The 460,327-nt window shown below is 43.5% G+C and overlaps 7 protein-coding genes, 1 long non-coding RNA gene and 2 other non-coding genes across 20 annotated transcripts; 6 read left to right on the top strand and 4 right to left on the bottom strand.

Annotated features, from left to right (window-relative positions):
• Window positions 1–13,884: 13,884 nt before the first annotated feature.
• On the top strand, window positions 13,885–119,894 carry Zmym4 (zinc finger MYM-type containing 4). Of its 4 annotated transcripts, XM_028885404.2 has the most exons (30): window positions 13,901–13,948; window positions 36,905–36,964; window positions 44,529–45,050; window positions 46,810–46,871; window positions 47,210–47,380; window positions 55,593–55,677; window positions 55,933–56,188; window positions 62,211–62,385; window positions 62,487–62,699; window positions 66,208–66,358; window positions 66,789–66,901; window positions 67,285–67,563; window positions 68,192–68,342; window positions 69,047–69,219; window positions 70,796–70,946; window positions 71,973–72,113; window positions 72,388–72,425; window positions 73,316–73,460; window positions 77,333–77,451; window positions 79,128–79,299; window positions 81,904–81,957; window positions 82,719–82,898; window positions 83,302–83,396; window positions 91,407–91,578; window positions 91,918–92,013; window positions 97,061–97,212; window positions 106,961–107,072; window positions 108,404–108,652; window positions 116,320–116,449; window positions 117,520–119,894. In XM_028885404.2, exons 3-30 carry the CDS (start codon window positions 44,537–44,539, stop codon window positions 117,725–117,727), a joined length of 4,557 nt encoding a protein of 1,518 aa, XP_028741237.1. In that variant the 5' UTR covers window positions 13,901–13,948; window positions 36,905–36,964; window positions 44,529–44,536; the 3' UTR covers window positions 117,728–119,894. The 4 variants fall into 4 exon arrangements, with proteins under 4 accessions (XP_028741238.1, XP_028741237.1, XP_028741240.1 ...); XM_028885405.2 differs by lacking the exon at window positions 36,905–36,964 and having other exon boundaries at window positions 13,885–13,948; XM_028885406.2 differs by lacking the exons at window positions 13,901–13,948; window positions 36,905–36,964; window positions 44,529–45,050; window positions 46,810–46,871 and adding an exon at window positions 53,064–53,175 and having other exon boundaries at window positions 47,321–47,380.
• Window positions 119,895–125,927: 6,033 nt separating this feature from the next.
• Window positions 125,928–232,164, bottom strand: Kiaa0319l (KIAA0319 like). Of its 4 annotated transcripts, none has more exons than XM_028885409.1 (21): window positions 232,076–232,164; window positions 228,771–228,940; window positions 193,804–194,321; window positions 173,230–173,476; window positions 170,930–171,031; window positions 163,125–163,222; window positions 160,734–160,821; window positions 158,899–158,991; window positions 156,482–156,614; window positions 148,471–148,699; window positions 146,824–146,947; window positions 146,152–146,284; window positions 144,029–144,177; window positions 142,924–143,075; window positions 142,487–142,625; window positions 141,193–141,352; window positions 133,602–133,744; window positions 132,684–132,806; window positions 132,143–132,233; window positions 131,236–131,327; window positions 125,928–127,011 (listed from the first exon to the last, which is right to left on the bottom strand). In XM_028885409.1, the coding sequence occupies exons 2-21, from the start codon at window positions 228,910–228,912 to the stop codon at window positions 126,824–126,826; spliced, it is 3,144 nt and encodes a 1,047-aa protein (XP_028741242.1). In that variant the 5' UTR covers window positions 228,913–228,940; window positions 232,076–232,164; the 3' UTR covers window positions 125,928–126,823. The 4 variants fall into 4 exon arrangements, with proteins under 4 accessions (XP_028741242.1, XP_028741243.1, XP_028741241.1 ...); XM_028885410.2 differs by lacking the exon at window positions 232,076–232,164 and adding an exon at window positions 231,874–231,954; XM_028885408.2 differs by lacking the exon at window positions 232,076–232,164 and adding an exon at window positions 231,734–231,813.
• Window positions 231,977–241,864, top strand: Ncdn (neurochondrin). Of its 4 annotated transcripts, none has more exons than XM_028885413.1 (7): window positions 231,977–232,413; window positions 233,654–233,794; window positions 234,876–235,844; window positions 237,135–237,376; window positions 238,308–238,532; window positions 238,940–239,082; window positions 240,357–241,864. In XM_028885413.1, the coding sequence occupies exons 2-7, from the start codon at window positions 233,672–233,674 to the stop codon at window positions 240,791–240,793; spliced, it is 2,139 nt and encodes a 712-aa protein (XP_028741246.1). In that variant the 5' UTR covers window positions 231,977–232,413; window positions 233,654–233,671; the 3' UTR covers window positions 240,794–241,864. The 4 variants fall into 4 exon arrangements, with proteins under 4 accessions (XP_028741246.1, XP_028741245.1, XP_028741248.1 ...); XM_028885412.1 differs by having other exon boundaries at window positions 232,314–232,764; XM_028885415.2 differs by lacking the exon at window positions 231,977–232,413 and adding an exon at window positions 232,499–232,581.
• Window positions 241,865–249,384: 7,520 nt separating this feature from the next.
• Tfap2e (transcription factor AP-2 epsilon) lies at window positions 249,385–268,414 on the top strand. Its single transcript, XM_028885480.2, is given in 8 exon segments — window positions 249,385–249,411; window positions 249,720–250,176; window positions 250,179–250,201; window positions 250,757–250,808; window positions 262,430–262,652; window positions 264,162–264,280; window positions 265,059–265,200; window positions 267,609–268,414. Coding segments are annotated over 8 exon segments (1,326 nt in total). The 3' UTR covers window positions 267,892–268,414.
• An 8,906-nt stretch (window positions 268,415–277,320) lies between these two features.
• On the bottom strand, window positions 277,321–313,938 carry Psmb2 (proteasome 20S subunit beta 2). 2 transcript variants are annotated; one of them, XM_028885417.2, is made up of 6 exons: window positions 313,727–313,938; window positions 307,094–307,216; window positions 304,108–304,178; window positions 281,233–281,395; window positions 279,613–279,662; window positions 277,321–277,554 (listed from the first exon to the last, which is right to left on the bottom strand). In XM_028885417.2, exons 1-6 carry the CDS (start codon window positions 313,815–313,817, stop codon window positions 277,447–277,449), a joined length of 606 nt encoding a protein of 201 aa, XP_028741250.1. In that variant the 5' UTR covers window positions 313,818–313,938; the 3' UTR covers window positions 277,321–277,446. The 2 variants fall into 2 exon arrangements, with proteins under 2 accessions (XP_028741250.1, XP_028741251.1); XM_028885418.1 differs by lacking the exons at window positions 304,108–304,178; window positions 307,094–307,216; window positions 313,727–313,938 and adding an exon at window positions 299,233–299,237.
• A 4,145-nt stretch (window positions 313,939–318,083) lies between these two features.
• LOC114704322 lies at window positions 318,084–318,217 on the top strand. The gene has a single exon (XR_003736252.1). It is a non-coding gene; the product is annotated as a small nucleolar RNA SNORA55 (small nucleolar RNA).
• A 53,792-nt stretch (window positions 318,218–372,009) lies between these two features.
• C2H1orf216 (chromosome 2 C1orf216 homolog) lies at window positions 372,010–376,602 on the bottom strand. The gene is made up of 2 exons (XM_028885419.2): window positions 376,292–376,602; window positions 372,010–373,606 (listed from the first exon to the last, which is right to left on the bottom strand). Exon 2 carries the CDS (start codon window positions 373,599–373,601, stop codon window positions 372,909–372,911), a length of 693 nt encoding a protein of 230 aa, XP_028741252.1. The 5' UTR covers window positions 373,602–373,606; window positions 376,292–376,602; the 3' UTR covers window positions 372,010–372,908.
• On the top strand, window positions 375,507–376,936 carry LOC119087453. The gene is made up of 2 exons (XR_005090913.1): window positions 375,507–376,105; window positions 376,519–376,936. It is a non-coding gene; the product is annotated as an uncharacterized LOC119087453 (long non-coding RNA).
• Window positions 376,937–394,643: 17,707 nt separating this feature from the next.
• Window positions 394,644–428,989, bottom strand: Clspn (claspin). Its single transcript, XM_028885420.2, is given in 26 exon segments — window positions 394,644–395,969; window positions 396,988–397,149; window positions 397,356–397,438; window positions 397,967–397,981; window positions 397,984–398,068; window positions 399,660–399,787; window positions 400,275–400,396; window positions 400,500–400,664; window positions 403,973–404,070; window positions 404,455–404,530; window positions 406,820–406,931; window positions 407,404–407,633; window positions 408,691–408,845; window positions 409,169–409,368; window positions 410,368–410,432; window positions 410,750–410,925; window positions 412,294–412,508; window positions 413,317–413,508; window positions 418,683–419,260; window positions 419,448–419,556; window positions 420,469–420,541; window positions 421,083–421,160; window positions 423,223–423,384; window positions 425,726–426,165; window positions 426,869–426,977; window positions 428,841–428,989. Coding segments are annotated over 26 exon segments (3,963 nt in total). The 5' UTR covers window positions 428,865–428,989; the 3' UTR covers window positions 394,644–395,858.
• A 16,536-nt stretch (window positions 428,990–445,525) lies between these two features.
• Trnal-caa lies at window positions 445,526–445,630 on the top strand. Its single transcript has 2 exons — window positions 445,526–445,563; window positions 445,586–445,630. It is a non-coding gene; the product is annotated as a tRNA-Leu (tRNA).
• Window positions 445,631–460,327: the final 14,697 nt, after the last annotated feature.

Below are 460,327 nucleotides of genomic sequence, written 5' to 3'. Positions count from 1 at the left end.
TTTCGCTATCCTGAGTCTTTTGTTTTTCCATATGAAGTTGAGTATTTTTCTTCCAAGTCTGTAAAGAATTGTGTTGGGATTTGATGGGGATTGCATTGAATCTGTAGATTGCTTTTGGTAAGATTGCCAATTTACTATGTTGATTCTACCTATCCATGAGCATGGGAGATCCTACCATTTTCTGATATTTTCTTCAATTTCTTTCTTTATTGATTTAAAGTTCTTATTAAAAAAGGTCCTTCACTTTTTAGTTAGTGTTATTCCAAGGTATTTTATATTATTTGTGGCTATGTTTTTTTTTTTTTTTTTTTTTTGGTTTTTTCCGAGACAGGGTTTCTTCTGTGTACTTTGCGCCTTTCCTGGACTCACTTGGTAGCCCAGGCTGGCCTCGAACTCACAGAGTCCGCCTGCTCTGCTCCCGAGTGCTGGGATTAAAGGCGTGCGCCACCACCGCCCGGCTTATTTGTGGCTATTGTAAACGGTGATGTTTCTCTGACTTTCTCAGCCCTTTTATCATTTGTGTATGTATAGGAGGGCTGCTGATTTTTTTGAGTTGTTCTTGTATCCTGCCACTTTACTGAAGGAATTTATCAGCTATAGGAGTTCCCTGGTAGAATTTTTGGTGTCACTTATGTATATTATCATATCATCTACAAATAGTGAAAGTTTGACTTCTTCCTTTCCAATTTGTATCCCTTTGGTCTCCTTTTGTTGTCTTATTGCTCTAGCTAGAACTTCTAGTACTATATTGAATAAATATGGGGAGAGTGGACAGCCTTGTCTTGTTCCTGATTTTGGTGGTATTTGCTTTGAGTTTCTCTCCGTTTAATTTGCTGGTGGCTGTTGGCTTGCTATAAATAGCCTTTATTATGTTTAGGAATGTTCCTTGTATTCCTGATCTCTCTAAGACCTTTATCATGAAGGGGTGTTGGATTTTGTCAAAGTCTTTTTCAGCATCTAATGAGATGATCATGTGGTTTTTTTCTTTGAGTTTGTTTATATGGTGTATTACATTGACAGATTTTCGTATGTTGAACCATCCTTGCATCCCTGGGATGAAACTTACTTGGTCATGGTGGATAATTTTTTTTATGTGTTCTTGGATTCGGTTTCCCAATATTTTGTTGAGCATTTTTGCATCAATGTTCATGAGGGAGATTGGTCTGTAATTCTCTTTCTTTGTTGCATCTTTGAAGCACTGGATGCTCTTCCAGAGGTCCTGAGTTCAATTCCCAGCAACCACATGGTGGCTCACAACCTTCTATAGTTGGATCTGGTGCCCTTTTCTGGCATAAAGTCATATATACTGATAGAGCACTCACATACATAAAATAAATGAATCTTTTAAAAAAATGTACAATTCAATGGCTTTATACGTACATTCCTTGTGTAATCCAACAGTCACCACTTATTTTAGCCCAAATAGAAAATTTACACACTAAGCAGTCATTCCACATAGTTCTCTCCCCATCCCTGGCAAACTCTAATCTTTCTAACCCTGGTGGGTATTTCATGTGAGTGGAATCATATATTTGTCCTGTATGGTCTCATTGATTCACTCAGTATAACATTTTCAAGGTTATATCAGTTGTCACATGTATCAGACTTTCCCATTCCCTCTTAATGCCTGAGGGGGGAAAATCTCATCATATGTACCAGATTTTATTTCTTCATTCTACTTGGTCATGTATATTTGTCTGTTGTAATTCTTGTGTAAACATTGTTGTAAAGTATCTGAGTCCCTGCCTTTCATTGTTTAGGATAAATACTTGACAGTGGATTTGCTAGGTTATGTGGGGATTCTGTGTTTGCCATTTTGAGGCGCCAGAGGGCTATGGTACTTACTTGCTGTACTGTTTTCCACCCATAAGGAATGTATAGAGACTGCAGCCTCCTCATGTCTGCATAAGCACCTCTTATTTTCTTTTTCCTGTTTGGCAATGACTACACTAGTGATTATGAAGTAGTATCTTGTTATGACTCAGATTTGCTTGCTTCCTTGTTTCTTTTGATTTTTTGTGAAGACATTTTTTAAAGGTGACATTTTTAATTTATATATTTTTTAATATTTATTTTTATTATATGTATGTATACTGGCTAGTTTTATGTCATCTTGAGACAAGCTAAGGGTCATAGAGTAGGAAGTCTCAATTGAGAAAAATGCCTCCTTAAGATCTGGCTGTAGGCAAGCCTGTAGGATGTTTTCTTAGTGATTGATGAGGGAGGCCCCAGCCCATTATGGGTGGTGCCATCCCTGGGCCCATGGTCTTGGGTTCTATAAGCAGGTTGAACAGCCATGGAGAGCAAGCTAGTAAACAGCAGTCTTTCATTGCATCAGTTTCTGCCTCCAGGTTCCTGCTCTGTTTGAGTTCCTGTCTTGACTTCTTTCGATGATGAACAGTGGTGATGAAGCTAAAGCCAAATAGACCCTTTCCTCCCCAAGTTGCTTTGGTCAAGGTTTTATCACAGCAGTAGTAACCCTGAGACAACAGTATATGTGTGTGGGTATGTGCATGTGAATGCAGGTGCCGAAAGAGGCCAGAGAATTGGATTCTCTAGGAGTGGATGGTTGTGAGCTGCCTCAGTGTGGGTGCTGGGCATTGAACCCTGCTTCCTTTTAATTTTTTTTAATTTTTATTTTTTATTATTACATTTATTGCATTTGTGCTCAAATATGCCATACATGTGAAAGTCAGGGGACAACTTTTCAGGAATTGGTTCTCTGTTTCCACTTTGTGGGTCTTAGGGATTGAACTCAGGTTGTCCTGCTTTTTTTCTTTTTTTTTTTCTTTTCCCCTCCCTCCCTCCCTCCCTCCTCCCTCCCTCCCTCCCTCCTCTTTTTTTGAGACAGGGTTTCTCTGTGTAGCCCTGGCTGTCCTGGAACTTCTCTGTAGACCAAGCTGGCTCTGAACAAAGAGATCTGCTTGCCTCTGCCTCTGAGTGCTCAGATTAGAGGCATTTCACACCACTACCTGGCACATTTTTTAATAATAATATGTGCTTATTGGTCATTGGTGTACCCTCTTTGGTAAAATGTCTATTTAAAGTCTTTGTCCTTTGTCTGGTCCTTAACTGAGTTTGTCTTTTGTTGCCGACTTGTGGAAATTTTATTACGTATTCTGCATACTACACTCTCCCTTGAGATAGGGTATGCTGTTTACCCTGGGCTGGCTTGGAACTTGTGTTCCTCGAACTAGCCTGGAATTTGTGAGCTCCCTTTCACAGCCTCCCAAGTACCAGGATTATAAGCATGTCCTACCATCACACCTAGTTTCTGGCTATTGAACTCTTCATAGGTGATTTGCAAATATTTTTTTTCCCATCCCTAGGCTGTATTTTCATTCTCGTGAACATATCTTTTGATGCATGGAAATTTAGAAATTTTGTTTTACTTTTGTATCTTTTTTTTTTTTTTGTTTTCTGTTTTTGGAGACAGGGTTTCTCTGTATTTTTGGTGCCTGTCCTGGATCTTGCTCTGTAGCCCAGGCTGGCCTCGAACTTGCAGAGATCCACCTGCCTCTGCCTCTCAAGTGCTGGGATTAAAGGTGTGCATCACCTCTGCCCAGCCTGTATCATGTATTTTTGATGTCATATTTATGAAGTTATCACCAAGTCCAAGTTTACTTAGATTTTCCTGTAAGAATTTAACTCATTCCTAGTCTTCCCCCCACCCACCCAAGCTGGTCTCAAAATCATAGAGATCCTCCTTCCTCTGCTTTTTGAGTGCTGAGATTAAAGGCATGTGCTACCATAACAGGCTTCATCATCTCTCCTTAATGTTCTCGTTCTCTCTCTCTCTCTCTCTCTCTCTCTCTCTTTTCTTTCCTTTTTTTTTTTTTTTTTTTTAAGACAAGGTTTCTCTGTAGCCTGGAACTCGCTCTAGACCAGGCTAACCAGGCTGACCTCAAACTCATAGATTTGCCTGCTTCTGCCTTCTGAGTGCATAGGATGAGGGCTTTCTCATAGTTTTTTTTTTTTTTTTTTTTTTTTTTTTTGTTTGATGACGGGTTTCTCTTGTCTTTGCGCCTTCCTGAACTCACTGTAGCCAGGCTGTCTCAACCACAGATCCGCCTGCTCTGCTCCATCTGATTAAGCGTCGCCCCCCCCCTCTCCATAGTTAATTTAATCCTGGCCTATACACTCTAACCCCTCTGGAGACCCTGAGGCCATTTTGCAATTAGCACTGTGTACAAATGGTTGAGAGGAGTGTCTGGAATCTGAGGTGAAGGTTTGGTTAACTCTCCCTAACCTCTCCTTCTGTGAAGGAATGTCAACAGTTGATTGTGTTGGACTTGACTTTGTAAGCTTGATTGTTGTGGTGGATACTTTCTTGTAAGCAGGCACAGTGATCTGATGAAAATGGCTGTTTTGCTCAGAGGCCTACTTTCTACGACAATGGCCCATTTAGGCATTTGCAGGAAATATATTAATTGTTGGGTAGTAGGTATGCAGATTGTAGAGGATAAGTCCACTCTATTGTTTTTGTCTTCTTCTGCCTGTGGTTTTCATCTTCCCTATAATACCAGTGAAACTCTAGTAATTCAACTTTGTTAAATATGACTGTAATTGTCTTGTTTCTACAAGCACCCAGGTAAGCTGTTAGAGACCCTATGTTAACAGCACTCTATGATTGACTATTTTTACGTATAGCACCCAGGTTTCTATTCCCTCCCTTTTTTTTGAGACAAGGTTTCTCAGTGTAGATTTGGCTGTCCCAGCACTCACTTTGTAGACCAGGCTAGCCTTGAATTTACAGAGATCTGCCTGCCTCTACCTCTTGAGTGATGGGGTTAAAAGCACGTGCCACCACTATCTGGCCCCTCCTCTCTTTTTAAAGATAGCATCCTCCTGCATATTCCAGGCTGTCCTTGAATTCACTGTGTAGCCAAAGCTGGTCTTGATATTGGTTGTAGATCTAGTGCAGTGATTCTCAACCTGAATGACCCTTTCACAAGGGTCGAATATCAGATATCCTGCATATTAGATATTTATATTACAATTTATAACAACACAAATATAGTTAAGAAGTAGCAGTGAAAATAATTGCATGAAAAATACATGAACTGTATTGAAGAGTTTGCAGTATCAAGAAGGTTGAGAACCACTGATGTAGTGGCAGTAGGATTTGTTAATGAAAATTTTTCTGCAAGGCATTTAAGTCACATAAAGATTAAAAATCCAGGATTTTCAAGAAAAGGATGGCAGTTCTTATGTTCAGAATGATGTTATTTTCACTGAAGATTTGAAATTGTTAGTTTCATTCTAGTACTGTCATTTGTCTTTATTCTGTTCCAGAGTCACATTCCTTCTCAGTAATTGCTGTTACTCAGGTAAAAAACCAGTGAGACTGAGTTATTCTGATTTGTAATTCAGCAGTTCATGTAACAAGCACTGGGTGTTCTGGAATTGACTATGTAGACCAGGCTGGCTTCAAACTTAGAGAGATCTGCCTGTGTCTGCCTCCCCAGTGCTGGGATCAAAGGTGTGAGTAAGTTTGTTTATTTGCTTGCTTTTTGGTTTTTCAAGACAGGATTACTCGTAGAGTTTTTTTGTTTTTATTTTATTTTATTTTTTCTGATACAAGGTTTCTCAGTGTTGTCTTTGGTACCTGTCCTGGATCTCACTCTGTAGACAAGGCTGGCCTCAAACTCACAGAGTTTTTTTTGTTTTTGTTTTCCGGAGCTGAGGACCCAGGGCATTGTGCTTCCTAGGCAAGTGCTCTACCACTGAGCTAAATCCCCAACCCCGAGTATGTTTGTTTTTTTTTTTTTTTTCAGAGCTGAGGACCAAACCCAGGGCTTCGTGCTTGCTAGGCAAGTGCTCTACCACTGAGCTAAATCCCTAACTGCAAAATTATTTATTTTTATGTGCATTGACATTTTTGCCTGCATATATGTCTGGAGTTACAAATAGTCAGGAGCTGCCATGTTTGTGCTGGGAATTGAACCCAGGTCCTCTGGAAGAGAAGCTAGTGCTCTTAACTGCTGAGCCATCTCTCCAGTTCCATCCTCTGTTCTTCTTGAATGTTGTTTGAGTTGAGTTAATGTACCTAAATTTATTTTCTTCTGCAACTGCTCAAGAATATAGAGAGAACCCTTTTCAAGTAATAGACGTTGTAGCCACCATTACTGCTTTAACAATGAAGTGTAGTTCTGTGTGCTTGCTTCATTTGGCATGTAATCATACCGAATTACAGGAGATAATGAGATAGGTCAGCTTTCATACCACTCTGGTTGCTGTTGGAGTTCTGTACTAGAGCCCAAGGATACAATCCAATCAGTTTACAGTTTCATTGTGTCTGTCTCTTGCAATTTCAATCCGAGGACAAAAAGCATATAGTATTTGAGTATGGAACGTTTAATATCTAGAGTTAGAAAAGCTGGGCAAGGTGATGCACCCCTGTAGTCCCAGAACTTGAGAGGTGGAGGCAGGTCTGAGCTACTTGAATTCAGTCAGCTTGGACTGCATAAGACTCTGTCTCAGTCCTCCACCCCCAACAAAGTATAATTAAGGAACAGCAATGGACAAGTAAAGTAGAACTCTAAAGCATGTAAAATGGTAGTTTTTATATGATAACAGGTGTACAGCTCTAGCTAGGGCTGAGATAGAGTAGCAAAACTGGATGGAATGCATTTGGATAATGCCTGACTCCCTATCCTTAAGTCTGAGATTCAGGTCTTGTTGGAGAGTGTGAGGTCCACTGGATGCTGGAGAGGTTTCAGATTCTGCAGACTTTTGTTGGCAAGCATGAAACCTCCCACCAGGGTGCTCAAGAGTTACTAAAAAGCTACTTACTAAATTTGGCTAAGTAATCAGTTGGGGTATTGGCACAATTTCTGGGCAGCTCCCCCTATATCAGGGACTGCTGAAATTGGTTAGTAGTTGCTCTCTGGAGGGTCTAACAATTTGTGAGCAAACTATTTGAGTGCCTGTGCATGTCTTGACAGAGAGAAATACTGACTCAGTGGAGAGTTGGTCTCTGGGAAGGCCATTATTGGAGTAAGTAGGTAAACACAGTATAATGGGAGGAGAACATCCTTCTGGGGTATTTTTCCAAATGCTGTTTACTGATAAATTTTAACACTTTGCCAGCTGGCAAAAGGAGAAGATATACAAGGGCCAATTCTGTTACACAAAACAAGGCAGAGAAGGATAGCTTTCAAATTGAGAAAATCCATATGTATCTCATCCATCATGCATTACATTATAGTTATTAAGGTTGATCCTAATTTCCATATGGTATGGTTTTCTTGGTTCACAATATTTTTCCTTTAATACACAGATAATACAAAAGATGACAAATAAAATCAAGTAAAACCTTTTATAATACAGATCTGCTGGTGTCTAATTCTTTTAACTTTTAGGTGGTGGCGGCACACACCTTTAATTCTTCTAACTTTTATATATCTGAAAAACTGTCATTTGCCTTGGATTTAAAAGTTTTTTTTTTCCCCCCTGCATTTACTTTTATTCTTCGTTTTTTTGTTTTTGTTTTTCGAGACAGGGTTTCTCTGTGTAGTTTTGCACCTTTCCTGGAACTTGCTTTGTAGACCAGGCTGGCCTCGAACTCACAGAGATCCGCCTGCCTCTGCCTCCTAAGTGCTGGGATTAAAGGCGTGTGCCACCACCGCCCGGCTACCCTTTGTTTTTTACTTTTTACTTTTCATTTTTTTCTAGACAGGGTTTTTTTTTTTTTTTTTTTTTTTTTTGAGACAGTATCTCACTGAACCTGGAAACCCTCAGTGATCCTGAAGCTAGCCAGTGAGCTCCTGGTATCTGCCTGTATCTGTGCTCTCAATGCTGAGCTTACAACTTATTTTCCATGATGGCTTTTATATAAGTGCTGGGGGTTAAACTCAGGTTCCCTTGCTTGCACATCAGCAGTGCCTCATTGCTGTCTGTTTTTAAAATTTTTGTTTTAGATCTGTTCATTTTATTTTTAATGAGTGTTTTGTCTGTGTGTATATATGCACCATGTTGTGCCTGGTTCCTGTGGAGGACATCGGATCCCTGGGAACAGATGGATGTGAGCCACCATGTGGGTGTTAGGAGTCTGGGCCTCTGAAAGAGCGATAAGACTCAAACCATTGAATGCCCCCCCCCCCCCCCGCCCAGGTTTCTTTTGGTCTAGGCTAGCCTTGGCTTACTGTGTAGCTGATACTGGCATTGATCCTCATGCTTCTGCTTCCCCCTCCCAAGTGCTGTGATTACAGGCATATACTATCACTTTGCTTAATCTGTTAATTTGATGATCAGTCCTTTATCTGTTGGAAGGTATAACATTCTCTGTGGTCTGTTTTAAATGCCACCCAAAACTTGTGGAAAGGTATGTTTATTTCCTGAGCTTACCCCCACCCCTAAGATTTCTCCTCCTCCTCTTCTTTTTTTTTTTTTTTTTCCCTTGAGACAAGGTTTCTCTGTGTAGCCCTGGCTGTCCTGGAACTCAATTCTATAGATCAGGCTGGCCTAGAGATCTGCCTGCCTCTGCCTCCCGAGTGCTGGGATTAAATATGTGCGCCACCACCGCACACATTTTTAATTGACAAATTTTGGCATTATAATTGTCTTGTTGGGGCTGGAGAGGTGGCTCAGCAGTTAAGAGCACTGGCTGTTCTTTCAAAGGTTCTGAGTTCAATCCCCAGCAACCACATGTGGCTCATAACCATCTGTAATGAGATCTGGTGCCCTCTTCTGGCCATTCAGACCGAGCACTGTATACATAATAAAATGATTGAATGAATAAATAAATAAACAAACAAACAAAACAAACATATCTTAAAAAATTGTTTTGTTAGTGATTCTCAATACCTCTGAGATGAGATAATGCATCCCTTTTAAAATCAATTATTTGAGGTTTTTCTGTTTTTCTGGTCCAGTGTGTGCTACATCATGGTGCTCTTTCTATATATACTTAAAATGTATGCTATAGTTAGTTGTTTGAAATGATGTTTCTATAAATACCAATTATGGCAAGTTGGTTGACAGAATTGTTAAAAAGAATGTTTTTGCCTTTTTTGCCTTTCACTAACAGCTGTCAAGTATTGTATATCTAGTAAACATAGTTGGAGGTTTTGCCCATTTTCATTTCAGTGTTTTTGAGTATTTTAAAGTTGTGTTAAATCCTTCCTGTTATAGAATTATGTGTTACTGATTATAAGGTTAAATAATTGTATACCTATAAAGCCTTCTTTTATTAACTCTACTTTATCTGACATTAATGTACAGATACATCATGGAGATGTTATGGATTTGGTGTCATAAGAGGGTTCCAGGCCAGACTGGGCTTCATGAGAACCTATCTCAATGAAATAAAAAGAAAGAAAAGAATCTAGGCAAATAAAACATAGTAGTAAATCAAAAGAAATGAAGGAAATAATAAAGCTATAAGACAGCCATATGGTGACTCTCACCTCTAATTCCAGCACTCAGAAGGCCAAGGCAGCAGTAGCATTTTATGAGCTCAGGCCACCCTGGCTACAGAGTGAGACTGTCTCAGAGAACAACATAGAGCAGCTGGATGGCTCATTGGGTCAAAGAGCTTGTTTAAAGCCTGGTGACCTGAGTTTAATCCTTGGGACCTATGGTGAAGGGAGAGAACTGGCTCCTGAGAGTTTCCTCTGACTTAGATGGATGCTGTGGCTCCTGTATACCTGGAGACAGACAGACAGACAGACGCACGCACGCACGCACGCACGCACAAAGTAATAAGAAGCAAAAATCACTTAAATAGGAAGTATAAAATTATAAAAATTAATGATTTTAAAAGTTAGTTTTATCAAGACAAACATAAAAAAAATCTCTAGCTAGAGTGATTGAAGAAAAGGAAAAACAAGGCACAGGAGCTTTATTAGAAATGAAAATGGAGTTGGGCAGTGGTGGTGCACGCCCTTAGTCCCAGCACTTGGGAGGCAGAGGCAGGCTGATCTTTGCAAGTTCGAGGAGTGAGTTCCAGGATAGGTTCCAAAGCTACACAGAGAGCTAAATCCCCAACCCGATAATTATTATTATTAGCAACTGTGCAGTTAATTTACCTACTTGAGATAAGATATACGAGTACTTCAGTAGACCAAACTTACTAAAAATGGGACAAGAAATTAAAAGGTTTATAGCTATTACTGTTTCTTTTGTAGTACTTTGATTTGAATCCAAGAACTCACATATCCTAGACTATGTCATACCAGAAATCCCATGTTTTAAAAGTAAATTTTTTATTTTTTTATTTTATTTATTTTATTTATTTTATTTTTTTGGTTTTTCGAGACAGGGTTTCTCTGCGTAGCTTTGAGCCTTTCCTGGAACTCACTTGGTAGCCCAGGCTGGTCTCGAACTCACAGAGATCCGCCTGCCTCTGCCTCCTGAGTGCTGGGATTAAAGGTGTGCGCCACCACTGCCCGGCTTTATTTTTTTATTTTTATTTACTTTTTTGAGACAGGGTCTTACTATGTAGCCTTGGCTGCCCTGGAACTCATGTACACCAGACTGGCCTCTAATTTGTAGAGATTTGCCTGTCTCTGCCTCTTGAGTGCTGGGATCAAAGGCATGCCTTTAAATTTTAAAATTCCATTTACTTTTTTTTCTTTTGACAGGGTTTCTTTGTGTAGCCCTTCTCTGTAGACTGGTCTCTGTGCTGGCCTCAAACTCTGGGAGATTCGAGTGCTAGGATTAGAGGTGCGTGATACCACCACCCAACACATTTCCGTATTTTAGTGAGTGTGCACACATGCAGGCATGAATGTGCCGTGTTTGTGTGTGGATGTCAGAGGACAACTTTTGGGTGTCGGTTCTTTTCTTCCATCACTATTTGGAACTTGGGGATTGAACTCAGGGGGTCAGGCTTGTCAGCAAGTGCTGAACTGTCTTGTCGGTCTCAAGCTGTTTTCTTTTGTCCAGGGAAGGAATATGCCAGGATTAGGCAGCCATACAGAGAAAGGGGTCAGGCTTGAATTCCACCCTTATCCTGGCTCTCATTTGCCTGCCTGAGTCAGGTCTGCAGCTACTGTCTCTAGTTCTGTAAATAGAGGTTGAGAGAGAAAAGGCCTTTCAGATGCCATGCCCTAGCAGTGAGAGCATTAGAGATGATAAACGCTGTTGTTGAGGCTTCCCAGACCTGTGTTATACTTAGTGTATGCCCGGGGTTCATGTCTGTGTTAACAAATAGCTCTTGGGGGTTTGACTACTACAGTAAGAGTTCATCTGGGTTTGGGCCTAGGCTTCAGATGATGTTAAGAGCCCCAAAACGCCTTTAATTCCAGCACTCGAGAGGCAGAACTTATACAAAACTACCCTGTTTTGCAAAACCAAAAAAAAAAAAAAAAAAAAAAAAAAAGGATCCCAAATACTTGTTAATAAAGATCTAATAGGAAAGTCAGTGCTGGGAGAAAAGACATCAGGACTCTCACAGCACTCAATACCTGTGTGGTACAACTACTGTTGATCATCCAAGATGAACATTTGGTTTCCATGGCTCACAGCTGCTCTCCTTTAAAATACCATTGACTTAGGCTTTGTAGTTACACTGTCCAATGAAGCCCACATTTACTATAATCCTTGGTTTAAAAAAAAAAAAAAATACTTGTAGCCGGATGCTTTTCTCTGTCCTGCCCTAGTCCTGAGGTCCTAACTTTTTTTTTTTTTTTTTGTGTTTGTTTCGTTTTTCTAGACAGGGTTTCTCTGTAGTTTTGCGCCTTTCCTGGAACTCCCTTTGTAGTCCAGGCTGGCCTCGAACTCACAGAGATCCGCCTGGCTCTGCCTCCTGACTGCTGGGATTAAAGGCGTGCACCACCACCGCCCTGGCTATTTTTTTTTTTTTTTTTTTTTGGTCCTGAGGTCCTGAAGCTGCTTTTTAAAATAGGTTATAGGCCAAACAATTTGTAATTAATATTAAACCTCTGAATGATTATTTTATAAGCTTCTGTGGGACCAATTGGGACAAAGAAAAGGCTCCATCTACAAATACTTTTACCCTAAATTAGAAATAAGGCAAGGATGTCCAGTTTTATTACTTGTACTAATATAGTACAGGACTTAGCTAATTCAATAAAGAATAAAGGCATAGTAATAAGAAAGCAATAAAGCTTCTTAGTTTTTTTTTTTTAAATTTTGTTTTTGAGACAGGGTTCTCTGTGCTCTGGATGTCCTCGAACTCACTTTATAGACCAGCTGGTCTTGAACTCACAGAGATCTACCTTCCCCTGCCTCCTGAGTAGAGTGCTGGAATTAAAAGTGTGTACCACCACTAGCCAGCAAGCTGTTTTTATTTATAAGCAAAATAGTTGTATATATAGACAACCCCAAGGAATCTCAAATGCTTTTAAAATTAATGAATTTTACGAGATTACAAATGAAAGCATCAAAGTAAAAAATTCAACAATACTTTTTATATACCAGTAGCAAGCAATCGAAATGAAATACTTTTTTTCAGTTACATATATTGCAGTAGGAAACAAAAGCATAAATGATTTAGAAAATAACAATAAGCTCTGGATGCTAAAAAACTAACTATAGTAGAAAAAAAAAAAAAAGACCTAAATAAATGGGCAAGACTCTCATGCTCATTGATACCATAGTATCTTTCCAGTCTCTCTGAATTGATTTATGGGTGAAATATTAAATTATTTGTAAGATATAAATTTAAGTTTCATCTCTATCATATAGAGAACCTGGAAGCAGTCCATCCCATTACAATATTTAAAATGTATAAATCATAATGAAAAATTTAAGAACATTTTATGTGTCTTTAAATTTTTTATAGCACACTAATTGAAAATCTCTGAACTATAGAAAGTTTATCTTACGAAGATTTCTTTGAGAATAATTTATATTATTATGACAGTCATGAAATAGAGGACTGGAGAATAGAAATGACCATAAAAACAGAAACCAAAGAGTGAAGCTGCAAATCTGAGATGATCAAAGGTGAAACATGCTGATAAAATCAGTATTAGTGAGAGTGTAAGGAAAGGAGCACTCAGATGTGGGAAGGAATTAAGATAACTATTTTGGGGAGCAGTTTGGCAAATATCCACAGATATTTTAACTATCAGTAACTTTTGATACAGTTATTGCACTTCTTTAAGTTTATATCAGAAACTCTAAAGAGATACGTACAACAGTATCCATAACAATAATGAAGAAAATGCTGTATGTATTAAGTAAAAAACTATCCAGACAATGGGGACACGTAGAACTATTACGTACACACCTGCACATACACACACTTACACCATAATAATTCATACAAAAATGTGTACTAATGTACTCATTTGTTAATCTTACAACAGCAAACATAAAATTGTCCTATTTTATGAGCTAAAATCATATGCATATTAAAAGAAGAGTTCAAGGAATATATTCCAAATTATTAATAATTACTTTTGAGGGGGGGGTGGCGCACGCCTTTAATCCCAGCACTTGGGAGGCAGAGGCAGCCAGATCTCTGAGTTCGAGGCCAGTCTGGGCTACAGAGTGACTTTCAGGACAGCTTCCAAAGCTACACACAAGGTGACCTCTGACATCAGTTTGAATGGCTTATCAATTTGATTCTGGTTCTGTTAGTGTTTTCTTCCTGTCATTAAGTCTCTCTGGAAAATGCTTGCCAGCTGTTGTGGCTCATGCTTGAAATCTCAGCACTTGGAAGGCTAAAGGTAAGAAGAGTACCATGAATTCCAGGAGTGGCCCTGGCTTTATTTCCACTTGCTGTCTGTTTTACAGGTCTAGAATTACCTCAGACTCTGCTCTACTTCTGTTTTAGGCCCTACATACTCAACAGTAGCCATCACTGTAACATGGTTGACTTTGATTTTAAGACCAACAAATTTCTGCTGGTGGAGTAGAGAGGGATTCCAAAAAGTAAGATTGAAATATTTGAGAATAATGGTATTTTTCTCTTTTTTTTTTTTCCAGTTTGAAAAGAAAAGTGATGCAGTTTTTGATGAAATTGTAGAGAACTGTAAGTACTATTTGAGGAAAATAATGGTTCCCTTTAGTTATTATGTCTTGATTCAGCATTTAACCATTATAGTTTTTAGTTAGTATTGAATTGTGTAATGGTCCAGTTTGGGTTAGCCTTAGTGTCATTAAGTTGAGGTGTTTAGATTGTTCTTTATTTTTAGTAAATATTCTTTCAGTTTTTATTGTGTTAAAACATAGCAATACTTTGTGCTGATATGGATTGTATAGCTTGCACTTACCTTTTTCCTTTTTTTTTTTTTTAAACAGGTTTTTAGTTAGTTTGCAGTCTCTTTAGATGCTGTGTGATAGATTATAAAAGTAATACATTCAATTACAGTACAGAATGATTAACGTAGAAAATAAACATCTTTATTACTATTTTCAAAAATTTAACTAGCTTTAGGAGTTTAATATATATCTTTCCAGACCTTTTCTATGAATGTGTACACATATATGGTATATGAGGTTTATGTTCAGGAACCACATGAATATTATTCCTGTTTTTTCAACTGTGGAGACATCTTTCTGTGTCAGTGGCTATAGACCTATTGTATGTATCCTTTTAATTGTTACTGGTATTTTATTACAGGGCTATAATGTAACCAGCTTTCTTTTAATACATATAAACAACTTTAAATTTTTTATTATTAAAAACAATACTGAATGTTTTCCTATATGTATTGCTTATTTGTTCAAGTATTTTTGTAGGATAAATACTAAGAATGGAATTGAATTTTACAGGATGTTTATGTACTTGTTTATGTATGATAAATTTTGTCATCTAGAATTTTTAAGGGGCATATGTTTCTTTTTCTTTACATTTACCTCCACTCATTTCTGTGCGTACCTACTTTCTCGTTGCAGTTAGGTTTACAACATTTTTTTGAATGATAACTAATAATAACTAATTCTCCTAATCTACAGTGGATTTAGCTATTGAATGTTCTTGCAAGCAGTAGTGTCTAGATAAAAGAATCATTTATACATATACACAGATACACACACACCTTTATTTAATGTGGTCCTGAGGATTAAGTCTAGGGCTTCACGTAAGCAAGTGCTCTACCACTGAACAAGATTACTTAAGCATTGGAAGAGAAAGTTTAGATATATAATGAAATATATTTACAGTATTTAATGAAGAAATAAAGAACAAAGTGTCAGAGTCTTCAAATCATCATGGGCCTTTTGTTTTTGTAGTGTTTCCGGAAAGCGGTTTTGTTAGATTGACTTTTTTTTGTTTTGTTTTTTGTTTTTTCGAGACAGGTTTCTCAATGTAGCTTTGCACCTTTCCTGGAACTCCCTCTATAGACCAGGCTGGCTTCAAACTCACAGAGATCCGCCTCCCTCTGTCTCCTGAGTGCTGGGATTAAAGACTTACTATGTAGTCTAAGCTTGTCTGGAGCTCAGTATATAGTGACCAGGCTGGCCTTGGACTCACAGAGACTTGTCTGCTGGAAATAAAGATCACTATGCCTAGCTTGACTGACTTTAAAAAAAGAAAGATTTGTTTTTAATTTTGTGTCTGTGTGTATCTTTGTATGTGCACATGAGTGCAGGTCTTGGAGGACGCCAGAGCATCAGATGTTCCTGAAGCTGGAGTTTACAAGTTGTCTAACATAGGTGCTGGGAATTGAACTCAGGTTTTCTGCAAGAACAGTATATGTTCTTAACTGCTGAGCTATTTCTGTAACCTCTTGATTGACTTTTTTTTTCCATTTTATTTTATGTATATAGATACTTGGCTTGTATGTATGTCTGTGTACTACATGCATGTATGATATATGTTGGATCCTCTGGAGTTATGGTTGGTTGTAAGCTGTTATGTGTGTGCAATCAAACACAGGTTCTTGGAAGAGCATTCTTAACCACTGAGCCCTCTCTATCTTCCAGAAGTTTATCCTTTTGGAGTGGTAGATTAATTTTTTTTTTTTTTTTTTTTTTTTTTTTTGGTTTTTTTTTTGGTTTTTTCGAGACAGGGTTTCTCTGTGTAGCTTTGCGCCTTTCCTGGAACTCGCTTTGGAGACCAGGCTGGCCTCGAACTCACAGAGATCCGCCTGCCTCTGCCTCCCGAGTGCTGGGATTAAAGGCGTGCGCCAACAACGCCCGGCGGTAGATTAATTTTATACATTGTGTTTAAAATTTTCTGTCTTGTTTTTATTTGACAGTATGACAAAAATCACATATTGAAAAAATAAGCTTAAGTCAAAACATTGAACAGTCCTTTCAATTAGAGAAATTCAGTCAGCTAACAGAAATGACAGTATTGTAAACTAATTTGATACTTGTTGCACAAATTCTAAATGGTCTTATAATAAAAACCTGGAGTCAGATATCAGGGTGAAAGCTGAAAGATCAGAGAAACAGAGCAAGCCACAGATACCACCTCTTACCTCACCAGCTCCTCAGCCTGACAGAGCCTCTACAGGAGAGCGAATTCCTGTCTCCTCCCACTTTATATTCCTTTCTCTGCCCAGCCATATCACTTCCTGTCTCAAGTGCTGGAATTAAAAGTGTGTACCACCACTGCCTGGCTCTGTTTCTCTTTTAGACTGGATTAATCTCATGTAGCCCACTGTGGCCTTGAATTCACAGAAATCCAGATAGATCTCTGCTTCTGACTCTCAAAAAGTGCTACGATTAAAGGTGTGTGCCACTATTGTGGCTAACTCTGGCTCACTCTCTCGTCTGATCTTCAGGCAAGCTTTATTTCTTGGATTACAAATATATCACCACAGATACTATTGTCAGTTTCTTTTTTTTATTGTCAATTTTAATAAAATAAATAATAATATCCATATGTACCATAGAGTACTATGTATTGAATTCTAGAGTAGATACTTCCCTGTCATTTCTTTTTACTTTCTTACATGTATATTCATTTAAAATTGCAAATTAATATAGAAAGATTATGATTGAACCACCTTGGTTTTTCTGCTCATCTTTGAACTTGTCATTGGTGGTCAGGAAGATAGTCAAATATTAAAACAGCAGCTAGAACTCATCCCTCTACCATTATAACTCATTTTCACTACTTTTTTTTTCTCAATACATTTCTTTTAACCAATAATTTTTAAATACTTGCTGTAAATACACCTTTGCTCAGGTCTGGTATTATTAATAGAAGTAAACTAAATGGTTTTCTTTTCTACATTCATCATTTTATTTTGTACTGTTTATTTTTTGAAACAGTTTCACTATGTAGCCCTGATTGGCCTGGAACTCACTACGTAGATTAGGCTGATTTCCAACTTCCAAAAGATCTGTTGGGGCGTTCTTTGTAGCATGAGTCAGTTGAAGACAGAAGGCACTCCAAGATGAAATTTTGAAGCCTATGTGGCAGCAGGAAGGTCTAGCCTCTGATGGATTGAACCCAGAACAGCTGTACAAAGGCGTATTCTTTGATTGTTACCCAGAGTTGTTTTTTGGGTAAAGTATTTCCTTATACCAAAGTCCCTATTCTAATCTATATTCTCAATAAAGGAAAGCATCACATGCCCTCATGACTTATAGTCCATTATTGTGTATCATTTGCAGTACACAATAATCAAGAGCCTTAAGTGTGCCAGAGGTGTCTTGTGACCAAAGTCATGCGAAGGTTGCAACACACCTCTTCAGTAAAACAATTCTACAAATCACAGAAAACAATCACTGTTTACCATAAAGATTCTTTGTGGTGATTTTTATTTGTGCTTTAATAATTAAAGTTTGCCTGGAGATCAGAGAAAATAGCCAGCCATTTTAAGTAGACAAAGAAGTCAGGCAGCTGTAGCACATGCCCTTCATCCTATCACTTAGCAGGCAGGATCTCTGTGTGTTCAAGGCCATACTAGGGAACGTGGCGAAGTGTGGTGATACACACCCTTAATCCCAGTACCAACCATAGAGACCTGGAGGAGTGTACAGACAGACAGTGACAGAGCTGTGTAGGAAGGGGAAGTGAGGTAGCTGGGGTAAGAGAGCCAATATGAGGGCAGAAAAGCAAGGCATATAAGGCCTGGGTAGACAGGAAGTAACTCGCATTTAGAAGCTGCTGAGTTGGTGAGGTAAGGTTAGCTGTGGCTTTCCTTATTTTCTTGATCTTTCTCTAAGGTTTTTACCCTATATTTGGCTTCGTGTTTTTTTTTTTTTTTTTTTTAATTTAGTAAGACCATTTAGAAATTCGTCTACAATTCTTTACTGTTTACCACAATGATTCTTCAAGGTCAAAGTACATCTGGAAAGCAAGCTGTTCATTCTAATGTCTAACCCAGAAATAGCCATTCTGCTAAATTCTTACAAGATCTGTCTGCCTCTGCCTTCTAAGCGCTGGGGTTAAAGACATACACCACCATGCCCAGCTTCCATTAAAGATTCGTATTCTGTAAAAGTTGCTGAGATACCAGCTGATTAATGAATAACTATTAACATGATTGATAGATTAAGTTCTTTGAGAACAAACGACAGTTTTCAAGGAAAAATTAGAGCATTGCTAATTTGTTTATGAAATAGTCACTTAGATTCAGAACATTTATTTTGATTACTTACACTATTTTGTAAAAAGCTGCCATATGTGTTTCAACTTGTAAATGGTAAAGATTTGTTTTATTAGGAAAATGAAAATGATGCACAACCTTGGATAGTTAAATTATAGAAGGGTCAGAAATATACTGATGTGTTTGAAGATTTCGATTCTACTTAGATGCACCTCATGCTTTTAAAAATTCTATTATATTTATAGGAAAACACGGGGTTCCACTCATGTTATACCCTTCTCTCATTTACTTTTAATTGTAATTTAATTTCATTACTGTATGTCCAGAGTGGGGTCCAGGTGTTTCACTGTACAGTTGGGAAGGCCAGAGGACAACTTTGGATTTGACTCTTTCTGTCCATCATATGTGGGTTTCAGGGATCAACTTAAGTCTACATAGACTTGCTCAGCAAATAACTTTCCTAGAGATATGCAAGTGCTTCTCTCTTATCTTTTTGAAATAAGACCTTCCTCTGGTAGCACAGGCTGTACTAGAACTGTGTAACGCAGGCTGGTCTTAAGCTTGCCTCCAATACTTCTACTTTAGTTGCTTCTTCGTTGTTGTCTTTTTTTTTTTTTCCTCTTTGTTGTTTAGAGACAGGGTTTCTCTGTGTAGCCTTGGCTGTCCTGGAACTTGATCTGTAGACCAGGCTGGCCTTGAACTCACAGAGATCCACCTGTTTTTCCTGAGTGCTGGGATTAAAGGTTTGGGTTCGGCCTCTCTCCATCAATCAGTAGTTAAGAAAATGCTCTCCATAGTGGTGGTGCATGCCTTTAGTCCCAGCACTGAGGAGACAGACGCAGGTGAATCTCTGTGAATTTGAGGCCAGCCTGGTCTATAGAGTGAGTTCCAGGACAGCCAGGGCTACACAGAGAAACTCTGTTTCTGAAAACAAAAACAAAAACAAAAGAAAATGCCCTCCAACCGGATCTTAGGGAGACATTTTCTCAATTAAGGCTCCTCCCTCTGTGATGACTCTAGCTTGTGTCAACTTGACATAGACTAACCAGCACAGTCTCCTAGTTCAGGATTTACAGATGTGTGTCATAACACCCAGATTTAGGCCTATCTTAAAGAGCTGGTCTGGAAGTGCTGCCTGCATTTGCCAAAGTAGCTTCAAAGAAATCTAGTACTTGTAGTCCCATTGTTGAATTTGTTCTTGCTTTAGAGTAAAACTGAAAATCCCTTAGTAAGGAAGAGAAGGACATTGTTACTGGATGTGTATTATTTCCTACAATGGTTACCTGGATGAAGATACTACACTATACTTAAGCGGGAAATAGCAACTAAGGCCTGATGATACAGTTTATTTTTTAAAAAAATTTACATTTATTTTTATTTTTATTTTATTTTTTTTAAAGATTTATTTATTTATTATGTATACCACATATAAGATTGCTGTCCAGAAGAGGGCATTACAGATGGCTGTGAGCCACCATGTGGTTGCTGGGAATTGAACTCAGGACCTCTGGAAGAACAGTCAGTGCTCTTAACCTCTGAGCCATCTCTCCAGCCCTTATTTTTATTTTTATTTATTTATTTATTTTTTATTTATTTATTTATTTTTTTGACCTGGAGTTGCCAGGTTTAATTCAGAAGGTTGAGTTGGAGGTTCACCAGTTCCAGGCCAGTCTATGATACATAGCAAAACATTGCTTCAGAACCAGACAAAACAAAACAGGACAATAAAAGTAACAAAAACAATTCAGCAATGAAAGTGCTTTTCCATATATTATTCAAATGAACTATTAAAGTGTTAGCATGTATCCATATAAGCATATTCTTTTTTAATTCTGATCTTAAGTGAAGGAGGGCCTGTTCAGCAGAAATCTTGACAAACTCCAAACCCTATGAAGTTTCTCAATTTGGAAATAATCTCACTTTCATTTCTAGGATGTAGGACGAGCAGATAATATGAAAGAAGCCATGGTCAGTGCTCATTGTGAATCTAGAATGCAGAGTCACATCTTGAAAAAAAAAAAAGACCTGATGATACAGTTTATTTTTAAAAAAATTTTACATTTATTTTTATTTTTTTAAAGATTTATTTATTTAAGGGCCGGGCGGTGGTGGCGCATGCCTTTAATCCCAGCACTCGGGAGGCAGAGGCAGGTGGATCTCTGTGAGTTCGAGGCCAACCTGGACTACAGAGTGAGTTCCAGGAAAGGCGCAAAGCTACACAGAGAAACCCTGTCTCGAAAAACCAAAAAAAAAAAAAAAAAAAAAAAAAAGATTTATTTATTTATTATGTATACCACATGTATGATTGCTGGCCAGAAGAGGGCATTACAGATGGCTGTGAGCCACCATGTGGTTGCTGGGAATTGATCTCAGGACCTCTGGAAGAACAGTCAGTGCTCTTAACCTCTGAGCCATCTCTCCAGCCCTTATTTTTATTTTTTATTATTCTTTTAAATTTTTTTTTGGCAGAAGGTTTCACTGTAGTTCTGGCTGTCGTAGAACTCACTATGTAGACCAGGCTGGCCTCGAACTCACAGAGATCCACCTGCCTCTGCCTCCCAAGTGCTGAGATTAAAGGTTTAAACCACTACTGCTCAGCTCTTTTTTAAAATGAAAAAATTTTATTATTATGTGTATGAGTGTTTTGCCTGTATGTATGTACGTACGTACGTATGTGTATCAATCAGTACCTGATGCCTGTCAGATGAAGATGTCAGATCCCCTAGGACTGGATGGATATTACAGATGGTTGTGAGCTACTTTGTATATCCTTGGAATAGCGTCCTCTGGAAGAATGGCCAGTGCTCTTAATTAGTGAGCCATTTTTCTGTCCCCTACAGTTTAGCTTTTAATTGATAATTTGAATGCAGGTTTACCTAAACCTAAGCCTCTTTTAAATCCTTCACCACTTATTTCTGTGTTTTGTTCCTTCTTGAGTTATAATCCTACTTATTGCTATGTTGTCATGGATTACCTTGGGTTCTCTAACCTCTCTAGTTCTGGGATCATAGGCATGCTCTATCTGCTTTTGTGTTTGGTTTTTTTGAGATGGTGATCACTTGTGGCCCAGACTAACTTCAGATTCTGTAAATGGAGGTGGAGCCTTTTGTCCCAACCTCCCAGTTCTAAATAATCACACAAAAGCTTGTATTAATGATTGGTGGGTGGCTCAGGCTTATTACTAACTAGCTCATATATGTAAATTAATCCATTTCTATTAATTTGAGTATTGTCACATGACTGTGGCTTTAATGGTCCTCTGGTATCTTGTTTCTTTGGGTGGCTGGCTTGTGTCTCCCCCCTGCACTCCTTATCCTGAGTGCTCAGTTTGATTCTTCCACCTAACCTAACCTTCATTGCCTTAGGCCAAAACAGCTTTATCAAACAATGAAAGAAATACATATTCATAGCATACAGAAGGATCATCCCACAGCATTTCCCCCTTTCTGTCCAATCAAAAAGGAAGGTTTTAACTTTAACATAGTAAAATTACATATAACAAAATAGTTATTAAGGGGCTGGAGAGATGGCTCAGAGGTTAAGAGCACCGACTTCTCTTCCAAAGGTCCTGAGTTCAATTCCCAGCAACCACATGGTGGCTCACAACCATCTGTAATGAGATCTGGCACCCTCTTCTGTATACATAATAAATAAATAAATCTTAAAAAAAAATAGTTATTAAGCAAGAATTACACTTACAATATCTAGTCTCTTTGAATTTAACAAAATCAGAGAAGACATTCAATTGTTTATCTTATCTTGGTGTGTCTATAAAGTTTTATATCTAATTTATCCTTAATCATAGTTAAGGAAACTATAACTATAATTATCTAGTCTTCAACTCCATTAATGACCCGAGAATGCTATGTGATTTCTTTCTGTATGCTGTGAATATGTGTTGCTCTGATTGGTTGGTAAATAAAGCTACATTGACCTATGGCAGGGCAGGATGGAGCCAGGCAGGAAAATCCCAAGAGAGATAGTGGGAGGAGAAAGGAGAGGGCAGAGATGCTGCAAGCTACTGGTTGGAGAAGCAAGATGTGAAAATACCGGTAAGCCATGGCTATGGGGCAACTTATAGATTAATTGAAATGGGTTAATTTAAGATATAAGAGCTAGCTAGCAAGAAGCTTGAGCTACAAGCCATTGCCATACAGTTCGTAATTAATATAAGCCTCTGTGTTTATTTGGGTCTGAGCAGCTGCAGGACTGGGCAGGACATGGGAAAACTTCCAGCTGCATTTGGTGCCCAATGTTGGGCATTAATCCACATAGATCTAAGAAAGCGTAAAGATTCTGAATGCCCAGAAATGGAGCCACACCAGGCTTCCTAGTCTCAAAGGCTCATGCCAGTAGCAGTGTAGAAATTTGTCTCCCATTAGCTGCCTGTAAGATGGAGCTGGCCACCAGTCGCCATGAGCTAAGCAGCACGGTAGATTCCTGCTGCAGTATACAATAGTGCCTCCAAGCTTCACTGCGCACATGAGGAAGCAGGAGCACACATGCCACACTGCACACATGTGAGGTCTGAGTCATTTCTCCTTCCATTATGGGTTTCAGGAATTGAACTTAGATTGTTAGGCATGTTCATCAAATGCTTTTACCTCTTGAGCCGTTTCAGTGTCTTCACCCCCACAATAAATAAATAAATAAATAAATAAATAAGTGTGGTAACACACTCCATTAAGCCCGGCACTCTGGGAGGCAGTGGCAGGCAAATCTATGTGAGTTTGAGGTCAGCCTGGTCTATAAAATAAATTCTAGTACAGCCAGAGCTACACAGAGAAACTTTGTCACAACAAAAACAAAACAAAACAAATTTATTCATTTTTTTTTATAGTGATGGAGATCAAATTCAATTCCTCATGCATTCCAGGGAAGCATTTTATCATTAGGCTACATCCTCAGCCTTAGAAAATGTTTTCTAATTGTACCTGTTCTTAAAATTGAGCTGTACTGACAGGGCAGATGTATTAGAATTCAAATTAATATTGATATTATGTTAATTACAGAAAGTGATAATGGTTAATACTTATATGTTACTGTTTTTGGGAAATTGTGAATAGGGATAGGGATCTGTTGATAGATCTCAGTAAGGACATCACCAAAGTCTGAATTTAGAGAATCACTGAATTTTATTTATTTATTACTTACAGGAGCAGAAATGATTCAGGATTAGTTGGCTTACCAAAATCCTACTCCAGAATGGGTGACACTCACAAACTAGCAGCCTGGAGTTTCCTGCACTGCTTGTAGGCAGGCCTCTCCATAGGTTTGAGAATGTCTTTTTCCAGGCAGCTTGACTGGTCTCTACTTTTTCCATGTAACTTGGTTGATATGCCTCTTTTAGACAGCTCAACGTCCTCAGTCTGAGAGGAGTCCTTATGCTTACATAAGCTCAGCGAGGTAGAGAGATAGGGGTCTAGTGTTTTTGGGACTTACGGAAGCTCTGGAGTTGTTTACTTCCTGAATACAGAGGCTCCATCCATTTAGAACATATTGAGTCTTAAAGAGCTTCCCTATAGAGACTGGAGAGACGAAGTTATTGGTTAAGAGTCCTCTATACTTTAGAGGACTTGTGTTCAGTTTCCAGCACCCACATTGGGCAGATCACAACTACCTTCAAAACCAGCTCTAGGGGGTCCAGTGCCTCCATGGGTACCAAAAGTCATGTGCACAATTCCCCCACTCCTGCATATAATTAATAATAATAATAATAATAATAATAATAATAATAATAATAATAAATACCTTAAAGAGCTGCCTGTTGGACTGAATATTGTATCTCAGGAAATTGTTGTATAACAATATTCTTTAAAATACTTCATAGTAACTAATTATTTTATTTCTATTATGTTATTGTTATTCAACTCATATTCCATTTCTTTAAAAGTCTGATTTTATTTTATTTATTACTGTTATCATTATTTTGATTATTATTATTTTTTTGGGTTTTTTTCGAGACAGGGTTTTTCTGTGTATGTAGCTTTGGCGTCCCGCCTGGAACTCACTCTGTAGCCCAGGCTAGCCTTGAATTCACAGAGATCTGCCTGGCTTTGCCTCCCATGTGTTAGGATTAAAGGCATGCACCACCGCTGCCTGGCTATTTTAATTTTTTTGAGATAGGGAACCTCTACATAGCCCTGGCTGTCTTAGAAGTCACTATGTAGATCAGGCTGGCCTCCAACTCAGAGGTCCACTTTTCTCTGCTGCCTGAGTGCTGGGATTAGTGGCATGTGCCACCACACCTGGCTAATTTTTATGATTTTTAATTATGTGTATGTGGATATGTGTATTGTTAGTGAAGGTTCCCTGAGAGGCCAAGAGACTTGGATCTCTTGGAGCTGTAGTTAACAGAAAGTTGTGAGCCACCTGGTGGTGGGAACAGAACTCTGGCCCTCTGAAAGAATAATGAGTACCCTTAACCACTGAACCATTGCTTAGCTCCTGTTATTCTTTTTTTTCTTTTTTTCCAAATGGAATTCAGTACAGTTCAGAAATAGGTGGTGAGTGCTAGGCCAGTATTTGGAATGCTGAAGCATGAGGATTATGAGTTATATAGGCCTGCTTACACTACTCAGTGTGTTCTAGGCCAGCTGGAGCTATCATGTGAGACAGCTGTCTCAAAGAAAACAAAATAGGGGCTTGAGAGGTCTCGGTGGCTAAGGGTACTTGGTGCTTTTGCAGAGGATCTGGGTTTGGCTTCCATTATCCCCTTTTGGCCTCTACAGGCACCATGCATATGTACATAGTGCACATATGTACACAAAGGCAAACAACTTGTAGACATAAAATTAAATAAATACTTTAAAAAGCCACATAATAATAATAATAATAACAACAATAATCAAATGTCTAAGTGTGAGGATGTGTGTGTATGTATAAAGAAATGTTGAAACCAAAGTCTCAACATTTGTTTAGGGCTATAACATTGGTGGAAAATTGAGATGTTATTATTTGAAAAACAACACAAGTCTCAATATTTGTTTTAGTTTATTAAACAGTTAAACTGTATTACAGTTTTAGTGGACTTGATAGATACCAGTAAAACATTTCGTCCAACAGAAACAGAATACAGTCTTCTCAGCAGCATATTGGACTGTCTCCAAAATATAGCACATTCTCAGACGGAAAACAAGTATTTGTTCACACAAAAGAATCTAAGCTATTATCTTTTTTTATGTTATTAAAGTACAATAACACTAGAAGTCAGTAGCAAGATAATTGATAGAAACCACACAAAAACATTTACACTAAATACCATACTCTTGAATGACCAGTAGGTCAGTGGAGAAATTTTAGGAAATTATAAAGGTCTTAGAATTGAAAGAAAATGAGCACACAAATCACCAGAACTTTAGGTACAGTAAAGGCACTTCTAAGAGGAAAGTTTATAGCTATGATAGATAGTTTACATTAGAAAAATAGGGAGAGGTGCTGGAGAGATGACTCAGCAGTTAAAAGTATACACTGCTTTTGCAGAGCACTGTTTTTTGCATATTTACCTGCGTTTAGTTCCTAGCATCTACATGGGCAGCTCACAGGCACCTGTAACTCTTGCTTCAGGGGAATCCAATACTTTTTCTTGGCCTCTAAGAGCAGTTGTATCCATGTGTATATCCTACACAGACATATGCAAATACATAGTTAAGAATAAGGGGCCGGGGGGGTGGGCAGCTTAAGAGGAGGCAGAGAGGCGGATGGTGAGTTCGAGGACCTGGGTACAAGTGACCCAGAAACGAAAACACAGAGAAAGTTGAAAAAAAAAAAAAAAAAAAAAAAAAAAAAAAAAAAAAAAAAAAAAAACAAAAACAACAAAAAAAAAAAGAATAAGGGGCCTGGAGAAATGGTTCAGTGCTTAAGAGTACTAATTGCTCTTCCAGAAGACCTGGGTTCAATTCCCAGCACACACATGATAGTTTGCAACTGTCTGTAACTCCAGTCCTGGAGGATCCGACACCCTCACATGGACATACATGCAGACAAAACTCTATTGCACATAAAATTAAAAAAAAAATTTAGAGGCTCGGCATGTTGGTACATGCCTTTAACCCCAGCGTTTATGGGTTTGAGGCAAGACATCTTTATGAATTCAAGGTCTGCCTGATCTATATAGCATGTTCTAGGCCAGCCAGGACAACATAATGAGAATTTTTAAAAACAACAAAACAAAACAAAAGATAAAAACACCAGAAAGACCTCTAGTAAATAACCTAATGATATACCATAAAGTTCTAGAAAAAGAAGAACAATTCAAACCCCAAAGTAGTAAACATTAAAGAAATAATAAAGATTAGAGCAGAAATTAATGAAATAGAAACTAAAAGAATAGTACATAGAATCAGAATTGATTCTCTGAGGGAAAAAGAAAAGATAAAGATTGAGAAATCCCAAGCCAGATGTGGTGCCAGCATGCTTTTAATTCCAGCACTTAGAAGGCAGATGTAGGCAAATCTGTCTTTGAGTTTGAGGTCTTTCTGGTCTATAGAATGAGTTCTAGGACATCCAGGGTTATACAGTGAAACCCTATGTCAAAAAAACAAACTAAGAAATCTCCAGCCAAGCTAACAAAAGAGAGAGAGATACCAAATTAATAAAATTAGAGATGAAAAAGAGGAAATTACTACAGATTTTAATGAAAAAGAATCATTAGAGAGTGTAACTAATGTTCAAGAAACTGTAAGACCTAATAGAGGAAATGGATAAATTTCTAGACACATGAACTTACCAAATTAAACAACATAGATCCAAACAATCAACAAAATTGAAATGGTAACAAAATGTCTTCCCAGAAAGCTTAACCCAAGATTGGACGACTCACTAAACCTTAAATGAACAGCTTACACCAGTGTTGCTCAGTCTGCTCTCTAAAATAGAAATGGAAGGATCACCACCAAACTCATTATGCCTGGGACCAGATAAGGTTACGCACGCACGCACGCACGCACGCACGCACGCACGCACGCAGACCAGTTACTCTGGTGAAGACAGAGACAAAAATTCTCTTAACATTTTTTGCAAACTGTATTAAAGGACACATTAAGAAGATCATGTATCATGAACATGCTATAGGGATGATGTTAGGTCTCAAGCCTGGGACAGTTGCCTCTAGGTTCTCCCAGCATCCCTCCGTCTACTAGTTACAGGGCCCTCCTGGCTGGCATACCCTACCCCCAGGGTCTTGGCTGCCCTTCCCTGGCTCTCCCTTCTCCCTTCTCCTCACATGTCCCGGCTCAGGGTTATGTCCACTCTGGTTTTTTCCAGATGTCTCTGCCTCTGGTGTTGCTCTCCCTTTTATTCACAATAAAGTTTTCTTAACAACCATTCTGGGGCACACCTTACTTAGTCCCAGCATTTAGGAGGCAGAGGCAGGAAGAGCTCTGTGAGTTCGAGGCCAGCCTGGTCTACAAAGTGAGTTCTAGGACAGCTAAGGTTGTTAACACAGAGAAACCCTGTCTCAAAAAACCACACATATAAAAAATTATAATAAAGAAATAAACTTTCCCTCCACTATACGTAGTAGCAGTCCTCTATTGTTTGAATCTTAAATGGTCTTCACTAAATGGTTTTCATTAAAAAAAAAAAAAAATCAACATTCCTTCATGGCAAAAGTCCTAAAGTAACATGTAACAAAGACTACATGCAACAAGCTTATATGCAATTACGTGAAATTGGGAAAACTTAGGCGACTTCCTCTAAGACTAGAATGACACAAAGATGCCACTCTCAGTCAGTACACTGCTCAATGTCTTAGCTAGATCCTAAGATAGAATAAATAAAAGGAATACAAATAGGAAAGGTAGAAATCAAATTAATTTCTATTTTCATGTGAACATGATCCTGTGCTTAAAAGATTCTAAGGATGTCTTGTGTGGTGCCACATCTTTAATTCCAGCACTGGGAAGACAGAAGTTGGATCTCTGTGAGTTTCAGGCCAGCCCGGTCTTCAGAATGAGTTCCAGGACAGGCAGGGCTATTATACATAACTAAAGAAGGAAATAAAAGAACCTAAGGACGCCAACATAAAACTCTTAATACTTGAAAAATATTTTTACCAGTGCTGTAGGACACAAAATCCACCTACAAAAATCAGTACTTTTATATATCAATGATAAACTTGCCAAGAAAAAGGAAAACTTACCCATGATAGCTTCAAAACAAAACAAAACCAGAACCAAAGCAACCACAGTAATAAACATAAGCAAGAAATGAAAGACCTCTATAATAAAAACTGTACTATAGAGAATCCCTGTCTCAAAAAAAACAAAAACAAAAAGACTATAAACACTGAAGAAAGAAGCCAGGGAAGATACTAGTTTGAAAAGCACTCACATATTCATGAGTTGGCAAAAGTAATATTATAAAAATGGCTCTATTATCAAAAGTGATCTGCAGGTTCAATACAGTCCCTATCAAAATCCCAGTGTTATTCTTCACAGAATTAGAAAAAAAAATTAATATTGAAGCACAAAAGACCACAAATAGCAGAGTATCCTATGCAGAAAGAACAGTGCTGGAGGTATTATAGTACCAAATTATATTACAGAGCCTAGTTAGAAAACCAGAATGATACTGGCATAAAAGCCAACACATAGGCCAATGGAGTAGACGTGAGGACCCTGAGAGAAATCTGTAATGCCGTAACCACCTGATTTTCCTTTGAAAAGGCTGTGAAAAATAATTACTGGGAAAAGAATTTACATGGGACTGGGTTTTCTACAGATAAAAGAATGAAACAAGATCCATGTCTTCCACATTGTACAACAACATTAAAGACTTTAATGCTAGAATATTTGAAAATGCCAGAGAAAAACATAGGAAAAACACTTCAAGATTAAGGGATCAGCAGGTATTTTTCTGAAAAGCGCAATCCAGTTGCCTAAGAAATAGTGCCAAGAATTGACAGGGGGTACAGTGAAATTCAAAAGCTTTTGTACAACAAAAGTCAGTGAGAGCTTTCAGCAGTGAGGGGAATGGATCTTTGCTAAATGTGTTTAAGACAGAAATGTAGTATTTAGGACATCTAGAAAACTGCAAAAATCAAACACCAAAACAAAATTAACAACAACAACAAAACCCAAATCATCTAATGGATAGATTGGCTAATGAATGGAAGAGATATTTCTCAAAAAAAAATGTATTCTGGAAGTGGGATTCTTAGATCATATGGCAACTTTAGTTTCATGTTTTTAAACTACATTGTTTTTTTTTTCTGAATTGTTATGACACTACATTTTAGCACCAACTGTATAGAACTTTAATATCTATACATCCTCAACTCCCCATGTTATTTTTTTGTGTTTTTAATAGTATCTTTTGTAATTAATATCTTTTGTAATTAATATGTAATGTTGTTATTGCCTAGGGATTTTGATTGGATGGTTTTCTTGTTTTTTGTTTTTCTGCCAGTTAGAACAGAATTAAAAGGCCAGAAAAATCTTTAGCATCACAAGTAGCAGCAAGGAAATTCTCAAACACAGCAAACCAAATCAGCCAGCGAAGAACAACTTTAGTTAGAGATGAGGAAAAGAGTATACTTGTACTACAAGCATACAGATACCCTGCAAAGCAGTGGGGGGGGGGCACCTAGGACCTGGAAAATCCAATTTCTCAAGGGTTGGGCTTTTAAAGTCTTCCAGTGGGTCTTCCTCCTCTAATTGGATTGGTGGTTGATTGTCCCACAAGTTTAAGGTAAACATATCCTGATTTTGAACTCTGCCTTGAACTCTGGCCAATCCATTGCAGCGTGGATAGAGTTTTTGTCTCTGGTTAGAGAGTGTAGAAGAAGCCAGCCATTTTAGAAGTTCCTTTGGGGTTGGGGATTTAGCTCAGTGGTAGAGCGCTTTCCTAAAGGCCCTGGGTTCGGTCCTCAGCTCTGGAAAAAAAAAAAAAAAGACAAAATAACAAAGAAGTTCACCACCTTTATTACCTATTGTCTGCCTACAGGGAATCTAAGTCCTATCCTGGTCCCTCAGTATCTAACTTTAGTTTTTGATTTGTGTTTCTTTAATGTTGAGTGTCTTTCTGGCTTGATGTCTTTCTTGAAGTTCTTTGCCTGGGTTATAGTCATCTTATTTGGGGTCTTTGTTTAATAAAAAAAACTTCATATATTCTGAATATTAACATTTTCCAGATACACGATTTGCAGAAATCTTGGCTATCATTGTCCAGCATTCATTGCTCTGTGGCATTTCACTGTGATTGTTTCCATTGATGTATAGAAGTTTTCTAGTTTCCTATAGTCTATTTTCTGTTTTTGCTTTGTTCCCTGTAATTTTGGTGCCAAGTCCAGGAAATCATTGCCATATTTAGGGTCATGAAGTTTTCTATCTGTTTTCTTTGAGAAAATTTGTAGTCTTGTATCTTACATATAAGATGTACTAGAATTTTAAAAAGTCAGGTGTGGTGCGTCACATATGTAGTTTCAATCCTTGGAAGGCTGAATTATGAGTTGGAGGCCAGCCTGGGCTAGAGTGAAATCTTGTCTCAAAAAACTCCAGACTAGTATGGGTGAACCTGTGCATGCATGTGCATATGTGTGCATAAAAGAAACGGAAACCAAGCCTGTGCCAGGTACTAGATTCAATCTCCAGGACTGCAATCACTTGAAAAAATTTTAAAGTATGTCTAAATGTTTGTGGAGATCTTGACGTTTCCAGGTGTTCTGCTATAAAATTTCCTCTATGAGCATTCTTGTTATGCATATTCCCTAATAAGATGTAAAGAAGCACATTGTTCTGTCTGGGAAGATGGCTCAGTGCATAAAGGTGTTTGTCGTGCAAGCCAGGCAACCTGAGTTCCGTGCCCCAACTTATATAAAAATGGAAGGCCCGAACCCACTCTACCAGATCTCCACATATTCACTGTATGCATAGTATATGCGTGCTCTTCTTGCCATACATACACATAATAAATAATAAAAGTAGGGACTGGAGAGATGGCTCAGTGGTTAAGAGTATAGGCTGTGCTTCCAGAGGCCGTGGGTCCAGTCCACATGGTGGCTCATAGCAGTCTGTAACCCTAGTTTCAGGGGATTTGTTTCCTTTTTCTTGCCTGAGGGCAGTGCATGTACATGGTGCAGAGAGGCAAAACATACACATAGGCAAAACACTCATATACATAAATAATAAAAATATAAAATAAGATGTATAGAATTCTGTTTTAACATGTTTGTTACAGTGATCCTGTTAAAATATCTTTAACATTCATTGCTCTGTGGCAAGGTTGGTATACTTTTTAAAAATGGAAGATAGTAAACATTTTAGACTGTTGCAGCAATATAGCTATGCAGTGATTCAGTTGAACTGTCATAGGCAATGTATGTGAATGAGTTAGTGTGTTTGTTTCTAATAAAAGTTTATGGATGCTTTCAATTTCATAGAATTTTCTTGTGTCAGGAAATGTTCTTTTTTTGATTCCCCCCCCAACCATTTGAAATGTGAAAACAATAATTAGCTCTTGTGAATATGTGAATAACAGATGGTTCTTGGGGTTGGCAACAGGTATAGTTTACTTTTCTTTGTAGGTGATTACTTACAGCTAAGGAATGTAAATTCTCAAGTTTTGTAGGAATAAAAAAATCAATTCCAGTGGGGTGGTGGTGGTGCACACCTTTAATCTCAGCAAAGACAGAGGCCAAACTGGTCTGCAGAGTGGAGTTCCAGGACAGCCAGGGCTACACAAAGAAACCCTGTTTTGAAAAACCAGAAGAAGAAAAAAAAAGGAAAGAAAAAATTTAGTTCCTGAGAATTTCATTCATTTACTGTTTTGTCATTGGTGAATTAGTATTGTAGTCACCTCAAGTCTGGCCCACATGTCATCTGTCAAACTTGAAAAATATTAGCAAAATGGGAGTTAGAATATGGAACTCACTTTATAGATTTACTTGTTTATTCACCTTACATTTATTTATGTGTGTGTATATGTGTAGTGTGTGGTTGTGCCACATTGTACATACAGAAGCCAGTGTACAGTGTGTAGGAATCAGTTTTCTCCTTCCACCATGCGGGTCCTGAAATCGAACTCAGGTCACTATGCTTGGTTTGGTGTCAGTACCATCCTGCTAGTCCTTCATTTTGTTTTCAATTTGCATTTCTCTGATTAGTAATCAGTAATAGTAATTCAACTGAACATTTTTCATTTTATTGGCCATTTAAAAATTTTATGAGGGGCCTGGGGAGGTGGCTCAGTGGTTAAAAGGAGTGGGTGCTCTTCCAGAAGGCCCTGGTTCAATTCCCAGCACCCAAATGGCACCCCACAACTGTCTGTAACTCAAGTTGCAGGGGATCCAGAATCCTCACATGGACATACATGAAAGCAAAAATCAATGCATGTAAAATAAAAATAATAATTAATTTTTGTCTCTGGGAAGCAGTTAGAGAAGAGGGGAGATTTGACATCCTATCGTGAGCACTGTGTTAAGACTTGTAAAACTGAGCTGGGTTTGATGACAGATAGAGAACCATGCACTCAGGCACTCGGAGACTTGCCTAAAGTTAACACAAGAATAATGACAAAATGTCAACTGTGGCCCGCTTGTGATTTGGGAATCCTCGTGACCTTTGGACTTCTTTTTTTGTGTTCCTGGAACATCCATGATTATACAATACAAATCTGTTACTTCTGCATGTTAAAAAATCCCAATGACATATATATTTTGGAGGTGGAATGAAATAGGTTCTCTGCTATTTCCTAAATGTCTTGTACATTTTTTACTTTTTCTTTTTTTTTTTGTTGGAGCTGAGGACCGAACACAGGGCCTTGTGCTTGCTAGGCAAGCGCTCTACTACTGAGCTAAATCCCCAACCCTACATTTTTATTTTTTTACGACCAATTAAAGTCACCAAACACTTGTAATGCAGTGAATGGGATAAAAAAATTTTTATGAGATGATGATTGTATTAAATTTATTGCCCTTTTCCCATCGTAGTTGATCTTTATTGAGTTATGGCAGTTCTCTAAATATTTGGTACAATGGACTTTCTAGTTACTGCCTTAGTATTTTTTCCACAGTGATATACTTTGCATATGTAGAATCTAATTTTAATGTAGTTGATTGATAATAAATGCATTATTATCTTCCTTTGTGGTCCATATTTCCCCTTTATTTTATTTTGGAAAATCCTTGGTTGGAAAAGTAGATTATAGGGTTTGGGGCTATAGTTCAGCTGGTGGAATGCTTACTTAGCATGTCTCAAGCCTTAGGTTTTTCCTCTAGCACTGCATGGTGATATACATTTGTAATCAGCATTTGGCAAGTGGAGGCAGGAAGAGCAAGAGCTCAATGCCATCCTTGGTTACATAGCAAGTTCAAGACTAGCCCTAAATATAGGGGATTTATTTAAAAAATAAATAAGAAGCAAGATCAGTTCTATTCCAACCAATGATCATTGGTTTTGCCTTAGTTTTTGTTTGTTTGTTTTGTTTTTTGAAAGTTTCTTTGTATAGTCCTGGCTGTCCATAGAGCAGACTGGCCTCGAACTCAGAGATCCGCCTGGCTCTGTCTCCTGAGTGCTGGGATTAAAGGCGTGCTCCACTACCGCCCGGCTAAAGTTTTTTCTTCATTGTATTTTATGTGTATGGGTGTTTTGCCTGCGTGTATGTCTATGCACTACATGTGTGTAGTACCTACAGATATCAGAATGTGGATTTTCTGGTTCTGAAGTAACAGATGTTAGCTCTCAGGTAGGTGCTAGGAATACAACCTGGCTTCTAGAAGAGCAGGTACTGTTGAGTCATCTTTTTACCACTAATTTTTATTTTTTACTTGGGGCAGTCCTTCTCTAATCCCAGCACTCCTATGATCAATATAGGAGATGGAAAGGGGAAAGTCACCCAGAAGTTCAAAGGCCAGTATGCACAGTAGAAACATGAGGGACCTTCCCTTAACAAGTGTTTCCCTCCTTTCTCTCCCTCCTCCTACACACACACACACACACACACACACACACACACAATACATATATATATATATATATATATAATATATATATATATATATATGAAAAAAGCTATTTAGAAAAGAACTATATACATTAACATAAAAAACTATCCATCTTTTAAAAATGGGGTGAACTCTACCCAGCAGCTAAATTAAATGACGCTTAAATGCCAGTTGTACATGGCAGCTAATAACTATAATACTAACAGTTGAGAGGTCAATATAGGAAGGACTGCCTCCCAAATCTTTTCCTTTAAGTGGTGGCAAAGATCAACTTATGGGCTGGTATACATGAAGCAGGTATTTTCCTCTGGACCTCTTCATTTTTCATTTGTTTATATATATTTATTTTTGTATTTTTGAGACAAGGTGTGATGTGACCCAGGATGTAGCCCAGGGTTAGGATGATCATGCTATAAAGTGAGACTGACCTTGATTTCCTGATTTTTCTATCTTAATTTCCCAAGTGCTAATATTATTGACCTGGACCACCATGTCTGGCACGAAATTTTTATTATTATATATTTTATTTTTATGTGCATTGCTGTTTTGCCTGCCTGCATGTTTGTATGAAAGTGTCAAGTCCCCTGGGGGTAGAGTTATAGGCAGCTTTAGGCTGCCATGTGGGTGCTGGGGATTGAACCCAGGTCCTCTGTAAGAACAGCCAGTGCTCTTAATCACTGCGCCATCTCTCCACTCCTATTTTTATGCTTTAATTTAGATTTATTATATTAGACAGATACTTACCTGCCGAAGCAAGGTGCTGTTTATTACTTTTAAAAAGTTTGTTTGGTTTTAGTTTGTGTGTGGGGTCTGTACACAGGTATGGAGAGGTTGCGTATGTATTTATGCATGAAAGATGAGTTTTTTTTTTTTTTCCCCTGTAGGTCTCCACCTTATTTTTAAGACAAGGTCTCTTATTGAACCTGAAAAACTCTACTTTTTAGCTACACTGGTTGTCTAGCAAACTCCTGGCATTCACCTGTCTTTCTATTCATTTCCATGCTGAGGTTACTGATATTTGGCCTCTTACCATTGTGTCAGGGATTTTAACTCGGATCTGTTTGCTGATTACATAGCATTGCTTGAATTGTAAAAGGTCTTTTAATAAAAAAACCCAGTACCAGGTATTGGGATGAAAGCTGAAAGAAAGATCAGAGAAACAGAGCAAGCCACAGCCACCTTTACCTCTCCAACTCCTAAGCCGATCCCGTTTCCATGAATCCTCAGACAGAAAGCCTCTTAAGTCCTCACCTGAAAAGCCTCAGCCAAAAAGAGATTTTTGTTCCTGTCTCCTCACGCCTTAATGTACCTTTCTCCGCCCACACATCACTTCCTGGGATTAAAGGTGTGTGTGCTTCCCAGGACTGGGATTAAAGATGTGTGCCACCACTGCCTTGGCTGTGTTTTGTCTCCTAAACTGAGTCCATCTCATGTAGTCCAGGGTGACCTTGAACTCACAGAGATCCAGACAGATCTCTGCCTCCTGAGTGCTAGGATTAAAGGTGTGTGCCACCACTGTCTAATAATCTAGTGGCTGTCTCTGTCCTCTCATCCTCAGGCAAGCTTTATTAGGATATACACTATATCACCACACATCTCCCCAGCCCTTTTGGTTTTGAGACAGAGTCCCTGTTACCAAGACTGATCTTAAACCCTCAAGTAATCTTCCTACCTTAGTAACTCAAATAAACTGGGACTACACACACTTTTTGAACTATCTAGATTTTTTCCTTCTTTATGATTTTTAAGGTGTTTATTAATATACTACATTTTAACATGGTTTTGTACAGTTTACAAAAATTTTATCGGGGTAGGGATATAGATTTGAATGATAAAGTGGTTGCCTAGCCCACATGAGACACTGGGTTGTATATCCAGTAATAAAAGAAAACAAAAATTGTAGTTCTCGACACATGCATGTACTTAGTTTTCAGAAGATTGTATGGTTTTATCTATATGTGTTTTGGAGTAGAGTCTCATTTTTTAAAAATTAGTCATGAGTTTGTTATGGAACTGAGGACGATCTTCAACTACAGGCCCTTTTGCCTATACCTCCTGTGTTCTGGGATTACAGGTGTGTGCCAGTGCACTTGGTTTTGTTTGTTGCTGGGGATCTAACCCTGGCTTCATGCTTGCTCCATGAGAACTCTACCAACTGAGTTAAATTCCCAGTGAATCAGTGTTTTTATTATATATTTGTATTAATAGCAGGGCATGTGTTATACTAATCTTATTATAAATGACTTACTTTTCATCATTCATTAAAGTTTTGTGATTATTTTCAAGTAAGAAGTATTTGTTATGCCCTTTCTTATGTCATTGCTTCTGAATTTTGTTACTTTTGAAAATGGATTATTTGTATTTATAGGTTATTATAAGAATGATCTAAATAACTCATAATTCCCTTAATAAATGCAGTAAGATTTTAAAATAAATTTGTGTCTATAGTGACGCACTTTAAAATCATCTAAGAAATTTTTTTCTTCCAATGACTGGTCAAATTACATGATTTCCTTTTTGTTTTGTTTATTTGCAGTGCCGGGAAGTTAAATTCTCTTTGCTAAAAGTTTTAGGACTTCGTTAAATAACATTCAAGGTAATAGTCACCTTTGACTGATTCCTGATTCCATTTGAACTAGTTCTTAACCTTTTGTCATTTGGTGATGATTGCTCTTGTTTTTTATCAAATAGGCTCTGGGTACAGGCCTTCAATCTCAGTACTTGGGAGGCAGAGGCAGGCAGGTCTACATAGTGAGTTTGAGGCCAGTGTGTTCTACATAGTGAGTTCCAGGATAGCCCTGACCACATAGAGAGACTCTTGTCTCAAAAAACAAAACCCAAGAAAACCGATGAGATTAGGAGGTTGGTTCAGTGGGTAAGAGTACTTGCTCTGCAAGCATTAGGACATGAATTAGACTCTGTAGTACCCACATTAAAAAAAAAAAAAAGCTGGGCACTAATGCCAGTATTTATAGAGGGCTGGTGAGCATAGCTAGGTGGATCCCTAGAGTTCTTATTGGCCAGCTAGCCTAGCCAAAATAGTGAGCCTTCTGTGAAGTACAAGACCCTGTCTTAAGGAAATAGTTGAGAGTGATCGAGCAAAACACCAACATCTTGCCCTGAACTTTGTATGCCTATTCACCTGACATTCATGTGTGTACCATACACACTCTCACATCCCTACATGCATATACAAAATCAACTACATTCACATTCTTATTTCCAGAAATGGCTGAAGATTAATTCTTTTATATTGTGTATAATTCTTAAAGGATTTTCTTACACAATTTGTATAAAGTTGATATATAAGGTTCTGTGTGTTTTTGATCAATCTGCCTCCTGGGCACATGCATCACCATGACCAGCAGCTTAATAATTACTTTTTGAGTAGAGTTTTCTGATAAAGCTGAAGGAGCCTCTGTCCCTCCCCTCCTTCTCTCTTTTCATTCCTTTTCCTTTCTTCCTTTCTATTTCACAGATCTTACTATGTAGTCCAGGTTGGCCTTCAATTTAGGCTGCTTCTGGTTCAACTTCCCAAGTAATATGCTTTTCGAGATTCCTTTCCTTAAAATTATTTTTTAAAATTACATTTACTTGTGTGGATGTGGATGTGTGTGTATGTGTCCCACAGTGCTTGTGTGGAGGTCAGAGGATAATATACGGTAGTTGGTTATTTTTTTCCCAGGTACTGAATTCAGATCATCAGGCTTAGCAGCAAGTGCCTTAACATGCAAAGCCATCTTGTCAGCCATGAAGATTGATGTGAAGATTTTAAATTGTGAATTTGCTTTCTTTAGCTGATGTAACATTAGGCATGTTTTATGTTTCATATTATCTCTGTTAATATTTGTTGATAATTCTAAGGAATTTATCCATTTTATTTAGGTGGTCTCTTTGTCTTTTGAACTGTACTGTTTCAGTGGCAGATGGCATTTCACCCTGGTTTTAGTTTTCAACTCCCTGATGATTAATGACATTGAGCTCTTTTTGTGATCCTTTCTCATACTTGTTGAAGAATCCATCAAAGACTGCTACTGTTTCTGGTTTTTATGAGGTAGGGTTTCTCTGTGTAGCCCTGCATGTTCTGGAACTACGTCTATCGACCATGCTGTCCTCAAATTCATAGAGACCCACCTGCCTCTGCCTCACAAGTGTTGGGATTAGTGTGTGCCACCCCTGACTGGTTTAACCATAACTTTTAAAGTTAAAATTATACTTACTATTACTTTATTTCTGAAAATTACACTTCAATTTAAAGATTTATTTTTTATTTTATGTGTAAGAATGTTTTCCAAGCAGCATTAAGCGCACTGGGTGTGTGCCTGGTGCCTGGATCCTCTGGAACTGAAGTTACAGATGGCTGTGAGCTATCATGTGGGTGGTGGGAATTGAACCCTGGTCCTCTGCAAGAACTGCTGAGCCACCTCTCAAACTCATGAGAACCCCCCACCCCCACCCAAGTCCCTATCCCCAGAGACAAGGTCTCTCTGTGTAACAGCACTTTGCAGACTAAGCTGGTCTCAAATTCATAGAGATCCACCTGCCTCTGCCTCCCGAGATTATAATATCCCGAGATAATCTCTGTGCTTAGATTAGTAGTGTGTGCCACCACTGCCTTACTGGCCCAAAAGACATTTAGTTTTCTATAAGACTGAATCCAATGATCAGAGGGAGAACCCAGAGTGATTGGAGAGCAAAGAAGGCTTTGAGATTAGGGACTTTTCAGATCATTTGCTGTGTGGGGGCAGAAGTTGTCACAATCTGAGAATTTGGAAATCGAGTTTTTTTTTTCTGGCCATTGAGACTGATTATCTAGTTTGTACTCATGCCAAGCCTTATTGCAATTAATGGGATTTCTGAATCTGAGGAAGGAAAGAGATTTGAGAAAGTAGGCAAGAGGAGCTGACGAGTTTAATGAAAGTCCGTGGTTCAAGCTCCAGCAAGTGAATGAGACAAGAGTGAGTGAGAGACAGATCAGGCAAGAAAGGAGACATCCTTAAAAGTTGGCAGTAAAGAATTTCTAGGAGCAACAGAGGAAGGAAAATGTGGGAGAGAGAGGCTTAGGAAAAGAGTTCATAAATAGGAATTTCACTGGGGCAAGGATTCCAATAGCATAGGAATGGAGGGAGAGAAGGGTTAAGTGCTATAGTGACATTGTGAATCTAAGGTTGTCCCTAAAGGGAAGGAGATTGTCAGATGCCCAGGATCACCTGGCCAAGTCTTCTTTGTGGGGTAGGACACTCAAGAGGATGTAGGGAGGATGATGCCTGATATACCGGCTTGACTATTGCAGTAAGTTACAGAGAGACAGAGCAAGGCCCCAGCAAGCCAATGAAAGAGAAATCAGGCAACTCAGAGAGGACACTTATTGAATAACTATAGAGAGATGAGTGAGCAGAAGGGGTGAAAGAGAGAAGAGGCTGAAAAGGTGGACTCTAAAATTTGGAGTTGAATATTGTTGGTGGCAGGAGTCCGCAGAAACAAACGATCAGTTCCCAAGAGGGTCATATTGACAGTTTGGTTCAGTTAGGAGAGGCAGGGCTTTTTTTTTTCTAAATGGGGTGGGGGTCTGGTGGCAGTGGCATTGTCTTTCCTGGGTTTTAGCACCAAATGTAAGTGAGGGCACAGTGAAACCACTAAACTTGGACCACTACATGGGTAGAAAGAATGATTTACTGGGGATCAAACTGCCAAGACTAACCCTCAGTTTGTGTGTGTGTACGCGCCGAGTGTGAGTGTGTATACGTGTGCCTGAGCAGTGAGTAGCAAAATGATGGAAAAGCAAGTGGCCTAGCAGGGTGGGAGTCTTTGAGCTATCTGATACAGGTTGTGTGGATTGACTGGGAGCTAGATTCCCCTGCCGAAGGTAATTGATCTTAAGGGTGGGTTAAGAGAGTTCCCTGGAGGACAGAACTTTTAGGTTTCTGTTTACTCAATAGCAACAATAGTCCTTCTATCTAGGACTTTTTCCCCCCCAGCACTGCCATTTTGGGGGGCCGCTTTGGACCTAACAGTGTATATGAGAATATAGACATCCATGTTCCACTTTGTGTATGTGGAGGTCAGAGGACAAATTTTGGAGTATGTTTTTACCTCTTTTGTGGATTCTTGGGATCAAACTTGGGTTATCAGGTTTATATGGCAAGTGTTTTACTCATTAAGCATTTTTGCTGATCCTGCATTTGAATGTTTCTCCTTTGTCATTTTTTCCCTTTTTGTGTGTGTGTGTGTGTGAAAGGGTTCAGCTTGAGTGGTGGTGGCAAATGGCTCTAATCCCTGCTCTCAGGAGTTAGAGGCAGGTGGATCTCTGTGAGTTTCAGGCCAGCTTGCCCTACAGCGTGAACAAGTTTCAGGACAGCCAAGGCTACACAAAGAAGCCCCATTTTGAAAAAAACAAAAAAACAAACCAACAGAACAGAAAGAAAGAAAGAGTTCACTGTGTATTCCAGCTGGCCTAGACCTCACAGAAATTCACCTTCTAAGGTGTGAGATTAAAGGTATGACATACTATCATATCCGGCCACCTCATTTTTTAAAAGTAGCTATGTAATAGTCTATTGGTGTAAGCACTGTAATTAATTTGCTTCACTGGTGAAAAGAAATGTTGTTTCCAGTATATACATACATACATACATACATTTATATGTGTATGTATATCTGTCTGTCTATCTAATCTGTCTGTCTGTATCTATCTACAAAGATTCTTATGTAGTGCAATCTGGCCTCAAACTAACTTCCTTTTTGTTTACATTCATTCTTACTGGTATTTAACTGTAAGGGTTGAGAAAAATTCTTTGCTAAGAATTAAACAGTATGTATTTTAGGCTTTCCAAAGTCCATATGTGATCTCTTCCCGCAATCTCTTCTCTCTATATTTCATGGCCTTTGCTATCCTTGTTCTGTAGCATTCTTTTCTTACTGTCATTCTGTAGTTCATTGTATCATTAATTGACATTTCTCTTGTTGACTGTTGTTCTCTCCCTATCTGTGGATGTTCCTTAAAATCCTTGCTTTGATATGTATTTGATTGTTTCGTTATTGCCCTTTGTGACGTAGTGCAATGAAATAATTTTAACTAGTTTATCTGTTGTCTTTTGATTGGTTTTCATTTTTGTTTTATATTTTTATTCAGTAAATTTGTGTTTTATACTTTTTTGTCATTAAATATTACATTCTGACTTAATAATTGAAACATGGCTTCTCTTATTTTCCTTTTAATGTCTGAACTTAGATCTATCTGGCAGGTATTTAACTGTGAGTTGCATGTCAAATTTTTTCTGAGTGCCTACATCTTTCTCTCTATCCTATTCCCTGACTGTTAATGTAAATAGATAACAAAAGTTTCTTCCAATATTACTTGTTAGTATTGATTTTTTTATATATTATATAACTGAAATTGGTGACCTTATAACATATTTCACTCATGAAACAGTTATAGACTACACCGTACATGGCTTGCTAATAAGGATTAAATGCTGACTAGAGAAGATGACTTCAGAATGCTTATAGTATGGTAGAATGCTGGGATGTGTATCTCCTTAATCTCTTATGATGAAGTTTTAAGTAATTGGAAAACAGGACTATAAAAATATCTGCAATGTTGCGCATCCTGTGCAGTATTTCAGTTCCTGACTGTCTCTGCTGTATGCCATGAGAAAGTACGTGCTGTGAGTTCTTTAGTATGCATTTCCTCTAAGATTTAGCGTCTGTATCAGGTGTGATGGCACACACCTTTAATTTCAGCACTTGGGAGGCAGAGACAGGCAGATAGATCTCTTGAGTTCAAGTCTACTCTGGTCTACAGAGCCAGTTACAGGACAGCCAGGGCTGCACAGAGAAACCCTGTCTCAAAATAGAAAAAGGGGAATAAAAATAGCATCTGTTTCCCATCTATTGTGTGATTTCATTTTAAATTATTTATTTAAAAATATTCATTTTTATTCTGTATACATTAGTGTTTTGCCTGCATATATGTTTGTTTGGCAGTGTCCAATCCCCTGCAATTGGAGTTATAGACAGTTGTTAGCTGCCATATGCGTGCTGGGAATTGAACCCAGGTCCTCTGGAAGACCAGTTAGTTGTCTTAACTGCTGAGCTATCTCTGTACTCTTTTTTTATTTATCTTAAAGAAGAGTCTCTCTCCATGTACCCCTGGATGTCTTGGAATTCTCTATGTAGACCAGGCTGGCCTCAAACTCACAGAGATCTGCCTGCCTCTGCTTCTTGAGTGCTGGGATTAAAGGTGTGTGCACTACACCTGGCTCGAAAGATTTAGTTTAAAAATTTTATGTGTATAGGTGTTTTCATGTAAGTAAGTGTACCATATGAGTGCTTGGTGCCTGCAGAGACCAGAATAGGGCATCAGATTTTGGAACTGGAGTTGTGTGCTGGGAACTGAACCCAGGTGCTCTAATAGAGCATTAAGTCCAATGCGAGAGCATCGAATGCTCTTTAACTGCTGTGCAGTCTCTCTCGCCTTCTGTGAACTGTTTTAGAAAGCATACAAGGAGCATTTTCCAATTTTCTTTATTTCACACTAATTATCAAGCATTGTACTGATGTAAAAATATAAAGAGTTTTTTTTTTCCTCCTTTCTGGTTTTGATTTCATTGTGAGCTCCAATCTTGATTTTTTTTTTTCCCCAAATGTGATACTCTTAGTAGGTTTTTTCTTCCCCATCATTTTTTGTAGCTTTGTAAGTAAGAACAGCTGTTAATAGAGTTTTCACCATTTTGTCCTTATAATCTGTGGTAGTACTTATTTATCACATATGTGCTATGAATGGATCCATCTCTCCTTCAGAGAACAGGAGTATGGGAGGTCTTTAATGGTTATGGAATAGCTTATATTTTAGAAAAATGCCTTTGGAAAAGAAACTTTTATTTGGATTCTGCATCGTTAAGTCTTGATTATACATAAACAAAGGGTTTTATTAGGTTATAGGTTATAGAGCCAACCACAGGAAGCTTTTTGAATTGATTAACAAGTATGCTATTGATATTTTCAGTCTTTACTTTGTGTAAGAGCATTCAGTGCTCTTAACCACTTTGCCATCTCTCCAGCCCTACTAAATCTATCTTGGATTAAAAGATTAAGTTAAAGTTGGGGTATAGCTCTGGGAAAGTGCTTGCCTAGCATGCACAGGACCCTGGCTTTCATCCTGAGGTACCATGGTTCCAAAAAAGAAAGAAAAAGTCAATAGCACAAGTCAAAGTATATGGAAACGAATAAAATAATTTAGTTTGATTATATGAAACAAGAAACTTAGAATCTTGGAGAACTAATATTGAAGCCACAAATTGATAGAGTATAAAAATAAAGCAGTATGTACCAAGAAGTATAGTATCAAAGAGATAAAATTTATTCAGCAGGGAGACAGTCAGTTGGATATGACTCTGGTGTTGGTGAGGGTAATTCTAGTGGGAAATTGGGAGACCAGCGAACTAATGCTTGGTTGTTAGAATAGAACAAACTAGGTAAAACATTTTTAAAACAGAGGTTTGTGAAGGAAGGAAAGGTGAATCTTTGTTTTGTAGTAAGACAGACTTCAGCATATAGTTATGAAGGCTAGCAGGATTGCTAAATTTATTTTTATGTTTGCATGCTTAGCATAGTAAACCTTAACTTTATTGAATCGGTGTTTGTGCAGAGAAAATGGGATTCTGGGACTAAAGACCAGGGATATATTATAGTGAGTGTTTTGGTCTCAACTCTGCAGAACATGTAGTATAAAAATTATAGTTATCACTTTCATATTCCTTTCTGTGTTTATTACTTTGTGAGTAGCTTTTTATACATAATTGTCACTAAGCCTCACCACAAATTAATTTTCAAGGTGAGTATTAGATTGCTTTATATACAGATTGAGAAGTTTTTGCTCTGTAATTTCAAGACAAATAGGTCTGATCCTGAAGTTGGTGCTCTTTTCTCTATATCATATTGTCTTCTTTCTAACCTGCAGTAGTCTTCCAGTTTAGGCTTCCTGTTTCCTTAAGTGTCAGATAGGGATAATCTCATCAGAAATGTTAAATGAATACTATTGTAAAGTTACCTATTTGGTTTGACAAAGAAGAACTATGTTGGGTTAAATGGCAAACAGACCTTATGACTGCAGTCATCCTCAGCACTTCACTTGTCTAAACAGTTTCTTACTTTTTAAGGTGGTGTCATGGATACAGAAATGTCTGAAGACACAGACCACAACTTAACTCCTACCCTTGCCAGCATGTCTTATGGAATGCCGAATCAAACAGGATCTGAAAATTCATTGCTGGATGAAGATGATTATTTTTTGAACTCTGGGGATCTTGCAGGAATTCCAGTCGTTAGTAGTGACAATGAGGATGAACAAGATTTTAGTTCAAAGGACAATCTTGTTTCTTCAGTTCATACTGATGATAGTTTGGAAGTAGAGAGAAGAGCCTCTCATCATGAATCAGACAATGACAATGAAATACAAATTCAAAATAAATTAAAAAAAGACTTTCCTAAACAGTTTGATCAGGTTTCTGTCTTTAAATCAATACGAAAAGATTTTTGTTTAGTAAGAGAAAACAGCAAAGAGACATTTTCTGGAAAGGAGAAAAATAGAGACGTAACTTATCATGAACTTGAAAAACGGTTGGATAAACCCCATAAAGGTTTGGATTCAAGGTTGAAAAGCAGTTTTTTTGATAAAGCAGGTAATAATTGTTGGAATAGAACCATAAAGCACAATAACCAAGTACCGATAATGGAGCTTTTATTACTCTTTATGTTAAGTGAAATATGAACAGTTTTAAACTCTTGTACATTCTCATTTTTTATTTTCTTTTTATTCTATAAAGTGATTGAATTTTGCCCCATAACATTTAGTTGTGGTATAAGTGGTTGAAAATAGCTCTAAATCATATTTTTTCTCCTTGAGTTGGAATATTTTGAAAAAAGGCAAGATGCTTGTATCATCTGTTCAGTTTCATTGGTTTAACATTAGAATCTGAAGTTGGACTTCCCATCTTTGTGCTCTAGGCACTGATTTAAATTGCTATCCCACTTACATTAGTCTAAACTAGGGAGTTGAAACAGATTACCCCCATTTTCTGTTTTAGGAGTTCATTGAAGTTCCTTTTGATTCTCTTTGCACAGTGCACACCTTGTATTATAGCTCCAGTTCTGTTCTTGAATATATCACACATTTCTTGTATGCTTACCTTTCTTGCTGTTTCATTTTTCTCTCTGTGTTTATATACACCTGCAAAATTACTTCTTATCCAATGAATCATAATTCATAAATCTTTCCTACTTTATAGTCATTCCATGAATGGTTTTCTTACCTATATCCCCACAGAATTTTGTTTTATGCCTTATTTATAGTATTTGTTGGCTTGTTTTGTTTTTGTTTCTTGAGAGCCAGATTGTATCTTACTCATCTTTGTATTCTTGGGACTTAGCCTTCTACAAGAAGATTGTAATTGTTTCTTAAATGTTAAATTGATGTTTAGGAAAGTAGCTACATCATATCCATGTATTTCTTCTGGCAACCCTAGAAAATGTATTGTAGAAAGAACAAATCATTATTGTGAAGAAGGGCAGCTGTTTAACAGTATATATTATACACAAGGCTGTGCAAGTATATACTTTATTTCTAATATGTGATTAGGTATATATATATACACACATATGTGTATATATATACCTATTAATGGATATTGAAATTCTAGGAGTATCTTTTCTGAAGGAGCATGCCTAGTAATAGAAGAGACAAGACAGGTAGGTAGTAGAAATGCTAATGATGAGTTGAATAGCCTAAGATTGAATGTGTAAGCTAAGATAATAGAAGAGTAAATAACTGGGTTGTTAAAGTGGTTGCTTTTTTCACTTTTGAGACAGAGTCTTAATCTTCAGCCCAAGCTGGCCTGGAACTCACTGCAGTTCTGCCTTGTCTCCTAAGTGTTTTTAAGTAACAGGTGTGTGAGTCACTATACCTAGCCTAAATTTGCCTCGCTCCCTGAGGTGCTTTGTATTAGACTCCAGACTTTTTGGCATATTAGACAATAATTCTACCTGAGCCACATTCCTGACTCACATGAAATTCTTATGAGAGAGACTTAGTGAACAAGGGATGTTGTTCTATAGAGGTCAATTTTGAACTGAGCAGAGTCTGGGAACTGTAAATATTAGGACAGAAAGCAAAGACTTGGGGAACTTTCCTGAGCTGCCGAGGAGAGCATAGTAAATCAAGTCACCATTCTGAGTAAGGAAAGGTGTGTATGACAGTAAGGCTGAATGGTAAGAGCAGGCAGGTTGTATGGAACTTTGAATGAAATGTTGGGTTCTTTGGAGCTTAGTTCACTCTTTGTTGGAATAGAGAGATGATTTCAAATAATTGCCTTTTAGGTCATTTTTTTTAATAAGATTTGTTATTCATATACATGTGTTTGTTTGTTTGTTTTCTTTCAATAGCTAATCAAGTTGAAGAAACATTACATACTCATTTACCACAAACCCCAGAAACAAACTTTAGGGTAAGTTTTCAGTGTGTATGTAGATTGCTGTTAACCGTGGCAAGTGTCAAAGTTTTCTTTATGTCACTTTCAAAATTCTGCTTGTGATTAGACAGAGCACTGAGTTTTTTTTAACTATTTGCATAAGGACATCTTTGGAGATACTCTAAAAAGCCTTGGCTCTTAGGTTCTTCATTTGCATTTGATATTTAGACATATAGTGCATCAGCTTTTAGGCATAGGGACACTAAATGTATGTCCATAGAATTCATTTCCAGTGAGCTTTTCTTTGGGTATTAACCCTGAAGAGGAATAATTTTAAATTTGAATATTTATTAATCCTTTATATTGTGTTTTAGGACTCCAGCTACACATTTGCCAATAAAGAATCCATTGGTTCGGAACTGGGGAATTCCTTTGCATCAAATATTAGAATTAAAGAAGAACCTTTGGATGATGAGTATGACAAAGCAGTGGCGCCTCAGCAGGGACTACTAGACAGAGTTAAAGATGAACCTGAAAATGCTCAAGTAAACATTTGACCTTTCCCCTTCCTTGTTTCTTTTTGCTCCACACATCAACTTACTCATTTGAAAGAGGAAGTACTTAAGTGAAATAGTTTGACAGGATGAAAAGAGTTTGTGATTGAAGCAACTTGAATTGCTTTGCAAGACTTTAGCAACAATTACATGAAAATGTTTCTAAAGTGTAATTAAGACTTTTGCTCTTGTCTTTTAATAGCACTGTGGCTTTTGTGAGCGTTTTAATACGGAATTGGGAGACTGGTGCGTCTTTGAGATTTAAAGACTGAGACAGCATATGAGGCTGAAAACCTAGGAGGAGGGTGGCACATGGGTTTGTGGAGTAGTTTAATTCATAGAGCCTTTTACTACTAATGAGGTACAGGTTAGGTATGCATTTAACTGTCTTTCAGGAGGGCTAATGGACATAATTATCTTGGAAGGGTTAATTGATTGAAGAACCAGATTATTGGAAAGGAGGCATTGGTGAGTGATTCATGATTCCAAGTTTGAGATAGTAAGGGCAAGGGTCTAGCTGTACTGTTTCAAGACTCTTTGGAAGTAAGTCATAAGAATCCTGGAACTGAAATCAGTCAGTTAAATTACCCATGCAGTTGAAAGCATTGTAGTGGTTGGAATGGAAGAAAGAAGCTACATCTCAGGCTATAGTGACTGTGAAATGTAGAAAGGAATTTAAGCAATGAATATATAATAGTAGCAACTATTTGAAGGTAGTATATATTTTGTTCAGATGTCATGAATTCAGAAAGTGAAAAATAGAGATAACGCAGAGTAGGTATTTCTGTGAAATAATATCTAATCTAAGGAAGCTTACCTTTTTCTTATTTTGCTATATAAGGGAGTTTGTGAATGAGACATGTATGGAAGAGTATTGTTCATGAAGCCTTTTTTGAGCAGCACTTTTTCAACCTCAGTACCACTGATATTTAGAACAAGACCATTCTTTGTCATGAGGCCTTGTTCTGTGTATTTCAGGATCTCTAGCATATCCTTGGTTTCTACCTCTATTTGGTTCCACTTGCAGCTCTGTCCCTCTCTGGTTATAACAGAAGTATCGTCAGACACTGCCAGATATTCCTGGGGAGCAAAATCATTTACTGTAGAGAACCACTGTTTTATATCAAGGAGAGAAAAGACTAGGCAGCGATCGAGTATAAAATACAGAAAGAGAAGCAGATGGTTTATGAAAGGAGCTGATACACAGTTACCTGTCAAAAATGGTGTTTTTTTTTTTTTTTTTTTTTTTTTTTTTTAGGGGGAGAAGGCATTGTGACCCCAGGAGCCATGTGAGGTAGAACATTCAAAAGAAACAATACAATATATCAGAAATAGCATATTAGGACCTTAAAGGAAAAAAGATAAACTTTCTTTAAAACCTGGAGAGGAGCTTCATCAAGGATAACTTAAAAGGATGAGTAAGCCAGAGGTGGTGGCGCACACCTTTAATCCTAGCACTCAGGAGGCAGAGGCAGGCAGATTTCTATGAGTTTGAGGCCAGCCTGGTCTACAGAGTGAGTTCCAGGACAGCCAGGGCTACACAGAGGAAACCCTATTCTGAAAAAACAATCAATCATATAATAAATAAACAAATAAATAGTAGGAGAAATAGCTGCCATGACATGGGGTGGCAGAAAATTTTATACTACATGATTTAGTTGAGCATAGAATATGTAGCAAGGACGATGGAAGATCCAGGTAACATAAATTAAGAGCTGTTCGACCAGAGCATGGCTTATTAACCCCAGAGAGAGAGTTCAGTGAATTCTATCCTATTTCTTCAGGCTGTGGGGTTTGACCTCTTAAAGGGATAGGCCCATGATCTCCCATAGAGATAGCCCACAACTCACAAAAGAATTCTACAATACTGAGGAACAGGTAGAGAAATTAGGATGGTGGTTGACCTACAGAAATTGGGTGGATATGAGTGCAGTTGGCTCAACAAAGACAGTAGAAGGAATCTGAAATATTTCAATAGATGATAAATTAAGTGTAGTTTGTAGAAACAAGAGAAGTGGAAATCTTGGGTATTTGAATTAGGTGTAAAAGTCCTAATAGCCAGGGAAATTCATATGACCATGTGTTTGTGTGAAGATTATAACCATGTCTTTGTACAGGGAAGATCTCTAATCCCTCATTTCCCCATGTGAACCTTGAAAATTCATAAGAAATCATTATATTGGTAGAATACTAAAGGCTTCTCTTTCTTTTGTATGTGACCCATTGAGCTTTCCTCAGGATAAAGGCTAAGGTTAAGTAAGTGGGGGATAGAAGGCATTGGGAAAATTCTTAGTATTGTTTTTCTTAAAGTAGAGTTTCCAGTGGTTAGAGAGTGTCAATAGGATAGAATGGATAGCACTGCCTGTATTTTATACACTGACTCAAAATTACCAAATGTGCTCTAAAATGCTGACTATTGAGTTTTAGAATGATTATGTGGAAGAACTGCTTCAAGGACTTGTTACTTATTTGTTTGGTCTCTTGAGAGTAGACAGTCCTGGGGGTAGGTCCTGGTAGGTACAGGGTCACAGAGTGGTCTCCACAGAAGAGCAATCTTAGCACGTGAGTAGGTTTCCCTGAGCAGTTATTTCTGTTTTCAGTCAAACCTCTGGTAGTTGCAGAAATCCTGCAAGGGAGGAGGCCAAATTATAAGTAACTCTAGATATTGTTTCTTTCCTTTTTACTCTTTTCCTGCCTGCATTCTGCTCTCTTCTTATTGCCTCATGCTTTTTCATACCCTCCCTGGAAATGTAGATTTCTTGCTTTTTCAGTACTGAGTTGTAACACTTTATTAATTTTACAGATTCTCCGTAGACTAGAAGTAGGAATTACAAAGTATTTATTTGGTCTCCTAAACACTACTCAAAAACTACTGACAGAATTTGTGACTGTGATCACCCTTTTCTTTGATCACCTTTACTAGTTATTTCTCTTGTGCTTGACTTTGTAGTTTGGCTTTCAGTGTGCTTTTTACTATTCAAGTGGTCTTCATCCAGACTACTAGGTTGCTGAAATGTCTTTATATGTATCTCAATACTAACCTATTGCTTTTAGTTACTTGTTAGACATCTTCTTGCTTCTTTAACTAGCATAAAATCATTTGGGTTTCAGTTTCATTTATTCATTCTAATCCCATTGCATTTTATTATAGTATTTTCTGTAGTTTTAAGAAAATAGTTGTTGATTTTTTTATATATACTATATTGTTTTTTCCTAACACCTGTGTGTGTGTGTGTGTGTGTGTGTGTGTGTGTGTGTGTGTGTGTGTTGGGGGTGTTGGTCTAAGTAGAGAATGTGTTATCCTGTGTCTACACTAGGAAACTAAATTTCATAGGTTAATTTAGTTATTCAAGGCCAAATGGTCAGGAAAGAATCAATCTAGGTCTCATTTTTGTTAGATTGTCTTTCATTAACTAATGGTTTGATTAAAAAAGAGGGGGTGGTTCTAGATAGAGTTTTCAAAGAGAAACTCTTAAGGAGAGCCAAAGACCTCATTTTTCCATTTTTCCCCCCATAGGTTCTGCAACTTAGATGTTAGATGTTGCTAATGTTGATATCTTCATTTTTTTTTCTGCTCACAGTAATGAAGAGAGAACTAATTTGTTGTCTTTCATTGAAATAAATGAAGATGGGAAAGCAAATCGCTTAATTATCACAGTAAAAGTACAATGTAGCCATGCACATGTTGGAACTTTGCTTGACTTATATCGCTTATTTGGCCATAGAAGATGTTCATTTTCTTTCTTTCTTTCTTTCTTTCTTTTTTTTTTTTTCTTTCTTTCTTTCTTTCTTTCTTTCTTTCTTTTTCTTTTTTTTTTAAGATGTTCATTTTCAATACCATTTTTCCTGTGGTATTAATAAGGACTTCCTTTGTGTTCAGCAAGGGAAAGATAATGCAGTTTTTATTTTAACCCCTGGTTTTTAGTTAGTTTTATTTTGTTTTTGAAAGCTTTGGGGTCATCAGGTATTCTCATAAAGCATGGCTTACTAGTCATTGTAGGGGACACAGACAAACCAAGCATTCTGCCTTGAAAGTATTATAGGCATTTTATAAAGTATACTTGCAGTCTTTTCTTCTCTCCTCTATATCTCCTGCTCCCACTACCGTGAATAATACATACCAATGGCTTAAATAATTTCATAAATTTGGGAATTGCCAGTACAGAATAAGAAAAGTAGACTGGAGACCATTGATGTGAGCTAATGGGTACTAATTATTTCTGGAGTTTGCTGGGCTAAAAATTTTTATACTAGAATTGTGCTTTCAAATACATGCATAGGTATGTCAGGATAAGTCAATATTTTTTTTTTAAAGTTTATATCTACCAGGTACAGCAATATGCATGCTTTAAATCCCAATCCTTGGGGACAGACAGATTACTGTGAGTTTGAGGGCAGCCTTGATTTCCATAGTAAGTTTCAGTCCATCCAGGGTTATACATTGAGGTCCTGTATACTGAAAACTGGCAGTGTTGCACACCTTTAATCCCAGCATTTGAGAGGCAGAGGCAGGAGGATCTCTGTGAGTTCGAGGCCAGCCTGGTCTACAGAGCAAGATCAGGACAGCCAAGGCTACACAGAAAAAACCTGTCTCCAAAAAAAAAAAAAAAAAGAGGATATTTCACCAACAGTGCTACCTTGAATATCAGTGTCTTTATTACTTGCCAAATGATATGTATCATAATTCATGATATATTTCTTACACATTTTTGTTCATTGTGGGAAGAAAGTAACTATGCTAGATCGAACTCTGAATTTGTAAAAAAAAATTATGGAACCTTTGTAATTACTAAATTAATACAGATTATTGAGCTTAGCATTTTTACTTAACTATTCTTGAAATTTTTGCACAAAACATGCTAATGTATCAAAGGAAATTAGAAGCGATCATGATAGAAATGGGAAATAAAGTAATAACTTTTCTTATAGAACTTTATTAATAGAACTTGTGATAGTTGAGTGGAGTTGAATGTAAAATAATAATTATAGAAATGATAGTAATACTTCTATGGATCAGTTTCCCAGTTGAGATCCACTGTTATCAGTAGCAACTAAAAGCAGTTGTAAGATAAAAGATGCCTTGAATGAATGGTGAGACCTGTTTTTTTTTTTAAATAAAATGTAAGAAGTGTTAATGGTGTCAAAGTAACATACAGATTTCATGAACATACTGGTGATTAGGTTCTGATGGTTTGGAGAGTAAGTGTACACAGACACACATATGGTGTATACATAATTTCAAATGTTTAAAGAGGTTGAGTGGAGAACCATGTAAACAGTTAAACGTATAGTTTCATCAGAATAGTGTAATACAAGATTAATCAGGCCGATAATGATAACAGCATAGCCCACAATAGATTTCAGGTTTTGATATATTGATCCTGTTAAGCAGAAAAAAATTTTCTATTTGGTCAAAGAAAAATTCCCAGTCCCAAATAGACTTAAGCCAGCACTGGCAAGTTATCAGTGGCTAATCAAATCAAACCCACTCTGTGTTTAAGTCTGTTCAATCACTGCTCTTAAGAATAAAGTTTTATCATAACTGCCATATTCATTTATTAACGTGTTGTCTGTGGGTGCTTTTGCTGTACCAGGGCAGAGATGGGCAGTTGTGACAGAAATCAGACTATATGGCTTGCAAAGTCAAAAATATTTACTATCTGGCCCTTTGCAGATAAAGTTTGCTGATCCCTGGATTAAAGGACTGTATTATAAACAGTGAAACCACTTCCTTATTATTTTATTATGGAAGTAAAACTTTGTAAGAGATAGAAGAAATCACAAAGGTAAAGATTGTCAAAATTTTGGCATAAAGGGAAACAAAAAAAATTAACTCAAAAGAAATGTTGATAAGAAATGCTACTGAGGTTGATATTGTAATATAATGTACTTGTAAGTGAACATCAAAAATAGCTGTAAATGATAACAAGTAGGAAAAAAGTTTTAATTGCCTTTTTTTTTCTTCCATATTAATTACTGGAGTAAGAACAATTTTGTCTGAAAATCCAGGCTTGGTGGGTATACCATTAATCCCAGCACTAGGGAGGCAGAGGCAGGTTGATCTCTGTGAGTTCCAGGTCAGCCTAGTCTACAGAGTGAGTTCCAGGACAGCCAGGGCTACACAGGGAAACCCTGTCTTGAAAAACAAACAAAACAACATCAAACAAGCAAAAAACAAACCCACCAGCCCAAAGCAACCCTAAAGTCACAATTTTCTTTGGACAAAAACAATCTTATAATGTCTCAGAAACCTTTAAAATGGATCTGGTAACTTAGTAATTCTACTTAATTAAAGATATTCATCAGTGTAGTGTGGTGGAGCACTACTTTAATCACAGCACTCAGGAGGCTGAGGTAGGTGGATCTCTGTAAGTTTGAGGCCAGCCTGGTTTACAAAGCAATTTTCAGGACAGCCAGGGCTGTTGTTATCTGTCTCAAAAACAAAACAAACCAAACAAAAAGATATTCATCATTGTGTTCCTTCACTGCTTGTGCTGATTATATGTAAGCATTAAGTAGAACAGCATTGTTACCATTTGCATCTCTCTGTATTACAACTTGATGCAAAAGGTGGAAAAAATGAGTAATTCTGATCCCGCCTTTTTAAAAATTGTGGTAGTATTGTATTAGCCATGGAATTTTTCATAAATTTTAATTTGTCAGAAATATTCTATATTAGTCATTTGTGGTGCTATTCACCTGTGATCCAAATACTTGGGAGACAGAGGCAGCAGATTTGGACCTCATCTGGTCTATTTAGCAAGTTCCAGGCCATCAGGTCTGTACAGTGAAACGTTGCCTCAAATATAAAACAAAGACTAAAAGAAAAATGCTGTGTTAAAGTACTATCATAATTGCCAAAGATTTGGGCCCTCTTCATTTTGTGTCTGAGTCACATGTACATATTTCATGTCAGCTTCAGCTGTTTAATCTGACCCCCCCCCTCTCTCTATATATATATACACACACATATATAATATACACACACAAACACACATACATATATACATTTTATATAATTATATAAAATAAATATCAATATTGCTTAAGGTTGTGTAGTGAATTGTTTTACGTACCACCAAAAGTAAGTATGTCTGACATACCCAGAATCCTACTGACAGGTCTCTGTATTATTTTGCAAGCTTTGTTGTAATAAATATGTTAAAATTATCAAACAACTGTTACTTAATGCTGTTAGAGGTGAGCAGTATAATTTCACAGATAAAGAACAGCCCTGAAAATATATAATGGAATATTCTGGTTGATGGTGGCTGTGTATGACTTAATATGTTTACTTGGATTTAAAACTCATTCAAGGCTGGAGAGTTTAGCTCATAGGTGAAGAGCACTGGCTGCTTCTCCAGAGGCCCTGAGTTTGTTTCCCAGCACCTACATAGTGGTGCTCACAACCATATGTAACTTTAGTCCTAGGGGATCCAGTGTCCTCTTCTTACCTTCATGGGCACCAGGCATTCATGTAGTGCACATACATATATATATTCAGGCAAAAACTCATATTTAATGAATTAAAGTTTTTCCTTTTAAGTCATTTAAATAATGCAGTATTTAAAATGTTCCTTTAGAATTCTCAGACTACCTAGACCTCTGTTGGACTCAAATCTTATAAATGTGTATACTTAGCTACTAGAAGTTATTTTGGAGAAATATGCAAGAATATATAATAATTGAAATAAGCACAACATGAATTCCTATAAAAATTATTTAGAATAATTATAGGTATAAAGAACAAAATTTTTCTTTGACTAGAGAAGGGAAAAGACTGGAAAGAAATATAGCCTAGAGTCACAGCTGCCCTTTTGAGGGGATGGAAATGAGATTAGAAGTTTTTTCTTTATTTCTAAGTAAATGTTCTATTGTGATTGTGTATTACTTTTATAATAAACAGAAGTTTATAAACTGTAATATTAAGGAAGAATTTCAAAGTTAATTTAGGAACTACCTAGGAGTTGCTTCAGGCTATTTTGGTAGCTAACATTAATTTTTTCCCCCTCCTTACTCTTAGCATATACAACCATATTTACTCTTGTTAATTATAGATTGTTTACTATATTGTATTTGTATTTCTTATTAATATTAATGTTGTAAACATTTTCCCCTTCTATACAGCAGTAGTAAAATGTCTTGATTTCTTTTGAAATTTATGCTTTTCTCTGTATTTACTTATTGTTTTTCTTTTTTAAAGGAGTATAGTCATGGCCAACAGCAAAAAACTCAAGAGGGGGAACTGAAAATTAGTGCTGTGTTTTCAGTCAGTGGCAGTCCTCTTGGTAAGAATTAGCCCTGAATAAATGAATTGTATTTATCCTGGCCAACGTAAATGAGAGGTCATTTCTCCTTATGTTAATAAACTAGTTTGTTCTTTTTGTTCACTTAGAATCCTTTATATTGTATATTTCATAGTTAATACCAGGTTCCAAAGTAGCTCTAGAAAAGTACTAATGCATAAAATGCAAGATAAAAAGTATGTTTTTTCCTTTCAATGTTCTTTTCCTCTTTTTTGTTTGTTTGTGTTTTTTTTAAAGCTCCACAGTTGACTACTGGCTTTCAGCCTTCTCTGGCATCACCTGGCATGAATAAAATGCTTCCTGCAGTTCCAGCTACAGCTGTTCGGGTTTCCTGTTCTGGTTGTAAAAAAATCCTCCAGAAGGGGCAGACTGCTTATCAGAGGAAAGGGTCTACTCAGCTTTTCTGCTCCACACTGTGCCTCACTGGATACACAGTTCCACCTGCCCGCCTGCCACCTCCTCTTACCAAGAAGACTTGTTCAAGTTGCTCAAAGTATAGCAGAGTTCCAAGTTATCTTTTCTGTTTCTTTATTTCTCTTAGTGTTTGTTTCTTAACCTTTGTGTTATATTTGAATTTCTACTTTGCTGTGGGTTCTTTTTGTAAAGAAATACCACAGAATTTAGTGCTACCATGTTGTTGCTGCTTTCAGGTTTTTCTGAGTAGGTCATGCTCAGCTTTCTTTTAGCTTAACAAGTGATTTTGAAATTAACCCTTTCTTTTTCATTAGTTAAGATTCCTTTCATCTTACTGTTTTAGTGCCACAGTATTTTATTTTGCAGTTGTTGACAATAGATTGTAGGTGCAACAAATATTTAAAGTTATGTTTCCTATCTGTTATATAGTTGCAATATATTTAAATTTTGTCTAACTTTAAATGACTTTCCATATGCGTGCTCTCACATGCACACTCTCTCCTCTCCAGTATCTCTGAACCTTTAGAAGTTCTATTGCAATGTTAAATAACAAAGAGGTGTATGAACCTTGACTTAATTAAAATCATCTTGATGTTTTTTAGGAATACTAAGATCAACCCTTATAGTAAATAGTGTTAGTAAATAGTAAATGTTTACTAGAGCAACTCAGAAAAAAGAGAATCTGTGTGTGGTGTCACGTTCAGTAGAGGAAGATGGATCTCTGTGTCAGTGGAGACCTCGGGCTACATAGAGAGGTTACGTGTCAAAAACCAAATGGGGGAAAATGAGGAATTATACAGTTTTGGTGTTTTCAAACCTCTTAATCTCTCAATTTAAACTACAATTTATTACTCATCTTTCAGTGTTTACACCTGCTCACTTCTCTTGTTTTCTGAGTTAGACCAGAGACTTGATGGAAATTAGAGTATATGTAGATACTTTTCTATAACTTAGTTTCATTCAAGTCTCTTTTAAACTTTTAAAAATTATTGGCTTATTTTATTGTCATGGGTGTTTTTACCTGCATGTATATCTTTGTACCACATGTGTGCTTGGTGTCCTCAGATGTCAGAAGAGACCGTGTACTGGAGATACAATTTTGAGCTGCCATGTGGGTGCTGGGAATTGAACCCAGGTCCTCTGGAAGAGCAGTCAGTGCCCTTAACCACTGGGCCATCTCTCCATCCTCTGTGAACATCAGTTTTTGTTCATCTCTCAGGGATAACTGAAAAGTTCAATTGGGTTGTATTATACAGTTTAATTTACTGTATAATCCAATTTAAATTACTGTATTTTATATATTTCAGTGTAGATTGGATTTTAATTTCCTTTTTAATTTCTTTAATTAATTTCTTTTTTTTTTTTTCTAACCTTGTTGTTCTTTAAAATAACAAATACTACTGGTTGTTTTTGTTCGTTTGTTTGGGGATTGTCTTTTAAGATTATCATCCAGTTTGAGAATAACAAACAGAGAAACCCAGCATTCAAAACATTTTGAGTAATAAAACTTACTCAGAAATTTTGTGGTTTTGAGCATTCCAAGGTTTTTTTTTTTTCAGATCAAGGATGCTTAATCAATAGTATCTGTGCAAATACTATAAAATCTAAAAAAAAAGGTGAAAGTTGAAACATTTGTGGTACTATGCATTTAAGAAAGGGTACATTCAGTTTGGAACAGTTATTCAATGGTATATTTTTATCTGGTGAATGTCTCTAATGTTTGTATGTGACTGAAAGTGATCTAGAGCAATGTGCCTTGATTAGGTAGTTAGGAAAATTTCATCTAGTTTTTTTCAATGTTAAAATTGATTCAATATTGATATTGATGTTTTGGTGGTTTATAATTTGAGGAATAATTCACCAATGTATTATAAAATATAGTGACTATAGCTTGTATATTTTCAAGTTCTGAGTTCAAAAGCCAGGTGTGGTGCCACACTCCTTTAATCCTAGCACTTGGCTAGCAGAATCAGGTGGATCTCTGAGTTCAAGTCCAGCCTGGTCTACAGATTGACTTCCAGGACAGCCAGGGCTACACAGAGAAACTGTCTTCAAAAACAAAACAAAACAAAAATAACCTCTAACCCCCGCCTCCCCCCCCAAAAAAAATTCTGAGTTCATTTAAAGTATTTTTTGTTTTGTTTTGTTTTGTTTTCGAGACAGGGTTTCTCTATGTAGCTTTACGCCTTTCCTAGAACTCACTTGGTAGCCCAGGCTGGCTTCGAACTCATAGAGATCCACCTGCCTCTGCCTCCTGAGTACTGGGATTAAAGGCATGTGCCACTACCGCCCGGCTATGTAAAGTATTCCTACAATAAAAATGACAGCTGAGGTAATAGGTATTAAGTAACTTTAGCCATTTGACCATAAAGATAGACTTTAAAGCATTATACTGTATGTAGTAAATATTTTATTACTTGTCAGTATTAAATAAAATAACATAGAGGTATGTACTTTGTTGGGCTTACTACCACATAGTTAATCTAGTAGATAACTAATACTATTGAATGAATTATTTAGTGGCCTTAAGTTTATAGAAAAGCTAATATTATAGTATATTATGTAAGGTAATTATGAAATTGACTTTCACATACTATTTCTGGCAAAATTAATTTAACCAAAGCAGAGTCCTTTATTTCTGCTGTTTTGGTTATAACATGTGGTTTTAAAAATGAATACTTAGCTGTATTTTGTCTAAGCTTTTATATTTTAGTATAGGCACTCAAATTATTCTATGATTGAGTTAGATTGAAAAGTATAATTATTATTTTTTTTATTTTTTACTTTTCTGTTTGCTGTTTTTTTTTTATTAGGAAATAGTTTGATTGTTTGATGTAATAACCTATGCATCCTTTATCATTTTTGGGACCAGCAGTTTTTAAGATGTCAGGGATTCTTTCATGAGAATCATCGATCTTCTGTCTATGCACATGAATATGAAGAGCAGAGGATATCATTGAGTGTCATCATCAGGAATACTATATGCTTTCTTTAAGTCAGAATGTCATGGGGCTGGAGAGATGGCTCAGCGGTTAAGAGCACTGGCTACTTTTTCAGAAGTCACGGGTTTAATTCACAGAACCTACATGGCAGCTTATAACTGTCTGTAATTTTAGTTCCAGGGCGTCTGATACCTCCACAGGTATCAATACACATAAAATAAGTTAAATAAATTTAAAAACAACAAAAAAGACAGAATGTCATTGAGTCGTTGACCTGGAGTTCACCAGTTTCTCTAGGCTGACTGGCATTTGCCCTAGGGATCCTCCTGTCTCCTAGGCATTCTCCTGTCTAGACTATTTTAGCATTGGGATTACAAGTGCTCACCACCACTCTTGCATTTTTATTTGAATTCTGGGCAAGCCTTTTATTGACTGAACTGTCTTCCCAGCCACACTGTTTGGATATATATTTATTTACATTCTTTTTCATGCATGCTAATTTCATCTGCATTTATCATATTTCTCTGTTCTTTGGTGGTTATCACTGACTTATCTGAAGACAGATTCCCCCCCCTACATTTCAGAAATAACTGTTTGAGGGGCTGGAATATTTACTCACCAGTTGAGAGCCCTTGCTGCTCTTTCAGAAGACCCTGCTTTAGTTCCCAGGACCCACATAATGAATTGTAACCATTTGTAACTCCAGTTCCAGGGGATCGAGTGCAGCCTTATGGCCTCTTCAGGCACCAAGCATGCACATGGTGCACATACATACACAGAGGCAAATGTTCTTAAACATGAAAATAAATGTTTAAAAGAATACATAAAATAATAGTTGAACTATGATGTTTGTGTTTTTGCCTTATACATCAAGATTTTCAGTTTTTATCTGTTATCATTCTGTTTTACATCCTCATTCATTTATTCTTTGATCTGTTTTTATTCTTTCCTCTTCCATTTCTATTTTTCTGTTATTTTGCAGCACTACTTATTTATCTGCTTGTCTTCTCATGCTTTCTTCGTTTTAATGTCTTATTTTCCCTTTATTCTCGTTTTTCATTATACTTTCTCCCCTCTGTATTTGCTTTATCCTTTTCCATGGACAGAAAACCTTTCATTTCCTGTTTGCCAGTTGATCTTTCTTGCTCTTTCCCTCTGTTAATGTACATAGTCATTAGAACACTACTGCCTCTTTTTCTCTGAGCCTTACATGTCGGGATTGTGTTGTAGATGTGTTAGTTGGTACTGGACACCACTCAGTCTCTTTTTGTTTTCTACATTTTGATCAGTTTTGGTATTCCCTAATGATCTTTGTCCATTGCAAAGAGAAATTTCTTGGATAAGGACTAAAAACTATGCTTAACTGTGGGTACAAGGATAAATATTTAGAATGTAGCTAGGGATTATGCTGGTTTAGTAAAGTGGCAAGTATAGGTGCTCACTTGAGATCCATGACTTCACTAGCCCTGGTAGTTGGCTAGGTTTCCAATACCAGATATTGTTTTGTTCTTGTTGAGCTGCTGGTTACCACCAAATGAATGTTTGCCTGTATTGTACCTCTAGGGGTATTATGCTGAATTTATTCTTTATTATCAGTTAATGTTTAGTTTTCTTTAATAAAAGGAACCTAAAATTTTTTAAATTGATTTCAATTCATATATAAATTAAGTAATTTGGAGTATAATTTTGTTAATTCTGTTAGATCTATGGTACTCATAGAATTGTTTCTGAATTTTTTTGTAGCTTTTTGACTATATGCCAGCAGAAGTGTGACTATTTCTCCTTATTCTTCCATAAGATACAATTTAATTGGTCTGTAAATTCTTTGAGATCTATGAAAAATATTTCTTCCATACCTTCATATATGTTAGAGTGGTAGGAAACCTAATTCTTAGGGATTCATTCTTCATTACTAATGCTTACATATTAAATTGTTTTGGATATGGACATCTAGATTTTCTGTAACCATGACTAGCAATGTATCACATGGCTGAGTAAATAGCTTATTGTAAAACTAGTTGCCCTCCGAGGACCTGAGTTCAAATCTGCAGCACTGGGAAGGCAGAGACAAGATCCCTTTAGCTCAGTGGGCAGCCAGCCTAACTGAATATGTGAGTTCCAGGTTCAGTGAGAGACTCGGTCTTGGAGGTTGGCAAGATGGCTCAGTGAGTAAATGTACTGGCTTCAAACACTTAGAAGTTGTCCTCTTACTTCAGCCTTGTACTGTGCACACGAGTATATAGGCACATAAAATAGAAAAAAAGGCCGAAGTAACAATACTCACAGAGACATGCATCCAAAATCCAAAACACAGAGCTTTGAAAGAATTTCGTATGTAATTTTAACTGGCAAGAACCATTATGCATGGCTCCTTTCACTGTATTTTTTAATTTTAAAAACGTTGTTATGATACTTGTATGTTGTAAGTAATATATTAGTTACGTATTTCAGAAAGCACTCAAAGATCTCTAAATTTATTGAGGAAAACTCAAATTTTTCAGTTTAAATTCCAGGGCTGAAAAATTGGCTTAGTGAGTGCTGTGTGGATTGTGGAAAAGCCATTTGGGCAGCAAGGTTCTCTAATCTTAGTTCTGAAGGAAGGAGTGGGGATGGTTAGGTGGTGGAGACAGGCTGATCTGTAGAGCTTGCGGGCTAGTCAGTGAATTCCAAGTTGAGAAAGGAAGTGGAAATGGACTGAAGAAGACAGAAAACATTGACATAAGGGTCTGCTCTCCCGTGTACACATGTACCTGCCTGTACACAGACATACAGACTGCACGTATAAACCACAGATTTTCAAATATACACCCACAAGTTTAAATTGCAATGCCCCTGGAGAGATAACTCAGTGATTATGAGCATTGACTATTCTTTCAGATGACCCAGCCTCGATTTTCAGCACCCACATGGTGGCTTACAGCCATTTGTAATTCCAGTTCCAGGGATTCTACTCCCTCTTCTGGTTCCTGAACACAACAGAAACCCAAGTGGTGCACAGGCATGTATGTAGGCAAAATACTCATTCACATAAAATAAAATTTGTTTAACAAGACAAAAGTTGCAGTGTCCTTTCCCTTTACTATAAGTCTGGTTTTATTTGGTTGCTTTAACACACAAAAGGGGGTAAATGTAATATCCTTATCTTTGTTCTCATTTTAGAGACATTTTAAACCCAAAGGATGTGATCAGTGCGCAGTTTGAAAATAGCACTACCAGTAAGGATTTTTGCAGTCAGTCATGCTTGTCAACATATGAACTGAAAAAAAAACCCATTGTTACCATAAATACAAATAGCATTTCAACCAAATGCAGCATGTGTCAGAAGAATGCTGTTGTAAGTTACCTTTTTACTTTTCTTGAGCAAATAGTTTATTGCTTATGAATAAAGAAGAATGTTTAATTCTGTTTGTTTTGTTATTACTTTATAATTCTTAGATTCGACATGAAGTTAATTACCAGAATGTGGTCCATAAACTTTGCAGTGATGCCTGCTTCTCTAAATTTCGCTCTGCTAACAACCTCACCATGAACTGTTGTGAGAACTGTGGGGGTTACTGTTACAGTGGTTCTGGACAGTGCCATGTGCTTCAGATTGAGGGACAGTCTAAGAAGTTTTGTAGTTCAATGTGTATCACCTCATACACGCAGGTATTTGATCATATTTAATCTTGATGTCTTTTTTCATTTCTGGGAATTTGAAACCTTTGGGTAGAAATTATTTTTGAAACAGTTTTTTAAGATAATGAGAGAAGTATTTGGTTAAGTTTTTACAAGTGAATGGTATTTTCCAAATGAATATATATTAAATGTTCTTATATGGAGTTCCATAGTCCCAAATTCTGTACATGCATGTGAAATGCATCTCAGCCAGGTAGTTTGTGGTGTTGCACACCTCTCTGTAATCCCAGCATCCAAAGCCAGACACAGGCGGATGTCTCTGAGTTTGAGGCCAGCCAGGTCTACAGACTGAGTTCCAGGATAGCCAGGCCTTTTATACAGAGAAACCCTGTCTTGAAAAACCAAAAGAAAAAAAAAAAAAAGGAAATGCAGAAATGTAGCATCCAGGAGGCAGAGGCAGGCAGATACCTGTGAGTTTGAGGCCAGCTTGGTCTACGGTGAGTTCCAGGGCAGTCAATTTCCCAGAGAAACCCTGTCTGGAAAGATCAAAAACAAAAATACTCAAGGTATGGCTTTGTTTTGTTGATACTGGGTCTTTTTATTCAGCCATGTCTTCCTGAAATTTGTTGTGTGGTCCAATCCGTATTACTTGTAGCCCTCTTGCCTCAGCCTGCCAAATGCCGGAAACATCTGCATTTATTATGCCTAGCTAGGATATAGCTTTCATTTTAGATGTGATTTGTACTTTTGAGTAATAATTATAATTAACCCAAACATAAAGGAGAAATATATTCCCTAAGGATAACTAGTCTTAACCTTTTAGTGTGTTGCCTTCTGATTTTTGAAATATATTTATATATATATATAAAATATTTATATATATATTAACAAAAAGGTCCAGATTGCATAAGTGCATGCATGCATACGTGTGTATGCATGTACAACATATATTTTCTTGCAAATGGAACCATATAACCACAGTTGTAAACCAGAAAACAAAAATCTTACTTAAATGAAGATGTTTTTTTTAAAAAGATTTTTTTACTGTTTTTTTTTTTTTTTTTTTTTTTTTTTCCCCAGACAGGGTTTCTCTGTGTAGCCCTGGCTGTCCTGGAACTCTGTAGACCAGGCTGGCCTCAAACTCAGAAATCCACCTGCTTCTGTCTCCCAAATGCTGAAAGAATTTTCTTCATGAAATAGAACAATGAAGAAGAAGAAATGAAGGTTATTTGTTAATTTGTGAACTAGAAATTTGCAGAGAATAAACTGAATGAACTCTGTGATGAGGAGCTTTTACACTGTTTTGTTTGTTGTTTAATATTTTACCAGTAAATCTTGGTCAAATATTAGTTTCATAATCAGTAACCCTAAAGCAGTGGTTCTCTGTTTGTGGGTCATGACCCAATTGGTGGTTGAACGACTCACGATTCGCCTAAGACCATTGGAAAGCACAGATATTTAAATTATGACCCATAACAGTAGTAAAATTACTGTTAAGAAGTAGCAATGAAAATTTTATGGGTGGAGTCACCACACCATGAGGAACTGTATTAAAGGATCATGGCATTAGGAAGGTTGAGACTGGTTTAAAGTGATGGTAAATACTTGTATCTTTTGTATTTTGCAGTGGCTTCCTTTTTTATTACATTTGCTGATCAGTCTTTTTTTTCTTTAACACATAGTGAATTTGTATACAGGCCATCAAAATCAACCGATAATGTAGTTAGGCTTTACTATTGCATTCAATTTTTTTGTTGTTGGGGACGTGTAATTTTGCTTTGTTTTGGAGTCAGGCTCTCAGTGTGTAGCACTGGGTGGCCTGGTACTTGTATAAATTCAGTTTTGCACTATTATTAAAATTATAGGCAATTTCACTTTAATGTATAATGTATAATTTTACTTTAAAGTATAATTCAGCTTTATTATATGAATTTAATATTTTCAGAAGGCTGTTTTCCTGATACTGTATCAGGCACTGAAAGTTGAGTCATACTTTGTAAAAGGCGAAATAGAATAAAACATCTTACTTTTAGAGTGAACTTTTAATTTTAATTTTGGAAGTACCTACTTCTTATGTATTAAAGCATGCTGTATTAGGAACAAGTATTTAATATTCCCTGTTTCCTACTCTTCAGAAATTACAAGGGCCAGGCATGGTGGTACATACCTTTAGTCCCCACTACTTGGGAGTTAGTGGAAGATGGATAAGTTTGAGGCCAGTTTGGTTTACATAGTGAGTTTCAAGCCATTTAGAGCTACATAGTGAGACTGTTTCCTAAGCAATAGCACAACACCCTTCCCCCAACAACAACAACAACAAAACACCAAACCAAAGAATTTTAATGTAGTAGCTAACACCAATCCAGTATGTCCAAGTACAATTTTACATGGGGAAAACACTTAGACTATATGGATTTTGGTTGTTGTGGGTTTTTTTTTTAACCTTTTAATGACTATAGAAACTAGACTGTGTCCAGGATTATGTAAAGTAAGAGCAAAAATACTTAATACAGAGCTGGCATATTGTAGATGGTTATTGCTGCCACTTTCCTTTTCTCTTTAATTTACTCAAACAAACACTGAATCCATTTCCTGTTTTGTGGGAAGACATGTTTCTCACATATAAATAAATGAGTAGATAAAGATGGTGTGATCGAAGTATTAAGAGGTCCTGGGTACCACAAAGAATGCAGGTTAGTAGGAATAGGTGTTTCACAAAGATGAGTTTTGACTTAAGTATTTTAAATTAAGTTTGTGTTTGCAGTTCTGATCTGGGAACTAGAAGATGTTCCAGACTAGGTGTATGCTGATATGCATTCATTTTATCATGAACGTTTGCAACTTGCCATAGGAAGGGAAAGAAATCTTAAAATCTTTTAGTTATAGCTTGAACGGTGTTTTCCTAATTGTATGATGGGGTAATAGTATGTACCATTATTTTCTGTTGAATCCTGTGTCAGCATATTGATTACATGATCTGCTCCCATCTTGCTGCTTACAGTATACATTGTTATTTGATGGAGAGGATTGATACTGAGTTTTCTAGTAAGTTTACTGATTTCAGCTAATATAAAAAAGAAAGGCATTGTATTAATGTGTAAAACAGGTTTTTAAAAGCAATTCTTATAATTAATTATCTGATCTTAAAAATTGCTAGGTTATATCTCACACTCATCTAATGAGATACAATCGATATATGAAAGTATAATGTATGTTTCCATGATACGTATTGCTCTATGAAATGCTTTTCACTTTTGTATGCATACAAATGTAATATACAAACTCAGAATTTCAGAATAACATAAAAGTTCCCTTTGTGAAACTTATTACTGAGGATTGTAATAAGGATTGTTTGAAAACTATTGATTTAAAATACTTCACGAGTAAGGGGGCAAAATGTACCATGGAGGGCCCGGGAGTGATTCCTAGCACCACACATAAAAAGTAATATTATTTCAACAAAGTTAAGTTTAAACATTTCAAAAATTTATGCTTTATGAATTTAGTAAAAATGAATGTTGTTTTATTCTGTTACTAGAAATCAGCCAAAATAACACCATGTGCGCTTTGCAAATCATTGAGATCCTCAGCAGAAATGATTGAGAATACCAATAGCTTGGGGAAGACAGAACTTTTCTGTTCTGTTAATTGCTTATCTGCTTACAGAGTTAAAATGGTTACTTCTGCAGGTAATACTGCTTTCATAAACTATAAAATGTAATAGTTGGGAAATTAGTTACTGCTTTTTTTTGCTGGCCCAAATTTTTGTCTAAATTTAGTTGATTTTTAGGACTACTAATATATTTCACATATTTACTGTAAATATTACCTGTTATCTTCTTTACTTGCTTACCTATTTATACATCCCCCTTACTGAATGGATTATAGACCTCTTTAATGTATCTACTTTATCCACATCCGATATTCTCAAGATTCAATTATTTTAATTCCAGGGTAGATTATGACTATTTAAAAATTTAAAACTTTTTAAATGTTCAGTTTTTGATAGATGTGGCATGATTGAGGTTACTTCATGCTATAGTTTCTGATTTTTGTCTATGATACTTAATTGCTCATAGTTCGTGTGTGACTCATTAGCTTTTACTTTCATTTGCTAAGGTGTACAAGTTCAGTGTAACAGTTGTAAAACCTCAGCAATCCCTCAGTATCATCTAGCCATGTCAGATGGAAGTATTCGCAACTTCTGCAGCTACAGTTGTGTGGTAGCTTTCCAGTAGACTTTGGTTTTCTTCTACAGTCAGTGAATCACCTACTATAGTAATATAAACATATTGTACCAGGATTGTCTGTTTCTACTATAGCTTTCCAGCTTTGATTATTAGTTTAGCCTGTAAAGTCACTTATGTGTCCTGCATAAAATTAAATGACACTATTGGGAGAATAGTAGTTTTGAAGGTTATTGGATTATTTTTCTACATAAGTAAGACTTGCCCTATTCAGTTCTAAGGTAAGACTTGCTCTATTCAGTTCTAAGGTGTTCAATGCCAAGGAACCTAGCTTGTTGCATTACTAGAATCGTGCTTGGCGTACATAGGGGCATAATTTCTATTTCTTGAACAAATGGTAAAATAGACCTATTATCGTTTTAATTTTTCAGAATTTGTTTAACAAACCAACTGGAACGAATTCTTCAGTAGTGCCCTTGTCTCAGGGCCAAGTAATCGTGAGCATCCCCACAGGTTCAGCAGTGTCCTCAGGTGGAGGGAATACCCCTGCTGTGTCCCCCACCTCCATCAACAGCTCTGCTGCGGCTGGTCTCCAGCGACTGGCTGCCCAGTCCCAGCAAGTTGGGTTTGCACGAAGTGTGGTGAAGCTACGGTGTCAACATTGTAATCGTCTTTTTGCCACAAAACCTGAGCTTCTTGACTACAAGGTCAGTGTGGGCTTATCGCTGTTGTGGATGTGTGTACACACAGGAGGCTAAGATGGGAGCATCACGTCATGAAAATCAACTGTGGCACTTGGGTGGTGGTGGTGGCGGCGGCGGCAGCACACGCCTTTAATTCCAGCACTCGGGAGTCAGAGCCAGGAGGATCTCTGTGAGGTCAAGGCCAGCCTGGGATACAGAGGGAGTTCCAGGACAGGCTCCAAAGGTACACAGAGAAACCCTGCCCCCCTCCCCCCCCACAAAATCAACTGTGGCTATTCTCTGAATGCCTCTTTTTACAAAATAAAAAGGGAACCAAACAGCAAAGTATAGATTTATGTAAGTTTGAGTATATATGGTTCTGTCTGTAAATGTATTTTTAATTTTCTTTTTCAAAATTATATTCTTTGGGTTTTTGTTTTTGAAACGGGGGCTTATTATGTAGCTCAGGCTCACCTGGAACTCTGTATTTAGACAGACTGGCTTTGAACTTACAGAGATCTGTCTGTCTCTGCCTACAGAGTGCTGGGATTACAGACACGTGCCACATGACCAACTGTGTACCCTGTAGTTTTGAAGTAAGAAGGATGAAAATTTTCATAACATAAACCAAATGTTTAATATTTCTTTACAGGGTAAAATGTTTCAATTCTGTGGCAAGAATTGTTCTGATGAATATAAGAAAATCAATAATGTAATGGCAATGTGTGAATATTGTAAAATTGAGAAAATTATAAAGGAGACTGTGCGATTCTCAGGTGCTGACAAGTCATTTTGTAGTGAAGGTAATAAGAGAAAAAGTGATCTTCCTGTTGAGCATGGTGGTGGTTTCTAAAGTAGTTGCTTAAGGATTACTGTGTCGATTTATTTTTTCCTTTGTACATATAATGTCTTTTGATTTATTAACAGATCATTTGCTGTTTTTATCTAGTTCTTAATTTATATAGATATAAAATGAAGTGAAAGAACCTCAAAGTACAGTGCAGAAGATGGAGACATGATGGAGATCTCAGACAGTTAGGTCCTGTACTCACTTCAGAATGGAAGTTGTGAAGTTCTAATGCCATCCTAAGTGTGTGTTTCTGAATACAAATGTTCGGAATAGAGATATCAAAATGAAGTTAAATTATTTCTTTTAATTAGATGATACATATGTTTAAAAATGGTTTGATTGACTCTAAAATGGGACAATCATTCTTCATCTGTGACTTTGAAATTTTCTGACTATAACACAAAATAATTACATTTCACATTACAACCTACTATAAACCTAGTATATTTTCACATTTCAAATAAAATAAAAGCTTTATGAATTGGAACTTACTATACATGACATATATTTTAGTCAACACACACAGCTTAGTTTTGATCCTGTAATTGATTTCTTGACCTGTTAGGTCTCAATTGTGAAAACAGTACTGTTCTATATTGAAAATGTAAGTAATTATTATTCACTCCATTATTAATTTTATTTCTCTTGATTTCTTAGGTTGCAAATTGCTTTATAAACATGACTTGGGGAAACGCTGGGGAAGTCACTGTAAAATGTGCAGTTATTGTTTACAGACATCTCCCAAATTGATACAGAATAATTTGGGTGGAAAGGTGGAAGACTTCTGTTGTGAAGAATGCATGTCTAAGTATACAGTTTTATTTTACCAGGTAAAAAAAATCCCATTCACCTGCCTGCATTTGGGGAAAGTTAGCATTAACTTTTTCTTAATTTCATGTAGAAAGAATAATAACTTAGTTATTAAAATTTCTTTTATATTAAATATTTTGTTCCTTATCAGTTAGTACAAAATGTTAGAGATTTAAATCTTACTCCTTTTGTTTCTAATTTACTTTTTTTTTTTTTTTTTTTTTTTTTTGGTTTTTCGAGACAGAGTTTCTCTGTGTAGTTTTGCACCTTTGCTGGAACTCACTTTGTAGACCAGGCTGGCCTCGATGTTTCTAACTTTCTGTAGCAGATGCAGCTGACTTACTGCATTAAAATATTTTTAATAAATTTTATTCATTTATTATTTAAATAAATGAATTTTCTTCTGAAATGTGAAGAACAGAAGCCTTGTTTAAATTGACTTTTTTGAAAAACCTTTGTGTTTTTTAGTTTTTATTTTTGTTACATTTATTTTGTGTGTATGCGTGTGCATGCATGCATGTTGGTGTAGGTGCATGCATGCGATGCATATGAGTGAAGGGGGTCAGATGAGAACTTGTGAGAATTGATTCTCTCTCCACCATGTGCATCCTGGATATTGAATTCAGGTTATCACGTGTGGCAGTAAGTGCCTTTACCTACTGAGCCAACTTGTAGGAACAAAGCTTGGTTTTTCAATTTCTGCTTATTGGGTGTTCTCTAATAATATGAGTTGGTTTTTAAAAGTGATTTTAAAAATATGATGTCATTGGTAGGATTAATGTAATGCCTCAGTGGATAAAGTAATTGTTGTATAAGTGTGAGGACTGGAGTTTGGATCCCCAGAATTCACATAAAAGCCCACATGTAATTCCAGTGCTTGGATGCAGAGCCCACCCAGAGGAAGCCGGATAACTAGAGTACTGCAGTTGATGAGTTCTCCATTCAATTGAAACACAGCTTTAATGAATAAGATGGAGAGTTACTGAAGAAAGACCCCCCCACACACACCACCTTTGTCAATGTTGAGCCTCCACGTTTGACTATGTACATGTTAAAATGTCACATGCACTAGACACACACACACACACACACACACACACAGAAACACACATTTTTTAAAATCATTATTATTAGAAATATTTACCTTTTTAGGATAGTCAGCTTTGAGTTTATGATTTAAGTTCTGTAAAGAACAAATGTTATCTTCACGAATTAAAAGTACACATATAAACTTTTAACTTTTCAAATTAAAAAAATCTACAAGTTAAGTTCTAAAGTTAATTTTCTTACTGTTTCCTGGTTTTATTCTGTGAAACCATATAAATATCTTGTGTGTTTCTTTTTATCCCCCTTATTATGTGTGTATGGGTATTTTTGCCTCTGTGTATGTCTGTGCACTATGTGTACGCCTGGTGCCTGTAGAGTCCTGAAGAGGACATCAATTCCCTTGGAACTGGAGACCATTATGACCTACCATGCAAGGGCTGGGATTTGAACCTGGGTCCTCTGTGAAGAGTAGCTAAGTGCTCCTAAGAGCTGAGCCATCTCTTCAGCCTCTGATAATTTTTCTTCTTTGCTCTCTTCAATTTGTTCCAGATGGCCAAATGTGATGGTTGCAAGAGACAGGGTAAACTCAGTGAGTCATTGAAATGGCGAGGTGAAATAAAACATTTTTGTAACCTGCTTTGTATCTTGATGTTCTGCCATCAGCAAACTGTATGTGACTCACCTTTACAAAACAATTCAGGTAAAATGTAATGAGGAATAAATGAACTATTATTAGTGCAAGGAGCTAACTACTTTTCTAGTACAGATTAGAATACATAAATTTTCAGTAATTTTATGAAATACAAATCTTACTGTGTTCAAATACCATTAACCAGCCGGTCATGGTGGCCTGTAATCCTAGCATTTGGGAACCAAAGGCAGGCAGGTATCTGTGATTCTGAGGCCAGCCTGTTCTACATAGCAAGTTGCAGGACAGCCAGGGCTACATAGAGAGGCTCTGTCTCAAAATAGCAACAACAAAACTGAATAAATACTTTTAACATTTAAATTAAGTCATTTTATTGAGTACCTGAAAGCCAAGGAACTGAATTTTCGTTGTAGTTTTCTCTGAGAATACTGACTCAACCATACTCAGTTTTCTGGGAAAGAATGACATGTACTGTTTTTTAATTCTGTATATGCCTTGGCTTTTATAATGAAAGATTTCGGATTGCTTGTAGCAAAAGAAATGACTAAATCACATGGCTCTTTAAGTATACCATATATAGTCAAGCTTGGCAGTACTTATCTCTAGTCTTACTATATGTCAAGAAAGAATTCTAGGATAGCATAAGCCACATAGTGAGTTTGAGGCAAGCCTGGGTTACATAGTGAGAAAGTCCTTGATATATAAAGGTAATATTTAAGGAACATCTTTCTCTTAAATTCTCATTAAGTCTGTTTTGTAATGGTCATTGTTTGGGATTATATCTTTGGGCATTTTTGTTGGTTTTATGTGAAACAAAGGTAAAATACATGAGAGACTTTAAAGTTTCACTAATCAAAAACAAACAAAAAACCCAGTAATAAAATGGGAAAGAAAAGATACTATCCACGACCTTAGGAAAAAGGTCAGGAAGTGATGAAGCAAAAGCCGAGTTATTTCTAAAGTTTTTCTGCTTCATAGCAGCTTACTCACTCACAGAAGCATTGGTCTCGTCTGACCTTTTGATTTCTATAAAACATAAATTATATGAGCCGTCTTCTTTATTTCTCTTTTAACCAGCAAGTCTTTCCACGGTTCAAGCTCCATCTACCGGTCCCCCATCACTCAGAAAAGATTCAACACCAGTTATTGCTAATGTGGTGTCTTTGGCAAGTGCTCCTGCTGCTCAGCCCACAGCAAACACCAACAGTGTCTTACAAGGTACAGCTTATTTGAACTGGCTTTTTTAACTATTGGAGTTAAATACTGTACATACTTCTGGCAGCTTGCTGCACCACTAGGGTGCACAGTTGTGTTTCCTCGAGTTGCACATCTTTTTTTCTTGTTTTATACTATTACTAGTATAAAAGCGAGCTACTGTTTGCTGTTTCTGAATTGAGTGGTTATGGCTAGTGTTTATGGACTGATAATGGCTGTAATACTAATGTTTAAATAATTTTAATGATCCTAAATTTATATTTTAATCTCTATTAAGGTACAGTTCCAACAGTAACAGCGAAAATCATTGGGGATGTAAGTTATTTTATTGATGTTATTATAATTTTTATGTATGTGCATTGCATATATGTGAGCTAATTACTTTGTTGATGAAAAGAATTGCTGGTGAATAGAATTTCTTTACTCAGTTTTTTAATATACCTTTATTTCTTTGAATGCCTTGTAGGTACTTTTATGTAATTAATTACTAAAGGTTTTTAATTATGCATAATTAAATAAATGTACAGAGGTTGGACATTTATTCTTCTAGATTATTCTTAATGATTATTAACACCCTTACTTAGGTCTCCTCCCTCGCATTCTATGCTGATCATAACTATATATAATTACCTTTTTTTGACTCCATCTTGTCTATATTGTCTCTTAAAAGAATAAATAAAGAAAAAAATAATGAACAAAACTCATGACTGGAACAGTGGTATTTCTGGAAAATGTTCCTAGCCTCTGGGCTAATTTTTGTTTGAGTTACTTTTTAATTGTTTTTGATGACAAACTCTATACTCCTGAACCACAGTTACAACCTTTCCTTCAAGTTTTGAGTGATCCCAAGTGAATCCTTTCATCTTGGTTCCATCTTCTAAGACAATGCCTCTAACTCAGTCAGGAAAGGACAGCTCTCATTTCAAACTCCCTATTGTACCGATTATCAGTGTTTTACAGTAAGCTTTTCACAGTTTTTCTTGATAAGCAAATATAGTAATAGTAAGTACATTGAGTCAGTTTATGGTTATTAATAGTCCTTGATATTTCAGGCATAAAATATATCTGGTTTATTTAGTAGCATATTTACATGTTGATTCTTCTATATAATTCTAGTAATAAGTCTTTTAAATCTGAAATTTTTAATTTATAAAACATTTGAAATCATTTCGTTTCTGATTTTCTTTTTTTTTTAAAAAAACTAGGCAAGTACTCAAACAGATGCCCTGAAACTTCCACCTTCCCAACCTCCAAGGCTTTTGAAGAACAAAGCTTTATTGTGCAAACCCATCACACAAACGAAAGCCACTTCATGTAAACCACATACTCAGAACAAAGAATGCCAGACAGGTATGTTCATTGGATTTAGTATTTTATTTAAGGGAAGGGAGCATCGACTTATCCTGAGTGCACAGTTTCCTAGATAAATTGCTTCTGTTTATTGCTGAGTGTAGTTTGCACAATGTGCCGGTGTAAAAGGTAGTTAGCTCAAAAAGAAGCTAATTCAGCTGGGTGGCCTTTAATCCCAGCACTCGGGAGGCAGAGCCAGGCGGATTTCTGTGCGTTCTCAGCCAGCCTGGTCTACAAAGTGAGATCCAGGACAGGCACCAAAACTACACAGAGAAACCCTGTCTTGAAAAAAACAAAACAAAAACCAAACAAACAAAGAAAAAAAAGCTACTTCATAATACTTTACTATGAATGCATTTAATTTCCTTATTAATAACAATGTTCAGTATAAGCTTTATAATGATGTAGATGGGATTTGAATTCAGAGATGCTTGAGTGTTTTAATGGGCTCCTAAGTTTATACAACTCAATACTATTTTATTTTCTTATTTGTGCATGTGTTCACTTAGTGGTATATATATAGCCCTGTGCTTCTTGCATGTTACACCAGTCCCCATTCCTTCACACTGTTTTAAAAAGTCAGTTGCAACAGGCGGTAGTGGCACACGCCTTTAATCCAGCATTTGAGATGCAGAGGCAGAGGATCTTTTGAGTTCGTGGCCAGCCTGGTCTACAGAGTAAGTTCCATGACAGCCAAGGCTACATAGAAAATGCCTGTCTTAACAAACAAACAAAAATTAGTTGCACTAAGAGTGGTGGTGCATGTTTCAGTCTTATTTCTCATGGGAAAGAGGCAGACAGAGCTCTGAGTTTGAGGCCAGCCTGGTATCTACATAATGAGTTCTTGGCCAGCCATGGCTACCTATAGAGAAACCTTGTCTTAAGACAAAAGGTCAGTTGCTTTGGGAGAGGTTCAAAACTTTCTTGGGAACTTTCTATACCTCTGTACAAAATACCGGCACTGCTCTGGATTCTGGACAGGGTCATGTGATGTTCTTCCTCAGTCTCTCCTGACATAGACATTCTACTCTGTAAGTAATCTGGAGTGAGTGACTAGAAGTCAAGTATTCTTGCCCTGTCAGCTGTTGAGTAGAACCTCCATCTTGTCAATGAAAGCTGATTGGAGAATAGCTGTATCCTCTTGGCTACACATACCAGGAATTTAGTCTCAAGTGAGAAATGTTAGAAACTTATCCCTCCTAGTGAGTTTTTGTTTGTTTTTAGTTTCTTTTTTTATGTGTATGATTGCCTTGCCTACATGTATGTATGTGCACTGTGTGCATGTTCATGGTGCCCATGGAAGTCAGAAGGAAATTGGATCCCCTCTGAAATGAGTTACAGAAATTGTGAGCTGCCATGTGGATATTGGGATTTGAACCTTGGTTATCTACAGAGCAACAAGTGCTTTTAACTGCTGAGCCAACTCTCCAGCCCTCCTTAGTGAGTTTTAAAAGCTTTAATTGGGGACTGAGAGCACAGAGAAGTCCATTCTTCCTTGACACAGCCAGCCAGAGTCTAGTGTGTTTCAAGTTGTGCTGAGCTGAGCTTATACAGTGGAGCAGGTGGTGGCTGGACTGTCACTTTTAGAAATATTAAGTTCTGGGCAGTGGTGGTGCACGCGTTTAATCCTAGCACTCGGAAGCAGAGGTAGGTGGATCTTTGTGAATTTGAGGCCAGCCTGGTCTACGGATCGAGATTCAGGAAAGGCGCAAAACTACACAGAGAAACCCTGTCTCGAACTCTCCCTTCCCCGCCCCCCCAAAAAAAAAGAAAAAAGAAAAGGGCTGGAGAGATGATTCAGTGGTTAAGAGCACTGGCTCTTCTTCCAAAGGTCCTGAGTTCAATTCCCAGCAACCACATGGTGGCTTCCAACCATCTGTAATGAGATCTGGCACCCTCTTCTGGCATGCAGGCAGAACACTGCATACATAATAAATAAATCCTAAAAAAAAAAAAAAAAAAAAAAAAAAAAAAAAAAAAAGTCTGTGCATAAAAAAAAAACAAAGAAAGAAAAAAGAAATATTAAGTTCTATTTGTTCTTCACATTCAAGACAGTTGCCCAAGAATTACTCTTTCTTAGTCTTCATCTTTGCTTGTTTGCTTTTGTCTTGCTGGCTTCTCTTGCTTCCAATCAGAGGTCCCAGAGTTTTTAAAATAGAAAGGAATCCTAGATGAAAAGTTGTCATCATGTAGCCTGTTGATCCCAAACAATATGTACATAAATTACCTGAGACTTACTTAACAGGTTCCTTTCAGTGGAGTCGACTCATTCTTTGTCTTACCGGTGTGGTCATGCATGTGCCATGGTGAGCATGTAGAGCATGTCAGAGGACAACTTAGTTGATTCTATCCTGGGAGTTGTCATCATATTTTTAAGGAACCTTCTCACTATTTTCCATAATGGCTATACTAATTTATAGTGCCCACCAAGAGTGTTAGAGTCCTTTCTCTGTGCTCACCAGCATTTTTTTTTCTTCTTCTTTGATAGTAATACTTCTTTAATAGTAATCATTCTCGTTGGGTTGAGATGGTGTTTCATTTTAATTTTTTAAAATTTATTTTTATTTATGTGTTTTTATGCCTTCTCTGTATGTGCACCAGATACATGCTAGTGCCCACAGAAGCCAGAAGGGGGCATCAGGTTCTCTGGAACTCAAGTTCGGGTAGTAATGAGCCATCTGATGCCAGTGCTGGGTACGAAACCCAGGTCCTTTTTAATTGTAGCAATTGCACTTAAGGGTTCAGCTGTCTGTCCAGCCCTGTTATTATAATTTTGATAGGCATTTCTCTCGTGATCCTTAGTGATTCTGAGTATTTTTTCATTTTTATTGGCATTCTTACTTTTTTGTCCTTATAATGAAATATCCAGGGTAGCTAACTTAATCAGAAAAGGCTTATTTAGCAAATAATTTTGGAGGTCACACAGGCTTGGGGATGCCTCTCCTGACCACTGTTACCACATGGTGTGAGTAACATTGAGATGAAAATCTGTAGGAACAAGCTCTTTCCCAAGAACAGAGAAACTATTATCCTATACTGCCTACTAAGAGATTGATTCTTCCACCCCATTGTCCTAAGGTCCTCTTAAAGGTTCTACCACCCACCAGCAACACCACCTGGACAAAGTCGTTAATTAGAGTGTACTCTTGCAGGTTATTAGCATATTCAAATCCTTGTATTGTCCATTTATATGTATTCTTTGGAGAAATGTCTTTTTAGAAGATTTGATCAATTGTAAGTCAGGTTATTTGTTCTTTTTCTCTTCATTTGGTTGAATTTCTTCTATATTCTAGATATTACTCTCTTGTCAGATGAATAGTTTGCAAATGTTTGGTGCATTCTGTAACTTGTCTCTTAGCTCCTGAATTCATTTATGTATATAACATTTTGAGTTTGGTATAAGCTCTTTGGCCAATTATATATTGCTGCCTCTTTCCATGAGGTCTTCCGAACAGTATCCTGAATCATTTCTCCTATATCTATTTGTTACTCATTTTGAACTGCTATTTTTCGTGTTTATTAAATCTTCAGCATACAAATATTCAGTGTTCTTAGCATAATTTTTTTGAATACCTGCCCTTTCTCAAATGTAAATTCTCTCTTTTTTTTTTTTTTTTGGTTGGTTGGTTTGGTTTTTGGTGTTTTGAGACAGTTACTCTGTGAAGCTTTTGCTATCCTGGAACTCCCTCTGTAGCCCAGGCTAGCCTTGAACTTGAGATCCACCTGCATTTACCTCCCAAGTGCTAGTATTAAAGGTGTGTGCTGCCTGGAACAAAATCTCCTTTTTTAAGATGGAATTTCGTTAAACTGTTTCTAACTCTTTATCTGTGTGTGTGTGTGTGTGTGTGTTTTGTTTATGTTTTTTTCATTAGAAGACACTCGAAGTGAGCCCCAGGTTATGGTGGTACCAGTCCCTGTGCCTGTGTTTGTTCCCATACCCCTTCATCTTTATACCCAGTATACTCCTGTCCCGTTTGGAATTCCAGTTCCTGTGAGTAATCATTGAAAGATTAAATCTAATTTATCTTGCCTTTTCTTCTTTTATAATTTCCTCAGCTATGTAATGAAATGTTTCACTTGTTTTTTTTTTTAAATTCAACTAATTTTGTTTGGCTGATGTTATATTGCTATTGTTATATATTGTCGAGAATGTAGAAGACTTCTTTTATTCATACCTTATCTTCTGGAAGAACATTATGATGTAGCATGGTGGCTCACATCTGTAATCTCAGTACTTGTTAGGTTGAGGGAGGAGGACTGAGGCCCCTTGAAGGTGAGCCTGGGCTATATAGTATGTTCCAGGCCAGTCTTGGCTACAGTGAGTCCTTGCCTTGAAATAACAAAAGCAAGGACTGGAGAGATTCAGAGGACCTGGGTTTGATTCCGAGTACCCACGTAGTGGCTCATACATTCGTAACTTCAGTTCTGGGCGATCTGCTGCCTTCCTCTGATCTCTGTGTGTACCAGACATGCATGTAGTACTCATACATACATGCAGGGAAACCATTTATACACATAAAGTAGCTCTGAGAAGCAACAACAACAAAATTAAAAAAAAAAAAAAAAAAAAAGGAAAAGAAGTAGTGAGGTCAATCAAATAGAAAAGAAAAATCAGAAATTACATTATGTTAGAGTCCTGAATTCTGAGCCATGAAGGTGGTTGAACTGGTAATGGTGCTTGCATCCAATTAAGCAAGCCTGGTGATCTGAATTCAATCCCTGGAATCTATATAAAGGGGAAGGATCAAACTGACTCCATATGTTGTCCTATGACCATGGCATATATTTCCAAAGAATATACTAAAACATAATAATAATAATAATAATAATAATAATAATCAATAAAATAAAAATTGAGGGTGTTGAACTGTAGCAGAGTTAAGAGAGGATACCTATCATTATTTCTCACTTTTTATTAAATACATTTTTCAAATTGACAGCTTTAAAAATGTTAAGAAATATCAACAAAACTTATTTTTATGTTGTAGGATTATTCTTTTGAAGGATTCACAAGCACTTTGTTGAGTATCCAGAAAACTATTTACTAGTTTTGTTTGTTTGTTTGATTGTTTAAATTGTTTTTAGTTTATAGATAGAGTATCACTATGTAGCCCTGACCGGTTGTATTTGTGCTATGTAGTCCAGACTGGCCTCAAACTCATAGAGGTCTTCCTGCCTCTGCCTTGCATGTGACACCATACCCTGCTTGTTTACTAGATTTTATTTTAATCATTCTAGTCTTATAAAAACAGACTACCAAGACTCATAATTCTCAGCAATGAAAATTTCTTTTTTCCATTATTTTAATACTTAGAGATTCTGTCAACAAGCCAGTTGAGTAAGAACCTCTCAGAGGGTGGGGAGATGGCTCAGTCAGTCAAGTGCCCGCTGTGTAAGCACCAGGCCAGAGTTCAGTGTCCAGCACTGATTTAAACGCCAGGCTTAGTTGTACACCTACAGTCACGGTGCTTGAAAAACAGAGACAGGAAGATCCCTGGAGCCAGTCTGCCATCTCTGTGTTGAGTGGCAGACCCTGCCTCATAAAAATAAGATAGTGAACAATTGAAGAAGGTACCTATTGTGGACCTCTGGCCACAGACCCAGACCCAGATACACACACACAGACACACGGGAGACAGAGAAAACCTTCAGTCCTTGTTCTTTCAGATGCCTGTTCCCATGCTTATTCCATCCTCTGTGGATAATGAGGATAAAGCCACCGAGAGTATTGAAGACCTTAAAGAAAAGCTTCCCACACATCCGTTTGAAGAGGATCTCCTTGAGATGGCAGAAATGATTGCAGAAGATGAAGAGAAGGAGAAGAGTCTATCTCAGGGAGGTTGGTACTATCTTTAAAGATTTTTTTTTAAAGCTCATCTACAATTCTACAATTTACTTTTACCAGTAATTTTAAATTTCATCTTGTATTTTATTCTTATATCCAAACATATGTTCCACGTTCCTAATTCCTTATTTATAGTCGATAGCATGATGATGTTATTAAACAGAAACATAGGATAGAGAGTCTGTTGGCTTAGTTACGTATAGAGAAGTCTGATTCTGTTAGTTTGGAATAAGGATGATGATAATAGATGACATTTTTTTTTTTGTATGCTTCTCACAGTCTAGTGTATCCTATGTTTTCCTGCTTTAGCCTTCAGAACCAGCCTGTGAAGGGAGTATTGTTACTTGACATTTCTCATATTGAAATAAATGTTTATTTTGTACTGTCTCTATGTATAGCTAAGACATGGTAGAACCAGAATTTGGCCCACAACACACAATTTAAAGGAACTTACTGATCTGTATTCCAGGAAGCTTTCTAACCTTGATTGTACCATCTTAATTTGTGGTTACAGGTAGATGTAGAGAAAATACAATTGTTGAAATATGAAGCACAGAAGTGTTTTCATATATTATGAATGAACTGAGAAATATTTGTGTTTTTTGAGCCCAACATCACTTTTTCTTTTCTTTTATTCACCGGTAGATTTGAACAACTATTAAGGTTCTGAGGTTTTTGTTTTGTCTTTTGAAGCACGGCCTCATGTAGTCCAAACTGGTCTTGAACTGCTGGTCCTTCTATTCCCCTGATCTCCCCAGTGCTGTGATTACCATCATGGACCACCATGTTCAGCTAGGTGGTGCATTTGGCTTTACATAATAGGCATTAGAAAAATTTTTGAGCATTATTTCACATGGAGAAACAATGCAAACTTTATTGTAGTGTTACCAGCAGGTTTGAGTCTTTTAAAGATTTGTGGGGTTTGTTTCTTTGTTTTGTTTTGTTTTTTTTTGGTGTGTGTGGGGCATCTGTTTTGAGACAGAGTTTCTCTGTGTAGCCTTGGTTGTCCTAGAACTCGTTCTGTGGACCAAACTGGCCTTGAACTCAGAGATTCATCAGCTTTTCCCTCCCCAGTGCTGCTATTAGAGGCATGTCCCACCACTGCCTGTTCATTTGTCTTCATTTTAATTGTGTGTAAGTGTGTATATATATGTCTTGTGCATGTTTTTGTGCACCTAAATGCAGTACCTAAGGAGGCAATACCCCTGGAGGTGGGGTTAGAGACATTTCCAAGCTGCTCAATGTAGATGTTTGGAAATGAACTCAGGTCCCGTAAGAGCATAATGTGCTCCTATCTTAACTGACCAATTTTGTAAATCATTCATGCTTACTTCAGTGGAAGCTTATTTATGATTATCAGTATTTCCCATGTTTTTCTTCTTTAATATATTATCTTATAATTCTGACTCATTTGCTATAGAATGTCTTGGGATATTAGAATATTATCCCTTTTCTGGAACAACTTTTAACTTCTTTTTATATATATATATATATATTTTATTTTACAATACCATTCACTTCTACATATCAGCCATGGGTTCCCCTATTCTCCCCCCTCCCAGTCTCACCCCTTACCCCCAGCCTACCCTCCATTCCCACCTCCTCCAGGACAAGTACTCCCCCGAAGACTGCGATCAACCTGGTAGACTCAGTCCAGGGAGGTCCAGTCCCTAACTTTTAACTTCTAATAGTATATTTAAAAGTTTGAGACAATTCATGATGATAAACCTTAATTTAAATTGGCCCTTTGTAGCCAGGCATGGTAGCACATAGGGATTATTCTAGCACTTGAGAGGGTGAGGCAGGAGAGTCATATAGCTAGTCTGAATTATATAATAGTAAAAACTATTATATATATGAATTATATAATAGTGAAATCCAAAAAGGGGCAGGTGTGACTTCTCCATCACATTGCTATTTAATATCCGTTGGGTTCTCTGCATTGTGATGGATATCTTTGCTTTTGCATATTGTTGAGTCCGAAAAGCTTAAAAAATAAGCTAGCTTCAAGACAAACACTTGAAATCACTTTAGTGTACGTAAAAAGAAATAGTTAAGAAATACAATAAGGAGAAATGGAATTTGGGAATAATTTCTCTTTGATTTTAGTATGAAAAATAAAAGCCAAAATATCTTCCTCAGTAAGCTGAGAAAGTGTCTTTTTCTGTGTTGACTCTCTGAACTTTATTTCAAATATCTCAGTTTTCATTGAATTGTGTTGCCCTCACTTATGTAACAATTATTTTTATTGTAAGTGTATTGGCTTTTTGAGGCAGATGTAAAAGGTATATTTATGTTCATTTTCTTTGCACGTATGCGGGTGTGCATGTAACTATATAAAAGGATTTCAAATGGCAAAAGAGTACAGAATCAGAAGTAAAATCCCTTTTCACTATGGCTTCTCTCACATTGCTGAAGTGTAAACATTGATGAGAGCATGGGTGATTTAACTTCTTTTATTACAAATGTTTCATTATATGATGGATCAGGCCGTACGTATAGATGTCTGTTTACCTAGAAGTTTCTATTGTGAGTAATACTTACCAAGAAGTCATTTTATTTGAGATGTAATGTGTTTTGCTTGCTTTTTTTATTTAGAATCTCAAACTTCTGAACAAGAACTCTTTCTAGACACCAAGATATTTGAAAAAGGTTTGTAGTTATATATTTTAGTTTTTAGAAATACTATGCTCTGCTAACAATAGAAACTCATAATTCTTGGATTTAGTATTTTATAATTTTACTTAATTTATAAGGGCATCAATTGACTGTCGTGCTGATTTGTAATGCAAATAATAAAATCTACCTCAAATGTTTTATAGATTGAGATGATGCATTATAGTGTTTACTAAGAACAGGAAGTCAATTGTGTGAAGCTATTAAACAGGATGCTTGATTCTTTGTGTGTGTGTGTGTGTGTGTGTCCGTCCGTCCGTCCGTCCGTCTGTCTGAGTGTGTATATCTGCACACGTGAATGTGGGTATATAGGCAAGTATGTGACCAATGTGTTTAGAGGTTAGAAGACATCTTTAGATATTTTTCCTCAGTCAACATCCACTTTGGGGGAAGTTAGTGTTTTTTTCACTGGCCTTGAACTAGCTGGATAGGCTGGGCTGGCTAGCTAGCAATCATCAAGGATTCACTTGTCTGTGTCTCCTAGGTGCTAGGATTATATCATGCCATCATGCCTGTCCTTTTCGTTTTTTTTTTTTTTTTTTTAAAGTATGGGTTCTGGGGATGAAACCCATAAAAAGCAGATACTTAACTGATGGAGTGGTCTCTCCAACCACAGGTTATTTTATTAGTTGTGCCTAGATAATTATCTGTCAATCGTCTTTCAGTTTTCAGTATGTAGAGGCTCAGGAGAGTTTTTGAATATGTCAAGAGAGCATATTTGTTTTCTTCACTTTCAGACCAAGGAAGTACATATAGTGGTGATCTTGAATCAGAGGCAGTTTCAACTCCACACAGCTGGGAGGAAGAGCTGAATCATTATGCTTTAAAGTCAAATGCTGTGCAAGAAGTTGATTCAGAACTGAAACAGTTCTCAAAAGGGGAAACAGAACAGGATCTGGAGGCAGATTTTCCATCAGGTCTGTACAGCCTAATGTGACTACTGAGGTCATCTATTTCAGAAGATTGGCAAGGCTCCAAGTTTGCATTATTAATCAGTTGTGGTGTGTTAGGGATTACCTAGGTCACAAGCGTTTCCTGCCTTTATAAATGTGAATGTCTGGCATAAGGTTCTTATACCTGGTTTATTTGATTTTTTTTTTTCAATTTTTAAAAACTTTTCCAACAGTAACCATTTATGAAAGGTTTCCTTGATAATGAACTTTTCATTTATGTATTAAGTTCTTTGTTTCTCTTAAGTATATAACTGAAGTTCTTATATCACAAACTAAGAATAGACTAATGGTTTTTAATACTTTTTTTATGGTTTCTCTTTAAATCTGTATTACATATCTCAATTGTGCTTTCTGATGGTTATTTTAGAATCCTTTGACCCACTTAATAAAGGACAGGGAATCCAGGCTCGTGCTCGAACAAGACGGAGACACCGAGATGGCTTCCCCCAGCCCAGACGAAGAGTAAGCAGAAGCTTAACTTTTAGAGTTTGTATTCTTTTGTTTTAGCTATATTTATTAGTTCTTTCTCTTTCCAAAACTTTGTAGCATCCCAAATCAAGTATTTTCATGGAAACTTAAGTTTCCATGCCTTTGTTTCATATGTCAAAAACATGCCACTTATTACATATTTCTTTGAATCAGAACTTTTTCTTTCTTTCTTTCTTTTCTTTTTTTCCCCCCCCCCCCCCAGACAGGGTTTCTCTGTGTAGCTTTGCGCCTTTCCTGGAGCTCACTTGGTAGCCCAGGCTGGCCTCGAACTCACAGAGATCCGCCTGGCTCTGCCTCCTGAGTGCTGGGATTAAAGGCGTGCGCCACCACCGCCCGGCAGAACTTTTTCTTTTGTTTTTAGAATTACAGGTTTTGGTTTATTACTTCAAAAAAGGTTTTTATAGGAGCCTAGCGAGACAGGCCAATGGTAAAGAGCATTTGCTGCTCTTACATAAGACCAGGATTTCATTGCCAGTCCCTACATGACAGTTCAACTGTCTGTTACTCCAGTCCCAGGGGATCAGATGCCCTCTTCTGATCTTTGCAGGCATTGCACACACGCATCACATAGACATAAATGCAGGCAGAACACCCATACACATGAAAATAAGTGGGAGGAGCTTTTTATAATCTTTTTTAATGGGCCAATGAGGTTTTCTTAGAGGATAAAGGTGCTTGTCACCAAGGTTTATAACCTGAGTTTGAACATTGGGACCCACATAGTAAAAGGAGAAATCTGACTATTATAAGTTGTCCTTTGATCTCACACACATATCAACCATAGCATGTGCAGGTCCACATTCGTATGCAAGCCCACGTACATGCACTTTATAAAAAGTAAATAATTTTATGATGGAATAATAATCCAGGGGCTGGAGACACAACTCAGCAGTTAAGAGCTCCTGTTCTTGCAGAGGACATGGATTTGCTTCTAACACCCATGTTGTGCAGCGCCCAGCTGCCTATAACTGGAAACCCAGGGGACCCAACACTCTGTTCTGGATTCCAGGGACTCCTGCACAGACCTGTACTTTAGCCAGTCATATATACATATCATTAAAAATAACTAAAAATTCTAAATATTTTAGTCCAAGCACTCAGGAGACAGAAGCAGGAGGATCTCTGAGTTCAAGGCCAGCCTGGTCTACAGAGAGTTCCAGGACAGCCAGGACCACACAGAGAAAACCTGTCTTGAAAAACAAAAAAATTAAACAAACATCTAAATTTTCTGTTTTTGAACTCTAAGTTTAGTTAATTTTTATATTTTCTGATAAGTTAACTTTTCTATGATAAAGTATACAAATTAAATTCTTATAGGCTGTTTTTCATATTGAAAGGGTTTTCCCAAAAGATAAGAGAGAGGAGGGACCAGTGAGATGGCTCAGTGAGTAAAGGTACTTGCTACCTAGCCTGAGTTGAATCCTTCCTCCCTCCCCTTCCAGTTACCAGCCACCCTGAACACACATACGCCCAATAGAGTAGTCTTCAACTTTTTTTTGTTGAAAAAATTTTCACCAAATAAACAAAAAGCAAAAACAACGCCCCCACCCTCCAACCCAGCACTAGGGACAGGCCAGCCTGGTCTACAGAGCAAGTTTCAGAACAGCCAGGCCTACACAGAGAAACCCTGTCTCAAAAAAAAAAAAAAAAAATTTAAAAAAAGAGGAAGAACAAACAAGTTCATACAAGCTTCTTTTGATTATGTTTCCCTCTCCTCATGATTTCCGTAGAGCTCTTCTCACTTCCTTAGCCTCACAACTTTATGTTCTTGTTCTCTCTTTAAAACAATCAAAAAACGGGATTGGAGAGATGGCTCAGAGGTTAAGAGTACTTTAATGCTCTTCCAGATGGACCTGTGTTCAATTCCTAGCACCCACATGGCAGCTAACAACTGTCTGTAACTCCAGTCCTAGGGTACTAAAACATCAATGTACATAAAATAAATAAATGGCTTAAAAAACAAAACCAAGCAAAAAACAACAAAATGAAATACACACCCATCAGGAAAATGAAAATAAACAATCAAAACACGAAATTCCAAACAAAGCAAAATGAAATAAAGTCTACAAAAATACTCTTCATTTTGTTTTGTGTTGGCCAACTACCCCTAGGCATGGAGCATGCCATGAAGTATGATTGATATATCCAGGTAGACGTCATTGGAGAAACTAATTTTTCCTTTGTCTGTGTGTTTTAAATGTAGAATAGATTCTTGGTTAGTGGAACCCCATGTCTACTTCCCCATCTACCTTGAAACTGTACAGGTCTTAATATTTGTTGCTATAGTCTCTGTGAGCTCATATGTGCATCAGTCCTGTTGTGTCTCAAGGACAGTGTTTTTTTGGAGTCCTCCATCATTTGTGCCTCTTACATGTATCCTTATTTTTTAAAACCACGTTTCAGTTGCATTTAAATCTACATAAATTCTAAATATAGTTTGGTGGACTTTAACAAGTAAACACATTGTGTAACCATTGCCATGCATGAACAATTAAATTATATGAAGTATTTCTTAGTATTTTGTAATCAGTCTTATCCAGATGTTGATAGCCACTAATCTGTTATGTGGATTAATACAGAATGGTATTGTTTGACTGAAATTGCAGATACGTAGTATCATATGGTACTTTCCTAGTCTACCTTTTCTGACAGCAGTGGGCCTTTGAGGTTTATCCATGCTGCTTTGTGTCTCAGTGGTTCCATTCCTTTTGTTTCTAAGTAGCATTCATTGTATAAAGAGACCAAAATTTGTGCAGCTGCCTAACAGGTGATGCAAATTTGGGCTATCTAGAGAGTTGTTAGGATCATTCTAGTGTAAATCTTCACATAAACACATGTTTTCATTTTTCTTGAGGAATAGTATTTAGAAATAAGAATACTAGGTTTTATGCTAACTATATTTTTAACTGTATAAAAGATACTGAACTGGGTGTTTCGTTTTACATTCCCACAGGCAGTGTAGGATAGTCCACAAACACCCATGATTTTGCAAACACTTGATATTTTTATCAAAAGTTTTTAGCCTTTTAAAATAGTTTGTGGATTGTTTGTTTTTGCTCCTGGTTACAAAGGCTTAGTGAACATGCTTTCATAGGCATTTTTACCATTTGTGAACCGTCTTTGGCAAAATATCTTTGGGTGTGTATACCTAAGACTCTTTTTTGGATGTGTGTTGAGTGGGAGTTGTCAATGAGTTGTAGTTGTTTTGTTTGTGTGTTTTTTAAGAATGAGGTGTTATTTTATTGTGTAGTTTTTGTTGGATGGTTGGCCTGTACCTCAGCATTTCTGCTTCTGCTTTTCAAGTGCTGAAATAATAGATGTGCATTACTCCTCCTGTATTTTTTATATGGTTATAATTTCTTTATTCAATAAGGAATTTTTTTCATATAGCTCATTCATTCATTTCTTCATTGATTTTATTTGCAGTGTTTGGAGTTGAACCCAAGGCCATAGGCGTAGTAGACAAGTGCTCTATCCTTAAGCTGCATTTCTGTTGTTTTTGAGATATGGTCTCATGTAACCCATGTTAGCCTAAACCTTCATTGTAGCAGAGGACAACCTTAACTCTTTACCCTCTCTGCCTCTGCTTGTTTTTCTTATTTTGCTTTCTCTTGCTGTGATATAAAACATTCTGACCAAAGCACCTTTGGAGGAAATGGTTCATTTGCCTTATACTTATTTGTTTCGGTCCATCATGGAAGTAAGTCAGGGCAGGACTCAAGGCAGGAACCTAGATGTAAGAACTGATGTAGAGGCTGCAGATGAATGCTGCTCTTCATGGCTTGCTCACTTTGCTTTTCTAAACTCAGTACCACCTGCTCAGGGGTGGTACCACCCCAGTGGGCTGGTTCTTCCCACGCCAATCACTAGTAAAAAAAAATGCCCCACAGACTTGTCTACAAGCTAATTTGATGGAGGCATTTTCTCAAATGAGGTCCCTCTTCCCAGGTGACACTAGTTTGTGTCAAGTTGATAAAACTGCCTAGGACAGTGACTTTTATTTTTTTCTTTCTTTCATTTCATTCATTCATTCATTCATTCATTTTTGCTTTTTGTTGTTTTCGAGACAGGGTCTCTCTCTGTGTAGCCCTGGCTGTCCTGGAACTCGCTCTGTAAACCAGGCTGGCCTTGAAGTCAGAGATCCACTTGTCTCTGCCTCTATCTAAAAGTCATTGTCTCTCACAAGTGGTATCTAAAATAACTCTCTTACGTTTTCTCTTCTTCAAGAAAAAGCTTTGAAGCCTGGCCTGGAACTCAAAGAAATCTGCCTGTCTCTGCTTCCGTAGTGCTGGGATTAAAGGCATGCATCACCACCGCCCATCCTTGTTTTCTTTTAGAAGTTTTATAATTTTGACTTTGATTTTTCTGGACCATTTTGATGTTAATTTTTTTTACCTGAAGGTCAAGGCTGGATTCCTTGTACACGGCCGTCCATTTTCTATAGTATCACACTTATACAAGATCAGCTTTTCCCCTTCAAGTTACACTTGCACTTTTACATAAAAGAAGGCTAACTTTGCTGTAGCATATGTAGAAATCATATTTCTGAAGTATCCATTCAGTTGTATTGATTTTTAAAAAAAAATATTTTTATGCCATTACCAAGTTCCTTTTTTTTTTGGTTTTTCGAGACAGGGTTTCTCTGTGTAGCTTTGCGCCTTTCCTGGAGCTCACTTGGTAGCCCAGGCTGGCCTTGAACTCACAGAGATCCGCCTGCCTCTGCCTCCCAAGTGCTAGGATTAAAGGCGTGCGCCACCACGCCCGGCCCAAGTTCCTTTTTTTAAAAGAAGATTTTTATTATTTTTTAAGAACTGTGTTTGTCTATGTATATGCAGTTGAGTGCAGTTTTCCAAGGAGGCCAGAGATACCAAATCCCGCTGGAGCTGGAGTTACAGGTGATTGTGAGCAGCCTGATAACAGGTGTTGGGACCTAAACTTGGGTTTCTTGCAAGAGTAGTATTTGTTTTTAACCCTGAGCCATCTCACCAGCCTCCAATACCATCTTTTCAAATCATTGCTTTACAATGAGTCTTGAAGTCAAAGGTGTAGTCTTTTTTTTTTTTTCTTTTTTCTGTTTTATAAGCATTAGTGTTTTTGTTCTTGTTTGCCTTCATGTATATCTGTGTGAGGGTGTCAGATTCCCTGGAACTGGAGTTACAGACAGTTGTGAGCTGCCATGTGGGTGCTGGGAATCAAACCTGGGTCCTCTGGAAGAGCAGTCAGTGCTCTGAACCACCGAGCCATCTCTCTAGCCTAGTCTTGTTTTTCTCAATTGTAATTTTCATATTTCTAAATTTAATTCCTTAAATTTTTAAAGCCAGGTGGATTTTTCATTGGAGTTATCCTGTATCCATATAGATCATAGAATTGGCATCTCTAGCAGTTGTGCCATTTAATTCATAAAGATGTTATCTCCCTACTTTATTTATTACTTATTTCATGTAACACTGTGTAGTGTGTATCTGAGTATATATGTGTGTGTGTGCATGCACATGCATGCATTTAGAGGTCAGAAGTCAGTCCAGTGATTTTTTTTTTTTTTTTTTTTGCTATCATTCTCTACCTTACCTTTGAGACAGGCTCTCTCACTGAGCTCCATGGATCTGCCTTTTCTGTCCCCACATGTCCTGTCCCATTGGTGTGTCTCCTTCTGCCCAAATAGGGTTGCAGGCACAGGACCACACTCGCCCCAGGTATTTGTTTAGTTTGGTTTCTCTGTGTAGCCCTGGCTGTCCTGGATCTCACTCTGGAGACCAGGCGGCCTAGAATTCAGAGATCCACCTCCTTCTGCCTCCTGTGTGCTATGTCCACCACCACCACCTGGCATTTCCTCAGGTTGTTATTACAATTAAATTATGCATATTAATTATATTAATTAATTGTTGGGGTAGAGTCTTACTCTGTAGCCGAGGCCATTCATCCATCCATTCATCCATCCATCCATCCATCCAACCATCTCTATCTGTCTATTAGTTTTTCAAGACAGGGTTTCTCTGTGTTGTTTTGGAGCTTTCCTGGATCTCACTCTGTAGACCAGGCTGGCCTCAAACTCACATAGATCCGCCTGGCTCTGCCTCCCGCGTGCTGGGATTAAAGGTAGCAGCTACCACCACCTGGCACCCAGGCTATTTATTAAGACCGGGTCTCACTCAGTGGCCCAGCTAGCCTCAAACTTTGGGTAATCCTCCTAATTCAGCCTTCTAAGTGCCAGTATTCTATTTAAATTTTCAGCATGAGTTCACAAATTAAAATTAGCAATAATGTTATAAATACTATCCCTTATCATTTTGTCTCTATATTTTAGAGTTCTTGGCATTTTATATTTTGATTTTTTTAATCTAAATTATTTTAGCTGGAGAATTACCAATGTTAAAAAAATTTTTTTTAAAGGACCAACTTGTATTTTACCAGTTTTAAAAAATGTTTCCCCCATTATTTTTATATTTCGTTCTTTGTTTAATGTTTTCATTAACACATATTAATTATACATAACAATGGGTTTCATTATATTTTCAAGCACATACTCCCACATGCGTGCACACAGGCACACCACGCACGCACACACGCACACACACACATGTTCCCCTTTTTGGTTCCTGTCCCAGTCATTCTCTTCCTATTTATAGCTAACATCCCTTTTACTTCCATGATGTCTGTTGTTTGTTTGTTTGTTTGTTTTGTTTTTAAAATTACCTCATAAGTTTCATTAGGGTTGCTTATAGAGACTGTTCATGACGTATTAACATTGTTGATAGGGAGCTGTATCAGCCCCTTTTCTCTTTGCTTTGGTCTTTTTTTTTTTTTTTTTTTTTTTTTGGTTTTTCGAGACAGGGTTTCTCTGCGTAGCTTTGAGCCTTTCCTGGAACTCACTTGGTAGCCCAGTCTGGCCTCGAACTCACAAAGATCCGCCTGGCTCTGCCTCCCGAGTGCTGGGATTAAAGGCGTGCGCCACCACCGCCCTGCCTGCTTTGGTCTTTTTGAGACAGTCATACTGTGTGGCCATGGCTGGCTTCAGTTTGCTAAGTAGATCATGCTAGACTCAAAATTACAGTGATCCTCCTGCCTCTGCCTCTCAAGTGCTGAGATTACTGGTGCGTGCCATCATGGTTAGCCTTCTTTATCTTTGGGTTTTAATATGGTCTTCCTTTTTAAGACAGAAAGTTTAGGTCGTAGATCTTAGGAGTCTCTTTATTCCAGTTTTTCTTTATTTTGTTTTCAACATTAATGGGACTAGCACCCCAAGCTTCATGAATGCTAGGCACATGTTCTCCCTGAGTTAATGCCTGAGCTCTTGCAGTTTTGTAGAAGCTTGTACAATTTTGGATATCCCACTCAGAGCACTGCATTCACTCCATCACAGAATTCTTTTTAAGTTTTATGCTTTTCATTTAAGATCACAGAATTTTCTTATTACAGCTATGTTTTCTTTCTTGACCTATGCAATATTTATAAGTATACTATTAATTTATGACGAGATTTTTCTTGACATTTTTCCTTATTGGCTTTAAGTCTAGTTCTTATGTAAAGAATTTACCGAGACCTATTTTATAGCTTGGAATATGACCCATTCAAGTAAGCTTTTACTACATCACATGGTAATGGCTATATTTCAGTTTCCTAAATGTTGATAATTACTGTGGTGATTCTTTATCATATGAATTGGATTAGATGATTTCTTGGTGTTTTGAGACAGGTTTTTATGTAGTCCAGGCTGGTCTTGAGCTTTCCATGGAGCTGAGAATGACCTTGTATTTCTCCTAATCCTCTTGCCTCTACTTCCCAAGTGCTATAACAGGTGTGTGTCACCATGCCTGAAAGGATAAGATTGTTTTTACAACCCTTTCAGCTCTGAATTCTGAATCTTTAAGTTATAAAAATAAATTTTTTATTCAGAAGGATTATTCTCTTTGCAACTCTGAGAACTCAGATCTTAAAATTCTAAGGCTAAGTTTTATAATTTGTGAATTTTTGGGATTCTCACAGGGGAGGAAGAAGTCTGTAGTACCTGTGGAGCCCAGGAGTCTTATTCAAGGAGCCTTGCAAGGGTGTTCAGTGTCTGGAATGACACTGAAGTATATGTATGGAGTGAATGCCTGGAAGAACTGGGTTCAGTGGAAAAACGCCAAGGAAGAACAGGGAGATCTGAAGTGCGGGGGTAAGTACCCAGTATACACTGTGGTGTCGGTGCAAATACAGGAAATAGAAACAAAGTCATAAATGTATTCAAAGAAGATTAACCCATAAGATTTAGAGCTTGGCGGGCGGTGGTGGCGCACGCCTTTAATCCCAGCACTCGGGAGGCAGAGGCAGGCGAATCTCTGTGAGTTCGAGGCCAGCCTGGGCTACCAAGTGAGTTCCAGGAAAGGCGCAAAGCTACATAGAGAAACCCTGTCTCGACAAAACCAAAAAAAAAAAAAAAAAAAAAGACTTAGAGCTTGGTTTTACTCAATCCCACTTTATTACTGTTACTTACCTGTCTCATTTGTCCCATCAGGAGGTGAACATGCCTCTCCTAGTCCAGGTTCTGACTCCTTAGGAAGTGTTCAAGACCAGTCACTCACTCAAGAATCCTCAGACCAAGGTTGTAAAGGTAAAACTTGCTTCTGTCTCTTTTGTATAAATTACTTATAATATTGGAGCTTTGAGAATATTTTATGTGCATGAATGTTTTGCCTATATATGTATCTGTGGAACACATGCATGTCTGGTGCATCCAGATGCCAGAAGAGGGTATCAGATCTCCTAGAACTAGAATTACAGGCAGTTAGGATCATGTGGGTGCTGAGAATCTTACCTGGGTCCTCTGGAAGAACAGCCAGTGGTCTTAGCCCTGAGCCATCTCTCCAGCTCCTAATAAAATTGTTGATTCAAGTTTGTAAACTGATCAGATAAGTTAGTCCCAGCACTGCAAAGGAAGGAGGATCAAAAGAGGATCAAAAAGGTACATGGTGAGGTCAAGACCCCAATAAAGAGGAAGGTTTTGCTAAATTGAGTTTTAAAATGTAAGGTTTTAAATTTTAAGAAAGAGTGATTAATTTCTTATCTCAAGTTCTAAAGATATTACTATATTCTAAAGATATTACTATGTAGGCAAAGTTGTAGCTTCTGATACTGAGTGTATAAAGCACATGTAAGGAATTTTATTTTATTTTAATTATCTTTTTTAATATTTCATTCCGACCATGCAGTGGTGGCACACGCCTTTAATACCAGCACTTGGGAAGCAGAGCCAGGCGGACCTCTGTGAGTTTGAGGCCATTCTATATGCATTAGTATTTTGCCGTGGGTTTTAGGTCACCTGAAACTGGAGTTGCAGACAGTTGTGAGCTGCCTTGTGGGTGCTGGGACTTGAACCCGGGTCCTCTGGAAAAGCATCCAATTCTCTTAGTCACTGAGCCATCTCTCCAATTCCAGGAATTTTATTTTTAAGGTTACAGATGATTCCAGATAATTTGCTTGAGTCCTCTTTCTGTATGGTAAACCATATGAAACACTTAAGAATTTTGTGATATTTTGGGTGAAAAAATACCAAGAAAAGACTTGCTTCTTCTTTAGAAATATTCCCTGCCATCAATATCCTTATGGCTTTAGAAAATTTTTAAGATTTATTTTGTGTATATGAGTGTTTTTCCTGTATTTATGTACATGCACCACATGTGTGATTGGTAGCTGAGGAGGTCAGAAGACGTTAGTTCCCTGGAACTATGTGTGTCACCACGTCGTTGCTGGGAACCAAGCCAGAGCAACAAGTGCTTGTGTCTGCCAAGCATCTCCCCAACCCCAAGGTCCAGATGCCTTTTAATGTATGTTACATTTCACTCTCATCATTTTGGAGTCAAAGAATTCAAACGCAACAGTGTAGTTTTAGACTTTCATAAGGTTTCCCTGTTGTGATATGCTAGTATAGATTAATTTTAGTTTTGTATTTTTTTTTGTTACTTTGTGTTTTATATTTATAGAATCATTATGGATGAAGTGAGTATGTTTGTTGTAACTTTTTCTTTTAATAAAGAGAGTTTAATTTGGGGGCTTACCATATCAGAGGATTAGAGTCCATGACCATCACAGTAGGCAGCAGGCTGGCATGAGCAGTAGCAGAGAGCTTACATCATGAGAATACCACAGAGAGAGCTAACTGAAAATGGCAGGAGTGTTTTGAATGCCTGCCCCAAGTGACACACCTTGATTTACCTCACCTCCTAATGCTTCCCAAATAGTACCACCAAATGGGAACCAAGCAAATATATAAGCCATTTGTACCTAGACTTTTCATGCCTTGCCCACAGTCAGGACAAATCTTTGTCACCTGCCAGTCCCACAGCCGCTCAGACCCAACCACGTAAACACAGAGACTTATATTGCTTACAAACTGTATGGCCATGGCAGGTTTCTTGCTAACTGTTCTTATAGCTTAATATAATCCATTTCCATAAATCTATATCTTGCTACGTGGCTCGTGGCTTACCGGCATCTTTTCATGTTGCTTGTCAGGGTGGTAACTGGCTGTGACTCCTTCTGCCTTCCTGTTCTTTCTTTTCTCCTCTCTGTTAGTCCCGCCTATACTTCGTGCCTAGCCACTGGCCAATCAGTGTTTTATTTATTGACCAATCAGAGTAATTTGACATACAGACCATCCCACAGCAGCCATTCTCATTCATTCCACTCCCTGGTCCCCATAGGCTTATAGCCATAGCATAATGCAAAGTGTATTCAGTCTAATACTGTTTCAAAGTCCAAAGTCTTCTGAGACTCAAGGCAATCTCTTAGCTGTAACCTGTAAAATCAAAAAGCAGATTATGTACTTCTAATGTGCATTGACACAGAGTATTCATTAATGTTCCCAAAAAGGAGGAAAGGAGGCACAGTGAGTAAGTTTTGGACCAAAGCAAGACCAAAACTCATCAGGGCAAACTCTTAATCCTCTAGTTCTGTGTCTGATGTCAGAGGTTTTTTTAGATGGTTCTGAGCTGGTTTCATTCCCTGTCTGTAGCTATCCTTGGTAGCTATCTCATGGCTCTGGCATCTCGAATATTTGGGGCTATCCAGTGCAATCCAATCCAACCTTTACTTTCACAGTTTCACAAAATGGTCTTTCTAGTTCTGCAGGAAGGGACTCCACTGCTACATGCCTCTAAAGACAAAACCACATGGGCAACATTGCCAGGTCCTGTTGCCTGCATGGGATAGAGCATGGCCCCCTTGAATCATATTTGCATAAGCTTTCATTTATTGCTAATTTATTTATTGGTTTTGGTTTTGGTTTGAGATTTTCCTGCTGTACCTTCTCTTTTACAAGTGAGTAACTATATCAGGTTTTGTCTTTTGTTGCTAGTAATCTGTTTGCTGGTCTTGGAGTACACGAATTCTCATCAGAACAGATGTTGCTGCTCTGTGTTGTGATGACTCACAGTCCCTACAGATATAAGTGCTATCTTGATGCTCCTAAGGTTCTATGAATACCCTCCTGTTTGCAGGTTGTGCCTGCAACCATTCCCCTGTTGAATAGCCGTCTTTATTGAAGGAACAAAGAGAGCCGATGCAGTGCCTGGTACAGTTCCTGTGTCTTCAGCTATTTGTAGGCAAAGGCAGGAGGATTATTTGAGCTTACAACTTCAGTACCAGTCTTGGCAACTTAGTAAAACCCCAACTTAAAAAAAAAATGTGAGTGGAGAATGGTAGGAGTCAAAGTAGACTGGTAGCTGAACAGTGGTGGCTCATACCTTTAATTCCAGCACTTGGGAGACAGAGGCAGACAGATCTCTGAGTTTAAGGCCTACAGAACGAGTTTTAGGACAGCCAGTACTAGACAGAGAAACCCTGTCTTGAAAAATAAACACCCCCCACAAAACAACAACAACAACAACAACAAAAGAATAAAAGTAGACTGGAAGTATTGTTTTAGATTACCAAGTCTCAGTGTGGTAGTTACAGGAGCTGCCCGGCCTTTTCTACTTCTCGTTTGTCCACAGAATACTACAGAATGTCTGTTACTTAGCAGACAGTATGATGAATGCAGGAGTAAAAAGATCAAGAATGGTCCCAGGATTCTTCTCCCTTTGCCTTGTGAAGAACCAGTACAGAGGAATCCCAGGTGTATCTTGGGAAAATGTAAGACTGTTGAAATGCAGAAGAGCAGAGATGAAAAGGTTCATAATCCAAAACACAGATCAGCACATTCCAGTAGGATCTGGACAAACAGGGGGACTCTCCTGCTGGAATTGTAGCTTTTCATTTTCTTCAAAATCTTAGTATGACACACGAAACTCACTGTAGTTCACCTTGATTTGTTCTTTCTTTCTTCATGTTCCCCAGTTTCTCTGAATCGTTTTGTTTAGTGGCTAGGAACAGCAGTACTGTATCCTAACATAGTATTTTATGGCATTTGAAATGTCCTATAGTAAGTTCTGAGAAAAAGAAAGGTAAGCAGCATTTATTTTGCGGCTCTTCCCAGGCCGTTAATATACCAGCCGGCTTTTAGCCCTGGGAGGTCTTTGAATTCTTCAGTATTGTGTTTTCCAAATTGTGTTTATCACATCTTAGAAACCCAGTTTTCGGGGGCTGGAGAGATGGCTCAAGAGCACTGTTGTTCTTCCAGAGGTTCTGAGTTCAATTCCCAGCATCCACATTGTGGCTCACAACCATCTGTAATGAGATCTGGTGCCCTCTTCTGGACTGCAGGCAGAACACTGTATACATAATAAATAAATCAAAGAAATGCTTTAAAAAGAAAAGAAAAGAAACCCAGTTTTCTCCAATTTCCACATTAGTGGGTTTTGTTTTGAGATAAGATTTCATATGTCTGAAGCTGACCTTGAAGTTCTATAGTTAGCAAGGTTGTCCTCAAACTCCTGATCTGCCTGTGCTCCTAAACCTGGGATTACAGACATGTGCCACCATGTCAGTTTATTTGGTGCTTGCAGTTGAAGCAGGCCTTGTGCATACTGCAGACACTCTGCCTGCTGCTGCATTACAGCTAGTCTAGGGCTAATATTTATGAAATGGTCTCTGGGAAATCTCTTGCATCTTCAGGTTTGATTTCTTTGCTGGTCTGCCTTTTTAATCTTCATTTCTTGTGGTCTGGCCATAGGATTGCTTCCTCCAGACTCTTCCCTATTAGATCTCATTCATTTTTTCATTCAGAGAAGGTTCTCACTAGGTAGCCTTGGCTGTCTTGTCCTTTGTCACATAGACTAGGCTGCCCTCGAATTCAAAAGAGATCTACCTGCTGCTGCCTCCCAAGTGCTGGAATTAAAGGCATACACCACTTCTTTTGTTTACTTTCATAGAGTCCTAGTTAAACAAAACTTATGTCATAGTACCTATTGCACTACATGCAGTAAACTATCTTTATTTCTCTATTTGAAAAAAAATCTTTTAGGTCAGGATCTGTTATTTGACTGCTTGGTTGATTTTGAGACAGGGCTTTTTTGTGTGGCCTAGGCTAGCCTGGATCTCAGATCTTCCTGCCTCAGCTTCTTGAGTACTGGGATTACAGGTGTGTGCTGTCATGCTTGTTTTCAATGACTTTGTGATCCAGTCCAGTGTTTGGGTCACAGTGGTACCGGTGTGGATTCAGTGAACACTGGTGTTGCTGCATTCTGTGAGTTACTGTTTCATATGTGTTCTTCCTTTCCCAGTCCGCTCTATGAAGCTGAAGGAAGATATTCTGTCCTGCACTTTCGCTGAGTTGAGTTTGGGATTATGCCAGTTTATCCAAGAGGTGCGGAGACCAAATGGTGAAAAATATGACCCAGACAGTATCTTATACTTGTGCCTTGGAATTCAGCAGGTATCAATTTCAATAACATAAATTTGATTGTGGTTTTCATCATCTGAGATAACTTGGGACTTGTTGAAAATTAATGTATACTGTCATTTGTTGTCTTAAACTTTTTTTAGTGAGCAGCTGTCTTACACACCCTTTGTAAACTAAACTGGGACTATTGGTAGAATATAAACATGGGGGCGGGGCTCATGTACTTTTTAGTTAAATGAACAAAAAGGGCATAAAAAGCAGTCTACCTAGAAGCAACTAAGGTTTTTCGAGACAGGGCTTCTCTGTGAAGTTTTGGAGCCTGTCCTGGATCTCGCTCTGTCACCAGGCTGGCCTCCAACTCACAAAGATCTACTTGGCTCTGCCTCCTGAGTGCTGGGATTAAAGACGAGCACTACTGTCGCCCAGCAACCAAAACATTTTTATGGCTTTTAGGAACTGAACTCAGTTCTCCAGGCTTGCAGGGCAAACACCTTATTGACTGAGCCATCTCCTCATGTGTAAATGTTTTATTTCCACTTTTAAAGTACAAAGTAAAATAATAGATACACAAGTACTTACATTTACAAAGATTTGTTCATAAGTTCATAAAAGTGCTATGATATGAGAATTCTAGTAACTGGAGGCAATGCACACTTTCTACAGCAATTTGTGTATAGTATTTAGGAATGTTTCCCCCTCCCCCCAACTTTTGTTTAGTATCTCTTCAGCATTTGTATCTGGCTAGGACTTGTTTGGTTCATGCCTCTATAATCCTAGTACTGAGGTTGCTGAAGCAGAAGAATTACAAGTTTGGGGACAGTTACATAGTCATAAGTCAGAAATCAGGGCTGGAGAGATGGCTCAGCCCTTAAAGGCTAGGCTCACAACCAAAAATAAGTCAGAACTCATTCATCACAGTTGAAGTTCTGACAAGTTTGTAAAGTTACTGGGTATAGTTCATGCTCACCAAATGTGAGAGCTAAGTCAATAGTGAGTAATAATATTAGGATGAGGCAGGATGACTGCAAGTTCAGGGACAGCCTAGGTTACATAGTGAGACCTCTATGTATCTATCTCAAAAAAATAGTAATGCTTAGTGACACATGAATATATTAAGTCTTTCAATAAATGAAAGTATAAATTGTGTTTATTACTGTATAATGATAGTGATATGAATTCATAATAAGATGAAATAAAAAATGTGGGCAATGGTTATTGTCTCTGGGTAGTATTAGTATGACTGTTCTTAAACAAGGTGGGATTTTCTGTTTGTTGTTTTGTTTTGCTTTTACTCACAAAAGTAAGTGCCATGGTCAGTGGCACACACCTATCATCCCAGCACTCAGGAGTCAGAGGCAAGAAGATATCTGTGAGTCCAGGACTGCCAGGATTACATAAAATGCCCTGTCTCAAAAAAAATAAAACAAAACAAAGTAACTTGTGGTCTGGAGAAATGACTCAGCAGTTAAGAAGGCTGGCTGCTCTTCAAAGGACCTGCGTTTGATTCCTAATACCCACATGTCTTTCACCAAGTGCATGCCTTGTGCATTCAGAGATTACAGGAAGGGGTCAGATAAATTCTCTGGAACTGGAGTTGTAGACAGTTGTGAGCTGCTATTTAGATGCTGGGAACGTAATCCATGTCTTGCAAGACTATCACGTGTTCTTAATTGCTGAACCAATATCTCTAGCTCCTTGTTAATATTTTTGCTTTGCTTTGCTTAGCTTTGCTTCGCTTTGCTTTGCTGTGTGTGTCTGTGCCCCTCTCTGTCTGTCTGAGGGACAAAGGAGAGAAGTACATATGTGTACATGTGTGTGTGTTTGTGTGTGTGGGGGTGCACATTCATGTCCTGGATGTCAAGTATCTCTGCTTCATTCCCTTGGGGCAGCTTATCTCACTGAATCTGAAGCATGCTGTTTCAGTTAGACTGACTTGTCAAATTTCAGATGCCTGTCTCCACACTCCAGTGCTGGGGTTTCAGGCCCATCTGGCTGTGCATAGCTTATATTTGGGTGCTGGGGATTCAAACTCAGGTCCCTACACTTGTACAGCAAGTGTTCTTATCCACTGAGCCATCTCAACAGCTCTGTTTTGCACAGTTTTTATTTAGTAGAGTGGGGTCCATACAACATACAACTTGCAACTTATTTCTTTCAGTGAAGGATACCCTCTAGATTAGTGTGAGCTGAGCTCTTTTTTTCCTCCCTCCCTTCCCCTTTCTTTCTCTCCCTCCTCTCCCTCTCTCCTTCTCTCCCTCTCCCCCCCTCAAGAAAGCAGAGAGGATCATGGGAAGTTGGAGGCTAGCTGGTTTATGTATCTAGCTTAATCCTGCTAGGGTTGTAGAGACCAAACTCAGGTATTGCTTGTGCAGAAGAGTGCTTTATAAACAGCCACCTCATTCCCCTAAATTTATTTTTTTATACATGAAAACATAAAAGAACATATATTAGTGGAGCATCATGTAATATTTTGATACAAATTCATATTGTAGATCAAATTAACTCTCTCTTCAACCATTCATCATTTCCTTGTGGTACAAACATTAAATCCTTTCTTTCCTCCCCTTTAAAATATATTCATTCATTTTGAGGCAGGCAGACCATGGTGCACTTTGTAGAGATCAGAGGACATCTTGTGGGAATCTGTTCTCTCTGTGTATTGTGGTTTCTGGGGATTAAACTCAGGCTACTGAGTTTGACAGCTAGTGTTTTCATGCCTGAGCCATCTTTCTGGCTTTTTTTTTTCCCATCTTTTGAAATGTACAGCACATTACTATTATCTGTAGTCCCTCTTCTGTGTTAATAATACTCCAGAACATCTTGCTTCTAAGTAGCTGCATATCCATAGTTTAAAAGTTTTAGATACTACATGTAAAGCATGTAAAAAAAATTTCGATCATTTTGTGTTTATCTTTCTGTACTGAGCATATTTCAGTTAGCATAATATTTTTCAAGCCTGTCCATGTAATATACTTAAAATGACAGAATACCCTTTAAAAAAAGGGCTGATAATATTGCTTTTATATAGTTAGCATGTTTTCATCTCATCTGTTTATGGGTACCATATTAGTTAACTTTTCTTATCACTTGGACAACATCCCTGGCAGCAGTACCTTTGCAGGGTGTATTTCAGCATAGTTCAGAGAACATAGTCTATTGGGATGGATAAAATGCAGTGTGGGAGCTTATAGCTTGTTCTTATCATGACCACATAGACAGCTTGGGCCTTTAAGCTGGGCTAGGCTGTTAGCATCAAAAGGTCTGTCCCTAATGACCTATCTGCCTGGTAGGCCCCACGTCCCAAGGTGTTCCACAGCCTCCCCAAACAGTTAGCTGTTGACCATGTTTTCAAGCGCACAAGCATAGGAGAACATTTCACATTCAAATCTAGCAGACACTGGTTGACTTCATAATTTGGTTGCTGTGGGTAATGCTGGAATGAACCTAGAATACTAGCAATAGGCTGAAGAGAGAGGGCTCAGTCCTGAAAGTGTATGCTGCATGAGCATAAGAACCTGAGTTGAGAGTCTCAGAAACTTCGGAAAAAGCTGGCATGGGGCTGTCTACCTGTAATCCCAGTGCTGGGGTGGCCTGCCCCAAAAAAAAAAAAAAAAAAAAAAAAAATCAGCCATCTTCAGTTTCCATGAAAGTTTTCACAAATAAATTAAATGAGGAAACTTACCTGTGGTGATATTTTGTTTGTACTCTTACAAATTTGCCTGACGATCAGAGAGACAAAGGAACAAGCCACTACCAAATCCTCAGACTGAAAGGGAGGCAAGATCCTGTCTCCATGAATCCTCAGACTAAATTGCCTCTGAGCCCTCAACTGAAGGGGCCCCAAACTCCTCTCTCCTCCTCCCTTGTATTCCTTTCTCTCTGCCCAGCCATATCACTTTCTCTCTCAACCTTTCTAGTGCTGGGATTAAAGGTATGTGACTCTCAAGTACTGGGCTTAAAGGTGTGTGCCACCACTGCCTGTCTCTGTTTCTGTTTTAGACTGGATTAATCTCATGTAGTGCAGGGTGGCTTTGAACTTTCAGGGATCCAAATGGATCTGTGCCTCCTGAGTTCTAGGATTAAAGGTGTGTGCCACCACTGTACCTCTATGTTTAATCTAGTGGCTGGCTTTGTCCTCTGATCTTCATACAAATTTTATTTGTTAGAGTACAAACAAACTATCACCACACTTACCCAATATTGTCCTTGGCCTGCATGTGTTTGTGTGAACACAAACACATGCATGTTTCCCTCCTGTATATTATGAGGATTTTTTTTTTATTAATGTGTATGAGTATTTTACATCTTGTGTGTGCCTGGTGCCCATGGAGGCCAAAAGAAGGCATCTGATCCCTGATCAGAGTTACAGGTAGTTGTGAACTGTCATGTGGGTGTTGGGAGTTGAACCTGGGTCCTCTTTTGAGAGCTTAACCACTGAGCCCTCTCTTCAGCCTTTATAATGAGATTCTGAGAATACTCATTAGATAGTGACTTATGGCCTTGCTAGCAGGAGTCATCCTCATTTCTTTTGTACTACTATTCTTTAATTTTTCTAATGAGTTTGCTTTGTGGCTTCCATGTCCATTTTCCCAGTTTTTGTTCTTTTCCTTGTTTCATATCTTTTAGGCTGGCCTGTAACTCACTATGTAGTTGAGGATGACATTAACTCCTTCTCCTTCTGCCTACTCAAGATTGTAGCCATATATTTGCCCACACCTCTAATTCCAGCACTTGGGAGGCAGAAGAAAGTGGATTTCTGTGAGTTTGATGCTACCCTGGTCTACATTGTGCGTTACAGGCCACCCTGAACTATATAAAGAGACCTTGTCCTCCATACTCTCAAAAAATACTTTGAAATTCCATATGAACTTTAAAATTGGCTTTTCCATTTCTGCTCCTCCTCCAATATGGCCATTTTGATTAGATAAAAGGTTGTGTTGCATGCACAGATTATTTGGACAATATTGTTGTCTGGCCAAATCAAGTCTTGTATCTGCCCATTTACCTAGGTCTTCTATAATTTTCACATTCTGTTGCAGCTTGTAGTTGGATTTAAGTCTTCCTTAGGTTTTTGGTTTTTTTTTTATTTTTTTATTTTTAGTTGTATATATATGTATTCATCTAAGGATGGGCTTGTGCCTTTGAGTTTAATGCCCATGAAGGCCAGAAGAGCGCATTGGAGATTACTGGAGCTTTAATTACAGAAGGTTGCAATATCCATGTATATATCTTCTTTCCCCTTTCTTTCAGCGGAAGGAAAGGGGCTGGGTACCAAACCAAACTCAGTCTTTTTTAAGAGCATTGTATGCTCTTAACTGCTGAGCTATTCTGTAGTCCAAGTATTTTATTCTTCATGATATTATTTTTGTAAGATTTATTTATTTATTTTTTGTGTGAGTGCTCTATCTACATGTATACCTGCCCACTAGAAGAGGGCATCAGATCCCACTATAGATGGATGTGAGCAACCATGTGGTTGCCGGTAACTGAACTCAGGACCTCTGGAAGAGCAGTTGGTGCTCTTACCTGCAGAGCCATCTCTCCAGCCTCTCTTTATGATATTACTATCAATGGACCTGGTTTTTTGTTTGTTTTTTAACTTCCTGTTTGGATTGTTTGGTGCTATTTCAGAGAAATGGGGCTGTGTTTCTTCCCACTACTTGCTGTGCTTACGTGTTAGCTCTAACTAGTTTGCCGTGAGTGCGTATATGTGTCCTGTCATCTGCAAGTAGGATAACATTTGACTTCATTTCCTCTGTGAATGGTTTCTATTTTCCTCCGGCATACTTCTAGTTAGGGCTTTCAGTACAGTGCTGAATAGGAGTGGTAGGCAGTATTACCCAGATGAAGAAATCTGTAAAACCATGCATTTTACTTTTATTAATGTATTTAAAAGTTTGTATTTCTTAAGGTTAAAGTATTTTACATCTTACTAGTAGTTGACTTTGTTAGCTAAATTTAAGTAGTCTTATCTATCTTCTGTGGTAATAATTTTGTTTGTGCTCTAACAGTAAAGCATCCCCGGAGATCAGAGTCAGGAGCTAGCCACTAGAGGACAGGCAGTGTTGGCAAGCACCTTTAAATCCCAGCACTTGGGATCTCATGCCTTTGATCCCAGTACTTGGAAGGAGAAAACAGAAAGTGATATGACTGGGTGGAGAGAAGAATGATAAAGTGGGGTGGAGACAGGAGCTCAGTCCTTTTCATTCTGAGGATTCCTAGAGGTAAGAAGTCTTTCTAGTGGCTGGCTGCTCTGCTTCTCTGATCTTTCAGCTTTCACCCTGACAGCTGACTCCGTAGTTTTATTAAGACCAATTAGGATTTGGGCTACATCTGATACCCAATGTGTATTTTCTCTAATTTTGCCAAATGCAAACGGATTAGATAGTGTTACTGTAATTCTTTCTTAATAACTTTTTGTTGTATATAGTTTTACTATATTAGGGTTAAAAACCTTCCTTTCTAATTAGACTAAAAGGGGGAAATGCTGTGGAACAATATTTTTCTACTCTGTGAATTACTCTCATTGGTTAATAAAAAGTTGACAGGCCGCTAGGCAATAGTGGTGCACTCCTTTAAACTCAGGAAGCAGAGGCAGGCAGATCTCTAAGTTCAAGGCCAGCCTGGTCTACAGTGTAGCTAGAGTTTTCCTGCCTTGCCCACAGGCAGGACAAATCCTGTCACCCGCCAGTCCCACAGCCACTCAGACCCAACCAAGTAAACACAGAGACTTGTATTGCATATAAACTGTATGGCCGTGGCAGGCTTCTTGCTAACTGTTCTTTTATCTTAAATTAACCCATTTTTATATATCTATACCTTGCCACGTGGCTGGTGGCTTACCGGCGTCTTTACATGCTGCTTGTCCTGGCTGTGGCTCCAGTGTCTCTCCCTTCAGCCTTCCGCTTCCCAGAAATCTCTCTCCTTGTCCCACCTACTTCCTGCCTGGTCACTGGCCATCAGTGTTTTATTTATATAGAGCAATATCCACAGCACTGCAGAGTGAGTTCCAGAACAGCCAGGGCTACACAGAGAAACCTTGTCTCAAACCACCTCCACCCTACCCACCCCCCAATCATTTTAGCTGGGTGATGGTGGCACACCCCTTTAATCCCAGCACTTGTGAGGCAGAGCCAGTCAGATCCCTGTGAGTTTGAGGCTAGGCCTGGTCTACAGAGCAAGATCTAGTTCAGGCACCAGAACTATACAGAGAACTCTGTCTCAACCCCCCCCCCCAAACTAAAACCCTGACAGGCCAGTAACTGGTCAGAAAATTAGGCTGGAAAGCCAAACTAAGAATGCTGGCAAGAGGAAGGGCAGAGTCAGGAGTCACCAGGTGAGGAAGCAGAGGAAGCAAGATGAGAATGTTGTACTGAGAAAAGGTACCAAGCCATGTGGCTAAACATAGATAAGAATTTTGGGTTAATTTAAGTGTAAGCTAGTTAGTAATAAGCCTGAGCTACTGGCTGAGCATTTATAATTAATATAAGCCTCTGAGTGGTTATTTAGGAACTGTTGGGTGGGAAAGAAATGTCTGATACAATCTTCTATATGTTAAACGTCAGAAAATGACTTTGTTAAAAGAAGATAAATGGGCTAAGGGATGAGTTCAATGGTCAGTGTGCTTGCCTTGCATCTTGCATGTACATGGCATGGGTTCAGTTTCTAACACTGTGGGGGGGAGGAGAAAAAATATTAATAACCAATCAGGCAAGTTAATAGCTTAAAAGGCCAATTCAAATTTGTATTGAAATGATGGATACTTGTTAATGACTGAGATAAATATAAATGGGAATAATTTTCTGTAGCTTATACACAGCCAGTTGTAATAGATATGAGAAAAACCTTAAAAGTATTGAATGCACAGGCTCTAGAGATGGCTCAGTAAGTCTTCCTGTTGTTTCGGAGGGCCTGACTTCGGTTCCCAGCACTTACTTAAGGTAGTTCACAACAGCCTATGACTCCAGCTCTAGGGGAAGCAATACCCACTTTTGGCTTGTGTGGACACTTGCAATCACATGTGCACATATGTATACAAACACATAAATAAAAATAAAATAAATTCTTAAAAAACTGAACTAAATGTACCTTGTATTATTCTATAATCATTTATTATATTTTGTCTTGTGTTATCCAAACGTTTCTTTCTTTTGTGTTTGTGTTTTCGGTTTTTTTGTTTTGTTTTTGTTGTTGTTTTTCAAGACAGGGTTTCTCTGTGTTGCTTTGGTACTTGTCCTGGATATCGCTCTTTAGACCAGGCTGACCTCAAACTCACAGAGATCCGTCTGGCTCTGCCTCCTAAGTTCTGGGATTAAAGGCGTGCGCTGCTGCTGCTGCCGCCGCCGCCGCCGCCGCCACCACCACCACCACCCAGCTTCTTTATTTCTTATTCTGTGATATTGTTAATGTTTGCCCCTCTCAGGCTGGGTTTACTGGCACCACCTTTAATTTCAGCACTGGGAGGCAGGTAGAGCTCTGTACGTTCCACTGTAGTTTGCATAGTGAGCTACAGGATAGCCAAGGTCATATAGAGAGACCCTTTTGCTGTCCATCCGTCCCATTCCCCCTCCAAAAAAAATCTTTCAAGGTATGGTCAAATTGGTGAGAGCTGTGGTTGGAAGGTCCCCAGGAAGTTTTTGATGTCGTATTGTTTGTTTTTGTTTTGTTGAAGATTTATTCAGTTTTATTTTATACATATGAGGGGGGTTTGTTTGTTTGTTAGTTTTTTGCTTGTATGTATGACTGTGTACCATGTGCATGTTGTGTGCCCATGGGGGCAGACAGAAGTGTCAGATTCCCTGAAACTGGAGTTAGAGCTGTTAGTCACCATGTGGGTACCAGGTCCTTTGCAAGAACAGACAGCCATCTCTCTAGCTTTGTCCCCCTCCCCCAGCTTTTTTTTTTTTTTTTTTAAAGTGTATGGGTATTTTGCCTACATAGATATCTATGCACCATGTGGTGCCCAGGAAAGACAAAAGAAGGTGTCGGATTCCTTGGAACTGGAGTTACAGGTTGTGAGTCACCACATGAGTGCTAGAAATTGAATACAGGTCCTCTGGAAGATTATCTATCGAGTGCTCTTAACCTCTTGAACCAAATGTCCAGTGTGCGCCCGGCACCTACTGCCCCCAGTAAGCTCATTAATTTGAGTTTGTATTGTTTCAAGAGAAAGTTAGTTTAAGTAGAATGGCAGACAGAAACTTTGTGATCACATTTGCATACAGTGCATGTCAGGAGAGGAGAGTTAGGAAGTATGCATTGATCAGTTTCATCAACAGAGTAAAGGGTTCTTATTTGAAAAATGTACGTATTTATGTGTATTTGTTTTATATGTATTTGTGTGCACCTGAGTGTGTGTATGTGCTCTGTGTTTGTGCATGAGCCAACAGAGATCAGAAGAAAGCATTGGATCTTCAGGCACTGGAGTTACAGATGATTGCAAACTGCTTTGTGGGTTCTGGGAACAGAATCTGGGTCCACTGTAAGAGCAGTAGGTACTCTTACCTGCTGCTCCATATTCTTGTTTGTAGTATGTATTCTGTACCACCCACACTTTTTATAAAGAACTTGACTTTGCAAAGTCAGTGCCAAAAACAGTGACCAGTTTCCATGTAAGAGCTTTGGACTTGAATCCTGGTATTTTAACCTACAATAAAGTGCTTAGAAGCTGTGTAGGATGGACAGGATTACAAAGGCAGACATTAAGGGAAACCATTTCTTACAATGTTTTCTAATCTTGAGCTTTCTTTATACCAGTATGTGTTATTCTTTTATCTTTTAGTACCTGTTTGAAAATGGTAGAATAGATAACATTTTTACGGAGCCCTATTCCAGATTTATGATTGAACTTACCAAGCTCTTGAAAATATGGGAGCCTACAATACTTCCTAATGGTAAGGGAATTGTTTTTAATTATTTTTATGATATATTTTTTTAAATTGCTTTTTAAAATATTTTCATATATTACAATATAATCTGTCTGTCCTGACGTAATAGAGTTGAGCTTTTGAGGAGAAAGTCTTGGAGTTGTTGGTCAGCATTTTAGTAAAATAAACTGAACAGTAACTGTATAAAACTAACATACAGTTTACATAGAGGTACTAACAACTGAAAAAAGTTACATTCAGTTATACTTACGTTTCAAGAAGTGTTTTGTCTGGTAATGTCAGTAAAGGTGCATGCTAGTTGCCACTGGTTTACCCATTTACAGATGATCTTTGTCAGTGTGTGCTAAATATCTGTACTTGTTATTATCTGTGAATTCTTTAATCTGGTATCATTAGAGAAGTCTGTGATTCAGTTAGGCTCTCAGGCTGTGACTGGAGAAGTTAGTGTAATAACTACTGTGTCCTTCATGTTGAGCTCTGGAGCACCTTTGAAGCATTCTGAGCCACATGGTGGTTTGATGAACTTAATGGAGGGGAAGCTCACAACATAGATTTGGAAGTAGTAAAGTCATGTTCATGTTTGATCTCCCAATAATAGAATACAGAAGCAGCAGTAGAGAGGATAGAGGAAAGAGCATTGGGTTAGACCTGAATTTAAGGGGCATGGAGAACAAGGCACAGTGCAGTTCCTTGAGACCTTGCTTCTCATATATATTCCCATCAATCCCAAGGAGCATGGCTGCTAATGCAAGTTAAGGATGAGAGGGAGGGAGGGGCCCACCTGCTCCCCAGTGACTATGGCCAAACACATGGAACTGTCTAATGGTAAGTTTGATGGTCTGGGCAGGAGCCGGTTAACTTCCGGTGATCAAATCTGGCCTGTGTCCTGGTTCTATAGTCTAAGCTAAAAATGTTTTTGCATTTTTTTCCCCCAGAGCTGAGGACCGAACCCAGGGCCTTGCGCTTGCTAGGCAAGCACTCTACCACTGAGCTAAATCCCTAATCCCGGTTTTTCATTTTTAAATGGTTGTAAACTTTAAAGAAAATATTTTGTGGTAGTGAAATTGGAATATGTTTATACATAAAATTGTCTCTGGCTCTTTGCTTTCTTCAACAAAAGAAAATGTTGAAAATATATGGCCTTGTCAGGAAAGATAAACACTGTTTATAGGACAGTCTGTCTAGTTGGAGTCCTCTGGCATCCTCTTCCTGGTGCTGCTTCTCTTTGCCTGTATGAAGAAGAAGTGGGAGAGAGCAATGATCAGTTCTTCTCTTACTCTGTTCATTCTGTGGAATTTGAGAGATCACACTATACTGTCTTCTTTGCATCCTTCTAGGTTACATGTTCTCTCGCATTGAAGAAGAGCATCTGTGGGAATGCAAACAGCTGGGCGCTTATTCGCCAATTGTCCTGTTAAACACCCTCCTGTTTTTCAATACCAAATACTTTCAACTAAAGAATGTTACTGAGCATTTGAAGCTTTCCTTTGCCCATGTGATGAGACGGACCAGGACTCTGAAGTACAGCACCAAGATGACATATCTGAGGTTCTTCCCGCCTTTACAGAAGCAAGAGTCAGAGCCAGGTGGGTTGCTGATAGAAGAGGTTTCGGTTTGAAGTGCTAAGACAGTTATCACAGAGGGTCAGTAGTTCATTTTAGACCTGGAGGGCACACTGCAACTTGCTTTTAACGTTTGAATATTTTTCTCTGTTTTCAAGTAGATTATAAGCTCTCAAAATGAGAGGACTCTTCCTTGTTGTACTTTTATTGTCTTTGAGTTAGAAATTTGATTTAACTTGGTAGAGCCCCTTGATTTAATTGGGTAGATCCCAAATAACCTACATGTAAAACATATCAGAAAACAAGTCACTGATTTACAGCAGTTGCCAGGTAAAGGAAACTTGCTTAGCTTTTAATTAGCTTCTTTTAGTCAGTTCTAAATTACTTAAGGAACTTAGAAGCTGTCCTAAAGCAGACTGCTTTTTATCTCTGGTAGGTTTGCATCAGCAATGGCATTTTCAGTAAGTAGATTATGATCATGTGTTTCAAAAACAGACTAAGTGACTCTTTGTCTTTAATGTCTGAAAAATAATGCTATTCTGCAACTAGAAATTAAACTTCCTGTGTTTGGATTTGGGTATTTTGAACCTTGTCTTAACTATGTAATAGCTCAGGCTATCTTTGACCTCTTTTTTTTTTTTCTTGAGACAGGGTTTCTCTGTGTAGCTTTGCGCCTTTCCTGGAACTCACTTGGTAGCCCAGGCTGGCCTCGAACTCACAAAGATCCGCCTGCCTCTGCCTCCCGAATGCTGGGATTAAAGGTGTGCGCCACCACCACCCGGCAAGGATTGGTTATCTTTATTCTGTACAGCCTGTCCTGTTTCTCCGCATTTGGCCGGCAACTCCACCTTTCTTATTCTCCAAGTCCTCTCTGTTCCCAGAAGTCCACCTAACCTTTTCTTGCCTAGCTAATGACCATTCAGCTTTTTATTAAACCAATCACACTTACACATCTTCACACAGTGTAAAGGAATATTCTGCAACATTTTCCTCTTTTTGTCTAAATAAAAAGGAAAGGTTTTTAACTCTAACATACTAAAACTGTAAATAATAAGAACAATTATCAGTTAAGAATTACATTTACAATGTCCAGAACATTTGTGTTTGGTATATTTGGAGAAAATATTTTATTACTAATCCTATCTTGATGAGTCCAAAGTTTTGTACCTAATTTACCTTCTATCATAATTAAGGAAATCTGTAACTTTAACTGTCTAGTCTTCAACTCTATCCAAGATATAATATTATAGGAAGTTTAAAGCAAGCAACTTCCAAAACTAAGAAACACCAGAGACATTTGGCTGCCTGGACAATCACCCCAAACTTCCTCTGTAACATTAGGGCATCTATCTTCAGCCTATGGGTCTAAAATATCTTACAGACTTTTCTGTGAAGCAGGAATTTTGAAGGACTGGCCTACCTTGTCTCGGCAAAGTTCAGCAGATGCATTATTTTGTGTCCAGTTTGGACAGCATACTGTTAGCAGTCGAGGCAAGGGCAGTTTCTTGCCCAAATGGCTAGCTTTTGCAATAAAGAAAGTGAACTCCATATGGAGGTTCTTCAGTGCCCATCATCTTTTTTTGAAGTAAGTTGGTGCTGCCAAAAGAAGATATGTGTCACTGTCATGAAAAGCCTCAGGTTATTAAAACATCTTAAATGCCATATTCGGTAGGTTATTAAAGTTTTCGAAGACCAACTGTCTGTCTAAAATTTATGTCTGTTTGCCCTTGAAAACATACTTATAACATGACTACAACTACTAACCTGCGTTTTTTTAATCATCCTAAATAGTTTGTAATAATAACTTTCAAGTACTAGAAATCTGCATTACATTCTTAAATGAGCTGAGTAGGTATAATACCTTAAACAAGAGTAGAGTAGAAACATATGTACAGTATGTTTTAACAAAAATAACCTTAAATTTGTATCAATATACAAAATTCCATATCATTGTAAAATATTTGAAACTAGTGGTTATTCAGAAGTAGACTCAACAATCCACCCTTTTATCCCATCATTTCTATATTGTATCCCCTTTTTCCTTTTAGAAAGAGACTCTTGAATCTAATCTCCTTTGTTTAGCTTTCTCCCTGACCATGTCCAATAACAATGTGTAACGAACTCCAACTAAATAATGAAAAACATCCATAACCCATTGATCAACTAAAAATCTCGCACCCCACCTCTTGGGAATGTGGGCTTCTTGGTTTTTGTACTGCTTCCTGCTGTGTGTGGGTGGTGACATCTTTAGGGAACCTGAGAAAATTGAGATAATGGTCAAGTCCTGGGAAAACTAGCCCTCCCATTGTTGTCCATTCTCTGTGCAGTGGGAAAGCACAAGGCTTATCTTTAGTACTGGCTACAATAATCTGTGAGGCTGAACCATCTCATCCAGCAGCCTTGAAGCTGTTCTGATGTGGAACTCGGAGGAAACTGCAACAGGGGCATCTGAGAGGCTGGATCACCTCAGCCACCCATTTTCACCCTTGCTCTGAAAACACACAAACTTTCAAAGGTAGCATACATATGTGCATTAACACAAGTATGGACTGCATGTGGTACATAAGCTAGCTGAAGATAATTTTTTGTTTTATGTCTGAGCAGGTAAAATATACATCACACTCATAGTTTTTTTTTAGTTTAGGTTTATTTATTTATGTCTATAGCCAAGATTTTCAGGGGTCTTCCCCAATCAAACCTGATCTCTATCAACCTTGAATGAATCCACAGCCTTTCATTTTCTGTGGAAACAAAAATACAACCTCTTTCCCAAAGCAATACATTTTCTGACTTCCATTTTCAAGTTGAGGCATTCCTAAACTCTCTGGCGGGTTTAATTCAGCAATGTCTGTTACAATCCAGTGTCTCTTAGCAACTGTTGCTCACTCATCAGCAATCAAAAAATTCAAAATCAACAAGACTCCAAATAAGATCTAGACTCTGTTTATTTTCCATCTTTATGTGGCTTATCCTTTTTATATTACTTTATTCTCTCTTTAAAGACTTTATTATTCATAAACTATTTTTATGACTGTCTATACCCATTTTCTTTTCTTTTTTAAGCCTATGCATTTTTTTTCTTCCAGTTTGTTTATATGGTGTATTGCATTGACAGATTTTTGTATGTTGAACCATCCTTGCCTCCCTGGGATGAAACCTACTTGGTCATGGTGGATAATTTTTTTTTCTTTTTTTATTAATTTATTTATTTTTCTATTATCAACTTGATACAGTATAAGTTCTTATCCTAATAGTGAAATGTTTCACTGAGGCTTGCCCAGTAATTGTGTAAAACCAAAACTTATCATAAGCCACAGTCATCCTAGGGTCCCCCCTGCTATATACATAGCCTCCATGGTTCTGTGGGTTGCAGTCTGATTGTTCTTTGCTTTATATCTAGAATCCACTTATGAGTGAGTACATACCATGTTTGTCCTTCTGGGCTTGGGTTACCTCACTCAGGATGATATTTTCTAGTTCCATCCATTTGCCTGCAAATTTCATGCTGTCATTGTTTTTCTCTGCTGAGTAGTACTCCACACAATGGATTTTTTTTTTTTCAGGTGGATAATTTTTTGATGTGTTCTTGGATTCAGTTTGCCAATATTTTGTTGAGTGTTTTTGCATCAATGTTCATGAGGGAAATTGGTCTGTAATTCTCTTTCTTTGTTGCATCTTTGTGTGGTTTGGGAATCAGGGTAATTGTAGCCTCATAAAAAGAGTTTGTTAATGTTCCTTCTGTTTCTATTGTGTCAAACAATTTTTTTTTTTTTTTTTTTTTTTTTTTTTTTTTTTTTGGTTTTTCAGACAGGTTTTCTTGTGTACTTTGCGCCTTTCTGAACTCACTTGGTAGCCCAGCTGGCCTCGAACTCACGGAGATCCACCTGGCTCTGCCTTCCGAGTGCTGGGATTAAAGGCGTGCGCCACCACCGCCCGGCTGTGTCAAACAATTTGAAGAGTATTGGTATTAGTTCTTTGAAAATCTGGTAGAATTCTGCACTGAAACCATCTGGTCCTGTGCTTTTTTTGGTTGGGAGACTTTTAATGACTGTTTCTATTTCTTTAGGAGTTATTGGTCTATTTAAATAGTTTATCTGGTCTTGATTTAACTTTGGTATGTGGTATATATCCAGAAAATTGTCCATTTCTTTTAGATTTTTCCAATTTTGTGAAGTACAGGTTTTGAAGTATGACCTGATGATTCTCTGGATTTCTTTGTTGTCTATTGTTATGTCTCCTTTTTCATTTCTGATTTTGCTTTTGCCTTGTGGTTAATTTGGCTAGGGGTTTGTCTGTCTTGTTGATTTTTTTTTTTTTCAAAGAACCAACTCTTTGTTTCATTGATTTTTTGTATTGTTCTCTTGTTTTCTATTTCGTTGATTTCAGCCTTCAATTTGATTATTTCCTGGCATCTATTTCTCCTGGGTGAGTTTGTTTCTTTTTGTTCTAGAGCTTTCAGTTGTGCTGTAAAAGTCTTTGGTATGAGATTTCTCCAACTTCTTTGTGTGTGCATTTAGTGCTATAAATTTTCCTCTTAGCACTGCTTTCATAGTGTCCCAGAAGTTTGGGTATGTTGTACTTTCATTTTCATTGAATTCTAGAAAATCTTTAATTTCTTTATTTCTTCCTTGACCCATTGATGTTTCAGGTGGGCATTATTCAGTTTCCATGAGATGGTAGGCTTTCTATAGTTTTTGTTGTTGTTGAAATCTAACTTTAAGGCATGGTGGTCTGATAAGATACAGGAGGTTATTCCAATGTTTTTGTATCTGTTGAGATTTGTTTTGTGATCAAGCATGTGGTCAATTTTTGAGAAGGTTCCATGGGGTGCTGAGAAGAAGGTATATTCTGTTGAGTTAGGCTGGAATGTTCTGTAGATACTTATTAAGTTCATTTGAGTCATAACATCTGTTAGGTCCTTTATTTCTCTGTTAAGTTTCAATCTGGTAGATCTGTCCTTTGGTGAGAGTGGTGTGTTGAAATCTCCTACTACTAGTGTGTGGGGTTTGATGGGCAATTTAAACTTTAGTAATGTTTCTTTTATAAATGTGGGTGCCTTTGTATTTGGGGCATAAATGTTCAGAATTGAGACTTCGTCTTGTTGGATTTTCCCTGTGATAAATATGTAATGTCCTTCCTGATCTCTTTCAATTGATTTTAGTTTGATATCTATTTTATTAGATATTAGGATAGCTACACCAGCTTGCTTCTTAAGTCCATTTGACTGGAAAGCCTTTTCCCAGCCTTTTACTCTGAGGTAGTTTCTGTCTTTGAAGTTTAGGTGTGTTTCTTGTATGCAGCAGAAGGATGGATCCTGTTTTTGTATCGATTCTATTAGCCTGTGTCTTTTTATAGGTGAGTGGAAACCATTGATATTGATGGATATTAATGACCAGTGATTGTTAATTCCTGTTAATTTTTTGTAGTGGTATTGTGTTTCCCTTCTTTGGTATTTGTTGATGTGGGATTATTATTGCCTGAATTTTTATGGGTGTGTTTAACTTCCTTAGGTTGGATTTTTCCTTCTAGTGCTTTCTGTAGGGCTGGATTTGTGGATAATGTTTAAATCTAGTTTTATCGTGGAATATTTGGTTTACTCTGTCTATGGATTGAGAGTTTTGCTGGGTATAATAGTCTGGGTTGGCACCCGTGGTCTCTTAGTGTCTGCATAACGTTTGTCTAGGACCTTCTGGCTTTCATAGTCTGTATTGAGAAGTCTGGTATTATTCTGATGGTTCTGCCTCTATATTTTTACTTGGTCTTTTTCCTTTGCAGCTCTTAATATTTTTTCTTTGTTCTGTATGTTTAGTGTTTTGAGGGGACTTTTTTTTTTTTTTTTTGGATCCAGCCTATTTGGTGTTCTGTAAGCTTCTTGTATCTTCATAGGTATTTCTTTTTTTAGGTTAGGAAAGTTTTCTCCTATGATTTTGTTGGATATATTTTCTGTGCCTTTGAGTTGGTAATCTTCTCCTTCTTCTATCCCTATTATTCTTAGGTTTGGTCTTTTCATGGTGTCCCAAATTTGGATGTTTTGTGTTTTGACTTTTTTGGCTCTATTGTATCTTCAACGTCAGAGATTCTCTGTTCCATCTCTTGCATTCCATTGATTATGCTTGCATCTGTAGTTCCTCTTCGTTTACTCAGGATTTCTATTTCCAGCATTCCCTCAGTTTGTGTCTTCTTTATTGTCTCGATTTCAGTTTTCAAATCTTGAACTGTTTCTTCCATCTGTTTAATTACTTTTTCTTGACTTTCTTTGATTTCTTCCAATTTTTTGTTTTTTTCTTCTATTTCTATAAGGGAATTTTTTTATTTCCTCTTTAAGGGAGTTTTTCATTTCCTCTTTAAAGGCCTCTGTCATCTTTTAGAGGACCTGTGTTGTATTCCCAGCACCCACATGGCAACTTAAGATGGTTATAACTCTGCTTCCAGGGTGTTCTGATTCCCTCTTCTGGCCTCTGTGGGCACTGCATGCAGGTAGTACCAGACATACATGCAAGCAAAATAACCACACACATTAAATAAAAACAAATAAATCTTAAACAAAAAAATGGGTTGGGGCCGGGCATTGTAGTGCATACCTTTAATCCCAGCACTCAGAGGCATGTGGATCTCCAAGTTTGAGGCCAGCCTGGTCTATAAAGCAAGTTCCAGGACAGCTAGGGCTGTTCCACACAGAAACCCTGTCTCAAGAGCCAAAAAAAAAAAAAAAAAAAAGAAAAATAGGTTGGGGATATGGCCCAGTGTATAAAGTACCTAATGTGCATGTGTGAGAACCTGAATTAATATTCCACAGCACCTTTTTAAAACCAGAAGTGGCAATGCATATTTGTTACCCAGCTTCAGAGATGAAGCTCCCACGCCAGCCAGTGTAGCATATGGCTGAGCTGCATGTCAGTGAGAAAGCCAGTCTCAAACAATAAAATGGAGGTCCAGCAAGGCGGCTCCGCAGGTGAAAGTCATTGTTGCTTAACCCTGATTGCCTAAATTTGATCTCTGCCCATGAAAGGTAGACGGAAAAAATCTGTTTTCCAGAGTTGTTTTCCGACTTCCAGTGTGTATACAGTGTTGTGCACTCACACAAACACAGAGTGCCGTGAGCTCCTGAGTCCACCTAGGAGAGCTCTGTTTGGACTGAATGGACAGAGGAGAAGCAGCGGCCTCCTTCCTATGCCTGCACCCTGCATTGTCTGGAGAGCCCAGCCACTGTAGAGTCGTGTCCTTTCAAATGATACCCGTTCTTAGAACACACAAGGAGGGGAACTTGTGCAACAACTGAGTCAGTGCTGATGCCACAGGAGAAATGTGTCCAACTAGAGAGAGGACCACTTTTCCTAATCACACTGGAGGACAAACATGTATGGAACCCTTATTTTCTGCTTTCGTTTATGAACCATGTACCTAATCCATTCTAATAACAAAGCAAGCTCCAAAGGAAGACATTCCCCCAGCACTCTCCCTTTTGCCACGTGACTCCTCTTTGTTCAACGGGGAACGTAAGTGTTTCAGGACAAGCACAGTGTTTAGTGTATAAACCAAACACTCTGAATAGCACCTGGCACACAGGAACCCAGTGAGTATTATTGAATAAATGATAACGGGCAGGAGTGACAGGATCCTTGGCTGTGCAGCGGAGCTCACTTGGTGTGTCTACATTTCTCATATACAAACATTTGTTTTTTTGTCTCAAGATAAACTAACTATTGGCAAGAGGAAACGAAATGAAGATGAAGAGGCTCCAGTGGGTGTGGAGATGGCAGAGAATACTGATAACCCACTGAGATGCCCTGTTCGACTTTATGAATTTTACCTGTCAAAATGGTAAGGGGTCTTTCTGTGTTCTGAGTACAGTGCATTCATCACCCAGCATAAGTCTTTGGAAACTAGAAGCATAGTTTGCCTCTGACACTGGGTCTGCCTCTGATTTCATTTTTTCTCCATCCTTCTGTCTGCCTAGATTTGGAACTAAGAAGCAAGCCCTCTTCACCCAAAGGTTTTCTCCCAAAAAATGTCTTGGAAAACAGAGATCATATCTCATTTGATCTTTTCCAGGGTTGTGGCGTCTAATCTATACTGATTTATTTTTTGTATAGAAAACAAGTTCTAAGATTGGTTTTTGTTAAACCTAAAAGGGGGAGGCTTTAAAGAAATGCAGTTTTGTATTTTACAAAGCTGAAGTCTGACCAGACCCATCCCCATGCTAGACATGCTGTCCCGCTTAGCCATACAGTCTTAGTCCAGAGTTGAAAGTGCTGAATGGGTCCCTGACTATAATGTGTGTCTCCTACTGAGTTCTTGACCTCAGGATTCATTTCCATGAATCGATATGCTTTACTCCTAGCAGCATTTAAAATGAAGTATATGATTTGTACTTCTGTTTTTGTTTGTATTTTTGTTTTTTTAGAGACAGGGTTTCTCTGCCTAACAGCCCTGGCTTCCTGGAACTCACTCTGTAGACCAGGATGGCCTTGAACTCACAGAGATCCACCTGCCTCTGCCTCCTGAGGCGTGTGCCACCACTGCCAGGCACTTTTTTAGGCAGGGTCTCATGTCCCCAAGCTGGCCTCAGACTTGATTTATAGCCAAGGAGGACTTTGAACTTGTAATCCTCACTCTTCTACCTTTAAGTGCTGGAACTGCAGGCGTCTACCACAACACCCAGTTCTGCTTCCTCTTTATTAAGTCTACCACTTCACTTCAGTTCAAAGTTGCTCTTGGGAGGAGAATGCCTGTGTCCCTATTTACCCCTGTGGTTTTGGTGTTATTTATGAAGTGAGTCATGTTGGAGAAATTCAGAGCTATTATATAAGAAAGAATGATGTGTATTTCCTGTGTTCTGATCACAATTTCCCTTTTTCTCTTTTGTCTTGTTTGCTCCCTCCTGTGGGTAGTTCTGAAAGTGTGAAGCAGAGGAATGATGTGTTCTACCTTCAGCCTGAGCGCTCCTGTGTTCCTAATAGCCCCATGTGGTACTCCACATTCCCAATAGACCCTGGAACCCTGGACACCATGTTGACACGTATTCTCATGGTGAGGGAGGTACATGAAGAACTTGCCAAAGCCAAATCTGAAGACTCTGATGTTGAATTATCAGATTAAGATGGAAGTAAGGTTCCTATTTTCATGAGCATTGGTATGCACCAAGCTGTGAATGCACTCAGCTGTCGTAAAGATGTATAGTCCAAGTCCTCTTGACTTGCTTGTCAGGCGTGAAGAACAGGCGGCTCCTGAGCCACAGTGTGGCTGCAAATGAAACCGAAAGGAGGAGTGTGAATGAATTGGCAGGGAAAGAGTTCGTAGACATCTTTGAATGACTAACCAGTTTCTGAGTGGTGCATAATCTTATTTTGTTTGGGAATAAGAAATTATGGAATATTTTTAAGGAAAACTGTTGTATAAAATTCTACCATAGTAACCTTAGTTAGAAGGGGTAGCTTTGGAGTGAGACCCTGGCTGCAGTAGGCTATTTGAGCAAGCTGTCCATGAAAGTCAGGAGAGAAATCAGTACAGAGCTGAGACTGACATCAGATGAGGACACTGGGACTCAGCCTTGAAGATCCAATAAAAATACTCATGTTTTTGTAAAAAGATAGTGGTCTTGATTGATTTACACTGCCAACCCACTTATGTGAAGGATAGAAGCCTTTGGTACTTTGACTGAAGGTCCCTCACATCGGGGAAATGCCCTCCACTGCTGTTTGTGTGCCCCTTTTCATTTAGGGTCTTACCTTCTCAGCTGTGGGTGATTGAAGGTAAAAGGATGGTATTCCACAAGAAAATCTGTGGAGCCCCTTAGACCCCGGGTATCTTGAAGCGTTTGTAGAAAGCCACTGACAGCCCACTTCTGGGTGCAGGCCTTTACTGCTGCTGTCTCCGCACCACCCCAGCTGTGGGGCACAGAAGTGGAGGTTCTCCTTCTGTTCCCAGTTTCTCCCCATGGCAGCTTTTCTTCCATTGGTGTACTTCCTGTGCCCAAGTGACTCTTGTCCTTTGCACCCCCTTCTGGAGGCCTTTGTCATTTCAAACAGAAGACTCTGTCTCCACAATTCTGACAAACGTGGGTGATCCCACAAAGACACAGTATTACGTTAGCTATCTGAATTATGGTAGGGAAGGTCATAGTAGGCTCCTGTGTAAAGCATTTGGAAGCTGACCTCATCACCCCAAGGAACTTGAAGTTAGAGATTTTGGGGTTAGAGTACGAGATGATTGACATATCCATAAGCAGGTCTTCTTACAGCATTATTCCAGATTCTAGCTGTCTTAGTTCTTATGAGGATTGCAAGGCCTAGGTGTGTGTGACATTATCAGACTGTCTCCCTCTTCTCCAGTCAGTTTCTTCCCTACAAAATTTTGAATCAAGCTTTTAATAATGTTGGCTAATTACTGAGCTTCTTTAATTGAAGTTAATTTGAGCTTACAGCAGAGCTGAAAGAAGTCATAAGCTTCTTACAACGTGTCACCTTGAAAGACTTCAGTGTGGTCCCATATTTTAGGTGGGGGTAGCAACTTTTGTTTTTTAAACAAATAAGTCACTTAAATACAACAGAATTTTAAATGGGCCTTTTGACATTGTGTACTTGGTGGTTCTGTCCTCTGCCTGTAACGAATTTCCTTTTTGTTACCAAGAACTGTGTGAAAGAAGTCAATCTGCCCCAGTCTGTATGGCTAATTCCATCTGTGTTTGTCATTTGTGATGGGAACTGCTTCCTTCCAGACCTTGTTGATTGGAGGGAAGGCAGTTGGCCTGTCTGATAAGTCACCAATAAACCATCCAGAAACACCAGGTGTCCAGTCCCACTGTATCAGTTATGATTTGTGTAAACACTAACATTTCTCATCTGTAGTTTGTATGAGAAACAAATACTGTTTAGCTTAGTAGATAAATTGTTATAAAATACCAGAAAAAAAAATGTATCTTTTAAGAGAACAACCACTACTCAGATCAATGACTATATCAGTGCTTCAGCTGCATGTTAGTGCAGGGGCTTCAGACCCCTGAACTAATTTAAAACTGGTTGGTCATCAGTCATTCTTCATAAATGTAGCTGTTTGTTGCATCAAATCACTTACTTTTTCTTTTGTTAAAATTGTGTAAAATCTCACACACACACACACACACACAGAGTGAGAAAAAAAATATCAGCAAACAGAACCTGAGCTTGTCCTGTCCTGCTGTTCCTTGGTCTTTAACTGTCTTTGGATTTTCCCTTTGCAGGAACCACAGAACTATTCCCATAGAATAAAATAGTATATTTGTATTCGATGGGTGAGTTCTTTTTCTTTGTGGTTTTAAAGAACTTTAAATATATTTTTATTTGATCTTATTGTATGAGCCAAGAGATGTAAAATGACCCAAAAAAGTGAAAAACAGTTTTCAGCCAAGTTCCTTGGTTTCTATCCAGTCTCCCTAATGCATGGTTTCACTGCAGGCTTCCCGTGGCTTGCTTTCTTTCTGTCAAGAGTTGTTTCCACTTTTAGGTCAATTTTAACTGTATTGAAATCCCAACAGCTAGAAATACCAAGTGCCATCACATTACATGCCTCCTTCCGAGCAGACCTCTTCTAGACTGTGTTTGAGATGGTAAGAATCTGACTTCGGGTTTACTCTCATGTATGAATGAGGATCTCGTTGGGGATGTGGGAATAAAGTGCTTTCTTTTTCTTAGTCTCTAGAGGTGTCTTGGTATTCTACCAAATTCTCCATAGACCATTTGTATATGCCCTATGACATTGCTAAGTTTATAAAATTATTTTCCCCCAATATGTAACATAAAATAGGTTTCTACAAATGAGTTCCATGTGAATACAAAGATCCTTTATAGTGGCCATTTGAAAGCTCAGAAAATGGTGAGTGAAGTACCAGTGCTCCCCACCTTCCTCTAGACTAGGATTGTCCATTATGGTACTTTGTCACTGTTCTTGAGGTATTTTTGATTGTGAGGCATTGTAACTTATTGGAGAGTTGAAGGCTTTGGGGTCTTTCTGGTTGTGATCTCTGTCACCCTAAGTAAATGAAAAACCTCTGTTCAGTTTTCTCTGTGATGGGAAACAGTAACAACTTCTTTAGTTGTTGGACCTTGGTACATGGTAGGCTTTCGAAGGTAAAATGGCTCTTAACACCTTACCCATCTCCTGTGTGCACACTCACCACAGTGTGGTCTGGAGCTCAGAAGACATCTGGCTTGAGATACTTCTCTCCGTCCATACCATGTGGGTTCAAGGAATTGAACTCTGGTTGTCAGGCTTGGCGGCAAGTGCCTTTATCTGTTCAGCTGTCTTGTCAGCCCTTTATTTTTATTTACTAGTTTTTTTTTGTTTTTGTTTTTTTTAAATCGTGTGTGTGTGTGTGTGTGTGTGTGTGTGTGTGTGTGTGTGTGTGTTGCGGTCAGGGGTCAACTTGAAGGAATCAGTGTCCTCCTGTTACCATGTGTGTTCTGTGGAGCACTCAAATGCTCAGCAAAAGTGTCTTTACCTACTGAGTCATCTCACTGGCCCCAAAGGTAGGTAGGTATGTAGGTAGATATGTGTTTCTGTGTCTGTGTGCCATGATGCATGCCTGGGGGCTAGAGGAGAACTTAGTAGAGTCAGTTCTTGTTCAAATCTTAGATGGTCTTTTAATAACCCAGAGCCAGATATTGGAGTGAATGCTGAAAGATCAGGGAAGTAGAACAGCCAGCCACTAGTTCTTAATTCTACAAAGTCGTCAGCCTAAAAAGAGTGAGTTCCTGTTTCCTCACGCCTTCTCTGCCCTGCCATATTTCTTCCTGGGATTAAAGGCGTGTGTGCTTACCAAGCAAAAGTGTGAGATCTTAAGTGCTGGGATTAAAGTTGTGTGCTACCACTACATGATCTCTTTGTCTAATCTAGTGGCTGGCTCTGTCCTCTGATCCTCATCAAGTTTATTATCAATAAATATATCACCACAATATATATATATATCACAAGTTCTCTCCTCCACTGTGTGTTTCAAGATAGAAATCAAGTCATTGGACTTGGCCACAAGTACTTTTACCCATTAAACTATGTCCCTGACCCCAGATTTTTAAATTTATTTATAATATACACAGATTGCTTAGTTTCAAATACATGTGAGTTCTTATGTTCAATATTGTGGGTCCTGCAAAATATTGTAATCTGCAGATGATTTCTGCATCTCAGAATCCAAGTATTCAGTTTGACTTGTGCTGTGGTACAACCCATACTAGACAGTAATGTCCGTCTCCACCCAGCTCTGCTGTCCGCTGCACACTTGGGCTGCAGTCTCTGCCTCCCAGCACTCTCCTGGCATCGGCCTGCTGACACAGGTGTCTCAGCACACTGAAACAAGTGCGTGGGGAGGGAGTGTGAGTCCCACCCTGTGTCTGCACACTTACCTTTGCTCTAAGGGGTGCCAGTAGAACTGCTGCCATTTCCCGTGTTCTACTTTGTCTTAATTACTTTTCTGTGGCTATGAGAAGACACCAGAGCAACAGTTTCAGAGGGTGAGTCCATGCCCATCATTAGTGAGGAGCATGGCCAGCAGCATGGTGCTGAAGCAGTAGCTCATAGTTCACAATCGACCCACAAGCATGAAGCAGAGAGAGACACTGAGAATAGTGTGAGCATTTGAAACCTCAGAGACCACCCCCAGTGACACACTTCCTCCTACAAGGCCACACTTCCTAATCCATCCCAAAGAGTTCCACACCTGGGAAGTATTTAAATACATACGTCTATGGAACCATTCTCATTCAAACCTCACACATTTAACTGTGCTTTGGGGGACTTTTGCTTTTTTTTTTTTTTTTTGAATAACAAATTTTCTTGTGTTTAAATTTTTTATTATTGTATGTGGGATGGTGGTGTGGCAAGCAGAGCAAGCCCTGAGTGAGTGAAATCCTAGAGGAATGTATATTTTGATATCGTGTGGCTAGTCAAGGACTCCCAAGACCAATGGCAAAGCTATTAACCTATATGGGCCAGGCTCAGAGATCTGACAAAACTTTTCTCAAGACTCTCAGTGTGGATGATTGATCAGTGTGAGGAAAGACACTGCAGCTTCTTCCTCCCAGATGCCTGAGAACATTCAGCTGCAGAGACCTCCTACTGAGAATAGCTAACCCCTCTCCTTGTACATAATGAGGTTCCAGGTTCAGCAGTCCTGGTTAGACCCCACCCTCCCATAACAGCTTCACTGTGTATATTTGTCCTTTCCTCATTCCTTCAGCACCCCTAGCTAGAGTTGCAGGACCAAGGCTCCTGAGATCCTGGGGCAGGGGGCACAATGCATGATACAGGACATGTGGAGAACAACTTGATGCCATTGGGTGTCTTTCTACCATAATTTCTGTTGGGTTCAGGGATTTAGCTTGCACCTTTCTCACCTACCCCTCCTGCCTATTTAAAATGAATACTACAGAGGCTGGAGAAAGATGGCTCAGGCTGTCAAGAGTGCCTCCTGCTCTTGCAGAGGACCCAGCTTCAGGATCTAGTATCTACATGGTGTCTCAACCACCTGAAACTCCAGCTCCCGGGATCCAGTGGCTTCTGGTCTCCACTGACTCCTGCACACAGGTGGTACATATGCTCGTGCAGGTTTATACACATACAGGTGAAGTGTTTTTTTAAATAATACATTCTATTTTTTAATTTCATTTTTAGCTTTTTGCTTGAGAGCCTGGCCTTTAACACTGAGCCATCTCGCTAGCCCTTCATTTATGTTTTAAAGAAGAGCTCGCTACAGTTAAGCTCTCCTGGAACTCATGATCTCCCTGTTTCTGCTGTCCTGGTCCTGGGATTACTCCAGTGCTCCCAGCTTGCTGCTTAAGCACACTTGTTTACTCCTGTTGGTTTAATGTACCTTAACCTTCCTGTTCAGAGTTACACTCTTCTACTTACTGTATTGCAGTTTGGCTTCCAGAATGCTAATGAATGTTACTGGGTTTGTTCTTTTCATAGTATTGGCTGTTTCTGAGGACCACTTTCTCAGTGGTTACACCCTCTCTTTGGCCATTTCTCCAAGAGAAGTCTCCCCTCTCTTAGGCTGGCCTTAATGTTGGTATGTAGCGAAGGATGACCTTGAACTTCTGACCCTCCTGCTTTTGAAGCTTTCTTATCCTTGAGAATATTTATTAAAATCAGGAGTGTGTGTATATAACTCATTTATATTTTCACAAATTTTATGAGTTGTTTCCATTTGCTAAATTTTATTCATATTAGTTTTTTAGGGGTGTGCCACCACATCCAGCAAATACATCATGTTTAATATATAAGGGTGTGTGTGCCAGGTACCAGAGGAAGTTAGACAGAGGCACTAGAGCTTCTGGAACTAGAGTGAAACAGTTGTGAGTCACCATGTGGGTGCTAGAAATCGAACCTGGGTCCTCTGAAAGATCAGTCAGTGCTCTTGACTTCTGAAACCATCTCTCCCAGTTGCCTTACATTGCTGGTATGGATTATGTTTTCTTGCTGTCAGATTCATGGCATTTGAGTGAGCAGCTGTACCCACAGCAGTCTGGTAGTCTTTGGAAAAAGACCAGAGCCAAGCTCAGCGCTGCTCCTGTTAGTAGCTTCAGGGGAAAGGGGAAGGTCATGGCCTCCAGGCATCTCTCAGTTGCCATTGACTACTATCCTAGAACTATTAGGAGATGGGCTTTCGGGGAAACAGCAGCTCTGGGAGGAGGGAGTTACAGACATTACAGACCACCACACCACCTTCAAGGTATGCTAATTGACCATTACCATCAGTCTCACAGATGCTCAGTATTTGGGGAAATCTTGATTCTTTTGGGTTTTAGTTTGTTGGTAGTGACTCCCCTTAGGAGAAAGAAAGTGGCAGTGATTTTATTAATTGGAAACAAAATATTTTGTATTCTTATAAAATATAACAAAGTGTCTCCTATAAATAGAAATTTACCATTATTAATGGTATGGGGGAGTACAGGACAGACCTCACTTTAAGGCAGGCCTGAAATTCACCATAATTCACCATATAGTTTGGGCTGGCCTCATACTCAGCAATCCTTCTGCTTCATCCTTGCCAGTGCTGAGCCATCCTACCAGCTCTGGTGATAACTGTTGCCTACACTCCTGTAGTCCACCCCAGTCCTGCTTTGTTTGTGTGTTTGTTTTTAAAGGTGTGTGTGGATACCAGAAGATCCCGATGGAGTTGGAGTCCTAGGTAAGCCACCCAGTGTGGTCGCTGGGTCTGAACTCCAGCCCTCTGCAGGAGCAGCTGCTGAGCCATCTTTTCCGGTTCATTTCTTTCTGAAGCAAGGTCTCTCTGTGTGCCCAAGCCTGGCCTCAAACTCATGGCACTTTTACCGTAGCCCTTTGAATGATGGGATTATAGGCATGGCACCACTACACCTGGTTCTAGTCCTGCTTTCTGATTGGTTGGTTGAAATAATTTCCCTCGGCTGGTGTTTAAGTTGCTATAAATTCTTGTCCTGATATTTTAGGGATTTTCTCAAAATATTTACAGCATGGAACAACCTGACTTAAACTGTAAAAAGTATGAACATTCTCCTATAGAATGATCTTACATAATCACGCTTACCTCTTCTTAGCCAGTACTTTAGACTCCATACAGAAGGGATTATTGGGGCTGGAGAGATGGCTCAGTGGTTAAGAGCAATGGCTGCTCTTTCAGAGGTCCTGAGTTCAATTCCCAGCAACCACATGGTGACTCACAACCATCTTTAATGAGATCTGGTGCCCTCTTTTGGCCTGCAGGGACACATGCAGGCAGGACACTGTATATGTATATGTAATAAATAAATCTTTAAAAAAAAAAAAGGATTATTTGTGGACACTCAGGTACTCAGAAGTGATAACCAGATGTTCACCTTCCCCTGTTCACACTCAGCTGTTAGCTTGTCAGCCTTTTGTGCCATGGCTATTCCCATGGTATTGGGTAGAGTCACTGTCAGTTGTGATACACTGAGACGTGCTTTCCAGCCTCTGTGATAGGACTGGGCTATATGACAATGGGTACATTCATTTAGTTCATGCGGGAACTCAAAAAGGAACAGCATTGCCCCAAAATCCTTAATACATCCTGGACCTTAGGACTCAGCTTGGTCACAGGTGACAGAAGTCACTTTTGTGTAACAAAAGGTCAAATCGGAGAGCATCTGTGGACAGCCAGCACTCATAGCACAAGCCCACCTCCCATGGTAGGCTTGAGCCCTGTACCACAGCCAGTGTGCTGAGGCAGGTTTCAGGAGGATGACCTCACAGGCAGGTCTACACCACTGATGGGCCTGCAGTGCAGGTCATGGATGTAGCATGAAATAGCACAACCTAGTAGCCAGACTCACAATTAAATAGCATGTTTAATTATCTCACAACAGATAGTGCAGTAGTAGAAATTCTAAGTCCTTTTTAAAAAGTCACTCTCCCTGAAACTCGGATTCCTCAACTGCCTGACACCATGGCTGAGGAACTGGTGACAGGGCCAGAGGGATTAACTAGTCTTTCAAGGAGCTGAAAGTCTCCAAGTTAGAGTTGCTTTGAGAGCAGCCAAGAGACCTATAAGGAACAGGTATACATACACTCAAGCACTCACGCGTGCAAAGGACACAGAAAAAGACACGGGTGGAGAGACATGGAAGGGATCACAGTAGGGCAGTCACACACATGCACTCAAATGCCACAGAGTTCCACTCTGTCTGTGGCTGTCTCCTCTGGGAGAACGAGGGGTGGCCTGAGCCTGGTAGCAGGTGCTGGTCATCCCCAGCAGCCCCCGACATCCCTGCTACAGTCAGGACACAAGCCAGCTCTTGAGCTGGGGGCCAGGCAGCATCAGTGGTGGGCAGGGATATCTTGGCTGGGGAAGGCAGGGCACACTGTCCCAGAGAAACAAAGAATATGCCGAGGGCTAGGCTGGTGGCCCTCGGTTCTGGGCTCAGCTGCACTGCTCTCGGGCAGGGGGCAGGGAGGTGTGTGCAAAAAGGCCCTGAGATGAGGATATTTGAGGGGGGGCCTACCACATAGGGTTATAGAGGAAACCTCTTCCATTCACAGCTTCATTCAGGGATTCCTATAAAGTATCTGTGGATTCAAGTACCAGCAGTTCTGAGGGGGCTGTTGGGATGGAGTGACCAGCACATGCTGGGAGAGCAGCTGCCTCAGACCCAGAAGGTCAGGAACCAGCCTAGAGCTGCTCTGGCTCAGGCACTGAGGCCCAGTTGGATGAGACAGACCAAGGAGCTATAAGATCTCCTCCCGTGGGCTCCTGGTCTTCAATGGCGTTTGCCCATTTGGCACCGATCCATTCTGACCATGCAGGAGCTTGCCTTTCTCTCGGTCTGGCCATGTGAAGATGGCATCATCGCTGTCCAGCTCCGACTCCGAGTGCATCAGGCTGCTGCTCAGCGTGGGGCCTTTCTGTTTGCTGCCTGCCAAGAAGATAAGACCGTCAGAAAGACCTTCCAAGGCCTGTGTCACAGCCCATCCGTATCTCTACCTGGATATGAGACAGGGAAGGCCAGGCATCCTGCAGGAAGGGCAGGTGGGAGGAGGGTCTGGGCTGCCTAGAAGAGTCCAGAGAGCAACAGTCTGGAGACGAGACCTGGACTTTCCTACAACCCCGAGCTTCGGTTGTTGTGACCCAGTGGTGTGTTCTCCTTCAGACAGTACTTATGTCCCTGGACAAAGAGCTACATAGTGAGACCCTGTGTCAGAAAGAAAGATAGATATAGATGATAGATAGATAGATAGATAGATAGATAGATAGATAGATAGATAGATAGATAGATAGATAGATAGATAGATGAGATTTTAAGAACAGTGGGACTCTCACTCAGAGACAGTCCTGAGCAGCTACTTGATCAGAACACACCGAGTTCTTTAGGAAATATTTTGGAGCTCAGCAGTTAAGAGCAGTAGTTGCTTCTCTTCTAGAGGGCCTGAATTTAATTTCCAGCACCCACAACATGTGGTTTCTGTAACTACAGCTCCAGGGAATCTGACACTTCTGGATTCCATGGTCATGTGGATGTACCCTCGTGCAGACATGCACAATTACACACAAAGAATTAAAAAAAATCCATAAAGCTGAGACTAAAGACCACAGCAGAAACCTCCACAGCTTTCCTCTCACTGAAGAGGCCACAGGGAAGACCTGTTGTTTACCAACAGCTTTAGGGTACATCCCATTCCAAAGAGATGATTGCAAGTAGGAATAGCCAACACTCCAGCTGTGTTCTAGACAATGGCACTTCCCAGCCACGGGAACTCGCTTCCCATCTGTTAAAAGTGGGGGCTAAGAGGAGAGAGGTGGCTCAGTGGTTAAGAGCACTGACTGATGTTCCAGAGGACCTGTGTTCAGTTCCCAGGCCCTCTCATGTTCAACCAGAATTTTAAAAAGTGTTGGCTGTCAGGTGAGTTGTACTTCAGTCCACAAACTCGCCATCCATCCTCCTAAACATTGATGACATCTTGAAAGGATTGGTGGCCAACCTGATTGATAGCTGTGAGTGCTCTCTGGTCTCCCAAGGCTGACCCTGACCACTCACACTCAAGGATCACACCCTGCTGTGGACCTCATCCCCATGCTGTTTTGGTCATGCAGTGGACTAAGGCCCACCATTCCACAGGATACAGTCCTGGGATATGCCTGCAGTCACTTCCAGAGCCACAGAAGGGCACTGGCAACATGGGCCTCTCCAGTGTGGTGGGAGCAGTGGCAATGGAGGTCCCATAAATGCTGTCCCTTCTACTACAGACTGAAAGCATTCACTTCCTGTCCCCACACAGTCTCTCCTCTTCCCCACAGCAAAGGACAATGGCCTTTAAGGAGATCCCTCCCTGGCTGGGCAGCCCCATTCTCACCCAGTACTTGTCTGCCACAGCTCTGCTCATGTACTTCACCCACTAAAAATGACAGAGGGGGGCGGGGAGCAGGCTGAAAACTGAACACACTTCGCTGGGACTCCTGAGTCTGCCCTCAATACAATAAGAGGGGTGTGTGTGTGGTGTCTCCTGAGTCTGCCCTCAATACAATAAGAGGGGTGTGTGCGTGCGTGCGTGCGTGCGTGCGTGCGCACGCGCCCATGCTCTCTCTCTCTCCAGAAACACAGTGATGAACAGTATAACTGATCAGTAAATATATACCTGTCAGTAATGACTAGGTGCAGATCGGCTGTAAGGAATGTGGGCAAAAGCAGCCCAGCACATGGCACCGTTTGCAGTCCGACTCTAAGATACTATTAACTTGGGCTCTGCCTGGATGGTAGCACCAAGGGAGGGCCAGGGGCTGATTTCTTAGGTGTGTTCCCTTACAAAGACTCCACATGCTGTATTTCCAATTTTCTGGCAAACTAGGTTGAGCCACAGAGAATTGCCACTTTTGTGGGTGCTGAAAAGTAATTTTGACTAGGCGGTGGTGGCCCACGCCTTTAATCCCAGCACTCAGGAGGCAGAGGCAGGCGGGTCTCTGTGAGTTGAGGCCAGCCTGGTCTACAAGTTCCAGGACAGCCAGACTACACAGAGAAACCCTGTCTCGAAAAACAGTAATTTCATTTGGTTCAGCCTGCTGTAATAGAAGGAACAAAAGCAGATATAAACCTGCTGCTGTCAGCACCTCACCCCTGCAGCTCCCCTTCATGACACTCCCTACTCCTAGGATTTCACCACCAGGCCCTGCCCTGCATGCAGTCTGGTGAGTCCTGGCCCTCTGTCCACCCCCTCAGGTTATCATTGTTTTTTTTGTCTTTTGGTGTTTCGAGACAGGGTTTCTCTGTGTAGTTTTGGTGCCTGTCCTGGATCTTGCTCTGTAGACCAGGCTGGCCTCGAACTCACAGAGATCCGCCTGGCTGAGTGCTGGGATTAAAGGTGTACGCCACCACCACCCGGCCTCAGGTTATCTTTGCTGACTCAATTTTGAAAAAGGCTTCAAAATTCGTAGGGCAGTTTCCCCATCCTACCTCGACAGCCATCACCCCTTCTACCAGCCCTGTAGGCAGCTGTGAGGGTCTCTGGAGTTGTGACTTATGACAGCGTTTCCCCTCCACAGCCCATCTTGAGTGCTGGGGCCTCTTTATGGCTGTGATCCACTTTTGAGGTGCTGATCCTCACTGGCAAGTAGAATCCCATCTTTCAGTCCTGACCATTCTCTGCCTAACAGTCCTGGTAACAGCTGTCCTGATTCTGTCAACAGCTAGGCAGGATTCAGCCTTCACCCAGTCTGCTCCTCTGCACTGTCACCACTCAGACCAGGCTCCTGACCTGCAGCTTCTCCTTTAGTGACAGCATGTAGCAGGCTAGACTCACTGTACTTACAGCATCTTCTTACCACCCAGAGATGCTCAGCCCTCAGCCCAAGTAAGACACCCCAGTACTCTTAGAGGGCACCCCAGCAAAGACCCGCTCACCTATCCAGCCGCGGGTCACTCACTCCGGCTCGATTGGCCAGTGTATATAGCTTTCATCCCCCTCCCTAAATGCCCTCTGCCCTCCATGCAGTGTGGCCTCACCACATTGTCTCTGTCTGCAGTGCTGTGGACAGATTTGATGCTACTCGTCCTTCACACCCAGCTTCACACTGCTGAGTGTGTGAGAGTATGCACACTTACACACTCCTTTCACTAGGTGGGGTCTGGGGCCTGAATGCAGGTTATCAAAATTGGTGGCCGGTGCCTTTACCACTGCACCTTTACCTGCTGAGCATCTCAGGCCTTCCATGAACTCCTTCATTAAGACTTTTCACTATCATTCTGTATAGCTGTGAGTGTGATTTTGGAAGGGTAAATGGGGTGAGAAATAAACTTTCTGAACATGAAGCAGCAGAACCTGATCAGAACAGGTTGGAAATGCACAAGATGGGTGGCCCCTGAAAGTAAATAGACACAGAGGCCAGTAGCCAAGCCAGGAAAAGAGTTATGAAGGAAACACGGTCAGGAGTCAAGTGATGGGGTCACACTGGCCACGAGGGGAGCCAGTTACGCACATGTGCGAGCGCTGCTCTGACAGCCTAGGTTCACTGGAGACGCAGCGCTCACAGTGGAGCTGCCTGGGGCAGAGCCCAGCTGCTCGGGGACGTCCTTCTCTGCAGTAGTCTTCTCTGAGGGCAAAAGGTCTTAGGCCTGTCTCCACCACAGCCTCTTCCAACACAAAGCTTTAAGCAGAGGGTGCTTAATAAATGTTTTCTGTAAAACAGTTTAGAAGTGGCTTACATGGAGAGTGGCTCCCACGGACAGACGACCTGTCCTGTGGCCCTCATGAGAGAACCCCATCTAATAATCAGCCTCAAGGGCGAGAGGCCGATGACACACCCTAACTCTTCCGGCCCCAATGCTCAGTCCAGGATGGGCTTGTGTAGCAGGCAGGAGTCCTAGTGGGAGGCACCTGACTGCCCAGCACCCACAGATGTCAGGAAACAGCTGGGGATGTGCCTAATGAGAAGGATGGGGTAGGAGGTTACAGGAAAGGCAAGTTATGATCTGGTCTCTGCCCAGAAGGGACGGACTGCTCAGGTTCAAGAGACCGAGGCTGCTGACCCTGACACAGGGACACTGAGCGAGAAGCAAACCTGCGATGAGCAGGCGAAGGAGCGTGAGGGGAAGGAACATGGGGAATGAGCACTCAGTCTGGCCCCTCAGCACCGGCTCCCGGAGTCCTACCTGCTCGGGAGGTCGGCTTCAGCTCCAGGCTCTCCTGATCAGTGGCATCCAGGATCTTGTATCTGCTTTTCCTCTTGGGTTTTCCTTTTTGCCTAAAAAACACAACCCCCGTCTCTGCTCAGGAAGGAGGTCTGTGAGGCTGGGCTGACGTGCACAGCACCTCTCCTCACTTCTCAGCCAGAGCAGGGGGTAACCTGAAAAGTCAAGGGAGCTGTGACCACCTTGGGGTGGGCTAACCACACAAGGCCCATCAGGACGGCTGCTTAGAAAGCATAGAGACAAGAGCAAGGCTGGAGGGCGTGACGGGGAGAAGCAGTGTAGCGTGGAGCTGCTGATGGGTTATCTGGCTGCTGGAGGTTTTAAAAACTACACTTTTTTAAATAAGGCAATATGTCAGTCGCAGCCCTCTCAAACCGCCCTCAGACAGGTGATTATGTTAAGCCTGGGTTTCCTTATGTGTGGATTGGGAGAAGGCTCTTGGTGGTATAAAAAAGATGATGCCTCCTGAACATTATCATGACACACAAAAATCATACCTGTGGTTCAGGTATGTTAGTAGCAAAGTTAGTAGCAAAGCACATTAAAGTCTGGAACATGCCAGGCAAGTGTTCTACCACTGAGCTATGCCCTTATCTTGAAGTCATGTTTTAACAATGAAAAACATAATAAATGTAAACATGAAATAATTAACGTAGCTAGGTAGGCTGTCTCAAGTAAAAACAGAGACAAACTAGAACTACCAATCATGAACTCAAGTCTATAAGTGTGTCCAGGTGTGTCCAGGTGTGAGGATAGGTCATAGCACTTCAAAGGACATGCACCCAGCCACACCCCCACCAGGGTCCCCACCTTGCAAGTCTCGGCAGTGACACCCTTTAAATGAGGACAGTGCTTCTGCACCCCTTACCTCTTGCAACAACAGATAGTAGTCCAAGACAGGATTCCCAAGGCAACAACAATAACAAAGGTCGCGATAATCACATACAGCACACTCCATTCTGCAAAGAGAAAAAGTGGTGGCTTCACCATGGGTGGACTGTGCCTGGCTCCCTGGGGAGTGAGTGGAAGCTCGCCAGCTTCTAAAGCACCCCTGTGTCCCAGGGTGGACTGTGCCTGGCTCCCTGGGGAGTGAGTGGAAGCTCGCCAGCTTCTAAAGCACCCCTGTGTCCCAGGCCCCTCCAGCAGTGCTCTGGGCCCTGCAGTGTGCAGGCCCCAACTCTGAGATGGAGAATGTGGTTTCCATGAGGCCACAGCGTGCAGCTGCTCTGCCTGCTCCAGAACCCTCTGCTGACAGTCAGCAAGTATGGAGGGAGGGAGGAGGAAAGAGTCCTCTGCAAACAGAAAATGCAGGGTTCTCCTGCCTGCTCATCTGCCTTGAACACCACCACCCCCGCAGCACAACGCCGTTCTGCAGCCAAGCTGGCTGGCACGAAGCCACACACGCTCACCGCAGTTGCTGTCTCCATCCCTCAGCTGCACCTTGATGAAATTCTCCATCCAAAATGGGTCACAGATACAGCGCTTGGTGAACGAGTCACAGTGGCCATGGTCAGAACAGTTCAGCTGACATGCTGAAGGTAGCAGGAAAGAGGGAGGAGAAGTCAGAGCCAGGACAACCAGCTCCAAAGCTCGTGAAAACTCAAGTCCCTTGGTCATGGTGGCTTCATGTGACAGGCAGGTGCCAGACCCTGGTCAAACAGTTCCCACGAGTCTCCCTTGCTGTCTATACCAGTGACCCGCAATCCTGCATGCCTCCTTTCAGAGTAATGTAATTCCAGAAATGATACATAAAATATTAGATTAATTTTGAAATCTTTAAGAGCCTAAATTTTCTACAGTAGATGTGTATCTATTTCATTTTATTTTATTTTATTTTTTGGTTTTTTGAGACAGGGTTTCTCTGTGTAGTTTTGGTGCCTGTCCTGGATCTCTCTCTGTAGACCAGGTTGGCCTTGAACTCACAGAGATCCGCCTGCCTCTGCCTCCTGAGTGCTGGGATTAAAGGTGTGCGCCCACACGCCTGTCTTGATGTGTCTCTAACAATAAGGAGGAGGCTCCACGGGTCCAACACAGCTAATCCCCAGCAGTGCCGGGTGCAAATGCTCTTGCAGTACAGTGTGAGGCCGACTAACTCTCAGTTCCTTGGCCTCAGAGTCACCAGCTCCGTTAATACTGCCTGCCTTCAAAACTGAGGGTGATGGTGAATTTGGAGGCAGGGTTGGATAAAAACTAAAGATACAACTATTTTCTTACTCGGGCTCACAGTTCCCCTGAGCACTGTCAGGGGCCTGTGGGCCCTGGGGTGAGAATCTCCTGGTGAAAGGTTGTTTGCAGCAGGGTTTTGCTCCCAGCTTCCCACGACTCACTGACAGTGTTGATCTCCAGGGCTCTGAATATCAGGAAGTCGGCCTTCTGCTTCCGCAGCTCACTCTTGAGCATGGCTGCCACCTCATGGCCTTTGAAGAGTTGGTGGGGAGGCTCATTCTGAACAAAAAATAACATCTTGGTGCTGTAGAGACAGACAACAGTGGGTGTGCTGGAGTGGTCCACAGTAGCAGCCACAGCCTCCTCCACTAAACACCTTGTATCTGGGAGACACAGTGCTCAGCCTGTGGTGACTGCCACAACAGGCCTGTGAGAAAGATGCTGTCTGCCCCACCTTCATGTTACAGGGGACAGCATGGGCCCAGAGGAGCTGACTCACTTGTCCAGGGTCACACAGTTACAGCAGAGCCAGATCCCCACCCTGTTATACCTAAAGCTTACATTTTTAAAAATACCCTGACCACCAGAGTCTCTGGTCCAAACAGCCAGCAGGAGGTCGAGAAGAGTAGGGTTCCATGACACCCTATCCCTGCTCCCAGCCTTTGCTAGCTAAGACCACAGCGGAGCTGGGTTTGTGCCTGGGTTATTAATAAAGCAAACCACAGCACTTTGCAAACTGCTAGAAAGATGGCCCATAAGCCAAACAACTGTTACTGTGAAGCAAATAGACCCTACACAGTGGGGTCTCAAGTAACAGCACTCCAAGCCCAGAGTCTGTTTTCTGTCTGTCATCTGAACTCAGGTCTGTTCCCTTGGCCTTAACTTCATCTCTGATGGCCTGCTCCTTAGTGTCACAAAGCAAACCTCCTCGGCAGCGGGCCATGAGGATTTATAGGTATGCCCAAGGTACTGACCCCTTAGCGTGTAGGGTGGCTGAGGTGCCTAAGTATCCCAGAGGCCCTGGCCCAGCTGCTTCCAGGACAAGCTATCTGAAAGTATTGCAACATTGTCCAAGTATGACATGGCATAAAGTGTGGGCTGTACTGTCATTGACTAAAAGCTACTACAAAGTAAAGCTAACAACGGGGCCCTGAAAATTCCAGACCCGATTCAATCTTTACATAAAAATGGGGATTCATTTCTTACCATTTCCTCCGGTGATCCATGTGTACAGCTTTTATTTTTGCGTCTACCAATAACCCTCACATCTTTATCTCCTTTCCACAGGACCAATAGCGACTAATTTGTGTCAGCAGAAACTTGCTGAGATTAGAGACCCCAGATCTTCCAGAGATGCCTCAATCCAGCATGTCTCGAAATAAACTTGCAGTAATAAGTAGTAGCCAGGGTGGTGACACACACCTTTAATCCTAGCAGGGGGACCTCTGAGTTCTAGTCTACATAGCACTTTACAGGTCAGGAGGGTCTACACAGTGAGACCCTGTCTCAAAATGAAAAGCAAACCGAACCACTTCTGATCGAGCACTACATGTTATGATTTACACAAATACCTTATTAAATTTTTTACTACACTAATTTGTGTGTGGATGTGTGTGGAGCTCAAAGGGCAACTTGTGGAAACTGGTTCTCTCTTTCCATCATGTGAGTCCTAGGGATTGAACTCAGGTCATCAAATTTAGCGGCAATCTCCTTTACCTACTGAGCTACCTCTTGGGCCCATACGGTCACATTTAACCCTCAGCACCAATGCTATAAACTGAGCACTAGAGTTTTCATGGGTGATCAGCAGGTTGAGGGAAGAAGTAGTTCCCATGCTTCCCAGGATACCCACTGGTGTGGAAGGCTGGAGACAGAGCCCCTCCTGAAATCCTCACCTCTGGCCACCTGCAATGATGGCGTGAACACTTCTACCCAGCCAGTCCCCAACAACGTGGATGATCTAAGCAGCTGTTTGCCCTAGTCTGCTCCCTAGACACTGAGCACAGATTTTTATTTTTATTTTTTTTAATATATATATTTTATTTTACAATACCATTAAGTTCTACATATCAGCCATGGGTTCCCCTATTCTCCCCCCTCCCAGTCTCTCCCCTTACCCCCATTCCCACCTCGTCCAGGGCAAATCCTCCCCCTAGGACTGCGATCAACCTGGTAGACTCAGTCCAGGCAGGTCCAGTCCCTTCCTCCCAGACTGAGCCAAGTGTCCCTGCATAAGCCCCAGGTTTCAAACAGCCAACTCATGCAATGAGCACAGGACTTGGTCCCACTGCCTAGTTGCCTCCCAAACTGATCAAGCCATTCAACTATCTCACCTATTCAGAGGGCCTGATCCAGCTGGGGGCCCCTCAACCTTTGGTTCATAGTTCATGGAGCACAGCTTTTTATTGTTAGTGGTTGAGTTGTTTTAGTTTTTTTAAACAAGAGTCCTGGGGCTGGAGAAACAGCTCAGTGGTTAAGAACGCACACTGCTCTTACAGAGGAGTTTGATTCCCAGCACCCATGGGAGGCAGCTCACTACTGACTGTAACTTGAGCTCCAGAGGGATCTGATACCTCTGGCTTCTGTAGGCACCTGCACTCACAGCACATGCATATAGACGAGAAATTCAAAAAGAAAGAAAATGTTCTAATCATGTCACTGACCCAGTCAACTGGATCGGATTCCCTGGAAGCTCATACACTGCAGAGGTCCAGTCCCACTCTAACCAAGTCTGTTGGGGTCCAGCCTCTCTATAGTCTTCTCCCAGAGTCCTGAAGAGATGCTACCAGCAGCAGATTAATCTGAGGGATACTCGATTGAATCTACGTACACTATACTGTTTAGTCCATACACTTTATTCTTCTAAGTCAAAATCTATCTACAATAGCTTCAATTCTGTTCTCATACTTAGCTCCTTTCTTGTCAGGTATCTCTCTACATTTTCCTCCTGTACACTCTAAATTCTATCTGAATTCTCCCATCCAGTTCTTCCCCATCCTCTACCTCCCCTCTTCTAGTCCTCTCTAGTCTCTGAGGTTTTCAGTTATATACCCACACAAAGCAGCAATTCTCTGGCCAAAGCAAGGTCACAAGGCTTGCATTCTTACAGGGTCATAAAGGCAGGTAAGAGTTTACCTCAGGCAGTGACTGTCAGGCTTTCTTTTACAACCCAAAAGGGGAGGGGTTAAAGGAGGTGGGGCCAACTAAGAGCTAAGATTGGTTAATGATCAAAAAAGGGAATTTATGTGCTCAGACTACATTCCTAGGAGTGGTTAGGTAAAACGTTAGGAGTCTACAATGTTAGTACAAATCATGAGTAAAATAAAACTGCCTATATTTCTTTAGGGCTTTAACGGTCTCGGTGTACCTCGGCTGGGCTGTTTTCTAGCAAGGTGGGTAGCCAGGCAGCTGTGTCACAGCTTGATGTACCTGGTGTGCAAAATGCCCTTTTGTTCTAAGTTCAATGTCAAAAGGGAAGTCTAGAGATACCACTAAGGCTGTGCAAGGAAGCAGGGTCTGAGCTTAATTTGCACAAGAAACAAAGCTGTGCACCTCACATCCACCGGGCCTAGGCAGTGTCTCTGTATGGATATTTACCTTAATTCAGGAGACCAGCAGGTGGTCTGGAATGCTTATTCTGTCTGTCATTTGTCCTTGGATATTTGAGAGGTATCTCAGATAAAATGCTTTTGTCTGGAGCTGGCCCTGGCCTTGGAAGTTTGCTAACGGAGATATCTGATTCTAATGCTAAAAAAGAAACAAAAAGCCTGGAAGAAGGAAGCCTTGCCTGTGTGACTGTCATCCAAATATCTTAGTTGTATGGGGAAAAAGTATGCCCAAAGAATGATCAATCCACACTGTTCTAGGAATGAAAAATCTACAATAGCACACAAGAAATTCATCGCAGGAATACGGCTGAATATTCAAGAGCCAATATCACCAAGACTCTTTTCTTGGCTTTGTCCTCTGGAAGGCCCTTGGCTTCTTCCTTCAGGTATTAGTTTTGGCATCGTCAGCTGAATTCCTACTTCATACTTCTGTGGCCCACAGCACCACTTGAGTCAGAATATCTTAGGATGAGCCTGGGCCTCATTAAAACTCCAGGTGACCATCATCAGGAGTTGGAGTGACTGCTCTCTCTGATGCCTCAATCTTAGCTCTGACTCCAATGCTGCTTAAAGTGGGCATCCCCCCGGAACTGCTCCCAACCATCATCCCTCACCTCTGCTCCCAAGCTCAGGATGCATCTCCCTATACCCCTCACACAGATACAACAGAACCCAGGATCACCAGCACTGAGTCCAACACCTCTCCCCACAGCCAGTTCCCTAGACTGGCACTGTGCCCCAGGCAACAAAAAGGCTGAGGGGTTGTGTCTTTAAAGGGTGAGTCTGTGTCCAGTCTCCATCTTCCAGTGCAGAGAGGTTTCTATGCAGACTTCGTGTAACAGCGTCCTGTCTTCTTGGCAATCTGCAGAGCACACTCCTTGTGCTAATTTTGTTCTCACTGTGCTGCTGGCAGCCCAACCACCAGATCATGCTTAGCTGCTAGTCACCCTTTCTGTGGCTCTTCCCAGGTTTGCCACTTCTTCCCGTTTTCCCATGAAATGCTATGGGCTCCGGAGCTCTGCCATCACCCCAGCCCCTTGACATGTCCAAGTGTCATCCATGCATCTTTCTGACTTTGATTCTTTGAGTTGAGTCTTTGTGGGTTTTGTTTTTATTTTTATTTTTCCTCCTCATCCCCAGGTTCCCAACTGTGGTGATTTGAAAGAAAATGACCCCCATAGGAAATGGCACTATTAGGAGGTGTGACTTTGCTGTAGTAGGTGTACTACTGGAGGAAGTGTATCACTGTGGAAGTCTCCTTTTGAGGTCTCCTTTGCTCCAGCTCTACTCAGTGTGACACATAGTTGCAGATCAAGATGTAGAATTCTCAGGTTGTCTGTCTGCACACCACTGTGAAGATAATGGACTAAACCTCCGAAACTGTAAGCCTGCCCCAATTAACTGTTTTCCTGTATAAGAGTTGTGATGGTCATGATGTCTCTTCACAGCAATAGACAGGAGTTGGTACCAGGAGTAGGGTATTGCTGTGATTTCCCTGACCATGTTTTTGTTTGGAGGAACATGGAACACTTTGGGACTTTGGACTACAAAAGCAGTTGAACACTTTAAGTGGGGCTTAATAGGCCATACTAGTAGAAGCATGGGATACAGTGGTGCTGAGGGTGATTTGAACTGTAGGTGCCTGGTTCAAGAGGTTTCAGAGAAGAAGAATGTTAGTATGTGACCTAGAGTCTGTTCTTGTGATATTTTGGCAAAGAACAAGGCTGCTTTTTACTCTTGTCCAAAAAGTTTGCCTGAGGCTAAACTGAAGAGTTTTGAATTAACTCCATTTGCAGAGGAAATAGCAAAACAGCATAGTATTGACTCTTTTGTGGGGTTATATTAGTGTTCACTCTATGAAGATCTATAATGAAAAGGAGCAAGCTGAGAAAGGAAAAATACAAAATGTACAATTTGAGGAGTAAAAGGGGCACCAGGAAGTGGAATGGAGCTAAGTCCTGTGTTCAAGGAGATGAATAGTTGAAAGAAAAGCCTGATGTTACATGGAACAAAGGGAGTGTGACCTCAGGGCAAGACCCCACCCAGCTAAGCTTCTAATTTGTGAAAAGGAATGAAAGGAAAACTTAGAGTCAGGTGTGGTGGTGCACACCTTTACTCCCAGCACTCAGAAGGCAGAAGCTGGGAACCTCTGGGTTTGAGGCCAGGCTGGACTACAGAGCAAGTTCTGGAACAGCCAAGCTTAGGCAGTGAAGAAAACCATTGAAAACAGAAAGCTGGTGAAGATGTAATTGAACAAGGAGGCCATGTTTGAGCCCCAGCAAGCAAGAGAACTTGGCAGCTTCAGCCATGTGGTTTTGAATTTAGAGGCAAGGATAGGAGAAAGGGGTTACTGAATCTTCCTTCGTGACTAAGGAAAGCTGCTGAGGCAGGCATGTGTCAGGGTGTCCCTGAATGGAGCCTAGAGAAGCCATTGTGTGAAACTGTAAAGTTGAAGCCTGGATTGCCTTGGAGACCCCAAGATGTTAGAGATGCCAGAGCCAAGGAGATACTGCCAAGGGAGTGGAACCAGCCCAAGAGAAGGAAGTGTGTTGCAGTCTACAAAGCTGGATGGAGTTGAAGATCTGAAGAACACTTTGACATCAGACATGGAGATGCAGAGTTTGGAGTTTGCCCGGCTGGTTTTCAGTCTTGCTTTGGACCAGTATTTCCTCGCTATGCTCCCTTCCCTATGTTTTGAAATGGTAATGTATATCCTGTGCCACTATATGTTGGAACTATGTGATCTGCTTCTTGATTTTGATTTTACAGGGAAACGCATTTAAAAGACCGCATGAATGTTGGAAGAGACTTGGAACTTTAGATTTTTAAATAAGTTTGAGACTGTTACAGACGATGGGGACTTTGGAGTTGGACTGACTGCATTTTTGCATGATGATATGGCTGCAAGCCTCTGGCGGCCAGGGAGTGGAGTGTGGTGGTCTGAAGGAAAATGGCCCCGTAGGAAGTGTCACTATTAGAAGCTGAGACTGTGTTGTAGTAGGTGTGGCCTGTTGGAAGGACTATGTCCCTGTGGGGTGGGCTCTGCTCAAGCTGTACTCAGTGTGACAGAGATGCCTGTGCTGCCTGTGGATCAAAATGGAGAGCTCTCAGCTCCTCATCTGCCTGAATGTTGCCATGACGATAATGGACTGAACCTCTGAAACTGTAACCAGCCCCAATTAAATGTTTTCCTTTATAAGAGTTGTGGTGGTCATGATGTCTCTTCACAGCAATAGAAGCCCTAACCAAAACATCAACTATAATCCTATCTTTCAAAAAGTCTGGAGGCAAGAAGTTCAGGGGTTCAAAGACATGAGGGAAAATGTCACCCCAAATCCAATAGTCAAGTGAGCTCCTTCCTCCCTAATCTTAGTCCATGGCCTGAATCACCTGCCTAGCCTTGCTCACCTTCATCTCCTTCAGCACCCGCTGAGCAAGGCACAGCACCCCTCAGGGTGCCTCACCCTCTCACCGCCCTAGCAGGCACTCTTGACTTGCTGCTGGACAGGCCCAGGAGCTCCCAACTGCTCCTCCCTCACCTCTTTAGCCTCCACAGTATTCATCTCCCTGAAGACAAACCTAAAATGGGATTTCCTTGCTTTTAAAACAGCCTAACCTGAGTGCTTCTGTACGCAAGTCTCTTGGTCTCCACTAGCCTTACCTTTACCCACACCCTGGGGCTACCTAGCGCAACCCCAAACGCCTTCCAGAAGCCTGTGCCATCCTACCATGGGCTGCAGCTCATACTGCTTCCCTTCTGAATCTCTTAATTCTCATAAGCTTGGCAAGGAAACTGAAAATCTCTGGGCTACCTCCTCCTCCAGCTCTCCTGGGAGAACCAAACACTCTGGTTGTTTCCTGAGGCCACATAGTGTGCCACCCTGCTGGGCAGTGAGAACATAAACATTGTTATCTCCCTTTTCAGACTGTAGCTTATAAACATAAGGATCTCTTCTGACCTTGTTTCCAGAGCCTGTTTGACTTTCTACCACAGGGCCTGAGGCCTGATTGATAAGACAGACTTGTGAGTAGTTAGTTCCTCATCAAAGTACCCACCCTTCTCCATCTTGCCCCTCTGCTGCTCAACTGGGAAGCCTGGGGACCCCCAGCTTTCCTTTGCTCCCCACATTCATTGCCCAGCTACCTCTGTTCCGTGTATGGCTGAATCTTTTGCACAATGATGTCGGAATCCAGCACCCCCAGGAGGACCCCAATCTGGCGGATGAACATCCCCTTCAGCCTCTCTGTCAGCTGGCTGACGTTCACATCCAAGATGATCTCCACCAGGTTGCTTTTCCTGGGGTCTGGAAAGCACAGGGATCAGTCATGGTTTCAGAAGTGGGAGAGTTAAAACAGACCTGTCACTGTGGAGGGAACAGTGAAAGCAGACAAACGGGAAATAAGAGGCGTGAACCCCGAGGAAAGCCATCAGGAGCTGGCTGGGAAGGCTCGCCACCGCCACTGCCACACAAGTTCTAGGGTGAGGCACAAACCAGGAGGAAGGCAGGATGGCCTTTGTTTCACAGCCCTGTCTGACGGGCCCAGGTGAGCTCTCCAGATAACTGTGTCCACAGCCTCCCCTGACCCCACTTGACTTCCAGGGATATGCAGTACTTTGTTTAGAAATATGGGGGGGAAATACACCCCCGACCGTCCTAACAGTGGTGTGAATGCAGCAAACACAGAGCAAATCCAGGTAGCCAGGAAATGACCTCAGTGCCAGACTGTTTACCTCTAGAACCTGGACATGGTTCTGCTTGCTGGGCACATCTGAAGCAACCATGGATTGCTCAAAAAACTTTGCCTACAGACTTGGATGGAAGAGCCAGGGCGCATTACCTGTAGCCTGATTTTGAACACAGATGAGAGAGACCCTGTTTGTTTCAGCCACTGTTCTTCCTAGGGGCAAGGCAAGGCCTGGAAGGCCCTTACCAAGGCAGAGCCATGCCTGAGGCTGGCCAAGGGTAAAGCACTGCCATCTCTACTCAGGGCATCCTTCCTGTCACTAGTGCAGGCACCAGCACCACAAAAGCAAGTTTCTACTTAAGGACATTTATTTCTGAAAATCTGAGAAGTGTGCAGGACATTATTTTACCTTCCTGGATTGTCAGATAAAGCCCGAGGCTCAACTTACAAAAATAAGTTGTTTTCTGTATTTGGGTGCTGATGAGACATCATGACTCAAACCATTCCTGTGCTCAGATTCCCATGGTTCCCTGAGCCTGCTCTCCTCGGTCGTGTGCAAAGGAGAAGGTACTGAGCTGGGACACAGGTCTATCTGACGTGAGCACTGCTGTGTGACCCTCAGCAAGCCTGCCTGCCCTCTCTGAGGTTAGGATCTGGCTGCGTGAGTAGGGCTGGGTGGGAGGCTGCGGGCAGTGAGGGCTGGACCTGCTGTCGGGGTAGAGGCCTGCCGCTGAGCTGGCCGATGTGCTCACCAGGCTTCACTTCCACGGTGCTCCGGTCTGTGTCACTCTCGCCCTTGGCGTCGGTCACTTTCAGGTGAAACGTATAGGTCCCCTCAACCAGGTTGGAGAGGAAGAGGACAGGGTGATGGTCGGAGTGATTCAGCACCTCCTGTGGGGGTGAACAACATGGATTCCACTCCTTTCTTGGAGGAAGCTCCTGCTTGAGCCACACAGCTCTGCTGTGGACCAGCCACAGCACCGCCCGCCCTCCACAGCTCCAGGGGGCAAGAGATAGAAGCCACTGTGCACACCAGTTTGTAGGATGGCCCACAGGAAGACATCTGACTCCCTGATTCCAGAGCACGATCTAGGGGCTTCATGGTTAACCAGACACTGGAGGGTAGGATCCCCCTCTTCACCCACCCTTACCCTGACTTTCCACAGCATCCCACTCCTGACCCACTCACCCCTGCGGCTGGGCTCGTCTCATCTCGAGTCCACAAGTAGCTGACTATCCCTTTGTCATCCGAGGACCTGGAGCCATCCAGCTCTGCGGTGCTTGTGGGCAGGGTGACCACCACGTTCCCAGTGATCTTGGCTACTGGCGGCTTGTTGATTTCTAACCAAGGAGACAGCATTGAATAATGGGACATTCTGGGGAGGAAGATGCGCTTGTGCTGCTGATGAGGGGCTAGCACTGGAAGGACCTTAAGTGGAGAGCTGTTTGGTGCTTGTCCGAGGGGGCAGAGCCAAAGCCACTCGACAGACCCCTGAGGCTCCCGGGCTCTGCTGTTGCCACACAAAGGGGTCACCATGCTTTCTTCCTGTGACTTCGGAGCAGCTCTCTGCTTTAAAGGGATTTAGTGGGTGGAAATGAAGGCCGGGGCGCTCAGAGCCAGCTAACACCATGACCTCTCCTTTCCAATGTTGCTCAGCCCGCCCCCACCTTCACAAGAGAAGGAAGAGTGTGACCCCTAGAGCGGGCCCTCCAGAGTCTATGGCACAGAAGCTCGGCTTGCCAGGTGTTAACACAGTTTAGAGTTTAGTCAGCATTACACTGGAGGTCACCACCGACGTGGTAGATGTTCTACTACCAGCCATGGCCTCTCCCAATCCTCCCCAACATCGGGAGGCAGATGTAAGCCAGATAGAGAACTCAGGACAGCAGCAGAGCAACTGTCATCCCAGCCCCGGACAGCAGGGGTCACTGTAGCTGCCAGAGAGTCACAGAAACCCCAGTTTTAGCAGATGACAAACTCAAAATGCAAAGAAAACAAATCAATATTTCACTATTCATCTGAGAAGGAAATGCAGGGAGGAAGCAGAGGGATTGGGGGAGGGTGTGCAGAGAGGAAGGGGGTTTAAAAAATCACTTCACAGTTATTCTCAGAGAGTGTTTAGAAAATGATAGGTGCCCTCCCCACAGTCAGCTTCCTTATCTGCTTCTAATCAGTCCTGCCCGGAACAGGAAGAGGTGGATTCCTGGGCTATCAGACCCAGGGAGGCTGCTGCACGCGCGCGCACACACACACACACACACACACACACACACACACACACAGCAAGACGCACCTTCTTTGACAATGACGTTCACAGAGCTCTGGCTCTGCAGGTTCCTCTCATCTCTGACGGTCAAGGTGAACACATAGGTCCCCACCTGCAGCCCAGTCACGGTGGCGACACTGCTGTTGACATTCTCCAGCTGCACCCCATCAGGCCCCCTAGACAAGAGAGCAATCAGAGGGCGGAGTCGCACCTGTCTGCTGCTCTCCTGGCAGCAGGAACAGCAATTATTGTCTCAGCTAAGACAGGAACAATTGTCTCCCAAACCTTGACAGGAAATGTTTAAAAATATTCTATTTGGAGAAAGTATCACTTGGTCCAAAAACACAGGCTCCTTCTGGTCAGAAAATTTCACTCATCAGCTTTTAAACACATCTAGGCTTATCTTTTCTATGAGCTTCTAGAACATTCAAACTCTTCATTACTCTAGTTTGTTTATATAAGCAGCTCTGTGCTCAGTGACCGAGAGGAGGAGGAGGTTCTGAGAAGCATTTCTAGCCATTACTTGGTTTGCTCTGCCAGCTAAGGAGCAACACTTCTACCCACACCCCGAACCCTCCTGAGGGAAAGTCAGGGGAGGACTGCAGAGCCAAGGGGCTCTGGGGACAAAACTGTCTCCTCCAGATCCTGGACAGCGCCGCGGACCCCAGGGCACCCCATCCTGCCTCCTTCCGCTGTGTCTCCCCGCACAACAGCCTTCAGCAGGCTTCCAGCCAGCACACAGGCAAGGGCTGCACACACAGCCAGAGCCCTGCACACCCACGCTTCCCTCCAACTAAGGACAACCAGAGAGAGTTGCCAGCTCCCAGCTCTGCTTCTGACACTGACGACCTCTGACCCTGTCCCGAGCCGTCTCACGCGGAAGCACTATCTACTCAGGACTGTCTCTACCGCAGGCACCACCACTGGCACTGCCTGGGGCTTCCTCAGGTCGGCCTTCATCAGACAGCTCCAGGAAGAACGGATGAGCTAGGGGAGACCAGCTCTCCATAGCAGCTGTGGAAAAGGATGTCTGGCGCCTAACATGGACTTCCTAAGTCGAAATTAAAGCCTTCTCCACCCATCGCCAATGCTATAATAAAGTATCTGTGTGTGTGTGTGTGTGTGTGTGTGTGTGTGTGTGTGTGTGTGTGTGTGTGTTAAGATTAAACTCTAAACTGGGTGGCGGCACACGCCTTTAATCCCAGTGCTTGGGAGGCAGAGGCAGGTGGATCTCTGTGAGTTCGAGGCCAGCCTGGTCTACAGAGTTCCAGGACAGCTAGGGCTATAACATAGAGAAACCCTGTCTTGAAAAACCAAAACAAAACAAAAGACTAAACTCTAGCCTGTACTGTAGCAGCTGTTTTTGGAAATAAAGAATGTTTTCAACTTCCCTATTCCCTAAAATCCCTTCGCTTCCTGCAGGATCCTGTATACAATTTAAGTTCCATTTGTTATGGTTCATAAGAGCTGAAAGAAATTGTATAAACAAAATTGGCTCAAATGGTCATTTCCATTTAAAAAGTAGTATCGTTGCCGGGAGGTGGTGGCACACGCCTTTAATCCCAGCACTCGGGAGGCAGAGGCAGGAGGATGTCTGTGAGTTCGAGGCCAGTCTGGTTTACAGAGTGAGATCCAGGACAGGTGCAAAGCTACACAGAGAAACCCTGTCTCGGGGAAAAAAAAAAAAAAGTAGTATTGTGGCTACAGTCCTTGACGTTTACTAACTTAACTAAGAATGTCTCCCGAGAACAATAACACTGGCGTGCTTCTGCTGTACAGATAAATTTTCATTTCCTCTTAGTAGCTGCTTTCCCATCCTCAGCTAACCTTACCTGTTAATTTTGAACAATGGAATCTTTCAGCTCCATTACCCCTTCCGTCTGCCTCTCAAGTGTAATTCAGTTATGCAGTTAGCAAGTGGACTGGACCTGCAAAAGCCGGTCACACTACCTGGGGCCAATGATACACATTCTTCTTTAAAAAAAAAAAAATCAGAAAATCCCTCTGAAGAGTTGAAATTTAGGAGCATAAATATTTCTTTCTCCCTCTCCTGAACAAACTAGTGGGAGCGAGTCAACCCTGAAAGCAAATGAAACCATGCTCTTCCAAGGCCAGGAAGCTCTGCACAGGGGGTCTCCATCAATACTCACTGGGTCTTCTCCCAAAGATAGGAGATGATTCTCTGGTCATCTGTGCTCTTGCTGCCGTCCAGGGTGGTGCTGTCCACAGGCAAGGTCAGCTCTTTGTCTGGGCCTGCATCTGCCTGAGGAGGCTTGTTGTTTTCTAGGACAAAGAGATGCGGCCGTCAAAAGCAACACTCTAGTTGTAGAGGAGAGGACCCATTGGGGCATCTGTTCTGGTAGTCATGGGAACTCTGCCTCTTAGTCTGGAGCATTACAAGTATGTGGGAGAGATGGATGCCATTAGGGGACTCACAGTGAAGAAGACTGGATTATGTCAAACGATTCTGAAAACAGTGAGGTTTTAACACCACCCTTGCTCTGGGATCTAATGCAATAGGGTCGGAAGAGAGAGACAGCTCACTAGATAAGGCGGGCTGTCCAGGGTCCCTCTCAAACATTTGATATGGTGGTGGCTCCCCCTCCCAGGCCCACAGGAAGGCACAGTAACCAGCAAGGGAAGGGCACAGACGGAAGCTGAGGAGCCTGCTCCAGCGATGTAAAGGGGATGAAAGATGTGGTTCTCAGGCTCCGGGGGTGACGCCTTCTACCTCTGTGCTCCTTTAGCTCAGAACTCAAACCCTCTCCTCCCAGGGCTGACAGGACCAGCCATCACGCGAGTCTGAGAAGGAAGGAACTTACCAGGCTGTACAATCACGGTCACTTGAGCGGTCGCCTGCTGCCCTATTGTGTCTGTCACTGTGAGCTGGTAGGTGTAGTCTCCTTCTTGCATTGCAGATAGCTGCAGGGTTGGCGTTCTAACCCCCTACATGCAGAAATTCAGGCATGGGAAATGATGCCCAGGGTCACGGCACAGCAAGCAATGCTCACTCTGGCAGAAATGGTTCAGCCAAGTCTTTTTTTTTTTTTTTTTTTTTTTTTTTGCGTTTTTTCGAGACAGGGTTTCTCTGTGTAGCTTTGCGCCTTTCCTGGAACTCACTTGGTAGCCCAGGCTGGCCTCGAACTCACAGAGATCCGCCTGCCTCTGCCTCCCGAGTGCTGGGATTAAAGGCATGCGCCACTACCGCCCGGCCAGTCAAGTCTTTAAAGCTAACTTGGTACTGGGTTGTTGCCTCCCAGCTCAGCATAACCATTGAACAGGACAGCATGAGATATTGTACTAATAAGAATTTCTACAGATTCTGTGACTGCAGAGAAATCTGTCAGAACACATGAACTACAGCTGGGTAAAATATGCCTTGGGTCATGCCTAGAAACCCAGAGATACAGAATCCTTCCTGCATAGCAGAAGGAACGTTGTAATAATATGAGGCAAACCTCCAAGGCGGGCGCTTCCTATAGAACAACAGCAAAGCCTAGCAACCTAGGGCTGCGTCCAGCTTACAGGTATTTTGTTTGCCCTGTAGCACTGAATATTTGGAAAATTCCACCCAAGAGTCTTATTTCTGTCTGCTCTTAAAAAGAGGCACTAGGGCCGGGCGGTGGTGGCACACGCCTTTAATCCCAGCACTTGGGAGGCAGACCCAGGCAGATCTCTGTGAGTTCGAGGCCAGCCTGGTCTACAGAGAGAGATCCAGGAAAGGCGCAAAGCTACACAGAGAAACACTGTCTCCAAAAACTTAAAAAGGCAGGACTAGGGTCATATCTCCATGTGACAGGTGCCAGCAGGGCTGAGGAGGCAAAGGGCCCTCCAGCACAGCCCACTCAGGTTATTTAAACACCCTGTCTATTCTCGAATACTTCTGGGGAAGCCATCTTTTAGCCAGACGATCTACTCCAACGAGCACTTAAAGATTTGCACCCTGGGGACACCTTGAGGTTTTACTCTGGGTTGGGTCAACATAACACATGCATTTCTTTCTTTCTTTTCCTTTCTTTCTTTCTTTCTTTCTTTCTTTCTTTCTCTTCTCTCTCTCTCTCTCTCTCTCTCTCTCTCTCTCTCTCTCTCTCTTTCTTTCTTAAGATTTATTTATTTATTATGTATACAGAGGAGGGCGCCAGATCTCATTACAGATGGTTGTGAGCCACCATGTGGTTGCTGGGAATTGAACTCAGGACCTCTGGAAGAGCAGTCAGTGCTCTTAACCTCTGAGCCATCTCTCCAGCCCCCAGATACATTTCTTACCTAGTCTCCTAATAGAAAGGTTTCAGACCATCTGCTAGGTCAGAGGTCCCTAAAACTTTCTAAATTTGTTTGGAGATTTCTTTAAAAATCTAAATGCACAAACATGACTTTGTTAACTAAAATGGGGCAGAAAAAAACCTTGAGTGGGTGACCCCAAGCCAGTAACTCCCTGTCCCCCACGTGAGAGAAGACCTGCGTCCTACCTGCATCTCCACCACCTTCCCTTTGCTGCTTGGGCTGAGAGACCACTCATAGCTAGTGATGCCATGGTCGTCAGTACTCTGGTTTCCAAAGAGGGTGATGGAGTTCTGAGGCAGGGTGATCACTTGGTTGGGGCCTGCGTTGGCCACAGGAGGGTAATCCACAGCTTTGTTCACTGTCAGGCTTGCAGTGGTGGAGTTGGTAGCCCCATCAGAGTCGACGACAGTCAGGCTATTGGCAGAGAAGAGTTCAACAGGGAGGGTTAAGGGAAAAGGGACAGACCCAGAGGACTGAACATCAATACTGGGCAATGCCGTGGTGGTAGGAATTCCCACTCCTACCCATCCTGTTGGAAAAGCAGAGTGATGTTAGAAGCTAAAACTGACTGAGGGTTTCCGGTGTACCAGGTGAAGCTCCGAATGCTTTATATCTACTGAACACAGGCAAGAAGCTCTGTAAACGCTACCTTCCTGTTTCTCCACACCAAGATGATGAGACTGAGAAGCGAAGAAAAAAAGTAAGTTGCCCACAGTTGTACAGCTTGACAGCAGTGGCCTCGGAATTTATAATCCAGGCCCTATATATATATCAACAGCAGCAGATTGCTCTGCTGTCTGTGTGTACCCATGTGCAGAGAAACCCTGGCTGGCCTTGAACTCACAGAGAGCTGTCTGCCTCTCTCCTTTTGCCTCTGGAGTGCCAGGATTGCAAGCATCCACCATGCCCAGCTCAGAACCCCATTCTAAGAAGGCATCACCCCTGGCCTCCACTCCTGCAGAGCTCACAGACCGCACAGCAGCTGTCCACCGTCGTTCTCTCTCAGCCACATGCACATCATCAAAATGGATGTGGAAATCCTGGGCATAGAGCTCGGGGACAGACCAGGAAGGCTGGCTCCAGTGAGCCAGGAGCTTGAGATGGGAATGAATGCTCCTACGCAACATGCCCACAGTTTGTGCAGTGAGAAGCAGGATTTGCAAAGGAAATGTTCTTTTCTAAGAGCAGGCTTCCACCTAAACGATGCCTTCCAGCTGAACAGCCTAGAGCTTCTCACGCCACCTCAGAACGAGAGTGTAAGCGAGCGGGAGTTTGGGATCCTTCCATTTTGCTGACAGAAAGAGGAAAAGCGCTGAAAAGACGTGCTGTTTGTTTAGCTCTCACCAGCAGCCTCAGACATCCCAGCCATCTGTGGGCCTTCCTGCCAGCCTTACCCTTCACCTGTGGTCTGCAGGGAGTCAAGTATGGAAAAGGGGACTGTGGCGTTGGCCTCTTTCCCTGGTCCCCTGACTTCTCACAGGTTTGATTGGTAGCTTGCCCCCTGTGTCAGGAGGAGTTCCAGGAGCGAGTTCCAGACACATGGGCTGTGGTCCGTTGTTCTGACTCACCTGAAGGGCCACTGGCTGGCCTTCAGAGCCTTAGAGTCAAAGGCACCTGGCCACAGCGGGCGGGGAGCAAGCTAATGCCGTGTAAAAGCAGTAGTGAGAAGACAAGCAATCAATCAACCAAAATGCTAGTCAGGGCCACTCTCCTATCATAGATTAAAAAACAGCATATTACCTAGACCCATTTACCCCCCCCCCCCAGACTGTAGGTTACCACTGTGGTTAGAAGCTCAGACTCTGATGTTGTGAAATATTTGTTTAATGATGTAAAGATGTGTTAATTTGCCACTACAACATAGGGCCCATATTTTCACATAGGATCTAAGAAAGCTGGAAAAAAAAAAAAAAAAAAAAAAGGAGAGAGAGAGAGAGCCCCAAACAAACAAACCGAAAATGGATACTACTCCTTTAAGAGACTCTGCCATATAGGGAGCACTTGAGTAGCCAGCACATTAAGTAGAAACAAAAAGCTAAGTAAAAATGCCTGCCACCATGAGGGCACCAGCTTCCTAGAGCGGGGGCAGTTAGACACAGCTCCCAGGTGAGTGTGGCCCTCAGCCAGGCTCGCTCTCATGGATCCCAGCAGGGCAGAGGCAGCTGCAAACGCAAATGCCACTTCACAGTTTAAGGTTTGGCTCCCATGGTCCGAAAAGGCTAGAGACACGCAGTAAAGAGAAGTCCAGATGGAAAAAAACCTCTAAACAGGTTACAATATGTTTAAAAATGTGCATAGGCTTAAAAAAGAAAAGAAAATGGGTATAGTCGGTCATAGAAAAAAGTAAATAGTTTATAAATAATAAAGTCTTTAAAGAGAAAGTAAAGTAATATAAAGGAAAAAAGACACATAAAGATTGGGAATATGGGGCTGGAGAGATGGCTCAGTGGTTAAGAGCACTGGCTGTTCTTTCAGGGAACACAGGTTCAATTCCCAGGAACCACATCACAACTGCCAGTAACTCCAGCTCCAGGGGATTTAACACTCTAACACAGACATACATGCAGGAAAAACACCAATTCATATACAATAAAAATAAATAAATAAATCATTAAAAAAAAGATGGGAAATACACAGGCAATCTGGATCCTGTATGGTCCTATATTGACTTTGAATTTTTTGAATGCCCATGAATGAACAACAGCTGTTGAGAGACATGGGACTGTAAAAGGGACTGCTGAATTAAACCAGCCTAGATACTTTAGAGATGCTTTAACTTTAAAACAGAAGTAAAAAAATGCATTGTGTTGGGGAAGAGGTTATGCTTTTGTTTCCACAGGAAACAAAAGGCTGTGGATTTCTTCAAGGTTGATAAAGATCAGGTTTGATCAAGAGAGACCCCCCCTCCTGAAAATCTTGGCTACAGACATAAAGAAATAAAGCAAGAAAAACTACAAGACAGGTGACGTATATACCGATCCCGCTGCATGGGAACAGTTCTGAGACTGGACAACAAATGTTATCACTAGTTTTCCCAGGACTTGACCATTATCTCAATTTTCTCAGGTTGTTGCCCCCAAACAAGAAGAAGCAGTCTAGAGAACACAATGCCCATATTCCTAAGTGGTGGGGTGGGTGGTTTTTGGTCATTTGGTGGGTTATAGATGTTTGTCATCATTCAGTGGGTATATAGGAATATAGGATAAAAAGACAACTATTAACCTCAAATATTTTACATTGATATAGATTTTAGTATATTGATACAAATTTAAAATTATTTTTGTTATACTGTATGTATATTTCTACTCTTGTTTGGGGTATTGTGCTTATGCAGTTCATTTAAAATGTAACATATAATTAAGAAATGCAGGTTGATAATCATCTATAATAATCAAACTTGTAGTTATGTTAGGTATGTTTTCAAGATTAAACATAGATATATTTTAGATAGATAGATGGTCTTCAAACACTTCAAAGACCTACATTATGGTATTTAAGATGTTTAATAACTTAAGGCTTTTCATGACAGTGAGACATGACTGCTCCTGGCAGCCCCAATCTACTTTATAAAAGGATGATGGACATCAAAGAAACTCCATTTGGAGTTTTCTTTCACTGTGGCAAAGCTAGCCATTTGGGCAAGAAACTTCTCTTGCCTTGACTGCTGACAGTACACTGTATAAACTGGACAAGCAGGACACAAAGGAAAAAGACTGCTGAACTTTGCCAAAACAAGGTACGACAGTCTTCCAAATTCCTGCTTCACAGAAAAGTCTGCCAGATAGTCTAGGCCTGTAGGCTGAAGACAGATGCCCTAATGTTGCAGAGGAACTTTGGGTGACTGTCCAGGCAGCCAGATGTTTCTGTTTCTATAGCTTTGGAACTTGTTTGCTCTGCACTTCCCATTTACTCAGGTAATATTTTATCCTTCTCAGGTCTTTGATGGAGTTGAAGAATAGACACAGTTATGGTTTTCCTTAGTTAGGATAGCAGGTAAATTAGGTACAGTACTTTGGACTCACTAAGATAGGATAAATAATGGAGTATTTTCTCTGAATTTGCCAACTATAAATGGACTGGATGCCAGGCAGTGGTGGTGCACACCTTCAATACCAGCACTTGGGAGGCAGAGGCAGGCAGATCTCTGTGAGTTCAAGGACAGCCTAATCTATAGAATGACTTCCAGGACAGGCTCCAGAGCTATACAGAGAAACAAACAAACAAACAAACAAAAAACCCTAAAACAACAAAAACACCAATGGACTGGATACTGTAAATGTAATTCGTACTTGATCATTCTTGTTGGACATAGTCTTACTATGTTAAGGTTAAAACCTTTTATTTACATAAAAAGGGGAAATGTTGTGGAATAGTACTTTAATTATGGAAAGGTATGCTACATTTGTTTGTGCTGCATTTGTTTAACTCTGTAAAGATGTGTTACATTTGCTGAGGAATATTACTTTAACTATGTAAAGGTGGGTTGTTTTTATTTATGCTGCATTTGTTTAACTATGTAAAGATGTGTTGCTGTTTCACTTTGCCTGCCTAAGGCACCTGATTGGTCTAATAAAGAGCTGAATGACCAATAGCTAGGCACAGAGTGGTAGGCGGGGCAGGTGGGCAGAGAGAAGAGGTAGGAGGAGGAATCTAGGCTCAGGAGAACGAGGAGAACAAGGGACAAAGGGAGGGAGACTCCCAGGGCCAGGCAGTCAGCCACCAGCCAGCCAGACTGGAAGTAGGGCATACAGAATGAAAGAAAGGTAAAAAGTCCCGAGGCAAAATGCAGATGAAGAGAAACAGATTAAAATAAATCATAAGAGCTAGTGGGGCAAGCATAAGATAAGGCTGAGCTTTCATAACTAATAAGAAGTCTCCATATCATGATTTGGGAGCTGGTTTGTAGCCCAAAAAAAGTCTGCTACACTCGGAAGTCAGACTACTATGTGACTTTGGGTAAATTACTTAACCATCTTGTGCCAAAATTTTCTAATCTGTAAAATGAGAACAACCAAGATTCCTGTTTAAAGGATTAAATGAGATACTGTGTGGCAAGGGATCAGAAAAACCCTTTGCACACAGTAGGTATTCCAGATATAGTTATTACTGTCACTTTTTTTTTTTTTTGAGATTGTGGTGGTATTCTAATTGTACTGAAATGTGATTTTAATTGTATGTTAATAAATAAAGTTGCCCGGGGGTCAGAGCTATTAGAGCCATAGACAGAGTATGGCAGTGGTGGTACACGCCTTTAATCCCATAGATCTCTGTGTGTTCAGGGATACAGCCAGCATTGGAGACATATGCCTTTAAGACCTAGAGGGCTGTACATACAGACAGTGACGAGGCAGTCACATGTTTGGGTTTACAACCAATGAGAAGGCAGAACAAAAAGACTATGAAAGACATACACACAGGAAGTAGCTCTTTTTCGGAGAGCTAGGACCACCGCAGGAGGAAGGGTGAGATTTTAGCTCTGAGCTCTGACCTTTTGGCTTTCTCTTTTACATTGGTTCTGTGTTTCTTATTTAATAAGATGGTTGGTTACATCTATATGAGATAGTCTTGCTATTTAGTTTGGTATGAGGTCTCTGCCTCAGTCCCCCAAGTGCTGGAGTTATAGGTCTGCGCCACCATGTCCAATTTTGTCATTGTTTTTAAAAAGGATCAACCTAGCCAAGGGTTAATTCTGTAGTAAGTGGGAAAGTGCCGTATGAGAAATTGAAGGTAAAAACTAACCCAAATTTCCCCTTTCAACCAATGAGATGGCTCCAGGCTGCACTGGAAACCACTGTCCCTTCCTCTGCGTTAAGAGCCAGCGAGAGTGCCACCAAGTCGGAGCACACATAAGGGCTGTTCTAGCGTGTCAACTCCTGGAGAGGGCAAAAAGGCCTCACGCACACAGGGAAGCACTGTGGAAGCCAGGAAGTTAGACACAAAGCTCACCTCTTCAATGGGATGAGGAGCTCAGCTGCTCTTCCTGGATCACTAGGATGATGTAGTTTTACACTATGGTGATCCTTTGCTGTCTGGTGAGGCAGGCTCTGCCAGATCTCCCAGAATTTATGTTTTTACTTATCCAAGACTGTTTCCCTTAAAACCTGAGCACTGTTTTTAGACCACAAACTCACTCTTAGGAGTGAGGTCACTTATGCTTTACAACAGCCCACGTGACTTCTGTGTCATCTGAGGGCCAGGCCAATCCTGACACCCACAGGCCTTATGTTTACCTCAGTCAACCTCCCTAGACCTTGGACACTATCTGAGTCCACAGTACCCATTCCTGTGAAAGAAGCCAGATGTCCCTTGTAAGGAATCTCAATGTAAACATGTCTTAAATTGTTGTACTCTTGGGACTGAGTTAATTGTTATCTGAATACTTTTTCCAAAAATTGAATACGGCTAAAGTAAAATGATCTGGGCCAGACTCTAGAAGTCCTGGTCTAGCATCGGTTACAATAAAATCAGGCTGAGCTGAGTTTCATTCTTGTCTCTTTGTGGATTGCCCACTATAAAGCCTGTAGGGGAATCACCATGAACTCCATGTTACCAACAATGTCTAGAACTCAATAAACCTTAGACCCATGGAGGACAGGCACCCAGGCATCAGTCACACCATGATAGGTACTGGTGAGACACTGAGTACAAGAGGGGAGATCAGTCATGCTCCCTCCTCTGGTGTTATTACATTCATTATTCATTACAGGTGTTATGAATTATGCACACGTGGGAAACCTCCAGCTGGCTGGGCCAGGGTATCCCACTCGTGCAGGGAACCATGCTGGCATGCTGGACAGATGCATGTCTTGTGGGCATGGTGGTGGCAGTGGTGGTCAGTAATTCGAAACCTAGACTCTGTATCCATGTGGAGGGTTTATTATAATAGAGATAAAGAGAAAGACAGAAAAGACAGAGACAGAGAGAAAGAGTAAGAGGGGATTCGAAGGGTGTACACTTGTGGGAGGAAAAGAGAGAGAGAGAGAGAGAGAGAGAGAGAGAGAGAGAGAGAGAGAGAGAGAGAGAGAGAGAGATTTTCCTTAAAAAGAGGTTTTCACATTAGGACGCAGGGCAATGCCAAGGGATGGGTCAGAATATTAACAATGGAGCCTCATGGGAAACTGAGGTCTGTAAGGTACAGATTAGAAGGAGATTCAAATAGTATATATTATTTGATACTCTGTGTGTATGTGTATGTGAGAGAGTGTGTAAAACAGTGTGTGAGTATGAGAGTGTGAATGTGTGTGTGACAGAGTATGAGAGAGAGAGAGAGAGAGAGAGAGAGAGAGAGAGAAGAAGAGAGAGAGAGAGAGAGAGAGATTTTCCTTAAAAAGAGGTTTTCACATTAGGACGCAGGGCAATGCCAAGGGATGGGTCAGAATATTAACAATGGAGCCTCATGGGAAACTGAGGTCTGTAAGGTACAGATTAGAAGGAGATTCAAATAGTATATATTATTTGATACTCTGTGTGTATGTGTATGTGAGAGAGTGTGTAAAACAGTGTGTGAGTATGAGAGTGTGAATGTGTGTGTGACAGAGTATGAGAGAGAGAGAGAGAGAGAGAGAGAGAGAGAGAGAGTGTGTGTGTGTGTGTGTGTGTGTGTGTGTGATGTCCAGGAGAGAAGTGGGATGAGCCCTGATTGGAGGATTAGAAAATCTTTTGATATGTGACCTCAGAGGAGTTACTAAATACAACTTCCTCTCCCCCTATCTTCTGCATAAGATGCATGATGTTCATTACAAGTATACTGTAACATAAATTATGCAAATATAAGGAATGCACTAGAGTCAGCCTAAAGCCTCTTGAAGCACATTCTAAATGTCAATGCTAATTCTTCAAAGGACTTTCTTTGAATCAAATTTTCCAAAAATTCCCAATAAAGAGAGATTCTACAAATCATCTTCAGACTGTTGGTAAAAAGTAAAGCTGCTGGCCAGGCAGTGGTGGTGCACACCTTTAGTCCCAGCACTCAAGAGGCAGAGACAGGTGGATCCCTGTGAGTTCGAGGCCAGCCTGGGTCTACAGAGAGAGTTCCAGGGCACCCAGGTCTACACAGAGAAACCCTGTTTCAAAAAGAAACAAACAAACAAACAACCAGAAGTCACCACATGGCTGAATTCTCCACCAACCCCAATGTGAAGGGACATTTTCAAAGTCACCCCTACAAGGTCAACTTGAAGTTGAATCCTAATTTACCTGAAAGTGTAGTTCCCGGGGATGAGCTTACTTAGTTTTAGTATGGCTGTGTCTTCGGAGATCTTCACTTCTCTCAGAGGCCCCTTGAGCTCCTCCCAGTGGTACTGGACAATTTTATCGTCGTCAGTGCTCTCTAGATCACAAGGAACATCAGTGAGGACCCAGGAATGTCGGGCCTGGGCACTTACCCGGTTTACGCAAACCAAGCAGCCACACAGAGAGCTCAACCTGGGAAAAGTAAAATTAGACTCTCTCTCCAAAGCAGTTTTTCTTCAGGAATACTGGGTCAGTTGGCCTCTTATGAATGTTCCAGTATCATTTTCTAAGGACTCTAACATAGGAAATCTCATTAAAATGCTAGTGTATGAGCCGGGCGGTGGTGGCGCATGCCTTTACTCCCAGCACTTGGGAGGCAGAGCCAGGTGGATCTCTGTGAGTTCAAGGCCAGCCTGGTCTACAGAGTGAGATCCAGGACAGGCACCAAAACAATACAGAGAAACCCTGTCTCGAAAAACAAAAAAAAAAAAAAAAAAAAAAAAAAAAAAAAAAAAAAAAAAAAAAAGCTATTGTATGGAAAAGGAAAACCAAATAGTTCTTAAATGCATGAAAATATATTGAACTCTCACTTAAATTAAAAAAAAAAAAAACTCTTCAGATACTATTTTTTAACCTATCCCACTGGTTTAAAAAACAAAACAAAACAACAACAACAACAACAAAAAACGGTTTCAGGCTATCAAGATGGCTCAGCAGGTCAAGACATTGCCACCAGGCCTGACAACCTGAGTTCAATCTCCAGACTCCACGTGGTGGAAGGAGAGAACTGACTACCACAAGTTGTCCTCTGACCGCCACATGTGTGCACCACCCTCCCCTAACACATACAATAAGGAAATACAATAAATGTTTGTTTCACAGCATGATAAATATATGGAGAAAAAGGCCCTCACATTAGCTGAATTGATACAGCTCATTGCTCTACATGGCAACATGTATCTTCGATCCTGCAATAATTCTAGAAATTTATCTTACAGATATACTCTCATGTATGTTAAACATCATGTTGACAATATTATTTGTGGTAGCACTGCTCATCATAGAAATGAATTAAAGTATTCTAATGGTCACCGACAGATACTGTAAACAAACACACATTCACACCGTGACATTCTATACTCAGCAGAAGTCATCTTTGAAAGTGGGATAAGCATTTCCTGCACTGATTAGACAAATGCTCCACACGGAGCCGAGCTCCATCACAAATGACAGTACAGGCGACACGTGGGAAGACGCTACACATGCAGTCTGCAATATGCAGAACAGCTCTCTGCAACGCCCCGGCGACAATGCCTTGGCGACAGTTGGAGCACGGGGGGACATGCTCTTCATGGTGTCTTTACATAGTATTCAACTTTGACCTTCCAAACTGTAAAGCAACAGCGATGTCCAAACCCTTCCACCCCTTCCTCGGACACCTGCTTCTTCCTGGTCCCTTCCTCTTAGCAGAACCATCGACATAAAATGCTTAACCTCTGTCCTCTGCTAGAGCAGAGGCTATCTTGGCTAAAAAAAAGTGTGTCAGGGTGCCAAGACAGGCAGAGGGATGGGGATGGAGCAGATCAGAGCACAGGAGAGAAACTCCCTCAACACTTTGGGTTGGGGCTTGGTTTTTCCTGTTTCCCAGTGCTGGGGACTAACCCAGCTCCTGTGCGCGCTGCGTAAACACTGAGCCACAGCCATGGCTCCAGAAACCTCAGTCCACAGTCACAATTAATAAAGACCCAGGGGCTGGAGAGATGGTGGTTTCAGAGCACAAGCTGCTCTTCCAGAGGACCAGAGTTCAGTTTCCAGAATCCAGACTGGGGAGATCACTCCATCTAGGGAACAGAATGCCTCTGACCTCCTCTGAACCCACATGCGCACACACACTCCTACACATAATTAAAATAATAAAAATAAATCTTCAAAAATCATTAAAAGAAAGCAAAACAAACAAACAAACAAAAGAACATAGACCCAGGCAAGGCGCTGAGTGAGCCTCTCCAGGAGGCTGACATTAGCCTATGAGGCAGTAATGTCTGTTGAACACTCCTAGGGCAGCCCTTTCTGTTGCTGATGTAGCCAAGAACTTGATTTCAACAACTAAGAAAGGAAACCATTTAAGCAAATATGAAAACGAGCCCATTTCAACTAAAGTAATTCTAAATGTATTTTAGAATTTAGAATCCTATTTTCTGAGTAGAAATATCACTTCAAACAAGATTTTAACTGGCCTGACTGGTAACTGCCCAATCAGTTGCTTCGGATGGCTGACTTTCCTGTAACAGTTAAAAAGACTGACCTAAGCAGAGTAAGGACACAGCCGGCCCTGGAGTTCCCAGTGACCACCGCTCTAGAGCCCTGAGGCAAACACTCACGACTGCCGTCGATGATGGTTGAAGTGGTTGGCAGTGAGATCTCCTGGAACCGGGGTGACACAATGGCAACAGGAGGCCGATTCTTTCGGGGCTCTGCAAGAAAGTGACCCAGAAAGGAGTCGGGAGAGAAAAGGTAAACTTGTAGGAGGGTAGAGGATATCTGTGTTGATTACAAACCATTTTCAATGGAGAAATGAAGCTGAGAATGAAGCCCCACCAGATGGGAAAGGATCAAGACCAGGCTGCCACTGTGATGAGAGACACCCGGTCAGGCCTGTTCCAAACCTGACTGTTCCTAAGACCATGTCAGCACAGAGCCTGCTAGCTACGTAGCCTGGACTGACCTTCAACTCCCAAACCTGAGAGCTAGACTGAAATACATGCATCACTACAAGGCCCTGTGCGAGCTTTCCATGTATCGAGATGACGCAAAGTGCATGGCTACCTATCACTACTTTGGGGTTAGCCCAGCTAGAGGTGGATGGCAAAGGAACACTAAAGCTTTAGCAAGCAAAGTGTCCTTTGCACACGTCCGCTGAAGAGATGCCGTGACCTCTCAACTGTCCGCGTTAGCTGTGTGAGGCTAATATGGCCAAGGGAAAGGAAGGTCACAAACCACTTTAGTCCACCTGAATGACTGCAAGATGTGACCCAATGGTCTTCATGCTGACCATGAGTCAACACATAGTCTTCATGCTTTTCCTGCCATGCTGAAGCTAACACACAGCTTCACTCAGGCTAGTCAAGAGCCTCACTACTGAGCTACCGTCCTAGTGTGCAGCTCACACATTCAGTGTCTGGCAAAAAGACTATTTGGGGTTCAGAGCCCAAGGAATAAACTATTGCCAACAGAGGAAGAAAGGGGTACTGATCTGATCTGTGCCAGTGTGGGCACGCATCTCCAGGGTCTTGCAAATGTCTGTCTAAATGCAAACTAGAATGCCTCACTATTGTTCTGCAGTCTACCAACAGGGCTCATTTCAAGAGAATGACAGTATGGATTCAGGACTGAGTTTCCAATGTGAGAAAACTGGTAGTGCTTTAATGAGGTCACCTGGCTGGTCACTTGGTCAGTTCTCCTGTGTGCTTCTCCAGGGCTCCCAGCTCCCTTGGGTTTCTTAGTTACAGTACTAGTCATCTCTCAGTCCTGCCCACTTGGAGTCTCTGGTAGACAAGTCATTGCTTGGGCCTTAGGGTCCAGACCAGTGGACTAATGTTCCTGTGCCCAGCCCAGTGCACTTTGCTACAATTACTACGCCTGTTAACATTTAGGCACCTGTGCTGGCCTGCCCTTAGGGTCCTGACAGGATACATCCTCAGCTGCAGCTGCAGCACATTGGCTAAGTTTCCTTATAAAAGGCAGGCCTTGCCTACCTCCTGTCTCTTTCTTTTCCTTTGATCTTGTCCTCAGGGACCAGTCTCTGTCTCCTTCTCTGCCCTTCCCCCAGTAAACCTCCCAAGTGAGTCCTGTTGCATGGTTTGACTTGAGACAGGGTTTCTCTGTGTAGCTTTGGAGCCTGTCCTGGATCTCACTCTGTAGCCCAGGCTGGCCTCAAACTCACAGAGATTCTCCTGGCTCTGCCTCCTGAGTGCAGGGATTAAAGGCGTGCGCCACCACTGTCCGGCTCCTTCATGCCACTTTTAAAAAACAACAATGCTGGACTAGGAATTGCCCAATAAATAGAATATCACACACACACACACACACACACACACACACACACACACACCAAAAAAAAAAAAAAAAAAAAAAAAAGACTAGGAATCTCAAAGCCGGAGGCCAAATCTCCCTCCCTCTTAGGAGCCCTGCAGAGGGACCATGAGGTGAGGCATACCTGGCTTCACTGTCACGTTCACATAGCCTTCCCCATGGGCATTCTGACCGTCCACAATCACCTTGAATTCATACAGGCCTGGAGTCAGCTGGCAAGGGAAGACAAGATGCTTTAGAAAAATACAAGGAGCAGAGGCCATGTTTACCACAACAGAATACTAGAGAGATCTTGGTCTGAATCCTACACTCTTTTCTTGCCCTATTTTCAAAGTGGAAAAAGTAAAGTAGCTAAAAGGATTAAAGATGGGTTAAATTAATAAGAAAGACATCTTTTACTGCAGCTCTTATTACTGGCTGCATCTAGAACAAAAGAAGCATTTCAGCGTCTCTATACTCCCATTTTCTTCTCAGAGGAACACTAAAGACCCAACCATTCCACTTCACAGAAATGAAATTAAAAAAATCAACTCTTCAAGGAGAAACATCTTATTAAAAATAAAAGCAACAACAAATGGGGGGCTGGAGAGATGGCTCAGTGGTTAAGAAAGAGCACTGGCTGCTCTTCCAGAGGACCTGGGTTCAATTCCTAGCACTCCCATGGCAGCTCACAACTATCTGTTAACTCCAGTTCCAGGGGATCTGACATCCTCCTTCTGGCCTCCTTGGGCACCAGGAATGCAAGTGGTAGAGAAATATATATGCAGGCAAATCACCCATATATACAAAAATTAATTTAATTAGAAAAAAAAAAAACAGCTGACATGGTGGTGCACACCTTTAGTCCCAGCTGGATCTCTGTGAGTTTGAGGCCAGCCTGGTCTACAAAGTGAGTTCCAGGACAGCTAGGGCTACACAGAGAAACCCTGTCTCAGAAAACCAAAACAAAACAAAACAAAAAAAACAAATTATGCGTAAATATCTGATTTTTTCCTTCCAATTTCCAGCAACTGTGTAAACACAATCCAAAGAGAAAGCAACAGTGAAATCACCACTGTGCACTATCATCCCAACAGTGAAGTCACCACTGTGCACTATCATCCCAAGCCCATCTTAGTGTTCGTCCGTCTCCTCTAACCCTTGACCATATACAAAAAAGTTTTATCTAGCTCATTGCTTTTTTATCTTTTTCTTTTTGTTTGTTTGTTTTGTTTTGTTTTTTTGAGACAGAGTTGCTCTATGTAGTCCTGGCTGTCCTGGAACCCTCTATGTAGACCGGCCTGGCCTCAAATACAGAGATCCACCTGCCTCTGCCTCCACAGTGATAGGATTAAAGGCCTGCGCCACCACACCTGGCTTCAGCTCATTTCTTCAGAGCCAAACATTACCTGTCACTATTCCAGGCCAAAATTCAGTGGTATTGGGGCCTAGCTAAAATTAAGGTGTCAAACTTTTTATTGTTCTTTATTCTGTTCAGTTAGCATAAGTAATGTCCTTGGTTATGATATAGTCTCTTTAACATTTATTCATCTTAATAACTATAAAACAGTGCATAAATATATGTATGATAATTCACACAGCATTCTACATTGTTAGATACTTGGTGGTTTCCAAATTTTTGTTATGATTAAAATGAACATCATGGAAGAAAATAAAGATTTTCCTTTTTTTCATCCCTTTTGGTTGAATACTGATCAGCCAATCTCTCCTCAAAATGCTTTTGTTCCTGGCTTCCCCCTCTCTACCTTGCTCCTCCCACACCCTCTGCCTCACCCCCCACACCCCTACTGGCTGCCCTGAGCTATGACTACAGTTTCAATTTTAGGCAGATATACAAATTTATCTCTTGACCCAGACTTATCTCCTGGTCTCCAGTCCTTTCCTCCAGTTGCTAAGGGATCAACTCCACCCAAATGCCCCGTATGTACCTCAAATCACATACTCCAGATGAATCAATCACCTATCTGTAATTCTCCTTCAAACTTGTTTTTTTTTTTTTTGTCTCTTCATTTCCTCTACTCCAAAAGTTGAATTTTAAAAGCTAGAATCATTCTAGACTTCGCTCCCCCCACTACCCTATCCAGTATCTCAAACTCATCCGTTTGTCCCCATCCACACCTCCACTGCCTTGTCCTTCATCTGCTCATCATAGCAGTTAGGAATGAAAGTGTGGGCTTTGGGATGGAAAGTTGAACCCCAAAGGGACTACTCCAGCAGATGCAGTCATGTGGACACAAATAACCTCGCTTATCTCTGGAATTCTGAGGTGTCACCTCACAGAGCTGTTGCGTGTGTATTTTCAGCCACCACCAGCATGCTGGTACAGGCTTCTCACCAGCAATGAAAATTTGAGAATCACATACTAAACAAACACTGGCTGTCCGCCATGGGGACTTTGGAAGAATTCACAACTAAAAGATTGTTCTTCATTTCAGTATGGACAGGAAACCCTGTATTCTATTTTGGAAAGTCACCTCCTCTGTCTCGCCCTGCAGGGGAAAGGAGGCAAATTCACCTTGGACAGTTGGAGGATCTGGGAGTGTTTCCTTTCCATCTCTCCACTGTAGTCTCTGGGATGAGTAATCAGTTGCCAGTCGTAGGTGTAGGTTTCTCCTATAGAAGGGCAGTTAGAAAAACCATGAAAACACGCACCTACACACCAAAGGCTGCCAGTAACAAATAGCTTCTACAGCCTGCCAATAAGAAACCTCTTTCCAATCCTGACAAAGCTTTAGTTTTAACATTCTACCCCAGAGCCTGAAGGGAAGCCAAAGCATTTCCTGAAAGGGTCCTGTTGACTCAGCTGCAGCAAGGGTCTCTCATTCTCTCAACATTGCTCTTTCTGCCCCATTCCCACCCGGAGACCAATCCTTCCTTAAAAAAAAAAATCAGGTTGTTCATGGTGCATCTCTCACTGAAAATACATGCCCTACCAAGCACTACAGATGAACTCATTGGGAACAAAGGTCATTTTCTTACAGAACTTCTTTTGCAACAAAGAACAGCAATGACTTCTAAATAACATGGTTCAAAAATAGCTTTTTACAGAGTGCTAACAATGCTCGTCTAGCTGAGGTCATCACACCCTGGTGAGTTAAAAGAGGTACTTCATTCCTGCTGAGCTAAATAACACACTGCAGAAGACGGCAGGGCATGGCCCATTTAAAACAGGCCCCACTGAAATTAATTAAGATCAAATGAAGCATTAAATGGTCCTCGTTTGCAGCTTAGACTGTGTTGCTGCAGAGCATGCAGGTAGAATCCTGTCACCTATGTGGAATCCCAGGAAAGTCATCTTCCACTGGAGACAGATGCATTGCAGGCTGGGAAAGGATGGGATGGGATAGAAGATCTAGTTACTACTCAAGGGAGGGAGAAAACCAGTCGCAAAGCACTTGACAAAGCATGGCCACATTTTTACTTAAGGAGCTCAAATGTTGAACACAAAACCTAATCCTCCAAAGCCTGAGAAGCGACTTCTGTTTTGTAAGTGTTCCTCGGCCACACTAGCATGATGATTCGGCCTGCTGTCCCCCAGCTGTTCTCACATAGGCACACACAAAAGTCAAGGCTGAAAAGCCAGGGCAGCTGCAGCTAAGAGATAATAATAATAATAATAATAATAATAATAATAATTATTATTATTATTATTATTATATTATTATTATTATTATTATTTCTTCTTCCTCCTCCTCCTCCTCCTCCTCCTCCTCTTCTTCTTCTTTGGTTTTTCAAGACAGGGTTTCTCTGTGTAGCTTTGTGCCTTTCCTGGATCTCTCTCTGTAGCCCAGGCTAGCCTCAAACTCACAGAGATCCGCCTGCCTCTGCCTCCCGAGTGCTGGGATTAAAGGCGTGCGCCACAACCGCCTGGATAATTCTTCTAACTGTAATTTTTTTAAAAAAAAAAAAAAAAAAATTCCTATACAGAAAACACATTCACAATAGTTTGAGAACTGATAATTTCATATATCAAAAGCTAAAAACAGACTTCAAAAAAGGATGATATTCCTAGGTCAGGGACACTCACAGAATGAATTGTGCATTAAAGGCATTCCTCCATGGGTAGGAATGTATACACACATATAGGTAGTTAGACAGAATGCTGGCTATTCATCTAGGGCAAGGGCTTTGAAACCAGACCTTCCAACCGCACAGAGATCCTAGTGTGCTGCCACAGGGTAGAAGAGAATGAAGAACATGCAGAGGGGATCCTGCCTCAGTGGTCCCAACTTTTAAAATGAAATCATCTACCTCAGAGAACCAAAGAACCTGGGCAGAGGAGCGTAGGGGAGTTCGGAAGAAACGTGTGCTTTGTAATGCTGATCCGCAACATGATGATAACTCGAAAGTATGTGTGCAAATACAAGTTAGAAAAAAAAAAGTCCTGCAGAGTTGGGCCTAACTTCCACAAACAACAGAAACGGAAGCAACCACTACTTAAAGAAAGGTTTTCCTCGCCTCTATCTTCAAGGACAACTAAATTCATTCACCTTGAACTTAGCACCCACGGAGGAAAGCAAAGAGCCTCTCCGAAGACAGTGGGTTGAGCCCTTTCGTTCCTGTCCGACTCTTGAGGAGCCAGGTCCCCAGCTCTTTCCTGAGGCCCCTCTGCCTTCCCTCCTAGTCCACCTCTATTCCTTGTGTCACCTGCTGACCCACAGTAGCACTCTTTACCAGGGACCCCCACAGCTACCACACTTGCCTAGGATCCAGAGAGGGCAACAGCAACCAAAGAATGGAGCACCCTCCCAACAAGACAAGATCCCAAGAAACAGCTCAAACGTAACTCCAGATGCTTACATCCCAGTACAAAAACACAAACATGAATAGCCAAGACAATACACTTCTTCAGAAGCCAGTAATCCTATTGCAAGAGGCCTTGAAAATTTAGCTGAAGCACAGGACCAGACTTCAAAATTGCAAGTCTGAGTATATTCAAGAACCTTAAAAGGGATATAAATAAATGCCTTAATGAAGACAAGGAAAATACAAATGAGTGAAATAATGAAAACAGTTCAACACATGGAAGTAGAAATGTATCACTAAAAAACAAAACAAAACAAAAAACCAAAAAAACAAAAACCAACCTGAAATGAAATAAAACTGAAGATGAAGAACTGAAGATGTCAAACAAAAACCTCAAGAGGTGCCGGGCGGTGGTGGGCGGTGGTGGTGGCGCACACTTTTATCTCAGCACTCAGGAGGCAGAGGCAGGCAGATAGATATCTGAGTTCAAGGGCAGCCTAGTCTACAGAGTGAGTTCCAGGGCAGCCAGAAACTCTGTCTTGAAAAACCAAAAATAAACAAACAAACAAATAAATAAAATATATACAAATAAATAAAAAGCCTCAGAGGTAAGCCTCATCAACAGAACATGCAAGAAAGAATTTCAGGTCCTAAAGACAATGTATAAGAAATGGATAGCTCATTCAAAATAAAACAAAAAAATTAACTCTAAAAAAAAAAAAAAAAAAAAACTTAGGAAGAAAACATTCAAAAATCTGGGACACTATGAAAATGAACAGAACAAATCTATGAATAATAGGAATAGAGGAAGAAGAAACCCAGATGCACAGAAAGTATTTTTTTAAGATTCATTATGTATACAGTGTTCTTTCTGCATGTATCCCTGCAGGCCAGAAGAGGGCACCAGATTTCATTACAGATGGTTGTGAGCTACCCTATGGTTGCTGAGAATTGAACTCAGGACCTCTGGAAGAGCAGCCAGTGCTCTTAACCTGTCAGCCATCTCCTCAGGCCCCAAAGAAAATACTCTTAATAAAATCATAGAAGAAAATTTCCCCAACCTATGAAGGTACAAGAAGCATATGGAACAACCAATAGATTGGACCAGAAAAGAAATTCCCACAACACATAATAATGAAAACACCAAATGTACAAACAAAAACAGAAAATTAAAAGTTGCAAAGAAAAAGACCAATTCATATATAAATGTGGGCCCATTAGAATAACACCTGACTGTGGTGATATTGTGTCCCCCAACATATTGTGCACCTTAATAAACTTATCTGGGGTCAGAGGACAGAACAGCCACTAGATATAGAGGCCAGAAAATGGTGGCACACACACCTTAATCCTAGCATTCTGGAGGCAGAGATCCATTCAGATCTCTGAGTTCAAAGCCACACTGGAAACAGCCAGGCATGGTGACACATGCCAGGAAGTTATGGCAGGAAGCAGAAAGGTATATAAGGTGTGAAAACCAGGAACTAGAGTCTGTTAAGCTTTTAGGCTTTTGAGCGCAGTTCAGCTGAGATTCATTCCGGATGAGGACTCAGAGGCTTCCAGTTCAGCTGAGACACTGGCGAGGTGAGGTTAGCTGTGGCCTGTTCTGTCTCTCTGATCTTTCAGCGTTCACCCCAATACCTGGCACCAGGTTTGTTTTTATTAATAAGACCTTCTAAGATTCATGTGACACCTGACTTCTCAATGAAGACTCTGAAAGCCTGAAGGGCCTGGACAGATGTTCTACTCACTGAGAGACCACAGCTGTCAGCTAGACTATGATACCCAGCAAAACCATTGATTACAGTCAACAAATAAAGAAAAACATCCCACAATAAAACCAAACTTAAGCAATTTCTATCTACCAGTTCATCTGTAAGGACATTAGAAGAAAAACTTCAGTCTAAAGAGGTTAACCATACCCAAGAAGACACAAGGAATAAATAATTACTCCCAGAACAATACATTAAGGGGGATGGGGGTGGGGGTACATGACACTCTAACTACAAAATGACAAGAACCAATAAACTCTGGTTACTGAGAACTCTTAATATTAATGGTCTTGATTCCCCAATAATAAGACACAGACTAACAGACTGGATCAGAAAACAGGATCCATTTTTCTGCTACATCTAAGAAAACACACCTTGCCATCATGGCAGGGTAAAAGGATAGAAAAAGGTATTCTAAGCAAATGGACCTAAGAAGCTAGCAGGTATAGTCATTTTAATATATGACAAGAAAAACAAAAACAAAAAACATAAACAGAAGAGATAGGGAAGGATACAACATAATTGTTAAAGGAAAAATCCACCAAAAGGATATTGCAATTCTAAACATTTATATACCAAACATAGTAAAGGCACTCAAATTCATAAAAGAAACATTACTACAGCTAAAACAGGATTGATGCACACACAAACTCACAGAGATTGTGCCAATGTGGATAAAATCTGCACAGGTTCAAGCCGGATGGGGTCCCAAAACTGAAAAAGGGAAGTGGACATGGGGTCCCACTCCTAACCAAGAAGCTATGGCAATTGAAACCCCTGGCTAAGGGACAGTGAATTTTGTCCAGTGGAGTCCCCTAGGTATATCAGCCACACTTAGGGCAAACCCTACACCCAGGAGTAAGCTGGCCAAAACAAACTCAAGGGTATTTTTATGAACTTTGTTTCAGGAATTTTTTTTGTCTAATTGGACTTCTATGTGTTTATTTCTTATTTTTGTTTTATTGTTGTTTCTTCTTTCCTTTTCTCTTTTTTAAGATGTATTTATTTATTCATGTATTCTATGTATATGAGTGAGTGCTCTGTCTTCCTGTACACCAGAAGAAGGAATCTGATCTCATTACAGATGGCTGTGAGCTACCACGTAGTTGCTAGCTGCTGGGAATTGAACTCAGGTCCTCTGGAAGAGTAGCCAGTGCTCTTAATCTCTGAGCCATCTCTCCAGCCCTGTTTTTTGAACAGGGTTTCTCTGTGTAGTCTTGGCTGTCCTGGAACTAGCTCTGTAGACAAGGTTGGCCTCAAATTTGTTTTTGAATCTTGTTTGTTTCTGGTTTTTTTTTTTTGGGGGGGGGAAGAGGTGTGGTTTTGTTCTTGGAAGAGAGAGGAAAACAAGAATATAAATATAGGGCTGGAGAGATGGCTCAGAGGTTAAGAGCACTGACTGTTCTTCTAGAGGTCCTGAGTTCAATTTCTGGCAACCACATGGTGGCTCACAACCATCTGTAATAAGCTCTGGTGCCCTCTTCTGGCCTGTAGACATACATTCAGGCAGAACATTGTATACATAATAAATAAATAAATCTTAAAAAATATATAAATATACAAAATAAGAAGATCTGGGCGGAACTGAAAGAGAGGAAAAACATGATCAAAATATTTTGCACGAAAAAAAACTTTTTCAGCCGGGCGGTGGTAGCACACACCTTTAATCCCAGCACTTGGGAGGCAGAGCCAGGTGGATCTCTGTGAGTTTGAGGCCAGCCTGGGCTACCAAGTGAGTTCCAGGAGAAGCGCAAAGCTACACAGAGAAACCGTCTCGAAAAAACCAAAAGAAGAAAAAAAAAAACTTTTCAATTAAAAAAAAAGAAAGTGGAATGAACTGATAAGGAAATATTACTTCAAGAGCAGAAATACAGAGTAGATCAGGATTCTAGCTCTGAGAAAGTATATTTTGCATGAATATATCACTTGGTATTAGACTCCCACATTAAGAATATTGAATTCAACCAAGTGCACACCTTTGATCCCAGTACTTGGGAAGCAGAGGAAAGTGAGTCTCTCTTTTTTTTTTGGAGCTGAGGATCGAACCCAGGGCCTTGCACTCTACCACTGAGCTAAATCCCCAACCCGGAAGGTGATTCTCAATGAGTTTAAGGCCAACTAGGACTTCACAGTGAGACTGTCTAAAAAACAACAAAGAATACATTTTAAAAAGATATTCTTTTCATTATTTTTAAATTATGTGCAGTATGTGTCTGTGAGGGGGTATGTGTACCTGAGTGCCCTACAGACCAGAGGCATCAGATCCAATGGAGCTGGAGTTACATGTGGTTATGATCCACCCAATGTGGGTGCTGGGGACTGAACTCGGTCCTCTGGATGAGCAGAACATACTCTTAAGCACTGAGGAGTCTCTCCAGACCCAACAACAAAGAATAAGTGAATCAGAAACACAAACAAAACAGAAGGGCTCATCCTGAGGGGGAAAAGCATTTGACTCAGCTAGCCTTTTAACACAAGTGACACACACCAATCCCTTTCAATGTTTTCACCCTGTCATAGGTGGTCCTAAGAGACTGTGGCTGTTTACCAGTCAAATCTGGTATACTGACATACTCTTAAAAGATGAAATGGATGACGTTTAAAACCTCATAATACAAAGTTTTAAACAGTGAATTTATCACCAACTCTTTTTAACAAATACTTTATCATTTATTATATATTTATTTTCTCTTTTTTTCTTTTCCTTTAGTTTCTTGAGACAGAATTTCTCTGTGTAGCCCTGGCTGTCCTGGATCTCACTCTGTAGACCAGGCTGTCCTGGATCTCACTCTGTAGACCAGGCTGGCCTGGAACTCAGAGATTTGCCTGCCTCTGCTTCCCGAGTGCCGAGATTAATGGAGTGTACCACCACGCCTAGTGGCTACCAACTCTCTTATATAACTTATAAATTTTATTTGTCATGTTGAAGCTTGTACTTTTTATTTTAAAATCTTTTTGTTAAATTTACCTCCCCACCTCGTGTGTGTGTGTGTGTGTGTGTGTGTGTGTGTGTGTGTGTGTGTGTGTACATATGCATGTAGGTCACAGGAAAATCTGTAGGAGTCAGTTCTCTCCTTTCATCATGTGGGTTGTGGGACTCGAACTTGGGTCATCAGGCTTGGTGGCAAGAGCCTTTACACACTGAACCACCTTGCCAGCCCTGACTTTCTCAAGTAACAAATCTATATTAGCAGCAGTCTTGAATACTTTCAAGTCCCACACCTATTACTTACTAGTTGTTTAGGCAAAGTAAGCAGGTTCATCTGAGCCTTGGTTCCTTCCCCTTCCTCCCTCTCCCAAGTGTTCTACCAGTGAATTATACCCAGCCTGGCTGTTCCCTTTTACATGGACACAATCTTATATAAAGGCACACTAAAGAACATCAGCGAGGCACTGAAGAGGTCACTTATATACTGTCACATGTTGCCCTTTCAAGGAATGTTGTAAACAGGGATTATTGTTCCCATCTTCACTGAGAAAAACTCAGGAGTAATTTGCTTAAAACAATTGAGCCAATGACTGAGTGAATTAGGATTTGAACATAGGCTTGACATCAAAGCCTCCAGGATGAGGCTGGAAGGGCAGCTCTATGGCAAAGCACTTTCGTAGCATTTGTGGTGCCCAGCACTGCTAAGAAAACAGTCTCTGATCTCCAGCTGTGCAGACCACTGCCTTCTGTGCTGCCTGTGGGTTTGTATGCCCACATGCTGCTCCCTGTCTTCACAGGGCTGTTAGAGAAGCCAATGCACTGAGGCTTAGAGACAGCAACGCAAACTGAAATGTTCCCAAAGGGCTAGCATACCTTCTTCTGGTTCTGGAAGAACGTAGGCGTTTAACTGAACTTCATTCTTAGGCAGGGTGATCTGGACACTCTTCCCAGCAGACACCACCAGCTCCTTTACAACTGGAACCAAGTGACAGTACAGTGATCAGAAGCACACCAGGACTGCTGTCCCCCTCCTTTGGGACCAGACCCCTTTCCCAAGTCACCCTCAGCCAGCGTCTTTCTACTCTGTAATCCCCCCAAGTTTGATTCTGTATCCACTTTTCCATTACAAAGGGTGTCTCAAGGTCATCAGTGAGCTGCTTCTTAGCAAATCTAAGAAGAGCACAAATCCACCTGTCAGGCTGGTGACACTCACTCCTGCTGACCGCCTCCCCTCCCCGCTAAAGCGCTCACTGACATCAGACGGAGCTCAGTGCTCTCATTCCTTCTCCACTGTGCTGCAACCAATGTCTGTCTCCACGTCTCTTTTATATACCACTTTCCCAAGAGTTCAAACTCTGTCTCAGCGACCGCTTTTATCAGGTGAATACCATTTTAATAAGACACATAAATAACAAAGGATAAGGTCAGTCAGAAGGCCCACCTGTTCCAGTTTCTGCAACTACTGACTCATTGTTCACAGTTAAGATTATTCCAAGATTCTTACTTCCTCTCCCACTTGTGGCCCACCTTACCCCAGTCCATCTGGTCTTGCTATGACATGTACGCCAATCTTTCTAAAACACCCCAGTGTCACTCTCCTACTTGAGACTCCTGCCTCCCACAGGAACCCTGACCTGGCATACAACCACATGGACTCACCTTTCCCACCCAGCCCTGCCTCTAGTTAGTCTTCCCTCTTAGCATCACAGAAGCCATGGAGCCTTTGTGAAGCACGTGGAGACCACTGCAGCTCTTGGCCCAAGTGGGATGTTTACCTTTCCTACAGTCTACGTTTTGTTCCTAGTTTAAACGGCCTGCTCTCCAAGAGCTCTTTCCAGACCACTGCCTTCTGGCCCACTTCTTGAGTCACTCTTGCATTTCTGGAACTCCCAAATCCACACATAGCCATGCGCTGCTCTCACACTATTTGCTACCTAGCTCCTATGTGTCTGTGTTTCTCAACTTTGGCCTTACCGATATTTTGTACCAAATAATTGTTGGGGGCTGGAGAGAGCAGACGGTTTAGACCCACTGAAAACCACTGACTCAGTCTTGGTCCTCTGGCAATAATTGCTTACTTGATACGAGACCTCAATTCTAGGAGACCTTCCAGCAAACAACAGACCAGTCAACTTAGATTCCAAGGCTGGGGGTGAAAAGGGATTCCTGGACAAATAAGAAACTTGAGGCTTATCTGCCTCTGCTTGGGAACATTGTACTTAGAGAGAGATGAAGCCATCCTTTATGGAAGCTACAGCCTGCAGCTGCCCCAGGAGATGGAATAAGAGCTCTCTGGTATGACTTTCAGGGAGGAAAAAAAAAGCCATTATACTCAGTTTAACTGACCAGAACTGGCTAGTCAATACAGCGGAAGCCAAAGCCTTCAGTTTCAATAGAAACTCGGCAGGCATTCACCTGAACACAGAAATCACATGCAGCTTCAGGGCTGGAACACGGCATGTTCCATTACCAGCAAAGGAGACCCTAGGAAACCAAAATTGGCCAAAAAAAAAAAGTGTTCACTGGTTTTGCTTCAACCCTGACTTTTTGGGTTTACCCATTAGCTACTGATGGACTATCTCCATGTGGTCTCTCAACCCTGAACCATCAGGCAGACTTGGTAAGGCAAAGGTCTAGGTCTAAGCCCCTTCCCGTGGTTGGTTTGGAAATAAAAATGTTCTGAGAATCAGGTGGCAAATGCCTGACCCACAGCCAGGCTGCTGCGAAGCAGATGGGTGCATCAACACTGTCTCCCTGAACATATGTTTCTTCATTCTTTGAACATCACCCGTCATATCATCCCTATTATTTATTTATTTAGATTTTTGCTTGTTTGTTTTAGATGGTTTCATGTAGCTCAGGCTTGTCTCAAACTCACAGCCAAGGATGATTTTGAATTCATGGTCCTTCTGCCTCCACCCCCCAAAAAACAGGTGTGCACCACCATACCCAGAAAGTCTTGTGCCTTTAGGTCACAGTAGAATCTGGCTCTGAGAAAATGAGCTCCATTAAGTGCCCCAGGTTGGGCAGCTGCTGAGGTAGGGATCAGGGGCACAGACAGGGTGCTGTCCAGCAGTCAGGTGTGCCTCCCCTGTTCTCTCTAAATGGGAAGACTTTAATCAAACACTCTACTTTCTCCTCTCATCTCCAAGGCCAGGAGCAGTGAGCCTCACCTGGCTGTGGTGCTGAGGTGCTCTGGGCAGAGGCCTGGGGCGTAGGGGTAGCATAGCTGTAGGAGGGGGCCGCTGGAAGAGGGGAGTCAGGTGAACTGGGCTCAGTGACTTTTGTTTGCTGAGTACTGGACGTAGGACTGGAATGCTCTGATGGTTCGGGATGGACGGACACATTCTTCGGCCAATCAGGAGTCTGTGTAGTGTGGTCAGTGGTGAAGGGGCTGGGAACTGTGGTGGCTTTGTAGACCTAAGGAAACATGAGAGATTAACTACAGTGAGCAAAATTATAGACTCATAGGGCTGGGCTCATGGAATGCTGTAAAAAAACATTGAAGAAATTTATCTTACCACCCAAAGTCAAATAGTGTTAAAATTCGGAGACAAAGACTCATTGGTAGAATGCCTGCCAGACACGTACAAGCCCTGGGTTTGATCCCCAGAACCACAAATTATAGACAAAAAGTAATATGAATCTTCTGGGGTTTTATTTCCATACAAAAAGTTTCATCAGCTGGGCATGGTGACTCTCACCTAAAATTCTAGCACTCAGAATGCTGAGGCAAAAACATTGCCAAGAATCTGAGCTAGCTTGGGCTATGGAGTAAAAGCCTGTCTCAAAGTTTTTTTTTAAACAAAATAACGAGGGAGCTGAAGCAAGGACCGAGCAGTCAAGAGCACTGGCTGCTCCTCCAAGGACCTGGGTGGGCTCAATTCCCAGCAGCCACATGGTGGCTCACAATCACATGTGGTGATTTCAGTTCGAAGGATCAACAACTCTCTTCTGGCCTCTGTGAGGACCAGGCACACACACAGTGTACAGACATAGATGCAGGCAAAGCATCCATACACATATAAGAGTTTTTAAACTTAAAAAAATTACCAAATATTATGCTCAGCTAACAAGGGAAGCAAACTAAAAGCATAAGGTCAAACAGTAAATATTCCTAAAAGAGTCATGATGAACTGAAGGAATAACTAGAGCACGTCATCTTTTCTCCCTTGCAGCCCTCTGGGTAAGAGGACTCCTAAGCTGAGTTTTAAAAGGTGAACAGCTGTTTACCACACAGAAGGCCCGGGGTAGAGAAGGAACACAGGCACAGACATGAAATTAGCATAGGGTAATGGAGACTAAAGCCATGAGCACAGCGAGAGGCAGGAAGCTACAGACATGAGCTGGAAGACAGGGATGGGCAGATGCAAGGCACTGGTGGCCACTTTAAGAGCCACGCTGGTGAACGATTAGAGGACCACATGCAGAGAAGGACACAATCAGGTGTCTGTCTGTAGGTCACATTGCACTCTCGGGGGCACAGAAGCAGTGACAACAGGACCACCACACAGGCAACCACCGAGGAATGGAGAGTAGGCAAGCCAGGGTGGAGGGAGGGAGTCTTACGAATCAACTTTCTGGAACATAATCGACATAAACTCACACATCAGAACATGAGGTCAATTTCTGACAAGTGTACACACCCACATAACAACAACCTAGAGACAGAACATCTCTATTAGCCCCTAGGGTTCACTGATGTCCTTTTCACTAAGTCCCTGCCTCCACCTCCAGACTCAGGCAGACACTGATTTGTTTTGTCACAGAAAGACCAGTTTGGGTTTTCTTATACTTTATATAAAAGGAACTGGATGTATTCTATTTTTATTTCTGGCTGTGTTCACACAACATGGTTTTGAGATTCACCCATGGTACTGAATATATTGGTAGTACTTTTTTATTTTACTGAATAGTATTCCATTACAGACATACATCAAAATTTATTTTCCATTCACTCACTGGTATAGATTTAAGTTGTTTTCAATCCCCAGGTTTTATAAATAAAGCTGATATAAATGTTTGGATACATATATTTTTACAAATAAGGTTTTTGTTTTGTTTTTTTGAGACAAGGTTTCTCTGTGTAACAGTTCTGGCTGTCCCGGAACTCGCTCTGTAGACCAGAATGGCCTTGAACTCACAGAGGTCCGCCTGCCTCTGCCTCCCCAAGGCTGGGATCCCCAAGGCTGGGATTAAAGGCGTGCGCCACCACACCTGGCAAGTTTAACCTTCTGAGCTGTCAGCTAAGCTGGGTGCTAGTTTACACTCCCACAGCGGAGCACAAGGGCTCCAGGCCACAGCTCCACACCTGCTGTTCCTGTTCTTTACTTGGTTATTCTAACGGTTGTGACAGGGACCCTTACTGTGCACTTCACTAAATGAAGTTGGACGTATTTTCATGTACCTACTGACCAGTCCTTGTTTTCCTTTGGTGAGGTCTGTTCAGAGCTTTGCACATTTTTAAGGCTTTCTTAAGGTATAATTGACACAAAAGATATTTGATGCTTATACTTGGTCAGATTTGAACAGATGTGAACACCTATGAAATCATCAATTCAAATGAGCGTACCTTTCACTTCCAAAGATCCCCCACGTTCCTTTGTAATCCGTTTCCCTCCCCACCTACATTCCCCAAGCAGCACCCTTAACTTACTGTCACTAAAAATCATTTTCCATTTTCTAGAATGTCACATGAATAGAATGACACAGTAACAGGGTCTCACTATGTAACCCAGGCTGGCTTCCAATATATAATCCTCCTGCCTCAGCTTCCCAGGTGAGTGCCACCCTACCTCAAAGAACTGTCTTGCTCCCTTCCTCCTCCTCCTCTTCCTCCTCCTCCTCCTCTCTCCCTGTTCCCTCTCTATTTTCAGTTTTCAAACCCAACCACTGAGCTCAGCTCACCCTTTTATAAAAATGTCGGCTTAGCTGTGTGTGGTGGCACACGCCTTTAATCTCAGCACTTGGGAGGCAGAAGCAGAGACAGATGCAGAGGCAGGAGGATCACTGCAAGTTCAAGGCCAGTTGTGGCTACATACCAAATTCCAGGTCAGCTCGGACTACATTTGCTATGGATGACTTTTAGATTCCTTTTTGAAGGTGGAGGCGGCATACTGTGGTTTTCCCTTGGGATTTCCTAATGATTAATGTTGAATATCTGCTATATATTTATTGGAGACCTGAACAATTGGATTACTAAATTTCTAGTTATAACAAATTTTCTAGTTAGTTTAGGTCATCTAACTTTGCCTTTTCCAAAATCATTTTTTGCTCATCAGTACTGATCCATGAGACAGCTATATTGGTTTCTTAGAACAGTCATGAAAAGTTACCATAAATTTAGCATTAAAACAACAGAACTTTGTCTTGGTTCCAGAGACATAAGTCTAAAGGCAAGATGTCAGGACCACTTCTGCAACAGAGCTCTAGACAGCCTTTCTTTGTCTTGTCTAGCGCCCAGAGACTTTTAACATCTGTGGTGGATTGAATGAGAAAGGCCCCCATAGGCTCACATGTTTGAATGCTTGGTTCCCAATTAGTGGAACTGTTTGGGAAGGATTAGGAGGTGTGGCCTTGGAGTGGATGTGGCCTTGTTGGAGGAGGTGAGTCACTGGGAGTGGACTTTGAGGTTTCAAAAGTCCACATCAGGCCCAGTGTCTCTCTCTGCCTGTTGCCTGTGGATCAGGATGTAAGGATCTCAGCTACTGGTCCAGCACCCTGCCTATCTGGTTCCCACCATGATGATCATGGACTAACCCACTGAAACTGTCCCCAGTTAAATGCTTTCTTTTATAAGTGTTTTCTTGGTCATGATGTCTCTTCACAGCAATAGGACAATAATTAAAACAACATCCCTTGGTTTATAGCAACCCAAACCTAATCTCTTCCTTTTCTGAGAATCTCAATCTCTATTTCTTTCTTTCTTTTTGTTGTTGTTGTTGTTTTAAGATGGTTTCTCTGTGTAGCTTTGGAGCCTTTCCTGGAACTTGCTCTGTAGACTAAGCTGGCCTCAAACTCACAGAGATCCACCTGGCTCTGCCTCCCGAGTGCTGGGATTAAGGGCATGCGCCACCATCGCCCAGCTTATTTTTTTCCTTTGTAATGCCACTAGTCACTGGATTCTAAGGTCAATCCATAAAATATCTCTTCTCGAGCTCCTTAAATTACATTTGCAAATGCCCTGCTCCCAAATAAGGTAGGATGCTGAGGATCCAGAGGACGAGAAGAGAGCACAGGGGTCCTGGAGGAAACACTAGACAACCTATTAAAATAGCTTCTCTCTCTGTGTATTTCCTTCTTCAGTTTCTCTCAGCAATCAATGTTTTACAGTTCTCAGTATACAGCTTTTGGATGTATTTTTGTCTGTTATTCCTAAAGAATCCATGGCTTTCAACGTTATTACGCATTTTAAAAACTTCAGTTTCTATCTTCATTGTTAATATATCAAACAATTGATCTTTGTACATTGACCTTATATCCTACAACTTTGCCATCTCTGATGTAGAATCCATACAATTTTTTTTATGCACAATTACACTTGTGACAAAAGTAGTTTGCTTCTGTTTCTGGTCTGAAATTCTTTGCACTTCAAATGGGCAGTTTTCCTTTGAGTTTCTGACTACAAAAACAGCAGCTACTTGGGCATTTTGGACTGCTGATCCCATCATCTGAGTCAACATGGAGTCAGTTTCTGTTGACAGCCTTTTATCTGATTATAATAATAATATACTCAATAAAATACTCAAAACTCCGGTTTGAGGCCTAGTCTCACTCTGATTTCCTTTTTAAAAAATTATTCTTTGACAGTTTTACACATGCATATGAGGAATGTTGTCACCTCCCATTATCCTCTCCCCACCTCTTCCCAGCAGTGCCCTCCCCCCCAATCTCATGTCTTCCCCCACTGAGTTGAATTATGCTTGATTGCATGACCATGGCTCAGCAGTTATTTGCTGGAGGGTGGGCAACTTCTCAGTGGATAAGGAAAAGGAAATGATACCCCTCCTCCAGCAACCACTAACTAACCGTGGGCAGTTCCTTAAGGAGGGGTGAGGCCTCAGGAGTCCCTCCTCCATACATGATAGAACCGTGACAGGGCCAGTCTTCGTCAGGTCTCAGGAACCACAGCTGCAGTGAGTTCGTGAAAGCAACTGTCATACTGTCCAGAAGACTGCTTGGCAGCACTCTCCCTGCCCTCCGCCCCCCTTCTGAGACGTTCCCTGAGTCTGGAAGGTGGTGATTCAGATGTCGTGTTGAGAGCCATCACTCTGTTTTCTTTGCTTAGAGAGGAATCCTCTCTAACTTTTCAGTCACGACTCTGTTTTCTGAGTCTAAGTGAGTCTAAGACTTGAGACTTTGATCACCTGCTTCCTCATGGTTGGGAGATGTACTTGGTGTAAGAGGCAAAAGCCTTAAGCTCAGCCTGGCACAGACTGTCTTCCCATATCCACCCGAGCCTTCCTCGTCCCTGTGTGCTTCCTCACCAGGCCTCCTGCAGTCCCCACGCCACAGCACAGGGTGCAGGCGGGGACTGTAGCTCAGTCAGGATATGGGGTCCATCTGCTTGGTTGTTTGTTTTCCTTAAAAGGTCCTCCTCCTGCGCCCGGCAGCAGTGGCGCACGCCTTTAATCCCAGCACTGGGAGGCAGAGCCAGGCGGATCTCTGTGAGTTCGAGGCCAGTCTGGTCTACAGAGTGAGATCCAGGACAGGTACTAAAACTACACAGAGAAACCCTGTCTTGAAAAAGAAAAGAAAATAAAAGAAAAGGAAGGTCCTGCTGCTAAGTGTACGCACAGCACTACTGCACACCCTGGTCCTGGCCACCAGGAGGCAGTCAGGCTTCCTCTCAGCACTTTCCTCTAGTAGGGAGCCTGTTGGGTGCCCGCGGGCAACACTTTTTTAAAGTGCAAATGAACATTTTATCACCTCCAGTTTTCATCTTTCAAAATTAAACTTTCCTCTAGCTTATATATTCTTCTGGGTTCTTTCCAGTTCCTTTATGTCCTTTGTCTTAAAAAAAAAAAAAAAATCATTATTATCTGTGAAGGACCAGGAGGCCACTTCAGTCTGCCATCATCACTGGAAATTCCTCTCGTGGGATAAATTTCAAAATATTAAAGAGCTAATATGTGTAAAGCCAAAATAGACCTGGGAGTTGGGGAAAATGAGTCGGAGATAACACCAGTGTTTCTAGGCTGCATGAAAGGCTGACTGTACAGTAATGTCAAACTGAGACAGAGTACGGGGAAATAATGGGCAAGTCATGTTACAGACATATCGAATGGACAACATCTCTAGGAAATGTCAGTGAAGACTCAGACTGGGATCCATGTTCCCACATGGCAGCTGAAGCCACAGAAAAGGTAAACTACAATAAAAGAGCACATGAGCGAAGGACACAGGCATTCAAGGCACAAGTGCGGGTTCCAGTGCATGAGGTGAGCTCAATACTCAGACACTGTAGTCAGAGAGAAGGACCGCGAAGCAGGAGGGTGCACACTAACAAGACACAAAGTACAGTCAGCCGTGAGAGACAAGGCCGAGTGGCCTCCTATCAAATAAATACAGGCTGACAGGAACAAATCTGATGGGCAGTTGGGAATTTACCAACGACCCCAGCAGGAGTGACTTCAGTAGAAAATTCCATAGGACCAGGGGTTAAATAAAAGTCATTCAAGAATAAGCTGTTATCGACTCCACTTCCTATTAGTGTGGGAAGCATGGAAGTAGACTGGGACAGTAACTGAAAACTCTGGAAGATATGGTCAAGGACATATTTGGTAGTTCCGAGTGGCCTGAAAACAGAACCATGAGACATGAAGCTTGGAGTGAGTCTCCAAGAATGAGTAGTTTTGCTACTATGAATGCCAAAACAGAAAACAAAAACAAAAACAAATTATTTTTGAGCCTATGGCACTGAACCCACAGAGACCCGCCTGTCTCTGACTCCCAAATGCTGGGATTAAAGGAATGTGACACCATGCCAAGTCATCAAAATGTTTTAAAAAGCATGTATAAAGCCAGATTTGGTGGCACGTACCTGCTGGGGATGTCATTTTTTTAAAAAAAGATTTATTTATTATGTACACAGAAGAGGGTGCCAGATCTCATTGCAGATGGTTGTGAGCCACCATGTGGGTGCTGGGAATTAAACTCAAGACCTCTGGAAGAGCAGTCGGTGCTCTTAACCTCTGAGCCATCTCTCTGGCCCTGGGGATGTCTTTCTGTATGCTGTGAAATGTGTTCCTCTGATTGATTGATGATAAATAAAATGCTGATTGGCCAGTAGCCAGGCAGGAAGAATAGTGTAGGCGGGATAAGCAGAGAGGAGAATTCTGGGAAGTGGAAGGCTGAGTCAGGAGATGCTGCCAGCCACCACCGCCATGAGAAACAAGATGTTAAGGCAGAACTGGGAAAAGGTACCAAGCCACATGGCTAAACATAAATAAGAATTATGGGTTAATTTAAGTGTAAGATCTAGCTAGCAAGAAGCCTGAGCCATTAGGCCAAACAGTTTAAATTAATATAAGTGTCTGTGTATTTATTTGGGTCTGAGCGGCTGCGAGCCGGGTGGGACCAGGAAAACTTCTGGCTACACCTACCTGTAGTCATAGCATTTGGGAAATAGAGGCAGAAAGACTATGAGTTTGACAGCAGCCCAAACTACATAAGGAGACCCTCTGTCTGAGCTGAAGAGATGCAGCTGGAGTCTAGAGGAGAGGAATGCACAGGGCAGAACTCTCCTGGGTGTGAGGAAACCACCCCAGGCCAAGGAAGGATCTAGAAATGGTTGTAAGAGCAGTACTGAACTTCACAAGGCTGGGAACAGCACCTGCTCCACAAAACTGGATTGGGAATTTTCTAATTCATAGGGCACTAGTTAGAGAACTAATAATAAAGGGCTAGGTATGGTGGTGCACACCTTTAATCCCAGCACTCAGGAAGCAGAGGCAAACATCTCTATGAGATCGAGGCCACCCTGGTCTACACAGTAAATTTCAGGACAGCCAGAGCTACCAAATGAGACTCTTTCTCGAAAAACCAAAAGTAACACTAACAAAAGATCAAATTGTTTTTCAAACAGTTTGACTACACTTCAGAGCCAAGCTCAAGAACACCCACAGGGACACAAAGTCACCAGCAGCCTCCTAAGTAAAACTTACAAAAGCAAGTGCCTAATTAATAGCCAGACATGGAGATATAAGCAGGAACTAAGTCCTGACAGGGAAAACCTCTTTCAGTTAAACCTGATCCTGGGCAGGTATCAAGTAAGTAAAGTGCCAGGTGTGCAAGCCTGACGGCCCGAGTTCAGTTTCCAGAACCAACTCCATGACGTCCTCTGACCACCACGTCATCCATGCCCTTGGCTCCACATCATACACATGCAGACCACACACATCAATAATAATAATTTTTAAATTAATTATTTAAAAAATTGATCCAGGCTGGTGGTATAGCTCAGTGATAGAGACCTAATCCAGCATGAGAGAGGCCCTGGATTCCAACCCTAGCACTGAGCCTTTAATGGAGAAAGGAAGGAAGGAAGGAAGGAAGGAAGGAAGGAAGGAAGGAAGGAAGGAAGGAAGGAAGGAAGAAAGAAAGAAAGAAAGAAAGAAAGAAAGAAAGAAAGAAAGAAAGAAAGAAAGAAAGAAAGAAAGAAAGAAATGGGTTGGGGATTTAGCTCAGTGGTAGAGCGCTTGCCTAACAAGCACAAAGCCCTGGGTTCGGTCCTCAGCTCCAAAAAAGAAAGAAAGAGAGAGAGAGAGAGAGAGAAAGAGAGAAAAAGAAGAAAGGAAGGAAGGAAGGAAGGAAGGAAGGAAAGAAGGAAGGAAAAATGAAATATGGTGATGTACACTTTAATCTCAGCACTCAGAAGGCTGACACAGGAGGGTCATGAGATTAAGAACTGCTTGGGCTATGTAACCACCTAGCTATGTAAAAGACCCTGTCTCAAAAGAACCAAAGGGTTAGGAATACGGCACTTGCCTCCTGTGCACAGGCCATAGGTGTGATTAAGCATCACAAAATGAAATAATCATTTTATTTCAATACACATATTCAAGAAGCTGTAGAAGGTAAACATATAGTAGTTCTTCCTAAGCCATAATTTTGCTTGCTGTGGTTTCAGTTACCAAACATCAATGCATTCTGAAAATATTAAATGGAAAATTCCAGAACAAAACAATGCATAAGTTCTAAACTGCACATTATTCTTCATAGCGTGATAAAATCCCATGCCATCCTAGTCTATCCCTCCTGGAACCTGAATTACCCCTTTGTATTGTATCTACACTGTATTTGCTACCTGCCTATTAATCATAGCTACCTTGGTTATCTGTCATTGTAACAGTGCATATGTTCAAGTAACCCATATTTTACTAAATACAGTCATTGTTTTATTACTTTATCAGTTATTGATATTAGTCTCTGCCATAGTTTGGGTTTGACATGTCCACCAAAGATCCAAGTGTTAAAGGTTTGGTCTTCCAACAGAAACTTTAAGAAGTAGGAAGAAAGGCCTAGCCAGAGGAAGTCAATGGGGAGAAGCAATTGGATCCCAGGCCTCTCCTCTGCCACATACTCCCACCATGATAGACTGTGCCCCATAGACCCACAAGCAACAAGTCAACCAACCACAGACTCTAACTGCTGAATCCATGAGCCACCACAAACCTTTACTCTTCATACTTTGATTAGCTCAGGTATTTTAATACGGTAATAGAAAAACCGGCTGATATAGTCCCTGGCTGTGCCTAATTCATGAATTCAACTTCCTCACAAGTATGTTCATATAATAAGATAATATAGTTTATCCAGGGTTTGCTATTTCTGACAGACAAGGGGAACTAATCCTGTATTCAGTAAACTACTCAGAGTCTAGAGCTTCTGAAAATGACTACTACACTGTCTAAGATGCAAAATACACTTGGTGGTTTTTGTTTGTTTCTGAGAAAAGTTCTCTTGTAGCCCAGGATGGCCCTGAACTCATGATGTAGCTAAGGATAACCTTGAACATTTTATGCTCTTGTCTCCACTTCCCAAGAACTGAGATTATGGGTCTATGCCACCATGCCTGGCTGTTCACTATGGTGATTTCATGGCAGGTTTGGAAAATGTATAGAAAATTGAAGAGTTTTAATAGAAGGTTTCAACTGAAACAAAAAGAAGGAAAAAAGACTAGAAAGAAGTGACCAGAGCATTAGTAAACCAAAAACAAACCCAAGTTGCTATGCATTTGTAATAGAATTCTCAAAGGAAAGGAAGGCCAGGAAAGGAGGCAACACACACCTGAAGAAACGTGGTCAACTACTTTCCAATCTGAAGAGAGCAGCAAGCCCACATCCAACATAGAAGCGAGATGGGCAACAAGCCCCAAGCATAAAACAACTCGTGACTAGCTAGTGAAATGCTTTAAATGGGTGCCAAAGAGAATATCATCTAAGCAATCAGAGAAATACGAACACATATATAACCAGGAATACAGAATTTAAGATTCTAGAAACAAGCCGGGCGGTGGTGACGCACGCCTTTAATCCCAGCACTCGGGAGGCAGAGCCAGGTGGATCTCTGTGAGTTCGAGGCCAGCCTGATCTACAGAGTGAGTTCCAGGAAAGGCGCAAAGCTACACAGAGAAACCCTGTCTCGACAAACAAACAAACAAAAAAAAAAAAGATTCTAGAAACAAAATGCAAACTAAAAGACGTCACTCTTAGTGTAAGAGTGCATACTGACTGCCAGGCATGGTGGCACAGGCCTTTTGTCCCAGCACTTGGGAAGCAGAAGTGAATGGATCTCTGAATTCAAGGCCAGCCTGGTTTACAAAGTGAGTTCCAGGGCAGCCATTTAATGTAAAGCAAATAACAGCATTTAATGTAAAGATGTACGTTACATCCTTCACAACAATCACAATAACTATACCACCAAGAATTAGAACTTTGTTAGGCTTTGCAGTTCACTCAGGAAGCTGAGGCAGAGAGACCCATGTGAGCTCAGGCCAGGCTGAGCTACACAGAGACTCTGTTTCAAAAAAGGAGCAGAAGGAGGAGAAAGGAGGCAGACAGGCAGAGAAAAAATAAATAAAGTCTCATACATTCAGGCAAAACACTCATACACATAAAATAAATCTTTTAAATTAAAAATATGCTAAGAGAAAGAAGTCAAATACTAAAGACTACATATCACATTTTATTTACACAAACATCCAGAAAAGGAGTTGTTTGTTTGTTTACTTGTTTGAAAGAGGGTCTCACTATGTAGACATGGCTATCCTGGAACTCAGAGAGATTCTCCTGCCTCGGCCTCCCGAATGAATGCTGGGAAAACAAGAAAAGGAGGAAGGGGAGAGGAAAAAATGGGGGTTCTATGTGTCAGGTAAGCAGGAGGGAACGAGTTGGAGGTATGGAGGGACCAGTGTGAAGTAACGAGGGAGGAGTCCAATAAGGACAAAGCATGTCTGGTTGCCCCTCTGTTCTAGCACTCGGGAGGCAGAGACAGGAAGGTCTTGGTGAATTTGAGGCCAGCCTGGTCTACATAGCAAGTTCCAGACAAGACAGGGCTACACGGTGAGAAAAGAATAAAGTATATTGATATATGTCCGAAAATGCCACTGGACGAGGTGAACTTTTACCTGTAATACCAGTACTTGGGAGGCAGAGGCAGGAGGGTTAATGGAAATTCAAAGTCAGCTTGGCTCATAGTGAATTCTAGGACAGGGTTACATAACAAGACACTATCCTGAGAGAGACAATGAGTTAATACAAAATAAATAGCATCCTACCATTGTGCATCAAGCACTTTCTGTAGGAATCATCGCTCAAGATTAGAGTCCCGCCGGGCGGTGGTGGCGCACGCCTTTAATCCCAGCACTCGGGAGGCAGAGCCAGGTGGATCTCTGTGAGTTCGAGGCCAGCCTGGACTACCAAGTGAGTTCCAGGAAAAGGCGCAAAGCTACACAGAGAAACCCTGACTCGGAAAACCAAAAAAAGAAAAAAAAAGAAAAAAGATTAGAGTCCCAGAAGTAGAAAACTGAGCTTGTTAAAGTTAAATAGAATTTTATTTTTAAAGAAACAGCTTATCATTTATTTGTGTATTTATTTTTGAGGAAATAAGAGAAAGAAACTTGAAACAAAGTATTTTACTTCAAAAACTATGAAATACTGAATGGGGGAGAGGTGCATGATAGAAGGTAGGATGGCAGAAGTCTTTTTAAAAAGAACCCAGCCGGGCGGTGGTGGCGCATGCCTTTAATCCCAGCACTCAGGAGGCAGAGCCAGGTGGATCTCTGTGAGTTCAAGGCCAGCCTGGGCTACAGAGTGAGTTCCAGGAAAGGTGCAAAGCTACACAGAGAAACCCTGCCTCGGGGGAAAAAAAGAAAAAGAAAAAGAATCCAATTCTGAAGGGCTGGAGAGAGAGCTCACCGGTTAAGAGTACATGCTGCTCTTACAGAGGACCAGGGTTCAAATCCCAGCACCCTTACGCCAGCTAAGAACTGTTTGTACCTCCAGTGCCAGAGGATCCAGCACCCTCTCCTGGCCTTCTCAGGGACTGCATACATGCATCTAGTACACCTACATATGCATCACACACATGCAAGCAAAATACCCATACATATAAAATAAACATAAATATTTAAAAAAACCTAATTCTGAACAAATTATAATCAGAAGTTCTACAGAATAAATGTCTGCATACCCCAAATTGTATGTTGAAATCTTAACCCCTCAAGGAGATGATATTTAGGACATGAGGCCTTTGGGAGGTGAGTGCTATCCTTCTAAAACAGGCTTCATGGAGTTTGTTTACCTCCCCATCATGTGAGAAGAAGCAAGTGCCTATGAGGAACAGGCTCCTCATCAAAAATCTGACCTGCCAAAGCCTTTATCTTGAACTTCTGCAGCCTCTAGAACTGTGAGAAAGAAATGTCTGTGGTACACAAGTCACCGCCTGTGGCATGCTGTTACAACAGTCCGAATGGACTAAGACAATGGAGGTGGCAAACACAGTTTCACTGGTTGCACACAGTAAAGCAGAATATTAAAGGAGGAGCTCAGGACAGTAGATGGGAAACTGGGCAGTTACGATAGGGAAATACGAGAGGTGCTGTGGTCCAGAAACTAATGCTCTGAGAAGGGAAGCTGGGCCTGCAGGGATTTCTGCTCTTACATACAGAGCAAGGAAACAGGCTACCCAGTCTTTCTCGAGATGTGATAGCCACTTGTGTACGATTACAGTGGGGAGAGGGTGCCGAGACCCACACAGACTACCCAAAGCAGGGGCCTGGAAGGGGACCTAGTGCTAGAAGAGAAAAAAATGGCAAAGTTTGTTAGCTTGTCTGTTAGGGAACTAGGAGTTAGAATGTGAAAAAAATCTAGGCCCCGAGGGATTCCAAATTTGTCAGAGTAATAACCAGAAGAATAAATGAACTCTTGGCAATAATTTCACAGCCTAAAGGATTTAGAGGAAAATTTAAAATACAAACCAAAAGCAAGCAAGCAAGCAAGCAGAAAGCCATGGAGAGTTGGGGCGGGGCGTGACAAAACAAAAGCAAAGCAGGACTGCTGGAGAAGCTGTCCTTGCTTATGTAAGTTGTTCTCCTGGCTGCCCAAACCCGTGCCTTATCTTCTCTTCTGATAAGAGGCCAGCTCAGGCAGTACAAGGAGTCAGCCTGGAGTTCTCAGGAAAAGCAAGCAGCAGACAGCTGCAGATGAAAGGCTGTAGAAGCAACTGCTTCTATCAGTGACTGGAATGGGGAATAATCACAGTAGAGAGAACACCTGAGTCTTCCTAACGTCAAACTGTCGTCCATGTGGACCTTCCTTCCTGGCCTCCTTCACAAAGCAGGACCGGTGGCAGCTAATTGCTGGGGCTGAACCACGCCTACAGTGCCCGTTCCAGACCCACTTAACCAGCCTCCTGCCCTTTTGCCACAGTTCAGAGGCTCTTGACACAGAAGAGCACAGCGCTCAAGTGGAACCAGACTAACTCTTCCTCTTCAGTGGAGACAAAGGAATAAATGGCACTCCTACCCACTTCAAAGTGTCCACAGTCCCTGCTCGTGGGCATCATAATGTACATGTATCCAAAAGGATGAACAATTCATTCTGACAAGCCAATACCTTTAGAGTACTGCAGGCATTTCAGGAAAACCCAGAACAGTGCATACCAATTTCTCCCAGCTTTGGACACATAGCTACTTGTCCTACCTCTATGAAAACAGAATAAACTAGAAACCACTAGCACTGGCCAGTCATCACTGACTAGGATAAAAGCCATAGGGCAAATATATTCTTCTACTTTTTTTCTCTACTGCTTAAACAGAAGTTTGAACTCTCAAGCGTCTCCTCAAGGAAATGCCTGCCAGTTAAGTACCTGGAATGCACAGGTAACCTTACCACTTTCCAGAGCTTTCCATGGCCTTGAGGGTAAAGCACTAAGCTCCTAAACATAGCACAGAGGTTTAACAGAGTTGTACGGCTCTCAAGACTGCCCCATTTTCTAGCAATGCTTGCAGTCTTCACGTGATACCAAACTCTTCGATGTCTCTGCAGCGCTTCCTGCAGCAAAGACCCATCCCTCCTCCCCAGTTCATTTGCAGTTCTCCTCCATGTCCACCCCCTTCATCAGACCGTAGAGCTGTGAAATTCTGTTCAGTAACAGCAGCAGTTTGTAGCCACTGCCCACCACAGAGGAACAAGCAAAAGAAGTCTCTAGACAATACAAGCCCAGGGTCTTCCTCCCAGCATGCAACTGAATTCAATAAAGCCTGAGCTGTGTTTTCAGTACCCCTCAAAAGACTGCCTGGTAAAAGTCTACTGTATGGACAGTTTTACTGATCCATTGCCAGTGTCATTGGTCATAGTTGGCCTGTGCTGCCTGCCCTCTCCATGTCCTTTGTGAACCACCACTTCGGCCTTTCTGCAAGCACATCCTCTACCAACTTGCTGGACTCGCTTCAGCTCCTCTCACAGCTATCACCTAGTGTATTCCTCACTCCTCCTTTCTACATGGTGTTGCCATCTGGCTTTCAGATAGATTCTCTCCTCATCCCAGCTCCTGCCTGAGGAGTAAGAGGGTCCCAAGAACAGACTCCGGACAGACTCACACTGCCCGGGTCATAGACTAGCTAGCTGGGTGGCTAGTCTTATTTTCCCCTTGAGCTTCTTCTCTAACAGCGACAGTAACAGTGCTGCACAGACGTGGTGTGTGGACTGAGAACAACAGTAAGTCGAGGGCTCAGAATGGCACCTGGCACACAGGAGTGTGGTGAACACTAGCTGTTGCTGTTAACACCATCATGTTAACGACCATTTCAGTTCCCACAAGAACAACTGTTGTTTTTAACAAAATCTTAATCAATAAAGACCCGGGAGCCAGATGCTGGAGTGAAACCCTGCTAGCTCAGAGGCAGAGAAAGCACCTAGCTGACCATCCTCCTCTGCTGTTTTCCTAGAAGCCTCTCCTCTTTTCTACTGTCTCAAAAAAGTCTCCTTCCGGGGTTGGGGATTTAGCTCAGTGGTAGAGCGCTTGACTAACAAGTGCAAGGCACTGGGTTTGGTCCTCAGCTCTGGGGGAAAAAAAAAGTCTCCTTCCTGTGAATCCCTCTTATCCATCCTCCTGACTCCCTCTTACTATCTATGGGTTTTCTTTCTTTCTTTCTTTTTAAAATTTATTTAACTTTATTTTATGTGCATTGGTGTGACGGCATTAGATCCCCTGGAAGTAGAGTTACAGACAGTTGTGAACTGCCATAAGGGTGCTGGGAATTGAACCCAGATCCTCTGGAAGAGCAGCCAGTGCTCTCAACCACTGACCCATCTCTCCAGCACTCCCTCCCATGGTTTTTTCTTATAATCTTTTGTTCACTTCCTGTCAACTGCTTGCTTGCTCCACCTCTTGACCTATGGCTGACTTTGTTTAATTCTGTTTACACTATTCAAGCAGAAAGCTCTTAGATTAAAGGTGTGTGCTAGGGCTGAGGCACACCACAGCTAGAAGCAGGTTTTTCCAGTAGATAATGCACTCTCGGGGTTCACAGTGTGGTCAAATATCTTGCAACAGACAGCTCACTACCATGCTCTGTGAGGCTGCCTGAGTTCTTTAGGCTCCTCATCTCCAGTAAACCTCTCTCTCCATCACACTTCAGCAGTGTCTTCCACAGCTGCACCTCAGGTCCTGTCACTACCAGAACGTCTCCACCACCAAATCCTAAATTCAAATCCCCGACACTGCAGATGGCCTCCTGCCTTTCCCATAATCACCGTTCCTCGCTATCTGCTTTGACCATGGGAACCTAAGTGACAGGCTTCTGCCTTCTATCAGTCAGCTCGCCCTACCTTTGCCTCCTTTCTTATCTTTTTTATTCTCTGTCATCCACTCCCTTGAAAACCTTAATTTCCATGCCCCAATTTCCTTTTGCACAAACCACCTAGCAGATTTCCTAACTTGGATGAGTCAAACTACCAGCCTTTCCCTGGCAGGGTTGCTGGGAGCTACTGAGAAGACTCACACAACTGGAAAGATCAGCACACTACTGTAAGTACATGGTCTCCATCTACAAGACTACCTACAAGGCTTCCTATTTCCTTACCTAGTTTGCCATCTTCTAGCTGTCACAAAGGCTAGTTCAGACCCTTGCCACTCTTCCCAAACCCCTGATCTTCCCAAACCCCACCCTACATGTTTCTGCTTCCAATCTACCACACTTCAGAAGAACCAAGAAATGACTTAAGAATTCCTTTTAGCAAACCTATAAATACCCACTTTTGCTATATCCATGAAATCCTTCCTCCATATCACAATGAAAGAGGTATCCTGCTTATGGCTAATCCCATCCTTAAGGCTAATCCCATGCTCTGTATATCCCATGCTCTGTATCCTATACCCACCCACCCACCCCCCATCCTGTAAGGCAGAGGCTCTAAGGTCTGGTTCCTGGATCAAAGCACTAGTCTTCCCCAGAAACTTAGAAAATCAAATTTTTAGGCCCCACTCTAAATCTGTGGATTCTGAAATTCTGAAGTTGGGGCCCAGTGATCTGTTTTGAACACAACCTTCAAGTGAAGCTGATGATGCTAAAGTCTCCAGGTGCAGGGGCACATGTCTAAGGGAATTCTTGCTCTTTTTTGTATCTTTCGCTTACTTTGATAGTAAAGCATTTCTCTTGTCTGGAGCCTACTTTACTGAATATATATATATATATATATATATATATATATATATATATTCCTTTTCCAATCTACTCATTGCACAGGGACATCTGACTAGAGCTGTTATTATCTGTGGTTTCACTTTCCATGGTTTAAGTGACCTCTGGTCACTGCAAGCCCAAAAAGATTAAGCAGAAAATTCCACAAGATGAAACCACCATTGTTGGTCCAAGAACCTGTAGCTAGACAGGTCATAAGCCCTAGAGGAGAAATCTACTGTTTTTCTGCTGTAGATGAATTGCTAAACGGTCTTATTAAATACAAACCCAGAGCCAGATATAGGGGTGAAAACCTGAGAGATCAGAGGAATAGGACAAGCCACAAGGTAACCTCACCTCACCGACACCTCAGTCTCCAAAGAGACCTACTCCCTGTATACCCACTCCTACATGCCTTTCTGTTCTGCTCTATCATTTGCTCTCTCCATCCAGCTACATCACATCCTTTTCCTGCCCAGCTCTGTCACTTCAGATAAATGTTCTTGGTGGACACAGATAAAATATCACCACATTTTGCTAGATGGACACAGCATTAAACTGATTCCTAATGACTTAGCACTATACCCATAGATTAGGGCATCTCTCAACTCTCATCAGAGAAGCTTCTATTTGTAGTAGATGATGATTAACACTCAGACCCATAACTAGGTGCAGATAATAAACTGCAGAATGTTCAGCCTTAAATGTAACATACATATTACCTGTCCTCCAAAGGTTCAGAGAAAAGGGGGAACAAAGAATATGAGCCAGATGTAGTAGTGGATAACCATAAGGAAATGGTGTCTTTTGAACACAGCAGGGCAGCTGTACCTCTGAACTCACAGCATGGAAAGGAGAATTGGGCACTAAGTTTCACCGCTAGCCAAGAACTATTGGCAATTATTAGCTGCTGGGAGAGAAAGGTCAATTTTCTCTAATAGTATAACTCCTGAGAAGTCACCCATGTCCAGTGGAAGGCCACACATAGAATATTTGGGGAACACAAGCTGGACTTAACAGGTAGTTTTTTTATTTATTTTGTTTTGTTTTTTTAAGGGCACAAAGTTGAGCAAGTGGGAAAGTGGGGGTGGATCTGGGAGCAGTTGGGGGAGGAGTGGATATGATCACAACAAATGGCATGGAATCCTCAAAGAATAAGTTTAAAAATAGCTCACGCCTTTGATCCCAACATAGGAGGCAGAGGCAGGCAGATCTAAGTAGCTGCCCAAAAGCAAAATAGTGATGCTGAGAATCCAGATATGTCCAAGAAAAGCCAAGTGCTTTCTTCTAAGTGAAATGTGAAAGTTCTCAATTTAATAAGAAAAAAAAAATTCTAAACTGAAGGTGCTATGACAAAATCTACATTAAGAATAAAATGGCAAGCCGGCAGTGGTGGCACATGACTTTGACCCCAGCACTCAGGAGGCAGAAGTAGACAGATCTCTGTCAGTTTGAGGCTAGCCTGGTCTACAAACTCTGTTGTTAAAAAAAACAAAACAAAACTAAAACTAAAACAAACAAACAAAAAGAATAGAAGGGCAGGAGCTGGAGAGATGGCTTAGCAGTTAAGAGTATTTGTTCTTGCTGCGGATCAGGGTTTTATTCCCAGCACCCACAAGGTGGCTCATAACTGTCCAGAACTCCCGTTCTAGGAGATCTGATTTCCTGCTCTGACTCTTTAGACACCAGGCACAGATGTGGTGTACACACATACATGCAGGCAGAAACTCACACAACTAAATGAGTCTTTAAAATAATCATCATCATCATCATCATCATCATCATCATCATCATGTTCTGGCATGCAGCAGTCTATACAGAGAACCAGTACTAATTTCAAGGTTCTATTGAGGTCCTCAGAACATACTTCCCTTGGATAGGGGAAACTGCTGTCCTTCCCTGCTTAAACTCCTTAAGGACATCCCCCTGTTCAATGGTAGAGCACATGCCTAACATGCACAGGGCTAGGTTCTGTTAATGCCATAGTCACACACTACTGGAAAGACTTAGCTTCATGTTTCAGTGTCCTCTGAGGACACAGACCATGTCTTTGCTGTGGGATGTTCTGTATGTCTTGTGGGAGCCCGTTCTCAGGTTCCCTGTGGCTTTACCCAGCAGATCCGCATAGAGGATGATTAGGACCAAGAGCCTGAGTGCAGGTGTCTGAGATGGTCTGCACTTGGCTGTGCTGTGGGATGGTCTGTATGTCAAATTGCTCTGATTGGTCAATAAATAAAACACTGACTGGCCAGTGGCTAGGCAGGAAGTATAGGCGGGACTAACAGAGAGGAGAAATAAAAGAACAGGAAGGCAGAAGAGTCATGGCCAGCCACCCGCCAGGACAAGCAGCATGTGAAGATGCCAATAAGACACGAGCCACGTGGCAAGGTATAAATTTATAAAAAATGGATTAATTTAAGCTATGAGAAAAGTTAGCAAGAAGCCTGCCACGGCCATACAGTTTGTAAGCAATATAAGTCTCTATGTTTACTTGGTTGGGTCTGAGCAGCTGTGGGACTGGCTGGTGACAAAGATTTGTCCTGTGGGCAAGGCAGGAAAACTCTAGCTACATGTCTTACACACTTCACACTTCTAGTACTTAGAGAAGTACCTCTCATTGATGGTAGGTCTCCATAAATGGTTGTGGACACAGTAAACCAAGAGTGGTCAGTATTCTCTAATGCTTCCGTGAAAGGGTTTCCTAAACAGTAAAGCTGGATTCCAATCCCAGACCTGCTGCTCATTGGCTGCATCATCACAGGCAAGCTGCTCAACCTCTTTGGTCCTTAGTTTCCTCACTAGTAAAACAAAGTTAGTAATACCTACTTGGAAATATTGCCATGAAAATTAAACAAAATGACACAGTACAGTGATGAGTACACACAGTGCCTGGCAAGTAGTAGCCTCCCCACTCTGGTTTCAACTTGACAGAGACAACTAGGACAAAACAAATACAAAAATAAGTCACAGTGATCAAGGCAGACTGAGCATAGAATGAGTCATTCCTTTTAATCATTTGCACAGGAAGATCAACAACGAAGAAACATAATAAGAGCAGAATAAGTTCTACTGGTGGCATGTCCCTTAGCACATAAGCTTGATGAGAATTCCCCCCAGATGCCTCTTGGCTGGTAGACTTCCTGCGTCCCAGCGCAGCAGGTCAGATCTTGGTCTACAGTACCAAACTGGAATAGAAACCAACTCGTAAGGAATGTGTTTACAGGCAGGAGATGGAGGAGGAAAACTGACTGCAACTACATCAATCTACTGTTCTGCAATCTGGCAGACAACACTGCAAAACCATTGGTAGAGGCTCACACCCACACAGCTGCACTTACCTGTAGCCAAGAACCAGCTTAGAACAGATAACGAGCAGCTTTCTGCTTTAAACGAACAGTTGTCAGGCCTGCAGAAAATGAACATTCCTAGGACCTACGAAGAAACGCCATCCAGCTTTACACACACACAGGGCCTGTGAGCACTGGCCATAGCAATGGCTCCATCGCTCACGCAAGGAAGAGGAAGAGCAGATTTAAGTTCCACTCCCTGGAAACCTGCTTACCTCCACAGAGGCGCTGGGACTCACTTCCTCCGAGCGATTCGGTTTAGAATGCTGCTCCGCTCCAGGTGGAGCTGCCTCACTGAGATGGTCTCTCTTCTGCCGAGCCCTGGGTAAGCTCTGATGGTCATCAGAGGATACAGCAAGGGGGAGGGGAGCCCTGGCGAGGCCCTGCCTCCTCCAAGACGTCCTGCCCCAGCCTAGCCTCAGAAGATGTGGCTCGTCGTCTTCAGGCAGAAGGCCCAAGCCATTTGCAGTCTGGGATTTTTGAAAAAATATCAGCATGGAATTGGAAGAGTCTGTCCTAAAAAGCTGGCAGCTCTGTGGCTTGCTGCAGTCGGCCTGAAAACACATCCCTTCCATCCACCAAAGAGCATGACAGGCAGAGTCCTGGCAGCAGGCAGCCCAACAGGCTTGGAAAGACAGGCTTCCTTTAAGAAGCCAAAGGTGATTTTCTCCCCCAGCTCTCAAGCCAACTCCATAAAGTGTCTTCCCCTGATGGCATCTGCTCTCATTAGCATCTAAAAACAAAGAATGAAAACACTTTAGGATGAAACCAGACAGGAATTACTGTTCCATAAAGAGCCGGAACACCAGCATTTGAGGCTGTTTTGAAGATGGGTTTGCTGTTTTATTGAGACAGAACCTCACTACATACCCTTAGCTGGAACTCACTACATAGACCAGGCTGGCCTTGAACTCACAGAGAGCTTGCCTCCTAAGTGCTGGGATTAAAAGCGTGAACTGCCATGCTTGGCTGAAGACAGGTTTTTAAGAGGCGAAGAAAACTGTCTATTGAGTAGAACAGAGGGAACAAAAACATTTCATGGCTCAGGATACTTTAGCTTATAAGACAACTGTTCCACATTCATGGAGGAGGTTCCATTCTTAATGAGTTTCTGCCATGTAAAGCCTTTACTAAGAATCCTAACTTAAGAAACAAAATATAAGGCAAACTTTTAAGAGTGCTCTGATGAGAGTGCATGGGCAGAGCCCCCAAACGTGACCTTCTGCTCGACTCCAAGGTGTATGTCAGGGACAATGCATTAAGGGACCAGAGTGTAGGTAGACTAAATAAGCTGCAACCTTTCCTTACAGGACCAACAGCAGCACAAGCTGAGCATGCCTGACCGCACACAGGTAACACACACAGTCATTTGCCAGTCTCATGACATCAGCCAACGTAGTGGTGAAAATTACCAAAATTTTCATCAAGAGAGAAATATCCTAGCTGGATTACCTGAATGACAACCCTTACCAGGCCAAATAGATAAAGGAAAACATGCAATAGTGTTCTATTGTAGGATGATATAGATATTGTAGATGATATATATAACAACACCATCCCAGATTCTCAGTTGAACTATTTCAGACATGAAATTGATCTTCTTGATTGTTACCTTTGACAAAATCAGTTTTAAACGAAAGTTGTTTGAACTCTGTCTTAGTCAGGGTTTCTATTGTTGTGATGGAACACTGTAGCAAAAAGAAACTTGAGAGGAAAGGTTGTGGTTTTGTTTTTCCACTCACACTTCCATGTAACAGTTCATCATCAAAAGCAGGTAGGGAAGAAACTCAGAGCAGGAACCTGGAGGCAGGAGCTGATGCAGAGGCCATGAAGGGGAGCTGCTTACTAGCTTGCTCCTCATGGCTTGCTCAGCCTGCTGTCTTATAGAACCCAGGACCTCCAGCCCAGAAGTATCTCCACCTACAATAGGCTGGGCCCTCCCCCATCAATCACTCTTTAAAAAAATGTCCCACAGGTTTGACTGTCCACAGCCAATCTCACTGAGGCATTTTCTCAATTAGGTTTCCCTCCTCTCAGATGCCAAAGTCCTCTCTCCACCCCACCCCCCAGGACTAGAGATTAAACAGGGCCTCAGACATGTATGTAAGTACTCTACCATTGGGCTATCTCTTCATCCACTTTTTTTTTTTTTGGTTTTTCGAGACAGGGTTTCTCTGTGTTGTTTTGGTGCCTGTCCTGGATCAATCTGTAGACCAGGCTGACCTCAAACTCACAGAGATCCGCCTGGCTCTGCCTCCCGAGTGCTGGGATTAAAGGCGTGCGCCGCCGCCCAGCTCTTCATCCACTTCTAATCTTTTACTTGAAGGTTCAGGACAGCTCTGAACTCACTGTGCACCAGGCAGACACTGAACTTGAATCCTCTCAGTCTCCCTAACAGCTGGATTACAGACCTTCCTGCTTTCCTCAAATTTCCTATGGATCCCAGGATAGCATTGAGCTCCTGTTTCTCCTGCCTCCACCTCTGAAGTGCTAGGGTTGAGGTCACAACGATGCCCCACTGGGAATGCCTCTTGGAACTTCCTGCTGACCCACAATAGATGCTCTCTCTCTTTTATCAGCTTAGCCCTGTCCCTGAAGTTATAACATAGAAAATACACTTGAGAGCTGGGAGATGGCTCAGTAGTTAAGCACTTACCACACAAAGGGAGGACCAGATTTTGGACCCTAAGAACTCATGTAAATGCCAGATGGGTGTGCCTCGGAAGGCAGAGACAGGAGGTGCTCAGAACAAGCCAGCTAGCTTTATCTCTGAGCTCTGTGGGATTGTGAGAGCTGCCTCACAATGAATACATTGGAAGAGTGATAGAGGATGATTCCTGACAACCTCAGACCTCCACATACACTTCTGCAGAAACATATGCCAACATATAAAAATGGAAAAAAGAAAACGTAAATATGTATGTAATATGTGTATGTGTGTATATTTGAAATACAGATAGAAAACATGCAATAGAATCAAAACACTGATGAATAAATACATCTGCATATACACATAACTGAAAACACACTAACTAAAGCAACAACCTGTTAATTGGCCAAAACCAACCTGACTCCCACGAGATTTTCACTAAATATCCAACAGACTAAATGTGGACACTAATCAACTGGGAAATAATAAGAAGATAAAGGAGGCTTTTAGACTACTGAGTCAGAAGTTCTATGTATGGAAGCCAGACTGCCATTGTTCGCTGAAAAATGAGAGATACATTGGCACCTAACACCAGACAAGGCAATTTAGAAAACCAGAGAAAATAGAACTTCCTTAAGAAAAGATGAATAAATAACAATTCTGAAATAAAGATGAAGCTAACGAAATATTCTGTGTCCTTATCCACCTTCCCACAGTCATCCACAGCAGGAGTCCTGGTAAGAGCTGTGTCTTACAGTCATTGCTACGATCAATAAACTGTGGCTTAGGGACTTATAAACTTTGGTAAAAGCTGAGTGTGATGGAACACACCTTTAATCCCAGCACTTGGGAGGCAGAGGCGGGTGTATCTCTGTGAGTTTGAGGCCAGCTTGGTCTATACAGTAAGTTCCAGGGACAGCCAGGGCTACACAGTGAGATGCACTCTCACTAAATAAACAAATCAGTAAATATTTAATAGCTACCTTTGTATCATCGAAACACCTCTGAAATACATGTTCTGAGACAGCAAGGATATAGAAAGTCTTCAGATAGAGCTGTCCCTTTACTAACCATCAGAGAGAGACACCACAGTGGTGACAGTCGTGAAAGGTAATGAGTGTGTTGTGATCATGAACAAGCCACCCCCCTATCGTCTCTTTAAAAGCACTCTAACATTCACAGGCGAGCAACTGCATAGAAGAAATGCAGTGGACATAAGAAATGTCCCAAGTATTCAACAGCCACTAGCCACCAAAGAATCCACATTAGAGAAAACCTCATAAATCCAATGAATGTGGAACAGATCTTGGGAAAAACTATGTCCTTTCAACATCTTCAGAGAGCTCACAAGTCAGAAACCCTAGGAATGTCATAGCTTGGTGATCCTTTGTTCTGAAAGGAGTCCTTACTCATCAGGAGACTGCATTTTAGAAAGACATCTTTTAGATGTATAAAATATGGGAACGCTTTTAGACATAACTGTATTGAGCTATTAGAAATCCAATCCTAATAAAAATCACACAAGAATAATATATGTAATGAAGCCTTTAGTGCCTCCAAAACAGAAGCATGAATTCTAAACTCTCCTGGCCTTGGAGACTTTGGAAGCCACCAGTTCTGCGCTGTGAGGTCCTGCTCCCTAAAGTCACTGAGTATCACCTCTGCAGCAAGCATCTCTGGGATCAGGTGCAAGTTCCTGTCTGTTGCCCTCAGTCCAGGGAATCATCCTAGCACAAAGACATCCTAACTGGCGTTGGTGTAAAGACTCTGGCATCCACTGCCAGACAAACCAGTCTCAGGCAATCCCTATGCTCAGAAGAACAGGTATGAACAACACATAAGGAAACGACGAGTTTTCTGGGGAAGGGATGAGACCACTTTCTGTCCTCTCTGCCTAACCTTTAGAAACCCAAGGTTCACAGACACTCCTGTTGAAGGAGCTACTGAGAAATAGAGGGGAAGCTACCAGGGCTGAGCTCTGTACAGAAAGCGGTCCAGAAAACAAGAGGAATCTGAATGAGATGATCAGAGTAACCAGACTGTGAACACGGTATGTCTGTCAACAGGAAAAGATGGTTAGGATTAAGTAGAGTAAGCGGCATCCAACTGTTGCAGGATATACAATAACACTGTGAACCCCAAGTTTGCGTTTGTGTTAGTTAAATAAAACCAACCTTAACTGGGCAGTGGTGGGGCTCACCTTTAATCCCAGCACTCAGGAAGCAGAGGCAGGCGGATCTCTATGAGTTTGAGGCCAGTCTGGTCTACAGAGTGAGTTCCAGGATAGCCAGGGCTACACAGAGAAACCCTATCTTGAAAAACCAAAAATAAATAAATAAATAATAAATAAATAAAATAGTAATAATAATAAAATTAACCTTGGGTCAGAAGGTGGAGCTAGAAATGAGTTGACAGAAAGTAATCATAGAGAGTCAGAGGGAATTGGGAAAATGGATAGAGATGCACAGGAAGTAAGAGGGAGGGACTTTTGGTTTAGCACGACAGAAGAGATGCTTTCTTTCTGAGGTGGCGAAGAGGGAAGGTCAGCTAGTTGCTCCTCAACCTCCCTGAGCTAGCAGGTTTTCACCCCAGCCTCTGAAATAGAATGATAGAGATTTAGTTAAAACTACATTGGACGGCAGCAGGAGGCGGATCCGACAGGACGTAAAAGTCTCACCAGGCAATGCCAGAAAATCGGGCCAGTAACTGTGCAGCCACAGTTAGCAGCTGAAACAGCAGTAAGTCAAGTTTAGTCACTGTGCCGGAGATAAAACAACGTCCAGATTCTCAAAAGCGAAGAATACTAACATTTGGAAGGGATGGAAAAAGGAAGTCTGGCACACCCTAACGCCACGCAAGAGAAGTGAAATCAAATGGTTCAAAATGAGAAACAGCTAAAAGAGATCTATGAGGAACTTAGGAAAACGTGCCATAAACCGGAGGAAGACCTGTTGATGTGGAGTAGGTCCTTCCAAAAGCACAAGGCACAGACTGTAAAGCCAGAGTTTGTGGTGAGACTCCTCACTGGATGGTGAGACAGGTCAACCATTTCCAAGAAGAAAATCCCTTCAATTATGAAGTAATCAATCACAAGCTCAGGCTGTTGGCAGGTGTAGGGACTGGGATCTAGGGGTCTGTGAGGATTCCTGGATGAGAAATATTGGTATAATGTTTGAATCTGAGAAGACATTTCTTCTTTGTGCATGAAGGATGATCACTAACTTGTGACCACTTCTCTGGTGATTCATCAGTACGAAGAAGTCTCAGGCTGGGTGGTGGTGGTGCACACTTTTGATCCCAGCACTCAGGAAGCAGAGGCAGGTGAATCTCTGTACATTCAAGGCCAGCCTGGTCTACAGAGTGAATTCTGAGGTAGCTAGGACTACACAGTGAACCCCTGTTTGGAAAAAAGAAAAGAAGGCTCTGGGGCTGAAGAGACGGCTCGGTGGTGAAGATCAGGTATTGCTCTGCAAAGGAGGAGAGGTCGGCTCCCGGCACCACATGGTGGCTAATAACTGCTGTACTCAAAGTTCTAGGGGACGAATACCCCTGCTGACCTCCTCAGGTGCTGCACTCAAGTGCACCAACCCAGTCAGACACACACATATACACATAATAATTAAAAATAAAACGTGTTTTTTCTTTTTGTTTTTATTATTTATTTATTTATTTATTTATTGTTTTTTTTTTTTTGTTATTTTTTGTTTTTGAGACAGGGTTTCTCTATGCAACAGCCCTGGCTGTCCTGGAACTCACTTGTAGACCAGGCTGGCCTCAAACTCAGAGATCTACCTGTCTCTGCCTCTGGAGTGCCAAGATTAAAGGTGTGCAGCACCACCACCCGCCATGCTGGTGTGTTTTTTGATTTTAGGATTGAAGTGGGAGTTTTGAGGAAAGTTTGTTTTTTCAATTGTGTGTGAGTGTGTGCACATGTGTGTGTCTGCTCACAGAGTGTTTGTGGAGATCAGAAGATAACCGGATGGAGTCAGTTCTCTTCTTCCACAATGTGGTTCATAGGAATGGAACTCAAGTCATCAGGATTGGCAGCACACACCTTTACCTACTGAGCCATCTTGACAGTCCAAGCAGCAGTCTTTTTTAAGATGGTCAAAAGTTCCCTTATATATAGGTACCCTGAGGGGTTCCTTGCATTTTCCTGTGACTGGCCAAACACAATTAGGGTAAGTCAAGAACCTGCCTGTGTGTGTTTAAGTTCCTTGTTTCAGGAAGCCCTTCTCAGACAAAAAAAGCTAAAACCACACTATTCTCTTTTTTGTTTTCTCTTTTTGTAGGGTTTATTTATTATTATTATTATTATTATTATTATTATTATTATTATATGGGAAGATATTGTGACACTCAAAGTTTTGGTGCATTTTTTCTAAATTAAAACATCTCTTGTGCTTTATTATAAAGAAAAGCCTTTAGGAAGACCTCAACTTTTATTAGTCATCAAATAATACATATAGGAAGGAAACCCTATCACCATGTGGAAACTCCATCCTTTGCTGAATGTCAAAAACCTTAGTTGAAACAATCCTGTCAATGTGATGGCCATGGGAAACTGTTAATGAAGAGCTCAGTCCTTAGTGAACAGGAGGGAACTCATTCTGAAAAAAACACTATCACCTGCAAAATTTGGGGAAGCCTTAAGGCACAGCATATACATCTTGTTGAACTTCAGAGAATCCATACATTATGAATATAATTAATTTGGAAAGTTTTCCCCCAAAGTTCAGTCCTTAAACAAATGTAAGAAAATTCATGACAGAGAGTAACATAATTGATAAGAGTGCTTGCCCAGCAGGCACAAAGCCCCAGCACCACATAAAAGCAGGCATGGTGACAGGAGGTAGACACAGGAGGATCAGAAGTTCAGGATCACCTTCAGGTACACAGTATAAACCCAGCCTGCGATACACAAGACTTGGTGTTGAAAGGTTGAGAGAGAGCCAGAAAAAGAATAGATCACCAAATGTAGTTAGATGTAGTAAATCACGCAAAAGTTGTTGTGGGAATTCATTCCATTCAACCAGTGGCTTTTAAGGTATCTGATTCTATAGGCGTGGTCTTGTCTGTATGCATGATCACATAAGAGGAGAGAGAGAGGGGTCACGCTCTCTCTTGAGGTGAGGAGACTGGATCATACACACACACACACACACACACACACACACACACACACACCTCTGTGGGCTCTTGTGAGAGAGAGCTAGAAAGAAGACATATCATTAAATGTAGTTAGATATAGTAAATCACGCAAAAGTGGTTTATTCCTTTTGACTATCAAAAAGGAAGTATTCAGTAGAAGCAATACAGCTCAACAGGTAAAGGCCAGGTGACTTGAGTTTGATCTGTCGAACCCACATAAAGGTGGATGATGAGAATGAACTCCATCCACAAAGTTATCCTCTGACCTCCACATGCCTGCCTGACATGAATGCCCAGGCACCTCATACATGCATGGGTGTGCCCACGCATGCACATACACACATAAACAAATATAGAAATGTAACAACAAAGTTAGGACCGCGTGCAGAAGTTGCTTCTTTCCTTCTACCATGTGGGTCCTGAGGAACAAACTCAGGTTGTTTGGCCTGTTGGCAGGCATCTCTACCCACTGAGCAATCTTGCTACCAAAGCAAAGCTTTTCTTTCTTTCTTTTTTAAAAAAATATATATTTTATGTATTTATTTATTTTTATGTGCTTTGGTGTTTTGCCCACATATTTGTCTGTGTGAGGGTGTCAGGTCCCCTGGAACTGATGTTACAGTTGTGAGCTGTCATGTGAGTACTGGGAACTGAACCTGGATCCTCTAGAAGAACAGCCAGTGCTCTTAACCTCTGAGCCATCTCTCCAGCCCCGAAAAGCTTTCCTTAAAGGGTCAGATAGTATTTTAGGCTTTGTGAACTTTAGGGTCTCTACTGCAACTACTTAATTGCCATTATTAAAAAAAAAAAAAAACAACCAAAAAGAAAACATAAGTAGGGTTGGAGAGATGGCTCAGCAGTTAAGAGCACTGACTGCTCTCCCAGAGGAGAGAGTTCAATTCCCAGCACTCACGTGGCAGCTCACAACTGTCTGTAACTCCAGTGCCAGGGGATCTGACACCTTCACACCAATGTACATAAAATAAATTAAGAAAGGAAGGAAGGAAGGAAGGAAGGAAGGAAGGAAGGAAGGAAGGAAGGAAGGAAGGAAGGAAGGAAGAAAACATAAGTAATAGTCAGATAATGATGGCACATGCCTGTAATCCCAGGGCTCAGGAGGCAGAGGCAGGCGGATCTCTGTGAGTTCGAGGCCAGCCTGGTCTACAGAGTGAGTTCAGGACAGCCAGGACTGTTACACAGAGAAACTCTGGCTCCAAAAACAAAACAAACAAACAACAACAAAAAAGAAAACATAAGTAAATATGGCTGTTGTAATAAAACTTTTATGTACAAAACCAGGTAACAGGGATAAGTCAGGAGAGTTAAGGGATGAATACAATCAACGTGTGTTATATACATTTTGAAAACACATAATAAAACCATTCTTCTATATTATTAAAAATATCTTAAAATATGTTAAAAACAAACAAAACAGGGAGCAGCCAATGTAGACTCCTGGGCAGTGTGTAGACCCTGGTTTACTTAATCTATGATAGTATATCCTCTGTTTTTTTCTTTTGTTTTGTTTTGTCTTTTGAGAAATGGTCTCTTGGGACTGGAGAGATGGCTCAGTGGTTAAGAGCACTGACTGCTCTTCCAGAGGACCCAGGTTCAATCCCCAGCACCCACATGGCAGTTCACAACTACATGTAACTCCAAGATCTGACACCCTCACACAGGCAAAATACCAATGTACATAAAATAAGAATAAATAAGTTATTTTTAAAAAAAAAAAGAAAGAAAGAAAAGAAATGGTCTCACTTCATAGTCTAGGCCAGCCTTGAAATCACAACAGTCTTCCTATCTCAGCCTCTGAATACTAGGGTTATAAGAGTGAGACAACATACTCAGTTCCTCTTTTTATTTCTTAAATGCTTATTTTTATTATTTTTAATTTTGAGAGTGTGAGCATACAGAGTGTAGGTCCCTGGAATCAAGTTACAGGCAGCTGTGAGCCACCTGACATGGATGCTGGAACCCAAGCAAGTGCTCTTAACCTCAGAGCCATCTCTCTGGTCCTACTCTTTTGCATTCTTGGTATTTTGTAGCAGTGTTCTTTTTTTCCTATGATTGGTTTTAGTTTATTAGGTTTATTGATTTTTCTTTTTTCTTTTTAACACATTGGATTTTTATTTTGTTTTATTTAAAGATTTATTTACTTATTATGTATAGTGTATCCTTGCAGGCCAGAAGAGGGCATCAGATCCCACTAGAGATGATTGTGAACCACCATGTAGTTGCTGGGAATTGAACTCAGGACCTCTGGAAGAGCAGTCAGTGCTCTTAACTGCTGAGCCATCTCTCCAGCCCTGGTTTATTGATTTTTCAAACCACATTTTATTTTCATTGTTTTTTTTTTCTCTATTGTCATTTGTTTGCTTGCTTTTTGTTTCATTAATTGCTCTTAATGTATTATTCTTTTCCAATTTTTTCTTTGTTTGTTTTTCAAGACAGGGTTTCTCTGTGTAGCTCTCTCTGGCTGTCCTGGAACACGCTCTGTAGACTAGACTGGCAGAGATCCACCTGCCTCTGCCTCCTTAGTGCTAGGGATTAAACGTGTGCGCTACCACCACAAAGTAGTAGTGTACATTTCTAAGCCCATCACTTGGGAGGTTAAGGCAGGGGACCACTGTGAGCTCCAAGCCAACCTGAGCTACAGAGCAAGATCCTATCTTTAAAAAGCAAAAAAATAGGCCGGGCAGTGGTGGCACACGCCTTTAATCCCAGCACTCAGGAGGCAGAGCCAGGCGGATCTCTGTGAGTTCGAGGCGAACCTGGACTACCAAGTGAGTTCCAGGAAAAGGCGCAAAGCTACACAGAGAAACCCTGTCTCGGAAAAAAAAAAAAAAAAAGATGTGCATCATGATAAGTATGACCACACACTGAAGCTGAAATTGGAAGGCTGTCTCCTTGGCACCAAAACGCACTTTAAAAAAAAAAAAAAAAAAGCAAATAAATAAAATAAAATAAAAAAAGTTTAGCCATTCTTTACATAAAACACCAACACAAAACAAAAACAGTATTTTATCATTATTAAATGCTACTTAATATTGCTTAGTTACTTTTCTCATTATTGTGACCAAATACCTGAGAAAAAGTAACCCAAGGAAGGAAAGGTTTGTATATGCCTCCTGTTTAGCAGAGTGCCGTCCACCATGGAAAAGCATGGTCTGCGGTGCTGACCAGCAAGCAGAGAAAAGGGAATGCAGGACTCAGCAGGCTTTCTCCTTTCCCCCCCCTTTTTTTTTTTTTTTTTTTAAAAACAAAGTCTGGGACCAGAGCCTATGGAACAGTGCCATCCACATTCAGAGTGGGTCAACCCCTCTGAAATGCCTTCACAGATACACTCAAATGTGTGCCTTATTAATGTGCTAAGTGGCTATTAATCCAATCAAGTTGACCACAGAAATAAGCTATCACATGGGTAGTTCCATTGGGTAGTCAATAAATAGAAACACAGGAAAACAGTTCTTCTCCAGCCAGTCATTGGATAAGGATAATTCTTCTTCTTGGATGATGAAAAGATAATTAACCATCTCAGACACTAGTTCTAACTTCAGCTCTGAACACCAGTTACTAGAAGCTTAACCTTTGAAGGACAACTTAACCTCTCCAAGATTCATTTCTGCTGCTCTTGGAAAACAGTCTGTGAGAGGAGAGGGCAGGGGCACAGGGGGAGTCAATATTGGATTCCAGAAGTAATGTGGATAAAAGGTGAGATGAAAATAAACTCCAATTTTAGATCAGTTCCTCTTCCTGCCCACGCCTCCAGAGGCTGCCTCTGCTCCCAGGGCTTAGGCAAAAGCAGTATTAAATGCTTATAGAACAGGGCTTACAGTTGGTAGAGCCCGAGACTAAACCCCTTTGAGAACGGCTGGAGCTGACTGTGGGTAGGAACACGTAGAAAGCTCAGCAAGGGTAGGAGCAATACGCAAAGCTGATCACTGTCTATAATGACGGCAAAGCAAAGAAGACAGAGCTCCCATATGTGTTACCTGAATGATCCCCAAAACAAGAGGCCCTGAAACTAGCAGTGCTCATTCTCATTACTACTCAAAAGGCAGAATTCTAATAAATCTGGCACAAAATCTAGACCAGGTTCCATAATTCCAAGTAGCAGAGTAGAAATTCTGCAGAATAAATGAATTATTGCCAGGAGGAAATTCACTAAATACTTTCAGTAAGCTGTGAACAACTCTAGAAATATTTCCATACACTGCAGTTGCCTCTGGCGTTCTTAAAACTCAGGCAGGTAACAAGCCTGATTTCAGGAGGAACTTGGAGATCAATGGCTAGCAAGCAAGCACACAGGAGTAGAGACAGAACGCCCACTACCTCAGAAGCCACACTGAGAAAGTACCCAGGGAATTGAACCAAATCCATCATATTGCATCCAAAGGGAAGGGCTATGGTGATGGAAATAGAGCAGGGAAATAGGAGCAGTGTTGCTTCAGAAAAGAGAAAATCCAGAACAACTGATAAGTTCTTCCCTGGGGTGGGGCTTCTGCAGAAACAGCACGAGGAGAGGACTATATAGGCAAAATCTGCACATTTCAGTGACTGTTTGAATTTATCAAGGTTATATTATTTTTATGAAGTCTCATGATTCTGTAGCAATGTTTAGAATTCGTCGAATGTTTTCCCCTGGACCTATTAATGACCGAGTATTAAGCAGTAAAGCAGCAGCCTTAGATCGGTGCTGAACCTGTGAACTTCGGCTCTATACCATCTCCCTTCCAGCAGCCATCCTCAAAGACATGCTGCATCCCAGCCAAGATGGCCACCACAGAAAGCTGGGAAACACAGGCACACCCGTTACAACTGCTCAGAAACCCACAGAGGGGCACGCCCACCTTCCTTTTGCTGTCAGGATGTCTGTCACCTGCACACCCACGGATAAACCAATACAAAGATGGCGCCACAGTCCTCCCCATACCAGTTTTCTTCTGTAGAGCACACTTGGAAGGCCAGGCAGGGGGCAACAAAATCCTTCAACAGGGTGCAATTAGGTATTATGAAGTTTGGAAAAGGCCAGAGTAATAACCATTGCCCCCTCGCCTCTTTCTCAAAAGGGCCAACACTTTTATTTTCTCAACTGCACACGTCGGACTGAAGGTAGCAGCTGCCTCACAAAGCAGTCCTTTGAAAAGAAAATAATTACTATGCGCTGCCTTCGCCGTGTGCCTAGATTGTTAAGAGCACAGTTTGTTAAATGTTACGGTGTAGGTAACTTGCTGAAACTAAACTCTCTGCTAAACAAGAGTGATTAGGCTTTGATTCCTTTCCTTGACTGCAGTGTTTTTATGTTACCATGGCCATTATGACAAACTCCCTAGGACATGGCTGCCAACACGTATGTCTCTGCTGCTATTTACATTAACTCTTGATGATCTGTAAAATGAAAAAAGGTTTTCAAGTTGGAGAGATGGCTCAGTGGTTAAGAGTGGTGGTGTCACATACCTTTAATCCCAACACTTGGGAGGCAGACACCGTTCCAGGCCAGCCTTATCTATAGAAGTGAAGAAAAGAAAAGAAAAAGAAAAAACAAAAAGCATCGGCTGCTCTTCCAGGAGACCCAGGTTTAATTTCCAGCACCTACTTACAGCTCACACTGCCTGTAACCCCTGCATTTCTTTCCTAGATGGTCTCTGTTTATCCATTCCTGAAGTCTCCTTCTGTAAGTGCTGGGGTTGTACCTTGTAGCTATGGGTTCACAGGCTTGATGAGACAGTCATAGAGTTTCCTTAGCTTTTCAAGTTCAGCCAATGTTTAAATAAATCGGTAGGTTTTTTTTTTTTTTTTTTTTTTTTTTTTTTTTTTTGAGACAGGGTTTCTTTGTGAAACAGTCCTCAGTCCTGGCTGTCCTGGAATCACTCTGTAGTCCAGGCTGGCCTCTGCCTCTTGAGTGCTAGGATTAAAGGCATGCGCCACCACTGCCTGGCAAATCTGTTATTTTAAGTGGTAAAACTGAGCAGAAGATGTCAGCTCCAGTATGGATCACTTGGGTTTTAGTCATTTGAGTCCGGTTTTAACGCTGATGAATTTCCTTGGAAATCAGTTTTGAAGTTAGGCGTGGCAATGATGCCGGCAATCTCCACACTCAGGAAGCTGAGGCAGGAGGACCTGAGCAAGACCCTGTCTCAGAAAACAGAGAAGGAGGGAGGGGAGGGGAAACTGAGGGACACAGGAGCATGATGAGTTGTGTAGGACAAACCTGAAGAAATGCCAAGTGGCTGAAGTGATCACTGAGTGATGAGTCAGCTGGGAAATAGGCTTTCTTGTCAAAACCCTAATCTGGAAAGTCCTTTCTTTTTTCTTTTCTTTTCTTTTTTTTTTTTTTTTTAAATTATTTATTTATTTATTTATTTTGTATACAGTATGTATGACTGTAGGCCAGAAGAGGGCGCCAGATCTCATTACAGATGGTTGTGAGCCACCATGTGGTTGCTGGGAATTGAACTCAGGACCTCTGGAAGAACAGCCAGTGCTCCTAAACGCTGAGCCATCTCTGCAGCCCCTGGAAAGGCCTTTCCAATCACAATGTAATTCTTTCTCTGTGAAAGCACCAACCAAATTTCAGTTCGAGTCATCTATTTCAGACCGCTCCACTTCACTTCAAGGTGAGAGAGGTTTTCACCATGGAAACTTCTGAACACAGTCAACAGTGGAGACTAGCTCCCTAGTTCACCTCAGCAGAGAGCCATCCATCACAATTGACACCTGGGCTACTCCCCTGTCCTTTGCCCGAGGAAGGACGACAAAGAAGATTTTAAAACAACACAAAGTTCTGGCTACCTAAGCAAAAACATGGGGCCCATCCTATCTCAATTTTAATTCAGCTTCTGCCTGCTACTCACTAATAAATGAAAAGTTTGCATTAATTGGATATAGTTGTCATTACGTTTCAAAAGGCCCATCTGTCAAGGTTTAGCCCAGAGCCATTTTTTCACAACCAAGTGTTAATCAAATCACTGGTATATCTGAAAATAGCTCTCTTACCATAAAATCACCTGCTCTGAACAATCCAGTCATCAGGAGCTTTCTAATACTTACAGGCAGATTGAAGGCAAATGATTAAAACATGTACTTAAAAAACAAACAAACTGTAAGTGGGGGCTTACACTGCGCATCTGATGTACTCAGAATCCTGCCTTGCTGCTTCTCCCACCACCTTATGACTAAAAGACTCTAGAGAACGCTGTCAGCCAGGAGAGCACGCCTCCAAGCCACAGCGTGAAGGAAGCCCACACCTCTCCATGTAATGCTGTCTTTGTACTTCAAAAAAGCACAGGTATCAAAGTGACAACAGATAAGCTCTGATTTATATATAAAAGTGCAGGCTGTATAAAGAAAAGAAAATGCAAAAAGCCAAAAGCACCTAGATATGATGCCAAGGATCCAGCAATTCCCGTGAGGTCCCTGTGACAATGACATTGTTAAGACACTGCAGTTGATTGCCGTCTCCGACTGCAGTTCTTATGAGCTGATAAATTATTTGCATTCAACTACAATCACACCAGCCCCCTTCTGAAACCCACACAAAGAACCTTGAATCAGAGCCCTGCTTTGTTTGGAGAAGATTTTGTTTCCCACCCCTGGTTTGTTTTCCTGCTTTTAAAGAAAAGGTCATTTAGAAGGCTACAGAAGAGACATACAGATTAAATAAATTAGCAATAAGCATGAAAGGAAACAAGGAAAAATACAGCTAGCTACAAAGTGTTATTTCAGCAGATATGGCGAATAGAGAAAAAGTTTGTCAATTTATCCATTGAAAGCCTCTCTTTTTTGCAGCATTATGTAAGTGTCATAAAAAATTAAAAAAATAAAACATCTGCAGTAGGCTGAACTGGGACATATGAGGACTCGATACAACTGAGCTTCCAAACTTAAATATCTCAAACCACTTTTTGCTTATAGCAAATCAAGTGCAGAGCTGCAGATGCCTTCTCATCTGTGTGTAAATGAAAGCGGAGCCGTGGAGTAGTTAGTATTCTTAGAACTTCTGAGAGCCAGTTTATTTAAATTAAATCAAAGCCAATCTGTATCTGTACAAAAATAATTTTCTCAGGGCTCTGACTCTCTAGACGCTACAGAGCTGCAGTATTCTCCCTCCATCCCACCCTCTGAGATGAAGAAGTGAAAAGAGCTGGGCAGACTGAAACCACTTCAGATGGATCCAGGAGAGGGAGGTTCAAAGGAATCAAAATAGCCCATGTCTCACCAGCCACCTGCCACAGAGCAGGGTTTGGCTCCTCTCTGCCCTATTCTTCATGCTCCCACAGCACATCTTGGAATTTATCATGCATCTGTCTTTTCTACTTGTCCCCTGCCTCCATACTGTGAACTCTAATGGCAGGAACTGGGTTCTATTTTAGCTCGGTACAGTATCTGTTGACCTAAAAAGTATCTATAGTATGTAATAACACTAACTTTTAGTTCTCACTAATCATTTGAATGGCATGTCTTAGAGCAGGTCTGGAGAGACAGACGCTTCCACTGGTGAGATGCCTACCGTGCAAAGCATGAAGACCTGAGCTCAGACCCCAGAACCCATATGAAAAGCCAGGGGCAGTAGCGGAGACCTTAACCCAGCTCTGGAAGGGGTTGGTGGGGAGTCAGTCAGACTCCTGTAACCCAGGTCTGGAAGGGTGCTGGGGGGGGGGGGAGTCAGGTAGACCCCTGAGCTCACTTGCCAGCCAATCTAGAGTCTAATCAATTGATGCCCCAGTTCAGTGAGAGGCTTTCTTTCAAAAAATATTAGTAAGGTCAGGCAGGGTAGCATGTGCCTTTAAACCAGCACTCAGGAGGCAGAAGCAACAGATCTCTGTGAGTTTGAGGCCAGCCTGGTCCACATACTGATTTTCAGGCCAGCCAGGGCTACATAGTGATGACTCTATCTATAAATAAATGAATGAATGAATGAACAAATAAACAAACAAACAAATAAATACTTAGAGACAGATTTAAAAAGACACTGGGCATCAACCTCTGGTCTCTACCTGCATAAGCACACATGCATATGCACCCACACAGACATATATACACACCCCACACCAAAAAATAAAATTGAAAATAATAAATATCTTAGAGAACTTATTAAAAATGAAGATAGGGACATAGGGCATATGCCTATGATAGAGTATTTGCCCAGTATGCTAGAGACCCTAAATCCAATCCCCAGTACTTAAAATAAAATTAGTGTATTTCAAGCTTCCAAGTATAACAAACACTCATAAGAGCCAAGGATTACAGATATCAGAAAAGTGTTACTCAATGCAATGTTGATATTTATATCCCTTTATCTAGTACAGATATGCAGCTTTCAATTGGCTTTACTTTTATGACATATATTTTGATACATTGTTCTTTATCCTATACCTCCACTTTCAAGTTTCACAATTTATGCATTCTACTGACAAAAATAGAAGTCTGAATAAAGTGGTCAAGGCTCCTGACCACTAATTATCTAATATGAACTCTCTCTAAACACAGAGAAATTGCTGTCCGTGTCTATGAAATGCATCATTTGTATGTTGAGTTAAAAGAGATTAATTCCAAGATAAAGTCTAGGCAGAGCATCAGAATCATGTGTCATGTGTCATGTGTCATGTCTCTGGCCCTCCACCCCACAGAGACACATGGAAAACTCTGGAAGTCTGTGGTACCGGGCTTTCCCTCCCCACAATTTTCTCCCCACTGATGGAGGTCACCATGCTGCCAAGTACTTCCTACAGAAGTACCAAGGGGGAGGCGAGACAGTTCAATCAGAACAGCCTGGGAAAGGAGAGGAGAGAACTCCAGAGAGAGAGAAGAAAACTTTTGCTTCTGCCTTGGCCATCCTGGGTAAATAACCCCGTTCCAGGTCAGCTTTACTGTGCTGAAAGGCCAAGCTTCCCACCCTTTAACCTTTCATGGAAGGAACAACATTAAAATCCACCTTGTTATTTGGAAAGTACCTTGTGAGAAATGTCAGCTTCTGAGCACACCCTGGGGAGCACAGTGGAGGGCAACTCTGAAAGCCAAGCAGCAGAAGCTGGTAGAGGGAGCACACAGGGAGCGGGGAGCTTGATGCTGCTGTGCAGACTGGCCCCGCAGGGTACAGGTTACTCGATTTTCTGAAATGGAATATGGCTCTTGAGTGCCTTTCTACAAGGCAGCTTCATTTATTCTGATTAAGACTCATTCACACTGGCAGGCCCATTTCCATAGCCTCCAGCTGACTCAGGTTGCTTTAGGTCAATAAACACTGAGGGGTTTTTTGCGGGGGTTGGGGTGATGGTGTGGGGGGGGTGCGGGTGGTGGTGGTGGTGGTGGTGGTGGTGGTGGACATTTTTAACAGGTAGATGGCAGTTCTCTTAAAATTGTAAAACCTGAATCAGAAATGAAGACTACAAAAGTAAAACCAAATCAATGTAAACACCACTCCTCTTCACCAAGCCTGTGAACAGTCCAGTCACTCCCTTTATTACCTACAAGTGAGAGAATTCAGGAGCACAAACTCAAATCAAATTTATCTCAAACTCAAATGCGTTGCTGGATTAGAATCAAAGCAAAATGACAAGCCATTTGGAAGATCATTCCTAAAAACCCATCTGCTGAGTGAGTTTTCAAAGGAGAACTGGGGCAATATACTCTGGGCACCATCTTTAAGGACAGAGTCTCCAAAGCTTCAAACAGGCCTTGGCCAGGGTTCCTCTGCTTCTTACTCCTTAGACAACTTAACTCCCCATTTTCAGGGTAATTTCTTCTCATCTTATAGTATTGTCTAGCTTCCCTTTGTGATTGACAGGGGAATTCAGGATGCTAAATAACAAACTTGAAATCAAAAAGACAAGAACATCCTGATGCAGGTAAGATCTTCGGTATTGACTGGCTAGGTCTATCCAGTGCCCATGAATGGCTACCTCTAAATGTGGAGCAAAAACTGTACCTTTAGTATAGTACCTGTCCTATCTCCAGATAAGTATTCTCACTGCTGATTAAGGGATGTGGGTTGAAAGAGAATGGGAGACATATGCCTGCATAATTCTGACTTGTGGTACAAACAAATTGGTTGAACCCAGGGCCTCCTGCATGTTAGGCAAGTGCTCCACCACTGAGATGTATCTCCAACCTGTTTGCTTTTTTGATGCATCACATGGTTCAGGATGGCCTAGAACTCCCCACCAACCCCAATTTCCATTACCCCCTCAGCCTTCTGAGGGAATTACACGCAAATGTTACCATGTCAAGCTTCTATCCACATAATTCTTAGTGGAGTATTACTCTACTAAAACTAACTTGAGGCATTAAGTTGCTCAGTCTCAGGCCAGGCATGGCAGTACACACCTTTGATCTAGCACTGGGAATGCAGAGTGGATCTCTGGGAGTTAGAGGCCAGCCTGGTCTATATGTCAAGTTCCAACCAGGGCTACAAGTGAGATCCAATAATAATAATAATAATAATAATAATAATAATAATAATAATAATAGCAACAGCACAGTTTCCTACATTCCTAGAATTCTACAAGGTACACGGTGTTGTCACTGTCACTGTGTTACCTCGAGACCATAAGGAGACTTCAAACTGCCATTTTTTGGTTGTGAGCCTAGCCTTTAACGGCTGAGCCATCTCTCCAGCCCAAAACTGCCACTTTTTAGGGTGTATGGGTATTTTGCCTGCATGTATGCCTAGGCACCATAGGCATGCAGTATCCCAGGAAGCCAGAGGAGGGTGTTAGATCCCCTGTAGTTACAAAGCCACTATGTAGGTTGCTGGGAATCAAACCCAGATCCTCTGGAAATGCAGCCACTGCTCTTGATTGATGAGCCACCTCTCCAAACCCAAACTCCAAGTATTCCTTGGAAAGAGAATTTCCATTCCCCAGGAATGTGAAAGGTATCAATAGAAAGAAGGTCAATGAGGGCAGAAACCAATCTACCTCACTACTATATTTCTAAGGCTTATAATAGCTAGCGCACAAAAACTACCCTTTGAACAGAGGAAGGGACTAACTCTGCTATCTACTTCCAACACAAAATCCCAAACTAATACAGAATGAACTCCAGTCAAAAACTATGCTGAGCCAGGTGTGGTGGCATACATCTGTAATCCCAGTGCTGAGGTAGGTAGAGGCAAGATGGTGGCAAGTTTGAGGCCAATGTGAGTAGCATAGCAACACTCTGTCTCAAAAACTAAGAACTACTATCCTGACCAGAAGACAGAGCCAGCATGGTCTGGCACGTGACTTTGCCAAGCATGAACACATCATCACGCTGAGGGAAGTGAATCAGGGTGGAGGCCACGGTGGTGGTAAGGCAGCAGAACATAGTCCTCCAATAGAGGAGGAGGAAGAATCAACGGGCGACCTGTGCTGCTCCTCAGAAACATACCACATCGTGGAGAGTACCTAACAGAGTTCATTCACTCACAGACGGGAACCCATGCTAAGCTGGTACAGAAATGAATGGGAGCCTACTTTCTCTGACAATGCAGAGAGAGAGGCACTGCCTACATTATACTTAGAAATGGAGGCTGAGATCCCACCAGACAGAGACGTAACCCAGCACAGAACTCAAACTTGCTGCTGAAATTAAACAAGACTTTCACCAAATTGAATTCCATGTGAAAATAAATACTGCTAAACATTTATTGACTGAATCTAAAAGTAGGGTGAGCCCTTTGCATGAATATTTTATGTAATCCCTACAACAACCCTACAAGAGGTCCTTTCATTCCCACTTTATAGATGAAGAACCTGATGGAGTTTAGTCATACCAGTCCATAAGAAGCCCAGGACATAGTCAGGCTTGTCTGACTCTTGAGCCCATGCTCTTGGCTGAGATCTACCTCTTGCTAGCTTATGAACAGGCAGGTAGTCAAGACCAGTTTTTTTTTTTTTTTCAGACAGGGTCTCACTATGTAGCCATGGCCAGCTTGGAACTTGCTATGTAGACCAGCCTGGCCTTGAGATTACAAAACTCCACCTGCCTCTGCTTTCCAAGTGTTGACTAAAAGTGTGTGCCACCATGCCCAGCAAGACTAATTGTTATATATCCTCTCTGAAACATATCCAGTACTGTCTGCAGTCAACAGTAGCTCTGGGAGCTTAGCCACATGGGCTGACTCTTATTATGAAAGCCTCTGGGTGGAGGATCAGAAAGACAGCTTAAAAAAGAGACACACGAGTGTAGTGTTACATACCTATAATCCCAATACTCAAGTTCAAGGCCCACCAGAGCGCGCTCCCTCTCTCTCTCTCTCTCTCTCTCTCTCTCTCTCTCTCTCTCTCTCTCTCTCTCACACACACACACACACACACACACACACACACACACACACACATAATAAAAATAAAAAAACAAAAATAAATGAAGAGCCATTAATTTTAACTCAAATGTCTTGGCACTGCTTGGGTGGAGACAGGTGTCTGGGCACTGGTCACATGCACTGAGGACATTCCTGGCAGTTTCTGACACAATGCTTTAAACTAGCAGCTAATCCAAATACTGAGATTTTTATAAAATCTACAAAACAAGCCAAAGGCTACGCTTTGACCTGTAATCGTTTTAATTTTTTGTGGGTTTGTTTGTTTTGTTTTGTTTTGAGACAGGGTTTCTCTGTGTAGCTTTGGAGCCTTTCCTAGAACTCACACTATAGCCCAGGCTGGCCTTGAACTCACAGAGATCCGCCTGGCTCTGCCTCCCGAGTGCAGGGATTAAAGGCTGCGCCACCACCGCCCGGCTTTCCTTTTGATTTTTTTAAACCCCACTGCTGCCTTATCATTTCTTCCCCTAAAATGTCCCCAAGAAGAATCAATTGACAATGGCTTTAAATCACGCCAGGTTTACTGCCAATCACTCCATTTCCTCACCTCTCTTCACTTCCTTTCACAAGTTAGTAAGTTTGTTATGTTTGCATAGTTTCTAAAGGGCAAAGAAAACGCACCAAAATACTGTTGTCCAAGATGGAAGATGATTATCTGTCACTTCAGAATGGTTAAGCCATAGATGACAATTTCATGTCATCAGGAGAGAGGCTAACTGTGGGAACTCTGACCAATCTTACAAACTTGCATCAGTAAGTGTGATATAACAAGATCCCTTAGACTTGCTTATGCCAGTTAGCTGAACTCTAGAATCAAAAGGCTTCACAGTTTGTGTCAACAGCCAGAAAACTCTCCTTTCCCCTGGCTACCATGAACTCAAGTCATTATCCTACAATCTAAGGAGACAGATTGAGAATTAATAATTCATTACCTTCCTGTACTGCAATATAGTTAAGAATATAGGACAGTTTGGCAGGAGAAAGTTCCTGCTGAAGGCTCATTGCTGGAAGAGATATTCCATTAGTCATCCACCTTAAATCGGGTGCCCACCACATAGAAAATAAAGTACCTAAAAAGGCTCCCGAAAATGCTTTTCCCTGAAAATAAGACCAATGCATGTTCAAAATACATCACATTCTTTAAAAGAAAAAAAGTGATGATGTTCTCTTACTGGCATAAGAGGGCTACAGACCACAAAGGATAACAAAAAAGGAATAAGGAGGACAGTGGGGTCAAGAGCAACAGCTGCTCTGGCCCTGTGTCAGGTGCCAGGAACACTCTGGCATTAGGGACACTTATCTGGACTCAGGGACACAGCACAAAAGGACAGAGTGGCAGCTAGAAAGGAAGAGACCTCTTGCTGAGCCTGGAGCCATCTTTGTGTCCCATCTGCATCTCTGTGGGTTCTGAGGTTATCAATCTCTCCATGCAGAACCTTGGACCGATTAGAATACAAGACACCGCAGTTAGGGAACACAGAGATCAAAATTTCACCTTTACATTACAAGTGATAACAGCTGGAGAGCATAGTGGGGATGTGAAGCCACACCTTTCTTTTGTTTTCCATATGAAATTAAATGTACTCAACTGTGCAAATGCAGGATGACCTGGGAGAAGTAGACCAGCTTAGCATGGTGGGGCAAGAAGTCCTCAAGACTGGCCACTCCACACAATAGGAGACATTTCTAACTTCATGCACCAGAAAGAAAAATCCCTGCCATTTGTGAAATGAATCAGATAGAGAAAAGGTAGGTGCATCTTCCTCCTTGGACACGAAGAGCCCACATAATAGCCTGTTTGAAAAAATTAAGCAGAAAAGACAACACAACCCAAATGCTCAAAGGGGTGTTATGGTCACTTTAACATCAGAGCTTGTTGCCTACTCTATGCTACTTACTGGAGAGGTAACTCTAAGCAAGACAGTTTCATGGAGCAGATACACAGTTAAATCATCATAGTAGACTCCTGTTCCTAATCAAGATGAAGAACTCAACACCCCATCATAACTACTATCTACCATCCCAAATACACCAATAACTGCCATCTACTATACAGTATACACCACAACTGATATCTACCATACAGAATACACCATACCTGCTATCTACCATACAGTAAACACCACAAATGATATCTACCATACAGAGTACACCATAACTGCCATCTACCATACAGAATATTTGCAACAATCAATAATAAGGCTGCATCCCTAAGAGAAGGAATGCTTGAAATGACCCCCACAAATGCCCAGTTCTCTGTTAAAGGGTGGTTTCCCCACTGTAGCACAGAAAGCTGGAACCTAAGCAGGACAGGGTAATCTCCCTGATGTTGGAAAGCAGAGATCGGCATTTGGCTAAAATTTGAGGAAGTTGTTGTAAAAAGATGGGGTGGGGGCAGCAATCCAGTGAGAACCAGTCTGTGGCTAAGGACTGGACTACAAACAACATATAAAGTAAGATCACCAGGTGTTTTTTGTTTGTTTGTTTGTTTGTTTGTTTTTTCAGAGCTGAGGACCGAACCCAGGGCCTCGCGCTTGCTAAGCAAGTGCTACTACCACTGAGCTAAAATCCCCAACCCCACCAGGTGGTTTTTAGATCAAGAATGATACAGGATTGAGAAGCAAAGAGAATCATTAGGGGTCAAGCAGTGCTTTGGATAGGAGGCAAGAGCATGCTGGAACTCAGCCCTGCTAGTGTTAAACATTTATATTAGCATCATCTGCTAGTGGAGACAAAAAAAAAAAAAAAGACTTGCTTTTATGGGTAAGACCTATGCCGCAGTTCTCTTCACAAAGCCTAACACTACAGCATACAATGCAGGGTACACAGAGAGCTACATGGCCATCACGAGAACTTCACCAAGGAGTGCAGACCAGAAGTCTCAGGGAGTTTCAAAGAAGCTTGTTTATGTGATTCAGAAAACATGAAGCAGAATGATAATGACACACGCAGCAGAATGGAGCATAAAAGCATGAGATGAATGATGATCTTCTGATATGGAGGAGGAAGAAACAGAGAGTGACTCAGAGATTTCTACCTCAGAATCTGGGTGGAGATGCTCTTTTTATGTTTATAGGGAATAAAAGAGAAGAAAGAAGAAAAGACCTGGCTTCCGTTTTGACATATTAAGCTAACGGTAGTTATGAGACATCTCGTTGGAGATGTGTGACATCCAGGTGGCTAGGCAGTTTGGTGCTCAGCAGCAGTGACAGATCTGGGAGTGGTAATCACAGAATTATCAACTGAGGGAGTGAGAGAGACTGCCGAAGTGTGTGTGACAGAGTGGGGGGAGTTTGAAACAAAACCCTGCAGAGCAAAAAGTTGAAGAGACAAGCTGAGGAGGGAATGAGGAGGGAAGTAGTTGAAAGTGCTGAATATCAACTGGGGAGCCAAGAAGATGGTGTACTTGAAGGCAAGCGAAGACGGGGTCTCGAGAAAATAGACACAGATGCCAAAGCTGCACACATGAAAATCTTTTTAAAAAATTTCACAAGAAAAGCAGAACAAAGTAGAACTAGGAATCAATCCATCGTGTTCAATACCGTAAACTAGCAAGCACCCAATACAAACGAGGGAGAACAACAACCTAGTGTGATTGTTCATACAGCATTAACTGGACAGGATCCAGAACCACCCGGGAGACAGGTCTCTGGGCACACAGGCGAGAAATGATCTAGATGAGGTTTAACTGAGGTGGGCAGTACCACCCATGTGACCCCAGACTGAATGAGCACCATTACTCTCCAATTCCTGGCTGCCTACACGCTCTGTCCAGGTTCCTTCTCGGACACCATGATGGATAATGTGTCCTTACACTGTAGGCCAAAATGAACCCTCCTTCTCCAGAGTGCTTCTTGTCAAGTGTTTGGTCATAGAAACAAGAAAAGTAACTAATACATCTGTGTAACCAAGGAACAGCTGACAAATCCTCAGTGAGTGGCAGACGTCTCCAATGGTAACCTCAATGTCACACTCTTAACCTTCCAATTAAGAGAGGTACACTACTAGCCTACTGGATTAAAAAACAAGATCCAACCACCAGAGTCTCTAAGAAACACATCACCCTAGCAAAGATATCTACAGACTAAGTATGAAAGGATGGAAGTCAATTTATTAAGCAAATAAAAGTCAAAACCAAGCCAGCATAGTTGTTTTATACCTGGTAAAACAGACTCTAAACCAAAACTAGAAAAGATTTTACCTTTTTGTTTTGTTTTTCTGAGATGAGGTCTCACTATGTAGCCCTGACCTCAAACTCATGAAGATCCACCTGCCTCTGGTGAGTACTAGGATTAAAGGCGTGCACCACCATGCCCAACTAGAAAAGATTTTTAAAATGCCACTACACATTAATAAAGAAAAAAATTTTAAGAAGACATAAAATTATAAATATACATACAGCAAATGTTGGGGCTCCCAGTTTAGACACAAAACACTAATGGCCAAGAAAGGATAGATCTTGACACAGTAATAGCAGGTGGTTTCAATACCTCACTCTCATAAAAAATAGGACATCAAGAGCCAACAAGAAGGCTCAATGGATAAAGGAGCTTGCCATCAAGCCTGTCAACCTCAGTTTGATTCTGGGACCCATGGGGTAAAGGAAGGCCTCTAACTTCTACATAAACACTGGTGTCCATGTGCACACACAAACATACACACAAATAAATAAATACATGTAACAAGCAAACAAAAATAGATCATACAGACTAAAAATCAGTAAAGAAACTTTAAGAAGTTTCTTTAATCCTAGCACTTGGAGGCAGAGGCAGGTAGATCTCTGTGAGTTTGAGGCCAGCCTGGTCTACAGGATGAGTTCCAGGACAACCAGGGCTACACAGAGAAATCCTGTCTTAAAATAGAATAAATAAGTAAAATAAAAAATAAACTTCACGGCTTGAGTTACAGCATAGATGGTAGAATGCTTGCTTGACACAAGGCCCTGGCTTGATCCCCAGCAGTACATAAACCAGGCATGGTGACACACTTTTGCAATCCTAGCACTCAGGAGATGGGGGCAAGAGGATCTGAAGTTCAAAGTCATCCTCAGCTACAGAGTGAGTCTAGGATACATGATAACCTCTCAACAAAACAAATTGTCATTTTTCTTATTCAAAATCTATTTGTGATTTCCTCCATAAAAATAAATATGAGTTCAAGTACTTTTTTTTATAAACAGTTCAATGTAAAATATAAAAAAAAAGAAACTTCTGAGTTAATCTGCACAATAGATCAAGTGGACCTAAGAGACATTTACAGAATGTTCCATCCAAGAGCAAAGAAAAAATTCTTCTCAGCCAACCAAGAGAACTTTCTCTAAAACAGGCCATAAAGCAAATCTTATGAAATAACTTTTTCTATTGTAACACAACACAGTGGAATAAAACTTCAAATAATTAACAAGAAAACCACAGGTAGTATATAAACATTTAAAGACTGAACTCTAGATTCTTGGATGACTAGTGGATAACTAAAGAAGTGAGAGAGGAAATTTAGAAGTTTCTGGAACCAAATGAAATGAAAGCACACTTACAGAACTTTTGGGATACAGCAAAGCAGTTCTAAAAGGAAAGTTTATGGCTTTGAGTGCTTATGTGAAAAAGCAGAGACATCTCAAATAAATTATTTAAGTTCTTAGAAAAACAAGAACAATCTAATTCCAAAAGTAATAGATAGAAGTAAATAATAAAGGTCAAGGCAGAACACAGAGAACCAGCCAGATGCCTATCAAGAAACAAATGGATAAAGATAATGAGGCACATATACACAATAAAGCTTTGTTCAGCCATAAGGGATGAAATGACATGGTTTCCAGGAAAGTGGATGGAATTGGAGAGCATCATGTCACCAGATTCAGAAAAGCAAGTATCACCTGTTTTCTTATGCAGAATCTAGGTTTTATATATACTATATGTATTATATATACTATATATATTACATATATATGTAAGATATATATTTTTATTTCATATATGTGTGTGTGTGTGTGTGTGTGTGTGTGTGTGTGTGTGTGTGTGTGCATGTAAGAGGAATTACCTAGGGGAAGGAGAGATGGGAGAAGTAGTAGGGAGTGAATATAAACAAGATATAATAATATATGTGAACAAAAAGGGTATTAAAACTTAATATTCTGCCAGGTGGTGGTGGCACACACCTTTAATCCCAGCACTGGGGAGGCAGAGGCAGGAGGATCTTTGTGAGTTTGAGCCCAGCCTGGGTCTACAGAGCAAGATCCAGGAAAGGCGCAAAGCTACACAGAGAAACCCTGTCTTGGGGAAAACAAACAAACAAACAAACAAAAAAACCCTAATTATTCTCTACACTAAAATATTTAATAAACAAAGTTAAAACTCTGAACTGGTGAGATGGCTTGGTAGGGTAAAGTACTTGCCATGCAAGCCTGACAACCTGCCTTTGATCCCCAGAAGCCATGGAAAGGTGGTTATCAGAGAACCAGCTCCACAGAGTGGTCCTCTGACCTCCACATGTATGACATGGTATGCATGTGTCCATATGTACATATCATAAACACACACTAAAAGTGATTTTTAAATATTACTTCATATTTACTTTTTACTGATCTGTAGCATGAATCTTAAAAGTTCTTATTAATAAAATCAAACCTGAGGCGAGTTATTGGGGTCCATGCTGGTAGATCAGAGAGACAGAACAAACCACAGCTATCTCACCTCGCCGGATCCTCATCTAGTCTTGTCTCCTCAGACTGGAGGCCTCTGAGTCCTCATCCGGAATGGGTCTCAGCTGAATTACTGCTCAAAAGCCTGAATGCTTAACCAGCCACATGCTTAACCAGCCAAAAGCCCCTAGTTTCTGGTCTCATGCTTATATATCTTTTTGCTTTCTACACCACTCCTGGATTAAGGCTGCTTTCTGGATTAAAGGCGTGTGTCACCATGCTTGCTATTTCCATGTGGCCTTGAACTCACAGAGATCCAGAGGATTTCTATCTCTGGAATGCTAGGATTAAAGGTGTGAGTGCCACAATTTTCTAGCCTTTGTATCTAGTGGCTGTCTGTTCTCTGACCCAGATAAATTTATTAGAGTACACAATATTTTGGGGAACACAATACCACCACACTGATCACTTCAAAATTTTGTTTGGGGCTTCTCTTATGCATACATAGACATTCACATAATATTAGTTGATATAATGTATATATAAGTACATGTTGGTCACAACTTCAACTTTTTTCTAGATTATAGAACATAATCAAGAAAATTTAAACCAGGGCTGGAGAAATGGCTCAGTGATTAAGAGCACTGATTGCTCCTCCAGGAGAGCTGGGTTCAATTCCCAGCACCCACATGGCAGCTCACAATTATCTCTAACTCCAAGATCTGATACCTTCACACAGACATACATGCAGGCAAAACACCAATGCAATAAAATAAAAATAAATAAATAATTTTTTTAAAAAAAAGGAAATTTAAGCCAAGTATGGTGGTTCATGATTATAATCCCAGTGCTTGGAGGCTGGGACATCAAGTGCTTCAAGGTTAAGGCCAGTCTGGGTTATTCAGTCAGTCCCAGGCTAGCCTGGGCTACAAAAGCTAGACCTTGTTTCAAAGAAGCCCCACAGCAGAACTGGGTACATGGCTCATCAACAGAGCATTCACCTAACACACACAAGCACTGCAGAAAGAATGGGGAAGGGAGAGACAGGAAGAGAGAATTGGAGCCAGGCCTCGTGACACAGGCTTGTAGTCCTGGGATACTGAAGCTGCCGCTGAGTCAAAGGATCAGAAGTTCAAGGACTGCCTGGGCTACAGAGGAGGTATCTGTGGACAGCCTCTCTGAAAAAGATTAAAAGTGAGGCTTCTTGGCATGGCAAGCAAGAGTCCTTGTCACCTGGCCACTCCTGCCCCTTCAGGAACTGCCCTCCCAGTAGCAGGGCGTAGTTCATCCACATCCTCTCCACCTTTGCTCTCCAGTGCCCATTGCCTGGGAATACCTTCTGAGTCACTCAGGTTCAACTTTCAAAACTGCTGAGGTGCCAGCTTCTAAAGGACTCCTTAGCTCTTCCCTTCACCTCTGTGGTAGTTTGTAAGAAAAGGGCCCTCAAAGGGAGTGGCACTATTAGAAGGTATGACCTTATTGGATGAAGTGTGTAACTGTGAGGGTGGGCTTTGAGGTCTCTTTTGCTCAAGCTTCCCTCAGTGTGAGTCAATTGACTTCCTGTTGCCTGCAAGATGTAGCACTCAGCTCCAGCACCACATCTGCCTGCATGCCACCCTGCCATGATGATAATGGACTGAACCTCTGAAACTGTAAGCAAGCCACCTCAATGAAATGTTTTCTCTATAGAGTTGCTCTGGTCATGGTGTCTCTTCACAGCAATAGAATCCCTAACTAAGACAGCCTCTAAGTAAAATGCTTCTTCTCTGGTTCCAGCAGCATGATGCATGAAACGCCCCCATCCTTTCCTTGAGCACAAAAACGTGTCTATTTGATTTTCTCATCAAACTGGACACTATTCCAGGGCAAGGGCTGCGCTGCACTCCTTGTTGTCCTTCTGCCTCATCTAGAGCCAGAGTCCTACTAAATTTTCTAATAATTAACCAGGTGTGCAATCTCCTTCTCAGAGGCAGAAGATCAGGGAGTTTACAGAGTCAACTGCTACCTTTAGGCTTATACTGGACTCCTTGTCTTAGAATTCCAAGGCCGATTAGGTCTGTGCCCCAGGTACACACAACTCTTCAGATCTACCAAGTCTTGTTTGAATAGGTTAATACAGTTCAGATTTCAATCCCATCTGTTGGTTTCAAGGGCATTACGTCTCCTTTGTAGACCTCTACTTTTTGTTGGTTTTAGTTTAATTTTCAAAGCAATCCCCTTATTGTTAATGTGTTATTCAGTCAACAAATAATTTTATACTACATTTATATGCCAAATTATATACTTGCTTGGAATATCTCACATAAGCAAAAAGGCCATATCCCTGCTCTTAAGAAAATGACTAGCCGGTGGCAGTGGCAGACGCCTTTAATCCCAGAACTCGGGAGGCAGATGGATCTATGTGAGTTCAAGGCCAGCCTGGTCTACAGAGCAAGTTCCAGGACAGGCTCCAAAGCTATAAAGATAAACTCTGTCTGAAAAACAAAACAAAACAAAATTTTTTAAAAACTGACTAACTACTGAGGAATTTCCAAGTTCTTAGGGTCATCTCACATTTGTTTCCAAATGATAACCACCAGGTCCAAAATGCTATTCTCCAACTACATAGCAGTAAAATTATACAGAAAAATTCTAACTCAATAGCCCACAAGGAAAGCAGGGCATCTTTTATCAGACAAATCATAACCACTCATGTCTAGCAGTGGACTTCACTACTAAGCCCAATGCAGAAATGAAAAGGAGTCAACTAAATGAAGTCAATGGGCACCAAGAGCTCTACCAGAGGAGGGTCTACTCCTAAGTGGTACCCAGGAATGGGTGGGAACTATGGAGTTCCCTTATTTTTGGTTATTTTTTTCAGGAAGAATTCATATAATCCACAAGCTAAATGATATCAGAAAAAACAACAACAACAAAACATCTTTTATCAGGGAGAAAACTTAAATGCTTAGGTAGAAGTTGAATAAGCACAATTAGATAATTATCAACTCAGGCTACCCAAACGGGTTCTCATTTTGTTGTTGTATTGTCTGGTAGATTTCCATCTTTATTAAAAAGAAGCCAAAAAGAGAAGGAGGAGGAGAAAGAAGATGAAGAAGTTGAAGTTGTTATCCAAAAGCACTGGAAAATATAGAAGAATAAAAAGAGATCATAATACATAAACATTCAGTTATATATTTTATTTTAGATTTCTATTACGTGATTTTCCCCTCATCTCATACCATTGGTCCTATAGTAAACATGTAGTTGTTTATCTTGCTTTTACCATTTAGTAATGTAAAATGTCTCCCCACATCTCATTCTTCTAAAGTAGGAAACACTGGATAGTATCTATACTAGTTACGCTGCTGCTGCTGCTGCTGCTGCTGCTGTGATAAACACAATGACCAAAAGCAACTTGGGGAGGAAAGGGTTTATTTCAGCTTACATGTTACAGTCCATTAGTGAGGCAGCCTAGCAGCCCAAAGTAGAAACCAAGGAGGACAGCTGCTTACTTGCTTGCTTCCTCTAGCTTGTTCAGCTACCTTTCTTATACAACCCAGGCCGACCTCCCTAGGGATGGCACCACCCATAGTGGGCAGGACCCTCCTACATCAATTAGCAATTAAAAAAAAATCCCTCACTGACTGGCCACAGGCCAAGGTAATTCTTTAGTTGAGGGTCCGTCTTCCTAGGTGATTCTAGTTTTGTGTCAAACTGATCACTGAAAGTAACTAATACAATATCCATCACATAACTATGCAAAACATTACTGTTATTGGGCAGGCTATAGCAATGTTTCACAGTACAGAATAAACAAGCATTGATGAATGCACTTACAAAAACTATCTAAAGATATACTTAAGATAAATTTACATATATACATATATATTACATTTATTTATTTTGTTTGTGCGTATGTGTGGGTACACATGGGCCACAGTGTGTGTGTAAAGGTCAAAGGACACTGTAAGTGCATTCTCTACACCTACCATGCTGGTTCAGTGCTGTCAGGCTTTGTAGCAAGTGCCTGTCTCTCCAGCCCAGTCATCTGTTTTTCTGAGACAAGGTTTCAGTCTGTGGTCAGTCTGGCCTGGAACTCACAGAGATTCTTCTATTAAGATTACGTTAAACAGCCAGGCGGTGGTGGCGCACGCCTTTAATCCCAGCACTCGGGAGGCAGAGCCAGAGGATCTCTGTGAGTTCAAGGCCAGCCTGGTCTACAGAGTGAGTTCCAGGACAACCAAGGCTACATAGATAGAGACCCTGTCTCAAAACATACACACACACACACACACACACACACGCACGCACGCACGCACACACACACACACCAAAAAAAAAAAAAAACAGAAAAACAAACAAACAAAAAAAACTCCAGAAAACAAAAACAAAAGGACTGCATTATTGTCATGAATCACCATGCCTAGCTCTTGATATATACATACATACATACATACATGCATACACACATACATACATACACACACACATTAAAGCAAAGGTCTCACTATGTAGCTTTGACAAACTCAGTTTTATTTATGTATGTGTGTGTGATTTGTGTCCAAATGCATACATACATACAGGTGCCCTCAGAGACCAGAAGTTATTGACCACCTGATAGAGGTGGTGGGATCCAAAGTCAGATCTTCTGGAAGAGCAACAAATGCTTTTTGTTGTTGTTTTCAAGACAGAGTTTCTCTGTGTAGCCCTGGCTATTCTGGAACTCACTCTGTAGACCAGGCTGGCCTCAAACTCACAGAGATCCACCTGCCTCTGCCTCCCAAGTGCTGGGATTAAAAGCGTGTGCCACCATGCCCAATGCACAACAAATACCTTTAAGCCATCTCTCCAGTCCTCCTAATTCCCCTACCAAAAATAACTCTTTTTTTTTTTAATTGTATGTGTTCGAGTGTTTTGTCTGTATGTATATATGTGTACCACTTGTATGCCTGGTTCCCACAGAGGTCAAAAGAGGGCATCAGGTCCCTGGAACTGGAATTACAGATGGTTGTGAGCCACCATGTGGGTTCTAGCAAACAAACCTGGGTCCTTGGAAGAGTAGCTAGTGCTCTTAACCACCAAGCCATATCTCCAACCCCAAAACTCTTGAAAGGGTAAAAAGTCAAGGGCTATGAACTTTTTAGCTCTTCTGATATTTATGCCAAAATGTTTTCTGTTCAAATTTTCTAGCACTATTTGAGGGCTTAGCTGTACTCTTTCTTCCTTTGCTTTGCAGTGTGGAGTTGAACTCAGTGCCTTTCACACTAGTCAAGTGTTCTACCACCAGCCCAGATCCAAAGCCCCTAGATAGTCTCACTTTCATCTTCATCAGGCTAGATTAAAAACAATGTTTTATCTAAATCTGAAATTCCCCCACAACTCTACGGTTAACCAAGTAGAAAAGTGAAAAACACAGAGACTCAGAATCACTTTTCCCTCCCCTTGTGCTCTGAATCTTTCAAATAACCTGCTTCTTGTCACTGTTCTGGGGAAAACAACAACTTTGGTCCTCCTCCAAGAACCACCTAAGGTCAGACGGCATGGCAGAAGAGAAAAAAGGAAACCAACAACAACGAACAAGCTGGGCTAGGGTCTTGCTCCGACACGTGACTTCTTGCTATGTGAATCTAGTAAGCCATTTTGCCGCGCTGGGTCTTGATTTCCTTATTAATACAATGAGCGTAAATTATCTATTCCAGGGTTATCATAAAAATTAAAGGAGAAGGTATGTAATATGTCTAGAAACCTGGTAGAGGGTTGGTATACTTCCAAAGAAGTGATTTTCCTAATGTGATGGTACTAAATTAATTACTTAATTCAAATTATCTTACATAAAATGATGCCCAGAATTAGTCAACAAAGCTATCATCTTCCATAAAAAATATCTGGGTCAGCTTTCTATCAACTCAGTCTCCACCACTATAATCATGAAATCATCAGCTACCATAGCAAGACAACAAAACCCACAGTCAGTGATACTAAAATTGCTAAGTACAGTAATTACTTGATTCTAAAGATCATGACGACAGAAATCTTCATAGTCGTCAGCGCACAAGCTGAATAGTTAGCCAAAACAGCGGTCTCTATGGCAGCAGGCTGGTCATTGCCCAGAGGAAGGGCTTATTCAAAGTCTTTCTCATATTGCTGTTTTCTCACAGTCCATACTTGAAAGGAACCATGTCAACAAAAGAACTCAAAGGGTAAAGACAGAAAGTGGTTTGGTTTGGTTTGATTTGGTTTGATTTGATTTTTTGAGACAGGGTTTCTCTGTGTATCCCTGGCTATCCTGGAACTCATTCTGTAGCCCAGGCTGGCTTCAAACTCACATAGATCCGACTGTCTCTGCCTCCTGAGTGCTGGGATCAAAGGTGTGCGCCACCACTGCCAGGCAAGAAAGAGTATTTTGAAATTTGTCTTTTGACATTTAGGCTTCTTGGCACTAACTCCTGACAAAAGGCTCTTAGGTGAAGTAGCCTTGAGGAGGAAAGTATACTCCGTGAAGTCTATCAACAGGGTTCCTTCCTATGAAAAACAGCAACAAAACATGCAGAGCCAGGGAGATGGCTCAGCCTAGCAAGCCTGACCACCTGAGTCTGATCCTCAGAATCCACACAGAGGCAGACGCAGAGAAGTGGCTCCACACAGCTGTCCTCTGACCTCCACACACACCATCATGGCATGTACACACACAGCACCCCCGAAACAAAAATAAATAAACCAACTTGTTACATGAGAGTCCACCAGGCATGGTGGCTCATACCATTAATATTAATACTCAGGAGAAAGAGGCAGGGGGATCTTGGTAAGTTTGTAGCCAGCCTGGTCTACATATACAGTTCCAGGCCAGCCAGGGCTACACAGTGACACCTTGTCTCAAAAACAAAAACAAAGCAAAGTGTGGATTCCTCTAGGAAAGGAAGCAAAGCATCATTTCTTAAGCAGGTATGTTCACATAGCATTACACGCTTTTACTAGATACTCACTCAAGTCAAACTATGAGGCAGATCTTATATTTCATCAAGGTAAGTCAAGTGAGGTAAGAGGATCATGAGGACAAAGCCAGCCTGGGCTACACAGTGAGAGCCACTTAAAAAATGAGAAACCATTAGGTAATGTGCCCAGGGCCTCAGTCATTACATGACAATGTCCAGCTCCAGGACCCCAATCTACCCAACTCTGAAAGGTTTTGTTTGGTTTGTTTTGGCCATTCTACCTTTATAAAATGACAAAATGAATGCCAATTCTCCCTTATGAGAAAAAATCCAATTCATATCTTGATTCCAACACAAAACAAACCCAACAAGCAAACACCCACCAAAATGATGACAGCCCTGTCAGCCGGTGGTTTTTCTGCCTTCTGGAAGGGCTTTAAAACCAACCCAGGAACTCAGGATGAGGACTGTTTTCAAGGGGGGCAGGGCAGAAGAGGTTCAATTTTAACTCTCAAAAGTAATACCTGCTGACAACCACAGAGCGCTGAGACAGAAGAAAGCGTAAAACAGGTACAGGCTTCTCAGCGGCTTCACTGATGTCTGCCAACAATATCCTGGCAAAATCCAGGAAGCAGGACTTGGCTTGACTCCCAGCCTCTTCTCCATGGCCTTCCAGAGAGGCAGAACCGGTACACTAGAAAGACAGAAAGAGAAGAAATTATACGCCAAGTAATTAATAATTGATTCCTGGAAATGTGGAATGCTGGAAAATGTGACAGATCAGGAGAAAGAGAGATTTCAAGTGTGTCTTTCAATGTTCATCCCTGCCAGTAAATTTTCAGCCCGAGCTTTGGCATAGCCTATAATTATCAGTGTAACAACAGAACAAGAGATATAAAATGAATCTGCTGTTAAAGTGAAACATTTTCTATTCCATTATTGTCTAATCTAACAGCAACTCTATGTGACAGCATGGGAGGGAGCACCAACCTGAGAAAGCAGCTTTGATTTTCCACTTCTACTAACTGCTCTGTGACTTTGACCCAAGTACTTGTTATCTACGGAGAGGTTGGACTTCCTCTAACTAATCATGGTTATTCGGCCCAGCCTTGCTACGGTTTTTTTAGTTGATTCTCTTCAGGCACAGCAATTACTGTCCAGTTCGCTGCTATCCCCACCATCATTGTCTCACACCTTCCATTATCTGCCGGATCCAAATCATTTGCAATTCCTGTCTTAAATTCTTGTCCACTCTCCTCATTTAATTCTGGCACTCTGCCTTCTGCTCTGTAATCTAGTGGCTGCAGGACTGAGGGGGTGGGAGAGAGGAGAATGACGCTGATTTTTCCAGAAGTTTCTTCCCTCTTGTATAAATCATGACAACATAGGAGTTGACAGGGTTTGAAAAGCAATTAAAAAATCTCTTGGCTAATCATGGTATCTTATACCTGAAGTCCTAGCTACTTGGAAGGCTAAGGAGACTTCAAGGCCAGCCTAGATGAGACACTGTCTAAAAAAATTAAAAATCTTTAATCTTTAAATCAAATGTGTTGGCAGTGGTGGTGCATGTCTATAATCTCAGCACTTGGGAGGCAGAGGCAGGTGGTGGATCTTTGTGAGTTCAAAGGCCAGCCCGGTTTACAGAGTGAGTTCCAGGACAGCCAAGGCCACACTTGTCTCGGAAAATAAAAAAAAAAAATTAAAAATCTTCTTTCTAAATATGAACTTGACAACCTTAGCCCTCATCTCCAGCTAGCATACAGGAAGACCAGAATTGCCTAGAATGGATTTCAATGTAAATGTCAGGAAATGGAGAGACACAAACATACCACTTCAAATTGAGACAATGTCTTTCACTGAGCCATAGGCTCATTCTCTCCTACCTATTCCTATTTCTAGTTTTTCTGTACTTGTACATTAAGGAGCAAGGAGCAGAACAGAGGTGTGTGGCCACAACCACATCCAAAAGATTATGAAATGTAGCCTAAGAAAGTACACCCAGGAACTTTTCCAGCCTCCCAGGATGGAGTGTGGAGTATGTGTGTGAGTGTGTGAGTATGTGGCTCTTACCCAACACATTTCTGCCTACCACAAAAGGATTTGAAACTAAAGGTGACTCAACACCTGTCATCAATATTCCGGCAGGTGGGTGGGAAAAGCAAAAAAGAAATGACTAGGCTTTGAAAACAGGAGTACTAAACACCACTGGACTAGCAAACTCATTAGAAGTGCAGGAGAGAGGCAGAGCTAATTTCATTTGCACTCCCAGCCATTTATTCAGCTGAAACCTACAATTGCCTATGGGCACAAATCACTGCTAGGGTCCAGTTAAAGGCTTGCTGACCAGAGTCAGGAACAACAAAACACCACTAAGATCCAAAGTGTTTGTTATCAAATCAAAGCGTGACAGCCCAGAGAGAGAACACACACCCCCACAACACTTGACAAATGAAAATCTAGAAAAGCTCCCAGCAGTTCTGGCATTTAGGGCGTTACAAGTACACCCGAAATAAAAGCACTCTGCAGCAGCAGCTGTTCTGAGAGAGCAGGGGGTAATGTTTACTTAATACTTCAGGTTGATGGGGGAATGTATCATAGTTCAGTCTGTCAGCTACATACGTGGAACTCCATTTATGTACACAGCGATAAGATATGTTTGAATAACGACAGAGCACGTCTATTCAGCGGGTGTGAGTAATCAAGAATAAAGCTTTAAGGGGAAAAAAAAAAGTCTTACATTTTTGAGAAAGTTACAGAACAGACTGCCATGAATAGCTTTGCTTATATTTGCAGACACTGTTTTCCAAATAGCTGAAAAAATGAACAGATTGTTCCAGGAGGTCGTCTTTCCAATTTGTTCCTAGTTTCCAGTCTGTTAATCACAAGAAAGCGCAAGGCGTGTCGGCCAATGTGCCTCAACAGCATCCATTGTCGGTTGGGCACAACCACCATGAGGTGAGAGCAGGCAAAGCCTTCCTGGAACCCCGCCTGAGATTTCCCATTTTGACTTCCTTCACTTCCCACTGTGCTCCCTGCAGCCACTGCAGGACCCTCTAAGGGGCATCATTGTCAAAATTCTCAAGGAGGCAGGTTTCGCCAACGTGCCCAACCCCGCCCCCTTTATTCTGTATCAACTTTTTTTTTTTTTCCTTTTCATCTCGATGGGGAGGCAATCAAACATCAGGGACTGCAACTGGGGCGAGGCTGCAGAGGTCGAGGGTGTCGGGACCGCAGCGCCTGGAGCCTGGTCTGCCACCAGGGAATGGAGGGAGCTGCCTGACCAGGCCTGCGCCCCAAAGCGGGTGTTCAGCTTGGGACTCTGGTACTCTGCAAGGCCAGAAGCAGCTGACTTGCCCTGGCCGGGCCAGGAGCGCCACCTCCGGGTCCCAACACCGGGCCAGGGCACCCCTAGGCATCGCCCGTCCCGCCTCTGCCCCTCCCGAGCTCATGGTCCTCGGCCTGGCAGCCAGCCGCCCCGGCCACCTACCGGGGCTCAGGGCCACACAGAGGGGTGCCGGCTCTCGGCGGCCTCCGCCTCCTCCCGGTCCATGGGCTCGGGGGCCCTAAACCTTCTCTCCCCTCACGCAGAGGAGGAGAAAGAGAAAGAAGGAAGTGCTGGCTCCCCACCCGGACAGCTCCCTCTTGCCTCAGCCTCCCTGGACAGCGACCGCGGCCGGAAACGCCGCCTCCTCCCACCTCCCGGGGCTCAACCCGGAAACACACTCTTCATGCGGATCCAGCCCTCCCGCCCCCACCCTCTCCGGAAGCGCAATTCCAGCCGCGAGCCCGGGGTGGGAGGAGGGGCAGTGCTGAGGAGAGAACTACGCACAAGCGAGGACGTCCGGGCCCTCAGCCTCTCGCCTCGAGCCCTCGCGGGGCGGCCTGCACCTCGCCTCCTTTGCACGAGCACCCGAGGCCCCAGACTCGGGCAATGCCCACAAGCAAGATGGCCGCACCGGAGGCACCCCCCTACTGCTTAGCGCCCTGCCGCGCCATTGGCCAGAGGGCGGAGTGAGGACAACGCGGATTGGTCGAGAGAGATGCGGGGGTGGGGGTGGAGCTGTAGCAGCCTGGAGCCAAGAGTGGGCAACGCGGCGTGAGCAGCGGCCCCAGGCTCCCGGAGCATCGCGCCCGGAGAAAGACTTCGCCGCTCGGGGCCGCAGCCTGGTGAGCTCAGCCCCCTTCAAGCCCTCCCCTGCATCTCAGCCGGAGCCTCTCCGAGCCGGCGCTGATCGATGCCGAGACTCCCCGGGGACCCTATCGCGACTCCATCGCGCCATATCGCGACATCATCGTGCCCTGTCGAGACTCCATTTTTGTCACAGCCCCTTTTCAGTATTTATCTATCTATTCTTTAAAAATTTGCCCTATCATATTTGGGGGCTGTCCCCCCTTCATGTCGTGATTTCGCTGTGATCTCTCCGTGACATCACCGCGCCATCGTGAAGTGTGATCTCATCGCTGCCCTGTCGTTCGACTTCATCAATGTCGTGTTGTGACCTGGCTGCGGCGGGACAGGTGGTGACCGCCAGGATCCTTCTCCCCTTCTCATCTCTCCATCACAGCAGCCCCGCTTCGATTATCCGGCTTTTGGAGTCTGTTATCCTGAGAGCTACCTGACCCCCTCCTTCCTTCTCCAGCCAGTGCCGGCACCCACAGGCTGGTAGCAGGATGAGCAGGGAGAGTACAGGGAGCACAAGGGGTTAATGCTGCTGCTGCTGCTGCTGCTACTGCAGCTGCAGCTCCTGCTTCTGCAGCCTATGCAGCCTCTGCCCGAGGGAGGGAAAAGAGCGAAGGCAAGGAGGCTGCGGGGGCGATTATGAGCCCTGGCTGGAGAGGTGGGTCCTCAGGGGAGTCTGAAAAGCCTTCTCTGGAGGAGAGCTTGCCTCCTCACTTCTGCTGAAGCCAAACTACTTTCTCTGAAGAGGGGAGGGAAAGGAACCCTAGAATGTCCTTTTCTTCCTTGTCAGCGTGAGTCCGGATAATCGAACTTCACCCGTGTCCGTCTTCATTCCTCCCTGTCTGTCCTCACCACTCACTCCCCATGTGCCTCCTGGAGAGAGATAAAACCCGGTATCGGCGCCAGGGGCTGCTGTACAGTGGGGCCAGCTCCTTCCCACTTCTAGACTGGGGAGGCGAGCTGTCCAACTGAGCAGCAGCGTGCATGATCCTCATTTCCCCACTTTTCTGGAGGTGACCTTGGACCAGGGTCCCTTCTTCATCCTAAAGAATTTGCAGGTCCAGCCTCTTAAAGGGGCTCCCCCAAGGGAGGTCAGTCATGAGGAAGCCACCCTTCCAAATCCACCCTCCCCTCCCTCTGTGCTAATCCCTCCCTACATCCTCCACTTCCACCCCCGCCCCCGCCCCTCCTCTGCAGAGGGATGCTCAGTCCCTCTTGTGTTCACAGTTGGGCAAGGCGGGCATCATGGCCTCGGATTGCGAGCCAGCTCTGAACCAGGCCGAGAGCCGGAACCCCACCCTGGAGCGCTACCTGGGAGCCCTCCGTGAGGCCAAGAGTGACAGCGAGCAGTTCGCAGCCCTGCTGCTAGTAAGGACCTGGCTGATCATTGGAAGGTGGGAGGGCTGGACAGGAGGGCCCCCCAAGAATGGGGTCAGCAAGTCCCCAGGGATATCTGAGTGGTGTTAGCAACCTGGAGGCACCAAAAAGGCCCAAGATCTCTCTACCTTTGTACTCTTCTCCCTTGGGAATGGGGAGTGGGGGGGAGTGGAGGTGATAAGGCTGTGGCACTGTGTCCATGGAGGAGGCTGCCTGGATTTGCTTTCTGGGGCGTCCCAGAGCAGATGGGAGCTGACTCATAGAGTAACAGCAGCAGGTTGTAACTAGTGCAGAGTACTTGAGGGCTGGGGTGGCTTTTCTTGGACCTGAGAGAGTAGCAGGATTAGAAGTAACTAGTGACAGGTTCTAGAAGATGGCCAGCGTGGCCACAGGTCTGTTAAAAGTAAAGGAGCGGTTTGGGTCTTGGTCTGGTAGAGGACCCCGAGCTGGGGACGGCAGAGCAGGAGCTGCAGTGCTGGGGGGGGGTGAGTTGGTGTGTGGGGGGTGAAAGGAGGAGGGAGTGCAGCAGTTGCTTGTTTGCCATGGCAACAGGGAGAAGGCTCTGGAGTCAAGGGCTCACACTGCAGCAGAGGAGGTGTTTAGGTGAAATGTAAGGGGAAATGTTTTGACACGCGGAGCAGCGAGACACAGGAGCCATTTCCCGTGAGAAGGTGGCGGAAATGGATCAGAGACTTCTCTGGAGACAAGTAGTTAGGGAAGGACCCTGAATCCGTGGAGGATTTTAAACATTGGGTTCTAACGCCCCTTGCATCGCAGGTGTGGGCATATGGATTAATGAATTAGACACTGGGTGACCATTTGCCCAAACGACTGGTTAAGGGGCACTGGACCTCCTTTCCATGATATAGTCATAGATGACAGGGATCCCAGAGGTCATACCTGTCCGTCTCCAAGGAGAAAGGAGGAGCTGGATGAAATGACCCCAGAATGGATCCCATTGCATAACCCATTGCTGCTAGCCCTCAATGCCCAGGGACAGGGAAGGGAGAGTCTTTGCTGTGTGTGTGTCCTTTCCTCCTGCTGATAGTGCGTTACCTCCCACCCACCGTAGGTGACCAAGGCAGTCAAAGCAGGTGACATTGATGCCAAAACTCGACGGCGGATCTTTGATGCCGTTGGCTTCACCTTTCCCAATCGACTCCTGACTTCTAAGGAGGCACCTGATGGCTGCCCTGACCACGTTCTCCGGGCCTTGGGCGTGGCCCTCCTGGCCTGTTTCTGCAGTGACCCTGAGCTAGCCAGCCATCCCCAGGTCCTGAACAAGATCCCCATCCTTAGCACATTCCTCACGGCCCGGGGGGACCCCGATGATGCTGCCCGCCGCTCCATGATTGATGACACCTACCAGTGCCTGACAGCTGTTGCAGGTACACCCCGAGGGCCCCGGCACCTCATTGCTGGTGGCACGGTGTCTGCCCTGTGCCAGGCATACCTGGGGCACGGCTATGGCTTCGACCAGGCCCTGGCACTCCTGGTGGGGCTGCTGGCTGCTGCAGAGACACAGTGCTGGAAGGAGGCGGAGCCCGACCTGCTGGCTGTGCTGCGAGGCCTCAGTGAGGATTTCCAAAGAGCTGAGGATGCCAGCAAGTTTGAGCTCTGCCAGCTGCTGCCCCTTTTCCTGCCCCCAACAACTGTGCCCCCTGAATGCCATCGGGATCTGCAGGCCGGGCTGGCACGCATCCTAGGGAGCAAGTTGAGCTCCTGGCAGCGCAACCCTGCACTCAAGCTGGCAGCCCGCCTGGCTCATGCCTGCGGCTCCGACTGGATCCCGGTGGGCAGCTCTGGGAGCAAGTTTCTGGCCCTTCTGGTGAATCTGGCATGCGTGGAGGTGCGTCTGGCTCTGGAGGAGACGGGCACAGAGGTGAAAGAAGATGTGGTAACCGCCTGCTATGCCCTCATGGAATTGGGGATCCAGGAGTGTACCCGCTGTGAGCAGTCCCTGCTGAAGGAGCCACAGAAGGTGCAGCTTGTGAGCATTATGAAAGAGGCCATTGGAGCTGTCATTCACTACCTGCTGCAGGTAAGGACCCGCTGGCCCTCTGAGGAGCTGGGAGTGTAATGCGGAGATGGCATACCTTCCCTGCATGCTGGCTGATACCGCAGCAAGCACTCTAGGAGTAGTGTGTGGCCGAGCCTCCTTCCCGCTCCCTCCCTGCCGTGGGCCTCCACACAAGCACCATACCACACACCATATGTGCACTCTGATCACAGCACACACACACACAACACAGTAACCTCCCACTCACATACACTCCCCAGTACACACACTCTACACATCACACACAAAATCGAAGCAGTCTATTCTGCTCACTCTACACCACTGTCTTACATGTAAACATGCCTACATATTTATGTGTCTTTCATGTAAACTTGTAGAATGCCAGAGAAGTGGCGGGGGGCAGGGAGTGGCCTGGTTCCTGCCTCTGTAAAGTTTCGGCTAAATCTGTTTCCCGAATCATCCCATCCACTCTCTGCATTTGAGAGGCCACCTCTTCTGCTCCGTTAGGATTCCGGCGTGACTGGTCTCTTTAGTGGCCTGCTTCAGCCTCTGGACCCACCAGCCTTACGCTAAGCTCTGGTCTCCTTTTCTGATTTAACCCATATGGAAGTGACTCCTGACTACTTAATGACAGGTCTCCCCCCCCTCAATTCAGAGCCTCTCTAAAGGAATGTTGTTTAGCTGAGGACCCCTGAGGTTCCCCTGGTCCCCTGGCTACCTTAGAGAGAGAGTTAGGGGTGTGTGCCCTGAGTCTCGGCATCAGGCATGTTGTCTGAGACCTGCTTAATTCTGTTGTCCACACTGAGGTCCCTCCCATGTTCTGGATTTCAGGTAGAAGTAGACTTGGTGCCTTGGGGGGAGGGGGTTTGTTTTGTTTGGTTGGTTGGTTGGTTTTGGTTTTTCTGTGTAGCCCTGGCCATCCTAGAACTAGCTCTGTATAGACCAGGCTGACCTCAAACTCAGAGATCCATGCCTTCCAAGTGCTGGGATTAAAGGCATGCGCTACCACTGACAGGCTCTCTTTTTTAAAGTTACGTTTATGTATTTCTTAGGCAGGGTGGAGGGGCAGTGTGTTCGTGCCACAGCACACATGTAGAGGCTGGAAGACAAGTCAGCTCTCTCCTTTCACCGTGTGATTCACACTGAGGTTGTAAAGTGCCTTTACCCACTGAGCCGGCTTGCCGGCCCGCAGTGCCCGTCTTCGATGGGGCATTCAGGCCAGGATTCCCCTCCAGCTGTGTTATTGGCAGGCTGGACAGGCAGAGGAGGGTTTCTGGTTTGCTTCATTTCAGTGGGGTCTTGTGACGACAGGTGGGGCCAGAGAAGCAGAAAGAGCCTTTCGTGTTTGCCTCGGTGCGGATCCTGGGTGCCTGGCTGGCTGAGGAGACCTCATCCCTTCGTAAGGAGGTGTGCCAACTGCTGCCCTTCCTCGTCCGCTATGCCAAGACTCTCTATGAGGAGGCTGAGGAGGCCAATGACATTTCGCAGCAGGTGGCTAACTTGGCCATCTCCCCGACTACTCCAGGGCCCTCCTGGCCAGGGGATGCTCTCCGGTGAGTTTATAGTTACGTGTTGTTCAGTCAGACCATTCCAAAGAAAAGGGTTTCCAGGTGTGGTGGCACCTGCCTGTAATCCTAGCATTTAAGAGGCTGAGACGGGAATATCTGAAAGTTCAGGGCCCAGTTGGACTACGTAGAAAGTGTCAGTCTTCCAAGGCTATATAGACATAGCAAGACCCTGCCCCAAAAAAGAGAGGAAAAAAATAATAAATAAAAAAAGAAAAGAAAAAGACAGGGGTCACCCAGGGACACCCTGTTTCCCCTAAACTGGGCTCCCTGAAGGGTCATGAACATTCCCTTAGGATTATTTCTTGGTTCTGTTTGTTTTGGGGGCGTCTTCCCACAGAACTCCTGAACTATCAAGTGTCCCTTGCCAATCCCAGAGTTCTTCCTTCCTTCCTTTCTTTTTGTTCTTTTTCTTTTCTTTTCTTTTATTTCTTTTTTTAAAGCAGGGTCTCATTATGTAGCTCCGGCTGGCCTGGAACTCACTCTGTAGACTTTAGCCTCACAGAGATCCACCTGCCTCTGCCTACTGAGATATGCACCACCATTCCCAGCTGCTCCTCAGATTTTTATTGGAAACAGAACCTAGGTTTTCTGAGCATTACAAAGCCAGATGTTTTGCTGTATACCTCTCTAGAACAATTTCACTTGGTCCACATAGCAAATCTGACAGAAATCTCACCTACCTTGAAAAAGTAACAATGGCCAAGCTTGGTGGCTCTCACCTTTAATATCAGCACTCGGGAGGCTGAGGCAGGATTGCTGTGAGTCTGAGATCAGCCTATGCCGCAGAATAGGACCCTGCCTCAAAAATTACAAAGGGGAAGATGATGGAAATGAGCCTCAGAGGTTGAGAAATGCATAGGCAGTCAGGATGCTCTCATCTCTTCCAGTCTCACTTCCTCTGTCTCCACATGCTCAGGCTCCTCCTGCCCGGCTGGTGCCACCTGACCGTGGAAGACGGGCCCCGGGAGATCCTGATCAAGGAAGGGGCCCCGTCTCTTCTCTGCAAGTACTTCCTGCAGCAGTGGGAGCTCACTTCCCCCGGCCATGACACCTCAGTGCTGCCCGACAGCGTGGAGATCGGCCTGCAGACCTGCTGCCACATCTTCCTCAACCTGGTGGTCACTGCTCCAGGCCTGATCAAGTGAGGGGCTGGGGAGAGGCTGGGGAGAGCCAGGGGAGTGGGAGGACCGCCCATCACCCCCCCCGTCAACCTGCTGCTTAGTTTCCCTCTGTCTGTGGGCTTCTCTTCGTGTTAGTGTAAGCGGGTTTCAGCATAGACAAAGCCGGTACCACTCGAGGATTTCTGTTCAGAACCCCAGGGAGCCCAGGCATGTCTGTCTGCTCCAGCCGTCCCTCAGCTCAGCTAGTAGGCGTCTGACTAACCCAGATGGCAGGATTGAAAGTCCGAAGTTAACACTTTACCTGCTGCATGAAGTCCTGGCCAGCCCTGGCCCAGTGAAGCTGGAAACCTCAGGTGCCAGGTTTTCCCGGGTCTCGACGGAGTCTCCTGACTCCGCCTGCCCCTCCCTCCGCTCCTTCTCTCCCTAGGCGCGATGCCTGCTTCACATCGCTCATGAACACCCTGATGACGTCACTGCCCTCGCTAGTGCAGCAGCAAGGGAGGCTGCTTCTGGCTGCCAACGTGGCCACCCTGGGCCTCCTGATGGCCCGGCTCCTCAGCACCTCCCCAGGTAAGCCTGGGGACAGAACGCACGAGTGGACTTGCCGTGTTCAGAACCTGTGCCCTCATTTCAGAACGTGGTTTAGCAGGATTTTCTCATTGAGAAGCAGTTTCTACAGTATCGCTCCATCCTCCACCCCCACCCTTCCCCGGTGATAGCAGTCTCTTCCTTTTAAAGACTTTGAAGGCAGAGTCTGGTGGGTGTTCGGTACAGACCTGTTCAGAGGCACAAGCATAGGTACCTGGAATCGCTGGCAGCCTGGGAACTCGGAATCCCGCGTTTTCAAGGTGGAGCTGCCCCCACCCAGGCCCTGAGTCACAGGACCCAGTTGGCTGCGTTGGGATTTTTACCACCTAGCATCCCACCGCACTCAGTGACGCACATCACGCTGCCCCCTGCACAGCCTCTCCCTGCCCTGCCTCCCTCAGGCTGTGTGCAGGGGGAAGGGCGTCCCCTCCAGCCCCTGACAGCCCTCAGTGTCTCCCACTTTGACCGTGGGTGTCTGCTTGGGTCCCTCTGTCCCCGCCTGTTCCCTGTGCCCCATCTGTCAGGTTGGAGGAACAGAGCAGATGCCTGGGAACAGGGTGTAATGTGCCCATACCCTCAGCTGCCTGTTTTCTGTGTGGGGATCCCAGCAGGGTACCCTACCGAGGAAGGGGAGCATATCTCTAAACTAGGAACCCCTTGCATTTAGCCCCCAAGGAGAGTCACCATGCTATGGATCCCATGCTGGCTCACCCACGCTACCACATTAGTTGAACAGCTTCCTGAAGATCTGAAGAGGGGCTCCTAAACCCCCTGAAAGGCAGGCAGGTGGGCCAGAGCTGGGTCTCTGCTCACCATCCCCTTTGGCGCCCTCTTCTGGCTAGAAGTCAAATTAGTTCATTCTCAGCCTGGTGAAGGGCGCTGGGCCACCCCTTGCTTGGGTCTCTGCTGTGGAAACCCCGAGGAAGGTTCTTTCTTACATCTGACATGATGCTTACTCCCACCCTTGTGCGTTTAGAGGTCTTGATGATGCAGTGTACCTAGATTATTTAATTCCCATAACAAATTGCTAAGATTGGCATGAACTGGCCCCATCTTAAAATGAAGAGACTGAGACCCAGAAAAGTTTAAACACCCAATGTCACAGTGTAAGTATCAAAGGTAGGCTTTGAACCTAGGCCATCTGAATCCAGGTGATGCTTCTGTTCTCTGAGCATGTCCACCCGGGAGGGAGTGGGAGGCACTGGTCCAGCGTTGGGCCTGTCTGGTTCATGCCGCTCCCTTCTGCATTCTTTCAGCTCTCCAGGGAACCCCAGCCTCCCGAGGTTTCTTCGCAGCAGCCATCCTCTTTCTGTCTCAGTCCCACGTGGCACGGGCCACTCCTGGCTCTGACCAGGCGGTGTTGGCTCTGTCCCCAGACTATGAGGGCATCTGGGCTGACTTGCAAGAGCTCTGGTTCCTGGGCATGCAAGCCTTCACGGGTTGTGTGCCACTGCTGCCCTGGCTGGCCCCTGCCGCCCTGCGTTCCCGCTGGCCACAGGAATTGCTACAGCTGCTAGGTAGCGTGAGCCCCAACTCTGTCAAGCCCGAGATGGTGGCTGCCTACCAGGGTGTGCTGGTGGAATTGGCGCGGGCCAACCGGCTGTGCCGGGAGGCCATGAGGCTGCAAGCAGGTGAAGAAACAGCCAGCCATTACCGCATGGCTGCCTTGGAGCAGTGCCTGTCAGAGCCCTGAGGGGCATCCAGTAGGGATAGACCCAGGGGCGGGCAGCGAGGGAAGGAGGGAGGAGGCATCTTCCCTGAAGCCCCCAAACTGGACCCCTTCTTCAGACTCCCCCAACAAACACCCCAGCTTTCTGGCTTTCTTGAGGGCTAGGGCATGATGCCCACCTCTCAAGTATAAGGAACTGCATCCTGCCCCCAGCCCCCTTGGGCAGGGATTGGCTTGGAACAGAGGTTGGCCCCGCCAGGCCGGGGAAGGTTGGAGCAGCCCCCAGAAAGAGGGCAACTAAGTGTCATTATACCCAGTGTCTGGCTCCCTGACGGGAGGGAGGTTCCAGGGTAGGAGCGGGCTGGCAGGCGCTGACTGCCTCAGCCTGTGTGCCCTGCCGGCCAGGGCGTGGCCTCCCCAAGGCTGTGGTGCCCCTTCTGGCTCCCCAAGGTTCGCGCCCTTTAAATTGGCCATTTGGTTCTTGCCTTTGGTCCTCTTGGACAGAGAGCAGGCTCAGGCCATTGACATCGCAGTTCTTCCTTTCAACTCTAGTGACCCAGGGTCCGAGTTGCCCCTATCCTTCCAGGGCAGTTTGGAGCAGGCAGTGGGGGGTGGGGAACCTCCTTCCACCTGCCCTTCCTTGAGGGGACCCAAGACCCCTTGGTCCCAGGTCTCTTGAGCTTTTGTGTCGTGTTGCAGCAGAGAGAAGATGGGGTTGGGGTTATTTATTTTGCTTGTCCCTATCCCTGCTTGGACACCTGAGCGTCAGGTCCCTGTGCCCCTGGTGCCGTCTGGCCTGGCTGGAGCCGGGAACAGGAGGTTGCACCGCCCTAGCATCCGCATGTTTTCCCAGTGATTGCACTCCACCGCCACCGTGGTGCCTGGCTTCAGCTCCTCTGCCCCAGTCCCCGCTAAGACTCCTCTCTGCAGGGAGGCGCGCCTGGCGGCTCCAGCAGGAACCACCTTTCTGAACCCTTGGAGACCCGCACACACACCTGACCCTCTGCTTCCCCCTCCCCCCAGTGCGTTCTGTGATCGCCAAGTTCAAAGCTGTGCACATGTGGACACTCAATAAATGTTCATTGGTGATGAGAAGCTGCCTTTGTGGTCTGCACCGGCTCTGCCTTTCAGACTCCGCTCAGCGTGTGTCCTTCCAAATACTTAGCAGGTGTCCTTATTCATTTCGGCCAGGAGCTGGGAAGAGAAGCACCATAGCTCTGGTTTTACCTGCAGGGAAGTCTTAGATGCACCCTGCCCTAGTACAACAGGTTCATCAATCCAGCTGTTGACAGGGCTGGGCCTGGTGGGCACTCAGAAGAACTGTCTCTGCAGCAACCTAGTTCCAGGGACATTGCCAAGTCCTCCAGTTAAAAAAAAAAAAGTTAAGCCAGGCCGTGGTGGCGCACGCCTTTAATCCCAGCACTCGGGAGGCAGAGGCAGGCGGATCTCTGTGAGTTCGAGGCCAACCTGGTCTACAAAGCAAGTTCCAGGAAAGGCGCAAAGCTACACAGAGAAACCCTGTCTCGAAAAACCAAAAAAAAAAAATAAATGTTATTTAGGGTGTGTGGTTAAGGTGGGGTGCATGTGCCATAGCACTCATGGAGGTCAAAGGACAACTTTGGAGTTAGTTTTCTCCACCTTGTGTGGGTTCTGGAGATAGACCTGGAGTCACCAAGCTTATGTGGCAAGTACCTCTACCCACTGCGCCATCTCACAGGCCATGGTCCAGCTTCTAAAGAAATCAGAAGTCCTAATTTTTATTTGGAATCCAACTCAAACTTTGGAAACTTTATTTTCAGTGAAGTCACTATTGGCCTAACAAAACATGGAAGCCAAGTGTGGCTTTCAGGCTACCAACGGTTGACCTGTGTTCCGAAGAGGGAGGGCCTGAAAGGGCAGGGGGGAGGCCAGGTGCCCTTTGCTATTCCCACCTGGAGCAAAGCTGTCAGGTTGGAGCCAGAGCAGCCCCGGGTCTGTCCTGGGTGGGTCTGTCCTGTGTGCAGGCCCCATCTAGCCTCTCAAGCCTACACCTGTGCACTGAGTACATCCTGTTGCTTACCTGTGGTTGGCTACACAAAGCATGAATACTCATTTGAAAACTGGATTCTCAGGTTGGGGATTTAGCTCAGTGGCAGGGTGCTTGCCTAGCAAACGTGAGGTCCTGGGTTCGGTCCTCAGCTCAAAAAAAAAGAAAGAAAACTGGATTCTCAGGTAAATAGAAGACAAAGTAACCTGCACACAAGTGGCTTACTATCCAGAAGAAGGATAATGTAACACAAAGGTATTCACAATCACGTCTGTGGAGGTCAAAACAAAGTGTGCCTGGAATCTCGGGCTCCCCAGCCTTGCTTGAGCAAGTCCGGAAAACTAAATACTGGCACTGTAGACCAGGCTGGTCTCAAACTCAGAGATCCTCCTGCCTCTGACTCCTGAGTGCTGGGATTAAAGGCGTGCGCCACCACTGCCAGGTGATACGCAGCATTTTAAATATGAAATCATGCTGAGGGGACAGGTTTTGGAGCAGATTCAATGGAATCCGATTTGTATTTTAGAAAGATGGCTGGAAAAGGAACTGCTGGAGCTGGCTGGGTGTGATGCATGTCTATAACCCCAGCACTCTGGAGGCTGGAGCAGGAAGGAGATTTGGGAGCCAACTTGGGGTATATGGCAAGTGCAGAAGGAGTGGGTGGGGAAGAGAGCAGAGATGGACCACTGAGGCAGGGGGGACTTGGACAGAAGGTAATAAATCTGAGCTAAGCCAGTGAGGATGGTATAGGTGGGTGTTAGGAAATAAGATTTAGAAATTAATCGTGAGTGAAGAAGAAGAAAGAACAGGAAGCCAGAGGTTCTTAAATATGACCATTGTGTTAACTGTGGGACCACTCTGTCATGGAAAACATTAGGAGAGCAACAGGCTTGTGAAGAAACTGTTTGGTAAATGGTTTGTGTTGCTCAGGGAACATCCACGGAATAGTTCCCTCCCCTAGCCCAGAGCGTGGAAAGAAGTCTGAGAGGGTAACAGACTTGAGAGCTGTCAACATAACGGTTCTTTAGAATTGTGGGGGTGACCGATTGGGGAAATGAGAAGGGAAGGGCTATAAAGCAGGTGATTACTGCCCATGGTCCTTGCCGAGTTCCTCTTCTGGATACCAAATCCAGCACAGCTTGAGAACACAAGGCAGACTGAGTTCTGTCCTTTGTGAGGCATCGTGAGAGGGCTCTGCTGGGCTCGCAGAATGAGTTCTGTCCTTTGTGAGGCATCATGAGAGGGCTCTGGGCTCCCGGGGGTTAGGGCTGAAACTTGCAAAACAGGACTTGATCCTGGTGCTCCGGCTGAGAGGTTCCAGAGTGTTGAGCTGCAGTGGTAAGCTCCAACCACCAGATGGAGCCTCGGCATCTTGTGCCGGATTTCCCTTCCAGGGAACATTCCCAGACTGACCCGTTAGAAGGAGGAATGTGGCTCTGTCAACAACGGAGGCCAAGAAGTTTTCTTTTTTTAAAAAAAGAGGAGAAACCGGGCAGTGGTGGCGCATGCCTTAATCCCAACATTCAGGAAGCAGAGGCAGGCAGTTCTCTGTGAGTTCGAGGCCAGCCTGGTCTACAAAGTGAGTTCCAGGACAGCCAGGGATACACAGTGAAACCCTGTCTCAGAGGGGGAGGGGGAGGGAGGGAGGCAGACAGAAAGGAGAAAGGTGAGCCATGTATGTCAAATGAGAGTCCATGTATATTTGAACATACATACTATGTGCCAATTAGTATCCTGTGTTCGTGTCTTATAATTGTATCTGTGCCTGTTGTGTGTGTCCCCCCCCCCATTTCCCCAGGGGAATTTGATTATGTAGCTCTGTACACACCCCCAAGCCTCCATCAGAGCACCTGTATCTCAAAGAACAGGCTATAAGAGATTGTTACCTGCATGCTTTACAATGTGAAGAACCCTTGTCCCGGAAGCGGAAGGAACCCACTCGGAAACCCTGGTGTTGCACAGCTCTACTGATCCCCAAAGAATCGGAAGCACATGGGAGAGAGCATGCCTCTCCCCAGAAGAAATAAGCAAAACCAGTCATTGTCAGATGAGCTCCTATGTGTAGCTACCCCGGGTCATGTTCCCGTAAAAGCCCTTCCAAAGGGCCCCATAATAGACCAGGGAAACTGTAACTATCCATTCACTTATTTATTTAATAGGTATTTACTAGCCTCCTGACATGCACCAAGAAAAATACTAGATATACTTTTCACTTCTTTTTATTTTAAAGATTCCTTTATTGTTTTGTGGGGGGGGGTGAGGGGATGGGGGGGAAGTGTTCTGTCAGCATGTATCTGCGTATATGGGTGCAGTGCCTATGGAGGCCAGAAGAGGGAGTCAGATCACCTGAATTGGAGCTACAGTCTCCTTTAGTCTTCTTGTGAAGTGACTCACAGAGCAGGAAAGGAAAAGTCATCGCAAGTACTGGAATACCAGCTAGTGAGTTTAGTTCCTGGAGTGGGACATGGCCATGGATAGAAGCATTTTCAGAAGGGAAAGGCCATGGTCCAGGCATCAAGTGGCTGAACCGAGTTGGAAGTGAATCACAAGAGTGAGGAACACGCCAGGCGGTGGTTGTGCACGCTTTGATCTCAGCATTCGGGAGGCAGAGGCAGGCGGATCTCTGTGAGTTCGAGGCCAGCCTGGTCTACAGAGTGAGATCCAGGACAGGCACCAAAATTACATAGTGAAACTCTGTCTGGAAAAACAAAAAAAAACAAAACAAAGAGTGAGGAACTAAGGCTACTATTAGCAGTTTGTTGCCAAGGTCTACACAGTGCAACCCAGGTCACTTTAGGGGTTTTGTTTGTGTGTTTGTTTGTTTGAGACAGGGTGTCTCTGTGTAGTCCTGACTGTCCTGGAACTCACCCTGTAGACCAGACTGGTCTTAGACTCACAGAAATCTGCCTGCCTCTGCCTCCTGAGTGCTAGGATTAAAGGCATGCACCACCACCTCCCAGCCACTTTAGGGATTATTAAAACAAATTGCTAGAGTCTACTGCAGAGTTGTTGATTCAGTGGATCTGAAGTAGAGTCCCAAAACTGGCATTTCAAACGGGTCCTCAAATTCACTGGTGATGATGGTAGGCATTTACAGATTAGAAGTAGAAACACTCAGGCTTTGATGTGGTGTTTCATGCCTGTAATCCCAGCACTTGTAAAGCCAAGGCAGAAAGTTCATGAGTTCTAGGCTAGCCTGAGCTACATAGTGACACCCCGTCTCGTAAAGAAAAACAAAACAAAACAATTTTAAAATTTTAGAATTTTAAAATTGAAGTATGTGATATTTTCTATGGTGCTACAGAATCCAGGAGGACAAGCAGGTGAGGGTTGGGATGGTGGAAGGGATGTGAGCTCAGCTTCAACTTGGATACTTGGATAGCTGAAGATGTCCTAGGACCCGTGGTTCTCAACCTTCCTAATGCTGCGACCCTTTAATAAGTTCTCAAGTTGTGGTGACCTCCAACCATAAAATTATTTTTGCTGCTATTTCATAACTGTAATTTTTGCTACTGTTATGAATTGTTAATGGAATTATATCTCTAGCAATCTTAGGAGACCCCTGTGAAAGGGTCCAGCCCCCCCAAAGGGTCAAGACCCACAGGTTGAGAACCGCTGTCCTAAGGGCTCATCCAATTGGCACCCGCATGTATGGTTTTGGATTTCTAATCAGATTGGCAGACGGGGGGGGGCGGACATTTGGGGTAACAGGGAGACAAATGGTCATTAGACTTGGGAGGGGGATGAACTTGCTCCTGAAGAACATAGACAGGGCCTGATCAGATGGCTCAGCAGGTAAAGGCACTTGATACCAAGCTTGATGACCTGAGTTCAATTCCCAGAACCTACATGATGAAAAGAGAGAACTAAATCCTTCAAGTTGTCCTCTGACCTCCACATATGCACATGTGCATACATACACACATACACACATACACACATACACACATACACACACACACACACACACACACACACACACACACACACACACATTTAAATTAATGTAGACAGGAAGAGATAGAAACTGCCCTAAACGAGGACAACCAACATTAAAAGTAGGAATGATCACTGGCATACTCCTTTAATTCCAGCACTCGGGAGGCAAAGGTAGGTGGATCTCTATGAGTTCAAGGCCAGCCTGGTCTACACAGTGAGTTCCAGGTCAGGCTTCAAAAAAGCCAAAAGAAGAAGAAAAGGAGGAGGAGGAGGAGGAGGAGGAGGAGAGGAGGAGGAGAAAACGAAAGGAAAAATGGTCAGAGTAAGAGGAGGTGGTAGCAAGAAAGAGTGAGGGAATCTGAGCAAGCCAGAGACAGCCGGCCCATCCCAAGCCTGTTGGAAGAGCAGAGGAATTGATTCCCCAAGTTGGGTCCAGGCATCATCCTCATCATCACGGTTTCTGGGCTTTTCCCACAGAAAAAGTTCACCAACTTGTGATCTATGCACTGACGTCTACCTCGGAGACTAATTTCACATGTCCCATGAGTGAGGTAGAGGTAGAGGATGAGGGAAGCTGCCACGACTCACAGACATGCATAACACATCCAGAAGCTCCCACCAGATCTTAGCTCTGTCCTGAGGAGGAAGGCTGCGCGGCTGCCCCATCTGCCCCGCCTCTGGGAAGCTCTTAGGGATGAATCCTCGGTGGCCAGCTAGGCTTCAGCCTTCCCTCACAGCTCCCCACCCCTCCCCCTGCCAGGCTGAAAGAAACCCAGTCTGAGCTCTGTACTATAGTCATGTGCGGCCTGGGATACCCACGTGGAACATACATCAGGCAGGTCAACGATCTACCCTCTCCACGGCGCTGCTCTCTCGTCTTTTTCTTCTCTAGAAAGGAGTAGAAGAAAACGACGGCTCCTCTCCACCCTCCCTTCCTTGCAGATGCAGAAACAAGAGCTTGGAGAAGTCAGACCTGCCCAGAACTACACAGCCGCTCAAGAGCGAGTGCAAGGCAGCGGAGAATAATGATCCTGAGCACAGAGGGAGGCTGGGGAAGGGTCACCTCAGCATCGCCACTGAGCTAGCTGTTTGACATCTAGGCTCTCTGTGCCTTGTCCCTCACCTGAAAATGTGAGGGGGGGGGCAGGGACCTGGTGTGTGAGGTAACTCAACGTTCACGTTGTGTGGTGAGCATGCAGAGGATTATTTCTCCCTGTTTGTAACCCTGCAAAGAAACCTTCCTTCTGCTTTTTAAATTCTCATTGTCCTCAGCATTTCCCCCACTTGCCTGTCTTTAATCTGATCCCTGCTTCTCAGGACAGAAGGGTTGGATTTGGGGAGAAAAGAAGAGGGATTGGAGGGAGAGATTAGGACATGCTTGACAGACAGACAGCGCCTACCATGGTAACACACTAACACGCAGACGAGGTCACAAGTATAATACTGAACCTCTTCCACCCAGCGTCAGCTACACACTCAACCATTTTCATGGCACAGATTCACAGCCAGCCCAGGCTCCTATGACTTCAGAAACATTTTGGCCCCTTCTGAAGTGGAGCTCAAGCCATACTCTGACTCTTTCTGGCCAGGTCATGTCTCCAATATCCAAGGATCCTGGCTTGGTATTGAGGATTACCATCTCAGGAAGTCTGAAAGAAACAGGCATCTTCAGAGTGTTTTTGATCCAAAGCCATGAAGGAGAGACTGTAACATAACCTCCTACACACGTGCATGCTGACACAAGTGTGCACATGAACTGATGAGTTTGCCCCTCACCGGTGTGTTTCACATTCAGCATTGGGTGGCTGCAGTAAAGACTGATGCCATTTAACAGGGGAGGAAGCTGATGCCAGAAATGAACTCTTTGCTCAAAGTCAAAGTCGAACACATGCATTTATTTATGCATTCATTTTAAAAGATTTGGAAGGGGGTATCGAGATAGTTTATTGGGTTAAGGCACTGACCATCAAGCCTCAGGCCATGAGTTCGAACCTTTGGACCCACAGGGTGGAAGAAAAGAACCGACTCCTGCAAGTTGTCCTCTGAGCTCCACAAGTGCCCCGTGGCACACATACACACTAAATAAATAAATATAGTAAGCAAATGTAAATAAAAATTGCACCGACCGGAGCGAACGTAGGCCCCTGCATTGCATTCCAGCCTTTGATCGCAGCTGCAAGCTTGGAGCCCAGAAGGAGCTTTCATCAGAAGGGCCTGAATTCATTCACTCCTTACCCCACCGGTTCCCACCAGGGCCACGCCTCCCTTTCGGCGGCCGCTGGGGAAAAGGATGAGATAGGCCATAGCTTGTCCCTTTAATGCGCGCCCCCAGAGGCCCAGCGCGCCCCCGCTACTATAACTAGAGTGCATGGAGCGGGCTGAGCTCAGAGGGAGAAGGGCGGGCGCTGGGCACCCGCTGACCGACTTTTTTCAAGTGCGATCAGCTCCCGTCCATTCCACCTCCATGGACCCACCCTCGGGCGCCCAGCACTGAGGACCCCACACCCGCTGGTCTTCCGGCTGGGTTACACCCAGCTACCAGACGGTGATCCCCTCGGGCTGTGAGGGCTCCGGGCTTGAGTTCTTGCACTGCCGTCGGACGAGGGTTGTGTCGCCGCTGCCACGCCTCGCGCCCCACACTACCCGCCCCATGCTGGTGCACACTTACTCCGCCATGGTGAGTAGTCTCGGGTCCCGGGGCACACTGAGCAGGGAGATAGGGGACTCGAGGAGCCTGGGTGCTGAACCATCCAAACCTCCGGCCCCTGCGCCAACGAAATCGCGAGGGAAGGGCGACACAGGGCCTCTGCCAGGCTGAGAAAGTGGTGGCAGGAGCTCGAGATCCCCAAGCCTGGGACTCCTGAGCCCCGCAGGGCATTCGCCTGTGGACAGCAGCAGGGTCCTTCCGAGCTGAGGGAGACCTCGCGGGGCTGGTGTCTTTTCAGCCTCTAATGGCTCGCCTAACACACGCCTCCCTTTTTGCAGGAGCGCCCCGACGGGCTGGGCGCAGCGGCTGGCGGGACCCGCCTGTCGTCTCTGCCCCAGGCAGCCTACGGACCCGCGCCGCCACTGTGCCACACGCCCGCCGCCTCTGCCGCCGCGGACTTTCAGCCTCCCTACTTCCCGCCGCCCTACCCGCAGCCGCCGCTGCCCTACGGCCAGGGCCCCGACGCCACCGCCGCCTTTCCGCACCTGGCCGCGGATCCTTACGGCGGCCTAGCGCCCCTGGCACAGCCGCAGCCCCCGCAGGCCGCCTGGGCCGCGCCCCGCCCTGCCACCCGCGCCCACGACGAGCCGCCCAGCTTGCTGGCGCCACCCGCCCGCGCTCTGAGCCTCGACCCGCGTCGGGACTACGCTGCCGCGGTGCCCCGGCTCCTGCACAGCCTGGCCGACGGCGCGCACGGCCTGGCAGATGCTCCCCTTGGTCTTCCGGGGCTAGCAGCTCCCCCGGCCTGGAGGAACTGCAGGTGAGACCAGAAGAGACCGGGATGGGCCAGGATGGGTAGCGATTTAGCATCCTGGCTGGAAACAAACAAACAAAAAAAAGACAAAATCAGGAGCCCGATTCTTCTCCCAGCCCGCAACTTTCCGTTTATGCCTCTGCCAGAGAGTCCTTGGTTAGATACGATCTAGCCAAAAGACAGCCTCAAAACTAAGTAGGTGCGAGGTGCCTGGGTGGCGGCAACCCTCGTGGAATCACTTCTTTCTCTCCCCACTGTGGGACTGAGCCACGGTGGGCATCCATGCCCAGTCCCAGTCCTCCGGAGCAGCCTGGGCTGAGGTTTAGAGAGGCTCAGTAGCTGTCTATCTAAGACAAGGAGATCATCCAGGCAGGACTGCGGCTTGAGCGCAGATGGTGCCGAGCCCAGGCGATTCCTGGTCACGCCCGTCCTCCTGGTAGCCGCCTCAGGCAGCCGGTGGTGAGCATAGGGCGGAGCAGACGTGGACTAAGGGGCAAGCCGGGCGGGCATGGGAAGCAACAGCCAACGAGGTCCAGTACGCTCATCCTCTTCTATTTGCAGGCGATAGATGACCCGGGAATGAGCCTCCTGGACCAATCTGTGATCAAGAAAGGTAAGAAATGGTGTGCAACTTCCAGGGCAGAGCCCGGCGTGATGGTGCAGGCCCCGGGCACACAGACCCATTTTCTTCTCTCTGGCCGTTGTTTGCTGTGCGGCGCCTGGCTCAGTGGCCAAGGAACATCCTTCTCCGCCCAGGAGAAGGGCAATGGGGTTAGCTGGATGATTTTGCTCCGAAGTTTGTCGCCTGAGGTGGGCTGCACTCTCTAAGCTACATCTGCCCTGCCTCCCCTCTCGGAAGGGAGTTCTTGTGGAGCTGGAGTTGATTTGCAGAACGAGTTAAACCACTTCCCTGTTTCCTAAGAAATGGGAATGGGAGTGCTGTTCCCACAGATTTTGTTCAATGATTTCTACTTTATTGAGCTTTAACACTCTGGAGTCTGGCAAATGCTTTCTGCTCCCTTCTTCCCAGTAGAACTTCGGGGGCCTTGTGTCCTCCCTACCTCCCAGGGCAGGGGGGATTTGCTTCGAGTTGACGCCCCCTAAAGCATTTAGAATTGGAGAAACTGCGTTGGCCTGTGTGTTCTGGGTCAGGCCTGTTGTCTCCCGGGGTGTCTCTGGGCTCAGGGTTCTGTGCAGACTGTGTGTTCCTCTTCTGGGCAGCAGTGTTCTTGGTGTGTATGTGTGTTGCTGTGAGAGTGTTTGTGAATTGTATCTGTGTTTGCTGGGGTATATTTTCTGTGTTTGGGGTTCCCTGTGTACCTAACCCATGTCCTGGAATTTGTCGTTGGTATTTGAGGCGTTCTAAGGATGTGAGGCCCTCTTCTTGATGGTTTTGTTTTGGTTTTGTTTCCCTCCATATCTGTGTGTCTTTTTGTATTAGTAAAAGGCAGGGGTGTGAAAATCCACCCTTGGGGTGGATTTTCCGATCTGAAGACCAAGTTCTGACCATGCCTTGGAAAGGTGAGAAAGAGACGAATCAGAGAGAGAGAGAGAGAGAGAGAGACCGAGAGACCCAGGCCTTGGGCAAGCTCCATAGATTTGGGGTGGGTGCCCAAAGGAATTCAGAGGCACACAGGAGTCTGTAGTGCCGGAGGGCAGGCACACCTCCTGCAGGATTTGGCCGGAGCTGTTTTTCAAACAAGTGAATTCAGGATTTGGCCGGAGCTGTTTTTCAAACAAGTGAATTCAAGCCCAAGCTGTTTGCCCTGCATGGGTTCTCAGGGGAGGCTTGCGGTAGGAGTGGAGCCGGTAGAAGGGGCTGGACTTCCAGAAAGTAGAGCTAGGTATGGAATTTGGGGGATGAGAGGACACACCTCCTAGAACTTGGTGAATCTTGGTGAATACCTTCAGGAATCTGGCACTGTCACCAGAAGCTGGAAATAGAGGGAAGATGATAGAGAGGCACTGGCCCCGTCACCAGCGCTTTGCGGTCTGCACTTTGCTGGTTTTCTGGACAGCTCTTGTTCTGACCTGGTAGAAAGGCAAGTTGGGTCTGGAGTCTACCGTAACCTGCCACTGGGCTCTTTGCAAGATCCCAGATCCTGGCTCCCGCCTAGCTCAAGGGCAGGGAACCCAGGTTCACTGACTCCCTAGCGAGACCTAAACCCTACATTTAGGGAAGGGGCTCCGGTATCCCCAGATAGAAGAATTTGCGGTTGGTCTGAGAGTTCCTTGTGGGTTCCTGGGGCCTGCCTGCCTTGCCCAGATCTGAAAGTGCACATCCGGGAGACAGTAGTGCTTACCGGTCTGTGGCTATGAGGAGTGAGCTGAAGCACCCACAGAAACTAACTCAAACTGAGAGGACCTCAGGTCACAGCCTGAGTCACCGTAGCAATGGTGGGAAGGAAGGGAAAGAGCCGGGGGCAGCCTGCGGAAGGTGGAGCCTGATCCGCGGCAAGCGTGGCGATCTGCTGCCCAGCGGGCCACTGAAAGAGAAAAGGGGGTCAATGCCCAGGGACAGCGGGCTCCCACGGTCCACCCCAAGAAGAGCGGCTGTGGCGAGGCAAGCGGCGCTGCCACCAGACCATGTTCCCTGGAGGGAGCCTCGTAACACGCAGGGGGTTTTTGTTTGTTTGTTTTTGTTTTTTGCCGGGTTCTCCACGGTCAGTGCCGGACTCGGCTTCGCCGCTTGGGTGGCCATCGGCGGCGGGTTAGCCCCGGTGTCGGTCCTCGGACCCTTCCGATGTCATCGGATGGTTTCTGAAGACTCTGGACACTGCTTGGTGCGACGAGCGACCTCACAAGCCTCGGGAAAGTCGGTCTTGGACCCTGAAGCGTCCTGGCGTGGAGGGAGCCTGCACCGCTAAGGTCTAGGGTCCAGCGTGCAAAACCCTTGCCTTGCGGCCCTCCAGCTGCGGGTGCAGGGAGGCCTGGGGTGTCCATCTCACCAGTCCTGCGGGGCACTGAAGCCTGGACGGTCTCACAGCCCAATCTGAGAGGTACATCTTCGGCGGACGACAGGCACTTTTCCTGGAGGGGAGGGGCCAGGGGCTTCTCCCACACCCCGACTTCTAGGACGGGCCCACTGCAGCCACCTTGTGGGTTGGGGATGGCCGATTATTCAGAAGAAACCGGAGGGCAAATGAGTAGCACTCCATTTTCTGCGCACAGCTGTCACCTCCAGTTTTACAATCTATCGCAGACCGGAAGAGAGCAGCGGGGGGGGGGGGGGACTGGAGGGGAGATGGCGATGCTCCGCAGTATTTTCCAGCCGAGAGGCTGGGGTGTCTGTGCAGGACGTCCTAGGAGCTCACGGGAGAGGCGGCCAACCCCTGAGGTTGGGAGACTTCCTAAAAAGCCTTTAGTAAGGTGCTCAGTGTGTGTCTGCTTAGTAAATGAATGCTGGGTTTTGAGCTCAGTAAATGTGCTGAGCACATTGGGACAGAGGCTAGGGAAAGAGCCCAGTTACTCCGAGGCACTAAAGCACAGCCAGCCGCACAAGCGCTTTACCTGTGAAAAAAACGGGGGAGGGGGGCGCTGTGGAGATTTAAAATGGGGTGATGTGGAGATTAGTAATGTGCTGGAGGCCTTGTGTGGTGGAGCACACCTTTAATTCCAGCACCCGGGAAGCAGAGGCAGAGGCAGACGCATCTCTGTGAGTTCCAGGACAGCCTGGTCTACATAGTGAGTTCCAGAACAGCCAAGGCTGCACCAAGAAACCCTGTCTCTAAAAAATACAAACGAAAGAGAGAGAGAGAGAGAGAGAGAGAGAGAGAGAGAGAGAGAGAGAGAGAGAGAGAGAGAGAGAGAGAGAGAGAGAAAGACTTGAGCTGGAGGAGATTGGTTTGATAGGAGTCTTGAGATACATCTCTCTTTTCTCCCAGAAGACAGTGGCTGGTGGCCTGACGGGTCTAGGAAGCCCCTCTGGGCACAGGTGGTCTAGATCTCTAGGGGTTTCTGGAATAAAGAAGGAAGTAAACAGACAGTCTTCCTCTGCTCTCTTTAGCTCTGGGGAAGGTTTAGAAAGGAGAAGGGGCCCTGGGTCAGTCAGTCCATGAGAGAGACGGGAATGCAGCACTTGACCCTGAAATGGGGTTAAAACGTCTAGTAATCAAGACAAGTAGATTCTTGTAAATTTTTGATAATTTTGCACATGTATATAATGAATTTTGGCCATTTTCACCCCCGCCTTTGTCCTCTCTCATCCTTCTCGAACTTTTGCTGAAACCTTTCTCCACACACAGCCCTCCTCTTTTGTGTCTTTTCCCCCTTTGTGACCCACTGAATTATGATCGCCTGCTTGAGCAAAGGTGTGCTGTGTTATTCACCCCCTGCCCCAGGACCATTAACTACCCAGAGTTCTTCAGGGTGGGCTGGTGCCTCATGAGGCCCTCCTCCACAAGAACTATCTTTTTAAAACCACTTTTTTTTTTTTCTTTTGGTTTTGATTTTTGGCTTTTGGTTTTTTGAGACAAGGTTTCTCTATGTAACAGCCCTGGCTGTCCTGGAACTCACTCTGTAGACCAGGCTGGCCTTGAACTCACAGAGATCTGCCTGCCTTTGCCTCCCAAGTACTGGGACTAAAGGAATGCCCCACCGCCTGGCCACTTTACATTTTTATTCATTTATGTGTGTGTGTGTGTGTGTGTGTGTGTGTGTAGGTCAAAGGTCAGCTTACAGGAGGAGGTTCTCTTTCCACCTTTATGTGGGGCCCAGGGATCAAACCCAGTTTCTCAGGCTGGACAGCAAGCACCTTTACCTGCTGAGCCAGCTCCCTGGCCCCATAAGTAGTATCTTAATGTGCTATTTAAAAATTGAGAATAATGGAAACAAATCCATGATGAACTATTCAATTTTTACATGATGTCAGAATATAGTCCAGCATTTCCACAGCTCTTCTTCATTTGCCTGCTAGGACTTTAGCCCTGTAAGGTAACTGAAAGAACTATTGCCCATATAGAAATCATTTTCAGTTTTCCTGAGGATAGTAGGAGCCGTGGAGTACATGAGAATTTAAGGCAATGCACCAACATCGCCAAGCTCAATTTAGTGGTTTGAATTTTTTATATCTACTCATTCGTTTTGTGTTTGTAAGGTCAGAGGGTAACTTGTAGGGTTGGTTCTCCCCTTCCATCCTGTGAGTTTCGGGGCTCACACCCGGTCACCAGGTCTGGTGCAAGCTCCCTTCCTCACCAAGCCGCTCACCACCCAGTGTAGTAATTTTTTAAAGATAAATGCATAGAGTTGTATAATCACTACTGCAATCCATTTGGGACACATCTGTCACCCCTCAAAGTTCCTTCATTCCTGTCTGCAGTTCTTGCCTCAAGTCTTACACAATGCCTGGTCTGCTTCTGATCCATGAATTTGCATATTCTGGACACGACCTGTGGATACGTGGATATGCGGACTTTTGCATCTAGGTTCTCTTAGCAAATGTTTTCAGGCTTTGTCTCCACTGTGACATATGTCAGCTGCTGGGTTTGCTTGTTTGTTTGTTCGCTTGGGTTTGTGCTGCTGAGTGGTACTGTACTATTGCTCTGAATGGCTTTCATTGTATCCTTCTTGGGAGCTGGAGAGATGGCTCAGTGGTTAAGACCTCGTGTGGAGTCCAGAGTTTGGTTCCCCACAGTCATCCATAGTTCCAGTTCCAGGGGATCCAAAGTCCTCTTCAGACTTCTCTGGCACCAGGCATACATGTGGTGCACACGCTTGCCTGTAGGAAAAACATTTGTACACATAAAGAAATTAAAATAGCAGAGCATAGTGGCAGACACCTTTGATCCCAGCACTCAGGAGGCAGAGGCAGGCAGATCTCTGCGAGTTTGAGGCCAGCCTGGTCTACAGAGTGAGTTCCAGGATAGCCAAAGCTACACAGTGAGACCTTGTCTCAAAAACAAAATGAAACAAACAAAACAACCAAGAACTTAAAATAATCAAACCTTCTTTTTTAGAGTTATTTATTTTATATGTATGAATGGTTTTCCTGCATGTATGTGCACCACATGCAAGCCTGGTGCCTGTGAAGGTTGTAAGAGGTGTATGGTCCCCTGGAGTTGGAGAAATGGATGGTTGTAAGCCACCTTCCTTTGCAAGAATAACAAGTGTCCCCCAAACCTCTCCAGCCCCTGAGGGGACTTTTATTCTTTGATGAGGTGGTAGATGCTCTGAGTCAATCTAACTCTTAGGAATAATGTTGTTATGGACATTCATACAGGTGCCTTCAGGTAGACAGTTGCTTTTCCTGCTCTTGGGGAAATTCCTAGGAATGGAATTGCTTTCCTATGTGGTCTATTTTATTTATTTATTCATCAGGTGAGCGTGTGTGTGTGTGTGTGTGTGTGTGTGTGTGTGTGTGTGTGTGCCATGGGTGCTCAGAGGACAACTTTTAGGAGTGGGTTCTCTCCTTTCACTGTGTTGGCACTGGGCATTGTAGTCGGGTCACTACTACCTTCAGTGACCAGGGCCTTTTACCCACGAAGCCTTATCTCCGGGCCCTGGTCCATTTATGTTTAATTGTTAAGAATTAACTGGAGTTTGTCTGAGGAAGGACAGAAGGGAGAGAGGGGGCGTGGAGAGAAGGAAAGAGGGGAAGGAGAGCTCAGTCATTTCCTGAAGTGGTTGAATTATTTCACATCCTTTCAGGTCTGTGTGGGTGCTCCAGTCTCTCCACACCCTCACACTTCATATTGTCCTTTTTATTATAACCATCTAGTGCTCCATATTGCTTTAATTTGCATTTTCCTAATGACTAACGGTATTGAGTATTTTTTTCATGGGCATATTGGTCAGTTATCTTATTCTTTTTAGTGAAGTGTCTATATATCTTCTTCCAGTCTTCCCTTTCTTCCCCCTCCCTCCTCCTCTTTTTTATTCTGGAATTTGAGTTTAAGGCCTTGTGTGCTCATCCAAAGCTCTGAGACTAAACTGCATCCCCAGCCCTTTATAAAATAAATCTTGAAAGATTTATTTTATATGTATATGTGTGTATCTACACACAAATACAGGTAACTGCGAAGGCCAGAGGTATTGGATTCCCTGAAGCTGGAGTTCCAGGCAGTTGTGAACCAACTAATACGGTTCTGGAATCAAATTCTGGCACTCTGGAAGAGCATTATGTCCTTTTAACTGCTGAACCATCTCTCCAGCCCAGAGCCTAGGTTTCTTTCTTTCAATTCTTTTTTTAATGTGTACGGCTGTTTTGCCTGCATACAGGTCTGTGGACCACATGTATGCAGTGCCCACAGCAGCCAGAAGGGGGCATTGGATCCCTTGGAACTGGAGTTACAGATGGTTGTTCTCGCCATATGGGTGCTGGAAATTGAACCCTGGTCCTCTGGAAAAGCAGCCAGGCTCTTCACACTGAGCCATCCCTCCAGCCCCAAGCCCTAGATCTTTTGACAGGGTTTCTGCTGCGTTGCCCAGGCTGGCCTTAAACTTTGTCTCAAACTGCCTCTCAGAGGAGACAGTTGTGTGCCCACTGTGCCTGGCCATCTTTTTATTTTCTTAATTTGAGGTACACAATTTTTTAATTTCAATGATGGCCAACTTATAATTGCTTTCTCTTTTATGTTGTATTTTGGGTATTATAACTGGGAATTATTTGCCCACCTCTTCAAGGTCTTGAAAAGTTTTATCCTATATTTTCTTCTGGAAGGAATTGTAATGTTAGCATGTTTTCTAGAAGAGTCTATTGCAATCATAACTGACACTCAGTAGCCAGACAGTGCCTACTACTTGGGAAAGAGTGGAGATTTGGAGGGGAGTGTCTTGTCTGACAGGTTGAGAAACTAGTAGCCCTTGTGTTATTGACCAGTGTCTTAAGAATGTGTGAATGGCTTCTGTGTGAATGACGGGGATGACATCATGAATGATGCCGTGGTCAGACCACGTTGGCTTCAGGAGTCATTGTGCTGGGGTCTGTCCTGTGCATATGGGAGGCAAACAGCATGTCATGTGCAATCTCACCCTTGCTGTGTGTACCTATTCTAAGGAAATACTGGTTTTTAGTTTGTTTTTGTTTTGTTTCGTTTGAGGTAGGGTCTCAGTGTGCAGCCCTAGCTGGTCTTGAACTCACAGAGATCAGCTTGCTTCTGCCTCCGATGGTTGGGATTAAAGGTGTGAGCCACTGTGCCCAGCAGGACAAACTGTTCTTGTGCAGTTAGTTTTGTAACGAGTGCTAAGTGCTCCACAAAGCCTCGGTCTTTCTCCTGTCTCGTAGGGCCTGGCCTTGGGGGACACCAGCCTTTAATAATAGCTGTGTGAAAGAGAAAAACTTCTGCCTTCCAGCTCTCCTGACACCTCCTGGCTTTCCTGACACCTTCCTCTGGCTAAGAGTCATGGAGGGAGGACAGTCACATCACCCAGGCCCCTCCCCTCAGGACGCCCCCCCACCTTTATTTTCAACAATCAATTTGCAGTTTTATTATTTTATTTTATGTAGTATGTGTATGTGTGTGTGTGCGCATTTGTGTGTGCGCATGCACACGCTGGCACATCCATGCCATAGGGGCATGTGTAGAAGTCAGATGACAAATTTTGGGACCCAGCTCTTACATTCTACCTTATTGAGACTTTCTGGTTTCTTTTTCCTTTGTTTTTATCTAGACAGAGTCTCACTCTGGTTGTCCTTGAACTCACTCTGTAGACCAGGCTGGCCTCGAACTCATGGCGCTCCACTTGTCTCTGCCTCTGGAGTGCTGGGATTAAAGGTGCGGTTTCTGCTGCTTCACAGCAGACTCCAACTTAGCTGGTACAAGGGCTTCCAGATGATTCTTCTGGTCTCCACCTTCTAGTTATTCATAGGAGTGCTGATTTACAGATGTTTATTTATTTTGAGACAGGGTCTCATGCTGTGGGATGTTCTGTATGTCCTGTGGGAGCCCTTCTTGGGTTCTTTGTGGCGTTACCCAGCAGGTCCGCATAGAGGATGATTAGGACCATGGGCCTGAGTGCAGGTGTCTGAGATGGTCTGCACTTGGCTGTGCTGGGGGATGGTCTGTATGTCAAGTTGTTCTGATTGATCAATAAATAAAACCTGATCGGCTGTGGCTAGGCAGGAAGGATAGGCGGGACTAACAGAGAGGAGAAATAAAAGGACAGGAAGGCAGAAGGACTGACGGCCAGATGCCGCCAGCACAAGAAGCATGTGAAGATGCTGGTAAGCCACGAGCCACGTGGCAAGGTATAGATTTCTAGAAATGGGTTACTTTAAGATATAAGAAAAGTTAGCAAGAAGCCTGCCACGGCCATACAGTTTGTAAGCAATATAAGTCTCTGTGATTACTTGGTTGGGTCTGAGCGGCTGTGGGACTGGCGGGTGAGAAAGATTTGTCCTGACTGTGGGCAAGGCAGGGAAACTCTAGCTACAGTCTCACTCTGTATCACTGGCAGGCCCAGAACTCACAGAGACCCATTTGCCTGCCTCTGCTTCAGGAATGCTGGAATGAGAGGCATGTGGCCTCACCAGATTCTCACTTTCTTCCTTTTAAAGATTCATTTTTATTTATGTGTATGAGTGTTTACCTGCTTGTGTGTATGTGTACCACCCAAGTGCAGTGCCTAGAAATCCAGAAAAGGACATTGGATCCCATGGAACTGGAGTGAAAGATAGTTGTGAGCCACCATGTGGGTGCTGGAAAATGAACCCAGGTCCTCTGCAAGAGAAGCCAGTGCTCTTAACCACTGAGCCATCATTACTTTGTTTGTTTGTTTGTTTGTTTGAGACAGGGTTTCTCTGTGTAGCCCTGGCTCTCTGGGAACTCACTCCATAGACCAGGCTGGTCTTGAACTCAAAGATCCGCCTGCCTCTGCCTCCCGAGTGCTGGGATTAAAAGCGTGTGCCACACCCCTCTGCCCATTGCCTTTTAATGCAGTGGCCTAAATTATGTTCTTTTTTTTTTTTTTAAAGATTTATTTATTTATTATGTATACAGCATATATGACTGCAGGCCAGAAGAGGGCACCAGATCTCATTACAGATGGTTGTGAGCCACCATGTGGTTGCTGGGAATTGAACTCAGGACCTCTGGAAGAGCAGTCAGTGCTCTTAACCTCTGAGCCATCTCTCCAGCCCCTAAATTATGTTCTTATAGTCAGTTTTTTAGTATAGAGCCTAAAAGACAAATGAGGACCAGGCAAGAGGCAGGAAAGGAGACAGGAGCCAGGACACCAAGGAGGGTGAAGGAGGCAAAGATAGATGAAGGATGCGACCTTTGGGAGCAGTGGCCAGAGTCCGGGACCCACTTCTGCTCAGTAGATGATGTCATTCTGACCTCTGAACTTTCAATTTCTTCCTTCTGTGTGGGGATATGGAGAACAGTGCTATTCCACGGAGCTGCCCAGGTGGAGCTTATGGGGTGTGATCGGCACTCGTTGATAGGGGGCATCATCCTATCTGGTTCTGGGCTAGGATTTGATTCTCAGGGAGCTAACCCGGCGCTGGTGGTTGCAGGCTAGGGAGCGATCCCTGTTTCAGAAAGACTCCTCTAGAGTAGGGCAGGCAGACAAGAGCGAGGGCTGCCCAGAAATCCAGGCAAAAATGAGTGTCTGCGTGCATGAGAGGAGAGGAGAGCCTGCTTCTCAGGCAGGTTAAGAATGGAAGCCACAGGACACGGTCCTGTGTGGGGTGTGGCAGGCAAGAGATGACTAGGAGTATTACAGAGGTTTCCGGCTGAGTGGCAAGGTGGGCGTGGGGGTGGTCCTCACAGGAGGGAAAAGGTTGGAGCTGTGCCAGATTGGAATTGGGTTCTCTTTAAGCTCTGTAATCTTTTTTTGTTTTGTTTTGTTTTGTTTTTTTGTTTTTTGAGACAGGGTTTCTCTGTGTAGTTTTGGTGCCTGTCCTGGATCTCACTCTGTAGACCAGGCTGGCCTCGAACTCACAGAGATCTGCCTGCCTCTGCCTCCCAAGTGCTGGGATTAAAGACGTGTACACTACCACTGCCCAGCCATGATCTCTATAATCTTGAGTCCCCGAACTTCTTGATATGGGGGTGCTGGGAAAGTATTCTCTGAACAGTGGGAAGGCTGAGAGCCCTGCCTTTGAGACTCTGGTCCTGGGTTTGCTGCTGGTACAGTCAGTCTACCAGCTAGATGATCTCAGGCACACTAGTTCACCTTCCTGGGCTTCAGTCTCCCCATGTGTAGAATGAGAACCAGGGTAGCCCCCATCGTGGATTGTCCTGAAGGTTTGAGGGCTGAGGTCAAATGTGTATGAACGTAGCCGTGAGTGCTCAGTACTTCAGTGCGGAGTCCCCCCCACGCACAGGCCTTCTCTACCAGGGCCTCACTTCCTCGAATGAGAAAACCGGGAGAGCTCTAAAGAAGCACATGCCTGGCCCCTTCCTTCCTCTAGAGTTAAGACGGGAGGTGGATGGGGCTGGAGAGGTGGCTCAGAGGTTAAGAGCACTGACTGCTCTTCCAGAGGTCCTGAGTTCAATTCCCAGCAACCACATGGTGGCTCACAACCATCTGTAATGAGATCTGGTGCCCCCTTCTGACCTGTAGTCATACATGCTGTATACAAAATAAATAAATAAATCTTTAAAAAAAAAAAAAAAAAAAAAAAAGAAGGGAGATGGAGACACCACATGGGGAACTTCCTTTCTGAGCCAAGAGTTTGGGAAATTCTCTGACTCCCTCCTCGTCCTGCACGGAGAACATTGAGGATGTTATGGAGCATACAGACCCTTATTCCCTTTCTTCTGGACTTGGCAGGGAGGGGCAAAGCTGGAGGCCTCATAGGGCCCTACTGTCCTGTTTCCAATATGTGGGACTCCAAAATCCCCAGCATGGGAGGGTGAGGTTCATAGAGAGAAGGGGACTTTGGGATCTGCGTGATTTCCAACCCTGTCACAGTGACCCAGGAATCCCACCTCATCTTAGACTCCATTCCCTTGTGTCTGGCTTTTTCTCTGACAATGCCAACATCTGGCTGATGCCCAGCTTTAAGAGGGAACCAGCAGGGCTCTGGAAGGGGATACCAGGGCAAGAACCAGACAGCTCTGGGCTCGGTGTTGTGCCCATCAATTGACTTGTGCCCGTCACTTCCATTTCACGGTGCCTCAGTTTCTCCCTTTGTGCAGGGGTTGTAGAGCCCTCCTTCTGGAAAGTGTTGGAATCATTCAACATTCACAGCTGGTGAGTCAGCCTGCCTGCACCACAGCTGGCTGATGCCTGTCCTGTGGTCGCTGACTCGGTATCCCCACCTCTCTCTTCCTTTGCTTCTGTCCACAGTCCCCATCCCCTCCAAAGCCGGCAGCCTCTCCGCCCTCTCGCTGGCCAAAGACAGCCTGGTTGGCAGCATCAGCAACCCCAGTGAGGTCTTCTGCTCCGTGCCTGGCCGCCTGTCATTGCTCAGCTCAACCTCCAAGTACAAGGTGACCGTGGGGGAGGTGCAGCGGCGACTCTCACCTCCAGAGTGCCTCAACGCCTCCCTTCTGGGGGGTGTCCTCCGAAGGTAGGAAGGCTGGCCCACAGCCCTACTCAGCACCCCAGCCAAAATCTTTAGTCTCTTCAGACCTCACAGCAGCAGAGAAGGGGTCAACCTCACTCCAGGCCAACATCATCCCCACCTCAGTGTCTCTGATAGAACAGTGCCTGGGAACTCAAGATTGGATGCGGTCTGGGAGGGGCAGGCTGAGGTCCCCAGTTGTTGGGTCTGAGATTGAGCAGGGGCAGAGAAGGAAGTGCGGGTACAAAGGAAAAAGACTACACTAGGCAGGGCGGCCAGGGCTGGTTCTGGAAAGAGGGGCTCTTCCCTTGTCTTCCTCACAGCGGCACAGGGCTGAGGGGTGAGTTTGCAGTGAGCAGCATGGTGGGCCGTGTGTTTCTCTCTGCATTTTCTTATGTCTGGGAAGGGGATCTGCTTCAGGCATACGGTGTAAGGACTGCAGGTGTGTGTGAGGGAGGGGACGGCCAAGGGTGGGTTTCTACCAGTGTGAGGTTCTGCATTAGCTGGGAATGTGTGGCCTACAGCGGGCCATCTGCATACACATGTGCATCTGCAGACAGTCCGTTTGTTGCTGTTTGCTTTTTCTTTTCCTTCTTTCTTTCTTTCTTTCTTTCTTTCTTTCTTTCTTTCTTTCTTTTTTTTTTTTTCTTTTTTTTTCTTTTTTTTCTTTTCTCTCTTCTCTCTCTCTCTCTCTCTCTCTCTCTCTCTCTCTCTCTTGAGACAGGGTTTCTCTGTGTAGCCCTGGCTGTCCTGGATCTCACTCTGTAGACCAGACTGGTCTTGAACTCACAGAGATCCACCCGCCTCTGCCTCTAGAGTGCTGGGATTAAAGGTATGTGCCACCACAGTCCAGATTCTTTTTTTCTTTTTCTTCACTCTTCTTTCATACTTCTTTTCTCTCAGCAGCTCCTTGTGTGCATGTGTGTACCTCTGTGTGTAGGGGGCACATTTGTGCAGCTAGAGAAGTATCCTTGGTCTCTGAACATCCTGTATGGACCTGTTAAGTCCCTGGGATTGTGTGGACATCTCTGTACGTTCCTTGGTGTTCATGTCTGTGTGTCTCTAATGTTACTTATGTGTCTCCATGTTCTTGGAGACACCGATGATGGGTTCATCTGTGAATACGTAACTGACTTTGTATATAGTCCTGTCTCCTTGGTTTTGTTATTCCTGTGTCTCTGTACACAGTTTCATGTGTCCCCAGCAAATGAGCTAATGTGGGGAGGAAGGACCCTCAGATGCTACCCTGTCCTGCCCACCCTGGGCTGCCCTGCTATCGAGAGGACTGGGGAGGAAGGAAGACTCCTATGTCAGGGTGCTGTTCCTTATCCTAGTCTCACAACAGAGAGGTCAGGAGGGGTTGGGATTTCCTCAGAGACCCCCAAGGACAAGGCTACATCCAAGCCTTAACAGGGGCTGGTAGAGGGAACGAGGAGGATCCTTTGGAGTCACTTCCCTGTGGGCTGCTCTCTCATTTTCATAGTTGTGTGTGTGTCTCTGTCTGTGTATGTTAAGGGCAAAGTCCAAGAATGGGGGCCGGTGTCTGCGGGAACGGCTGGAGAAGATCGGGCTCAACCTGCCAGCTGGTCGTCGGAAGGCAGCCAATGTGACCCTGCTGACCTCATTGGTGGAGGGTGAGTGAGGCCTGAAGACTATGCATATGAATGTGAGGGGCCATGTCATCTGGTGAGACTTCCTAATGCAGGAGGGTAACGTTTAGTTACGTCTGTGAACATGGCTGTACCCGTGCATGCACTCAGTGTGTCGTGTATAAAGGAGTGTATGTGTGATACATGTGGACAGTCAGCCCATCTGAGGATTTAACCACCCAGGCTTCAAAATATTTGAAAAAGCTGCACCTGTGCTGAACACCTGAAGACATTTTTTGGTCATTATTACCAATAATGCATATTGCTATTTACTGACATCTATATGGTATTAGGCATTTTAAGTCACCAAGAAACAATTTGTAACACATGAGGGATGCAAGTAGGCTTGCATGCAAGCACCATGCCATTTCATGTGAGAGATTTCGGTACCCACTTGTTTTGGTATCTGTGGGAAATTCTGAAACTAGTCCTTTTGATGTGTCTGCATATATGTGCACATGCAGTAGAGCTACTTGGGTTGTGTGTTGGGGGGAGGGTAAGTGTCCAGTATTTGGACATGGTAAGCAGGTGAGGGGGTGTATCCCTCTTCCCGGAGGTTGGTGACTCTGGATTCTGGTTCTGGGATACACACTGGTCCCAGCTCCATCTCTGAGCTGAGCGTGATGGACGTGAAGCTGGAACTGGGAAGTAAAACCAGAGGGGGAATCTCCAGGAGCAGGATGCTCCCTAGCCAGGGCCTAAGAAGTTCAAGGCGAGGCTCTGGTCTCAGAGGTACACCTAGTAACATCTCCTCTTTCCCCAGGAGAGGCCGTGCACCTGGCTCGGGACTTTGGTTATGTTTGTGAGACGGAGTTTCCAGCCAAGGCAGCTGCTGAGTACCTATGCCGACAGCACGCTGACCCTGGAGAACTGCACAGCCGCAAGAGCATGCTGCTGGCTGCCAAGTGAGTGAGGCACTGGGCATGGCAAACATGCATGCAATGCAGACATGCATGTCAGACCTGGCTGCATCAGATACTACGTATGACTATACACACGTTCATACAGCATCTATGGTGCCATGCCTGGCAGCTAGATTCCTTATGCAAGTTCACATGGGAACACTTGTACATGCCATTCACATGGATATTTGTAGGTATCTTTAGGTACCGTGTTCGTCACATCTAGACTTTATGAATACTCCCACAAGTTCCCAAGGGCACACACGGACACCACAAGTGAACATATCTATTGTATGCATACATTCAAAAACTGTCATACTCAGGCCTACAGCCCATGTGTGGGTGCTACACTCACCTGTGATAGAGTCTGTGACCTGACCAGCCCAGGCCTGGGCATGGGTCCACAGGGGTTACTCTGCTGTTGTGGCCTTTCTCCTGAGGTCCTCAGGCCATTCCTGACCCCTCAGCAGGCCCCACTGCCAACTGCCTCACCACCGACTGCATGATGTCACTTCAGGTCTTCTTGTCTTACCCCTGGGTTGCTAATAAAATACCCTAAGCCGGCTAGCAGCTCATGTCTCAGGGTTCTGGGGGCAGCAGCTCCATTTCTCAGGGTTCTGGAGGCCGTTCAGGATCAAGCCAGTGTCTGTGTCTGGTAAGGGCCTGCTTTCTAACATACAGACAGCACTTGATGCTGCTGTGTTCTCCACGTGGTAAAGGAGCATAAAGATACTAATAGCATCAATAGCAGTGGTCCTCAACCTGTGGGTCACAACCCCATTGGGGGTTCACATATCAGATAGCCTCACAATTCATAACAACAGCAAAATTACAGTTATGAAGTAACTATGAAATAATTTTATGGTTGGGGTCACTGCAATGTGGGAACTGTATTAAAAGGGTCATAGCATTGGGAAGGTCGAGGACCGCTGGCCTATAGGGTTCTATCCCTATGACCTCATCACCTCCCAACGGTTCTATCTTCATATCTTAGAGAAGATTTCAGTATATAAAATCCAGAAGGCTACAAACATTCATTTAGAAGGAAGCAGTCTCCTTGAAGGAAAAAAACAAAAGACAGAGGAAAGATGGGAAGAAAGGGATGGAGGAGGTCAAGAACTCAGAACCGTCTTCTGCAGGCTGAAGTCCAGATGCCTTTGAGGACCTCACAGTCTGGACCACTCAGACTTCTAGTCCAGCTGACTTTTGTGGGTTTGGCCTTCAAATCACAACTCCACCCTCCATGTGGGCTTTCCTCCTTCAGGCAGCAAAGGACCCAGACTCAGGATTACTCAATACAGAGTCCTGGAAGGCTTCTTCCTGGGGCTAGAGGAGCCTGTCCAAATGGAGTCCACTTCGTTCATGAATATGAATCAGCTCTTGCATCAAGTGCTCTTGGGACCTTGGTTTGTCTAAGATGCATAGCCAGACACAAAGATGAGTGATGATGTTGCCTCTGACCTGAGTCACATATATAATTCACAATGGAATGGAAACAGCCATAGGCTGGATCTGGGTTCGAGTCTCATCTCAGTCACTAATCTGTCTGGGACCATATGATGAGGATAATGGTATAGATTTGCTGGATGATGTAAAATGACTACAGATTAGGTCACCTCATCTGTCTGGGACCATATGATGAGGCTAATGGTATAGATTTGCTGGATGATGTAAAATGACTACAGATTAGGTCACCTCATCTGTCTGGAACCATATGATGGGGTTAATGGGATAGATTTGTTGGGTGATGTGAGATGGCTACAGATTAGGTCACCTCATCTGTCTGGAACCATATGATGGAGCTAATGGGATAGATTTGTTGGGTGATGTGAGATGGCACATACAGTGTACATGGTTGATCTGGGCATCAACATTTGCTGCTATTTTAGTTATGCAAGGCAGATTCTGGACTGTTCTCATAATTTCACAGACAAGGGCCTGTGACGCACTGTTTAGGGTGAAAGGAGGGATCACAGAAAGTTTAAGGGAATAGGCAGCTGAGTTGCATTCTGTAGACAGGACATCCAAGGGAGAGAAATCAGGGTATTAGCATGTGTTGTTCACAAGTGCACAGCACGGAGATGCTGAGTTAACCTCTGTGCAAGTCAGTTTCCGTTTTTTGCAAAATGGTATCATTGTTACTTGTAGGTTGTCAGGAAGGTCAAACTGTTCAGATCATATAAATAAAGAATTCCGTAAATTCCTGGGTGAAGTGGCACTCGCCTTTAAACCGAGCACTCGGGAGGCAGAGGCAGGTGGATCTCTGTGAGTTCGAGGCCAGCCTGGTCTACATAGAGTTCCAGGACAGCCAGGGCTACTAGAGAAACCCTGTCTCAGAAAGAGTCAGAAAGTAGGTCCCCCTCTGGGTTTAGAACCTTGTTCTTTAACCTCTGACTGTTCTCCCCCACCAGGCAGATCTGCAAGGAGTTTGCAGACTTGATGGCTCAGGACCGCTCCCCGCTGGGCAACAGCCGCCCGGCCCTCATCCTGGAGCCCGGGGTCCAGAGCTGCCTGACGCACTTCAGCCTCATCACTCACGGCTTCGGGGGCCCAGCCATCTGCGCCGCTCTCACCGCCTTCCAGAACTACCTGCTGGAGTCACTCAAGGGACTGGACAAGATGTTTCTAAGCAGTACGGGCGGTGGGCACGGAGAGACCAAGGCTTCAGAGAAGGATGCCAAGCACCGGAAGTAGCTCTCGCTCTGTAGCCAAGTGACTCCCAGTGCCTGAGACGAGGCCCTGAAAGAACTAAAAGGTGCGATTCCATTCAGGCCAGAGAGAGAACATTCACTCAGAAGCTCCGAGTGGAACCTGCTTGGGTCAGGAAGGAGGTTTCTGGTAAGGCTCCCACAGGAAACTGTCATGGAGAAGTCTGGTTCATGGGGCAGAGCCCTTCCCACTGAGACGCCTGGGCAGCAGTGGGTGCCCCATGGGGACGCCATTAACAAACCCCAGGTGCTACTGAGTAAGAGTTAGTGACCTTCACTCCACAATTCCCTAACCCCAGAATGTGGGGGCTAGCTGGAGGTCCGAGTGGGTTCTTTGGATCCTTCCTGCTCTCGGAGAAGAGTAGGCGGGAGATGTCCCTGAGGAACAAAGATGGTACAGCACGAATCCCAGAACTTGAACCCAGGCTGCACACCACAGACTTGTTGCTGTCTGTCCTATTTATTTATGTACAATGTAATTAAATTTGAAATTTTGAAATTGTCCAGCATGAGGTTTTTGTTTTGTTTTGTTTCTTTCAAGACAAGGTTTCTCTGTGTAGCTTTGCGCTTTTCCTGGAACTCACTCTGTAGACCAGGCTGGTCTCGAACTCACAGAGATCCACCTGCCTCTGCCTCCCGAGTGCTGGGATTAAAGGTGTGCGCTACTGCCTCCCGGTGCAGCATGAGTTATTTATCCTAATGAATTGGGGGTTCATTTTACTGACTTCTGCTCATGCCCCAGCATGTCCGCCTGGGCAGTGATGGAGCACGTTTTTGTTAGCAAGGAGGACAGAAAGATACTGTTGGACAATAGGTTCTTCTGAATGTGGGTACTGACGTTGGGAGTCTACATGCCTCGTCACATCAGTATGGCTATTTGTGTGTGTCAAGTGAATACAGTGCACATTTCATCGTGACTTGTTGGGCCCGTCTGTCCAGTCTGTGCCAGTGTCTAAACAGGGCAAGTGCTGACTCAGCAGCTCTCACCTTCTGAAGGGGTTCCCTCTTCAGACATCTTTCCTGATAGTCTTTCCCTTTACTAGACTGTACCTAAAGCACACGTATTCCAGGATTCGCCTCCCAAAACACAAATCCTCCTTTTGTTTTTTGCAGTTAAAGTTTTTGGAAGACACCTTTTCCTCTATTTCCTCACTCCTGACTCTCACTAACGCCCCTGCCAGTCCGTTTAAATCTATTCAGCATGGGCATCAATGATCAGCTCAAAGCTAGAGCCTTTTTTTTTTTTTTTTTTTTTTTTTTTAAATTTGATGTGACTAACCAAAAAATTGCTCTTAAAATTTTGGTTTTCTGGACAGGTTTTCACATAATCCAGGCCCGCCTCTGAACTACAGTCAGGCTGAGTACTGGAACTGTGCCACACCTGGTGTCTTGGTCTTTTCTGAAATGCTGTGTGGTTTCCAGCTTTTCCAGCTCACCTGACCTAGCCAGTTCCTACTCTGCCTTCTTGTCAATCTTGGTTCTTGGGGCCAGTGTCCCCCGAGATGGCCTCGCTCCATTTGGGGCTTTCTATTCCACATGCACGCTGCTGCCCTCTACCCTCAGCCACGATGGCTCTCCACTCCAGGCTGGGATGTCCTCTGTCTACCTGGTGTCTCTGACATACGGTCTCACAAGCACCTCAAACTTAGGTCTCAGATGGGGTGCCTGACTCAACGCCAGTCTTGAACACCTCCCAACTGTCGTATCTTTGCTAATGGCACCACCTCTACCAGGAACTGGGGAGTCCTATTTAATCCTTCTCTCCGTCTCCATCACACCTCCTTAGACCTGCAACAGCAGCCTCCCAGTCAGTCTGTTTTCACTGGTGCACCTCCATGCGAAGGCTGTGCTATGCAATCATCTAAACTTTGCTGGCTTCTCCAACCTCACTAACAATTCTCCTCATCACTCTCTCTATAGCAACTAACTCCTTTTGTTTGGTTTTTCAAGCCAGGGTTTCTCTGTGTAACAGTCCTGGCTGTCTTGGAACTCACAGAGGTCTGATTGGCTCTGCCTCCCGAGTGCTGGGGTTAGAGGTGTGCGCCACCACCAACTGGCCACTCACTTTCTTTTTACTCCTCAAACTTCGTGTCTCAGGCCACTGCTCACATTGTCCCCTGCCTGGCTTGTTTTTCCTCCAGTATTGGCACACATATTTTTAAACAAAGGTGTTGCCATCTCTGTTAAGAGTCCAAGGATGCAGCTGGGCAGTGGTGGTGCACGCTTTTAATCCCTGCACTTGGGAGGCAGAGGCAAATGGATCTCTGAGTTTGAGGCCAGCCTGGCCTAGACTGAGTTCCAAGACAGTCAAGGCTACATAAAGAAACTCTGTCTCCCAAGGATGTCCCTTATTTTCTCAAGACATTGTTTTGTTTGAGGCAGGCTCTCATGTATCCCAAGCTAGCCTCCAACTCACGATGTAGCTGAAGATGACCGATCCCCTTGACTCTACCTTCCGGATCTGGGAATACCTCTATACTCAGTTTCTGCAGTGCCAGAGACAACCCCAGGGCCTTCGACATGCTAGGCAAGACTCTACCAATGGAGCTGTGGCATCAGTTCTCTTAAATCATAATCCATATGTAGGAAAGGATATGAGAATTAGATGGGTACTCTCCTTTAACCAAAACCGCTGGTCTGGCAAGACCTTTGAGTTTTAAAATTATCAGACTGCCAGGCATGGTGGAACACACATTTAATCTCAACACTCAGGAGAAAGAGGCAGGTGAATCTCTGTGAGTTTGAGGCCAGCCTGGTCTACATGTAGTGAGTTTCAGGACAGCCAGAGCTATGTAGACACTCTGTCTCAACAAACAAAATCACAGATTATGTAAGGTTGAGATTAAATGAAGTACAAACATATAGTACTTATGCAATATTGGCCTGTCATATATATAGTAATAATCAATAAGAAGTGGATAAACAGCCGGGCGGTGGTGGCGCACGCCTTTAATCCCAGCACTCGGGAGGCAGAGCCAGGCGGATCTCTGTGAGTTCGAGGCCAGCCTGGTCTCCAAAGCGAGTTCCAGGAAAGGCGCAAAGCTACAGAGAAACCCTGTCTCGAAAAACCAAAAAAAAAAAAAAAAAAAAAAAAAGTGGATAAACAAGGGCTGGAGAGATGGCTCAGTGGTTAAGAGCACTGACTGCTCTACCAGAGGACCCAGGGTCAACTCCCAGCTCCCACATGGCAGCTCACAACTGTCTGTAACTCTAAGATCTGACACCCTCACACAAACATTCATGCAAGAACACCAACGCACATAAAATAAAAAAAATTAATTATTTTTAAAAAGATAAAGAAGAAACTCATTTTAAAGAACTTTTTAGTACTGGATAACTTTTCTTAAGGGAAAAAAAAACAGAGTCATCAGTCCTATTTTAAGAGAAAATTATAGCTGAGTAACTTGCCCAATGCCTGTGTTGTCTCAGAATTCAGTAGACTTCACACTGTTTATTCATAGCTGTTTGATTCATCTTCATTTCGCTGCACCCCACAGGCCTACCACAGAGAGGCCAACAGGCTTGACACCAGCCTGGGGAGCAGGTCCCCCCCAGCCCTGGTGCCGAGGCCCTGCGGTGCCAGCGTACGGTTAGGGTCACAGCACTGCAGAGGAAGCAGTACAGTGCGGACTGTGTACATGCTTGCTCTATGAAGCATCCCATGAAGCCTGGGCACGGGACTCTTCCTTCGTCATCCCTCTGCAGCTAACCAGCCCTGAAGCTTCTGACTGGCTGGGGTTAGCCTGAGGGAAAAGATGACTACGAACAGGTTTGCACAATGGTTTACACTGCTTTCTCTGGTGCAATACCAGCTCAGAATTAAACAGGGAGTCTTTGGATTAAGCAAGGATCCGGATTCTCAGTGTGTGTAAGCTCATGCTTAAAGCCCTCCCTGCTTTCTTGGAAAGGATCAGAGTATTAAGGAGAAATTTCTCGGGATCCAACTAAATGGAGCCTGAGCTTAAATGACAAGCAAAAGAGGGAGAAGAACCCAGGGAACTGATGGCTGAGGATTATGAAATGCCTAGTACACCAAGGCAAACAACGGGAGTTTGAGGCCAGCCTGCTGTACATGGCAAGTTCCAGGACAGCCCATGCTACACAGAGAGACCCTGTCTCAAAGTCATAGCAAGAAAATAAAGGGTGATGTAAACAGAGCAATGTGGTAGTGTGGCCTTCATTGAGAACAGAAAAAGGACAAGAGAAAAACATGAAACCCGAATAAAAGCTAGTGTCAATATGAATGTATCAATGTCAGTTTCTTGGCTGGACAAATGTAGCATGGTTATGAGCATGGTTATGTAAGACGCTACTGTTAGCAGAGACTGGGAAGTAAGGACTAAGGGGGAAATGTTACCTTTGTAACTTTTTTGTAAAACCAGCTATTCCACAATCAAATTCATTCAAAATAAACGAGGGCCAGTGAGATGGTTCAGTGAGTTAAAGGTGCTTGCCACCATGCCTGATGACTGGAGTTGATCCCAGGACAAGGCAGAAGGAAAACTGCAAGCAGATCTCACATACACCCATGCACGCACAAGCACACAGGTTTAAAATTTATTTTATGTGCATTGGTGTTTTGCCTGCATGCATATCCGTGTGAGGGTGTTGGATCCCCTGGAACTGGAGTTACAGAGAGTTGTGAGCCACCATGTGGGTGCTGGGAATTGAACTCGGGTCCTGTGGAAGAGCAGTCTGCTCTTAACTGCTGAGCCATCTCTCCAGTCCCTTTGTTGACTTTTTGAATATTTTATTTAAAAAAAAAATCTTACTTGAAATGTGCTAATACTGCTTAGAATATAATGCTGCTGTGTAACTCTCAGTCCCTTTTTCTACCATGTACAACTTCATCTGATGATCTGGGAGACGCAAATAGTGGGTCCAGTACTTCTGCTCCATTCTATCACAGACACTCCTAGGAGGAGGGTGAGATTGTCAAACCATTTCTCTAGCCTCAACACACTCACATTTAAAACGTTAAATGCTTGGGTTTCCAGCACAGGTAGCTGTAAGAAGGAAGACTAGATGGCTTTGGAGTGAGGCAGGTGGTAAAGTCAGCTTTAGACATGTTGATGTTCTTGCTGTCTCTAAAGCTGGGCTGAAGTATCTATGAATAAATTGATTTGTAGCTCAAAATAGAAATAGAGGGTGAAGACAGACAGCTGGGTTTATGGGTTTGCACAAGGCTGCCTGGAAACATGTACACTGAAAGGCAGTGAGCTTTTCACTCCTGGTCAAGTCCTGTTTGTGGAGCAAGTTTAGCCATGATTATGCTTATTGAGCATTTCCTCCACACCAGGTCCTGCTCTACACCACTGCATTGAAAACTACTACGAACCAGGTCCTCTTTCAGCCTTTTTATAGACACCTATGCTTCAGCAGGTATCGCCCAAGGGCTGGTGAGAAGCACCTGTAGAGCTCTTCAGGCAGATACCTAGAGATCCAGGAATGCAGCAGAGGGTCCAAACCCCTTCACGTGATGTTGGAGGCAGAATCACTTGTGAAGTGACTCATCTCTTTCTACCCAATTCTTACTACATTAAGCACTTAGCATCAGTGTATAAAGAAGCCTGTAAGACATCAGAACTGACTTCTCACTCAGTATTGAGTATGAATAATGATAGCAATCTCAGAAACAGGATATGCTTCTCTTAGACAAACTGAAAACCTATCTATATGTGGTATCATTATTTATTTATTTTTAGTTTTTTGAGACAGGGTTTCTCTGTGTAGCCCTGGCTGTCCTGGAACTTGGTAGAGCCTGCCTCTGCCTCCCAAGTGCTGAGACTAAAGGCAAGTGCCACCACCACCTGGCTTCTATATGTGGTATTAGGATTACAGATGCCAGGTGTGGTGGTGTACACTGAGGCAGGAGGATTGTGAATTTGAGGACAATGTGGACTATATGACAAGATTTCATATAAAAATAAAATAGTACAGCTTGGGTTAAGTAGGTCTTACTTTAGTCTAAGGCCAAACCGTATTCAAATGTTCTCCAGTGAGCAAATCAGTGAGCAACATCAGCAAACAGAACAGAGGTAAAAACTCAGGCTTTACTCACACACGCATAAACTACAAGGGTAGGGACCTACTGGTTTGTATTTCATTAAGCCCTATAGTAAGCTAGGCATTGTTGGATACCTGTGCTATCCCAGCACCTGGGAGGTAGAGAATCAGGATTTCCAGGCTAGCCTGGGCTGTATGAGATCCTGTCTCTAAACACCTAAAGGAATAAACAAAAACAAAACCTAAGGGGCTAGAATGCGAACTTACATTTCAGAATCACAGCTCCCAAGAAAACTCAATCCAGTGGTTTTCTGTCATGACAGAAGGTAAGAACTATTTGGGAAGCTTAAAATTCCCATGTCCAGCCTGGCATGGCGGTGGCACACGCCTTTAGCCCCAAGGCTTGGGAGGCAGAGGCAGGTGGATCTCTTGAGTTCAAGGCCAGCCTAGTCTAGAGCAAGTTAATAGGACAGCCAGCGCTACACAGAGAAACCCTGTCTCGAAAAACCCAAACAAACAAATAAACAAAAACCAAAAACCAAGACAAAACAAAACAAAAAACCAAACCGCATAGCAACTTAAAATCTGGAGTTCAGTGCAATCAATTACACCACAAAAGAAAACTCCCTCAGGTTATTCCAACACAAACAGCTTAAGCACCACTACTATTTGGGGCTGGAGAGATGGCTCAGCAGTTGAAAGCACTGGCTGCTCTTCCCACCACCCATATGGAGGCTCAAAACCATCCTTGACTCCAAGTTCTGATCTGATGGTCTTCTGGTCTGGCACACATGTGGTGGAGACGACATACATGCAACCAAAACATCCATACACATAAAATAAAAAAAATTAAAAAAAAAGCAACCCTGCTGTTTAAAGATCTTCTGAAATAGTCAGTGGTCGAGTGAATGCATGAGTCCCTGGGTTTCATCACACACACACACACACACACACACACACACACACACACACACACACACACGTGTGCGCGCGTGTGCGCGCGCGGGGGGGGGGGGGGGGAGGGAGAGAGGGAGAGAACCAGTGGTTCAGTTACCCCAAAGGAAAAAAGTACACACACTTGGGGGGACGGGGTCTAGCTATCTGGTTAACCTGTGGCATATCTATTTGAGGGAATATAGTGCAACTGTTCACAAGAATAAGGTAGATTTATATGCATTGGCAGGAAACAATTTCTAAGATAGTATATTATCAAATACATAGAACACCTAAAAAAATTTTTGAGATGAGGTCTTGCTACACACACAAACACACGCACACACGCACGCACGCACGCACGCACGCACGCACCCCTGGCTGGCCTGAAACTGACAGAGATCCTCCTGCCTCTGCCTCCAGTGTACACCACTACATCACCCTCATTTTCTTTTTTACATTTATTAGTTTATTTTAGTGTGTGGGTATGGCACACATATGGAACCATATGGAGGTCAGGGATGACTTTCAGGAGCTGGTTCTTTCCTTCACGTGGATTCTAGGGGTGAACCCAGGTTTAATAGCAGGAGTCTTACCTACTGAGCCATCTTGCTGGCCCCTAAAAAAAAGGCTGAGGCAGAAGGCTCATGAGTTTAAGGCTAGCCTGGTCTACATAGCGATTTCCAGAACAGCCTGGACTATGCTACATATGCAATGAATTCTTATCTCAGAAAAAACTTAACTGGGTACCGTGTCACATGCCTTTAGACCTAGCACTCAGGAGGCAGAGATGGATGGATCTTTGTGAGTTGAAGCCTAGCTTGGTCTACAGCGTGAGTTCCACATCAGCCTATGCTACACAGTGAGATTCTGTTTAAAAAGAAGGAAAACCCATGGATAGCTCATTAGGTGAAGGTACCTGGTGTTTGACTCCCAGAACCCACACAAAGGTGGAAGAACCAACTCCATCAAAGTTCCTGTCTGACCGAGACACATATAAACACATTATTATTTTAAATAAAAAACTCCACCTCCTTAAAAAAAAAACAAAGCAAAGCCCTCAGGCAAGAACAGCCTTTATTTTTGTGTGTGATGCTGCAGATCAAACCCAGAGTCTGATACTCGTTGAGCAGATAGGTACTCTACCTCTGAGCTACCCTATGCATACTTGTATCTTTTAAAACCAGGGAAGAAAGCTGGATCTGGGTTTAACTGCCAGGGCCACATGACAGCTCAGAACCGTCTGTAAACTCCAGTCCAGGGGAGCCAACGCCCTTTCAGACACTAGGCTCAAAGGTGGCGCACAGACATACATGCAGGCACACACCCATACATGAAAAATAAATAAAATAAAAAGCACGGAAGCAAGCAAGCTAGCTGGGCCTGATGGTTAAAAACACAGAATCCTAGTACTAGTGAGGCTGAGGCAAGAAGTTCCTTAGTTCAAGGCCAGCCTGAGTTACACAGCTGGTTCAAGGCCAGCTTAGGCATATTAGCAAGACCTTGTCACAAAACAAAAACTAGAAAGAGGACTGGAGATGGAGCCAAGCACTTGCCTACCAGGACAAGCACCTGGGTTCCATCCCTGTACCGCCCTCGCCAACACCTAAAGTACAAAGGGCCATAGTGAAGCAGGCTGTATCCACGAGTTCTTGGAAAGTGGAGAAAGAAGGATAAAGTATTGAAGGTCATCCTTAGCTACACAGAGTTCAAGACCAGCCTGGGCTACATGAGATCCTGTCTCAAACAAAAAAACATGTAAGAAATTAGTATCTGAAGTGTTATCTGAGAAAGTGATCAGAGATAATAGGAGGAATAATTTCTTGCTGTTTTTCCACTGTTGACGTATTTCCCAAGTACATCAATCAACTGGAAAAGATTTAAAGGCTGGGACATAGTTCAGCTGGTACTCATAAGTCTGAGTACCCGAGTTTGATCCTCAGAATCCATAAAACCAAACATGGGCATGTTGGTGCGAGGCACACTGGGTTCCCAAGAACAACACCCAAGGTTGTCCTCTGTCCCCTACAATGCATACATGTATTTCAAAACAAAACACACAACAGATTTTTTTTTTTTTTTTTTTTTTGAGACAAGGTCTCTCTACATAGCCTGGTTGTCTTGGAACTTACTATATAGACCAGGTTGGCCTCAAACTCACAAAGATTCTCCTGCCTCTGACTTCCAAGTGCTGGAACTACTGGCATGGACCACCATGTCCAGCCAACAAAAAAGATTTAAGCTCAAAGGCAAAGAGATGCAGTGCTTTAGAGAGAACAAGACATAACAAGCAGAGATCGAAAGAGCGAGCTGGAAGAAGCTGGAAGGAAGACAGACAGTGGGCTTCGAGCTGGCAGAGACACTCAGATCATTAGCAGAGGGAGAGGGACAGGAGGGAGCATCCTGACAAGATGACCCTCCTTCTGGTTGGTTCCTTCCTACGCAACGTTAGGTAAACAGACCAAAACCAGAAAGCTCAATTTAGTTATCTTCAGCTTTATTTTGATTAACCATCTATCAAGAGTGCACGTCAATAGTGTAGAAAAAAAATTAAGGAGCCTATCAAAAAAGTCCCCTGATGAGTAGGAGGAAGGACGAGACGTTAGGAGCCCTTCTTAGTAAAGGAGATGTTCTCCAGGTTATGGATGCCATTTTTGTCAATGACCCGAACGCTGAAGGTAGGCAGGTTCAAGATGAAGCGCTTCTGGAGCTGCAGAGATATGAAGGAAATCAGTGAGCAAACATTTACTGAATACTAAGTGTGGCAGGTTCTGTTCTAAGCTAAAAGATCCAGTGTAAAACCTCTCCTGTGGAACTGGGCAGCTAGTGCCATGTCACTAAAGAATGTCTATATAGTAGCTGGAGGCTGACTGGAGAGTAGTGACCGTGGCCTGCAGCTGAGAGCCTGCCTCCGGTCAAGTCAGCCCATACACGAGGCAATCCAATGTTTACCCCACAGTCTGCTACCAATCCATCTATAGGAACACACCTGCCTCTTAAAAGTCTCCAGGTAGTAAGCTAGCAAGGTCTAACAAGAGACTCTGACCTGAACAGGACATCCTAGGTTCCAACAGTTTATGCTAGTCATTTATTTATCCGAGTGTTAGTGTGTGAGGTGGTGGGGATGATGTCCAGAGAACATTCCTGGAACAAGCCATGGCCCTGTCTCTTGCAGTCCAAGTTAAGGCTGTTCGAGGAACAGTCCACACACACGGGAGCAGACAGTGTCACGAGGTGACTAGTGAGCAGCATGGCTTGGAAGTAGTCACAACTGTGGCTGCCCTTGCTGAAACCTCCCCAACAGAGAAGACCCAGGCTCTCCACCTACTCCCTCAGGTGCTGGGAAATGATCTTCTCAGGCTTCTGACCTCCCTCCCTCCCTCCTCCTCTCCCTTCATGTTGCCCATGAGGACTGGGTAACAACAGCCCATTCCCTTTCCACAGTTCTTTCTCGCTGATGGCTCATGTCTAGAATCAAGGTCAAACTTCAAGAAAAGATGACAATAAGCAAATGTTTTCCTTAAAAAAAATTTTTTTTTAAAGACAAGGTCTCATTTTGTAGCCTTGATTAGCCTGATACTTGCTGTGTGTACTAACTGGCCTCTAGCTCACAGGAATTCACCCACTCACCCCTGCTTCCCCAGCACTCAGATGAAAGGCATTACCACCATGCCTGGCCCTGGTTTTTTTAAGATCCTAGGGAAATCAATCTCAAGAGTACGGTGCCTCCTTCCTGGCCAACCCCCCTTAGAATATTGGTGGGTAACACTGTCTATCAGCTGCCTGGCCAAGAACCCCCGAGCTGATTCTCAGTGGCTCCCGCGCAAAGGAGACTGAGCGGAGGAAGAGGGATGGGGCACTGTGGTCTAAAGGGACAGGTCATACAAGAGGCGGCACAGAGCGACGGTGCTGCCAAGGCCCCCACCTGCTCTGTCCTCTCTCACTGGACAATTCATTCAAGTTCCTTCTTAGGTCACAAGAAAAACAGAGGAAGGAAGAGGCTAAAGAGGCTACTTTGAGCCGCCTGAGTTTGGGTTCTTGGACTCCCAAAACAAAGATTTCTTTCCACTTCTGATCCAACACTTCCCAGGTGCTCTCTATGGTCACCTGAATGCACTGTTAAGGAAGTAGACTTTAAAGGTGGCAGAGTAGGTGTGCAGAGTCCAGGGCACTGTCCCTTACCGCAGGGGCCTAATTATCACCTGTATTAAAATCACTTGGTTGCCTAGCCAGGTGTGCTAGCACACATCTTTAATACCAGCACTTGGGAGGCTGAGGCAGGTGGATCTCTCTGAGTTTGAGGCCAGCCTGGTCTACAGAGCAAGTTCCAGGATAGCCAGAGCTGTTACATAGAAAAACCCTGCTCGAAAAACCATTAAAAAAAAAAAATCACTTGGTTGCCAGTTAAAACAAGAGACTCACTCTCTACCTCCCTATAAATTGGTTTAGAAGTGGGTGCTGGGATCTATCAGAGATAAGGAAAGTTCCCCCAAGATGATACACAGTGAACTTTGAGAACCACTAGTCTGGATTAACCAGAAAGGAAAATAATTAAATCAGTAAAACTGACACTGATGAGGAGGTGACCCAGGAGAGAAAAACAAGTCCATTACCCACATCAACCTCCATCACTGGGAGCAACTTCACATCTGGTCTGTGGCTATTTATTATACCATCTGGGAAAGAGCAGGAAAAAGCAACCAGGAACAGGAATGGTACTTCAACCTGAGACTAAACATTCCTTCAGGACCCCCTGGGAGCAACTCACCTCATCCAGACATTTCCTAAGAAGCTCCACTGCCCTCTCACGTGAGATAGCTGAAAGAGAACAGAGGCCAAACACTGAATCAGGCTGCCCTGCGTCCAGCTCTTAACAGCTTGTGATTAAGTTTCAAACTTCCTCAGGTCTGAGTGCCACGCAATTGGAAAAGCAAACTCACTCCGACTTCTACCTTGCAACAAAGTTACTCCATATGCAGAGGAGGGCTCCCCCAGCCCTGAGCCATCACAAATTGATTTTCAGCCACAGAGAGGGGAAGCATGACGGAATTCTGTCTCCCCTGGCCTGGGCCCGCCTCCGGGAGTCCAGCAGCCTGCCCCTCCTTTTCACAGCTCACTCTCACCAGTCCCTGTAGTCCGGGGCTTAAATCAATTCCATCTGCCTTGCCAGCTGCAAATCAGGGAAAGGGAGAACAAGGCCAGTGCGCCATCCTCCCGCTCCCAGCTGGGTCTCAGCAGAACAATGGGAAGACAGTTAAGAGGATGGACTGAGACTCTTCTGAACAGGGTCCAAAGGGATTGTTGGTAGGCGTGGCAAACCGGGATGACACATTATGCATTAGGCTTCAAGGGTGGCTGGTGGTTATTTTGGTGGGGGAGTCAGCTGTATTACTGACAGATGCAAAATCAAGAGACAGTCACCAGGAGGCCAGGCTAATTCTTTTCAGGATGTGGCCTGGAGCTCTAGCCTGGCTAAGGTTGAGTGAGGGGGCAGGAGCAGAAGGAAAAGAATCTGCCAACTGTTAGGACGCTGCAGTGAAGGACGGAGTGTACGGAGAGAAGTGCTCAGCGGTGCTGCACCTCTGGCCTGTGAGATTCGCTAGGAATTTCAGGCCCCACTGTCCAGAGTGGCTGGAGCTGAGCCTGGGAGTGGGTCAGAGGGTAGACTTAGCACAAGGGCACTGCTTAACCAAGTCTCACCCAGCTGACAGGATAGAGGAGAAAGGACTTTCTTTTGAAGGAGAGAGTGGTCTCAAGAGCTTTGATGGTTTTTAAAAAGAAGTCCCTGGCTATCGTGGTAGGACCCGTCCGTCCACCCTTGTAAGTTCAGCACGTTACATCAACTGTCGGGTTTACTTGCCCACTGTCTGAGACGTCTGTAATCACCCAGACAGAGAAAACAATGCCAGACAAGTTAAGAACTGAGTAACAACGCTCTATTCATGACAACTCTCCTACAGCACCCCTTTCACACAAGGCAAAACCCAGCTGAAAGATAGGAGTAGCTTATTTTGGTTGGCAGGAAGACTTCTTAAAATTTTTAGTATTTTGCCATGGTAACTGGGGTTACAGACAGTTGTGAGCTGCCATGTGGGTGCTGGGAATTGAACCTGGGTTCTCTGGAAGAATAGCCAGTGCTCTTAACTGCTGAGCCATCTCTCCAGTCATGGCAGTCAGACTTCTATCAATAAACTTTGGAAGACTGCACTGACCCACAAGAGAGAGAGAGAGAGAGATCAGCTTCCAGAGAGGAGCCAGCCTCTCTAGGATGCAGTCAGCCAACTCCCAGCTTTGACAAGACTGGGACGCAGCCGGGGCAGGGCTCTGTGGCTGCTCTCCCCCGGGCTGCTCCCCCCTGGCCTGCTCCCCCCTGGAATGCAGTACTTACTTGGTGTGTAGTATCGGTCAAGGATACTGAGAGTCAGGAAGGCACCGTAGCCATGCGCTGCAAAAGGAGCCTTGGCCAAGGCTGCCAGGTAGTCCATGTAGTACAGTGCCGGCCCTTCGTGCTCATCGTAGCCAGCCAGGAGGAGGTTCACATGGTATGGGGTCTGCAAAGGAGAGACGGCAAAGTGCTGAGCAGAGCAGAGTGCCAACAGCGCACACGGGGGAGCGTCTGGCTCCTGACAAATAACGATTAACAGCAACTGGCTAAATACAGTGGAAGTAAACGTTCACATCCGCCCAGAGAATTTCTAGTACAGTCAGAGGTAAAGGAAGGCTTTCTGGTTTCTATTTAAAGCCTGTGGAAAAGAACCTGACATGGGTCGTCAAGATGGCTGACAGCCCAGCCTGATGATCTGAGTGTGACCCCTAGAACCTCACACACACACACACACACACACACACACACAGACACACAGACACACACTCTCTCTCACGCATACACACACACACACACACACACACACACACACACACACACACACACGCGGGGGGGTGGGGCGGTGTGGGGAGTGGTGGTGGTGGCCTGATACAAAAGCACTTCAAAGGCTTAATTAAATGTTCTTGGATTCTTTACTGTTGAAACCAAGAACACAGAATAATGGTGCACACCTTAAACCCCAGCACTTGGGAGGCAAAGACAAGCAGCCCTCTGAGAGTTCCAGGTCAGTCAAAGTTACATAGTGAGACCCTGTTTCACACATCAACAAAACCAAACAAACACAATTATGCATCAGGCCAGAGAGCTGGGTCCAATTACGTCATTTAAAATAAGGAAACTAGGGCTGGAGAGATGGCTCAGTGGGTGGTGGCGCACGCCTTTAATCCCAGCAGAGGCAGGCGGATCTCTGTGAGTTCGAGGCCAGCCTGGTCTACAGAGCGAGATCCAGAACAGGAACAAGAAAGTCTGTCTCAAAAAAAAAAAAAAAAAAAAAAGCACTGGCTGTTCTTCAATTCTCAGCACCCACATGGCAGGCAGCTCAGTTCCAGAGGATCCAACACCCTCATACAGACATACATGCAGGTAAAAACAACAATGCACATGAATGAAATGAAAACAAATATTAAAAACAAACAAACAAAACCCCAAAAACAAAATAAGCAAACTAAAAAGCCCTGGAGGTTAGGACGGGGCCAGCCTGGGCAACACAATGAGTCATGTCTCAACAACAACAAAAACCCCAAATACCTGACACATCCCAGAAATCCTACCCCAAAACTAGTTCAGGCTAGATATTAGCCTAATATCAAACAATAAACTATATGCTCTATAATTACCATGAGGGAAGAAAGGAAGGATAGAGGTATAACAAATATTTAAATTAAAATCACTACACTTTTCTCAGCCGGGCGGTGGTGGCGCACGCCTTTAATCCCAGCACTTGGGAGGCAGAGCCAGGCGGATCTCTGTGAGTTCGAGGCCAGCCTGGGCTACCAAGTGAGCTCCAGGAAAGGCACAAAGCTACACAGAGAAACCCTGTCTCGAAAAACCAAAAAAAAAAAAAAAAAAAAAAAATCACTACACTTTTCTCTTGGTTTTCCAAGACAGGGTTTCTTTGCAGCCCTGGCTGTACTGGAACTCACTCTGTAGACCAGGCTGGCCTCAAACTCACAAAGATCCGCCTGCCTCTGCCTTCCCCCGCCTCACTCCAGGGCTGGTATTAAAGGCATGTGCCACCACCACCAGGCAATCAGTACTTTTCAACTCAAGAAAAAAAAAGTAAGAGCAGACCATGATGACAAAAAGCTGCCCCAGAACTGAAAAGCTAAATGAATTGCTAATGTTTTCTTTTTAAACTACATTTATTTATTGTATGTGTGTATGCATGTCCTACATTTCCCTTCTCTTTTTGGAAAACTCCATTTACTTCTCATGTTTGTGCATCTGTGGAGGTCAGAGGACAGCTCTGGGGGGTTGGCTTTCTCCCTCCACCATGTGGGTTCTGAGACTGAACTCAGGTCATCAGGCTTGAGGGCATGCAGCTTTTCCCAGTGAGCCATCCCACCAGCCCACCCCTTCCCTAATAGAACAAGACTCCTTGAAGATGGATAAAGTCTCTGGGCCTTCCCTCAAGGAAACATCAGGCCTTGCCTCCATTTGTGAATTGAAAGAAGAAACAGTATCAGAGCCGAGCCGGGCAGTGGTGCCTCCAGGACAGGCTCCAGAACTACACAGAGAACCCTGTCTCGAAAAACCAAAGAGATGAGATGGATAAAAACCTACTTGTCATCGATGACACAAATAAAAAGTTGGCTGTAACTTGCATTTTGTAAATATTTGTTCTTCATATTATCTGAAGTCTAACACCACAAATTACTACAGTGACCCCTGACTCCTCTGCACTGCTGCTCATTTCCAAACGGATAATTACTTTTCCATATCGGCGGGGGCGTTTGCCATGTTAACTTGAGTCTGCCTATGCCCCAGGCACCAGTGCTGGGGATCCCATTTGTGGGCTTTTTGTTTATTCTTATGTTTCTTGTATCTGCTTCAGTGGGCAGCACGTAAGCCTTGCCTGTGGTTTGCGCCTATCCCTTCATGTACGCTTATGTTCAATTAAATGAGACATCTTACCATGGAATATGAAGTTGGAACAGCCAATGGCTTCAAAAGAGACACTTACAACAGGAATTCTAATAGGTCTTTTAATAAAAAAACCGGAGCCAGGTATCAGGGTAAAGGCTGAGAGGTCAGAGAGACAAAGGAACAAGCCACTGCCACCCTCACCTCCAGGACTCCTCAGCCTGAAAAGCTCCGGCTGAAAGGGCTTCAGCCGGAAAAAAAGCCTTTAGTCCCTGTCTCCTCAGGCCTTATAGACCTTCTCTGCCCAGCCATCACTGCCTGGGATTAATGGCGTGTGTGCCACCACTGCCTGGCCCTGTTTTCTCTCCTAGACCGAGTTAATCTCACGTAGTCCAGGGTGGCTTTGAACTCATAGAGATCCAAGAGGATCTCTGCCTCCCGAGTGCTAGGATTAAAGGGGTGTGTCACCATTGCCTGGCCTCTATGTTTAATCTAATGGCTTTTGTTCTCTAATCTTCAGGTAAATTGTATTAAGGTACACAATACATCACCACAGACACTGCATATTCTTTGCATACTAACCAATGCAGGCATTTGGTAGCTTGAAGAAACTCATGTTAGAGCACACGAATATACCTATTGGAATCCTGCTAACCCAGCTGTGCTACTGAGCAGGAAGAGTTCTAACGTCCCTTGAAAATTATAGGAGCTCCAACCTCCAAACAGGTACCTATCCTTGGAGTAAAACAGTAGACAGCTCACAGGAATAAGAATTAGCCATCAGTAGTCAGGACTTCTGGGAAAACAATGGCTGGCCTATCAATTTCCAATGAAGTGTGCTGTACTCTGGAACTGTGCTTGGTACTACCTTTTCAGTGAGCCCAATCATAGGCAAGAGGCTTAAATGTTAAATGCTTTGAGTGTCTGTTTTCTTTTATTATGCTTACGAATGTGTATGTGTGCGCGCGTGCACGTGTATCTGCCTGCATGCACATGCCATGGCACATATGTGGCTTCAGAAGACAACTCTGCAACAGTGATTCTCTCACCATGTGGGTCATGGGAACAGAGGCTTTTACCAGCTGATCCACCTCAGTGGGCCCTGAACTCATTTTCTTTCTTGTTTTTTTGTTTTTTGTTTTTTTCGAGACAAGGTTTCTCTGTATTGTTTTGGTGCCTTTCCTGGAACTCATTCTGTAGACCAGGTTGGCCTTGAACTCACAGAGATCCATCTGGCTCTGTTACCCCTGTCTATCTTCTAAGGCAAGAGAAAAATATATAGGAAAAGCCCTAAATGATCTAAATTTCTAGTGTGCTAGCTACAGTCTAACATTTTAATAAATCACTCTTTAAACAACAAAAGCTCTGCTTAAATTAGCTAAAGATAAATATATATATATACAGTTAACAGAATTTTTTAAAGTGTGAAAACAGTACTGCAAAATCTGACAAGACATAGAATATTGTGATGCTTTTGTTTGTTTTTTGAGACGGGTTTCTCTGTGTAACCCTGGCTGTCCTGGAACTCCCTCTGTAGACCATGGTGGCCTCAAACTCATAGAGATCCACCTGCCTCTGTCCTCCCACAGTGTGCAACACCATCGCTGGCTAAATCTCATGATGTTCTTATAGTTAAAATCAGGAGGATTAGGGAGGAGGAGAAAAAGACTAGCCTAGTATCCTTAATGAACATTCTCCCATAAGAGAATTCATGATACAGTTTCTTACCCATCACAAAGTAAGTTTAATCTTTTTTCTAAGTCCTTCCAAAACACCCACTGCATGGTTAACCAAAACGATCTTGCCAAGTTGCATGGTGCATTAGGAATCCATGCAGACTCTCAAAGAGGGCTCAAGCAGCAGATTCCAGGTATGTTCTATTTAATGAAGCTCTTCCCATAGTACGAGATTAAATCATGTTTCAGAACAATTCACATCACTCAACAGCCATTATTAGAAGACTTTACACAATACCCCATGTAAACACAAGTCCAGAAGCAACTGTGGTGCTTACTTGATCTACATAATATAATTTATTTATGCTTAAGCATCTCATATACACTCAGTGAAGTTGGTAGTCAGAAACCACAACTCGTGATATAGAAGATAACTCACAAATATTGTGTGACTTCGAATTACCAACTTTTGCATGTGTGAGATGCTTAAGCATAAATAAGTGGTGTTATCTAGACTAATTAAGTCAATACATCTGTGTAACAACTTGCAGTTTCAGAAATTCTGACAATGCTCCATCAAAGACCTTTGACTTACGCTGGGTTTTGTTTGTTTTGTCTTTAAGTTTCACATAAATTTTTGAATGCTGTCATTGTTTGCTGGAATTAGATCAATTCATTTTTTGTGCTATTCTAAGCAGTTCTACAAGGAAAGTTAATAGCATAGGTTCCTACAATTCTGTTCTATTCTAACAGCTTACACAACTGTGACTTCTTGTGCTGTGATTGGGGGAAACAGTATATAGAAGATATAATTCACCTATTCACAAATACTTTATATATTATAAACTCTATGAAGGCAGGAGTATGTCTGTTTTCTTCAATGATGTACAGGTATACACCGTATATTCAATAAACATTTGTTAAATGAGTGAACACTAATAATCATACGAGAGAACATCTCGAACATTTTAACATGTATGTGGTTAATGTTTAAAATTACAAGAAAATATTAAGACAACTACTAAACCCAGGCAAGGATGTGATAGGCCCTACTTCTTTCTTTTAAAGAATATTTATTTTAAGTATATACATGTGTGCCTGAGTGTATGTACGTGCACCATGTGTGTATAGGAGTCCCCAGAGGTCAGAGGAGGTATTGGATCCACTGGAACTGGAGTTATGGACAGTGCGAGTTGCCATGTGGTGCTGGGAGTTGAACCAGGCCCTCTGGAAAAACAGTAAATGCTCTTAACTACCGAGCCATCTCTCTAGCCCCAACAGGCCCCATTTCTGAGAAGTGGTTCAAGTTTAAATTAAATGCCTACATCTCCATAAAAAAGTGGATTTGTTGCTTCTCTTTTCAACCTCCCTCCAGACACAAGCTGCTAAGGAGAAAACAGTTTAAAATGCAAGTTAGACATTAAGTCCCAAATCAAAAGGGAACTAATACCACAGACAAACAATTCAGGAAGAAACAGGCCATGGAACAAAGGGCTGGACCTGAGCTTGAATTCTGATTCTATTAGCATATGTGTTACTTTAGAAAAAGTACTTAACCTGTTTTAATTTTAGAATTCTCAACTGAAATATGGGATAATGCCAAGTACAAAAAGGCTATAGTGAGGGGGCAGAAATAATGCACATGCATGGTAAATAGATGAAATACAATATAGGCTTCATAAGTGATTGTTTTTAAAACAATCTATGAAATAAGTATAAGAAATTGGAAGTCCAACTACTCCTGACACAAGGCAAATTCCTTATAGGTATATGTCTTTATAAAAGGACACAGAGGGATGTTTATGTAAGAGGATACAGAGGGATGTTTATTACAAGTAGCTAGCACACTGTCTGGAACATGGGAGCAAGTAGTAAATGAAAAGTTTCCTAGTATCAGCTGGGTATAATGCTGCATGCCTTTAATCCCAGTACCCAGGAGGCAGTAGCAAGCGGATCTCTGAGTATGAGGCCAGCCTGGCCTACAGAGTTCTAGGACAGCTAGGCTACACAGAGAAACCCTATCTCAAAAAACAAAACAAAACAAACAAACAAACAAAAAAAAGAGGGTGGGGAAGTTTCCTAGTGTCTCCTTCCTAGGATTCTTTACCCATGCCCAAAGATTAACAGACTTGCATGGTTGAAAGCAATCGTATTAGACACGTAAAAGTATTATTTGACTTCAAGGTCAGTCTACCCTAGGTCCCTCAGAAAAAATATAGACCCACATTTGGAAACTAAGTCAACACATATTTAGTATTGTCATACTGCCTCTTGCAGATGTAGCTATCCTAAGCATTAAGCATCACTTTCTGGCCTATGTACTTTTTCATTGCTTCCCATATTTCCTATGCACAGTATCACATACTAAACTAAATGCAAGAATCCGCCTAACTACTGGGTAGTACAAACACCGATGACAGGCCAAGAATCCTGTCCTTCACAAAGTAACCTCCATTCTAGCAAAGAGTAAGACAAGGTTAGGAGATCTGCAGTGGAGACCTGTTAGATGCCAAGACGTCTTCTACAGCAAAGGCTGAGACTGAATACTATGTATGTATGTTTCAACCAACACAAATATTCGACTGTCCAAGAACTCAGCATGTAATAAGGCACTTACTCCCTAACAACAGCCTAACGATCAACACCAGTGGTTTACGAACACCAACATGCTTAGATGTGTGTATGACATACAAAGAAAAAAAATTTCAAATAAACCAACCAGCGACTTAAAAATAACTTTTAGCCTCTAGAATAAGGTATTGTAAAATTTTGCCTTTCTCTTTTTGGGAGGCAGGTGGAAACATGGTTTTTATACAGCCCTGCCTGGCCTGGAACTCACTATGTGGATTAAACTGGCCTTGAATTTGCTGTAAACATTCTGTCTCATATCTCTAGTATTGGGATCATAGACATGTGTCCTAATGCCAAGTTAAAAAATTGTCTCTTATTAGTGTGTGAGGGGTCAGACAGATATATTTTCCCTCTCTTAAAAAGTACACATTAAGCCGGGCGGTGGTGGCGCACGCCTTTAATCCCAGCACTTGGGAGGCAGAGGCAGGCGGATCTCTGTGAGTTCGAGGCCAGCCTGGTCTACACAGCAAGTTCCAGGAAAGGCACAAAGCTACACAGAGAAACCCTGTCTCGAAAAAACCAAAAACAAAAAAAAGTACACATTAAGCTTATTTACTAAGTGAAGAGTTCCAAGCCACTTAAGATTTCCTGGGGTTTAAATAAATACATGTGAAGGACTCAGTGCAATGCCCAATGCACAGTAATATCAAAACCTAGCTACTTTCACCTACTCATTTTTAGGCTCTAACTGTATTAACAGATTTGACGAGATAATACAAAGATCAAGGAGAAGCTGTCACAGAGAATAAAATTATCTACCTTTTTATGGTTACCAAAGGGATAACATTAACTGGGGTATTACCCATAAAGTATATCTCTTATGTACTTCTTCCTGAGATCAAGATGCATTAACTTATCTCTGTGCCCCTGAGAGCCACAGAACTAGGCTCAGTTCCACTTGTGACCTGTACATTTGGGAATGGGGAGCATACAACACACACAGAAACTTTGCTTAAATCTAACTTTTGTGCATACAATTCCTCGACTGTTTCCTTACTATGAAAAAGGAACACTGTGGTGTTTAAGAAGTGCGTGAAATTCCATAAATTTTACAGCTCAAGAGAACAGTTGTTACAAATACACCGAAACAACAAAATCAGCGATGATGAGAGGCTGGGCGGTGACAAGCAGCGGTGTGACATCTGGCGGAAGCCAAAGTCACAGCAAGGGGGAGAGAGGTGGGCGTGAGGAAGCATCCTGCCGAGCGTGGACACAGAAAGGGAAAGGAATTGACAGTCTTCTTTTGGAGCCAGGCCAGCCTCTGCCACCTCTAATTGAATGGGACGACATCACTAGGACTGAGGGGCCTTGAAGAAAAGTGCAGTTTCTTTGGGGCATTGTTGCACCTTGGAATCCTATGCAGTGTGGGAAGCATACTTCCACGCCTGGTGGGTCAGTAATATGGAAGTAGATACTAAATTACCAGAGATAAATGAGGTGAGCATTTTTATCAATGGATTTCTAAACACATTAAACAGACAATATATCTTGAAAAGAAAACTGTGGCCACTTTTGGGGGTGGGTGGGAATCAAACCCAGGACCCTGTGCATACTAAACACATGCTTTAGCACTTATCTATTCCTCTGCCCCAAGCCTGTTCCTCTTAGTCCAGCAGACTGCCAAGGTTCTTAGTCCAGCAGACTGCCAAGGTTCTTAGTCCAGCAGACTGCCAAGGTTCTATCTTTTATCCCAAGACATCTCATAAAAATGCAGTTTGTATGTTTGGAGAATCTATGAGCTCAATGAGCTTACCCAGCATTCCCTTTACACATGGGCCCATTGTTCAAAGAGAAGACTGTGATCCACATGGATTCTTAGCATCAGACTCAGGACCAGAATTCAGGCTTCCCAACTACAAGTCTGGTGTGCTTTCTCAGGAAACCATTCTGCCTCCACAAAAATGAAAATTAGTGTAAATGTATGGTTCAATAAACAGCTGTGAATTTCACACACAAACATCCCTTACTTTTTTATACTAGTACCTATTGTTCTGTATTTCACTTACCATATCCAATTGTGATTAATAATATTTTAGGCCTTAAGAGAGCAGGTTTAATGTTACAGCTGTAATTCTTCTGTAAGGTCTAAAGCTACCAAGTATCTATAGGAGTTATTCAATAAATAATTGTGACACCAATCCCCTAACTGCTCTGTCAATATCCATTTGCATCTTTATTACTAAGTAAACTGATCAATTCTTCTCCCACACTAATGCTCTGAATTGACTCAGGAACTTGTTTTCAACAACCAACAGAATTTACTACCTTTGGATGGTTTCAGAGTATAATTTTAGAATTCTAATTCTACTACTTTAATAACAGATTAAAAAATATTTGTGTGTTCATGAGTGCTAGAGTGTATACATGGACACCTGCAGGAATCTAGTTCTCTCTTACTACCATTTGGGTTCCAGAAACCAAAATCGGGTATGGCAGCAAGTGTCTCTACCTGCTGGCCCTAATTACAGATTTTCACATTTAAAATAAAATTCATCTCAAATATTTTAAAATTAGTAATTTCCAATTATTGTGATTAAATACATTTACTTGATCTAAAATATTATGGTCTCTATTCCTAAGTGATACAGAATCATTTCCATAAGACAAAGGTCTCACTAAGTAACCCATGTTTGCCTTGAACTCATGGCAATTCTCCTGTCTCAGCCCTCCAAGTACTGAGATTTCAGGCATGAGCCACCACACCTAGACAAAAATACTCCTTTTTAAGAAAACCATGTACGGCCGGGAGGTAGGAGCGCACAACTTTAATCGCAGCACTTGGGAGGCAGAGGCAGGTGGCTATCCCAAGTTCAAGGCCAGCCTGGATGAGTTCCAGGACAGCCAGGGCTACACAGAGAAACCCTGTCTCAAAAAAACAAAACAACATGGCCTGCTGGTGGTGGCGCACACCTTTAATCCCAGCAGGCAAAACCAGGTGGATCTCTGTGAGTTCGAGGCCAACCTGGTCTACAGAGTGAGATCCAGGACAGGCACCAAAACTACACATAAAAACCCTGTCTCAAAACACTAAAAAACAAAAAACAAAACCATGCATAGATTCAATCTCTTCTATTTAAGCATAGAAACAGTTTATAAAAATCTTTAATCAAATCCTGTAAAAGTTCCCTAGAATTACAAGACAGGATAATTAGGAAATTGGCATATACTCAACCAGCCTCACCTGATCCCTAGCTCAGGCTAAACCAGGTGTGCGGGCACACGCCTGTAATCCCAGCACTTGGGAGATGGAAGCTGGTGGGCAGGCAGGGTGTGTGTGTGTGTGTGTGTGTGTGTGTGTGTGTGTGTGTGTGTGTGTGTGTGTGTGTGTGTGTTGAAATTAAAGGCACCTTCAAAAACATTGCATTTATGGCCAGTCTAAGCTTTGTAAGATCCTTTCTTAAAAGAAAGGAGGAATGTGAGCAGTATGCAAGCAGAGGAGATGGTGAAAACTTACCATTTTAGAACAGTTATTAATATGTGTTAACAGTATGATGAATAGTTCAGATGGAAGACAGTGAGGGTTAAACTGTGGCAGAAGGGGATGGTGTAGGTGTGGAATGTGAGGTATATTTAGAAGGTCAACTGGTGAGACTGAGCAACAAGAGGAACAGAAAATGCAAGAGTTAAGACTTTCCTTAAAAGGGAAAGTAGTGCTGGAAAGAGAAGTCAGGGTACGGTCAAAGTCAGTAAGACTGAGAAGAGGCAGCCAGTGAGGAGGGTTTACTCACACCAACACCTACACATTCGCACATGTGGAAGAGAGTGAAGGAAACAGCCACAATGGGACATGGAGAAGTATATGTAGGTTGCTATGACAGCACAAAGAAGTTGAGAGCGACATTCATGTGAGGGAATGGGTAAAGGGTGCAGAGAGAATTTCTCTGATAAATTGCTAAACTGAGTTTAACTAGCAGTGAAGAGCCAGCCATGGGGCACACAGGCATATTCTGGGGAGAATATTAGCAGAGACTCAGACACAAGAAAGAACTTAGGAAAGTCGAGCTCCTGTTATCAACTGGCTGGAGGAAGGTAGAGAGTTGGAGTGTGAAGGCAGTGTCCTTCTTCATCCTCAGTCCTGTGGACAGATAGAAACTCTACATTTCATAAATAAACTTTTCCACTGTAGCATCACTCAGGAGGCCTCTGCAGGAGGATTCCAAATTCCCAGCCTTGACTATACTCTGACTTTATTTCAAAAATTAAAACCAACAGCTGGGGAGGTGGTGCAGTCAAATTCCATCTCCAGCACGCATAAAAAGGCCAGGCATGGCAGCATGCATCTATAATCTTGCTGCTAGGGAGGCAGAGACAGGAGGATCTTAGGACTTGATGGCCAGTCAGGTTAGCTGAATCTGCTAAGTTCAAGTGAGTAAGATCCTATCTTTAAAAACAAAACAAGACAAACAGCACTGAAGAAGAAATGCAATGTCTTCAGGCCTCTATCCACATGTACACAAATGTGGCACATGACCTTTAATCCCAGTAATCCCAGATCTCAGGAGGCAGATACAAAATCAGGGCTACATAGGGACCCTTTCTCAAAAAAAAAAAAAAAAAAAAAAAAAAAAAAGCAGAGGACACGAGGTCAGTTCCCAGCACCCATAACTACTTAAAACTGCTTATGGCCGGGCGGTGGTGGCGCACACCTTTAATCCTAGCACTCGGCAGGCAGAGCCAGGCGGATCTCTGTGAGTTCGAGGCCAGTCTGGGCTACCAAGTGAGCTCCAGGAAAGGCGCAAAGCTACGCAGAGAAACCCTGTCTTGAAAAACCAAAAAAAAAAAAAAAAAAAAAAAAAACTGCTTGTAACTCCAGGGGATCCTATATCTCTGGCCTCCAAGGGTACTTGTACTCCCCCTGTACCTGCCCCCATATAACTAAAAATTATAAATTTTGACTGGAGATGGCTCAGTGGTTAAGAGTAGTTGTTGCTCTTGCAGAGGGTTTGGGTTTGATTCTCAAAATGCACCTGGTGGCTCACAACTGTCCATAACTTCAGTTCCAGGGGATCCAGGGGATCCAGGGGAGGCCTCTTCTGACCTCTTCAGGAACCAGGCACACATGGTGTACAGATACACATGCAGGCAAAACACTCATACACATTAAATAAAATAGTAAGTCTAAAAACCATTTAAAATAAAATAAATTTTGGGCTGGAGAGATGATGACACAGTGGTTAAGAACACTTGTTCTTGCAGAAGACCCACGTTCAATTCTCAGCACCCACACAGCGGTTCACAATCATCTGTAATTCCAGTTACATGGGATCTGACACCCACTTCTGACCTCCACTGGGATCAGGTATGCATGTGGCACACATACATAATATATATAGATCAAGCACTCACACACATAAAACAAATAATAAAAAAATAACATCTTAAAACTCATCAGCCAGGTGGAGGTGGTGTACGCCTACCTTCAGTCCTAGCACTCAGGAGGCAGAGGCAGGTGGATCTCTGAGTTCAAGGCTAGCCTGGTCTACGGAGTGAGTTCCAGGACAGCCAGGGCTACACAGAGAAATCCTGTTTTGAAAGACAAAATAAAACACAAAAGCCTCAAACCAAGAAGACATAATCACTAAATATTTGCTAGGGATGTAGCTCAGTGATTCAAAACTTCCCTAGATGTATGAGGCCCTAGATTTACTCTCTAGTAACAAGTAATGTCTATAAATGTTCATGCTATACTGAGAACGAAAGAAATGAAATAACCACTGGATGTTCAGAACCCTAAATGAGCCATGTCCAACCATCCAACCGTATTTGTGCTATTTCTTCTCACTGCCTAAGGTCATTTTCTTTGAAAGTATATTGCTCCACTTAGAGCCTCAAATGCTCAACCCACTTGTCTAACAGTCATGATGAATCACAGTGCTTACCTGTGTTAGAGTTCCTAAGAGTAAATAGCAAGTACTAAACCAATCTGAATTGTAGGAGCCAAAGGGAGGGGGAAAAAAGAAGTAGCAAGTCATTTCAATGTTTAAGTCCATCCCACAAAAATGCCAAAATGCTATTAATTTTCTTTCTCTTTCTCTTTTCTTCCCTCCTTCCTTTTTGCCTGTATGTATGTCCATATGAGGGTGTTGGATCCCCTGGAACTGGAGTTACAGACAGTTGTGAGCTGCCATGTGGGTGCTGGAAATTGAACCTGGGTTCCCTGGAAGAACAGTGTTCTTAACCACTGAGCCATCTCCCCAGCCCCTTAACTTTATTTCTCTAAAGCCACTGCTAAGCTCAAGTTTGGTTGATTCTGTTAAAAGCTGTAACCTTACTGTAATTAGAAGTTGAGAAATTTAATGAGTTGAAATGCAACATGGCACAGATGCCTTATTATACCAACTAGTTAACACAGTATTTGTTTTCTACATTAATTTTACTTGCTAATCAAAAATACTGCTTTCTTCCAAATAACATCAAAATAAAATTGCTGACCCTGCAATGGCAAAATCAACACTACATTTGCAACCAGGCCACTTAGATCCTTTCTCTTGAGCTGGTAGTTTCTAAGACAAAGGTAGGGTTCCATGTGCATTCAAGTGAGTTCCTAAAACTCATGCAGAAGCCATACTTTGCTATCAACACACATAACTCAGGTTACATATTAAATGTCTACACTGAGCATGTCCATGAATAACTAGGAATGCTGAATACATTAACAGATTCATCTCCAAGTTAATAGACACTATGGTCTTCTGGGAGGGAATATTTAGAATATATACAATTGTAGATGTTTTAGATATCAATAGTGTACATACAGAGTAACAATGAATTCTCAAGGAAAAATAGAATATTTAGGAACCCTTCTGTGAGAACAGCATTCCTTATTAACACCTCATATCCAATGTAAGTTATTCCTACAGCCACAGTGGCTATGTGAGCTCTAAAGTTTCCCCATTCCCTCAATTCTTTCCTCAAATACTCCACCAAAGAGCAGACAATGATCTAACAAAATCTGATCTGATTGTGTAAACCTCCTCTTTAGCCAAAAGGTTTTCAGAAAGACCACTGATTTTTGGTTTTGTTTTGTTTTCAGGATTTATTTATTTTTATTTTGTGTGTACAGAATATTCGTCTCCATGGCATGTATGCATGTATACCAGATGCATTCCTGGTGCCCAAGGAGGCCAGAAGAGGGAGTTGAATCCACTGGAACTGGAGTTACAGATGGTTGTGAGCTGTGATATAGGTGCTGAAACCTGTGTCCTCATTAACCATTGAGCCATCCTGCTAGACCTGGCCCACTGCTTTTATGATAACATGGACCACCTCTCATGTTCCAATCTCTTAAGATCCCTCTAGCTGGGCAGTGGTGGTGCATGCCTTTAACCTCAGCACTTGGGAGGCAGAGGCAAGCAGATCTCTGAGTTCTAGGACAGCCTGGTCTAGAGTGAGTTCCAGGACACCCAGGGCTGTTACACAAAGAACCCCTGTCTTGAAAAAGAACAACAACAAAATCTTTAAAACTCTCAGCCTTATTTACCAAACTATAGATCTTATATACAATATAATATGTCATCTATTTACATTTAAAAAAATCAATAATACCCTAATTTTTATACTGTACCCTATCACTCAAAACAGATAAAATGAGGAATAAGTGGATCAGAGAACTATCTGTTGCTGCCCTGAACATCTGTGAACACTAACATGCTCTCACACAAATGGTCTGTTTCCAGTTTTCCCTTTTGTTGCATCTCTTGTCTCTCAAAGCACAGGTTAAGTCTGTTCCCAGACACACACATGCCCTAGCACTTCCGCTCTGCAGTACAACTGAGTTTCTACTTCTTCGTTTTCCTATCTGAAGGGACACACTGCACTTGCACCTGCTTCCTTAGCCCCCAAGCCAGTGCAGGTTGGAGAGCTGTAGCGTGAATAACTATCGGTAATTAAAGAACACCTTGGCTCTAAGCCACCCCTATTAAAGGCTTCAGAAAGGGATGGGCATGATTCTGGTAGGACATTTCAGTTATTCAGGTTACTATACTTGGGTTGGGATTTAGCTCAGTGGTGAGAATCTGCCTGGCAAGCACAAGGCCCTAAGTTTGGCCTTCAGCTCCCTAAGAAATGAAAACACCACGCAATTAGCACAAAGAAATCATAACCTTCCCCTCCCTTTTCTTCTTTCCAGTCCTGTGAATTATATTTATTTACACTGCTTTCTCATTTTTAACTTAAAAATATTATGCTTCCTTGCTCTTTTAGCCTTTGTCTTTTTATGAATTAGACCTTTTTATGAATAGCATATGTAAAAATACATAAAACATACATGTGTAGCTTAATGAATATAAGATACACATGTAAGCACTTCCCACGTTATAAAGTGGCCAATTCTTCCTCTACTGCAAAACCTTCTTCACTGTACACATGCATTTTTTGTCAGAGTTTAAAAAGGGTTTGGGGGACCAGTTCTTAAATTTATAACATTGTGTGTTCCTACAAAGATAAAAGGGGTCACCAAGATGCCTGGGCTTATGTGTGTTTCTGTCTGAGCGTTAAGGCTTGTCCACAGCCATGCCTACCCAAACTGGGGCACTAGTTAAAGCAATTGTAAAGGTAGAATGCATTGGTCTTTCAAAGTGTGTAAGAAACACAGCAGCATCCTGCTGCTCTAGCCTTGAACCAAACCTTGATAGGAAACCACATAATTTTTAAAGATGTAAGTTTCAAAATAACACAAACTTAAACCAATTACGTATATTATTTCACCTCCATTGTGCTTAGGAAAGACAGTTTAGGTGAAAAGTTAGCATTATGGGATTGTACAATTCCAGCCATCCAATAGGCTTATTCCATACAACAAGAACAGGGGTTCTCTCTGCTCACAGCAGGCATCCAACAGGGTAGCACATATATGCTCTCTGAGTGAGAAAGCAACACCTTCTCACATACAACCCCCTGGAGAGATGGGGAAGGGGAGGGGGAGGACTTTACACCTGCAGAATCCTAACTCTATCAGCACTGGGGCTGGGAAAAACACCACATAATTTTTTTAAGAAGGGGAAAAAAGGTTTTCAGATAAAGCCAGTAGCTTCAAAGAAGGATCTTCTGAAGCCATTTTCTTTTCCTTAGGAGCCAGTAGGTATAAAGATTCAACAACCACTCTTTGTCTTCTTAATGGACTTAGTCAAACCCTAATGACTGAATAAGCAAACTACTTAAAAGGACAGCTGTCAGAATTTTTACCCTGGTGAAAAACAGTATAAGCACAGTGTTGTCATATTAATTAAGGTACCTCAACTTCAAGGCACACCTGTCTCTGGGCCTTTGGATAATCAAAATGGCTGCTAAAAATAGAACAGGAGTATCTCCATTGGGGCAGTCATGAGCCATCCCCAATCCTAGGAGACTGATGTGACCTGGGATATACATATGTTTTGCAGTACAAATGAATACCTGTTTAGATGTAGCCTGTTTAGTTTTTAGTCTGTCCTATTGATGCTAGGAGGTAAAGTAACAAACACATAGACCTCGTGGCCCACAGCGAAAATCCACTGACTAGCTGACTGAGACATCTGGGAGGGGGAGGAAAACTTTCCCTCCCAGCAGAACACTGCTACTTGCACTCAAAGTCCAGGAATTGATTAACATCTTCAATTTTGTTTGTTCCCCCCATTTCCCCATCACCAAGAGGCAGCCAGCTCTGTCTGTCAAGATGCCCGGGCTGTGTGGCAGTAGTGTCAAAGGCTGCCATTTGCTCCAAGGCACTGCCATCTGCAGCAGCACAACATTTTGTCTCCGGAAAACAAACACATCTGCCTTTGCCAGTGTCCTCCCACTGTGCCGCCCATCTGGAGCAGGTGAGCTGGAAGGCAAGCCTGGGCAAGGACATGGTGGGGGCGAGCAGGGAGGATAAGGCCTCAAGGGAGATGGCACACAGAGGAGGAAGACAGTGCTTCGTCATGTCACATCCTGCTAACCACATTTGCCAATAAGCATGTGAAATTACCCTTGTTAGTGATAGTTTAATCACATGTAACAAATGGATGGTTGTGTTTAGGGGATAAGACCTGCAAAGTCAAGGTTTCACCTGGCCCATCTGTTCACCAGGTCACATGATCCCAAAGATACCAATAAACAGATGATGGCCTCTGTGCCAACCACATAAGGCATAAAGAGAATAACTCCAGTGTAGAACAGCAGTCTCACAGCAACAGGATTCTTTCAGAATCCGAGCACACTGCACCTGCCCCCATTACCCAAAGCCAATACATCAAATCCAGGGCAGAGATAAGCAGTGGTCACTTCTGAAGTGACTAATACCCAAAATCTTTCCCAGGTTTCTTTTTCTTTCATTGAAAAACTATATTCAAGTCTTGACATCAGATCTTTATGTTTTATTTCCTGGAACCAGGACTGAACTAGGGCTTTGCTAAGTTTGTGCTCCACTGCTGAGCTATCCCCACCCACGACACCAGACCTTCAGATCATGCTATCGACCCAATCAACTGCACACTCTCAGCATCGTCAACCAGCTCACAGCAGAGGAGGCACTAAACCTCCGACAATAGGTTTAACTACTAGACTTTAAACTACAGGGGAAAAAGAATGATGAAGCCATTTTCTCGGATTAAAATTTTACATGCAATTCCTGCATGTGAAAGATAAAAGTAAAGTTAATTACAGTGAAACTGAGCTGAGTTTTATCATATTCATCTTTCCTGGTAAATGTTTAAGGGCAGCTTATGGAACAAGGGCTGAAAACCAGTACGCCAGGATGGATATTCTTCATTATTTCTACTGTTCATTTGCTAAGCAATCACGAGGGGGCAGAGACTAAAGGTTTATGAAACACTTCAGAAAAAGTTCTATAAAACACTAATCAGTCAGTAGCACTAGTAAAGTAAAGCCTAGAAGATTACACACTACAGAGGCCAGCATTCTGCTGAAGCTTCAACACAAAACTCCACATCACTCAAGGACACTAGAATGGGCTGGTTCATACCTCAGCCCACACCAGTGACAAGGAGATGGTGTATAGAAGAGATTTTTAGGGAAATCAGATAATCATATAAAAAAAAAAGCCACAGTGGGGCCATGAAAAATGACTCAAAGGTTTGTTTACCAAGCCTAAAGGCCCTAAATTCAATCCCTGAGTCCCAAATGATGAGAGAACCCGACTCCCAAAGTTTCTTCTGGGCTCCACAGGTGTGCCATGGCATGCACACATGCATGTGCATACACAAACATACAAATACAAGAGCTTGAGTGACAGAGCACACATTTAGCCTGCCTAAGCCTCATTCAAAACCCCAAACTAGGAAATACAAGTTTATTTCTCACTCAATAAAAATCCAGGAGATAATTTCCTGGACTTTCTTATCTAATAAAATGAATTAAACTATTTTATTAGGTCCTAGGTTCAAGCCAAGGTGGCAGATGTCATGGAGAGAAGGGATTAATTAATTGGAACTTAAATAGCCCTTTATAGTTTGTGGCAATCATAAGTACTGGGTAAATCTAGACCAAAGCTTAATATGTAACAGATGCTCAATGTTGGTTTATTTCTATATTCTCCATCAATACTAACAAATTCCTATTGCCCCCCCCCACACTTTAGTGACTAATCAATTCAGTTAAAATTCAACAAATAAGCTAGGTGGTGGTGGCACATGCCTTTAACCCAGCACCTCAGAGGCAGAGGCAGAGGCAGGTGGATCTCTGAGTTCAAGGCCAGCCTGGTCTATAGAGTGAGTTCCATGACAGCCTGCGCTACACAAAGAAACCTTGTCTCAAAAAACCAAAACCAAAAAAACAAAATCAACAAATAAAATTCCCTATAAAGGTAACTTATAGCCATTAAAATGCTTCTTTAACCAAACAGTAATAAAGGCATAAAAAAATCATTTATTAAATTGCTGCATGTTCTATATAATATACAAAAAGCTTTGCATGATTACCTCTTAATCTTTTTAATAATCCCATGAAGTACTATTATTTTGAAAATAGGGAAATTGAGCTTTGAATTAATTCAAAGACATACAACTAGCAATAGTCCAAAGACTATCAACCACAATTCCAAACTGTCTGCATTTTAATAACCTAGTTTATGTAGGACTCATTATACACTCTGTAGTAAATAAACATCTTTTAATCTGATACCACTGGCAATACGCGCGCGTACACACACACACACACACACACACACACACACACACACACACACACACACAGAGAGAGAGAGAACGTCAAATAATCTAAGCTATAGACATAGACATGAAACTCCATATACATAAAATCTGGCTAATCCAAAATATGTATCACATGCCAAACAATGTCACCATGTAAATATACCAACTATAGTGACTTTATATTAGGAATATACAAAACTATTATCATTTCTCTCTCTAGAATAAAATAAAGTACTGGGGTTAGAGGGGATGGCTCAGCAGTTAAGAGCATTTGCTTCTCTTCCTAGAACCTATATCAAGCAGCTCATGACCACTTGTAATTCTAACTCAGGGAATCCAACGCCCTCTTCTTGCCTCCCTAGGCACCTACACACACATGCGCTCGCACTCATATATACTTAAACATAAAATTCTAAGTAACTAAAGTACAAATCCCTTTTTTAGAATCTACTCTGATAAGGACTAGAAGAACAAAGAAGTACAAGGCAGAGGTAGTCAGTACTTAGTAGAGCGCCTTGGCATTGTCTACAAGGGATATTTATTTGTTCAAAACATCAAACATTTCTGCTAATAGAGAAGATTATGTGGATTCACTGCATTTGCATGAAGCAAATTTCCACTCTTATCTCAATTCTAAAAGGAGCTTAATTCATTTAATGTCTGCAGCATTTAATGGTAAAGATTTTATTGTGCCCAAAGCTGGAATTCTTACTCCAGTTCTGCTTGGTAAGTCAGAGGACACTCTACACAAGGAGCTGTAGCATACTCCTTGTATAGCACAGGTACTTCTGGGTGAGAGGAAACCTATTTTGACCCACATTTCTCCCTCAAAGATTATATAACAGATCTCTAACTTTTCACCCAGACCAAAATAATGTACACAAACCTGTCTTCAACTTGCAACCCATTATGTCTGTGATTTCTTCTTAAATATAATGATCACCTGCACAAACATGGTGCACAGACATACATGAAGGCAAAATACACACATTAAAAAAAATTGTATATAGATCATTGAGATTACAAAGCCCTTGGTCAAAGCTAGTACTGGGACAGATTCTATTTAGTGAGATGTTTGGGGTATAGTATCAGGCACTGGAAAATAAAAGTGCTTTTAAGATCTACAGTAGGACTGGAGAGATAGCTCAATGGTTAAGAGCCCGCACTGCCCCTGACATCCATGTCAGGAGGCTCACAACCTGCTATGTAGGGCTCCAGCTCCAGAGAGATCCAATGTCACTGGCCGCCTTAGGCACACGAAGTCATGTGCACATATTCATACACAGACACACAAACACATCTTTAAAAACAAATCTTTTAAAAAAACAGCAGCAAGCAGGTTTATAAAAAGCTTAATACCCATACTGGCTTTGATTACACGTGACTAAGTTTAAGAAGGTAGATGAAACCCAAATCACCAAAAGCACTAATGTTCTAAACTGCTACTGAAGAATCAAAGGGTTGACCTTAAGGCAAACAGTCAAATGATGGTACAATTACTGCCACTTTGTCTGACCTGTTGTGTACCCTGAACTAGTCCCTCTGTCACTTTAGGCTTTTCACAGTATCAGCAAGAGAACCAACTACGATCCGTCTCAGTGGAATAGTGAGTAGATTAAATTATTAAGCAAAATGCTTTGGGCAGAAGTCATATGAATGTTAAATATTATGATTTACAAGTATTCATTTTCCTGGCACTCCTGTGGGGTTAGGAAGTTATCTGGATATCCTAGATGAATAAATAGGCACAGGGGGTAAGGTCACGTGGTAAGAGTCTATTTACTTAGTCCCTGTGGAGAAAATACACACCCTTGGCAATCACAGGAACTTTCTTGGCACACCCTACACAGTCTTTAAGCATTCAATCTTTAAGTCATTTTTCATCTTTTAACATGAGACAGAGAATGCTACAGTACAAGACGAGAAAAAACAAAGACAACTCCCCATGCTTTGGCTGAACAGCCACAGAAAGCTATAGGTTACTTCCCTCTACAACCATGTAGGGACCTTCAGCTACAGTTGAACAAAAATAAAAACACTTCAAAAAAAATTTTTGGTACTTTCTTACAAAATTCAACATATTCTAACTTGGTGGTGGTAGGAGGCAGAGGCAGACGGATCTCTGAGTTCGAGGCCAGCCTGGTCTACAGAGTCAGTTCTAGGACAGCCACGGCTACACAAAAAAAGTGTCACCAGGGGGGAAAAAATTCAATATATTCCCACTGCACAAACCAGCAACCACACATTTACCAAGAGAACTGAAAATACATCTAAAATCTCCCATGCAAACTGCCTCAAATTGGAAGCAACAGAGATGTCCTTCAATAAAGGGGAAAGGATAAATAAACTGCTGTACCCTTAAACAAAGTTATATTACTCAGTGCTAAAAAGAAATAAACTGCCAAGCCAGGAAAAGGCATGGAGGAATTTGATTTGATCACTTTTTAAGGTTTTTTGAAATTTAATTTTATGTGCATTGGTGTTTTGTCTGCATTCATGCCTGCATGAGGGTGTTGGATCCCCTGGAACTGTAGTTACAGACAGTTATGAGCTGCCACGTAGATGCTGGGAACTGAACCAGGACCTCTGGAAGAGCAGCCAGTGCTTTTAACCACCAATCCACCTCTCCAGCCAAGATGATTTTTTATTATTTTAAATTATGTGTATGTGTGTGCATGTGCATGTATATACATGCACATGAGTGCAGTTGCCTGAAGAGGCCAGAGACACCAAATCTCCTGGAACAGGAGTTACAGACGACTGTGAGCTGACTAACATGGATGCTGGGAACTGAACTCAAGTACTCTGGAAGAGCAGCAAGTGTACTTAACCAGAGCCACTTCTCCAGCCCTACATGGGGGAATTTTAAATGCACATCCCTAAGAAGCCAATCTGAGAGCCTACCTTGATGCAGACTCTAAGCTATGACAATGTGAGAAAGGAAACTACGTAAAGAGTATAAGGACTAGTGGCTAACGGGGATTAAGCTGATGAAGAATGAACAGGTGGGGGGCAGGGATTTTCAGGGCAGTGAAAATCCTCTGAATGATACTGATGGATTTATGTCCTTTCACATGCATCTAAATTCACAGGATGAATGCCGCTGAGCAAACCCTAATGTAAATTAGGAATCTATGCTCTCAATACAAGTTCATTATTTGTAGAAATATACCACTCTGGTAGATGCTGATAATGCAGGATGTTATATACATGTATCTGGGCTGAGTTTATATGGGCAAAATCTTTGTATTTTCCTCTTAATTTTGCTGAGAGCCTAAAATTGATTTGAAAAAAATAAAGTCTCAGGGAATGGGGCAGTTTCTCACAGTCCTTCATGTTAGTATGCCACAACAAACACACCACCTTTCTTTTGGGCCAATGAGACAGACAGTTCAGCAGGTAAGGGCAACTGCCGTTAAGCCTGTCACGCTGGGCTGGATCCCTGCACTCATACAGTGGAAGTCGAGAACTAACTCCTGCAACTTGCTCTCTGACCTCCACACCCACACCACATACAAAATAGATGTTGAGAAAACAAAAAACCAAAACGTTCTTTTAATTTCCTTCTTGAAATAAGGCATATTCTCACTACATAGCCTGGGCTGGCCTAGAACTAGCTATGTAGACCAGGCTAGCCTTGAATTCAAAAGTCTTTGTTAGCCTCCCAAACAACAGAATTAGACAGTAAAAAGCAACAATGACCAAAGGAAAACAAACCCCAGGGAACTAAAAATGAATGATTAGCAATGGGAAGGGTTCAGGAAAAGTCAAAAGGGGCAAAAATACCATTCCTGTCTAAAAGAAATCTAAAAGCACAGATCCTTCTGCTGTTATTGAAGGCTGCTAGCTGCACCGCTTACCCGACTCCGAAGACAGTCAGCCAGGTTTCGACGTGTGAAATTAGCTGCTGCTGTGGGGGACAATTCATACCCTGGACAAGACATAAAGAGTCATACTTGAGGTGAAGCAGAAGAAAATAACAGCGTCCACCCCGAAATCACTTCTCTCTACTTTTCTTTTTAAAGACCCCAACCTTAAACTTGAGACCCTCCTACTTCTGCCTCTAAAGTGCCAGGAGTACATGTGTGCACCACCACACCTATCCCACCTATGACTATTGGTAAAAGCCATTTTTATTTACTTATGTTTTTAGAAATACGATCTCATGTAGACAGGATCTCTTATGTCAGGCTGGCCTCAAATTCATTATGTAGCTGAGGATGGCTTTGAACTCCCGATCCTTCCATTTCCATCTCCCAAACTATACTTACCCAGGTAACTTAAGGGTGTTTAAGGGTTAACCTAACAAACACAATTTTCCTTCTAGCCACTGACTTTTACCACCTGAAACACATGGATCAAGCAACTCTTCCTAATCTTACTCACTTGGCCTTCTCTCGGGACAACAATGAAATGGCTCCACACTTGAGAAGCATTCACAGCCCCGTCACCCGAAGTATGTATAATCCCAAGTAGCATATGTTTTAGGCTCCTAAATGGCAGGCTCTGAGTCTTGATTACCCATATTTTCTGCAGTATTAAGCACAGTGCTTAACACTGATAAGACCTTAAAAAACACTTAAGTAATTGGGTGCATAATGCTAAATGTATTGCCTAAAAAATATGTATGAATGGATGTTACCTAGTCATTTTACATATGTAATCATATAAAAATTAAACTAAAGCTATAGTCTGTCTTTTTGTTTGTTTTTGGTTTTTTTGAGACAGGATTTCTCTGTGTAACAGTCCTGGCTGTCCTGGAACTCACTCTGTAGACCAGGTTGGCCTCAAACTCATGAGCTCCTCTTGCCTTTGCCTCCTCAGTGCTGGGATTAAAGGTGTGCGCCACCACTGCCCAGTTTTTTGTTTGTTTTTTAAGATGGTTTCTCTGTGTATCCCTGGCTGTCTACCTGCCTTTGCCCCCTGAGTGCTGGATAGTTGTAAACCATCATGTGGGTGCTGGAACCAAACTCAGGTCCTCTGCAAGAGCAGCTCAAGTGCTCTTAACTACTGAGCCTTCTCCAGCCCCCAAAGAATCCTTTTAAAGTACAGTGTCTTATAACTACACAGACTTTTAAATTTGCAAAGTATATTCTCTCTCTCTCTTTCTCACAGTGTTGGGATTAAGCCTAGGGCTTCCCAAATGCTCAGCAAATGCTCTGCCATGGAGCTCCATCCCATCCCCGAGCCAGGTCAAGACCTTTGTTTCTCGAGTCACAGTCTTGTGCAGCCCTCAAACTCCCTGTGTAGCTGAACACAGGGCCTTTAACTTCAGATCCTCCTGCCTCCATCTTCCCAGTGCTAGGACTACAGGCATATACCACCATTCCTGGTCAAAGCATTTACATTAATATAAATATAATCCCATTTTAGAAAAAGAGAAGAGGCCGGGCGGTAGTGGCACACACGTTTAATCCCAGCCCTTGGGAGGCAGAGCCAGGCGGATCTCTGTGAATTTGAGGCCAGCCTGGTCTACAGAGTGAGTTCCAGGACAGGAACCAAAGCTACACAGAGAAACCCTGTCTCGGACAAAAGCAAAAAAAAAAAGAAAAGAGTAGAGTTCTGTAGCTGCTCTTTCAGATGACCCAGGTTCAATTCCGAGAACCCACAACCCTCCGGAATTCCAGTTCCAAGGGATCTGATAATGTCTTCTGGTTTCTGTGGGTACCATGTGGTGCACAGCCATGTATGCAGGTCAAACATCCAAATGCAAAACAAAGCACTTTAAAAAAAATTCTAGCCCGGTGGTGGTGGTGGTGGTGGTGGTGGTGGTGGTGCACACCTTTGATCCCAGCACCCAGAGAGACAGAGTCAGGGAGATCTCTGTGAATTTGAGGCCAGCCTGGTCTACAGAGTGAGATCCAGGACAGGCATTAAAACTACACATTGAAACCCTGTCTTGGAAAAAAAAAAAAAAAAAAAAAAAAAAAAAACCAAAAATTCTGATTTCTAGCATTCCATAGCAAATATCAGTTTTACAATGGTTCTCTGCTCTGGAATTTTATAGAAAATCTTTGGGAACAGAAGAATTAGGATTTATGGTCTAGATTTTTGTTGTTTTGAGACAGGTTTCTTTGTGTAGCCCTAGCTGTCTCTCTAGACCAGACTAGCCTAAAATCCAGAGGCCATACACCTGATTCTAATTTGTCTTTGTTTTTTGTTTTTCAAGATAGGGTTTCTCTGTAGTTTTGGTGTCTGTCCTGGATCTCGCTCTGTAGACCAGGCTGGCCTCGAACTCACAGAGATCTGCCTAGCTCTGCCTCCTGAATGCTGGGATTAAAGGTGTGCGCCACTCTGCTTGCATGTGTCCCTACAGGCCAGAAGAGGGTACCAGATCTCATTACAGATGGTTGTGAGCCACCATGTGGTTGCTGGGAATTGAACTCAGGACCTCTGGAAGAACACCCGGTGCTCTTAACCTCTGAGCCATCTCTCCAGCCCCTTTTTTTGTTTTTAATAGGAAGATTCAAATGAAAAAACATGATCCCATCAATCTGCTTGTGAATAAGATTGCCAATAAAATATTGTATGTAAAGAGACAATTAAGTAAAAATGTGGTTATAAATGTGAACCCTAACCCAATGTGACTGGTGTCCTTATGAAAGGAGATCTGGATAGACAACCCAGCGGGAAAGTAATGTAAAGGCACAGAGGGTAAGATGGTCACTTATAAGCCAAGGAAAAAGTCTCAGAAGAATTTAAACCTGTTAACTCCTTCACCTCACACTGTAGCCTCCAGAGCTACTGAAGAGTTCTGCTGTTTAAACTGCCCAGTCTGTGGTACCTTGTTATGGCAGCCCTAGAAAATAATGCGTCAGCCAAAGCTACCCTCTAAGTCTTACCCACCATTCCGCATCTTATAAAGCTGCACGTTTTTCTGGATATATTCTGCAAATTGTACAGTGTCTCCAGCCTCTCCAACACATAGGAGTAAGATTTTTTCACTCATCTTAAACATCTTGTCATGATCTGCTCAAAGGAAAAGAAATTCACATTAGAAATTATCACCACAGAAACCAAAAGCTATTTATATATGCAACCATAAACAGGTCTACTAATTACTATGCTGAAGAATTTTACTAACCATTATTATTATAAGACATTAATAGTTTCACTAACCAACATGTTAACTATCTACATATTTGATTAAGGTTAATTTCTATCGAAAATTGTATAAGAAAGCAGACTATTTAAAATACAATAGTGGGGGAAGGCAGGGCTGGAGAGATGGCTCAGCAGTTAAAGAGTACTGGCTGCCTTTTCAAAAAACCCAAGTTCCATTCCCAGCACTGACATTAGGGTTCACAACCACGTGCAACTTCAGTTCCAAGGAATCCTACATCTTCTTCTGATCTCTGGGGGCATTGCACACATCTGGTGCACAGACACACATGTACTATACACATAAAAATAAATATTTTGTTTTAGTTACAATTTGGAGCTATACATGTATCTCAGTGATATATGCTGAGTGTGTGTGAGGTCCTGAGTCCAATCTCTATCACTTAATTAATTAATTAAAAAAATAAAATTTAAGCTTGGCATGGGGTCAAATACTTTAATCCCAGTACTCCAGAGGCAAAGGAAAGCTGATTTCTGTGAGCTTGAGACCAGCCTGTTCTACACAGTACACTACAGGACAGTCAGAGCTACACAGTGAGACCCTATCTCAAAATAACAGAAACAAACAAACAATAAAAAGCAATTTAAGCGGTGGTGGCGCACGCCTTTAATCCCAGCACTTGGAGCAGAGCAGCGGATCTCTGTGAGTCGAGCCAGCTGGCACAAGTGATTCAGAAAGCAAAACACAGAAAACCTGTTGAAAAAAAAAAAAAAAAAAAAAAAAGCAATTTAAGAACATTTAAACTACAAGGAATAGAAAAACGGGGGAGGGGGGCAAGCTGAAGGAATGCAGACTATGGTGATTATCTTGAGGCACAAGATTAAGTACAGAGTTCTGTTACTACAGATACAATGTTACATACACATACAAAAAATGCAGAAAGAATGGATTCTACAGTTCAAATTAAAGAACCATTTCAACAAAGAAATAAAATAAAAAAAAAAATCAGCTGAGACTCCAAATCTCAAAGTAAACACTACATTTCCAAAGCAAAAAAGAAAACTGGTTGCCAAAGCAGAAACTTTAAGGAATGTGCTAACAGTGAGCTATCTAAACACCTAATGAAAACCATACTACTCTAACCTTATCTAGCTGAACCAGACTCATTCAGATTAAATAGATAAATAAATACTCAGGTTGTAATTGTTGCCTAGGGAAGAAAACTCAGTATTTAGTCGGCAGCTTCAGAGAAGAGCTTAAATCTTCCTATCTCACCCCTACTTTCACTTTTCATTTTTCCAATAGTGCTGAATAATCTCCCCTGGGAGACATGTTTCCCTGTATGAAAGCTTTTGAAATGTCAAAATCTCTTAATAGGATTTAAGGAACAAATGCAACTATCAAACACTTTACAAGTGGGGAGTTGTAGACACTAATAATGTGGATTTTTAGATTGGAGCGGGGTGGGGGGGTGAGGGGATGGGGGTGGAGAGTGTTTCCTACATAAAATATGCCTATACATAATGTTGAATTGCATTAAAACTCCAAAATAAACAAATTTTCACTTGTTACACCTTCAAAGACTGTGCAAAGTTGTTATAAATGGAAGATTCATTTGCATACACATACAGTGTGTGTGTGTGTGTGTGTGTGTGTGTTGTGTGTGTGTGTGCACAAAGGACAAGAAGAGTGTACATTCTAAGTTCTTGACAGTGGTAAGAATATGAACAATTTCTTTTTCTTTTTTTTTTTTTTTTTTGGTTTTTCGAGACAGGGTTTCTCTGTGTAGCTTTGCGCCTTTCCTTGAACTCGCTTTGGAGACCAGGCTAGCCTCGAACTCACAGAGATCCGCCTGCCTCTGCCCCGAGTGCTGGATTAAAGGCGTGCGCCACCACCCCGCGAATATGAACAATTTCTATTTCCTTCTTTTGCTTATTAGTATTTTGTAAATCTCTATAAACATGTTTCATTTTTGTAAGAAAACATTATTTAATAAGTTTACATTATTTTTTAGAAGGAAAAAAGGGCAGATAAGCAACACGGTCCAGCAGGTAAAACACACACACACACACACACACACACACACACACACACACACACGCACAAATATTGGGAGGAAAGTAGTTCTTGTTGGGGAAGTTTACAAACTTACATCACATTTCAGCAAAAAGGCTAAGATTCTAGGCAGTAAACTGTTAATTATGAAATAAATGTAATACAGGCAAACTTCTACAGGGAGGATGTACATGTTCAGCAAAAGACAATGCTTCAGAACAGAACTGATGGACATCTATGGCCCTGGGTTGTACAAGATACTGCCTGTACAGCCCTAGGATGCTCTTACCTCTTACACTTGACAACAAATCACAAGATCCACAAACACAGACAACCAAATGAGTATCAGCATGTAATGCCAGCCATATGATCCATCAGAGGGGAACCTACCAGACACAATGGGCAAATAATTTGCCTGTCTAAACTCCAGTTACCAAAAATGTGTAAACGATGACACTATCATTACCAATGCCTAACTCACAGGTAAGGAAAACTGTTACACTTAGCGTTAGATAATGTAGTGTAAATCACGTATGTTTTAGGAATTCAGAATAGCAAGTTTCTGGAAATCTCCAAGTAACTAAAAAGTCACTCCGTGTAGGCCGAGAGGAAAAAGGCATGAACTGTAGCATATATCCAATCAAACTGAGAGCTGAACCAGGCAGCTGTAAAAAGCAGGCATCTGGAAAATGTCTTCTTCCCAGTATTGATAGATTTTCCCAAGCAGCATAATGAAAAAACAATGTCAGGCAGTACTCTGAGTCAGTACTTTGATGCATGACTGTAACTCTAGTCCTGGGAGGCTAGGTTACATGAGAAGTACCAGGCCAGTCAGGGCTACATAGCAAGACCCCGCTTCAAAGAGCCAAAAAGCCCTCCCCTAAAAGCATTGACAAAACAAGCCTCTCCTCAAATTACTGTTCAGCATTCTTGCCTATTCCACACAAATTCCATCAGGCAATTCTAAACCTCCTACCCTAAGTTTTTCACACCAGATGAAGCTATCAGTTGAGTGCAATTATTTCCAACTCTTCTTCAAGAACTTATTCAAATTCATTCTTTTTCCATACCTGAAATCTTTTTCTTTTCTGTGGCTATTCATAGGACTTATTCCTAAAATTGTTAATTTAAAAACTAGACTAACACTGGGTGGTGGTGGCATGCACTTTTATTCCCAGCACTCAGGAGGCAGAGGCAGGTGGATCTCTGTGAGTTCCAGGCCAGCCAGGACTGCTACACAGAGAAACCCTGTCTTGAAAAACCTTTAAAAAAAAAAAAAATCCAAACAAACAAAAAAATCCCTAACTTAACACTACTAGTAATCTTCTACCACACAAAAACCATCTTGTATCTATTTCCTAGGTTTTCCTTTGATGTTTGGTGTGCGTGCGTGCGTGCGTGCGTGCGTGCGTGCGTGCGTACGTGTGTGTGTGTGTGTGTGTGTGTGTGTGTGTGTGTAAGGAGGGGAGGGGCAGAGTCTCATTATGTAATCCTATAATGGCCTTGAATTCATTTTGTAGGCTTATCTCCAACTAGAGATCACCCTGCCTCTGCCTCCTATGGGATGGGAGTACAGGGATACACTACACCTGGCTCTCCTAGTCTTGGCTTTTTCTGCATTTTAGCTAAGAGGCTGCACCCCTGTAACAACTAGAAGTACAGTATGGATAAGGGTTTGGAACACATTCTCCTCCTCAAAGCGATTCACTATTACTGTGATGAAACAGAAGACGCCCTGATGTGGTGACTGCTCCACCACACTCTTCATGCTAAAACCACCTGCCTGCCAGAGCCTTACTATTAAAGCAAGGGGCAAATTTACCCTCACAACAAACTGATTCCTTTGGAGACTGGCTTACACACAAAACTTTGACAAACTAATCCTAAAATTTCATAAAGTCTCTTGAGAAAAAATTCATACCACATATGTATGATTTCAAGTTCTTCAGAAAGAACAGAGCTCAAGCAAAGTTCATAGAATCCTTTCTATTTTCCCAGATGGGAGCTACAGGCTCGCAACCAGATAGGTGCCTTTTCCTTTGTAAAAGCAGTCACAGGCACTTGTGCTATTTTACATCTGATCATACACTTCAGCAAACCCCAGCATTAATCATTTTTATTCCAGAAGTCCAGGATTAATCGCTATTTGCCTTCAAAGATTTCCCTAAACTCTACAACCAGGATCTCTCCCTCACCATCGTTACCTAAAAACAGTCTCCTCTTCCTATTAGCCCAAAGTCTGACTGCTCTCGTCATGACACATCAATCACTTTCTAGCTTGTGCTATAATTATTTATACACATACCTGGATCTCTTACTGAATCATTAACTGTGTGTGAGTGAGTGTGTGAGTGTGTGTGTGTGTGTGTGTGTGTGTGTGTGTGTGTGATACACTCAAAAGTGTATGGGTACACCTGCCTGTGCTCAGGACAGAGGAGGACATCATGTCATCTTCCACCTTATTCTCACGAAGCAGAAACTCAGGATTTGTGTTTGCTGCTCCCAACAGGGGTTATAGGCACACAGTCATGCCTGGCCTTTTTTTTTTTTTTTAAAGTAAGTACTTGGAATTTAAATTCTGGTCTCCATGTTCACATAGCAAGCACTCTTGCCTATTCAGCCATCATACCAACTCTGTTACCTTCTTCTTTTTTTTTTTTTTGTCTTAAGATTTATTTATTTATTTAGAAGAGGGCATCAGATCTCATTACAGATGGTTGTGAGCCACCATATGGGTGCTGGGAATTGAACTCAGGACCCCCGAAAGAACAGCCAGTGTTCTTAACCTCTGAGCCATCTCTCCAGCGCCCCCCCTTAACTTCTTTTAAAACAGGAATTACATAGTATTCTTTTCCCCTCCTTTCAGCACTTAGCACTGTAAGGTGCACAGAAGTGTCCGAAAACCATCAAATGAATTTTCAATTCACTGGACAAAAAACAAAATACCTTTCAAACATGCCTATGGTCAATCATGAAAAGACACTCTTAGATTCTGTGGGTCAATTGCCACTATAAAAGAAGCAGTAGAGTATGGTAGTTATGGGTAAAGATCCTATTTCTCAGGATGTCTACTAACTTGTTTTTGCAATGCTGAGAATGGAACCTGGGGCCTTGTGCATAGTAGAAATGTACTTTGCCACTGTACTTTGTCCAAATTACACAGGTTTCTGGGTTATTACCTGGGTTCTGCCACTTATAAATTTAAGAACTTTTCTTTGATAATTTAAAAAAATCATCTATTTATTTAGGGACTCTTTCTTTCGTGTGTGTGTGTGTGTGTGTGTGTGTGTGTGTGTGTGTGTGACAGAACGGGTGTGGAGGTCAGTTTCTCCCTCTACCATCTGGGTTCTGGGATCAAACTCAGGTTGGCAGGCCTGGCCAAAAGTACCTTTACTTACTAAGCTATTTCGACATCTCCTTAGAAAAGGGTTTTGTTTCTTTAATATTCTGTGTCCAACTAACTCTACAAAGAGGGAATATAACAGTTCATCCTTCAAAAAAAATAAATAAAAGGATATAAATCGCTGGACACACCTGACACGTTTTGTTAAGTATCTGTCCAATGCTAAACATCTGCACATAACTTGTTCACTCAATCCTCTCAACAAGGTTTGAGTTGAGTATTACTAATCTGAGAGGTAAGAAAAGCTGAGCCCTGAAAAAATAACGTACGCCGGGCAGTGGTGGCGCACGCCTTTAATCCCAGCACTCGGGAGCAGAGCAGGCGATCTCTGTGAGTTCGAGCCAGCCTGGCTACCAAGTGAGCTCCAGAAAGGCGCAAAGCTACGCAGAAAAACCCTGTCTCGAAAAAAAAAAAAAAAAAAAAAAAAAAAAAACGTACAAAAAAATCAAAGCAAGTAGAGGGAGACGCCATCTCTACTTGCACTAACTATTTAAATACAAGGAAAACCTAGCAGCAGGTGAAAGCAGAAAAGGAGGATCTGAACTGGGCAAGTGAAGCAGACTGGAAAACCCAGTCTCACCCTCCCCAGGATCCTACCTTAGGGCGCCCACAAACTAGACTCTACTAGTGACGACGGGAACTTATCAGGAATTCGAGATCTGAGGACCCTAGCCCCGAACCCACACTTCAGCTCTTACAAACTGCATTCCCAAATGGGCAACTCCCACCGAGCAAGCCGCAATTGGCCAAGGCCGGAGCACAGCCCCGACCTAAGAAGCGAAAGTCAGAGTCCGAAGTTTATCTGCCAGCTTCCTCGGTTCTAAATTTTGCAGTGCTGGAAGGGCAGAGCAGGCTGAGCTCCATCTTCCAAGCTGCCCCGGGGGTTCACCCTACACTTCACCAACTTCCGCCGACTGCCCCTACACCCAGGCCCGCCGGGCCTCCCCTCTCTTCTCACCGTCCTTCATCTGGACAATATTGCTGGCTGCCACCCTATCGGAGGCGACGAGGACATAGTCGGGGCCCTGGATGCCGATGAGGTACTCCATGGTGGCCGGAAGCGTGGGGCAGCAGGGTCTACGGACAGAAGGACTTCCCGGGTTCACGGCCTCACCAGTGAGACAGCACACCGGGACGAAACTGGGCGTGACGCGAACCGCGCGACTGCCCGGCAAGTGGCGCGGGCCGATGACGTCAGCTCTCGCGAGAGAGTAGAGAGCCGGCGGGAAGTGGTTCAGGTCTCCTTTAAAGAGGTAGCTCTGGGTTATGCAATGTTCGGTTTCCTTATCTACCCATCAGAGTTTCAAAATTTGTACGAAGATGAGACCGCGCCTTGTGTGCGAAATGCCATCCCACGTGGGTGCTTACGGAGGGGAAGGTCTTCAGGTTTCTGTTTCATTTCGTTGCTCGGTTAAACTAGCTGAAATCTTGCTCTGCAAGCCAGATTGGAGAAAAATCACCTTGAGCCCTGGAGTTAGGGACCAGCCGGGGCAACATAGGGAAACACACCTCAAAAACAAAGCAAACCAAACCTACTTGGCGGTGGTTCACTCTTGAAGTCCTAGTCCTGGGTGAGCTGAGGCAGGAGGAGGCGTGACAGTCAAACCTGAGGACCAAAGTTCAGTCCCTCGAAACCACAGTAGAAAGACAGAACTGACTCCCCAAAGATTTCCTTGGACCTTCACACTTGCACGTTCCATGGCCGCCCCCGCCCTCCACACAAATCAAATTTTAAGTATTGACTTTGTTTTGTTTTGTTTTTTTGAGGCAGGGTAGCCTTGGCTGCCATGGAAAGCTGGGTAGATCAGGCTGATCTCAAATTCATAGAGATCTGCGTGCCTCGGCCTCCCCGGTGCTGGATTAAAGGCCTGGGCCACCATGCCCCCACTTAAAATAGTTTTTAGAGAGAAAGAGTAAGATAGGAAATAGGAAGGGCTGAGAGACAGTTCAGTGGTTAAGAGCACTGGGTACTCTTCGGAAGACCTGGGTTCAATTTCCAGCACCCGCATGGCAACCGCAAGGTAATTTGTAACTCTGACACCTCTCTGGCCTCTGCAGGCACTGCACACGCTTGGTGCACACACATACGTGCAGGCCAAAACACTCATACACATAAAAAAATAAGTCTTTTAACGAAAGAAAGGGTAATAGAGGAGTGACTACGATTAAACTGCATATAAAAATGTCATAATGAAACTTATGACTTGAACATTAATAAATATAAATATACCTTAATAAAAATTTTTAAACATTTAGGAATTGGGGTGTCACTCAGTGGTAGAATGGTTATTTAGCATATTTAAGACTCCAGCTTTCATCCCCACAAAAATAAAAAATAAGAATAAGTTAAATGTACATTATCATTTAAATGTATCCAAAGAAATGTCCGCACAATAACCCAAATATTTGTGCACAGAGATGTGTTGCACCCCTGTGGCAGCGAGGAAAAGAGGATCAACTTCCATGTTTAAGTAGAGATGGTTTAGAGATGGTGCTATTTGCATACGGCATCATATTATCCATCTATTTGAAAGAATGAAATGGGGCTGAGGAGATGGCGCAGTTCAGAAGCATTCACAAGGACCTCAGTTCAGAACCCCAGAACCCACACCTGGCATGGTGCCATGTGTCTGTTAGCCTAGTGACAGGGAAATGAGAGGTGGGGCAGGAGCCCTGCGAGCTCATGGGCTGCTGGCCTGGCCTGTATGGTAAAGTTCAAGGCCATGAGAGACCCTATCTCAAAGCAAAAGCTGGAACATGCCTGAGAACTCACACACACACAAACACACAAAAAGAATGAGCTGGGTGGTGGTGGTGGTGGCGGCGGCGGCAGTGGTGGTGGCGCACACCTTTAATCCCCAACACTTGGGAGGCAGAACCAGGTGGATCTCTGTGAGTTCAAGGCCAGCCTGGTCTCCAAATCGAGTTCCAGGAAAGGCGCAAAGCTACACAGAGAAACCCTGTCTTGAAAAACAAAAAACAAGAATGAAATTGCTTTCCTACTTGAAGTAGGAAGCCATTTTATAAAACAGCGAGTGTTCCTCTATGAATGTAAAACATTTAGGAATATTTCAAAGGCAGCTATGTGCAGTCATTTAGTATATGTGATTTAAAGGGAAGATTTTTTTTTTCCCTTGAATTTGTTAGAATCCCCCTACCTTTCAATCCTGAATTCTGGGATTACAGGCACACTCCAATATGCCTAGATCACTTTTTATTGTACATGAATATGTTTTGTTTGAATGCTTTACCATTCTGAAGTGTCACTTGTATCTCTGTGTGTATGTGTGTGTGTGTGTTGTTGTGTGTGTGCACACACACATGAGGGATTAAAACCAGGCTTTCCTTACTACATTAAGCATACCCTTTACCACTGAGTTACACCACAGCTAATTACTTACAATTAATTACATGAGACAGAGTCTTGTGTAGCTCAGGATGGCTTCGAACTCACTATATAGCTGAAGGTGGTTTTGAACTCCTGACCCTCTTGCCTCTACCTCCCAAGTGCTGGGATTACAGGTGTGTGCCACTACACCAGGATTTACTTAAAAAGAAAACACCACCTCTTTAAGCCTTGCAGCAATTCTGAAAAAAAAAAAAAAAAAAAAAAAAAGGGGGGAATTACCTCATGACTAGGTTCTGATATATACAACGAGTCCTCATATAACTTAATGAGAAATGGAAAGTAAGTTGCAATTCTGTCTCCAAAAACAACTATGGGATTCCCTTGTCTCTGCAGAAATTCTAGTAATTACTTCATTCTGTGTGCTTCTTCTAAGTCTTGGCCCAGAAGGGGCCATAGAGCCTGAGGAGTTGGGAGCAGTCTATCTATCATGGGATGGATGCCAGGGGCAAGTGAGGTCATTAAGCCAGCCATCTCTCTGAACCCAACTGCATCCATCATTCTCAAAGAATTCTTTTCTTAAGCATCACTAGAGAAAGCCCCCACTGAAACATCCTCCTCTCTCTGTGACACATGCACATAACTGTGTTTTTTAATTGCTAAAATTACATAGTTATGCTGTACACAACCTGCTTACATATAATGCACAAGAAACTAGCTAAATATCTCTCCTTTCATCAAGGGTAACCATCCACAACATGCCGATATCTTTCATATCTTCCTTTGTACATATTAATATTCATTCATTCACTCAAGAAGATGCAGAATTTGAATAGGAAGATCTGATACACACATTACACATATATACACATACGCGTTTATATACAATAAATATACATAATATTATATATATATAAACAATCTCTTCAGTGACGCCTCTCTCCTCTCCAAGACTTGAAATACCTTCTAGATTTCAGTCCCTAGAAATGCTTTACTTTCTTGTTAGTTCAGAAAAAAATGGGCCTGGGGCTGGAGAGATGGCTCAGCGGTTAAGAGCACTGGCTGTTCTTCCAGAGGACCTGGGTTCAATTCCCAGCACCCACATGGCAGCTCTCAACTGTCTGTAATTCCAGTTTCAGTGGTGCTGACACCCTCACACCGCCACCCATGCAGGCAAAACACCAATGCACATAAAATAAAAATAAATAAATTATGGGAAAAAAAAACAGAAAAAAAGAAAGAAAAAAAATGGGTTTTTAAGACTTAAATTATGGTGACAGGAGAGATGTCTCAGTCAATAAAGTGTTTCTGTTGAAATCATGAAGACCTGAATTCAATCCCCAGACTCCATGTGAAAAAGCTGGGTGGTGGTGTGCTTGTTGTCCCAACACTGGGGAGACAGAGATGGTGAATCCCTGGGGCTCAGTGTCCAGCCAGCCTGCATTACTTGATGAGCTCCTGGGAAAGGCGTGCACAGTGCATGAGGAACAGTACCTAAGCAACAACGTCTGCGGCTATCCACTGACCTCTGTGTGCATATATACTCACGTGCACGTGAACCTGCACATGCACGTGCATCTGTACATGTACCAGCAGAAAGGGGGGACAGGCAAAGAGAGGACAAGGTGGCTCAGCAAGTATCGACACTTGCCACCATGCCCGATGACCTGAGTTGGATCTCCAGACCCCACATGGAATGAAGAGAGGACTTACTCCCTCGGATCGTCCTGACTCCCACAAGGGCACAGCGGCACGTGTGCACGCCCCCCCCCCACATACTCTATAATAAATAAATAAATAAATATAATTTTGTAAGAAAAGAAAAGCCTAAACTGTGTGTCTCACTACGACGCAGAAAGAAACTCTCCTCCAATCAAAGTGTAGAATGGTTTTAGAAGTTTAGAAAGAGTCAGGGTTTGGTGCAGACATGGCCATCTTCAAGCACCACACAGAAACAGTGCCCAAAATGGCATCAAGAACCCCAGTCATCTGGGTGTGCTGGTGCCGGTCTGGGGACAAGGCAGTGCCACAGCAGAGCAGAGGATATCCAGAGGGGTCATTTCCATTTGTCCTGGGGCCTGTCTCTACAGCTCTGCCACACTTCCTTCCTCCTGAGCAGGGAGGGGGTTTTGAAGATGTTGGGGACTAAGAAGAAAAGGGAGTGAAAGTTTCCCCAGGTTTTGTGCTGTGCATTATTTGCTTTATTTATTCATTTATTTTGGGTTTTTGAGACAGGTTTTCTCTGTGTAGTTTTGGTGCCTGTCCTGGATCTCAATCTGTAGACCAGGCTGGCCTCGAACTCACAGAAAGCCCCCTGGCTCTGCTTCCCAAGTGCTGGGATTAAAGGCACGCGCCTCCACTGCCCGGTCTATTTGCTTTATTTAATGGTTGGATTAATTGAGTTAGCAAGCTCTGTGATTCATTTAATTAGCAGGCTCCATGAGAACGTTTAATAGGAAGAAGTTTGGGTGGCTGCATGTTCTTGGCACTTGGGGAGTGTGACAGACTGGTGTCTAGAAAGGTGTGGGTTGTGATCTACCAGGGACATTATGCTGCTCATCAGAGGTGGTGCAGCGGTTGTCACAAGGTCTCTAGGTCGTGAGAAAGAAGGCTGGGTAGCTAGTAGGATTTGGTAGCTCTGGTCCTTGGTGTCCACGGTAGAGATGTCAGGCAAAGCATGTTGCCATTTGTAACAGATCAGATGCCAACTCTGGTTTGTCCAGTTCCTCTTGGTGTCACCTCCTTGACTGGTCCCCTCCAGTGCAGCGGATCCACAGTCATAGATCTTAAACTTCTAGGTACTGTTTTCAAGATCACGGCAGGGAACTGTTCCCCACACCTTGCTGGTCTGCTCCACAGGTAGAACATTGTCGAGCTGATACACCTGTTGGCTTTCATGGTGCCACACACACACACAACGCACCAGGGAAAGCAACCAACAATGTTTTCAGTTAAGGGAAATACATCAGCGATTGGCTCTTTGGAAAGATTGTAAGAGTCAGTAGCTGTGACTACATAGTTGTTGGTCTTGAAGGACATCGTGCAAACAGGCTCAAAGGGCAGGTAAAATCATAATTAGAATCTGGACTTCCTGTGTTCCACTGAATTATGGTGGTAGTCATTGATGATCTAACAGGTTTCTTATTGATTTTTTTAACTAAAAAAAATTGCACTTACTTTGAAGCATCAAGAATGTCAACAAAACAGCTGTGTTTATATTTTTGTTGTTGTTTTGAAGTTACAGAGTGGTATTCAGTTAATGAAACAATTATCTTCATATAAGCTGCATCAGAAACACCTGAAGATGAGGGGGAAAAAAGCAACTCCTACCCCCATATATAACTTATTTGCGCTGGCCACCAACATGAATCTGTTTTAAATTTCCATGCCAACTTACAGCCCCCAGACTGATGAAATAACGCATGATCTTCCATGTCATTCAAGGACAATCTGAAGCAGTTTACATCCAAATGGAGCCATCACCAGTACCTATGGACGGTGCTGCTTCTGGCAATGCCTCATTAATTCTCCTACAAAAGCTGGTCTAGCACCACCTGCCCCTCCCCTCTCTTTTGGTTTCTCTGAATCGTCCTGGCTGTCCTGGAACTTGCTTTGTATGTAGACCAGGCTGGCCTTGGATTCACAGAGAACTACCTGCCTCTGTCTCCAGAGTGCTGGGATTAAAGGCATGTGCCACCACCGCCCCCTGGCTGTGAATCATAATGCAAATATCTAATATGGAACCCCTGTGAAAGGGTCATTTGACCCTCAAAGAGGTCATGACCCATAGGTTGAGAACCACTGTGACTGTGATAGATGCTAAAAGAAATTACTTAGAAGAGCTGCATGCTAGCAAGCTTTGTCTAAAACACCCTGGTAAGAGCCCTTTAACTTATGAATTTATTTTGAAGACCATATCATAGGTGTACAAAATCTTGCTTCATATTATAACTTAGATTAGCACTACAGTGAAATGGAATAATTTACATTTGAACTAGGAGAAAATTCAGCCTATCTAAGGTAGATTGAAAAAAGCTGTTGGAAGCTGGGCAGTGTGGTACATGCCTTTAATCCCAGCACTCAGAAGGCAGAGGCAGGTGGATCTCTGTGAGTTTGAGGCCAGCCTGGTCTACATAGCAAGTACCAGGTCAGCCAAGACTACACAGAGAAATCCTGTTTCCACTGCCCCCTCCAATAAATAAATAAATAAATAAATAAATAAATAAATAAAAAAAAAAAGAAAAAAAAAAAAAAAAAAAAAAAAAAAAAAAAAAGAAAGAAAGCTGTTGGAAATATTAGTCAGGCTTAAGAAATACTTAACCGCATGACTTCTAAAGCCTTCTCACGTTCCTAATTATGCTTATTTCTCTCCTTGCTGCCTCATGTTTGGGGCCTTTTCCATATCTACAGAGCTGCTGCCTTGACAGATGAGTTCATGTGTGTCTCAAAGACAAAAGCTGAGTAAAGTTATGTTGATTGACACTTAAGTTCAGCCTTTCCAAGGCTTCAAGACAAATAAATAATAATGGTAAATATCTGGCTAATTCGTGTTAATCATTCCCATTGGCCTTGGCTGATTGAAAACCAAAGAGAAGCAAGAATTTGAGATTCCCCACATATTTATGAGAAGGCTGTTGTCGAAGGTCATGGTATCAATCCGTAGTTTATTCCATGTCCTCCTATTCAATGAGTGTGAGTTCTATATCCTTTGCTAACAATGACAAAAACCATCTTTAAAAGCTTTTTGTTTGGCTGGAGAGATGGCTCAGTGGTTAAGAGCACCGGCTGCTCTTCCAGAGGTCCCGAGTTCAGTTCCCAGAAACCCCATGGTGGCTCACATGCCTTCTTCTCACATAAAGTTGTACATGCAGATAGAGTACTCATTTATGTAATTTAAATAATAAATAAATCTTTTTTTAAAAATCTGTGAAGAAAAAGCTTTTTGTTGGTTGGACATCACGTATGTGTGAACACACTTTTGCCAGCCAGAAGTTTAGTGACAACTCTTTTTTTTTTGGTTTTTTGAGACAGGGTTTCTCTGTGTAGCTTTGCTCTGCCTCCTGAGTGCTGGGATTAAAGGCGTGCCCCACCACTGCCCAGCTAGTGACAACTCTTTGTCAGCTAATCAGATCACATTCCAATGAACGCACTACTAAATGCCAACCAACAGTCACACTTTAAGTGACTCTACTTCTAAAGATTCTGTAGCCTGCTTATGCCTCTGAGCATGTAGGAAAAAACCTACTGAATCCTGCATTCCATGTTACTACCAAACTCTAAGATCAATGGTATGCCTTTCTTGGTGGAAAGTGTCACTGTCCAGCATATACTTAAGCAATCAATTAAGCTTCATAGTTTTCTGTTTAGGTATTGAGTGGTAGTCTCATCCATTGACACAATAAGATTTCCAGCTTTGGATGTTGGCAGAGAACAAAGGGGCTCTGTAACACTATCAAGGTTTCCTTCCAGAGAACTGTCATCTTCGACTACACAGCTTCCTGTCCACTTTGGTCAATAGCTGATTGACAGAAGAATGCAAAAGTTGGGGCTGGAGAGATGGCTCAGAGCTTAAGAGTCCTGGCTGTTCTTCCAGAAGACCCAGGTTCAGTTTCCAGCACCCGCATGGTGGATCACAACTCTCTGTACTCTAATCCCAGGGGATCGTTTGCCCTTTGCTGGCCTCCTCAGCCACTGCATGCATGCGGTGTACAGACACATAGGCAGGCAAAACACTCATACACATAAAATAAGTAAAATAAAAAAAATGTAGAGGACCATTCTGCTTCGATGGGGAACTAATTCTTTGGTCCCATTTGTATTCAAGATCTCTCCTACGAAATAATATAAGATCACATTCTTTACAGCTTTTCATTTCTTGACCCATCCTGCTTGTATCTTTTCTTCTAGAAATTACTTCCTCAATACATCCCTCAAATAAGAACCCTGTCTCAGACTCTACTTCTAGGAAACCCAACCCAAGCCAGTGCACACTGTTCAAAATATTTTTAAAATACTAGACAGATAACTAAGCCCCACATTTTTTTTTTTCTGAAATTGAATTTTTTCATTAACAGGAGGACTCAACTGATGCTGTATAACATGAAACATTCGATGCTTCTTACACATGAGAGCTGGGTAGCAGAACCCACAAGTGTGGGGGTGGGGTGGGGGTGGGGTGGGGTTTGTTTTGTTTTGTTTTGTTTTGTTTTTGTCATATGGTGCTGCATGCTTTCTAGGCATTTTGAGAAGGGTATTTCCACTTCCAGATGCAAGACAGTTCTTGGTAGGGCAGTTGACATCTTGACAGGAAGCAGTCATTTGGCCGTCCCCAAGCCTTGTTTCCCCCTCTTTCATCTGCTTGTGCCCTTGGCATCCTCTGGTTGACCCTCTGTGAAGTTAGTGCCACTCTTTGTCCATCAGCTTTATGGGCTGGTCTTGATGTTCAACCACTGGTATTCAACAGCTGTGTTTGACTTTACCGCTGAATGTCACCCATATCTCTTTCTTTTTCCTGTTTGGTTTTTTTTTTTTTTTTCAGTGCTGGAGATCAAACTTAGTGTCTTGCATATGCTAAACAAGTGTTCTCCACTGAGCTACACCCACAATCCCTTGCTCCCACCTCCTTCACAGCCTCTCACATATGCTTCCTGGCCCTCTAGCGAAGCACTCTCAGGGTTCTTGGTTTTGTTAGACTCACTGAGCATAAATATTTCATACTCAAGGCAGTTGTCCTATTTTACTTTATCTCAGTGGTACCACTGAGGCTGTCAAGTAAGTCAATATTCCAAGTTCACTTACTTATCATCCACAGTCCATATTAGATACCTAAAAATCATAAATGCAATTTTTTAACCTTTTAAATTTCTTTTCTTTCTTTTCTCTCCTCCCCCCCCTTCTTTCTTCTTCTTTTGAGACAAGGTCTTACTATGTAGCTCTGGTTTACCTGGAACTCACTCTGTAGACCAGGCTGGCCTTAAACTCACAAAGATCCACATACGTCTGTCTCTGAGTGCACTTAAAATTATTTATAAAATTTGATGTGTTGAGTGTCTTGTCTGCATGTACACAAGCATACCACATGTATACAATATCCATGGAAGCTAGGAGGGGGCTTCAGATCCCCTGAAAATGGAGTTACCAACAGTCCTAATTTACCATTTGGGAGCTGAGAACTGAACCCTGATCCTTTGCAAAAGCAGTAAGTGCTCTTGACTGCTGAGCCAGCCCCTCCAATGCCTCCTTAGAAGCACTTCTGTACAGGAATTATCACTAGCTTCCTTCTTTCATACAGTGCACCTATTTTTTCACATCTCTGGCCTTTGTGGTACCTTATTTTGTTTTAGTCTAGACAATTACTTTTCCTTTCCATCTTTTGTTTTGTTTTGTTTTTCAAGACAGGGTTTCTCGGTGCATTTCTGCCTGTCCTGAAACTCACTCTGTAGACCAGACTGGACTCGAACTTACAGAGATCCACCTGCTCTGCCTCCCAAGTGCTGGGATTAAAGGAGTGCACCATCACCACCTGGCATCCTTCTTTATTCAGGGCCATCTGCACCAAGATAGGTTCCTTCTAAATGCATTCCTTTGGGTGATTTACATAACAGTCTTGGTTTGTCAACATGTTCCAAAAAGCTCAATGCCTCCAAGTGGAATAGACAGTGCAACATGATGGTTCAAAGCTTATGTAATATTTGAAAATAAAACATGAGTTTGAATCCTAACCCAACTGTATAATAGCTAGGAGAACTTGAGCAAAATGCTTCATTCTTTTGAGTCTCAGTTTCGTTTTCTCTAAAATTGAAGTGTGTTCCTGACACTACTTACGCTCATAGAGAGGTCGTGAAGATGAAGTTATACAAAATGACATACTTAGCTCATTGCTTGGTATATTGTAGGTATTCAATACATATCTTATTCTTGTCATCAGTGTTCACTGTCTGCAAAGGTCTTTGTTGAACTTCCAGAGCTGTCCTACACTTATGGAAGAGCCAACCCAGTAAGAGCTATCCATCAATGCCATCTATCAGTATGGAAGGTCCTAAGGAATGTGTCATAATGATGTCCATTTCGGAATAGGTTGACCCAGAGGTAGGTCAAGCCAGAAGGATGGAAGGGTACCAAACTGACGTATGGAAGAGGAAAGGCAGCCCATCCTCTACTGGAAGGGCAAGGCAAGGGAGAAGACCAGAGATGGGTGAAGGTGTGTTTGGGGTAGTTGACGATTAAAGCACAAAGGAGTGAAGTACACAGATAGGGTCTTCCTGGCCCATCGTACCTCTAGGTAATAAAAGCCAAGAGCCAGAACAGATTTCAAACTCCCTCTTCATCATGGTTTTCAATTAGAAGGCTTTGTAATCAAGCTGGTCCTACGGTCACACTGAAAACCACATGCACAGAGACTGGATACACTTTGAAACTGAGGAGTTGGAGCATGACGATGCATACTTGTAATCCCAGAACTCTGTAGGCTGAGGCCGAAGGATCATGCAGGAGTCCCAGGTCAGCCTGGACTACACAGTGAGACACTGTCTCAAAGACAAAACAAAAAACAAAAACTCTGTAATTTAGTCTTATACTCCAGGCATTAGCATCTCCACCTGGAGAAGAGGACCCCCTCATTGGAAAATTGGCTCTTTGCCCACCTCCTTGCCCCCCATCACCCCTGAGACACTTGATTGGCTTAGAATATAAACACTGGGGGTAACTAGTGTCTTTTTCAGTTGGTTCTGGCATCCCAGGGGCTTCCAGACAAATGATACCTTCTTATTTCTTGCATTCTCCTCAGGGACCAGGGCAGTCACATCTGCTGATGGTCAAAAACACAGCACTCTCCTTGCAGGCCCCATAGGAACAAGCACAGCTCCCATAGAGCTGAGTTGGTCCATGATCAGAATCCTGTGTCTTACACGGTCTGCAACCGACTGTACCAAACACCACTGGCAAACAATTGTTATTGATCATCTGTAATTGTTTCAAACTCTTGCCCAGAGTCAGGGGGATGGATCTAATGACTTACAGAGAATTCCATTCACCTAGGAAGTCTGTAATAAGTCAATGTAGTGACACTAGGATCTCCAAGAAAAATCACAGAGGACTTAGGAGGATTCTGCATAAACATCACAAGTGTCCTCTGTGCTATCTGACTTCTGATTCCCCCAAGGAGATGAGAGAGTACCATGAAACCTGATGTTTTTACGATTTGAGACTACAAAGGGGCTCAGGACTCTGTTAATCCCTGCCTTATCTGTCTCCTTCCATTACTCATTCCCAAATTCAACTTCAACCTGGAACCCAGCCCTGCCCACGCCATCCACCATCCACTCAGGCTCTGAGCCAATGGAAACTGGTGAGCCTTCTTGCTCAGGGCTCTGTAATCTATTGGCTCCTGCCCTATAGCACCCCACTTCTCTATCACCCCTCGATACATGAAGGGCTTTGAATCATGGCAACAAGAGAAAGAGGCCAAAATGTGTCCTGGACCTAGTGGCCAAGAACCAATGTTTGGATTGCTGAGATTGGGCAGAAAGCCCAGCCTGGATCTGGCCCTCCTCACTGCTCATCTTTGAAGAGCATTTGCTTCCCTGATGTTTCTGCTATGAGGAAGCGTGGCAAGCCATCTTGCTGCTGGCACCTGCCACACTGTAGCATAACACCAACACTAATGGCAAAAATAATCACCAGTGACAATGACGGCTTGATTTACATGCAGAAGGCACTTGTCATCTCCTTGGGAGCCTCCCAGCCTCGGGCTTCATGCTGATGGTGTACTTGGCCCTTGGCCCACAGTACACACTGTCAGAGTCACACATTGGTTTCCTCTGAATGGCTGACGTTATCATTACTGTCATAGCAATTATGGATACCTCTTGGTTTACTCTTGCAAAGTGCATTTACTGAGGACAAACTGAATGCTAGCTTCCATGCAAGGTTATAAAGTAGTTCCACATTCAAAAAAAAAAAAAAACTTTGAAAAAATAGTTTAAGGGGTTGGGGGTATAATTCGGTGGCAATGCATTTCCCTGGCATGCACAAAGCCCTGGGTTCTACCTACATCACCAAAAGGAGGGGGAGGAGGAAGAAGAGGATGAGCGTGAGCATGAGAAGGAGGTGGAAGGATCGACCATAGATTATGCAGACAGTTGTTAATGGATAGCTTCACAATGACTAGAAAAAAACAGTAGGACACAGTGAGTACTCAATAAATAAGTCTGGATGAAACGGAATGAACACGTAAAAATAAAATGGATGAACATACAAAGGGCCATAGGATCTGGGATGGAACAGGACAACCTGTTAAAGGAATCAAGGAAGGTTTCCGAGGAGATGACTGAAAGTTCTTTTTCTTTCTTTTCCCTCCCTCCCTCCCTCTTTCTCTCCTTCCCTCACTTCCTTACTTCCTCCATTTTTGAAGAAAAGAGCTCTTGTAGTCCAAACCCTTAACTCCCTAAGTACTGAGGATGTCCTTGAACTCCAATTCTTCCTGCCTCCATTTCCCACATGCTGAGATTATGGTCATGGGCCACCATGCCAGATTCTAAACTCTGAAGGCTGAAAAGCAGCACCTGATACTGCCTGTTCCTAACACTTGGGTTGGAACATCACCAGAACATTTCTAAAGGGTCTGATATATAGCCAAGAATTACAGAAATGGGGGTTGGGGATTTAGCTCAGTGGTAGAGCGCTTGCCTAGCAAGCACAAGGCCCTGGGTTTGGTCCTCAGCTCTGGAAAAAAAAAAAGAACTACAGAAATGTCCAATAAATATGACTGGCTTGGAGCACCTCAGACTACCAGGGTGGAAAGCTGAGGGCATGAGGAAGGGCCTCCAAACACTGTTTTGAAGCTTCAGAAGAATGGTTTCCTCAAGAGTAGTGGGAGACAGTGAGAGAAAAGGATTGGGAAGGATATTTTGCATTATCAAGTAAGTGATGTGTGTGTGTGTGTGTGTGTGTGTGTGTGTGTGTGTGTGTGTGTGTATGTTTTGTTTTTGTTTTTGTTTTTTTTTGAGACAGGGTTTCTCTGTGTAGCTCTGCGCCTTTCCTGGATCTCGCTCTGTAGACCAGGCTGGCCTTGAACTCACAAAGATCTGCTTGGCTCTGCCTCCCGAGTGCTGGGATTAAAGGCGCATGCCACCACCGCCTGGCGGTAAGTGATGTTTTTTAAGATAACTTTTTATTTGCAGATCATTCCAGATTTACAGAAAGTTGCATAGTACAGAGCGTTCTAGTACACCCTTCACACAGCTTTACCAAATGGTAACATCTTAAGGGGGCCATTGTGTTCAAAGCAAGACATAGTCAGACATGTCCTGCAAAGCTTGTAGCAGTTGTGGGGGAGGAGAAATGGGAGGAGGAGGAGGGAGGGAGGGAGAAAACACATTTACCAGGAAAAGGGTCTGTCAGCATCATCCCAGTGGGCAAGATAAAGGATGCAGTCCAGACATGGGGTAGATAGGATGGCAGAAGTGTGTGGAAACTCCTGAACCAGGACAACTAGTTATGGATGCCCTAGAAGAGGAAGGACCAAGAGTAGGGCCGGGCAGGCCTCTGTTGGAGACTGTGGCTGATCATCTCTTCGTGTGAATAACCAGGTTTTTTTTTTTCTTTTTTTTTTCTTTTGGTTTTTTGAGACAGGGTTTCACTGTGTAGTTTTGGTGCCTGTCCTGGATCTCGCTGTGTAGACCAGGCTGGCCTCAAACTCACAGAGATCTGCCTTGCTCTACCTCCCGAGTTCTGGGATTAAAGGCGTGCACCACCACCGCCCGGCTATAACCAGGTATTTCTGTGAACAGGAATTTCTCTGAGTAACTCACGAGACTGGCAAGCCTGGGATGGGATGGGCAGTGGCTAGGGTTCCTTTCCAGTACCTCAATGTTCTGTACATCATCCAGCAGGGGCTTCCTTCGATTGCTCTTGGTGACTGGCTAGACATGGACAGCTGCCTGGGGAGTTGGGCCCGGGTGAAGCAGATTCATTCCAAGCCTTGAGGCATTATGCCATCTGTACTGAGAGGCATGATGTGGTGGTATGGACGACAGCATCAGACAGACTGTTTAGAATCTCAGCTCTGCCATTAAGACTGTGTAACCCTGAACAGACATCTTAATTTCTCTATGCCTCGGTTTCCTAATCTGTAAAAAGAGAGCTAGCTCATAGTTGTACTGGCCTTGTAAGGGAGGTATAGGATTCAATCTGTTTGTTACTATACACAGGGAATTAGCAGCATCCCTAGGTCATGTTTAAATCATCCATGAGTGTACTTAAATTTGCTTAGATTATTTCATACTATAGAGGTTCTCAATTTCTGTCTGAGGAAGTTGTCTCGATAGGAAACATGCAGAGATCTCGTGCTGCCCCAGTATGTCTAACACCTAGATCAGTGGTTACAACAGTTAAATCAATACAGCTCTTTGAGACAGAACCTCATGAGTCCAAGGCTGACCTCTCTCTCACTATGTAGGATGACTCTGATTTCTAATCCTCCTGTCTCCACCACCCAGCTGCTGGGATTATAGATGCACACTGCCACACCATGTTTACGGAGGGCTGGAGATTGAATCCGGGCCTTTGTGAGTGCTACACAAGCACTCTACTGAGCTACATCCTCAGGCCCAATGAATGTATATTGGATATATATTTTATCTATCTATCTATCTATCTATCTATCTATCTATCTATCTATCTATTTTAGTTTTTTGAGACAGGGTTTCTCTGTGTAGCCCTGGCTGTCCTGGTACTTGCTCTGTAGACCAGGCTGGCCTTGAACTCAGAGAGATCCACCTGCCTCTGCCTCCCAAATGCTGAGATTAAAGGTGTGCACCACCACCACCTGGCTATATTGGATTTTTTAAAATGAACAAACAAATAGCAATCTGGGGTACAGGTAGTATTCAGATGCTAATTCAGAAACATTTCAGAGGACCCAAATGGCCAAATGGTCTCCAGTTCAGTGTTTTATAACTGGTCCTGCGCGAGTGTCTCAGTAGTAATACACTATAGTCAAACACTATGTAGTTAAAAAAAAAAAAAAAAAAAAAAAAAAGCTCACCAATTACAGTGCGAGCATCTGTTGTATATGGAGGGTTATTTGACTGTAAGGAGACCCAGAAAGCCTGCCTTACAGGGCTGTGTGTAGTGGGAGGGCAGAGGGGAAGCTGATTGAACCCTGGCACATTCACAGGAAGCATGGTTAATTTGTCCTGCAGCTCTCTCTGTCTCCCTCCCTCCCTCCCTCCCTCCCTCCCTCCCTCCCTCCCTCCCTCCCTCCCTCCTGATGTCAGGAATTGAGCTACAGGCCTTGTGTGTGCTAAGCTAGGCCATTCTCCTTGAGCTGTATTCATACATACTCACCCTCTATCTTTGTTTTGAAAGGAATATTACAGATTATTTTATTTTGTTTGGGGGTGGCAGGTTCACACTTGGTAGTCCATGATGGTCTCGGGCCCATGAAAATCTTCCTTCCCCAGGCTCCCAAACACTGAGAGTCCAGTGTGAACCACAATGCCTAGCCTCTCATGAGTTCTTCTTGCCTCTACATTTTTCTACACCTCTCATCCAGCCTCCTCTCAACACACTGGCTCCCTCTGTTTTCACATAAACTCCTGTGGATGGTCCCACAAATGTTTAGCTTCCCTGCCCAGAGCACACGAAGTTGGAAAGAATCTGTATCCCATCTTGGGCAAGAATCTCCTACTCCATTGAGTTATCAGTGGCCAAGGGCATAAGAAAATGAGTAACGTCTCTGGAACAAGGTCCTCTTTCCTGACACCAGAGCTCCTTCCTGAAGTTAGATTAAACTGAGGAGCCTCGTCAAAATATCTGGCTACATATGATGGCACATGTGCTTGCTTGTTCGTTTGAGACAGGGACTCACAAGGTAACCCAGGCCATCCCCAAACTCCCTGGGTAGCCTAGGATAGCCTTGAGCTCACAATCCTCCTGCCTCAGCCTCCTGAGTGCTGGAGTTACAGGCAGCACCACTGATGAGAAGCTGTTTTGAGCGTAGGAGGCTGACACAGACATTTTCCCAGAGCTTGAGAAATGTCCCTTCCCAGGCACTCCAGTTGCACTGGCTCTTCGGTTTCTGCTGCCTCTATGCTGAATTCCTAGAACTCTGCCCCTACCAGGCAGTCTGACCATGCCAAGGGATCAAGAGCTAGTGTGTGTGTGTGTGTGTGTGACCTGACATAACCCAAAGGAAGAGAAATTCTCTCCAAGTTTATGTCAGCATAACTGCCCACCCAGCATGTCAGACTTTAAAGATAGGGCTGAGGGGAGAGGGGAGAGCATGGGGAGGGAAGAATCTACTCCCCTAGAAGCAGAGAGCTGTACTTTAGACTTATATTGGCTACAGTTTATAGTGTTTTCTAGCCTTGCAACCACTACATACAGTAGAAACCCTGCAGAGCTGACATCTTCATCCCCATTACTCAGCTGATAAAATTGAGGTTCCAAGAGGTGAAAATTGAGGTTAGAAGAAGTGACATGAACGAAAGCGTGACATGATTGGTCCAATGTCACGCAATTAGCTGCTGATCAAGGGTTGGAACTTAGGCCTGTTGCACTTCCAGCCCGGAGTTCCTCTGTATTGGAGCAAAGCTTCTGTATCTAGGGGAGAATACAGAGGAGAGCAAAAACTCACAGATCGCCAGAGGTGCAGAGTAAACCAGTTTCTCAGTCCCTGGAGGAGAGATGGCCTGATGAGGCCAGTTGGGGACTGCAGAGAATGAGGAATCGATCCACCATTCCATGTGAGAATGGATTGCAGCCCCAGCCTGAGTGTGTCAATGGATCTGATTAGCACTTACGTGAATCTCCAGCTATCGATTGGCAGGTGAGAATCGTTCTGGGACCAGCAGGGAGTCAGTCCCCTCTGTCCCCATTCCCATCAGTTTATTCCCTTTGCAGAGGCATCTTCCTCCCCACCTCACTACATCCCTGCAACCTGGAGGTTTCCAGATTCCTCCAACTCCAGATCTAATGGGAGTCAGGGCTCCTCTAGATGCTGCTGACCAAGGAGGGGCACATGGCTGGCACACATCTCATCCAGCCATGCCAGGTTCAGCCCTTAAAAGAGCCCATGAGAATAGATGGGTGCATTCACCTTGGAGGCTAAACCACATAAAGGAAAAATCAAGGGCTCTGCAAACATGTATCATGTGACCTTGGGCAAATCATCTGCCCTGCCAGCCTTGGTCCCTCAATGTGCAAAGAATAAAAATCAGCTTCTGTCCCAGACTGTCTGTGTGGAAGTATATGTAAAAGTCCTTTCCGGTCCCTAGCACACATGGCCTAAAATGTTGTGTGGAAATTGACTCTTCAGCTCCCCTGAGGATGTGTGCTCACTCTGTGTAACCCTCTCTTTTGCCTCTGTTCTCTCCATTTGAATGTCATGCGTAAGTGACACACAGTAATCTGTCCCACATTTGGTGGGACCTGGAGCAGTTCTGCCTTCAAGGAACTTCAATCCATACTACTGGGTTTTCTTTGGGGGCATTGAATTGTCAAGTAAGGAGACAAGACAGGCTCAACTTTACCATACCCTAAAGAGTCCTTTGGATCCAGAGGTTACATCCAAAAGCTGGTATGTGTTATCTGGAGAGGGTGTTATAGGCATTTTTCTGCCTGCCAGGCTGGGACCAGCAGGGAGCAGTGGCCAGAGACTATGGCCTCTCTCATTACCCCCAATTGTAGCAAGTCCATGTGACAGGAGGGCTTTCTTTCTGTTTTATTCCCTGTCCTTCCAAGGCTGGAGCTCTGCCCAGCTCACAGTAGCCCTGCTCCTTTGCCTTGATAGTGCCAGACTTCTCCCCTGGGGCCTGTTGGACTTGTCTGCTGATGGCTGTCCCTCAGACCATCTGTTACAAGAACTTGTCCTTAGCCTTCCCTGAGTTGGGCTCTGTAGGACCATGAAAGTCCCTGATACCACAGCAAGAGGGAGAGCATGAGCCGCAATGGCAGGGGAAGAGTTGTACTCAGAACCATGGACAGATGCTAAGGTTCCAGGATGTGTGGGGTCCTAGCTCTGTGTGCAAACACAAGCCGGCTCACAAAATCAGCAGCACCATGGACAGACACCGCCAGCTGCCTTTGCCTGAAGAGCAGTCTTAAAGGAGGAGGATTTGTCAAAATTCTTCTGATTATAAGAAATGAAAATCTGGGGGCTGGAGAGATGGCTCAGCAGTTAAGAGCACCTGCTGCTCTCAAACAGAGAATGGGAGTTCAGTTCCCAGCGACCACATCAGGCCTGTTCACAACAGCCTCAGCTTTAGGGCATCCAACATCCTCTTGGAATTGACCGCCTGAGAATCTGCATGTACCTGTGCATGCAAAAATGTGTGCATTTGGAAGGCAGAGGAAGGGGGATCTCTGTGAGTACAAGGCCAGTGTGATCTACATAGTGAGTTTTAGGTCTTCCAGGACTACATAGTAAGACTTTGCCTTAAAATACATACATACACACACACACACACACATGCACATACACACATACATGCACACACACAATACATCTTAAAACGATTTAGGCAGAGGGGGTGGTATTCACCTTTAATCCCAACACTCAGAGGCTGAGGCAGGGAGAGCTTTGTGAGTTCAAGGCCAGCCTGGTCTACATATCGAGTTCTAGGTCAACCAAGGCTACATAGTAAGACCTTGTCTCAAAAAATAAAGAACACTTTTTTTTTTTAGAAATGAAAATGGGCTGGTGACTTGGCTCAGCATGCCGGAGCCTTGGCAGTGCGAGCCTGGTGACCTGAGTTTGCTCCTAGGAACCCATATAAGAAAGCCTGACGTGGTGGCGCATATCTCCAATTCCAGCAGTCCCGTGAGAAATGGGAAATAGAGATGGAGGACTCACCTGGAGTACACAGCTCGGCACAACCAAGAGAGATGGCCTCGAGGAGATGGGAAGAACTGACTGCCAAAAAGATGTCCTCTGACCTCCACATGTGCACACATGCCATGCCTGTACATGCACATACACGATAATAAATAAAGTTTAAAGAAACAAAAAAAGGAAGTGGAAATCTATTTCAAAATAACCAAAGCTGTTCTTTGCATGAGCCAGTGGTAGCCCTGAATGCCACAATTTGTTGCATTAAGTGGTGTGAAATTAAAGGCACATTCTCCTTTATTTTATTTTTATTTATTTATTTTTTATTTGAGATGGAATGTCTATATATATACATATATATGTATATATATGTGTGTGTATGTATATATACATACACACACATACATACATATGGCCCTGGCTACCCTGGAACTCCCCATGTAAGCCAGGCTGGCCTTGAACTCATAAAGATCTGCCTGCCTTTGCTTTCCACGTGCTTGGATTAAACACATGTGCCTCCACACCCTGCTCTCCTTTACTTTAGGAAAACAGGAAGGGGGCTAATATAAGTTATCTGTTTCTTCTTAAGTGAGCTTGAATCATTCAAGAAAATTCCCTTTATTCAAGCTCTCCAATACATGACACAGCTTCTTCACAGAATGCCCTTTCAATTCTTTCCCGCCTTGAAACAGAGTCTCATGAAGCCCAGGCTGGACTTGAACTTGAACTTCTGCTTCCAACTCCCTGGTGCAGTGATTACAGGCATGCTCCACCATGCCTTGCTTCTGAAGTGCTGGCTTCCAAACCAAGGGATTCATGTATACTAGGCAGGTACTCCATCAACTTCACGACACCCCCCAGCTCACTTACCCTTTCCCTGTTTATCAGTCTTGTATCGATAACTGCTCTCTGGTTGCTGATAATAATTTTGGTGACTTGTATCAGCCTGATCAGAAGTAAATTTAATTAAACTGCACATGTTTTCCCTACTTCTGCCTCCACCTCCCAGCTTAGAACATGATAGTTTCACTGTGGCAACTTCCCAACAGGCTTCTAGGCTCTGTGTTCCCACTACGGTACATTCTGCACATTGCTGCCAAGGAAGCTTCTGAAAAGGACTGTTAGTGGCTCCCCTTCTCTTCTGAATCATTTCCAGCCCCCTCCACTTTCCCTTAATGCCTACCCCACCATCTAACAAGCAGTCATGGCTCCCAGAGTCACTGCCAACTCCTCCCCTGAACAAAATTATCTCATTTTCAGCTCTGCTGATCCATTTTTCATTTACATTAAACCCAAAGGATTCCTTTTAACTCTGTACTTCTAAAATGCCAACTTTATGAAATACAAATATCTGATTTGGAGACTATCCATGGTCAAGACTGGAAAGAATGGTATCCCGTCGAGTTTCATATCAACTTGACACAAGCTGGAAAGAGGGATTCACAATTGAGAAAATGCCTCCATAGATTTACCTATAGACAAGTTTTTAGTGCATTCGGTTGGTTAGTGATTGGTGTGGGTGGCCCAGCTCAGTGGGGGTGGTGCCACCCCTGGGCAGGTAGTTCTGGATGATATAAGAGAGCTGGCTGAGGCCAGGCAGTGATGGCATACTCTTTAATCCTAGCATTTGGGAATCAGAGGCAGGTGGATCTCTGTGAATTTGAGGCCAGCCTGGTCAACTGAGTGAGTTCGAGGGTAGCCAGGGCTACACAGAGAAACCCTGTCTCCAAAGACATACAAACCAAGCAAACAAACAAGTAGCCTGAAAAGGCCACAGGGATCTAGCCAGTAAACAGCATTCTTCCAATGGCTTCTGCTTCAGTTCCTGTCTCAAGGTTCCTGGTTAATAACACTTGCTGCCCAAACAGAGGATCTAGGCTTTATTTATTTATTTGTTTGTTTATTCATTCATTCATTCCTCTGTCCCTCCCTTGCTCCCCCCCATCCACTTCTTTCTTATTTGTTTGTTTTTTGGGACAGAGTTTCTCTGTGTAGCTTCGGAGCCTGTCCTGGAACTTGCTCTGTAGACCTGGCTGGCCTTGAACTCCCAGAGATCTGCCTGGCTCTGCCTCCCGAGTGCTGGGATTAAAGGCATGTGCCATTGCTGCCTGGCTTAAAGCGTTTTTTTAAAAGAAGAATACTGTAGGGGCTGTCAAGATGGCTCAGGGTTAAAGACACTTGCTTCCAAGCCTGACAAATTGAGTTCGATCGCTGGGACCCATATGGCAGAAGGAGAGGCATGACTTCTGCAAGTCGTATTCTGACTTCCACATATGTGTGGTGGCGTACACACACACACACACACACACACACACACACACACACACACACACACACACTACAAAACGATAATGGCATACATCCTCTAACTACTTCCTGAGAAGGGACTCATGAAGAGAGATCCCTCCAGAAAAGTCTTTCTTATTCTGCTTCTGTAATTGGTTTATAATTTAGGCAGAACGGGAATTCCTACAAAATCGGAAGGCATTGCTGCAGTACAGCTGTTGAGAAATCCGTTCCTTTTTCTGGTTCTACATTTTTCTTTTTTTTTTTTTTTTGTGGTTTTTCGAGACAGGGTTTCTCTGTATAGCTTTGCGCCTTTCCTGGAGCTCACTTGGTAGCCCAGGCTGGCCTCGAACTCACAGAGATCCGCCTGGCTCTGCCTCCCGAGTGCTGGGATTAAAGGCATGCGCCACCAACGCCCGGCTGGTTCTACATTTTTCAATGTGTGTATCTTACCCTTTCGGTCAGGAGGCTTTTACCATTTTATTCCTATCTTTTGCCATCTAAAAGGTCTTGCTAGTGAGACTTAGTGGGACCCTTTCATGCTATGCGTCACACCCTTAGCTTTGGTTTGTGCACTGGTAACATGTCTGTCTCCTATGAGGTAGACATACCTCCTATTTCTTCTAGTATTTCTGTGATGACCGCTTCATTGTCTCTAATCCCCTTCTCAGTATCTAAAGAGCTTTTCTCTGTCTACCCAGTAGCTCCAGTGAAAAGCTCTTAGGTCTCACCCAAGAGGGTACACACCTGACTGAGAACATTCTAGACACTGTCTCCTAAGCCCCAGGGTTTCAATGCACCCTTTCCATTATGTCCAGTGCCAAACCTTCCTGCTTCACCTTTTGAGAAAATGTTGTCTTGTGTGCATGTGCATATGTATGTGTGTGTATGTGTGTGTATTGGAGAGAGCCATGGCGTGTGCATAGTCAGGAAAACAGCGTGCAGGAGCCGTCCCTCCCCTTCCATCACGTGAGTCCTGAGGATCAAACTCAGCCGTCAGGCTTAGCAGCAGGCACCCACACCTACTGAGCTATATTACCCACCTCTCATTTTTTGAAATGCTGAGCCCTGAACCTCAGAGACTCATACATGCTAGGCAAAATCTCTGCTACTTGAGTACATCCCCTACTTCGATTTTCAAAGCAGACAAATCTCTAATCTCCAGAATATGGACGATATAGTCAACTATTGGTGTACAATAGGGGAGAGACCCGGTTCTCAGGGAGGTTTTCAACCCATTCCCACAGTTCTTGTTATGTTGTTGTTGTTGTTTGCTATATTTTAGATTTATTTATTTTGTATATGTAGAATATTTTTTCAAATGTGTGTCTGTGCACCACGTGTGTACATGTGTTCTCAGAAGTCAGAAGGCATCAGATCCCCTGGGACTGAAGCCGCCAAGTGCATGCTGGGAATTGAACCCAGTTCCTCTGCAAGAACAACTAGTACTCATTGGTAGGACATCTCTCCAGTCTCTGTTTGTCTGTCCTCTGTGTAGCCCAGGCTAGCTTGAAACTCACTCAGTAGACTCAGTAGACTCACAGAGATCCACCTGCCTCTGGCTTTTGAGTGCTGGGATTAAAGGCGTTTGCCACCACGCCTGGCCATTCCAGTGATCTTAATCCAAACTTCTCTCTCACCTTCTGTGGTCTTCACAATGCCTGGTCTTTCTCTAGTCCTGGGTCTCCAGCTGACTGCCTTCTCTTCCACATCCTTGGTATGCAGCTATATCAGTGTTCTCAACTCCTGCGACCACTTGCCATCTTCCAAAACTAAACCTTCTTCTTCTTCTTATTATTATTATTATTTTACAAGGTTTGTAGAGAGAGCAGACATACATGTGTTTATCCCACCTGTCATAGTTAACCATATTTTTTAAAAACATACTCTAATTACTCCACTAAACTGCCTCTCCAATGAGCTAGCACGTCAAGGATCCTTCAGTCTAATGAGTATGAAATGAGATTACACATGTGAATATATTTTGTAAACAGGAGTCCATGTAAATTCCTCTGCCAGAACACCTCCCTTCCTCCTCTCTGTTCACTGCTTTCTTCTGTCTCCAGGGGAGAGCTCAAGCTTACCTCTTCCTGGGGGCATTCTCTGACGATCCAGCTCACAGGGATGCCCTGAGCTCAGAGCTACTGAATGAGTCTCTGCTCCTTCCTTGGCTTTAAGCAGTGATGCTGTCTTCTATTGTAGTCACAAGGCTGAAATTCAGAATCAATTGCGGGGCTTTGGACACATGCACGTGTGCTCGCATGAACACACACACACATACACACACACACACACACACACACACACACACTCTTTTCTTATAGGAGACATGGGCTTATCTAAACAAAGATGAAGTTTAGAATCACAGACGAGTTCTTGTTTTTTTTTGTGTGTGTGTTTGTTCGTTTACTTGGTTGGTTGGGGGTGTGCAGTTTGAGGCAGGGTCTTACTATGTAGCCTTGGCTGGCCTAGAACTCGTTACATAGACCAGACATGCCTTGAGTTCACTGAGATCCACTTGCTTCTGCCTCCCAGGTGCTGGAAATAAAGCCATATATCACCACACCAAGCCAGGGGTGAGGTTTTTATTTGTTTGTTTGTTTCCTTTTGTTTTTTTGTTCTTTTTCAAGACAGGGTCTCACTCTGTAGACCTGGCTGGCTTGATTTCAGAGATCTGCCTGCCTCTGCCTCAAGTGCTGGGAATAGAGGTGTGTGCCACTACACCCACCTCGGAGGTGAGTTTAAAACACAGTGTAGCTTCTGTTGCTCTGAAGTCTAAGCTGTGCCTGTGGTTGTGGCTGTTGTGGCTGTAACTGTGGCTGTGACTGTTGTTGTAGCTGTAACTGTGGCTGTGGCTGTAACTGTGGCTGTGGCCATGGTTGTAACTGTGGCTGTGGCTGTGGCTGTGGTTGTGGCTATTGTTGTGGCTGTGGCTGTGGCTGTGGCGTGGCCTCAGACAGAGCCACCTTATTCCTCTTGCTTCTTCCCTCCTAGGCCTCTCCCCTGGATAGTGTGGCTGTGGCTGTGGCTGTGGTTGTGGCTGTAACTGTGGCTGTGGCTGTAACTGTGGCTGTGGCTGTGGTTGTAACTGTGCCTGTGGCTGTAACTGTGGCTGTGGCTGTGGCTGTGGTTGTGGCTGTGGCTGTAACTGTGCTGTGGCTGTGGCTGCTGTGCTGTGGCTGTGCTGTGGCTGTGGGCTGTGGTGTGGCTGTGGCTGTGGCTGTGCTGTCTGTGGCTGTGGCTGTAACTGTGGCTGTGGCTGTGGCTGTGGGCTGTGGCTGTGGCTGTGGCTGTGGCTGTAACTGTGGCTGTGGCTGTGCTGTGGTGTAACTGTGGCTGTGGCTGTGGTGTGTGGCTGGTGGCTGTGGCTGTGGCTGTGGCTGTAACTGTGCCTGTGGCTGTGGCTGTGGCTGTGGCTGTAACTGTGGCTGTGGCTGTGGCTGTGGCTGTAACTGTGGCTGTGCTGTGGCTGTGAACTGTGGCTGTGGCTGTGGCTGTGCTGTGCTGCTGTGGCTGTGGCTGTGGCTGTAACTGTGGCTGTGGCTGTGGCTGTGGCTGTGGCTGTGGCTGTGGCTGTAACTGTGGCTGTGGCTGTGGCTGTGGCTGTGACTGTGGCTGTGGCTGTGCTGTGCTGTGGTTGTGACTGTGGCTGTGGCTGTAACTGTGGCTGTGGCTGTGCCTGTGGCTGTGGCTGTGGCTGTACTAGCACCTGGGCTAATCACCTGGGCTTCACCCTATGATTATTTATGTAAAATTTTTATTTCTGCATATATGATGTGTGTGTTTGCATGTGTTTGTGTGTGTGAGTGGAGGTGCACTCTTGCCAAGCGCGCTGTGGAGGAAGAAAGACAGCCTCCTGTGTCAGCCCCTGCCTTCCTCCTTTGTTCAGGGTCTCTTTGCGGTTGCTTGCTATGGAGCATGCAAAGCCAGCGCGCCTGCAAGCTTCTGAAATTTGCCTTCGGAGCACTGGGATTACAGACGTGTGCTCTTGCACCCTGGCTCTTATGTGGGCGGGAGAGATGCTTAGTCATCAAGAGCACTTGCTGCTCATTCAGGGGACCTGAGGTCTCTTGTCCAGTTCCCAGAACCAATGTCAGGGAGTTCACAACTGCCTGGAACTCCAACTCCAGTTTATACACACGCATGCACACTTAAAATAATTTTTACAAAATAATAAAAATTATTACTAAAATTATTTTCTGTTTCTGTTAATTTATATTCTATTGTTGCTGCCAGAACCTGAGCAGATCCAACAATGCTTGCCTGGGCACCGATCCCCCACTCAGATCCTGACGTTCTTTTCCACAGACCGGGGACCCTTCCTTGTCAATATTGAAGCCCTTGCAGAACAGAACAATGAGTGGAGGATAATATAGCCAGTCCATAATCATGCCACTTCTTTCCTGGGCTTCTTCCCATCCTTCCTTCTGAGCTGGGGCCATAGGTACAGAGCACCGCAGTCCATAATCATGCCACTTCTTTCCTGGGCTCCTTCCCATCCTTCCTTCTGAGCTGGGGCCATAGGTACAGAGCACCCAGCTTGAAATCCCATTGAAGTCCCAGCAGGCCACTGCTCTCTAGCCTAGACTCAAGCCAGAACTCTCCAGGAGGGCCAGCGCAGTCTCAACCCACACAGTCTGGTAGGGGATGGCCAGGTGGCCACGCGAGCTGTGTCTTTCCCTGATTTTCACTTCTTCCTTCTTATCTGCCCTTTCCTCCTCCCACCCTTCTCTTCTTTTTTAAAAGTCTAATTCTGAGCAGCCGGCTCCGTTCAGCCTGACTGGTTTGTTATGGCTTATAATCTGCACCAGGATTAATTACCTAATTACTGACAAACGTCCGCTGGCAAGATTCCGCTCCAGCTTGTCAGCTTGAAGTGTTTAATTATTTTAATCATTTACTTTCATCTTCAAAATTTATGCTGCCAAGGGAGTTGCAGGGCATCTTTTAATTATGATTTGGGTTTTCTGCTGGGCTGTGTTCTGTTCCTGGGGAGAGGGAACATTATTTTTTACCATTCCACCAAAGCCTGAGCACCCTTCAGCTCCCAGGGTCTGACTCCCTGTTCCAGAGGTGGGAAGTAGGAGGATCTCAGGTCACCTCTTATTACCACTCCTGAGTCCTCAGAGCACGGTGTGTGTGGGTGTGTGCTAGACTACATGGAATGCATTTGTTATGAACAGTGTTCACATTTGTGAACATAAAGAATATTAAAACCCCGACAACTGTACAGAGCATCCTAGTGCCGTGGTAGGAAGAAGCAAGGTTCGTTTTATTTATTTTCATGATATAACTTATTTTCAAACATTGTATCACCATATATCAATTATAATAATGGAGTCAATTATCAATTTTTTTTTTTTTTTGAGACAGGGTTTCACTGTGAAACAGCCCTTGCTGACCTGGAACTTGCTCTGTAGAGTAGGCTGGCCTTGAACTCACAGAGATTTCCCCCGCCTCTGCTTCCTGAGTGCTGGGATTAAAGGCACCACCAGTAGCCAGTATTTTCCCGTTTCTTATATTGTTAATGTGGTGGCTACTGTTTATGTGTTTGAGATTTCTGAACAAATTTTAAATAAGGACTACTTTGATGGGGGCTGGAGAGATGGCTCAGTGATTGCAAGCATGTACTGCTCATGCAGAGGACCAAAGTTCAATGCCCAGCACCCACATTGGGTGGCTCACAACTACCTGTAACTGCAGCTTCACGGGATATGATGCCTCTGGCCTTCTCAATCAGCTGCAATCAAATGCACACACTCACACAGACACACAATTTAAAAAATTTAAAAGAGGGCAGGCTTAGCGGTTAAAAGCACTGACTGCTCTTCCAGAGGACCCAAGGTTCAATTCCCAGCACCCACATGGCAGCTCACAACTGTCTATAACTCTAGTACAAGGGGACCTGACACCCTCACACAGACATACATGCAGACAAAACACAAATGTACATAAAATAAAAATAAATAAATTAAAAAAAAAATAAGAACTGGGTGGTGGTGGTATACACCTTTAGTCCCAGGATTTGAGAGGCAGAGACAAGCAGATCTCTGAGTTTGAGGCTGGCCTGGTCTGCAGAGAGGGTTCCAGGACAGCCAGGGTTACACAGAGAAACGCTGTCTTAAAACAAAATAAAATAAAATAAACAAAAACAAAGCAAATGAACAAATTGTGGTGGTTTCAAAGAAAATGACCCCCATGGGGAGTGGCTAGGAAGTGTGTCACTGTGGGCGTGGGCTCTGAGATCTCATATATGCTCAAGCCACACCCAGTGTTTCAGACCACTTCCTGCAGGATCAAGATGTAGCTCCTTCTCCACTCTCAGCTCCTTCTCCAGCACCATGTCTGCCTGCATGCCACCATGTCCTGCCATGATGATAGTGAACTAAACCTCTGACACTGTAAGCCATTTGATGAAATGTTTTTCTTTATAAGAGTGGCCGTGGCCAGCTAGTCAGTAGTGGTGCACCAAAAATCAAAAACAAACAAACAAAGAGTCGCCATGGTCGTGGTGTCTCTTCACAGCAATAGAAACCCTAACTTAGACATAAACAAGCAAACCCTAACAACAACAACAAACTTCTTTGCCCATTTATTATGATTAATAAATAATAGGATGAAAAAATTAAAGTAAGAGCAAGACAGCCTTCTTGCTGACAATGTTGAGCAGAGTGTCTGACCAAATAAATGAGCGCTTTGCAGCTGGTGAAACTAGCTGTAACAGCCGCCCTGCATGTCTGGCCACCTGAGGGTATTCCTGGACCCCACAGTAGAATGAGAAAACCAACTCTGAAAGCTGTCTTACGAGCTCCACAAACCTGCCTGCACACACACACACACACACACACACACACACACACACACACACACCAAGAACAGGAGGAGGAGGAGATTCCTAACCTCTCTGACCTCACAATGTTACCTTACCTAGAGACAGGCTCATCACAGAGGCAATCTAGTTAAAATGAGGTCATTTGGGCTGGGCTTAATCCAATGTGATTGATGTCCTTATAAAAAGGTAAACTTTGGACACAGAAACCCCCCATATGGAAAGAGGAGAGAGAGAGGAAGAGATAGAGATAGAGATAGAGATAGATAGAGAGAGATAGATAGATAGATAGATAGATAGAGAGAGAGAGAGAGAGAGAGAGAGAGAGAGAGAAACACCAGATAAATGAAGGCAGAGAAGAGATGTCCATCTATAAGCCAAAGAACACTAAAGATTACCGACAAACCACCTGAGACCCCAGGAAAGGCACGAAACCAAAGTGGGGGGCCCTCTGGAGGACCTCTTCACACCTCCCTGTAGAGGTCTAGATTATGAACATGTGACAGAACAAATTCTCTTCCCTTCAGCCCCTCTGTGTGTGGTGTCTTGCACAAGCATGAAGAAGCTATCTGCATCCCCCGAAGGAGGTCAGGCTGGTCCTGTGGAGTCTGTGGCAGCACTGAGAGCAGCCTCTGCAGGACCCTTGATGCGGAGGAGCCACCGAGGGTTGCCCCAGCCCCAGGCTGGGACTGACAGGGGTGACAGCTCAGAGCTGAGAAGGAAGCTCAGTCTAATGAGCTCAGCGATGCCATTAATGAGGCACCAGATATCCAGGGGCTTCTAGCATCGCCTGCATCAGGGCAAGACAAGCTGACGGGTGGCAGGAGCTGGGTCATGCCAGGTCATTGGGTTTTTTTTTTTTTTTTTGGTTTTTTGAGACAGGATTTCTCTGTGTAGTTTTGGTGCCTTTCCTGGAACTCGCTTTGTAGACAAGGCTGGCCTCGAACTCACAGAGATCCGCCTGGCTCTGCCTCCTGAGTGCTGGGATTAAAGGCGTGCGCCACCACCGCCCGGCTCATGCCAGGTCTTAATGTGCCCTGGTCCGTCTTTTGGATGGTTCCCTCTCTGGAGCCTAGGGTGGAGAATCACCTCCCCTCCTCTGGACCTGGGACCTAAGTCTGCTCATGGCACCACACTCCCTGACACAGTTCATGTCTGAGGTCACTGTCGTGTGCACCTGTCTCTAACCCTGCTGGATGACCTGTGCCAGGCTCAGCAAAGCACTCGGAATGTGCTTCTCTCCTCTCCTGCCACCCCTGGCTACCTTTGCACGTCTGTGTGAACAGCTTACCAACCTCCTGAAAAAGCGTAGAGATTTTGCCTGGGACCCAGGCTGTTCCTGTTAGAACCCACTCCCATTTCTTCCCACCTCCTCTGAGAGCCCTGTCCCCCAGGTCAGAGTCAGATCTGCCAGAGTCCAAAAGCCCTGCCTGAAGATTAACTTCCTGCCCTACGGCCGCTGGTTCACTCTGTCAGACTTCGGGGTGGGGTGTCTATGTGGAGTCCAGACCCTCAGTCAATCTCGGCTTCCTATAGCTAAGCCTAGCTTATGATGATGTGGGTCTGTGTCTGGATGGCCCCACAGTGAAGTGAAGAATGATGGGAAAAACCAAACAGGACCTGGGTCTGGCCCCAGTTCTGCCTTTAATGAAAGCACTTCCCTTCTAGATCCCAGCTTCCTTGCCTGAGGAATCAAATGTGATTTCTACTTTACTAAGCAGGCTAGAGATGAAGCTTAATTGGTAGAGCACTTGTCTAGCATAGACAAAGCCCTGAGTTCAAAACCCAGCACTGCCTGAACAGTATGGTGGTGTATCCTATAATCCCAGCACTCAGGATGGTCAAGAAATACAAGGTCATCTTTGGCTACATAATGAGTTTAAGGCCAGCCCGGGCTATATGAAGCTCTGTCTCAAATGAATTAAACACACACATACACGTATACATAAAAAAATAAAAAATGACACCTTAACCAGCACTACAGACAGCATTGATCACATACAATGAGTAAAAAACAAATAACAAAAAGTTTAAAAAAAAAAAAAAAAAAAAAGTAAAAATAAACACTAGGGACTGGGGTAGAGTTCAATGATAAAACATGGGCTTGGCCTGCCTGAAGTCATGGATTCAATCCCCAGCACCAACAAATGAATACCCACCCACATTAAATTATAAACAACAAAGTTCTAAACGAATGTGACATTGATACAGATGTTTTTCACCCTTGGCTCTAGGGACCTCCCACCATAACACAATCCTTCTCTTTCTCATTCATCACCTTTTTTAAAATACCCTCCAGGAACTGTGTCTCAGGCTTCACTTTCTAGAGCTCAGGCTCACAGGGCTCTGTTCTGTCTGGGCCAGCAGAGCTGTGCTTGGCTGTGCTGGGGACTGGCTGCCCAGGTTTCTGAGCTTCTCTAGGCTTGTGTTAGGGCAGAGGATGATACTGACCACTCACACAGGGCTAATGAGGGCACGAAAACGTGCCATGGGGTGTTGGGTACAGGGACTGGTGCAGGAGTAGTGCCCAGGTATGAGGCAATGTAAAGCACAGAGACTGAATGAGGACTTTATTCTTTATTTTTTTTAGGAAAGGTCTCACTGTATAGCCCTGGCTGACTTGGAGTTCACTGTGTAGACCAGGCTAACCCTGAACTCATTGAGATCTGCCTGCCTCTGCCTCCCCAGTGCTGGATCAAAGACGTGAGCCGCCAGCCTAAATGAAGACTTTGTCTGTTAGTTTCCCTGTTGCTGTCAGACACCTGAGAAGAGTTGGAGTGAAGGGGGATGTGGGCTGGGCACTTGCATGGCCCACCTGCCCACCTGCCTCCCCACCTGCCCACCCGCCTCCCCACCTGCCCACCCGCCTGCCTTCCTACCAACTCAGTCTCCATCTGTGCTGACAAAAAAAGGATCTTTATGCTCCTGTAACAAGTCTTTCTCTGCCCCGCCAGCCAGCTCCCAAATAATGACACAGAGCCTTCTTATTAATTATGAAAGCAGGCAGAGTCTCTGTGTGGTCAAGGACACAGCCAAGCATGGTGACCCGAACCTTTAATCTCAGTACCAACCATAGAGATCTGGAGGTCTGTATAGACAGGCAGTGACAAGGAAGTCATGTGATTGGGTTTAGAGCCAATGAGAAGGCAGAACAGAAAGGCAATAAAAAGACCAAGTCAGACATTAGAAGCTCGCTCTCTCAGGGGAAGGATGGCAGGAAGTGGTAAGCTAAAGTCTGTTCGCTAGTGCTCTGTATTTGGTTCTGTGTTTCTTATTTAATAAGACCGTTTAGAATCTTGTCTATAAAAAGTAAGTTAGGGGATCAATGAGTAAAGGCGCTGGGAGTGGGATAACCTCAGTTTCGTCCCAGGGACCCACACAGTGTAAGAAAGTTGACCTCTGACCTCCACACGTGTGCCATGGCATGCCCATGCCCACACCCATGCCCACACATAATTAGTGAATAAACAAAAATATAATAAAAAGAAAAGCATGTTATTAGTAAAAACTGGGAAGTCTACCATGGGTGTTGTAGTGTGTGTGTGTGTGTGTGTGTGTGTGTGTGTGTGTGTGTGTGTGTGTGTTGTGTTGTGTTGTGTGGTTTATGAGGCAATGAAACAGTTTCTCATGTAGTCCAGGTTGGCCTCAAATTTGCTATGTAGTTGAGGATGACCTTGAACTCCTGGTCCACCTGCTTCTAGGGTCTGTGGGATTATGGGAGTGCTCTCCCACGCCTGGTTCCTGAAGTGCTGGAGAGCAAACCTAGGCCTTTGTGCATGCTGGGCAAACACTCTACCAACTGAACTACATCCCCAGCCGTCCCATGAATATCTTACTGTCTTTGTACCATTTTGTTTTCATAGTACTGAGACTTGAACACGGGTCCTTGAACAGGTGAGGCCAACTATCTACCAACTGGGTTACATCGCTAACCTCTCTTGCATGCTTTAACTAAAGCTTCTTCACGGGCCATAAAGAACTTGGAAAGTGCCTGGTAGGGAAGCCCCAAATGATCAGAGAAATTGAAGGAGTCACAAAGTCATACTCACCGGTACCCTAGGCCCTGAGCAAATCATGTTATGTACCTTCCTGACCACAGTCCTGGGACAAGGTCAGAGGTCGTATCCCCACTTTGCAGATGAGGAAAATTCAGAAAAGCGGAGTGATTTGCTTGAAGGCTCATAGTAAATGACTGGTGGTCACAGGTCAGACCCAACTCTGAACCCAGAAGCTCTTCATCTTGATGTAGTTACGCCCATCTTTGCTACCGGGGTGGGCCTGAGGGGCAGAGCCTAACGTGCCAAGGAGCCAGGGAGCCCAGGGGTAGTTCCCACACCTCATGTCCCCATGGCACCCATCCTGTGCGTGCTGACAGTTTGACAACGTATACAGCAGCTGGTTTGCTCGGAGGAGATCTCCATTAATTAAAGTAGCACAAAGGGAGAACAGCCTGAGCCATGTTGTTGGGTAATTAATGCAGACGAGAACCCAGGCGGCCAGAATGCTCAGGAGCTACCTGCCAGAACCAAGCTCCATTCGCTGCCCCGGCCCACACCAGACCACGTCTACTGCTCGTTGCTTGAGCCTCAGGCTGCTGCCATCAGATGGCCTCCATGGATGGAGAGGACCAGTTGTCCTCTGGGTCAGATCCTGAATCACTCCTCTGGTTCCCTCAGCCTCTTTGAACTGCCGATCTTTCCTGGGAGATAATTGGTGATGCAAGCTGGTGCTAATGCATCCAGGACCCCAGAGCTTGGAAGCCTTACTTCTGAAGAAGTACGTGTCCCTGGCTAGCTCTGCCCATCAGGCTGTCTGCCCAAAGCTGTTGCCTCATATCCCAAGACAAGATCTCAAATCAGCTTGCTTCAGTATCCTGGGACAAAATGCATGTGACCCCCAGTTGCATCAGCCAAGGCTTTCTATTTGTCTCCCTTTCTGGACCCTCATCCTGGTCCCGGATCACACTGACTAGGGATTCTCATTTCTTTCTTGTTCTTTCTTCCATTTCATTATTACTATAACCCCAGCAATGCCCTGAGAAAGTTTGTTTGCAAATGAATCCACCCAAGTTCTGAGCCGTGAATTCGCTCCTCCAAAGACAAGGGAGGTTTCCCTTCTTTCTCTGGAGACTATTCTCTGGGATCTCAGCAATTGGGCCAGCCATAACTTGCTTTTCTGTTTTCATTTCTTCCTTCTCCTTTGGAGATAAGGTCTTGGTACGTTTCCCAGTCTGGTCTCACTAGAATTGCAGTAATCCACCTGGCTCTGCGTCCCAAGTGGGACTACTGATGTGGACAGCTGCAGTTGATCCTGCTTTTCTGTGTTTTGTTTTGTTTTGTTTCGTTTCGAAACGAGTTTCTCTGTGTAGCCCTGGCTATCCTGGAACTCACTCTGTAGACCAGGCTGGCCTTGAACTCAAGGAGATCTGCCTGCCTCTGCCTCCTGAATGCTGAAATTAAAGGCATGCACCACCTCCACCCAGCTGCTTTTCTGTCTTTAATAAACTTTTTTTTGGGGGGGGATGCTCTTTGGTCTGAGAAGATCTCTACACATAGTACAGAAGTTCTTACATACTCTGTCAGGTGCCCTGTTGTCAACATTTCATATTACCATGGCCTGTTGTCAAAACCAAGAATCTGGGATGGATCTGGAGAGATGGGGCAGCAGTTAGGAGCACTGACTGCTTTTCCAGAGGCCTGGGTTTGAAGTCCAGAACCCACATAGCTGCTCAAAACCGTGTACAGCCCAAGTTCCAGGGCATCTGACTGCCACGGGCACCGCACACACAAGGTACACAGGCAAAATATCATACATATAAAATTAAAAAAAAAAAACCACTGCACACACAAGGTACACAGGCAAAATATCATACATATAAAATTAAAAAAAAAAAAACAGCTGAGCATAGTGGCTCACACCTTTAATCCCAGCACTCAGGAGGCAGAGGCAGGCAAATCTCTGTGAGTTCAAGGCCAGCCTGGACTGCAAAGTCAGTTCCAGGACAGCCAGGGCTGTTACACAAAGAAACCCTGTCTTGAAAAACCAAAAAAAGAAAAAAAAAAGTTTTTAAACAAAACAGTAAGATTCTAGTGCTGGAGCGATGGCCCAGCAGTTAAGAGTGCCTACCTCTCTTGCAGAGAAGTTGTGTTCCAAATACCCGTGAAGGGTTGCTCAAAACACTTGTAACCCTAGCTCTTAGGCTGACCTCCTGGGGCATCTACACTCATGTGCACATCCATACATAGGTAGATACACACACACAACTTTTAAATTAAAACAACAACAACAAAACTAAGAATCTGACAGTGTGTACTTACTTTTGTGGCAGCTCCAAGTGTCAAACGCAAGGCTTGTGCAAGCTCGGCAAGTGTCCTATCAGCTACGTGAGTGTCCCGTCCCCGTATATTTGACTTTTGAACCAGGAAACATTGTCTTCTGGGAGATGAGCTCTGCGTCTCTGTCTTCTCCATCCAGAAGTTCAATGGGAAGTGTGAGTACTTGCAATGAGGTCCCTTCAGCACTAACAGAGCCTTCTCTGAATCACTACATCGGTCAATATCGACATCCCAAAGCCAGAAGGGCCATTTAGGAAGAACCAGCCTCAGCACCAGAGGCTTGAAGCTTTGCTCTGTAACCTTCAAGTGTCCACTCATCAATGTTCTCTTTCCATAACCTTCCAAAGGTATCTATTGCTCACTTAATCAGTTATTTCCACCAGTGATTTTTGCCCACTCACTGTAAACATCTCTAGGTAGATGTTTAAAAAAAAAAAAAAAAGTGCAGCTCAGCATAAGCTGGCTGGTGAGCAAGCATCCTCCTCCATGGTTCCTGCTGTACCTCTTGACTGTAGAGTGAGTTCTTGGGTTGGAGTTTACTCTGTAGATTTACGAACTGTCCTGCCTTCAAGTTCCTGCCTTGGCTTCTATCAGTGATGGGCTGTGATCTGAAATTGTGAGCTAAATTACACTTTTTCCTCCCTAAGTTGTTGGTTTGTTTGTTTTGTTTTTCATGACAGGGTTTCTCTGTGTAGCCCTGGCTGTCCTGGAACACACTTTGTAAACCAGGCTGGCCTCGAACTCATGTAGCTCCCCCAGCCCACCCCACCCCCACACCCCTCCCCCCTGCCTCTGCTCCCGAGGGCTGGGATGAAAGACCTGCGCACTGTGCCCGGCTCTGAGTTGTTTTCCAATCAGAGTATTTTTGTCACAGCAACAGAAATGAAACCAGAACAGATGCCAAAAACCATTGTTGTTAATCCAGCACCTCTCCATCCTAAAAAACGCTCGACAAACCGGGAATGGAAGGAAACTGTCTCAGCACAATAAAGGCTGTATGTGAAAGGCCCATGGCCACACCACACTTAGTGATGGCATTGGTGGGAGGGGAGGAGACCGTTCAGGCTGTGGGTGCCGCCCAGCAGTGGAACTCTGGCCTAGAATCCCTAAGGAGATGGCTTCAGTGTCCATCAAAGACAAAACGAATGCTCCATAAAGGTGAGAGAAGGCAGACAGTTGGCCTGTGCATCTGCCTTCACATCTGCCAGCTTCGCTGGTCCTGGTCAGCAGCAGAAGAGACAAACCCAGGGTTCTTTTCCAGCAGAATAATCAAAAAGGAGTCATGAGGAGGGCACAGAGTGGTGGTGGTGGTGGTGGGGAGCAAGCAGGCAGGTGGCCCCGGGGGGACAGGAACAGCTGGACAGACAACCTCCTCCTCGAATTTTGTCCTTCTAGGCCCTGAACCCTCAATTCTTTCCTTCCTCTACCCCTTCCTGCAGCCATCTAGGAGCCTCGTGCCAGTTGGATGGGGGCGGTGGTTGGTGTGTGCTTCTTTGAAAAGCGCCTTCCCCCGTCCCAGCCCCAAGTGCAGATTTGGAGAACCGGTTCTGGGGTGGAAGCAAATGGCTGCTGGGATACTGGGTGACACATGCCGCTGAAGCTTTGTGGGGGAGGGGAAGGCAGAGGCAGAGCCTCCCACATCTCCACCCCCCGGGGTATGAAAGCTGCAAAGGTGTCAGAGGTAAGACTTAATGACGTGCCTGGAGTCTACCTGCGCAGATGAGCAGGCTGCGAGGCGGGAGCTGTGGGGAAATTGGAAAAGGGACACATTCATTTTTCACTGCGCAGCTACACACACACACACACACACACACACACTTAATAAAGAGCCAGAGGCTTCCTTTGCTCTGGCTCCTACTCCTTTTCTACAGAGGACCCGTAGGAGAGGTTGTGAAGAGGCAGAGAGGGTAAGCACTGGGCTGCTTCTCCCCCAGGCTTTGCCGATGTCTGCACGACAGTCCGGGGGTGGGGGGGGACACTTGGACAGCCTTGCTGGCCACGACCACCTAGTGTGTGTGGGCAGCCAGAGAACCGCATATGAAGAAAAGCTGGAAAGCTACCTCTTACTCCAGAATCTTTGGCCAGAACCCTGAGCCTCCACGGCCCCAGCCCAGCTCCTCAGAATAGACCTAACTATAGCTTGGGAAGAATTCTCAGTGCCCTGCTCCTGGCATCCCACAGGGACTTAAGAGACAGACGACCTGCCTGGCCTAGGCATGGTAGTACCACCTGTAACCTCAGCTACTCCAGAGGCTAAGGTGACAGGATAAAGAATCGGAGTCCCCCACTCCCCCCAAAGGGAGAGGGTTCAATGTAGGTGTGAGGCCCCCCGGGCTCCATCTCCAGTGTGAAGGGAAGGATAGATGCAGGGAAACTCACCAAGCCCAGATCGGTTAACTCAAAGTACTCCAACCACAACCCTGGAACGGAAGTGAAGACAGTGGAATGAGGATGACCTGAGCCACTGGGTCACGGAGGGACTGGGCCCCTCTCAGCATCTCTGAACCTGATTCCAGCCCTCACATCCCTCACAAAATTCACATCGGTTGGGGAAAGTGGGTGAGTTCCTGGGACGTAGGAGGAAAATCTGTCCTTCAATTTTTACCTGCTGGAGGGGAGGGTGGTCTTCATACCCAATAAATGCACACTGGGGCACACATCACCAGAGACTCTCACATGGAACTTTGAGGCTTTATTCAAACGATATGATCATTTCAGTCTATATCCTGGGCGAACACAGAAGTCCATCCATCTCTTGTTTCTTTCTGAGGATTCTGGGAGATATTTTCATGTTTCTTAGATCCCTGACTGCTCAGTGCGACTGTGCTGGTCATGGACTGCACACCTCCAGGGTGCTGGTTACAAAGCCCTGCCATGACATAACCACCATCTTGTACTTCTTTCCAATCACCATTAGCCGTCAAGTTCATTAGCTCAAGTCCAGAGTATTTATTTCCAAAAGGTACTGGTGACTTAAAGCAAAGAATCACGTGTGGCACCTGATTTAAGCTTCCATCCTTTTTATTTGTAGACATTTTTCTGGTAGTCTACGTGAGCTGATTTTGTCACTGACAAGAGTAATGTTTAAATTATGGCTTACATAATTAAATTATTGAATTACAACACTACATCTCCTGCAGTATTAATTTGCCTCCTAAGCACAGTTGCTGAGCACTGTGATCTTTGTGCTACATACCCTACAGGTGACACTCTGGAACTTGACTCATATAAAGTCACTACGTCTGGTTGGTCATCTACAGTCAGTGATGTGTGCTCACATCAGCAGAGGCTGTAGCAGTCGTGTGTGTGTGTGTGTGTGTGTGTGTGTGTGTATACACTTACAACATAAAATCATAAAATTGACTCTTTTTTTTTTTGGAGACATGGTCTTGCTATATAGTCCAGAAACTCAGCTTTCTGAGTGCTGGGATTGCAGGAATGCATCTATTTTTTTTTGGGGGGGGGCGTGTTTAGAGACAAGGTTTCTCTATATAGCTAGCACTGGCTGTCCTGGAACTTGCTCTGTAGACCAGGCTGTCCTTGAACTCAGAGATCCACCTGCCTCTGCCTCCAAGTGCTGAAATTAACGGTGTGCACCACCACTGCCTGGTTCAGGAATGCATCTTAACCATTTTTTAAATAAAGGTGTGTGTGTGTGTGTGTGTGTGTGTGTGTGTGTGTGTGGTAGGCCAGAGGCCAACGTCTGGTGTCTTTATCTGTCTCCATATTACTTTTTGGGACAGGGTCTCTCACTGAACTTGAAAATCACTGATTCAGCAAGACTTCCTGGACAATGAGTCCCAGGCATCCTCCTGTCTCTGCCTCCCCAGCACTGAGGTTACAAGCACATGACACACTAAGCTCAGCTTTTCACGGGAGTGCTGGTGACTGGGACACAGGCCCTCATGCTCACACTGTGCGCTCTCGTAACCATTTTAGGGGTATAACTCCGTGGCATCAAGTGCTTGCACATTGTTGTGCAAACGCCACTACCCTCCACCTCCAGAACTTGCTCACCATCCACAGTTGAGATCCTGCCCGTTCATAGATAATGTCTCCTCCCTCCTCAGCCTGTGGCAATCCCATTGTACCTTCTGTGTGCAAATATGACTACCAAGGTATCTCACGTAGAGAAATTTTAAACAGTATTTGTCGTCTTGTGACTACTTTTTTTCATTCAACATACTTTCTTCAAGGTTCAATCATAATTCAGTGAGCCAGAATTCTTTGTGCGTTTGTTCAACCATTCGTCTGTTGATGGGCATTTGGGCTGTTTCCGTAAATAATACTGCAACGAACACACCTATGTTCTTGCTTTCAAACTATTTTGGGTATAGCCCAAAGGTGAAATGACTAGACTATAAGATAACTCTGTTTAATTCTCTGAGCAACTGTCACACTTTCCCACAGCTGCCACATGACTTCACGTTCCTGGAAGAAATGCCCTCGGTTCCAGTTTCTCCACATTCTTGCCAATTTGTGTTACTTTTCTTTGTCTTGGCAGCCCTCAGTCAGGGCTCCACAGCTCTCTCTTCTTTGTCCTGCATCCAGCCAATAATGGTTGTACTACATTGTCTAAGATCTCTTGGATTTATTCCCATCTCTTCCTGACCACCCTGGCCTGGTTCGAGCCCTCCCAACTTTGTTACGCCATTCTGTCTCAGTGACCTTCCAGCAGTTTCAGTGAAAAGAGCTGTGTATTCCAGAATGATGCTGCATGCTCACTGGGGTATTATTCTAAAAAGGAGGGGGAGGGGCTGGTGAGACTGGTCAGCGAGCAAAGTGCTTGCTCACAAACATGAGGACCTGAGTTCGGGTCCCCAGAACGCATGTAAAAGCCAGGTGAAAGGTTGGGGATTTAGCTCAGTGGTAGAGCGCTTACCTAGCAAGCACAAGGCCCTGGGTTCAGTCCTCAGCTAAAAAAAAAAAAAAAGCCAGGTGAAACACCACATCTCTGTAACCCCAGCACTGGGGGGCTCAGAGAAGGAGGAGCCCCAGAGCTAGCTGGCCAGCCTGCCAGCCAGTCAGTGAGCTTAGTGAGACCCTGGGTTCAGTGAGAGACCCTGTCTTAAAAACTAAAATGGAAAGTGACTGAGGAAGACACCCATGTTGACATTTGGCCTCTACATACAAATACGTAGACATGCATATACCACACAAATGCATAGACATGCATATACCACACACAAAAAAGACAGAGAGACCCACAGTCCAATCAGGAGTAAGAAAGAAAGAATGAACTGTAAGTCCTTTTAATAATAGATCTTGTTAATTACAATAATAAAATTTGTTAATTTTAATATTATTTGAATTGTAATACTTCCACAATTATGTCTAACAACTTTCTGTTTAATCTAATTGCAAGACGTGTTTCACAGGTGTTCTCAAGGACCATAAAGATCTTTTGATCCAGTAACTTTGAGTCTGGAAATCTATCACAAAGAATTTGAAATATGAGGAAAAATACGGAAAAAAAAAAGATGCTCATTATATTCACTATCCTAAAAATAACTTAGGTGAGCACGGTATTCCACACCTGTTTCCAGCACTCAAGAGACTGAAGCAGGAGACTTGCCATGAGTTCAAGAGCAACCTGGTCTACATAACAAGACTTTATCTCAAAAAGAAAAGAAAAGAAAAGAAAGAAAGAAAGAAAGAAAGAAAGAAAGAAAGAAAGAAAGAAAGAAAGAAAGAAAGAAAACACTTTGGCTGGTTTTATCTTGGGCCCTTCAAAGTCAAGGCCCTGTTTTCTATCCAGCCAGTTATTGGAGCCCAGCTTCTGCACATGTTCAATAACATTTTTTAGCGCTGTTTTGACCATAGACACTCATTGGTGTACAGTGGTGGCCCTCGTGGCTTAATTGTGTCTTCCTGGTGGCTAGTGATGTTTACCAGTATTTTTTTTTTAAGGTAAGATCCCTCGATGTAGCCCTGGCTATCCTGGAACTTGTAGACCAGGCTGGTCTCAAACTGACCGAGATCTGCCTGCCTCTGCCTCTGAGTGCTGGGTTAAAGGTGTGGGCAGCACCATGCCTGCATATTCATTTTTAACAAAACTAACTTTTAGGCAACATAAAGTTGAAATTCCTATTATAATAATTACTCATGTGTACTGTGATTTTTTTTTTAATTATTTAAAATTTAAATCACACCCAAATAGCACCATCTAGGGGTAAACATTGTAAACACTTCAGAGTTTCCTTGAACTCTTTTCTGTCCTTTCTAGACTGAGTTGGAGTCATGTAACATTTAGAATTTGCTTTTTACCCCACTTAATATTTGAAATGGGACTTCCCTCGACCTTTCCCAAACATTACAGGATGTGACCATCTCCTTAACCACTCTGCCATTGACAGTGGCTTGGCTAATTTTAGTTATATTTAATGTGATAAATAATTCAATAAGAGCCAGGTGTGGTGATACACACCAACCAGGATCAGGAGTCTAAGAGCAGCCTGAGCTGTATATCCAGTTTGAAACCAACCTACCTGAGACTCTGTCTCAAACAAACAAACAAAAAACCACAAGTAATAAAATTGCAGAGGTTTGATATTACAACTTCTGTTCTGCCCAGTAAGATTCAGCTTTCCGAGGACAAAGAACTTGTCTTCCATCCCATAAATATGTACAATTATTACATGCCAATTAAAAATAATACAGGAGCCAGGCGGTGGGTTATGCCTTTAATCCCAGCACTCAGGAGGCAGAGCCAGGTGGATCTTTATGAGTTTGAGGTCAGCCTGATCTACAGAGAGAGATCCAGGACAGGAACCAAAGCTACAGAGAGAAACCCTGTCTCGAAAAACCAAAAAATCAAAAATCAAAAACCACCATTGTGTGCTGGCTAGTTTAATGACAACTAGATAGGAGCTAGAGTTATCTGAAAGGAGGAAACCTGATGACTTTTTCTCAATTAGTGATTGATGGGGGAGGACCCAGCCTATTGTGGGTGGTTCCATCCCAGGGCTGGGGTCCTGGGTTCTATTAGAAAGCAGGCTGGGCAGATCATGGGGAGCAAGCAAGTAAGCAGCACCCCTCCACGGCCTGTGCATCAGCTCCTGCCTCCAAGTTCCTGCTCTGTTTGAGTTCCTGTCCTGACTGCCTTCAATGATGAACAGTGGTGTGGAAGTGTAAGTCAAATAAACCCTTTCCTCCCCAAGTTGCTTTTGGTCATGGTGTTTCATCACAGCAATAATAACCTTGATTAAGACACATTGTATACATGTGTGAAATTCTCAAAGAATAAATAAAAATATTTTAGATTTGTGTTCTGTATTTTAGATTTTAAATGATGGGGGATGGCCATTCATGGTGGCACACATCTTTATCCCAGCACTCAGGAGGCAGAGGCAGAAGGATTTCAGTGAGTTTGAGGTCAGCCTGGTCTACAGAGTAAGTTCCAGGATAGCCAGAGCTACACAGTGAGACCCTGACTAAAACTGAAGAAAAGAAATAAAGAAAAGAAAAAGAAAAAAAATGATGGGGTGCTGGAGAGAGAGCTCATCAGGTAAGGGCACTTGCTGTTCTTGCAGAGGACACAAGTTTCACTCGTAACACCAACTGTAGCACACAATGGTCCTTAACTCCATTATCCAAGTTTCATTCCTAACACCCAACTGTAGCACACAATGGTCCTTAACTCCATTCCCTTATGGCTCCGTGGGCATCAGGCATGCATATGGTACACACAAACAAATGCAGGCAAAATACACATACACATAAAATTTTTTTAAAAAATTAAAAAAAAATGGCTCAGTTGATGTGGGATCTCTTTCTCTACGCTGTGAATATGTGTTGCTTCCACTGGTTAATAAATAAACCTGCATTGGCCTATGGCAGGGCAGGACAGAGCCAGGCAGGAAATCCAAGGAAGATAGAGTGAGAAGAAAGGCCAAGGGAGATAGAGAAAAAAGGCGGAGTGGGGGGAGGGGGACACTCCAAGCTACTGCCAGTATAAGTAAGATGTGAGAGAGCGGGTAATACCACAAAACCACATGGCAAAACATAGCTTAATAGGAACAGGTCAAGTTAGTTAAGTTATAAGAGCTAGCTAGCGAGAAGCCTGAGCCATAGGCCATACAGTTTGTAATTAATATAAGTCTCTGTGTGTTTACTTGGGACCAAGTGGCTGTGGGACAGGCCAGGACACAGAGAAACGTCTGGCTACACTCAGTAGCTAAGAACTTGCTACTCTTCCAGAGGACAGGAATTTGGTTCCTACACCCAGGCTGGGCAGCTCATAAATCCAGCTTAATGCCCTCTCTGGTCTCTGTGGTTACCTCAGTGCACTTGCACACACACACACACACACACACACACACACACACACAAACATACACACATAAACACAGGCATACACATGCATAATAAAAAATAAATAAATCTTTCTAAAATGACATTTTTTAAAAAAGGAAAACTTTCCTTATTGTGGAAAAATTCAAAGAGTATTTTCATCACCCAGCTTCAACAATTATCAGCCCACAGCCAATCTGGTTTCCTAAGTCTCCAATTACTTTTCCTCCTCCTATATTATTTTTAAGTAAATAATCTTTTTTATTTCATCTGCAAATGTTTCACTCAGAAAGTGTCTCTAACAGTTATAAAGACTTCAGGGTTGGGGTGGCAGTTCATTCTAATCACAGCACTTGGGAAGTGGAGGCAGGAGGATTAGGAGTTCATGGTCATCTCTGGCTATATAGGAGTACAAGACAATCCTGGACTACAAGAGATAATATCTCAACCCCTACATCCCAAAGAATAAAGACTTTACAAATAATAATTAAGATATCATTATCATTTTATTGTTGTTGTTTTGGTGGTGTTGTCTAGTGTAGCCCAGGCTGCTCCCAAACTTCGGTAGCAGAGGCTGGGCTTGACTTTCTGACCCTCTTTCCTCTACCTCCAGAATGCTGGGTGTGCACCATCACACCAAGCTCAGTAATTCTCATGATTTTAAAAGATTAATTATTGTCTTAGGGTTTCTGTTGCTGTGAAGAGACACCATGACCACAGCAATTCTTGTAAAGGAAAACATTTAACTGGGGCTGGCTTAGAGTTTCAGAGGTTTAGTCCATTATCGTCATGGAGGGAAACATGGTGGCAGGCAGGCAGACGTGGTGCAGGAGAAGGAGCAGAGAGTTCTGCATCGTGATCGCTGGCAACAGGAAGTGAACTGTTTTATCACACTGAGCACAGCTTGAGCAAAGGAGACTTCAAAGCCCACCCCCAGAGTGACACACTTCCTCCAACAAGGCCACACCCACTCCAACAAAGCCACACCTCCTAATAGTGCCACTCCCTTTGGGGGCCATTTTCTTTCAAACCACCACAATTGTTTTCTTTTTTTATTATTATTACAAACTGTTTAGCCTATTGCTAATATAACCTTGTAACTAACTGCTCTTATGCTTAAATTACCCCATAATTCTTGTCTGTGTTTAGCTACGTGTCTTGGTGCCTTTTCTCAGTCCAGCATTCTCATCTTACTTCCTCTGCATCTGGCTGGTGACTCCGTCTCTCTGATTGTTTTCTTTTTCACCTTTTTTTTCCCCCTGAGACAGAGTTTCTCTGTGTAGTTTTGGTGCCTGTCCTGGATCTCGCTCTGTAGACCAGGCTGGCCTTGAACTCACAGAGATCCGCCTGGCTCTGCCTCCCAAGTGCTGGGAATAAAGGCGTGCACCACCGCCGCCCGGCCCTTTTCAACTTTTTACATTCAAAATTTGCCAGCCTACAGATAAGTTGCCCCCTATTCTTACCTCATTCACCCAGTTGTTAGCATTTTGCCACGTCTGTTTTCTGAACCATCTGAGATCAAGTTGCAAATGTGTTCTTTTGCTACTAAATATTTCCATATATATTTCCCTCAAATAAGGAGATTCCACCATATAACCACAATATAATAATTATATTCAGAAAATGAAGATAGATGTAACAAAATATAATTTGTATTCAAGCTTTTCCCAAGTCCCCTTGCAGAATCCTTTTCCAACTCTGTAACTGGTCCAGCATCACACATTACATTTAGTTACCTTGTCTCTTTAGTCCCCTTTCATTAGAACCACTAACCCTCTTTTCATAGCACCAGTTCCGGAAGAGTACCCACCAGGTGTTTCATAGTCTGACCATAAATGTCGGTTTGCTTGGTTTCCTCCTGACCCCACATCCCTCAGGTTCTGCATCTTTGGCAAGAATGGTACCCAGGTGATGGTATGCCCTCCAGGCTTTACTTAGGCAGGCAGGTGGCCATTTGTCTTATAAAGATAACGGATTTTGACTACTGGATTAAGGTATACCATAGCTGCTTTTTAAATTTTAAGTGTGTGAACTGGATGAAGACAGAGACCAGATCTTTTTTTCTCCGTCTCTCTATCCCCCAAGCACAGCAACTTTAAACTGGAGAAGTGCAGCCACCGTATGTGGGCCACCAACACGGTGCCTTCCCCCCATTCTGCTCACAGCAGTCCTGGGAGGAACTAATTGAGATCTCAGAAGAGGACAAGCTTGGGACAGGGCATTTTCCCCACGACTGTCCTGCCTGGGATGGTCCTTCCCTTCTGAGACGCTCTTCCTGATCCTCGCTCCCCTCCCGGTGGATGGTTTCAATGCTAACAGACGTCCCAGGAAGAAGGCAAGCAAAGCGCATTAGCTGTCCAGAGCCCAGGGGCTGGGGGAAAGGAGTGGGAGGCCCTATTTGCATTTTTTCCATTAACGAGCTGGAGTTGAGCTCACTCGCCTGGGGAGATAATTTGAGAGGAAAATCTTTGCATATTTTATTTAAAAGCACGCTGCGTTAGGCGGGTAATAATGCAGAGTGTGGCGATTAGGTAAGGCCTGCAGGGGTCGGGGGTGGGGCCCTTTCCTTCTTGACTTCCACCAAGCCGCCCTTCATTTCCCCCACAGTCCTGGGAACCGGCCTCCTTAAAGGGGCATCCTCAGGCAGAAGCTCAAGAAGCATTAGGAATTTGGGCTCTTTTTTTTTTCTTTCAGAGAAAGCCCAAATGGGGAGTGCCTTAGGCAGGAAGAAGGATGGAGGGAGTGGGTAGTAGAAAGGGGACGAATGTCCCAAACTGAGACTCTGTGGGTTCTAAGTGGTGACATGGAGTAAGGAAAGTGGGGGAAATCTCAAGTGTGTGTGTGTGGGGGGGGGAGGAGCAGATTAAAAAAAAACGTGAGATGCTAATGTGTGGTAGCACACACCTTTAATCCTAGCACTTAGGAGGCAGAGGCAGGAGGATCTCTGTGAGTTTGAGGCCAGTCTGGTCTACAGAGTGAGTTCAGGACAGCCAGGGCTACACAAAGAAATGATGTCCTCAAAAACAAGAAAACAAAAACCAAACCGAGAGAGAGAGAGAGAGAGAGAGAGAGAGAGAGAGAGAGAGAGAGAGAGAGAGGTAGACATAGTGAGTTCCAGGTCAGACAGGGCTGCACAATGAAGCCCTGTCTCAAACAAATAAACCAGCAGGAAAACAATGGGCTCATCATAGAGGGACTGTCAAACTCTGAGCGCATATATGGATATAATGAAATGTATTGATGTGTGTATGTGTGTGTATATGCATGTGGGTGGAAGTCAGCAGATAACTTATAGAAATGCTTTTCCCCTTCCATCATGTGGGTCCCCGGGATTGAACTCAGGGCTTCAGGCTTGGCAGCAGATATCTTTACCCACAGAGTCATCTCTGGATGGCTGGGATATCATCAGGAAGAGAAGAGCCTTGAGCTGCTACAGTAATCAATGCCAGAAGACAGATTTCCTCCCCTGGGAGAGGTGCTATGGTGGTTTGAAAGAAAATGACCCCCGAAGGGAGTGGTACTATTAGGAGGTGTGGCCTTGTTGGAGTGGGTGTGGTCTTGTTGGAGGAAGTGTGTCACTGTGGAGGCCTGCTTTGAGGTCTCCTATGTTCAAGCCACGCCCAGTGTCATAGTCTACTTCCTGTTGTCTGCATATCAACATGTAGCAGCTCCTTCTCCAGCACCATGTCTGCCAGCACGCTGCCATGCTCCCCACCATGATGACAATGGACTAAACCTCTGAAACTGTAAGCCACCACCCACAATTAAATGTTTTCCTTTATAAGAGTTTCTGTGGTCATGTTGTCTCTTCACAGCAATAGAAACCTTAACTAAGAAAGGTGACAGGCTGGAGAGATGGCTCAGAGTTAAGAGCACTGACTGCTCTTCCAGAGGTCCTGAGTTCAATCCCCAGCAACTACGTTTTAGGCATACAAGCAAGTAGAACGAATAAAGAAATTACAAAGAAAAAAAATAATAAAATAAAATAAAAGGTGCCAAGGCCCTGATGTGCCTTACCATTCCTGCCTCACTGGATGAGGGACTCATATTCAGAGGCCAACCTCCACAGTCCAAGCTATTTGGTGTACCAGGCTTTTTCTTTTAGGCTGCCAACCAGCTCCCAAATCATGACACAGAGACTTATTATTAGTTATGAATGCTCGGCCTTACCTTAGCTCTTTTTTAAATCTGTTTCTCTTTACGTTTTGCTTCAGGGCTTTTTACCTTTCTTTCTTTCTTTCTCTCTCTCTCTCTCTCTCTCTCTCTCTCTCTCTCTCTCTCTCTCTCTCTCTTTCTTTCTATTCTGTGTTTGGCCGGCAGCTGCCTGGCTTCCAGCCCTGGTCATGTCCCTCTTCCTCCCTCATTCTTCTCCTTCTTTCTAGCCTAGATTTCTCCTCATACTTATTCTCTCTGACCACCAGCCCCACCTGTCCCTCTCCTGCCTAGCTATTGGCCATTCAGCTTTTTATTAGATCAGTCAGGTGCCTTAGGCAGGCAAGGTGAAACAGCAACACATTTTTTTGTAATTCAACAAATGCAACATAAACTAATGTAACCCACCTTTGCACAGTTAAAGTAATATTCCACAACAACTTGGCCTTGGATGTAGCTTTTCCCACTGAACAGTGGAGGCTCAACTACCTCGCAGCCAAATACCAGAAGTGGAAACACCATGGGAAAAATAAAAACAAAAAGGTAAATACTGGGGGGCTGAGCAATGTAGCTCAGCTGACAGAATGCTTACCTAGCATGCACATAGCCCTGGGTTCACTCCCCCAGTACAGCATAAAACTGGGTGCCTATCTGTAGTCCCAGCACTTGAGAGGTGGGGGTAGGAGGATTGAGAGTTCAAAGTCATCCTCAGCTACATTACAAAGAGGCAAGGTACTAATCAGAAGACTCCCTGGGATAATTTGCTCTTCCTAGATTAACCTTTAAAGACTCTCTTTCCTCTACCTACTTCTGCCTTCTCATGAGGCAGATGAACAGCGATTCTGACACTTCTTCCAAAAGTGCATACATGTATCAGCATGCACACATACATACATACCAGCTGGATGATCTCTTTAGGCATTAGATGAGAATCCATGTGCCTCATACAAAGAAATTCCTTATGGAACTCACTGTGGTGACTGTACCTAAGGTGTGGTGACATCCTGGAAGTCTATGCAGAAGGGGCCTCTCTCTCTGGGTAAGTCTAAGAACAAGGAGAAGTTCACGGGCAGTATGGTGTGGGTGCTGTGTGAGGACTCTACGTGGCCCAGGCCCAGGAACGGGCATCATGTAGCATCTTGTCTTCCCCACAGGAAGAACAGAGTGGTTAACCGGAGCATGAAACACTTAGCTGGAGCCTGACAGACACCTGCTACCATGTCCTACTTCCTCTTTCTTCCTGAGCTCCACACTCTGGGAACATGTGATCTTGCAGTGATGATCTTTCTGAGCTTGGATGAGCCTGTTTCTCAAGAGGTTCCATGGCTTTGACTCTTCTTGGTAAGGGAGGGATGAGGATGATGTCTGTGAATATGTCTTGTCCTCTCAGAAGAAATTTCTATTTATTTATCTATAAGATGGGGGGCATAGAGAATCTGCTTCATGGTGTGGTGTGCGGATGAGGTGTTGGCCATCTGTCCATTCATCCTTTCCATTTACCGTTCCTTATTCCCACCCATCCCCCCTCTCCCTCTCCTAATGTCCTAGAGTACTTTCATTTACAGCCATCCCACTTTGGGGAATAACAAAGATGCCCTTTGAGAATAAATTAGGGAATAATTAGGGAATTTTGTTAATTCAAGCAACTTTTATTTGCCTTGATTATTGATAATCACAAAAAGTAAAGATTACCATTTCAGAAACTGAGGAATTGCTTAGTGGTAGTGCGCTTGCCTGCCATACACAAGACTCTGAGTTCAGTCCCAAGCAGGTGCATGCGCGCGTGCGCACACACTAAAAACAAACAAACAAAAACCAATAAATAAATAAATAAATAAATAAATAAATAAATAAACCCACTTGACTATAAAAACATTCCACAACTTATAAGAAACTTCGAGAGATTGAACTATTTAATTTCTCTCTCTCTTTTTTTTTTTTTTCAAGACAGGGTTTCTCTGTGTAGCCTTGGCTGTCCTGGAGCTCAATCTGTAGACCAGTCTGGCCTTGAACTCAGAGATCTGCCTGCCTCTGTCTCCCAAGTGCTGGGATTAAAGGCGTGCGCCACCGCCGCCCGGCCCCTTGTTTGCTTTTCTATGTGTGTGGTGTATGTGTACACGTGTGAGGGTGTGCACTCCCACAAGCACCTGCAGAGGGCGTTAGGTGTCCTGCTCTAGCACTGTCCATCTCAGTCCCTTGGAACAGGTCTCTTACTGAACCTGGCAGCCAGCAAGCCCTCTCGGTCCTCCTGTCTTTGTCCTCCACACTGTGACAGTTACAGGTACGCGTGGCCATGACTGGATTTCCTACCTGGTGCTAGTGACTTGGACCGGGGTCCTCAGGCTTGCACAGCAAGTGCTCTTACTCGCTCGGCCATCTCCCCAGGCCTACTCAGGTTCCTTTAACAGAACCTTTGTGGCCACTCCTGAGCAGATGGCCTAGGGCAGCAGCTCTCAATCTGTGGGTCTTGACCTCTTTGTGTGGAGGGGATGTCAAATGACCGTTATACAGGGGTCACTAAGACCATCAGAAAACACAGATGTTTACATTACAGTTCATAACAGTAGCAAAATTACAGCTATGAGGTAGCAATGGGAATAATTTTATGGTTAGGGGTCATCGCATGAGGAGCTGTATAAAGGGCTGCAGCATTAGGGAGGATGGGAACCACTGGCCTAGGGTGCATGAGAAAGCAAACTGGACAGATCCAGGAGAAACAAGCCAGCAATCAGTGCCTGTTCCTTCACAGCTTCAGCTTCGGTTCCTGCCCTGACTTCCTTCAGTGACAGGCTGTTATCTGGAGGTGTAAGATGAAATACACGCTTTCTTCCTGAAGTTGATTTTGGTCGTGGTTTTTATCACAGCAATAGAAACCCTAACTAAGACACAGGTCTGGCTCATCAGAGTGAGCGTTGAGTTGTACAGATCGAGTCCCCCCTCACGTTGGCTCAAAAAGAATCCTCTGGTCTGGGGGTGTCGCTGGGTGGTAGAGCACTGGCTGGCATGCACAAGTGCCTGCATGGCGTGGTATCTGAAACACTGAATCTATAAGACGATTCATGAACTCCATACTCAAACAAGCTTGGGAAATCCTCTCAAACCTGCTCTCAAACACTCAGGAACCCATAATATATGTGGTACAATAAAGGTCCTGAGAAGTTCTGCAGAGAAATGCCTAGTCAGTTTTTTATTTATTTTATTTGGTTTTTCGAGACAGGATTTCTCTGTGTAGCTCTCACTGTGTAGACCAGGCTGGTCTTGAACTCACAGAGATCCACCTGCCTCTGCCTCTTCAATGCTGGGATTAAAGGCATGCACCACCGCTGCCCGGCCTAGTTGGCAATTTTTAGCTCTAATGCTTCCCACACTCCTTGGAATCACAGCAATTTTTCCAGAACACCTACTGGAGCAGACTTCTGTCAGCACTATCTCATTATCATCACTGTGGTCGCCGTTGCCTAGGTCGGCTAGACCGTGAAGCCCCTGAGGGTGGGACTGTTTCTGGTCCTTAGTGCTAGCACAGAGTCTGACACATGGTGGACAGTCATAAATGCTTGACTAAGAGAGGAATTTTCCCATCTGTAACCAAGACCGGGATGTGGTGCCCAGCCCAGAGGCAGGCTCTTAGCAGCACCACGGAGGAGGTACCTGGTGACGGTAGCGATGATGGGAACACAGAGACACAGATCTGCTTGCAGAATGTTTCTGGACCCTCTGGGCATTTGATATATCCTCAGGAATCTAGGACGATGAGTTCCCCCCCTCCCCCGCATCTGTGAGCATTCAAGCCGGAAGGGGTTTTACAGACCTTAAGTGGCCTCTGTGGATACAATAGCTGAAGGAAGGGAGCCTGAGAAACAAAGACCCTCTTGAGCCTAGAAGACCCAGCGTCTGTAGGTTGCAGGCATGGTGTGGACGGGGCTGGGCCAGCGCACAACTTCAGAGGAATCACCCACCACACTGTCATTATTTGGAACTTGGGGATCTGAGAGACAGTTCTGTGGAAAATAAGGTTAGCCACTCCCTCTGCAGAAGTCTCATGAAGGTGATTTTGTTACTGTTATTGTTGTTTGTTTTTGTTTGTTTGGAGACAGGGTGTTCATGTAACTCAGGCGAGGCTCCAACCTATTATGTAGCTGAGGATAATCTTGAACCTCTGATCTTCCTGCCTCCGTCTCTCAGTGCTGGGATTGCAGCGTGTAGCATCACACCTATTATTTTATGCAATTCCGGGACTTGAACCCAGGACCCCATTTTTGTTGTGCAAGCGCTCTACCAACTTAGCTATGTCTCCAGCCTCCCTGAAGGCTGTTGAGAAAGGTTTTATGGACTTGTGGGAACATCAGACCCTGAGGAAATTGTGTCAGTGGTGTAAAGAACTGATAAGACCTTGTCAGCACACTAAGTAACTGAAACCACTCCAGGAGAATCGCGGCATGATCTAAATCCAAGGAGAGATGTGCCGGGTCTGTCCCATAGAAGCCCAAGCTAGAGTTAGGCAGAGCCTGGAGGGAGAGGTCGTCCATTTCTCCAGATGTGGGATTATGGTGCCTAGCGAGACCTACTACTGGCTTTGGGAGGAAGGGAAAGGCCCAAGGTCCACCCCATGCACCTCACTCCACTCTGACCCTGTGGAATAAGCTACCGTGTGAGTGGGAGAAAAGGAGCTCCCCTTGTGCCCGGAGAAACAGGAGTTTCTGGAGTCAGCTGGGATGAAGAGCTCACAGGGCAGATGTGCAAGTGAGGACTGGAGGCTTCTGCTGGAGGCCGAGGTTTGGGGTTCCTGAGGATAAGTGAGCACAGAGGCGACACATAGCTCCTATGATGATTGTTAAGCAGACTTCCGGGTCAAGCCTAAGGAGGGCATCGAGGTCTACGGGGAGTTCCCAGCGCTGGCTGTTTAACAAAAATGATGGGTTTCCTCTAGTTCCGTTAACTCACACTCAGTCGCAGGCACACACCCATAAATCCAGTCCCACCGGTGCTTCTGGTGGGGGGCTTATGTCCCACGCAGCCTTTCACAGCAGGAGGGGTTGCACCCCGCAGCCCTCTCTCACGCTCCACCTTCCCGCAAACCCCCGGGGTTAATACTCCCCTCCCCCAGAGCAGGGGTGTCGCCCTGCTTTGTGCGCCCAGGCGCGCTGGAGGCGAGAGCTGGGGGACAGCTGAGGTGAGGAGGGTGACGGGGGTGGCGGGGACCAGGCACAAAGAGGGGGAGGGGGCTCTGGCTGCAGCTGTCCCGCGAGGGGCCGGGACAAAGGGCCTGCTGGCGGCCAGGCCGAGCGTTTTCATGCTTGTTGGGATTAGGCGCGGGGACAGGCGCTCGGGACCGTGATGATCTGCAGCCGGGTGCAGCTCGGCGCGTGGGGCGGTCGGCGCCACCACCCCTGGCTTTGTGCGCAGCCCTGCCAGAGCCGCGGGCTCTGGGAGGCCACCCCTTTGTCTGCGCCCCGCCGGGGGACCCCCGAACGTCAGCTGAACGCACCACCGCCATGCTCGAGCTCTAGCTGGTCCCCGATGACTGAACAAGTCCACAGGGATTCAGCCCCTCCCCAGGCTCTAACATGCCAGACCTCTCAATACAATGAACCCTCCATTTCTCCCGCGCCGCTCTGGTCCCATACGCCTGCCAGTTGCTCAACCCAAGGAATCTCGCCTCAAATTTTTGGATGATGAAACATAGTTTAGGAGATGGACTAGCTCTAAGGCTGGGGACTTGGTGGGGGAGGAGGAGGGTTGGGGAGAAGCGGATTGAGGAGGTACGATGATCTGGGAAGTTCTGGGATAGGGCAAAGTCTAGCTGGTGGGCCCTAGCAAATTGCAGTCTTATTTCTGAGGGGTGGGTGGGAGCATGCACAGAGAGGTCTGTGTCTGGGAATGAGCGATGGTGCAGGTGTGTTCATACAGGGATGTGGGGACTTGTCTGCCAACACCTGCTGGGTATGGAGATGTATGCCAGCATGAACTTTGGCTCACGTCCCAGAGCATCTCCAATTTCATTCTGCCCTTTCTCACCAGAAGCATCCATGAGACTCACCGGGCTGGTTGTGACGGCCTGCAGCAATGTGGTGTTTTGTTGACAAGATCTGGCCTGGAACTTGTTATATGACTGAGGATAACCTTTGAATTTCGATCCTCCTGCCTTTACCTCCTGCCTAGCATTTCCCCCACTATACCTGGTTTTATGAGGCTCTCAGAATCAAACCTAGGGCTTCGTGCAAGCTAGACAAGTACTCTACCAACTGAGCTACATCCCCAGCCCAGCAATGCTCCCCCTCCCAAATTAATTTTATTTTCTGAGTGTTGTGCCTGCTCATATGTGCCAGTACTGTGAAAGCCAGAAGAGGGCATTGCATCCCCTGGAACCGTAATTACAGACAGTTGTGGGCCGCCATGAGCAGTGCTGGAAGCCAAACCCTGGTCCTCTGCAAGAACAGCCAGTGCTCTTCACTGCTCAGACACCTCTCCAGCCCCGACAATGCTTTTTAATACACAGAACCACTGCTCAGCTACACCCCTGCCTCTGATGGCTGTCATCCTCTCCTCATCAAATAATAACAGCGAGGGTGTCTGGGCTGCTTCCAAGTAGTCAGGCTTAGATCTAAACCTTCCATATGTAATTTACTCATCTAAGCCAGGCGGTGGTGGCGCACACCTTTAATCCCAGCACTCGGGAGGCAGAGCCAGGCGGATCTCTGTGAGTTCGAGGCCAGCCTGGTCTACAGAGTGAGATCCAGGACAGGTACTAAAACTACACAGAGAATCCCTGTCTTGAAAAAAAAAAATGTTTTTACTCATCTGACTCTTTCACGGCCCTGTAAGGACAGCACCGCTGTTATCCATCCCTATTTTGCAGGTGAACAATGTGAGGCGTGGCCAGTTCCAGGACACAGGCATCCACTGTGCACTGGAGACCACTGCCCTCTGGTGCCGCCCACCTGCTCTTCTACTGATTTCTAGGCTCCTCCTCCTCCAAGAAGGAGCGCCAGGCATTGCTCCTCTTTGTTCCTACCACCTTACAGGCACCCGGTGTGAGGCACCAACACTGGCTTTGAGTGAAGTCTAGTAGACAGATCACAGACTGCCGTCAGGGGACAGCCCCTCTCCTCAGAGGTAGCCACTATCTAGTGCTCTAAAGGTTTCAGGCCCCAGGGTGTGGAGACCACTTAACTTATTTTGAAGCCTCTGACCCTCCCAACTCTGTATTCTTCCCTTCATACCCAGATCATTTCCTGCTCCTCAGTTTTTAACCACGCCCCCTCTGGTCATTTTGTCGGGGCTGATGTAGTTGAGGTCTGTCCTGGTTAGCTTCTTCTTCTTCTTCTTCTTCTTCTTCTTCTTCTTCTTCTTCTTCTTCTTCTTCTTCTTCTTCTTCTTCTTCTTCTTCTTCTTCTTTTCTTTTTAAGTAATTTATTTTTATTTTGTGTGCTTTGGTGTTTTTGCCTGCATGTGTGTCTGTGTGAGGGTGTCAGATCTTGGAGTTACAGACAGTTGTGAGCTGCCATGTGAGTGCTGGGAACTGAACCCAGGTCCTTTGGAAGAGCAGTCAGTGCTCTTAACCACTGAACCATCTCTCCAGCCCCCTGCTTAGCTTCTTTTGTCAGCTTGCATAAACCTAGATGTATCTGGGAAGAGGGAATCTGAATTGGGAAAAGGCCTACACAAGATTGGCCTGTAGACATCTTGATTAATGATTGATGTGGGAGAGGCCCTGCCCATTTTTAGGTAGTGCCAGCCCTGGGCAAATGGTCTTAGATGGTATAAGAAAGTAGGCTAAGCAAGCCATGGGGAGCAAGCCAGGTAAACAGCTCTCCTCCATGACCTTTACATCAGCTCCTGCCTCCAGGTTTCTGCCCTGCTTGGGTTCCTACCTGGACTTCCCTGAATGACGGACTCTGATCAGGACATGTAAGCCAAATAAACCCTTTCCTTTGCAATATGATTTGTCTTGGTGTTTTGTCACAGGAGAACTCCTAACTAAGACAGAGACCCTCCCTGGTGAGCAAGATCTGGATGAACAGAACTCTCCTCTCTCTCTCTGGAGGGCTAACTACCCCTTGGCATTTTCTTCATGCTTCAGGTCTGGATGGCAGAGCCTGTTATTGGTGTCAATATCACACCGTGTTCTTCCTAAGCAAGACCAAGTTTTGTTTCGTTTTGTTTTGTTTGTTTGTTTGAGACATGGTTTCTCTGTGTAGCCTTGGCTGTCCTGGAACTTGCTCTGTAGACCAAGCTCGTCAAACTCAGAGATCCGCTGCTGCCTCCCGAGTGCTGGAATTAAAGTCATGTGCTACCACCACCTGGCTCCAAGTTCTTCATGTACCATCCAAAACTGGGGTTGGGTATCTATGCTATATTCATGGACTGTCATTCTTCAGGAGGGGAAGAAGGAGGCAATGATTTCTGCTGGAAATTTTTCAAGTTCGAGAGTCTCTCCTTATTCCCTTCCATCCCTGGGAATAAAAAAATCCTTACCCCAACAATTAACACAAGCTTCCAGATTAAAAGTCTCAGGCTGAGGGCTGGAGAGATGGTTCAGCAGTTAAGGGAACTAGCTGCTCTTCCAGAGGTCCTGAGTTCAATTCCCAGCACCTACATGGTAGCTCACAACCATCTGTAATGAGATCTGGTGCCCTCTTCTGGCAAGCAGGCATAACACTCTATATGTAATAAATAAATCTTAAAAAACAAAACAAAACAAACAAACAAAACCCAGCAAGAGGCAGAGGCAGGCGGATCTCTGTGAGTTCAAGGCCAGCCTGGTCTACAGAGCTAGTCCAGGACAGGCTCCAAAGCTACAGAGAAACCCTGTCTCAACCCCCCCCCCCGAAAAAAAAAGTCTCAGGCTGAGACCTGCTCAGAGTCTTGGTGTCCCCTTCCCAGTCTCAATCTCAGAGTGGCCTCTACATTTGGCTCCCAAACTAAAGCCTTGTTCATCTCTGAAGGCCAGAGCTGTGCAAGGGCAGGGTTAGGGTTGAGCCCTGGAGGTCCCATGCAGAGTAGGAGAGTAGGAGTTTAATCTTTTTTGGGGGGGTTGTTTCGAGACAAGGTTTCTCTGTGTAGTTTTGGTGCCTGTCCTGGATCTCGCTCTGTAGACCAGGTTGGCCTCAAACTTACAGAGATCTGCCTGGCTCTGCCTCCCGAGTGCTGGGATTAAAGGCATGCGTCACCACTACCCGGCAGGAGTTTGATCTTAATGCCTACAGAACATCTGAAGGTCCATTTGCTCAATCTTTATAACTGTCACAAGTGGGGAAACTAAGCCTGGTCCACATGAGGTGCAGCTGTAGCCTCGGCCCCTCCCACATCGGTTTCCCACCTAATCAGGAACTACAATTCTAGATCTGGTTGGCTCAGCCACTGGGGTCCTGCCTCCTGGCCCCAAACCCTGCTGTATTGGTTGTGGCTCTGGCCAGTCCCCTTTTCAAACCTACCTCCACCCCAACAACTGGGCCTATCCCTAGACCCCAAATGACTAATAAGGTCCTGTAACATACAATGCACCTCAGAGCCCCCTAGCTCCCAATTCTTACCTTCCCCATCCTGTATTGGGGCTCGAACCCAGAATCTCTCTCATGGTGCTAAGCACCCTCAACCTTCAAAGAACTTTTCATATTTTTTTTATTGTTTTTACAGGCATTTGTTGATTTGTGTACATGAGTTGGGGGCACATGTGCCACAGGTGGAGGAGAGCAGAGACCAACTTGTGGGAGTTGGGTTTTTCTTGTTCTACCATGTGGGGCATGGGGATCAAACTCATGTCATTAGGCTTGGCTGCTAGTAGGCCCACCCACACTGAGCCATCTCACAGGCCCCGAGAACCCTTCATGGAAAGGAATATTAAGTCACTTTATTTTGAAACTGAATCTCTGATAGTCCAAGCTCATTTCCAACTCCAGGCTGGTCTTAAATTTCTGATTCCCCTGCCCCAACCTCCCAAGCTGAGATTATAGGGATGCCCCAACCACAACAGGTAGACTCTACTTTGGTTTGGTTTGGGTGTGTGTGTGTGTGTGTGTATGTTTCTCTGAGATAGGGTCTCACTTGTGAAGCCCTGGCTGTCTGGAAACTTGCTGTATAGACCAGGCTGGGCTCTACCTCACAGACAGTGTGAAAGAAGCCAGCAGGCAACAGAACAAAAACACACCCTCAAAACATTTAATTTTCTGTCTTAGTTTATTTATCCGGGATTGGTCCAAAGGCCAGGTTCACATTCAACATGCAAGAACAATAGAAAGTCCCCAGGGTCCACATTTCACCCGCCCACCCATCAAGGATGGAACTCTTTGGCGACAGGGTGGAAGGGCCCCCCGTTTGCAGGTGGGTAGACTGAGGCCAGAGGCACCATCGGTGTCTTCCCTGTCACCTGCCAGCGTTCCTTCTCCATGTCATTGCTCACCCACTAGGAACCAACACAAAAGGCTGCACGACCTTCATGACTGGTCGGCCCAATAGGCATTCATCTCCAAGGCTTGAAGCCTCTGCTGGGGCCTGTCATCCCTGTTCAGAGGAGCCATGCAGAAAAAGAAAAGTGTAGTCAACCATCCTAAGAGCTTCAGAGGCTGCACTGACTCTGCCCGCTTGGGAAGCTGAGCTCTGGCTCCTCCCAACAGTCAGATTTCAGAAACAATGAACCAAACCAATTGGCCATTGATAGTTGCTAAAGCAGAGGAGGCTGCAAGGGGGAGGTGAAGAGAAGGGAGGTTTCCTCTCACGCCCGACAGCCTGGGGACATCTGGTCTATGACCTGCATGCCTATATGCACACAGTCCCCTTCAGCAGAAACTTAAATTAACATGGTGCTCAGGCTCTCCTCAGCGTGGCAATATGGTGTTTTAAAATTCCCTTCTTCTGTTCTTCAGTCTCTCCCATCCTCACCTCCCCTGGAGCCAAAGACAGGGTTCAAGAAGACAGTTTCTTTTTCTTTTCTTTCTTTTTTTCTTTTCTTTTTTTTTTAATTAATTAATTTATTTTTTATTTATTTTTTGAGACAGGGTTTCTCTGTGCAGCCCTGGCTGTCCTGAAACTCGCTCTGTAGACCAGGTTGGCTCGGAACTCAAGAGATCTGCCTGTTTCTGCCTCCCGAGTGCTGAAATTACAGACACGCGCCACCACCGCCCCTTGAAGATAGTTTCTTATATCTTTCTTTATCCCCTCCCCCACCCCTGCTACTGCCTCCACCATGACGCCAGTTCCCTCCCTGAGACCCATTCTCCACCAACTGCCCTGACCAAACAGCAGCAAATGTGCCATGGAAGGCTAGAGCAGCCAATAAGCCTCTTATCGGGCTGGAGGTGCAGCTCAGTGGTGAGACATTTGCCTAGCATGCACAAGGCTTTGGACTCAATCTCTTGTACTGTAATAAGCAAAACAAATGAAAAGCAACCACCCCAAATTAAATTAAAAAAAAAAAAAAGCTCTTACCAAAAAGCCAGCATTAGGGACAGCGGTCTTAGCTGATAGAGCAAGGTCTGGTTAAATGATGGGAAGGGGCAGGAGGTAGCCTGGGAAACTCCAGGAGAATGGATAACCACCACCCTCCAATATATGCCAGCAAGACAGGCTTCTTTCTCCAGGAAGCTGAGACTCGGTAGAGAACAAGGCTGGGGTAGACTCTGGGAACACAGGGGATGGGTGGGTGCCTTGCAGGTGCAACTGAACATATATTTGCACACACCTGCTCCTAAGTCTCTCTGCAAATACACATGTTCCTAACACACGCTTCTTACGCCAGCACTGGCACATGTAAGTCTCCGCACACAAAGGTTCATCCACACCCAACATAAGCCTGTACATTTAACTGATACATATGCATACAAATCTTTTGCGTGTACACCTTATTCGGGAATATATACACATTCCTAGGCACCTAGCCACACATGCATACATAAACACACATGCTACACATAATACATACAACTTCATCCACACATGCCTGGACATACCTGCCTACATGTGAGTACATACGGACTCACTTATGTTTACTTGCGCTCAGGCCAACTAATACTCATGTACTTACTTGTGCATAACCACACACAGACCTGCAAATACACACACTTGTGCGCGGCCTTAGCAATGGTCCTGGTGCCGGCAAGGTGCGTCCCTCTGTTGGAGACAGCGGATAAGTTCCTTTCGGTTGTCTAGGATGGTGTCAAAGCTCTCTTGCAGTCGGGCCTGCTGGTCAACCAGCTGGTGCTGGAGAGCCCGGATCCACTGGAGCAGTGCCAAGCGCCGGTACATCACCAAGTGCGCATGGTGTTTCTCCTTCTCCTGCTCTTTGTAGCGCTCCTGCGCCTGCAGCTGCTGCACAGCCTGGGCCACGGAGGGCAGAAGGGGGTCCAGAGGGCTTGGGCCTCGAGGGGTCCCACAGACAGGCTCTGGGCTGCTGCTGAGGCTGTCGGTGCTCAAGGAGCTGCTGGCATAGCCGATGTCCTCCAGAGGAGAGCAGACACTGCTGGCGGCACTCAGCTTCTCAGGCTCAGCCCCAGGGATCTCTGCACCCTCCGGGGGGCTGCGGACTCCCGCCTCCAGGAGCCCAGCGGCTTGGAAGACCTGGTTGTCAGAGGGTGACTCAGAGGAACTCCTCACCAGGGTGGGTTCCCTTTTGCCTGGCACACCATGCCAATTCTTATTGGCATCCTTCGCACTCTCCACAAAGTTGGAATTATTGTCTGCTTGGAGCTCGGGTTGACAGACTCCAGGAGGCAGGCCCCCCAGGAACTGGGCCCCCTCTGCTAGCCCTGGTTGGATGGCTGCGAACATCTGGTCTGTGAGGGGGAAGCAAAGAATGAGTCACACAGCAGGACAGGGTGGAGTGGCAACCGTGGCCCCAGGAACCTCTGCATGGCTTCCTTCTCTCTGATTAGCTGGTCTGTCTCCCTCATAGGTTTTCCCTTTTCCCTTGAAGGCTGACCGGCTCTTCATTCTACATACTCCCCCATCACTTCATTCTCTGTGGGAGCTTTAAGAACCATGTGTGGGTGACTCGCAGATGTGTGTCCAGCCCAGACACATATCTAGTCAACCTGGCAACCTACCAAAGTCTCTTAAATTCAACACACCCAAACAGCTCTCCTCTTCAGGGTCCTCAGGCAAAAGAGGTCTGCTACCTGGTAAGTCAATCTACCAGATGCTTAGGACCACCCTGGACTGCTTACCCTCCTTCCTCACCACCCGACCCCCACTGTCCACACTCTGACAATTCTTCCTCTTGGCTCTCACTTGGTTCTGGTCACTTTTTGTCCACATGACTGTCACAGACTTTTCCCTGACCTTCCTCCAGTTAAAAATATAAATGTAGGGGCTGGAGAGATGGTTCAGCAGTTAAGAGTACTTCCAGAGGACCCAGGTTCAATTCCCAGAACCCAAGTTGGATGGTTCACAGTTACCTGTAAAGCTAGCTCCATACCAACACCCTCTTCTGGCCTCTTTGGGCACACATGCGCGCGCGCGCGCGCGCGCGCGCACACACACACACACACACACAAATATTTTTTTAATTTTTAAAATGATGACCAGTTAAATAACAACAAATAATATTTTTTAAAAAGAACATGTATTAGCCAAGCAGTGGTGGTTCACACCTTTAATCTCAGCACTGGGGAGGGAAGCAGAGGCAGGTGAATCTCTGTGAGTTCGAGGCCAGCCTGGTCTACAGAGTGAGTTCCAGGATAGCCAGGGCTATTCAGAGAAACAAACAAAAACAGAAACAAAACAAAACAACTCTGTCTCTCTCTCTATGTGTGTGTAGACAGACATGAACCATATATATAAATTTAGCTCATACTTGCAATCTCAGCACTCTGGAGGCTAAATCAGGAGGGTTGCAAGTTCAAGGCCAGCCTGAGCTACATAGCAAAACTCTATCTCAGGGAAACAAAACTACCATTCTTGTAAAATGTGTACGTGTGATTGGAAATGGCTTTGACTGCTGCCCCTAAGAACTGCTAGACCTCTGCAGTCCTTGCCTTGTCTGGCTCTGCTGCATGATTACCACTCAGTCTCTCTCTTCCCACCAAACCACTCAGGCACACCACTGCCCAACAGTATTCATTTGGCCTCAGTATTGTGCACCATCCTTCCCTCTAAGCGCCTCCTTTCCACCTAGAAATTTCTGTTTTTGTGTTTAAAGTCTACCTGTCTGAAGCCCACCCATTGCGCCCTGCCCGGATGCATGCCAACTACACGGGAACTAGGACTCCTCTGGCTCCCCACTGCCCTCGGGTACTCTGTCCTACCCAAGTGTCTTTCCCATCCCTGGCATACATTGTTGATGGCTACCAAATGCCTAGTCAACCGGAGCTGTTTGTTTAAACGATCTCGTGATCGCTTCTAATCTGGCTCCTTGGCCAAGACTAAGAACTCCTTTGTGTACACTCTGCCGCGGCGGTTCTCAACCTGTGGGCCGCGACCCCCTTGGGTTGAAAGACCCTTTCGCAGGGAATGCCTAAGACAACTGCAAAACATAGATATTTACACTACTATTGATAAGAGCAGCAAAATTACAGTTATGAAGTAGCAACGAAATAGTTTTACGGTTGGGGGGGGTCACCACACCATGAGGAACTGCCTTAAAGGGTCGCAGCATTAGGAAGGCTGAGAACCACGGCTCTAGTGTATACGCAGCAGTAGCAGGTGTCAGGATTTACCTGCTGAGTGAATGAGAGCACTACAGTGGATTCCTGTACTTAGCGAGACAAAGTGATGGCAGCCCTAGGCGACTGCAAAGGACCCAGGGCTGAAGAGCTGGTCTCATTCTCCTCCTCCACACTAAGACGCCCCTCTCCTGAACCCACAGTAACAGGACTCTCTTGCAAGCCAGTCCGTCCCTTCCGGTCGGTTCGCCTTGCTCCTGGGACACACTCACTGTATACCCAGTTTGCTCCATCCTGCGGACCCCTCCTCCACTCCCTTCCCTCACGACCGCATTTGGGTTGGAACCGCCAAGAGGTTTCTACGGACCACATGGCCATGCCTGGAAGAACTGAGGACTCCTGAGTGAAGAATGCTATTAAGTCACGCAGCCTCTAGGAAGGTTCCCATCTAGGCGGCAGGGACCCTCCCCACACCCAGCAATGGGCAGAAGTCCTGAGAGTGAGGCGGGGGCAGATGTTCACCCCTTTGGCTTGTGAGAAAACGCCTGAAGGTCTTCCCTCCTGTCTATTTTAATTTTTTTTCCTAAAAAATCTGGCTAGGCTCACAAAGAACGCTGGGGTGAGGCCGGCATGGGAGTGGAGCTAAGGATCCAGCTTCAGAGTCAGTGAAATGTGAGTCCAGACATCCCAGGATCTGGATTTCCCCCAAGCTAACCCATAGTGTACGGGGAGGTGGGGGGGGGCGGCTGCCTCGAGGGAGACGTCACTGTGACCCTAATCTCTGCAGAGGTAGCTCCCGTCCCCGTCCCCGCACTCCCGCGACTGGGCCCCAGGCCCTCCATCAGGGCCCGGACTCACGGCCTAGAGGCGCCGGCTCCTGCAAAGCTGGCTACGGTTCCTCCCGGGCCTGGTAGCTGCGGGGTGGAGGGGGGTGAGGGGGTCCTCCCTGCGCGTGCACGCGCCCTGGCGTGGCTGCGTAGTTCCCGCACCGCTCGCCCAGCACGGCCGGGACTGCACAGTCCAGCGGCGTCTGCGTGACTGGGCGGGGCGGCCAGACCCACGTGGGCCGGTTCGGTTCTCCGCAGGAACTGCCTCCTCCCGCAGCTTGACCCGATCCTTCCAGGTCCGGTGTCATCTCCTAACTATCGTGGCCTCCTAACTATCGGATCCATCGGCTCGCCTTGCTGCAGACATGGCGACGACGTGCCTCCTTCCTGGGTCTCCCGGTGGCTCGGGAAATCCGCGAGGTCTCGGTCCGCATCCGGTCCGCTGCAGTCCTTACCCTGCCCGGCGCTCCGCTCCTTTTGTGTTTTGCACACACCTTTCTGCTGAAAAATTCTCCCTTCGTTAACTCGTAGATCTTTGAGGACCCTTCTGAATCCTAGACCTGGTTATTCCTTCTTCTATCCTCAGAGCCAAAGAAAAAAAAAAAGAACGTTTTTTCCTTCACAACATTTCTCACTGTACTATGCCTATTTGATTAGATTCATTTAGTGAAAGCTATGTGGATTTTGTTGGTTTGCTTGTTTGTTGTTTTGAGTCAGAGTCTCATTATGTAGCCATGGCTGTCCTGGAACTAATGTAGACCAGGCTGGCTTCCAAGGTATAGAGAGATCTCCCTGCCTCTGCCTTCCAAGTGCTGGGATTAATGGTGTTCACCACCAGGCCTGCCTATGGTCTAACACAGTGGTTCTCAACTGGTGGGTCACGACTCCTTAGGGGACTCTCCTAAAACCATCAGAAAACATAGATATTCACATTACGATGCATAATAGCAAAATTACAGTTATGAAGTAGCCATGAAAATAATGTTATGGTTGGGGGGTCACCAAAACATAAAGGGTCGGGGCGTTAGGAAGGTTGAGAATCACTGAGAAGATAAGAGTACCTGGAAAAGGGCTCAGGGTTGATGCCTTGTACCCAGTACCGGGGGTGGGGGTGGGGTGGGGGGGTGTTCTTCTTTAAAGGCCAAAGAACTTGGTGGTACCTTCGAGGTGGATTTCTGTGCTTTTGTCCAGGTGAAGAAGAATGTAAGACAGGGTCCAGGTTTACAGACGCCAGTGGATTCTTCCCAGAGTTCTATTTACTAAGCTGCTCCTCCTCCGGGGGTGGGGGTGGGATGCAGTTCTCTTTCTCTTCCTTCCTTTTGTTCCTTTTCTTTTCTTCTTCTCCTCTCCCCTCCCCTCCCCTCTGTGTGTGTGTGTGTGTGTGTGTGTGTGTTGTGTGTGTGTGTGTGTGTGTGTGTGTGTGTGTGTGCAGGTACCCAGAGGTCAGAAGAGGACATCAGAAGCCCTAGAGCTGCTGAGAACTGAACTCTGCTCCTCCACAAGTGAGCAAATTCTCTTAACCGCTGCCATCTCTCCACCCCCGAGACCCAATTCTCAACCAAATAACAGCAATCACTGACTCAATGATAATTTTGATTCCAAGTTGACTTCAATTCACCATACAACCTACTGACCAAATGACACAATCACACCAGCAAATATACAGAGAAGGGACATGGGAGAGAAACAATGTGATTGTGGCAATCACCATTTTAGGATGATGGATAGCAAGTTAGATGTGGTGGCCCACACCTGTGATCCCAGCACTTGGAAGGCAGAGGCAGAAGGATTTCTGTGAATTAATAGCCAGCCTGGTCTATACAGTGAGTTCCAGCCAAGGCTACATAGACTCTGTATCAAAATCCGAACCAATCAGCCACACAAATGAATTTAGAGCATTCCTTTTAACTGAAATACATATGCGACAACCTCAATCCCCTTTCTATATCAGGTGCTCAGAGGCCTAACTGGTCTAAGGTTGTGCAGTGTTCTACATATCATAGAGCTAGGAAGGAGATGTCTCTTGGTGGTAGATCACTTGCCTAGCACAAGGGCCTAGGTTCAGTGCCATTACAGGAAAATAACAGCTGTTTAGAATAGCTCTTCCTGCAGGCTCTACCCCTCCCAACTCTAACCACATGGCTCAAACAAGAGCCTGATGCATCTAAAGATGGGAACCCTGCTCCTTCTTCCTTTAGAGATGAAATTAAAAGAGAAAACGGTGGGGGCTGGAGAGATGGCTCAGCGGTTAAGAGCACTGACTGCTCTTCCAGAGGACTTGCACCCACATGGCAGCTCACAACTGTCTATAATTCCAGTCCCAGGGGATCTGACACCCTCACACAGATGTACATGCAGGCAAAACACCAATGCACATGCTAACATCCCAGTCTCTGCTTCCTGAGAATTCCTAGTTTTTTTTTTTTTTTAATATTTATTTATATATTACATATACAGTGTTCTGCATGTATGCCTGCATGACAGAAGAGGGCGCCAGATCTCACTACAGATGGTTGTGAGCCACCATGTGGTTGCTGGGAATTGAACTCAGGACCTCTGGAAGTGTAGTCAGTGCTCTTAACCTCTGAGCCATCTCTCCAGCCCGAGAATTCCTAGTTTTGATGCTTTCCCATGAAGTCCATATTTTGCTATGCCCAGCCTAAGTGGACTTTATCTCACTGATAATCAAAAGATTTCTGAATAAATACGCTAGCACAAGGTAACCCTAGGTTCGGATTGTGCACACAATATTGTAGTGATATATTGTGTACCCTAATAAACTCGCCTGGGGATCAGAGGACAGAGCCAGCCACTAGATTAGACATAGAGGTCAGTCAGTGGTGGCACATACTCTTAATCCTATCACTCGGATAATCCTATCACCTTCTGGATCTCTGAGTTCAAGGCCACACTGGAAACAGAGCCAGGCAGCAGTGGCACACACCTTTAATCCCAGTCCTGGGACGCACACAGGCCTTTAATCCCAGGAAGTGACAATGGCTGGGCAGAGAAAGATATATAGGGCACGAGGAAACAGGAACTAAAGCAGTTCAGCTGAGATCCTTTCGGGTGAGGACTCAGAGGCTTTCAGTCTGAGGAAACAGGATCAGCTGATGAGTTGGCGAGGTGAGGTTAGCTGTGGCTTGTTCTGCTTCTCTGATCTTTCAGCGTTCACCCCAATATCTGGCTCAGGATTTTTTATTAAAAGACCATGGAAGATTCGAACAACAGCAAGATTCGAACAACAGCTGTTGTGTAGTTGTGTACTCTGAAGTGGAGCGCTAGAGGGAGAGCTATGAGATACAGGAAGCTAATGATACCCCACGACCCTCTTCAAGGTAATGAGAGCAGTGAGGGGTTGCTAGGGCAACCGAGACTCTCTGCATTGAAGCTGCCGTCCAGCTGTGCTGGACGCTCCGGGGATGCAGGTGTTGTGACTGGTCACCCATGCTGGATTCGGGTTTTCAGGGATACCTTTGAGTCACCGATGCCCCTGTGAGTGAACCCCGACCTAAGCAACCCCAGGCAGCTCATTGGCTCACCAAGCTAGACTTTGGTGGAACTGTTTCTTCAGTCTGGCATCACTGCCCTCTCTAGGGTGAGTAGATGTTTGTTCGTGTCTCCCCAAGAGAAGTGAGACAACTGCTTAGCCCTCAGTGACTACTATCAGTTCTTTTCCTCTTGATAGACACCAGCAGGCTGATACGGCCTGTGATCCTCCATCATCTAGAAGGGGAAGGGGCCTGAAACACAAAAAATCATCTCTGTGTTCCTAGCTAGGCTCAAGACAACTCTGCTTCCTGACCTGCAGAACCTAGAATCTCAGAGACCAAGCAGACTTGCAGAGTTAGTCTTCAGGTGCAGCCACATACGGTGCAATACCCTTCCACTACCTTTTTATATGTATTCTGACCTCAAAACACAAAGGATTACATATTGAAGCTAGGCACTTGTGGTTCCATCCATTCAGAAGGCCAGGGAAGGAAGAACACTTGAGACCAAGATTGGGAGGCCAGCCTGGGCTACATGGTAAACAGATTTAGATATCAAGGCTGGAGAGGTTCCCAGCACCCACATGACAGCTCACAACTGGCTGTAATTCCAGTTACAGGAGATCAGATGCTCTCTTCTGGCCTCCATATGTACATGATGCAAGCAAATAGCCATACACATAAAATAAAAGTAAATGTATCTTTTAAAAAAGAATTATATATAGGAGATGGATGGTCCTCCAGGTCCCTGCTTCACAGATGAGACTGCCAGACATTCTGCAGACACAGGGAGAAGTGACTGATGGACTTTGCCAATAGGCAAGACAATCCTTCAAATTTCCTGCTTCACTAAAAAGTCTGCCAGAGCCAGGCAGTGGTGGCACACGCCTTCAATCCCAGCATTCGGGAGGCAGAGCCAGGAGGATCTTTGTGAGTTCGAGGCCAGCCTGAGCTACCAAGTGAGTTCCAGGAAAGGCGCAAAGCTACACAGAGAAACCCTGTCTCAAAAAACCAAAAAAATAAAAAATAAAAAAAATAAATAAAAAATAAAAAAAGTCTGCCAGAGACTTTAGGCCTGTAGGCTGAAAATGGATGCCCCAATGTTGCAGAGGAACTTTGGGTGACTGTCCAGGCAGCCAAATGTCTCTATCATTTCTAGAACTTTGGAAGTTACTTACAATGTGCTTCCTGTTTATATCGGTAATATTATATCCTTCTGGGGTCTTTGATGGAGTTGAAAACCAGATAGTTATAGTTTTTCATAGTCATGATAAAAGATAAATATGAAACTTTAGCCTCACAAATATAGGAGAGATGATAAGAGTATTTTCTTTAATCTTGCCAAATACAAATAGACTAGATATTGTAACTGTAATTCTTGCTTGATAATTATGATATTATATGTAATTTTACTATGTTAAAGTTAAAACCTTCTGTTACTTGGATTCTAATGGCTCCCTCTGGGAAGGGGTGAGAAGGCGCGGCATCAATGACTCAGACACCAGGAATATGTTGAAAGCAAATAACAAACTCATTTATGCAATAACAGGGTAGGCCTTATATAACCTCTTCCCAGTGCCTAGTCTGTGTGGTCGTCCCTCATTGGCTGGGCACAATCAGGAACTCTGACATCACATTGACTGTTGCTAGGTCCTCAGGCAGACTCGGCATGATCAGGAACTCTGACAGCTCCTGTTGCTAGGCCCTCAGGCAGACTCCAGGTTGGCTCTTAAGGAGTACATTATGTGCATGCCTTGGCTACTGGTCTGAGCCAATTTCCTTGACCCTATGAGCCTGTCCTACTACAACCTTCCTTTTTAATTAGACAGTTAAAGGGGAAGTACTATGGGAGTACTTTCTCTATGCTGTGAATATGTGTTGCTCTGATTGGTTGGTAAATGAAGCTGCATTGGCCTATGGCAGGGAAGGATAAGGTTAGGTGGTATTTGAACCAAAGATGAGAGAAGAAGGGTGGAGTCAGGGGAGATGCCAGCCTGCCACGGAAGGAGTCATATGCCAACAGACTGGTAATGCCATGGCCATGTGGCAACACATAGATTAATAGAAATGAGTTGAGTTGAGTTATAAGAGCTAACTAGCAAGAAGCCTGACCCATAGGCCATACAGTTTGTAAGTAATATAAGCCTCTGTGTGTTTACTTGGGACTAAGAGGCTGTGGGACGTAAGTGGGAGAGATTCGTTCAGACTGTGGGGCTGGGCAGGACCGGAAAAATTTCTGGCTACAATTAAGAGCATGTGTTGATCTTGCAAAAGATCTGGGTTCAATATCTAGAACCCATATGGGGGCTCATGATCATCCATAACTCCAGTTCTAGGGGATTTGACAATCACTTCTGTCCTCCATGGCATCAGGCGCATATGTGATGCACATGCACACACAGGCAAACATTCATACACATACACTTTGCATCATAATACCCTAACCTAGCACAGCTCGGTCAATAATTCCATTGTTCTTTGTAGACCAAGCTGACCTTAAACTTGCAATCTGCTGCAGCCTCTGGAGTAGTTAGGATGACAGATCCCTGTCACCAGGCCTGGTTTCTATTGTCCTAAAAGCTAGTTGGTCTGGGCTTGGTGCCACAAACCTTTAATCCCAGCAATTGGGAGACAGAGGCAGATGGATCTCTGTGTTCAAGGTCAGCCTGGTCCACACAGCAAGTTTCAGGTCAGCCAGGGGTACATCATGAGACCGGTCTCAACACAACAACAAAATCTGCCAGTTGTTTCTGAATAGCATAACAGAGAAGTCAAGTGGATCTCAGGAGCACCAGACGCGGCCTCTCAGTCAAGGGTTATGTTGCAGGAGAGACTCCAGCATTGTATGAATAGTGTAGACAGTGAGTCTGGATGTTTCATAATTTCCAGAAACGTGAGACTGCGGAGAACAAAACGGCCCAGAAAGCCATGGCCATCTACGTCTGCACAGAGACAGAGGAGCAGCTACAGAGGCACCTGTCACTCACCAGCAGCTTCTCCAGTCAGGACACTGAGAGATCAATCACCCCAAATGTAGGAGTATCTATGACCGTGTCCATCCTGCTCGATATATATGCCAGAGACACAGAAACGACAAGCTAACCCAGGGCCTGGCTGCAGGCCGAGCCATGAAGATCTATTTGCAAGTGAACAGTGAGAACCTTGGCAAGCAGGGGCTGGGCTCGGCTCAGAGGGTAAAGTGTTCACTGCTTGAGGACCTAAGTTCGGATCCCCAGCACCCGTGTGGAAGCCAGAATATGGCAGTATGCCTCTGTAAACACTAGATTGGGGAGGTAGAGAGGAGATCCCTGGAGCTCACTGGCTGGTCAGTCTAGCGGAATCATCTAACTCCAGGTTCAGTGAGAGACTCAAAAAAAAAAAAAAAAAAAAAAAGAGTAAAGGGGCTGGGTGGTGGTGCACGCCTTTAATTCTAGTACTCAGGAAGCAGAGGCAGGTGGATCCCTGTCAGTTCAAGGCCAGCTTAGCTTACAAAGTTCCAGGATGGCCAGGGCTACACAGAGAAATCCTGTCTTGAAAAACCAAAATTTAAAAAAAAGGGGCATGCCGGGTGGTGGTGGCACACACCTTTAATCCCAGCACTAGGGAGGCAGAGGCAGCGGTGGATCTCTGTGAGTTCGAGGCCAGCCTGGGCTACCAAGTGAGTCCCAGGAAAGGCGCAAAGCTACACAGAGAAACCCTGTCTTGAAAAACCAAAAAAAAAGGGCAAAGGGTGAAGGGGTTGGAGAGATGGCCCAGCAGTTAAGAGCACTTGTTGCTCTTACAGAGGACTATGGTTTAGTTCCCAGAACCCAAATGCTGGCTCATAGCCATCTGTAACTCCAGTTCCAGGGGATCCAGTGCCTTTTAACTTCCCCAGGCAGCAGCCACACACATGGCGCATATACATATACATACAAGCAAAACACTCATACACATAAAATAAATCTGGAAAAAAAAAACATGGTAAGGTGAAGAGCAACATAGGAAGATGCTCAAAGTCAGTCTCTGGTCTTCACATGTGTCTACAGGGCCAAACACATCCACATGGGCATGCACACACATGCACACACGGGCATAAGACAGACAGACAGACACACACACACACACACAATGTTGGCAAATGACAAATGGCAGAGTCAAGAAGGGTCAGCAGTGAGTGGCCAGGTTCAGGCCCCAAGGTCTGGGGTGTCAGACAAGGAGAGAAAGGAGGAGAGGAAAGTCTCCAGGAAACAGGACAAGGACAGGGCTCCTAATAGGTGGGTGATTTTTCAGCATCAATACGCCCAAGAAGAGAGGGGCGGGTGGTACCTAGTCATCTCAGCTTTAGCAACCTTGCCCCTTCCCAGCCATCTGTTCACATGCAGTGAAACAGCCCCAAAGTGCTCCACTCAAATGCTACACTAGGAATTCAGAATCCAGAATAGAACCAAGTAGTCTCAATAAGAATGGACTCCGAATCTCGATGGGCCCTGCAGCAGAGAAAGAAATGAGTGCGGGAGAGGGTGGGGAAAAGCTTCCAGAGGCTCCAGCTGAGACAGGGCTTGACCGAATAGAAGTCACCAACACAGGGCAGGCCTTGGAGACTGCATTTTCAGAGTATACTGAGAAAATGGAGTCCGCCAGGGTGGCTGGAACTTAGAGGCAAAACAGAGGTAGGCCTGGTTGTACAAGGTCTTGCCCATCATTCCAGGAGGGAGCTCAGGCTTCATCCGGGACAGCAGGTTGGTAACTGGGGAAGTCCCCAGTGACCCCACTTCGGAACATTCTAGTCTGGAGGACACACTACTTTGTTTTCTTCTTTTTTTCCTGTTATCACCTGTCAACTTGGGGAACTTGGACAAATCAGATCATTTTCACCTTTTTGAACTAAATAAGGCTGATGTGCCTTTTAGAATAGTTGAGGTTATCTGTGATCCTCCTTATGTGAGCTTCAAAACACAGGCCAAGCCCAGGCAGACCTTTGGCTTAACCGGAGAGCCCTAAAGGCAGATTAGAAGATTACTCCCCAGAACTGGCTCTTCTTGGGGAAGGCAGGCCCAGGATCCTGTCACCTCATTTTGTTATCTCTTCCCACCACCTCTTAAAGGTAAAGGGACACTTTAGACTATCACGGAAGCTCAGTGTGACCAAGGGTAGGGTGGGCAATGACGTGAGGTACTTCCAACCAGAAGTTTTAAAGTTTTGTTTTGTTTTTGCTTTAGATGAGAAAAAGAACATGTTTTTCAGTGGTGGGAACTAAACTCAGGGCTAGAGAGATGGCTCAGACGTTAAAGGCTAGGCTCACAGCCAAAAGTCAGCTCACATGTGAGGCAGGAACTCTACCAGTGAGTGCCTCAGACTGCTGCTGCAGGCTCCCGAGTCCTGAGATTATGGACACGAGGCTCTAGAATGCCTGGAGACCACTTTTAATTTTCTTTGAACAAACATTTTCTTTCTATCTTTTCATTTTTTTTAAAGATTTATTTATTTATTTATTATGTATACAACATATGTGACTGCAGGCCAGAAGAGGGCACCAAGTCTCATTACAGGTGGTTGCGAGCCACCATGTGGTTGCTGGGAACTGAACTCAGGACCTCTGGAAGAACAGTCAGTGCTCTTAACCTCTGAGCCATCTCTCCAGCCCCTCATTTTTTTTTTTAATAGGGTCTCACTACGTAGCCCTGATTGTCCCTGAACTCACTCCATAGACCAGACTGGCCTCGTGTTCACAGAGGTTGCCTGCTGGATTAAAGGCAAATGCCACCACATAGGGCCTGCTTGAACACAATCTTTGAGACATCACCAGTTTGAGATCTTCTTCTCTCTTGACGTCTCCACCCTGAACAGTTCCTGAGAAGTGCTGGTGACTTTCATTTTGTATTTTGTGGGTGGGTTGGTTTTCACTTGTGCTGAGGATTGAACTGGGGACATCTTACATGCTAAACCCTCTGAGTTATACTTCCATGCTCAGGGAAGGTATTCATGCATGCATGCATTCATTCATTCATTCATTCTTGTGGGGAGGGGAATGCAGGCACACACGTGTGTGGAAGTCAGAGGACAACTTGCAGGAGGAGACTGTTCACTTCTTCCCCCACCTCAAACTTAGGCCCTCAGTCTTGTACAGCAGGCAATTTATTTGTTTTATCTATTTATTTACTTTTGTTTTTCCGAGACAGGGTTTCTCTGTGTAGCCCTGGCTGGCCTGGAACTCTCTCTGAAGACCAGGTTGGCCTCAAACTCAGAAATTGTCCTGCCTCTGCTGGGATTAAAGGTGCAGGCTACCACGGCTTCCCCCAGCAAGGTTTTAAAGTCCACTGGGGCACAGTTTCAAACCCACTGCACCAGATGAACCCAGGAAAATGGATGGTCTTCCTATCCCTACCCCCGTACCTCAAGAGAACGAGAACAAGGTTGCTTGGAACCATGCAGCCTCTCTCTGTAATACGCTCACACAGTAAATCACTTCTCCCGACACCTTCCAAGAGACCAGGGAAGCCAAGTACACAGTCTGAGGTTGTGGGACATCATCCCAGAGCCCACAGTGAAGATGAGAAAAGCGGAACCGAAGGAGGGACGAGGGAAGGGGCTGCCTGCTCATTCTTCCTACGTGTACCCTTCGTAGCAGCTGCTTCTGTGAGCTCCATAATCCCCTTGCCCTCACCTCCACCCCATCCTCTGGCCGCCCACCTCTCCTCCACCCACCCCATTCATCAGTAGGAGGGCACCATATTAGTGCAGCATTTCAGGGCCTGACAGATCCTTTCTGGGTGCCCCCCACATGTAACCACTTAACCCCTTGCACAAAAGGCCACGCTGAATGGGCCTGGAGTCAGTGGCTCGTGCGGAGGGGTAGGTCTCAATAGGATTTGGGGAGCTGGGTGTATAAAGCGCTCTGCTCCAGCAGCCCTCAATGGAGGAGCTGGAGTCGGGCATGTGCCGAGGGGAGGAGCCCGGCAGCTGCATCCCGCCCCCGAACAATGATTTATTCATTCTCTTGGCACACTCAGAGAAAACAGACTCCAGGGACCGTGGCCCCACAAATCGCCCTGGGCCTTAGATAATTCCCACCACCACCACTGAAGTTCAGAGCCCCCCTCACCCCCTTAATTTATTGCCTAAAGCTTGAGTTTCCTCTTCCCTGTGAGGAGGCTTTTAGAAGCCCGGGTGGGGGTTGGCGGGTGGATCAGGCAGGCAGGGTCCTTCGAAGGTGCTGTATCCAGTCTCAGTTTCTTCATGGTCCTTCTCGTGCACATCTCACAGCCAGTAGAGACCCATGTAAATGCTCCCCAACAAAGTACAGAAATAAAATAGCAAGGCACATAGGATGCCTTGTTTTAGAATTGCCCGCCCAGGGTAGGGCAGAGGAAGAAGCAGGACTGCTGAGTGGCTTAACCTAGAAATAACTAACAGGTAGTAGGAAAGTCCTAAAAGGATGCTGGATGAAGTGCAGGCTGCTAGCAAAGGGTGCTGTTCTTGCTGTCCCACTCTTCTGTCCGGAGTGAAAATAGGCAAGCTCTAGGTGGGCATGGTAGTGCACACCCGTAATCCTAGCATTTGGGAAACTGAGGCAGGAGGATCCTAAGTTTGAAGACAGCCTGGGCTCTAGAGAAAGAACCTACCTACCTACCAAACAAGCAAAAAAGGCCAGGCAAACTGTTTATTTCTTTAAAAGAAAAACATTATGTGTGTATTTTGGCGGCATGCATGCTCTGTCCTCTACGTGCATGCCCGATGTCCAGCTACACGATTGAAACCCTATCTCAAAAAACCAAGTGTCCTTGGGGTGGAGCTCAGAAGTTAGATCCCCTGGAACTGGAGTTATGGATGGTTGTGAGCTGCCGTGCGAGTGCTGAGAATCGAACCCGGGTCCTCTGCAAGAGCACCTAGTGCGCTTAATCACGGAGCCAGCTCTCCAGCCCCAAGGCTAGTAGTTTCAAGAACAAAACTGTGACAAGCAAACTTGCCCTCTCACCTTCATAGCTCATGTCACCGGAGCCAGACTTTTAAAAATCATAATAAATAAAACTACAAAAAAAAAAAAAAAATCAATAATGCTAGCAGAACCGGAGTGTCAGATTGAAGTGGCCATCCTCAGACTGGCCCCTGGGCCTCCTAGCTCCAAGCCTGTAATTACCTTGTCACACAGAAAACAAATCTATGGAGGGCCTTACCAGGGAGAGGTGGGAGATCCCAGGCAAGGAGGCTGCCGGGTTGGGAAGGGGAGGGAACAGCAGGAAGACTGACTGATCTTCAGTGCTGGGGGTAAGAAGGCCCAAAACTGACAAACTAGAGCCTAGAGAGCTCAGAAAGTTTTCTTCCTTCAGAAGAAGCGCAGACACTCCAGAGGAGCTGTGGTGAGTAGGGAGACTAGGGAGAAGGGCTCAAGCCCCCTCCTGGATGCCTCGAGAGGGATGATCGCTAAGAGGCTGCTGCCCTCTGGTGGTCATAAAGAGAACCATCAAGGCCTCCAACGCTGAAATTCCGCTGTGAAAGGAGCCTATCTTTTCCCGTGGTAAAACACTAAGACTAGCATCCTCACAGGCTGGATTCCTCAGGAAGCTGATTCTGAGCTTAGCATTCACTCAGGTTGTTTATTAAGAAGTTCCGTTTTAAGCCGGGCGTTGGTGGCGCACGCCTTTAATCCCAGCACTTGGGAGGCAGAGCCAGGCGGATCTCTGTGAGTTCGAGGCCAGCCTGGGCTACCAAGTGAGCTCCAGGAAAGGCGCAAAGCTACACAGAGAAACCCTGTCTCGAAAAACCAAAAAAAAAAAAAAAGTTCCGTTTTGCATGGCATGGTGGTACCAACCTTTAATCCCAGAACTCAGGAGGTAGAGGCAGGGGGATCTAAGAATATGTGGTCTACATAGTGAAGATCTGTCTCAAAAAAGAAAAAAAAAAAAAAAGTACCCTTTGGCTGGGGCGTGTGTGTGTGTGTGTGTGTGTGTGTGTGTGTGTGTGTGTGTGTGTGTACCACAGTACGGCAGAAGCCAGGTATAGTGGTGCATGGTATACACCTGTAACCCCAGCACTCAGAAGGCAGAGGTAGGCAGATGGAAAGTTCAGGGTCACTTTTAGCTATATGGTGAGTTCAAAGCCAGCCTGGGCAACCCAGTATTAAACAAGCAAGCAAACGAACAAAAAACCCAGTGCCTGTGGGCTCGATATCTGTGAAACAGGAAGCAGGCAAAGGAAGCTGAGCTCTAGGCTCAATGGGACAGTGCATGGGTCTCCGTTTCCAGCCTGTTATACATTGAGCCTTGGGGATGGTCAGGTGAGCCTGAATACTTAGCTTTTGGATCCATTCTTCCAGCCTTCACTGAGATTCCCTGGGCCAGGCCTGGAAGCAGACAGTTTCCATTTTGTGTATTTAATCCTTGCAACTGTGGAGTGAGTATTGTCAGATCACTCAGACGGGATCAAGTTATTAAGTGGCTTTCACAGTCCAATGACACTTTTAAAAGTGGCACTCACAATGGGACAAGTGTCATTCCTGCTGTCAGAGGTTCTCCAGGCCACAAAGGGCCTTGGCTCTGTTCCACCTGTGTGTGCCGTGTGACTGGAACGGCTTGAGGTCTGCAGTCAGAGCACATCCTCGGCCGTAGCCAAGAGTTCTGTCCCGAAGCCCCCTGCTTCAGCCCCTTCCTAAGAGCACTGCTTCCCAGAGGGAGGAGAGCCACAGGCTGGAAAGCCCTGGCATAAGCCACTATAGCCGAAAGGACGCAGGAGGTGGCTGCTCCAGAAACCCGCAGCACCCCGAAGAGGACAAAGCCTGGGGACAGCAAGCCATCAGGCACTGCCCTACTACAGCCCTGACCCTGATGGTGGTGTGTACTTGCAATCCCAGCGCTTGGGAAGCAGGGGCAGGTTTGGGAGTTTGAGGCTAGGCTGGGCTCCATAGTGAGGCCATCTCAAAACATAAAAACAAAACCTTTCAGCATGCCCAGGCACCAACATGAAGCTGCTGCTGTTGCTGTTTTTAAGTTTCTTATTCTAGTTTAATTTAGAGAGGAGGGGTACTTGAATGTCATAAAAATTTTTTCTGAGAATGACTGGAGACATTTACTCAATACTCTAGGTCCTCTCCCCACTACATACACACACACACACACACACACACACACACACACACACACACACACACACCGCCTTCCCTACTGGGCTCCCAGAACCTAATTTTTCACATTTAGAAAACCCAGATGATTTTTGCCTGGGTCCATCTGGTTTTCCAAATAACCTGTCTTTTTGATAAATAACGTAAGTTAAATTAGACAAGACAAAGAGAGGGGTGAGCAATCAGCTTTTTTTTTTTTTTCCTTCTCTCAGCCTCTGAGAAAAAGAGGGGGCTGAAAATCCCAAAGCACAGTCCACTCCCAACTGGGCCCCAGCACTTTGAACCCCTTGCACTGGGTCCAGGGCTTCTCCAGCCTGGAGCCGGGAGCTGCTCTGCCCCACCCCCACCCCCACTGCTGGCCCACCCCACCCCCACCCCACCCCCGTAAAAAACCACCACAATGCCGTGTTTCATCTGAACGTTAGCGAAGAAACCAGTGTTCAACCCCAAAGCTGCCTCCAACCCCCCTTAGGCTGTAGCTACTTCCGACTCGCTCTTCTCATTATGTACCCACCACAGGGAAGAACGGAATCAATACACTGAAAATGAAAAACCTTTAAGGTGAGAGAAGATGGGACAGGAAGAGGGGACGGGAAGGGCATGGAGAAAACTAAGACACTACAAGCAAGGGACCGAGAGATCTGGTGCCTTGTTCTCAAAAGGTGACAATCTGAGGTGGACACCAGCTGCGCACAAAGCCAGGCCTATTTCCCCAGTTTCCTTTGAGAGTGTTGGCAATACCCATAGGCCTCTCCTCCTGCAACTGTCCAAGTCTCAGTACAGCACTAACTGCCATTGGCTGCTGGAACAGCCCCATGGGCTGGGAGGCTGTAGGGCTTTGCTGAGGCTTGACCTCTTCTCACTCAGCCATAGTGTACCCAGGCATCAGCTCCATCCCTTCCTGAGCAGTACATTAGATATGCAGCGGTAAACACGTATGATCACGCCACATTCTGCTGTACCTTTAGTCCAACCATAACCCGGTGAGCTGAACCAAGTTAGTCTACACGAGCACCCTTCCTCCAGTTGAGGCAAAGAGTTCGGAGAACGACTTATCACACACCACTTGTAAGCTACAGACAGAACAAGGTCACACACAGTCATCGCTGCTATTTCATCCTGCACTGGGAAGCTTTACAAGCAAGCCAGGCATGGTGGCTCAACAATCCTGGTGCTGAGAAGGCTAAGGCAGGATTGCAGTGAATTTAAAGCTTGCCAAGGTTACAAGTGAGGTCCAGGCTAGCCTAGACCACAATGAAAGTAACACCTTACCTCAAAAATACAAAAACAGGGGACTGGAGAAATGGCTGAGCGCCTCATAACTGTCTGTAGCTTCAGCTCCAAGGATCTTATACCCTCTTTTGGCCTCCTTAGGCACCCGTACACACATGCCATTCATATACACACAAGCACACACACACACACACCACATACAGATAAAAATAATAAAAAATAAATCTTAAAAAATAAAAAATAAAAACAATAACAACTGCACAAAAATAAAATTTAACAATATTTTTTGAGACAAGGTCTTACTCTGTAGCCCTGGCTGGTCTGGAACTCACTACGTAGAGCAGGTTGGCCTCGAACTCACAGAGATCTGCCTGGCTCTGCCTCCCTAGTGCTGGGATTAAAAGCGTGCGTCACCACAATTGGCTAAACAGTACTTCAGCTCTAAGCTTTTTACCAAGTCTCCCAACACTTACTCCTCAAAAATTATTAATTAAATCATTTTATGTGCCAGGCACAATGCTACCCCCAAAGCCAAAATAGACACAGTCTGTTTTCAAGGAATGTGTTGTCTTAATTGGTAAAACTGAGCCAAACACAAGGTAACAAATTGGGACAAGACCCAGAAGTGCAGGGAGCACTACACAGTGGCCCAAGGTGTTTCTGAGGAGGATGGACTTTAGAGAAGTGTTCTGAGAATCACATAGTAGCCAAAGAGGAAGGCCCCGGGGCTGAGAGAGTGAGAAGGGAGCACAGACGGAGGCTGAGAAGCAGCAGGCTGTTCTCATGCAGGGCCGTCTGGGCCCTGAGGATTTCAATCTTTATTCTGAGTGTGACAGAAGACACTGAAGAGTTTGTCTGATTAGAGTTTTTAAAATATATTTATAGCTGGGCAGTGGTGGCGCATACCTTTAATCCCAGCACTCGGGAGGCAGAGGCAGGCGGATCTCTGTGAGTTCAAGGCCAGCCTGGTCTACCAAGTGAGTTCCAGGAAAGGCGCAAAGCTACACAAAGAAACCCTGTCTCGAAAAACCAAAATATATATAGATTCATTTGTGTGTGTGTGTATTCACATATATCAGTTTCATTCATTTATGAATATGTATCGCCTGAGTGCCTGGGAACTAAAGAAGGTTGTGAGCCGCCATGTAGGTGCCGGGAATGGAACCCAGGCCCTCTGCAAGAGCAGCCAGCACTCTTTACTTCGAAGCCACCTCTCTGGCCCCTTGTTTTGCGGTCTGACACAGGGTTTCACTACCACGGCCCAGCAGACCTGAACTACGTCACTCAGGCTGACCTGTAGCTCGTGGCAATCTTCTGCCTCTGCCTCCTGAGTGCAGTGAGTGCCAGGGTTACAGGACTCACTACCACAGCCAGCATGAGAAGTTTGGTGTTCGTGTGTTCGTTTGTTTTTTCCAGACAGGGTTTCTCTATATAACAGCTCTGGCTGTCCTGAAACTCGCTCTGTAGACCAGGCTGGCTTTGAACTCACAGAGATCCATTTGCCCCTGCCTCTTGAGTGCTGGGATTAAAGGCGTGCTGAAAAGTTTGTTTTTGATGCTACCCTGCCAGGGAAGAACCCCATCCCCAGGGAGAGGTTCTAAGTCAGGCAGTGCGTCCTCCACACATTATGCATATGTAAAGGTCACCTTCTGGCTGCTATGTAGATTGGATGAAAGGGAAGCAAAAACAGAAGTGAGGACATCAGGAGACTACTGTAGAACCCTGGGAAGAAACTGAAATTCAGAGCATAGCACTGGCTACAGAGCTGGAATAATCGAGCCGATTCAAGATGCGAATTATAGGAAAGAACTTAGAGAAAGAGCCTGGAAACAGACAAGAATGCTCTTCGTTTTTCCTACTCGAGGGGTGGGAGTACAATGATAACTAATATAAGATTTATTCTTATTTTAAAATTATGTGTGTGTGAGAGGGAGTTTATGCATGAGAGTGCAGGTGCCTTGGGAGGCCAGAGGCACTGGATTCCCTGGAGCTGCAGTTACAGCAACTGTGAGTGATATGACATGGTGACTGTGTGAGTTCCAGGACAGCCAGGCACATGTGGAGACCCTGTCTCAAAAAACAACCAATAACAAAAAGGAAAATAAATAAATAAAAATAATCTCAAACCAAGGAGACGTTTCACAGAGAAGCTGAGGTGATAGGGGATGCTATGGAGATCTGCGAGACTCTCCCTGGAGATTTGGGGACTGTATTTTGATACTTTATAGGAAGAGACTATACAGTTTATACAACTGTGCACTGAATTAGACAAGACCAGAGACTGGTTGAAATGAGTTGGATACCACATGCCCCTACCCACAGAAGGAACAAGGAGTAAACTAAAGATTGACACTGACATACAGTATCTCCCAGACTTAGGCTCTCACTCCTCCTAATATGGAATTTAGAATACGGAATTTAGAAGATGGTGGAGTTGAGTCCTACTTGGAGTTAGCACAAAGACCTTGGACAGATGGTATGAAGCCAGGCTGAAACTCTTCAATCTGATCCTGTTAAAAAGGTGGAAGCATGAGGCTGGAGAGATGGCTCAGAGGTTAAGAGCACTGGCTGTTCTTCTAGAAGTTTTGAGTTCAATTCCCAGCAACTACATGTTGGCTCACAACCATCTATAATGAGATCTGGTGCCCTCTTCTGGCATGCAGGCATACATGCAGGAGCAACACTGTACATAATAAATAAATCTAAAAAAAAAAAAGGTGGAAGCAGCCAGAAAGCATGCCTTTAATCCCAGCACTCGAGAGGCAGAGGCAGGAGGATCTCTGTGAGTTTGAGGCCAGCCTGGTCTACAGAGCGAGTTCCAGGACAGCCAAGGCTACAGAGAGAAACCCCATCTCAACCAGCTCCCCACCAAAAAAAAAAAGAATACATTCTTGGGGTCAGCAAAATGGCTCAACAGGCAAAGGCACTTGCTGCCAAACTGGAGGACCTGAGTTCAATCCTCAGGACCCATATGGTGGAAAGAGAAAACTGACTCTTGCAAATTATCCTAATTCTACATGTGTGTCTACAATACACACAAATATAAACAAATGAAATGTAGGAAGAAAGAGCACGTGGAGAGGTTAGAATACCTGCTTGGCTTAGGCAAGACCTTCAGTTTGATCCCAAGTAATTTACCACTCTAATAGGGCATGTGGAGAAGCAAAAAGGGAGAAATCTGTGGCCTCACTTTTTGGCTTTTTTTGCTCAGGGGGTAAGGAGGTACCTGCTCAGGTGCAGGACACTCAAAGAGAGCAGCAATACCCTCCACCTTGGGCCCAGAGCAACACCAAAGTACACACAAAGGCAGCTAAGGAAAATGTCACTCAGAGGACAGGGCAGGTATTATATACGTAGCTCTCCCCATGGCCAACACTGCATTCAGACCACTAAGTGAGTTGTCCAGTCACTCCACAGGGATGGAGAAGCCAGTGAAGGGTAACCTCAGCACCCTCTTATTCTGGACACAGTTTCCTGGGTGGGAAACCTCCTGGGATACTGTCTCAACTTAGGCATTGACTGACCTAGGAATGAGCACTCTAGCTGGACAGCAAACCCTGCCCTGAAGGCAATGAGATTTATTTAAAACCTACATACACATTAAAACAGTTTTATACACATTTCTCCCATTACAAGATTACAAATATACAAATTTATATTCCTTCCAAGTCAGCATCCTGAGTATTAGAAAAACAAAACCCCTAGCAATCAACAGAAAACCTACACCTTATTTTCATCAATTAAATTGGCTTTTTTATGTCTCTCAATAAAAGACAGACACAATCTCCTCCGACTTCCTGTGCTCAGCTTTCGACACTGAAGCCAACCTTCCTCTGGATGGTTTTGGCAAAGCAGCACTGAGTTCACTTCTGAGAAGGACGGTTGTCTATACTTCTGAAAACCCAGTGGCAGACCAAGGAGGGCGAGCGGTGGCAGCTCTCTTCAGCGTTTTTATTAAATTCCACTCGTCTGCCCTCAGTATTAGTGATGAACTATTGAAACGTTCTCTGACTGGTCAGGACAACAAACTCAGCCCTAGAGATGCAATCAACAGTGGTCGGGGTTCTTCTGTCAGCAGAGGGGAGGCTCACAACCGAACACTTTGAGATCTGGTCCCAGGGAAAGTCTCTCTTCCACAGATTACCCGGTGTGGGTAGACACCGGGTATAACCTCATCTTCTTCCCACACTCCAGAAAATGAACTAGGTACCAGCTTAAGTCCTCATTTCAAAGGTAGTAAAGGTTAATTAGAAATGAAGCCTGGAAGCTTACAGGAACAGAAGGAACAAGGTTGACGCAACAGCCGGTCGGTCGGTGGTTCTTAGGCCCTCCATCTAAGCCACTCACACTGGTCCTGGTTACCATGTTACAGGTCGCGTGGGTGTGGAGGAGTCATCCCAGTACTGGCTTTCAGTGCTTTCTGTAATTTTCTATAATGCCACACTTTCTTCCTCCTCCAAACACCTCATTTCAAAGTGGTGTCAACCCAGGAAACTGCTAGGAAAAAATGTCAAATGCTTAACAGAAGAAGTGAGACTTCAATTATTCTGTAAGTCGCTGTTGGAAACTGTAGTGATAAGAATAGTGGCCGAACTGGAAATAACACTAGGAGAGAAAACTGCCATCGAGAGTGCGTGGGACAAGAACTGGAAACTGGAAACTCTGCCCATGATGCATCGGTCAATGGAGGAGAGGTCATCGGCGCAAACGCCAGTCCCACCGTTAGGGGTCAGACCTACTTGGAGCAGTTTCAGCAGATGCTGGCATCCTGGATAGTGTTAGCTTTCCAAGTATCTGAAGATGCTTCGCTTTGGTCCTGGACTTCTATCATCTGTCTTTAGTCGTTTAGGAGATGGTGACATCATTAATGATGGCCCCTTTCTTCTCACCTAGAGAAAAAACAGAAAGATTCAGGGCCAGCAGTTCAAGACTCACACAAGTGCCTATCTTCACTGAGTTTTTTCTTTCTTTCTTCCTTTTTTTTTTTTTTTTTTTTTTTTTTTTTTTTTTTTTTTTTAAACAGGTTTTCTCTGTGTGGCTTTGGAGCCTGTTGTGGATCTCACTCTATAGACTAGACTGGCCTTGAACTCACAGAGATCTGCCTGCCTCTGCCTTTCAAGTGCTAGGATTAAAGGCGTGCGCCCGCCACCATCCGACTCAGAATTTTTTTATTTCATTTTATTTTACTTTTTGGGTATGTATGGTATATGCATGTGGGTATACCGTGCATGCCATGTGCATGCATGTGGAGTCAGAGGATGCTGATATTTTCCTCTATCATTCTCTGCCTTGTGCCTTTAAGACAGAGTCTGTCTCTCAACAGAAAGTTTGACATTTCAGCTGCCAGCGAGCTTCCAGGATCCACCTTTTTCTGCCCTATGATGGGGTTACAGAATCATAGCCATACAGCCATGCCTGCATTTTATATGGTGCTAGGATTCAGACTCAAGTCCTCACGCCTACACAGCAAGTCCTCTTGCCCACTAAACCATCTCTGTCTGTCTGTCTCTCTCTCTCTCTCTCTCTCTTCTCTCTCTCTCTCTGTCTGTCTCTGTCTCTCTCTCTCTCTGTCTCTCTCACTCACACACACACACACACATGCACACATGCAAATATTTTAAAAATTAAAACAAATAAATCTGAGGCTGGAGAGATGGCTCAGGAGTTAAGATATTTGCTCGTCTTGCAGAGGACCAGACTCCATTGCCACATGGTAACTTGCAGCTATAATTCCAGTTCCAGGGGATCAGGCACCCTCTTCTGGCCTCCCCAGGTACTTGACACACACATAGTGCATGCACATACATGCAAGTAAAATACAAACAAATCTTAAAAAACAAAACAGAACAAACTTCCCACAAATAAACACTATTTGGAAAGCACCACATCAGTTTTTAATTTCCCTACCTGAGGCTTAGATGATTCCTTTGCTGCCTCAGCCTTGGTAGGAGAAAGTGTATGAAAGACAAAGTTTCTTGAGTTTCGGGGAGCGCTGGGGTTGAGGTCAGACAGGGCAGAGAGTTTCTGAAGCACAGTCTTGGGCTGGTTTAGCAAGGAGCCCATCTTCAGCTGGGGAAAGAAGAGATACCTGATACAAAACTGCAAATGCTGAAAAGAAGCAAGTCTACCCATGTCTGCCTCACCTGGTACTGAAGGGATGCTTTTCTGCCTTAAGCAAGACCTTCCCACTTCCTGTGGCCACCTCCCTCGCTGAGTGACACCATGATCTACAGACCGTGAGACCGTGGCATCAGATTAACAGGGTCCCAGCTAACCTGGTGAGCACTTCCTGGTCTGATGGCTTCAAAAGGATTACTGGGCACAGACTTTGACTCCTGAACAACCACAGCCCGACTGGCTGGAAAGAAAACAGAGAGAGAAGTGTCTGAGCAAAGCCGGGTAGAATTCCCTCTACATTCAAACAAGCTAAGAAGACTTAAAAGCTGACGTAAGAACTGTTTATTTTATAGTCATAACCTTAAAACTATAGCAAGTGTCACTGACGAGACAATGAAGTCAAGATTATCAGTTAATCATTAACAAGGACTAACAAGGAAAAACAGCAGTTGGTGAGTGAGAGCAGTACATAACAGTCCATTTATGGCGTTCAATACACCTATGTTCAATCTCAGCTCTAATACCTGAGCATATAAACCCTGGGCAACTCAAAGAGAAGCCACAATTCACCAGCAACCCTTACCACAAGCTACACAAACCAAAGCACAACTTTACTAACCAACCTCTGCCTCCCCTTACCTCAGTGGCCCCTTTAAGACAGTATGACAGAATTACATTAGCCACCACAGTCCCTGAAGGCTAGAGTCCCCTCCTAGGCTCTGGCACTGACAATCCAAGCAGCCAGACCTAAAGAGAAGTGAGAGCTCACCATTCTTCTGCAGTGCTTGGCTGTAACTTTCTTGGCGAGCATCATAAACTGACTGTCTTCCCCAATGTCTTCTTCGTCAGCAGCAATTTTCCCCTGTTGAGCCTGAATATGAAGATCATATAGGATTAGCCAGGTGTGGTGGCACATGCCTATAATCCCAGCACTTGAAAAGCTGAGGCAGGAGAATTACCATGAGGTTGAGGCCAGTCTGGGATACATAATGAGTTCCAGGCCAGCTTGTCTTCAAAATGAGCTCATAAAACATAAGATGATGATGATGATGCTTACTACAGCTTCCCTAAATAGTCAACTTACAGGAGCTGGAGAGATGGCTGAGAGCTAAAAGCACTGGCAGCTCTTCCAGAGGATCTGGGTTCAACTCTCAGTACCCACAGGGTAGCTCATAAATGTAGGGCAGGGAGGCTAACACTCTCTTCTGAGCTCTGTTGGCATACATGTGGTACACAGATATACTTTCAGGCAAAACATCCATATACATAAAATAATGATATAAAACTAAAGGTTGGCATGGTGGCTCACACCTTTTTTTTTTTTTTTTTTTGTATAGTGTTCTGTCTGCACATATGCCTATAGGACAGAAGTGGGCACCAGATCTCATTACAGATGGTTGTGAGCCACCATGTGGTTGCTGGGGATTGAACTCAGGTCCTCTGGAAGAACAGCCAGTGTGGAGAGCCATCTCTCCAGCCCGGTGGCTCACACCTTTAATCCCAGCACTCAGGAGGCAGAAGCATGTGGACCTTTGTGAATTCGAGGCCAACCTGATCTACATAGTGAGTTCTAGGACAGCCAGAGATACATAGTGAGACCCTGCCTCAAAAAAATTATTTAAAAAAATTATATATATTAGGAAAGAAGTTAACATTGGCTGAGGTGTAAGGTCAGGTTACTGAGACATCATTTGTTCTCTTTTTTACAACCTTTGCTACCTTAGATCAAAAAGATAAAAGGGCTGGAGAGATGGCTGAATGATCAGAAGTGACTAAGAGGTTAATAGCATGTGCTGCTTCTCTCAAAGACACAAGTTCAGTTCCCAGCACCCATGTAATAGCTCAGAACTGCCTGTAACTCTAGTTCCAGGGGATCTGCTGCCTCCTTCTGGCCTCTGCAGACACTGGACTTACATGCACATTCATACACACATAATTTACAAAAGTATTTTTTTATTTATTTTTTTGAGACAAGTTCTCTGCAGTTTTGGCTGGCTTGGAATTCACAGAGATCCACCTGCCTCTGCCATGTAACAGCTGGGATAAAGGCATGCGACACAATTCTCAGCCTTAAAATATATATATATCTTTTTTTTTTTTTTTTTTATTGGACAGTTAGCTAGAGAGTTGACTATGGTAACCTTTTCAGTGAAAAAAAAAAAAAAAAAGCAAACCCCTAGCCAGGCAGTGGTGGCGCACACCTTTAGTACCAGCACTCAGGAGGCAGAGCCAGACGGATCTCTGCGAGTCTGAGGCCAGCCTGGTCTACAGAGTGAGATCCAGGACAGGTACCAAAACTACAGAGAAACCCTGTCTCAAAAAAACCAAACCAAAAGAAAAAAAGCAAACCCCAAGATTAAACTTAGGTATGTTGTTGCTTAAGTTTCATGGCAGGTGAAGTCGCTGAATCTTTGCCCCCTTAAACATGGTCAATATGGGCACTTTTCTTGGATGCTTTCTACCTGTTCCCGAAGCCACTGCTCTCGTTCAATCCGCTCCTTTCTCCACCTGGCTTCAGTCTCATCAAGCTGTTCTTCAGTCTGATCATCATCAGAATCTCTGTGGAACAGATCCATCTGGGAGGCATCATCTAAAGGAAAGAGGTAAGGCGTTTAGCATCTTGTGATCCTCACAGAGTGCTCAGACAGACACAAAACAAGCCTATCGCTGCTGCGCATTGACATAAACCTTTCCCAGCCACCAAAGAAAATCGATGGTTATTTTAAAACAGCTATGGCTATCATGTTTTCTGTTTGTGTTGTGGCATTGAACTTGTTATGGAGCTAAAGATGATTTTGACTCCCAATTGTTCTCCCTCCACCTCCCAAATCTTGGGATTACAGGCTGCCTAGTTTCTCTCTCTCTTTTCTGATTTTTTTTTTTTTTTTTTTTTTTTTTTTGAGACAGGGTTTCTCTGTGTAGCCCTAACTATCCTGAAATACTCTGTAGACCAGGCTGGCCTCGAACCCAGAACCTCAGTGTTCTAGGTAAGCACTCTACCAACTGAGCTAAATCTCTGGTTCAGTTGTGATTTCCATTTACCATCTTAAAGTAGACAAATACACACACGTAGATACCTATGTGTTTCCACCGGAATTTTCTCGTTCGTCCAGGCCCATCGCTGTGCAGATCCCCGTCAGCAAGGTACCTCTCCTGGTATAAACGCAGTCGTCGCTTATCATCATCCAACATGGTTTTCCTACAACCGGAAAGACAAGGTGCTCCATACCAGTACCTTCCTGCCTGATAAAATGGCCACCTTGAGGTGCCCTATTGCTTGTTGGGTTTGTTGGGATACTAACATGTGTATTTTCTTGATCTGACTCTCCAGTTCCTCATCAGAAGGAAGCACTTCATCAATGACGTCTTCTTCATATTCGTCAATCTCTTCCCCATCATACTCGTCTTCACTTCCCACATCACTTCCCGACACCTCTGCCTCATCTTCCAGGTATTTCTTCAGTCTCCTAGAAAGCAATTTGAAAGATTAGAAATCAGACAATGGCCATCTACACAGATTGTGGATACAGTAAGAAAAGCAGGAAGCCACTATGAGTTATCCATGCTCTAGTGGATAGCTCCACGTGAGTGGCCCTCATTAAATCCAGTAAGTCACAAAGCAAAAACAAAAAGAGATGTGAGTAGGATGGGCTTGGTGGGGTAAAGGAGGGGCGGGGTGATGGCTGTCAGGATGCGGCGGGGGGGGGGGGGTGAGAGGATAGAGGAATGAATGTGAGCAGATGTGTTTCATCATATACATGTACGAAATAGCCAAAGAATTAATCAAAAAAAAAAAAAAACAGAACATAGAATCATCAAATAATAGGCTTAAATTTATACATTTTGATACTTATCTCAAATAATTTTTCGATATTAAAGTGTTGGTCACTTAACCTATACTATGTGCTAATAGCTGTACTTTATAGGTATTACCATTATCCTATTATCTTAGGAACACGTACTATTACCTCTGCCATTTTATAGTTAAGAAAGAGAATATCTAAGTCCAAGGAAAATGGAAGCTATAACACTAAAAATGCCACTAGTTCTGGAAGGAACTAGAGACGTCTGTATAGAAATCATTTAATGACACTCAGAGAGATCAGTTTACTCAAGTTCCCACAAGTAGGTGGCACTCAACCCAGCCTGGATAATCCTACAGGTGGAAACTTTTAAAATGTATTTTGTGTGTCTTCACACAGAGTTCTGGGGACACCTTGTGGGAGTCCGTTCTACAGCCTTCCACCTAGTTGAGACAGGGTTTTTATTTCAGCTGCTTTATTGGATACTCCAGGCTAGCTGGCCCACAAGCTCCCAGCTTGTTCTGACTCTTAAAAAAACCAACCAACCAAACAAACAAACAAACAAACAAACAAACCAACCCTTTTAAATTTTTGGATTATTTTATATGTATGAGTATTTTTCCTGAGTGTATGTCTGTGTACCACATGCTTACAGTGACTATAGAAGATAGAAGGGGCTGGGCAGTGGTGGCGCACACCTTTAATCCCAGGACTCAGGAGGCAGAGCCAGGTGGGTCTCTGTGAGTTCAAGGCCAACCTGATCTACAGAGTGAGATCCAGGACAGGTACCAAAACTACACAGAGAAACCCTGTCTCGAAGAAAAAAAAAGAGAGAGAGAGAGAGGGAGAGAATGTAACAACAGGCTGAAAGCAATAGTATAAATCCAACAGAGATCAACAGGATGTTCTGGTGGGGATCCTCTTTCCCTCTCAGCCTGTTGGCCATCAGTCCTGGAGGAGAAAGAGACAGAAGGGGCGACAGAAAGCTTTGTACACGGCCCATGAGCACGGAGGGAGGCCTCCAGGAGAGACTTCAGTGAATCAGCTCAACTTTATTCCAGAGTTTGGGAACATAGGATTGGGGAGCCTGGGGGCAAAACCCTCATTTGCATTAAGTGGCACACTCCTATCACAGGACTTAATATATGGCAGTAGGGTCCTATAGCAGAAGTCTTCTTAGCAGGGATCTGTGCCAAGGATCAAGCTAAAGATGAATCGGGCATCTGGTTTAGAGACGAGAGCTTTCAGATAAGGTCAGGCCTCCAGGCCCAGGGCCACCCTCCAGATAAGGCTAGGTAGAGAGCAGGGAAACTTTGCTGGGGAAGGAAAGTTTCCATATTGCCGAGATTAGAGAAAGCTGCCAGGCTATGGCACACTGCGACCTCTACCAGCCAACAAAAAATCTCCAACATTCTGGATATGAATCCAAAAATCATGCATGTGCTATATGTTACTGAACATTTATTAGAATTATGTTTGTAAAAATTCTTTAAAATCATAAAATACTATAGGCTGAGCGGTGATGTTATAGCTGGGTGGTGGCAGCACACATCTTTAATCCCAGTACTTAGCAGCCAGAGGCAGTTGGGTCTCTGAGTTTAAGGCCATCCTGGTCTGTAGATGAGTTCTAGGACAGCCAAGGCTACACGGAGAAACCCTGTCTCGAAAAACTAACCTCTTCTACCTCAAAAAACAAAACCCCCAAAAAACCATGGATATGCTACAAGGAGGTAAAGTCAAGATGCAAAATTAAACACATAGGGAAATTATTTAAATCTCAGTTGTGTAAAAAAAACATTTGCATTAAAAGTTATGAAGAAATCATTATCAACACTTTCACATACATTCTGGCCAATCAATATGAATAACTGCCTTATTTTTTCCCTCCCTCCCTCTCTTCCTTTCTACTCACCCTTCCTCCCTTCATGTTTATGGTGCTGGGGATAAACCCAGAGCCTGTGCACACCAGGCAGTGCTTGACTACTGAGCTACACTTCCAACCTGTCTGGCTGTCCACCTGTAAGTCCATATGTTCATCTGTTTTTGTTTTTTCTAAGACAGGGTTTCACAGTGAAGCCCTGGCTGTCCTGGAACTCACTCTGTAGACCAGGCTGACCTTGAACTCACAGAGATCTACCTGCCTCTGCCTCCTGAGTGCTGGGATTAAAGATGTGTGCCACCATGCCCGGCTTCCATACAGTTTTTCTGAATACTCTAAAATATGACCAGAGTGACAAATACTATAAAATAAAAAAATAAAATGGGGGGGTTGGGGATTTAGCTCAGTGGTAGAGCACTTGCCTAGCAAGTGGTCCTCAGCTCCAGGGGAAAAAAAAAAAAAAGACAAAGTAACAAAAAAATTAAATGGGCCATTTGTCCAAGACAAGAATCCAGAAAATCAGGAATGACAGCAATTCATAGGAGCAAAGTTCTGGGCAATGTCAGTTATTCACAAGGTCCTTCAGTTATAGGAAGTGATTCAGCTCTTGTGACCTTGGGTGACAGATAGTAGTACCCATCCAGCAAACAGCCAGACCACACCCGAGCACAAAGAGGACATCCAGGACACAAGTGTAGACCACTGAGAGCGTCATCGGGTCTGGGAGGTGACACGAGATATTTAGTACAGATGGGACTCAAGGACTCAAGGAGGGGCCACACAGGATTTGTAAACACTATGAATCCGTGTGCATCTGTGTGCCGTGGCACAGGTGGAGGGCACAGGACAACTCTCGAGAGTCGGTTTTCTCCTTCCACTGTGGGGTCTAGAGACTGAACTAGACAGGGTTGCACAGGAAGCACTGTTACCCGCCAGGTCGTCTCATTCACCTAGAATCCACAAAGCATTTGTTTAACTTATGGTAACCACAAAAAGCAGAAACCAAACCAGCAAGTTTATGTAAAATGGCAGCAAGCTATACCTCAACCTAGGAGAACTGTCTAGGAGGAGAAGGGACGGACAGAACACCTACATTTGCCTTTTCATCTTCTCAGACTGCTTTAGGAGCTCTTCTTCATCATCCTCCTGGTCCAGGGCCAGCTCTTCGTCACCGGAGTCACTGTGTTCATCCTGCACAGTTAGAACATCACACGCAGAGTCGCACACAATAAAAACATGGACCACAGGAAGGAAATGCTGTCGTGCTTTGAGCATATAATAAAAGCTTGTGTGCTCTTTCTCCTGTTTTTAAGTTTATTAATTTTGTAGACAGGGTCTTGTCATATAATCCCAAGTGGTGGGATTACAGGCACGTGGTCCTGGGTTTGAGCTCCAGTACCATGAGACAAAACCAAAAAGCAACAAGAGGATTTGTGAAGTCCTGTCCCCATGCCTCATCATAGGACATTGCTTCTGGTAAGACGCTCAACTCAGAATTCTCAAACACTGATGACGGAAGAGCAGGAACCTGAGGGAAGCAGCGTGTGGAGCTTGGTGTGTTCCTGCCACACTCACCTCATCACTAGCAAATTCGTTTTCCTTTGAAACAAGCTGAAAGTCTCCAAATTCCTCCTCTTCACCCTCTTCCTCCCTAGAAGACAAATCACTAAGTTACTAAAATCGAACTACAAGTAGCCAGCTAAGTTAAGAGTTTAAGACATTTAGCAACACCAGTAATTTCCTTAAGAAACAGGAAACAAGGTATTTTGCCTTCTGTAATTACAGCCTCATAAAGCAGAGATAGGGATGCCCAGGATGGGCTCATTAGAAAGTCATGCTCAGGCATAGTGATGTATGTCTTTAATGTCAGCACTTGGGCGGGTAGAGGCTGGAGGAGCTCTATGAGTGAGGCTAGCCCTTTCTACAAAGCGAGTTCCAGGACATTCAGATCCGTACAGTGAGACTCTGTCTCAAACAAAACAAAACAAAACAAAAAAACCCAACAGTTTATTTTTAAGTATATTCATCCGAGCTAGGTGTGGTGGCACCCATCTTTAATCCGAACACTGAGAAGTCAGAAGCAGGCAGATCTCTGTGAGTTTGAGGCTAGTCTGGTCTATATAGTGAGTTCTAGGCCATCCAGGGCTAGACAGTGAGAGACCCTATCTCAAAAACAAAACAAAACAAGTATGTTGATACTTTCATATAAGCAGCTTCCAAAGTCAAATGGTTATTAAACACTCTACATCCGTTAGACAGATCTTCACCCTCTCTCACTACTTCCTGTCTACATAAAACTGCCTATTCCAAAGACCATACAGAAGTGGACTTATACAGTAGCTATCCTTCTATGACAAATAGTTCTTACTCCTAGCATAATATCTTCCTGGTTCCTCCATGGTGAGGCATGTGTCATAATCCCTTCCTGTTGGGCTGGGTATGGTGGTACACACTTGGAGGATGAGGCAGAAGGATCACTGGTTTGAAGTCAGCCTGAACTAACACAAAACTCCAGACCAGTCTGGGCTGCATAGGAAGACCTAGTCTCAGACAACAAAAACAAATTTCCTTCTTCTTAAAGCCATTTAATGTGTATAAATTTTATTTAGCAGATGTGCTGGCCAGTTTTATGTCAACTTGACACAGCTATAATCACCAGAGAGGAGGGAGCCTCAGCTGAGAAAATGCCTAAGTAAGATAGAGCAGTGAGCAAACCTGTAGGGGCATTTTTTAAATGAATGATTGATGGGGGTGGGGCAGGGGTGTTGAGAAAGCAGGCTGAGCAAGCCATAGGGAACAAACCATAGAACATCCCCCATGGCCCCTGCATCAGCTCCTGCCTCCAGGATCCTGACGCACTTGAGCTCCTGTCCTGACTTCTTTTGACGATGAACAGCGAGGTGGAAGTGTAAGCCAAATAAACCCTTTCCTCCCCAGTTTGCTTTTGGTCGTGGTGTTTATCACATCAATAATCACCTTAACTAAGATGGCAGGCCACTGCAATTCCTCTTCATTTTGGCTATTATCAAATAATATTAAACACAAAGTATAAAAACCTATTTTATTCATTTATTTATGAGAAAGGAATTCATGTAGCTGAGGCTAGCCTTAAACTCTTTTGCATTTATTTATACATTTACTTATTTAATGTGTGTGCATGCACCAGGTGTGCATCTGTAACTGCATGCATGCCATTGCCTGCATATATAGAGTTCAGAGGACAACTTGTGGGAGTCAGTTCTCTCCTACCATGGTAGACACCAGGGACTGAACTCAGGTCTTTAGGCTTGAAGACAAGAAACCTTACCCATGGAGCCATTTACCTGGCCCTAACTTCTGATTCTCTTGCTCCTGCTTCCTGAATATTGGATCAGGCACACACCACACCAGGCTTTCTGGTTTGCAGGCAGGTCTTTCCCATGTCACTCACTTGGCCTGGAGCTCTCTATACAGCTGAAGATGACCTTGAACTCCTGATCCTTCTCCCTTTACCACCTAAGTGCTAGAGTTATAGGTGCATACCACCACACCTGCCCACTTGAATTTTTACTTTTAAGTCTGTGTGTGTCACTCTCTCTTTTGAGACAGAATTTCAATGTCTAGGCCAGGCTGGTCTGGAATTCACAATCCTCCTACCCCAGTCTTCCCAGTGCTGAGATTATAGGCTACCACACCTACCACTTACACTTCTTTTAAACCTAAGTGGAGTTGCTGGATCAGATGGTAGTACTGTTTTTTCTAGCAGCTCACCAATGGTAAGTAGAGGTTTTTCTTACCTTCACCGATACTCAGTTGTTTATATAAAACTGTAATCATCCTAATGGATGTGAGGCACTATCTCTGATTTTCCTTCCCAGAGTGATTTAGTTCATCGCTGAACCCGGAGAATCAGATCCTAGGGTGTTATCTTCCCCAGTTCCCACTGGTCTCTGGGACTCACCTGTCTGTCGGGAAGGAGCCGGAGCAAAGAGCAAGTGCCTCTTCCATGGGGTCATCCGTGCTGCTCTCCTTCTCCTGCTTGCCCAGCTCCAGTGGAGCCGCAGGGGAGGCGTCTACCTCAACGAGGAAAAGATCAGTGAGCAAGGAGATGACACCTTACTCTCCCTGGCCATCCAAAGACTGGCCAGCTCAGTTCAGGTTTTAGATAAAATGTTGAAAAGTTCACTGTCCATTCTTTCAACAAACCCTCCTACTTTCTGTGTGCCAAGCCACAGGAAGACAGTAATGAACAAACACCCAATTACCTCACAGAGCCTACATCCTATTCCAGCATGCAACATTTACTATACACCAGATGAGGTTTTAAGCTTTGTATACAGGTTAATTTGGGCCAAAGCTAAAGCATTTCTTATTTGACACTGTCACTCTAAGGAAGGAAGAGCTATAAAAGTGAGGAACTAAGAGTGAATTCCATCACATGCCTGTTTTCTGTGCACTCACTTCGAGGGGCAAGGGCTTCCTTTCAGGGATGCTGATGTAAGCTGTCTGGCTGTGGTAAGCCGGAAACTTTCACTGAATATTTACCTTGAGAAGGAAATTTGCCCGAGCAAAGATTCAGAAGTTCCTCCATGTCTTCTTTTTTGTTATTCTTCCGAGGTGGACATTTCTCTTCAGACTGAGATGTAAACTGTCCAGTACACAAATCCAGCAGCTCATCCATGTTGGCATCCATGGCGTTCTCATCCATACTGGCCAGTGGCAACTGAGGCTTCAAAGCTTGATATCGATTCCGGTGATTTCTAATGTTTAAAAATCTACAAGCACAATGAAGTGTCAGAAATTACCCAGAGAAGAGACAAAACTGCAGTTAAAAACTGTCTGATTTCCAACACTAGGGTTAGAAGCTGAACGCAACCAGCAAGATGGCCAAGTGGGTAAAGGTGCTTGCTGCCAAGCCTGATGATATGAGTTCAATCCCCAGGATCTACATGGTGGAGGGAGCCAATGGCAGCAAGTTGTTCTATGATCTTTTCACGTGTGCTGTGGCACATATGTGCTCACACGCACACACACACACACACAGGATAAACAAAATGTAATTTTGAAAAAAACTATAAAAAGAAAAGCAAAAAGAAGTTGATGTGAATTGTGAATTTCAACTTGATGGAGCTTAGAATCACCATGGAAACAAACCTGTCTTCAAGGGATCATTTAGATTAGGTTAACTGAGGTAGGAGACCCATCCTGACTGTGGGCGGTACTATTCCATGGGCTGGGGTCCTGGCCTGATTGACAAAGAGAAAAGGAACTGAACGGAAGCATTTGTTTCTTTCTTCTTCCTGACTCTTCCGGCCACCGAGACTGACCTGCCGTGACACATGGTATCCACTGGAACCATAAGGCACAAGTCCCTTTCCTTCTTTGAGCTGATTGTCAGGTTTGTCAGTGAGAGAACAGTGACCAGCACACTGCGCCTTACCCCAGAAAACAAGATCCAAACGTTAGCCTCATGCTAACTGAAAGAGGGTAGGGAGGTTTTGTCAAAAGGTAAGGTACAAAGGTTGGCTTCTAGGGATGGGTGTTAGATCCCAATCTTACCCCACAATCAGAACAGAGAAATGAACATAGAAAGCACTTACAATATCTATGTGTTTGAAATAAGATCAGAGAGTCGGAATGTCAGCAAGGTTATTTACATTTTCTTTTCTAAGACTTTGTTCAAACTCGTAGAATATAAGACTACTGGTCGGCACACCTTCTCTTTCTCGGAAGAGAAAGCCCAGATGGAGTGACAGAAGCTCATTTTATTTTTAAACAGAATTAAGCAGCACCCAGCCCCATTCCCACCCACAGAAACACAAAACTACCTACCCATCTGCATCCAACAGTTGGCTCTGAGTGTCATCTTCTAAACAGAACTGGAAGTCTCCTGCTCCTAGGAAAAGTGTCTTAGGCTCTGGGGAGGCGGTGTACAGATCCTGGGAATCCTCTATGGGAAGTGAAGGCTCAGACAGTTTTCCTGAACTCTGGCACCAAAACAAAAACAAGAGCAAAACATTTTACAAATGCCATTCAGTGTCATGACAACAACAGAAGCTGCTGCTTGCACTATGTCATCTGCTCTCAGGCAACTACAGTTGAGGAGGACAGTGCACAGTCAAAGGAGCCCACGGAAAAATACCTCTAAGCAAGAAGAACGCTTGCTAATACACAAAGGGGGTGGATTTTTAAAGCTGAACACACATAAGCTGAGTACCAAGGTGGTGGGAGTTGGTTGGCTGGGACACACTTTATTTAGCAATGTGGGAAGTAAAAGGAGGAGGAGATTAGAAAACTATCACCACCTTACCTTAGAAGCTGAGCTGATCAAACTGGCTCGAAACAGCCCAGGGGAAGGGGATCTGAATCCACCTGCTGTAGGGAGAAAACTGGTCCCGCGGCCTGTTTGCCTGTTGCAAGGCTGATAGGATGGAATTGTGGAGCCAATCAGCTCAAAGCTGCTATTGTGGCTGCTCTCCTTTGTCAGCAGTGAACAGGAGTCATCTTCATCTAACAGAGGAGAGAAATACCTTTTAAAGGTCAGATTACAGAAATAGGTGATTCGTTTAGGAAAAAGAGCTGAGAATCAAACAACTAAAACTCACCGGCAAGCCCCTTAAGTTCTGGGCTCCAAATCATTCTGTTGAAGGTAAATTAATTTACTACAATAGCATTTTGTAATTAGGACTCATTACTCTGAGCTATGTGATACCTGGAAGTTCTCCTCCTTCTCTTCCTCTGCCTAAGGCTTTCATCAGTCTTTATTAGTCTATCAAATTATACACATTTCTTTGATCTATGTATAGAAATATTATGTTTCACTCAATCAACAAATCAACATATATCCACCCACTCAGGACCTACCATATGCCCATGGTCTACTATAAAAATGCAGCCCACACTCGGGAGGCAGAGCCAGGCGGATCTCTGTGAGTTCGAGGCCAGCCTGGGCTACCAAGTGAGTTCCAGGAAAGGCACAAAGCTACACAGAGAAACCCTGTCTCGAAAAACCAAAAAAAAAAAAAAAAAAAAAAAAAAATGCAGCCCAGAGGCTGGAAAAATGGCTCTGCAGTCAAGAGCCCTTGCTGCTCTTGCAGATGGCCTGGGTTCAGTTCTCAGCACCCACATGTCAGCTTACAACCATCTGTAACTCTAGCTCCATGTGATCCAACACCTCTGACCTCTGTGAGTACCAGTCACACACATTCATGCAGGCAAAACATTAATACTCATAAAAGAAATATAAGTCAACCTTAAAAAGACAACAGTAGGCGGGGAGGTGGTGGCGGCGGCGCACGCCTTTAATCCCAGCACTCGGGAGGCAGAGCCAGGCGGATCTCTGTGAGTTCGAGGCCAGCCTGGTCTACAGAGTTCTAGGACAGCCAATGCCACATAGGGAAAGCCTGTCTTACCCAGGGACCCCCAAAAGAATGTGCTGTCACTAGAAAAAAAAATAATAAAGAAAAAAAAAGAAAGAAAGAAAAGTTTTCTGTAAGAACCACTGCTTACCCAGTTTACCAGACTGCTTGCCCAAGTGTTCATCTGTTTCCGATTTTTCTTCAGTAGGAAAGTAACTATAAAATAAAATAGTAAACTGCTTGAGTATCTGTTCTTACTCTTTATTCCCTTGTAAGAAATCCAAAGGGTGGGCTGGAGAAACGGCCCCATGGTTAAGATGTGCACTGCTCTTCCAGAGGTCCCAAGATCGGTTCCCAGAACCCACATCAGGTGGCTCACAACCACTCCAGCTCCGGGGGATCCAATGCCCTCTTCTGGCTTCCTCAGGTACCTGCACTCATGTGCACATATCCACACACAGACACACACCCCTTAAAAAACTACAAGCCTTTAGAAACCCAAAAGAATTTTGTATTTCCTTTGAATAACTTACCCCATCTTGGAAGAGCTGTCCTTAAACAGAAGTAAGGTGGAATCCGAGGAGAGGGGCTTGGGAACAGAGAGGTCAACACACTTGCCGATTTCACTACTGCCGTCCGTATTCTCTTTGTCTGTCTCTTTGTCATCTTTGGTTTCTGTATCTTCACTACCAAGAAGAAATTCTGTAGTCTATGCCAATCATGTAAAAAAAAAAAAGGTGAACTTGAAACAAGTTCAGTCTGAGTACTGTCAGCAATGTCATTCCCTGATACTCGTTATAGTTGTTTTTATTCTTTGGTTTTTGGGGTTTTTTGCCTTGTTTTGTTTCTTGAGACAGGATCTCACTCTGTGGGCCTGGCTCCCTGACTAGATTGAACTCGCTCTGTAGACCAGGATGGCCTGGAATTCAGAGATCCTCCTGCTTCTGCCTCCTGAGTGCTGGGATTAAAGGTGTGCACCACCATGCCTAGCTGACTTCACACTCCCAAAATTAATACAAAATTATGAAGGAAGATTAGATTAGCATGTTACTAAGATCACAGTCAACCACAGACTATGACGTGCTGTCCAGCTCAGCCGCTGCCTTCTTTCTTTATTCAGGGTTAAATACTAACCATGTCTTTCAACTGACAAGAAAGCTCTTTTCATACCTAACAGCCACATAACCAACCATTGCCTCCCCTGGGGCGTAAAACTCCTATGGAGCAGGGCCAGAGGCTCATCGATAAATGTCCTTCTTAATAAGGAATGAGATTAACTTAGGAAGACCTCTTGCTTGAGAACTTATTCCAGACCTCAACCTAAACAAGAATGATCGCTTTTCAATATCGGTCGAAGAGAAACATAAAAGTCCTTATTAGTAAGTTATTTTCAATGTTAGCACTATGTTAAAGTACATACACTAACAGGTAGAAACAGGACACACACAGCTGTAAACTGCAGGCACTCAATGTTGCCAACAGAACTGTATGTGCTGAGCTTTGAGCACATATAAGACAGCTGTTTTCTTCCTTTTTTTTTTGAGACACAGTTTCTCTGTGTAGTCCTGGTTGTTCTGGAACTTGCTTTGTAGACAAGGCTAGCCTCGAACTCACAGAGATCCACCTGCCTCTGCCTCCTGAGTGCAGGGATTAAAGGTGAGCACCACCACCATCTGGCTTAGATAGCTATTTTCTTTTTTTTCCCCGGAGCTGAGGAAACGAACCCAGGGCCTTGTGCTTGCTAGGCAAGCTCTCTACCACTGAGCTAAGTCCCCAGCCTAGACAGCTATTTTCATCCATACTCCAGGCACACATGTGGTTCACACACATGCATACAGGTAAAACATACATACACATTGAAACAAAAACAAACTTTCTGCCGACCAGAGAACTCTGTTTCAGTCCCCAGCGCCAGCTAACAACCATTTGTAATTGCAGTTCCAGAGCATCCACTGTCCTACTGTAGCCTCCACAGGCACTGTAGGTAAAGCATCCATACACATAATAAATAAATCTTAACTCTTACTTTCTCTTACACATCATGACCAAGTAACAAAATTACATAATTGCCCCAAACCTCTGGAATGTCTTGATCCTCCTCCTCTTCTTCAACCTCCTCTTCTCCATCTTCTTCAGACTCCTCTGTCATTTCTTCCTCCTCCTCCTCCTCCTCTTCCTCAAAGCCATCTTCATTATCTAATTTAAACAATGCTTGGCGCTTTTGCCGCTCCTCAAACCTTCGCAGTTTCATTGCCTCCTGCAATTTAGCTTTTAGCATCTGCAGCTTTTCACCTGAACAACAACAACAACAAAATCAGTATACTTTAGATGTGACTGACTACACAATACAATAAGTAAACATGCAATTTAAGTAACTCTATTTATATGCTAGACACCCCAAAGGAAAACCAAAGACCTTAGTACTCAAGGCTTTTACTTATGTTTTTTGTTTTCAAGACAGGGTTTGTGTAGCCTTGGCTGTCCTGGAACTAGCTCTGCAGATCAGGCTGGCCTCGAACTCACAAAGACCCACCTGTCTCTGCCTCAAGTGTTGGGATTAAAGGCCTGCACCACCACCACTGCACAGCTGGCTTTTACTTATTTTAACATAGGATAGTATAGAAGACAATGTCCACACCCAGTTAATTATAAGTAACTGTTTAAAGGGTGGTGGGGAGAGAATGAGGCCTGAAGCCTGGAGTCTGGAGCTCTAAGGAACAGGAATGCAGCTCAGTAGAAAATCACTTGATTAGCATGCAAGGGGACTCTGAATTTGAGTCTCAGTGCTGGAAACGTAACAAAGGAGGCCATGACAGAAATCATCAACATGCTTATTTATATAAAGACAAACGATTAAAAAGTAAGCTTGGTAAAAGAGATAATTCTCCTGCCTCAGCCTCCCAAATGCTGGGGTGTGCACTTGTGTGCACCACCAGGCCTGGCTTCTCTATACATTTTTCTACAGTATTTATTACTTGGTAAGTGCCATTTTAAGAAATAAAGCTATAGTACCCACCCCACATCTCTCACTGTGCAAGTCTCCAAGGAAAAGGGTTCTGTAACTTTTTACAATAGGGCCTTCAATAATAAATACAAATACCTGGTTTTGTGTGGCTTGCTTCATCCAGCTTCTCAGCTGCCAAAGTCACAGGCACCACATCTGCCTTTAGCTCTTCCTTCCCATCACTTCCCAAGTCCTTCACTATGATGTTCACGTTCACCGTCTGACGAGCCCTGGGAGTGGCTGCTGGATTAGCGTGTCTCCAGAAGCGCTGCTTCAAGGCTTCCAATTCTAAACCCAAATGTGAACCAGTGCGACAGTTTGTCATGCTCCTGCTCTTTCCTTGAAGATTCCAGTTAAGAACCATACGTTTTCCAGCTTCACAGCAATCAAGGAAAATAACAGAGAAACCAAACCCCCCTTGCTACTTAAGGTCTGCATAAAATTCATACACTGTCTCTCTGTTTTAAAAACCAGACATTTTAAAGCAAATTTTTATTACACTTATCACTCTGTGTGTGTGTGTGTATGTGTTGTGTGTGTGTGTGAATGCACACCATGGCACATGTGTGGAGGTCCGAGAACACTTATTAGAGTCAGTTCTTTCTTTTCATCTTGTGGGTTCCCGGGATCAAACTCAGGTCTACAGACTTGATGGCAAGTGCTTTTGCTCTTTGGGCCCTCTGCAGCTGCTGCTTCATTTTTAGTATCAAATCAGTAGTAAAAACAAAAGACAAAACAAAACAAAAAACTCACCTTAAATTCAGCTATTAAAAAGCTTAATTTGGAGCCTGGTGTGGTGGTACATACCTTTAACCCCAGCATTCAGGATTAAAGAGGCAGGTGTGTCTCTATGAGTTCAAGGCTATCTTGGTCTACATAGCAAGTTTCAGGCCAGCCAGGGCTACATAGTGAGACACTGTCTCAAAAAATAAAACAAGTTTAATTTGAGGCTAGAGATGGCTCAGTGGATAAGAGCACTGGCTGGCTGGGCAGTGGTGGCACATGCCTTTAATCCCAGCACTCGGGAGGCAGAAGCAGGTGAATCTCTGTGAGTTCAAGGCCAGCCTGGTCTATAAAGCGAGTTCCAGGAAAGGTGCAAAGCTACACGGAGAAACCCTGTCTCGAAACCACCCTCCCACACACAAAAAAAGAGAGCACTGGCTGTTCTTGCAGAGGACCTGGGTTTGGTACCCAGCACCCACATGGTAGCTAACAACTGCCTGTAACTCCAGTTCCAGGGGAACCCAATGCCTTCTGACCTCCAAGGGCTCCTGCACACACATAGTACACATTCATACACTCAAGCACATATATATAAAATGAAACAAATAAATAGTAACTTTTTAAAAAGAGGCAAGATTAGTTTTAAAAGTATAAAAATAAAAAGCTTATTTTTTGATGGATCTTATTATTATTTTGTCTGTTTTTAGAGACAGAATCTCATGTTGTCCAGGTTTCTCTTTGAATCCTACTCCTCCTCCCTCTGCCATCTAAGTGCTGAGACTACAGGTATGCACCAGCACACCCAGCCAATGGTTAATTTTTTTTAAAAACATGCATTCAAATCCCATGTTAGTATTAATATGGTTAGCGTCTACATGTGTACTTTACTTTCCCTAAGAAGGAGACAAAATTTTCTATTGTGTTTCTTTCTTTCTTTTTTTCGAGACAGGGCTTCTCTGTGTAGTTTTGGTGCCTGTCCTGGATCTCATTCTGTAGACCAGGCTGGCCTCAAACTCTCAGAGATCCGCCTGGCTCTGCCTCCCTAGCGCTGGGATTAAAGGCGTGCGCCAATGCCGCCTGGCCTTTTATTGTGTTTCTAACAATAATTAGCAGTAAAAACACAGCTCTAAAAGATGTTGTTTCTACTTACAGACAAAAGAGCAGTGAGAGAAACCCTAAGTCTGCCTCCTATTTATAGTGGCTCGGTAAACTTGGAAGCAACAGGTGGCACCAGCAGAAAGGGACACAAATAGGCAGATCATTATTGATGTTAATAAAACAAAGCAGCTGAGTAGGAAGAATTCACTAAGGCCCTAAAAGGATAGTGAGGAAGCGCCTTCATTCATAACTAGAGAAAGTGACGGCTTTTGAGGCTCTTTGTCTTGGATTGGTGAAACAACCACTCTCTTTGCCCATCACCACTCGACTCAGCCATCCCTTACTCTCCTCCCTCAATCTTTTCCTAGCACCTCTCATCTCTTGCCAAGTGAAAAGGCTCTGCCCCAGCTCAAGTCTATACCAGTAGCTTTGGTCCACTGCTCTCATTTCCACTAACTAGAGCTACAGACTATTTCCTGTACCTTCGCAAGGAATAGGAATAATGTATTTCCTACATGATTAAATTAAATCTACATTCATTTTTCTCATGGAAATTAACTAGGAGATAAATTGAGATATTATCACTCTTTTCATTCTTGTTTGTACTTTTTGAAATTTATTTAAAAATTGTGTGTGTGTGTGTTGTGTGTGTGTGTGTGTGTGTGTGTGTGTGTGTGTGTTTATGTGCACGTGACTATAGGTGCCCCTGGAGGCCCAGAGGCATCAGAGCCCTGAAACTGGAGTTACAGGTGGTTGTGAGCTGCCAGACATGGGTGCTAGGACTGAACTTGGATCCTCTGCAAGAGCAGCACATACTCTTGACCACTGAGCCATCTCTGCAACCCCCTTTTCTGTTTCTTAGGTTTTTGAAACAGGTCTTGTCTATGTAGCTTTGACTGGCCTGGTACTGGCTACATAGCCCAGGGTGGTCTTGAACTTTCAATAATTCTCCTGCTTCAGCCTTGTAAGTGCTAGGATTATAGGCACATGGCATCATGCCCAGCTCCTTAATATCAATCTTGAGCCCTTCAAGGCATCAACTATGCTAGTCATCAGCTTGAACTTCCTAAAATGAATAAGTGACGGACTCATTTTTCCTGTTTAAAAAAACAAAATTTTTCAACGGTCCTTTACTAGAAAAGGAGCAATCAAAGCTCTAACATGCCCCCAATCCCTACAGGCTCTAGCCTGTCATTGTCAATCCCCACGACCTTCAAACCCAGCAGCCAGCACTCCCTGTGATTTCTATTTTCTGAGTCTTTTGCAGTTAGTTGTCTCTACCAGAAAAGCTGCCATGGTAGCTCCTCCTCAGTTTTCAGTACTCTGATGGCTTTTTTGTTTTATTTTTTCTTCCAGAAACTTCTCTGAATTTCTAATCCAAGTAAGTGCCATTTGCTCTAGGGTTCCTATGCATTTTCTCTAGTGACATTTACGACCACTTTATTTACCACCCAGTAAGGTAATAGTCTGTTTGCCTATAGCCTATCGCCATTATATTTTCATTTCCTTGAGAAGAGGGATTGTAGCTGGGCAGCGGTGGTGCATGCCTTTAATCCCAGCACTTGGGAGGCAGAGCCAGGTGGATCTCTGTGAGTTCAAGGCTAGCCTGGTCTACAAAGCGAGATCCAGGACAGGCACCAAAACTACACAGAGAAACCCTGTCTCGAAAAGGAAAGAGAGAGAGAGAGAGAGAGAGAGAGAGAGAGAGAGAGAGAGAAGAGGGATTGTGTCTTACTTGTACACATAGTACCCAACAAAATACTAAATCAAAGTTTACTGCATTAATGTTGACTCCAACTTCATGTCCACAATATCATGAAAAAGACTAGTCAGGAAACTAAGCTTTCACGTCAATTATACTTAGAGGAAAACTAAACTTTTTTGAGTCAGGCAGGGTCTGACTATGTAGCTCTGGCTGTCCTAGAACTCTCTAAGTAGACCAAGACAGACTTGAACTGACAGAGATCAGCCTGTCTCTGCCTCCCAAGTTTTGGGACTAAAGGCATGTGCCACCACACCTAGTTGGAAAACATGCTGAGTTATATATAAGAAGTGTCCATCATGTGGCAGATACTATGCTAGGTTCTGTATAAGCTAAGTGTCATGCTGGAAAAAAATCACACAACTCCTGAGCCTGTTTCTTCATTTTGCAAAATAATCTCCAAGCTACAAGAAGATAAAAGAAGATATCCTGTATCTTAACCCAGGGCTACTTCTTGTCCTTTGCTGATGAATCTATGCAGTTGTGTTACATAACACCCACCCCCACACACACACACTGTATCTCTAGTTCCAATCAAGCCCTCATCTTCTCCCAATATGTGCCATGCAGAACTTTTTCTGTCATTTTCAAAAACATCCTTCTCAGACATGCTCATAATGCACACCTGTAATCCCAGTACTTGGGAGGCAGAGGTAAAGGAATGCTGCCAAGTTTGAGGCCAGCTTGATCTATGAGTTCTAGGACAGCCAAGGTTACATAGTGAGACCCTGACCCCTCTCTCCTCGACAAAGTCTACAAAGTCCATCTACCCAACAGTCACCAGGCATATTTTATACTGGGCACAGTGGCTGACATAGCACCTGCCAATGATAAGCTGCTAATTGAAACAGTCTTTTTTTTTTTTTTTGAGGGAGGGGGGTGAAGGGGTGGGGGGAGGGAGAAGCAGGAGGACTGGGAGTTCAAAGCTAGCCTGAACTACACAGAGAGATCCTGATTCAACAATAACTAAATACCCTAAACTCAGTTAAATAATTTGTAGTATATTCTAGGGATAGGGATGTGACTCACTTGGTAGAGTGTTCACCCAGCCTGCCAGAAGTCCTAGGTTCAATCCCTAGCATCCACGAACCAGGCATGGTAGTGCATACCTGCAATCCCACCACTCAGAACGTTAAGGTTGCCCATGGCTACGCAGTTTGAGTTTGAGACTAGCCAGAGAAACATTAAACATGAGAATGTCCAGAGTCCCTGGAGCTGCAGTTATACGTAGTTATGAACCATCAGACGTGGGTGCTGGAAACCAAACTCTCTGGTCCTCTGGTGGAGCAACAAGTGCTCTTAACCAGTGACCCATCTTCCCAGTCCCTACAGTCAAAGTATCATTTACCTGGGTGGATGATAGAGTGGCCTGCTTGTAAAACAGGATTCTTAAGAAGTTACAAGTAACCTTGCTCTGTCAGCTCAGAAAGCAGTATAAATTTTATAAATGCAGCAAACAGTTTAGTTTCTGTTGAGTGTGGGGTTGGGGGAAGAAATTCAGTTTTGCTGACAATTTAAGTGGACCAAAGGTTTCTCTCTGGCTGTGAAAAATGGAATGTTCTTATGAATGATTTAGTAAGATCTCACACAGTTCATAGAAAAATTTAGATGTTCAAGTCAGAAAGGCAGAAATAAATTCCTAAATATCATAGCCCAACAGCAGTATGCCTATTCAGTATGTTAATTATCACCAGGTTTCCATCTGAGAAAAGACTGAAAAGGTCCCCCTGACATTCTGTCAAACTCATCTGAATGGGATTCTCGAGCATCTAGAATAAGACTGTGTGCAATCACTGGCTTCTCCCACGTTCACCATCTTCCACAGTATCAAAAGCGGCCGTGTGAACCACCCCAGGGTCTCCCCAGTTTCAAGGGTTACCTCTGTTGGTTTCAGGCTCATCGAGTATCACAAAGGAATCTTCATCAGCGCCCAGCCGTGGCTTGATGGAAACATCCACTCCCAGCTGTTTGAGTCGGTCCACAGTGAATCTTCTCACCTTTTCGGGGGGCGCAGCTACTGACAACTTAGTTTTCTGCTCCAGCTCTGCCTCGTTTGAGTCTCTTTCTTCTGTGTTTTTCAGTTTTTCTCCCTCAAGCATGTGAGGGTCAGGTGCCATGAGTTCCCCAACCTGATACCCCTCACTGGCCTTGTTCCTGGAGATGGGGGATCCCTGCTGTGACACTGATCTGTCCCCAGGAGGAGGTCTGTCATCACTGTGCTCCTCAGTCTCCTCAATGTCCAGCTCTCTGTGTCTTACCGGCTCCTCCCCATGAGCCTCGTCTGATCCAGCAGTGACCCCAGGTTCTTCAGAGACCTCAGGGAGAATGCTAGCTTCCGTTGCAATCTCTGCACCTGTCGTCTGCTCACAGCCTTTGCTGGGGCCATCGGCATTCACTCCAGCTGCATCTGCTGCGTTTATGGCTTCCTTGTAATGGCCTGACTGATACTTACATGACCTAGAGAAGGGGAAACGAACTGGAATTGAAGATTCTCAAAATTCTCACTGTGAAACACTCTCATCCCTCAACACAGAATGAATCGTTTAAATCAGTTTTAAGGGACTAAGGAGTCTGAACTTTATACCAGATGCTACAAAACTGAATATTCACTAAGACTATAATCACAAGGAAAGTAGGTTCTTACTTTAGCAGGGCCATGGCATTTCCCTGGCAAGTGGGCCGGGGTTTACGTTTGAAGAAATCATGAATAGTTTTATTCTCAGGCATATGATATGGAAGATTAAGTGCAGATTCTAAAAAAATGGAACAAAACAAGGAAATACTCAAGTGTATATTCTGAAATGTCACTTCATACTCAGTTAACCAAATAGTATAAAACAAAGCTATCATGAGAAACAGAAAACAATCCTGCTTTACTGGGGGCAAGAGCAAACACAAGCAAGCCCCTTAGAGACCCCTGGCTTCTGTGCTTGTTTTCTTTTGAAACAGGGTCATGTTGTATAACATGGGCTAGCCTGGAACTTGCTCTGTAGTCCGAGCTGATCTCAAGCTCTCAATCCTCCCAGCGTCAAACACCTTAAGGGCCTTGGACCATATGCCAGGCAAAATAAACTAGAATGATTTTAACAAATATATTTTCTTGGATCCCATTTCAAACTTATCGAGTCAGAATCATTGTGGGGCCTAAAATTCTATACATTTCAAAACTTCCTACAGGGATTGTGTCGCAGTCAGTCCACAGACAACAGAGGATTCGAGGTCAGTTCCCAGAACCCATGTTGGGTCAGCAGTTCACAACTGCCTATAACTTGAGCTAAGAGGATCTGACTTCCTCTGGCCTCCGTGGGCAATTACACTCACATGCACCCTCCCACATACATACATATACAAATAGTTTAAAATTTTATACACACACACACACATTTATATACATATACATATATATGTGTGTGTGTGTGTGTGTATATATATCTTAAAACAAAGTTTCTCCTTTAGTTCTACCTCAATTCTGCAAACTTTCTGTTTATATTAGTGGTCCATGGGTTTGAGAACAACATTTATCAAGTTTAACTCTAAATTTACTATCACAATGTGAATTCACATTAGGAGTGTTAGCAGACCAACTCCCCAATATCCAAGTTGAGCTGACCAAAACAAAACAAAACAAAAAAACCTCAACAACAACAACAAAACCCATGATTCACCTCGGACAAGCCGCTGAGTCTCACTATGCAGCTTTTTTAAGGCTTCCTTACTTAACTTCGCTGCCTTTCTTTCCTTCAAACAAAACAAAACAAAAGGTAAAACTACATTAATGATGTTTTCCAGAAAGATATTTATCCCTAAGAGTTTTTCTCTCCAAGAAAATAGGAGAGAAGAGCAGGCAATAATAAACTCAGAATGATCATAAAATGTACTTATTAGCAAGTCTCAGAAAACAAATTTAACCTAATGATATTCCTGTTCCTTCCATGTACAAAGAAAGCTTAGAGGACAGAGAGATGGCTCAGTGGTTAAGAGCTCCCGCTGCTCTTGCAGAGGACCCAGGTTCAGTTCCCAGCACCCACATGGCAGCTCGAGGTCCAGGGAATCTGATGCCCTCTTCTGGGCACCAGGCACTGCATGTACGTGGTACACAGACATACATACAGGCATAGCACATACACATAAAGATAAATCTTCAAAAAAGAAAGAAGTAAATAATAAAAGAAAGATTTTGGTTACCAAGGAAATCAAATAAGATAAAGTATTTATCTATGAGAAATGCACAGTCTCCTGTGGAAGAGATCAATATAAATACTAGGTAGGGCTGTCTTACCTTCCTCCCACTGCCTTTAGAAAATTCATTTTCTTCTTCTAATGAAAATGTCTCACTCTCCAGGCATGGTTCCTTTTTCTAAAAGATTGCAAATCAGCAAAAACTAAACTCAGATGAAAAGACGTTTTTCTCTTGGTGGTGCAAGGAGTTGTACTCAGGGCCCAGCACATGCTAGGCAAGTGTTCTTCCCCTGAGATACATCCCCAACCCTCAAACTTTGTTTTGAGACAGAGTCTCATCAAATTTCCCAGGCTGACCTTGAACTTGCAATTCTCCTGTCTCCCAAGAATCTGGGATAACACAACTACCAGGGCTGACAAAAGGATGTTTCTTACTACATTACACTACTTTATTCTTAAATTAGTAATTACCAGATAGAAACTTCTCCTACTGTGCTTAGAAAAAGGTAGATACAAATGGAATCAGAACCCTAACCTTTCTATTTACATATTTCCTAAGAAGGGAAATGACTTCTAGGGAACTGAAAAAGCAATCTCTCTTTTTATGAGGACTGGAAATGTTAAACCAGCAGTTAAGAGCACTTGTTTTTGCAGAGGACCTGCGTTCAGTTCCTAACACCCATGCTATAGTTCACAGAAATTTAAAATTCAAGTTTCAGGGAATCCAATGCCCTCTTCTGGTTTCCACAGGCACTACATGCACATGGCACATATATACACTTGCAGTGTATACATTCATACACATAAAATAAAATCTTAAGAAAGAAAGTAAATCCTTTGTGGTGGTTGATTTTTGTCAACTTGACATGAATCTAGACATATCTGGGAAGAGGGAATCTTAATTGAGAAAATGCCTTTATAAGACTGGCCTGCAGTGAGCTGGCTTTCTGGAGCCCATTGCCTATGGTGGGATACCTTCCTCAGTCTTGATGCAGGGGGGAAGAGCTTGGTCCTGCCTCAACTGAATATATCAGGCTTTGCTGACTCCCTTTTGGAGGAGGGAATGGGGAGTGGATGGGTGGGCGCAGGGAGGCTGGAGAGCGGGGAGCAGGAGGGATGAGAGAGGAATCTGTGGCTGGTATGTAAAATAAAAAAAAAAAAAATTCTTAAAAAAAAAATTGGGCCGGGCGGTGGTGGCGCATGCCTTTAATCCCAGCACTTGGGAAGTAGAGGCAGGCGAATCTCTGTGAGTTCAAGGCCAGCCTGGACTACCAAGGGAGTTCCAGGAAAAGGCACAAAGCTACACAGAGAAACCATGTCTCGAAAAACCAAAAAAAAATTGGCCTGCAGGCAAGTCAGTGTGGGTACTGTCTTGATTAATCCTTAATGGAGGAGAGGCCCAGTCCCCTGTGGGAGGTACTGTCCTGGCTTGTATAAAAAAGTAGGCTGAGCAAGATATGGAGAGCAAGCTAGTAAGCAGCACTCCTCCATAACTTTTGCTTCAGTTCCTGCCCTGACTTCTCTTCATGCTGGACTGCAAGTGTAAGCTCAAATACACCATTTCCTCCCCAACATGCTTTTGGCCAGGGTGTTTATCATACCAACAGAAAGCTAACTAAAATATTCCTTTTTTTTTGTTTGATCTTTGTGTGTGTGTTTGTATGCATGCGTGCACATCTGCTGTATATGCATGTTTATTTGTGCACTGGTGTACACATGGAGGCCAGAGAAGGCTGGCAGGTCTCCTACTCTATTGCCCCCACCTTGCTGTCTGGAGACAGGGTCTCGTCACTGAATCTGGGATTAGGCTGATCACCAAGTCCCAGCAATCTTCCTGCCTCTGCCTCCCACAGTCCTGGGGTTACAGCTCATGACCACACATTGCTTTCTTTAATCTGGATCCTGGAGATTTGAACTCTGCTCCTCATGCTGGAGCAGCAAGTGATATTGCCCACTGAGCCAAAGTGCAGAAGACCCAGGTTTGATTCTCAGCACCCACAAGGCAGCTCACAACCATCTGTAACTCCTGTTCTAGGGGGATCCGATGCCCTCTTCTGGCTTCTATGGGCATTGTACCCATGTGGTACACAGAATATATGCAAGCAAAAACCCCCATACATAAAAACAAATCTTTTAGAAATTAAGTTTAAAAAAAAAAAAAAAAGAAAGTTGCAAGAGTAAATCAAGAAACCAAGCAAAGATTGGAAGAGGTGGGCTAGGCTGGGACGTTCTTCACTTGCCTTATGATTTTTCACTTTGTTTTTCACAGCTGCCCTTATCGACTCTAATGACTCTTCATCTTCCAATGGAGAGTCATTTTCTTCTTCCAAACCTGTTTCAAAAAGGTCACTATCTTCAAGACGACAGCCACTGTCATTAAGCGGCTGGTTTGCATCACTTTCCTGGACAATAAAGAAAAGGCATAATCCAGTCATTTTAAAGTCTAGCATTTCACAACATCATATGACAATCTGAAACAGACAACAAAGACCACCTTTCATCAACAGACAATATAGCTCATCTAGAACATTCTCACTGGTTCCTATCCTACACTTACCCTCTGAAATCAAACCTGGATTTTTGTTTGTTTGTTTGTTTTTGTTTTTCTGAGACAGGGTTTCTCTGTGTAATAGCCCTGGCTGTCCTGGAACTCACTCTATAGATCAGGCTGGCTTTGAACTCACAGAGATCCGCTTGCCTCTGCCTCCTGAGTGCTGAGATTAAAGGTGTGCATCACCACTGCTCGGCTAACAAATCAACTTTTGACTGATGTGTATTTTTTAAAAATCATCCCTTCACTGGGTGGTGGTGGCACACGCCTTTAATCCCAGCACTCAGGAGGCAGAGGCAGGCAGATCTCTGTGAGTTCGAGGCAGCTGGCTACAAGTGAGTTCCAGGAAAGGCGCAAAGCTACACAGAGAAACCCTGTCTTGAAAAACAAAAACAAAATTAAAAACAAATAAAAATCATCCCTTCAAAGTTAATTTCATCAGAGGAGCAGCAACAAAGAATTACTACAAGAACACACCAAGAAATCAGAAACCCATCTATTTGGAAGTGTCTTTCATGCATCCACAATGGCAAAGAAGATCAAATAACTGTAAGTTATATAACCATCACTCTTTATGCAAAGCAGTCAATTTAAAACTATATTTTGTGTGTAGAAACAATATTAGGAACTAAAACCTACATTTTTAAAACATTAATCTATCTGAAAAAATGACACCTAATTACCTTAACAAGTACATACGTAAAATATCCATACATACTCCAGGGTATATTGTTCACCCTCAAAAATGAAATTCTGTCATTTGCAGCAATGTTGTCGGGACTAGAGGACTGTGGTAGTTTGAATGTAATTGGCCCCATAATCCAACAGGGAATGGCACTATTAGGAGACATGGCTTTGTTGGGTATGGTCTTGTTGGAGGGAGTGTGTCACTGTGGGAATGGGCTCAGGTTTCCTACGCTCAGGGTACGGCCCAGTGTCTCAGTCAACTTCTTGTTGCCTGCAAGACATAGCACTTCAGCTACCTCTCCAGCACCGTGTCTGCCTGCACGCTGCCACGCTCCCCACCATGATGATAATGGACTAAACTGAAACTGTAAGTGAGCCACCCCAATTAAATGTTTTCTCTATAAGAGTTGCCTTGGTCATGGTGTCTCTTCACAGCAATAGAATCCCTAACTAAGACAAGGACATTATGTTCAAACTAGAAAGAGAAACATCACATGGCCTCACTCATATGTGGAAATTAAGAAGTTCATTTTGGGTTAGAATGACGGCTCAGCAGTTAAGAGCACTTGCTCCTGTTGCAGAGGTCCCAGGTTCAGTTCCCAGCATCCTTATCTGGTGGCTTCCAACCGACTTTAATTCCATTCCCAGAGGATCTGACACCTCTGACCCCTACAGGCACCTGCACCACCCACATGGTACACATGAACTCACACAAACACATACACATTAAGAGAAAAAAAAAAAAAAGAGTAGAAGAAGAGAATAGCAGGGCCTTGGATGGGTTATAGAGAGATACAGTCAGTGGATACAGGAATGTGGATGGATAAGAATAACACTTTTTATAATTATTTATTTTATGTACATTGGGGTTTTGCCTGCATGTATATATGTGTGAGGGTATCAGGTCCCCTAGAACTGGAGTTACAGACAGTTGTGAGCTGCCATGTGGGTGCTGGGAATTGAACCAAGGTCCTCTGGAAGAGTAGTCAGTGCTCCTAATCACTGAGCCATCTCTCCAGCTCCCAAAAATAACTCTTAAGGTCCTATAACACAGTAAGATAACTATGGGTTGACAACTATTAATTCAGTATTTCAACATAACCAGTGGACAAGATTTTTAATGTGCCCAGCACAAAGAAATGTCAACTGCTGGGGGCAATGGTTTGCCAATTGTTCTGACCTGATCCTTACATGCGGCACACATGCACTGAAATGTCACAGTACCCCTAAGTATGTGCAATTACCGGTCAAGTAAAAATACATTATAGAAGAATGAATAAATGAATAAAGACTGCGTTATAAAGTTCAGAAAAATGACTGCTAGGCTGATGGCGCCCGCCTTTGATCCCAGCACTCGGGAGGCAGAGGCAGGCCGATCTCTGTGAGTTCAAGGCCAGTCTGGTCTACAGAGCAAGTTCCAGGCCAGTCAAGGCTACATGGGGAGACCCTGCCTCAAAAATAACAACAACAAGAAGGATTACAAGGTTCAGAAAATCACAACACACCTCATATCTTGTTTCCTTCTTTTTTAGCCGCCTAATTTTTTCCATCGTTCTCTCCTCTTTCTCGAGTCGTCTCTTGGATTTTGCTTTTGCTTTTCCTTCAGTTCCTTCTCTGGAGAGTTGTTTGGCAAGCTTTCTGTCAGTGGTGAGGCCCACGGGGCTTCCAGACTGGTGGCTCAGCTCTAAGGCAGGTGTGTCTTGAGTTTCTGGATTCTCCTGACACACAGTTCCCTCCATGTTACTCTCGTCACTGTCGGCCAGAGTCTTAGAAAGGCTTTTGACCTTCCTGTTCCTCTTCGAGTGGAAGTTCTCCTTATTCTCCTCCTCGCTGTCATAGGTGGGTTTCTCTGGAGAGGCATCTCTGTCCTCGGCCTCAGAATCACTGTCTTGCAGCGCTTTCCTGCTCTTCGTTTTCTTACTCACAAATATCTCTTCGTCAGAATCTGGAGGAAACATTTTTTTTTTTTAAAGAAGGTACCCAATCATTTGGCCTTCTTCCTAGCTAGTTAAAATTATATTTAATTATACCTGTGATATGTCACCTTGTAGAATTGCACAACCACCATTAAGAACTAACTGTGGCAAAGCATATCTAAAAATATACTAAAAAATTCTTTTCTGTGGCAAAACCTCTCTTGCTAAAAATGTAATTATATATATTTATAATGTGTAAAGTTGTTCTAATCATCCTGGCAAGTGTTAGAAATCCTTTTCTATAATGAATGCAATTTAACCAGGCAATGTAGCAACTATTAGACATTTTATCTATTCAGTTATATAACAGAAATGGATATTCTTTAAAAAAATCTATGGTCATGTGGTAGTGGTGCACACCTTTAATCCCAGCACTCAGGAGGCAGAGGCAGGTGGATCTCTGTGAGCTCAAGGCCAGCCTGGTCTACAGAGCAAGTTCCAGGACAGCTAGGGCTGTTACAGAGAAACCCTGTCTTGAAGGCAAAAACCCTGTCTTGAAAACAAACAAACAAAAAACTATGTAAGCACTGTTGTTTTGTATCTGTAAAATAAATAATAAAGTTGGGGCACTAACAATTTGATAAGCCAAGACAATAATGAGATTAACTGAAATAGCTTACAACCCAGGCCCCCACATTCCATTCTTAAGATTAATGTAGGTATATTACAAACCTCTTTCACTCAGGGGCTCGAGTGTTTCAAAGCTGCCTTGTCCGCTGTCTACAGGACTGTCTGCTGATTCTTGTGAAACCAGTTTTAGATCACTGACTTCCAGGTTGACCTAGAAAATGAGAACAAACTTTGCATCAACAGGAAGACAGAGCTCCGAGTTATGTGTGGATCCACAAACACCGGGTCATCTAGCTGCAACTGGACAGAACCAAAAACAATGATTCCATAAAAGGATGACATATAGAATTACTGGCCAAAACAAAACCATAAATTAATTGCTACAGGATGCTAACTGAACAACTCCTTTTACTTTTAATTATTAAACACACTAATTGCACAAATCAGATTCCCTATGTTGTTTCCTTTTTCAAATTGAAAAAAGGTTTATTTGTTTTATGTGTATGGATGTCTCATCCGCACACCATATTCATGCAGTGCCTGTGGAGGCCAAAAGGGGGCGTGAGAGCCCCTAGAACTGTAGTTAGCTATCATGAGGATGCTGGGAATAGAACCAGGGTTCTCTGTAAGAACAGCAAGTGCTCTTAACCATTGAGCCATCTCTCCAGCCCCTTTTAATTTTTTTTAAAAAAGATTTATTTAGTTTATGTGTATGAGTGTTTCTCCTGTGTGCATGTAAGGGCCCTGCATGCATGCTTGGTACTCATGAAGGTCAGAAGAGGGCACTGGATGCCCCAAACTGGAATATGGATGGTTGTGAGCCACTGTGTGGGTGATAGGAACAAATGCAAGTCCTCTAGAAGAGCAGCAAGTGCTCTTATGTAACAAGCCATCTTTCCAGCCCGTTTTAATTCTTTAAATTACATCATTTATTTTGTGTATGGTATATATGGGCATGTATGGTGAGGGAGTATGGAAATCAGAGGACAACTTACAGAAGTCGTCTACTAGGTGGATCCTGGGGCTAGAGTCAGACTGTCAGGCTTGGCAACAAGTGCCTTTACTCATGAGTCATCTCTCAGGCCCTTCTGTGACACACACACACACACACACACACACACACACACACACACTCAGTAATTTTGTTCATCTACCATTCTTCTAACTTGGACTCCCCATCTCTCTGGTACCCTTCTCTGTCCCTAGTAATCCCCTCTCCTACTTTCAGGTTTTGGGTTTTGTTTTGTTTTTGTTTTTTTTCTTTAAGAATAAGTAAAAGTATTGCTTATGAAGTCAGCCACCTGCCGTTGTAAATAATTTTATTGAAACCAAGGCTTTTCTTGGCTTCGGGTGAGGTGAGCAGACAGGTTGGTGCAGGATGAGATCTCATCTTGATGTTAAGTCTGATATTTTGTTCAGTATCTAATCACGGAAACTATGTCAAAATACGGCTTTCATTTGGTGATTAGCTTTTCTGGTACCCCATTTCTGTTCCCAAAGCAACCGTCCGGTCCTTGTCCTGGCTCCAGAAAAGAACACAGATTCCCGAAAACAGTTTCCTATGGCCAAATCCCACCAGTGAGAGCCGTCAGCTACCAGAGGGACGCCGCGCGGGAAGCGCTGCTGGCAAACACACAGCGGGCCCACGCGTGAGACCCTCCGAGGTGCCTTCCAGAGCCGCTTCCAACTTCGTACTCCCCTCACCCTGCGTTTACACAGAATCCCACCCCACATCCTCCAGGCCAGCTGGCCAAGGCCTCCTTTTTTGCCGGGGATGCTGTAAAAGGAGCTTGCGCGGCAGGAAACGCGCCAAAGAGCAGGGCGGGCTGCCGTGACGAACCGAGGAGCCGGCTGAGCCGGCAGAAGCGCGCGACAGGAGCCTCAAGGACCGAGCGCGGGAAGCCGCCCGGAGACCCGAGCGAGGCCCAGGCCCCCTTACCCAGCCAGGGTCTCGGAGCGGTGCACGCCGGGAATTGTAGTCCTCCGGGCTCGGCGCTCTGGCCCCGCTGGCTCCCCTGTCACACTCCGCCCTCGGCGAGCGTCCTCCATAGCCCCGGCTGGAGCCTAAACTCACCTCGGAACCCACCTCGCCGGTCATGATTCCGGCCTCCCTACCGCGCAGCTCCGGGAGAACCGGTCCTCAGTAGCCTCAACCTGCGGGCGGCCGCTCCCGCTGTCTCCAGCCCGGCAGCGGAGTTCGAGCTTTCGCGCCTAGACGCACTACAGCACCCACCCTCGATAGTTTGGACCAATCCGAGGGAGCGTTTCCCGCCGAGGCCCCACCCCCTACCGTCCTGCCAATCAGGAGGCGCCTCCTGCCGGCCCTGCAAATGTAATTTGGGTTGATTTGGCGGGTCGCGGCAGCTGTTGTCAACCAGATCTAGGAGTGGCTTTGGGGTGGCTGGGGGTGCCCGGGTGCGAAGAGGTCCGGCGCTATGGCTTGGAAAGAAGGTATCTTGTGAATGGTGTTCTTGGACTTTTGATCTTTGTCTTAGTTCCATGGGTCGCACTAGGCGCAATTTGAGGAGTGATGAAACTTCCAGACAGGAAGTGAACTAGGGAGAAGTCTCTAGGTATCCCGGGGGGTGTTCCACACCTGATTTTTAGCTAAGGGAGCCTGAGATCCCGTCGGAGGCTTTCTCGGTCAGTTCGTCCCTGGAGCAATCCTAACCTACAGAGTTACGTTTTTGCCTCTTGTGGTCGATTCTTTGTCCTTAATTTGCTCTGCTCTATGGGCAGGCAAGACTGACCCTGCTGGATGGCCCCAGCCGCCCTGCCGTTTGGCTTCAGCATGGTCAGGCCAGTGCTAAAGCTACTGACAAGGTTATTGTAAAGAAACCAGCTGGCACAGGGAAAGAAAGATCTGAGTGCTTATTACCCTACACACACACACACACACACACCTCTACTGGTGTGGTGACCAACTCTGCCCAGTTTGCTGAGGACTTTCTCTGTTGTAGCACGGAAGGCCTCACATCCCTAGAACCTGTGCAGAGGCATACGGGAGATGACTGGTCACCCCTCATACTGGCCTCTCCTTTAAAGTTTCCAGCCTTTCCTGAATCTACATTCAGATTAAAAAAAAAAAAATTAAAAAAAAAAACTCCATTTCTTCACCACATCTCAACCCACGTCTGCACCCTACGGGTCTTGAGCTGGGGGTGTAGCTCCGTAGGAGAGCTCTTGTATAGCTTGCATGAGGCCCCCGAATTAATGAGGCTCCAGGATTGCAAAAACAGAGTCCCATCCTCCTGTTTCACCTTTTACCCATTTTACAATGACTATACATTAACGATTCATAAACATACAGCTATCTGTAGCACTTCTTCAGCATTTGGAGGACCAACCTTTATTGGCCACGCTCTTTGTGACAGAAACAATGGACAGGATTTTTGAAGTTTTGTTTCTTTTTTTTTTTCTTTTCTTTTTTAAGACAGGGTTTCTCTGTGTAGCTCTGGCTGTCCTGGACCTCCTCTGTAGACCAAGTTGGCCTCAAACTCACCGAGATGCGCCTACCTCTGCTTCCCGAGTGCTAAGATTAAAGGCGTGTGCCACCGCCACCTAGCTTTTTATACTTCTTTTTTAAAATAATGTATTTTTATTTTATTTGTATTGGTGTTTTGTCTGCGTGTATGACAGTTGTGGGCTGCCATGTGGGTGCTGGGAATTGAACCTGGGTCCTCTGGAAGAGCAGTCAGTGCTCTTAACTGCTAAGCCATCTCTTCAGGCCCTGGACAGAATTTTATAATCGTCATTTTCCTAATCTCTGAGTAAGCCTTAAGGTAGGTAATATAATCATCTCTGTTTAAGCAAATGAGAAAAACTGACTTTAAAGAAACTAGTAACAAGTAGAGCCAGTGACACACCCTGTTCCTTACGACTTCAGAGCTCACACACACACCAGTGACACACCCTGTTCCTTACGACTTCAGAGCTCACACACACACCAGTGACACACCCTGTTCCTTACGACTTCAGAGCTCACACACACCAGTGTCACACCAGTGTCACACCCTGTTCCTTATGACTTCAGAGCACACACACACACACACACACACACACACACCAGTGTCACACCCTGTTCCTTATGACTTCAGAGCTCACAGAGAGCAAGCACCCTCTGATATCTCCCTTCTTCCCTGTTCTGGTTACCCCAATAATACTTATATCTAAAAAAAAAAAAAAAAAAAAAAATTACTTGCAGGAGCTAGAGAGATGATTCAGAGGTTAAGAGCCCTGGCTGCTTTTCCAGAGGACAAGGGTTCAATTCCTATCACCCACATGGCAGCTCACACATGTCTGTAACTCCAGTATTAGGGGATCTGATGTCCTTTTCTAGCCGCCATGGACAACAGGCACAAACACGGAGCACAGATGTACATTCAGGCAACACACCCATACATATCAAAGTAAATAAAAAATTATTTTCATCCATTAGTCTTGTCTTCCAAAAAGTTAGGCACTTTGGATTTTGATACAGCACACAGAATCAATCTTGACAAGCCGGTTCTAGGCCTACAGGATGGCTCAGCAGGTAAAGGTGCATGTCCCATAAATTAATAACCAGAGTTCCCACTAGGACCCACAATGGAAGGAAAGCCCTGACTCCCCACAGTTACCCTCTGACCTCCACATGGACGTTACGGTACATGTGTGCTGCACTCACACGCATCATACACACAAAAAATGACCACAAAAAATAAAAGTAGCCGGGCGGTGGTGGCGCATGTCTTTAATCCCAGCACTCGGGAGGCAGAGGCAGGCGGATCTCTGTGAGTTCCAGGCCAGCCTGGGCTACAGAGTGAGTTCCAGGACAGGTTCCAAAGCTACACAGAGAAACCCTGTCTTGAAAAACCAAAAATAAATAAATAAATAAATAAAAATAATTTCTGAGAAAAACAGAAATTAACATGTTCAAGCCATTGTCAAGTGTTCTGTTATGATTTGTCCCATGGCAGATAAACAAAATAGATGCTAAAGACCAAGAAAAGCTTGAAGAGATGCCTAAATCCTACCTTTCACTCCTATGGATTTTGTTGCTGCTATGCTGAGATTCAAAGCCAGGACCTCATCCATGTTATAAGTGTTCTCCCACCCTGATCATTCTCTAGGTTGTTTTCTCCTTCTCCTTCTCCTTCTCCTTCTCCTTCTCCTTCTCCTTCTCCTTCTCCTTCTTCTTCCTCTTCTTCTTCCTCCTCCTCCTCCTTCTTATGAAAGAGAACCTATCATGTTACAGTTTTACTAAAATTCTGTAGAATTCATCCTAAAGGCTTAGGTCTGGATGCCTCGTTTCTAGAGAAGCACTGCCCCCAAGTGGTAGGTCTCCGTCATGCCAGTCTTTTTTTTTTTTTTTTTTTTTTTTTTTTTTTTTTTTTTTTTTTTTTTTTTTTGGTGGTTTTTGAGACAGGGTTTCTGGCTGGCTTGGAAGACTTTCTGTAGATCAGGTTGGCCTCGAACTCATAGAGATCCACCTTCCTCTGCCTCCTGAGTGCTGAGATTAGAGTCATGTGCCACCATACCTGGCTTTACTTTTTTTTAATGGTAATTCCCCCCATCTCTGTTTAATTTTTTTTATTGGGGGGATGGGTAGACATTCATAGCCCATGTGTGGAGGACTGATAACAACTTGTGGAAATCCATTTTCTCATTATGGCATGTGGGTTCTGGGACTCGAATCTCCTAAAGCAGGAGTTACAGATGGTTGCAGATCCCCAGATGTGGGTGAAAGCAGTAAGCGCTCTTAACTTCTGAGACATCTTTCCAGGTCCCCCATTCTACTTCTTATCTTAAAGAAGTCTTGTGTTGTGTGTGAGTGGGAGAGTCACTGTAAGATTATTCCAAGAGTTATTTAAACTTGTCCTTGGTAGAATGACATATTTATATCACTCTATATTCTGAAGCCTAGGACTTCAGAAAAAAATTCCTATTTCAATTTCAAACAGCTTTAGAGCTCTTAGAGAATGTCCTTGTTAGAGGTTGCATCTGATCGTCTCGCTTAACACAATACCTCCTAATCAAAAATAAAATAAAAAAAGGTTGTGCAAGACCTGAAACAATGTAGGGGCTTAATTGTTGAATGAGTGAGCAAAATGTCATACTAAAAGCAAACAATGGCTAGGGTCTTTCTTCAAGGTAAGCCAGCACACTTCCTGTGCAGAGGCTCCTGTGTCACAACTTTGTCCGACCTCAAGTACCTGTAAAACGGTCCCCTGCTCATTCAACAAACGCCAAGCTCCTATTTTAAGTCTTTGTTAGGCCCGAAGAATGCAAAGACGCATAGAAGGCAGTGTGTTCTCAGAGAGCCTCCCACTGCCGGTTGGAGCCAGGCAAGCTAGTATATGCCATATGTCAATGTGACCAAGGGATTGTGGGGAATTGGAGGGAGAGGCAGCGATGAGCTGGTGTCAGACTATGGCTGGGCCAAGTCAGGGGAAATGAGTCACCAACTGAATTTCAAAGATAATTCATTTCCCCAGGCTGGCACAAAGAGGAGAACGTGTTCCGTGCATGGGGAGGGGCTTGATAAAGCATGTTGTTTTGGGGGAACTGAAAGTAGGTCACTGGGGCTTGAGCACAGGGTGTGGATGGAGGTTTGGAGGAGGGGTCAAAATGAAGGCTGCAAGTCACACGGGGAACAAAATGTCTGGAATGTTCTACTCAGAATTTAAGCAGGATGAACTGGGCAGTTGAGGAGTAGGGGCGGGAAGTGTGGAGGAGAGCGATACAGTTAAACACACGCCTGAGGAAGAATGTCCTAGCAGTGTGTGAAAGATGGATTGAAAGGGGATTAGACCAGTTGTCTCTGGGAGATTATGGGAACTTGAATTAGGTCAATGGTAGTAACAATGAGAGAGAGGGGATGGATTGGAAAAAAGAGGCGAAATTAATAGTGCTTGGTGGGCGATTAACCTTGAGGGGTGAGGGGGAGTCAAGGTGACTCCAGTGATGTCCACATTTCCGGTTTGATAGTGGTGGACCGTGATACTATCCATCAAAACTGAGAATGCATGTCACTGATTAAAAATTCACCCATCACTCAGGAGGTCTAGGGAAGGAAGATTCTGAGTTCGAGGCCAGGGGAGGGAGTAGAAAGAGAGAGAGACAGACAGACAGACAGACAGAGAAGGAAAAGGGGATTTGAAATGTAGCTCAGTTGCTAGAGTGCTTGCCTAGCAAACTCAAGGCCCTGGATTCCACCCCTAGCACCAGAAAAACTGGGCATGGTGGCACACATCTGTCATCCTAGCATGAAGGAGAACCCTAAGGCAGTGGCTTTTTGGGTTCCACTCACATGTAGTCTCTTCACCACTCCATTTCTTCCCTAGTTCCTACCCAAGAAATACATAGAGCGGAAATTCCTCTGCCCGGGTTGGATTCAATTTTCCCAGGTGTTCCAGCACTCGATATATATATATATATATCAGTCTGGGCTTTAGAGATGGCTTAACAGTTAAGAGCACTCGCTGCTCCTGAGGAAGATGGAAGACCAGAAGAATTCTGTTCCCAGCGCCCACATCAGGTGGCTCATGACTGCCTATAACTCCAGCTGTAGGTGATCGGACATCCTTTTTTGTCTTCCATGGGCACCTGTACACACATTTGCATACACACATATGTAAATAAAAAACTACAGTTTTTCAATGTATATGTGTATCTATACAGAACATATGTATATATTCATCTATATTATTATAGAATAGCAAATCATATCTATGTATACTTTGATCATATAAACCTCAGCCAATGTAGGAATGCTTGAGGGAAAGGATTCCAACACAGAGTGACAAAGAGATGCTGGTCCCTTGCTACAACCTGTTCAATTCCAGTAACTGCTTTCTAGATTGATTAATGCCCGGCCCCTTTCAGACATGTCAGATAACTGAAGTATACCAAAAAAGGCAGAGCCCCACAGAAATATGGTAATTCCTTGGAGTACAGTATAGTTGGGGTGTTTTCATAAAACAAGGGGTGGTACTGGACAGGATAGAACTCTGCCCACCTCAGGCCCAAAGGATGGTTTTACTGTTGGTATCAAACCAGAGATCTTTCATGGCTGTCTCCATGACTCAGATTTGATTGGCATTTGGTGGGTGAGGCCAAGTCTGTTAAATGTCGGTGAGAAACACTGGCATAAAGAGGAAGAGGAGGAGGATATCTGAGGCAGGGAACTGGAGTGACCAGAGGTGTGAAGGTAGGAAGGACACCGAGGTTCAAGGAATCATTCAGCTGGTGACTGAGAGAAGTGTGGGCGACTGTGATGGAAAAGGAGACAGGGATGAATAAGATGTGAAGGTTAAGTCCAACTCACTGAGAATCTGCTGTGTTGTTTGAGCCTGAATATCCGCTAACCCAAGTCACCTTTCTTTGGGGATAAACTATATACACAAAAAGTGGATTAGGAAACATTTGGTGGGTGAGGCTAATCCTTGGGACCATCCAGACCCAGTGAGCCTCTGGATGAGTGAACCATTTAAGTGAGCAAAGGTAAACCAGAAGAACTGGCCAGCTGAGTCCAGCCAGATTACAGGATTGTGGACAAATAAATGGCTGTGTGGTTTGCTACAAAGTCAGGAAATAAGTGGACAAAAAATAATAAATAAATGCCTAGAAGAAAAATAACAAATGATAAATAACAAATCCTTAGAGGATGCTAAGTGTACCTGAGGGCTAAGGCTGCTCCTTTACAGAATCAAATCTTTTTTTAAAAAAAAATTGTGTGTGTGTGTGTGTGTGTGTGTGTGTGTGTGTGTGTGTGTGTGTGTAGTGGCCATGTGGAAATTGGTTTTTCTCTTCTGTCATGAGGAACCCAGGGATCAAACCCAAGTCGTTAGGCTTGTTGGCAAGCTTACTCTCCAGCTCCAAGAGAAAACCAAGTTGTAAAGAAAAATATGGAAGTTTTTTCAAGAAAAGGGGAGTGCCTAGGTCTGGAGAGATGGCTCAGAGGTTAAGAGCACTTCCTGCTCTTGCTTCAACTCCCAGAATGCACAGGACGGCTCACTCCATTCAGGGGATCCAGCCCTCTTGTGACCTCTGCCAGCTCTACATGCATGTGGTGCACATACACATGCAAGCAAGACACTCACACACTAAAATAAAAATCTTAAAAACAGATGTTCATGCTTGATGACTCTTTACCATCTATTGTTAAGGTTTTTTGTTTTTTTCCCCCCCCCCCCCGTGATTCTAACCCAGGTTCTGGGCTGGAGAGGTGTCTCAGTGGTTAAGATTGTGTACTGCTCTTGCAGAGGACCCAAGTTTGCCTCCCAGCACCCATGTCAGACAGCTTACAACCACTTATAGCTCCAGCTTCAGGGCATCCCATGCCTCTGAGCTTTGTGGGCACCTGTACTCACGTACATCACTAAAAATAAAGAATAGCTGGGCAGTGGTGGCACATGCCTTTACTCACAGCACTCCGGAGGCAGAACCAGGTGGATCTCTGTGAGTTCGAGGTCAGCCTGGTCTACAGAGCGAGATCCGGGTCAAAAAAAAAAAAAAAAAAAAAAAAAAAAAAAAAGAATAAATCTGTAGGCAGAGTTTATCTATGTCCCAGCAGCCACTCCCAAATAACCACTCAGAGACTTATTTTTAATTATAAATGCTTGGCTGATAGCTTAGGCTTATTACTAACTAGCTCTTACAACTTAAATTAACCCATTTCTGTTAATCTATGTGCCGCCCTGAGGATCATGGCTTTTACCTCTCCTGCATGTCCTGCTTCCTTTCCATCTGGCTGGTGACCCTCCTCTGACTCTGCCCTTCTTCTTCCCAGCCGAAAATCCTGCCTGACCATCAGCCAATTAGCTTTTTATTAACAACAAGAGCAATACATAATTACAGTGTACAAAGATTGTTCTACAACATAAATCTTTGATCCAGATCCTTCTATCTGCTTTTAAATCTTATAAAATCATAAGAGATCACCTCTGGAAGAAATCTTAAAAATCAGCTTGTCCTGTCTCATCACATCACTGAACTCCAGGTAAAGTTACCTTTTCTATAATTCTTTAAATAGTGTAAATTAGAAACAACATAAAACATCATATATTTGCATATGCTCTGTATATATACAAATCATAGTGTTTTCATGTACATTAAGATTTGACACTTGCATGTGTCAACTATCGTTAATGTAAACTCTAGAGGCCATAAGAAATATACATTCCAGAGGTGGGAATGTAGCTCAATTGGCAGAGAGCTTTCCTCACATTCACAAAGCCCACAGCATATAAACCTAGGTGTGGTGGTGTATGCCTATAAACACAGAACTTGAGAAGTAAGGCTAAATTAAGGATTTAAAGTTTAATATCATACTTAGCTACACATCGAGTTCAAGATCAGCCTGGGCCATATGAGACCTAGTCTCAAAAAAAAAAAAAAAAAAAAAAAAAAAAAAAACAGAAGAAAATAATTTTACACTCTAGGAGTGGTTAGAAGTATCTGAGAAATTCCAAGCAATAATTGCAGTGCATTCCAGTGGCAATTACTATAAGAACAGCTGTCGCCCCTCCAATCAATGCTCCAGGGTATTAAATGTATTTCAGCTTTGACCATGGTTTTTTCCTAAGTGAAATGGTGGAAAGAAGGCAAGTGATTTGGTTAGAAGCACTGATTTTTACAGCCTTCTCCACCCTTGTGTATTCAGGCAGAAGAATCTAGTCAGGTCAGGAACTAGATTTTTCAGAGTGATGTATAAGCTAAATCCTATTTAGGCCTTTACACCTCTTTCAGTCCTAGAATCCTGTTACCTGTTTCTGACTAGGATGGACAAATCTGTGTGTTCAGAATTTTCTGTTCTTTTTTTAACTATTTACTTAACTCACAAGAATGTCTGCTAAGGCTATTGCGTGAAAGGTTCTTGACAAAGTACATAAAGAAAGGGAGCCGGGCGGCGATGGTGCAAGCCTTTAATCCCAGCACTCGGGAGGCAAAGGCAGGCGGATCTCTGTGAGTTCGAGGCCAGCCTGGGCTACCAAGTGAGTTCCAGGAAAGGCGCAAAGCTACACAGAGAAACCCTGTCTAGAAGCAACACACACACACACACACACACACACACACACACACACACACAAAAAAAAAAAAAAAAAAAAAAAAAAAGAAAAAAAAAAGAAAGAAGAAAGAAAGAAAGAGACCCAGAGCTGAGACATCATCGAGCTTACAACTTGTATGAGTAAGTAGTTTTACTTGATTGCTAATAAATGTTTGAGCCTGTGTCAGATTTCAGTCTGAGATTTGGTATAACTGTAACACAGGACTTGTTAGTAACATTGAGGAACAGGTGGCCTACCTCTCAGTGTTGAGGTGATGTCTGCTCTCCACTTTGTGACAACAAAATCCAATATGATAAAATGTTCATATAAGATTACTAATAAATGATCAGATCGGATCAACTTGAAACAGAAGATGGCTTACCTCAATTCACATAACAGTTTGGTTCTCAGTGGCATTAAATGCCCAACCAAATTAAACCCGATACCAAAGAGAAGTCAAACTGAATCAAGTTGAACAATGCAGTGTTTTCTGAAGTTGAATTTGCTTCAGTCTGGAGAATGGACCAGGAAGGAAAGTACTGCATCCAGGAACAGGGGAGAGGAGATTGCCACTGTGGCCCAGGCCAAACAGTGAGGGCAGATGGTACACTGGAGCAAGGTAGGCACCAGCACCAGAGACATCCTTGTTCAGATGCTGGCTCTGCCACTCAGCCGTGTAGCCGAAGAGAAGTTGTTCTCTTTCCTTAGCTTCAGTGAGCGTGTGTGCACACACAAACACAATAATACGTTGGTCCCCATCAAGTTCTCTAACTCACTGACTGGTATGTGGCAAGTACAAAATAAATACCGATTCCCTCAGCCACCATCGCAACTATAAAATGCTACCGTAGAGCACGAAAGCTGAAAGACTAGTGAGTCTCGGGTTTAACTATTTCTCTGTCACTGAATATTACAAGGAGTTCTTTGACGGAAGTTTGCTAAAATGCACGTGCTCTTCTGTCATGGCAAAGTCACTTTAACAATGCTGCCACCACCTTCCTTTTGTTTGTTTTTTAAAACTCTTTGTTTATTTTATGTGTATTGGTGCTTTGTCTAGATACATGTCTGTATGAGAGTGCTGGAGCCTCTAAAACAAGAGTTGCAGACAGTTGTGAGTGCTATGTGGGTGCTGGCAATTAAACCCAGGTCCTCTAAAGAGCAGCCAGTGCTCTTCACTGCTGAGCCATCTCTCCAGGCCCCATTTGTTTACTTTTTAATACAGTTCTTCTATAACACTTTAAAGGTACCATTCATTGTCTTCTGACCTCCATTTCTTATAGTCTTCCTTTGTTTCATTGTTCTTCTGTATATAATATTTTTATTCCCCACCCCCTACTACTTTTAACTTTTTTGTTGTTGTTTAATTGGTTGGTTTTTTGAAATGAGGTCTCACTATGCAGCTTCGGCTGGCCTGGAACTCCCTATGTAGACCAGGCTGGCGGCAAACTCAAAGAGATCCACTTGGCTCCATCTCTGCTGGGATTAAAGGCATGACCCACCACACCCTGCTTCCCCTCTGCTACTTTCGATACAGCTGACTGAGAGTGTGCATATCTGTGTATGGGTATGTGCTTGTGATTGCAGATGCTCACTGAGGTCAGAGGGGTTGGAGCCTGTTGGGAAAGATTTGTTTGTGTTGATTGCTCTGAGACTATCAATAGAGTCCAACCTCCAGTTGATAGACCAGACACGAGACTCTTAATCTCACGGTCGTGGGTTCGTGCTCCAGGTTGGGCACCAGATATTGTGATTTCTTTTTTTCATTTTATTAAAAAATAAAACTCGGGCTGGAGAGATGACTCAGAGGTTAAGAGTACCGACTGCTCTTCCAGAGGTCTTGAGTTCAATTCCCAGCAACCACATGGTGGCTCACAACCATCTGTAGTGAGATCTGGTGCCCTCTTCTGTCATGCAGGCATACATGCAGAACACTGTATATGTAATAAATAAATAAATATTTAAAAAATAAAAATAAAAAATAAAACTCAGGAGTAAATATTAGGGAACAAACTTGAGAGATCCACGAAGCAACAGAGCCACAAACACCTGCCTCTCCCCACTTCCCAGATTGAGGAGACTGCACAACTTCTTGGCTCCTCCCTTTACTCCTTCTTGTGTCCTTCTGTCTCCCCCTGAGTCCTCCAGGAAACTCTATGGTCCATGCTGAATGTGAACTCTGCCCTCCAAATCAAGGTTGGACTCTATTGGTGGTCTCGGAGCAATCAACACAAACAAATCCCCCCCAACCGGAGCCCCTGGATCTAGTTCAGGTGGTTGTGAGCCACCTGATGTGAACTCAAAGTCATGTCCCTTAGAAGAGAAGTATGTGATGTACTCTTAACTGGAAAAACATCTCTGTTTTTGTTGTTGTTGTTGTTTTCAGTAGTTTGACTATAATATGTCCAGGTATGATTTCACATATATTTATCTTGCTTATAGTTTTCTATGCTTCTTGGAGCTGTGCATTTTATCTTCTATTTGTTTTAGGGAAATACACGTTAGGTTTATGTTTATCTCCTTTGTACTTTGATTTCTCTGTCTCTCTCTGTTTGCCTGTCTGCCTCTCTCTCTCTCTCTCTCTCTCTCTCTCTCTCTCTCTCTCTCTCTCTCTCTCTCTCTCTCTCTGTGTGTGTGTGTGTGTGTGTGTGTGTGTGTGTGTGTGTGTGTATGTGTGTGTGTAAAGAATAGAGGTCAACACTCAGTGTCCTCTTTAATTACTCTCCACCTTATTTTGTTAGACAGGTTTCTTACTGAGCCTGGAGCTCACTGATTTGGCTAGACTTGCTGGCCAGTAAGCCCCGACGATCCTCCTATCTCTGCCTCCTTCACGCTGGGATCACATGCATGCACCATGGCATCCATCTTTTTACACAGGTGCTGCAGATCCCAGTTCCTGTCCTCCTGCTGTCAAGCAAATGTTTTACTTTCCCATGAGGTATGACAGCATGATGAAGCTGGTGATGAGATGGGCCAGGAAACAGATGTGGCTGCTACAGGAATGGCAGGACGTGACACTGGCAGCGCTTGGACAACCCGGGAGTGGACGGTGGTCGCCATCTTCCTAACAGTCACCTTCCCTGTCCCGGCTTTGATTTCTTTAACAGCAAACGGGATATATGATGATGGTAACTACATCATAGCCCTGTTGAAGATTATATAGCTAATATGCAAGTATTTAGAGCTGTGTGTGGTGGTACATAATCTGAGAACTCAGGAGATGCAGGCAAAAGAATGGAGTTCAAAGTCATGCTCAGCTATATAGTGAGTTTGAGGCCATCGTAGGCTCCATGAAACCCTGCTCTAAAAAAAACAAAAACCAGTGGGACTAGGTATGTAGCACAGTTGGTAGAGTGCTCACCTAGCATACCCAAGATACCATGGCCAAAACCTCAGCACAGCTACAAAAACAGAAACAAACTTGAAAAGCCACAGTGGGCCTCAGCTATTGAGCATGCGTATTACAGAGGATCTGGATTCAGTTCCCAACACTGATGAAACAGAGGAGAAGAAGGAAGAGGAGGAGGAAGAGGAGGAGGAGCAAACAGACTGGAGATAGCTTAGTAAAGTGCTTGCAGTATGCAAGCCTGTGTACTTGAGTTCAATCTCCAGAATCCATGTTGCGGGGCGGGGGGACAGGGGAAGGCAGCTTTGTGATTCCGGGACTGTAGGGCTGGGGAACAGGAGACCGAGACAGGCAAATCCAGACCAGTGAAAGACTGTCTGTAAAAGCAAGATGAATGAAGACTCCTGAGAAACAACTCCTGAGGTTGCCCTCTGGCCCCCATAAGCACATGCATGTGTGTACTCAACGAACACACACACGTTAAGTATTTAGAATAGAACTGTTTTACAATGAATGTTATGGAAGTGTTATCAATTATTCTTAGCATCATCTTTATAATTTGTTATTCCACTTCTCAATAAAATCTTGCTTGATTTTCAGAGAGAGAGAGGGGGGGGGATGACACTAATATAAATTTAAATTTGTGACCTAAATCACCCTTATCCATGCCACAAGCATGCACTCAGTCCAAAGTTTGTAAATATTTTCTCCGTATAACTTAAAGATTCCTTGTTATCATTTGCTATTTCTTTGAGGACTTAATAGAGTTGTGCATATTGTTCAACGACAAGTTCTATGTGACACACAGGCTTGACAGTGAGAAGTCAGCTTGAGTTGACTCCTCGGAAAGTGGGAGATGTCCCTGTAGTCAGCTAGCTGGAAAATACCATGTGTACCATGCAAACAACACTTCTGACTCACTTTAGCCTCTGGAAAAAAGGAACTCCAAGCATACCAGGATCCCAAGGGGTCTGCAAAAGAAGACTCTCTGCCCTGAAATTCTCTTCCTAGAGCTGATAAATTCGCTTGGCAGCGACCATATCAAAACATGCTCGATAAGGAAGGCAATGATGGCTTTGAACATAGATGCTTTTCTCCTGTTCTTCCTAGAGCTCCACCAAAGTGGGAGCACATGAATAACACTGGAATAAACCCACGAGGATAAGGAGTGGGAGGAGAACATCAGAGAGGAAGATGAAAGGCTGAGTGGGAAAAAATGAGCCATGCTGAGAGAGCGGTAGAGCAAGTATGCAGAGACGATCCTGACCACAAGCAAGCTCATCCCTGCCCCAGAACTACAGCTCCGTTCAAATACTAGAAGACATGGAAACCCAAGTAGAAAGACCAAGGAGAAGAAGGGGCTGAAAACAAGAGCATTAGCAGGAGGTGCTGGTCAGGGCCTTTCCTTTCTGACTCCGAAGGTTTATATAGAAAATGAAAGAAAAGGGGGAGGCAGATCCGACACTTACGACTCAGTTCTTTGTCCACTCCCATTTCAGCCCCCACAGACTCCTTATTCTGTAGTGAGGCATGGAAATGGTGATTGCTCCGGAGAACTGAACACCCTTAGAGAAATGAAGCTTCTATTATAAAAGGCCATCAACTGGCAACATTCATAAATGGACAGAAAATTGCAGTCAACTTTTTTTTCCATTTTGAGATAGTATCTTACTATGTCCCACAAGCTGGCCTTGAACTCACTATCCTTCTGCCTCAACCTTGAAAATGATGGCGTGTCAAGCCTGTGACACCAAACCAATTTCCAATCAACTTTTATTTTTTAATGATTTTTAATATGCACGCGTCTGGATGTGGGTTTGTGCACATGCATGCAATGCCCAAAGAGGCCAGAAGATGGCATCAGACCCCTTGGAGCTGGAGTTACAGGCTTGGCTGTGCCCACACACCTGTAATTAATTGCAGGAGTGGGGAGGTGCCACATTTGGGGCAGTCCTGGGTTATCTCACACACATCACTGTCTCACGTGAGGGAGATAGGAGCTGGGCTATTTATACTGATTCCAGAGAGGGTTTTTTTTTTTTTTTTTTTTTTTTTTTTTTTTTTTTTTTTTTTTTTTTTTAATGCAATTTAATCTCTGGCACTCCAGGTCTAAGACTGGAACTGTTAGGATGGCTTTTCTTTATCCTTCTGGGAAAGCCCTCAGGCATGGAGAGGCAGATACCTGGAGCACTGGCAGCACCGGAAATTTGAAATTATTTTTAACGACTCTCCTTTTTTCACATGCCAAATTCAGCTCATCAACAAATTCTATCAGCTCTGTATTAAAAACCCAGCTGGGACTTACAGCTACACCCCTTCACCTAAGCTACTGTGACTGCTCACTCTGTGACCTGCTTCTTCATCTTTCTGTTCTTGCTTCTGCCATATTGGTTTCCTAGAGCTGCCACAACAAACTGGCTGGTACAAGCAGCAGACGTGTACTATCTCACGGTGCTGTAGGATAAAGATCTGAGGTCAAGGTATTGGCCCAGCTACACTTCCTTTGATGACTGAAGAGCTAGCTAGCTTTCCTGGTCTCTTCTTAGCTTCTGGCGGTTTGCCAACAATCTTTGAATTTCTTTGGCAGGTAGATGCATCACTCCAAACACCTGACTGTACATGTTGTTCTTCCTGTATCTCTTTTGTTTGTTTGAGACAGGATCTCACTATGTAGCATTAGCTACTCTGGAGCTCCGTATCTAGACCAGGCTGGCCTCCAACACAGAGGTCTGCCTGCCTCTGCTTCCCTAGTGGTGGAATTAAAGGCGTGCGCCACTTTGCCCTTCAACCTGGCCTCCCTACTCCCTATATCTCTGCATGGTCTGTGTGTTTGCCTATGTGGTCTGTTTCCAAATCTTCTTCTTCTTCTTCTTCTTCTTCTTCTTCTTCTTCTTCTTCTTCTTCTTCTTCTTCTTCTTCTTCTTCTCCTTCTTCTCCTTCTTCTCCTTCTTCTCCTTCTTCTCCTTCTTCTCCTTCTTCTCCTTCTTCTCCTTCTTCTTCTTCTTCTTCCTCTTCTTCCTCTTCCTCTCCTCCTCCTCAATATGTAGCTCTAGCTGTCCTGGAATTTACTATCTAGACCAGGCTGTCCTCAAACTCACAAATATCTACCTGCCTTTGCCTCCTGAATGCTGGGATTAAAAGTGTGTGCCACCACACCTGGCAAAATTTCTTCTTTTTAAGGATATCAGTCATGCTGGATTAGGATCCATCCTAAAGATGCTATGTCTTAATAATTGGTTGTATGTACAAAAACCCTATTTCCAAGTAAAATTAAAGACTAGGAGCTTAACCTACCTTCTGCAAGGAACACTAGTCAACCCATTACATTCCTGCCCATTTCCATCCTCTATTCTTAAATCTTATTTATGTATTTATTTATTTATATGTGTGACTGCATGAGTTTATGTATACCATATGCATATAAGTCCCCTTGGAGGTCAGAGGGCATCAGATCCCATGATGGAGTTACAAGCAGTTGTGAGCCACTTGATTTGGCTGCTGGACCCAAGCCCAGATCCTTTATAAGAGCAATAAACTGTCTTAATTGAAGATCCATCTCTCCAACACTTCATACTCTATTTTTTAAAACTTTATTTATTTTTGAGGCAGGGGTCTCATGTAGCTCAGTCTAACCCTCAACTATGTAATTAAGGATGATCTTGAACAACTTCTCCTTTTTTTTTTTTTTTTTTTTTTTTTGAGACAGGGTTTCTCTGTGTAGCCCTGGCTGTCCTAGAACTTGCTCTGTAGACCAGGCTGGCCTCAAACTTGAAGATCTGCCTGCCTCTGCCTCCAAGTACTGGGATTAAGACACACAACACCATGGCCTGGCTGACCTTGAACTTCTGACCTTCCTGCCTCTACCTCCTGAGTGCTGGGGTCGCAGACATGCACCCCAACACACCCGGTTTTTGCAGTGCTGAAGATCAAACCCAGATCTTTGAGCATGCTCGGCAAACACTCTACCAACTTGAGTCCCACTCTCAGGCCCTACTTCGATCCTTTCAAAGAGCAAATGAGGTTTTTATTTCTGTTTAAATGATCTCCATGATTCAGAGTAAAAATCCAACATCTCTAAATGGTCTACGACACCATAATTGTCAGCCTGCCCATCTTCTCCTCTCTGACTGTCTCTCATTCTCTTCATTTAGTCCATTTCAGTCCACAGCTTTATTGTTCCCTGTAAACCTATGGTGAGCCATACTCAAAAGATTAAGTGTGTGTATTAGGTAAGGATACTGTCAACTTGTTCTCTCCTTTTGGACATCAATGAGCAGTCAAGCTCATATTTCCCCTTTTGGAAATTTGAAGATCTTCCCCAGGGAAATTAAACCAGGAGAAAGCCCACAAACTCACAACTGGAAATCTTCTAATGAAAAAATAGGTGTTAGGATGTCCAAGTGGTCTAAGGAGCCAGACTCAAGCTTAGCTTCCTCATATTGAGGGTTCTGGTCTCCCATGGAGGCGTGGGTTTGAATCCCACTTCTGACACATCTGCTTTTCTGGGGGCTGGAAAGATGGCTCAGTGATTTAGGGCACTGATTGCTCTCCCAAAGGACCTGGGTTCAAATCCCAGCACCCACATGGCAGCTAACAACTGTCTGTAACTCAAAGATCTGACTTATAGGCAAAACACCAATGCACATAAAATAAAAATAAATAAAATTAAAAAGAAAAAGAGACCACCTCATTCGTGAAGTCCACCAGAAAATAAGCCATGCCTCTGTGTACAAATATCCCACTGACTTTCATCAATGTTTCCCTCTCTGCACACACTGTGGAGGGCCCCAAAACAGCCTGACCACACAGCTGCCATGACAGGCTTAGGGGCCTAGACATAGTTTCTGAGACAGGCTTACTGGCAGGCAATACCCAGGTCCAGGGAAAGCCTTAAGCTGACACCACCCAGGGATCCACCCACAGATGAGGAAGTACCTAACATTCCAACTATTAGATAAGTTGGCCAGATGCCCTTGAACCTAGCACACACAACTATCTCCCCTTCCTACCAAGATACCTAGAAAAGTGTCAGCCAATCAGGGTCCTGAATCCCTGGAAATCCCCTCACCCCAACCTCTGTTATGATAAAAATCCCACCCTGCCTGGGCTCAGGGCTCTCTGCTCTCGCCACTGTGTCAGACAGACAGAGGGACCAAGCTCCGGAGCTTGAAATAAAGGCTCTTTGCTTTTACATGCGGGATTTGATCCCGTGGTGGTCTTTTGGGGGTCCCTGTGATCTGGGCATAACAATACCTGTAACAAGAGCCAGGACAATCATGTTTAAGGTCAGCATCAGTTATACAAGGAGTTAAAGGCAGCTGGGCTATATAACTAAACCATGAGGAAGAGATTTCTTAAAAGACAAATGAACAAGAAACATTTCTCTTGGCTAGCTAGACGGGTCAGCAGTCAAGAACACCTGCTACCTGCTGCTCTTCCAAAGGACCAGGGTACAATTCCCAGCACCCACATGGGGGCTGATAAACACCTGTAACTCCAGTTCCAGGGGATCTGACACCCTCCTCTGGCCTTCTTGGGCACCAAGCATGCACATGCTGCACAGATATATATGCAGAAAAACATCTATACACATAAAATGTTTTAAAAATAAAATAAGATTAAAAAAAATGCTACTCTTGAGGCCAGTGAGATGGCTAAGTAGGTATAAAGAGACCAATGACCTGAATTTGACCCAGAAACACGGTGGGAGGAGAGAACAAACTTCCACAAGTTGTCCTCTGACCCCCATGCACGCACTGTGGTACTCACATGTGGATGCACACATGTGGGTGTGTACACACATGCACATAAACACACTCACACAAAGTAAAAAAGCATAAAATGAACTTAATGCCATCCCCATACCCAGAAAGCTCCTGCAAGAACTCAGTAAGCACCTGCTCTTTTCTCTGTCATCAGACAGTCTGGATTTCTCAAAATCAGTGCTGACCCCTTTTCCTCAAACCCTTGTCTTTGCAATTAAAACTTCTGCTTTGAGTTTGCACTCAGTTTTGTTTCTATAACCACTGGGATGATTATAATCATCACCCCATCCTGAATCATCAGCTGGTCAAGTGTGTCAGCAAGGTACCCTGAAGGGACTGGTTGCTACGGACCACAGGAAAATATTATAAGTACTCAGCTGGTTATGGCAAAGCCACTACCTGAAGGAATCAAGGAATTCTTTCAAAGGAAGCCAAATTCCAAGGAGCTTTTGGTGTTATTTGGCTTGTTATATTTCAGCTGTCCTATGTATGAAAATCGTGTGTGCCTTCATAGTTTTGCCAATTGATTTTTCCCTAAGAAGTGCTAACAGTGTAGACTGATCACTCTCTGGACATATACACTCAAGGTATTTGGAGAACAGCCTCAGGAAAGGCTTTGAGTTTCTCTCCATTCAATTTGATGTTGGCTGTTGGCTTGATGTAAATTGCCTTTATTATGTTTAGGAATGTTCCTTGTATTCCTGATCTCTCTAAGACCTTTATCATGAAGGGGTGTTGGATTTTGTCAAAGGCTTTTTCAGCATCTAAGGAGATGATCAGGTGGGTTTTTTTCTTTCAGTTTGTTTATATGGTGTATTACATTGACAGATTTTCATATGTTGAACCATCCTTGCATCCCTGGAATGAATCCTACCTGGTCGTGATGGATAATTTTTTTGCTGTATTCTTGGATTTGGTTTGCCAAATTTTGTTGAGCATTTTTGCATCCATATTCATGAGGGAGATTGGTCTGTAATTATCTTTCTTTGTTGCATCTTTGTGTGATTTGGGTATCAGGGTAATTGTAGCTTCATAAAGAGTTTGGTAGTGTTCCTTCTGTTTCTATTGTGTGGAACAATTTGAAGAGTATTGGTATTAGTTCTTCTTTGAAAGTCTGGTAGAATTCTGCACTGAAACCATCTGGTCCTGGGCTTTTTTCGGTTGGGAGACTTTTGATGCTGTTTCTATTTCTTTAGGAGTTATTGGTCTATTTAAATGGTTTATCTGGTCTTGATTTAATTTTGGTATGTGGTATCTATCCAGAAAATTGTCCATTTCTTCCTGGTTTTCCATTTTTGTGGAGTACAGGTTTTTGAAGTATGATCTGATGATTCTCTGGATTTCCTCATTGTCTGTTGTTATGTCTCCCTTTTCATTTCTGATTTTGTTTGCCCTTTGGTTAATTTGACTAGGGGTTTGTCTATCTTGTTGATTTTTTCAAAGAACCAACTCTTTGTTTCATTGATTTTTTTGTATTGTTCTCTTGGTTCTATTTCATTGATTTCAGCCCTCAATTTGATTAATTCCTGGCGTCTATTTCTCCTGGGAGTTTGTTTCTTCTTGTTCTAGAGTTTTCAGTTGTGCTGTTAATTAATTGGTATGGGATTTCTCCATATTCTTTATGTGTGCATTTAGAGCTATGAATTTTCCTCTTAGCACTGCTTTCATAGTGTCCCATAAGTTTGAGCATGTTGTTCTTTCATTTTCATTGAATTCTAGGAGATCTTTAATGTCTTTCTTTATTTCTTCCTTGACCCATTGATTTTTCAGGTGGGCATTATTCAGTTTCCATGAGATTGTAGGCTTTCTATAATTTTTGTTGTTGTTGAAGTCTAACTTTAAGGAATGGTGGTCCAATAACATACAGGAGGTTATTCCAATTTTTTGGTATCTGTTGAGATTTGTTTTTTGACCAAGAAGGTGGTCAATTTTTGAGAAGGTTCCATGGGGTGCTGAGAAGAAGGTATATTCTTTTGTGTTAGGATGGAATGTTCTGTAGATATCTATTAAGTCCGTTTGAGTCATAACATCTGTTAGTTCTTTTATTTCTTTGTTAAGTTTCAGTCTGGTAGATCTGTCCTTTTGTGAGAGTGGTGTGTTGAAACTCCCACTACTAATGTGTGGGGTTTGATGTGCATTTTAAGCTTTAGTAATGCTTCTTTTATGAATGTGGGTGCCTTTGTATTTGGGGCATAAATGTTCAGAATCGAGACTTCATCTTGGTGGATTTTTCCTGTGATAAATATGTAATGTCCATCCTGATCTCTTTTGATTGATTTATTTTGAAGTCTATTTTATTAGATATTGGGATAGCTACACCAGCTTGTTTCTTAGGTCCATTTGCTTGGAAAGCCTTTTCCCAGCCCTTTACTCTGAGGTAGTGTCTGTCTTTGAAGTTGAGATGTGTTTCTTTTCTTTTTTTTTTTTTTAAAGATTTATTTATTTATTATGTATACAGTGTTCTGCCTGCCTGTATGCCTGCAGGCTAGAAGAGGGAACCAGACCTCATTAAGGATGGTTGTGAGCCACCATGTGGTTGCTGGGAATTGAACTCAGGACCTCTAAAAGAGCAACCAGTGCTCTTAACCACTGAGCCATCTTTCCAGCCCGAGATGTTTTTCTTGTATGCAGCAGATGGATGGATCCTATTTTCTTATCCATTCTGTTAGTCTGTGTCTTTTTATAGGTGAGTTGACACCATTGATATTGATGGATATTAATGACCAGTGATTGTTAATTCCTGTTATTTTTTGTGGTTGTGTTGTCCTTCTTTGGTGTTTGTTGGTGTGGGATTATCTATTGCCTGAGTTTTCATGGGTGTGTTTAGGAAAGTAGCGCTCTTGCTCTTGCTGAGAGGAAAGACAGCAGCGGCAGTGAAGGGTAAGCTCAGCTCTCAGCTACTGCTCTGACCTCTTGGGCTTTTAATTCTGCAATTGGCTCTGTGTTTCTTATTTAATAAGACTATAAGACTGTTCATCTACAAACAATCAGTACCGGGAGCAAATAAAACTTTAGAACTATTGTAAAGATCCTTGTATATGGTGGTATTTTATTTGTACTGAAATGTGATTTTGTTTGTTTTTTTTTCAAGACAGGGTTTCTCTGTGTAGCTTTGCGCCTTTCCTGGAACTCACTCTGTAGCCCAGGCTGGCCTCGAACTCACAGAGATCCGCCTGCCTCTGCCTCCCAAGTGCTGGGATTAAAGGCGTGCGCCGCCGCCGCCACCGCCGCCCGGCGACATATCCCTTTAAGACCTGGAGGCACACGCCTTTAATCCCAGCACTCGGGAGGCAGAGCCAGGTGGATCTCTGTGAGTTCGAGGCCAACCTGGTCTACCAAGTGAGCTCCAGGAAAGGCGCAAAGCTACACAGAGAAACCCTGTCTTGGAAAACAAAAACAAAAACAAAAACAAAAACAAAACCCTAGAGGTCTGTACTTACAGGCAGTGATGAGGCAGTCATGTGTTTGGGTTTACAACCAATGAGAAGGCAGAACAGAAAGACTATTTAAAGACAGACAGACACACAGGAAGTAGGTCTCTTTCGAAGAAGTAGGACCACCGCAGTAGGAAGTGTAAGGTTTTAGCTCTGAGCTCTGACCTCTTGGCTTTCTCTTTTACATTGTTTCTGTGTTTCTTATTTAATAAGACGGTTGGTTACATCTACATTTGGCGCCCAGCGTGACAAGAATCCATTAAAAACTGCTTGGCTTGGCAGCAGGTCCCGTTTCCCGCAAGGGCGGTTGGCTCCCTAGCCTGGGCAGTCAGCTCCCTAGCCTGGACCCAGGTCGACTTGGCCTCAGGCTGGACTAACTGTGAGCTACTTGCTTAAAGCCGGTGCTACAAACAACTCATGCCTGCCCTGCCGAACAGGTCCCCTGCCTGTAAAGCCAACTTATGTGGTCGGAGCTTAAGGAAGCCAGAGCCAAGCCTTGACTCGTCTCAAGAGGGAACACACGGCTGGATTTAAGCTTTAGCCGGCTACGCTTTCTTGCGTTCTCTCTCTCTCTGGATTCACACCTTGGACACTAGGTGGCTGTTTTGAAATTCCCTTGGATTTCTACTGTTCTATGCATATTTGGTAAATCACAACATATCAGATATTTTAAAGGAAACTATTTAAAAGAGAAATTTTTTCCACATTTAAAAAAAAATGGGTTTTATGTGTACATTGGAAGAATGGGTTTTGTTTGAAATTTTAGGCAGTCTGACAATGGAACAACTATATGAGAAGATTAATATTGATCAAATTATGCAGTTTATTACTATGCTTATCCTTATTTTACTGTTTAAAAAGATAGTCAATTTAAGTGCCAGGATGACAGCTTTAGAAAAACTTGTTAAACCTGTAAAAATTCAGACAGAAGAAATTAACAGTGAAGTTGTTTCAAGTTTGGATCATAAGTTTACAGAAAGAAAGCCTGTTTTCACACAGCACCCTTAATTTATCCTGTAACCGTACAGCAGTTGCCTGATCAAATGACTACACAAAATATTTGGGCTCCAATTGAAATGTTGGATTTATGAAGGTTTAAGGAGGCAATAGTATCTTATTGCATGCATTCCCCATATGTAAAGCAAATGTTAAACTCTTGGTCAACATATAATAGGATTGTACCACAGGACTGGCAGGAGCTGGCACAAGCTGTTCTGGAACCCAGCCAAAGGTTACAGTGGCTAACTTGGTTCAAGGATGAAGCTAAAAACATAGAAAAACAATGGAGGGATAAAGGAATACAAGTTTGCCAGGATCAGCTTATTGGAGAAGGCCAATATGCTTCAGTACAAACACAATGTTTATATGATGTCCAAACCCTAATTTTATGTTGAACAGCAGACTTGAATGCATGGGACAGAGTTGAGGAACCAGGAAAAAAAAAAACTGAGTCATTTACAAAGGTTATGCAAGGCCCAAAAGAATCTTTCACAGATTTTTTTTTTTTTTTTTACAAAGACTGGCTTCAGCAGTAAAGAGAATGGTCCTGGATTCAGAAGCCAGTAAGATAATAATTGAATCTTTGGCCTTTGAGAATGCAAATGCAGCATGCAAAAGAATAATCAGGCTGTTAAAGGCAAGATCTGCAACTTTGGAAGATTGGATTAGAGACCAGGTTAATGTTGAGGCTCATGAGCATGATGGTATGTGGGTAGGAGAAGCAATTTCAAAAGGTTTGAGGAGTGTTAGATGTTTTGGATGTGGAAAGCAAGGACATTTGAAAAGGGACTGTAAACAGGTCATTCCTAGAAACAATGTTTCTTTAAGGAACAATGGCAACAGAATGCCCCTTCCTTCTGGAGTATGCAGAAGGTGTGGTAAGGGAAAACACTGGACCAACGAATGTAGATCAATAAAGGACAGACAGGGTAATCCTTTGCCTCAGTCTTCAGGAAACTCCCAGAGGGGCCTCATGCAGGCCCCCATAGCAAATTCAGTTCAAACCTTTCCTGCAGCCATAGAGGAAATCCCTGCTCAGAGCAATTAAATAACCAAATGCCTATTGGAATAAATCATGCTGGTCAAGATGATGGAACAGAGAGAATAGAAAATTTAGGAGAAAACATAAAGAAAAATTTTTGGCAAACTTCTATTAATGAACAAAGACCAAAATTAACAATAAAAATAAATGGTGTTTTGTTGTCTGGTCTGGTAGACACAGGTGCGGACATTACCATAATTGAACCAGAATTTTGGCATCCAACTTGGCCTCTTCAGGAGGTAAACGTTCATTCAACTGTTAGGAATTGGGACATTATCTCAGGTGAAACAGAGTGCAAGATGGCTCGAATGTATAGGTCCAGAAGAATAGAGAGGAAAATTAAAACCATATGTGGCTAACATAGCTATGAACCTGTGGGGTTGAGACTTGTTGCAACAATGGAATACTCAGATTAACATCCCTCCAATCTCAGAAACAAATCATAAATTAGCACATGTTTCTGAGAGAAATATTAGAAGATATTATTCTAATGAGTGGTCACCAGCCATCCATATTATACAAGAACAGGGCACAACAACTGATGATCTTCCAAAGACACCAACAGCTCTACCTTTAAAATGGTTAACAGACCTAAGCCTGTATGGGTCCAGCAATGGCCCTTAACAACAGAGAAACTCCAGGCTTTAGAAGAGCTGGTAGAAGAACAGTTAAATGCTCATCATATTGAAGAATCAACCAGCCCTTGGAATTCTCCTGTATTTGTTATTAAAAAGAAATCTGGTAAATGGAGAATGGTAACAGACCTTAGAGCAATTAACAAAGTAATTCAGCCAATGTGCTCTCTACAATCTGGAATTCCTTTGCCTACTCTGTTACCAAAAGGATGACCTCTCATAGTTATTGATTTAAAAGACTGTTTCTTTTCAATACCCTTACAAGAAAAAAAACAGAGAAAGATTTGCTTTTATAGTGCCTACTTATAATAATTCTCAACCGGTTAAAAGATTTCAATGGAGGGTCCTCCCACAGGGAATGTTGACTTGCCCAACTCTGTGCCAATATTTTGTACAACAGCCATTAGAAGTGGTACGAAAAAAAATTTCCTAAATCTATAATTTATCATTATATGGATGATATTTTACTAGCTGACTCAAATGCAGATACTTTAGAAAGGATGTTTGAAGAAGTAAAGGAAATTTTGCCTTGCTGAGGATTACAAATTGCTCCTGAAAAGATACAAAGAGGAGATTCTATTAGTTATTTAGGATATAAAATAGAGCTACAAAAAATTAGACCCCAAAAGGTGCAAATTAGGAGAGATAGACTACAGATTCTTAATGACTTTCAAAGATTATTTGGAGATATTTCTCATCTATGAATTATTGTTGGGGTAAAAAATGATGAACTGAATAATTTGTTCAAAACCTTAGAAAGTGACAAGGACTTAAATAGTCCAAGAGAATTATCACCTGAAGCTGAGAAAGAATTGGCCTTGGTAGAAAAGAAAGTACATGAAGGGCACGTGGATTGTGTTGATTCAAAGCTGGATTGCATTTTGGTTATTTTACCTTCTAGACATTCTCCTACTGGAATATTAATGCAGAGGGAAGATATTATATTGGAATGGATATTTTTACCATTAAAACCAAATAAAAAATTAAAAACTTACGTGGAAAAAATCTCTGACTTGATTTGGAAAGGAAAATTGAGACTTCGTCAATTAGCAGGAATAGACCCAGCAGAAATTGTCATACCTTTAACTAAGGAGGACATTGAAAAATTATGGACAGAAAGTGAACCTTGGCAAAGAGCTTGCAGTAATTTTTTGGGAGAAATTAACAGCAAATATCCCAAAAGCCATAGAATTGATCTTATAAAGAGAGCTGATTGGATCTTGCCTCGAATTGTACGGGAAAAACCCATATCTGGATTTCGTACATCTTATACAGATGCCAACAAACAAGGAAAGGCAGGTTACAAATCAGAAAATTTAAGTAAAGTGGTTCAAAGTCCTTATAATTCAGTTCAAAAATCAGAATTGTATGCTATTCTGTTGGTATTAATGGATTTTTCAGAACCTCTCAACATAGTAACTGACTCTCAGTATGCTGAAAGAGTAGTATTACATATTGAGACTGCAGAATTTATCCCTGATGCTTCAGAATTAACTTCACTATTTATTCAATTACAAGATACAATCAGAAAAAGGAGTCATCCTTTATATATAACTCACATTTGATCCCAAACTGGTCTGTCAGGCCCTCTAGCACAAGGCAATGATGAGACTGATAAATTATTGATAGGAAATGTGCTGGAGGCCTCAGAATTTCATAAAAAACATCATGTCAATAGTAAAGGTTTTAAAAAGGATTTTTCCATAACCTGGCAACAAGTCAAAGAAATAGTAAAGGAATGTCCTACTTGTTCCTTCTACAATCCAACGCATTACCAACAGGATGTAACCCAAAAGGTACTCAGAGGAATGAAATCTGGCAGATGGACGTGTTTCACTTATCTTATCTACAAGTTGGAGGGAGGGACTGAGGGAAGGAGGAAGAGAGAGAGAGAGAGAGAGAGAGAGAGAGAGAGAGAGAGAGAGAGAGAGAGAGAGAGAGAGACTGGGCCTGGAATGGGCTTTTGAAACCTCAAAGCAGTCAGACAAGGTGGCACAAACTTTTAATCCCAGCCTGCAGGAGGCAGAGGCAGGTGGATCTCTGTGAGTTTGAGGCCAGCCTGGTCTACATAATGAGTTCCAGGACAGCCAGAGCTATATAATAGTATCTCACAAAAGAAAAAAGGAAAATAAGGAATCTCAAAGCCTACCCCCAGTGACACACCTCCTTCAACAAGGCCACACCTCCTAATCTTCCCAAACAATTCCACCAACTGGGAACCAAGTACTTAAATATGTGAGCCTATGGGGGCCATTCTCATTCAAACCACCACAGAAGAGTTGGAAAAAAATTGGAAATTTGGAAGACAAGAAAATGAAGATAAATTTAGGAATAATCAAATTAATTAGGAAGTCCGGAGAAGAAATTATCAAAGAAACAACAGAAGAAAAACTCCAGGGGCGGGCTGGAGAGATGGCTCAGAGGTTAAGAACACCAACTGCTCTTCCAGAGGTCCTGAGTTCAATTCCCAGCATCCCCATGGTGGCTCTCAACCATCTGTAATGAGATCTGGCACCCTCTTCTGTATATATAATAAATAAAAATAAATCTTTAAAACAACAACAACAAAAAACTCCAGGGGCTGGAAATGTAGTTGGTAGAATGCTTGTCTAGCATGCATAGTGTTCTGGGTTTGATCTTCAGCATGGAATAAACTGGGCGTGACAGTGGTGCATAATTATAATGTACTAGCCATGTGGAGGTAGATACAAGAAGGTTAAAAAATGCAAGATCATCCTCAGCTACACACTGAGCTCCAAACCAGCCTGTATTACATTAGACCCTGACTCAAAAATAAAAGAAAATTTAAAAAAAAAAAAAGAAGAAGACAAAAAACACCTTCAGAACTTAAGAGTTTTAGCATCCAAGAGTTCACTAAAGTGCATGATGACTAAAAAAGAAATCCACAGACAGGTATATTATTTTGAAGTTCCAGCATATCAGATATAAAGAGAAATTTCTATAAAAAGTTCCAGAAAGGAAAATAGGTCACATACAAAAGCATCAAGAAACAGAATGGATTTCGTTTTCTCTGCTGATAACCTAGGACATAAAGGAACGATGTAGGTCTTGCGGGCCACAAGAATATATTATAGAGATTCAGCTGTGAATTAAAGTTATACTTTGACAGGCCAAAGGTCTGTCAAAAGGTAAGCCATTTATAATGAATATCTGGTGTTATACAGTTTTTAATATTTCAGCTATCTTCTATGAAATTCTTGTATGCCCAAATACTTCCAAACCATTTTGGCAAACAGCTAAGTTCTCAGACACTGTTCCACTAGGTACTAACTCCCCCGCTGAGCCTAGAGACTAACAGCCTACTAGACGTATAGCTTTGTTTATTGTGCAAATCAAGTTCAGATCCTCCACTGCCCCAGAGCAACCTCTTAGATAAAAGGGATCTCCTCTCACCAGGTGCTTCCAGCTGTGATGCAGCTTGACTAGCTATCAGTGCTCCTCCCTTGCCCTGTCAGGAAACTGGTGACAGAGAATAATAGAGGCAGTTTTATTTTTAGTGACTTACAGATTTCTTTACCCTATCACCTGTAAGTGCATAGTTTGAGCACATTTATGATAGACTCGTAATGTTTTCACCTAACCACAGTAAGGATAGATTCCTAGCACGTAAATTCCTTCTCTGATTTGTTCCAGCGACTATCTATCTCCACCTCCATTCTCTTCCCCTTTTTAGGTTGCAAATGAAGTTGTCAGGAAGCTTCTGGTGGGAACCTTGCAATTTTTTAAAATTAAATTAAATTTAATTTTATTTGGTTTCCCAGACAGGTTTTCTCTGTATAGCTTTGTGCCTTTCCTGGAACTCGCTCTGTAGACCAGGCTGGCCTCAAACTCACACAGCTCACAGAAATCCACCTGGCTCTGCCTCTTGAGTGCTGGGTTTAAAAGCGTGCACCACCACTGCCTGGCTGAACCTTGCAATTCTTACATCGTAATGTAAACATGAAGGTGTTGTTGGCTTGGGATAGATATAGACAAGTCCCGAGGGAGGCGAGGAGAATTTTTGAACAGAATGACGGTGGCGGATGAATAAACGAGTTGGACAAAAGAGCTCTGTGTATCTAGATTCATTCCTGAGGCGCTGGTAGCATCACATCTGGGCATCCTGGGATAGTATAATATTAAGGCTGGTCCTATAATATTATACAAAAGTAGGCAATGTTCTTAAGAAGAATTATGCTAACCCAGAATTCTATACCCAATTAACAACTGGTCAAGTATGAGAATAGAATCAGAATAATGACAGGAAGACTCTGAGATATCCTAACTTTAATCACAAAGGTTGGAGGAAGAAGAGCAGGAAAGGTGTCAAAAGTCTATAAACTAAGAACCTTGAGGCAGAGAACAAATCAACATTTTAGGAGCTAGAGAGATGTCTCAGTGGTTAAGAGCACTGCTACTCTTTCTGAGGTCCTGGTTTGTTTCCCAGCACCCACATGGTAGCTTACATCCATCTTTAACTCTTGTTCCAGGGGATCCGATGCCCTCTACTAACCTCTGTAGGCACTAGGCAGGCATGTGGGTCAGATACATGTAGACAAAAGTCATATACATAAAATAAGCTTTTCCCTTTTTCCTACTGGATACAGTGATCATAGACTACATAGTAAGTTTGAAGCCAGTTTAGGCTACATGAGATCTTGTCTTAAAAACAAAAAGAAGGGGCTGGAGATAGCTCAGTAAAGTGCTAATCCTGAAGACACAACTCCAATCCTCAGAATCTATGTAAAACACGCATGGTAGCACACACTTGGAACCCCAGGCCCGGGAAAGCACCAACAGCTGATCCCTGGGATTCCCCAGCTAGCCAATCTAACTTACTGAGCAAGTTCCAAACCAGCGAAAGATCCTGCCTCAAAATAATGATGAATGGCACCCGAGGAATGACATCTGAGCTTATCCTCTGACCTTTGACTTCACTCACTCGCCTACACACACACACACACACACACACACACACACACACACACACACAACCTAAGGGGGAAAAAAGAAATGAAAAAATATGAAGAAATTACAACCTTCATAAATTGCCAGTGGGAATGTGGTGGCCACCAAGGAAAACCGTTTGTCAACAAATGGAACATAGAATGATCATACAAGCCAGCAACCATTTCATCTCCAGCTCTACATCCAAAAGAGATGAAAATTTATGGTCATACAAAAAGTTGTGTATGGATGTTCACATCGGTATTACAGCCAAAGCATATACAACTCAAGTGTTAACTAACCAAAGGATAAATAAAATGTGGTGGCATAAGGCTGGCAAGATTGCTCAGTGGATTAAGCACCCCAAGGTTGATGACCTGAGTTGGATCCCTGGAACCTAGATGACAGAAGCAGAGAACCAACTCCTTCAAGTCGTCCTTTGACTTGCATATGTGTGATAAGGCATGTATGTACACCCAAATCATTCCAGGATAAATAAATGTGCTTAAATAAACCCCACATCTTTTTCATTTATGTCTATGTGCCTGTGTCTGTGTAAGTGTATGCCAAATGCCTGTGGGTGCCTGCAGAGGCCAGAAGAGGGTGTGTTATTCCCTGGAACTGGAGTTAGAGAGGGTTGTGAGCCAGCCTGCATGGAAGCTGGGAACTGAACTCTGGTCCTCTGGAAGAGCAACAAATGGTTAATTGCTGAACCATCTCTCTCCAGCTGCTGTAGTAAAGTTTTGTTTGTTTTTCGAGACAGGGTTTCTCTGTGTAGCTTTGCACCTTTCCTGGAACTCACTTGGTAGCCCAGGCTGGCCTTGAACTCACTGAGATCCACCTGGCTCTGCCTCCCGAGTGCTGGGATTAAAGGCATGCACCACCACCGCCCGGCCTTGTAATAAAGTTTTTTAAATATGGTATATTCATACAATAGGGTAGAATACATGCTACAATATAGATGAACTTTGAAATTATGATATGTGACCTGCAGCGGTAGTGAGTGGCACATGTCTTTAATTCCAGCACTCGGGAGTCAGAAGCAGGTGGATCTCTGTGAGTTCGAGGCCAGCCTGGTCTACAGAGCAAGTTCCAGGACAGGCTCCACAGCTACACAAAGAAACTTGGTCTCAGAAAAAAGAAAACAAGTAGAAAAGAGCAAGGTTGCTGTGGACTAGGAGCAGGTGGTTCAACATTCCGTTTCCGTGGCTCTTGGAGAGTTGGTTTAGTTAGGGCACATGGCTTGTCTGAGTTTGGTTTCCTGTTGCTGTGATAAACATTGTGACCAAGAGCTACTTGGGGGCCAGGGCTTATTTGGTGTCTACATCCTGGTCACAGTTGATCACTGAGGAAGTCCCGGCAGGAGCAGAGGCGGGAACCACAGAGGAAAGTGGTTTCCTGGCTTGGTCTCCGTGGCTTTCTTATACCAGCCAGGATCACCTGCCCACAGTGGCTAGTCTCTTCCATATCAATCAGTCATTCAGAAAATGTCCAGGACATGCCCCACAGGCCAGACTGATAGGGGCATTTTCTCAGTTGAGGCTTCCTCTTCCCAGGTGACCCTAGTTTGCATCCAATTGACAAAAACTAACCAGCATAATGTGGGTCCCTGTCCCCATCAGCTGGAATCGATCCACTTTAATTTCACCTTGGTTTTTTGTTTATTCGTTTGAAAGCTGGACATGGTGGTATATGTCCGTAATTCCAGCACTCCAGGAGCTTGAGGCTAGGTCAGTCTGGGCAATAGAGAGAGACCTAGTTTCAAAAAACAAACTAAAAAATTTAGTTTGAGTTGAGAGGTTCCCAGCTAAAGAACAGCAAGATTCATCCCTACTGCAGCTGGTCAACTGCAAAAGAAGTTCCTTCTCCATGTGTAAGCGATGGACTTTCAGAAATGCTGGCAGGAAGAGACGCTGTGGCGTCAGAGTACAGACCAGAGGCAGACACAAGGGTGGAGTGTCACAGGTAGGCCGGTGACTGGAGTCCTAGCTGTGAGTGAGCTCAGCATCCACCAGTGAGAATCCCTTTGGCACAGCCTGCCTCTGGGACAGCACTAATTAGTTCAAGTAGGTCATTCCCTCTGCCAACCATAACTGAGCACGCTCTGTGTGCCCAGCTCTCTTCTCCAGATGGGTGAGCCAAGCACCTCTCTTTGAGTGGCTCGGGTACAGAATGTGTAAACATGTTTAGTCCCTGAGGGATCTGTTCTCTTCTCTTACACTGAGCTGAGATCTGGAGCATACTGTCTCTCGAGGGACAGTCCCAGCGGCTCAACAGAGAGATACTGCATTATGGGTTTTAGCTGGGGAAGGACAAGGAACAAGAAGTAGCAATTATTGGGTGCATGCTCACTGGATCCCCAACAC

The sequence above is a fragment of the Peromyscus leucopus genome, chromosome 2 (assembly GCF_004664715.2).
Source record: "Peromyscus leucopus breed LL Stock chromosome 2, UCI_PerLeu_2.1, whole genome shotgun sequence".
Taxonomy (NCBI): Eukaryota; Metazoa; Chordata; class Mammalia; order Rodentia; family Cricetidae; genus Peromyscus; species Peromyscus leucopus.
Note: the sequence above shows the minus strand (reverse complement) of the source record. Positions and strands in the feature narration are given on the sequence as shown.

Coding starts and splice junctions, on each gene's coding strand:
- Zmym4 (XM_028885405.2), top strand. CDS start 44,537: ATGGATACAGAAATGTCTGAAGACACAGACCACAACTTAACTCCTACC. Junction 70,947..71,972: donor ACCTTTACAAAACAATTCAG/GTAAAATGTAAT, acceptor TCTTTTAACCAG/CAAGTCTTTCCACGGTTCAA. Junction 91,579..91,917: donor GGGAGATCTGAAGTGCGGGG/GTAAGTACCCAG, acceptor TTGTCCCATCAG/GAGGTGAACATGCCTCTCCT.
- Kiaa0319l (XM_037202936.1), bottom strand. CDS start 231,015: ATGGCAGTCTGTTCTGTAACTTTCTCAAAAAT. Junction 173,477..193,803: donor GTCCCAGCGCCTCTGTGGAG/GTAAGCAGGTTT, acceptor ATGTTTCCTTAG/GTCTACAAAGCCACCACAGT. Junction 141,353..142,486: donor CACCGTGGAAGTGAAGCCTG/GTGAGCACATCG, acceptor TGTGCTTTCCAG/ACCCCAGGAAAAGCAACCTG.
- Ncdn (XM_028885412.1), top strand. CDS start 232,732: ATGTCGTGTTGTGACCTGGCTGCGGCGGGACAG. Junction 235,845..237,134: donor TCATTCACTACCTGCTGCAG/GTAAGGACCCGC, acceptor TTGTGACGACAG/GTGGGGCCAGAGAAGCAGAA. Junction 237,377..238,307: donor TGGCCAGGGGATGCTCTCCG/GTGAGTTTATAG, acceptor CCACATGCTCAG/GCTCCTCCTGCCCGGCTGGT.
- Psmb2 (XM_028885417.2), bottom strand. CDS start 313,817: ATGGAGTACCTCATCGGCATCCAGGGCCCCGACTATGTCCTCGTCGCC. Junction 307,217..313,726: donor TATTGTCCAGATGAAGGACG/GTGAGAAGAGAG, acceptor TCCTTTGAGCAG/ATCATGACAAGATGTTTAAG. Junction 277,555..279,612: donor TTAGGAAATGTCTGGATGAG/GTGAGTTGCTCC, acceptor ATATCTCTGCAG/CTCCAGAAGCGCTTCATCTT.
- C2H1orf216 (XM_028885419.2), bottom strand. CDS start 373,601: ATGTTCGCAGCCATCCAACCAGGGCTAGCAGAGGGGGCCCAGTTCCTG.